General features: G+C 39.0%; 12 protein-coding genes and 3 long non-coding RNA genes across 23 annotated transcripts; 7 read left to right on the top strand and 8 right to left on the bottom strand.

Annotated features, from left to right (window-relative positions):
• Positions 1-32,440: 32,440 nt before the first annotated feature.
• On the bottom strand, positions 32,441-33,179 carry LOC126375765 (uncharacterized). The gene is made up of 3 exons (XR_007567651.1): positions 33,016-33,179; positions 32,789-32,911; positions 32,441-32,465 (listed from the first exon to the last, which is right to left on the bottom strand). It is a non-coding gene; the product is annotated as an uncharacterized LOC126375765 (long non-coding RNA).
• Positions 33,180-45,454: 12,275 nt separating this feature from the next.
• On the top strand, positions 45,455-47,932 carry LOC126375806 (uncharacterized). The gene has a single exon (XM_050022893.1). The coding sequence runs from the start codon at positions 45,455-45,457 to the stop codon at positions 47,930-47,932; it is 2,478 nt and encodes an 825-aa protein (XP_049878850.1).
• A 38,597-nt stretch (positions 47,933-86,529) lies between these two features.
• Positions 86,530-93,940, top strand: LOC126375760 (uncharacterized). The gene is made up of 2 exons (XR_007567646.1): positions 86,530-87,346; positions 92,054-93,940. It is a non-coding gene; the product is annotated as an uncharacterized LOC126375760 (long non-coding RNA).
• Positions 93,941-94,175: 235 nt separating this feature from the next.
• Positions 94,176-176,634, top strand: LOC126375744 (dynein axonemal heavy chain 1-like). Its single transcript, XM_050022848.1, has 85 exons — positions 94,176-94,484; positions 105,700-105,810; positions 106,320-106,442; positions 106,837-106,982; positions 107,061-107,202; positions 110,775-110,860; positions 111,406-111,510; positions 112,747-112,891; positions 113,979-114,105; positions 114,682-114,803; positions 115,567-115,656; positions 116,474-116,553; positions 116,849-116,936; positions 117,172-117,390; positions 118,127-118,244; positions 118,850-118,991; positions 124,552-124,693; positions 125,052-125,279; positions 125,750-125,848; positions 129,265-129,408; positions 129,763-129,943; positions 130,654-130,814; positions 131,696-131,795; positions 132,217-132,408; positions 132,784-132,961; positions 133,116-133,248; positions 133,556-133,783; positions 134,649-134,787; positions 134,971-135,149; positions 141,516-141,679; positions 142,509-142,685; positions 143,361-143,484; positions 144,207-144,304; positions 145,272-145,344; positions 145,953-146,070; positions 146,442-146,620; positions 146,983-147,145; positions 147,487-147,597; positions 147,781-147,872; positions 148,449-148,603; positions 148,906-149,023; positions 149,304-149,507; positions 149,661-149,874; positions 150,171-150,333; positions 150,785-150,903; positions 151,171-151,376; positions 151,830-151,992; positions 152,198-152,358; positions 152,688-152,906; positions 153,211-153,305; positions 153,585-153,723; positions 154,554-154,716; positions 155,233-155,402; positions 156,313-156,534; positions 157,324-157,485; positions 157,972-158,149; positions 158,591-158,721; positions 158,946-159,051; positions 160,223-160,377; positions 160,682-160,870; positions 161,280-161,409; positions 161,657-161,804; positions 162,116-162,296; positions 162,516-162,583; positions 163,600-163,729; positions 164,146-164,289; positions 164,772-164,938; positions 165,264-165,489; positions 165,992-166,187; positions 166,749-166,942; positions 167,307-167,464; positions 168,174-168,273; positions 168,635-168,767; positions 169,045-169,178; positions 169,346-169,487; positions 169,827-169,951; positions 170,391-170,555; positions 171,002-171,154; positions 171,708-171,843; positions 172,667-172,802; positions 173,325-173,420; positions 173,886-174,016; positions 174,728-174,909; positions 175,716-175,845; positions 176,353-176,634. Exons 1-85 carry the CDS (start codon positions 94,317-94,319, stop codon positions 176,565-176,567), a joined length of 12,567 nt encoding a protein of 4,188 aa, XP_049878805.1. The 5' UTR covers positions 94,176-94,316; the 3' UTR covers positions 176,568-176,634.
• Positions 176,635-177,741: 1,107 nt separating this feature from the next.
• On the bottom strand, positions 177,742-188,140 carry LOC126375805 (apoptosis-inducing factor 1, mitochondrial-like). The gene is made up of 14 exons (XM_050022892.1): positions 187,997-188,140; positions 187,585-187,645; positions 187,009-187,145; positions 186,050-186,177; positions 185,615-185,802; positions 185,006-185,191; positions 184,139-184,297; positions 183,725-183,807; positions 182,360-182,485; positions 181,230-181,406; positions 179,874-179,989; positions 179,255-179,378; positions 178,309-178,442; positions 177,742-177,841 (listed from the first exon to the last, which is right to left on the bottom strand). Exons 1-14 carry the CDS (start codon positions 188,135-188,137, stop codon positions 177,742-177,744), a joined length of 1,860 nt encoding a protein of 619 aa, XP_049878849.1. The 5' UTR covers positions 188,138-188,140.
• A 4,224-nt stretch (positions 188,141-192,364) lies between these two features.
• On the bottom strand, positions 192,365-202,517 carry LOC126375767 (RING finger protein 121). The gene is made up of 8 exons (XM_050022854.1): positions 202,332-202,517; positions 202,209-202,243; positions 200,694-200,835; positions 199,808-199,962; positions 198,915-199,143; positions 198,025-198,127; positions 197,084-197,216; positions 192,365-196,205 (listed from the first exon to the last, which is right to left on the bottom strand). The coding sequence occupies exons 1-8, from the start codon at positions 202,362-202,364 to the stop codon at positions 196,085-196,087; spliced, it is 951 nt and encodes a 316-aa protein (XP_049878811.1). The 5' UTR covers positions 202,365-202,517; the 3' UTR covers positions 192,365-196,084.
• A 272-nt stretch (positions 202,518-202,789) lies between these two features.
• Positions 202,790-252,313, top strand: LOC126375416 (protein cramped). Its single transcript, XM_050022327.1, has 20 exons — positions 202,790-202,949; positions 203,540-203,646; positions 236,370-236,556; positions 237,462-237,752; positions 240,037-240,240; positions 241,034-241,212; positions 242,891-243,050; positions 243,324-243,488; positions 243,957-244,402; positions 245,237-245,446; positions 246,116-246,377; positions 247,270-247,408; positions 247,510-247,621; positions 248,050-248,157; positions 248,394-248,535; positions 248,892-248,976; positions 249,608-249,732; positions 250,357-250,494; positions 251,477-251,619; positions 252,156-252,313. The coding sequence occupies exons 1-20, from the start codon at positions 202,937-202,939 to the stop codon at positions 252,273-252,275; spliced, it is 3,336 nt and encodes a 1,111-aa protein (XP_049878284.1). The 5' UTR covers positions 202,790-202,936; the 3' UTR covers positions 252,276-252,313.
• Positions 204,670-230,899, bottom strand: LOC126375424 (lipase 1-like). Its single transcript, XM_050022339.1, has 8 exons — positions 230,592-230,899; positions 210,447-210,663; positions 209,693-209,804; positions 208,302-208,542; positions 206,964-207,122; positions 206,079-206,160; positions 205,133-205,251; positions 204,670-204,867 (listed from the first exon to the last, which is right to left on the bottom strand). The coding sequence occupies exons 1-8, from the start codon at positions 230,697-230,699 to the stop codon at positions 204,685-204,687; spliced, it is 1,221 nt and encodes a 406-aa protein (XP_049878296.1). The 5' UTR covers positions 230,700-230,899; the 3' UTR covers positions 204,670-204,684.
• Positions 252,314-252,735: 422 nt separating the features above from the next.
• On the bottom strand, positions 252,736-263,834 carry LOC126375417 (RNA-binding protein 28-like). Its single transcript, XM_050022328.1, has 10 exons — positions 263,352-263,834; positions 260,842-260,973; positions 257,271-257,537; positions 256,301-256,471; positions 255,754-255,937; positions 255,459-255,636; positions 254,897-255,059; positions 254,130-254,400; positions 253,381-253,480; positions 252,736-253,249 (listed from the first exon to the last, which is right to left on the bottom strand). The coding sequence occupies exons 1-10, from the start codon at positions 263,614-263,616 to the stop codon at positions 252,761-252,763; spliced, it is 2,220 nt and encodes a 739-aa protein (XP_049878285.1). The 5' UTR covers positions 263,617-263,834; the 3' UTR covers positions 252,736-252,760.
• A 4-nt stretch (positions 263,835-263,838) lies between these two features.
• LOC126375432 (uncharacterized) lies at positions 263,839-269,473 on the bottom strand. 6 transcript variants are annotated; one of them, XR_007567585.1, is made up of 6 exons: positions 269,356-269,456; positions 266,811-266,935; positions 265,380-265,467; positions 264,958-265,168; positions 264,574-264,788; positions 263,839-264,028 (listed from the first exon to the last, which is right to left on the bottom strand). XR_007567585.1 is itself a non-coding variant. In XM_050022352.1 (4 exons), the coding sequence occupies exons 1-4, from the start codon at positions 266,890-266,892 to the stop codon at positions 263,934-263,936; spliced, it is 480 nt and encodes a 159-aa protein (XP_049878309.1). In that variant the 5' UTR covers positions 266,893-266,929; the 3' UTR covers positions 263,839-263,933. The 6 variants fall into 6 exon arrangements, 2 of the variants coding, with proteins under 2 accessions (XP_049878309.1, XP_049878310.1); XR_007567586.1 differs by having other exon boundaries at positions 264,574-264,743; XR_007567584.1 differs by having other exon boundaries at positions 264,574-265,168.
• Positions 269,474-269,830: 357 nt separating this feature from the next.
• LOC126375423 (protein arginine methyltransferase NDUFAF7 homolog, mitochondrial) lies at positions 269,831-272,307 on the top strand. Its single transcript, XM_050022338.1, has 6 exons — positions 269,831-270,329; positions 270,465-270,605; positions 270,751-270,870; positions 270,989-271,249; positions 271,385-271,576; positions 272,008-272,307. The coding sequence occupies exons 1-6, from the start codon at positions 269,910-269,912 to the stop codon at positions 272,197-272,199; spliced, it is 1,326 nt and encodes a 441-aa protein (XP_049878295.1). The 5' UTR covers positions 269,831-269,909; the 3' UTR covers positions 272,200-272,307.
• Positions 272,308-272,940: 633 nt separating this feature from the next.
• LOC126375414 (E3 ubiquitin-protein ligase UBR1) lies at positions 272,941-319,952 on the top strand. Of its 4 annotated transcripts, none has more exons than XM_050022324.1 (30): positions 272,941-273,348; positions 275,226-275,339; positions 287,904-288,052; positions 288,772-288,939; positions 289,388-289,542; positions 290,452-290,597; positions 291,337-291,433; positions 293,725-293,867; positions 295,095-295,187; positions 295,515-295,759; positions 296,328-296,506; positions 297,046-297,243; positions 297,956-298,142; positions 298,718-298,903; positions 299,475-299,623; positions 300,009-300,174; positions 300,578-300,692; positions 302,053-302,264; positions 302,663-302,829; positions 309,573-309,748; positions 310,163-310,254; positions 310,481-310,608; positions 310,779-310,889; positions 311,238-311,470; positions 311,763-312,189; positions 312,515-313,240; positions 313,824-314,090; positions 314,307-314,486; positions 314,793-314,947; positions 315,511-319,952. In XM_050022324.1, exons 2-29 carry the CDS (start codon positions 275,251-275,253, stop codon positions 314,937-314,939), a joined length of 5,331 nt encoding a protein of 1,776 aa, XP_049878281.1. In that variant the 5' UTR covers positions 272,941-273,348; positions 275,226-275,250; the 3' UTR covers positions 314,940-314,947; positions 315,511-319,952. The 4 variants fall into 4 exon arrangements, with proteins under 4 accessions (XP_049878281.1, XP_049878280.1, XP_049878282.1 ...); XM_050022323.1 differs by having other exon boundaries at positions 295,074-295,187; XM_050022325.1 differs by lacking the exons at positions 272,941-273,348; positions 275,226-275,339 and adding an exon at positions 286,404-287,238 and having other exon boundaries at positions 295,074-295,187.
• Positions 291,686-292,562, bottom strand: LOC126375435 (uncharacterized). Its single transcript, XR_007567589.1, has 2 exons — positions 292,357-292,562; positions 291,686-292,119 (listed from the first exon to the last, which is right to left on the bottom strand). It is a non-coding gene; the product is annotated as an uncharacterized LOC126375435 (long non-coding RNA).
• A 1,758-nt stretch (positions 319,953-321,710) lies between the features above and the next one.
• LOC126375430 (putative Ras-related protein Rab-33) lies at positions 321,711-326,183 on the bottom strand. Its single transcript, XM_050022348.1, has 5 exons — positions 325,882-326,183; positions 325,522-325,641; positions 324,081-324,230; positions 323,878-323,991; positions 321,711-323,186 (listed from the first exon to the last, which is right to left on the bottom strand). The coding sequence occupies exons 1-5, from the start codon at positions 326,080-326,082 to the stop codon at positions 323,106-323,108; spliced, it is 666 nt and encodes a 221-aa protein (XP_049878305.1). The 5' UTR covers positions 326,083-326,183; the 3' UTR covers positions 321,711-323,105.
• A 1,986-nt stretch (positions 326,184-328,169) lies between these two features.
• On the top strand, positions 328,170-444,483 carry LOC126375413 (myotubularin-related protein 13). Its single transcript, XM_050022321.1, has 40 exons — positions 328,170-328,648; positions 353,103-353,188; positions 353,563-353,718; positions 405,029-405,142; positions 405,639-405,858; positions 406,175-406,416; positions 406,689-406,939; positions 407,370-407,561; positions 408,175-408,283; positions 409,424-409,560; positions 413,576-413,687; positions 413,943-414,127; positions 417,837-417,972; positions 418,417-418,538; positions 418,765-418,862; positions 419,189-419,354; positions 419,959-420,064; positions 420,771-420,905; positions 422,148-422,316; positions 422,742-422,884; positions 423,821-423,978; positions 424,440-424,594; positions 431,680-431,845; positions 431,989-432,120; positions 432,270-432,375; positions 432,705-432,853; positions 433,050-433,198; positions 433,601-433,805; positions 434,265-434,400; positions 435,060-435,242; positions 435,950-436,120; positions 436,714-436,854; positions 437,727-437,878; positions 438,459-438,606; positions 439,500-439,703; positions 440,245-440,380; positions 440,897-441,023; positions 441,335-441,414; positions 442,250-442,332; positions 442,865-444,483. Exons 1-40 carry the CDS (start codon positions 328,594-328,596, stop codon positions 442,955-442,957), a joined length of 5,808 nt encoding a protein of 1,935 aa, XP_049878278.1. The 5' UTR covers positions 328,170-328,593; the 3' UTR covers positions 442,958-444,483.
• The last annotated feature ends 2,650 nt before the right edge of the window (positions 444,484-447,133 follow it).

Genomic DNA, 447,133 nt, shown 5'->3' with positions numbered 1-447,133 from the left:
GGTTGGTCGAGATGGAATTCGAGAGTTAATTCTTCTGTGCCATCCTTCCACTGCATTCGTAGTGCGGTTCTTTTCACCATAACAGCTAAAAATATCTTTGGTAACGTTTTGTATCCACTGGTTATTAAAATAGTCTAGAAATTTCTGTGAAACTTCCGTCTCTGGTGCGATTTCATGTATAGCAAGATATGCTTCTGGAATTAGATTAGGTGGTAACAGAGCCAAACTTGTGCACAACTGTGTGATTTTGCGACCTAAGTGAGTTTCATTGAATTTCATTTTTTTACTCATTCTAAACACAGCATTTAAAAAATGGTAATAACAGCCTTTTACTTTTATTTCTGGATATACCTCACGTATAGCATTAATTGCAACAATTTCGTAATCGCATTTGTATGAACTAATATTCATACGAAATTGATTTCTAAGTACAGAAAAGAACCTTTTGTATGTATTTGTGTTCTTATTTGGTAATAAGCCATAGACAATAGGTACAAAACTAATTGTGTTTTGGTCTCGTGCGATATCAATATGTAAGGTGTACAATTGGTAAAAAGGCGACGGTGTCACCTTGAATGTACCATCTCCGTATATTATATCAATTGTCTGGAATAATTCTCGTAGCTTTTGAGCAGGTAACATTGAAAATATTATAATTCTATCATCCGTCTCATCATCATAATCATCAAATAAAAAAAAGTCTTGTACAATGTGGTGTGGCAATCTCACATTACTTGTAGTCTTTGATATACCGACATTCAAAAAATTATTTCGCTTCCTGTACAGCGTATCCTTTTTGGAGATACTCTTTATTTCGAAAAACTTGTTTTCCCAAGAAGTGCTTTTCAAATATTTTTGGAATGGGTTCAAAATTTTCGCACACTTCTTTTTTGCACTCCTCCATTGCCAAATCAATTATATTTCTTTCAAAATCTACGCTGCAACTATGTTTGGGCTGTCTAACGACTTTCTTATCCGAACTTAGGCCGGGACTCCACCAAAGCAGAGATGTGTGCGGTGTGCTGTGTGCTGTGCGAGAAGAGATGTTTTTCAGCTCAGATATGTTTCAAAAAACTCATCGGTTACATTATTTTCCAATGAGTTTGTTTCCTGTTCATTTATATTGGTTTGTGAGGTATAATTTGTAGTCCTGTTTCTATTCGTCATATATGGTATCAAAAATTCCATTACCTTCTCATATTTCCATTCACGAATTTGTTTACCACTCTGTCCACTTCTAGTGGCATTCTTCCTTTTTAATGCGTCCCGGTGGCTGTCTCTCAACTTTTTCCACTTAGATTTAGCCGTTTTTACTGAAATAAAAATAATTGAAATCATTATAAATATTAAATGTTGACATTGCCATAGTCAAAATATACTTACCGCATTATCACTCATGCAGAATTTATAACCATTATAAATATTTTAAAAATACCAGAGTTTCAAGGGAAACCAATTTATAAAAAAAATATCTGAAATCAAACAAACAAAACGGATTGTATCTCTCGTACGTGGTCGCGGCAAACGGCGGCGTCGAAATTTGAAATGTTAATAAATAACTAGTGATAAATCCATTTTATTTGTTTGATTTCAATGTGTTGTGCTCGTGTGAATCTTAGACTTTTAATTGTTTATTTGCTATTATTTAAAAATGGCTATAACTTTTGAACGAGTGAAAATTCTGTAAATACATAATTTCAGTAATGCCTAATCTTTTATAGTTCCGGAAACAACACGACACTGATTAAGATATTATTTTGAAATGACCCTTCTATTCTAACTGAAACCACGACACATAAATATAAATTTATATTATAATTATTACAGGTATTTGGCGACTGGTTCCAAATTTTCACAAATAGCTGAAAAGGGCTATGAACCTTTCTGGCATATCTCAGTGGCGCCACCTAGCGGATTTTTTAAAACTGCGGCGCACGATGAAACCTGTGCAAATCGATAGGGGACACTTGTCTGAACAAAAAAGCTTTAATGGACCTATGCTCTAAAGTGTCACGTTTTCAAGATATCTAGCTTGAAAGTTACGAAAAGTGTCGTATGGATAAATCGATTTTACTATTTATCTATATACAATCGTAATATAGTGACAAAGTGATTGATTATACATGAAACATTATTTAATATACAACATATTTATCTTATTGAAAAAATGAAATTAATAAATACTTGCAACAACATTAATGGTTTTTGTCTTTGCTACATTATATAGGAAGTACATAGGTACTTAACTGTGCACACCTTATCTAAGGTTACTAATTGCAAACTGAGTTTATCAGTTTGTGTTATGTATGATATAGGCGTCATTTACTCCTTAACTTGATTTTACTTGACACAACGATAGGATCTAATGAAATATAAAATAAAGTTTACATTTTTATAAACGCAATGCGTTTAGTGCGGCATCATTAGTACTCGTTAAAAAGCAGAATTCTCGAAGTTTAAGAAATCTGTGTAAGAGAAACAAAATTGTGTACTTATTAACTGCCATTTTGCTTTCTCGTTTAATTCCAGGAACTACGAAAATGGAGGTCCTTTGTTTAAAGTTGCACGAATTTCTATTATTTCGGCGGAATCAACAAGGATAGCGAATAGCCATACAATAAGTGTGAGTGAGACAACATCATACAATAAATACAATAGGACGATTGGCAGCCGGGTGAACTTTCAGTCAGTTTGCCACTTTCATCTTCAACGTGCGCACGCGCTTTTCTCTGTTCTGAGACTCTATCCTGTTCATTCTGTTGTATTTGTTACCACTGTTGAGTTTGTTAATATTCCTCTTGAGTTTGTTAGTATTTTTGTTGACTTTGTTAGTGTTATTGTTGAATTTGTTGTTGTTGTCTTGGCAAGATGTCCAGTCATGTTGGTGCCAAGCAATGTTTTTTGTTGTGGTGTAAGCACTGTTCGTGGCCCGCGCCGAAGATCTCGGCGTCCTATATAGTCTTACTTGACAACTGAAGATTATATTGCTAGGCACCCCAACATCCTGAATTATGCTCGCCACTTATTTGACGATCGAGAGCTAAGTAATCTTATTTGAACATTGCAAAAATTAAAAATCTCAGTATGCAGTGTATCTGGTATCTATATTATAGTCCCTGGTCAGTATAATACATAAAATGACAATGTATAATTCGGCTCGTTTCTCAATCGTGCTTTTCATAATCGAAATGTCATATGAAAAAAAATTCGTGTATGAAAATAATATATATTCTACTTTATCGAAGCTCTCATTATGTAGCGTCTTAGACGGAGTGTAATCAACGCAAAACATTTTTAACAGAAAGTCGTCAACTTATCTCTATTATAATTAGCCAGAGATAGCTCTTACGCCAAGCGTATCACTTGTGTACCAGACTTACGCTTTCAATAGATTTTATAGCCAACTATTACCACTTAATTATGTATAATAAATGATATTTGCATTTTTTGTAACAGTAGAGAGTAATCAGTTCATATTAATGCAAGCACAACGGTAAGGCTGTTTTTTCATCTGACATGTGCTACGTTGCTAGGTTTAATATCCACCAATCAGATAATTGGGTCTGATTCTGATCGGCACAATGAACCCGATTGTAGGGTATGCAACGTAGCATCTAGCATGTTACTGGTGGAAACGCAGTCTAAATGTGACGTACTTACTTCATTATTGATGGAACAGTATTCTTATCGTTTCCAGCTAACTATGCAATACCGAATATGCCACATTTAAAAGAGGAAGTGAGGATTGCTTGCGCCCTAATAAATGCCTTCGGAAAACGGGTGACAGATCACCCACTCGTAAATGAAATAATCAACGATATATACCTTAAGCACGACGCCCCAAACTATCTGTGCGAGTTTGTAATACAAAACAATTTAAATCAACGCAGAGCCGCTTTCCAAGCTATGAACTCAAGTGAAGGCTTTCAACAGTTTCCCATCTTATCATATGAGGATCTGTTGATAATGTCTCTGGGGCCGTATCAAGTGACGCAGGCAAGAAGCTACTATGGCGAACACCTAAAAGAAAACGGAACGTTTTTCATTGAAGTGTATGAAGATTTTGAAGTTGACTATAATTTAAATCAATACAACATAGTAGTTTGTGATCCTTGGCTGACAAGAGCTAAAATACTCTCGAGGCACCAGAGCAACAGAATTTATTTTGTATATATCTTGCTAAATAATAGTTTGAAAAACAGAAATAAACTTGTCGGTCACTATTGCAGCTGTATAGTTGGAAAACGGACACTCGGGTGCTGTGCTCATGTCATGTGCATAGTTTGGTATATGGGATGGGCTCGGCACCAAGAAATTCAACCCCCTGCTGCCTTTTTAGATCAAGTTATTATTTCTGATGAAGAAGAAGATTGATTATTCAAGAAGACTGATATTCATTATCCTAATAGGTACGAATTTGTATAAAAAAAGCCTATTTGTTATAAGTATATACACTGTATGTATTCAATAACAATTAGTATTGATTTCATTTTAAGCAAAATATAAATAACTATATGACTACTTTTACGATGTTTTATTTCATACTTATAAAAACACAACTAAGAAAATCGATGAATAATTGAACAATGTGTTCATGTAATATGATTGTTATGAACTAAACAGCTTAAGGTCCCGTTGCATTGAAGGCACACACCCCGTTGGTGTGTCTATACGAACTAGGTATGTTCCATACACTGCTGTAAAGTAAAGTAGTCCTAAAAGCGAATTTTCACACCCCACCTGCTTTCACTGTGATTAGACATTTAAGCTGCCTTTCATTGAATAAACATAAAAACTCAAAAAGTGTGAAATTGTTAGACAATCATAGCAAATAACTTTGAGCGTGATTACCACGAGAATAAGTCATGAGCTGTACATCTCACGACGCGTTTCTGGATTTCTTTTAAGTTACACATAAAAGTAAGTTAATACTCGTAGATATTTATTTTACCTATTTTCTATTTATTTATTTTTCAATAAAGTAAATAATATGTGGTATATTAAACACTAATATTCCATGCATAATCACTTAGTCACTATATTCCAATTGCATATAAAAGTAAAATCGATTTGTTCATACAACACTTTTCGGAACTTTCAAGCTAAATATCTTGAAAACGTGACGCTTTAGAGCATAGGTTCATTAAAGCTTTTTTGTTTAGAAAAGTGCCCCCTATCGATATGCACAGGTTTCATCGTGCGCCGCAGTTTTAAAAAATCCGCTAGGTGGCGCCACCAGGCTATGCCAGCCTCCATAGTGAAATGTTCAATGCCCTTTAGGATTGGAAAATCGACTGTTCCAAGAGTTATAGAAGATGTCTGCGATGCCTTGTGGACAGTATTACAACCTTTGGTTATGCCAGAACTTAATGAATATGATTGGAAAAAAATTTCAAAGCAATTTGAAGAAATTTGGCAATTCAAAAACTGCGTCGGGGCCATTGATGGCAAGCATGTGTACATGTTTGCACCCCCAAAATCTGGGTCCTCATATTACTGTTATAAACACAGGTTTTCAAGCTGCATCTTTGACGTCAGTAAGTTTATAGGTATCTATTGATGTGTTCCATAGACATGGATATTTTTTTACTGATTCAATAAATTGTTCATCCATTACGTTTTATTTAAATTAACTAATTGTTTACGTTGGAAAAAACAAACTGCACAAATTATTCACGATAAAAGCATGTGCTCGCGTGCACGGTACTAGCAAGATGGCCGGCCGGCCGACGCGCGCGCGGGGTTCTGCGGGTTGCTAGCGGGCGAGAGGGGGGAGGGTGACATCGCTCACTCTTGGTCGTTAAGAGTATTGAAATTACTTGAATAGTTTATGCGCGCTGTTGTAGGTGTACAGTTCGGTTGGTATTTTTCTATAATTTCCATGATTTCCATTTTCGCTTTGGTCTTCATTGCAGCAGGGATTGTTTGAAATCTTTCGAGGAGGGATAAAAGAAACAGTCTGTCACAATTTGAATCATTCTGTGTAGTCGCTATGGTCTTATGCAGAACTGAAATTAGAGGGTCTGTATCGGATTCTTCGTTTGGTATTTTTTTCTTCCTTTTTGTTCTAAGCGACTTTGATGCAGACTGTTGAGTCTCAAGATCAGAAGATCTTGCACTTTTATTTTCTTGACTTGCCTCTTCGAGACTATTTTCTGTTGCGTTTGTGTCCAGCACTGATTTCAAAAACAGTAATTGGTTGAAATAGGTGTATTGTGATTTACGTTTTGCAGCAGAACCACTTTTGACATCTTTAAGACGGCGCAGCTCTCTTGTGAAACAGTCTCTAAGGTTTTTCCATCTTTTTTGGAGAGTAATGCCTGTAAATCAATAAATAAATGTATTACATATTACAAAACTAATATTATCTTTATTAATGTGAATTTTATTTTCAGGTATTTGGCTACTGGGTGTTCTTTATCTCATATAAGTCATGAAGCCCTATACGGTAGTATAGGGCTTCCTACAGTATCGGAAATAGTATTTGATGTTTGTGAAGCAATATGGGAGATATTAAAACCAATTGTGATGCCACAATTGACCAGAGATAAGTGGATTCAAACGGCTGAAGGTTTTCAAAAATACGCCCAATTTCCTAATTGCATCGGAGCCATCGACGGCAAGCACATTAGAGTTATCAAACCACAACATTCGGGATCTCTTTATTACAATTACAAGAATTATTTTTCAATCGTGTTACTTGCAATATGTGATGTAAATTATAAATTTCTTTACGTAGATATTGGAGCATACGGCAAATGCAGTGATTCGTCAATTTACAAAGACTCTGTATTTTATCATAGGCTTTTAAATAATGATCTCGATATTCCGAGCAATAACCCCATCAAAGAAAATGGCCAATCAATGCCGTTCGTTTTAGTGGGTGATGAGGCGTTTTCACTATCGGAACATAATATGATGCGACCGTATGCTGGGAGAAACTTGAATAATGTAAAGACTAATTTTAATTATCGACTATCCCGTGCCCGCCGCTATATTGAATGTACATTTGGAATATTAGCCAATAAATGGCAGATTTTTCACCGACCCCTAAACGTCAAGAAAGAATTTGCAGTTGTGATTATAAAAGCTCTATGTGTGCTTCATAATTTTGTGCGAGAAAGAGACGGATATGATTTCAAGGATACGTTAACTGTACCAGAGGCTTTATTAGAAATACCTGCATGTTTACCTAATAGAGCAAATAGAACATCAACCGAATATCGAGATATATTCGCAAACTACTTCAGTACCGATGGTCGCTTGCCCTGGCACAATTTGTAAATATATGGGTGCGTACCTACGACGGCTGCTCAGTTTGTGCGTTGAGGCACTTGCTCGCCGCGAGCCGCCATTGCGCGCCGTAAACAAAATGGCGTCGAACGCACATGCGGTATGAGTAATCTTTTTAAAAAGTTATTCCAATCATTACGAAAACCTGGGAAATTTTAGCAAATAATTGTCAAAACTCATGTGCAAAGCGAAAAATGGTAGAAATAAAATAGTTATACTTTTGACAATTACCTATTTGCTAAAATTTCTTAGATTTTGAATGAACGGAACAACTTTAAAAAAACACTCATGTCACATATACGTGTCGAATGCTACTACAGCACCTACTGCGTTTATTGTAGTTCATCGCATTATTAATTTACTTAGGCATAATAAAATAAAATACTAACCAAGTTCTGCCTTTTCTTTATCTTCCATGGATTCACCGCCAAATATATCGACCAGTTCAAGCCACAACTGCCGCTTAACATCTTTATTGGAGTAATCATTTGATTCTAAATCCCATAAACCTCTTCTATTTTCAACTTCAATTATGAACCTTTCCGTGTCGAAATTGGCCATTGTAAAATAATCACTCTGTAGCTAGCTACACGTCTGGTCGCCGCGGCCGATGCGGTAGCACTGATGAATTTTAATACAGAAGTGATGTTCTCGACGGCCACGATTGGTCGCTGGTCGCGTGGCATCAAATTGGACGCCGCGGCCAACGGTGGCCGCTGGTCGCTGGCCGCTAAGTGCGTAGGGGCTATATAGCGATTGCTATAAAAGTCCAGAATTCAGTGGCCGCCGCGGCCAGGTCGCGGCGACCATGGTCGCCAGTGCGTAGGAGGCCTTATTGCAACGTAATGAGATACAGTTCTATGACTTCACTTTTGCACGTGACTGTACTTACCTACTTACTGTAATTATTGCAAAGATATTAATTGTATGTTACATCAACTATTGTCTGACATATATTAAGCAATGCGCTATGATTTTACGTTTATCATTATTTACTTTAACAGTTGAAATTAAGTCATCAAAAGATTCCCATTTGCCATTTTTTCTTCGTAAGCAATGAGCTTTGTAGTGGCCTGTACCACCAGGACAATATTCAATCACAGATGTCAATTTATAGGACTCCTTTTGACTCAAAAACAACATGTTAGGAACTTCCGACAAATATATTTTATTGATACCATTAATATCAAGTGCTATGATATTATTTAATGTATATGATAGTCTACGAACACCAGTACATCCACTGTAGTTACAATTGTTGCCTTCAATATAAATGCACATAATATTATGTTAATGCATAATCTTCAGGATTATACGATGATGACAAATATTTATTATTTCTTCCCTCAAATTAAAAACATTTTTCGCTGTGATTGTTCTTTGTGTAATATTTTGATAATATAATAATTCGAGAATATAATATTTTGCGAATATAATATTTTGCGAATATAATATTTTACGAATGTAATAATATGCGAACAAAGGAGGTGGAATAGGGGGTCTCATCTGCACCATTGATGCCCTTTTTCGTTAAATGGCAGATTCTGGAAACGGCAGATTCTGTAAATGGCAGATTCTTTAAACGGCAAATTCTGGAAACGGCAGAAGTACAGTACCAAACAACGTCGTAATTCTATACATTATTTATTAATAAATATTTACAATTAAAATATAACTTAAAATCAAATTAAAGAATCCTTAAAATTAAATAACTTCTTCAATAACGAAAATCCAACCGGTGCACCGTTATTATTTTATTATTATTAAATTAACTTTTTTTCACACGACATAACCGTTCTAAGAAGTCTAAAGTAGATATATCATTATTCAATGTCAATTGGATAATTTTTTCTATCATTTGATCTTTTTCCAAGTCGAATTTACTACGTTTCTTCCCTTTTACATACAAATCATTTTTCTTAAATTTTACATCTTGATAATTTGCTTCCTTTTTTAATAACTGTAAAAAATAATAAAGGGATGGTTTTTTTGGAATCAATCCATTAATTCGACGGTGCCACCCTTCAATTGAATTTGTTGTACGAAATTTATGACCATAGCAACAGAAAATGGGGTATGTTACTAGCTCCATCCATTGTTTCACAAAATAATTTTTAAAATTATTAAATTCGGTAGTATCTGGCGCCATTTCACAAATCGCAAGAAATGCCTCTGGAATTATGATTCTAGGAAGAAGAGCCAAAGGAGATCATCGGCTCTCCATACTTTGGCCGGCCCAAATTTGAAAGTGCCGGCCAGAGAAAAAAAATGTGTCGAACCTTTCGAGTAGATTGCTCTGAACATTTTTTACTATGACACCAAACGTGTATAACCATTAGTTTGGCTTTAATTGGATTTTAAAAATCACGAATTTTCATACATTTTGTAAAAAAAAAATATTATGTCCGTTGGGAAAAAAAGGGATACAGGCGTATTACAAAGAACCGTTAGAACATTTATTAGTATGGCGCCAAACTTCTATGACTATTATTTTGACTTTTATTGGACTTTCCGTTTTGGTTAATATGTTAAAATGCCGGCAATCGAAAAAAATACGTCGAATCTGTCTAATAGTTGCTTCTCAATATTTTTTAATATGACACCAAACATCTATGACCATTATTTTGACTTTTATTGGAATTTACGTTTTAGTTCAAATGTGAAAAGTGCCGACCAGCAAAAATACCATGTAGAGAGTATCGAGTAGATGCCTATTAACATTTTTTTCTATAGCACCAAACGTGTACAATCATTAGTTTGGCTTTTAGTTTATTTTAAAAATCTAGATTTCTTATTTATTTTGTTTAAAAATAAAGTGCTTTGGGCAAAAAATGCGGTACGGCGGATTACAAAGGACCTTTAGAACATTTAATAATCTGGCGCGAAACATTTTTGACCATTATTATGACTTTTATTCGTCTCTCTTTCCGTTTTGGTTCAAATGGGAAAATGTCAGCCAGCGAAACAAAATAAGTCAAATCTTTTGGTAAATTACTTGAAACGTTTTTTTTTACTATATTACCAAATGTAGACTTTGGCGTTTATTGGACTTTTTAAAAAATCTTTTTTATATACATTTTAACAATGACAACAAGCAGAGCTTTCCCAATGACTAGTTAATAGTCAGATAAATACTTTGTGTTATTGTTTTGTGTGTTGATAGGTGAACTTCTATATTAATACTATCTGATTTTAGATACGACGTTGGCTGTAGTTTTTGCATTCGACTCAACGTTACGGCCTAAGTTTAGGTTGAATTATGGTATTGATTCATCTTAATCGTAGATGGTTACCACCCTCCAAAGATAAGCTTGCCATCTAGTGACGAATTTCGTATTTTGGCATGACGTCTAAAGAAGCTGTTAGGGAAGACAGGAGTCAGGCAGTTATACTTTGCATGTATGCCGATCACAATGTCCTTGTGCTACTCGGCCTATATCATCAGCCGTATGACGCCCACTGCTGGGCATAGGCCTCCCCCAAGGATCTCCACGACAATCGGCCTATATAGTACCTCACATTTCTTAAAAAAAATAAGCTTCTAAAGCGTGTATCACCATCAGGTGAGATAGTGGTCAAACGAAAACCTATTTGTGATTTATAAAAATGTGTCCAATGACGACTACGATATTACGCCTTTACCTACATTATCGCCAGATAAAACTTTTTTCGCCAAAGTGTAATTGAGTTCAAAATAGTGGTCATAGACGTTTAATGTCATAGTAATAAACATTCTGACGATCCTTTAAATAACGCGCCTGTCATATTTTATTTTATAACAAAATAAATCAAAAATCGAGGTTTTAAAAATCCAACAACAGCCAAACTAATGGTCGTACACGTTTATTGTCATAGTGAACAATGTTTACAGGTATCTTCTCGATAGTTTTGACATGTGTTTTTGCTGACCGGCACTTTTCACATAGAAACTAAAACGTAAAGTCCAATAAAAGCCAAAATAATGGTCATAGACGTTTGGTGCCATAATAAGAAATGGTCAAATGGATAAGTTTTAACGGGATATACCAATATTGTTTCTTGGCCAGCACTTCACATTTTCACCAAAATGTATGAAAAATACAAGTTTTTTTTTTATTCGAATAAAACCGAAAATATTGACGCTACAGCTTTGGTGCCATAGTAATAAATGATCAGACGGATAAGTTCTAAGGATATATACCATTTTTGTTAATTGGCCGGCACTTTACATTTTCACCAAAAATGTATGAAAAATACAGTTCTTTTAATTCGAATAAAACCGAAGATATTGACCCTACAGCTTTGGTGCCATAGTAATAAATACTCAGACGGATAAGATCTAACGGAATATAGCAAAATTATTTTTTGGCCGGCACTTTGACTTCTGGGCCGAAATCCGATGATCTCCTTTGCAAAAAGTTTCGTAAAGTGGACACCTTCTGGAGAATCATGAAGTCCAATTTTCTTACTATTTTTCCAAATAGCATTTGTGTAGTGGTAAAAGCAACCTCTGACTTGTATTTCAGGATACACTTGTTTTATAGCATTTATAGCCGCAATTTTATAATCGCAGTGATAAACTTTCATTTGTAAATATAGTTGATCTTTCATAATTTTGAATAGGCGTACGTATGTAGTTTCGCTTTTGTTTGGCAAAAGCACATACAAGATCGGCACAAAGTTAACAGTATCATGTTCATTCGACAAATCAATGTGCAAGGAATAAAGTTGATAAAATGGGTTTGGCACCACTCTAAATGTGCCATCACCGTAAAATGTGTCGACGGTTTTTAAATATTTTTTTGCTTCTGAAGTGCCAAATACTATAATCTTGTGATCGATACCATCATCGTATAAAAAGAAATCGTTGACAATATGATCAGGTAACTTTATATATTTGAAATTATTACATCTTGTTTTGTCTACTTTTAAAAATTTACAACGTACATTATATAATCCATCTTTTTTGTTTGTAAAAGTTAGTAGGTCATCTGCTGATATTTTTTCAGAAAATTTGTCCAACTAACTTTCAAATATTTTCTGAACAGGTCCGAGATTGGAGCAAACTTCTTTTTTACACTCCTCCATTACTTCGTCTATGCAGTTTCTTACTATATTTGGCGTACATGTGTGCTTAGCCTCTTTAACAATATTGTTTTTTATGTCCAAAGTAATTGACGAATTACATTCATTTTTTTGGTTACATCGGAAATTCCTTCCTGATCCGTAGTACACCTAGCAAGTTCACCTGGGTAGACTACGGGCACTTGTACTGACCCATGGTACACCTCTTAGGTGTACTAAGGGTACAACTATAAATTTTATTATTCGTAGTACACCCGAGAGGTGGTCTATTGCTACTTTGAAAGTTCTATGACCCTTGGTACACCTCCAAAGCGTGCCATGGACACTGATTAAATTTATCATCTAGCTAGGTTTTTAGTTTTTTTTAGATAGTATATTTATATCAGTTTTTTTAAAATTTTTATATATATTTTTATTACATAGAAAGAATATCCTTATATTATAAAAAAAATATATGTTCACCAATATTTCGTGTTTCAGTTTTTGAATTTCGCCATGTGAGGTGAAAATACTCGATTCATTCGTGTAGTTATCTTAGTTTATCCAAAGCGTTTTCTATTGTTATTTCATTATTTATTATTTGCATCTGTACTGCTAAAATGTAATCATCATTTTCAATGAATTGTTTTTTACGCTTAACAATCGTTTTTTCTTTATGTATGGTTGATATATTATCTTTTATATAATTCAGAAGTCTGAGTAGCGTTATTGTGTTTTTGTTTAACGCTTTATTTGATTTGCCATTAAAACCCTCTGCAACATTATTTGTGCGATGTCTCTGTCCAAATACGCTCAACTTTTTGTTACTGTTATTTATGTTAACTTTGAACCAAAACTTCTCCACATATTGTATAAATGTAATCATTGAAACTTGATACTCCTCGCACTCAGATTTGATATATTTCCAGCCATCTTGTATGTATTCTTCAGGTAGTAATGGCAAAACTGATGTCAGAGCCACAATTCGTTTTTTAGGCTTGGAATTAACCAGTTTTAATTTTTTAGCCTTTTTCCAAATTGCATTGGTCCAGTGGTAATAACAACCAACAATTTCTATATCTGGGAAATACTCGATCAAGGCATTAATAGCACCTAGCTCAAAGTCAACATGAAACTGTTTAGGTTTAAATTCACGTAATTTTGTTTTTAATATATCAAATAACGTAGCATAGGTTCTTTCTTTTTTATCTGGCAGTAAAGCAAATATTAACGGTAGCACATTTGTAAACACTGTAGAGCTACCACAGTCTCCGAAAATTATATAGAGTTGGTAAAAGGGATACGGACAACTTTTGAATGTGCCATCGCCAAAGAATTCTTTAATTGATGCAATTGAGTTTATAGCCTCTTCTGACATAAATATTAAAATACGAGATTTGCCATCATCGTAATCGGCAAATAAAAAAATTGCGAATTTATTTGGCACTTCAATCTCATTAAAATTTTTAAAAACCGTTTTTCTGACTGCTACTGCACTGTTTCTTGCATTATACATGCCATGCTTTACATTCTCTAGTGTAGGTATTTCTGAAATGAGATGTAAGCCTTTATTTTTCAATGTTGTAACTGTTTTGGCATAGAGATTTGGAATGGGCAAGTCAGAAGTTATAACTTCTTCTTTTAATTTCGCAAATTCTTTGTCTATATCATTTTTGTTCAGGAAATATTTTTGGCTGAAATTCAGGTACTTGTGATTTGATCAAATCGAACATAATTTCATATGTTGACTGTTTTTTGTCACTCAGAAGAGCAAATATTACGGGCATTACTTTTGTTTTTTCTGCGGTGCTACCGACGTCCCCAATTATAGTGTACAGTTCCGTAAAGGGTTTCGGACATGCCTTGAAAGTGGCATCTCCAAAATATTCCGATATTTCAGAATTTTTTTTATTAGCATCCGGGGAACAAAAGAGCATAATTCTAACACCTTCGCAATAATAATCCGCCAGGATAAGGTGACAATACTTTTCAGGCACTTGTACCTCTTCAATGTTCACAAACACTGTTTTATTCACGTGTGCCGATTTGTTTCGCATATCGTATAAAGAATGCTGTACGCTGGACAGTGGAGGCATGGCTACGGCCACTTCTCTACCGTGTTCTTTCTCTAGCTGTACAATAGCTTTGTCGTAGAGTTGTGGAACAGGTTTATCACTTTTTGTTACCTTCTTCTGTAAATCAGATAAACAAATTGCAATTTTGTTTTTCTTAAAGTCTGGTTGGCATACATGCGTCCGTTTTTTCAGCACAGCTCCCTCCTAAAGCATAAAGTAACGTATAATTAATAAACAATACCGCACGCAATATTAGATAGACTTACTAAAAGTTTTTTTATTGCAAACCTATGGTGTCCGTCACGGCGCCCTGGACAAACCATGATTTTTGGCTTGGCGTTCAACGTGTAAAAATAAAATAAAATTCATTTATTTCAGGCCTTGCCCATAAAATGTTAGTAACAAAGGTCTTATTTTATGTTAGTACGAAAATAAAATTCAACATTAAAAATTAAAAACTTAAGTGGTTGCCTGCCAAGTTACACATTGGTAAAGATTAGGTATGACCTTTAATTTACTTTTTATTTATTTATTTTATTTATTTATTTCTTAAGGAAAGCTAACAGCACGGAATCTTAAATAAATACGTACAAACATAAGCCAGAATGAGGCCAATTACTTAATTAATTAATTATTAATTATTTTTTTTAATTTTTGAGACTATTGTATTATTTTTATACTTACTTTCATTGTAATACTGCCTGAACATTTTAAAGTGGTAAATAAGGTGCACCTCCATATTTCACTTCCATTCTTGTAACTTTTTAATTTATAATATTGATGTCCATCGTTGCCGATAAGTATATTGCCACCTTTTCTTTGGATAACAATGAGTCCGGAATCCTTTGCTTCGTCCATGGCACATAAATCGTAATTAAATGCGGAAAATAATAACAAGGAAAACCTAGTTTGTTTGACTACAAACAGTTTGAGAAAACAATAAAAACCATTTTGTTTAAAATCAAAAACAAAAAACGTTAAGCGATTTGTCAAAATATTACCGTCATTTATTATTAAAATATTTCAGTAATAAAAATAAGGTTTTACAACAAAAAGGTTTTAATAGATTTAAATTCTAGGTCAATAAATTAAGTGCAATTTTTACATTATTAATATTTTTATTAGTGCTTATATTTATAATTTCGGTACATTGTGATTTCTTCCAAATCGTATGTATTTTATGCTGTTTTATTTTTGTTTTCGAGAGTAGTACTATAGTAAAAAAAAATTTGCCGGTAGTTCTACCGGTCGAGGTGGTAGTAATACGGTTAAATAAATTTCCCGTCTTACTACTGGTAGTTAAGGTGTGTCCAAACATTGAGCAACAAGAGCGCGGCAGCAACACGCGGCATTTGTAGGACACATTTCTGCCGCGCTCTAGTTTGGACAAAGCCAACTAATGTTTGCGCGGCACAACCAAGATATGCCGCGCGCTTCTGTTGGCATCAGAACTAAAATGAAAGCGGTCGCGTGTGTCGTTGCTCTGCTTATTATTAAAAAAATGCGTAAAAGAGCTAAGAAGAAACATATTTTAACGAGGAAATGCTGGGTGAAACCACTTTTTCAACGGAGGTTACAGAATATTGAGTCAATAAATTATGAAATTAATTACCGGACACCACAGTTTTTAAGACTAACCTTGGAAGAGTTTGAACATTTACATAACCTGGTTGAGTCCCATATTAAAAAAGAAGATACGTGCTGGCGTAAAGCAATCACAACTAAAGAGAGATTGGCTATAACTTTACGGTATTTAGCAACAGGAGACTCCTATTCTAGCCTACAATACGCCTTTTGTGTATCAAAACAAACCATATCATCAGTAATACCCGAAGTGTGTGACGCCATAACAGCAGCCCTTAAGGATTTTGTGAAGGTAAGAAAGAATAATAGCGTTTATCATAATCACTTACTTTTATTAGGCTTAATTTCAATAAAGGTAGGTAGTAGTTTGCGCCAAATATAATTAAAAGAAATATTAACTCTACGTATCTAGATCATGAATTAACTGTGTCAATGCAGATCCTGTATCAGTATGATTAGAAACTGTTGAGTCGGAGAGATCAGTCAATTGCGATGTGAAGTATCCAGGTCTTCTTTCTTCACTGTATCCTAGTGTCTGTTGCTGTAGATATCCCATATCAGCCTCATATATGATATTACTAATGGAATGTTTAACTCTTGTCAATGTAATTGTATCATACTTTCTTAATTCAGCCGCTATGTGCATACCAAAAGCAACGTATGGATCGTTGCTACATTGATCTTGTTTGCGCATTAATTCTATAGCATCTTCTAGCATTTTGTTTTCGGCATCCATAACAGAATCTTCAAGAGTACGTTTTGCTGGTTTCTTTTTACGTTTATTTTCAGATGCTCTTGAATTACTTTCAGAGGCATTGCTATTTGAATCCGTATTTACCGTTTCATTTGTGATTCCACTATTGCTGTTTGTGTCTAAAAGAGAGCTCTCTAGTGCCGAATCCTGAAACAAATAAGAAAGTTATTACCTGTCCCATAACTGGTCACGGACTTCTTAATAATACTTTTTTTTTCAGTTGCCACAGTCAGAACAAGAATGGCACGCAGTTTCTAAGGAATTCAACGAGAAATGGAATTTTCCCCACGCTATTAGTGCTTTAGATGGAAAACACATCAGTATTCAAGCTCCCTTTCGAAGTGGCACAGAATATTATAATTATAAAAAGTTCTTTAGTATTATTCTTCTGGCATTAGTAGATTCAAATTACAACTTTATGTATGTTAATGTAGGTTGCCAAGGCCGGATTTCAGATGGAGGCGTTTTTAAAAATTCCCAACTATATCACAAGCTGGAAAATCAACAACTTAATGTACCGGCACCGGAAATTTTAAATATACCCTACTCAAAAAAAATACCGTTTGTTATATTAAGCTTTTGCATTAAATGAATTCCGGCAAAAGGAGTCATCATATATGTATATGATGACTCCTTTTGCCGGAATTCATGAAAAAGGTTCCAAGGAAAGGATATTCAACTACAGGTTATCAAGAGCGCGGCGAGTAGTTGAAAACGCTTTCGGGATAATGTCATCGAAGTTTAGAGTGCTGAGAAAAGTAATGATCCTAAAACCGTCATCAGCTAAGAAAGTAGTTTTAGCCGTGTGCGTTACCCCAACAAGAAAGTATCTCCTAGAGTTATATGAGTAGAACGTATAGTTGGTGCCTTATCTGCTGTAAATGTGCCCCCACATAAAAAATGTGTGCCCCCTGTCGTTTCGAAAAAAAATCGAAAAAACGATTCTTGCTGGGGTAACGTTTTTCTAGCAGGAAAATTCTAAACGAATGATCGGAGAGAGAAAAACTGTGCATGGCCAGATAGCTTATATGTGTGCCAAAATGTGCCCCCAAAAATAAAATCTGTGCCCCTTCAGATTTTCGAGATATTGCATTTCCTGCTGGAGTAACGTTTTGATGAATAGTATATCTCTAAAACCATTGCATGTGCCCCAGTAGAATAAACATACGCGAGTAGCTCTTAATGTGTGCCCCTTTGTGCCCCAATTAGATTTTAGAAAATATTTATAGTTTTCAAGTTATCGCGGTTTTATGAAAACCCGAAAAAACATCGCAGCGCCTAAATGAGACAAGGCATAACTTCGCTGAAAACTGTATTCGGTCTTTCTTGACGCTAATAATAACCATACAAAGTTTCAAAAATGTTCATGCATGCGTTTTTGAATAATCTTGCTAAAAGTAAAAACGATGGTGTCATAACTTTGACGGCAAAATACAAGGAACTGGCACAATCCCAGATGTGTAGGTGTAAACCAAAATCTTGTGCCTTTAGTCAAAAATATATGGTGAAAATATTGAGCTTCAAATGTTACGCATTAAGTAAATATAAACAAAAAACCAAAATATGTAAACAACGGCTGGTTATCCGACCAAATCTGAATGACTACTAAAAAGCGACGGATTCATACATATCGATGACCTTCTTTACTTTACTCACTAACCGGTTCACACGTGTTGTGCCTGAGTACACTGAAGTAGAAAAGTAATAACTAATAAAATAAATTTGTTATCGGATTATATTTTAATAGCTGTTTCTATGACCTTACACATGATTAAGTACATTTATAAGAGCCATTTTCAAATAAAATGTACATGTGACTAACATGCTCAAAATCGTGACCAAACTGTTTTGTGACATACCTGTATTTTTATACTAATGTAAATAATAATTTCCACATCAACAAGCTGTTTCATTTATATAGTCACAAGGTGCATTTAATATATTTTTTAATTAGCCCTCAAAACTTTTGAACGCGACTGTAAGGACAACAGCTTAGGTATAATACGTCCAATAAAGAAGGTCCTCGTTAAGTATGAATCCGTCGCTTTTTAGTAGTCATTCAGATTTGGTCGGATAACCAGCCGTTGTTTACATATTTTGGTTTTTTGTTTATATTTACTTAATGCGTAACATTTGAAGCTCAATATTTTCACCATATATTTTTGACTAAAGGCACAAGATTTTGGTTTACACCTACACATCTGGGATTGTGCCAGTTCCTTGTATTTTGCCGTCAAAGTTATGACACCATCGTTTTTACTTTTAGCAAGATTATTCAAAAACGCATGCATGAACATTTTTGAAACTTTGTATGGTTATTATTAGCGTCAAGAAAGACCGAATACAGTTTTCAGCGAAGTTATGCCTTGTCTCATTTAGGCGCTGCGATGTTTTTTCGGGTTTTCATAAAACCGCGATAACTTGAAAACTATAAATATTTTCTAAAATCTAATTGGGGCACAAAGGGGCACACATTAAGAGCTACTCGCGTATGTTTATTCTACTGGGGCACATGCAATGGTTTTAGAGATATACTATTCATCAAAACGTTACTCCAGCAGGAAATGCAATATCTCGAAAATCTGAAGGGGCACAGATTTTATTTTTGGGGGCACATTTTGGCACACATATAAGCTATCTGGCCATGCACAGTTTTTCTCTCTCCGATCATTCGTTTAGAATTTTCCTGCTAGAAAAACGTTACCCCAGCAAGAATCGTTTTTTCGATTTTTTTTTCGAAACGACAGGGGGCACACATTTTTTATGTGGGGGCACATTTACAGCAGATAAGGCACCAACTATACGTTCTACTCATATAACTCTAGGAGATACTTTCTTGTTGGGGTAACGCACACGTTTTAGCCAGCGTTCATTTGCATAATTTTCTTCGTAGAGATTATTTAGAACGTAGTACCAATATATCCACGAATGAAACAGTTTCTGCAATACAGAACAACCAATTTACGGGTACCAGTGCGACTGATAATCGTAATTTCTTAGCCAATCATTTTATAACAAATGGATCCATTCCGTGGCAAGATAAGTACTAAATAAAACTACACTTAATTTATTATTATTAGAAGGTGGTACGTTAAGATATGCGCCTAGGTACGTACTACCGCGGTATCATATGTTCTGCAGCCAACTAGTAGTTTGCTAACTACACAATATTATCTGCCGGTTTGAAGGGTACTTACTGTAGCTAGTGAAATTCCTGGTCAATTGAGACTTAAGAACTAATGTCTCCGGGTTGGCAGCGGCCTGGCACTCTGACAGTGCCGCTGGCATTGTCGAGGTTCATAAGCGGCGGTAACCACTTACTGAAGTTTCGTTTGCCGCCATTGGGAATAAAAAAACGTTAGGTACCTACCATTGTATCAGATGTGTCTATAGGATTATTTTTATCGTGTAAAAAGTGAAATGCTTCGTAAGCAAACCATTTTGAAGTGTAAGACTGGTTTCTACCTGCAAAAAAATAATATGTACCCACTTAGTTTAAAAGAAAAACTAAAATAAATAATAATTGCGTTATGAATTCAAAAAGTATAGATTCGCCTTGTACCGCCAAATTTCGTGCCACAAACATTCAAATTGCTTTCTATATCTATTTGTCTCCTTCCCTTTTGTGATTGCCGAATACTTCTGTTCCACTCTAATCCACTGGTCAAATCCATTAATGGATTAGATTACGCTTTTAAGTACACTCTAATCCACTCCTATAGATTGACTTGGGACTGGATTAGAGTGGAATACCAAACGTCTTAAATCCATAAATTTTTATTAAAATGTAAAATAAAATGCGTTCTCATTTATTTGAAAAGAAAAAATCTGATAAGTAACTGATTCTTATTCGTGGCACTAGGTACCGGTAGAACTACTAGTATGACTATTGGATTTTACTACTATCTCGTATGGTAGTACTACGGGAATATGCTTATTAATTTTATGCATTTTATTTAATTATGCTTGTTATAATTATGTATGCAAAATTATTATTATGGTTTTTAATTTTTGTGACAAAAAAAGATTCAGCTTAATGAAATTATGTCAATTTATATTTATGCAAAGAATATTCAATTATTATTTATATACATATTATTATTTATATATTATTATAGAATGTTCTAGTTATTTCATTTTAACGTTTCCAGAAAATGCCCTACTGTTATGTTACCACTTATAAGCGCCAACTGCGTTTCTTGTATCCAATCGTCTATTAAAATTTGATATTTTTCTTTCGGTTTTAATAACGATAAGGATGCTTCTGAGGAAGATGTGGACGCTGTCAATTGCTGCGACTTAACTGTAAAATATGCGTCGTCTTTTTTAATCTCCTCGATAAGCTTAACTATGTTTGGATTTTTTCTAGCAACAGAAGTATTTAAACTGAAATTCCATCCCTCAATATTATTATTTGTGCGGTACTGTTCACCAAAAATACACCATTGATTCACGAATTTATCATCTTTTAGCCAGAATTTTGACATGTATTTCATGAAACAATTTATTTTCGGATGATTTGGAGGACATGTCTGTTGTACATAGGTCCAACCGTCCTTTATTTGATCTTTTGGGAGTAGTGGCAATGCAGCACATAGATTCACGATCCTTCTTGTGTATTTGGTTTTCAAAAGACCTAAGGCTTTTCCCTTTCGCCGTAAACTATTTTTGTAATGATACAAACACCCCCTCAAAATAATGTTAGGAAACTCCGCTTTGATAGCATTAATGGCAGCAAATTCAAAGTCTGTCATGAATTTCTTAGGGCACCAATTAGGCACTTGGGATCTTAACATTTGTATGAGAATTGTATAAGCTTTTTCAGTTCTTTCGCTCATAAGGGCATAAACTAATGGGCATATATTTGTGTATTTTTTAGAACTGCCCATGTCCGCGTGTATAGTATATAATTGACAGAACGGATTCGGGCACGATTTAAAGGTTCCATCCGCAAAGTAATGTTTTGCTTTACACAAGTGTTTTTAGTTACTTACCTACAAATTCCTGGATTAGAGTGTACTTAAAAGAGAAAACAAATCCATTGATGGATTAGAGTGTACTTAAAACCGGAAACAAATCCATTGATGGATTAGAGTGTACTTAAAAGCGTAATCTAATCCATTAATATATACACTCTAATCCACTCCTATAGACTGACTTGGGACTGGATTAGAGTGGAATACCAAACGGCGGCAGCTAGCCAGAAGCGTTCGCGCGCGGCTGTCGTCTAAACAGAGCGCGGCGGGCCGCGCGCGGCAGCCGCGCTCGATTGCCGCTCGATGTTTGGACACACCTTAAGACTTGGTAGTAACACGGGAAAAAAATGTTCATTGCAGCTTGATTGTAGCTGAAGTAAGGACGTCAGAAATAGCTTTTTTGTTTTGTTGAACAGAATAAATACAGATCTAAAAGTTAATACCCATTAATACTTCATCAGACTTAACTTTGGGAATTATCCCGCTGGCTGGAGGTCGGTTAGAAAACTTTGTATTTCCGTTTTTTTAACGGAACAAATTCTGTTTTCAGGATAATTCAGTAGAACAAATTCAGATCTAATTCTCTGCATCACTCTTATGTCTCCCAGACAGGGGATCCCGCTGAGTGTAGACACATCATAAGATGTGCTCCACCAAACCACCAAAGGAGCACTACGGATCATACAAAATCCCTTCTTCCCCACCGCACTACCAAGCCGCACTACCAGTTGTGCCGTGGGGAATATTTATTCCCTTCTGCACTACCAGCTAGTAGTGTCGTAGGGAATTTAGAATTTCAAAACACCCTTATTCCCTTCAACACTACTCTATTAATTTACTAATAATACCAATGCGTGGATGAGAAACGAATATAATATTACTTCTTTGAAATCATTTCAGTCTCCTTGTATTTTCGTTTTTGACAGAATCTTTTTAGATCAACCAGGTGCTGTAGAAAATAAAATATAAGAAGACTGACACTGATCGCACTGACATAATATTTGTTTATTAAACGGACAGGAAAATTATAATTATTGTTTGAATTGTAATAATATTATTTATCGTTTAGTTAGTTCTACTTACATCATTGCACTATTACTTATTGGCGAGTAAAATCATACTCCATTGTTCCTATTTTATATATATCAACCAGGTCAAATTACATTATTACTACTTTATTACTACTCAATATATTATGTTACCTACGTAATTTAGAACTATTGAAATTTAAATTCATAAAATAATAATTGTAGTTTTTATTTACAGACATTAACAGACGAACTTATAATATAGATCGAGTATCGTAGATCCCTGCTCCGTCCCAAGTAGTAGATGGATTATCGTAACTTATCTAGTGCATGACCTAATGTTATCTCCCCATTAACTAATTGCATTTGTACACGTGTGATAACATCGTCGTTTTGGATGCGGAATGTTGTTCGAATACGACTTGTTTATCCAAAACCGCTGTATGTAGTTAATAAATTTTGGCATTTGAATTTCATCTCCACACTCTGCTTTAATATAAGACCAGCCCTCGCGAAAATTTTCTTCTGGGATAAGTGAAAGCGCCGCAGTTAGAGCTACAATTCTCCTCTCTGCCTTACTTTTCGTGTGTCCTAAACGTTTTGCTTTACGCCATACAGTTCTACACCAATGGTAATAACAACCTATAATTTTCGCATTGGGAAACACATTATTGATGGCATTAATTGTAGCCAGTTCGAAATCGCAATGTATTTTTGTAACTTCAAATTCCGGCAATTGTGATTTTATGAGGTTAAGAAGTATAATGTAACTGTCGGCTTTTCGATCGGACATGCAATGCAAACAATAATGGAATGACACTGTTTGTTTCTGTAGAACTGTTTACTTCTCCATGCAGTGTAAATAGTTGTACAAAAGGAGAGGGGCAACTCTTAAACGTGCCGTCTACAAAAAATTCTCTTATTTCTGCAATTTTTTTTCGCAAGTCTGTGGTGCAAAATACAATTATTCTTCTATCATTATAATAATAATCCGCCAAGACGAAATCTTTATACTTCGCTGGAACGACTACTTCCTGTATATTCCGAAAAACGGTTTTTGGAACTCCTTCAAATTTATTCCGCGCATCGTATAACGAGTGTCTAATACTTTCAAATTTAGGTATCTTCATCACAAGATCAACACCACTATTCTTCAGCTCAAATAATTTTTCATCATATAACTTTGTGATGGGTTTATCGGTTTCCTGTACAATCTTCTTCAGCTTTGAGATTTCCATCAACGACATATTTTTATACACATCCGGGTTACAAATGTGTGGTTTTTTAGCTAAAATAAGTTCATCCTGAAATAGGTGAAACTTTTTTTTATAAACTTTAAAAACAAAAGAAAAAAATTAGCAGGTACTTACTTTTATAGTTAATGTTCCTAAACATTTTAGTTTTCTATAATTGGAACATCGCCATATTGCCGCGCCACTTTTATATCTTTTAAGATTATGATACTTGTAATTCTCGTGTAGCAAAGCTGTAGCTCCATTGATTTGAATGAAAGAAAAATCATGATCTTTCGACATATCTGTAAGGAATAAAGCATAATCCACCTTTCAAAAACAAACAAGCAATAAATTATTTCGATTTATGGCAAATAATTATTAAATTACTTACCCGTTATATAAAATAGGAACAATGGAGTATGATTTTACTCGCCAATAAGTAATAGTGCAATGATGTAAGTAGAACTAACTAAACGATAAATAATATTATTACAATTCAAACAATAATTATAATTTTCCTGTCCGTTTAATAAACAATAATTTGTGTCACTGGAATTAAATTTTATTTATAATCGCCCGTAATTTATTATTACCTTGACAGAGAACACATAACACTGTTACTACATACATACTATGAGATACTAAAATAATGTAAGACATAAACTTTTTTAAAAACTTCCCTTTTAAAAAGATCGTATAGCAAATGATATGCTACCTCTATCGCAGTTTTTCTAGAGCATGACCCACTGTAGTAACACCATTTATGAGCTCTAATTGAATATTTCGTATGTAATCATCATTAATGATTTCATGATTCTTACGCTTCTTATTTGTGTTTCCATTTTCAATTTTTTTTAGTGTATTCAATAGACGTAATACATTGTTACGGTGTTTCAGTATATTATTATTTAATTTTGAATTCCATGCCTCGACGACATTATTGGTGTGATGCCTCAATCCGAAAACACTAATTATCGATCGATATTTGCTCTTAAATAGTATTTTTTCCATATATTTTTCAAATTTAGGCAAAGGTTTAAAACATTCTTGTTTTATATATTGCCATCCCGCTGCTATGTAATCCTGTGGCAACAATACCAAGCTTGAACTTAGCGATAATATTCTTTTCTCCATTTTCGTCTTCGTGTGACCTAATGACTTTCCTTTACGCCAAACTTTTCGCAACCAATGAAAGTAGCAACCATGAATTTGTATTGTCGGAAAAACTTTATACATAGCATTTATGGTAGCAGCTTCATAATCACAGTGTAGCTTCAGAGGATTCCAAACATGAATTTCAGACTTTATCAATTTAAATAGAATTTCGTATGTAGATTCTCTTTTGTCACACAAAAGTGCATAAAAAAAAGGCTTAATTTTAATAGTATCCTCTGAACTGCCGACATCTCCATGTATTGTAATCAATTGATGAAATGGTTTTGGACATGCATCGAAAGTGCCATCAATGAAATATTCCTGAACGTTGGCTATTTCGCCTTTATTTTTTTGTAAACAGAAGACAAGTATACGGGTATCTTCAAAACAGTAATCTGCTAAAAGAAAATCTTTGTGGATACTTGGTATTTCCACTGCACATGGATCTTTGTGATAGAGCTTTTGAATATCTAATTCGACATTTCGTGCTTTGTATAAACTCTGCTTTACATTAACAAATGTTGGTAAAGCAACGCTACACGTATTTGTGATTTCTGTTACTTTATCATTGTAAAATTGTTGCATGGGTTGATCCGATCTTGCTGCCTCAGTTTTAATAATGCCGTGAACTACCCAATCAACTTCATTTTCTTCATGATTGGGCAAACATAAATGAGGTCTACTTTTTAATAATACGATATTATCCTGCAATATTAAGTATAAAAATTTGGCATACATAGATGATATACGACCCTTGGATACAATCGTAGAAATATCACTAAGTAGATAATTGTACAAGAAAATACCTTCAAGACTACACATAAAATACCAGAAATAGAGGTACGATCGAAATAAAGGTTCTGTACTTAGATTATTAATCTAAGGTTTTGTATTAGTTCTCATTTAAAACAATTAGCGAATGGAAATTTAAACTTACACATATAGTCAGCGAACCCGAGCATTTCAGAACACTATCATTATATTTTTTACAACGCCATAATTCATTATTACTTTTATATCGCTTCCGGAAATAGTATTGATGGCCCGCATTAAGTAAAATTGTGCCACCATTTCTTTTAATGTATTTTATATCCATGTTTCAATAAAAGAAGGAAATACTTATAGCAATTGATAATTAACAATTATATTAATATCACTGACATTGACTGATGATAACAAAGACTATGCAAATTAGTAGTTCTATCTAAGTAGATTTTATTGTAGAGATACTATAACTTATTTGAAGTACTCTTCAGAGTCAAGTGCAAATAAAATAGTCATCATGTGTTCCATCCTTTGTAGGGGTAAAGTGGAACCATAAATATAACGACATAAGATGTGCTCCACCAAACCACCAAAGGAGCACTACGGATCATACAAAATTTACTCGTTCTACCACCAGGAGCACACTTTAAGTGTTCAGCGAAGCAGTCGTCAATTATGCAGCCTTTACCCGTGGTCCCGGTGGGTCGACCCATTACCGGGTCCGTGGGTAATTTTCATTACCCGTGGTTCCATGGCATTAGTGATTGATCCCTGGACTTCTGACTATCGATAGAAAATGAAAACCATCAGCTACAAACAAAATTTACTCATTGAAATAAAATAATTCCATCCTTAAGAACAAAAATATACTCATACTAGACCCAATGATGTTAAATAAATAAAAAAAAATAATGACTATCTCAACATTTCCAAAGCGTATCCAACTGATATTTCACCAGTAATCAATTCCATAAGTGTATCGGTTATGAACTGATCATTTTCAATTGATAATTTTGTTCTGGTTCTAACCGGACTATACTTTTTAATTTTTGATAATTTTTTTAAAACGTTTAGGAGACGCATTATGTTCGTGATTTTTTTTTTTAATTTAATTTTGCTATGCCAAGACTCCGATACGTTATTAGTTCGGTGCCTTTCTCCGAAGACACTGAGAGTTTTGACAATATCATTCTTCAGCCAAGAACGTTGCAAGTAATCTAAAAATTTCTTGATTTTAATATTTTCGGAGTTGCACCGTAATTTAACATATTCCCACCCTTCCAAAAGTCGTTCACTTGGCAATAATGGCAATACTGAACATAGTGACACAACTCTAGCTTGAGGTTTACTTTTTTTAATGCCGAATATCTTTTTGCCCATCCTCCACATAGCTTGCTGCCAGTGATAATAGCACCCTTTAATCTCTATATCGGGAAAAACATTATATATGGAATTTATAGCTGCAAGTTCAAAATCACAGTGATACTTTAGTGGTTCCCAGTTTGGAAACTGTGATTTTAATATACAGAAAAGGGCTGTATACGTTTCTGTTTTCTTATCACTCAGTAAAGCGTAAATTATAGGTTTTGTATTAGTTGTACTAGCAGTACTGCCTAATTCAGCGTGTATAGTAAAAAATTCAAGGAATGGAGGGGGGCAACAATTGAATGTTGCGTCACCAAATATTTCCTTTGTTTGTTCAATTTTATCTCTATCTTCTTCCATACAGAACACCAAAATTGTTGTGTCTTCATAATAATATTCTGCCAAAACCATATTTCGGTGTTGTAATGGAACCTGTACTTCATGAAATGTTTTAAAATTCATTTTAGTAACTCCAGCATATTCATTCCGTGCGGTATAAAGACAATGCTTGACACTGTTGAACTCCGGAAAGGGAGTCAATATTTCGTTTCCTTTACTCAACCATCTCTCTTTCGCTTCTTCATATAAATGTGTAACAGGACGATCAGTCGTTCGTGCCTCTGATTTTAAATTGTCTAAACATTCGGTCAGTTCATTTAATATAATATCCGGACATGTATGAGATATGTTTTTTATTACAATCTGTTCCTGTTAGAAAAGGAATACAAACATTTTAGCAAATGATACATACATACAGCTCACGCCTCGGTCCTAGGAGAGGAGTAGGCAGAGACAATGGAGCAAATGATAAATATTAAATTATTCTAATTTTACGACAGAGAGCATTAAAATTTCAGAAAAAATACAATACTCACTTTATTAATAGTTACAGATCCTTTGCACTGATGTTTCCGTTTCAAAGAACAGTTCCAAAGAGTTGATTCATTTTTATAAACAGTGTGCTTGTAATACTGATAATTTTTGAACAGCAAAACACTGCCTTTCTTTCTTTGAATTATTCCTCTCGGCGTTGGGGTCCTAATTCCGAATTGGCCAAATTATATATTTGTCCAATTCTTTATTATACCCAATCTGTGTAGTCCTAGTTATAGATTTTACATATTCCGAATATTCCGAATTCTCTATTTTATCAATTATGAATTATACAAGTTCTTATTTTTCCGAAAAGTACAGTTAGAATAAATAATAATTACGACAGTAAACACAACAAAACATTTTTCTTTATTTTTAACTTAACAATATGCGCAACGGAAAGAATGCGTAAAATAAAATATAATCAATCACTTAAACCAGCATAACTTTTTTAAGCATTGTCCAGGTGTTATTTTTCCCTTTAACAAGTCTTCAATATATTTTTCAATTTTCGAATCTTTTATTATATATTTCGATCGTCTGTTTTTTTCAATTACATAAACTTGTCCCTTCTTCACTTTCTTTGCAAAAAAATCTGCTTCCTTTTTTAGAAAATGAATATATTCGAAAAGATTGCTCTTTCCTATCTTTTTGTTTAAACGAAAGTGCCAGCCCTCGAGAGCGTTGGTTGTTCTGTGGCGCTCATTTGTACAACACCACATGTTCATGCAGACTTTAGACATCCAATTTTTATTGAAATACTCTATAAACTTTTCTGTTGGAGTGTCATCGGATGCTTTGTTTAAAATACATAACCATCCTTCGGGTATGTATTCGGCTGGCATCAAGGCTAAGTTAGAAGTCAGTCTAATGATCTTTCTGTGTTGTTTATCTATCAGCATGTTACATTTTTCTGCATTTCTCCAAATCGCTTTGGAGAAATGATAAAAACATCCCTTTACACGTACACCCGGAAAAACTTTTTTAACGGCATTAATTATTGCCGTTTCCCAGTCACTTTTAAAATGAGATATTGAGACATTAAAATTTTCTTTCAGAATGCGAAATACTTCTTCATAGGTACACTCTTTTTTGTTCGGCAATAAGCAAAAAAATATTGGTATGATAGATGTCAGCTCCCGAGAACTTCCGGTATCAATGTGAACTGTAAATAATTGTTCAAAAGGCGCAGGCACACTCTTAAAGGTTCCATCCGCTAAAAATAAATTTGCCTTCTTTAATAATTTTAGACATTTCCGTTTTCCAAATATAAAAATTTTATGTTCTCCTTCACCTTCATATAAAAGAAAATTCTTCTTTAAGATATCAGGGATTTCTACTTCGTCAATCTTCTTAAATGTACATTTAGAAACATTATAAACATCTTTTCGTGTTGAATACAACGCATCTTTAACGGAAAACGGCGGTACCTCGGCATTATTGCTGGAGTCTGAGTCACTGTCAAGTCCCTCCATGCACTCCTCGAATATTTTAGGCACTGACTTCCAATCCGTGCGACAACGATTCTTGCAAGAATTTAGGGCTTGTGATATTTTGTTTTTAAAGTAGTCCGGTTTACAAGTATGACTACTTTCTCGTAATACTGAATTCAATTCAAAATTTAATGTCACACTAGCATTACAACGTCGAACTTTATTTGCACAACGCCAAATAGAACTCCCGTTTTTATTTTTTGTTTGTAAGTAATACTGGTAGCCGGCCCTCAGTAACTTCTTCTTACCTCGCTTGCCGATTTCCACAAAATCTAGCCCAACTTCCCCAGAACTCGTAGAAGCCATCATTTATCGTTTAATCAAACTATTAATATTGCAAAATTGTAATGCAATAAAACAATTTACAAATAGATAATGGATATGACATTGATTGATTTGACATTAAAATAATCATAATCACTTCCTTCCTCTGTTCTCCTTATTGCGCATGAAGTTTTTATTGACAACCTAAATATTGCTTATTTATTATTTTGCTTATTGTACTGGCCCATTTATAATACCTAATATGGAAAAATATGAATTTGTAAAAATGAACTATGTGGAAATCTTATAATTCGGAAAATTCAGAATATAAAAAAAACTAAGTAGGAAATTTTCTAACATGGAAACCATATGATACGGATAATTCAGAAATAGGAATTAAACGCCGGGTTCGAATTATTTTCACATTATTTTCCATGTTTAACAAATTGATTGAAGAATTAGCAAAATATCATTCAATTTCATTTTATCTGTCAATGTCAAAATGACAAAAGAGAACAAATGAATAAAGATCCTACTAGTCATAAACAATATGACTAATACAGGAAAAAAGGTTACTCTCTTTATAATATGTGATTTATTTGACGTACCTATTATGCTGTTAGATGGATTTGTATTTAATCTTAAATAAGTTCATGGTATGTTTTGTACGTATCGTATGTTCATGTTTAATTTTCTCTCGATACAGTCAGAAGTCCAGGGATCAATCACTAATGTCATGGAACCACGGGTAATGAAAATTACCCGTGGACCCGGCAATGGGTCAACCCACCGGGACCACGGGTAAAGGCTGCAATTATGCATCTATTTTCGTTTTGTTAAAATCGCTGTACATTTTCTTTTTAGCTAACGACTATACAAAATCCGTCGTTCAAAGAATCTGCCATTTATAGAATCTGCCATTTACAGAATCTGCCGTTTCCAGAATCTGCCATTTAACGAAAAAGGGCATTGATGGTGCAGGTCAATGGTGCATACGGTACAACGGGGCGGCGTGTCGCGTCATGCCGCGGCATCCTGTGGCACGTCGCGGCATCGTGGTATCAAAATAAAGTAACATAAATTCTAAACTTATTGAAATAAGATTCAAAATAATTTAATTAGTATTAAAATCCTTTGCCATGACATGCCGTGCCGTCCCGGCAGTGGGCGCCGGCCCTAAGTACTAGATATCGCTGAATGCTGACTTTTTATAAAATTTCATACAACTTATCGCACTATGCCAACTTTTTCTAATTTTAGTACTAGAGATCGCTGCGTGCCGACAATCTCATAAAGCCGATTATTTTATTTATATACAACTTTCCTCATTTTTAGAGTCTTACCCGTATATGTATGCCAATTACTAGTACAATGAAAGACAATTGTAGAATATTTTTATTTCATACTTGAATAAAACTAAAAGAATGACTGCTAAGTCTGTCCAAACATTGTCCTACATCAATTTAAAAAATCTGACTTTGCTATGTCTGTCTAAACATTGTCCTACATCAATTAGTCCCTTACCGACTCATAGTCACACCAAGTTATCACACCAGTGTTACAAACAGGATTTTTTTTCTTGTTAATCACACTACAATTTTTTCCACACCATTTATTGTATTTATTCCCTAACTAGTGCTGTCCTAGCTGTACTACGGTATCTACCAGTACCAGTGTTAGTATATAACTATTTTTTTTTTTTAATTAAAAGAAAACATTCAAATTATGTATATAGCTTTTATTTACAACTAATTCGAATTTAAAATTAAAACTAAAATGGTGAAAATCATTAAAACATTTTCTTGAAACAATGTTTAACGTAATGTTTCAAGAAAATGTCCTAATGATATTTCACCATTTAAAAGTTTTAATTGGCAGGAAATCACAAAATTATCTTTTTCTGTTTGGTCCACCCTTCTTCTTTTTACATTATTAATTTCCTTCTGATTGAATAATTCTGTTAATACTTCGAATAAAGTTACGTAGTTTTTATTAATTTTTTTATTTAATTGGGAGTGCCAACTTTCGCATACATTGTTTGTGCGGTGCCTTTGACTAACTACGTTCCATTCGGCTATATAGCGATCGTCGTTCATCCATTGTCGGGCCATGTATGCAATGAACTGTTTCATCTTTTCCCCGCTCAATTAATTTGATTCAGTTTTTATGTACTCCCATCCGTTTTTAACATATTCTAACGGAGTTAGCGGCAATGCAGTACAAAAACCCACAATTCTTCTATGTATTTTACTTTTTAAACCAATTTGTTTTGCTTTTCGCCATAAGCATTGACAATAATGATAGTAACACTTCTTTATCGTTATACATGGAAAAAATATCTTAAGGCATTTGCTACGGCAATCTCGAAATCTGCGTGAAATATATTGGGACACTTTTTGACAACATAAAACTCGTTTATTTTGTTTCTTATGACAGAAATATCAAAATCATCCAAATTGGACACTGTCGGTTGCCGTGGTCGTTTTTTACCTGGTGTATTCCATTCACCTTGGTTCATAGAACCTTCTTTTTGTGTTCGTCGTAATGTTCTAACACTTACTCCTGTAAAATAAAACGGATTAATGTGTTAATTAAAATTTTTCAAGGACCATCAAACTAGTACAAAGTATTTAAACTAGTACATAATATTTCAAGGACGATCTAACTAGTAGTAGTGTTATTTTTATATTAACTAATATATTTTAACTAATGCTAAGTAAATTAAAACAAATCTTTATTCATTGTGAAATTACACAGTTCAACAGATTACTTTAAGAACATACCTCAAACTAGGCGAAAGCCTGTATTTTGATTAGTCAGATTTTTTTACAGAGATAGTATCAAGAAATTGGATATTACCAAAGGTATATTTTTCAGCTTACTACCTGTCATGGTGCTGATTTGTGTTATATATCGTGACTTTGAATTCCACATCTCATTTTCTTGACTTTTTTGTAACTCCAGAACTAGACCTTGAATTGAATTTCTAACTTCATCATCCACACGAGCTGAAAGAATAAAAGAACAAATGCTGATTTCTAGCTAAGTTAAAGAAAAAATAGAAACATACAAATATATACCGTCAAGTATCAATAACGTTTGGTCATAGTACCTGACGCGGACAGGATTTCATCCAAAAGGCGTTGTTTTTCCATCGCAGCTTCATTGAATTCACTTTTTAAATGTTCGTAATTATTTATCATAGTATACAACATACTTCTCACGCCACTTTTTATCGGTTTCGACATAATTTCGGAATATTTTGATAAAAATACACAAGACGATAGGTTACAAAACAGATTTGTGAATTTTGTGACGTTTGACATGACAGTTCGAAAATGTTGCCACATAAAGAATGTGTAAAAATGCTTAGTGCCACGACTCGCTTGCCAAACTATAGTTGTATGTCCGTCTCGCTCTAATAATATCGCCGTCTTGTTCCAACGTTACTTCCTCATGTTGTCCCTTTTTAGCGTTTTAGCGGCGCCGTCTCGCTCTAGCGGCGGCGTCCGCTACATCTGTCTTTCAACTATTCCACTGCTTCTTGTCGTAAGGCATCTTCTACCTTTTTTCCATGCACTTTTTTATTGCATCCACTCTACTGCTGTCATACGTTTCGTTTTATACTTGTCTGAATCTGTATTTCGCGCTGTGCCGTGGTGCCGTGCGGTAAATAGTAGGCATTGGATTAACGTTTAACGGACTTCTACATATTAACGGAAGTTAACGTGTCCGTTAACATTTTTAAAAGTTAAAAGTTAATCCGTTAATCAAAATGTTAACTTCGTTAATTAACGGATTAACGAGTTAATGCGAGTTAATAGCTATGAAAATTACCTAAAAAGTGATCTCAATTTTAAAAGGTTAGTTTGGAATTGATTAAATAATTTAGATTATGTCAAAAAGTGTTCACATAGTGGTGTAGCTTCTGTGTATTTCATGTCCGTTTATTTTTTATCGTCTCAAAAATAGTTTGCTTCTCGTTCCTTTCTTCATGGAATTATTTTCCAATTTTTGAATCATGTTATAGGCTATGTCTTAATCTTGAATGTAATTTAAATATGTGTCGGCCACTACGCCAATTATTATGCTTTGAGCACGTGCTTCAGCTTTTATGTTTTCTGTATTAATTGCAAACTCGACTTTTTTTTATAGTAAATATAAACAAATAAATGATCTAAAAATAACAATATTAACAATACGAACTTATTATAAATAGAAGATCTCCTCCAGCGCGCCGCACTGAGGCAGAGCGCCCAAAACGCTGGCAGCATTCCCCCTCTGAACTGCCAGGCCTATCCTCTGCGCAAAATAACTGCCAGCTCTCGGATCGCCAGTAGCCTCAATGAGACGCGCCGAAATGTCACTCAAAAATAATTTCGCCTCAGGACCCCACGGACCCATCGTCTCCACTGCGAATGGCAAAAAGATATACGACCCACTTAAACCCACATATTTCCCTCTCTTCCCCTCCTCCGCTGCCTGGGCCGCAGCACCTGCCCTAACAGAGGTCGAAGGTACATGAGAAGGTGCCAGAGAGTCAACACAAGTCGCATCCCATACGAGACAACGACCCATGCTCCACGGAACCAACGTCAACCCATCCGGACGTTTGCCATCCGCGCGAATAATTCCACTGGGCTCCAGAATGGACGGGACTCCTATAGAAGAAAGAGCCCTGCGTATTATGTCATTTAAGGAGGCATGACGAGGTATCCGACCCGCACTCCTCAAACATGACAAACCATGGCGCCCCAAATCATTGACTAAGGCTCCGCATCGACACAGATGTGGCTGATTTATTTGCACCCCCAAGCGAAGCCCAATAGCAAGGGACAGCGTGACGTCGTCAAGAAGTGTCTCGTTTTTTATAGTATCCAAACATTTATTCTCTCGCAATATTGCGCTAATCCTAAACTACCATACCGCATCTTCGCCGGAAAATTGTTTTATATTACAACGATATTTCTGGAATGATTATATAGAAGTAAAGTGCCATAGAGTATACAGCTTAATTTATTTATAAATTTTGGATGGGCGGACATTGGTCTCAACAAGAAAAAACTCTAAAATTAGAAAGTGTAGCGGGCGTGAGAAGTAAAAGGCCGTTTTCCTTTGAAGTTTTACTTAATAAGGCACAGAAAAGAAAACTACACAGTGACACACAGTTCGACTTAAAGACTTAAAACGTACAATACAAATTAACACTTGTCAAAGATCCCGAGCCCACTGGCCGGACGTAGAAGGGCGCGCGCGGGGCGCGAGGGAGGCGTAACTTGTAATAATAATATGCGTACCTCGTGAGCCAACCCCCGCTCGCCCGACGTGCGCCATCTATCGTATTTATAAAATTATATTGAGAAACGCCTAGGCGGGTTGCCGCGGTTACTCCGTAGAGGGCGCTCATTAGGGAGGTCACACGCTACAAAAGTAATTTTCTTATCATATGTCATAATCTTATGTCATAAAATAAGCTCACTGGCTCCTGAGTTTAAAATAAATTCAGATTTATTTCTTAAGAGCGTCCATCCCGTAGCGCGACTGGTGATTTTCACCCACACAACTAATGGTGGCCATACATCATCCTTCCTATCGTCCAATCGGCATGATCCAATCGATTTGATCAAATCTGCAGTTCGTCTATATACACCACACACGATCAATTTGATTTGTCCAATCGGCAGTTGACGCCATGGCGTCACCGGTGACGGACGATGATGTGTTAGCCGTATTGGGTATTTTACTCGTGAAAATTAAACAAAAAAAAGAAAAGATCGAGTAGAGTGGTGCAAACAGTGGTTAATGAAAAGAAAACAGTTTACTCATACAAATTTATTAAAAGAATTGAGGATTACGCCAAAAGATTATTATAATTATTTACGAATGAATGAAGAAACTTACATGAAACTTCTAACGTTAGTTACTCCTCTAATTGAGAAGCAAGACACTGTAATGAGAAACGCTATCTCGGCACACGAGAGGTTAACAGTTACTTTACGATTTCTAGCATCAGGGAGATCATATGAGTGCCTAAAATTTTCAGCCATAATATCGCCTCAATCTTTAGGGCGAATCATACCAGAAACCTGTGCTGCTATTTACAAAGTGATGTGATATGCTGGCGAGTTTGTTGGTTGGTTGTGCTGCATGTTTGGAGATGTTTGGAGATCAACAGTCAGCAAGGCGTCGGCATATGACTTTCTGCTAATAGGAGGGTGTAATTTAACTGCTTCCACATATGAAATACAACTTTTGCTCATTGTTTCCTTTATCGCCTTTTGCCTTTCATATTCTAAGCATGTTTTGTTAGTTGCTTGGTGATAACCTTTGCATAGACAACACCAATAATTATCTTCATTCACATCACATGTGTCGCCAGAGTGGCCCTGTCCACATTTATAACAAATTGACAACAGTTATAACATTGCACAGTCGGGTAAATATATAGAACCACAGGTAAAGCAGTGTAGCATTGAATTGGAAGAATTGGAAGTCTGAATCCTCGTACGACAAACTGGACATGAATTAATATCACGATGTATGAGCTGGTCCAGGCAGAACTGGCATAATGTATGCCCACATGGAATTAAAACTTTAACTGATGTACGTAACATATGTTACATATAGGGTGTCGGCCGCCGTCGAAAAGGGAGGGAGATAGAGCTCTCGAATTTATGGGTGCCAGTGGAGGCCCCTGGACCTCCAAGACTACCTCTGGCTGTGCCAAAAAAGGCTCTGGAACCTCCGCGACCACTCTGGCTCCATCTGCTCTAATTCATCACCAAGAACGACTTCATCAGCAATTTCCGGCACCTCCTCGACGACAGCCTCAACCCCTACGTGAACAAGTCGAATCGTTTGCACGAGAAACTCTCGAATGGAAATTATTCCCCGTTCGAGGGCCTTCATATTACTTGTGAGGATTATGTTCTAATGTGGCGCTGCTCCCTGTTGCGGCGTGGCAGCTCTCCTCGCCGATGCGCCTCCAGTCGCGACGTACTCCCGCTGAATTTCTGCGCCAGCACGTCTGAAAAACAATTAGGTATGTAGTCAGTTTCAGTATACTTAAATAATATATCGCAGCACAGATGCCGCGCGGGCGCGTCGCGAAATATATCGAGGGCTTTGACCAGTAGCCGTAGGTAACCATCGATATGATTCGTGAAATAACAGAAGCGCGAAAAAAGTCTGAATATGTACGCATAGGCAAAAACACGCACAGGTAAAAATGGTCAACAATTATGAAATCTGGATCATCGCGGCGTTTGGCAAAAAACACTATGCCCACAGAAACATTCAGCTTTCTATCTATTCAATGAAGATATTTAAAAAAATATAATAGATGTTTTCAAAAATATAATAGGTTTTATACCTATTGCATAGACAACACCAATAATTATCTTCATTCACATCACATGTGTCGCCAGAGTGGCCCTGTCCACATTTATAACAAATCGACAACAGTTATAACATTGCACAGTCGGGTAAATATATAGAACCACAGGTAAAGCAGTGTAGCATTGAATTGGAAGAATTGGAAGTCTGAATCCTCGTACGACAAACTGGACATGAATTAATATCACGATGTATGAGCTGGTCCAGGCAGGACTGGCATAATGTATGCCCACATGGAATCAAAACTTTGTTTAACTGATGTACGTAACATATGTTACATATAGGGTGTCGGCCGCCGTCGAAAAGGGAGGGAGATAGAGCTCTCGAATTTATGGGTGCCAGTGGAGGCCCCTGGACCTCCAAGACTACCTCTGGCTGTGCCAAAAAAGGCTCTGGAACCTCCGCGACCACTCTGGCTCCATCTGCTCTAATTCATCACCAAGAACGACTTCATCAGCAATTTCCGGCACCTCCTTGACGACAGCCTCAACCCCTACGTGAACAAGTCGAATCGTTTGCACGAGAAACTCTCGAATGGAAATTATTCCCCGTTCGAGGGCCTTCATATTACTTGTGAGGATTATGTTCTAATGTGGCGCTGCTCCCTGTTGCGGCGTGGCAGCTCTCCTCGCCGATGCGCCTCCAGTCGCGACGTACTCCCGCTGAATTTCTGCGCCAGCACGTCTGAAAAACAATTAGGTATGTAGTCAGTTTCAGTATACTTAAATAATATATCGCAGCACAGATGCCGCGCGGGCGCGTCGCGAAATATATCGAGGGCTTTGACCAGTAGCCGTAGGTAACCATCGATATGATTCGTGAAATAACAGAAGCGCGAAAAAAGTCTGAATATGTACGCATAGGCAAAAACACGCACAGGTAAAAATGGTCAACAATTATGAAATCTGGATCATCGCGGCGTTTGGCAAAAAACACTATGCCCACAGAAACGTTCAGCTTTCTATCTATTCAATGAAGATATTTAAAAAAATATAATAGATGTTTTCAAAAATATAATAGGTTTTATACCTATTGCATAGACAACACCAATAATTATCTTCATTCACATCACATGTGTCGCCAGAGTGGCCCTGTCCACATTTATAACAAATCGACAACAGTTATAACATTGCACAGTCGGGTAAATACATATATAGAACCACAGGTAAAGCAGTGTAGCATTGAATTGGAAGAATTGGAAGTCTGAATCCTCGTACGACAAACTAGACATGAATTAATATCACGATGTATGAGCTGGTCCAGGCAGGACTGGCATAATGTATGCCCACATGGAATCAAAACTTTGTTTAACTGATGTACGTAACATATGTTACATATAGGGTGTCGGCCGCCGTCGAAAAGGGAGGGAGATAGAGCTCTCGAATTTATAGGTGCCAGTGGAGGCCCCTGGACCTCCAAGACTACCTCTGGCTGTGCCAAAAAAGGCTCTGGAACCTCCGCGACCACTCTGGCTCCATCTGCTCTAATTCATCACCAAGAACGACTTCATCAGCAATTTCCGGCACCTCCTCGACGACAGCCTCAACCCTTACGTGAACAAGTCGAATGGGTTTGGGTTGGGGGACTCCCTGTGGTGGAGCCTCAACCGCCGCAGGCTTCTCCTCCTGAGGAGCAGGCTGCTGAGCTGGACGAGGTGGGCCTCCCATATAGCGTCCTCCTCTTCCGCGACGCGGCGCTTCCAGTTCGGGTCGAGGGAAGGTATTGTAACCTCCTCTTCCCCACTGCGCTTCGCCACGACCGGCGTAGGGATTTGGCGTATAGTTGTAATAGCCATTGAACGCGTTGTTGTTATAATTTGCCATTTAAAAATTGCCTCTCCGAGGTCTTACGATAATTACGATACCGAAATTAGCTTACGCAAGTAATATAACATCAATCTACAGCTTTGGTCTATCACATGAATACACGTTTCTAAATACGCTTTTCACATAACTTAATTTTTTTTAATTGGTTTTTTTTAGATTTGCCGCAGGTGGCATTAACTACTTGGCCGGATGATACTCAATACTACTATTACTACTAATAATATATTAAAAGCATATAAGCTATTCCTAATGATAATGATAATTTATTTGATAACATTCGTTACAGGTCATATTAGTTCACAAACTATCATATGTAGGTATTTGTTACAATTATTCCATTCTATTACTTATTCCAACTAAAATAAATTGTATAATTACGTTAATACATTAGTTAAAAAATAAAAATAATAAATTGTATTAATAAATTAGTTTAAAATAATAAATTGTATAAGTAGTTACATTAATAAATCTGTCTAAAATTACAAATTGTGTAATTCGGTTTTAAATACTAGTTCATTAAAATTAACTCGATAGAGGCAAGTCTAGGAGTTCGGTAAAACAAAAAAAGTTATGGTTTAGCCAGGTTCTCATTTTGTATTTAAAACATTGCAATGATGGTGCATTTCGTATAGATTCGGGTAGGCGGTTGTATATTGATGGGCCTAGTACGAACACTGACTGCTCCGACCTAGCCAGCTTGTGGGCAGGAGTCACCAGCTGGTCGCGGTGGGCGTTGCTGCGAAGGTTGTGAGTGTCTATAGCACCCTTACAACTCGGTCACGTTAACTAGACGCATGGCGTTGATGGCGTCATTTTTGAGCTCGGGTACGGTGTGCAAAAAAAGGTTCAACAATGAAACTACCGATTTTATTTTGGAGCATGGACTTTATCGGCCAATTTTGCAATACAATAGTATTTTAAGTTATTTTAGTCGAATAAGTACAAATACCAGACAACAGACTGATAATTTTACAATCCAAAAAGAATCCAAACATTGCTTTAAGTTCTTTATCAATGTAATATAAAAGTTTACTTAAATATTTCAAGGTTTTATAGGAAGCGGTTTTTATTTACTGAGAATGTCTTTTTATATGTAAATAATGCACAAGCATTATCCCTCTCTGTCACACGAGGTTTTAGTTTCGTGGCGCGTGGTATATTTTTCAGTTATTATTACTCATCATCGCTATAATTTATTTATTTATTTATAAAAAAGGTACACCAACAGCTTATATAATATTATAAAACATTAAATAAAATAAAAGTTACATCAGGAATTAGACTGTTACATAAGCCAATTATAGGTGCACACAACATTTGCAGTGTAAGACAACGTAATCGTTTAGTAGATAACTAAGTTATACAGATATAATTTGTATTAAAATTTAAAATACAGATAAGTAATTAAAAAAATACATATAAAAGTAAAATATATATTATGCTGGAGGACATAAATACTTATAAATTGTATCCCTATAATTAATAGTCTCTTGTCAAAACTAATCGTCTTCTTCACTTTCAGTTTCGCTTTCGCTGTCCGATGTCTCTTCGCCTCCCAACTCGATTACGAGTTGTCGAAGAGACTGGTCAGTAAGGCCATCGGTTTCCCAGTATTTCTAAAAATAATAATATTGTTCATAAATTCCATAAATCTACATGTATACTAAGATGATAAAACTGAACAGCTAGTTATATTATAAGTAAAGAGTACTTCTGATTATTATTTTTATAACTGACCTGCTGCAGTCTTTCTACGTGATTGACCTCCTTTTTCCAATCCGACGGAGTGATTGATGCTATAGCATCTCTTGTTAGATTTTCGATATTTTTCTCGAGCTGGTCGACGTTTTTGTATGCCACCCTTTACATAAAAAAATAAAAATAATTATCATTTATTTCATACATTTCGTACATAATTCACTTAGATATAAATTAGTATGGCACATCAAAAATTTCATTTGAAAATAAATCGTTAGTAAGTAATTATTATTTTTATTATATTAGGCTCTCCTATGGTGTGTAAATTTAGAATTTCATTAATATTATTACCTAAATATTTTACCTTTGTTTTATTAAATTCCATACGTATTCGATCGGGTTCAGGTCACAATGGTAGGGTGGTAAACGGACGACTTCATGGCCATGTTGTTTGAATAATTCATCCACAACATATTTCTTCGGCGGCTTTGTTTGTTTTATTAAGTGATAAAGTTCCCTCTTTCTCATTCTTTCGTCGAAGGGAACGTTGTTGTTATGTAGCCATTGCTGCATGTCTGATTTCGTCGAAGTACTTGTAGGCGGTGTCTCTGACTGCGTCGAATGATACGGTGCATTATCAATGACGACAATACCATTTGACGGCAAGTTTGGGATTAATTTTTCATTAAGCCATTTCACAAAATTTTCTGTATTCATTTCATTATGATAGTCACCAGTTTTGCTTTTACACTTGTAGAGTAAGTCGGCTCCAGGAATAAATCCATTTTTTCCTCCTGCATGAACCAGTATCCACCGTTGTCCTGGGTTAAAGTTTTTTTTCACACTGCTGTCGACAGTGTTCTTGCAACATTTACTGACGGTATAGTGTGAATGAATCCACGTTTCGTCCAGGTAGGTGACCGGTTTTTTATCGGCACCAAGGTCACTATTCTCTTTCATTCGGCGCAGGTAGCGTTCCCTTCCGGCGGCGATGTCGGGCTTCTGAATAAGAACAGTGCGTGCATTTTTGCATTTCTTAAATTTATAACCCAACTGGTTAACTAAAATATTTCGAAGGAAGGTTCTTCCACCTTGGAAATTTAAATCTTTTTTAGCAGTTACCAGGATTTTCTTGAGCGTTGGCACTTCCTTTTGCACAGTGTACATGCTGTTTATAATATTGCGTATCGCACAGATATCAAAATCATCTACAATAATTTTCTTTTTAGATAGTTTTCGCTTCTTCCCTGGAGTAGACAATTTACTTCCCTCATCGGGTTGTTACTAGCACTTGGACTGGGGGTAATTATCAACGCTGCTAGTACTTGGAGCGGTGCTAGTACTTAGTGCGGTGTTAGTACTTGAATAAAAAAAATGCAGTGAGTGAGCAGGAGAGGACGACAGTAGGAAAGTTATAAATCCAGACGGTCCTTAAATCTGACATTACGACCTGAGCGCGTAGTGTACTGCGGTTTACCAGTAGGCGTAGGTAGAACAGTGGGGGCAGGCAAGACCGGAGGCGCAGTTGGAGCAGCAGGTATCACCGGAGCAGCAGGAATGGGATCGGACGTCGCAAGTGAGTGAGCGATGGGTACCCGGGTGGCTGGTGAAGTGGGGCTATCCAGTATATACGCCGGTTTGACGCGGTCTAGGCTTACTTGTACGTTTTTATCACCTACGGTGATGGTGATGGTCTTATCCCTCCTAGACACGACCTTGTACGGTCCTGTGTAAGGCGGTTTAAGAGAAGGTCTGACTGTGTCATCCCTTAAAAAGATGTGAGACGCGGTGCTAAGATCCTTAGATACAAAAATACATTGCTGGCCGTGTCGCTAGCCAGGTATGGGTCGCAGGCGAGCCATGTTATGACGCAGTTGAGTTGCGAAGCTCTGTAGGTCCTCGAAGCGGTCCTGATTGGGTTCAGCAGGAGAAATTAGCTTACCTGGTCACCGTAAGGGCTCTCCGTACACGAGCTCCGCTGCTGAACACTGCAGATCTTCCCTGAGGGCAGCACGCATACCTAGAAGGACGACAGGTAGCATTTTGTGCCTGTGAACATGCAGATTAACGGTTTATGGTCAGTATAAATAAATAAAAAAATAAAAATAAAATAAAGTTTATTTCGTTAACAATAACCTTAATTAACAATAATCAGGGTTGGAGCCTGCTAGTAAGTGCAAAAACACCTGTGACAACAGGATCCGCTCCTCCATAGCCATTCTTAATTATACAACATCAATACACACATAATGTGGCGGAAATACTGTATGCTCTCGTACACGGCGAGAAGTTCCCTGTAGTACGCTGGCCATTGTTTCTTTCGGGTTGGGCTATTTTTCTGCCTTGGGGGGTGGTGTGGCGTGTGACAAGGCTGAATGATGTTGTAGCCAGTGCCAAATAAATTCGACTCACGCTTGGCCATATGTCACACCGCTCGCCCCGCACCTCACCTCGCTCTCTTGGGTGAAAGGCATGCTAGGCGACAGGTGCACTTTTAATTGTCTCGGGGATTTTCATATAATTTAACCTTTTGTACCGTAATATTTCCGTGTGTTAATGAACAATTATAGAAGATACCCATCCAGTTCGGACTTTTATTTATAAAAAGAGGCCTATCCTCAAACATATTTATATTTGTACGTGTGTATACGTAAAAGTTGTTTAAAGGCAAAAAAATACATTTTCTTTTGAAAATAATTATTTATTTGGTAAAAATCAACTTATAAAAAAACAACGTTCATATCACAACGGAAACATAATCATTATAATATAATTGTTTCAACTGGGTACCAAGATCTAAAATGGCACTTGAAAATTATTTTTATTAAGAACCGTAACGGCCACTCTAAATTAACATGTTACTATAATCTTTAAAAATCACATAGTTACGTTTCACAATCAAATAGTTTTCTCATCTTAATCTCAGTCTGACTCTGATTGATCAGAATCATTAATAGTGTGATCTTCTTGCTCACCAGACTGAGAAACACTGGAGTCAGTAGTCAGGCCCAAATAAAAACTGTGATACCTTTCTGGTATTGCGTGCTATTTACAAAGGCTAATCAAGTCTTTATGCAGAGATTTTCGAATCTGAATTGGACCAGAATAAGCCAATTCCAACTGTCTTGTGTCAGTCGATACGTTGTTACACCTCCTTGGACGTGATGAGGTGACAAAAGCTCTGTTGGTTTTTATATATTTCTGGGATTCCTTTAGTCCGTATTTAAAAAATATAGTGTCTTCGCAGCCAGCTTTAACCACAACCTCAAGTATTTTTGACCAGACTCGTGTTTTGCTCATTAATTATTTTCATTAGTTCACATTTACGCATAGCGCAATCATACTGAACACTTCGCCGTTCTAACCACTGCTGCATTTTGCTTTTCAGGGTACTCATTGTAGGCTTTTTATCGATCTGAGTGCTATGGTAAGCGGCGTTGTCCATTACAATCACAAAATTCGGAGGAATGTTTGGTAACAGTTTTTCATCGATCCATTTTCGAAAATTTGTGGCATTCATGTCTCCATGATAACCACCGACCTTGGAATGCGATTTAAATATTAATAAAGCATTGGGTACAAAGCCATTGCGACTACCAGCGTGTACAATTACAAAGCGAGGTCCTTTACCGATGTTTTGCACAGCCCCGCGTTCTGTATTAGACTGCCAGCATTTTCGTGTCACGTGATTTTGATTCACGTAAGTTTCATCTAGGAAAATTATTGACTTACCCTCTCGGCGGTATTTTTTAATGTCTCTGATGTAATGAAGTTCAATTAATAGTTTCCTCTTTGACTGGCAGGTTAAATACATAATTGAACCCAAGCCTTACGTATTGTCTGTCTTAAGTATTCACGTGAGCAATGAAGTATATTGTCTTGTTTCAATCCTGCATAACGACGGAATACATTTTTTTGTCAGTATACCATTTGTGTAATTTTTCTTCGCATGACACCTTCCGTAAAATTGTCGATTTCAATCCTTTTTTTAGGAAAACTGTTTTCCCGTGGTGATTTGAAAGTCGCTGTGCTGCCTTGTGCTTCCATGATTCTAGCTTCTTTTATAATTTTTTGACGCTGGTTTCAGATAAACCTGTGGCTTCAGCAACAGTTTTTGCTAAATTAATGTCGTTTACGTATTCGACCGATGTACGGTAATAATTTTTTTTTTGCCTTTCAAAAATTGGTACACTTTATTTACAACCTCCTTAAGTTGTCTTGAGATAGATATTAATCTCGTGTGTGTCGCCCTCAAAGTAGAACAGATTATCAAGCACGTTGTTAACGACGCACGGACATTTTTATATAGGTTTTATACCTTTTGATAATTGTATACAATCTCCTTAGTTTTTAAGAACCTATGTTTTATTCTTCTTTTACGGTGAGATTGTCTTTTGTCTTTTTCCTTTGTTTTATCTTCCAATTTTCGCTGTCACCAAGATCGGTCGTTGAGTTTTTTAAGTTTATTTTATTTTTGCTTTTCTTTTATATATTTCCTTTTTCCTTGTATGTATTTGTAGTAAAGTGATATTTCTTAGTTTTTCTTTTATTTCCGCGCACCCGCTGCCGAACAGTTACAAGTTGGTCCTTCGAGCCGGATTTTTCTTCATGTTTCGCACTCCACCCGCTAAGATGGATACGCGGAGTACGACCAGAAGTAAGAAATGTGAGGAGGAAACGGCCACGGTAGCGGAGACGACGGTAAAAGAACATAATACCACTTTTACCCAAGGAAAAGCTGCGGCTTCACCGCCGCGCACAATATGCGGCAGCGTGAAGTCCAAGAAATCGTCTGTAAGTTCTTTTCACGCATGTAAGAAACGACTAGAACTGCAGGCACAAGCTGAAAAAGCGAAAATCCGTATGGAACTTATCGATTTAAAGTTACAAGCCGATCTAGTGGAGCTACAAGAAGGATACAGTCCACACGAGGAGGATGAGGTAAGCGTTACGTCTAACGTTGCCGAATGGCTAGAGAGCAGTCACGAGGAGCTGAAAAAGGCTCGGCCCACCCACGATTATGGTACAACTGAGGGTGTGTCGATGCTACCGTCAGCGCCGGCACCAGCATCAGCGGCTCTCGCCGCACAGTCTACAGTGCCCGCGCGCCCGCCACCGCAGCCCGCGGCCCCGCCGCCGCCCGCGGCCGCGCCGCCGCCCGCCGCACTATCAGCAGATGGTACGATACACATGCTTGCCAGCGCACTCAAGGACCTAGCAACTGCCTCTACCAACAATGGACATAACGCTACATTATTGAGCCGCATTAGTACGCCTAAGGACTTACCTGAGTTCACGGGCGACCCAATGGAGTGGCTACAATTTAAACAAGCGTACGACGAGTCGACGCTCCTATGTAATTTCTCTGAGAAGGAGAACCTATGGAGATTACGGAAATGTCTACGGGGAGCTGCTAAGGAGACTGTCGCTGCACTTCTTATTAGCGCGACGTCACCAGCCACGATAATGGCTACACTACAGCTACGATATGGTAATCCCGATGGCATCGTATCTAGACTTCTACAGGATATAAAGAAGTTACAACCTATGGCACAAGAATATCAACGTGATATTATACCTTTTTCTATAAAGGTACAGAACTTCATGGAAGCAGTACGAGCACTCGACCGACAAGAATATCTGCTAGGTATGAACACAGTCTCTCTCATACTGTCTAAATTGCCTGCAGTGCTCATCGCAAAATGGTCTGACTACAGCTTTCCATTGATACAAGAAGGCACGAAACCTCGCCTTATTATTTTATCGGAGTTTCTGAGTAATGAAGCTTTAAAGATCTCCACTACAGCCTCCATTCATTTCACGAGCGCCACGTCATCACATCGACCACACGACGCCCACGTGTTACACACGGAGCACGACACAAAGTGCCACTTTTGCCACACAGCTACACACAAACTAACCGCGTGTAAGAAGTTTGCAAGATCATTGCGTAAAGTGAGATGGCAATATGTGAAGCGCAACGGCATATGCTACAAGTGTCTCAATTCTCGTCATAGTCGGGAGACCTGCCCAGCTCCGGCATGTTACCAGGACAGCTGTGGACAAACACATCATCGTTTGCTGCACTACCCCGTGAACAATCGCCGGGACGAGTCTGCGAGTGTCATCGTGCAATCGCCGCCGGAACCAGAGCTACCTACACAGACTGTGACGAACATTGACGCGAGTGAGTGTAAAGTGCTATTAAAAGTTGTGCCTATACGTGTACACGGACCTAACGGTGTGATCGATACTACCGCGCTACTAGACGACGGGTCGACTGTGTCGCTGCTGAGCAGCGCGCTGGCGGAGCGCGCCGGGCTGCGCGGCCGCCGCGAGACAATGCGGGTCAGCGGCGCCTGGGCCGACACTCAGATGGTGTGTGAGACAACAGTGGTGGATGTAAATCTATCGGGTATGGACAATAAGGTGCATAGTATTAAAGCGCGTTCTATACATGAGTTGAATTTGCCTATACAAAACTTGTCTGTTGTGAATTGTAACAGTTATCAACATTTACTTGATGTCAAAGACTATTTATGTACTTCTGATACGAAGCCCGAAATGTTGATAGGGCAGGATAATTATCATTTACTGTTACCTTTAGAGATTAAGTTAGGTAAACCAAACGAGCCGTCCGCTACACTCACCCCCCTAGGTTGGTGCCTGCACGGCCGTGTGTCCGAACCGCGTCCCTGCGAGCAGTGCGAGCACTCGCTCGTCATCTACACCGACACGCCGCGCGACGAGCAAATGCCACAGAACGACCTCGGCGAGGTAAAATTACCGTTTACCTCCAACTCTATGGTCCAATTAGGTAAGCTTCGGCAGAACGTTGACGTCAAGCGTGCGGGTCGTAAGCGGAAAGGCACCTCGCAGCTGGTGAGTAAAGGTGTAGCACGTAAGTTCAAGCTAAGGGACTCGCAGCGTACACCTCATACATGGTTCTCACCTCATAGTCACGTTGGAAAAACTAACAAGGAGACACGACTGGTCGTCGATGCCCCAGCCCGAGTAAACGGTATGTGTTTTAACAATAACTTACTCGCTGGCCCCGAGTCATCACTATATGGTAACATGCTGCTCTACAGGGAAAACAAAATTGTTTAATGTTCAAGGACATGCCTAATGGATCAACGCGCCGTCAAGGGTCCTGACAGTAGCAATCGCTGAATCTGTTAAATGTAAGTTGGATTTTTATCATTATTCGGAGCTAATTACTCGCACTCTGTGAATCAACGCTGTCGCTCCGGCCGCCCGCAGTGGACGTTGTTCCACTTGCACTGTATGGAGACTACCTAGTCTGCTGGACGAAGCAACCGCGATCTGTATGGCAACAAATATCGCACTGATTCATTGGGAGAGTGAGTTCTAAATCCGAAACGCTGTAAGCATGAAAGTCACGCGACGTTTTGACCACGACATGGGACATAGCGTTTTGATCCGAGGTGCGCGTCGTACCTGTCCTAATGGTTATGAGTGCTGAGGCAGCACTGGGGTGGGAGTGTTAACGACGCACGGACATTTTTATATAGGTTTTATACCTTTTGATAATTGTATACAATCTCCTTAGTTTTTAAGAACCTATGTTTTATTCTTCTTTTACGGTGAGATTGTCTTTTGTCTTTTTCCTTTGTTTTATCTTCCAATTTTCGCTGTCACCAAGATCGGTCGTTGAGTTTTTTAAGTTTATTTTATTTTTGCTTTTCTTTTATATATTTCCTTTTTCCTTGTATGTATTTGTAGTAAAGTGATATTTCTTAGTTTTTCTTTTATTTCCGCGCACCCGCTGCCGAACAGTTACACACGTGTTGCCGCTTCGACTGCGCGGCCGAGACTGTCGTACTTGACGCGCAGACGCACACGTTTCCCTTCTCCGCTACACCGCCTGCTACCCGCTGATATCTTAGCTACCACGTCCCCGCCACCGTCTGTCACCCTGCAGGACGGTCGAGTACGAGATTGCCGGACTTTAATTTGTATAAGCCATCACGCTTTGATTTTAAACTTGGTGTATCCACGAAATCATCTTCCTTTTCTAGCTCACCCATGATTTCTTAAAAAATAGTACTTACAGATTTCCATTTCTTTTTAACTCTTTCTCTACATTTGTTCATCTTCACGTCAATCAAATTATTATCAAAATCCGCCTTACAACTATGTCCGCTTTCTCTCAAAACTAACAGTTCATCGCTGCTTTTTTGGATCCATTACACTCACTTCTTTTTACGCAACGCAAGATTGTGGTACCATTTTTGTTAGTAAAATTATAATGAAACTGGTATCCTGCACGTAAAATTTTCCTTTTCCTTTTTCAGTGTCTATAAATGTAAATAAAGAATTACAACCTTTACTAGTACAAGCCATTTCTTAATGAATAAATTATTTTCCACCAACCACCGCACTTTATTTAACTAAGAAAATGTTTTAATTTACAAAATAATAAAATGATGACATTATAGGTTGACGGAAAACAAATGAAAATAAAGTATTATTTTTTGCCTAGTCAGCATTTTCGGCCTAGATAAACCAGTCATAGATTCGAAGGAGGTACCTGTGTACTAAAGTGTTTTTAAGCTGGATACAATATGGTGTACCATACTGAAATTTGAAATAAGTGAAGCAATTTTTTCGCGTTTCACCATAGCTTTTTTATATTTATGGTGCGCATTGAGTATCAACTCAGAGAATTTTGGTAATTTTTTGTATCAACGCCATCAACAGATCTATAGCTATCGGTATATTTTGATTTTAAAAGACGGTTTGGTAAAAGATCTTCGTCGAACAGATTCATTTTCATTATAGACATTACCGCAAAAATATGTGGACATGTAAGTTGTCCTTAGGGTTTAAAAAAATGCACTTTCATCTGTATTGAAGACTCTTGTTGAGTCGCCAACCAAGCTCTCTGAGTAACTCTTTCGGATAATTCTGGGTGGCGGCGAAGGAAAGAACCGTACTATTTTTTACCTGGGCGGTTTTCACTAAATGGATTTTGACTTCTATCTAAATTTAAAATATGTTGTTCGCTATCAAGAAGCTGCTCTTTGGATACAGGGTTATGTCTTAACATGCGTACTTTGTATTTCTTATTTGGTAGATTTTAAAGTAACATGTTCATTACTGGAGACTTGTCCAAGACTGGTGCCATTACCTTAGAGGTTATGTTTATAATTAATATTGTTAGCATGTTGCTAACTTCACTTCAAAAAAATATATTGAAATATGTACTTTAAGTGCGTGTTCACACCAAACGTATAGTCAGCCGCCGATTGTGCGCAGGCTCACTATAAGCCTCAGTGTGAACGTAAAAATAAATGGTATTTTTTGTTCACATTAAGCTTACAATACGCTGTAGCTGACAATACGCCATTGGTGTGAACAAAACAGTCGGCTTGTATACGTTCACACCAAATGCGTACGCTGAGCGGCCGACTATTTTTCATATAAAAGAGCTGAGTGGCTTGAGTTTCGCGCAGTATATCTCAGTTCACATTTCAAAACTGGTGACTCGAGTGTTAACTAAATAATGTTCGTTAATATATTGGCTATTCACGAAGCTCTTGAGGAAGATGAAGAAAGTAGTAAGAGAAAAAATTGGGTACATCCTCTAAATTTAAAGAGATATCATCTTGGTCAGTTTCATCGTTTATATTTGGAATACAGATGTTACCCTGATAAATTCAAGAAATATTTTCGCATGTCTCTAAAATCTTTTGATGAATTATTGTCATTAATACGTACCAAAATATATAAAAAGGATACTAACTATAGACGTGCTATTGAGCCAGAAGAAAGATTAATGATTACTTTGAGGTAAGTAAATTAAAAATATAGTAAGTTTAAATCAACATTTACTAGGTAATTATATATAAATCACAATTTCTCACACAATAGGAACATGTTTTAAATAGACACATCTTGGCTTAGTAATATAAAGTCCTCCTCATCAATTTCGATGAAGGCGACCCTAGACTGAATATTAAGTAAGTAATAGTTATTTCTGGTGTTTGGCTCGCTAGACCGAATTTGCCACTGACTGTATTGAGTTCAAATAGTTTTATAAACCCCCTTGGATAATTCGCTCAATATCTTCAACAGAATCAGACTCTGATTGTTCATCTAATGTTGCTCTTTCTTCAAAAACGTTAGAATTTGATGGCGATGATGCCAAGGGCTCATTGGCGTTGCTTTGTAAAGGTGAGGCACTGTTTTGATATGGTTGGGATGAATTTGGTTGTGGTCGGTTACTGTATGTTGATGACATGTATCCATAACCCACCCTATTATATTCATAATGTGGTTGATCCTCATATGCACTACTCGAAAGACCCGATCCGTAACTGCCATAGTTATCACTGTATTTAATTTTTTGTAAGACCTTCATTATCTCAAATTTGAATTCAAATAATTGCCTTTCAGACATCGTTTGCATGTCTGGTAACAAAGATAAAAGAAAATTAAGATGTGGATTCATATTCTTTTCTTCTTGTTTTTTCATGGAATTCAACAAACTTTCCTGAAATAATGTCAATCCCTTTTCCTTTCTAGTTGTTTTTGAAGCAGACGACTGCTCCGATGAGCTTTCTAAAATATCAACACTGTCTTCATTGATATTGAAAGAACTGTCACTTTCTTGTGAATGTGATGATGTTGGTTGTAAATTTGAGATAGAAGTATTCGAAGTCCGTGACGTCATCAAAAACTGGAGCATGTCCAAATACGGTGTTTTACGTTTTTTTGAGGCACCACTTCCACTTCTCATATTATTTTCTTTATTTTTTTCTCGAACAAAATAATCTCTGAGATGTTTCCATTTTTTTTGAAGTTCTTGAACTGTAATAAATGACTGGATGATAAGGATAATAATAAATATACCTATACGGAAAAACGAAATGCTTGCCCCAATGTAAGGCCGGTCACATACATTCGGAATTTCGATTCGAATTACTGTTTCGGGATTCCGTTAATATATCACAAATATACGTTTATTTCCGTTCGGAATAACAAGGCTCAGTTGAACGATCATACGGAATTCCGAATCAGATTAAATTTCGAACGGAAAACAACTGAGTATGTGGTTGATTGATAGATGTGTACATGGATTTAATGCGTTCGATATTACGAATCGATATTTCGAATCGGAATTCCGAGACGTAATTCCGAATGTATGTGACCGGCCTAAGTTCGAAGCTTGTGTTATAGGATATTGATTCAACAATACTATATTTTATAACAAATATATGTAAAAACAAACATCCAAGACCCAGGTCAATCTGAAAAAGTACAAACATCCATTCATCCAAATACAAATACAAATACAAACATCCACACAAAATTTCGCATTTATAATATTAGTAAGATAATAATTTTGTTTACAGGTTTTTAGCTACAGGAGCAACCTATGGTACCTTAAGCGAAGACTTTTTAACGGGGAAATCTACAATATCTGCAATTGTTTGTGAAACCTGCTCGGTTTCGTGGGTAATATTAATGCCTTTGGAATTACCCCAGCCCACAGAAGAAATGTGGATAAACATATCTAACACGTTTTACAAAAAAACTGATTATCCGAATTGTCTAGGCGCTATAGACGGCAAACATGTTCGAATAAGGAAACCAGCTCACAGTGGTTCAAACTTTTACAACTATAAAAAATTCTTTTCAATCGTCCTTTTTGCTTTAGCTGATGCAAATTGTTTATTTACTGCTGTTGATATTGGATCATGTGGAAGAGAAGCAGACAGTAACATTTTTAAAAACAGTAACTTAGGCAAAATGATAGCTCTTGGACAACTAAATATACCAAAATCTGCCAAACTACCTAATTCCAGTGGACCTGAACAACCATATGTGTTTATAGGGGACGAAGCGTTTAGTTTAAAATCAAATTTAATGAGACCTTTCCCAAATCGCAACTTGACTTTAGAACAGCGCACATATAATTTTCGTCATTGTCGAGCAAGGAGATGTGTTGAATGTGCATTTGGTATTTTGTCTAATAAGTGGAGAGTATTACATTCAAGTATAAATACTGATGTCAAAAATGTTATTAAAATAATACAAGCCACTTGCGTGCTTCACAATTTTGTTCGTAGAAGAGAAGGCATCAATTTCAAAGATAAAGAGAGTCACCCTTGTCCGTGATCTTGGCGTGTACTTTGATAGTAAGATGGTGATGTCCAAACATATTGACAGTATCACCAGCAAAGCCTACCGGAATCTTGGATTTGTAATGCGCACTTGTAAACCCTTTACATGCTCTATGAGTCTGAAGGTAGTATTTTATGCATATGTCCGTAGCACCCTAGAATATGTCAGCCCTGTTTGGTCACCCATTTACGAAGTATATAAGTCGCAAATAGAAAGAATTCAAAAGAAATTCTTAAGGCATCTAAATTTCAAAGACCGCGTTACCCCTTCTTCCTACACTGATAGCTATCGACATCATCATATTCTAGGTCTAGTAGATCGTCGTACCATGCTGGATATGGGACTTCTCCATGACATTCTACATGGCCGTCTGGACTGCCCTGACATGGTGCAGCGTATTTGTTTTAATGTTCCTCGGCGTCGCACGAGGCATACGGCTCTTTTTTATGTCCCGAGCCACTCAACCAACTATGCTAAAAATGCAGTTTTTTCTAGATTAGTACACACTTATAACTCTCGTTTCAGGGACATTGACTTATTTTTTCTCAGCAAGTCAGCGTTTTTAATGAAAGTTAAGAATAAATTATTGTCATAGTTTAATATTTGCATGCGTTTTTCTGATCTGGCTGAAGATCTTTCCTTTTTAAGACTAAAGACCATGAAAATTAAATTAATTTAATTAACATAACATAACAAATACTTTATTGCACAAACAGCAACTACTACACCTACTTACTACTTACTTACTTTATTGTTTTTAATTAATTAATTCCTAGACGTTGATAGCATACACAATACTCAATTAAATAAATTATTACTTATAATCTAACTTATTTTTTTTTAGTAACCCAATCTTATCACACATTACTAACTCACACTAATATATAACACATATACTTACATCCTCGCGCACATACACACACCCTCACCCTCTTTCACACATTGGTACACAAAACACACCCCCCCACACAGTCATTTCACATACAATCCCTGTTGGTATAATGTTTATAAGCTTTTGTTTTTTTTTTCCTATTATATTGAGCCACAGTTCGAACCTGTTTCAATTTAACTACTTATGTATTATTTTTTTCTATGTAACACGTGGATAGCTATAATTGGCCTCTGAATGTGTATTACTAACAACCATATAATGTAAATAATTAGACTAAGGCTGTTGCTTTCCCAAATAAAATGAATAAAAAAAAAAAATCAATTAAGGACTTGTAGTCTTCGAGATGTACGAACATCGCGATTTGTTATGTCCACATCAGGTCAGAGGGTGAGGGACTTCTATAAAGAATATTTTGTAAATGAGGGTAAATTGGACTGGCAAAATAGATATATCTAAAAGTGAATATTTTTTATGTATGCATGGTCACCCTACTCAATTTTAATAATAATAATAAATAATAAATTTTTATTAGGAACTCCAACAGTTTGTTACAATTATTACATACAGGTTTTAGGATACTGTGTCAAACCAATTACAGGCGTTCACTCTTAACTACACTGGTCTGCGCAACCAAGCATCACGCCTTCAAGGTTACCAAGGTTATAATATTTTAAGTACATGAGATATAAAAACCACAAAAAAAAAAAAAGAATAAATTTTTGTATCACTAGTTTCAAAGAGTTCTGTAAAATATTAGTTATAAGAGGCTTTTTATTTTATATCTCTAATTTCTATTTCTTTAAAGTTAAAGTTTATAATTGTGAAATTCGTTTGAAGATATATTATTATTATTATTGTTTTTCCTTTTTTTTAAACTACAAAGAAAAAAAGAAGAACAAAAATACCTAGTTTCGCAGGCCAGTTTATGAAGTAAATAAAGTTGATCGAGAACAATAGACTATCGGACAATCTAGTCAAATGAAACACTTATTACTTATATTTATTTCTATATAATTTATCTTGACCTAGTCCGCCAGCCTATCCGCGTAGTACAATAATACTAATCTATGGTAGTACTCACAATACTCAAACCTACTACATTACGGAATAATAGGTAATGTGAAATAACAATACAATACTCCTTCACAAAAGCCGTTAATATGCATACAATAACAAAAGTAAGAATTAAGCAAGCCTCTGTAGAACTTGTTTTCTAAACTGATGCAGTGATAAATTAAAGACATCGATATCGGTATATTTCTTGTTGTATATATTAGTTACCCTACGCAAGAAACCATTACGTACATAATTAGTTTTACTAAATCTGCAATAAAATAAAGGTTTGTTTCTCAAGTTGAGTCTTTGAGGAATGACATATGAGATACTGTTAGTAAGATCTGGACAATCCAAATAGTTATTGATAATTTTATAAAGAAATATTTGATCCATAAGCTCACGTCTAGCCGCAAGAGGTAATATACCATGATGTTTACATGCTTCTGCATAATTATTAAATCTTACTCGATCCACAAAATTAAGAAATCGCAAAAATCTATTCTGTACTCTATTTAAAGCCGATACATATTCGTCATATTGCGGATTCCAGATTTGACTGGCGTATTCTATTTGACATCTCACATATGTAAAATAAAGTACTTTCATTGCATAAATATCAGTGAATTTTTTACAATGTCTTATAATAAATCCCAAGGTTTTCATAGCTTTTTTTGAAATCAAGTGAATATGTTGATCAAGGAGCAGTTTACTATCCAAGAATACCCCCAAATCTCTCACTAAATTCTTTCTTTCCAGGTTGCTATTGTGTAATTTATATGAGAAGTCAATATTATTCACACCTCTCGTAAACGTCACCACGAAGCACTTTTTGACATTTAGGTGTAATCTATTATATATGCAGTATTGGCCGAACCTATCCAATTCCCTTTGAAGACAGAGTGCATCGTCATAAGTTCTTATTTTCATGAAAATCTTTAGGTCATCTGCATATAATAATATACGCGCTTTTTGGAAGCACTCCGTGATGTCATCCACGAGAATATTGAACAATAAAGGCCCAAGAATAGATCCCTGAGGGACTCCAGATGTTGTTATAATCCAGTCAGAACAGTGTCCTCCTACGACTACTGCTTGACTCCTATTTTTTACATAAGAAATAATCCAGCGCAGGAGGCTGCCGTGCACGCCAATTGCTTCTAATTTTTGTTCTAAGACGAAAAAATCCACTTTATCAAAAGCTTTACTATAGTCGGTGTAAACGGCATCCACCTGCACTCGGTCATTCATACTAGAGAGTAAAAAGTCATTATAAATGGCTAGATTGGTTAGTGTGGATCGTCCAGCGATAAATCCGTGTTGGTACGTATTAAGAGAACCTTTCAATGTTGCATATAACTGATCAAAAACTAGTTTCTCGAAAAGCTTAGCTATTGTGTTTAATTTGGAAACTGGTCGATAATTAGTAATATTATTCTTCGAACCATCCTTAAAGATTGGAGAAATGAAAGCCTCCTTCCAAATATTTGGAAAGATTCCTTTCATTAACGATAAATTAAATAAGAATGCTAAAGGTTTACATAGGCTTGCAGCACATTGCTTTAAAAATATGGGTGGAATTTTATCCGACCCAGCACTCTTATTGACTTCCAAGTTTTTAATATATTTCTTAACGTTTTCATCTGTAATATTTATTGTTGAGATAGTATTTATAAAGTTAAGGGTAGGTGGTTTACTCGATTGCATGGGCTGAGATTCTTCATAGACTGATGAAAAGTATTTTAGGAATAAATTACATATACTCTGTCCTTCACTGGCCGTTTCCAAATCATATCGCATAACTTTCGGAAATCCCTTTTCTTTAGAATTATATTTAACAAATGAGAAGAAACATTTAGGATTCTTTACAATGTTTGATTGAATTTTTTGACAATAGTATGTATAACATTTAGCCTCAATCAATTTATGTTTAGTTCGTAACTCTTTATATCGATCCTGATCCTGTATGTTACCATATTTTTTAAACTTACGGAAAAATTTCATTTTTTCTTTTACAACCTTAATTAGCACTGATGTATACCAAGGAGGAAACTTGCGCACCGATAGCTGTTTAATAGGTATATACTTATCCATTATCTCATACAAAGCCTCATAAAAAATATCGACTGAATCCTCTAATGTATGTCCAAAAAACATAGATTCCCACTCCAATAAACATAAATCTCTGTTGATCGACTCATAGTCACACTTATAAAAACAATACGAAGTAGACGGTTTCTCAGACAATACATTAATATCAGTAAGGTTCATTTGTATGATAAAACTTTTATGTGCAATGTCCTCTGGTATCAGAGATCCATCAGCCCGTTCCAAACTTATTGTTGTGTTAGACAAAGCCAGGTCCAAAGTATTACCTGCGTAATTAGGTAAGTAATTGAATTGTTGCAAGTTACTAAAAGACATACATTCTAAAATATAGTTATGTAAATCTGTAGATGTGGGTACAGGTTGTAAATAATCGTTACTTGGTGCATTAGTCCAATATAATTTTTCCATATTAAAATCACCCACTATCAAAAACAGGTCGTTTTCCTTGTCACCAGTGATTGAACACACATTTTCAAAGTACGTCTTTAAGTTTGTAGCATAATAATCATCACCCGGAATATAAGCACAAGAAATGTGTAAGTGACACGTCGTAGGTTTGGTGTTTATTAAAATGGATACCCACAAGTCCTCTGCGCACGATCGCCAAGTAATCTGGTCAGTTAAGCAAAAATAAGACTTAATTGCAATTAAAATTAAAACTTTTCTCTCATAAAAATATAATATACTCAATAATTGCCAAAATACACAAATTTTAATTTTGTAGATTCTCCTTCGAAAAGCAATCAAATGATTCATACTGACCTTTGATTGATACAATGTAACAAATGATGATGGGCTCTAAAGGATGTATATCTAGGGCTTTTATTTTGTGTGCTAAACTAACTAACTAATTAAATTGAATTTAAACAGTGAATTTGGTTTTACTGTTTAGTTCTTAATAAAAAAAAAACACTCACTAGTCTCGTTTTTTTTCTTTGTACCATATGTTCCCCATTCCTCGTACATAATGGACCCTATTTCCTCCCAAGCCAATCGACGTAAGTTTCTGTCACTATATTGTTTTAAATTTGTATTCCAAATACATTCTCTTGTATGTATTTCGGCAATAAATTTTTCGCTGTCGAACATAGTACTTAACGTATGTTCCGTGCAAAATACTTGACTGAACTGAATTGAAAACAATCCGCCGGCCGATTTGAATCCAATACGCTGGCGTTCAGCCGCGTAGCCAATCAGCGTCCGCGGCGGTAGTGACGCACTTTATTAGTCGGCCGCCGACTATCAGCGTCTACGCATAGCGTCATGGCGTATTGTCGGTTTGGTGTGAACGAAAAAGCGAATATGTATGGAATTACAATACACTGCGTAACGCTCGCTCACTGTCGGCGGCTGACAGTCAGTTTGGTGTGAACACTGCCTAAGCGCTATGCAGTAAGAACACATTCCAACGACTATTAATTTCTGGCAGAATAGTGTTTTGTATTAGTCTGCTGCTACTTTAACTATACTCATTGCGCTACTATATGTGTTAAAAACATATTTTAATAGCTAATAACTTGCGGCAGGAGGGGGTTGTCATCATCGTTGTTACTCGCATTGTTCCCACCGCCACTTAAACTATCTCTGTTGTTGTGGACTGTATGATCAGGATCAGGGTCTTGAAATGAAAAGCTCGATTGAATTTCAAATCGTAAAAACGAACGTACAAACACGTTTATTTCATACAATCGACCACCTTAAGTACTATTTTCAGTATCCCAACTAGTGGGCTATTGCGTGCTAGTTGTATGTCCGTCTCGTTCCAACGCCACTTCCTCATGCTGTCCCTTTTTAGTGGCGCCGTCTCGCTCTAGCGGCGGCGTCCGCTACATCTGTCTTTCACCTATTCCACTGTTTCTTGTCGTAAGGCATCTTCTACCTTTTTTCCATGCACTTTTTTACTGCATCCACTCTACAGCTGTCATACGTTTCGTTTCATACTTGTCTGAACATGTATTTCGCGCCGTGCCTTGGTGCCATGCGGTAAATAGTAGGCATTGGATTAAAATTTAACGGACTTTTACATATTAACGGAAGTTAACGTGTCCGTTAACATTTTTAAAAGTTAATCCGTTTATCAAAATGTTAACTTCGTTAATTAACGGATTAACGAGTTAATGCGAGTTAATAGCTATGAAAATTACCTAAAAAGTGATCTCAATTTTAAAAGGTTGATTAAATAATTTAGATAATGTCAAAAAGTGTTCACATAGTGGTGTAGCTTCTGTGTATTTCATGTCCGTTTATTTTTTAATTATCGTCTCAAAAATAGTTTGCTTCTCGTTCCTTTCTTCATGGAATTATTTTCCAATTTTTGAATCATGTTATAGGCTATGTCTTAATCTTGAATGTAATTTAAATATGTGTCGGCCACTACGCCAATTATTATGCTTTGAGCACGTGCTTCAGCTTTTATGTTTTCTGTATTACTTGCAAACTCGACTTTTTTTATAGTATCCAAACATTAATTCTCTCGCAATGTTGCGCTAATTCTAAACTTCCATACCGCATCTTCGCCGGAAAATTGTTTTATATTACAACGATATTTCTGGAATGATTATATAGAAGTAAAGTGCCATAGAGTATACAGCTTAATTTATTTATAAATTTTGGATGGGCGGACATTGGTCTCAACAAGAAAAAACTCTAAAATTAGAAAGTGTAGCGGGCGTGAGAAGTAAAAGGCCGTTTTCCTTTGAAGTTTTACTTAATAAGGCACAGAAAAGAAAACTACACAGTGACACACAGTTCGACTTAAAGACTTAAAACGTACAATACAAATTAACACTTGTCAAAGATCCCGAGCCCACTGGCCGGACGTAGAAGGGCGCGCGCGGGGCGCGAGGGAGGCGTAACTTGTAATAAAAATATGCGTACCTCGTGAGCCAACCCCCGCTCGCCTGACGTGCGCCATCTATCGTATTTATAAAATTATATTGAGAAACGCCTAGGCGGGTTGCCGCGGTTACTCCGTAGAGGGCGCTCATTAGGGAGGTCACACGCTACAAAAGTAATTTTCTTATCATATATGTCATAAAATTATGTCATAATCTTATGTCATAAAATAAGCTCACTGGCTCCTGAGTTTAAAATAAATTCAGATTTATTTCTTAAGAGCGTCCATCCCGTAGCGCGACTGGTGATTTTCACCCACACAACTAAGGACTGACTCACACACACGCCAACATGAATAAAAGAGCGCGTGCTGTAGCGTAGTCGGCGGACTAAATAATTTTGATACTCACGCGAGCTATTTTTGCGTTTATTTTTGTTTTCTGTAGAAGTATGCATATTTGACTTGTAGTTGTAATTGTAATGTAATTAATATCAAATATCAGTACTGATTGATTACATATATTATTAAAGTACCTGGGTCAAATATAGCCACGTTAAGGTTTGACACAGTTTATTTAAACCCTTTTAAGGTATTTGTTCAGACGTACGAAATAAATGTTATTCAATGGATTATTTTACTTTCTACAGGGTGCTGGGAAAAGTATTAATTTAATTTTTATGTTATTAAAACCACTTGTACTTGTTTCATGTTTCACGTTAATACAGAAATGTCGCCTTGAGGTGGTCGTTAATGAAAAACAATGTCAGAGGCCGTACGGAACAAGTAGATAATAGTAGATTGTTAACCAAGGGCTGTATGACATCAATCGCATACGAGGATTTTGGCGCCTGAGCGCAGCGATTAGTCCAAGTATGCGATTGATGCTTACACCCGAGATAAACAGTCTGCTTTATACAGTGTTAGTGACATCGTAACGAATACTAAGGGGGTGATTCAGACCATGAATCTGAGTAAATATCAAGTGGAATTTTCCGTCGCAAAATTCACGATTTTTATTTAGTATTTTTTAATTATTTTCCGTTTCCCTACTTTTGTGACGGAAAATTCCACTTGATATTTTAGAGTTAATAAGTTGATTGATCAATAGTCCAAATATGCAACTCTTTATCTCTAATCGAAGGTCCAGTAAATAAAACAAGTAAATACGTCTGAACTGTATTTCAGTATAGCACGAACTAACTATTACATACATTTTATTGGGACATATAATTATCGCTAGGTGATGGGTTATTGCAAGCGCGGTTACGTCACCGCATGCCAGGGCTGCCAGATGTACGATTTAAATCGTACTCGTACGATTTTTTGGCATTTCTACTCATGTGCGATCGCAAGACTACGATCGTACGGAAAATGTACGATTTTTCGGTACCTGGCAACATTTCGTAATAAAACAAATGTGTTACTCCGGCAGCTTTGATTTTTTTCAACGTTGCAGGCATTTTTTAATCACAAGTGCAGAAGAAATTAAAAAAGATACGATTTAGATGGCGCCATTCTATCGGAACTGGACTGTCTTGAACCTACCAATGCTGTTTCCAGTAATTACAGTAAAAAGTACCGACGTTACTGCCACTTATGATACTGGTTCCAAGAATAATAAAACCCGAGGACATGCAAGTGATGCAGGCGATAGATGACGAATAGCGCAGTTTTCCGAATAAAAAAAAAGAAAATTAACCTCAGAAAATTAGTATAAGTCTAATAAACAGTTTTATTGCATTATTTTTCTGATTCTTAACGAATTATTCTCATTTTTCATAAAAACTTTGAACTTTTAAGTTGTACTATCTTTTCATTTTAAAATTTCCTTGGAATACGATTTTTTTGTAGTTGACGTACGATCATGCCTTTTTTTCATCTGGCAGCCCTGCCGCATGCATTTGCTGTATACATACACATGTGTACCTACAATATCAACTCAGAATCATGGCCTGAATCATCCCTCAAAAGTTTTCGTTACGATGTCACTAACACCCTGTATATCGATTGTGAGGTAAGTAAAAAAACAAGAAAGCAGGTTTGTATGAACTTTTTTTAAAGAGAAACATGTGTATTTAATAAACTCTTCTGAACGCGCTGGTTGGCGGTTCATGTGTGAATTTCAATGAAATATTTATTTACTTGAATAAAAATCGTTTAATTCTTCAATATGTTAGAATTACAAGGTCGTTGTTGTATTAAATTTAAGTGGTAGTTTGAGAGCGTCGTTACGGTCGGGCGTGGCGCGGGAACATCGGGTGGGGGGAAGCAGTGTTGCTAGCGTTCGGCGCTAACATCTTCTAAATTAAATTTTAAATAACCAAGGGAAGTAAGAGACACTTACAGAGCAAGAGATATGTAAAATTAAATACGGGTCGTCTCTAAGTTTCATTAATCGAGATTTTCGACGGTCGACTATTTCTGGAAGAAGACATTTGTTGTAAAAATTAATCAATTTGTTTTTCATGTCTGGTCGCTCACATTCTTCTCCATATGAACTTTTATCTGCATCGAATGTCATCTTCCTCTTTGGAATGCGACGACGTGTAAACTTTTTTCTTAAACGTGCCATCTCAGTTCGTTTCAATGACTTCCCTGAAAAATAAACTCGTAATTCACTTCTGTCTTCATAAAATTAAGAGAGAAGACGTAATAATGCAGATTGTACATACAGGCTGTGTGCGTGTGTGTATAATGTGTGTACTTTTGGTTTGAATTGTGAAATAAATTTAAAGACGCAAAGTATAAATTACCTGGACTTCTGCTAAATATTGACTTGTATAAGACGTATTGAGGCTGTGCAGAGTTGAACGAGACAACTGCAGAGTTACATCGTGCTGTGTAAGATTTATTTTTTGTATAATTAAAGCGTTTGCCACCGACGTGTTTTGCAACTATACTGTTAAACTGCTCAGCTCGATTATTATTGAGGTTGTGAAGCAAACTTTTAGAATGTAATGCAATCTGTGTAGTGGGTTCCATTATTTTTTTAAACAATGTTTTTGCTTTCAGTACCAAATTTTCATCTTTCTTCCTCTCTTCCGTGCAGTAATATGCTTCAGTGATCTCCAAAAACATGCTTTGGGCTGTTTAAAATATTTTTTTAAGCTGATGATCTTCTCGGATACCGTAGTATTTTGAGCATTTCTAAATCGGGCAGCTGTTCTTATTGCAGTTCGCAGTCGCTTCATGCGATCCTGTGTTGTGTAATTTTCTCTCTGCTAGTGGAACAGACGTATCTTTACCCAAATTTATAAGTTTTCCACTGAAATTGCGTAATAAATGGTTAGTGCATTCCATTTTTTCAACACTGACATTAGGGTAAGGTCGGCTTTCTAAAATCTTTCTGTAGGTACTCGCATCTCCATCGGCTATCAGTGTGCCGTATATTAGATTCCTTTTTGCAATTGAAGTTTTAAAGTCTTCAACAATGCCAGATTGTTCCATGCTAGTGGATGATCCAGTATGATTTTTTTGACAATCATGTGCGGCTGCTGGTGCATTTTTTTTTTGGCTGCAAATTCGCATGTGGAACAATGTTTATTTTTTATAGCCACGTGTAAAACTTTGCCTGTTTTTTGGCCTACGATGGCAGCGACACCGGATGATACTGAATAATTCGACCTGTAGGATCTCTTTGACCAACAACAATTGGCGATGGTCTTGACCAAGGATGGAATCCCCGTGGACGTTCTTAATATTGGCTCCTGAAATATAAATGCATTTTGAAATTGTTTATCTTTAGATATACTACAGTCTTTAGCCAAATGTCCAATCTTGCCGCACAAGTAACACTTATTCGGTAGGATCTGTGAAACGTGACCAACTCTACCACACCGAAAACACTTCGACCAACACTCACTTTTCATATGTCCGATTTTACCGCACGCGTAACACTTTACGCTTTTCTTATCACTTTTCTTAGCTACAAACGCCGACGACGACTGTACAGTATTGTCGCCTTTTTCCTTCACTCGCTCATCTTCGATCAACAACTTAGCGACGTGATTATCGCAGGATAGGTGATGTCAGCTCTGACTGCATTCATTATGGCAGTTACCCAGTCACTTTTGGAAAGGAAATTGAAACTTGAAACTTCTCTTTCAAAACACTTCTGTATAAGTCGATTCCTTCTTGTTAGGTAGTAAAAAAACACTGATTTAGTAATTTTAAAGTATCATGTCAGATAAAGTTACAATTGCTTAATATTTTTAGCACATCACTATCAAAATGGGCTCTTGATTTAACCTTGGAACAGCGCAGTACGTTTATGGCAAAATGAGTTATCTTAATTATTAAATAGTATTTTTATAGTATTTTTTAGTAAATGTGTATATTTATCGTAAATTTAAGTTATTATATCATTTTTTGTATTATTTAGTGCCGATGTAAGGTCAAAAGATTTTCATCGTAATGTGTTCGCCGCTTCAATTGATATCCCGAATATCGAATCACCAGCTGTCAAATGCGCATTCTCTCGACGGCAGGATTTTAGGAACTTGTCGCCGGCAGGTCATAGGTTTGTTTATCCTCGGGCGTTGACTCCCATGCGGAGACGAAATGTTTATAACACTCGGGCAGTGACATCAACACTTTTGTAATTACGAATTTCTCCGAAATATCTTCTTCCATTTGTTTCAATTGATTTTTCAATTCTTCTATCGCCTCGCGACCCGTGCTCACACTGCGTCAATAAATATCGATTCTTTTAAACGATATGTTAAAATGAAATATAATATGTAAATACGATAAGCCAATTATTAAAATAAAATTTAAATAATATTATTATTAGTTTCCAGCCCTCGAAATCATATTATTTGTTAAAAGAGGTAAGTTGCAACATAAACCCACGACGCGTCGTAAAGTTTTACATTTAATGCATAGGGTATTTGCTTTTTTCCAAAGACTATTTGTAAAATGGTAGTAGCAACCCCTTCTTCCACGATGTCAAAGTGGGTAGTCAAGGTAATTTGTCCAACAGGAATAATTTCTTACGTATCAAACTTTTTCGAATAATGAAATTATACAGTGCAGCACAAAATTAATTTATATTATAAAACAGACCTTAAAATATTGTAAAATGTTATAAGTACGTTGAATTTCGAAAATACGTGGCTGAAGGAGCCATCGTCCAAATCAAATGGCGAAAAATTATTTTTAACTAAAAAATCTGTAAGTATTTAAAGTTATATTCCAGGTGAAATAATTACAATGACGTCTCTTATGCTTTATTAATCAATATAACATCTATAAACCATGGTTTATAACTTAAAATCAGACACGGGGGAGACTTGAACAGATATAAGTGGTTGGTCGATCTGGTGTTGTAACGTTTCCGATAGGTCTTTCAGGTACAATTGAAGGAGCAGAATCATCTTCGGATATTATTACATCAGGGCATTCAAGGGTATTATTCAAAGGGGTATAAATCATTGGCTTTAAATCCATTCGTTATATTGGTTTGAGTCATACACTTTGGCCATGTTCGGTAGAAAATTTTGTTAAATGCAGCTTTGTTTAAAGTTCTCTCTTGAGAATTGCACTTTTTATATGAATAAAGAATAAAGAGTATTTCTACTTTTGCGAATGTCTACGGTAGCCCAGTCACTGAACTTGAATGATTGACTGTTGGTAACCACCTTTTGAGGAAAATTATTTTAAATAACAGTGAAAAAATCCCTGTAAAAATTGTCAGCATTGTCTGTATCAAAGTTAGTACAAGGCAAGTTGCTAATAAGACTATTTCTATATTTCTCTATCTGTCTATCAGTGATGAGTCGAGTACTAAATTTATTTTTTTCACGAAGCTATTTTGTTGAAAAAAGTGTACTTCTGTGACTCCTCTTTTCGAAAGTTCATTTTCAACTTCCAATCTGTAATCATCAACGGAATATTCTTCGTCGACGTTAAGTGCTCCGAAAGTGCCAAACAGTAATTCTTTTCCATTTCGCCTCTTTAATACATAATCGCGTCGCCTGATATAATCATCTGGAGATTCATCTGGTGGTTCAAAAATATCAGTATATGGATATTGATCAGATGGAACTGATTCTTCTGTGGCGAGAAAATTTAGTAGTGGAATATTTTCTTCGAATTTATCATCACGACTGGAACAGGGTATTTCTTTCTTTTCACAGGGTATTTCTTCCTTTTCATCAGTTAAACTACGGCGAAGATGGTTTCGTGGATCATGTGGATCAGTAGTCGCTAGTAAGGAATGTACATCAGCACTAGTAATTGAGGTAAACTTAGTTTCGCCATTGGAGGAATATATATCTCTTTTTGCGTCCAACTTTTTAACAGATTCACCGCCGCGATGTGTGGTTTTAGTTGGTATCTGCGTTTTACCTTTAATAATACATCTACCCGGATCAGCCTGGGTTAGACTTTGGTTACATAAGCCGTAACGTCCAGCCGGATTTGCCTGGCTTGAACTTTTACTTTTGAAATTAAGTTTATCCTCCCTGAATAAGTTTGTTACCATTTTCCTTTTGGAATTCTAGTATTTAAAAAGTCTGAAAAACGGCGTCTTTTTAAATTTTTGAACATTATTATGTACTGGAAAACTGACCACCTGACCACTGTGATCTGACCTAAAACAGTTTAAGATACTTTTATCTTGGAAATCACAAGTACAAAAATTAATTTCAGTTTTTCAATCCTGATATTTCATGTCTTTTATTAATAGATTATTTCTAATTCCTTTTAATAAATGGGGTACATCGTACAGCGGGATAATTTTACGCCCATTGATTTGGAATACGTCTTCACGCCATTCTATTCCTCTTTTTATATACATTCTTTTCGTGTCCTCAACCAAGCCGTTAATTGTGCTAACATTTGTTGTAGATTGGTCACACACAGTACACAGTATATTCAACCCCGTACTCTGCGTATTCCTTATCACATCTTGGATCACTTTCTTCAATTCCGCTTGCTTCAGGCTGTTAGTGAAAAAATAAGCCACTGGCTGCTTAAATGGCATTTTGATGCCCTTCGCCATAAAAATCAGGACGTGATTGGCAATTTGCAATTCACTATTATTTGTGACAAATCCTTTCAATTCATCTGATGGCGCAGAGTATTTTATTGCCCTCTTTTTTATATTGATTTGTATTGAATATTCGGCGTCAAAGACATCTCGTCGAAAATCAGGCTGCATAAACGGTCCTCTTGGTCAAGTTCATCAACTGTATCCTTAAATTTTTCAAAAATAATCTTATTGTTACCTGGATTTAAAAGATTTCTTAAAGTTTTTGAAGATGGCAACTTGAATTAGATGGAATAGGCAGGATTATGCGTAGAACAGAATGGGACTGAGGCTATATTAGTGCACCCGAAAATCAGATAGATGTCTCTACTTTCCATACATATTTCACGTGCGGTCAGTTCATTCTAACTTTCCGGCCCCTGCTCTTAGCTCAGCCAGCTGTCTGACACACGAACAAACAATGTTGCCAGCCAAAATAAAAATCTACCAAACCATAAATTCGCCGAATCAAAGACAACAAACGATCGACTTACTTAATCCCAAACTAAACCAAAATATAATATAATTTTAGAAAAAAAAAGAAAATTAATTATTAAAATATTCGGGCCCACCGATAACCCTGCAGCGCCATCTGTGATGTCTCGGGTGAAATATAAAAACAACAATATATCGTCAGAAACCCCAAGTTGTCGCAACAAGCCTCGTTGGTCCGAAATGCTTCGTTACAATTTGATGTTTTAATTCAGTCCAACTTACCACAATACCTGTATCCTGCGAGTGGCTACCTATGCCAAAAGCCATCTCTGTGCCAATAACACCTAAATTTTACTAGTTGTCTCGGAGAGGTTTGGCACAGGAATTAAATTGCCTGTGGCGGTCAAAGCCTTACTTAGGCTCGCTCCTTGCTTTTCTTTTTAAATCCCACTGCTGAAGAAACTGCTGGCTGCCCAAGGGGCCAGTGAACTCCCCGTTGGCGAAACTGGGATGTGTAGTCATGTATTCCACCAACATTTCTTGTTGCGTTAGATTACTCCTTATTCTGAAACAAGTTACGATGATAAAACAAGATTCTTCGTAAATCAAATAGAACAATTCGGATTTGATACTTACTTCTTTTTCCCTATCTGCGTGTGGTTCATTTTCAAAAAGAACACGAATACTTTCACTTCACAAAGATTAAGCACGTTTTTCAAAAAAAAATGAGGACTTTTCTTTGATTGTTTTTTTTTTTAATTCATTTCTTTTAATGATATGGAACAGGCTAAGATCATCAGACTATGCTGCTTAGTCTTGAGTGTATCCTGAGTAAATATAATAGTGTCTTCAGTGTTCCTTCCTCTTCTTTGTAAATCCAATAAATTAACGTCTTTAGTATCCTTTATAAGAGTAAATCCAATAGAATAATGTCTTCAGAGTTTCTTTCTCTTTTTGTGAATCCAATAAAATAATGTCTTCAGTGTTTCATTCTGTTCTTTGTAAATCCGATAAAATAGTGTCTTTAGTGTTTCTTCCTCTTCTTTGTAAACGTCTTTAGTATTAGGTATATTCATTTCTTTGCCACATTAAAAGGTTTTGTCTTTAGTATTACGGCTTTTTCTCCAATAATCCAATCCAATAATAACATCTTATTGTTAAATTCAAATCTCCTTTGAATTCAGTTATTTATTAATATCATTCCATATATTAATTTATCTCTTTCAAAGTAGGTATTCTTCTATTTAGTATTTCTGTATCATCATCATCAGCCGTATGACGCCCACTGCTGGGCATAGGCCTCCCCCAAGGATCTCCACGACGATCGGTCCTGCGCTGCCCGCAGGACTAGTATTTCTGTATAATATGCTGAAATAAATCTGATTAGTACACCTATCCGAATTCCATGCGAATTCCAAACCAAGCAAATTTCATACAATACAATACAACAAAGAATGTCAAATCAATTCCCAAATAACCTAACAAAAATATTTACAAAGAAAATATTCGCAAAGAACTTGTCGGTACGCGAGTTATTTACAAGTTATTTACATATACACAGGTCTTTTATTGTACTTGTGATAAATCTGTACAACCCTAAATTCGAAGATGGATTTCTTAATAAATCTTGAAGAAAACGCGGAACGGATTCATCCATTTTCAGAAGGCGCTGTATGCCAAAGGATGAGCAATTAAAGATGATACAAGACGAAGTTTGTTCTTCATGTGAGTCACAATAATTACAGTGGGCATGGTCTGCCATCCTCATACGATAAAGGTGTGAATTGAGTCTAAAATGGCCAAAACGAAGACGACTAATAATGGAATAAAATTTTCTGTTAACAAAATGACGAGTTCTGCTAAACCGTGGGATTGTATTAACTTCGACATTAAGCTCGGCAAACCATAAGCCTTTGTTTTCTATCTGGATGACCTGCTGAGAATGGATTTTGTGACTAAATTTCTAAACACGCAATTTAGATGCAAGTTTACTCGAAAGATTTCGACTCACGAAATCTCGACACATAGTTATTCACAACAATATTTAAAAACAGACAGCAATAATTACATGTCGCCATTATTCAATGGATTTGTCGGTCCCGTGTTCCCTCAGCAGCATCTGCAACGTTTCCCACTGCTGAAGATACTGCTGGCTGCCCAAGAGGCCAACTCCCCGTTGGCGAAACTGGGGTGTGTAGTCATGTAATCCACCAACATTTTTTGTTGCGTTAGATTACTCCACAGACTACTAAGGATTACTCCTTATTCTGAAACAAGTTGCGATGATAAAACAAGATTCTTCGTAAACCAAATAAAACAATTCGGATTTGATACTTAGTTTACTTCTTTTTCCCTAACTGCGTGTGGTTCGTTTTCAAAAATAACACGAATACTTTCACTTCACAAATTTTTAGCACGTTTTTCAAAAGAAGTTGAGGACATTTCTTAGTTTGTTTTTTTTTTAAAATTCGTCCCATGATATGGAACAGGCTAAGATCATCAGACCATGCTGCTTAGTCTTGAGTGTATCCTTTCTACAAGCCACGGGTTGAAAATATTTGCTACGTATTCATAGAATGTGCTGCTGCACATCCATCCACTTTCTGACTTCTCTATCGTCCAACTTTTAGGCACAATCGCTCCGATGTGTGACGGGATTCGTTCGTAGTTGTAAACTATCGTGGGTAGGGCGAGCTGGTAAATAAAACCGTTAGATTTTCTTTTTCAAGTTAATATAATGTACTACTTCCACAGCATAATGTCTTACGGTATTTTATTGTAGGGTCGAGCCGCTGATATAAAAACTATTGTCATAATTCAAAAAAGAGCAGTTCGCGCTATTTATAATCTGCGTTTTCGGGACTCTTTAAGGGAGTTTTTTAAAGAAATAAATAAACTGACGGTCGCAAGTCAATATATTTATGAAAACATTATGTATGTACGTAAAAATGTATCTCTCCTTCCGAGAAACTGTGAAAGGCATACTTACAATACAAGAAATAAAAATAAAATTGCCATTCAAAATTTTAGATTAACTAAATTAAATTCATCTTTTTTGGGGTTATATAATACGTTTTTACAATAAAATACCAGATAATATTTTAAATTTGTCAGAAAATAAATTTAAAGCTCATGTGAAGCTTACTTTATGTAAAAAAGCTTATTATAAGATTAATCTAAATGATAAAAATGTCTGGTATTGAATGTGTTCCTCTAGTTATTAAATAACTTGTAATGTATACCCTCATTGGTTTTTAAAAGATGTGTTGCTGTTGCAGTTTCTTGTCATTTCTTCTCCTGAGCCATAACACCTTGCGAAATGACGTAATTTCAAAAATATTACATTGACCTTCAACAAGTTTATCCATGATAATTACGTTGAATAAATGATTCTGATTTCTTTTAAGTGATTTTCTTCTAAATAGCCATCTATTTCTTGAAAATACATTCTTATGTCTCGTTCAGATACGTTGTCCCGAGCCTTGGAGAGATTTTCTGGCAATTTTTCAGTCAAAACCGGGTGCCTTTTTAGGAACGATTTGCACCACTTTTTACCTGATTTATTGTTTTTAAAGGCGAATTAGAGGTTAGTTTACTAAGATTAAGTGTTTCCACACCAAAATTTCAGTGTGGAAGGCGTGTTTCCTTTGAATAAAGTAAAAAAGTGTCCATTACTGAGGTCTTGTCGATTACTGGATTCTTCACCCTATTAGGAACATTTTGCATACTGGCTTGTATTATTTGTGCTGGACTTTGTAACGATTCAGCCTTTTCTTTTAACCTGTTCCTTAATTTTAAATCTTCTAACACTTCTGGGTCAAGTTCGTGCAAGTGTGCTTAATTTCACAATTAAATTACATTATGGTCATTGTTTACCATTTTTTCCACTGCTTCCTCTCCACTGACACTTCGGCCAGCGACCACCTCTAGTTTCTTTTTATTTTTTGCTTCAGTAATATTCATACTTCCGTATCTCATTTCTTTTAATAGATTTAGGAAAGATTGGAATTTAGGATATTCTAGCTAGGTTCTAGCTAGGATATACATGTTATTTACAATTACATATTTACAAATACATATTTTTATAACTTAATATCGATACAATAGGACAATTTAAATGAAGTAAACAAGAAATAGAAGTAGGGAGTGGAACTCGGATATGAACACCGCATGAACAAGATGGATCGGATATAATATTACATTTATATAAATGTGCTGGAGTGCAGACGTGCCCTAGACGAAGTCTGCATATGACAGAGATTGCTCTCTGATGGGTTCGAAGAACACATTCCAAGCGTCTCTCAGGTAAGTTCTGTAAATGGTGACAAAAACTATTATAAGGAAATATACCGGCGCTCAACTTAAACAGCGGTTTTCTTTTTAAATTGTGTGGTTTTGACAAGGTTTTGATACTTGGTGTTGCCAGTATAAAAAAGCAAATATTACAAAAATTTTTGGCCTGGTTACAAAGACCTTTAGGCCACGTCTATTTTGGAGCTGGTTCCAGTAGACACAGAAATGTGCATTTATATTTTTTTAAATGTTTTCTTAATGTAATGATAAATGGGTTCGAAACACTTCACATTTTTTAATAAATCTTTAAGGCGGCGGGGGGTATTTGGTAATATTTCACTTATTTTACTGGCAAGGATCAGCCTTTCCAACGGAAATTTATAACAGTTGAAAATCATATGTTCAATATCACCAACAGTACTTTCACAGACGGTGCACTTGTTATCTAGTATTATACCCAATCTATATATATGTGCAGGAGTGGTGTGGTGGCCAAAACGAAGCCGGTTCATGGTCGTAATAAAGTCTCGGCTAACAACCTTCAAATTATTATACCACGGTTTAGTTGGTAAAACTTCTTGTATGCTTCCGTACCATTTTCCTTTCTCTTGTTGGTCTTCTTTCCAAAAATCTATCCATATTTCTAACATATCCCTTTTAAAAAAAAAAATCATTCAGTCAAATATCCCAAGCCAGAAATGTATATAACTAAGACTTAAAAAATCAGCTTTCATGTCCCTACTCCCCCCACGATCCCTACTCACCCCATTTTACGGTATTGTTTAGGTAGACAAAATGTGTGTTCATTTTACAACCGTTACATTTATTCTTTATTTCGTATTGAAACATAGCCCCTTAGAATGTAAATACCTAAAAGTTAGGTACATGGAAAGTAAAAAAAATTGTTGTTGACATTGACCTGCCGGTGCTGCCATTCCCATTGTCTCTCTGTGAGGTTTGAAAAATTAATAGTTTCAATATTGTGGGAAATATATAAAGACATTGCTCTTTTTTGTTTAAGCAATCTCTCTGCCATATAGTAGGTGCTGTTCCATCTTGTGCTCACATCTTAGACTAATTGATGGCTCCGTATGTTGAGCTCTTCATGTATCAGCTTGAGTTTTTCTTGAGCAGGCTTGGAATGATTGAAATGAGTAACAATGCGTCTTCCAGCAGCTATCACCTCGGCGACGGTTTCTTGCGATTTCAAGCCATCATCAACAACTCTTTGCAAAGTGTCGATGAACTTCTTCCCTGTATACGGGCTCTCATTCACGGTTTTCACAATATTACGGCCATTGTTCGTCATCATCAGATGAATTCATTAAACGATTTTAGCGAAACTTATTAGCGACACTCCAGAGCAAGATTCAGACCAGATATCAGTTGTAAATGCTAATTTTTGAAATGATTTGATTAATTCCAGAATTTTATCTTTTACCTTGCCGTATAAATTCTCACAAATGAAGGAAGTAAAATATTGTCGACTTTTTACATTATATGAAGGGCATACTTGGTTAACAATCTCACAAATCCAAGACATTCCATAAAACTTAATGGTAAGTCTTCCAGGAGCATTCCATGGTCACGTAACCGACATTCGTACTCCTTTTTTAAAGTTTACCAGTCTGTAAAACTTTTAACAGTAACCTATAGAGAGTAATGAATGATATTTCCTTATAGCTAAATGGTTGGTTCATAAAGGTATACCACATACTTTTATTATATATCACTATGTGCTGAGTTACCAGTACAATAAAAAGCGTCACGTAAGCGACATCAAATCTACCGCGTTTTGAAAGCTGACTGTAAGTTTGAGAATTTCAGCGAAATTATTAATAATATGGAAAGGGTTTAATAACATAATACAAGAATAAGGTACACATTTTTATTTTCAACAAAAAATATACTTCTTACGATTATCATCTCCAAAAAAATCTAACAAAAATGCTGCGTCACGTAATCGACAAGTTTGTCACGTAAGCGACACGTACGAATTTAAAATGTAAATCTCGTAATTTTTGGCAGGGAAACTGTTTCTTGTGTGTCCAGTGCATGTTTTTGGCCTTTAATAACTTCTCCGTCACATTTCAAAACATGGAACTGCGATATCCCAGCAATGGGGTCTACCTTTTCCCATGGACGTTTTTCTGCTATTTCTAATTCAATCTCTGCTTGTGAAATGTATATAATTTTTGTGTTTGGGACTAAATTTGAAGCCAGAGTCGCAAATTCTTCAGCTGTTTGTAATGTAACAGTATTGTTCGCCGTTGTGACATTGTATTTTGTCGCACCAAACCCATCGATCACTCCTTTCCATGTGAAGTCGCAGAAAATTTCCAGGAAAACTGTTTGCCGTGCTTTTTTAGGTAGCAGAGGAAGCATGCCATAAATTTATTTTTGAATTCTGACGATGGCCCATCCCTCCAAATAACGTCATTTAATTTTATGTCTGTGCTGTTTCACTTATAATTATGTTATAAAGATGGTTCATGAAAACGAATATTGTGTCTTTGTTCTTATTTCGACAATCAGAGCAGATCACAAAGGTGTGGCGTTCAGAAAAAAATATTTCTGAAAAATACAGCCGCGGTAAATAGTCACGCTTGATCTGGCCCAAAGTGCGCTTTGTATTTCGTTTTGGTACACACAAGAATAAGACATTGCAAAATCTACTTGCAAAATTCTATTGTTTTCGCGTTTTTTAACGGAATTGAAATCCTCACTTTGTATTCTTTTGACATGTACATGTCGCACAAAGTCCGCGTAACATGATAAAATTTATTTGAGTAGGTATGTTATGTTCAATCCTCGTAACTTCATTATAAAATTTTCGTGCAGTTTACATTTGTTACACTGTTCTGCAGGTGTATTTTTGAGCAGTAACACATTAGCTGGCCGTGGGCTACAAAATCTTGAAAAACCAATTTTACATTCGGGGTAAATTGAAGAATTGTTTGAAGTTGATGCTTTCGAAAGATCAGACCTGTTCAAGTCTATTTGTTGGAGTTTTCTTCTTACTCTTTCCTGTCTCTTTTCATTTCGCTTTCGTTCCCGAAATTCTTCCAATTCCATTTTCATCATATGTTCCCCTTTTTTCTTTTGAAGCTCCTTAATCCTCTCATTTTCCTTCTTTTTATAATCAAGATCTTCTTTTTTTTCTCGCGAAATTTGCGCATTCTTGAAGCACTTTTGTTTGGCGAATCCATTTCAAGAATATATCAACACTTTTCTAAGCTGCTTTCCTACGCGTCACGTAACCGACAACACACAAAAACCCTGATAGTTTTAAACAGGAACGATTTTTTTCAAGTAAACCAATTTCACACTGAGGCTGACTAATAACTGTGTTTATAAATTAACATTTACAACACAACAACCCTCAAGTTTAATTGTTTACGATACTTTATGTGTTTTGCGTCACGTAACCGACACCATCGATACGCGATGTCTATTTTGCAAATACTTTTACGAAATAACTCCCAGGATATAAAATTTGTAAGTAAATGATTAAACGATAGTATAAACTATGTTTTTAAAATGTATGATGATCCGTATATTTCTCCAAAAAGTTTATAATTAACATAGAACTATGAGTAATTTTCATACTTTACGCAACTGCTATATTGTCCTCGGAATCGACCTTATTTTTATAACGATTTTAAAAGTTATTGTTTAATTATGTTTGGATACACAATGGTTATACCATAAGCTTCTAAATTAACATTTACAAAATAGTCATTAGAGCCAAAAGTATAGTTCAACATTGTTACCGATTTCCATGGAATGCTCCTCCAGTGCAATCATTTCGTCAATCAAATTATCCAGCTCCACAGACTTGGTGTTGTTTTCATCCCACATTTTTTTTTTTTCAACGCAATCACTCAAAGACATTCACACAGTCAGTTTTGGTACATTGCCGCGAAGAGGACGCCAAAGAATTAATTTTAGCAGCACCTTGCTTTTCATGTTCTCTTTTTTTCAATTCTCCATATTCATTTAAGTGTTTAGATTCCGGATGATTTCTCATAGCACTAGTGGTCCTGCCTTGGCGCGAGTACTTTTTATCACACAGCTTGCAATTAACATTTTCAGCATCACATGTTGTAAAATAAGTCTAAACTTAGCTGATGTGTGCTTTATTCATGTTTTATGCCACTTTGTCCCTTAAATATCAGTTAAAATAACATAAAACTAACCTCAAAACAAAAAAAAACTTGAACGTTCTTAAGAATAAACTTTCTGTGACTAAATTCATCAAGTTAACCAATATCGGCTCAGTTATGTTCAATTTAAACATGGCCGACACGAAACGTCAAACCTGTCAAACATTAAAAGCGCGCTTTTTTTTAAATTTTAAAATATTCGCATTCGCGAATCGCGAATTTGAAAAATCCAACATTCGTTACATTACTAATAGGTATCGTTTTCGTTGTGGTTCTGCCCACCCAGATATGGATACTAGGGCGTTATTTCTGTATTTAATCACTCAATTTGTAAAGTATATTTTTTTAGATCTTGGACTAACATGAAATATTTAGCCGATAATAATGTCGATAATGACATTGAACGCCTCTAGTGATCTTGACACAAAAATATTATGTATACAATAGGTGCGTTTCTATAACAAACCGGCTACGCGAGTACAAAAGACGTAACGACGATAGTATATTTATCTCTTTTCAACTTATGACGGCTCATATGAGTGCAAAAGACAAAACCTATGTTTTTCTTTCGTCTTAAATACGCTCCGTCTGATTCTAATACTTGGTCTTTGAGAACAGCACTATTGGGAGAACAGTGTTAACATATGAAAAAATATATTTCAGATAGCAACATTTTTTATGCGACGGGTTATTATTTTATCCACGGTACAGATCGTTCACAGTTATTTTACCCCTAGCCGTTACGTTGGCTATCCGTTGATCTGTGTTGCCATACTGTGTGTAAAATTCCCCTATACTTTAGTATACTTTCTATTGCTAGAAAAAAACTAGTGATTTTTTCTAGGTCACTATTTAGTGGCATAATCAATAGCACGAAATTCGAAGGCTATTCGTAGGCTAGTTTGATTATGCCACTAAATAGTGACCTAGAAAAAATCACTAGTTTTTTTCTAGTAATAGAAAGTAGTAGCAATAAAAAAAACACCATCTAGTTAATGAAATAGACTTCTTTGTAGTAGATATGCTGATACCGGTACGAGAAGTTTTATATGGGAAGTTTAAAACTAAATTAAATAGGTAACTATGTACATTCATATTCTCTTACTTATAATGAAAGAAATCTAAATTTGTCATGTCAGTAATAATAGCTTTACAATAATAAAAAACTATATAGATGACAAAATATTTTATTATTCTTTAGGACTTCCTATTCTTTAGAATATGAGTGATCCAGGAGCACAGCTAATGTATCCGACGAACTCGACTCATCCGAACTGCTGTCCGATTCTGTGTCAGACTCATTATTCTATTCCATAATAGACTTCACTCTTTTGTCAGTCTTCTGCAGTAATCGATTGAAAAGCTTCTTCGGTTAGTTTTACTATGTTGTCTGCTTCTTGTCCCACATTTTTACTAGCAACTCGCCTTTTTAAAAGGCTCCACATGAATTCTATCGCGTTCAACTCACAGTGATATGGCGGTAATCTAGCCACTTTGTGTCCATGAGCCTCAAGCAGTTGATCAGCTTCATAAACTGGATTTTCTTTATGTTCTTTTATAATTTCATACAGTTGAGCTTTCACCATAGTAGGCAGATAAGACAACCCTTTATTTTTAATCCAGTTTTGCATGTCAGTTTTGGAAGAACTCATTGTGGGTGCTTTATTTACCTTTACAGAATGATAGGGCGCATTATCCATGACGATTAAACTATTAGGCGGTAGATTGGGTGAAAGTTTATCTTGTAGCCACTTCATGAAATTTGTTCTGTTCATGTCGTCATGGTAGTCTCCTGATTTCGATTGAGATTTAAATATTAATTGTGCATTTGGTATGAACCCCATCTCTCCACCTGCATGAACTATAATCCATCGCGCACCAACGGAATCATTCGTTAGTACACCCTGTTCATTCTCAATTTGCCAACATTTTTTTACCGAATAAGAAGCGTGAACATAGGTCTCGTCAAGAAATACGACTGGTCGGCCTTCGTGGCGATTTTGTCTCAAAATGTTTATATATCTGTATCGCCAAAGCACAATATCATGTCGTTCCATTAATAATTTTCTTTTAGAGCCACATTTTTTAAATCGAAATCCTATCTGTCGGATAATTTTCCAAAGAGTAGTACGACCGCCCACAAAGTTGATGTCAATTTTTAATTCAGCTAACAGCTTCCCTAAAGTCGGAACCTCTTTTCTGACTGTATACATATCATGTATTTTATTTCTGATCGCGCAGAGATCGAAATCATCTAATTTTTTTTTCTTGGCTGCGTTTTTTTCTAGGTGTAGATATTTTTTGAGAAGTGGACGCAGCAACTTGTTTTATTTTTACAAGTCAGAATCCCATATTATCATTAATATCGAACGAGAGGTGTAAGTAGTTCCAGCAATCACAATCATCTTGCATCTTAGATGTTGGTTAGATGTACAAGAGCACCTGCTAGGTATCTTCACAGTTGTTTGTCCTGACTGCAACATCTTGGACTGTAGCGGCGTCTAGCTACAGTTTAAAAAGCAGTTGGAAATTGATCTGTTTCCAATTAGTCACTGATTTAACTAATCACAAATTCCCCGTTGTACACACGTCCAATACGGGGCATCCAGCAGTCCAATAAGGGGCGGGCACGCTGTGTGGCCGACAGCCGTGTTAATACGTCGCCAAGTCCACGTTGCGTCGGGAGTCGTGGACACTGGTGATGACCAGGAAGCGCAGCATCCATTCCGTGGTAACTGCGATGTGTAGGCCGCCGATGACGTAGTTGCGCGTTGTCATCCTTTCAAGATTTTAGCGCAGAACTAGGTACTCCGCGAACTTCCAAGCATTAGTTTATTCTATTGATTAGTTTTTGCCTCGAAATAGAAAATGCTGTATTTATTGTTATTTTTGTACTAACAAAAACATCTGAAATGTCACTGTCACAAATGACAGCTGACTGACGCTAGGGTCATTTTTTTTTGTTATGACTGTCATTACTTGTATTTTATAATTTTGTACTAAAAAACCAGGCAAAAATATGGCAAAATAACAATTAAAACACTTATAGATAATAATGACGTATTTAAATTATAAGTGTACACAGTCCAGGCCTGGGCGCCATACATTCTTGAAACGTCTCCTTTCAATGGCATCTTTTTTTATTGGTATTGCTGTTTTTTCAATTCCTCTTTAAATTGAAGAATTATTCGGCTTTTCGGCGGGAAACGGGAACGGGACAGTTGCTTTTTTCATTGAATAATCTAAATAATTAATACGAAGTGGTGTTTTGTGGTTAATGATCGCATTAAGTTAGTCGGAAGACATTCGCGAGTGTTATTATACTGGAGTATTCAATAAACAAAGTGTATCTGCCTATTTTCGCTTCGTGCCGGGAAGCCGCTTCATAACTCAAAAGTTTATGCGGACTTTTGAGTTAATTCGTTTGGGGTTCGGAGTAGGAGTCTACTCCGAGGGTGGGGGCTTAGGTTTCATCATCATCACCTTTCATCATTTCATTAATCATCAAGAAAAAAAATACGTCAGACATGGCTGTATGGGCAAAGTTCCCTTTGCCTTACCCTTCGGGGAAAACCAAAACAAAAAAAAAATGAAGAATTATTCATTCTTCGGGTTCATATTGTCAAGTACTAAAAAAATATTTAGTTAATTTCCCAAAAGGACAAAGGAATTAAATAATTTCCTTAACGCAGTCCAGTTCACTGCTGGTTACTATTGGCGGTGCTTCCGGTCGAGTCAAAAGAATTACTCCTACAATAGACACCAACTCTATGAATCGTTAAAACATATAAAAACAAGAGCTCCACCTTGTGCGAACATGGAGTATTATTTTTTTTATTTGACCTTGTTTTAATCCCAGTTCCATTTGTTTCTTTCGCAACTCGTCACTTGCATTGACGCTTTTTTTGATATACTTGAATATTCCACGAACTGTGCCTATTAATTCAGTGCAATTTTTCGCATCATCAATACATTTAGTTACTACCCAATTGATCGTGTGGGCAAAGCAGGAAATATTTAATAAAAGTTTTTTTTTCTCGCCAAACATTTCCCGATTGACCTTCGTAACTGTGCTATTATTGTGATAACACCTGAAACCTTATCAATAGAAATGTTCCATTCTGCAAAAACAGCAGCGAGTTTTTGATGAATGTAGACCGATGTATGACTTTCGGTCATTTCGAAAACACCTAAAGTTCCACTGAGGAGCTGAGACTTGTCTAAAAAATGAATAGTCACACCTATGAATGATTTATTTTGCATTGTTTCAGTTCAAATATCGTAAGTAATGAAGTAGCTTTCAGCGTTTTTTATGTATGTTTTAAATATCTGACTCATTGCCTCATACTTTTCATCAATCCTGGATTTTATTGTCTCTCGGCTTGGTACCTTGAACAATGGACAAACTTCTTCCATCAGTTGAACAAAACTTTTGCCTTCTACAGTGGAAAATGATTTATTATCCACAATTATAAAGTTTGTATTGGCCTCAGTATTTTTTTTTTGCTCCATCTTGTGCAGTAATGCTTTTAATATTGTTTATAAAATCATCAACGTTTGGCTGTGAAATTTTCTTAGATTGAATAACAATGTCTGATGATGATGTACTAGCAACTGAATTTTGCGATGAAGGTGAAACAAAATTTTTGACAATATCGTCTGACGTACTGTGTGACGTTTAATGAAGAATCAGCGTGATGATCGCTGGTACGAGATGAGGATGCGGTATCTTTGCCTATAAAACTAGTGATATTGCAAATTTTTGCCCATTTGATGCAAATATCGTTCTCTTCCAATGGCTGAGAATGTATATTTTTTAAATGACTACGCAAATTAGTAGTATTACCTGAAGTTTTTAAGTTCCTATTACTCGTACAAGTCTTGCATATAGCTTCTTTTTCACCGTTTGTATTAAAGTAGTTCCAAATTTTGCTTTTTGTGGCATCGTTCTCTGTGAATAAGAAAAACACGATTGATATAATACACTGTTCATTAAAACTAAACTTATTAGTATCTTAATTCTAAGTACATGGAATTATTGCTAACGGCGCAGACCAGGAATGCGGGATATTTATGTCTGCGCTCTATCATCGGATGGCGCGACGGATGCGCGTGGGCGCTAGGCTCGCATCAATACAAAGTCAGCGCTTTGTGTAGGTATAACTATGTAGCGAAATAGATAAATAAATAACAACAATGTGTAATCAACTCACCTCCAAGAAAAATCCGACAAGTACCTACAAGAGTCAAAAACAACTAATCAATATATTTATAGAAGTCTTTAAATAGGCTCCGGACATAGGTTGGCAGCTGCAAGGATAATCTCTGCAGGTAGGGATACCTGCTTGATGGTTGCGATGATTGCGAGTGTGGAGTATCACCACAAACTATGGCTCACCTTTTGTGCTGTCCTAAGTGCCCTAACACCTGCACTTTTAAAGACCTTTACGAAGCCACTGACAATGCCGTAAGCGTGGCCAATTATTGGTCAGCAAAAATTTAGTATCGATCGCCATCGACTCGCAAAGAAGAAGAAGAATATATTTACCACTCAATACTTTTGTTTATTGCGTAAGCGCGCGACGGCGACCAAACGAGTTGACAGTTGTTGATCTTCAAACAACCAAAGAGCGATGTCGATATTTTTTTCTAATTTCGTCGTAATATCGCTCATAAATATCGATATAAACTATACTATCGATATTTTAAAACTAGCGATGTATTGTTTGCATCCCTAATCTTAAACCATAACGCGCCGCGCCTCGGTGCGGCAGTAGATAGTTTGTGTTGGGTGGCCAGATTTACCGTGTTCAGTTATATGTTCAGGTCTTTAGTTCGGGAGTATAAATGAAAGCACTCTTCCTGATATCAGTTCACTACGAGTATATTATTGCGTTAAGTAGCGCACGTATTACATACAGTACGTATCACCGGAGCGGCGGCCGCGCTAAGACCTCGGAATACAGATACGCGATTAATATGCTATACTTATATAATATAATATATCTACTATGTCGCTACAGACACAATAATGCTGTATACCTACGTGAATACATAGGTAGGTAATATCATATCATATAGTTTCACATACCACCTGGGCTAGCTCCAAGAAAACCAAATTCTTCGTCAATATATAACCCAGCAGGCCGTGCGGCTTTGTTCATTTTTTCTATGAACAAGGTTCTGGACACTGATTCATGGTGTTGGCCGTAGGCCATGTCATTGTTTTTATATAAAACACTCTTCACTTGGTTATGGTATGGTGTTGTAGCTTTTCGCTTGCATATCTGCAACAAAGTTAAAATTACATAAATCATAGTTTTTTTAATTCTCATTCTGCACCACATGGGAAAGTATTTATACTAATAATTGAATTTACCATTCCGAACTGACTAGCGGTAAGCCTGTCGGATCTATAAGTATGTAGTATCATTATCGTGTTGTCCAATTGTTGCACTTTCAATATATTTTATTTGATCTATTGTCGTTTCGAAGTCTTTCAGTTTTAGAAGACACGCATCCTTTAGATCTTTCCCTAAAACTCACTCATCTACATCTTCGGCGTTTGGACCATAGTTGTGGTCAGTTTTGGGTTTAGGCGCGAAAAATCGCCTGCGAATGTATTTTTTGCGCCTTTCCTTGGACTTTTCCGATTGGGCAATATACTTTTTAAAAGTGTGTCCAGGGCTACTTCTTATATGTTTCTTCCAGGCATCTGTGTGCCATTTCTGTATTGTGTTATTTTATCTATCTTATCCTTTGATCTATCTATTTCCATTCCTAAAAATGTCTTTATTTCTCTCATATCTTTCGCATTGTATTTTATTTTTAAGTCTTCAATAATTTCTTCACACTGTCTTATTAGAAGTATGTCATCGACATATATTATCATCCAGCAGTCATTCTGAAAATAGAGACAATAGTCATAGTCCGATCTTTTAAATCCTTTTTCTTTTGCAAACTTATTTATAGTTTCATTCCAGCAAAGTGGTGATTCTTTCAGACCATATAATGCTCTGTGTAAACGTAGTACCTTGTTTTTATCTTGTAGAGTATATCCTTCAGGTGGTTTTATGTTAACTTCTGATTTCAATTTTCCATTTAAAAATGCTGTAGGTATATCTAGCTGTCTAATAGGGAGGTCTTCATTTAGTGCTTTTGATATAAACAGTCTGATGCTTGATGGTCTTGCAACAGGTGAGTATATTATTTCATTTTGATTCTCTTTCTTTTGTTGGAATCCTCTTGCGACGAGTCTTGCCTTCTTTGTACCATCTTCTTTTTCTTTAAATATCTACTTTATGTGCTTTCTTATTTTGTGGTAAATTTTCTTCTTTCCAGGTTTTTAGTTGTTCCAAAGCTTCAAGCTCTTTATCAATTGCTTCTTTCCATTCTTTATCTTTTATGGCTTCTTGGTAATTTTCTGGTGCTTCTTTTTGGTTTTCTTCATTTTTTGCAATTAATGTTTCATAGTTTACTAGATATTTTGGTTTCTTTACTACTCTTCCTGATCTTGTTGTTATTTCTTGAGTTTCGGTTTGATTTTCTTCTTCTTTACTTGAGTTTTCTATTTCTTCTTCATTCGTAATTTCATTTATTATTTGGTCTCTTTCTTCATTTATATATTCTCCAATGTTCTGATTTATCACTTTATTTATATATTCTTCTTCTATGTTTTGATTTCTTTCTTCATCTATGTTTACTTCTTCTTCTTCTTCTTCATTAGGTGTTTCATATTCTTCTTCTTCAGTAAGTTCAATTGCATTTTCTTCTCGTTCTTGTGTGTTGTTTCTTTCATTATTAATGGTTATTTTTACATTTTGTTTATAATTTTCAGTGTATTTTACGTTTTTAGGTTTTTTCAAGAATACAACATCTCTTCTTTCTATTATCTTTCTTCTCTTTTCATCCCAAAGTTTATAGCCAGTAGGGGTATATCCAACAAGTATGTATTTATTGCTTCTTCTATCTAGTTTTTGTAAATGTCCAAGAGTTTTACTGTATGCTTCGCTTCCAAATATTTGTAAATATTTCAGATTTGGTTTTCGTCCTGTCCAGTTTTCAGTTGGAGTCTTTTCTTTGCCTTCTACAGGTATTCTGTTAATAATGTAGGTTGCTGTCTTTGCTGCTTCGCCCCAGAGTTCTAAATTAATATTTGTTTCATGCATCATAGCTCTCACTTTTTCCATTATTGTTCGGTTAAGGCGTTCTGATTTTCCATTCAACTGAGGGCTGTATGATGTAGTGTAATCTAGTTCGATACCTTTTTCTTCAAACCAATCTTTCATATTTTTACTGGTATATTCACCTCCACAGTCACATCGGACACATTTTACTTTTAGGTTATGTTGTCGCTCAGCTTTACTTATATAATTCTTCAGGCAATCAAATGCTTCATTTTTGTTTGTTATTAGATATATTGTAGTGAAGTTGGTATAATCGTCAATGCATGTAAGCATGTACCTTTTATTATCCCATGTAGTTGGAGTTATTGGGCCACATATGTCTGTATGAATAATCTCTAAAGGTTGTTTTGCTTTATTTCTACACGTCGAAAAGGGATATCTGGTTTGTTTTGCTTGTAAGCATACTTCACAATTATTCAGGTCTAAGGAGTCAATTTCATCTTTTGTAATATTCATGCCTTCAACAACATTTATCATTTTCTTCATTTTGTCTTTTCCGGGATGTCCTAATTTTACATGCCATTCTTGTGCATTTTCTTTCTGACAAGTTATTTGAGATGCTTCTTCTTTTTCTATATTTAATTTCACTGTATATAAGCCATTTTCATTTTTCTTTCCTGTTATTACTATATCTTTTTGTCTTATTTTTACTTCTTTTCTTGTAAATAGTACTTCTCCTCCTTTTTCTGTTATTATATTTACTGACATCAAGTTTGCTTGCAATTGTGGTACATATAGCACATCACTTAAGTCACGTCTGTCTGTTTGTATTCTGCCTTTTCCTTTTGATTTTATTTTGTTATTTTTCTTTGCTATGCCAATATTGGTTGAATGTTCCTGAATATCACATAATATTGTTTTGTCAGCTGTCATATGTGCAGTACAACCAGAATCAACAATGAATTGAGTTTCAGTTTTATCCGGATATGTCAGGTAAGCTTCTTTATCTTTTTTAGTATTATTTTTATTAATGTTTTTATTAATGCTTCGACATGATTTGTCTTCTTACATATTTTACATTGCTTTTTAAAATAGCAGTCTTTTTCATCATGGTTTGTTTTTTTTACAGATTTTACAGTACTTTCCTTTCTTATAGTCTATTTTATTCCTCTTTCCATTACAATAGGCTGCCAAATGCTTATCACTTTTACATATGAAACATGTTTTACTTCCTTCGTTAGTCTCATGTAAGTTATTCATTCTTATTTCTTCTGTCAATAATCTTGATGTTAGGTTGTTTAATGTTTTTTCTGTAGATGGTGCCGACTCCCAAGCCGTTATAAAAGTGTTGTAAGTATCAGGTAATGTAGATAATAATTTCGACATTATGATATTGTCATTTATTTTTTCTCCGAGGCTTTTTAGCTGGTAAGCAAGATTTTCTATGTGACTTATATGTTCTGTCATGGATTTATTTTTATTATATGAATATTGAAAGAATTTTTGTAACATATTACATTTCTGTTGTTCACTTGATTTTTCAAAGATAAAACAAATTTTCTGATACATATCTTTTGCTGTTTCACATGTCATAAGCAAGGGTAAATGTTTCTTCGAGATCGTGCACATAATTATCTTGCGCATCTTTTTGCGCATCAATTTTTGGAGTTGCTGTGTCATTTTGCGAGATAACCTCAAATAAGTTTAGGCTTTTAAAAACGATATTTATTTGGAATTTCCACAAATGGAAACTTTCTTCGCTTTCTAATTTTTGTATTTCTGTATAACTCGTATCCATTTTTACTTTTTATGTAGGTTTTCTTGTAGTTTTTAGTTTTTACGTTCTTCACTATCTTACTTGTTTTAATTGTTATATTTTTCACTTTTACTTGGTGCTTATTTCGGCTCAACTAGGCTCTGCTACCATATTGTGTTATTTTACTGAATATTTATTAATAATAGATATTTGCCGAAAAAAAACACCTTTATTTTAATTTACAATTGTTTCACAAATGCACAGCAAGCAAAGGATTTTAAATTATTCTGCCTTGTCTATAGTTAACATTCTGACCACGAAAGTACGAGAGACCTGGTCTAAAATGCCACTTTAGATGAATCATAATAATGTTCCTATTATGAATTGAATTGTAAATCATAAAATGGCCACTTATGGATTTTCATATTTCAATTCATATTACGTATGATTTTTCTCTATTTTGTAAAATATCAAGTCTTTTCTGGTGAGACATAGCAAAGCTTCTGTGGGCATCTAGGTGTGGTCGATGCTCTGCTTGATGGTATAGAGAATAACACAGCTGGACAGTGTTGTTGACTGCACTTTTATTAATTTTTATATTATAAGGTTTTAACACACGATACACGTTAGTTAGATTCTAGATTTAGAAGGCAAGTATTGCCATACTTAAAAATATGAAATATAATTTTGTTGGGGATGCCAACAGCTTCCATAAAGGAAGGTACCATAATCCAACCGACTTCTCAATAGAGATTATATATTTTTACTTCATTATTAAAATTATAAATGCTACTTACAGAATATTATGTTGCTCCTCCTGCCACGGCGCAATTCTTGCAGTATTAGGATGTACAAATATGAAAAAATAAATTTAAAGAAATATATTTCATAAATTATTAATAGCAATTATTTACCTCCATACTTTTATTCAACCCCTTTTGGGCCTGGAAGAACCGGTCCGGCGGATGAGATTTACGGACCCTCCTACGCTTAGTTGAGGAGGATGCCGCTGCCATAGTCCCTATGCAGGATGGTCTTGTGGAGGTTGCCGCCATGGTCCCTGTGCAAGTTGCTACCATGGTCTCTAGCAGGTTGTCGTCATGGTCTATGTGCAGGTTGCCTCCAGTCCCTGTGCAGGTTGCCGCCATGGTCCCTGTGCAGGCTGCCTGAGCCACAAGCTAAAAACACAGTTACGTTTTATTAGCACAACAGAATAGGAAGGGAGTTTTCCAATTTCATGTGTAAATATTTTTTCACATAAATAGTTTATGTTCTTTTTTAAAGTCTATCTGTTCTATACTAAATATATAAATAAAAAGATTCTTCAAATTTGATTAATGGGTGTCACATAGTTACTTTCACTTTTATTATATTACTTAGTAGGAAGTATGGATTACAGTATACTCACTCCAATAGGGGATTCTAAAAAATTTTCGCTGCTGCCGATAACACTTTGGGCTCTGTTTCAGTAGAGATAATGATAACATAAACTGCCTATATACGTCCCACTGCTGGGCACAGGCCTCCCCTCAATCAACCGGAGGGGGTATGGAGCATACTCCACCACGCTGCTCCACTGCGGGTTGGTGGAGGTGTTTTTACGGCTAATAGCCGGGACCAACGGCTTAACGTGCCGTCCGAAGCACGGAATCATCTTACTTTTTCGGACAATCAGGTGATTCAAGCCTGGAAAGTCCTTACCAAACAAAGGACAGTCTCACAAAGTGATTTCGACAATCACTTTGTGAGACCTAGAGATAATGATATTAATATCATTATACCTGCGAGCTTGATTTTTCTTAGTACCTACAAAGAATTTGCATGAGCAAAATTCTCTTTGCATAAGGGTTCATAAATATTCTTTGTTAAGTCCTGAAAACAATTTTTCTTAGAAAATATCAGTGCTCTTTTCGCTCTTTTCAAAATAGCGACTTGATTTTTGGCTTTTTTGTATTCTTTGTAAATACTCCTACATTTAGGAGATAAACTAATGAGTTTCCCAATAAGTCGTTTCTTGGATGCCTTCGGCATTTTATGGACAGTGAATGTTGGACCTGCAAAAAAAGCTTCCCGTCATTACTAATATTCGAATTTTTTGCATAAAGGTTTAGATAAGCATACTTACTTAAATCAATGAGGGATTAGCCAGGCCACATTCCCCAAATCCAATAAAGGTTGTGTTGTATGTAGGTACATAACGTGATAATTACCTATTTTCTCATTACTTGGTTACGTTGTAACGGGGTATATATGTATTCTGTAATATAGTTGTTACTGTTAATGGTATATTGTAATGAGATATTAGTTTCCCAGGGCAGGGTATTAAGCACCGAACTCAGAGAATAGAGAGGGTATGTGGTTAACCCTTTCATGGACAGAGATTATGGGCCATTGATGGCCCAAATAATAATAAATAAAATAATAGGTAATATGACACCTTGGGATCGGAACGTCATAAGACGTTCTGTCCTTGAAAGTGTTAATAATGTTGGGCGCCGTGTAGAAGATCCCCTCCTATTACAAACAAAGACAAGGTGTTGAAAATAATAAGGATTTCACTTTTAACAATGGTATATTGATTTAACAATTTAATAATATAAGACAATAAGAAGTCAATCCGCTGTTATATAAACTGCCTATACACGTCTCACTGCTGGGCACAGGCCTCCCCTCAATCAACCTGGGGGGTATGGAGCATACTCCACCACGCTGCTCCACTGCGGGTTGGTGGTGTTTTTACGGCTAATAGCCGGGACCAACGGCTTAACGTGCCCTCCGAAGCACGGAATCATCTTACTTTTTCAGACAATCAGGTGATTCAAGCCTGAAAAGTCCTTACCAAACAAAGGACAGTCTCACAAAGTGATTTCGACAATCACTTTGTGAGACCTAGAGATAATGATATTAATATCATTATACCTGCGAGCTTGTTTTTTCTTAGTACAAAGAATTTGCATGAGCAAAATTCTCTTTGCATAAAGGGTTCATAAATATTCTTTGTTAAGTCCTGAAAACAATTTTTCTTAGAAAATATCAGTGCTCTTTTCGCTCTTTTCAAAATAGCGACTTGATTTTTGGCTTTTTTGTATTCTTTGTAAATACTCCTACATTTAGGAGATAAACTAATGAGTTTCCCAATAAGTCGTTTCTTGGATGCCTTCGGCATTTTATGGACAGTGAATGTTGGACCTGCAAAAAAAGCTTCCCGTCATTACTAATATTCGAATTTTTTGCATAAAGGTTTAGATAAGCATACTTAAATCAATGAGGGATTAGCCAGGCCACATTCCCCAAATCCAATAAAGGTAGTGTTGTATGTAGGTATATAACGTGATAATTACCTATTTTCTCATTACTTGGTTACGTTGTAACGGGGTATATATTCTGTAATATAGTTGTTACTGTTAATGGTATATTGTAATGAGATATTAGTTTCCCAGGGCAGGGTATTAAGCACCGAACTCAGAGAATAGAGAGGGTATGTGGTTAACCCTTTCATGGACAGAGATCATGGGCCATTGATGGCCCAAATAATAATAAATAAAATAATAGGTAATATGACACCTTGGGATCGGAACGTCATAAGACGTTCTGTCCTTGAAAGTGTTAATAATGTTGGGCGCCGTGTAGAAGATCCCCTCCTATTACAAACAAAGACAAGGTGTTGAAAATAATAAGGATTTCACTTTTAACAATGGTATATTGATTTAACAATTTAATAATATAAGACAATAAGAAGTCAATCCGCTGTTATATAAACTGCCTATATACGTCTCACTGCTGGGCACAGGCCTCCCCTCAATCAACCTGGGGGGTATGGAGCATACTCCACCACGCTGCTCCACTGCGGGTTGGTGGTGTTTTTACGGCTAATAGCCGGGACCAACGGCTTAACGTGCCCTCCGAAGCACGGAATCATCTTACTTTTTCAGACAATCAGGTGATTCAAGCCTGAAAAGTCCTTACCAAACAAAGGACAGTCTCACAAAGTGATTTCGACAATCACTTTGTGAGACCTAGAGATAATGATATTAATATCATTATACCTGCGAGCTTGTTTTTTCTTAGTACAAAGAATTTGCATGAGCAAAATTCTCTTTGCATAAAGGGTTCATAAATATTCTTTGTTAAGTCCTGAAAACAATTTTTCTTAGAAAATATCAGTGCTCTTTTCGCTCTTTTCAAAATAGCGACTTGATTTTTGGCTTTTTTGTATTCTTTGTAAATACTCCTACATTTAGGAGATAAACTAATGAGTTTCCCAATAAGTCGTTTCTTGGATGCCTTCGGCATTTTATGGACAGTGAATGTTGGACCTGCAAAAAAAGCTTCCCGTCATTACTAATATTCGAATTTTTTGCATAAAGGTTTAGATAAGCATACTTAAATCAATGAGGGATTAGCCAGGCCACATTCCCCAAATCCAATAAAGGTAGTGTTGTATGTAGGTATATAACGTGATAATTACCTATTTTCTCATTACTTGGTTACGTTGTAACGGGGTATATATTCTGTAATATAGTTGTTACTGTTAATGGTATATTGTAATGAGATATTAGTTTCCCAGGGCAGGGTATTAAGCACCGAACTCAGAGAATAGAGAGGGTATGTGGTTAACCCTTTCATGGACAGAGATCATGGGCCATTGATGGCCCAAATAATAATAAATAAAATAATAGGTAATATGACACCTTGGGATCGGAACGTCATAAGACGTTCTGTCCTTGAAAGTGTTAATAATGTTGGGCGCCGTGTAGAAGATCCCCTCCTATTACAAACAAAGACAAGGTGTTGAAAATAATAAGGATTTCACTTTTAACAATGGTATATTGATTTAACAATTTAATAATATAAGACAATAAGAAGTCAATCCGCTGTTATATAAACTGCCTATATACGTCTCACTGCTGGGCACAGGCCTCCCCTCAATCAACCTGGGGGGTATGGAGCATACTCCACCACGCTGCTCCACTGCGGGTTGGTGGTGTTTTTACGGCTAATAGCCGGGACCAACGGCTTAACGTGCCCTCCGAAGCACGGAATCATCTTACTTTTTCAGACAATCAGGTGATTCAAGCCTGAAAAGTCCTTACCAAACAAAGGACAGTCTCACAAAGTGATTTCGACAATCACTTTGTGAGACCTAGAGATAATGATATTAATATCATTATACCTGCGAGCTTGTTTTTTCTTAGTACAAAGAATTTGCATGAGCAAAATTCTCTTTGCATAAAGGGTTCATAAATATTCTTTGTTAAGTCCTGAAAACAATTTTTCTTAGAAAATATCAGTGCTCTTTTCGCTCTTTTCAAAATAGCGACTTGATTTTTGGCTTTTTTGTATTCTTTGTAAATACTCCTACATTTAGGAGATAAACTAATGAGTTTCCCAATAAGTCGTTTCTTGGATGCCTTCGGCATTTTATGGACAGTGAATGTTGGACCTGCAAAAAAAGCTTCCCGTCATTACTAATATTCGAATTTTTTGCATAAAGGTTTAGATAAGCATACTTACTTAAATCAATGAGGGATTAGCCAGGCCACATTCCCCAAAACCAATAAAGGTAGTGTTGTATGTAGGTATATAACGTGATAATTACCTATTTTCTCATTACTTGGTTACGTTGTAACGGGGTATATATTCTGTAATATAGTTGTTACTGTTAATGGTATATTGTAATGAGATATTGGTGCTAATTCCTGTAAATACCATCTAATTTTATTTTAAGTTATATCTGTCCTTTTCTTATCCGCCGAAAAGGAAAGGGACGGGTAATCGACAAGCATAAAATTTATGGAACACACGTCAATTTTAAGCACAAATCTAAACCAACCGTCTAAAAATTTTACGTCAGTCAATAACCCGACACATTAATTTACTCATTCTTCCTAAAATTAAGAGCTGTGAATCATCCGTCCCTTGTCTTCCCTCCCAAAATGACGGATATAACCTAAAATAAAATTAGGCGGTGTCTGCAGGAATCGGGGCCATTAGTTTCCCAGGGCAGGGTATTAAGCACCGAACTCAGAGAATAGAGAGGGTATGTGGTTAATAATGTTGGGCGCCGTGTAGAAGATCCCATCCTATTACAAACAAAGACAAGGTGTTGAAAATAATAAGGATTTCACTTTTAACAATGGTATATTGATTTAACAATTTAATAATATAAAACAATAAGAAGTCAATCCGCTGTTATATAAACTGCCTATATACGTCTCACTGCTGGGCACAGGCCTCCCCTCAATCAACCTGGGGGGTATGGAGCATACTCCACCACGCTGCTCCACTGCGGGTTGGTGGTGTTTTTACGGCTAATAGCCGGGACCAACGGCTTAACGTGCCCTCCGAAGCACGGAATCATCTTACTTTTTCAGACAATCAGGTGATTCAAGCCTGAAAAGTCCTTACCAAACAAAGGACTGTCTCACAAAGTGATTTCGACAATGTCCCCATCGGGAATCGAACCCGGACCTCCAGATCGTGAGCCTAACGCTCTAACCACTAGACCACGGAGGCTGTTTCGATGTTATTACATACTAATGTAGACTAAGAAGTAAGTCTTTTATTATAATATATAATCTTAGCTTAGTCATATGCCTAAACAACTAGGTTTTATCCTCAGAGGGATGTGTAAAGTGTCAGGACGGCAGGTCCTTGCCAAAAAGGCATAGAGTAATTGTTGAGGACAAATACTCCATGTATTAGTAGAATATCAATGTGAGAAAGCGTTACAATACATGATAAGTTAAATTCGTCATGGAAGAGGGACATCTAGATTGAATCCTGAGATTGTATCGCTAAGCTGGAACTACATAGTTGACCGCAGAAGAAGTATCCCTAACGATAAACACAGACGGTAGTCATGACTTGGGAACTAGACCCTGAATGTAGACCTTGAAGTTAGACTTTGCAGTTGAACATTCAAGTTGGATTTTGAAGTTGGACTTTGAACCCACATCTCGTGGGACGATATTATAACAGCATGTTTCCTAGTCGATGGACTAAGCCATTGGTTCTATACAGAAGATCTCACCACCCTTCCATCATCATATATGTGGCTTATACACCACTTTAAAAAATAATCGCGACGGGACTTTATATTGCCATCGTCATTTTTGTTTTGGTTTTCCACGAAGGGTAAGGCAAAGGGAACTATGCCCATACAGCCATGTCTTACGTATTTTTTTCTTGATGATTGATGAAATGATGAAAGATGATGATGATGAAACCTAAGCCCCCACCCTCGGAGTAGACTCCTACTCCGAACCCCAGACGAATTAACTCAAAAGTCCGCATAAACTTTTGAGTTATGAAGCGGCTTCCTGGCACGAAGCGAAAATAGGCAGATACACTTTGTTTATTGAATACTCCGATATAATAACACTCGCGAATGTCTTCCGACTAAGTTAATGCGATCATTAACCACAAAACACCACTTCGTATTAATTATTTAGATTATTCAATGAAGAAAGCAACTGTCCCGTTCCCGTTTCCCGCCAAAAAGCCTTGCCATCGTCATTGCGTAAATGAAATGTCAATCCGACATAACTTTTTCCCGGCGTGCAGGCACTCACTCGTATGCCATACAGCCAAGTGGGAAGTGTCCAAAAAAAAACGTGTTACAACGTAACTATTCAAAAACATCTCTCACCTTAAACGCATATACCTGCTCCGTTCCGTCGTGGGTAAAAAATATAATGTAATGGCAGAAGCATATATAATAATAATTGTTTCTTGGTATTTGGATTAGATATGGTATAGAATTATGTTGCTACCTACCTATTGTTACTCTTTATTCTGATCAGAATTATAATGGGTGGAAGAAGTGTTGTGCCTGGGTGTAATAATAAGGGTCATCATTTATACCCAAAAACAAAGATAAAAGATACACATGTCTGTTATCCATGAAATTAGAAGGACGAAGGCAACTCTGTACAGCGCCATCTATATTTATTTAAGGGAACGTAGCCTGGAAATTCCTCATTGCTATCAGATAAAGGAACCGGACTTTTCCCAAATAAATGTTGCAAATTGTTTCCTACCTTTTGAATAAGAGCTTGTTGATGGTTGAATAGACGCAGGTGGTTCTGTTTGCATGTTAACTGCATGTTGGGACAGAATATGAAATAACATGGAATGCTGTTGTTAAATGTCACTTCTTCATAATAAAATTAGTAATTGTTAGTAATTTTTAACATATATTTAATATTTAAGAACGCAGTTTGTGACTTCTTTATTTGGATTTTGACAATACAAAGAGAGAACATGACGTAAGTTGTTTTATTTTCAACGCACGTTCCCAAGATTTCACTGCGCATACTACACACACCGTCTCCTTGAACAGCTCTAACGAGGCTTTGACAGTCTAGTTGTCTTACATCAACAGAAATTGATTGAAAGTCAATTTATTATAAGGTTTTATCTCGCATCGCGCTTACATAGTGTGCTTGCTTGGCCAGCGATGCCGAAAAGTCTCTTTGGTTGGTTAGCTGGCCTAAAAAGATTTCGGATGACATCAATGACAATTGACAATGTATTTTATTATAAAATATTTTGACATTTTACTGACTTTCCATCAATTTCTGTTGATTAAAGTAATTTTAATGTTATTAGATAATCAGGATTAGATTTTATAAGAAAATACGATGTATAGTAAAAAGAAAACAGTTAAGCGCCATGATGTGATATATTCAAATAACTCAAGAGCAGCTATTCCTAAACGGGGATATTACTCAGAATTGGTGTCTGATTTAACAAAAGATGACCCTACCAGAGAAGTTTGCGCCAAAAAACGGATGAAATTAATTTTACAGGTAAGTAAAAACAAATAGAGCCTCAGACTTATTTTGTTATCATGTGCTGTTAGTGGGGTGACACCAGGCACAAACACATAACGTAAGGAACAACAAACTATACGCTGAATTTCTCTACTACTCTTGGTGTCTATCCAATTATCCATATCCATACGCTACCTAGGATGCGGTTAAAGCCGCGTTTCCACTTGGCAACATTTGGCGCGTGACATGTTACACCATGTTGAAAGTTAGCCGGGAACTTTTGTTTATCAACGTCTGTCTACGCTGTATTAGATATCTGTATTAGATACACGTCTGCCGTCGACAACATACCACCAGAGGAAATAGTGTTGTTGCGCGTCACATCTCCACTCTATAAAGCCGAGTTTCCACTTGCCAACATTTGGCGCGTGACATGTTGAACAACATTGTCTGTCTACGCATCTACTACACGTCGGTCGTGGACAACACCTACCAAACACTTCAGGACCCCGATACCGACCCAGCCGGGGCGTGGTCGACGATTTCCCTCATTTAGCGCTTATCGCTATCGACCCACTAGGGTCGATTAAATCTAAATATGTTTCCTCTCAGACGACGCCCCTCATTGGGTCGAAAGTGCTATTGCAGGGACTTACGATTCAACTTTCGTTTATCACATATTTGATTATTCCAATAGATAGAGCTAATCAAACACAATAAATGTTATGTTAGGTCATTTTTTCCTAAAGTGTATACTTTGGTCAGAAAAAAACATTTTCTGTTTATTTTTGTATGAAACGTATCAAAGACAGTTAAATTTCTGCTAAGTCCATACCGATCCAGCCGCGAGACCTTATTTTCTGTAATCTTTGTCTAGTTGACTACTCAAATGCAAAATCAGCATTTGCCTAAAGTTGCAATTCTTTGAAAGAAATGGGTCAGAAAATGACAAAAAATTCAACATTTCAAAATTCAGTTTTATGTTTTATTAATTTATTATAAGCTTAGTTCTATGTTAAATACTATACAGAAATACATTACAACACAAGTGACAAAGTTAAAATGAACAAAAAATTATTTTGAAGGTACCTACCCAGAACATTATAATTAATGAATAACCTTTACTTATGTTTTTTCGTTATAAAATTTCTCAAAATTAATTAACTTCTATATATCACTATTGCTCGCCATAAATTGTGACAATACATTCTTACAACTCTTATTAATTGGTTACCTATATAAGTTTTAACAAAATAATAATATAATCTTAAGAGATAAACAAAAATATACTACTTAACTTGTAAAAGACAAAAGATATTAAATACAAAAAAGTTAGCCATTATTTTAAAATGCTATTCACTTCACTATCACTAGAACTATCTTCTAAATTACTTATGTCTATAAATTCTATATCAGATTCAAGCGGATAATGCAGCAAAAGCTCTCTGGCTTCGGAAGAAAGAATCATTCCCTTTTGCTTTGTCATTCGAGGTCTAAGACTCGTTATCACTGGATCAGAAGACAATAGAAGATTATGCAAAATGTCTTCATTTGTCGCTGTCCTTCTTATTTTTCTGGAATGGTTCTCTCTGTATTTCCGGAAGTCTTCGTTACGAGCTTCTGCTGCTTCTTCAGATAGTTTTCCTATGGGCATAGCACCAAAAATGGATAAAATTCAAAATTTTCTCAGTACTGTAAAAACACTGCAAAGATGTATGAGGAATTTTATCCATGGTATTACATGCCATCGAGCTATTGATGTGTCTACACTCAGCGGGATCCCCTGTCTGTGAGACATAAGAGTGATGCAGAGAATTAGATCTGGATTTGTTCTACTGAATTATGCTGAAAACAGAATTTGTTCCGTTAAAAAAACGGAAATATAAAGTTTTCTAACCGACCTCCAGCCAGCGGGATATTTACCAAAGTTAAGTCTGATGAAGTATAAATTGGTATTAACTTTTAGATCTGTATTTATTCTATTCAACAAAACAAAAAAACTACTTCTGACATCCTTACTTCAGCTACAATCAAGCTGCAATGAAACCTCCAGTCAGCGGACTTTTTCTCTCCATGACATTCTTTTGTAACTTTTACACTAAAATAATAAAAAATAACCTATTTACGACTATAATTTCACTTAAATTACCTATTCGTACATCTAGTGCTTAAATTAAAAAGTATATAATTTGAAAGATATTATGTGGGTAGAATATAAAAAAAAACTATGTATCAGGTACAAATTGAAGCTGTGAGAGAAAAAGTATTTTTTTTTGTTTTGTTGAATAGAATAAATACAGATCTAAAAGTTAATACCAATTTATACTTCATCAGACTTAACTTTGGTAAATATCCCGCTGGCTGGAGGTCGGTTAGAAAACTTTGTATTTCCGTTTTTTTAACGGAACAAATTCTGTTTTCAGCATAATTCAATAGAACAAATCCAGATCTAATTCTCTGCATCACTCTTATATCTCTCAGACAGGGGATCCCGCTGAGTGTAGACACATGAGCTATTGATCCATGGAGCAGATATAATTAAACATTTTGGTTTTATTGATTAAATATTGGCAAGGGGTGTATAATAATTGTAGATATTGTTATCTATTAACGGTACCTCCATTAAAAAGGTCACCTGATTTCCTTTTACATAAGCCTTAACTTCTATTGTTCTTTCAATTTTAATTAATTTATTTTCATTAGCAGGATATACCAAGTTATCAGTTTTAGATATAGATTGCAACAATATTAACAGTTCGGTTGAGTTCACAATTGATTGGTGCAAAATAGTGACCTTGCTGAAGGCTAGAGCTGTCTCTACTTCGCTTATTGATAAGTACATGGAACGCAAATTACTTATAAATAAGTTGTACATGCCTAGTACATATGTAGCGTAGACTGAGTTGTTTTCCTTTGTAGCTATATTCTTAACTATTCTTTCTATTCTTTTTAAACGCTGTTCCAAAATAAGAGTGTTTTCTTGTAATGTTTCAGAGCTGTTGACCAGATTATGCAACATTTTAGATATGATCGTTAGTTTCTTATTGGCATCTACTTGTTTACCCTGTAATTCTGAAAGGAGTTTATCATATTTTAACGCATCGTTGTGGTCCAAATTAGCTGTAATAATTTTTATTAATGATCCTAAGGGATCTATCAACCCTCTTTTGAATCTGTGTGACGGTACCAATTGATTGAATTTATTACATACATTTTGTATTATGTGATCTAATTGAGTTTTCATGCCTTTGAATTCATTCACATACGGTTTGTATATATCAATTAATTTATCAAATTCTCTATATTTATGGATGTTAAAGTTAAGATCGTCCCTTATGCCACTTAAGTCCAATACCCACTTGTCATCTTGTTTAACGGCTGTACCTAATTTCACAGGTAATAACCCGGGATTGTTTTCAATCTTTTGAAGATGAAGTGCCTGCGATGGGATCATCAGGGCGGCTGTCAACGCGACTAGGCACCACCTGTGGAGGGCGTTTTATATTTTTAATGGGGGCTTTAGTAATGCGTTCACCTACTTTCATGGGGACAACGTTACGCTCTGGACTACCTGTTACTTCGGCTTTGCGATATCTTGGTTTTTTTTTGCTTTTATTTATGTCCTTGACATAAAGAATTTCACCATTGTCAAATTCTACATTCAATTCACCGCCCTTCTTTTCTCTAATTTTCTCCTTATTTGCCAAAATCCTTTCCGCTAAAACTTGATAGAGAACTCTAGTTCTTTTTGCGTGATCCTTTACTAACCTTTGTACGTAAGCTTGATCAAAATTTATGTTAAATACTGAGCTAGAATCGGTGTGACCAAAAACAACTTCAAATTGGGTGAGGCCTGTCGTAGAATGGTCCATTTCGTTTAATCTTAACCCTTCTCGTTTAGGGGGTGCGGTGCGCATTGACACGTCTGTGTTAATTTGACGGGGTTGTATATTTTGCTGTGGCGCTGGTGGTCTATAGGCGTGTTGCTGTCCAAACTGATGAGGTCGCATAGGGGGCAATTGTTGCAGACCTGTAGGCCTATAACCGAACTGGGGCCTATATCCGAACTGAGCGGGATTTTGGGGACGATAACCAAAATGTTGTTGCGGATGATTCGGTTTTGGGAAAGCAATTTGTCTACTCGGTGGTATACCGAATTTAAAGTTATTCTGAGGGTTATTTGGGAAATTGATCGGTTCGGATCGGTTTAAATCTAAAGTTTTGAGGATGATTTGGGCTTATATTGTTACCAAATTTAAAAGGAACTTGTGGAATTGTTGGTATTTGGGGCCTAGTAGTTGTCGAATTATTAATTTTGTTCCTATTTTGATACTGCTCATGGAAGTTTACTTCCTCAAGGACGACTGAAAGAGCATCTTCTAACGTATTCGGGATTTTTAATCGTATTATCCTCACCATATTCTCCGGTAAATTATATAGAAAGGTATTTAATGCCGTTTTGTTATATATAGTGATTTTATTTCTCTTCATTTCCTGGTCAGTCAATAAGTTTATTTTTGCAATTAAATTAGCACGAACAGATTGTATGCGGATACAAAAATCCAAATAACTTTCACCAGATTTAATTTTCAGAGTTTCGAGCTCAATAGCTATACAATCTTCGCTGCGGGGATCGCCGAAGTGTTGCACGAACAATTCTTTGAATTCCTCCCACGTCTCTATGTCGTCACGCTCGCTGATAAGCGCCGCTGCCTTATCAGTAAGGCGACTTGTAATAGTTTGCATTACATATAAATTCTGGCTATGATTGCCTCGAAACCTATCGATCACATATTCACATTTACGTAAGAATAAATTCAAATGTCTCCGATCACCGTTGAAAAGAGGAATGATTTTTATAAAATCGTTTGGAATTAAAGTTAAATGACAATGGGCACTTTTGTATGAAACTTGGTCCAAGAACCTCCACTGATGAGACTTATATGTAATGAAAGCTTATGCTTTCCCTATGATTCTGGCAAAGTCCTATCAGATTCTGTCCCGGGGTTCTTTTTTTACGGCCATGTTTGTCCTGGCTAAAAATGTGATAAAATACAGTGGGAGCTAAAATCGACTCAAGATTTGTTGCTGGATAACTAAGTCTACATAAATAATTATGTATCATATTGTATATCATTTTAAAGAGGATCTTTTCCAGAATCCGAAACATAAAAAAAAAAAAACAAAAAAAAACTTTTTGTAAGCGAATTATAGTCAATTTATATCTGCAGCACCATTGTTTCTCGGTAGCTAAGTTCAAGTTTCATGCCTTTTACCCCTTCCAAAAGTATCTTACCGATTTTTTTTATATTGCTTCCGGAATTTGATCTGAGTGATAATAACAAGAAAAATAAATAAACACCTCTCCGATAGAGACCGGCTAAGCTATTGCCTATTGCAAGAAATCGTCATCATTAGCAAGTCATTACGGTATTGCATATTATAAGCTTATCAGCAACTTGGAACTTGGTCCAAGAACCTCCACTGGTGAGACTTGCATGTAATGATAGCTTATACTTGTCCTATGATTCTGGCAAAGTTCTATCAAACTCTGTCCTAGGGTTTTTTTACGGCCATGTTTGTCCTGAGTGTACAGTAGTGGACTGCAAAATCACCTCAGGATTTGTTGTCGAAAAACTATTTAACTAAGTCTATATACATAATTATATATCATAATGTACTTATATCAATTTTAAAGGGGAAGGTTATCAGAATCTGAAACACAAATAAAAAAATGCATTAAGTATGTAAACGACTTTTAGCCAACTCACGTCCGTAGCATCATTTTTCTCAGCAGCTACGTACGAGTTTCGCGCCTTCCAACCTTTCCAAAGAAGCCCAATCATTTTTTCCTTCTTCTGATATTGCATTCTTAACCTGACAAGACTAAGTGACAACAACAAGAAATAAAATAGATACCATTCCGATAGAGGCCGCGTAAGCTATGGACCTATTGCAAGATAACGTACTCAAAGGCTAGTCATTATAATCCAACAGACGTAACATGATTAGAATGCGGGAGGACGCAAATGTAGTATGTTTTCTTTCACCACAATCTTGTTTTATTAATCCAGGCTTATATCTTGTCTTATAAACAATGCCGAATGGTACAACAAACGTATCGTAAACGTAAGGTTGCCTGGTAGTAATTGCTACCTTGGCAATAAAGCCGCCTTTTGCACCAGTTATTGCCTGAACTTGTTTAATAAATGTGTTTCTTTTGTATACAATAGAGTCATTGTATTGCATCTTGATTAGAATGACTTATTTCTTGTTTCTCTCGTACTAAGCTGCATAGTTGAATAGTTGTATTGCTGTTAGTGTTAAAGAGACACATATTTCGTCTCTTTCGCATAAGGCGATGTACTACATTTCCGTCCCGCCGCATTCTAATCATGTTACGTCTGTTGGATTATAATGACTAGCCTTTGAGTACGTTATCTTGCAATAGGTCCATAGCTTACGCGGCCTCTATCGGAATGGTATCTATTTTCTTTTTCTTTGTTGTCACTTGCCAGGTTAAGAATGCAATATCAGAAGAAGGAAAAAAATGATTGGGCTCCTTTGAAAAGGTTGGAAGGCGCGAAACTCGTACGTAGCTGCTGAGAAAAATGCTGCTACGGACGTGAGTTGGCTAAAAGTCGTTTACATAATGCATTTTTTTTATTTGTGTTTCAGATTCTGATAACCTTCCCCTTTAAAATTGATATACATTATGATATATAATTATGTATATAGACTTAGTTAAATAGTTTTTCGACAACAAATCCTGAGGTGATTTTGCAGTCCACTACTGTACACTCAGGACAAACATGGCCGTAAAAAAACCCTAGGACAGAGTTTGATAGAACTTTGCCAGAATCATAGGACAAGTATAAGCTATCATTACATGCAAGTCTCACCAGTGGAGGTTCTTGGACCAAGTTCCAAGTTGCTGATAAGCTTATAATATGCAATACCGTAATGACTTGCTAATGATGACGATTTCTTGCAATAGGCAATAGCTTAGCCGGTCTCTATCGGAGAGGTGTTTATTTATTTTTCTTGTTATTATCACTTAGATCAAATTCCGGAAGCAATATAAAAAAAATCGGTAAGATACTTTTGGAAGGGGTAAAAGGCATGAAACTTGAACTTAGCTACCGAGAAACAATGGCGCTGCAGATATAAATTGACTATAATTCGCTTACAAAAAGATTTTTTTTGTTTTTTTTTTATGTTTCGGATTCTGGAAAAGATCCTCTTTAAAATGATATACAATATGATACATAATTATTTATGTAGACTTAGTTATCCAGCAACAAATCTTGAGCCGATTTTAGCTCCCACTGTATTTTATCACATTTTTAGCCAGGACAAACATGGCCGTAAAAAAAGAACCCCGGGACAGAATCTGATAGAACTTTGCCAGATTCATAGAGAAAGCATAAGCTTTCATTACATATAAGTCTCATCAGTGGAGGTTCTTGGACCAGATTCGCCCATTCTCCTTTGCAATTAAAGGCTGCGTCATTTTTATTACGATAAACTGTTTCAGTAACCTTAAAAACTAACACAATGAACACGTAAGATATGCAAAAAAATATATTATTATTATTTTTATTTATCAAAATTATTATTCCTAAGGAAATCAGGGGAACGTTGAAATGAAAGAAGTCTAATTTCAAAATCAACAGAACAATAAGAACAGGACAGGAAGGCGAAAAGTCTCACTCACCAACTTGCGGTTCTCATGTTCACCTCCAGCAGCGTTCCGCATCACCAGACAAATTTCTTTGGTTCGAGGATTGTCCACTGCGTCTCACGAAAAGTTCAATGATGGTGATTTTAAACACGGTGAATCCTACCGGCTGCGCCAGTCAAGTTTTCGGGAGCGTTCGGAGAGTTTTTAAAAATAAAACTAAAGAGTACTTAAAACACGAGCAGAGGTGGATGCTTCTAGTTTAATAATGAATCAAAAATACAAATTGAATCCTTAGGTCTAGAACTTATCTAATGCAAGGTTTGCATCCGGCCGTACCAAGAATGTCAACGTAGTGCTTTTAAGCTCTTACTTGTATTATTCTTGGTACGTCACGTTGCATAACTAGGTACCTTCAAAATAATTTTTTGTTCATTTTAACTTTGTCACTTGTGTTGTAATGTATTTCTGTATAGTATTTAACATAGAACTAAGCTTATAATAAATTAATCTATAATATAAAAATGAATCGCAAAATGTGTTGGTAAGCGCATAACTCAACAACGCCTGGACCAATTTGGTCAAATCTTTTTTTAAAATGTTCGTTGAAGTTCAAGGATGGTTTTTACAGCGAGAAAAATTAGAATTATTGCTGGAAAAACCCTAAAAATAGCCCTTTTCTTTTTCCCATACAAATGAACGTAGTCAATTTGAGCTTTATTGCTATGGTATAAAGTTCATATTAAATTACAAGCACTCACTGTTGAGTAAGATATTGAAATAGATAATCGTTGGATTGTTCCATATTCACCCATTTTATCAAAGACATTCAAAGCACACATCAACGTTGAATCTTGCCATTCAGTGAAATCTATTAAATACATTTGCAAATATGTAACCAAAGGGAGTGATATGGCTGTGATTGGAATTGGTGCAGAGAATTCCAATGATGAAGTTACCCAATACCAAATGGGCCGTTATGTCAGTAGTAATGAAGCAGTTTGGCGAATATTTTCTTTTCCTATTCATGAGAGACACCCTTCTGTTGTTCACTTAGCTGTGCATTTAGAAAATGGACAAAGAGTGTATTTTACAGCACAGAACGCAGTACAAAGAGCTGCTCAGCCACGATCTACTACATTAACCAGTTTTTTTGAGACATGCCAAAACGATGATTTCGCACAAACATAGCTATATTCTGAAATGCTAAAATATTATACCTGGAATCAATCCTCAAGGAGATTTATACGACGGAAACAAGGAAAACCAGTTCCAGGATATACAGATGTATATTCCACCGATGCGATTGGCCGGATTTATTCAGTACATCCAAGCAATGATGAATGTTTTTATTTACGACTGCTATTAGTCAATGTACGTGGCCCAACATCATTCCAACAGTTAAGAACTCTTGATGGTGAATTGTGTGGATCCTACAGAGAAGCCTGTCAACGTTTGCAATTGCTTGAAAATGACAAATTAAACCGTAAGTCTCATTAAATGTCAAGTATGATAGTGCGACAGGGTTCTAAAGTGGGTACATAATATTGCTTATGACTGTACCCCACCTCATCGGTGGATGCGACCTATCTATGACGTTGCAAATTGAAAACTTATTATATAGGCCTAGAATAAGCGATATACCGATGAGTCATTGCAGCGGTAATATTAAGCAACTATACTCAAAGGAAAGTACGTATAAAGGAGAAGATGTTCTCATACCGCGCATTCCAATGATTCCGACTGATGTGCCATTTGAGTTTAAACGACTACAGTTTCCAGTGCGGCTTGCTTTTGCTATGACTATAAACAAGTCCCAGGGGCAATCATTAAGTGTTTGTGGTATTAATCTAGAAAACTCATGTTTCTCACATGGTCAATTGTATGTTGCCTGTTCCCGTGTTGGAAAACCATCAGATTTGTTTATCTATGCGCCAGGTAATCAAACAAAAAACATCGTATACCAAAAAGCACTACAATGATAATAATAATAATTATGATTCACGTGATTAACAATAAAGCGATTACTTACTTTTAAATCCTTATATATGTTTTATTTAATTATTTTTTATTCACAACGCCCTATCACCAGGGTGACGGTTCTGTTCAGGAGAATTTTTTAAAATACGTAGGCACAAAAACTGCCACATTACAAATCTTTTTGACAGGACGAAGTCTGTCGGGTCAGCTAGTAAAACATAAAACTGAATTTTAAAATGTTGAATTTTTTGTCCTTTTCTGACCCATTTCTTTCAAAGAATTGCAACTTTAGGCAGATGCTGATTTTGCATTTGAGTAGTCAACTAGACAAAGATTACAGAAAATAAGGTCTCGCGGCTGGATCGGTATGGACTTGGCAGAAATTTAACTGTCTTTGATACGTTTCATACAAAAAAAAAAACAGAAAATGTTTTTTTCTGACCAAAGTATACACTTTAGGAAAAAATGACCTAACATAACATTTATTGTGTTTGATTAGCTGTATCTATTGGCATAATCAAATATGTGGTAAACGAAAGTTGAATCGTAAGTCCCTGCAATAGCACTTTCGACCCAATGTGCGCCCTGAGCCAAGGTTCGCGCCCAACTGGGCACCCTCAGGCCTGTTGTCTTAAACGTTGCACCGGGTGAGAGCCTTCAGCGCTCCGTGTCCGGCCAAGTAGTTAATGCCATCTGCGGCAAATCTACAATAAGTCACGTCAAAAAAAAATGCCAGAGAGAGACATGTCGCCAGAGGAATTAGTGTCGTTGCACGTCGCGTTTCCACTCGACAACAATTGATGCTCTTTTTTTTGACGTGACTTATTGTAGATTTGCCGCAGATGGCATTAACTACTTGGCCGGGCAAATGGGAAGCGCTGATGGCTCTCACCCGATGAATTGAATTGGTGCTCAACTAACGATGCTCCCTAAACAAACAACAAGCCTCGCGACATTTTGCGCTTCAGCTGGCAACGTCGCGCACTGTTGTGCAACGTTACGTGTTGCACGTTACTTAACTAGTCCATAACTCACCATTATTCCAGCGCTCAGTTAACAACCACTTTTCCCTCCGCTCGTATCCAACCTGGAACCTATCTAATGTTTTCAAAACTGTATTTGTATCTCTGTCTGTTGTCATAATTTTTAATTCATACAATATTGCGTCACGAAATTTTCTACAGATAACGTTTCTTAAATGATTCCTATGTTGTCCTAAATTTTGCAGAGTTCATAAGTGTCTGTATCCCCGAAGGGGCAGGCAGCGGAGTATATTGTATAGGTACACCTACTCCTCACCAGCTGTGTTTAAGGATGGTATCAATAAACTCTCAGCTTTGAGACTGCCCTTAAGATCATAGCCATGTGACATTTTTATATAAAAACAGGGACTTGAGCGTGGTCTTTAGGGCAGTCTCAGGTGAGATTAGTTTATTAATACCACACTTGGTCCCGGATAATAGGGGCGAGCCTAGTGTCATTAACCGGGCACATATCCTCGAAACCACGTGATAATAATCTAGGAAGTATGACACCAAACAACACATCTTCATCACGTCACATGACATCTTGAAAATTGTATAATTTTAGGCAAAAACGGAGAAATTGGCTCCAACACTGATATCGCTACCAAAACCTCAAAAACCGAAGTTACTCCTGCCACCTGGTCGTTGGACTACATACAAGGAAGATGATAGTATTGTAAGTACCTACCTATAGTAAGATAATATAGCAGTTTGGTAGGTATTTTTTGAATATCTACAAGCTACTCTTACTCTTGGGACAGAAGGCAAGAGGGAAAGCAATACCCTATTTTTCCCTAAAAAGTAGCATGGATAGGAATGCTACACCAACAAGAGCGTTGCTTTTAAATTAGTGAATGAGCGACAAGCTACTCTATCGAGTAACTTTAATTTATAAGTATTTACATAAAATAACGTAAGCTCACTACTAAGTATATCCCAATGGGGTAGCCAGAGGTACATCCATCGTAAGACTTAAGTACCCACACCTCACGTATCGACCTTATCATTATTAAGTATTTTCAAATTACAGTTATAAATACATATTTATAATCATTTTTTTTGCAGCATTTCTAACATTTCTAGCATAAATGTCCAAGTGTCTATTTTTTGCAAGAGTTGCAATAAAGACACCTTACCTTTGTAGAAATACCAAAAAATAATGTGGAACTTATCTGTTTATTTTAGCAATTTCCGTTTGAGGCGTTTGTGCCAAAACTTCAGTTCCTGGCGGTGGTGCTGCCAAAGGAGCTGCCTCGTCTTGTTAAGATTGAACGGCTACGGAGGAAATTCTTAGCTGCCAATCTTAAGGTGAACATTTAACTAGCAACACTTACGTTGATGTGCCTTAGGATTGCCATAAATGAGCTTCTTTTTGTCCGTATGTATTTGTCCACTTGTGCATGTCAAATTCCAAAGGACATCATAATGTACAACAGGACCTTTGGTTCACACCAAAGTTCATGACTTTAAAGGTCAACAGCGCTTAGAGCTTGATGCCAAGCGCGATGAATTAAAAGCCAGTCCACCTGTGGCGATCAATTAAACATATTTAAATGGTGTGCTCACATATCCGCTACGTGCGAGGATCTTTTCCAACAAGATTGGCTATATAAGCCACATGCGAGCACATGAACGCCGGAATTGAAGCAGTCGCCGTAGCCGAAATCGGCTGGATCATATCACATCATGTTTATGGTTGCAGAAAATGCTACGAGAGGAAGGCATTCAACCCTACTGGTTGCTTCCTCCAGAGGAATATGAGCTAACAGACCAGCAGTACTATGGTCTGTACAGTCCGTTCCCCAAGTTGCCTTTAGAAGTCTTTGATAACACAGACTTTGACTGCCGGTAAGGAACAAAGTGTGATTACAATGGGATTTATGTCTTTGCTGGACTGCGAGTAAAGAACTGTCTTTCATCTTGCAGTATTCCTGAGGAATGGCTGAATTTGGGACTAATTGAGGGAGAACAATACCCATGCCCAGCTTTGGTGTTTGTTCCCAAGGAAACAAACAAAACATTTAAAGTGTCTGCGGACATCATACAAATGTTGAACAATCTTTATGAGGTACTTGCATACAAAAGTAAACAATACAACCCTTGTGAATAAACTAAACGTGTCACTTTGAAGCTGTTGCAGTTTAATGTGTGTGTTTTACAGTAGATAAGAAGCTCACAAAGACTATCCGCCTCGTTCATTTGAATGTGGATGGAGCAGGAAAGTGGTTGAATTCTGGGGAGGTGTCTAGTTAATTTGCATGAGCTATATACAGGGTGTTAGTGACATCCTAACGAAAACTTTGTGGGGTGAATCAGACCATGATACTGAGTTGATATCAAGTCGAATTTTCCATTGGAAAAATATAGCATTGAAAATAATTTAAATAAACAAAAAAAATATCATGAATTTATCGACGGAAAATTCCACTTGATATCAACTCATAATCATGGTCTAAATCATCCCTCAAAGTTTTCGTTACCCAGTTTGTTTTTAAGTAGGGGAGACTGGGGCAAGATGAGATAGCTAAGACAAAACTCGTTATACAAAGAAAATTAAACTCTTTAATATCATTCTTTAACAAAAGAGGTAACCATTATACATTTCTCTCTTATAATTAAACTTTGTAGCATGCAAAATCACAGAACTTTTTTTGGCAAATAATTTAATAGTAAACTCGGCAAATTTCCCGTTTTGCCCCATAACTGGGGCATGATGGGAAACGCTGTGGGGCAAAACGAGTATGCTTTTTAATCAGGTAGACAGCGTTCACAAATGTGTGCCTCTTCGTCTTCCTCATCTACTCCAGCACATGAATTATGCGCCCAACCGTGACACACGCCGCAAATGACCCAACCCTCAGTTGAATCTGAGTATAAGTACCCACAATAGATGCAAGCACAGTCATCCTCCTCTTCTTGGGATGAACTATCTTCCGATTCAGTTTCATTTTGCACCTTTTGGTTTGACGCTTTTTCTGCAAGTTTTCCTTGTCAGTTGTCTTTTTAATCTTCTTTGCAGTCTTTTTTCCAGGTTTCTTCATTTGTTTTTTACGTTTTTGAATCACTTGATTATCAGTCTTTTTTTTTATTTTTACCTTCTTTAATACTTATATCTTTCATGAGTTCATTTTTGTAAGGTGATTCAGTTAGTATTGCAGTCTTCCCTCGTTTCCTAGTCTTCCTCTCCTGAGTTCTAACTTCTTTAGGTATAGCCATAATATTTTCAGGACTTACCAGAAAATTTATTTTTATTTGCCTTTCGGGAGTTTTGTCTTTAGCTCGAAATGTCGACGTTGAAGGTTGCTCGGCCAATGTTTTTTCAGGGCTCCTTCTAGTATTAATAATCTCTGGAGAATATCTATTGAAATCAGCATCTGCAGCAACGTTTTGAGAAGACGTGGTAGTCACAGAAATGTCAATTTGAGAATTCAACAAAATCAGGGCATCATTGTTATTCAAAAAAGATGTGGCTGGTTCAGCAATATCTTCTTTTTCAGTGGATAAAACTGGATGTACAGCATTTTCTGAGGATATCAGAGGTTCTGAACCACCTCCTTCATCAATTTGTAAGTTTGGGTTAGTAATGATGTTTTCTTGATTTTCTGATGTGGTTCGACCACGACTATTTTCAGCCTGGGAACAAATAACTGAAGAAGGTACATTATTTTGCTGGGTTGCAGACGAGATTTGTCCAAGGTGAACTGAAGGGGATGGCCGCGAGAGATTTTCTTCAGTGATTGCTGGTTCGGATGTCGAAGTTGATGGAGCATTTTCCATATTTAGCTCTTCTCTTGCCAGATTTTCTGTGTTAGTCGTCTCCGCAGCTATGAAATCAGCATCCGTAAAAACATTTTTATCTAATGGCCATATACCACATTTCCGAAATCCATTTATGGCTGTGAGCATTGTAGCTGCTGTCAAGTAAGCTTGTCCAAAAAGTTTTGCCACTTGATATGGTGTAACCACGCGACCAGGGTGATCTCTCAGCCATTTTTTAACTTCTGCACTGTAGTACGTGCTTAAAGGTCTCATGAAAGACACGTCTAAAGGCTGCAATTTGTGAGTACAATGTGGTGGTGTACATAATAAAATCACATTATTTTCTCTTGCATAATCTATAAGGTCAATATTTTTGGTATGTGAAGAGTGACCGTCTAACAGAAGCAATATAGGCTTTTCTTTTGTCGGTTGTGCAAACTGCACGAATGATTTAAACCAATCAAAAAATATTTTTGTAGTAATCCAGCCATTGTCACTGCAAGTTCCCCAAAACCCTGACGGAGCATCATCCAAAAGTTCTTCTTTCATGCGCTTCCGAACGTATATTAGCATTGGTGGGACATAGGTGCCAACGGCATTAAAACAAATTTCAGCAGTGACCAACTGGCCTCTCTCTGCTGATGAGAGGCAGCCGACTTGCTTCTGACCCTTCATTGACAATATCTTAGACTGACTTTTGGGAACAGTACTGATCCCCGTTTCGTCTACATTGTAGATCCTTTCAGGTGTCAGTTTATGTTTATCTATAACATTTTCCAACAATTTAAAAAAAATGTTGACTGCCACTCTGTTAAAACCCATCGTTCTTGCAGCTGAAGTTGGTTCTGGACGTCTGTATGCTAGATCAGGGTGTCGTTTTAAAAACCCGCTGAGCCAATCTTCTCCTGCCATACCAGTTTCTGTATTAAATGGGTTATCTATGTGATTACGCTGAGCTAACTGATAAGGTATAATACGAAGCTCTTTTCCCGTTAAACCAAAAAGCCGTGCTTCCATAGATTTCACATACTCCGCCAGCTCATTTTCTTGCTCGGCTGTGAAAACAGTTTTGAATCTTCCCAAATGTTTTTTCCCGCAGTCGTTATCAGAATCAGTGTCGTCATTAACAGTTTCACGAGCTTTTCTTACTCGTCGTTCTAAGGTCGACTTCGGAACATCGTAAGTAGCCGAGGCTCGAAGAAATCCCATTCTATCAGTAAGAACAGCAGCTACTGCTCTTCTCATATCTTCTTCGTTCCATTTGCCACGATCTGTTTTTCGTTTATAGTTGCGCACCATTTTATCTGTAGACAAATAAATAAATAGGTAATATATTTAAATCTGATTTAATTAGAATTTACAAATATTATCAGTACATAGAAAATGTTATTAAAAAAAACCGGATAGTATCCCATTATGCCCCGATCATCTTGCCCCGATTCACACGCAGGTAAAAAAAAATACGCAATTCTAACCTCAAACTTTACCGGTGAAAAAATGTGGTTTAAATTTAATGTTTTGGACTACTGTAATAAGCTCGGGATTGAAATAAAACATTAACACAGGTACTTACATGTCTGTACATCAGTTTTCGGATCAAATATCGCGTAAAAACACTTGCAATATCACTTTTTTCTCTCTGCAACGCAAAAACGAGTTCTAACCTGTTCGCTCTGCTTGGACGCACTAGCGGAGAGTGAAGTTCGTGCAAATGGCGCTGTTGCCGCTCTGAACACTATTACCATTCACGCACACAAGCTTACTTCCCGTACTGCCCCGAACTTCATCTTGCCCCGGTCTCCTATTAAGTTGACATGAGTAAGTGTTTAAGTACTTTAACTGAGATATGATAGGTACATACATAGATGCGTTCTGTTTTAGTGGACAAATGCGGCTGTGTTCAGTTTTGACAAAAATACAGATTTGTGGGAGATTATGGTTCTAGACGGCACAAAGCGGCGATTCAAGTGAGCTTATGTTTACCTTAACATTCCTTATACTTTAGGATTTACGTCATTTTATACAGATTAGGTCAAACAACTACATGGTATAATTGACATGGCTAAACAATGTCAATAGTAGCTAGAACCAATGGCTCAATGTGCATTCTGGAACAGGGACAATCAGTCCTCGCGACACGATAACTGCGACGTTTACCTATTTGCGCAGATAGCGTTCACTGTGTCGAAGACCTTGATATTCCAGAGGAGATTCAGCCAGCAATGTTTTTTAACCAAATTAGTATTAATTAAAACACATAATAACGGGTTCTTACCGCGTTTAAAGCAGGGATATGAGACCCGTGATCATGGCACTTGCAACAGTGTCGTAATATCGGGAGTCTCATATCCCTGCTTTAAACGCGGTAAGAACCCGTTATTATGTGTTTTAATTATGATAATAATCGCGTAAACTTAATGTATAAATTAGTACTATGCAAATGCTGCCGAAATATTTCGCACGCGGTGTCACTGTTATATGTGTCTAAATGGCATGTTATGTATCATTGCAGGATTCCTAGAATACGATTGATGTTCAAAGCAGACGACCCGGAAAATTTTACACAACGTGTCAAGTTTGCGGTGGATTTGCGCAATGAAGTCGAGAACAATTTGAGGTAGATATTTTCATGGAGAACTAATGAAAATTTAAATAGAGGGTCTCTCCTCATACTAGAATAACCTCCTTCTTTCTTGAAGTTGGGTAAATATTTCCGCTACACGCGCGCAAATGGAGCGCCGACGCGACCGTGGGGGCAATTGGTGCTAACAGTCAAATTGTATTGTATTGTAGAGCGCCGGTAAAGCAAATATTATCAATACGGGCATTAGGAACTGACATCCTATTATCAATATGTTACTTTTTTATTTACCATAAATAGGCATTTGGCCAGGGGCTCGCATACAAAATCCAACAGGTAACAAGGATGTTGATATCAACTCAGAATCATGGTCTGAATCATCCCTCAAAGTTTCCGTTAACAACTAAAAAACATTTAGTTTCAAGTAGCGATTTCAAAGTTTGAAAGTTCGTATAGGGAGTCTATGGAGACATCTAAGCGCGCAATTATTAAGTACTATGTTACACTAAATATAGTCTTGCTAGTTGGTACTTATACAGAATATTGGTTGACGTTTTTTTTTTTGATTGTTGTGTTGTTGTTATTGTGATATTGATGTTAGGTACAGAGTTGGATTTCATGTGCGATACCTATAGATGTCCCACTTCCACTCCCTAACACCCGTAATCTAAGATGTTAACTCAAACGTCTCGAACCTTCTTCGAATACTACCTCAGGTTGAGGCGACCTTAAGGAAGACCTATAAAGCTCGACTTAAGGTTGAGGCGCCGGCGCCGTCTAAGAATACCTATTTTGAGTGGAGTTCGAGGAAGAACTCTATGTCGCCTCTACTGAGAGCGGAGTCGAAGAAGGTTGGAGTAAACATCTTGTATACGGGTGTAAGTGTCGCTAGGTACACGCAAAGGAAATGGGTACATTTGAATTGGTGGCCTTAGACGTTAAAGCGAATTCTTCCATTCAGCCATAAGCATTAGTCTGGGTTTCCATTGACGCGGAGCTGGGTGGAGAGGAGCGGAGGAATTGACCAATCACCGTGAGGGAGAGAGTAACAGAGCGTCTTCGTTTTTCGCTCTCTCGAACGCTATGATTGGTCAAATCCGCACATCTCCGCTCTTCTCCGCCCATCTCCACGTCAGTGGAAACCCGGCCTTAAGTCGCCCGGATCCATATGTAGCACTAAGTGTAGGTATTCAATTTTATACCAACCATTTACCGTATGAGGTGCAATAAATGCTTTGATTTAAAATGTTAAAATTTTGATTTTTCCGGTAGATTCTACCTTTATCTGGACTGTTTGCTCCTTGATGGGTTACGATTGATGCCTCTGCATTATATGCCGGAAATCTTGAGAATGGTTCGCATACATAAACAAGCTAAAGCGCTTGACGAAGAGCATCTTAATCAGCTGAAACTGGAGGTATTTTTCATAGTATACATATGTAAACTCTCCCTTGTTTCACAACGGGGTAAGCAGAGACTATGGAATTCTATTTTCTTCAATCCTGACATACTTCTCTTGCTCCTTTATGTTCATTAATCGTTTCATACACGCACCCGGTTCAGAGTAGGTCGTACTAAACCCGGACATCTCCAAGTTGGTCAAACTTTCTAGGTTTCCTTCTGCATTCCCTACCAACAATCTTCGCCTTATATACCGCTTCCGTAATCCCATTATCCTTCCACCACTCTACGTGTCAAAACCAACTTAACATTCCCTTTTCAATCTTCGTCACTATATCATCTTTTACACCACATCTCGCTCTTATTACAGTGTTTCTAACTCTATCACTCAAACTTAACACCGCAAATGCTTCGCAAGGACTTAATTTCTAAGGCGTTTAATTCTACTGTCATGATTTTTCTGCGATAGGTACTCAACACTCACTACCGTACTTCAGAACAGAACAGCTATCCTCGCGTCTTGTAGCATAATGTAGCTCTCTAGTGTTGGAAACTCCGATCCAATGACAAAACCTAACTGACTTCTGAAACCTGACGTGTATATTGCCATTCTAACTCTATATAACACTCGACGGCTCAGTTGATATCGTCCACGTCCATCAATTTCATGGCATTGTTACCAAAAATGGTAGGTAGGTACTACATAAGCAGCCTGTATACGTCTTACTGCTGGGCACAGGCCTTCCCTCAATCAACCGGAGGGGGTAGGGAGCATACTCCACCACGCTGCTCCAATGCGGGTTGGTAAAGGTGTTTTACGGTTAATAGCCGGAACCAACGGCTTAACGTGCTCGAAGCACGGAATCATCTTACTTTTTCGGACAATTAGGTAATTCAAGCCTGAAAAGTCCTTACCAAAAAAGGACAGTCTCACAAAGTAATTTCGACAATGTCCCCATCGGGAATCGAACCCGGACTTCCAGATTGTGAGGCTAATGCTCTAACCACTAGACCACAGAGGTTGTTAGGTAGGAAAGGAAAGGAGGAGGTAGGTACTAAAGAATGATTATTCATATAAAACTATTAAATGATGTGCCCTACAGTCAGAGTATTTATACCGGAAAATGGAGGGGAAGATGATGATTACATACACGATACAGCAGTCTCCGGATTTCTACAATTTTATTAGACCGCCTACTGCTGACTACGTGGCGCCTGTACCTGACTATGGTAAGCAGCAGTATATACACCAGGGGGGTTAAAATGGCTTCATCGCAATTCATCTAAGAAAGCAATATTGCTATTGGACATTTGTTTGCATTGCGCACTTACTTTTATATGCGCAAATGTCAAATTGCAACGTTGCTTTCTTAGATGATTTGCTTCGATGTAGACATTTTAACCCCCCAAAGGGTCTAGCCAAATGGCTAACGTTTCGTTGTGATCGGTCAGAATTAAAGAACAAGTACCTTAAGTTGAGGACGAGTTGTAACTGCCAAGCGGCGGTGGCGGCGTCTCGATTCGCGCAGGTTATAGGTACGTAATAACGTGAGTGTCGAAATCGGAACGTTTGCAAGTTAGCTAGGCCCCAGGACTGCCTCGTACAATTTAGTTTATATTCCTCCGCATTTCTTGCTGATGTTTCTGTAGACCCTTTCTAGATGACCCTTGCCCAACTTAGACATATTAATAAATCTTTTACTGTATTTTGTTTCTGTAAAATGTAAACGCACACTCATTCCGGGCAAATCCAATCAACCGGAAGACCAGAACCAATAAAATAACGTAAACAAAATTTTTTTGCAGGCCGATATCCTTGTGTTATGGAAGATTTCAATGAGCGAATGAGATACAATCAATGGTATTCCTTGTACGTGCTTTTTGAATCTGTTACGTGCATTCATATGGTGGTCGACGAATGCTTGAAAGTTAGTTGATAGTGGAATCTTACTATACCTATACAAATTCTATAATCGATACATGTTGAGCGAACCAAATTCTATTAGAAATCAGAATCATTTATTCAACGTAATTATCGCAAATAGACTTGTTGAAGGTCAATTTGACAGACTGCTGCTGAAGAGAAGAAATGTCAGAAACTGAAACAGCAACACATCTTTTAAATCAAATATACTTACATACATCACAAGTTATTTAATAACTAGAGGAACACATTTAATACCAGGCATTTTTATATAATTTACGTACTTAATCATTAATCTTGTAATAAGTATTTTTACATAGAGTAAGCTTCACATGAGCTTTAAATTTATTTTCTGATAAATTCAAAATACTGTCTGGTACATTAACTCTCTGCTCAGAAATGGGGGAAGTCGGGCGTTGATGGACCTAGAATAATATTTTGTACAGAGGTTAAGGAAAAGCTACGAAATCTTAGAAATTGGCGAATCTTTTTATCACAATGAGAAACAATTATAACCGACTTCAAAAGAGGAGGTTCCCAATTCGACGCGTACCTATGTATTTTAACAATACTCACACCTTTCACACACTTATTCTTCTATACACAATCCATCCACACTTTCTTGGGTTGTGCCCTACCCCTATATATATCCATTCTCGGTTATACTCATAGTTTTCCACGTAATATGCTTGTCAGCCCTCCTCGCTACATACCCACACTTACGATTATACCCAACTTAATAATTATACTTTATATACTTTTCATAGGTGGAAAGTATGTTATTCTTTACGTACAATTATGGAAGGAATGTCAGTTTGGCTGAGTTCGATGCAGCCCAGCAACATGCCACGTCTATGGTAAGCATTTAAATACATTTCTTTTGTTTACTTTGTAGGTGACATACATCTTTTATCGTGTGGGTGGTGAGATTAGAAACCTTGGGGTCAGGGTTATTTTATTGAGGTGCCAATGCTGCCTTAGGCCCCTGACATGGCTCATGTAACGACTAAGTACTTCGACAATAAGTAATAACCGGCATAACGTCGCTTCTGATGCACATATCATCCTACATTCGGACAACCGGGTGATCAGCCTGTAATGTCCTATTCTAACCAAACTAGGGATCAGAAAGTGATTTTTGTGATATGTCCCATTGGTATTCGAACTCCGGTTCATGCGCCCTATGCTCAACCACTGGACCATGGAAGTGGTTTGTAACATATTGTATTATAGGTAAATGTCCTACGAATCAACTAAACATCTCTCTTGCTGGTGAGTTGTGACTTTCTTTGAGGCGAGGATCGTAAATATTGTTTATTTGTTTCGTGCATAGACCACCGGAAAATCAGAATAGACGAACTAAAGATGTTTGAAATTGGAATAAGTAAAGAAAGTGGACTAAAGAACCTGTTAATATGATGAACTAACTTCGTAATCATTGTCCTAGGACGCTACTATAGAATCGATTGAAATTCTGTGGTTTTGGCTCTGACCGTCCCAATAGAGGTTACGGGTTTTATGTATGGGATTATGAGAACCCCAATTTTAAAAAGTACGCTATGCCGTTAGGTATAGCTGCTATTTACTGTCTCTGATGAAAAGCCGGTCACAATAGGTATTATTTAAACTGACGAGATATATTATGTAACATACCAAATGTTGTTTTTGTTACAGTTGTTGAAATACTTAAACATACAATGGTTGAACAACACGGCGCATGCGATCCGGATGTGCTTCAGAGACGTTGGCAAAGGGTACGGTTAAAAGTAATATATTCAATAATAAAACTGCCTATTTAAAATAACGTAGATTAAAAAATACCTTCCATCCTTGATAATTACGTTCATTAAATGATTTTGACTTCGAATGCCCACAGTTCCCACACTTCCCACTTCCCACAATTGGGCATAGACGTCTGACGCCATACGTAAGACCGAGGGGGTGAGGTAAACCTAGCTCAGCCGCTGGTGGGGAGTGCAGAGATGCCGTTCTATGCGTAGTATTACTCCTTATTCTATGGCAAAAGGTATAAGGCATTTTGGTTTTCAGCTGGTTCAACATATACGAGAAGATGTGGCCCTTTTATGAAGTTAGCAAAATGTGTCGGTTTATGCAGCTCGTCCGATTTAGAATGCAGGCAAGTCCGTACATTTGCCTTCGAGATCCTACAGGTGACCTCTTGGGTGGTAATCGAGCGACACATTTATCGGTGATAGGCTTCAGCCGTGATCAAGCGACGAAGGACGCTCCGGCATTATGTCTGGAGAAGCTGTTACGGGAGAGAGGTCCAGCAAGTTGTACCTCTATTTAACTTTTGTACTGTAATACTGACTTATCCCGAACGAAAAAAAAAACATTTTCTTTTCTTACAGTACGCTTTGCGATACTGCATTGAGCAATCAATGCTGATGTTCACGACGCTATGCGAGACTCCCTGTCTGTGCACGTACTGGTGTCAAGATGACTACAAATGGGACAGCTCGGATCTCATCAACACCCCCTTCCGATCCCCTACGACTACCCTCTTCTACTTCTACCTCCTCATGTCGCAGGATGGACCGTATTATTCTACTGATCCCGCGCAATTTGAAGTTAGTACCTTAGATACTTTCGAAGTCACTCCTTCAGCACCCTCAAAATAGAGAGCAACAACTCACAGCTACTCATTTTACCTTCCGATGTATAGGTACCTTAACGTGGTGGACAAAATATGAGGTGGTACGAGGACACCTCACCGTGGCTAAGTGCGTCGCATTTAGAATACGTAGTTTTATTATTATTATTTATTTTATGATTTTGGTTTGTTTTTCTTTTGTTTTTTGTTAATGATTTTTGATCTTGGTTTTCTTTTTGTTTGTTTTTCTGTGTATTGATATCCGTGTGGTTTCTGTCCTATGTCGAATGTAATGTACCTGTCTGTCTGTGTCTGTGTCTAATTAAATACCTCTATACCTAATTCTATTAAAAATGTCGTTCACGGCCTACCATTAAATATATGAGTTTTATGTGGCAGCTAAGAGGCAGGCAGGGCACACGCATGTATTCACAGGGCAGCTGTGCCCAATCCAGTTACTCCCCTGTAGGTCCAGGGCTGCCAGCCAGTGTGGTGCCGTCTTGGCTGAATTTGGCGCTCCCCTAAAAAGGCGCTCGGTGCGATCGCACAGTTCGCACCGCCCTAGGGCCGCCACTGGTGATGGAGTATGCTCCATACACCCTCCAGTTGATTAATGGGAGACCTGATGTTTGTTTGTGTGCAGTAGTGTGGGTGTGGTGGGTATATGAACTATTAATAAATAAGTAAATATGCAATATCCAATGCTTTTTCAGATTGTCATCCAGCGGTTGTTTCGCGAGATGCTCTATCGGTGCCATTTTATACCTCAAGTGCATCCCATGATTATGACTGGTTTGGTCTTCGACAAGGAGTTGTTTTTGACTTCCATAGGTATATAAATAATAAGGATTTATTTCGAATTAAACGATCTTTTGTTTTGTAAGGACATTGCAGGCTTGAATCACCTAATTGTCTGATATAATAGATGATTCCGTGCTTCCGTGCACGTTAAGCCATTGGTCCTAGCTAGTAGCTGTAGGTGTTTTACAGCTACTAACCTTTGTATACTTCGTACCCCCTTCGGATAATCATCCGCAAGTTTATTGTACCCAGCAGTGGGATATATATAGGCTATTTTATGTTATATAAAAGACCCTAAATACACTTATGCCGCTCAGAAAGCCTAGCCAATGCTTCACTCCGGTAATAAGAGAAAACTTGTAGAAATAGAAACGTTTGCCACTTGCATACCTCGGTTTCCAATCTTTTGGAACCTATTAAACGTCATGTGATACGGCTATAACGGGTGTAAGTGACATAGTAACGAAAACTTTTAAGGTTTTAAGATTTAGACCGTGATTCTGAGTTGATATCAAATGGAATTTTCCTTCGCAAAAGTGTGGAACTGAAAATAATAAATAAAAACACTAAAATTTTCATGAATTTTCCAACAAGTTACGATCTCTAAATTAATTATATTATATTATTATCCTCAGGTTTGATGGAACAGAACGTTTGCGAGTTTCGCGAAAGACTTTTAAAGGCGTATCGGAAAGCTATCATCCCGCTTATAGCCTACATGCATCAGTATGACTGTTACAGGGACATATATGTACTCGAGATTGAACCCTACGTAGAGTTAGTATAGATGTTTGTGCAAATACAATACATGGAATGCAGGTGTTATGCTGCTTACCAACGACAACTTTACTACTCTGTACCTAACTGAGTAAATGTCAGCGCGCCGCAACTCAATATTAATTCTTGTCACTCCAAATGTCCAGAGTAATCCTGACACTAGGGTTAATCAGTCGGTAACTAACTGTATTGTTGCGTGTTGGCCGGTCCTTTTAGTTATAAAATCATACGACGACTTCAATGTAATTAATATCTTTTATTAATATAAACACAAGATAAATACAATGAGACGACCAAAGAGAATAACATAGACAATAGCGACAGCTGTAGTGATGTGCGTAACTAATAGTGACGTATACAACATCCCCCTTATCAGAAAGAAGTAAAATGATTACAATTTTACAGCTTGACTTGACTTAACACTATAGTTTAACAGTAGCTTATTGACCAGCTAAGACAGACAATTTGTAATTACAATTAAGACACAATATGTTTAACTTAGTCTATACTACTACTAATACTAGACAGCTAAATTTACAGACAGTCCTTCACAGTCATAACAAATATATATTATGTATATTTTTTATAAATCTAACTGTCTTGGTGGTCTTATGACTCTTCCACTCCGAGTGCGCTGAATTGAACCGGGGTAGTATGCTCTTCAATAGACGGAGCTACTGTATGTGACACAGGAGACGTTCTGACATTTGGACTCTTTTGTGACCCTTCAGAAAATTCCATTTGTGGTATCTGTGGTGGCTTCAAAATATGCTGTCTATTTCTTCTTCCTGTAAATCCATCAGACCCTTCAATTGTATAGGACCTAGGCTGATCGCATTTAAACTTGACGGTGCCTGTAGTCCATAGCGAATCTGGCATTTTCTTAAAATAGACTTTATCTCCTTCTTTTAGTTCTGGCAATAGTTTAGTCTTTCTGTCGTAATAATCTTTCATTTCCTTCTTATTTTCTTCCTTTGTCTTGACATAATCTTGAAATTTGATTGTTTTAGGTTTTAAGTTATTTGTGACTGTAGGCAATTGTGTTCTCAGCGAACGTGACATTAACAGTTGTGCTGGAGATGGTAGATTTCCTCTAGGTGTATTCCTGAATTGAAGCAAAGCAAGATATGGGTCTGTTCCTGATTCGTCTGACTTAGTAAGAAAACGTTTACATATCTTGACTGCTGACTCTACCAATCCATTTGACCTGTATGTATGGACTTGACGTGTTATGGTGTATTCCCCATTCAAAAATAAAATTCTTAAATTCTGCAGAGTTAAATGGTGGACCATTGTCTGAGAATAACTCTACTGGTATCCCATGTCGACTGAAGATACTTTTAAGACAAACAATTACTGTTTTGGCGTTAGTACTTGCCACTGACATCAATTCAATATAATTCGAGTAATAATCTTGGACGACTATGAATTTTTTAGACTTATAATCCATGAAATCAACACCAACTTTTTCCCATGGAAGCAATGAGACATCATGAGGAAGAAGCGGTTCAGGAGCATTTGAGCTTCTATGTGACAAGCAAGTATGACATGACTCGACAAGATTTTTTATATCTGTTGACATGAATGGCCAAAATACATGACCTCTGACAAACGCTTTAGACCTTTCAATTCCTAGATGACCACTGTGTATTATTTTCAAGATATCTGGCCTTAATTTTTTAGGTAGGACTATACTGTTACTTCTGAAGATTAGATCATTTTCTGTATGTAGATCAAATCTATATTGCCAATATTCCTGTACATCTTTGTGAACTTGAGCTTTACTCGACGGCCATCCTTCTTTACAGTATTTTTTCAAAATTTGTAGACTTTCATCTTCAATAGTGCCTTTGATTAGCCATTGTAGACGTTCTGGAGAGACAGGTAATGACTTAATAAGTAAATTGACGTGCACGACCACATCATCATCTAATTCATCTGTGCTTGTTTCTGACAGTGGTGCTCTAGACAATGTATCAGCAATATACATGTGACTGCCTTTCTTGTAGACTACATTTAGACTATATGACTGTATTTTCAACATCATCCTCTGTAGACGTGTTGGGACTTCGACTAAAGGCTTTTTAAATAATGTTATTAACGGAGCATGATCTGTTTCCACCATTACAGTTTGTCCATATATAAATTGGTGGAACTTGACGCAGGCAAAGACTATTGCATATAGTTCCTTCTCTATTTGAGCCATTCTTTGCTGTGACTCCGTTAAGGTTTTTGACGCATAATAGACAGGATGTTGATTTTGTAACAACACTGCTCCGACAGCACAGCTACTAGCATCACTTTGTATGACAATAGGATCATTGACATTAAAATGTGACAAGACTGGGACCTGACATATTAATTGTTTTAGACGACAAAATGTTGCTCCATAATTAGCATTCCACTGCCAATCAGTAGACTTCTTTAGTAACTGACGTAGAATTTCTGTCTCACATGCCATATTTTTAATAAAAGGACTTAAGTAATTAAGCATGCCTAGAAATCTTTGTAAATCTTTTAGACAAGTAGGAGACGGCATCTCTTGGATTGCTCTGACTTTATCCGGATCGACTGTGATTCCGACTGCTGAAAATATATGACCCAGGTATTTAATACTCTCCTTGGCAAATGAACATTTTTCTTTATTAAATTTGACATTGTATTCCTTGGCTCTATTGAATACCATATTAAGGCGTTCATTATGCTCTTGTAGTGTTTGTCCACTGACTAAAATATCATCGCTGTATACTGCCACTCCTGGTATGTCACCAAATATTTCTGTCATTATTCTATGAAAGTACTCAGGGGCACAGTTAACTCCATATGGAAGACGTTTGAAGCGATAACGACCAAATGGCGTATTAAATGTTGTGAGGTAAGAACTCTTCTCACTCAATTTACACATCCAAAATCCACTACTGGCATCTAAAGTTGAGTAGAATTTTGCACCAGTGACCTTGGCGCGAACCATGTCCACTCAGTTGGCTCTGTGACCTTGACAATGACATCTATTTTTTCCATTTTCTCCAATTCTTCTTGAAGCCTTTGATGTAGAGCGAATGGTACCTTCCTTAGTGCATCGACTTTTGGCTTGACATCAGGATTTGTACTTATGACACACTCACCAGGAAGACATCCAAGACCGGTAAAAACAGAATTATTATATTCAATTCGTTTAGACAAATTTATATCTTGTGACTGACTTGACTGTGACTGACTTTTCATGGCTTTAGGACAAATTACATGACATGACTTTGACTCGTTTTGATTTGTTTCAAATGACAATTGACTATCATTATTTTCTGACATGTGACTATTTGTAGACTCGACACAAAAAACTCTTTTTATCAATCCAATTTCTGAGCAAGTAATTTTACCTAACACAGTTGGAAAATTCACATTTGCAATAACAAAATTAATTTGTTTTGTCATGTAGGTGCCATTCAATTGTAATTTACATTGTAAATTTTGTTGACCTAGTACTTCTAGGCTATTACCAGTGTATGACTTAATTTTAATATCAGTTTTAGACAATACCTATTTGATATTAAGTGAATCATAAACGTTTTTTGACATTATGTTGACATCACTGCCTGTATCAATAATACAATTCACTTGTGACTTATTTATGTTTATATTTATTGTCCACTCACTTGACGATGACGACTGTATATGACCAATGAATAAATCTTGTTTTTCTGACTGTACCTGATGGGTGTTGTTATCTGACTGGACATACTTGACTGACTTCGACTTGGACCGACAACATACTGCAAAGTGACCGACTTTATTGCAATTTCTGCAGACTTGAGACAATGCTGGACACTTGTGACGATGGACTTGATTACATTTTGTACAGACTTCCTTTTTTGACTGTTGTTGTTGACTTTTATTTCTTGTATTTGACTTAGACCTTGACTGAGTTTTATACATGATTGAACTTTGTTCTGCTGTCAATGCATCTGTCTGATGTCTTGAAGCTAGCATGGCATTTGCCACTTCTAAGGCCTTGTCAAGATCTAACTTGTCTTCAAGCAAAAGTCTTTCTCGGATATAGTTGTACTTTTGATGCATGTTGCATATGAACATTATTTTGACAAGACATTCCTGCAGCTTTCCTAGCTCGCAGTTTTGAGACCTTAGTTTTATTGCACATGCAAAATCATCCAGCGACTCGTTTTCACTTTGTTTATATGTGAAAAAATTGTGACATTCATAAGTTAGGTTAGCTTTTGGGCAAAATGATTTTGAAACAACTCGACGAGCTCGTCGTATTTAACTTTGTCTTCGTCTTTTCCGAACGTGTTAAATACATCCACACCTTTTTCCCCAATGACATGTAAAAATAAAGCTACCTTTCTGCCATCGCATTCTTCATCCATGCCGGAGGCGCGCATGTAAAATTTGAAGGATTGCACCCATTTCTTCCATTATTGTACTAAATTAACAGTCATCAACATGGGCTGCGGACATGACATTCCCGATAATTTCTTGGGTTTTTGATCTTCTGACATGTTTATTGGCGGCGAGGCGGCGACTTGTTGACATTACTTATTTCACGACGATGTGAATCCAGTTCACTTACACTTCTGACACCATGTATTGTTGCGTGTTGGCCGGTCCTTTTAGTTATAAAATCATACGACGACTTCAATGTAAATAATATCTTTTATTAATATAAACACAAGGTAAATACAATGAGACGACCAAAGAGAATGACATAGACAATAGCGACAGCTGTAGTGATGTGCGTAACTAATAGTGACGTATACAACACTAACCTCACAACCCATGTACGAGATTATTATTATTGTGTAATGGCAAAAAAAATACAGTCCCTGCTTACCCCGGTGGGAACTAGGCGTGAGTTTATGTATGTATGTACTCGTATGCGTATGGCAAAAAAAATATCCTGCGTGGATCGTAAATAGCTTAAGCTCCCTCAACCAAGTCTCTGCCGCATCCGTCACACAATGCAACTCGGCTAAAAAGACTCGACATTTAAAGACTAAATATTTTAAGATATTTTTGCAGTAAAACGGTTGATGTTGGCTTCCGGTGCCCTGAAATTAGCCCAACTATCTATCTAGGCGAAAATTGAGTCATAAACTGCTTTAGTACCAGGTTATCATAAGCTAATAACTCTATTAAGATATAATACATAATACTCGTAAGTTAGTCACTGTGGTCGTGGAGCGCCGCCGCCGGTTCGAAAGACCGGACTTGCAACAATGTTACTTATTAATTTATTTCACAGTTGGCTCGACTATTATAGACAGCGATACGGCTTACCACCTAACACGTTGCTCTAACAGAAAGCTTAGTGAGGCGTAGATACTTAGATCATCTTGCGATATATGTACCTCTGACTATCCTAGACGTAATCGTGACCTTATGTTATGTTTATCATAAATCAAATCAAATATACTTTATTGCACCCAAACGAACCATACAAACATTTACATGCAGTACATTTCAACCAGGAATAAGAAAATAAATTATGGTCTTATTATTAAGCTCCCCTAACAAAGAAAAAAAATGGTCTTAAATTGTGTTTCAGAAATTACCGAGAGGAGAAGCACAATGCATCGGAGGTCCGAGAAGAAGTACAGATGCACTATGACGCTAAATGGGATCTGATATGGCGGCTGCCACAGTACATTAATATTGGTCCTTTCGCACTCAACATAGATACCTTAAAGGTACTTATGAAGTATAATATCGAAATTCAAAATACATTTTACTTATGAATATAGGATATAAGGGGCTTAAAAAGGCCACATTGAAGCAATTCGCCTAAAAGCAATATTGCTATTTGACCTTTGCACATATAAAAATAAGTGCGCAATGTCAAGAAAAATGTCAATGTCGCGCAATTCACTTACTTCAGTAATGCCGTTTTAGACCCTCTGGGCTTTCTCAGGCGTATTATCTTAAATCTTTGTACCGGATGAGAGCTCTTAGCGCCCCCGTTTGTCCGAACAAGTAGTTAATGTCATAATAAAGTGTTTCTCTTCGCTAAATTGACAAATTGATACCTTATTGATTAAACCATTACAGCAACAACTGGTCCAAAAGCGTACGGACATAATGAAGGCTTTGCTCGCCATGTGGGCAGAGGAGATCCGCTTAGTGGTCGATGACGTCATCCAGGCCTACAAAACTATCATGAGGAAACTCGCGGAGAAACCCAACACGATAGAACACGTGTTTGAGATCAGGGAGTGGATGGAGTCTATACCATTTGCGCTGAAGACACAGGAAGAGATTATGAAGAAAGTTCTCTCTGTGAGTAAAAGTCTCTGGCAGTTTTTCCCATAGAGTGCAAATGTCAAATTTTATAAAATTTTCTTCAAATCGAAAACTATTCCTAAGTGATGCGCTTAAATTACTACCAGCATTTACGTATCTACGTACGTACATACAAACTCACGCCTATTTCCCGCCGGGATCTTCTCTTCTGTCTTGTGGGTTGTGAGGTGGATTACCAACTCCATGAACCCTGGTGTCAGGGTTACTATTGAGCCGCCAAAGGCCCCTGACACGGCTCATGTAACTTACATCAGCAAGTAGTAACCGGGACCAACGGCTTAACGTGTCTTCCGAAGCACGGATCATCCCGCCGTAAGCAGAGACTATGCATCAGTATTTCGTTTTTTTTTTCCACAACTAGACTTCGCATCCGCAATCCTAAGTAGGTATATTATTATATGTACTAGAAGATAGATTGTTTTGTTAGATTATCATGATTTTTACAGGATTACGAAGTGTTGGATGTTTTTTACACGCCTTTGGAAAACGACGATTTTAGAGCTCTGTGGGAAGCTATTGGTTGGCCGCTACAAATTACTAAGCAGGTAATTAAATCATCGTAGGTAATAGTTTGAAATTGCTCGTCCTTATTCCTTAGCGTCTTATGACCATTTTGGACTAATGTAAGGTAAGACCCAGAGGTTTGATGCGGGCCGGAGAGTTACCGTTATACGTAGTCATGTGGGTCAAGTGTACGCATTTAAAGTTTGATGCTTCAAAACCTCGAAAATTATTAGTAGAATGAAACAAAACTGTTTTAATTAGTAAGCCTGTTTATTTCTAATCAACTTAGACACAACAATAGTATTATCAATGGCTTATATTTTAAGAAACTATAGAAAATGAAAACCCTTTCATATGCGCACTTTTACCCCAGTAACGGGGTATGTGTACGCAGCACTGTGGGTAAGTGTACGCACTGTTGGGTAAGTGTACGCAACAACAAAAAGATATAGAACATAAACAATATTATATTATAATTATAAAATGTTTCATCACAGTCACTTAAAATAATCAACATAATAATCATCCTAAATTAAAATATGAGATAAACTGGAACTTATAAATCTTTAGTTACTTCGTCGTACATGTATCACAAATAAAAGTGCCGTGTTCGGAGCTGGAGCACTGTTCATGCCACCAGGCTCCACAAAGGCTACATTCAATCCAATCTTCAGTCGGCGGATCAGAATACTTTCGCAAAGTACTTTCCTTAAGTCCAACTTGAGATGCAGCTTTTCTTTTACTGGCACCCTTTGAAATTAATAATTTGGCGGCTTCCATCTGTGACGATGCATCTATCCGGAGCTTTCCTCAGATAATTTCGAGGCATTTTGATTTATATTTGTTCGCTAAAACAAAACAAAGTAACACATCATACACAAAAAAATGCAAGCGGGGTTGTAGTGCCGTTTCTTTCAGCCTCCGGATTAGTTACAGGGGACCCGTTTTATAGCTTTTTTGTGTAGTATTGAACACAGCGCCATCTCGCCTTGTTCGATGTAAGGTCCGGAAGCATCGACTTGCTATCGTTGGGCTCCGCAGTCGGCGACTTTCCACCAGTAACCGGAAGATGGCGTGTGCCGATATTATACGGAAGGCTATATCTTGGAGTCCCTTGTCAGGTGGCTGCTGAAGAATGTTGGTGTCAATATTTAATACACATCGGGAATTTTCGGTCAGTCTCCTGTCCTTGGATTTGTTAATAACTTGCATTTTGGGTGTGCGACGGTGGCGTCATCTAACGGACAATTGAGGTTGTACTGGCTTTGTCCGTGACGTAGGCGTTGAATTGGGCGACTTATATAGTCCTGCGCCTGCGAGCTGCCGCATTCCCCAGACAGCGCTCCGCCGAGCGGGTGTGTCCACACCTTCGATTTTTAGTGTGAATTTCGGGTGAGAATTTGTCTTTGTAATGCGTTATAGCATTTTAATCGTAATTATCAGTGTCGATATATGTTGTCATTGTTTTTCTTTTAGGCGGTTTATAAGCGTGTGACCGGTGGCCCGCAACTCCGTCGCACGCGCCGCCAAATCTTCGTAAATTTTTATTCTGGTAAGTAAGTTATACATTTCTGTCATCTGTCGTGACTCGTGAGTGTTAGTGTTTGCGGTCAGGATTCTAATGTGACCAGCCGATCCTCGAGCAAAAGACCGAAGACCGGGGGCGTACCCTGAACCTTTAGACCTCAGTAATCGGGCGCCATGTAATGTTTTAAAATTTAAAGAAGAATGATGATGATGATGAAGAAAGTGGATTGATGAAATAAGAAATAAGCAAATGGGTTTACTCGAATTTTTAATTACTTACTAAGAAAACCAAAGTTACACAAAAATATAAATAGGTATTTGGAACTTTTAAATCCTAAGGGTACATTCCAGGTATTCAAGTCCACTGGTCATTCGTTAAGCATTATTAAAAAAAAATAAGAAAGGTATTATAAAAACCTCCCTAGCTCGTTTGCCCTCGGCGGCGGGAAGGAAGCCGAGCCGACTAGAAGCAGCTACCAATAAGCTGTAGCTGTAGCAGTAGCAGAACAGCTGTACAAAACACCCGTCATAGAACAGAACAGCCTTCGTAAAACAGCCGTCACAAAACACCTTCGCAAAACACCTCCTGTGGACAAAACGCACAGGGGTAAATCAAACCTCTAGGGGCGGAGGCACAACCTAACCAACTCCCCAAAATCATATCAAAAGACTCACCTGTCGGAGGTCGAGAAGCCACGTATGCGGCCAACGTACGATGACGTCGATGCCACGACGCTGGGACAAAATGGCGGAGCAACGCGTCCACGCCACGGACACCAAACCACACCTATTCAGAACAAATCGCACATTAGAATCCTGACCGCAAACACTAACACTCACGAGTCACGACAGATGACAGAAATGTATAACTTACTTACCAGAATAAAAATTTACGAAGATTTGGCGGCGCGTGCGACGGAGTTGCGGGCCACCGGTCACACGCTTATAAACCGCCTAAAAGAAAAACAATGACAACATATATCGACACTGATAATTACGATTAAAATGCTATAACGCATTACAAAGACAAATTCTCACCCGAAATTCACACTAAAAATCGAAGGTGTGGACACACCCGCTCGGCGGAGCGCTGTCTGGGGAATGCGGCAGCTCGCAGGCGCAGGACTATATAAGTCGCCCAATTCAACGCCTACGTCACGGACAAAGCCAGTACAACCTCAATCGTCCGTTAGATGACGCCACCGTCGCACACCCAAAATGCAAGTTATTAACAAATCCAAGGACAGGAGACTGACCGAAAATTCCCGATGTGTATTAAATATTGACACCAACATTCTTCAGCAGCCACCTGACAAGGGACTCCAAGATATAGCCTTCCGTATAATATCGGCACACGCCATCTTCCGGTTACTGGTGGAAAGTCGCCGACTGCGGAGCCCAACGATAGCAAGTCGATGCTTCCGGACCTTACATCGAACAAGGCGAGATGGCGCTGTGTTCAATACTACACAAAAAAGCTATATAACGGGTCCCCTGTAACTAATCCGGAGGCTGAAAGAAACGGCACTACAGGGTAAGTGTGCGTAAGCGCACGACAGACTTCTGCGCACACTTAACCCAAACTATCGAAACAGGATTGTATCAATATCGTTGATTATTGCGTCATCATAACAATTTAAACACTGGCAAATAAAAAACTTTATATTACTTACATATATTGAACTCGATAGCAAAAAGCTTTTTTGGAAATCTGACCGCATCCCCTTTAAAGAGGGGGTGTATACTTATGAAACTTTTCTCATTTTTTAGGTAGGAAGCTAAAAATTTAAATTAGAAAACCGTTAACCCGAATTAAACGCGAGCGAAGCCGCGGGCAAAAGCTGAATAAATTTTTGCTCTTTTTTATTACCTATATTCTTCCCTCGTGTGGGTTGTGAAGTAATTCTCATCAATCATTAATTTTCTATAGACAGAGGCAACATATGACTTCCTAGAGGAGGAACAAGAGAAGTTCTGGAAGCTTCACTTGCAAGACGAGCAGACCATGTACGACAAGATTGATATGTTCACCGCGCAGTGCATGGCGCTCACTCTGCAGACAGACTTTTCTAAGGTAATAATATTCAAAGGTGGAAATATTCATTCCAAAAATAGCTCTATCTTTTTCCTTGCATTTAATGTAAGTGGTCTAGTCGTTAGAGCGTTGGGCTCACAAGCTGGAGGTACGGGTTGATTGATTTTTTTTTTGATTTATTGATCGCGCTGTATATAAGATTCCTCGATTACGTTGGCAGCTGTCAAATCAGTATCTTTCCGAATATGAGCTGTATTATATCTATCATGCTGTCATTCAAATCAAGCTTAGGGCCGCAACGCGACAGTCTTATATATGAACACGTGAGCTCGCGGAGGCTCAAAACTATCATTAAAGTAATATCGGTATTTCTAAAAAATATTTTCCCATCAGGTGCATGAAATAGCGAATGACATCAAAAAGGCGTGGAAAGGTATGAAGGACGCCCAAGATTGGGGCCGAGTCCTCAACCAGAGACAGAAGCTGTTCGGGGTGCCAGTTATACCCTTCGCTGACCTTAATAAACTGATTAAAGAGTTTGAGCCATACAGAAACCTGTGGGTTACTGCTTCTGGTAAGTTCTATAGCAGTATTAGCTAAACATAAACAAGCTGTATACCTTCTGCTGGACAAAGGCCTTCCCACATCTAATCAACCACAGGTATGGAGCATTCTTCATCACGCTGCTGCACTGCGGCTTGCTGGAGGTGTTTGGGCCAGTAGCCAACCATTCGCCTGGGTCTTTTCAAGCCGTCTGAAAGTCTACGACTCGACTTAAAAGTCATTAATCCGAATCAGGAGAGCACAAAATGAAAGCTACACGTCACCCATCATTGCTCAACTGTGTTATCTTGTCTCTAGTAGTTTCTAACTAGTCAAATCAGTTACTTTTTACTAAACGTCAAAACACGAAATTACTATGGAATTGTGTGAAAAAGCAACCTTTGACGTCATAGAAAAACGAGATAAAATGTCGCACTTATTATTAAAATTCATAAATAAGTTAATTTTTAATTAGAAAAAGAAAACATTTTTTGACACTTTTAGATTTGTCTTTATTTATTTAGTAATCAGAATTAAGTACATAATTTATATTTGACCTAGGCAACTACCCAATTCCACAGATCAACTAATTCGCATGACTGAAGACAGAACGACTTATGGACAAATGATCGCCGTTCTCTGGGATGGATATGGCACTTGTAGAAAAATATTTTATTTCTGTGTATTTTAATTTGTACTATGAACGAACTATTAGGGAGTAACATTTATGCAATTCCACAGACTTCCTGAAAGCCCAAGAGGTGTGGTACGACAACCCACTAATGTATGTGGACGCGGACTCCATAGAGCCGCTGGTGAACGATTACTATAGGACAATAACCAAGTGCGTCCGCACCTTCCACGACATGCCGAAGATCCAAGCAGTTGCCATCGCTATAAAGGTTAACTACCTCTCTCTCCTTGGCATTTGTATATAGAAATATTCATTCCAAAATATAAAAAAAACCTAGATACATAAACTTAAACAGTCTATATACGTCCGACTGCCCATGTGCCTATGCACAGGTCTCCCCTCAATCGACCGGAGGGGGTATGAAGTATACTTTACCACGCTGCTCCTCTGTGGGTCGAAGGACGTAATATACGATCCCGACGACCCAATTACTCTAGCCATAGAGGCAATCAGTTCGCGACAGCAAACACTTCAGGACCCCGATACTGACGCCGCCGGCGTGGTCGACGACTTCCCTCAATCAGCGCTTATCGCTATCTACCCAATAGGGTCTTCTAATTCTTTCAAATATTTTTCCTCTCAGACGACGCCCTGAACCGAGGTTCTCGGGCCTGTTGTCTTAAACGTTCTACTGGGTGAGAGCCTTCAGCGTTCCCCATTTGTCCGGCCAAGTAGTTAATGCCATCTGCGGAAAATCTACAGAAAGTCACGTAAAAAAAATTCGCTGTGGGAGTATATTATTCCCCGAGCTTTGTTTTACCAACATGATTGGTGAGGGAACCGATCCGTCTGTAATGGTCTACTATGAAGGTTATTTCTTTAACAGTTTATTATACACAGAACATAATAAATAAATAGATCACACACAACAGACGCACGGTTCAGCTTATTTCTAGTAGAAGTCTCTTCCAGCAGACTGGGAAAAAAGTTATGATGCCTACTTGCCAAAAGATTCTCATCGCTCTATGTATGTCTCTTCGCACTAGGCTGAACTCTATCTTTCTATCCTTTTATCATACGCACCATGTTAGAACGCAAATAGTTAGAAGACGCAGTGATATAGAAGATAATAAATATTTATATCTGCAGGATTTGATGGATGAATTCAGACCTCTGATACCGATCATCCAAGTGGTCAGAAATCCTGGTATGAAGGAAAGGCACTGGGAAGAATTCATGCAGAGAGCTGGTATGGGAAATTTTGTTATAAATTCCTTTATGCTTATTGGCTTCTGAAAAAAATAATCTATTATTATGGGCGATGAGCTGATCACGTTTGCCATACAGTTCATCACAAGCAGCCTAGAACTTCGAATCGAATGTGGGTGCAAGGTTTCTTGTGATTATGTACAGATGGGACTTGGGACATTACGTATGTTAGGATATCATTTTATTTTGTAACGAATTCTAAAATTTATATGTCAAGCTCGTACCTATTCTTGATTATCATAGTCTTACTTAATCTAACGAACGTAAAATGCTTATTGGAAGGTTGCTGATGCTTAAAGAATAGGCAATCCTTTATTTACTCTGATGTGTACATTCGAATGGTACCGACTTTAGCAAGAAATGAATCCATCCATTCATTCAAAGAACCAAATAATTTGCAGGTATATCTGTAACTATGAACGATAAGCAGACGTTCAACATGTGCCTGAAGCAAGGCGTGGGCGCTCACGGTGCACTCATGGCTGAGATAGGAGAGCTGGCGAGCAAAGAGTACGTCATAGAACAAGCGCTGGATAAGATGCTCGGAGACTGGGCCAACAAGACCCTTGAGCTGACGCCTTATAAGCAGACTGGTAGGTATAACTCTTGAAAATATACTAAAAACCACGCCAGTACACCACACCACACTACGGTACACATAATCGACGTCGACCTGCAGAAAGAGATATTCTACTAGATAAGAAACCTGACCATCAAGAAGTACGTCATAGAACTTAGAGGATGCTAGCAGACTGTTCCAACTAGGATCTCGAGGCTTTATAAGCAGACCAGTAAGCATAAGGCTGGGAACACTTTTAATGCGTTCGTATGAATTCAATTCGTACGTACCTACGGATGATCTCGCTGGCTAATCTTCAAAGTATTATGTTGACTTGAGACAATAAGGGGACAGGAGGGATGAGCTTGTTCCAAATGTATTTATCGACTATATTATTCCTCCCCTCCAGGCACGTACATTATGAAGATTGCCGACGAGACATTACAGTTACTGGACGAGCATTTCCTACAAACGCAGCAATTAGGCTTCAGCCCTTTCAAGGCGGCCTTCGAACTGCGCATCCAAGAGTGGGACGACAAGCTACGTCTCACGCAGAAAGTTGTCGACGAATGGATCGAGTGCCAGAAGTGAGTTCAAAATGGTGTCGATTGTTAAGATCCCCTTATTATAAGCAATGGAACGGTTTACCATATACGGAATGTGAAGTATAGATACGAAGGCCTTAAAACCAATGTTTTTTTTTCTGTAGTTAAGTTATATTTCGTGTTCAATTTATTTCAGAGAGTGGATGTATCTCGAGCCAATCTTTACGTCCGAAGACATATCTCGCCAGTTGCCCAATGAGGCTAAGAAATATAACAACATGGAGAGGATATGGCGTAGGATTATGGGGACCGCCGCATCTTGCAATAAGGTTAGTTTAGCACAACGGTACTTGATAGATATCTCTTCAGCCAACATCACATCACTGCGTATACTCATATTTGAACCATAACGGAGGATGTTATCCAAACTTAATAGTTGCGGATTGTTGCTACCTCTGTTGGGGACTATGCGTATAGAAACTGACAGCCGCTGAATCTCAGGGACCAGGGTACATATTGTAGCCTAATAAAGAAAATCTAATTCTCTTTTGAACAGAACTGCAAGCGACTCCACTTTATATCTTAATGTCTCCATTTCGCACAGTTGATATCCGAGTAATTCTCGTTTTTGTGCAGATAATGGTGATATGCCCGGACAGTCGACTGCTAGACAGTTTGATAGAGGCGCGTCACCTCCTAGCCGTGGTGTCCCGTGGTCTGAACGAATACATGGAGTTGAAGAGAATGCGCTTCCCGCGCTTCTTCTTCCTCAGCGACGATGAACTGCTGGAGATTCTCTCGCAGTCCAGAAACCCTAAGGCCGTCCAGCCACACTTGAGAAAGTGCTTCGAGAATATTGCCAAGGTATGATGTGTTTGAGGAATCGGTGTTTCGGACAAAGGTTCGAAACACGGGTACGATGTTCAGGAATAATACTACTAAGTGTAATATTGTATGAATTAAGCTGTAAGCTCCCCAAACAAAATAAAATAAAATAATTAAGTATCTATATGGAGTTGAAGAAGATGTACTTTTCGCGCTGCTTCTTCCTCAGTGACTGTAAATTGCTGGAAATTCTCTCGCTGTCCAGAAACCCCAAGGAAAGTCCTTAAAAAAGTGTTTCGAGAACAGCGCCATTGTATTTTGGGGATGGTAGCGGTGCGAGCCCGCTGAATCCCTCTTTGCTTTGCAAATATACCTAATCACGTTCAGTAGGGTACGTTCCAGTACACAACACAATTTTTGACGTCCAAAACGTTTATTACACCTCCCTCAGTTCACCATTAATTCTTAACTAAACTAACATTTTGGTGGACAGTAAATTGTATTAGATTAAGGTTGTTATTTTTATTTAATAAAAGAAAAAAAACAAACAAAACAACCAAATTTATTCACCATAAATAGCGCATATTTATTGTTTAAACGCAACCAGTCATGAAGCCAGTTCCTTTTTTGCTCCCCTATCTCGTAATGTAAAACCTTGTGTCTCTCCCGTGTGTGCGCGGGAGCGCAGGCGGGGAACGACCGCTGATTGGCCAACAGTTGGCGGCAGTTTTCAAGCCGCCACAGTATGATTCAAGCGATACCGTAGAAGCACTGGTGTTAATCTCTAAAAGTTATTTACTTTAATAGTCAATTTTAGATTGTAGGTATTTCCAAACAATACTAACCTAGGAACGATTTTTATGGATAAACCAGGATTCGGTGTTAAAAGGAAATGTTGGTACAGGTAACTTTCGAATACGACATGAAGATCACCCAGATGCATTCAAGCGAGGGCGAGATAGTCGACCTCCGTTACAAGTTCTACCCCAGCATGAACGTAGAGATGTGGCTGCTGCTGCTTGAAGACACCATGAGACATACAAGTCAGTACTAATACTATAATTTACATCCTCTCTCCTAAGGTTGTCTGGAAGATCATGCTTGAGCGATAAAGCCGCATTTGGCCACTAGTTTAATTAGTCATATCTCCCTGTTTATCCAGTTTTCAATTGTGTTAGTTAGGATAAAATAAAAAAAAAAAACTTTACTAATATATTATCAATCAGTACGTCTGACGCTGATCGACGGACTGACGGAGCTGTGGCAACTGCCGCGGAACCAGTGGGTGCTGCGGTGGCCCGGCCAAGTAGTGATCGCGGGCTCGCAGACCGCCTGGACCGCAGGCGTTGAGAACGCAATCAACGAGTACCGCATGGACGAGTATTTCCACGAGATGCTAGAGTGTGTGAGTCATTACGGTATCTTAAATACTCAGGACACAGATTAGCCCATTTATAGACAAATAAATCACATTCCGGTGTTGGAAAATAGTCCAAATCAGCCCCTGTAGGATTTCAAATTCAAAAATATTCAGTAGGTAACATAGTTACACTTTGAATCGTCATTTTTTACATAACGAACGTGTCATCCGCCTAAAAATACTGCAGCTTCTCACTGTTGGCAGAGTAGATTGTGCAGAGGAAGGGCGCAGCACTTAATAGGGTGATGACAATAAAACTCAGCGGAATCTCAAGCCCAGCATCGCCATTGTATTTTCATAAAACACATGATGAAGATGAAATTGAAACACGTCACACAAAATTGTATCCCGAATAACATCCACAAAGGCAAACAGTCACACTTACAATGTCACGAATTAAATTAAAGCTTGATTACAATAATACGTCCGGATTAAATTAAAAATAATATTACATCGGTTACGTTGTATCGATGTCGTCAAAAGGAGAACAAGAAGAGGCAAAGACAATACATAGAATCATATCACGGCTGCGTATGATACGGATTATACTATCCTCTAGTTGTCCATAACTACAGTTCTTGACCTTGCTTTTCAGGTTCGTTAAAAAGTCATCGATACTCTGACCATCATTTTGAACAATCTGATTGAACACGTACCTTTCGTAAGTCTCGTTAATTTTAGGTATGAAGTGATTCGTGAACTTTGTTTTGATTGTATTAGTGACTGCGACTCGGTTTCGTTTAATTTAAATGTATAAAATTGTGGGATGGGGCATGAAGAAAACGATTACTATTTCTAATAAACTTTGTTTATTTTGCAACGTTGTATGAGTTTTTACTTTTCCGTTATTCAAAAACACCCGTTCGCCATATCTCTGTCATTCTGCAATCCTTTTCTCTCTCGCTCACTCGTCGCTCTCTTTCACACACTTTGCGTTACGTTTCATTCAGCCTATCATTCCTACACTCGGCCATCCTGCTCTCAGTCTGTCCTCAGACTGACACGTTCTGATATTACATTTAATAACAACTTTTATACACAAATAACTACTACTTGACAAACATCTTGGTTGTAAATGAAATAATAAAATCAATATCTTTTTGAACAAACTTTAGAAATATTATCTGTTAAACTTAACATCACTACTTACACTATCTTTAAACACACTGTAGAAATAATATGATATCTTAAACTACTCCTTAACATCTTATTACAACATACCTACTAGAAAAAACAAAATAAGTAACTTAAACACCTGAACCTTGAAATAAAATTAACTCAATAAAGACACTATCAAATAACACCATTCTGGATCATAGTCACTTCATTTATAGTCTTTTTCAGAGTACCAACCAGGTCTCCTTCTTCAAACATCCGTATTTTCTTTCTCTTTCTGTCAAATGCCCTTTCATTTTCTTCGTGTACCTTTCGTAGTCCTCCTATGTACTTCTGTCTTTTCTTCCTGTTAAATATCTTATTGTCTTCCTCTTGTACTTTTAGTTTTAGCACCTTATCTTGTACACTTTTGTCCATGCATTCTTTCTTGTTATTTTTATCAAACAATTGACAACATTCCAGATTCTGTTTTATCTTCATAGGCCTGTAGTTGTCAGTCACTTCTGGTACTACTGGAACTTCGGTAACCTGTTGCTCATCACGGGCAGGTAGACACCGTAAAGTCAACTTATTATCATGTGGCATAATCTTAATATCACCAGCATCAATCACAACTGTAGTATTAGCCAGAAAAGGTTGTCCTAAAATGGCCTGATACGGTATAGCAGTGTCCGGTATTACGTGGAACACCACATCAAAAGCATACCCGTCCATTTCCATACTAGTTGTCAACTTGCCATGAGAATACACCTTTGTAGAACCAACTCCTGATATTGTCATATTTTCATCTTCACAACACTTTAGTCCGAGCTTAGAATACGTATCACTCGTTATGAGATTAATGTCACTGCCGGTATCGATCAAACATTGTACTTCTTCTTCACAAATGCGCGATAATTTAAGCGATTTATTCGAAAGTCCACTTTTGAAAACACTAAGTACCGTTGCCGCCTTTGACGTCTGATTTGACGTTGACATTTCTTCATTCGTGTCCGCGTGACTTCGTTCATTCCATTCATTCGCGATCGGAGCGCCCTCTTGCGACTGCACGTATAAAGCTTGCCTATGGAATTCACGCCCACCATCATGGCGACTTGTCGAAGCCGTAGAATTTGTCACGTGATTTATCTTGCAATCTCTGCTTATGTGGCCGAAACTATTGCACTTAAAGCACTTCACGCCTTTCGGACACGCAATAGCCCCATGATCTTGATCGCCGCACTTATAACAATGCTGCCCCTTCACAGATTTTCTACTTTCAAATCGATCCATGCTTGTAGACATCCTTTGGATTCCTTCACCTTCATAACGTTTCTTCATCTTCTCTTTCATAGTTTCATACAACATTAACTTCTCTTTCAATGCACCATACGTAACTACACCGTACAAAATAGCTTTGTTCATTTCATGATCGGTAATTCCGTCAATTATGTACTGAATGGCTACATAATCCGGGAATTTCGCCCTACGGCCCAATTCTTTCATAGTCAGCATGTACTGATAGTATGTCTCGTTCTTGCGCTTTTTCCGTGCACTCATAATCTCGTGCATTTCCTTACAATTTTCTATGGAGTCTGGAAATTCCTTTTGTAACGCATTCTTTAGTTCTTCATACGATTTAAACGGTTTTTCGGACCTCAACCATAGCTCCGCGGTACCAACCAATGATCGTCGCGCTATAATTAACTTCTGCTGCGCGGTCCATGAGAATATCTCGGCGTTATCTTCAATATCCTGCGCCCATTTAGCGGATGAATAGGTTTTATCTTCGGCGCTAAACTTCGGAATAACATCGGCCATTGTACACAAATTCCCCGTACTCATAAATGTAAATTCACCTCTTTCTTCTTTCGTCTTCAACATCTTTCGTCTTATTTCTTCTTTTATTTTCTTATTACTTCGCAAAACACCTTTAATGCTCAGTAAACACCTTTAATACGTCGTAAATCTTCTTTTCATCTTAAATTTTCATAACCTTTTTCCGTCTCGTGCCTGGTAATCTTCTTCAAACTTGGTAATCGTCAACTATATGCCCATCCCGGAGGGGCCCCCAAAAATTGTGGGATGGGGCATGAAGAAAACGATTACTATTTCTAATAAACTTTGTTTATTTTGCAACGTTGTATGAGTTTTTACTTTTCCGTTATTCAAAAACACCCGTTCGCCATATCTCTGTCATTCTGCAATCCTTTTCTCTCTCGCTCACTCGTCGCTCTCTTTCACACACTTTGCGTTACGTTTCATTCAGCCTATCATTCCTACATAAATATGACCGCGGCGTCCGGACCAATGGAGCTCATAAAAATGGCGACTTGAACCTCCGGGCTCTTCTTATCGAGGCCTGTGGCGATGGCATACCAGTCGAATTGTTGAAGCCATAATTTCCAACTATGGCTATGTTTTCCGACGTAGAAGTAACAAAATACTTTGGTGGTTTTACACTTTCCGCCATATTTTTGCAACTCGGTCCAATTTTTATCTCACTGAATTTCTTCGCTCCGGTTCACTTTCGGCACCATGTAATTATGTATGTTGTATATTTTAATGAAATGTCCCGAATCAAAGCACTATTATTTATTAATTATATCAATTATACTTTTGCATTAGAAGATCACTGTGATACGAGAAACATAGACTAGCTAACAATAATAGAGTAGACACTGACAGGTGAGCACAGACAATAAACGAGCTCTAGGCTGCGTTCACTACTGACATTACTATATCCTCCTTTAAATCTTTATAAAATCTATCTTCAATAAAATTTACATTCCGCGACAATATTACTCTCTTTGGATTAGATGGGTCAATAAGTCTATAGCCTTTTGTGGTTTCTGAATAACCAACAAATATGCACAACTTTGCCTTAGCGTTTAATTTACTTGTACGAGTCGGCTCAGGAATCAATGTATAGGCAATGCAACCAAAAACGCGTAGGTGTCCGAGACAAACAGAATGCCGGGACCAGACCTCCTCAGGTACTTGTCCTGTTAATGCAACAGTGGGGCTCCTATTCTTTAAATATATTGCCGTCATTACGGCCTCACCCCAGAAACGGTTACCAAGACCTGACTGAATTAACAACATGCATCTCGCCTTCTCCATAATAGTCCTATTCAGGCGTTCAGCCACGCCATTTTGTTGAGCACAATACGGTACAGTTAACTGGTGAGATATTCCTTCATTTTCAAGGAAATTTTTAAAACTGTCGTTACAGTATTCACCCCCATTATCAGAACGCAGGCATTTTATATGCAAAAAGATACAGTTCATTATATAAACACCCTTACATAGATCTGCAGACATAACAGGCTTTCCTTGTATATGACAACTCTCATAAATATGACACCCATCTTTATCAAAAATTACTATCATACCCCTCTCACATAATCTACTCACAGAAATTAAATTTTCAGACAAATATGGAACATACATAACATCATTCAAAGTTTTATGAATACCATCAGAACTTACATGCATGTCTCCTATACTACAGATCTCTAGTTTTGATCCTTTTTGAGCACAAGAAATAATTGTTTTATTTTTCTTAATATTATCCAGCAAATCTTGATTATTGCACATGTGAGAACTCGAACCGCTGTCTTTTCTTCATTCGCTTTTTCTTGTTTCTGCCGCTTCAACTTAAAACAACGAGACTTGATGTGTCCAGGTTTCTTGCAGTAGTTACATATAACCTTTTTCTTCACATATAATGCACTAGATGAATTATTCTGGCTCTTCTGATTATCAGTGTGCAGCTTGCGATATTCTTCTTGAATTAATCGAGCACGAACTACTTCTGAAGATAAATTGTTAGTAAGAGAAGCTGTCTCCAAGGCCGATACTAATGTGTCGAAGTCCTGAGGGAGCCCAGATAATAGAATCTCTGCTATTTCTTCATCTTCAATGATTTTTCCGATGTCCGCTAGCTGCTGCACCAGTGAGAATACTGTGTCAATATACTTGGTCATGCAATCATAGTCACTGTAGTCCACACGATGAAGTTGACGGAGTAAGTTAACTCGTCTAAACAAACCTTTGTCTTCATAAATATTTGCCAGCTTTTCCCAAGCTTCTTTAGCTGTCTGAATCCCATGTAGTAGCTGATAAAGAGAGGGTTTTATGCTTAATGATATCCGTGCAAGTGCTTTTGCCACCTTCGATGCGTCCGTTTCAGTACCAAGGACCGCATTCCATAAGTTTTCCAATATTAAAGCGTGTTTAATGGCAAACTTCCATGCGACATAGTTAGAAACACCGTCTAATTTTTCAAAGCTGAAGCCTCCGCTGATCACATTGCAATTCTCCATGCGGTTTTGCGATTCGGCCATTGTTCAATAAATTCACCGCTTACCAATGTGTCTTTTTTTATTGTCGTCTTTTCTTCTTCCTGGGCAACTTAACTTGTTGGCAGAGTAGATTGTGCAGAGGAAGGGCGCAGCACTTAATAGAGTGATGACAATAAAACTCAGCGGAATCTCAAGCCCAGCATCGCCATTGTATTTTCATAAAACACATGATGAAGATGAAATTGAAACATGTCACACAAAATTGTATCCCGAATAACATCCACAAAGGCAAACAGTCACACTTACAATGTCACGAATTAAATTAAAGCTTGATTACAATAATACGTCCGGATTAAATTAAAAATAATATTACATCGGTTACGTTGTATCGATGTCGTCAAAAGGAGAACAAGAAGAGGCAAAGACAATACATAGAATCATATGAAGCATAGACAATAACTTTATGATAGATAAGAATGCATTCAATTTAAGACGTATAGGTCGTGTTCAATTTTTATCACTCACAACCTGTATAGCCAGGGAAAAGAAGCTGCAAGAAAAACCTCGGCACAGGGCCGTAGACGTTCTTTAAAAAAATATATTGTTATACAATTGAGTAATTTAGCTGCCTAATATCAGTTCTCAGCTAGTTAATCTCATGCATTCATATCTTCTAAATAATCACTAACCTTATAATAACCTTTTTTGTAAAGTTTCTGTTTAACTACTGTCTTAAAACAGTTGAAAGGCAAATTCTTAATGTTAATGGGAATCTTATTTCTATGAATCCCACATAGATCAAAACCCAGAAAACCCAAATTATTTACTTCCCAAGGGCGGTCTATAAACACTTGTAAATACACTTGTAAGTGTGTTTGGCACTTATAAGTGCTCTCCACACGGTTAAAGTACTCACAACAGCAAATAAACATGTAATATGTCCATACAGCTGGACAGTCTTCGAGCGCTAGTAAAGGGCGACCTCACATTCTTCCAACGAGAGATCCTATGTGCGCTCATAGTGATCGAAGTACATGCGCGTGACGTCACGCGCACGCTAGTCGACGAGAACATCAAGAACATACACGACTTCCAGTGGACTTGCCAACTCAGGTCAGCCGATTTTTTGTTTTTAAAACACGATTAGGTAAAACTAAATGTGACTCGGTTGGGAGTCAAACTCGCAGCTCTTGCCAAGCCAGTATGAATGTAATAACCGTTACATCAGCCGGTCTTCATCATAACCATTATTTTTTTTCTGTGTGTCATGTAACGTCAGGGCAGCTGATTTAAATTCTGTACATAACCAAAATTTATAATACAAAATGGTAAAAATGTGGTAATAAATGGTAGGCATACCATAAGCTCACTATTATATCCGAATTGGGATAGCCAGACGTATATCCATCGTAGGATGAACTAAGTACTTACCCACACCTCACCTAGCTACCATGACGATACTATGGACGAATTGGGCAATAAGTAAATGACGTCAAATAACTTTCATATTTTACTTGCAAAATTTTACAAGTGTTGACTTTCTACGGCAAGTAATTTCTATAAAAGTAACCGTCATCTATAACAAACATTATAGAAGGAAAAATTGAAGGGAAGAGAGTGAGGGGTAGACCTAGGATAACATTTATGAAACAAATAAAAGAGAAGGTCCAGGTCGTGTCGTATCGGGAGGTGAAGGTTTTGGCGGGAAGAAGAGAGGAATGGCGGTTACTCCACCGACAAGAGCGCAGCTCTTAAATAGAGAGAGAACCGTCATCTAGGGACATTTCAACAAAAAATGCGGGGAAAAGCGGCTAAATGTAGAACGTCCTTATCCAGGAGGTGGGGTGCGACCGCTTCCCTTCCCGCCCTGAATACTCTCATAGTATTAGTTGCTGAGAGAATGAGCTGCATGTACCTAAACTTACGGTTATAATTGTCTCAGATACTACCAGATAGTAAAGGAGGCGTACCCTCTAGAGGAGGGTGAATCGGCGGAAATTTACCAAACTGAGGAACATTTGGACACCTCTGCCTACTACCGGCAGTTCAGTCTGAACATCTGCGAAGTTCGGGCGCTTAACTCCGTCTTTCCCTACGCGAATGAATATTTGGGCAACAGGTTTGTGAGATATTTTATACGTCGCTTAAATATTATGTTCATGTTACGTTATGCATGGTATTTATTCGCACTACGTAATCGAGAAAAGTTGCCTGAAGTTATCTCTTAATAGGTTTTCGAATGGCGACCACGTGTCGGACGACGCTCAGTGGGTAGACCCGCTACAAGGTGGACCGACGATCTGGTGACGGTCGCGGGAAACCGCTGGAGGCGGGCAGCGCAGGACCGATCGTCGTGGAGATCCTTGGGGGAGGCCTATGCCCAGCAATGGGCGTCGTACGGCTAATACTGATGATCTCTTAATAGAGATAAATCAACCTTTTTTTCCTTATTTGCTATTTAAAATCGTGCATCATGTACATATTTCGTGTCGGATCCTTCAATTTTCCACATGAACTTTAAAATCGGCTTAGGACTTGCTTCCAGTAGATTAACAATTACGATATCACTTACGCTTAAGCTCAATTTACACATAGGTGACAACAGGACACTTCTAGAGGATTTCATGTAATACTTTAGTTAGTGTGCATTCTGCCGAAAAAAGCCAAGTAGTTAATGCCATCTGCGGCAAATCTACAATAAGTCACGTCAAAAAAAAGCATTCTGCCGCAACAAACCACCCCAATCCCACTACCGCCTCTATCCATTGAAGTTAAAATGAATGTTACGCTGCAGTGGTCGGTTGGTGATAACTCCGTTGACTGATCGTTGCTACCTGACTCTCATGTGCGCCATGCACCTCAAGTTCGGTGGAGCGCCCGCGGGTCCTGCCGGCACTGGCAAGACAGAGACCACTAAGGTACGATAAGGTGCAAAAGTCCAATCAGTTTCTTGCAAAGTAATAAATAAACTGGTTGCACTTAGGACCTCCTGGTTACATGTCGTTTCTGTTATAGACCAAAAACACCTACAAAAATAGAAATTTTATAATTAAGACAACTAATGGTTCATAATTTCCCTGTTTCATAAATACATTTCGCTGGTCTCATTGACTGCACTTTTGCTCTTTGATTGTAGGTACATATGACTTCATAATATAACGATTTATTATTTTGAAACTCTTTAGTTTATTAAAGATACCGTATCTCTGTGGCGCTTGTTGATTGATAACAACAGAACATAGCATAGCTGATAGCTCTGGGATAGCTGCTTCTTGTAGAAACTCCACGGGTGAATAGCATTACGCCTGTTTCCTAGAAGGGGTAGGCAGATGTGTAGGTACAGTATATGCATCCACTCCTCGCCAGCTTTGTTTAAGACCCAAGCATATTGCCTTTAACCTTACATAAATCCTGGAAACCACATGTTGTCAATTATCTATGTTCCAAACATGAATTCAAACTCAACATTAAGTACAGTGGTCCCAGCCCAAGCCGAGATTCGAACCTGTGACAATACGATGTAAGTCACGCGTTATCCGAACAAGGCTGTCACGGATTCGGATTTATAAGTAAACGATTAGTAGTTTTCCATATTTTACTTGTAAATACCATATAGGTGCAATAGTTTCATCTGTTTCAGGATTTGGCCAAAGCCTTGGCTGTGCAATGCGTAGTGTTCAACTGTTCTGACCAGCTCGACTTCATGGCGATGGGCAAGTTCTTCAAAGGACTGGCCGCGTAAGTTCTTGAAATATTGCGGAAAATACACCTCTCAATACATCTTTTCGCATCTAGAACCGTGGTTCCGAAAAAAGCGGATCCGATTCCGGAGAGGGGGGGTGGTACTAGGTCGCAAACAGCCTAATTTTAAAAGCCACCCATGACCCCTCTACCTGTCGCCCTTGGAATCCGATCCTTCATAAATGAAAAGTGAATGGTCAGTGGACAGTGTCGGGTTTGACTGAAGTACATGTAGGAAGGCATGTGATTATATAAAATGCTTTATTTCGAATTGGAACCTGTAACTCTTAACGACAGACAACCAGTAACGGCCTCTGTTAAATCCAGGCCCAAGAATAATAAAACAACGTACTTAATACTTAAACACTTCTCAATAACTAGCTCACGACTATAATTATTTAATTGTTTTAAGTTTACGCGGTTATTATCATAATTAAAACACATATTAACGGGTTCAAATTATCATGCATGTGGAATCCAGTGTTAGGTGTTGTAAAAAGCTTAAAACGGCCTAATGTGGTGACAAAACGTGAGGACTCAGTGAGTGCGGTTTGTCGTAGTGAGTTTGGTGCGACTGCGAGTTCAGATGGTTCCGATTCCGAACATTCCGATATCAAATACATAAACAAGCGGCAAAGAAAGAGGGTAGACAGATATGTCTGCCCGGAGAAAATTATGGATCTACCTACTCCACTCCAATCTCATCAGTCATCCCGTGATCATGGCACTTGCAAGTGTCGAAATATCGGGAGTCTCATATCCCTACTTTAAACGCGGTAAGAACCCGTTATTATGTGTTTTAATTCTTATAATAAAATTATACAAATTGGATAGTCAGAGGTACATCCATCGCAAAATGAACAAATTAAGTACTCATAACTTACCAAACTTCCTGTTGGACCTCTGGTTTTTTCTTTCTTGTAAGTAACTGGTTTCATTAAAGAAAGTTCTTGATGTTTTCTAGGTCCGGTGCATGGGCGTGTTTTGACGAGTTCAATAGAATTGATATTGAAGTACTCTCAGTGGTAGCGCAACAGGTAGGGAAATACAGTATTGTCTTACGTTATTTTATCACGTATAATGCACGAATAAAATAAAGCAGAAGAGATGTATATTTTATCTTGATTTTGTACTGATACTTAGTTCCGAATGTTCTTTTCCAAACCCCATTACTTAACTAGACACAAGTCTGGAAATCTCAGCCGCAAGAGGTTAATATTGTTAAATCGTTTTGTTATAAATGTTTTAGAACTAGTCATTACTCTGTCTTCTTCTTCTATCGTGTGGGTTGTGAGGCGGAGTACCAATCTTATCAACCCTGGTGTCATGTTACTATTGAGCCGCCAAATGCCCCTGACATGGCTCATATATCGACTACTTACTTAAGTACGTCAGTAAGTAGTAACCGGGACCAACGGCTTAACGTCTCTTCCGAAGCACGGATCATCTTACTTTCGGACAATCAGGTGATCAGCCTGTCATGTCCTAACCAAACATGGGACCACAAAGTAATTTTTGTGATATTTCCTCACCGGGACTCGAACCCAGGACCTCCGGATCGTGAGCCCAACGCTCAACCACTGGACCACGGAGGTCATCACATCATTACTTACCTTTATTGAAATATTGATATATTCTATCGCAGGTGGTGACGATACAAAAAGCGCAGATTGCTCGCCTGGACAAATTTATGTTCGAAGGTTGCGAACTGGCACTCAAAGCTTCGTGCTCTGTGTTCATCACTATGAACCCTGGTTACGCAGGTCAGTCACTTCTATAGTGTAGGTTGTAAGGTCGATGACCGATCTCATCTAACCTGATAATTTATTGAAAATAGCTGCGGGTTCAAATCCTTAATGTCCTAATTAAACTAGGACTAACAAAGTGATTTTGAAAACGCAAAGTTGCCGCCGCAAAACGAAGCCAGGACTTCCAGATAAAATTTATATGAAATAATAAGTTATGGCTTCATCTAATAGTCAGACATCGAACACTTTGTTAGGTTTTGTCCAACACTTGCAGCGGTCTTTCCCTATTGGTAGGTCAAACAAAGCGATATAGTGCTATGAGGAAAGTTGTTAGACGTTGAAAGTCATTTTGTGTTTTGTACCTTTTAAATAAATATTACTGACAGGACGAACGGAACTGCCGGACAATCTGAAGGCGTTGTTCCGCCCCATCGCGATGATGGTGCCCAACTACGCGCTGATCGCTGAGATATCACTCTTCTCGTTCGGGTTCTCCGAAGGCAAGATCCTCGCCGGCAAAATCACCACTACTTTCCGACTCAGCTCCGAGCAACTGTCTTCTCAGGTGTTTATTTAAGTTTCTAGTTAGTGGTTACCATAAGTATCACTAGAGAGCAAGTTCTGGATGAAATTGACCGTTCAAGATAATCTTTTCGCCCGCGATTTTCTTCGTGGAAATCGCCCCTGGCTACAGGACGTGTGTGAGCAAAAATTCTTAAGATGTTATTTACAATTTGGGACTCACAGTAATGATACAGGGCAAGGCAAGCTGTGCCGCTGTGACCTAACCTGTAATTGGGCTGATGTTCCCGTCTCGGAAGGTCATAATGCCAGTAGCTTCTATATGAGACGGACCGGTCAAATCTGCAAGTTAAGTAAGCGAATTCAGTAAAATACGGGATAACGCCAGGGAGATATGTCTTTCAGGACCATTACGACTTCGGCATGCGCGCGGTGAAGACAGTGATAACGGTGGCTGGTAACCTGATCCGCCAGATGCCTGATGGCGACGAGCGGCAGATAGTGCTGCGTGCGCTCCGAGACGTGAACGTGCCAAAGTTCCTGGTTGACGACCTGGTGCTCTTCAATGGTATTAAAATAAATTAAGCTGTTCCTCACACATTAACGTCGACTGTACTTTGACGTGTGTTTATATGAATGAGCATCGTACGTAAATGTACGAATACTTGTCGGCAACGTACGTAAACTTACTAGAGGAAAACTATAGGAAACTTGCAAAGTAAATCTTAAAGTGGACAAAGACTGGTTTAATACAACTATTAATAACATATAAACAATCGATATTCATCTCACTGCTGGATATGGAGCATTCTCCACCACGCTGTTCCATTGTGTGGGTGTTTGGATTAGTAGCCCGGGACCAACGGTTTAACGTAACGGTTGTTTAATTATGAAATTTGTTTCGCACAGGTATAATATCGGATCTGTTCCCACGAGTTGAGATACCGATTGTGGACTACGGCATAATGGAGCAGTCTATAAGAAACATGCTAATTAAGCGAGGATACGATGATCAGTACTGTAAGTTGACCATTTCAATTCACTTAATACTAAAAGTGCGAAATTAAGGGCCTGAACACATTACCACGGCGCCACTGCCGTGTTGTGACTAGAAAAATGTCACAGCAGCGTCATAGTTTTCTTACACTGAAGGGATCTTTTAAAAATTAACCCACAAATTACCAAAATATTTTGAATTTTCAGCTTTTATATTCAAGGTAATCCAGTTGTATGAAACGACTGTGGTACGACATGGCTTGATGTTGGTAGGACCCGCCGGTTCCGGGAAAACCAAAGTTAGTTTATATCTTTCTCTTTTTCAATTTATAGCCAACCAATCCCTCGTGAAAGTCTTCTCGAACACACGCTAATTTCTACGCTCTATAGCGAGCCACAAAGCTAATTTCCTACGTTCTCAGCAACGGGAAACGATACCAGCGACACAATACCAGCGTCGTAGTTTACGCCGCGACTTGTGCTGAGTGAGGCCCTTTTATCTCAGGACGTCCACCACCACCTTATGATCATTTCGGCGAGCATCCGTTTTGCTTTTTTGTATAATTTTAAATGATGTTTTTGTCTTGTATTTGTGTGTGGCATCTTTTTATAATAAACTATTTCTGTTCTATAAACGGGGGTTTACATGAAAAAGCACCACGTCACCCATTTCTATGTGAACAGGGCATACATATTCGGACATTACAAAATTTGATGTGCGTGTGGAATGAGTCATTTAGTACTTTCCATCATTTAAAGACTTCCATTACAGCCTGTATATGCACTGAGCCTCACAGAAATCTGCCTTCGAAGATTTATGTTAAGTATTATTCTTATTAGTTGCCTGAGGAATTAAATGATTTTCTTTTCCCTAGTGTTACGAAGTCCTCCGCGATGCGCTTACAGCTATAAAAGGCAAGTTGGCTCCTGACGGGTTTCCATTCACGCCAGTGCATTCGTTCGTCGTCAACCCTAAGTCCATCACCATGGGCCAGCTGTATGGAGAGTTCGATCTGCAGACCCACGAATGGTTAGTGTACTTGAGTATCAGATGGGTTAACATATATGTCCCAATGCTGGGCACAGATGTCCCCTCAACTGAACCGATTTGGGATATGGAGCATACTCTACCGAAAAAGGATCGCGTCCACGCCAACGTGATGGCTCACAATATTCAATGGGCTGATGATCGCTTGGCACTACGAGGATTGGCTGCGAGTTGGTGACTTCAATTGGTGTGCTCCAGTACACCTGTAAGGAAGATAAATTTTATTAGATTTTAGACGCGACTGCTTGCTGCTTTCTTGATACAGTTCAAGGTTTTGTCGCCAGGACTGACGGGATACTATCAAGTCTGGTCCGTATCGGTATTGCGGTAGAAGATATGGACAAACGCTGGTATGTCTTCGACGGGCCTGTCGACGCTGTTTGGATTGAAAACATGAACACGGTAAATTTCGAACTGTTTTATAGATGTGATTACTCAAGAGACTGAGGGATATTCTCTCTTCTGCTGGTCATCTGTCACCAAATAGTTCGTTATATTCATATTTTATTGTGAAGTAAAATGTAAGGACGATTTTTTCCTGTAATAAAAGGTCTATTATATTTTTCTACTCTTAGAAAAGGTCTAAGAGTAGATAACCTTTTATAGAGGACAAAAGAGAGGATATCTAAAAGTCTAAGAGGAGTCTAAGAGTGTAGTTTCATCTAAACTACCGTTATTCCAGGTGCTAGATGACAACAAGAAGCTCTGCTTGTCTAGCGGTGAGATAATGAAGCTGACAGATCGACAGCGCATGATCTTCGAAGTGGCGGATCTGGCTGTCGCATCTCCCGCCACAGTGTCGCGGTGCGGTATGGTCTACCTCGACACATCTGTGGTTGGACTACCACCGCTTGTCAACGCTTGGATAAGGACTGGATTGCCGCCGGTCAGTGTTACTTTTGCCCAATAATAATAAATTTCACATTTTATTTGTAATCTTAAATTTTGTAAAAAGGTTAAGGGTTCAGCATACACCATGATGTGGCATCATCCAGCGCTGGTTTAGAGCCATTTCTTCTAAAATTTATTGTCTTTTTAGCTCGCAGAAAATATACGCAAAATCCTACCGGGTCTCGTGACGACATACTTGTACCCGGCTCTAGACCTACTGCGCAGTCAGCTTACGGAGATCGTAGTGTCAATCGACTCGTCCCTGGTGCTCAAGTTCATCGAGCTCATAGACTACCGCTTCCGCCCGCTCACTGGCAAGGACGATCGCCCGCCGCCCGCCGGACAGTTTCTGTCGCTTATGCGTTAGTATTCCTACCACATACACCATGCAGCTCATTATTGCTTGTTTCATAGTCTATTCGCAAGTGATTTCGTCTTTACAGCACTTGAAACACAATAGAGAAAACTTTTTATGAGTCGTGCAGGATTCGAATTCGCAGTCAAGCCGGGACGAGTATCACTACACAGTTCATGAATGACTATTACACCATCGAGACCTCAACCTATTCTGAGGTTCCTGTGAGTTCGAATCCCGTTAGAAAAAAAATGTTGCGATCTATTTTCTGCTTTTTCGTCTAATTCTTTTTTGAATTATTAGCTCGCCTGGCGCCTCTGTGGGTGGTGTGGGCGGTGATCTGGTCGGTGGGCGCGACGTGCGACCATAACGGACGTGCAGTGTTCTCGGACTTCATACGCCAAATCACCGAGGAGAACGGGCTCAAACCGCTCTTCCCGAAGGAAGGCCGCGTCTATGATTACACGTTAGTTGATCAGATTTTTATTAAAAATAGATTTGCGTACTTAAAATTTTCCCTTTTACAAACAATCCGGCAATGGAAATACAACGACAAGCTTCTTGAGAAATCTCTAAAATTCTAGTGTTTGAAGAAACGTATACAGCTGCCGGCTGTTGCAATCCGCTATTCGAATTAAAAAGAAAATGCGAAGCTTTGGTTTATTCTTTTACCTGTTACAGTTGTAACAGTAGGTTTACATCAATGAGGACACAAGGAAGAAAGTGGCATAGATGCATGTCCAAAACTTGATCAACCTCCGCGACGGAGAAAGCGACAGAGCGTTTTCTCTCTCGCTCCCAGGCGTGCTCTGGGTGATCGATTCCTTTGTCTCCTATTCTTTGCGCTTTGTTGGAATCTCACCAATACGCGTGATAAAAAATATTATAAAGTAAAATGTGTTTGTCGACTGTCTCAGGCTCCACGACGGCGGCTACTCGGACATGACAGAAGACGGCGAGCCAGCGGCCCCGTACTGGTACAACTGGATGGCTAACTTGCAGCCCTACGTCGTCGATCCTGAGTGGAACTTCTCTGGTAAACAACTACTGCCTATCAACAAAAAGAAACGATTCTACAGGTCGAATGACCCCACTGGACAAAGGTCTATCTATCCATATATCGCGGCCTTTTGCGAGCTCTATCCGGCTTTAAATGTACACATTACTTAAACATATGTCTGCTAACTTCTATTCAATAGACCAAATCACTCATTTTATAAGTATTCGAACGGGACCGAGGCAGAGCCACTTTTAACATATAGCCTAAGCTATTGACCGTTTTGACGACCTTCCTTCCCGCCAGACATCGAAGTCCCAACGCTTGATAACGTGCGCAGTGCGGCGATTCTCGGCTACAAGGTAGCCAATTACAACCACGTAATCTGTGTTGGAGGCACGGGCACTGGCAAGACGGTTACAATCACCTCTAAACTTACCAGAGGACTGCACAAGAAGTTCATTTGCGAGTTCATCGTGTTCTCCGCCAGGACTTCTGCTAATCAGACCCAGGTGCGAAGTATATACATATTACTTATATAAAGTCCCTAGTTTTATTATCGGGAAAGTCAATAATCAGAAGGCAAACAAACTATTAAAGGTTAGATGGTAGAATGATCTGATGGATGGTAGAATGGAGAAGTGTATTTGTGACGGTACCACAGCAGTGGTATTATTATGATACTACCAGGTAGGACTGTTGTATATGACTTAAACCTTCACTTTCAAACAGCCGATTTACGTCCCGCTCAGTAGCGGATCCAGCTTTTATGTCACCAGGTTGCAGACAACCTATCTTCGTAAAGAATTAGATAAAATTGCACTGGTCACCTATGACACAATCTGTCACCAGATCACGGTCCCGCTGTTTGGCACAATCCTCCCCTCAATCAACCGGATGAGCATAATCCAGCGGCTTGAATTTTACATCAAAAAGTGTTTTGTTGTCTTTTCACGAATTATCAGGACGTGATAGACAGTAAGCTGGATCGTCGCAAGCGCGGCGTGTTCGGGCCGCCCCCTACCAAGCGGCAAGTGTTCTTCATTGACGACCTCAATATGCCAGCGTTGGAAGTATACGGTGCTCAACCCCCTATAGAACTCCTCCGGCAGTTCATGGACTTTTCTGGTGAGTATAAAGAGTTCATTACACGGGTAGGTTCATAGGTTTTGGTGTCAGTTTTACCTCAGTCAAGCCTGTGATAACTTCTGGACACAATATAGCTGTCTAGCTCATGTTTAACAAAAATCGTTCAGTTTGTAAGTCAGGACGTTTATTTTTACTTTTAAGATATTTAGAATAACTTTATAAATTGGTAATTATAATTACACAGGGTGGTACGACCGCACGAACATCGGCGACTTCCGCACATTGGTGGACGTGGGCATCGTAGCGGCGATGGGGCCGCCCGGGGGAGGCCGCAACCCCGTCACCATGCGGCTCATGAGACACTTCCACTACATCTCCTTCACTGAAATGGAGTACGCTAGCAAGGTACTGAATTGCTAGAACTTACACTTACAGTGTCTCAAACCATGGATGACCTAAATCATTAATGAAAAAAAAGAGTTTATTATCAGAAATAATACAATAAAGAAGGCACATGAAATAGGATGGGTAAATTTCACCAAATCACACCCCAGATCAAAAAACACCTCGTTTTACACAGACACTACACATTGACGTTATCGTACATTCTCATCTGTGTGTGTGGCATCTGACGATACGATTGAAGACTAAGAGCACCCAAATCGCGTTTCTATTGAATCCGTGGTCTCCGGCTCTTATACGTTGTCAAGTTTACATTAAATTGTTCTTTCCAGTATCTAATCTTCGCAACGATTCTCAATTCATGGGCGAAGAACCTATCTGCAGGTGTAACGTTCCGTGAGAATCCAATAATCAAGGGTTCTATAGATATATTCACCAATCTCGTAGAAGAGCTACTGCCCACACCAGCGAAACCGCACTACACCTTTAACCTGCGAGACCTTAGTAAAGTGTTCCAAGGGATTCTGATGATGGACACCAAAAATGTTAAGGTAAATCATTGATGTCGTAATCAACCCTTGTGGCATGACGAGCTATGGACGTACGTAGACAGCATTCCGCAAGCGTCCCCATTTGGGTATTTTTAGAAATTTAGTGTTTACTGATCAGACCGTGGTTAAATCAGCATGAAATCACTACACTCCCTAGCGTTATCCAGTCTTCACAAAGTCCGCTTACGTAACCTGAAGATTTGCTAGGTTCGGTTTTTGCAAAAGCGACTACCAATCTGACCCATTGATGTTCAACCCATAGAGAAAACCAGCACTTACAACTTAAAGTATGCGTTTATTTCAGCACGAAGACGATATAATCAGACTGTGGTTCCATGAGCACCAGCGAGTGTACCAAGATCGTCTCGCCACCAACGAAGATAGACAATGGTTTATCAAGTAAGTAAATTATGCCATCAATTAATTTTTAAATCTATCTTTTTGATGTGACTGATGTATTTTTCTTGTATCTCTCGCCGCCTAGATTAGATTTTTGATTTTTGATTTTTGAGTATATTCAGAAAATATTTTTAAGGTATGTTCTTTCATTAAAATAAGCGGGATTTTAGGTAGGGGGAAGGTAAGTCTAAAACCTCACGACCCAAGGGTAATAAAGTAGCTAAAAACCCCTTTCAATAAGTGTTACTCATTAACATTTAATTTTGGTATCACTCGCAGCGTTCTAAACAAAAAGATTCGGTCAGAGTTCGGTCGCAAGCCCGCCGAAATCCTGAGCGGCCGTCTCATGCTATTTGGTGACTTCATGGACCTCTCCGCAGACGAACGGAAGTACGTCGAGATCACCGACCAGGAATTGGTGAGCCTACTATCTTAAAGCCGGTCGCACTTTGGACGCGTTTCGACTCATGCGTACAAGTACCACGTACACGCAGGAACAACCTCAACCTTCGAAGTGCTATGGAAGCGCACTCATCGGCTGCGATATATAGTAGTGTACATATCCTTTTACGAGACGAATTCGTACGAAAACACGTCCATAGTGGGTCCTGACCAGCCTTATGCCGAGTGAAAACCGCGATCGTTAGCTTAGCTGGCGGTGGCGCCATTGTGTACATTTTATATGATGCCGCCACCTCATGATCTGAGCATTCTACTATACGATTGTTAGTAATACATTCCTAGCTTTGAAAAATGCATGTATCGAACACGCAAACAAAGATGTAGATAATAATCAAAGAGTACATTCTGAAAATATTTCTGACATACATACATACATACATAAACTCACGCCCGTAATCCCTAATGGGGTGGGCAGAGCCACAAGTAATCAAAGACAACTTGCAGCCACTGTTGATACGAAGTCCAAAGATGGATATGATGCACCTTAGTGTACCATTCTGACATAATAATATGATGCACCATTCTGACATTTTCTACCAAAAAAATACACGTGATTTTGGGTAGGGGGAAGATTAGTCTAAAACCTCACGTCATGAGGGTAATAAAGTGATTAACAACATCATGTACAATCGCATTCAAAAGTGTTAGGTTTTCGATTGCCATGCTCGGTTATCAGAAATATCTACTAGTTTTAAGTCCGCTTTATCAAACGCGTGGACTTTTTGATTTGTTCACAATCATTGACACACTGATTCTCAAAGTTAATACGACTTGTTATTTATATAGTTGAGCGAGGTGTTAGAAAACTACCTAGAAGAGTATAACCTGGCGACGACAGTGCCGCTACAATTGGTGTTGTTTGAAGACGCCGTGGCTCACTTATGCCGAATATCAAGGATCATGCGACAACCTATGGCCAACGCCCTGCTGCTTGGAATGGGCGGATCTGGTAAATAAAACCTAGAGAAGAAATCGTATCATGTCATTGGCTAATATTCCAATAAATAGGAAGGACTGGTCATTTTCAACCAATCGAAATCCCTACAATTTTGTTGTTAAAAGCTCAAGTAACACGATTAGGCCTCTGACGCCCCTGACAGACACGTTTGCAATCTCTATCAGAATGGGGAGAGCCACAATCTACCACACACACTATCATGACGTATAAAAAGATAAATTGTTGATTGGAGATTGCATTTTAATTAATTTTGTTTGACTGTCGCTGTCGGATTATTTGACGCGAACTGTCCAAAAAACTGTCTTCAGATAGATAGATAGATAGATAAAATACTTTATTGAGCACAATGGACACAAAATACAGAGATAAGGACAACATATACAGAAAAGCACAACAGGCGGCCTTATTGCTCATGCAGCAATTTCTTCCAGGCAACCTCAGCTTATGTGCCTGTACAATATTATATAAAATTGAATGTTATTATACTTAACTATAACATTTCACCAGGCCGGCAATCCCTGACTCGGCTAGCAGCCAGCATGGCTGAGCTGACATGCATGCAGATTGAGATCACAAAGGCATACGGGCTGTCGGAGTGGCGCGACGACCTCAAGAAGACGATGATGCGCGCCGGCGCCGAAAACAGAGGCACTGTCTTCTTGTTCTCTGATGCACAGGTACGCACTCTTAAACGTATGCTGATACGTGTCTCATCCTCTCCCTAGCGTTATCCCGTTTTCGCCTATCTAACCTGAAGATTTGACAAGACAGGTTTTGTTTGCTGATAAATGCCTAATATCATAAAACTTATTATGTATAGAAGGGACAGTTTCCGCCCCGCACCGATACCAGCTTGATTAAATTACCCCACCTCCGATTTACGTACCCTGTTTAGTCTGTAAGGCATAAGGAGTAAAGATCATGCGCGGACTGTCTGTCTCGCTTGGTCGCACGGGATAAGGCGGGACACACAAGTTAACGTGTACAAAAACTGCATTTGTGTAGTACTTGTGTCCGTGTCGACGAGATTTTTGTATGAAGTGTCTTTTAGCAATTTAGCTTACTCCGGGCACTCCATCCTACTTAATACTTTATCCAGAACTTCGGTATATTTAGGTCTTAACTTGTTTTTTTAAGTTTTCTATTGTTTTTATGTAATAAATAAATACTAGTCTAGTCTTAATTACAAAGATACTTAGTTAAGTGGCGAAGTTAAGATGGGAAGCACGCGGTGCGGAAGTCACGGTGAAAATTACTATTACTTAAAACAATTAAAACACATGTCTGGGCGATGGGTTACGGTACGGTTCTTCGTAACTATATTAGGTATTGGAGACCAAATGCAGCAATTTACCCTGGTCATCACTAATTTAAGAGCAACGCTCTTTTGTCGGTATAACATTCCTCTCCGTGCTACTTTTTACCCTGGTAACCAACCAAAATCCCCCAAAATATTGTTTGCAATAAAAATTTGATTGGTATTCTTAAGAACTGTGTAAAGTATTTATTAAATCCGAATAGTTGCCTGAAAAAAAAAACATATTATTACACTTACTTAAATGCTACAAAACCAACTTTGTTATCCAGATAAAAATGGAGTCATTCTTGGAGGATCTGAACAACATATTGAGTTCGGGCGACGTGCCGAACATCTACGAGGTAGAAGACCTGGACCAGATCTACCAATCTGTGCGTCATGCAGTGATGGAGATGAGTCTGCCGGCCACCAAGACGAATCTATTCGGGTGCTACCAGAAACGAGTGCGGAGTAACCTGCATATTGTTATCGTCATGAGTCCCATTGGCGAGGTAAGAGAAATTAATGTAACCCCATACTAAAATCCGTGAGTTGCTCCATTCATTTGACAGCAGAATAGAAAGATAGTACATATACCTAACACGTTACTCTTAGTGCGAAAGAATCATATCATTGACATATTTCACCCACCCTTAGCCTGGTATTAATAAACGAATCTCAGCTGAGACTGCCCTCAAGATCATGCTCAAGTCTCTGTTTTTATATGAGAACCGTCAGATTGACATGATCTTGAGGGCAGTCTCGAAGCTGTGATTATGTGATATTAAGTGCTACTAAAGCGGAGTGGAGATGTGCATGAATGGACCAATCACCGCGAGAGAAACAGGGACAGAGCGTCTTATCTCTCGCTCTCTCACACACCTGGTCACTTACGAACGTCTCCGCTTGTGTCTACTCTCAGTTTTGTAAATCCACCTCAACCCTGGTTTCCTAGTTAATATCGAGCTACCAAACTTCCCTGGCACAGCTCATGTAACGAATCAGTAAGAACTTATGTAAATAGTTGGTCCTCAATAGGCTACTTTACAACCTAGTCAAATGAGATACTTTTTACAAAACGAAAGTTTTCTTTGGAGTTTTTATGGAAATACTGTCCTGTGACGTCATCGCTAAAAGCGGTCAAACGACGTAAAAAATGTTATTTAATTCATAAATAATATTCGAAATAAGTCTTAAAGTGAAATGAGATTAATTTTTGATCATCTTAGACTCGCTACTATTTCTAGATCAGCATTTTATAATTTATCTTTGACACAGTCAAATACCATATTGTTGTGCAGCTGTTCCGCGCGCGCCTGCGTCAGTTCCCGTCTCTAGTGAACTGCTGCACCATAGATTGGTTCAGCGAGTGGCCCAAATCGGCTCTGGAGTCGGTCGCCAAACACTTCTTCGAGAACATGTACGAATTGGACACTACTCAGGAAATATACGACGGAATGGTTGTAAGTACACGTTCTGGCCTTGACTGGATTCGAACCCTTACCAGTAACACTACCTGATCCTTATTCTGTTCACGATAATTAATAGATCTGCATATACGTCACACACTTAAAACTTTTACCCTATCTTATAGAAATGTACGATATTTTACCTCGTAAGAACCGGATTTCCAGACACAATACTTATTTAAACAATGGGATTGGATTTTAAAAGGCATCTGGTTCTTAGGAGGTTAAACTGAAATAAAAAAAACGCTTGCAAAATTCTTTAACCCCTTAAACGCCGGAACGCGGATCTCGACCAGACACAATGTAAAATCTATTGTGTCTGGTATCTCGGCATATGAGAGGTTAAGTGGTCCTCGAAGCTTGCCCAGAAATACATAGGATAGATTTGCCTTTATAGTTATGTTTTGGTGATTGAGTTTTAAGTTTTAAGACTTCGTTTCCGGCTTTATGGACTTGCTACAGATATTCCCAACATTTCAGGCGATATGTTGCAACGCCCACCAAAGCGTAGTGGACGCGAGTGTTCGTTTCCTACACGAGCTGAACCGTTTGAACTATGTCACGCCTATGTCCTACATGGAAATGCTTGGCGCGTACGCAGAAATGTTCCGCAAGAGGCAAAATGCTATATTAACTGAATCTGGAGCGCTGAAAACTGGTAATTTATTAATTTCTTACATTTGAAGTTCCATATATGCTGAGAAAGAAGAAACACCTGAGTTTTTTTTTTAATATCCCCGTAGAAAATCAAACCTAAGACCTCTACATGAAGTAAATCTACATCTAAGTCAATCGGCGCTGTAATATCGAGAAGTATACCTAAATAAATAAGGCTGATTGTACTCTGGATGCGTTTTCGTACGAATTCAACTCGTGCGAACACGCAAGAACAATCTTTTTTTTTCACGTGACTTATTGTAGATTTGCCTCAGATGGCATTAACTACTTGGTCGGGCAAATGGGGAGCGCTGAAGGCTCTCACCCGGTACAACGTTTAAGACAACAGGCCTGAGGGTGCCCAGTTGGGCTATAAGAACAATCCCAACCTTCCAAGTTCTATGGGAACGCGAACTTTATAGATCCTAACAAATCCAAACAGGTCTAGACAAGTTGGACCAGACGGAGGTTGAAGTGAAGCAGCTTCAGATTGAGTTGGCAGAGCTGAAGCCGTTAATGGAGCGCGCCGCTGCCGAGACTGCCAAGGTCATCGAGCAGATCGCCATCGATACGGTAACTCTCACTTATTATTTGATTAGCATACAATTGTGCCAATTCTATAGAACACTTAATTCCATTTGTCTGACAGATCTCGTAAAAGTGCCGTCCTTCACCTATGATAAGTGGAAGAAAGAGATATTGTAGATTGCCTAACCAGACCAATGCATATTGCATAACGAACAGGGACCGACTGAACCGATCTTGTTTTTGTCTACAATGCATGTATGTGTTATCAGGCAATAGCAGAAGAAGCACGCGTGAAGGTGGAAAAGGAACAAGCTATTGCGAGCAAAATGGCGGCTGAGACTACATTGATGGCTGAAGACGCCCAGAAAGACCTTGGTAAGTGGCTAGCGACCATAGTACTGTCTACATCTCTTTGCTTTAGTTTGAAAAAGGATTCACACAATTTTAAGAAAGAAGACATAACTCACGCCCGCAATCCTGGACGTGAAATACGGACACAGATAAGAGAAACCTTGATCACCGAAGTTATAACAAGTAAATCATCATCATCATCACCAGCCCATTAACGTCCCCACTGCTGGGGCACGGGCCTTCCCTATGGATGGATAGGGAGATCGGGCCTTAAACCACCACGCGGGCCCAGTGCGGATTGGTGGTTATTAACGACTGCTAATGCAGCCGGGACCAACGGCTTAACGTGCCTTCCGAAGCACGGAGGAGCTCGAGATGAAATTTTTTTTGTGGTCACCCATCCTAAGACCGGCCTTTGCGCAAGTTGCTTAAATTCAACAATCGCAGACCGAGCGCGTTTACCGCTGTGCCACCGAGCTCCTCAACAAGTAAATGTGCCAGCCTAATGACAACAAGCTCGCCCCCTATCACATTGAACTTAAATAAAGCTGGCGAGGAAGGTGTATATACTATACACCTCTGCCTATCTTTCGAGGAAACAAACGTGAAGCTACGTTATGTTATACATTTAACATAACGTAGCTTCACGTTTGTTCACGTAAATACGATAAGCCTGCACTCCAGAGAAAAACTTTTTTCAAAAGTGATCAACTATCTATTTGGGTGATAGGATAACTTGACATTGGCCCCGATTCCTGCAGACACCTCCTAATTTTACTTTAAGTTATACCTGTAATTTTCTTATCCGCCGAAAAGGAAAGGGACGGCTGATTGACAGCTCTTAATTTTTGGAAGAATGAGTAAATGAATGAATAATCCTGGCGAATCAAAAGGTATCTCGCTGGTATGCAAACCGTTTGGCGTGCGCTGTCAACAAAATTCAAAACTTTTAGACGGTTGTTTTAGATTTGTGTTTAAAATTGACGTGTGTCCCATAAATTTTATGCTTGTCGATTACCCGTCCCTTTCCTTTTATACGGATAAGAAAATGACAGATATAACTTAAAATTATATGGTGTTTACAGGAATTAGCGCCATTATACGGTTAAATCTATCCATCGTCTTAGGTGTAGGTATATCAGTATATGGGCTCTTTTCATCAGGGTACAGACCTAACTTTATGTATGTCGTCCAGACGAGGCGATGCCCGCACTGCTCGCCGCGGAGAAAGCACTACAAGAGCTGAATCGTAACGATGTGGTGGAGGTGAAGGCGATGAAGAAACCGCCCGCTGGAGTGTTGCTCGTCATCGAGTCGCTCTGTGTCGTATTCGATATTAAGCCAGTCAAGGTTTGTACTGACATTTCTATAACATTATGTTACATGCCATGTGATGGCCTTTGGCGAGAATAATCACTAGTTTACTCGCCTTGACACCTGAAAAAATCATGAGATTAACTGGAGTGTTAGTTCTAGTATTTGTTACCTGCCAGAGGGCCTAGCGAAGTGGCAACCTTTTCTATTGCCACGTTTGTTTTTCGATAAGCGAATGTATTTCTGAACGACATCGGCCGGATTGTTCATAACAGGAGATGTATTTAAGTATATGTAAACTTCACTTTTTTTTCTTCACCTGCGTCTGCGTCCAACATAGGAAGCGGGCGCGAGTTTCGGCGAGAAGGTCCTGAACTACTGGAAGCCAGGGTCACTTATGCTGACTGACCCCACCGCCTTCTTAGAGTCGCTGATGAAGTTTGACAAAGAATCCATCACAGAAGATATGATCAAGAAACTGAAGCGATTCGTAACCGATCCCAACTATGATCCGAAGAAAATTTTAAAGGTACGTAATATTTGGTTAGTCTACAATATAGTAAAAAATAAAGATCTCCACAAAAAGAGATGGGAGCGGCAAGAGGTAGGTAAATCCAATATGTGGCATTTAAAGTGTGATGCATTCGGTTTTAAACACCTTCCCACTTCCCGCCCTTGATTTCATCCGTTACCAATCTATGAAGTGTTTATTCCTACTGCGAGATAATATTGAACTGTAAATATGTCTGAATGTCTTTGAGGAGTTCTTGGAGAAAAATATTTTTATTTGTTATTTTTATATTAGAAGGGAATTACAAAAAATCCCCTTTGACATTTATTTACCTGCCGTACACTAATTAAAAAAAATAACCGTTTATAATCCTAAATACTGTGGCTTTTTACTTCGTATATTTTATCCCAAGTTACTGTAACAACAGGTATCAAAAGCGTGCATGTCTCTATGTATGTGGGTGCACGCGATGTACAAGTTCTATCATGTGAACAAGGGGGTGGCGCCGAAGAAGGCAGCGCTACAGGCCGCTTCGGATGAACTAGCCGCCGTAGAAGGTATGACAGACATATATGGGTAGACCTTCGAACACACCAACCTCAACCTCAAACCTCAACCGGTAACCTCATTACCGTTCACGCAAAAATATCATAGAATCTTCTTCCGTAAGTTGGCATTGTCTTTGTGGCCGATTTATTGCAGATTTGCCTCAGATGATAAATAATATTAAAATGATAAGCGGACCCTGTAAAAACGGCTATGCAGATGATGATGAATATTAAAATAATGTTAAATGTTGAACAGCAATGCTGGAGGCGGCGGAAGCGAAGATGCGAGCTTTGTTAGAAGGCATCGCCAAACTGAACGCGTATTTGCAAGAGAAGGAAGAAGAGAAATGGCGCATGGAAACTGACATCAACCTGTGTCTTGAAAGAATGGACCGTGCTAACAGGTGCTCTAGTTATGACATGCATAGATAGAGTCTCACGCCCTTGATCCCTACTGGCTATAGCTCTTAGCCATCATGAAGATGCGATTGGGCTGCGTCAACGGCTTCTGGCAGCTCAATAACTAGCGTTGGTCATCCATCTCACAACCCACACGAAAAAATCAGTAAGCTAAAATAAACATAATCTTTAAGCTGAATGGAAGCCGAAGCGGTTTAAAAACTGGCGAATGGATTGGCTACTATACGCCTCCATTAATCCATAGTGGAGCAGCCTCCAGCATTTGCTCAGCAGTAGGACGTTTATGTTTTATCAGATTAATAAACGGCATGAAGAGTGAGCGCGTCCGCTGGATCCAGACCATAGCGCAGCTGGATATAGACATAGTGAACCTGATCGGAGACATCCTGGTGAGCGCCATCGCAGTCGGATACATCACGCCCTTCACCGAGGAGTACCGGCGTGAGCTGCTCGGGCTATGGATAGACTCCATCAAGGTAAGAAAGACCAGATTTGAACACAATTTCATAAATAGATACATAAACTCATGTCAAATCAGAAGACCTGCAGCCACTTTTCATAAGAAGTCCTAAGATGTATATGATGAAACGTCAGGTGATCAGCCCGTCATAGCCCATGGGATAGTGCATCATCAAAGAAAATCTATCGAAGATCCCTCAGACTCCTTTGATTTTAACTTTACTGTAATATTGCAGGAAATGGGGGTACCTCACACGGAAAATGCTACGCCACTATCGGTTCTTGGAGATCCAGTTCAGATACGGTAGGTTACTAGATAATTTGCTCTACACTAATGTTATTCGGGAAGAAATTCCTTTTTTTCACCTTTGATGGGTTCGTTCTCTGCCCCAGACTTGCCCGAAGGCATTCACGAGGCCTAAGATGGAGCAAGCTCGCCCAGAAGGTGCCTGTTCATTCTGGCCTTGAAAGCACCCGGGTTATTTGCATTCGGAAATACAGAACACGGCAGAGAATTCCACTCCCTAGCACCACTACTACTACTACTACTTTCTACTAGAAATAAACTGAACCGTTGGTGTCTCTTGTGTGTATTTGAATTTGTTTTGTCCTGTGTACCCTACGAATAATTATTATTTATTCGTAGTGTGTACCTAAATAGGCCTCCCCCAAGGATCTCCACGACGATCGGTCCTGCGCTGCCCGCATCCAGCGGCTTCCCGCGACCTTCACCAGATTGTCGGTCCACCTTGTAGCGGGCCTACCCACTGAGCGTCGTCCGACACGTGGTCGCCATTCTAGAACCTTTCCGCCCCATCGACCATCGGTTCTCCTCGCTATGTGTCCTGCCCATTGCCACTTCAGCTTTGCAATTCTCCGAGCTATGTCGGTGACTTTAGTTCTCCTGCGGATCTCCTCATTTCATTTCTGTTTCGATCGAGCAGATCCTTGGGGGAGGCCTATGCCCAGCAGTGGGCGTCATACGGCTGATGATGATGATGTGCACCTAAATAACTACTAATAATATTACTACGCGAATGTTTATGAGGATATGGATGTTTTTGGGACATACAGATTTTTAAACAGATTTCATATTAAAATTAGGCAAGACGTTTGTAAACTTAAAACAGTTTATAAAGATATAATACTTACGCTCACGAAGTAGCGGGCAGCCCTCAGAACAGAATATAAAGAGTGGGCATGTGTGTTTGTGTGCGTTAGCTCGGTGAGGTGTGTGTGGGTATTAAGCTCATCTTGCGATGGATGTTTTTCTGACTACCCCAATTGGAATATAGTCGTGAGCTTATTTTATTTCCGTAGTACCTGGCAGATGTATGGTCTGCCGCGCGACCCGCTATCGGTGGAGTCTGCGGTGCTCATGTCCAACTCCCGTCGGTGGCCGCTCATCATAGACCCTCAAACACAAGCCAACAAGTGGATCCGCGCTATGGTTAGCCAATTTACCTACTACCTTGAACGGTACTATTACTGTTCGTAGACAAATACATACATAATTGGTAAATTTTCACTTCGGAAATAATTACTGGCATAATTTCATTTCCTAACTTGCCAAAATCATAAATATACGTAATTTTGTCGGGCATATTTTCATGATCAAATTATTCACTGACCAAACTATCACATTGCATTTTTTTCATACAATGGGCATTATGTTAATTATGTAAACTTGTTGCAAACTATTGGTTTATTGATGATAGCGAAAATCACCACGCTAAAATTCGGGTATGGCTTTTGAACATTGCTTGGCTGTTAATCAATATACGTTCATCGCTTGTTTATTTTTTATTACTTTGGCGAAAATTCTGTAATACACCACATTACTAAAACATCCTCATATACCTACAGGGCAAAATCGAGGGATTGATAGTATGCAAGCCGAACGACAGGGATTTGCTGAGAAGCTTCGAGTCGGCGCTGCGGTTCGGTAAACCAATTCTATTGGAGAATGTCGGCCAGGAGGTGGATCCTGCGCTAGATCCGGTGCTAAAGGTATGGATATATTCAACTACAGATTGACATAAGATAGTGCTCCATCACCACTGCCGTCGAATAAGGAATAATATACTGGAATAATACTACGTATAGAACGGCAACTCTTCGCTCCCCACCAGCGGCTGAGGTAAATTTACCTCACCTGCCGCGACGTCAGACGTCACGCGCGTGTACATGTGTAGTATCTGTGTAAAACGAGGTGTTCTGTACGAAGTGTCCGAGATGTGGCACTACTCTACTGCGGATCGGAAAAGGTGTTTGGACTAGTTGTCAAACCATTTAGTTTTTGAAGCCAACTTGGCTTAACTACTTAACTCTACTTACCTATTTGTACTAATATAGCTTTATAAATAGATCCCACTACCTCTGAGCAAAAGCCTTCTTTCCATTTTCCATAGTCGTGTCCGTACCTACTCAAGCCGGTCCATCCGGTCTCGGTCACTATGACCAAAATATATTTGTTTCAATCTTGTCATCAGCGACAATACTTCCGTCAAGCCGGGCAACTGGTGCTAAAGCTGGGCGAGTCCCTCATCCCGTATATGCCGGGGTTCCGGCTCTACATCACCACCAAGCTGCCCAACCCGCGCTACACGCCCGAGACTTCTGTCAAGGTGCAGGTTGTCAACTTCGCGCTTGTGCCTAGGTGAGTCACGTAATACATACAATCACGCCCATGTGGGTGTAGACACAAGTTATCCAACTCTTGATGTTCGTTCCAAGATAGATATTAGTTGGGGATTTTGTGTTTAACTCAAGTGACTCAGATAGGGTTACCTCCACCATGTATCAAACTTTTATGTGAGGATTTGTCTAGAGCAGACGATCACAATAGTAAAAAAATATCGTTACACTTACTCGAGCGTGTCAGAAGTAATCAAACCACCAAAGTTTCGTTACAAAATATCAATCAATATATCAAATATCATTCTAGCATTTATAAAAGTTATTTCTTTTGTGCACATCCCTAGCGGTCTATCTGAACAGCTACTATCAATAGTAGTAGCACAAGAGCGTCCGGATCTAGAAGAACTACGTGGTCAGCTGATCGTGTCGCGCGCCCAGATGGCCACGCAACTAGCTGAGATGCAGTCAGACATCCTGTACGGACTGTCCAACAGCGAGGGATCGCCTGTCGATGATCTACCCCTCATCCTCACCTTAGAAGCTATCAAGATCAAAAGCGCTGAGATTACTGTAAGTATAGTCGTTGTTTTTGGATGTCGATACCTTTGTAAAATTAAATATTTTAGAAACTACAATTACCTGTGCAACTTCCGCTATGGTTGATTAAGGCTCTAGACTCTACAGCTTTGCTTTTAAATGAAGGTTGTCAGACGGAATGATGACCGAAGAAACCATTCTGTTATATAAGTAAGTTTACTGTGTATCACCTTGGTATCATAACCTCTCTCATATTTGAGAGTCACCTACTTATATCGTTATTTTGTTAGGATATGAACTGGCAGCTGGTGCATTCTGAGCGAATAAGTCGCTGAAACAAATCTTCTCATCACAATTATTGGTATTTGCGGACCATTATCCGCTTCCGCTAGACACTTCCTTGGAGAACTCTGCTGGCTGGAGGCAGCATTTTTTTTTTTGACGTGATTTAATGTACATCTCCAGTCTCCAATTTGCTACATAATAAATTCAATTGACTTTCATGCAATTCTTGACCACAATCTGTACCTTATAGGTGAAAGTAGAAGATATAGAGCGCACAACAGCGGCGATAGACGAGACACGCGGCGGGTACGTGCCGGTGGCCAACCGTGGTCAGATCCTGTTCTTCTGTCTGTCGGCTATGGCCAACGTCGATCCCATGTACCAGTACTCGCTCGAGTGGTTTGTCAAGCTCTTCATACGCAGCATGGCTGAGACTGAACCAAACGGTATGCTCATTGTTTCAATGTTGTTCTGTGAACCGACCGACCGATGTCGACCAGTACTCGCTCGATTGATTCGGTAGGCTCTTCATACGTAACAAACATGGCTGAAACTGAACCCAATTGTATGTTGTTTTGTTGGAAAGTAGGTCCTACTTGTATAATGGTTTCACCATTTATTGATAGCCTATCCAGAACTTGTCTTGGAGTGGTATAATAACAATTAAACGTATAGACTATCATCATCATTAATTTAAGATCCACGCTCTTGTCGGTGTAGTGTTTTCCATGCTACTTTTTAGAGAAAAATAGGGCAGTGGTTTCCCTCTTGTCTTCCGCCGCCTTTATACAGACTATAAACCGTCAAAATAATATAGAAAGTAACTCTTAAAGCTATAAAACCGAGCCATCGGGGCCCTCAGACGGCTTAAAAACTATGGGAATCAGGTTGGCTTTTAATGCAGATATTTCCAACTACCTACACTTTCTATTTACACTGCCCATCATGGCAAACTTTACGGGTGCGAGTTATGTCGTGTATATTATGACGTGTTACAAAATTTACAGAGGACATAGTGGAGCGTGTGGAGACAATCATCCACCACTTCACGTTCCTGCTGTACCAAAACGTATGCCGCAGCCTTTTCGAGCGACACAAGCTGTTGTTCGCGTTCCTAGTGTGCGTGCGTATACTCATCGACAAGGGCGTCATACGATACAGCGAGTATAGCTTCTTGCTTATTGGCGGCAAGATTCTGGAGGTTAGTTTTGTTATCTTTCTTTATGTTTAGAAGCTTGTAATTGGTCTCAATTTAGCTTATGTTTGTACTTATACTGGGTGTTAGTGACATTGTAACGAATACTGAGGGGCATGATTCAGACCATGATTCTGAGTTGATATCAAGTGGATTTTTTGTCGGAAAATTCATAAAAACTTGTGTTTTTTTATAATTATTTTCCGTTCCATACTTTTGCGACAGAAAATTCCACTAGATACCAACTCAGAATCATGGTCTAAATCATCCCTCAAAGTTTTCGTTACGATGTCACTAACACCCTTTATTTAAGGTTCCGTGCTGTTAGGTTTAGTCAATAAATACATTATTTGTGTTATTATTATATTAGGAAACGGAGAACCCAGACCCGAAATGGATTTCGGAGCGCATGTGGCTCAATATCCAGCAGATGGCCAGTCTGCCGACCATGAACAAGTTTGTCACCCACGATTTCCCCGCACAGCTCAAGTTCTTCAAAAATTATTACGACGCTATGAATCCGCATAGGTAAAAAAAACTAATGATGATATAGATCCAAAATTTCGCATGGACAGGAGGGGAACCCGGTGATGTAACAATTAACTCGCCCGTCCCATATTGACAAGAGCTGCAGGTACAAGTCTCGCCTGAGTCATATATTTTCAGCTTGATTTGCTCTTTGTGTGTTTTGTTGTTTTTTTGTACTGTATCTTCTCTGTATCTTTACAAATGTTTAGAACGCCTTTTCATCCCGCTTGTCATAAAAACGGCCTCCGTAATCGAGTGGTTTGAGCGTTGGGCTCACGATCCGGAGGTCCCGGGTTCAAATACCGGTGGGGACATATCACAAAAATCACTTTGTGATCCCTAGTTTGGTTAGGACATTATTGTCCGAAAGTAAGATGATCCATGCTTCGGAAGGCACGATACGCCGTTGGTGCTACTTACTGATGTGAGTTAGTAGTCGTTACATGAGCGATTTCAGGGGCCTTTAGCGACTTAATAGTAACCCTGACACCAGGGTTGATGGGGTTGCTAATCCACCACATTAGAAAAAGACCCCGCTTCTCATTCTAGGAAGCTGGCTGATTCAGACTTTAATAGGTATTTATGTAACTATAAATCATCTCGGGCTCACTCATCACGACTTGCCATTGCAAGAATGTGGAGAAAAATACACCTATTTCAAAAATAAAAAAGAGCCTTTTTAAAGCAATGTAATACAACTGTTTTTCAGGTTACCTTTACCAAAGCCACTGGATTCGCAGCTGGATACCTTCCAAAAACTTTTGATATTAAAGTGCTTACGCCCTGATAAGTTGATTCCGGGACTGCAGGTAAAGCGAGAAAAGAATACTAACTTTATCTAACAAAAATACCATAATCTCGGTTTTTAAAAGGCTACTGTCATTCTGACCTTTCAACCCAAAGCATAGAGAATAAAACTACGTATAGAACGGTAACTCTACTCTGACGTTCCGATTCCAAGGTGTCATACTATCTATTATGAACCATCAATGACCCGTGGTCTCTGCCCGGGTTAAGTAAAGTACACATGCTGAAATCAACCTTGTCTGTATTACTTTAAGGTGACGTTTGGCTAATGAAGTGCTCGAGGGGTAAAGATGTTTCAATCGGATCTTTATAATTTATGTAGTTCGCAGTTTTTTTTTTTTAACTTTTTATGCTGGCTATCAGGACTACGTGGTGCACGGTCTGGGGGCGCGGTTCGTGGAGCCGCAGCCGGCGGACCTGGCCGCGTTGTATGCTGAGTCGGACCCGCTGGCGCCCATCATCTTTGTGCTCTCCACTGGCACAGATCCTGCCGCAGGTACCTACATACAAATGCCCCAAAAAATTGTATCAAGTCCAGAAACAGACCATTTTTGTTCCCCATTTCACCCCAAATTTACAAAATAAAAAAAAAGAACCATTTTATATTTCGACTTCTTTTCTCCATATGGCATAAACCAGATTACTTTACTGGACAAATGGAGAGCGCTGAGGGATCCCACCTTTATTTTTAAATAAACTTCATAAAAAGTTGTTTTGACAAGTAGGTATCTCACCTAGTTCAATGTTTATCTAGCCTAATTTTACGTATCCAGATTTGCTGAAATTCGCTGATAAGATGAAAATGGGGAAGCGCTTCGAGAGCATCTCCCTGGGACAGGGGCAGGGACCGCTAGCGGAAGCCATGCTGCGGGCTGGTGGAGACTTCGGAAACTGGGTGTTCTTCCAGGTACGTGCTACACTCTACGTTCATACTTACATATCAACACTTTAGTAACAAAAATACTTACGTACCAACTACCATTTTGGCTCATAAAATATACCTACGCCGCTACGCCGATTTGGATGAAAATTGGCACATAATAAACCATTTATTTCATAAATCGCTTATTCTAGAATTGCCACTTGTCGCCATCTTGGATGCCGGTGCTGGAGTTGGCAGTGGAGCAGATCCAACCGGAAGTGGTGCACAAGGACTTCCGGCTGTGGCTCACCTCCACACCGTCGCCTTTTTTCCCTGTTGCGCTGCTTCAGAATGGTATCTAATCTTTCCTACCACTTGAGCACACCCCGAACACTCCATACAAAACACCTCGTTTTACACAGACACTACACATTGACGTGGTCGTACACGCGCATCTGTGTGTGTAACGTCTGACGTCTATGATTGAAGAGTAAAGAAAGACCGAGCGGGTGCGGTAAACCTAGCTCAGCCGCTGTGGGGAGCGGAGAAATTCCTTATTGAATGACTTGAGTCTATAAAAAGATTACGAGAAAAGCCTTAGCGTTGCTCTTTTGTCTCTGACATAATCATCATATCAATCAACCATAAAACCGTAGATGAATTCCAAAGCTATACACAATTATTTATCCACAGGGTACAAAATGACAATAGAGCCACCTCGTGGAATCAAGGCGAATCTGTTGAAGGCCTACATCAACCAAATACCGGACTTTTTAGATTTCTTCATGTCTAGTGATCCTAAAGTTCCTAATTTCAAGGTAAATTCTGATTTGTTTTAGGGAGTATTTTAGTTTTTACAAGAAGAACCGGCCCAATTATAACCTATACTATAAAGAATGTGGGTAAGCTAGATACAATTAGATATCCTCGTAGTTTCAGCTTTGACTGCTCTACACGCACCATAGGTTCGAAATTAAAAGCGACAACTGGTATTTTGTGGCTAAGGTAGTCAAGGTTTTGGTACTTTTGTGGCGCTCTTTCAATCCGGCTGGTAACTACACTTGGGCTCAAGCCCAGTTCCAGTTCAGAACCAGTTCAGCTCTCTCCAATAAGGGCTTAAAGCCAACCCTCAGAGACAAATCTACAAATAATCACGTCCAGAAAAGGAAGTTTCTAATTTAGCCTCTCCTCAAGTCAAAAGCTGGGTACGCTGGGTACGTGATAAGGACTCTATAGATAAGTGTATGTTTATTCCAGTTCTTGTTATTCTCCCTGTGCTTGTTCCACGGTGTGGTCCTGGAGCGCCGTAAGTTCGGCCCGCTAGGGTTCAACATCCCGTACGAGTTCACCGACGGAGACTTGAGGATATGCATCTCTCAGCTGCACATGTTCCTTACCGAGTACACCGAAGTGCCGCTCCGGGTATGTACTATCTGTTTTATATCTATCTACACATTTTTACAGAACGTTGTGAGTTGCTCAGTACTTTTACAGTATTTTTAGGACGGCAGCTCCTAGAACTTGTAGTTCTGCTTCTGACTATTGCAAGGAGTATCGATAGTATATTGATAGTTAGTCACTATCGATAGTTCAAAATAGATTCTATCGATAGTATCGATTGTTTTTGCGATAGTCAGAAAGTGTAGTTACATTTGCATTGCAGTTGCAGTCATGAGATGGCTGCATTCGGTACATTGCTTTTATTGATCCACCATTGGGTTGATTTTGGAGGGGAACCTCGGGAAAGTAGGCCAAGCGGATTTAGTAAGAAACCGCAAATAAAATTCGCCATTATTGACACGAAACTTATTAAACTCGTCTTCTCAAACAGATTTTTTTGTGTTACTACAGCTTGATACTTATTTCAGATGTTGACATACACAGCAGGGCATATCAACTACGGCGGGCGAGTGACCGACGACTGGGACCGGCGATGTCTACTGTACTTACTGAGTGATTACTACACTCTAACTGTGCTCAGCGAACGATACGTCTTTGACGAGAACGGATTTTATAAGCAAGTGGGTCTTTTCAACCTCATCATCATAAACAGCCCGCATCATCCCATCCTTCTAGGTATACGCCTTTCGGTCCTGTACTAACCTCATCCACAATTTTCACGCAGTTACAACGATGTCATAGTCATCTGACCACCGGGCCTTTTTCTACCCACTGATCTTTTCAATCTCGTAGCCACCATTCTGTGACGACCATTGTCCACTGACCTTCCTCGCGTCTAGCCAAATGTCCGGCCCATTCCATTTACTAATCTAATCTAGCTTACAAGATTCCACCGCTGAGCAAAGGCCTCCCGTTCCTCTTTCCATTTTTCGCGGTTTTGTGCGTATTCCGGCCAGTCCCTCTGGCAAGCGTCCAGCATTTTCATTTGACCTAACAAAACATAATCGTTGAAAATAAATATACTCCAAATTTTAAGCCAATAAGCACCATTGGTATTTCCTGACATAATCGGAACACCCTGAATATCCTCTTATGCTTTTTGTAATTATGATGTGATGTTATTGTCTTGTTTTTGTATGTTTTCTATTCTATTCTAAACTGTTCCCTCACCAGCAACCGACGTCGTCCACCGTCGAGGACTACCAGCGCTACATCCGCACGTTGCCGCTCAACGATGACCCCGCTCTCTTCGGACTACACTCCAACGCTAACATCTCGTACGCCATGTCCGAAACCAACAGCAATATCAGTAAGCTTTTGTTCTCCTATTATACATATGTAACTACATACATACTCAAACGCAAAAATATCTTTATTCAGTTGGTAACATAGTTAAACTTTGAATAAGTACTTAGTCAATTTTTATAGAAATATTATTTTTTGTCGAACGTCTCATCCGCTTAGAACTACTGTATCTTCTCACAACCTGTACAGCCGAGAAAAAGTAGTTGCAAGACGTTAAAAAAAGAAGACCTGCCTAAGGCCTGCTTTTTGTTACTCGTAGTTGTACAAAAAATGCATTTGATTATATTTGTTTTTGATTTCAAGAAAGTATTGAATACAATTTAAGTAATTTGACTACTTACCTAATTTTGGTGAAGAGAAACTCCATGGGTAGAGTCACAAGAAAAGAGAAAACAACATTGTACCCATTCTTGATACGAAGTCTTAAGATGAATATGATGAACCGTATTATGATGTTCTTCTATACATACATTCATAAAGGCATACAAATGCCCGTAGAACCACAAATCACCATAAGACAACTTGTTTTTTTATGATATCATTGACCATATGACCTATCTACCTAGATAATCCATTCGCGACAATAAAGGAATTCTTTAGGAATGTTATTCACGATCGATTCTGAGTCTTGATAGTGAGTGTAAATTTGCTTGCCTATTTTATATACCTCCCATATATATTATACTTGATTCCACTGCTGATTCCCCCCATGGCTTACCACGTATCTCGGTGCTCTCTAAATCTCTCTCCAGCATCAGTCAAGATCATCACGCCACTTCTTCCGGGAATATTGAAATTTAACCCTGTATATTGCTCATTTACACCAGCGACCCTGTGCAACCTGCAACCAAAGGAGAAGGCCGGAGAAGGCGGATTGACTGCCGAAGAGATGACAGAACGTGCCGCCAAGGAAATTCTCTCGGAGTTGCCTGAACAGCTCGATATCAAACAGATTTCTGCTACGTGAGTCTCTTTAATAAGTATCAACTATACAAAGCCAGTAACAAATAGACAAACAGACCAAGAACAAGTCTTGCGCACCTAGGGCTGCGAACCACCATTCATCATCCCGTTTTCACTTTTGGGTCCGCTTACCTAACCTAAACATTTGACAGGTCCGGTTTTTTACAGAAGCGACTGCTCATCTGACCTTCCAACCAGAAGGGAAAACCAGTTCGGTCTGCAAAGCTGAACAGATTTGGGTGAAAATTAGCACAAATATCGAAACCTAGGGGCAGACATACACGGTCATAATCTATACCTACTTATTTGTTTTATAAGTATAATTTCTTTAATTCGGAATGTATGTACAACACCCCCCCCCCCCTCACTCTCCCCCGCGCCTCACCCGGCGCAAAGGTACCCATGACACTCACCGTCTTGCCACGTTGAATGGCAGTGGACAACCTTTGCATCAGGTATGACCCGCAGCGAGCATTACATACCCGAAAATGAAGTAATTATTCAATTGTAATTGCTCTATAGGTATCCAGTGTCCTATAAGGAATCGCTGAACACTGTGTTGGTGCAAGAGGCAATACGATACAACAAGTTACTGGGTGTCATCAAAACGTCGCTGAGGTTAGTTTATATTTGAGAGCATTTGCAAGTTACTGGGGCCGAATGGAAAACGACGAAAATAAACAATAATATTATAATTCTACCTAGTCGGTTCGGTAGCGACGTCGGTTCGGTTTTAACAGAAGCGACTACCAAGTTGACCTTCCAACCCAGGCTAATAAAGACTACGCACTTAAGTAAATAGTAGCTTCCGAAGCACGGAATCGTCCTATATCCAATACTATTTGCGCTCCATCAAGTTTGAGTAGCTACACCCTATTAAACGTAACATGATCAGAATGAGAGCAGGACAGAAATATAGCACACCGCCTAGTGCGAAAGAGATGAATGCCATTCTAATTATGTTAGGCTTAAATGGGTATAGTGCGGAAGAGACATATATATATACCAAGAAAATTTTCTAATAGTATAAAGTGGCAGACAGGATAATATAATGTATATTATACTCGTAAACATCGTTGACAGGGATCTCCTCAAGGCCCTGAAAGGCTTGGTGGTGATGTCTGAGGCTTTGGAGAGCATGTCGCGATCGCTGTCCATCAATACGGTGCCTGTCATGTGGAGCTCCAAGGCCTATCCCTCGCTCAAGCCGCTGGGTAACATTATATACCTCTTTTATGAATCGGGTAGTTTCCTAGGTCAAAGATAAATTATGAAATTCTGATTACAAAATAAAGACAGATCTAAAGGTAAGTACAGAAGGAAAGGAACATACAAAGAAAACAGACAGTACCGGTAAGCTTATCTCTATATAAAGAGATTTCTTCCAGCCTTCCAGCTGACCTACATGACGTCGTTATTTGGTTTATAAATGTTTGTATGTCTGTTTAGAATAGACAGTGTTTGTGTGTATATTTGATGTGATCGGCGTTGTATCACTTTTGGGAATGTATGTTTATTATGGTTAATTGTGGTTACATACATACATACATAAACTCACGCCCGTAATCCCTAATGGGGTGGGCAGAGCCACAAGCAATCAAAGACAACTTGCAGCCACTGTTAATTGTGGTTGTCTGGAAAAAATCGAGTGAGGAAGTTGAAGACCAAGAAGAGCTTACATGGAACAGATTAATAAAAAGGTTAACGTCGTGTCTTACAGGGAAGTCAAGGAATTGGCCTTTGATAGACTAGAATGGAAAATGCTACACCGACAAGAGCGTGGCTCTTAAATTGATGATGATAATGGAAGAAATCGCTTTAAGCGATAAGGCTGCCATTTGCCATGTACCTAGTTAAGTCTTTTGTAATTATTTCATTTAATTTTGGTGCAATAAACTATATTTGTATTTATGTACTGGTTTCAGCGGCGTGGGTGAAGGACCTGATAGCGCGCGTGAACTTCATGCAGGCGTGGGTGACGGGCGGCATCCCCAAGGTGTTCTGGATCTCGGGGTTCTTCTTCCCGCAGGCCTTCCTCACTGGCGCGCTGCAGAACTACGCGAGGAAACACGTCATCGCCATCGACACTATTGGCTATGCTTTTGAGGTACTTAACAACATAGCAACACACACACACGCACGCACGCACGCACGCACACACACGCACGCAATACTGGCAATGCACATGACACCTACATATCGATCTCACTCATTAGAAAAGCTTAGCTTAGTAGTCTATCCCTGGTATTTCCTAGTAATATGTACTGATCGCAAGATTTCTACATCGTAGGGATGGGTGTGCTGATATCTTCTACTTACTTGTCTTCATTTTACAATCTGTTAAGTATACCTGTTTCTTTTTACTGTTTTTTTTGTCAATTTTTTTATATTCTTCTATCGTGTGGATTGATGAGGTTGATAATCAACCTCACTGGTGTCAGGGTTATTATTGAGCCGCTAAAGGCCCCTGACATGACTCATGTAACGATTACTCACTTACATCAGTGTAGTTAATGAATTGTAATTATTAACTACATAACGTGCCTTTCGAAGTACGGGTCATATTACTTTGTTATAATGGAAAAGCGGGGCCTCAAAAAATAGGCTATGTCGCTTGAATCCGAGACCCCAATCCACCCGTAGTTAACTTTATTATAAAAGAAAATAAACAATTTTCATTTTATTTTTTCATATCAACGCTGCTGAAACCATCGGTCCCGCTTATTATTATTACCAACCCCAGGGGGAAGTTGTGCACCTATGTTTGTTGTCGCGAGATAATCGGCCGCCTCTATGGGTAGAGTATTCAGGTCGTCAGGATCGTAGGTATATTAAGTCGTCGAGTTGTCTAGTTATGTTTTACACGGGTTGTATTTAGGTACATCTGTAACCCGTGGTTTTTACCATCTGCAGGCGTTGTCGAAAGTGCCCGACAAGAAATACGAAGACGGGTGCTGCGTGCGTGGGCTGTTCTTGGAGGGCGCTCGCTGGAACATGGGCGACATGTCGCTGGAAGAGAGCAAGCCCAAGGAACTGCATACAGGTATCTCCTTCTTTCTATCTCCTTGTCATATATTCATCTCCCTACACTATATACGATGCCGACGACCCGATTACTCTAGCCATAGAGGCGGCCAATCAGCTCGCGACACCAAACACTTCAGAACCCCGATACCGACCCCTCCGGCGTGGTCGACGATTTCCCTCGTTCAGCGCTTATCACTATCGACCCACTAGGGTCGATTAATCCTTTCAAATATTCTTACTCTCAGACGACGCCCTGAGCCGAGGTTCGCGCCCAACTGGGCACCTCCAGGCCTGTTGTCTTAAACGTTGTACCGGGTGAGAGCCTTCAGCGCTCCCCATTTGTCCGGCCATGTAGTTAATGCCATCTGCGGCAAATCTACTTACAATAAGTCACGTCAAAAAAGAAAATAAAAAAAAAAACATCTCCCTACGCGCGCCTTATCTACGGTACTTATATCAATGCTTTTGACTGCACTACTTATTTACTTACGTTAATATTTTACAATAAAAAACATCCGAACAGAAATGACGATAATCTACATGAAGCCGGAGCAGAACCACAAGTTGAGGGAGGGTCTGTACGAGTGTCCGACATACAAGACGCTGCTGCGCGCCGGGACACTGTCCACCACGGGTCACTCCACCAACTACGTCATGACCATAGAGCTACCCACCCACAAACCCCAGTCCCACTGGATTAAGCGCGGCGTAGCTCTATTCTGCGCTTTAGATTATTAATCTTCTATTATTGTTATATTATTCTAGTCTGTTATTATGATATCAATAAATTGTTAAATTTTTTAAATTGTTTCCTTTGCCAAATTACTCTTCCTTTACGGACACCACTTAAACCGTGAAGCGGTACATGCACATTCTGGGATTTGAGCTTTTTGGTCATTGAGAGACCCTCTGGATATTATGAACTTAGCCAGCGATAAAAATCCCCAGACGTAAGCAATCTCTCTTCTGGACTAAGAAGACTTACGACTTATCAGAAGGATGTCTGTCCGTCGAATCCAAGAATCTGCCCAATCCATTAATCTGTCGAATTCAGAATCTGTCCAATCCTAAATCTGTCCAGTCCCGCAAAAAGGTTCTGTCGCTGAACAATCCTCCTTACTAATGAAATGGACACTAACGTATTGGTTGAGGCTATATTTATTCGTAGGTTGAGGCGTTGACAGCCTCTACGGTGAGGCGCCACGCCACGTGTCAATTGCTTTTCATTTAAAAAAGCCAGCCTATTTTCATTTTCGTAGATCAAAAATATCTATGAAAAAGCTAGAAGTTTCCTACAAGATACGAGTCGTATAATTAGTTGTAAACAATTAACATTTTCGTTAAAACTTTTTTGTTCATATTTTTTTATTTGTTGTTTTAAAAATCTAAAAAAAATATTTGTTTAGGTAGGTACTGAATAGGTACTAAATTTGTGTATAGGCGAAATTACATTTCGGAGCCTTTTTGTGGAGATTCTAAATGTGGGTGGTCATTCAGACATCAGAACATAAGTACATACGGTAGCCATACAAGTAGGTATGGGTGTTAGTGGCGCCGTAACGAATACTGAGGGGGAAGGTTCAGACCATGGTTCTGAGTTGATATCAAGTGGAATTTTCAGTCTGAATATTCCTGAAAATTTTTGTGTTTTTTTTTAATTATTTTCAATTCCATACTTTTGCGACGGAAAATTCCACTTGATATCATCTCAGAATCATGGCCTCAATCACCCCTCAAAGTTTTCGTTACGATGTCACTAACACCCTGTATATTGTAAATAAAACAACAAATATTGGTCTAAGTTTCAAATAGTACTAAAGTATGTTTTCTATTTTGACACAATACGTTCACATATTATAATGAATTAAAACTCTCAAAAGTTGAACCAAACGATAAGTTGGTACCGAAAACGCTAGATTTCGCGCTTAGGATACACAGGAACAATTTCTGGCAGCTCCACTTTAGAGAGTTGTCGCACCTTGTCGTAGTCTTCATATGTATTCCATTTCGATCTGAAACAACCATTTAAATAAGCATTTCACGATCACTACCTAATCCAGGAGTGGCTATGGGTTGTCGGACACGATGACTTAGGGCTCTGAGCACCGCTACACGGGTGTAATTACGTGTAGTAATATAAGAATTGCACACCTTGTTGGTTTTGATTCCCAATATCGTGTTCAGACGGAAAAGGCCACATTCAAGCAATTCATCTAAAAAGCAATATAATAGCTTTTTTACATTCCTTATATGCGCAAATGTCAAATAGCAATATAGCTTTTCATATGAATTGCATCGATATGGCCTCTAACTTCCTAGGTCTACATTTTGATTTCAAGTATTTGAAGCACAAAGACAGATGAGCTCAGCATGCATGGGACAAACGTTTTATATTTTTATTTATCTATGGTTGAAACCAGGTCCGCGCCGTTCGTCTACGGACATTTTAAAAAGGTATACAATTAAAAAAAAAACTCGCCTGGACATATCTATGCACGGGCCCTTGTCGACAAAATTTTCTTCAGGTATGTACGTGATGCATTCCTGGTCGGGGAATCCTAGCAGCTCGGCTAGTAAACTTATGTCTTCATACGTAGGTCGCGCGCGGAGTATCTGTAAATGACAACAAGTATTACATAGATCCTAATCAGGTTCTCTGGTCATTACGAACTTGTGGCTAGTGAGGTACTGTGCTTTGGCGGCAGCGCGCTCTCGCTGCCAAATGTATGAGATAAGATATTTATTGCATTCCTGATGTTTTCACAGAGGTCTTAAAAGTAGAGGAAAGTACAAACAGGAACCCTGTAAGGGCAATACAACAATAACTTAAAATTATAAACAATGAAAACAGAAAACCAAAAATAAAAATAATAAAGATAATAAGTTAAAAAAATACATACATTTACAATAACAAGTACCTAAAAGATTCGTTAAAAAACTTCTTCAGCGTATATAATGGTTTATCAATCAAGTATTTTTAACGACATTTTGAAGAGATGTATTTTGTCTATTTCAGTTATGAATTTAAGTAATTTATTGTATATTCTAACGGACATAGAATGAGGGCCGGAGTCTACAAATTTTAAATGACATGGCAGATTTTAGATGGGAGAAATGGGAAGGCGAGTTTAGTTTGTGTTAAGTGAGTTTTAATTGCAGTGTTCACCAACACAGCTGGCTCTACCATCATAGACGGCGATACGGCTCACCATCTATCACGTTGGTCTAACAAAAATCTCGGGAGGTGTGGGTACTTAGTTCATATGTGAGGTGGGCCGTACGTATCGCCATCTATATAATGGTCGAGCCAATTGTGTTAGTGAAAACCGCACTTAAGATAAATTAATAACTTATTGGTACAAGTACGCTAGAGGCGCTTCCCGTATGACAAGAAAACCGGAAAGTATTTGTCTTGTAATAGTTACCTCTGTAGCGACCTCCATGCGGTCTTCAATCGGCTTCAAGTTCCAGAATACAATGCCCACCACATACTCATCTCGCAAGTAGAACAATATGCCGCAACTGTATCTCGACTTGTACTCCGGGAGGCTGGCAAAATATACATCACATGATATATTGAATACAACAGAGGGATTAAAAAAGCCAAATCGAAGCAATTCATCTAAAAAGCAATTTTGCTTTTTGATATTTGCTGACATTGCACAGCTTATATGCTCAAATGTCAAATTGCAATATTACTTTTCAGGTGAAATATACAATTGCATCGACGTGGCATCTAATTTCAAGTATTTCAAGCACAAAGACTTGTGGTGTGTGATATTGCTGTGATATAGCAATATTGCTTTTTGAGATGAATGGTTTCTCTAGTTCCTCAGACGACGCCCTAAGCCGAGGTTCGCGCCCAACTGGCCTGTTATCTTAAACGTTGTACCGGATGACAGCCTTCAGCGCTTCCCATTTGTCCGGCCAAGTAGTTAGCATTAACTACATAATCTGCGGCAAATCTACAATAAGTCATGTCAAAAAAAGCTTCTCTAGTTCCCAACTAGTCAAATCAATTACCACTATACCCAAGATACTCACTCCTTATAGCAGGGTTTCTCCAACTCCTCTGGTTTGGGCTCGTATTTCTTCGGCTCCTTGTCCACTAAACGGAACAGCCCCACTATCGGCATGCATGCTCCGACCTCACCAACCACCTGAACAATATCACAAACATTATCTGTGTGAAACTATGAGATTATAACTTGACAGTACTTGGGTACCTACTTGAATAGTTGTTCGAACACCGGAAGTCCATATTTATTAACGTAACCGCGAAAATGTAAAAAAAAACTTACGAAAGTTGGTGACATACATAAGTTCTAACTGGACGTTTGCACTCTAACTTATGTGATTAAAAAAAAAACATCGCGCGCTAGTTAGCGACTCCTTTTGCCGGTGATAAATAATAATGTAATAAATGAGGGTAGTTACACCCACCACAGCTTCGAAATAATGTTATCATTCGCCTGGCCAGTCATCCCGTGACCACAGTCGCTGCAGCAACGCGACCGAAACTTCGGGAAAGTAACTAGTAAGGTAATTTACTTTTTAATAATATTTAATGTGACCCACATAACCTAGGAATAATCATCAAATACTGTTTTAACATCACATCGATAACAGTTTCAGCATAATTATGCCGAGACGATTCTGGTTTTCAGCCTGCACCTTTGTTGAGTTTACACAACATAGGCTCACGACTATATCCCAATTGGGGTAGTCAGTGGTACATCCATTGCAAGGTGAAGTACTCACACCTCATCGAGCTTTGTTGACCATTATAAATGAATTAATACGTCAAGTCCGGTACCGGGCTTCGAACTGGCGCTCCCCGATTATGAAGCCAGCCGATGAACCACAGAATATTCTGTCCCAGTACTGAACAAATACCTCCCAGTACTTATTCCACTGAGGTGCTCGGTGGCGCAGCGGTTAATGTGCTCGGTCTGCGATTGTTGCAGTTAAGCAACTTTCGCAAAGGCCGGTCATAGGATGGGTGACCACAAAAAAAAAGTTTTCATCTCGAGCTCCTCCGTGCTTCGGAAGGCACGTTAAGCCGTTGGTCCCGGCTGCATTAGCAGTCGTTAATAACCACCAATCCGCACTGGGCCCGCGTGATGGTTTAAGGCCCGATCTTCCTATCCATCCATAGGGAAGGCCCGTGCCCCAGCAGTGGGGACGTTAATGGGCTGATGATGACTTATTCCACTGTTCCCTATGGTAGTTTTTTTTTTGTCAATACATCAAGATCGCCTTTTAAACTTCATTTTGGGCCTGCCTCTCTCAGTTCATTGATTTATTAAAATCTTCTAAAAATAAGATAATGAATCATGAATCCATGATACATTAAAATAAGGACCACAATGACTAAAAATCTACTAGCCAATAACTAACCTCCATGTGTATTTCGTCGTCGATCCGGAACCACCAGTGTGGCTCCATGTTGCAGGGCGTCCAGTAGCCGGCCATGTTGGCGCCGGCGATGTACCCCTGCTGCACGGCTGTGCTGAAGTGCTCCATGCGCAAGCGCGTGTTCTTCCACTGCGAGTACACACTAGCCGCGTCGCCCGCCTGCGGTGTGAATGGTGCAACAAAAATGAGGATAAAACTGCCTATTTCTTCCAACAGGTGTCGCTACTGTTGAGTATTTTTAATTTTTGACAGCTCTCCATACTATTTGAGTAAACAATAGTCATTAACAACAACAGTATTATTATTAGTAACAGTACTATTTGTTTTGGTTATATTATTACATTACAGTAAGTACTTATAACCCTTTGCGCAGCGTTTAACTGCATAAAATCATAGTGTGATAGATAATAATCTCTAAAAATCGGAAAAGAGAAATCTTAGAAAAACTGATTTTCAATCAAAACTGCCGTTTACCAACTGATTGCTTTTCTTTTTCGTAACATCCTTCAAACGGCGTACTCCACGTTGCTCCACATTTTATAGCAATTTATCACGAATTTTAACTGGAGGGTATGGAGTCCTGTCAAATTTTAGGAACACTCGGCTCATAATCAGCTTCTAAGTAGTTTTTATCCTCATTATTGTATAACATCCACATCATGGAATGCAGGTAAGTATTTTCTTATAAGTATAATCAGATTCAGGATGTTTTAAGGAATGTCCAGGTCAAGAGTATAAGCGAAAGTGGTGTGTCAGGATGGTAGTAAGTGGAATTCCGTGGTCTCTGCCTACCCTAAAGAGAAATAGGCGTGATCGTAATAGAGTAGCTTCTTATAAGACAAACTAGTTTTGAAATTGCTTTATACCCAAATATGTGTACGCATGAGCTAAATGAGAATTTTATAGAAATTGCTTGCATTTATGTGTTTAATACGATGAACTGCTGTAGGTTTGCCGATAGCAGTACCTACTTATATTCTTATTCTGTCGCATATATTGTGTGTCGGTGACACTATGGTGGTGACAGTCTATTGAACCGCCAGAGTACATCCCTAGGACGTAACGACTACTTATTTACTTAAGTAAATAGTAACCCGAATGAAGCTACTCACAACATAAAGATGCGTGCGCGCCTGTAGTTCCGTATTGACATGGAATCCTCCGTTGATGGCATCAAGCTCAAGGAAGGAAGGCTCAGCCAATTCCTCGCGCGGCGTCGAACCAGTAGCTATCAGAACCTGCAATTGTAAAAGTGTCTGAGTTTAAGCTTGATAAACTCAAGGCCAGGATTTTCCTGAACGGGATAATTTGTAATGTACGTTTAAATGTACGCGTCCACACATACTCCCGTTCCCCGGCCCGAACCTTCGCGGTACCGTATTTACAAGGGAAGAGCCTTACTACCATAGACAATTGATATCACGTAGTTTCGAGGATTTATACCAATAGGCTCGCCTGTTATTACATGGAACTTAAACATCGCCGGCAAGGAGTGAGAGTATACAGGGTGTTAGTGACATCGTAACGAATACTCAGAGGGATGATTCAGACCATGATTCTGAGTTAATGTCAAGTGGAATTTTCTGTCGCAAAATTCATGTTATTTTTTTAGTTTTTTTTTATTATTTTCAATTCTATACTTTTGCGATGGAAAATTCCCCTTGATATTAACTCAGAATAATCAGCTGAATCATCCCTCTCAGTATTCGTTACGATGTCATTTACACCCCATACAAGTACATACAGTAGCCATACAAGTAGGTATGGGTGTTAGTGACACTGTAACGAATACTGAAGGGGATGATTCAGACCATGATTCTGAGTCGATATCAAGTGATATTTCCTGTCGGAGAAGTCATGAAAATTTTAGAGCTTGTTTAAATTATTTTCCGTTCCATACTTTTGCGACGGAACATTCCACTTGATATCGATTCAGAATTATGGCCTGAATCATCCCTCAAAGTTTTCGTTACGATGTCACTAACACCCTGTATACTAAGTATGCACCTCTGTCTGATCCTTCGGGGATACAGACGTGATGTGCACATGGAGTAGGAGTAAAAATTTAGCGTCTATGAATTCCGTTCACACGCGTTTCAATTTTCCATATAATTTTCTATATACCTACCATCAAGCAACTATAGCAAAATCTTGCTCGCGGTTACGGCAGTCGTTTGTTTAAAAATGTACTCAAATTCACATTCAAATATATCTTTACTGAGTAGGTAACACAGTTACACTTTGAATCGTCATTCTTACGTAACGAACGTCTCATCCGCCTACTACTGCAGCTTCTCACAACCTGTATAGCCGGGGAAAAGAAGCTGCAAGAAAAACCTCGGCACAAGGCCCTAAACGTTATTTTAGTACGTATGGCAGGAACGCGATTCTATATTCCCAGCCTTCCTGGCCAGACAAACTGATCAAAAAAACATATGTGCCGAGCTTCAGTTCACAATAAACAAAAAAAATCTCACGTAATCAGTAATCAGGGACTGTCCATTCGATAAAGTGAGTTCTAGCCTTCCGTCTGGTGATTCGAAAGCATCGTAAACTTGTGCTGTAATAAAAATAACAAAAAAAATGCGTTCTTGTTTAAATATTCTATGGTTAAAGCCAGCGTCAAAGTCAAAAAGAACCTAATTACTTTCCTTACATAGATAGGTAGCTTATTATACAGATATACAAGGTTACCGGATAGTCCAGATATGCACAAATTCCCTCTTGGAAGGGCCTTTCGAATAAGTTCAGAAATAATGTTTGCTTTTTTAACCCGATTTGCGAAGGATGACCTTTGTATTTGTCAACTATAAGATTATTCCTTTCAGAGAGATTTTACCTACCCTGATTTTCGGTAATTATCCGCACAAATCAAAGTCTGAGCAACTTACTCTTGGGCATGATAGATACGTTTTCGCACTTGATCTTCTCAGCGGCCCACTCGCTCAAATACTCCGGGAGTATTCCCGACAGTATGCCCTTGTCCTTGAAGACGTGCAGAAACTGCGGCGGGACGTAGTCTTCGGGCGCCGGCGGGAACCATTGTTTGTCTGCAAGCATGATAGAGTCCCATACATACTTTGTGCAAAAAAGGAATACAGGACAAGAAGATGGCAGTGGGTGGTGGTGGGTAGTAGATTGTTGTCCCATCATGTTTGTGCTTCAGAAAATGTTGCTGCCACTGTTACTGCCATGGTAGACTGGAGAAAAACATAGAACGCGTTCGGTTACTTAAGAACCATCTTAGTCATTTCGTAAAAACCGGATTATGTTCTTTTGAACTTGATGAACCGATCTGCTGTTGACCGTTGTACGGTTCAGCGAACCCATCTTAGAACTTCTGTTGCTAATTGTCTTCTTATTGCTCGTAGTCCCTTGGGGTTTGCAGTGCCCTAAACTGTCAGAACACAATAACCATCTAAATGGTAGTGAGCATCATTTGTACACTAAATTTTGTTCCAACTAATAGACACATTCCCACATGGGCTCAATAGATTACAAGCACATCAGTATCAAGGTAAATTGCAAAATGAAACAATGTTACAATATTACAGTCATGACTTACTTTTGACATTTTGCGACGCTTTGCCATTTCGAGCTTTTGACATTATATGACTAAAGGCTGTGTGAGGTATATATAAAGTGGAAAACAGTGGATTACACTAGCTTAGAACTGAAAAATGCCGAAAAAGAGAGTTGGCAGCAGCACTCAACAGAATGTGGATACAGGATGAGTATAGTTATAGATTGATACTCACGCATTTTCCCCAAGTGCCAAGCCAGCTCGGCGCCCAGATGCCCGCCGCCGATGATGGTAACGTGCTTCGCATCCCGCACCTTGCGGTACGCTATCTCTAGATCACGGATCTCTCGTATCGTCGTCACGCGCTCGCGCACAAACTTCGGCGCTGTCTTGAAGATCGATGACTTTTTTGGTTTTGATCCTGTGAAGGAAGTTTGTTGAAGAAGGATATTTAAATTGGTTATTGGAGGTTTAATCCATGTTTGGCAAATTGGGTAAGGGACAACAGAATCAGGTCTTTTGCTTTAGACTACTTTAGACCTACAAGGGGAAAACTGAAAAAAATTGACTCTGATGGCATTCTAGTCCACAGCTCTTGTGAAACCAGGAGAGCATGTTTGGTCTCTTTGTGAGTTTACGCTTTCAACACCACTGAATTCGACTTCTGACTTTGAATTCATGTTTGGACCATAAATAATTGATATCACGTGGTTTCCAGGATTTGTGCCCGACTTTTGCCAATATGCTCGCCCCTATTACATGGGACTTAAACATAGATGGAAGTGCTGTAAAAGCGAAATGATTTATCTTTACAGCAGATCATAATAGAATACTAGTTCCGTACCCACAGCCAGCAGACATCGCTCGTAGTACATGGGTCGTTCCCCGCACTGGGTCTTGATCCAGGCAATGTGTTCATCCGCGTCTATCCGGAGGACACACCAGCCTATCCCGATGGACACCGCCGGACCGGTTTCCTTGCGGTAGAACTTCACCGGGTCCATGAAGTGCTTGCACTCTGCATAGTACATGCTGGAAAATACAGGGGATACACGATCTAAGGATTAGGATTAAGATTAGGGATTGATACGATCCAAAGATCGTAAGACTTATAAACCATTTACGGTAAATGGACTTTTTACTACGATTTTTGTTGGATAATATACTTAATTTTCAAAGAGATTTAAGGTCTCTTTCCAGAGGTGTCCGCATTTCTTTAAATCATCACAAGCCATACAATAGAAGAAGTTTCGCGTTTTCTGTTCCAACCCACACTTACCTCTTACGTTTTCCATCCGAGACGTAGTTGAGGTGGCGAATATCTGGTGGCTCCCCGTTCCACCACATATGCTTCGACAACGGCGGCCGGACGTACGGGTACGAATCCTCTTTCGTTACGAAAAATACCTGCAGAGTACAAGGAAATACATGAAAATACTTTTTCCATGCGCTTTTTCCTACTTAGGATCTTGGTAGCTCTGGGGGTTAAAAGGCCACATCGTAGCAATTTAAGAAAGCAATACTTAATGCTATTTGACATTTGTTAACATTGCGCACTTACATTTGTCTGCGCAAATGTCAAATCACAATATTGCTTTTTAGGCGCTTCGATGTGGCCATTTTTAACCCTGCTGTAGTGCTTACTTGATCGTTTAATTACTTAGTACATTACTGGCTAATCATCCGATTGTCCGAAAGTAAGATGATTATAGGTAAGTACAGTCACGAGCATTAATATGTATACACCATGTCACATTAACTTTTTTGACAAATTGAACTGTAAGTCTCACTAAATGTCAAATATGTGAGTGCGACATAGTCCTAAAGTGGGTACATTATATTGCTCATGACTGTACGTGCTTCGGAAGGCACATTAAGCTGTTGATCGGGAACGCGTATTTAGAAATGCTAGTTCAATACGTCCCCGCCGGCCGAGGTGACAGTTCATCTCAAGTAGGATTTCCAAGCGATAAACGCGCGTAAACCCTACTCCGATACGTCCCAGCGGTGACGAACTGGAGTACCTACTTAGGATTTCTCGGTTAATATGCATTAAAATGTGTTAGAAGCCCTATTCTATTGGACAACCTCGCGTGACATATTAGTACGGGTCTATGTAGTGATACATATCAGGGGTCTTTGGCAGCTCAATAATAACCCTGAGACCAAGGTTGATGAGGTCGTTCATTGACTTCACAACCCACAGGAGAGAAGTTTTCTAATCTCTAATGTCCATACCTTGGCATTTTTATCGTGCTCCATGATAGAGCTGTATGCGGCCCAGCCGGCGGCTCCGGTACCGACGATCAGGTACTGCACACAAGGGGGCAAGTCCTGCTCGTGGAAGGGACGGCGCGTTCTCGGTCGCGGGCGCCCTACGTTTCAACAACTCGGTTCATATAGAAAACAGCTTTTATGGCTGCATTAAAAGGATTATTTCTTTGTAACATCATCCATCATCGTATCTTACGCGTAGGTACATTGGCCTTCCATAATATTTAAAAAAACTAAGTAAAAAGTCAGAGATATTACGGACATTACGGGATTGGAGGTCAGGGATATTACGGTTATTTTTTTTATTATTGTTTTTATCTTTTATCTACGGTATTTTTTAGTTATGTTGGTATCATTATAATGTTTATTGCTCCAATACATAAACTTCTTTCATCCCAAGGTTTCCTGGCAGAAATTGCTGTATAGCAATAAGGCCGCCTATTGTGCTTATTTTTATTCGTATTTTTATGTCCTTTGTATATGTCGTTGTGTAATAAAGTATTATTGATTGATTGATTATTATCAAGGAAAGATACTTACAAACTGGTTTTGAATCATCTGCTTTTTCTCGCTCTTCCAAGTATAGGTAGTATTTATAAAACTGAAAGAAGTCATAAGGGCCTCTTCAAAATAATGTTTTAATTTATAATTATTATAATGTAGTAATTTAAAATACAACTTCGGGAAGGCGCTCTGTAACTTGCATTAAGGAGCCTTTTTTGTATTTGTAGCGCAAGACCTGTAAAGCTAGAAATGCGAAAAAGCTGCTTTATTACTCGTTATCTACACGCGCTTGCGAAGCGAAAAGCCCCAAACGGATAACGTATTATAATCCCCCTTAATGGAACCCTCTAAATATACATCACAATAATTGTGAACTATCGCATTGGAGAATTTCCTTCTTACGGCATTTGTCGTAATAAGATGACACTATCGTGGAAGCTTTACGCACCAGGCCAAGAAAAGAAAGGATGGCACCGATCAGGAGTGGCCAGAACAGGGACCTGGGCGGCGGCGGCGGAGGCGGCGGGCACGGCGGAGGCTCCACAGGCTTCCCAGAACACGGGCCCCGCTGCTTCGCGCAGTCGAGCATCGGCTGCAAACGACCATATTAATCCTAGAACGACCACGTTATTCATAGAGCGTACCACGTTACTCCTAAAGCGTACCACGTTTCTCCGAGCGTACCACGTTACTAATAGAGCGTACCACGTTACTCCTAAAGCGTACCACGTTACTCCTAAAGCGTACCACGTTACTTACAGAGCGTACCACGTTACTAATAGAGCGTACCACGTTTCTAACAGACCGTAATACGTTTCTAATAGAGCGTACCACATTTCTAACAGACCGTACCACGTTACTAATAGAGCGTACCATGTTACTAATAGATCGTACCACGTTTCTAACAGACCGTAATACGTTTCTAATAGAGCGTACCACGTTTCTAACAGACCGTAATAGTTTCTAATAGAGCGTACCACGTTTCTAACAGACCGTACCACGTTACTAATAGAGCGTACCACGTTTCTAACAGATCGTATCACGTTACTTATTAGTACGCTCTATTGAGCGTACCACGTTACTCCTAGAGCGTATTTCCAATTGACACCTATTATGCTGCAATAACGGATCTCCCGCCAACTCTAAGATTCGAGATATACTTAAGATAAAATTATCCGAGATTATGAAAGAGAATTTGACAAAGTGTGGAATTTTACTATTGCTTGTTGGATGTTTTCTGGCAATCTGTCATTTACGAACTAAGAGTTTTTAGATTGATTGCGTAAACAAACTGCATCATGCACATTCAACTGGCTATTTATTTTCATTTTAAACCTATAATTTACAAAGCGCAATTAAATATCAACACATAAATATCAGCATATAATTAATTATATGCGTGACAAACCCTTCCGTATTGAGAAAAAACTGTCATAGAACACGCAAGATTTGGTTTTTGATAAATTTTGTGGTTTTAAATAGAGTATCAAGACATGATATTTCATGTGAAATCAGAGCCCATGTGGAGTTTTGCTGGCTTTGTCGATGGCACTGCGTTCCTCTGTTTGCTCAGACTCTTCCTTCTCAGCCTGCTCGAGCAGGGTCAACCGGTCGAGAGGCTTCCAGGGCTCGTGGAAGGCGAACTTGTATTTAGTGCGGCCGTGATAACCCAGCCGCGGCAGCACGCCCGCCACCATCGGCGGCACGCGCCGTGACACCGTCTTCTCCTTCCAATAATCCGGGTGCACTATCGACGAGTTATGAAACAGGTCCCCGACCGCTCCGTCTCGCACCCTCGACCTGATCTCAGGGTTCGTGAACAGCTCCTTCCCGTCCTCGTTAGGCAATTCCTGTCAAAAAATTCAAGTCACTGTAGCTATCAGACGGCGCGGTGTCAAGTGCGTTCGACGAAACTCGTGCCCCGAAATGAATGAAACGACATTTCTTTGTTTTAATCATCTATTTCATTTTTTATGGTACATTAAAAATAATGTCTTCTTTCTTCGGTTGAGTGGAGTTTCCTTACCGGTTACTCGCGTCTAACCAGGTTCCATTGCAAGTCGATGGGAGCGAATTGGTCTTGACCTTCCTTGTCTTTTTTGTCTCGGCCGAAGAATCTTTTTAGGATACCCATCCAGCTCTCATCTTTTTCTTCTTCCTGGATGGGGTTGCCGTGCTCGTCGTATGCCTGCTGGCGTGGGTAGCCGCCGGGGTACGGGCTGCCCTGCTGCCGGTCATCGAACGCGACGACTCCATTCCACTGATGAACAAAGCACAAGCTGGATTTCATTAGATACTTTCCACGCGCGGGGCTCTGATTTCGTCAAACGCACTTGAACACACGCAAGGAAACCTAAACGGAACTTCAAACCATTGCAATGAACATAAATAATAAAATAAATAACTAAGTACTCAGGTACAGATCGCCAGAAAGACGACAAAATAAAAAAATACTATTCTACGTATAGCCTGAACGTGGCATGCTACATTTTTCTAATTCATTGCGCTTATCGAACAAGGAAACTAACGTGTGGTGTAACCTAACCCGGAATTGTAAAAAAAAAATACCCCAAAATAATTCACTGGCCTTTGCTTTTTTCTCGGAATAAACGAATAATACTTGAATCTGCAGTGTTGGAGAAATCTTAATTTCTAGCACGAATTTACTATTGGATCGCAGTCGTTTAGAGTTCAAGTAGAACTCTACATTTTTGGGAATCAGAACACATTCAGAACATAGCTGAAGGGGAGTGGGTGGACTATGCACCTCTCTTTAGGTAGAAATTATTAAACAATTTCAATGGGATAGTAAGATCGTACTACGCTTACAGTTCGGGGTTTTTGAATATAACTCAGCATACCTTAGCACTGCTGGACGGCAGCGGCGGGACTACTATATCCGGAACTCTTATCCGGTAGGGGTCGCTGGTGGGCGGCTTGGCGTCCGGGTTGCAATCCGGGCTCGACCACGACACCACGTCGCGACCTTTAGTTTGCTTTATGTCTGTGCAACATGACTTGTCCTTGGAATATCCTCGCGTCTGGATACCTGTGCAAAAAATATACAACCTGCAAGTGAGAGAATCACAAAGGGGCAGGCGAAGCTACAAACTGTCAAACAACGTTACTTTCGTTATTATTATGCCATCGCGATCGCCAGCAAAAATACATCATTTTAGACAAGCCCTACCATGTCACGTGAGATTACATACGAGTCACTAGTCTTTGGAGGTTTCCCTTATCCTGGCACCTGGATCGGGAGTTTCAGAAAAAATGACGAAGTCTAAATTTATCGCCAAATATCAAAATTTGTCGGTCTACCGTTAAAAAGTTACAAGCATTTTTTTGTTATGGTGGCAGTGCCAGAGTAGAGGACACTATGGAGAGCAATCTCCAAAAGGTATTTACTTTCTCGGCCCGTATTTATAAGTACATAAACTTGGGGGAGGCCTATGCCCAGCAGTGGGCGTCGTACGGCTGATAATGATGAAGTACATAAACTTAAGACTATTTCCCGCCGAGGTAAGTAGAGACTATGGGTTTCCATTTGCTTGACAAACTTCTCTTGCTCCCTTCACATTGCTCACCGGTTCAGAGCAGACTGTAACTACTAACCTTTTTAAGGACATCTCCAATTTGGTTAATAAGTACCCGTCTTCGTCTGCTAGCCCTTCCAACACCTTATACGTTTTCATAATCCTACTTCCTTCATACAATCCGCACAGGACCATGGTGGAAAGCTCCATACCCTCTCCGGTTGATTAAAGGAATGCTTGCGCCCACCCGTGTGACGCATATAGGCTCTTTATGTACATACATACATAAACTCACGCCTGTTTCCCACCGGGGTAAGCAGAGACTATAGAATTCCATTTGCTTCGATCCTGACACACTTCTCTTGCTTCCTCCACATTCATCAATCGCTTCATACACGCACGTCGGTTCAGAGTAGATCGTATTAAACCATTTCTAAGGACATCTCCAATTTGGTCAATGTAAGTCCTTCTCGGTCTTCCTCTGCCAGCCCTACCATCAACTTTCACTCTATATACCGCTTTTGCAATTCTATTATCCTTCATCCGCTCTTTATTTACTAGATAGATAATTTATTTACTAGATTGACTCACCCAAATCGTTTATAATGGTTCCAATATTAGCATTGTTGATGGCGATCGCACTCCCCCTGTGCCACACACGGATACATCGTACTGAGTGTCCCAACATTTTCGTACTCTAGGATTTTGACCAAATAAGAACTTTATCGGTGATTTACTAACATTTAAATTATTTATTCACAATCCACATTGTTTTTTGACCGAACCGGAATTTTCCATTTTGCATAGAAAAAAAATGAAATAATTGGAATGTATAGATTTGACGCTGTTTAGAAATTCGAATGTGTTGTGAAAGCAAGGAAGTGAAAGATTTTTTCCAAACATAAAATGGCCTTTTAAATGGCTAAAAGAGTTCAGAAAAAAGAGTTTGCTTACCCTATAATACTCTGAATAGGGTAAGAATATTTTTTTTCTCGGACCTCCGGTGGACGCTAGGATACGTGTACTAATTATTATTTTTATTGAAAATAGAATTCAATAATACGTTTAGGGCAAGAAACATGGTACTCTCTAATTAAAAGTACAGGCTGTTCTGATCATTCTGTTTTTTTTAACAGAAGATGGCGGTCCCTTGATGGCTCGTTCCTAGGGTCCTCTGGAGACCCGTGTTGCATCGTAATTTAAATATACCTATAATATGCTAATATTGTTTTAACTAGTCGCGATGGCCGCGACCCATGTGTAAATAAAACTATAGAAAGTAGTGAAACCATTTATGTATTTATACAAAATACTTTTTACAAATTGCATCATTCCATACAAATAAGACGTGACGTACTTATAATGTACCTAGCTGAGAAATTTGATCATCATTGCTTATAGGATATTATTGCTTTATTATATATATAAAAAAGTATTTAAGTTGCCCGTCAAACAAAATCTACTGAGTACAAAGTCTAGTACCGACAAGTGCAGTCGGTTATATATAGTATGATTTGGAAAACACGAAAAATGTAATGTCTATAGTTTTGATCATAATATCGAAGTTGGACTTATATGCCTGGCTCAGTATTACATCATTGATGATGAGTTCCCGCCACCAGCCTAGTGTGAAAGAGATGGGAACATGTTTATTTCTTTATCTCTTTAAAATGTATTGTTCTGACAGCTGTTGGATTAATCGAGCTATATTTAAATCGGGGAAAATAATGTTCGACGGGTGTTTAAGGGCAAAATAAGGAGAAATGTCAGGTTCGACATCTCTGCATACATACAGAAAAAGAGTTTGCCTAGAAGCAAGACGTTTGACTCACCACGATAACTACATTCTCATTATGCTGTTACTTTTTCAGTGGCGGAACTATCCAGTGATTTTTTTTACCGTTTTACTTATTATTATTTTAGGTAACTTTGTCTAGAATGAATTTGAATTTTATTAAGAAAAAATGTTGCCAGACCATCCAAGCAAAACGTTGCTTTAGGCTATGCGCGCAGGAGCAACATAATCGCAAAGCGATTTGTTTCTTTCGACAAATGAAACTCCTCCTTGACGTAATGCGTGCACGAGAGCGACAGCAACACGACTTTTTTCTACGCAATCATGGAAGTTGAAAAGACTGCTGTGGTATAAAAACAAGAAAACCGCGAAAAAAAACACAATATTGTGCTGGACTTTACGGGTAAAAGGACTTTCGGAGTAATTTCATTTAACGAAAATTCATTTTTATATGTTCACACAAAAGGATGATCCAAACGAAAATCTCTTTCTCACCGTGTGCTGCCTAATGCATAAGTGCGAGCGAGACCTAGTCCGTGCGCGCTCCCCCTTACTCCTCAGCAACTCACGGCCATTTAATATTATAAGTAAGACGAATTGGCTACTTAACAGTTTTCGGATAAGTATTTTAAAAATTACAAACGCTTATTTTACATATTTTAAAATATTTTACTTTTTCGAAAAAAGAACACATTTCTCTTTATTCAAATTTCGCGCGAAAATAGTCACGTGACTTTTGCCCAGTGACGTCACATTACAATAAACAAAGAAACTGTCAAACAGTATAACTTGAAACCTGACAGGTAGTTTTTGTTTATTTTGTGATATGTGACGTCACACGAAGCTTAATAATGGCCGACGGTGTTTCGGGTCTTGTAATACACAGATAAAAAATCGCATTCTTATTTTGTAAAAATTAATTATTCAAAAATGATCTTTATAAAAAGACTATTGGATTATTAAATGATAATTAACATATCCGATATATTTGATATTTTATTGTTACAACTATCAAGGAGCCAATTGGGTCGGGGCATAGAATTGCCATTCCATACTAGTATATATATAGTTACTATTCTTTATTCTTTGAACCAACATTTTCCCAGTTTCACGGTATAGTTGCGCCACTGATTACAAATTAACAAAAGACATTACGTCTAAACCTATCCAAACACTAAACCTTCAGGCAAATAGTCATATTCACATCACAACATAAATACAGGACTTTACAAGTCTCACAAAGTTGGAATGTTCCAACCAACACACTTACAGAAATAAGGAATTATTCTTAACCAAATAATAAATAAAGTACCTACATTTTATTCAAGTCTGAAAAATAGGATAAGCCTAATATAATTCGTAATACAAATGTTTGGACTGTAAAGGCCTATTTCACAACTAGCCAGAACCTATCTGGCAGATAGGAGAGTTGCTATCAGATACTTATCTAGCAGATAGGCTATCAATAGTAGCAGGCGTTAAGTCTTCAGCAATTTCTTAAATACATAAATGCAGGAAACTAGAACTATCCTGATTAAAACTGATTTAAGTTTAAAAACCCATTTCTTAAAACTAAATGTGGTCTTCTTCAACAATTACATTTTTCCATCATTATTTATACAAAGCGCACCACTTTCACAGAGGCAAGAAATCAAAGTAGGTAATTAAAATCTTGAATACTTTCGAGTAACAAATTAGTAAATATATATACGCCGAAATAAGCATAAAACTCACATATATTTATGCACAATGGCGCTGATTCCTTTAGACATCTAATTTTATTTTAAGTTATACCTTTCATTTTCTTATCCGCCGAAAAGGAAAGAGACGGATAATCATAATAAATAAAAAAATAAATAAAATATATAATACAATTTATGAAGCACACGTCAATCTACCCAAAAATGCTAAACAACCCTGTCAACATTTTACATTGGCCGATAACCCGACAGAATTAAGTTGACAGCACACATCAAACGGGTTGCACAGTAGCGAGATGCCTATTTGATTCGCCCGGGTTATTCATTCATTTCAAAACTAACAGCTGACAATCATCCGTCCCTTTCCTTTTGGGCGGATAAGAAAATGATAGGTATAACTTAAAATAAAATTAGATTATGTGTACTAGATAATGCAATCAAAAACTATATTATATGTAATTTATTAGGAGCTTGATACACAAGTGAAACGAGAATCCAGAAGCTTCCTTAAGATTAGTCAAAATTTTACTTAAGAAAGGTGGCACCCAAACCAATGATTTCCTTTTAAAAAAGATAATAAAGTTTGCTATTTATATCTGGCGGACCTCTTTTATACGGGTCTTTTTACAATTTACAAAGTGAGTTTCATGTTTATTTAATTTTTAACTAAATAAAATCATGTGGGTGTGAATACTTTGCCTTTTTAGATAATGGGTGTTAATGATAGTAAACGTGCTATGTGTGTTTAATTAAAAATGGTAAAGTAATAACAGTATATTCGATCAGCCTTTATGTACGGTACAAATTGTAGAAAATCATAAATAAATAATCAATAACTGAAATACATACGTACATATATTATGCGGACAACAGATGGCGCTAATGAAAAACAAGTTTAAAAAACTTGTCAAATGGAGATTTCAAGACAAAAAACTAACGACGAAAAAAATACTTTCATTTCATTTGTTCCTATAACTAAGCTAGCTCGCCCACAATTCGAATTCTAATTAAATTCATAGCTAAAGTACAAAAAAATAATTTGGTGTTCAATTCACAAAGTTACACTTAAATCCATTTAAAATTGCCAACGAAACTGGAATACTTAACGGTAATGCCCGTCACAGATGGTGTTATATTTTATCTTAAACATGGGTGCGGGAGAGATAGCATTATAATTCTATCTCAGTCGCTCTAGTGCGCAATGCGCATTACTTTATTTCTTTATTTAGAGTGCGGATTCCAGCAGACATAGACTTGATTTGAAAGTTTGATAGTTCTAAAACCAGTCCTATCTCTTTTTCGCATTTAGAATAAGTGAAGGACGGCAATAGTTTTAGAGCTGTCAAAATAAAATTAAGTTTTGTCTGCCGGCATCGGTACTATTGCATTATAAAATATATCTTCATCGTCTGTTACGGGCTGAAAACTTATTATCCATTAACATCAACAACGCACTGTACACTGTTCAGTTACATTAAGGTTTATTATCTGGTATTATTGTGGTCTCACTCGAGACCGAAGAGCCAGTTGATGCCCTGTGCGAGGAAGAGGATGAGCGGCTGCCACGCCACCAGCCAGCGGATCCAGTCCAGCAGCTGCCCGTACAGTATGTGAGGCCGGTCCCATCTGGAGGGGGGGCTAAGGAATATTTTAGGCTTTTTATTTTGTCATTGAGGAGCTCGGTGGCGCAGCGGTAAACGCGCTCGGTCTGCGATTGTTGAAGTTAAGCAACTTTCGCAAAGGCCGGTCATAGGATGGGTGACCACAAAAAAAGTTTTCAGCTCGAGCTCTTCCGTGCTTCGGAAGGCACGTTAAGCCGTTAATCCCGGCTGCTTTAGCAGTCGTTAATAACCATCAATCCGCACTGGGCTCGCGTAATGGCTTAAAGGCTGTTCTCCCTAGTCGTATACATCCATAGGGAAGGCTCGTGCCCCTGCAGTGGGGACGTAAACGGGTTAATGATGATGATGATTTTGTCATTATAGACTGCGACTATACTCACCAACCGCAGCTGGTGAGCCATTTAGTAAGTATAGGTGTCCTGTTAAGTTGGTTTATGAGAAAGCTTGATGAGATGTAGTTACTTAGTTCATCTTGCGATGGATGTACAGTCACGAGCATTAATATGTATACACTTTGGTACCATATCACATTAACTTTTTTGACAAATTGAACTGTAAGTCTCACAAAATGTCAAATATGTTAGTGCGACAGACTACTAAAGTGGGTACATTATATAGCTCATGACTGTACAATCAAAGAGCAAAGGTGCAGTCACTGAGCCCTGGCGAATTATTCGTGCAGTGGTAAAATTATGAACCATTAGTTATCATAGTTATAAAATTTATGTTTTTGTAGGTGTTTTGACATGTAACCAGGAGGTCTTAAGTGCAACTTATATACTTTGCAAGAAACTGATTGGACTTTTGCACCTAATCGTACCTCTGACTACCCCAATTGGGATATAGTCGTGAGCTTATGTTATGATTTTTGTAAAAGGATACGGGTTGGTGAACATGCGTTTGAGGTCCACCTTCTCTTTGCAGTAGGGGCACGTCTGCTTCTTGCCCACGATGCACCACCCTCGGATGCAGAACTCGTGGAACACGTGGCCGCATGTCAACTTGTACGTGTTCTCTGCGGACAACAAAACAGATATACAGTCACGAGTAATATGTATACACTTTGAAACCATGTCACATTAACTTTTCCGTTTCCCGATTCTGGTAACCTACCCCGACAGCCGAGTTGTAATCTATATCTGAGTATATTGTATCCAATCAAAAACATAAATGTGAAATGAGAGCCAAGTTCAATATTATGATAAATGCCTTGGTTGTTGACTTCAACGACAAAAGAAGTGAGATCTAAATGGGTGCCAAGTTCAATGGTCAGTCCTGAAATGTATTCATAAGTAACAGTATAACATATCATATCTTCTTATAACTTAAGATTATGTATTGTAGGTAGCCTAAGGTCTGTCTTGGCTAGTTTTCATATATGAATTATAGCCTTCGCAAGTTCTAAACCTACAAGTATTTGTCGGTTCTTATTTTATAATTCCGAAAATTTGGACTGTTGGTAGAAACTAGCGACCAAACATAATAATTCGTTGGTAGGTTTATAAAAACTAGCCAAGACAGACCTTATACTACACACGGTGCGGCTCGCCAGTTCTGTTCCTTGAACTTGGCTTGACACGCTACCGCGTGTATAGATAACATCATAAAACTCAAACATCATAGAAGGGAAGCTACAAGGAGAGGAAGGGGAAGACCAAGACGAGCTTACATGGAGATTAAAGAGAAGGTGAACGTCGTGTCTTGTAAGTGAAAGAATTGGCCTTTGATAGACAAGAATGGAGAATGCTACACCGACAAGAGCGTGGCTCTTAAATGAATGATGATAATAAAACTTGTAAAGAAATACCCATCATTGGTCTTACCTAAGACTCCTTCCTGGTCTACGTTAACCAGTAGCTGGTTCCCGCAGACGGCGCACACGTTGCTTTCCAGCTGCCGCGTCGGGATGCCCTCCTGCGTATAGTACTGTAAACACAACTATATGAGTCACTAATAGACATTACCATCAGGAACACAAAGGCAAGAGAGGCAAGAGTTGGCGAAGAAAGTTCAATTCTCTAAGGAAAATTGCGCCGACGCGCGTGGCGGAAGGCGCACCTATTTTTCATCCAAATCAGTCCAACGGTATTGGCCTGAAATGGTAACACAGCTTTTACAATACTAGATGACCTGGTGAACTTCGTATCACCCTTTTCCATATTTTATCACTGTTTAAACCTTTCCACAAATATTTCAAGACTAAAATTAGTCAAATCGGTTCAGCCGTTTTCGGATTTTAGCGAGACTAACAGAAATTTATTTTTATATATATGCATGGATAAGAATCAGTGATCGGGATAAGTAGTACCATTTATAAGGTTTGTCTTAAGACATATTCATGGATATGCCTCCCAAATCTTGAATCTCGATTAACACAATGTTCGATTTTTTTATTAAACTATTATTTTTATTTTGTGAATTATTTTAGTAGTTTTTATGTTACGTATTTGTATTTTTTTTTATTTGTTTAGTATTTTTGTCTTAAGAGTTTCTTTAGATCAACAAACTTACACATTTATAATGTTAGTAGCATTGTACTTATGATATCTCACACAGTTTACTTTTATTTAACACAAGAAGACAATATTATAATGCAACGCAATCACGCAATTTCAAAAATCTCGTGGTGGTATCCACGTTAACACAACATTCAGGGTTATTGACCTCAAATGGCACAATCTATCCCGATCACTGATAATAATAAACGACTTACACCGATCGTGGCGGCCATTTTGTCGGTGCAGTACTCTGCGACATCTCGGCCGAGCACTCCGAAGTACAAGCCGTAGAAGAGAAACAGCAACGCCACATCCATCCACTGCTGCGGCTTGTGGCCGAACAGCAGGTTGAGGCCAAGGAACGTCAACATCATTAGGATGTACCCGAACACGCCCAGGAAACAGCTGAGCTTGTATATGAGGTAGAACCATTTGTAGACTAGCCTGAAAGAGAGGTTGGAATCTAATAACCGTTTTAACAAATTGATTGAAACTATGTCCAAAAAAGTTAGTACAAGCTATATGACTGGTTAGAAGATAGAAACCCATAGCAATAACTGTCTTATATTAGGCAGCCAAATTACTAAAATTTTATTACAATATTTTTTAAGAATGTCTAGGGCTCTGTGATTAAAGATCTTCTGGCCTAAAATTGTCACAAGCACAGAATTGTGGAGATTGACTGGGAAAAATACTGTGGAGGCTGATATTCGCACATGGAAATGGCGGTGGATTGGTCATGTCCTTAGAAGATCGGTGGAACACCCGTCCCGACGAGCTATGACCTAGTGTGCGCGTGGAAAACGCAAAAGGGGCGGCCCAAAGAGACCTGGCGACGCTCGGTTGGCCGAGAGTTAAAAACCATCGGCATGTCATGGGAGCAAGCTACAGAGACTGCAAAAGATCGCGAGGAGTGGAAATCTACATCCCAACATGGGATAAAGGATTAGAAGAAGGCTCTGGTTTTCCTTGCAGACACTTTTCCTCGGCTATACACCTCGTAAGAAGTTGCAGTGGTTATAGGCAGATAAGACATTCAACAAAAAATATATTTATATTAAATTATTATGTAAAATTTGTAACAAAACTTTTTTAACAGATCTTTTACCTAGGTGTAGTAACAGACATGGGTTTGACTGTGGACTTCCTGATGACCAGGGTGGTGAGCAGGGTGAACACCGTCCAGATGCATATGAACCGCCACCAATGGTTCTTAGCACTCATCAGTACGGGGATTGACCACATTGCACACATTGTGAAGAACTGAAACCAAAAAATCAAGTTAACCAAACACTTAAAATTCTATAAAGGCCACATTGAAGCATTTCATTTAAAATTCTGAATTTTATATGATGTAACGCAGTTTGTAGAACCCTTGCCCAGAGATATGGCTGAAGACCTCAACAATCACAGAGGCGAAGACAAGAGCCATCGGCACGGCGATACAGGATGGAAGCGGCAAGTCACATGGACTGTAACCTGAAACCTGTCAAAGGACAGCAATAACTGGAAATATGGAGAATGCTACACCGAGAAGAGCGTGGCTGTTAAATTAATGATGAGCGCAATTCCGCTTATGGCTACGACTTTCACAGAAAACTGTCACTACTGTCTTTGTTGACCCTTGTCAGGGGCCCTTGGTGGCTCAATAATAGCCCTGACACCAGGGTTGATGAGGGCGGTAATCCACCTCACAACCCATATGACAGGGGAAGACAGAAAAAAAATATTCTGGAAAAAATGCACAATTTCTTTCAACTGAGTTGCTATGTTAAATATACATTTATACATTAAAGTCATGTTTCGACATTTATACTCGTATACAGACATAAACAGAGGAGAAATGGTAAGTTTAGCATGGGGTTTGCTGGTTAGAGTCCAAAAGCCCTGACCTGAGGGCCCAAGTGCACAGCACTGTTTAGTCCTTCCATAGCTTTACCACTTCCTCACTGAATGACCATAACACAGTACAGCAAAATGAATAAATAACTTACAGCGTAACTTCTATAATGCCGCTTCTTCCATTCGACAACAATGACCTGTGCCACAATGAGTGTAACTATGAGGATCATCACCATCGTCGTGTGCATCTGCTCGTGGCCTTTGTGTAGCTCGTGCAACTTCTGGTGGTCATACCTGTAGAATATCATATAACAAATATTTTGTTTATTTAAATAGGTTAAGTATACCAACAGTAGTCATGAGGAATATTATGTACCCACTTTAGAACCCTGTCGCACTATCATATTTGATATTTAGTGAGACTTGCGGTTTAATTTGTCAAAAAACTTAATGTAAAATGGTTGAAAAGTGTATACATATTAGTACTCATGACAGTACACATATTGTATTTTTTTACTTGCGATCAGTGTCATTGACTATATATAAAGTCTTAAGTTATTTTATTGTATATGTGTCCCAATTACAGGTACACACAGCATAAATAGACAACCAATCTCTGTAAAAGGGTCCACTGTGCAACTTCTTACAACCAAAGCTTTTTTTTAAATACCGTAGCATATGTGAGTCTATTTGTTTATAAGATGTCAGTGCATTTGTATTATAAATGAGTTATTAGTTTATCTTAAGTTTAGTTTTCACTAACACAGTTGGCCGAACCATAATATTTATTTTTTTATTTTCTCATAAAAATAATGTTACAATGACATAGATGATATGGCTAAACAACTATCATGAGGGATATACCTCTGACTACCCCATTAGGATATAGTAATGAGCTTTTATGTTGTATTAGAAATGCAGAATAATGTTTGTTCATGTATTTCTTTGTTCCACTTTCATGACTGGTCTGGAAGCAATTTGGTTAGCAGACAAGCAGACCAAAAACTAATGATAGGCCACTAACAAAAGTATTAAATTACAAGAGTCCAAATTAAATATTGATTATCTTATAGAAAAATTAAGTAATTATATTTGTCACCTGTACAAACATAATATGGTCATGACTATAAAATTTGTTTTTAATCCAGGTAACTACAATGTTACATGATTTAGATGGTTGATTTGGTTGGTGGTTTAGATGGTTTGGATGGTTCATGGTGGTTGTGGATGGTGGTGGGTGGTTGGTTTGGTGGTTTTTGATGGTTTAGTTAATCATGTGTAAAATATTTAGCAAGCTAGTTGCTAGCAGGAGGTGACAGCACAGCCTGCCCAGACAGTCCATACAAAAATCTCATTCTTATTATGTACCACCATACCACATGAGTGCGACGGAGATAGATAGTCTTCGCGCACTCCCTTACTCCTTAACGACATAAACAGAATATACATTGAATCATTATTATTTATTCTATGTATAATGTCTGATAAGTATTACTGTGCAGATAACTTTAGTACTAAATCACGAAGTCGTTTTTGAATAGAATATTCTGTTTAATAATATTTAAAAGTCAAAACGGGAGCTCGTTTTTAAATATAATGTTGATAAAAACTTTAAATTTATTTTATTTGTCAGTAAAAGGTTATGTTGAAAGATGAACAAAACTCACCTTAGCTTCTCCTCGGAAGTCATTTCTTCGTAAGTCTAGAAATAATAAAAGATTTTTTTATATGAAAATCATCTACATAGATACTCATGAAACCTTATCAATTTGATGACATCAAAGTTTTACCTTGTTAGGGTCAACAGGCCTATGGAGATCCATGGTGTTACTTCTAGGATATCTGAGTATTCACAAAAAATATTAGGCACTTTATTCTTCTTACAACACTAAATTGTACAACGACTTTTTGCAATAAATCAAGCAAAAAGGAAAATTAAATCGTAGCCGCAAGTTGCAGTCATTTTTATCATAATGACATTTTGCTTTTTAATTCTCGCTACTTAATATTCCTATTCCCGACGAAAAAAAAACTATAAACAGAGACAACGCTATACAAAAATTATGTATATCTTTTTCCAACATACAAACTGACACTAAAATTAGATCACAAGTTCACGCTTGACAGTTACGTTTTACTGGTACGAATTATTCGCTGTACGAGGAAAAAACAGAGATAACATGAAGAAGTACTATAGAAAATATTTATCTTAGCTTTATGTCTTGATTTGTAACTAAAGGTTTTTTCCCGAGAAAAAATATTGTTTCAAAAAATGTCGTCCTTTCTTTTGTGGACAGTGAATTCTTGAATGAAAAAACATGTTTATTTGTCAATATATTATGTTAATTCTGTTTAGAAATATAAGTTAATAAGTTGACGAATTAATGCTATAACGATGCCGAATAAAGGTAACGTAGAACACTGTGTAATTCCCTTTTGTAAAATTTGTTTACTAATGGCGTAATGTCATTTACCACTTATCGTTAATTTATAACAGTATTTTAAGACTTTTTGTTTGACCACATTATTCAAAACCAAGCACAAGTATCTAGTTAACTTTATTTGAGTTTTATATCTCCGGAGAAAGTGTCATTCTCGTTAATTTATTACTGAAAATACTGGTTGTTTAAATGCCCTGTATCTAAAGAAATATCAATATTTTAACAATAATTATTGTTTATTGAATTTCCACAAAATTTCCATTCCGATCTTCTAGGAGACAATGATTATATCCTCTGAAATAAATGTGTAAGGCCAATAATGAATGATGGTCACCACCATCTTCCTTCTCAATTTTTTCTTAGGTTTTGGCTTCGCGCGGCTTTATCACACTAAGCCGTCCATAGGTACTGCATTTGGTTATTTTAAGTACCTAACTAGTAATTAAAGTGTAGCAGTTTTAAATTCTTAAACTGAATATTCATGCCAGAGAACCTTTTGCTAAATTACAAAAGGAAATGTATGAGTCTTTGTGATGTAGTACAATATTTTATTTCAGAAGCCATTCGCAGTCAGACATCTGAGGCCAAGTTGGTGGCAAGCCCGGTTCATCAGGTAGCTAATCCAAAGGCTGCTGGGGTGACTCCGAAAGTGACTGTGGCCAAGGTATGTCTTACATTACAATCTGTCTTTATTGTTCACTCACACACTCCATGTATACAAGAATAATGGATAATTATATGGGTATAGATTTGAAATAAATATCTAGGAGAGTATTTGTAATATCAAAAAAAGTAAAAAAAAAATCTTTGAGCTGTTGCCCATACTCTTTAGAGATGTTAGAAATGATAGAATGTTCCGTTGAACTGCTAAATTTATTGATTAATTGATTTATGCTAATGCACACTGAATCAGGATAGTGTAAATTGTATACAATGAGGTTAAAATGCTGACTGAGCGGATGTATGGATCATACAGAATTTTATTACTAAATTGTGTAGTCTTGTCTTTGTTTGCACACACATCAACATAGTTGGTTAGCAGTGGATGTAGTAGAATACAGCTGTTCTTTCGATGATACAAATGTGATGTATGTTATGTTGTTTATTTTTTATTGGTTTCTGTATTTACTTCAATGCATTGAATGTCTAATATGCTGTAAATCAAGTATCATACTAACATAACAGAATACTTATGAAAAATACAAAACAAAAGAGAAATAGAAAGAATACCACAGGTGGCCTTATTGCTATAAAGGAATCTCTTCCAGACAACCTTTGAGTATAGGAGATGAAAATAGAATACACTTACAAGTACATAAACCACTTATACTTAACTACTATGTATTATGATAAATAGACTAGACCTAAGTGTGGTAAATTTTGTTATAATTATGTATATATTTTTTTAAATTCTAATAATTTAATTTCAATTCTTTCTTATTTTTTGATTTATTTTGATTAATGTTAACTACTTATTATTATTTCGTTTTTGTATTTCTGGCTTAATTTAGTTTATGTTGATTTTTTCTTGTTTTTTTTTTGCTACACCTTCCCGGGTCCATATGTGGCACTATAATATTTTTTATAACAACTGTTTACCATTTGGTGTGCAACAAATACTTTGATTTTGACATATATATATACAACAATGGAAGAAAGGAGTAGATAGATTATGAAGAGGAAACAGTAATAAAACAAAATGTCATGCGTCCCCATATTTATTATATAGTTTGTTTATATGTTTAATCAGTGGTTTGTTGAGGAGGTTCCCGAGGTCCTTTGCAAATACAAAGTCGAGGTGGTTGAACTTAGGCCACGAGCACCCAGCCCGAACTCCCTCCAGTACTCCTGTGCTGTTCAGCTGCTCTGCTAGCCTCATTATTTGCTGTAAAAAATATATATAGTCTTAGTCAATGTATTTATTTGTAGACAATAAAGGAGACAAAAGTAACGTACAAACAATTGACAGAAAGGAACAGACAAATAAAAATTGTTCATTTTGCCCGGCGTGAGTGTATGAAACGATTGATGTGGAGGAAGCAAGAGAAGTGTCTTAGGATTGAAGCATATGGAATTCCATAGTCTCTGCTTATCTCGGTGGGAAATAGGCGAGAGTTTATGTATGTTTAAGTAATAATTTAAATACTTACAGACTTCTCTGTTAACTGGTCATTCTCTCCATATAGTAGAGTCACTGGAACTTTAACGTTTTGTAGGTTGTAAGGTTTGATTGCACCATCAACGCCATCCTCCCATGATGTGAATACACCTGAAACAAAAAGGCGGCATTGCGTCTTGAACACCATTTTTAAAACCACATAATTTGTTAAGGACCTTAATAGGTCTATATCGAAATTCCGCCCTGTTGGGTGTTTACGTTTCCTCAATCAGCGCTTATCGCTATCGACCCACTAGGGTCAATTAATTAATTCAAATATTTTTCCTCTCAGACGACGCCCTGAGCCGAGGGTCGCGCCCAACTGGGCACCCTCAGGCCTGTTGTCTTAAACGTTGTACCGGGTGAGAGCCTCAGCGCTCCCCATTCGTCTGGCCAAGTAGTTAATGCTATCTGCAGCAAATCTAAAATAAGTTACGCCGAAAAAAAGGTGTGTACGTGTTAGACTAATTAATTAAAATTATACGAAAGTAAACATCACGAGGATACCTCCCTAAAACTGACCGTCCTAGCTTTAATAGGGTAGTTACTAGTCAAATCAGTTACTTTTTACTGAACAAAAAATTACTATGGAATTTGTATGAAATAGCAACTTGTGACGTTATAGAAAAACGTGACAAAATGTCGCACTCATTTTTCTTTATTAAAATTCATAAATAAGTTAAATAGAAAAAATAAAAAGTTTTTGGTCACAAAGATACCTTTAGATAAATCAGAATTTCATAATTTATCTTTGACCTAGGAATGTACCCAATTGACCAGGTTTGAACTTCAAGATGAGGTCACTCGATACTCACTTTTATTTAAACACTAGATAAATAGCGATAATTATGTTTTCCTAAAGACTATAGAACAATATGGACCTCTTGCGGACCACAGACGTTACTATTATATGATCTGTGCCATAGATAAAGCCTTACCAGTCATAGCGATTTTTCCAAAATGCTCAAGTTGTCGCCAGGAAGCAGGCTGGAATCTGGCAAAAATCACTGGAGACATGTCCTGAAAAAGAGGCGAACCAATTTAATACCAAGTGGCCTAAAGGAATCCGTGATAGTATCACGGGTACGACACACGGCTCGGGCTTTAAACCACTGATTTTGAATTTATGACTTTGAATTCATGTTTCCAAGATATGTGCTCGATTAAAGGCAATACCCTATTACACGGGACTTAAAAGCTGGCGAGGAGTTAATGTCTATACTATACACGTCTGCCTACCCCTTGGGGGATACAGTATATATAAGCCATATAATATACGGTATGGTATATTATATGGCTTATATACAGGGTGTTAGTGACATCGTAACGAATACTCAGGGGGATGATTCAGACCATGATTCTGAGTTAATATCAAGTGGAATTTTTCGTCGCAAAATTCATGATTTTTTTAGTTTTTTTTAATTATTTTCAATTCTATACATTTGCGATGGAAAATTCCAATTGATATTAACTCAGAATAATCAGTTGAATCATCCCTTTCAGTATTCGTTACGATGTCACTTACACCCCGCACAAGTACATACGGTAGCCATATAAGTAGGTATGGGTGTTGTGACACCGTAACGAATACTGAGGGGGATATGGTTCAGATCATAATTCTGAGCTGATATTAAGTGCAATTTTCAGTCAGAATAATCATGATTTTTTTTTGTGTTTTTTAAAATTATTTTCAGTTCCATACTTTTGCGACGGAAAATTCCACTTGATATCAATTCAGAATCATGGCCTCAATCACCCCTCAAAGTTTTCGTTACGATGTCACTAACAGCCTTTATAAAAAAGAGTATATATCTTGTCTATACCCAATCATTTTGATCGTAGTCCTCGCCTACGATGGCGTAAGCGACCCTCATACAGAGGTCCTCCTGCGGCTTCCGCACGTTACACACGCTTCCCACCATGAACTCTAACAGCTGCGGCGCCACTGTCGCTGACAACATCCCACGTGAGCGGAGAATGTTCTGGAAATAACGGCATAGAATAAGGAATCTTCTTCTTCTATCGTGTGGGTTGTGAGGTGGAGTACCAACCTCATCAACCCTGGTGTCAGGGTCACTATTGAGCCGCCAAAGGCCCCTGACATGGCTCACGTAACGACTACTTACTTACATCAGTAAGTAGTAACCGGGACCAACGGCTTAACGTGCCTTCCGAAGCACGAATCATCTTACTTTCGGACAATCTGGTGATCAGTCAGTAATGTCCTAACCAAACTAGGGACCACAAAGTAATTTTTGTGATATGTCCCCACCGGGAATCGAACCCGGGACCTCCGGATCGTGAGCCCCACGCTCAACCACTGGACCATAGAGGTCGTTCGAATAAGGAATAATACTACGGCATTGGATACCTCAAGATGGATTAAGCGTTAGAAGCATCGAAAGAGATGGCGTAACGTGGCGACTTTGACGACTACCGGTAGTTAGTAGGCATAAGACCGCGAAAAATAAAAAAAGAAGAGGCAAAAAGTAATATGCTCCATTATGACACAGTCCTTCTCGCATCAACGGAAAATATAGAACTTCACTCACTACACTGCTCTACTATGACTTAGTAGAGTACCTATGAAATATCTCGCCGCGCAGGCTTGTAATTAATAACTAAAGCAAGATCTTCAATTGCGAAAATAATAAATCGCGGCGGTATTTTTTAAACTTCTTTACTGTAGAGTGGAACACCGCGATAATAAGCCCCAGACATAAATTTTCAGAATTAAGAGCTAATTTTACCTTCAGGCCGGTTAAAAAGGCCACATTCGTATAAAACAGTATATTGCTATTTGACAACTGTTTGCATTGCGCACTTACTTTTACATGGGCAAATGTCTAATTGCATTATTGTTTTTGTAGAATTGCTTCGATGTAGTCTTTTCATTGTTATATCCTTATTCGCAGCTACGTAGCTTAATTGCTCGGGATCTAAACCACTTAATTCGACTTGATGATTTTGGATCATAGATAAATAATTGATATAAAGTAGCACGCAATAAAAAAATTGATTTGATTTGAAAAAAAATGTGGTTTTCAGGATTCGTGCTCGGGAAATAAATCGCCTGTATTCCTTGGGATTTTTAATCACACTATTTACCTCTGCGTACCTCCTCAAGCGTAATGCCCTGTTATTATAAAAAAGATACTTACAGGAAAATTTACTTCTTTAAGCGCGAAGGTCGCTAGTTGTTTGATGTTGTCCAGATAGACGGCGGGAGCCAGCGCAACGAACGCTATCACTTTATCATTATACTCCGGTCTCTCAGACATCATAGTGAAGAAGCTAGTCGTCCCCATGGAGTAGCCGATGTACAGTAACTTGGGAAGGCCGGTGATGTTGAGCACTCTATCAATCATCGCTGGCACGTCGTACTTGCCGTGTTCGTGGAAACTGGAACCAGAAAACCAGCAGTTTGTTAGTTTCGTTCTCACAATATACAGTCATGAGCAATATAATGTACCCACTTTAGGACTCTGTCGCACTAACATATTTGACCTTTAGTGAGACTTACAGTTCAATTTGTCAAAAAAGTTAATGTGACATGGTACCAAAGTGTATACATATTAATGCTCGTGACCGTTCATTAGTACATCATATATATACATCATATATATACATATATTAGTACATCATCCCCCTAGCATTATCCAACTTTTCACAGGGTCCGCTTACCTAACCTGACGATTTGATAGATCCGGTTTTTTACAAAACTGACTGCCTGTCTCACCTTCCAGCCCGCGAAGGGAAAACCAGCCCAATACAGGTTAGGTGACATACCTCCGAAAATGCATTTCTCGGGAATATGGGTTTCCTCACGATGTTTTCCTCCGCCGCTGAGCACGTGATAATCATTTATCATCCAAACATGAATTCGAAAACAAATTCGACAATCATTGGATTAAGCCTGTGCTGGATTCGAACCTACGACCTCAAAGCAAGCGTTCTACTAACTGGGCTACCACGGCTCAGGACATACATATTGGCCAAATTACCGATCGATAGTTTGACTATCTGGGAGTAAATAAAGAAGGAAAAATGCGTCCAGCTGATTATCGGGAAGTTGGTACCACTAAAGCAGAAGTTTTCAACCAAGTCGCGTATACGTACAACATGTGACGTCATGAGTTCTTCTTGCCATTTCTTTATAATCTCCGTGATTTTGGATACTATATTATGGCTATAGGCGGAAGGCAAGATGGAAACCACTGCCCTATTTATCTCTAAAAAGTAGCAAAAGACAAGAGCGTGGCTCTTAAATTAGTGATGTGTGTGCGTGCGTGCGTGCGTGTGCGTGCGTGTGTGTGCGTGTGCGCGTGTGCATGTGTGCGTGCGTGCGTGCGTGCGTGCGTGCGTGCGTGCGTGCGTGCGTGCGTGTGTGTGTGTGTGTGTGTGTACGGCTATGAATGTTACATTTTTCACCAATTTGGAGTCTTTTTTCACAATTGATTATCAATTTTATGTCTATTTTAGAATGATAGTGAAAAACGTGTTGTAATCTATACTTTTCAAGTACCCTGTTGTCTATAAGAAGAAGACAAACCTGTACTCCCAGAACTTAGGGTCGTTTCTGGTGAGGGTCTGATGCGCGGTGTGCAGATTCCCTCGCAGGTTGCCTAGCCAGACGTCATAGCCAGCGTCGGCCAGGAAAAATGCTGAAAAAGCAAATAGGATATTTTGTAAAACATATTAGAAAATTCGGTATCTATTTGTACTTTATTCGCCCAAAAAGCTGAAATAAATAATCGCTTATAAATCAAGGGCATTTGAATATGCTTACTGTGTCATCCCTACTTACATTATGGGCATCGTAAAATTTTGCCTATGTCGTAAAAAGAAGCGAGAGAACTTTGTGTGTCTGAAAATTGTCGTCTGATAATTTGTGGGTCTACCCACCCCATTACGGATTATGGGCATGCGTTTATGTATTTACGTTCACTTTAAGTTTCGTCCGTACTGCAACAACCAATCATTTCGGTTTTATTTCTAACCTAAAGTATCCTACTGCTAAGCAAAAGCATCCCACTAGTCCTCCATCCTTCTCCGCCCGAAGCGATCTCTACTCTTTATCAAATGCATCCAGCGGGCTTAGTACCGTAAGCGCGCGACTTTACGTCTCGCCTCGACATACGTCACCTGTCACTCTCTCACAGTACTCCACAGAAAGGGACAGATGATCTCTGTCGCGGCGAGAAAGAGTCACGTGCTTACGGCTAAGCGTGCTGTTCATATCTCCAGTGTTTTTATCAAAACGCAGATATAGTTTTAAGAAAATAATAAAAGCAACTAAGACTTACAAAGGCTCCTCTCGGGCCCCATGATGACGAAGTCCCCGCTGCTTCCAAGTAGCCCGTGCACCAATAGCACAGCTTTTTTGCCCTTCACGCTGGGCGCGCCCGAGCGCCTGGCCGCGCGGCGCCCAGCCGGGATCCTGTGCAGCTGGAGTATGTAGCCGTCAGGGGTACGCGCGCGGTGACGCTCCGATGGGTACCCCGCTGCTGTTATTAGTTGAGGCTGGAAGTTCAAATTACTTACAATGTAATTCTTGGTCACTGTTGTCCTGTGGTTTACTGGCTTGCTAACCCCGGTACTAGACTTGCACCATGAGTTCATTTATCTTAAGTACAGTTTTCACTAACACAGTTGGCTCGACAGTTAAAGACGGCGATACGGCTCACCATTGACGTGTCAGTACTTAGATCATCTTGCAATGGATGTACCTATGACTGCCCCAATCGGGATATAGTCGTCAGCTTGTGTAATGTTACTTCTTGGTATTCAACTCTGTGGTACCCACCACAGAGTCCCACAGGGTCTACTGTATCGGCTTTTACAAAATACCAGCGGGCCTAGCACCGTAAGCACGCGACTCTTTCTCGCCGCGATTGAGATCGTCTGTCTCTTTCTGTGCAGTACTGTGAGAGAGTGACGGGTGACGCATGTCGAGGCGAGAAAGAGTCGCGCGCTTACGGTGCTAAGCCCGATTTGATAACCAATTTGAGATTTTTCTTTACTCGTTATTCAGTATTTCCATAAACTGTCATTGAATCTTTTAAACAGGGGGGTTAAAAAGGCTACATTGAAACGATTCATCTAAAAAATCAATATTTAAATTTGACATTTGCGCATATAAAAGTAAATGCGCAATGCAAACAAATGTCTAATAACAATATTGCTTTTCTAGATGAATTACTTTAATGTTGCCGGTCTGAAGGTAATAGGAGGTTAATTCCGAAAATATTTATGTCTGGGGCTTATTATCGCGGTGTTCGACTATACACAGTAAAGAAATTAAAAAAATATTGCCTGTTGTCGCAATTTATTATTTTTGCAATTGGAGATCTTGCTTTAGGTATTAATTACAAGCTGCTCTCTAGAGCCAGTAGTTAATCTTTAAGACTTTTATTTTGCTGTTTTAAAGTTTAATTTTTTAGTTTATTTCTGGAGCCAGTTCATCGTCTTGAGGTTCTCAGGGTCGACGGGTGCCCTTCACGATGAAGGAATTGTTCTGATCACGTTATTGTCGTAAAAAAGAACGTCTCTTAACCTATTTAACTTCCGCAGTATACAATTAAAATAATAGCTTTTTAAATTAAATATATTTTGCAATTGTACACGTTCTATTTTTTTTTAAGTATTTATATATTTTTAATTGTAGGTATAAGTGTTGCAAATATATGCGGTGTTATAATTCCGCACTGCGATCCGTTCGGCCCGCTATTCCGACTTAGCGTATCATCAATCTTTATGATTATGATGACTGCGATACGGCTCACCACCTATCGCGTTGGTCTAACAGGAAGTTCGGTGATGTGTGGGTACTTAGTTCATTTTGTATGTACCTTTAACTACCCCAATTGGGTTGTAGCCGTGAGGTTGTGAGCTTATGTTACGTTATTATGATGGTTTAACAATTTGACATGCCGTTTGATCAAACTGAATTAATCGAGATAGAAGGCCCATAGTATTTTTTATTTATTATTGGATAATTATGATTAAAACTATAATCGATCTTTTGAGTTATGTGATAATTTAATTACAGATGATAAAATACTTTTTTCTTTACCTTTGATGGGTTTGATCTAGGCCCCAGACATGCCCGAAAGCATTGACGAGGCCTAAGATGGAGCGAGCTCGCCCAGAAGGTGCCTGTTCACTCTGGCCTTGAAAGCACCCGGGTTATATGCATTCGGAAATACAGAATACGGCAAATAAAAAATAATGTTTTAAGTATAACAATTGTAAAGTAAGTAGTTTACAATTGTATGAAGCTGATAAGTTGTAAAGTCGCATTAGCGTCGCAGTCACGCGAGATTAAGATTGCGCATCCGGAGTAATAATAACCATTTTGCTTTATTCAAATTCAAAAATATCTTTATTCAATAGGTAACATAGTTACACATTGAATCGTTATTTTTTACATAACGAACGTCTTTATGCGCCTAAAACTAGTGCAGCTTCTCACAACACTTACCTATAGGTACCCAGGGAAAAGAAGCTGCAAGGAAAACCTCGTCCCAGGGCCCTAGACTTTCTGTAAAAACTAATTCGTTCACTGAATAAGAGCATGAAACCGTGATACGAACCCGCGACACTCCGGTGTAAGTTTTATATTATTTTATTCTATTTTTTATTTTATTTTTTTATTTTAAGTTACTCGTTCTCCTACTCCTAACAATAATAATTTCATTCATCACTAAGTAGCATTTTTCATAACCCTGACACCAGGGTTGATGAGGCTGGTATTGCACCTCACAACCCACACGATAAGTAGCATTCTACATGCTACTTTTTTAGGGAAAAATAGAGCAGTGGTTTCCCTCTTGCCTTCCGCCCCGCAGTCCTTTGTTTGACGCGAGTGGGATGGCGCCCAGAGAAATCTATTTCAAAGCCGTACTAGGACTCTTGTCCTCTGCCCCTGAATAATACTGATTAATTTCATTACAGATTAAAAATTGCACAAGCATTAAGAACCAGTGTCATGACATGAGTTATATAATATGCTATTCGCTTACATAAACTGAATATTCTAGGTAATTATTGTTTTGTTATATCCGAGCTGAACTGAAAATTGTCTTATATTAAACGATTGTTAACAATGGCACTTTATTATTTACTTCAACCTATAACTTAGCCTGACTCGATTCATATCATCTATTAAATTACCCATTCTTTACTGTATTCTTTCTTTGTATCAGTACGATCTACTCTGAACCGGTGTGCGTGTATGAAACGATTGATGAATGTGAAGGAAGCAAGAGAAGTGTGTCAGGACCGAAGCAAATAGAATTCCATAGTCTGCTTACCCCGGTGGGAGATAGGCGTGAGTTTATGTATGTATTCTTTACTGTCGTAATATTAGACGTAGATAGACGATGAAGCGGTTACTTGTCACTGTACATGATAAATCATAATACCAATCGGTCTTCGGATACGTTTTAGCTTTTTTTATCGTGACTCATTGTAACTAACTTCTTGGCCGGACAAGTGGTGAGCAGTGAGGGGTCTCATTCGGGCTTCGGTCACCAACACCTTTCGTTGTCTTCTGAAGGCTTAAAAGGCCTTGATGTATGTGTAGAGCTATATTTCTACCCATACTCATGTACAAAAATAAATTACATAGTTATCTGCTTTTTTGTACACACAGCAACAAAAAAACTGACCAAAAGCGGAATTTGTCGAAAAAAATAAAAAGTCGGGAATATCTCGAAAACAGTGACACTTTTACTGAGGTAATTTTTTTTTATCGAGTAGGGCACACCTCAATCTTCCTTACATTTCAGTCTGTCGTGCTCTTTACGGGACACCCTGTATATCGGGTGTTCATTAATTCTAAATAATTTATTCAATATAAACCATTATTAAGGATAAACTTCTTCTATCGTGTGAGTTATGAGGTAGATTAAAAACCTCATCAACTCTGGTGTCAGGGTTATTACTGAGCCACCATTGAAAGACCTCGAGTCTCTCCCTGTCTTTCTGTGTCAGTGTCCAATTTTCACATCCATAGAGGGCTATACTCCATACGAAAGTGTTGATGCATCGTTTTCTGATTGCTATACTATACCTGAGTTATACTTGAGGTGTACTATACCTATTCTATAATAGTATGTATAGTGCTTATCTAACTATTCACGAGTCCTCATTATGCGTAGACGTATCTGATCCAATATGGCCACGACTTGTCTAATTCCACTTTTCAAGGCAATATTATACGTCTACCCTGACCTACGAATTTATAGTTCATATTACCATAGTTGTTGCAACTGTTACAAGTCTATGTAAAGCTTAATCTTGTAAACTTGACCCCAGTACAACTGTGGTCCTGTGCGTTACCGGCTTCCTTCTCAAACGGGGACCGCCGGGTCATTCCACAACCACACCCCGGACACTTCATGCAAAACACCTCGTTTTACACAGACACTACAAATTGACGTTATCGTACACGCGCATCTGTGTGTGACGTCTGACTCCCATACAATTGAAGACTAAAGTAACACCGAGGGGTGAGGTAAACCTAGCTCAACCCCTGGTGGGGAGCGGAGAACTGCCATTATATTCCTTATTCTATGCCCCGACACCGGACTTGCACTGATAAGTTAATTTATCTTACGTGTAATTTTGACTAATGGGTCGTTCTTCTTTTTTATCGACAATAAAAAGACATTTTCTCAATTTATCGGATTTAACATCTTTAAAATTATAACGGCATTAAATATTTTAAAACATCATATAAAGATGTGTCTGTAGAGGACCATTTAGAGGTTCTCTTTATCTTGGTAACATACTTTTCTTTGTAGACACATTCCAAAAAATATTGTGACAGAGTGGTCCTTTTCATCGGAGACAGCATTTTAATTTACCACTCTGTCACAGAATTTTGTGAAAAACAATCAAGCTTCTTTAAGGACTAATTGAGGAACCGATTAGTATTTTGCTTGTATTTTGAGTATAATAAGATAACTATATTTTTGGACAATGGAAACATGAAACAAAATTCTAAAACATAACTTATCAGAAGCAGAACGAAGGACAGATCATTGTCGATAAAAAAGAAGAACGACCCTAATATAGATGGCTCGACAATTATAGACTGCGATACGGTTCACTTACAAGTATCACGTTGGGCTAACAAAAAGCGGTGAGGTGTGAGTGCTTGGTTGTCATGCGATGAGTGTACCTCCGACAACTCCAAATGGGAATATAGTCTTCAGCTTATGTTATACATCATCATCAGCCCATTAACGTCCCCACTGCTGAGACAAGGGCTTTCCCTATGGATGGATAGGGATTATGTTATACATTAAGTTGCAGTACCTACGTATACACCTACCTACCTACGTACCTACGTGACAGCCTCCGTGGTCTAGTGGTTAGAGCGTTAGGCTCACGATCTGGAGGTCCGGGTTCGATTCCCGATGGGGACATTGTCGAAATCAATTTGTGAGACTGTCCTTTGTTTGGTAAGGACTTTTCAGGCTTGAATCACCTGATTGTCCGAAAAAGTAAGATGATTCCGTGCTTCGGAGGGCACGTTAAGCCGTTGGTCCCGGCTATTAGCCGTAAAAACACCTCCACCAACCCGCAGTGGAGCAGCGTGGTGGAGTATGCTCCATACCCCCTCCGGTTGATTGAGGGGAGGCCTGTGCCCAGCAGTGGGACGTATATAGGCAGTTTATGTTATGTACCTACGTATATGTGACTGTAGGTTTGGTTTCTAACGAATTGTACCTCTGCCTACACCGTGGGGATAACAGGTACGTGTTTATCGCATAATCAGATTATCAGACCTACCTACCTATCCCAACATGGTTTCACATTAAGAATTGATTACCATTGATTACCACCTAGGTTTCTTATAAATACTTTGTTAAAAATGTACCTATTTAATAGGAATATCATTAACGAATTCAGGTCACGCCTTAGCGGTCTAGGTCCTAAACCGGTTTAGGTAGCCTAACTAAGCTGCCTTGATAACCGTGAACTTAAATTGGAGTGTTCACCTAGGACTAAATCTATTTACGCCATATTAAGCCATAAGTATTATCTAAATATAATTTTGTTTATTACTTTATAAGAATTATATGAACCTCGCATGGTGTCAGAGGACAAAAAAGTGGGAAAGCACAAAGTGTACAAATAAAAGAAAAAAAAACCTTTGTAGATGTCAAATCTTTTTCAAATTTGATATCTATTTTAGTATTTGTCACACCCGAAGCATATCAATAGTAATTTTTTTCACCATCATACTATTTATAACATCATACAGTTTCGTAATATGTTTTTAAAATTCATATTTTCATTGTTATTGCTACGTACGTAATGATACCGGGGCGATTCAATTTAAATGTTGTCTAGTTATTGAATGTAAAGTAGATAGAACTCAAAGGAATTCGCTTTGTCTCTGCGAAAATCATAATAAGGTATATTGTTCACGCATACTTCCACGCGTTGCATCCGTAATTGTGTTAAGCCTCGTTCAAACAGAGAGCGAACGAGCATTTGGCAAGCGAAACTATTGTTAGCTTCCAAAATATCGAGTAAAAAAGAACTGAAGGTTCCTTTACAAATCTTCTTCTTTTCTTTAGCATTCTTTAACCAATGTTTTCAAGAACAGTGATGAAATATGAAAGTTATTTTCGTTATCTTCTCTTCTACTATCAAGTGGGTTGTAAGGTAGATTACCAACCTCAGCAACCTTGGTGTCAGGGTTATAATTTGTTTTTACTTTGATATGTTTTATGCCCACTACATTCAGTACGCTACAGGCAGCTTTAGGCATTACCTTGCCTCTTTTCTACACCTCTTTCACAGTTGTCACTCTTCCATGCTCTTCCTGTATAACTTCAAAGCGATAGTGATGGCTACCTTATTATTTCTTTATGGTAATATAGAAATAATGCATGCAGGCAAGAAGGGACAAGTCACAGGGACTGTAACCTGGAACCTGTCAGGGCAGAAGTAACTGTTAGTACTATTCAGAGGCGGAGGGCAGGAGTCCTAGTACGGCTTTGAAATAAACTACTCTGGGCGCTATCCCATTGGCGTCAGACAGAGTACTGCGGGGCGGAAGGCAAGATGGAAACCACTGCTCTATTTACCTCTAAAAAAGTAGCATGGAGAATGCTACACCGACAAGAGCGTGGGTCTTAAATTAGTGATGTGATGAGAAATAATCCATAACGAGTATCCATCAGCACAGAAGTCGTAAAAATATTTATTTATTTATTTATTTGTACACAATGAAACAGACACAAGAAACATACAAAGAAAACAGATAGTACAGGCAAGCTTATCTCTAAACAAAGAGATTTCTAAATATGTTTTCGTATTAGTGATTAGTATGTAATTTAGCTATTTACGTTTAACAAGGATTGGACTTCCGCAATGTAACGCCTGATTGTTTATATAATATAAAATTAAATAAACGTTTCCGGTAGCTACACCACTACTAAATAACTGCTAAATTGGAAGTAAAAAAATAACATATTATGTATTCACTATTTAGTCTACATAAAAAATATGTCCTCTCTAACGTGATTTTACGTATAATCTATGTTTATAGGCCATATATCCGGTTATTTCTCAGCATAAGGTTCACCAGATCTTACCTACCAAACGGAGCGAACAGTTGGTGAATTGGGTCGTGTACTAAGGTCAAGATAAATTATGAAATTCTGATTACTAAATAAAGACACATCTAAAACTAACGAAAAACATTTTATTTTTTCTAATTAACTTTTTTATTAATTTTAAACAAGAAAAGCGTAATAATAAGTCCGACATTTTATGACGTATTTCAGTGACGTCACAGTGTGCTTTCTCAAACAAATTCCATAGTAATGTCGTGTTTTAACGTTTAGTAAAAAGTAACTGTTTTGACTAGTTGGAAACTAGCCTATTGTTTCTTTTCCCGTCGCAGTCAGGTAATAAGGGAAATAAAAAAGCATGCAAGTGGAGTACTTAATTCCGAATGCTCTTAGTGAGGATGTGCCTTAAAAATTTATATGCAAATAGTAACACTCAGATGGCAGATTAGCTTTGTTTCTTTAATTGTTTCATTCATGAAGTATTTCTAGTATTTCATAGCTTTGTATCATCTTTATTTTGCCTTTAATGCCGTCTATAACAAAGATACTGCGATGTAACCTCTTTGAGGCACGTCATCCTGGCTGGCGCGTTATAAAAAAAAGTTAGTTTTTAAATAATTGTCGAATGACACCGAGAGTCGATGGCGCCGTGTGCCTAACACAGTGTTGTTTTCCAATTAATTTTCGCCTCTTTGTCTTCCGTATATTGTACTAGTAAGAAAAGGAACAATAAACGTGATGAATCGTCTCCACAGTACGGTAACGAGCATTAATATGTACGTATATACTCTTTGGTACCATGTCACATTAACTTTTTTGACAAATTGAACTGTAAATCTCACTAAATGTCGAATATGTTAGTGCGACAGAGTCCTAAAGTGGGTACATTATATTGCTTATGACTGTACACACCCCAGAACAGATAAGGTCGATTTTTGATATACACACCTAGGATACTGACGTGGACTTCCGACCAAGTAGTTAATGCCATAGCTTCAAATATATAATTAGTCACTTTAAAAAAAAAGACAGGTATAGTGGAATGACCCGTTTGCATTTGCCGGATTATCTCAGCATGCTTTACTGAAATTTACCGATTTGAATATACTATCTAATAACGAAATATTTGAACAATAAACTTTTTAAACACCGGAACCTATACATTATATAAATAAGGGTAATTTTAAATTGCACGTATATTTTTTTGTTAGATAATGTAGATTGCATGTAATCGGTAGTATGTAGATTAATCGTTTGATTTTGTTGCATTGACTACATTGTCCGTTGTAATACGCGTCTTACATAACAGGGTAAAGGTTACAATTATTTAATATCATAATTTATTTTAATAGAGCATAATACTTACTAATCATAATTATTATATTATGGTAATAATAATTAACTCACGCCTATTTCCCACCGGGGTAAGCAGAGACTACAAAGCGAGGCGAGGCGGCGTGAGTTTATGTATGTATGTGTAATAATAATTATTGTTATATATTATTACGGCGATGGTTTTTGTTTCACACCATGTGATGTGTACTAACAAAGGAAAAATAAATGTAGAGTTGCCTGAAGTTCAGAAATACAATGATCAGTTTCTCTGTTTGTTCCGACAGAATGTGAAACTATTCTTAAGTATTTAATAAGTTATTATTCAAATATGACGTTTGACAGCTCCTGTTTTATACAGAAGCAACTGCCTATCTGACCTTCCAACCCGCCAAGAGAAAACCAGCCCAATACATGTTAAGTTACATAGCTCCGAAAAGCATTTCTCGAAAATGTGGGTTTCCTCAAAATATTTTTTCTTCTGTTTTTGTTTGTTCAAAAGTTAGATAATTTATTTAGACAAACAAACTATCCAACGAACTCACTCTATCGGGACATAACAGGCTGATCACCTGATTGTCCGCAAGTAAGATGATCCGCAGGGGCCTTTGGCGGCTCAATGACAACCCTGACACCAGGGTTGATGAGGTTATGAGATGAAGACGTGGGCGAGTCCACGTGTCCTTCGTTCTTTTTAAAACAGACGTTAAAAGCTCAAGGACACCGGATGATCCTTTGAACGCCTCGATATCATAATAATGACCATATTATTACGCGATAAAAACGTAAACAATAGAATTGTCACATTCTAGACACGTTTCATCCTGATTATGTCACGAAGCGCGTGCACTCGCGCCGTGCGAATTGCGATTAGTGTTGGAGCAAGTGAGTCGAGTCAAAAATGTAATAGGGAGTGAGTCGACTCATCGTTTTCAATTTATTATTTGGCAAAAAATGCACCTTTAAGAAGTCAATAAGATTTGGAGATTGAGGATGAGATTATTGCCTTATTCCCTTAAGTTATATAGCTGAATAAGTATATTTAGATATCATACATCGAGAAATTGACTTATTATTATTAATATTACCTATTCACATATCTTTTGCCCGAGGTTGGCAATCACAACTCGTCAGAAGACAAACCAGTTATTGTGTATGTTTGTTACATGACTTTTCCACTCCTGTTTATGTCAATTACAATAATACATTACAATTTATATTAATATTTCATTAGATTATCATTTGCGACCAAGGTGAAATAACCTTAGAATTAGCATAGTGTATTGTACAGCATCATACATAACATAACGTTTGTTGCATGGTCAGGGACGAATCACTTAGAATGTTCCATGCTATATTATATATCATTCCAAGCAAGTATGTCATTCAATCAGCTAAACGTATTTAACAAAATTGAAATGTTACTTGAGAGTTTTATTTCTTGATAGTTCGAGTTCTGAGTCGAACAATGTTATCCCGTTTCTTTTAATAAATTATATAAATATTGGCTTACAATGTTAGCGCTTTTTGAACGTCAAAAATTAAATTACATATTATGTAACTAGCTGTAAAACTACTACCACATCGGAATCTGTAACGCTGAGGGAAAGACGTGGCCAGAAAACCTCCCAGCATAGGGCCCTAGTCCTACTGTTTCATGATTTCCTTTCTTTTTTTAAAAATCTTGTTATATATACTGTTTATAATCTTCCTTATACACTTATACTGAATCTTTCTTATAAACCGGGTAGAATTGAAAGATTATTTTGTGCCAACAATTTTTTCTGTTGCAGCGTTGTATCAACTCGTCGGAATATCCAATTTGATAATCAAAAGTAATCTACAGATTTTTTATAGTAATAAATATAGCCTATAGACTCAGCCGATCTATGCTAGCATGAATATAAAAACAGAATGCATTCAGCTGCCTAGCATCCCAGGCACATCGAAACTTGAACGAAGAAAAGTGGTCGGAGTTAGGTTGTCTATATTACTTGTATCTACTGGCTATCTATAGACGTCAGGAGTAATGTAGCATACTATTGGTGAAAGAATTTTTGAAATCGGTCCTGTAGTTTTTGACACTGAAAGTGCCAAATCTTTCCTCTTTATAATATCAGTATGATTTAAAGTATATATACACATATATGTATATACTCACTTACGTCTATTTTTCATAAAGGTAGTGGGGATTATAGACTCTATTGATATATTCACCTTCATTTGCTCTACTTTATTTTAATGTTACAATGAAAAATGATAAGTAATTATATATAAGTACTTAAGTATTTAAGTATATTGTTACTGGCAATAAATGTATTTATTCTTAAGTAAATGAAATTAAAAATGAAGTCAAGAGCAAACCCATCTTCAAAAAAGAAAAAAAATAAAATTTATTCGCTCTAGAAGATCTTAAATATATATTGTAACAAAAAAGTCCATCACTCAACCATAATATACATATTATATTATATCGTGCGAATATAAATATTAAATAATTTATAATTAAAGGAATTTGTAATTATACTACTTAATATCATTTATTCAACGTAATTATCATGGATAATATTGTTTCATGTTTTGAATCATAACTTCGTAACATAATTTCATCCCATCCCTAATTTTAAATTCAAATTGGGATCACGCGCACAGGTTCAAGTTTGCATTCTGAGTGTTTCCTCGAACAAAGTACATAGAGTTGAAGTTCTTATTTCCATACAACTAAATATTCTTTATTTAAATGGTCTACTGCCATATATTTATAAAAGGAAAATTTTGGAACCGTTCATCCCACGCACTTCTAAGTACCTCTACCTTTAACAACAGTCAAAGAGCAACAACATTCCTTGACATTGAGGTATCACAGGTTTATCGCACGGTAAATTCAAAAACAAAAAGATTACATATATTTTAGTTTCAGACACTGTTCGGTCTTTGTATCGCGTGGGTCGTGAGATGGATTATCAACGTCATCAACCCTGGTGTCAGGGTTATTATTGAGCCGCCAAAGGCCCCTGACATGGCTCATGTAACGACTACTTACATCAGTAAGTAGTAACCGGGACCAACGCCTTAACGTGCCTTCCGAAGTACGGATCATTTTACTTTCTGACAATCGGGTGATCAGCCAGTAATGTCCTAACCAAAATAGGGATCACAAAGTAATTTTTGTTGTATGTCTCCACTGGGATTAATTTTTCGGTGTTTTAATATTACCCAAATTGTATTAAAAGGCCTCGATTTGCCCAATGACTAACTGGGGGCCCGGAGACTCTTTGACAAATCAAGTACTCAAGAAGAATCGAAACAAGGGGTTAAATAGGTCACATTGAAGCAATTCATCTATAAAACCAGTACGTATTGCTATTTGACATTTTGCACTGAAGCTTAATTTATAACACATTACAGAAAACAATATGTTATAAATTATTATACTTAAAAAGATGTTATGTAGGTTTATGTGAAGAATATATACATAATTATAGATATACATAAATGTACAAGTCGTCGCGATAACAAATTTCGCACTTACTTTTATATGCGCAAATATTATTATGAAATTGCAATTTTACTTTTTAGACTAATTGCTTCGATTTTGCCTTCTTTGACTGCCCGTACATTTGTAAAGTTTATAATACTGGCCTATAACAAAACACGTTTCTCGAAAGCCAGCAACAGTATTGTTAGCAACACAACTGATGACAAGCAACGTACAGCAATTAGTTGTAGATAATGATGATGACTTTGATAGATTTATGAACCCGGGACGTGTTGATGAGCGTCGTGAACCGGACAGTTAGGTATATTGATTGTCTTTAATGCAAAGCCTGAAGATATGCGTGCTCTGACAGATTAGCACCCGCTATGCGCGAGATTGCAATGACTCTTAGTATTGTGCCTATCAATATATCGATACTGGATCGATCGATAGTCACCTCAGGGCCCATGAGCGCCGATCTTGTTTTTTTTCTGTATAATGCACAGTCGCTGAAGCCGAAATCGGCTAGGAATAACAATAATATACTGGATCGATACTGTAAACACACCCCGGAAATTTCATACAAAAAAACTCATTCCTTGCGCGTAACTGCGAGTGAGACAGTCCGCGAACTATCCCCTTTACTCTTTAGCGGCTTACGGCCATTTTAGATATATTTTTTTTACCTCTGATGGGTTTGCTTTTGGCCCCAGACTTGGCCGAAGGCATTGACGAGGCCTAAGATGGAGCTCGCTCGCCCAGAAGGTGCCTGTTCACTCTGGCCTTGAAAGCACCCGGGTTATATGCATTCGGAAATACAGAAGACGGCAGAGAATTCCACTCCCTAGCAGTGCGCATAATGAAGGACGATGCGAAGCGCTTTGTGCGAATAGTTACATGTAACGACTGACTACATACGTAAATAGTAGTCGGAACCGATCTGACGACGAAACCTGAAGCTCACATGCATCCGAAACTCCAAAAAAATCAAAGTACAATTTCTAGGTATATTACGTACCATCACGACGCGCTCAAAAGCTAGTATATCTACTGATATTATCATATAGACAACCTAACTCCGACCACTTCTCTTCTTCATTCAAGTTTCGATATGCCTGGGATCGGGCTGTTTTTTTCTTTATGCTAGCAGAGATAGGTTGATTAGGTTTCTTCCTAATCGTTTATATGATTATCGATGTTCTATGGGCGTCACTAATTCAATTAGTGATCATCATTATATGAGACGCTGCACGTGGATTTATTATTATTTACACGAGGAAACGCTTGACCTACTTGTACTTTGACGCCTTGAAGTCTGCCTACCCCGATAGGGATTATTCTAAAGTATTCTCTAAAAGCTGTTGAGGTGGAATGTGCTCCTTGCATTCCTAATATTGCAGGTTCGAGTATACAATACAATACAAATACACTTTATTGCACCAAAATAAAAAGAGTATACTTCTCATCAAAAAAATCGAAACACTTGTTTGTTTCGTAAGAATTATCAGAATTATGCGTAGTTTTATAAGGTTTTAAATTATTAATATTAATGTTCCAAATTCAAATTTGAATCAATCTCGTGTTTTTGTTGAACGAAAATATGGAAGTAGTTAGATTTTTTTTGTTAAGAAGTACATTGTGGACGGTAGAATGTGAATATACTTATATACCTGTTTTAAGCAATATATCATCCATACATAAGGATCAATGCTCATTTAATTTGTTTTTTAGTCAGTAATAATAACAAAATATTCAAAATATCGAGAACGTGTTTGTCAGCATGTTCGCAATAAAATTTCGCAATAAAAGCAACGAAATCTCATCGGTTGTGATGTGAATGATAGAGTCTGATCGATGAGTCTGACCTGTGCTTAGGAGTGGGATATAATAGGCCGTATGGCTGTTATGTTTTATTAAATACTAGCTTTTGCCCGCGACTTCGTACGCGTGGCGTGTTATAAAAGAGAGATCTTTGTGTGTGGGGGAGTGCATGTCAAATTTCAAGCATCTAACTTATGCAGTTTAGATTTTTTCTTACAAAAGGATATTCCCGCTAATTCCCGTTCCTATGGGAATTCCGGGAATTCCTTTCTTAGTGCACCTCTACAGTACCTACGCTACGTCCCTTCCAAATTTCAAGTGCCTACGTTTAGCCGTTTAGGCTGTGCGTTGATATGTCAGTCAGTCAGTTTCTCCTTTTATATATTTAGATTGTATCAGATAAAGGCAATACAAACATAACATAAACAGCCTATAACACGTCCTACTACTGGGCTCAGGCTTCCCTTCACCATCATCATCATCTGCCTTCTTCGTATTTCTCTTCGCACTATAGGACGTGTCGTTTATGGAGACATTGTATTAGCGTCCGCGGACGCCCGTGTTACTCCATGGTACAAGCACAGGTCCTTTTTCACCACATTCATGGACAACTAGACGTCGGCAGGCATTTCTTCCTTATTAGTGATGTGCCGGATCGTTAAAAATGTATATCCGCGGATACGGATCTGAATACGGATATTTAGTGTAAAGATCCGCGGATACGGATACGGATCTTTATTTTCTTAAAAAAAAAGATTAAAGTTTTAGTTATTTCATTGTTATAAAAGTGATATTTTATCTTGCTTTCATTATCTAAATCTAAATGTTTGCAATATAAAGGTGTCAAATATTTGATTTTAAGAAATAAAAACAATCTGAATGGAATTTTATAGTTTTTTTATTTAATAATTCTACTTAATCACCTGAAAAAGATCCGTAAAAGATCCGCGTGAAAAGTAACGGACACGGATACGGATACGGATTTTTCTTTTATCTCGGATATCCGCGGATACGGATACGGATATTCGGAACATCACTATTCCTTATGTTGTGGATATACCACCAATCCGCACTAAACGTTTTGCCTCTTCCTTTTTGATGCGAACAGCGAAGGACTGGAACTGTCTGCCGTCGTCTGTTTTTCCAACTCGTTATAATCTGAGAGCTTTCAAGGTTAAAATGAATAGGCATTTGGTAGGTAAGCGTGATCAACCCAGACCACATCATCATTTACCATCAGGTGAAATTGTGGTCAAACGTGAGCCTATATTATTTAAAAAAATCCGCCCATCAACAAAAAAGTCAATACTTTTCACAATTTGACTTAGTAACAACGATATTCTATTATAGCGACGCGTAGCACTTAACTCATAAGGATGATCAGTTGATCACAGTAGCATGATTAGGTATAATCTACATTATAATGTACTACTGTAACTGTGATTATGTTAATAAATTACTATAAGTATGCACTTCTGGGCATAATGAAGATGAAAAAAGCCGGTCAAGTGTGAGTCCGACTTTAGCATCGATTGGTTCCGAGGCTTTAACTTTGCCGTTGAAAAACTTGTCTCCATACATCGAAATAGATCGCGTAACGATTTATTTTTATTTCTTTCTAGACCTTTTTTGGTATACATACATAATTTTGGATGGATATATTATATAGGTATATAACATAAGTTCACGTCTGGAACACGTCTGGAACGTTGTGGGAACGTTTCAACATTGAATCAAAAGTAACGTTCATAATAACTCCTATACTGTAATATTGTTAATAGTATATCATAATCTGATTATACCGCGGCCGGTACATTTTATTTCATTATGCTGTCATTCATAACACTGTATTATGAAAATAAGTTTGACCATGAAACCACGTCCGTTATATAAAGATAAGAACTTAAGATGCACGTAGCTTCGCTGGGTTGAAGGATATACAGTGCATTTTGAACCAAGTACTAAAGACTATTGAACCCTTTAGACAAAAAAGGTCTTGATCTCAAGATCATTTTTTCTAAAAGCTGTTGAGGTGGAATATGCTCCTTGCATTCCTAATATTGCAGGTTCGAGTATACTTCTCATCAAAAAATCGAAACACTAGTTTCTTTCGTAAGGATTATCAGAATTTTACGTAGTTTTATAAGGTTTTAAATTATTAATATTAATGTTCCAAATTCAAATTTGAATTAATCTCGTGTTTTTGTTGAACGAAAATATGGAAGTAGTTCGATTTTTCTTCTTCGCTGGGTTGAAGGATACTTATCATTTGTATAGTGCATTTTGAACCAACTAAAGACTATTGAACCCTTTAGACAAAAAAACCTTGATATCGCTCGAATAGGACGATGGAAAAACAGTCCCAAAAATCTAGTCACTTTCTTACCTCTACTGTGCTCCGTCAGGACAAAATAACGGATCCTATTAATTGTTTATGAGCATGCTTTTCGTGGAAAATAGTCTAATCTACTTTCACTCTCCGCTCCCCACCAGCGGCTAAGCTAGGTTTACCTCACTACCCCTCGAATATAGTTAAGTCTTCAATGGTAGGTGGGTCGTTCTTCTTTTTTATCGACAATAAAAAGACATTTTCTCGATTTATCGGATTTAACATCTTTAAAATTATAACGGCAATAAATATTTTAAAACATCATATAAAGATGTGTCTGTAGAGGACTATTTAGTGGTTCTCTTTATCTTGGTAACATACTTTTCTTTGCAGGCGCATTCCAAAAAATATTGTGACAGAGTGGCCCTTTTCATCGGAGACAGCATTTCAATTTACCACTCTGTCACATAATTTTGTGAAAAACGATCAAGCTACGTTAATAACTAATTGAGGAACCGATTAGTATTTTGCTTGTATTTTGAGTATAATAAGATAACTATATTTTTGGACAATCAAAACATGAAATAAAATTCTAAAACATAACTTATCAGAAGCAGAACGAAGGACAGATCATTGTCGATAAAAAAGAAGAACAACCCAGGTAGACGTCCCAAACACATATGCGCGTGGACGATATCGTCAATGTATAGTGTCTGAGTAAAACGAGGTGTTTTGTATGAAAAGTCCGGGGTGTGCTTTTAACTTATTATAACCTAGGGATTAGCCAAGTTGCAAACGATTATGTCAATCGACAGTGACAGTGATATAAATGTATATTTATACATATATAAGGTGATATATAAATCCCATATATATTTTTATCACTGTGACTGTCGTTTGTCATTTTTAAACAGTTTTAACATTCTTCTTCCATCGTGTGGGATGTGAGGTGGAGTACCAACCTCAGCAACCCTGGTGTCAGGGTATTGAGCTGCCAAACGCCCCGCTGACGTGGCTCATTATAACCACTAAGACTAAGTAGCAACCGGGACCAACGGTTTTACGTGCCTTACGAAGTACGGAGCACATTTAACGTTAAAACAATAATAAACGGTTTAGTAGACAAAGGACTTATTCGCAAAACGCCTTACCCCTAAAAAAGGACCTATTCGTACAATGACTTATTCTTAAAACGACCTATTCTCAAAATGGCTTATTCTTGTAAAGACCTATTCGCAAAATGATTTATTCTTAAAAGGACCCATTCTATGTTACTTGAACACTGATGTATACAAGTTGATGGAAAGAAATATGTTGTCAGTGAAAAAAAAAGATTGTTCACAAGTGTGGTTTTTCTATGTCATTTCATCCTCGTGGGAATTTCTATTTAAAGCTTACTGTTTGTGTAAATGAATAGAATATACTCTGTTGCACCACCACCTGAAGGAAATACATGAGATAAAAAAAGATCTACATGGTAATAGCGGCCTTAATGCGTAGATGTAGAACAATTTCTTCGTAACGTAATTTTATCTCGGGATTTATCCTCCTCGAAGCAAGCAACTAACTACATAAAGTTACATAGCACGTAATTAATGTTTTTATGTGATTTGCCTATCTCAATTCCAAATATGAAAAAAATTTGGTAAGTACCAAGAACTAACGTAAAAAAAGTTGCGAATTCTTTTCACTATTACAACGGTACGTAACAAATCGGTTTTAAGTATAAAAGAGTGCTATTGTACCTAGATTCTGAATGTTCCTAGAAGTTGAATAGGAATTTTCGATCATATTTCTTGTGTATTGAACGTCAGTGACTTAAGATGCTGCACGCTTACCTAGTAAACACCTAGTAGGATAGATTCCAACTAGTCAAATCAGTTACTATTTACTAAACGTCAAAATACGAAATTACTATAGAATTACTGTGAAAAAGAGGTCCGCGGAGGCCCGTGTTGCTCTATGGCAACCTGTGACGTCATAGAAAAACGTTAGAACATTTATTTATTATTTTATGTACACACAACAGGTAACAACCATGGCATGCGAAAATAAAAGGTTACAGATGTGGGTAATAACTAGATTGAAACTCAAAACGTGTATACACGGCATAGTTAGGAAATTTTGTAACGTGAGGTTATTTCGCACTTATTATTACATTTTTCTTTATTAATATTCATAAATAAATTAAATAGAAAAAAATAAAACGTTTTTTGTCACCTTTAGAATTGTCTTTATTTAAAAATTAGAATTTCATAATTTATCTTTGACCTAGGAAACTACCCAATTCCATCGTCGTAGAGTATATTGGAAATCTTCTAACAGAGAAAATGAACACTCAGTCATGGGAATGTCTGAAGTCGTAAAGAGAAAATTTAGAGAAAAAGACGGGACTTGAACCCGCAGCTCTTCTCAAGCCGGGACGAGCGTGTTAACCGTTACAGCACCGGATCTTTAAATCAAATCAAATCATTTATTCGCATAGGATTCATGGTTTTGTAAACAGTTGGTAGTTTTTATGTTCTAAGTATCACATGATCCGCTAGATATAAGCATGCGAAAATTTAGGAGGTAAGTAGGTACTTAGTTAACTAATATAAATTACTTATTTATAACTAACCAATTACAAATATTACCAACAACAATAATTACCATGGTAATATTACCAATATTACCATGTTATTTATATTATTTATTGTTTTTGTACCTAAATAAACTTATTATTATTATTTACTTACTAACTTAACTAACCTAATATAAATCCAATAAAAAAAACAACACTTAATTCTTCATACTATCCGTTTGAATTTTCTATCGATAACGACAGCGCCCTCTGATAGAAACATCTTTGGACTGCTCTATTATAGAACACGGAAAATATAGGTATACCTAACTAATGGTAATCACACAAAAAATAGGTACTTACTTGAATAATGATTGTTATGCAAATCCAATTTAATCACTGAAGATAAATTGCATCATTGTAGCAATTGAGATGTTCAATGGTAATTAATTATTAATAATAGGTGATTCCCTTTTATGTTAGAAGGGTGTAATCGCTAAAGGGATATGCAAAGATGCAAGTTGAAATATTTTTTTAGTATTTTACCCATTAGTCGTATCTTTTTGTTTTGACGTTGACTTATTGTAGATTTGCCGCAAATGGTATTAAGTACTTGGCCGAACAAATGGAGAGCGCTGAGGGCTCTCATCCGGCACAAAATTTAAGACAATAGGCCTGAGGATGCCCAGTTGGGCGCGAACCTCGGGTCAGGTCGTCGTCTGAGAGGAGAATATGTATTTGAATATTTCATAGCGATAAGTTTCAAATCTAAAGTCACACACGATACCTTAGTTAATTAATATAACGAGGGCTGCTATTTCTTTATCAAAACCCAGACCCTAGTTTTAGAAGAAAACCCCGATTTCAAATTGTACAATTCCTTTTTCATATTATTAAAAAATATTATTAGAGATTAGTTAGAGAAAAGAACGTGTTATTAACATCATTCGATTATCTTAACTATTATTTACACGATGTAAGGTTGTTAAAGTTCACGGGCAAGGCTATAGTGTTACATAAAATTGTACCTAATAGTTTTTTACATTATGTACTTAAACCTTATCATACAATTTTCATATCGTTTTGTGCTGAATATTCGGTAAAAACAAGTTCTTTCAGTTCTGTTGAAGTTATAAAAGTTTTAGGAAGTGATATTTATGTAAGTAAAAGTATTTTTATCGTGAATTAAGGGAAGGGTGTTAAAAGGTCCTGCTCAAAGCGGTTTTTATCGTTAAAAACGAACATTTTAAATGATGGCGCGAAAAAATTATAGATATTTTGTTGTGGTTTTCTATGGTAAATGATATTCTACGTACTGTAGGTACTTACCACTGTAGCATAAGCATCCTTTTTCAGTGATTGTCCGTCACAATTTTGTACCAAAATTGCACATAATAATATTGTCAAAACTAAAACTGATTTTACTAAGTCACACATTTCCACTAATTTATTTCTTTCTAAATCGAAACACTATTTATATAAATATTCGAGTATTATCAGCAGCATTCAATAGAGATAATTGGAATAATCATTTAGTTGAATAAAATAAATATTGTTGTGAAGAAACACGAACAAGCGATTCGAAATTCGAACGTTGTCCGCTGTCAGGGCAGTGCGTTCTGAATGCGCGCGATGTCCTGCGGGCATTTTTATTTTATCGCGCTCTCGTCTTCTTCACGCAGCAGTGACGTAGCAGTAAGCGAATCGTCACCATACGCACGCGATGTTATCGATATGCACATACTGAGTTTGCGAACGCACCGAGAATTGCCGCCAATTCTTATTGTTTTTATTCATCGCATACTACTGTTTGTGAGTGGACTATGATTGATTATAGAACAAAGGAAAAGTATCTGTAGCGCTGAGTGCGCTGAGGTGGCGTCTGCTGTTATAGTTACCTATTTTTTTATTTTTGTGTACTTGTTAACGTTTTTGTTATATTTGTTTTATTGGCACAAGATCCTTGAGACCTAGTTGTACTATTCGACAATGGATGGGCATCTTGACGAGGGTGCTATTAACAAATAATTACTAAACATAATATTTATTTCGATGTCACTGTTGCGTTTGTAACCATGAATCGGAAATTTAAGGGTTTATTTACCTAAATTATATACTCCATCCCGAACTCGGACCTCCAGATCGTGAGCCTAACGCTCTAACCACTGGACCACCGAGGCTGTCACTTTGTGAGACTGTGCTTTTTTGGTAAGGACTTTTCAGGCTGGAATCACCTGATTGTCCGAAAAAGTAAGATGATTCCGTGCTTCGTTGGTCCCGGCTATTAGCCGTAAAAGCGTGGTGGAATATGCTCCATACCCCCTCCGGTTGTATTAGTTGGTTTCTACATTGATAAAGCGTGGAACGTTCTGGGTTTTCCATTACATCTCTGATATACGTACTCCCCTACGATGTTTTGTTACATCAAAATTATTAATTAAATATCTATTAAGAGATATACTCGTTATATATCAATGAATTGATCGATGTGTCACAAATCGTAGAAATATGTGGAAATATTAGAATAATACTTTGGAATATTTTAAGTTTGATTGTTAGGTGTCTACGTGACAGATACATTTTGTTATCAATATACAGAAGTTAGTGACATAACGAAAATTTTGAGGGATGATTCAGGCCATCATTCTGAGTTGATATCACGTGGAATTTTCCGTCGCAAAAGTATGGAACTGAAAATAATTTAAGAAAAAACACAAAAATATTCATGAATTTTCCGACAGGAAAATCCACTAAAGTGTAGAATTTAAAATAATTTTAAAACTCAAAAATATACATTAATTTTGCGACGGAAAATTCCACTTGATATTAACTCAGAATCATGGTCTGAATCATCCCCCTCAGTATTCGTTACGGTGTCACTAACATCCTGTATGTACTTATTTAGGTAAAATTATAGAATTTAATTCGTGACGTTTTCAAAGGTTCCATAAGCAACCGATATCACGTGCCTTAATAATAAACGGGGTTACTGAAATTGGTTATCCATCACACAACCCACACGATTAGTGATTGCAATCCGGCATCATTTTCAGTCCGGCCGGATACGACCGGATTCCCATCAATCCGGCCGGATCCGACCGGATTCGGCCGGACTGATTAAATCAAGATAGTTTTCGCTTTTTAGTACAAAATAAGTGAGTTAATCAAGTGTCACTGCACTTATATGTAGGTAGTTTATAAAAATAAATCACAAATATATAAAATCGACTTTATTTGCTAACCAATGCTAAGACAAATAGACAACAAGAAAACAATTAAAATTTAGTAATGTAGGTAACTAGTAATAATTTTATGACGTAACGAGTAGTTCAGTCTTTCTAGATCTCACTTTTACAGATAGATCAATTTATAAGTAACAATATTAATTATCAAGTAACTATAATATCTCATTTAAAGTACCTAGTCATGCAACAGCTATATTATTTTCCCATAAACTGCTAGCACCGGATCCGGTATATTGGTACCGGATCCGGTAACCATTAAATGATGCCGGATCCGCCGGATTACCGGATCCGTTTTTCCGGATTGCAATCCCTACCACACGTTAGATGAAGATAAATAATCAAAGTGGAATAAAACATTCGAATTGCTCGTGCTGCTTATCTTATCAGCATTGTTTAAGAAAGAGAGGCTAAAAATACTAATACTAATATATATTGAGGCTATTGTACTTTATTGGTAATAAGTTCTACTTATAGTTTGTACCCGCAATCTTTCAATTATTATTTTTACATTTTTCCTCACCTTATGGTTGCCTGGAAGAAATCGCTTTAAGCGATAAGGCCGCCATTTGCCATGTACTTAATTAAGAGACTTTTTGTAATTATTTATTTTTAGTTTGGTGCAATAAAGTGTATTTGTATTGTATTGTATTGTAAAAATTGTCATTTACATTAGGCATTTTAAAAAAGTTAGTTTTCCAGATTGTTCCGAACGGGAATCGAATCTGGGACATCTGAGATCGAGGTGATTAGTCACGACACCACATTACATCGTATATTATACTTGTATGATAAGTACTTTTAAATATTGTGTTTACACAATAATTGTTTAATACTAATTAGTTTAATAATTATTGTCTAATATTGCGGTTTGTACTATTTTAACCGATAAGTCTTTGGAAAGCGACTCTCGTTAAACAACAAGGATTTATGATGACGTTCCGTTGCGGTTTATCTTGACGACTATATACTAATTGCGTCTATAGTTATTTGTCATTAATATATTATGTATACGATATTTTTTAATTTTAATTTATTCGGAATAACAACAGCTAGTTTTACATAAATATTTTAAGTTATAATTTTACAATATACGCCAAAATAGTTATCCACTTTTGAAATTTTCTTTTTGTTGAAAGTAGAAACTGCAGAACCAAACTGTCTTAGTAATCCATCCAGCGATCCCATCTCATTCTCTTTATACACTAAATAGGTAACTGTGATAACAGGAATTTGGGATCTTAGGGGCATTTAGTCAGAGCTAGAAAAGAAAAGGAATGAGATATATGTATAAAACTCGTAAATAAACAGTGGTGTCTTATTAAATTATGTTTTTGTTTTTTTTAAATAGTTTCCCGTTTGACAACGATAATCTGACCTTGATATTAGGTGATGACACAATTAGTACATTGGTTGATTGATTTGGCCAAAGTACATCATGATGTGGCCAACGTGTTATATGACTATTTCATTAAATGGTCAAACGTCATCATGAAATGATCAATTGTACGATCTGGCCACGACACTTTGAAACCATGTGACGTTAACTTTTTTGACAAATTAAGTAAGTCTCATTAATTGTTAAATATTAGTGTGTCAGTGTTCTAAAGTGGGTACATGGTATTGTTCATGACTGTACCATTGTAATTCTAATTACTGTTACCTACTTCAATTGGCAATATTATATAGGTATTTATAATTAGGGGAATCGAAAGTGTTGTCTCAGGATCGTAGTGCCTAAGTGGAGTTTCCATTTTCAGTTCAGCCCAATTACCCCTTTTTTCTCAGTAGGTATAAATTAAATACTATAAAATATATCAAAATCATTCGTAATGACCTTATCGTGTTCAAATATTGTAATAATATTAATATTTGAGGAAAATTGTTTTGAAAGATATCGTAAGGTTTGCAAAACCAGTAATATTGACCGCTGATTTATTTATACATAATGATTATATAATATAATGTATATATAACGAGGAGCTCGGTAGCGCAGCGGTAAACGCGCTCGGTCTGCGATTGTTGAATTTAAGCAACTTTCACAAAGGCCGGTCATAGGATGGATGACCACAAAAAAAAGTTTTCATCTCGAGCTCCTCCGTGCTTCGGAAGGCTCGTTAAGCTCCTCCTTATTATGAAAAACCTTAGTATGTTTGACTATTTATCAAAGAGTTACATTTGTGTGCAGTATCTTACGAAAAGTAATGATAGAATTGCAATCTATCACATAAAAATATACATTGACGGTAAAATGGCTATGGACTTTGAGAATCAGTGGAGCTACCGTAGTTATCTGTTTGCAGGAGTGGTAGTAAAATGACCCGTTCTTCGGAAGGCACGTAAAGCGTTTGGTCCCGATTACTACTTCCTGGTGTAGGTAAGTCTGACATGAGCCATATCAGATGCCTTTGGCGGCTCAATAATAACCCTGACACCGGGGTTGATGGGGTTGGTAATTCACCTCACAACCCACACGATAGAAGAAGAAGGAGTAATAGTAAAAGAGTGGGGTTGACCCGACGACAGCGGTTCTTTAGGACCTTTCCAACCTCACCAGAATTCACCACAAAAAAAATTGAATTGTGAATTTAAATCTTTCTTCTATTCCGTGGGAAAGGCTTATCATGGCAGAAATGTAAACTAAAGCGAACAGAAGGGTTCGGCGGCTCACCCTGACCCCAGCGTTGATGAGGTTGGTATTCCACCTCACAAACCACACGATGAGAAAAAGAACAGAAGGGAGACTAAATCACAGTGTACAAAAGCATACAGTATTTGGCCTCTATGCGCCTTAAACATAGAACTTTGTGTTTTCTGAAATAGTATTTGTAACAAGATATTTTTAATATCTTACATTGTAATTTTTTTTCGCGGGAGAGCGACCAATTTATACGTAGAAGAGCTAACAAGATTGGTACTATAACGCCTAGGGAGGCGAAGAGTTGTTTTTGAGGCTTGTTAGGCATAATCGCTCGCGTATAACATTGTTTATATAGGAACCCATTATAATAATTTTTATTAATTACACACAGTACGGTAGCGTACTTTTTATTTATTTTCTGCTCGTGTAAACCGGTAAATTCAATTTTACAAAACTAACATTATTGTACGCTGGTTTGATTAGGTACTTATACTTAAATAACACCATAATATTAAACGATATTTTGATAATATTTACAAAACATGATCATAATTATGATAACAACAGTTTAAACTACTCACGATGAAATGATAAACCTTTGAATTGTAATTGCTGTTGCACTGGTTGCCATAAAAAAAAAACAAATAAGTACCTACGTGTACTTTGTACGTACAAAAATATAGTACAAGTATAGTTGTGATACGTTTTCTTTTTGACTAGAGACTTAAGAGCTAGCTATATGGTCACTATTGGGTAGTTTCCTAGGAAAAAGATAAATTATAAAATTCTGATTACTAAACAAAGACAAATCTAAAGTTGACAAAAAACGTTTTCTTTTTTCCATTTAACTTATTTATTAATTTTAGTAAAGAAATTCACGTTTTTCTATGACGTCACAGTTTGCTTTTTCACACAAACTCCATAATAATTTTGTATTTTGACGTTTAGTAAAAAGTAACTGATTTGACTGGTTGGAAACACGGATAATTAAAGAACGAATAAAATCCAATAAGCGCTCTTTTATATGAATGAAAAAAAAAATCTTTTGTACACAGGAATATTATTATTAAAAAAAAAACACACCGTAAAATATCTTCTTTTAAAAAAAGTCTTCTTTTTATCAAGTCAACATGTCGGACGCTGGCACATGTTGTAGTAGAAACGCGGGCTGTCCCAATTCTGTTTGGCGGATTCTTAACCAAAACCCCATGATATTGTCCACAGGTAGTGGTCAAAGAAGCTATGTCACCAACAACCCCAACACAGAACTCCGAACCAGAACGCACGGAACTACTGGGGTCGCTGACGACGCAACAGCAGCAACGCACCAGCGCCAGGGTCATAAAAAAACTGCGATTGGAGCCCCTAGTCGACAAGGACAAGAGAGGAAAAAGGCCTGATGGGACTGATGGTAAGATGCTCATATTAATACCTCGAGGAGCTCGGTGGCGCAGCGGTAAACGCGCTCGGTCTGCGATTGTTGAAGTTAAGCAACTTTCGCAAAGGCCGTCATAGGATGAGTGACCACAAAAAAAAGTTTTCATCTCGAGCTCCTCCGTGCTTCGGAAGGCACGTTAAGCCATTGGTCCCGGCTGCATTAGCAGTCGTTAATAACCATCAATCCGCACTCATGGCTTAAGGCCCGATCTCCCTATCCATCCATAGGGAAGGCCCGTGCCCCAGCAGTGGGGTATTCATAATAATCCTAATTATAGTTTGACAGCTCTTAAACTAGCACCGTCCTTCACTTACAATAACTGCAAGAAAGAGATAGAGCTGGTTTTAGTCATGTCGAATTACGTTAAATTTAAGTAGGTGGTTGCTCGAATCGGCGCCATTGTTCCTCGACATATCATGTCTTTTGGTTGTTAACGCTAGCGTGGTCAAATAATTGGGTAATCTGACGAAACGAAACATTCATAATCTACGTATAAAGACAATCGGTTTTTTTAGCCGAAGATCCACTTGATGGGCCTTGACCGGTCCACTGGATGGAAGGCGGCATTCGTCGCCCATGGACATTTGCAACATTAGAGATACTACTCATACATTGCTGATCTTACCTGTCTTTAAGAGCCCTGTTTACACGCTTTATGTAAGACCCTCATGTTCGTTAAGCCGTTGGTCCCGGTTACTACTTATTGATGTAAGTGAGTAATCGTTACATGAGCCATGTCAGGGGCCTTTGGCGACTCAATAATAACCCTGACACCAGGGTTGCTGAGGTTGGTAATCCACCTCACAACCCACACGATAGAAGTAGAAGATGTTATAGCGATTTAACAGCATCAGCAATCTATAACTTATTTTTTACAGATATACCAGAATGTGAGACGCCAATTAAAATAGACGAAAAGGAACCGTTAAAATTCCCCACTGTGAAGCAACGTATGCCCAAAGCTTTATGGTCAACAGATGAAAAGAGCCTGTTCTTTGAAGCCCTCAACGAGTATGGGAAAGACTTTGACGCGATCACAGCCTATATTTGTGCTAAAATGAAGAAGAAAGGAATGACTGATGCTAACAACTTGAAGACTAAGACGCAAGTCAGCCATTTTTACTACAGAACGTGGCATAAGCTATCGAAACACGTGCAGTTTGATGAGAGTGAGTAGCTTTTTATTTTATCCATAGATCTGTAGCGTTTCTATTCAAAGGATATCCAAACTAACTTACTATAAAGTTTGGGAATTCGGTTTTGAGCAGGTTCGGTTTCTTACAAAAGTGACTGGCAATCGATCTTGTAGTTCCAAGGAAAATACAGCCCAATGAGAGACTTTCCAGGCTACGTTTACCAAAAACAATATAGATGGCGTTGTTCGGTTTAAACGTGATAATCACCTATTTTCTCATTCATTATTCCAAAATACAATATAGGTAATGGCAGAAGCATATGTAATAGTATTTTTTCTACTCCTCTACTTTAATCTGGCATTTAAATAACCAAAAAGTCTAATATAATAAGTACATACATAATTAAACTCTTTGAAAAAGTGTACGCTCTATGGCCTATAAAAGCATTGTTTACAAAGTGTAACTGTACTATAATGTCGCCAAAAAAGCATTGTTATTGTTTTTTTTTTTTGACCTGGAAACTGGCACCTTTACTTTGTTTGGTGCCATAGATATACTATAAAAAAAAAGTATACATTTGCCGCCATTTTCCCGCGCGTTGGAAAATTATTTTATGCAACAGTTGTATAAGAAGGGTCAAAAAATGCGAGTGGCGTGAGTTGCGATGTGAGCCTTGGCGAACATCGCAATAAGAGACGCCACGAGCATTTTTTGACCTAGTTATACAACGTTGCATACAATACTTTTTCTACGACGACGTAATTTTAAATGAAACAAAAATTATACAAAGAAAAAATTTATTTATAAAAATGAAGATGTAAATTTTGAATGGTATTGTGTGATATGGTAATATTGGGTACATTGGTAGGTTTTACTGCAGTGTTGATATGTAGATCGGTATTTTGTCCAATTTATTTTCCAACGGGCGGGAAAATGGCGGCAAATGTATACTTTTTTTTATAGTATATCTATGGCACCAAACAAAGTAAAGGTGCCAGTTTCCAGGTCAAAAAAAAAAAACAACAACAATGGTTTTTTGGCGACATTATAGTACAGTTACACTTTGTAAACAATGCTTTTATAGGCCATAGAGCGTACACTTTTTCAAAGAGTTTAATTATGTATGTACTTATATTAGACTTTTTGGTTATTTAAATGCCAGATTAAAGTAGAGGAGTAGAAAAAAAATATTGTTGCTTGATATTTTTATCATAATATGTATAGAATTACATTGCTACCTTTATTGTTTGTCTTTATTTTAATCAGAATAATAATGGGTGGAAGATGTAATTGTGCCTGTGTAATAAAAAGGATCATCATTTATGCCCAAAAACAAAGATGAAAGATGCATTATGTCTGTTATCCATAAAATTCGAAGGTTGAACGAAGAAAAAACTGTACAGCGCCATCTATATTGTTTTTGAGGAAAGTACCCTGGAAAGTCCCTCATTACAAAAGTCACTTGTCTCTAAAAATGTGTTTTTTTTTTCTGGAATCTTTACAATATTTTCCTTCGCTGTGATAAAGCATGATATATGTATATAAACTCTATTACTCGGATACAGTGGCATAATTTCTACATCACGCAGGATTTGAAGAGAGGCGCGTTCTGACCTCTAGCGAGATCATCTCGGATTCAATTTTAATTTTAGTATTTGAATTTTCTCTTTTGTTTTATTTGTCCAGTATCCTATACAAAACATGTATCATGTCAGGACATCGACCTTACATTTTCTGCCGATAGCAAGGTGACCGAAGTTTATTTTTCATTTTGAATTTATTTTATTAATTTTATTTCACCTTCATATCAGCACACACATTAGTCGTCTTGACATATATTTGTTTATGGATTTGTGTGTGTAAGTAAATAGTCGTTACATGAGTCGTGTCAGGGGCCTTTGGCGGCTCAATAGTAACCCTGACACCAGGGTTGATGAGGTTGGTAATCCACCTCACAACCCACACGAGAGAAGATAGATTTGTTGCTAATTAGCATTTGTTATTATAACTTACTGTGTTACTGTTTGATTGACCAAATGATGGGTACCTACAGAACATCTTCCAACACGCTGCGCCATCGCCCCGCCGGCGTGGTCAACGATTTCCCTCATTCAGCGCTTGTCGTTACCGGCCCACTAGAGTCGATACATTCTTTCACATATAATCCCCTCAGTCGTCTGAACCACTGCTCAAGGCCGACGCGTCCAAATGTTATCTTTTAAATTTTGTTCCGAGTGAGAGAGAGAGAGAGAGAAATCTACAATAAGTAACGTCAAAAAAAAATGTTGCGCCATATTTACATGATGCCATTTTGCAGACGTAAAGAAAGTAGCGCAAGAGTTGTACGCGTTGATAAACTACGGTGAACTCCGGAAGAAGTTGGTGTCGGTGAATGAGAAGACTTGCGCGCGACTCGGCGAGATGGTGCTCGGGGGGAGCATGGTGGTGCGCGCGCGCGGCAGGAACCTGAGGGTGCGCACGCCCATGTGTCGAGCGCTCAGGAAGCTCAACCAGATAACAGGTATGATTGGAGTTGGTAGCTACGGGCTTACTACCTCTATATCTGCGGGCTTAGCACCGTAAGCGCGCGACTCTTTCTCGCCTCGACATGCGTCACCCGTCACTCTCTCACAGTACTGCACAGAAAGAGACAGGTGATCTTTGTCGCGGCGAGAAAGATTTGCGTGCTTACGGTGCTAAGCCCGCTGGTGTGTTTATCCCAGGAAACTAGGTGCGCGGATGAAACTAAACAAAACGGCCCGGCCCTAGAGCCTTGGGACTTCAAATCTAGGTCCTGTATTAAGGAGATCGAGCGTCAGTTGCGGATGAGGGGAGACGATCCTCGCTAGGGATGTTTCTTTTGCTCAGGGACATTACCGGTCCAACGCGGGAATGCTGTTAGCATAATAGTAAGCTTTGAACAGGGCTCTGCAGCGGTCTTTTTTAGTTATGGTTGGGCATAATTCGGGATGTATTAAGTTATTTTTCTAATAGATAAGTACCTAATATTACATTATATCTCCGCTGATGCTATTTGTAGGGATCTGTAATTAACTTTAACTATGCTTATTGATGAATGTAAGGATCGAAGCAAATTGAATTCCATTGTCTGCTTACCTCAATGGGAAATAGGCGTAAGTATATGTATGTATGTAATTGACTTTGGGTTGTTACTTTTCGTGTTAGTAAGTTATTACTGTCGGTACCTAATTGGGAAACTTCTAACATCCGTCGCAAAATGAACTAAGTACCCACACCTCGCTGAGCTTCTAGTACGTGTACCAAGTAGTAACCAAGCAGCGTGTCCCGTGCAGAGCGGTCGTGCGGGCTGCGCGTGTGGTCGCGCGCGCAGGTGGTGCTGCGCGCGCGGCACGCGGCGGCGTGGGCGCGCGTGCAGGCGGCCGCGCACAACCCGCGCGCCGCGCTGTCGGCGCCGCTGCGCACGCCGCTGCGGGCGCTCGTGCGCGCGCTGCAGCTGCGCTGGGCCGGCACCGTATCCTTGACACCTTTATAGCCACGGCACACCCCGGACACTTCACGTACCTACTCACATAAACATCATCCTACTAACATCTATTATAAATATCGTGGCCATATCATAGAATTGATCATTTCATGAAATGATCGATCATTTCATGAAATGGTCATATTTCATGAAATAGAACAACATTCGTTGGCCACATCATGATGTGGTTTGGCCAGATCAATGAACACAAAACGTTTAACGATATGACCAACTAAATGCATGATTACTTCATGATATGGCCAAACGTTAGCGATCATATCGTAAAATAGTAACATTATCCACCGGTAGTGGCGCTGGTGTCGCTTTGTTTTTGTTTTGCATAATGGCGGCGGACAATAATTATTCTTTTGTGAACGCGAATAATACGAATAATAATGAGCAAATACAAGATAAAAGTGCAGTGAAGCAATGTTTTGACGCTAAGGTGAAAAGAAAAACACGTATTAACAGTAGACAGCAACTTTATTTTTATTTTTAGGTTATATGGCAAATAATGAAGGTCGAGTGACAACGCTACGTAAATCAATGGACTATTATGGGATTTCAAAATATGATATAATTAAAACTGCGAATGAAGAGATATTAATTTTAAAAAAGAAAAATATAGACGATGTCCGTAAAGTTTCTTTTTTTTGACGTGACTTATTGTAGATTTGCCGCAGATGGCATTAACTACTTGAAACGGGATTCTATTAAAACGCATAAATGTTTTTGTCATAATTTAAATTATCATAATCCTTTTTGCATAACGTTTTTTATCATAATAGTACTTTCCCATAATAACATCTAGGAATACTGGTTTGTTAGGTATTAACTTATTTTTGGACTAATATTTGTTAGTATAAATTTGATTCGCATATAAATAGGCATCCATAATTCTTTTTTAGAATAATAGTGTTTTGTTATCATTTTTACAAGCCATAACAGTAGGTTAGGGTGCGGCGGGGGTGGCCCTTGGGCCACCCCTACGCCGCCAGCATGTTTATCTTACACACGAAAAGTATACTGAATGATGGCCAATGGCATGAAATAGTGTCTAAAAATATGACGACGACTTCAAAGCGAGATGCAGTAACGACTACATCAACACTCCGTTAATCGAAAATGACTTTTGAATTTTTATTTGACTTTTAAACATTTTTGTACTTTGTACTAGAGTAATACATTATTTCCTACCTTATTTCGCGTTTTTATTATACCACTTATCATGGACACCCTACATTAATGATATGGCCAAACGTGGATGGAAATATCATTAAACGCTGACGTTTAAACGATATGGTCAGTTGAAGTTGGCCATTTCATGAAATACGACCATTTCATGAAATGGTCGATCATTTCATCAAATGGTCAATTCTATGATCTGGCCACGACATCAACACGAATATTTACGCATAAACTACTACACATATTTTGACGAAACTTAACAGTATTATAGCTTAATATACCACACCATGGACCCTTTATACTAAAACCTCGTTTTACCCAGACACTACATTGACATTTCGTACACGCGTAACTGTGTATGTGACCACTCTGCGTCTCTATTACAAAAAATCGCTTTTCAGACCCACAAATTGTCCATGACTAACAATGTTATAACTTTTATACCATCAAAATTTGCACCCTTAACTCCCTATTAAAGCGCAAATACAGAGTGGAAAAAATACTAGAACCGACAACAGATGAAGTTAAGGAAAATGAGGACATCGTCCCAGAGTTGTCAACCAGGCCTGCTTGTCTCGCAGAAGATGATGAACTGGATAATCATTTAGGATTGGAAACCGATAGGCTGATCGTGCAAGGTTAGTAATATATCCTTAATTTTACGTTTTTTTTTAGCTAAGCTTTTATGGTGCAAAAGCGCACGCATGCACAGTATAGTACACACGCACGCAAATAATACGCACGCAAACGCTAATGCCACGAACATACACTATATAGCTCTGCATAGATCCATTTTCACGTGTGACCATATTTTGCAGTCTTTCTAAATTTTATTTGTAGTTTTGATTTTAAACAAATTTAAATTACAAAATTTAAAAACTACTATCTCACACGACATATTTATCTAACAGAACTAAAGCTGCCAAAGAAACCAGTGTTGCACGTGGGACCTCGGTTGAACGCAGATATACACATACCTGCGATAAGTCCAAGTGAGCAACTGTCCAGTCAGAAGATATGCTTCTCATCTTATCTGGAGAGAATGTGCTCGCAACGCCGGGATAAGAATAGTGGAGGTAAGTGATACATTTCGGCTTAGAGATTGACAAGGATCTTTTGCCGCGGCTTTTGTCTCCACATTAATGGCACAGGCATTCACTAGGTAAGCGTGTACCACCTTAAACCACATCTTCACTTACCATCAGGTGAGATTGTGATCAAACGCAAGCCTGGTTGTGTCGTTTTCATAAGATGCTATGTTACTTCCGATTTTTGCCGCGTGTGAAAACATCCTTGTCGGTCTATACATAAGACGGTTCGGAATCCTATGCCCGTTTTATTAATAGAGAATGAAATTGACGCGAAAGCAGTAACAGAGCGAGAATAATAGTTTTTGTGCATCAGTCCATTCCAACCGAATGGTTTTACCTTTTGATTCGACCGGCTTACCCTAATCATAAGTGCAGGCGTCCGTTTATGTATTTGTGCGCTGGACAGAATGTCGACAAATGGATCTAGGGTTATAAAGTTTCTTCAACTTACAGCAAAAATCAGGACGCCGAAACGGCAACGAAAAGACAGCACATCAGAAACTAAAGAAACGGAACCCAAAAAGTTTAAGCTTGAAGATGACCCGGTGAAACTTATAAATATAGATGAAACTGCAATAGATGGCATTGAACTGATGGCCCATTACAAACATAACCAAGACGATGAAGAGAAACCCAGCACAGAAGATGAGAAAGACCTGAAATCAGAAGAAACAGCAGAAGAAGAAGTAGAAACAGAAAGAGACAAAGATATTGAAACTGATAAAGAGATGTCAGAGAGAGATAAAGATATGTTAGAAAGAGAGAAGGATTTATCAGAAAAAGAGAAGGACAGCTTGTCGGAAATGGAAGATGATGAGAAATATAACAAAAGTGAAAGTGACAATGAGAGTGACCACGGGAAAGAGAAGGCAAAGGAGAGGAAGTTCAAAAATCTCAAGGTATGTATTCATGGGTAGATCCAGAGGGAGGTTATGGGGGCCATGAGTCACTTTTACTTTTTAAAATATATGCACTTTATACATAGTACTCTATTAGAACTCTTTGCTGGAGTAGGGAGTAAAGAAAAAACAGAAAATGTGTTCAATAACTTATCATCATTTAAGCATAAACTACACAATTATAGTCTTGGGGCCTCCACCACAAAGAGACTCTTCCTACAGATGGGCACAATAGGTTAGAAAATTAGGTAGATAGATAAGTGGAAACTGAATATTCTACCAATGTGGCTGAAATGTTAGTACTAGCACAATTTGCAAAAACAATTTATTCAAGTACATGTGGTTCAGCGTATAACAGACGATGATTCACGTTTACTTGTCAGCCTGAATCGTCCTCAGAACTTACAGAAATAGGCTTCCAGTAGGGGCCCACAGCAACAGACCCTAAATGCGGCGCTAACGGGCATGTTATAAAAGTCTAATTAAAGCTTATGTCCTACCCAACATGATGGTCGACAGGCTCAACATACGGTTCATCATGCCCATCTTCAGACTTCTACTATTAAAGACCTTCACGAAGCCACTGACAATGCGGTAAGCGTGGCCAATTATTGGTCAGCAAAAATTTCATATCGATCGCCATCGACTCGCAAAGAAGATCTTCAGACTTCAATATCAAGTGAGGCTGCATTGTCTTCTGACTACCGGATGAGAGCCCTCAGCGCTCCCCATTTGTCCGGCCAAGTAGTTAATGCCATTTGCGGCAAACCCACAATAAGTCACATCAAAAAAAAGTCTTCGGAAAAAGTTATTTATTCCATTGCATCATTGAAGGTAAAATTCCGCATACGACCCAAGAAACGTGGAGGTATGTACGCCGTAGTGATAGAGAAGGAGCAAGAGGAAGGGCTGAGCAAAGAGGAACCTTCGAAGGAAGAGGAAGCCAAGCCTGAGATAGACGTCGACTTGGCGATCAGACAAGTGAGGAAGGGCTGGAGTATGTATGATGCTGGGGATCTGACGATAGGAGACCTGTATCTTATGGTGAGTTATAACAGTTTTGTTATTTATTAAGGGTTAACAGTATATTGCAACAATAGAATATAATACTACAAATAGAGCGGTAACAGTCCGCCTTGCGACTTATTCGTATCGGGCGCCGACCTCACCCACTCTTGAGTCTTAATTAGCATAGAATAAGGAATAAAACCTCCACCAACCCGCATTGGAGCAGCGTGGTGGAGTATGCTCCATACCCCCTCCGGTTGATTGAGGGGAGGCCTGTGTCCAGCAGTGGGGCGTTTATAGGATGTTTATGTAAGGAATAAATACTACGTATAGAACGGCTACTCTCCGCTCCCCACTAGCGGCTGAGAGAGTTTAAACCCCCATATGGTGTAAGACGTCACATAGAGATGCGCGTGTCCGATGATGTCAATGTGTAGTATCTGTGTAAAACGAGGTTGTTTATATGAAGTTTCCGGGGTGTGAATTTAGTTTAATGGTACATAGTGAGGATCTCTGTGACCTTTACCACCAATCTAGGGGTACCTGATTCAATCCATTAATTTATGATGGATATATTTCGAAAACAATTTCGGATTCAGTGCTCCTAGCCTTGTGCTTGGCCAGGGATTTGACCTCGCATCCTTTCGGACTTCTATGCAAGTTCTGTACATTACATACGGTTTCTATGATGTTTTGTCTTCACAGTTCGGATCCCGTTCAAAGCTCGAGCTAGACTACTGGTGGGCAGAGCCAACCCCGCCACTGCCGCGCAATAATAACACTATACCTGACTCACTCGCACCCACGTGTGACAAGGAAAAGAAAGAGAAAGCTGAAAAGATGCCAGACAAAGACAGCGCTATAGAGGACAGCGAGCGAGCGAGAGAGAGCGATACAGATATATTCTCGCCCAAGAACACATACAGTCAGGATAGCAATGATGCATTGTCCGGCGATGAAAGGAAAAGTAAGTACTCGGTGGTTAAAAAGGCCACATCAAAGCAATTCATCTAAAAAAGCAATATTGCTATTTGACATTTGTGAACATTGCGCACTTACTTTTATACGCGCAAATGTCAAATTGCAATATTGCTTTTGTAGATAATGATTCCTCCCTGAGATCCCTGATTTGTCTTTACTTTAAGTGCCAATTTTCAACCAAACGGGGTTGTGCCTTTTTACTTAAGTTATTTGGAAAATATTAGCTACAAACTAGCATGCAACGTGATGACATCATCACAACCACCACCACCTTATGATAATTTTAATTGTTTTATGAAAATTTAAATAATGTTATTGCTTTGTTTTTGTGTGAGGCGTCCTTTTATAATGAACAATTCTATAAACTCACGCCTATTTCCCACCGTGTGGTAAGCAGAGACTAAAGAATTCCATTTGCTTCGATCCTGACACACATAGACAGGATGTGTTCCCATAAATCACACTCAAAAACCATTGCAATGACACACTCGAGAAGGCACAAGAAGGTCGCTTCACCATCTGTGCCATCTAATGACTCTCAGCTAAAATACCGTGTCGCGCGGCCGCTACTGGCGCTCTCGCATCCGACTTTACAACCATTTTAAATGCTGCCACAGTAACTCTGTTTGGCATCTGGTAAAGAGAGACGTACCTGTAATGATGAGTGATGTGCCGTTCCCGGGAATGTTCCCACTTTGAGAATGTTTCCGGCAATTAAAAGGCGGAAAACTTACGTTAAAATAACTTTATTACCAAATCTTTAGGCAGATAAAACCTGGCTACAAGAAAGAATCATTTGAAAACGAGAAGCAGCCAGTGTCCTTACTATTAAAGTGTTTTGAAACATCATTGGATGTAACCATTGTATTTTACACTAGGCGAACAAACAGCGTCTCCGGATCACAAGTCATCATCAGCTAACGCCACTTTCAAGCTGGTCAGCAAACTCATCAACCGACCTGCGCCGCCGGCCCAGACCAACAACACAAACAACGGTTTCTCGCAGCTTAGTGATCGGTAAGATATCGGATGACGTCAGCTGGGCTAACCTTGAAATGTTAGCTGTCACTTGTGCATACCTGGTCTTCCTATACCATACTATTGTCTATGTTCTTCAGGTTGAAACGTCTACTGGCGTTGGTGGGTAACACTCACGTCGCAGCCGGCTCGGGGCCGATAGCGCGATGTACGTGCGGACACGTGTGCCCACAACAGAGAAGACAGGTTCAGGTAACATACGCATCTTTAATGGAGTTTCGCAAAGCAAAAACACACCCTGGACACTCCATACAAAAATCTTATTGTTACCGTGTGCTGCCTTGTCGAGTGCGACAGAGACAATCCGCGAGTGCTGCCCAATACTTCTTAACGCTTACGGCTATATAGACTAAAGTAAGACCCAGAGGGGGTGAGGTAAATCTAACTCGGCGCCCGATACGAATTGGTGCGGGGCGGAGTTATCGTTCGATACGCATTATCTTCTCCTATGGTGTGGGTTGTGAGGTGGATTACCAACCCCATCAACGCTGATATCATGATGATGATGATGAATTTTCCAAAAGTGGGAACACATTCCCGAGAACGGCACGTCACTGGTCCGGGGTAGACATACGAGCGTAGTACTCTATACATTTTACCAATTTATAATTATCTTCCAGAAGCAAATATGCGCACCGCAATGTACGTCCCAAATGCCGCCGAAAGCTGAAGATAATTCAACAGTGTTCCGACATCCAACGCCTATTGCTCCGAGACCTGACAACGAAGTAAGTATCTCATCATATCCCTATAATGGCATTATCCCGATTTTCACAGGATCAGCTTACCTAACCTGAAGATTTGACAGGTCCGGTTTTTTACAGAAGCGACTGCCTTTCTGCAACTCAGAATCACGGTCTGAGTCTATCCCCTCAGTATTCATTACGATGTCACTAACACTGTATACCTACGCAAGTAAATGAAATGCAGATGTAAGTAAATAATATTATGTATGTTATTTCAGGCCCAAAAGTCGTTAAACTTATTAGAAGGGTTGCCGCGCTGGCGCCGCGGCCGCCCGCGCGGTCGTCCACGGGACACGACCGACCGACGAGTGGTCGTCCAGCGACTGCTGCCCTTACTGCCCAAACTGCCGCCCCCCAGCAGTAAGTCAATACTACTAATATGATAAACGTGAAGAGAACATACGGGCAAGGTATTATTTTAAGGTTATTATAGTTATTCAGAAGACATGAATGCATGGGATTAACTGATTGGGAACTAATAGTAGGAAGCTTTTTTTTGACGTTACTTTTTGTAGATTTGCCGCAGACGGCATTAACTACTTGGCTGGACAAATAGGGGGGCGCTAAAGGCTCTCACCCGGTATAGTAGGCAGCCAAATTACTAAACTGTACAACAATATTTTATGTTTTTTTAAAGAACGTCTAGGCCCCTGTGCCGAGGATTTTCTTGTGACTGTGTACGAATGAGTTAATTAATTAATGTTTTTCTTTATTAGATTTGATACCAGTCAAAATTGTGCCAAATTCGCCGCCACCATTGCCGAGAATTTTGCCGAAACCACCAGTTACGTCGACTTCAGAGTAAGTTCGTCTTTCATAATGCTCACGGCCAAGTACTAGAATGCAATTCCGGTATTGGTGTTCCCTTCAACTTACCTACATTGAAGTTCCTTCATCACAAATCTAATTACTCCTTAACCTATTTAAGAGGCAGAATGATGTCAAGAGTAAACCCCTTTTAAATTAAAAAAAAAGTTGAAACAATTACAAAGCTTTTAAAAACCAACCATTATTTATTGTATTACTATCTATTATAAATATAATTAGGGCACATCAGCGTTGTGCCAACTAGGAGTCGAAGTGGTGGCCATGGCCGAAATCGGTCGGTGATCATCAAATATAATTATGTATGTTTTATTCATCACGAAATGCCACAACCCACAAACATAAAATAAGTACTTATATATAAGAAAATCTAATTTATTGCAACTATTTAAAAACAAAACAAACACATAACTTATAAATAAAACTCTTTCTCGAATATGTCACATCGAGGTAAGATGGCCAACAAGCTGGCAGCATTTTGGATGGGTACTTATATTAAAAATATAACCAAGGGAAGCTCTGTTCCCTCTGAATTTCCAGACTTTCATCCCCCGAAGCCACGATGTGACGCATTGAAAGATCCTCCTATGATTATGTCTTATTTCAGCTTATCCTTCTTCTACGTGCTGAGCGAGTCGAACGGACAATTTTTCTTCCACGACGGCGATAGACGGATACCGATAACACCGTTGCCTACCAACAAGGCTGGCGACAAACATACAGAAGATACAGGTACATATGTGCTATTGAGATTGTGAGGGTAGTTGGATATTATTATACCCATACACTAGACAGACAAACTGGGACGCTAGTACGCGTGTTTTATAAATTGTCTTTTGTTTGATAAGGACATTGCATGATTGAACCACCTGATTGGCCGAAAAACGTAAGATGATTCCGTGCTTCGAAGGGCACGTTAAGCCCTTGATTATTAGCCGTAAAAAAACACCTCCCCTAACCCGCAATGGAGCAGACTAGTGGATTATGCTCCATACCTTTGTCATAAAATAAGGAATAAGCAACTCTCCGCTCCTCATCAGCTTCTGAGCTAGGTTTACATCAGTCAATAACCTGACACAGTTAAGTAGACAGCACGTCAAACGGATTGCATACCAGCGACGTACCTTTTTGATTCGCCCGGGTTATTCATTTATTTACTCATTCTTCGTAAAATTAAGAGCTGTGAATCATCCGTCCCTTTCCTTTTCGACGGATATGAAAATGACGGATATAACTTAAAATAAAATCAGGCGGTGTCTGCAGGAATCGGGGCCAGTATCGGCCCAAAACTTGCTAAACCTGCTACACTTGCATGTTGCTTTTTTTATACTATTAACAGTAACGTTATATTTTCAGACAATGAAACTATCAAGGAGGAGATGAAAGAAGACGCAAAGCCGGAGACGTCAAGCGAGGCGTCTTTCACGCTGAAAGACGCCGAAGACTCTACTTCGGCCGTACACAAGACTGAAAACGATAACCCAGATATAGCCAGTAAGATTACACTCTCCTTGGCATTTATGATTCCCATCTGATGGGATCTGTCTATTTATTTCTATGTATTTATCTAGGGATCTAACGGCCTCTGTAGTCCAGTGGTTGAGCGTTGTACTCACGATCCGGAGGCCCCGAGTTCGAATCCCGGTGGGGGCATATCACAAAAATCACTTTGTGATCCCTAGTTTGGTTAGGACATTACAGGTTGATCGCCTGATTGTCCGAAAGTAAGATGATCCGTGCTTCGGAAGGCACGTTAAGTCGTTGGTCCCGGTTACTATTTACTGATGTAAGTGAGTAATCGTTACATGAGCCATGGCAGGGGCCTTTGGCGGCTCAATCATAACCCTGACACCAGGGTTGATGAGGTTGGTATTTCACCTCACAACCCACACGATAAGAAGAAGATCTAGGCATCTTATCTATATAGGGACCTATGTATTTCTCTTCCACTCTATGGCCGCTATCAGAGACACACGGCGCGGTGCGCTGGGCGTCAAGCGTTTTCTCCATTCATGGAGAGGCGGTGCGTCAAACCGCGCGTCATCAAGCGGCAAACATGTCCGGCCCAATTCCATTTAAGTTTGGCGGTTTTACGTCCCACATCAGCGATTCCAGTGTTGTATTTCGGACTGTATCTACGAGTTTTAAGTTTACGCGGTTATTATCATAATTAAAGCACATAATAACGGGTTCTTACCGCGTTTAAATGGGGATATGAGACTCCCGATATTTTGACACTGTTGCAAGTGCCATGATCACGGGATGACTGATGAGATTGGAGTGGAGTAGGTAGATCCATAATTTTCTACGGGCAAACATATCTGTCTACCCTCTTTCTTCGCCGCTTGTTTATGTTTTTGATATCGGAATGTTCGGAACCATCTGAACTCGCATTATGTGCTTTAATTATGTATCTGCGAGTACGATAGATTATTTTCGATCAGAGACGATAAAGTACCCATGTTTTATGTTTTAGACTTCCTCCCCTCGGAGTCGATGTCTTTGTCCCCCTCGCGGCTGCTACGCGACTCAGACGGCTGGCTGGAGGGCTCCGTGCAGGACTTCTCGCTCAGCAGCTTCCTCGGACACCTGGAGGGGCGCCCGCAGCCCGACTTAGCGGTAAATATCTTGTTTAGTAAACCACGTATAGCAACATAAGTTCACAACTATATCCCAATTGGGGTAGTCAGAAGTACATCCATCGCAAAATGAACAAAGTAACCTCACCGATACGAGCTTTCCTTGGAAACGATTTGGGCAACCAACTTAATATTAACTTAATTTGACAGGACTAAACCTCCACCTCTTACTTGCGCGTATTATTAATCAAGGATGGCACTAATTTAAGAAATGACAGACTAATATTAGGTTAAGTTTGTGCTCGCCTGAATAGGCACCATTGTGGGTCATTTTAGTCCCTCCCTAGCAACTGGACAAAATCTCAGGTGGACGGATTAGCAATTGGACAGGATATGTACAGTCCATGACATAACGATTCTAAGGGAAGGAGTAAGGATCGCGCACGAACTCTGTCTCGCTTGCACGCATAGGGTAAGGCGGCACACACAGATGCGTGTGCACATTGTTTGCAAATCTGTGTGTAAGAACGAGATTTTAGTATGGAGTGCCCTATAAGCTTATTTGTAATTTGCCAGGTGGAATCCCAGCTTCAATCTTTGATGGCAGAATCAAGTGTGGACTATGTGGCAAAGTTTGCCGACCTGGCCGCCGAGGTCACCGACGACCACCCACTGCCTGCAGATGAATTACTTTAAGCTATTTCTAAGAGAAAATAAATCTATAATCGCAATTACTATGGATTTTCTTTCTCTAGACATCTGTTTACCCTCTTGATCAGCTAAAGCATAGAATAAGGAACGGCGACTCTCCGCTCCAGCGGCTGAGCCAGGTTTACTGAGGTGAGGAAGGGGGTGAGCCCCCTTCTGTCTCACTCCAGTATACCATAGTATGGGCGTCAAACGTCACTCTTCAGTGGGAACACACCCTAAGCTAATACTCAAAACATACCATGTAAGGGTTGAACCACACCTGGCAGCACCTCATCGCACTTTCCTATGCTTCTATCCTTTTCTGTTACCCAGAACCGTCATTTGCTAGAGCGAGAAAGAGCGACTTTATTTATTTATAGATATATTCTTTATCACTAGCAAAACTATCACGAGTATACAGTCATAGGTGGTCTTAGGTTACGAAATTCAAATAATAAGCCAAAAATAATTATGTATTATTTAATTCCAATTTAAAATACACTTTTATCCTTAAATCTCCTCTTATTATTTGATTTCGTTTTTGTTTTATTAATCTTTTGTTTCGGCAATTTTATCCTTTCTTTAGCGGCCATTTTGAATCTCATACTTCTCTGACTCTTCTTTTTCTCTAGCTTAACGTTTTGTCTATGGACAGCCGCTTGAGTTCGTAGTTTGTGGTTACTTCTCATTTTGTGCTGTGACCCTTGTTTTGCCGTCAATCCTGTGTATTCTCCTGCCTCCTCATCAACATTTGGTCTCACAAATTTCCCAGCGTTTGCTTTATTATTTTCAAATCTTCCTTTCTTAACATAACTCTCGTCTGGAGGCATGTTCATTTTCCGTTTTCTATTTTTCTTGTTGTTTGTTTCGCTGTTTTCTGTCTTATTAGCTAGAGGGTTGTTTGCTATAGACTTTTCTAAGCGCTTCTTTCTGGCATTTAGTGCTGTTCGGTCTTCAATTGAGAAGGACACTATAGGCCTCTGTAAATATAAACGGAAAGGGTTAGTCTCAGGTAGTCTTGATTTTATTGCAATTGTTAACACAAAAAGGCCAGGACACAAAGCAGTAAGCTTTCTTTTTAACAAAACAAACATCTGTAGGGAATACTTACATTATTTTTGTCAAATATATCCGGATTATTGTTCAGTTTTCTGAGACATGCCAGCGCGTCCTCATGTCTCATGAACATTACAAAGCCGTAACCTTTCGACCTGAAAATTATTTAAAAATATTACGCTTAAAACATGACATTTCATCACAAAATAGTTTACACATGTTGTCTGTGGTTTCCACCGTAAGCCCGTGTTGCTCTATGGTAAGTAAGATACTTTCGATCAGGAAACAGCATTATACATTTCCGTCAAACGGAAATGGACCAAGATGCCTATTTCAGTCAATCGGATTATTCATTCATTCACTCATTCATTATACAATTTAACAGCTGTCAATCTTCCATCCCCTTCCTTTTCGGTAGATATGAAAAGGACAGGTATAATTGAAAATAAAATTAGGAGGCGTATGCAGGAATCAAGGCCACTATCTTACGAACACGATTCTGTCCCGATTGGGGTAGTCAGGAGTACAAACAAAGAGCAAAAGTGCAGTCACTGAGCCCAGCGAATTATTTGTAAACAGTGGTGAAATTATGAAACATTAGTTGTCATAATTATAAAATTTATGTTTTTGTAGGTGTTTTTGGTCTATTACAGAAACGACATGTACCCAGGTCTTAAGTGCAACCAGTTAATTTATTACTTGCAAGAAACTTATTGGACTTTCGCACCTTATCGTACATCCGTCGCCGAACTTTCTGTCACTATCTTCAGTCTTCGTTATGGTATAAAGTCGTGAGGTACTTACGTATGCCTACCATCTTTCCCCGTGGGAGCCCGTAGATCTCTCATGACCCGCGCTTCGGTAATCACTGCTTTGCGACCGACAGTATCCACACATAGTTTCCTTAACTTCGCGTCGTCGTAATGCGCAGGCAAATTGGACACCACTATGCGATACCTCGACACAAATCTGTTCAGGTTCTTGAGCATTTGTGTCTTGCTGCGTTCCAGAGCTAGACGTTTGGACATGTCCGATGCGGATACCCCCACCGCTGCTTTAGTGCCGGCGACGATTACTGGAATTTACGAATACAAATCTCTTAATTAGCTGCAGATGAAGATGGTCAGAGAGTAAATCCTTTTAAGCATTAACATTTTTGGTCATAAAATCAAACAAAAACATTTCTGGGGGGTTAAAAAGGCCACATTGAAAAAATTCATCTAAACATTTGCGCATATAAAAGTAAGTGTGCAATGTCAACATATATCAAATTTTAATAACAATATTGCTTTCTGATGAATCCTTTCAATGTGGCTATTTTAACCTCAAATACGTTGAGGTGCCTAAACTTTTGAAATTATTTTGTGGTATTGCTGTGACTCATGATCCCGATGCCGACCCCGCTGGTGTGGTCGCATTCCCTCTTTTAGCAGTTATTGCTATCCCACTAGAGTCGATTGATTCAGCCATGTTGTCTTTAAGTTATGAAGACTTGCTGATAAACTGTCTGATAACTGGATTTCTACTTGCCAGATAAGTTCTGGATAGTCGAATTAAAAAAAGCAACATACCTCCTTCTTTGACTAGATACAAGTTCCTATTATCTTTTGCCTCTTTCTTTTTGTCTTGCTGGAGATTTTCTCTCTTCAATGCCGGCTTCACAAGCATAATCTGACCTTCGAGTCTCAGCTGATCAGCTGGCAATTGCAAAAACTTATCGGCGTCTTCTTTGCTCTGTGAAATATATTTTATTTATTAACAGAAGAATTACTGTGTTAGGGTCAATGGGTCAGCTAAGCAAAGCTGGGCCTTCATGCGGCTTGAAAACTCGCTAAGATGTTGGCTACCAGATCAAACGCCGCCAATCCGAAGTAAAGCATAAGGTTGAGTACTTCCAATATCTTCTCCAGTTGAGGGGAGGCCTGTGCCCAGCAGTGAGACACTCATAGGCTGTTTGTGTTAGCATTCTACAATCTTTTTACAAAGGAAGACCAGAGGCCTAATCATGTCACTATATTAACATAGAAATCCTGTCCTGTGATTGGTTGAAATTGACGACTCCTGTAAATTATTTGATATTTCAACCAATCATAGGATAGGATTCTTGAGTTACACAAACACTGGTTTACTTACAACAAACTTAACAAATCCAGATCCTTTTGAATGTTCGGTCATCTTATCCATACAGACTAGAGCATATTTCACAGGTCCGGTCTTCTCAGCAAACAGCTTGAGCTGGTCATTGTCTACTATAAACGGTATGTTCGTTATGAAAACTGTGCAACCATCCTCGGCGTCGTTTAATTTTATTCTGTGAAAATACAAATTAATGTCAAAGAAATGCACTAATGATTCTTTATTACACAAAAACAACTCATGTAAAAAAATACAAGTGTCCAGCAATCTTACTTGATCTATGACAACTTACCGCTGCCTCTCAGGCTGGGTACTAGTTTCGCTCTGCCTATCTGATTCTTCTTCATCCACATCCTGTTCATCTTCTTCATCATCATTGTCATCATCATCATCTGAATCTTTTTCGTCATCACTGTCCGAATCACTATCTTTTTCTGACTTTACATCCGCTTCGCTGTCGGAGTCTTCTGATTCACCTGTAAACAACACAATGTTGTTGAAAACAACATTCAAATGCTATATTCACAATTTAAACATATGTGCAATATTTACGTACAGATTTATTATACTTTTTGAAAAAAAAAAGACTGAAACACTCGAATTTATGTTCAACAAAACAAGTTAAAAAGGTAAGAATTAAAAACCTTATAATACTAAAATTAAATAAAATACTTTATTATGTAAGGCAGACATTCAATTATATACGCCATATTTCGAATTGTGCAATATAACTGACTGATTACGCTAAGATAATTAAAAAAATATACACAATAAAAGGCATAAGATGTTTTAGATTTTTTTAAATTAAATGATTAGATTATTTTGCAGTTGTCACTCACTTTTAACCTCTGCTTTAAGCTCTTCATTGGAAGTGTTAAATGCAGGTCCATCATCATCATCACTGTCCGATTCTTCTTTTTTAATGTTCTCTTGTAACTCCAGCTGCTGATTTATAGTGTGCTGCATGTATTTGTCTTTAGGCACGGCCCAATCCACTGATATTGGTCGACCTGGAGTATAAATATTACAATTTTTAAATTAGTACTAGGACTCCGTCTTAACCGACGATTGACCTGGAAACAACATATTAAAACAAAAAGAGAACACCTGAATATAAGATTTAAATCTCTACACTGGCTTTTAAAACGTAACAGCAAACTGTCGACTTATAACAAACTTCTCATGGATGTACAATATTCAACTATGGTGAAGTGCCTGCAACTCACACATCTCAATTATACAGAGAATATAAAACACTAGCTTTTGCCCGCGACTTCGTCCGCGTGGCGTGTTATAAAAGAGAGATCTTTGTGTGTATGGGAGTGCATATCAAATTTCAAGCATCTAAGTTATGCAGTTTAGATTTTTTCATACAAATGTTTCTTCCCGCTAACTCCCGTTTCCCTGGGAATTTTGCAATATCCTGTTGCAACTAAGCTTTAAGTTAACTATAAGGTACCTGCATGTCAAATTTCAAGCGTCTAACTTAAGCGGTTTAGATTTTTCATACAAAAGGATTTTCCCGCTAATTCCCGTTTCCGTGGGAATCCCGAGAATTCCTTTCTTAGTGCACCTCTACAGTACCTAAGCTACATCCCTTCCAAATTTCAAGTGCCTACGTTTAGGCTGTGCGTTGATATGTCAGTCAGTCAGTTTCTCCTTTTATATATTTAGATGATCCTGAGAACCATTTGTAACACTCCTTAGTTCATAACAAATGCTGAAGTTCATGACAACCTGAATACAGTGAAGGAAGAAATCAAAAGTTCAGTCCTAAACTACCATATTTTTTGTTTACATAAAACTTACCTATGAACGGCTTCATATTTGTGTTCATCAATGCATTTTTTGCCATAGGAACATTTTTAAACTGTACAAATGCCCCACCCACTAATTTCCCATCAGGTTTCTTCAGCAAATTCACTTCTAATACTTCACCATAAGGTTGAAAATGCTCTTTCAATGTTTCTTCTGTTGCTTTAAAAGACATGTTTCGGATGATCAAGCGAGCTTTACGATTCACTTTTGGTTTGTTTTTGTCTTTTTTTCCTGAATGTGAGTTTTCTGTTTCTCCTTCTGTAAAAAAGAGGATTATTACTAATTATATCATCTATGGTGTTCGGGATATTAACCTCGTAAGCCCTGGGGTCCTCTGAGAAGGACCAAATAATTGTAGTCATAAAGGCCGAAGGTTTTGAAATAGTTTGTTCTAATAATCAACGAAGGTACTTTTAAAAGTACCAAAACTTTGCCTGTCAATTTAATTCAAACCTTTGCGCCGATTGACAAAAAAAGTATTTTGTCTATGAACTAGTTCATTCAATTTCGTGAATAGGTGGCTTTAATAAAAAAGAAATATGTATCACTTGTCGTAATTTGTCATTTTATTGGTAAAGACGGTGCGCACATGGCGACGAGGTAAAAAAAAATCTAGTTAATAATCGAATTTCGTAGTTTTTCATACACATTATTTTCAGAAATCGCAGGTAAGATAATAATCAACAACATGACATAGTTATTTTATCAATTTCGTATCGATATCGTTAGCAATATGAAAGCAAACTTTTTTAGTCCTTTGCAAAGGACTTTAGGTGTCATGTTCGGATATTTTTCAAATAAGTACTTTTTTAAATTGTTATAGGTATGTGATTAAATCATACCGATATAGACTGACTTGCTTACGTGATCTTATGATTATGAAAAAAAAAACTACCGTCTTCATTTTATTTCCTTTTTCCTTCTAATGATGATCTAAACTGACACCATGAATTAATTTCTTTCCTAATAATAAAAGCCTAATGTACTTCCAGAGGGACTAATCACGACTGAAGATATCCCGGTCGTCAGCCTGTACGAGATTAGGATGGCCCTCAAACAACTCAAAAACAACAAAGCGGCAGGAGATGACGGAATCACAGCAGAACTTCTGAGAGCGGGCGGAACGCCAATACTTAAAATCCTCCAAAGGCTCTTCAATTCCGTCATATTTCAGGGCAAAACGCCGAGGGCATGGAGCGGAGGCGAGGTGATCTTGTTCTTCAAGAAAGGTGATAAAGCCCTACTGAAGAACTACAGACCTATCTCGCTTCTGAGCCATGTCTACAAGTTGTTTTCGAGGGTCATTACGAATCGTCTCGCTTGCAGGTTTGACGACTTCCAGCCTCCCGAACAAGCCGGTTTCCGAAAAGGCTTTAGCACCATAGACCACATCCATATGCTGCGGCAGGTTATACAGAAGACCGAAGAGTATAATCTGCCACTTTGCTTGGCGTTTGTGGACTATGAGAAAGCCTTTGATTCGATCGAGACCTGGGCGGTGTTGCAGTCTCTTCAGAGGTGCCAAGTGGACCATAGGTACATCGAAGTGCTAAGGAACCTCTACCAAAATGCCACTATGTCAGTTCGAGTACAGAACCAGAGCTCTAATCCGATCGAACTGCAGCGAGGAGTGAGACAGGGAGATGTCATCTCTCCGAAACTGTTCACTGCTGCATTGGAGGATATTTTTAAGCTTCTGGACTGGAAAGGATTTGGCATCAACATCAACGGCGAGTACCTGACGCACCTTCGATTTGCCGATGATATAGTCCTAATGGCTGAGACCCTGGAAGACCTGAACACCATGCTCGAGCATCTCAGTAACGCATCCCAACGAGTGGGTCTTAGCATGAACATGGCAAAGACAAAAATTATGTCCAACGACCATGTCGCACCCACTCCAGTTCAGGTTGGGAACGTTACACTCGAAGTTGTAGACCAGTACATTTACCTAGGACAAATAATCCAGTTAGGTAAGTCCAACTTCGAGAAAGAGATCTCTCGTCGGATCCAACTCGGATGGGCAGCGTTCGGGAGGCTGCGGAATATCTTCTCGTCCAAAATACCTCAGTGTCTCAAGACGAAAGTCTTTGACCAGTGCGTGTTGCCAGTGATGACCTACGGCAGTGAGACGTGGCCGCTTACTATGGGTCTCGTGAGGAGGCTCGGTGTCGCTCAGCGGGCAATGGAGAGAGCTATGCTCGGTATTTCCCTGCTCGATCGAATCAGAAATGAGGAGATCCGCAGGAGAACTAAAGTCACCGACATAGCTCGAAGAATTGCAAAGCTGAAGTGGCAGTGGGCAGGACACATAGCGAGGAGAACCGATGGCCGATGGGGCGGAAAGGTTCTGGAGTGGCGACCACGTGTCGGACGACGCTCAGTGGGTAGGCCCGCTACAAGGTGGACCGACGATCTGGTGCAGGTCGCGGGAAGCCGCTGGATGCGGGCAGCGCAGGACCGATCGTCGTGGAGATCCTTGGGGGAGGCCTATGCCCAGCAGTGGGCGTCATACGGCTGATGATGATGATGATGTACTTCCAGAGGGACTAATCACAAACTACATCATAAAAACTAAAACTCGTTACTTATTTTATATTTAAATATGTAAGTATATACACATATTTATGATGTACAAATAGGTATGTATGTTAATGAAAAAATACATAACCCTTTATAATAATAATATTTTTCAGATTTTACTAAAAGTAGTGACTTAAACCGGGAGTCCTTCTGGAAGAACTAAAAAAAACGTATTTTTTTCAAAAATGTCATCTATTCATCCTTACATAGGTCTCCACTTAATTTGAACCCGATCGGATAACTCTAACACTTTAAAATTTGTACTTGAAGTGCTCGGCCTTTACGACTACAAAAATTTGGTCCTTTTCAAGGTACCACCGTCGTTTATTACTTCGAAATTGTAATTATGCTTCGGTGTTACGAGGTTAAATATGTTTTCTTGATTTTACAATGATTGGATATTTTTAAAAAGTATTGTTGTGATTTAAATAATATACTGTACAAATAGTCCATAATTTAGAATTCAAATACATCACCAATATCCCATTGGTGATGTCCCATTGGTGTTATTATGGCTTTTTAGCGGGAAACGGGAACGGGACAGTTGCTTTCTTCATTGAATAATCTAAATAATTAATACGAAGTGGTGTTTTGTGGTTAATGATCGCATTAAGTTAGTCGGAAGACATTCGCGAGTGTTATTACATTGGAGTATTCAATAAACAAAGTGTATCTGCCTATTTTCGCTTCGTGCTAGGAAGCCGCTTCATAGCTCAAAAGTTTATGCGGACTTTTGAGTTAATTCGTTTGGGGTTCGGAGTAGGAGTCTACTCCGAGGGTGGGGGCTTAGGTTTCATCATCATCATTCATCACCTTTCACCATTTCATTAATCATCAAGAAAAAAAAATACGTCAGACATGGCTGTATGGGCATAGTTCCCTTGCCTTACCCTTCGGGGAAAACCAAACCAAAAAAAAAAAATGGTGTTATTATTTGAATATAATATTTTAATAATTAAGTACTAACTTATCACCTTACCTTTAACTGTAACTGGCTTAGAATCATCCGATGATATGCTGGTGACTCGTTTTCTCTCATTAATTCCATCATTTTGAGTTCCCTCACTGTATTTGTGTTGAGGAACTGCCCATCCCACTTGCAAAGGGCGACCTGGAATAAAAAAATGTATGCCTTTTAAAAAAAAACCTTTTTTTTATTTAATCTAAGGATAATAATATCACTATCCCATGGGTCAAAATAAGCGAAGATCCCGCTTCCAACTTCCGACCAAAACCTTACTGGAACAGCAACTTGTCAAAAGTTATAGCTGAGAGGCGCCTCGCTTTAGCTAAAGTACGACGTAATCCCATCCCCAATAATTATATATTATACAAGAGAAAACTTGATCAAGCTGACGCATACACCAAAAAGGCACGATTTGAGGGGTGGGCAGAATTTTGTTCAAGCATTGACCACGAAACATCTTCATCAGACATGTGGCGTAAAATGAGGTGGATGAAGGGACAGGGGTCTGGAAATGGTGTAGTCGACCCCTCAAGGGCAGAAGAACTTTTATATTCGCTCACGCCTGATAGCGTCGAGGAACCAATTCCTTCCTTGTCCAGTTCGCATCAATCAGGATCAGTTCTGGATAAAAGCATTACTTTAGCGGAATTAGAAAATAGCTTGAAACATAAAGATACATCTCCAGGGGCAGACAATATCTCCTACTCCATGCTATACCATTTACCATTTATTTTTAGTTTCGATTAGAGCACTCGAAAAGGTAAAATATTTGGGACTATGGCTGGATTCCTCGCTTAGATGGAGCGCTCACATAAAAGAGACCTGTGAAAAATGTTACAAACATCTCAATGTTCTGAAAGTTTTAGCTGGGAGCTGTTGGGGTGTCCATCCCAAGCACTTACGTCGACTGTATATTTCACTGGTAAGAAGTCGCCTTGACTATGGAAGCTTTTTGTATGGAAACTCGGCAGAAACACATCTGAATAAACTAACTTTAGTTCAAAACAGAGCATTGCGAGTTTGTGGCAGTTTTATCCGTAGCACACCCATCCATGTAATGGAGAGCGAGCTATCTATTCCACCCCTGTTTGTCTGACGGTTTTGGCTTGGATGTCGCTATTGGTTGAGAAATGCTTCTTACCCCAATGGTAACATTATTGATCAAGTTGAAAAGCTATCAGATGTTAGACGGCATTGGAATGAAAAAAATATGCCTTTACTTATAAAGGTTAATGATAAACTTAAGGACAAGGAATTGTGTAAGAGCGAGCGGCTGGAGATGTATCTTATGGATGTATGGGTGTCGTATATTGACATAAAATCATGCATAAACCTAGAAATCCGGGGTTTATCTTCAGCCAAACGCAACTACAATAATATGCAATTAAAGTCTATCACTTTGCAAGAGTTAGGTGCTAAATATCACGACCACTACAAACTCTATACAGATGGTTCTAAGGGCAGTAGGGGAGTTGGAGCTGCATTTTACGATCCTCAAATGGATATGTCAGTTTCTCTTAAACTTAATGGCAGTAACATCTCAATCATGCGAGCTGAATTGGTTGCTATCCATGAGGCCCTCGCTTATGCGCAAGAGAGGTCCATAACAAGAGTGGTTGTTTTGACTGACTCCAAAAGTGCCCTACAACATATTGCTCAGTGCGCCTCGGGCTGCCGAGGTGCACAGGTAGCATATGACATCCTTAGGATTGTCCATGACGACCAGAAAGTTGGCTCATCCATTGCATTACAATGGGTACCATCTCATATAGGGTTGAGAGGCAGAATGAAATGGCAGATCGACTTGCCAATGATGGAGTTTGTAGTGGTCGGGATGTGCTATGTAAACCATACGCCTCTGAACTGTTTCGAGATATCAGAACTATTTGTTACCAAAGATGGCAAGACTACTTTATAGAGCGCTCGGCAGACAAAGGCATATGGTATAGATCTATACAAAACCTGCCAAATATCAAGCCTTGGTTTGATGGTGCTGGTTTGTCGAGGGGCACTTTAATTTCGGCATTTAGAGTTCGTTCTGGTCACATGCCACTTAATAAATTTTACTTTTTAATGAGGAAGAGGGACTCGCCCAATTGTACACGCTGTGGGACTGTCGAGGATCTTATGCATTTCTTGGTGGAGTGTGACCGGAACAAACAGATTAGAAGGAAATTATTCCACCAAAATCTACATGGAGGAGAGATTGTGTGCCTCTTGGCAGATCCAGTGTCCGTAGCGGCAAGGCTTGTATATAAATACTGTACTGTGTCTCTTAGGAATAACAATCCCTGAACAGCATGGTGTAGTGCTGTAATGGTATTCTTTTGTATATTGATGATTTGATCATCATTAAATGCTCTAAACTATGAGGCTGGCATAACCACCAAGAGTGGCTCAAGCCTCGACAAAAATTAGATTTAAAAAAAAAAAAAAAATCAGAAACCAATCTAGTGAAGACGGACAACAAATTGCATTCAATGCAGATAAAATTGTTGCATGTCAAAAAAAAATGCACTTACCTAAAAATGGTTTCTTGTTGGTAGCTGCTAGAGCCTTGTTCGCCATCGGTACATGCGTGAAGTGAACAAATCCACATCCCACCAACCTTCCGTCAGGTTTCTTCAGCAATTTTATCTCTTCGACAGTCCCATATTGTGAAAAATATGTTTTTAAATCGCTTTCTGTTGCTTTAAAAGGAACATTTCTTACAACTAACCTGGCGTTTTTATTAACACCCTCTTTGAATTTCGTATTATCTTTCGCTTCATCCTTTTCGCGAACCATGTTTACGTTGTTTTCAAAATCTCACGTGGGTTATGTCGTGGTGTGGTGTAAACTAACCTATATTTTTCTGAATGTAACTATGTTTTATTACTTTATGAAAAGTTGGCAACAATAAATATATTATTTCAGAATCGTTGCAATAACACTGAATAAACGAAAATATTAAATTACTTTGTATTCTAATCAAATTCTAATCGCAAACTGCGATCGAGAATTTCACTTCACTTCACTTCACTTTTTAAAAGTTTATGGCTGCATCGTTTAGAAACGATGATTCTGCCAACGTCAAGGTACCGAAGAAAAAAAATAAAAAAAAGTTAAAAAACAATAAAAAAAAAATAGTCGGTAGGTACATTTAAATTATATTGAAGACTGTTCGGTGGGAAGTCCAATGATGTAGTCCAGAAGTTCCCTAAAAATAAAGACAACACGATTGTTAATTAACTTCACAGACATATAGGTTAGAAACACACGTAGTATAGGCCCGCCACCATTTTTCGTTCGCAAGTTTTTTTTTTTTTTTCGTTTTGGACCAATTATATATACATACTTATACTTATATTACACATGGACTAGCACATACATTAGCATACAATATTTACAATTTAAGATTATTCCGTTTAATAAACGTACAAAGGACATTAATGAAGGGGGTAGAAACTAAAGTTAAGAGAAAGTTGACATTTACAGGTCGGGGAATACAAGGTGGGAGAACATCATACATAGGGACAACTAAATTAGGGCAGGAGAAAAATAGATGATTAACAGTGCCATCCTCATCACCACATTCGCAAACGGAGTGATCTCGGATCCGTAGCTTAGCCAGAAAAACAGGGGAGCACACGTGACCCAGACGGAGACGGATAATCACAGAGGTAACCCACTTATCAAAGTTTCTAAATTTAAAAAACCAAGGTCTAATAGGTATAGAAGGCTGGATAAGTCCGTAAAGTTTACCTTTTGCTTGCTTAGATGTTTGCCAAAGCTCATCCCAAGATTTGAATAGATGTGATTTAGCGAGAGCCCGGATATCTCTGGAGAAAGTCTTGTTGTAGATCTCAGTACCCAAGCGGGCAGCTTCTTTAGCACATAGGTCGGCGTTCTCGTTGCCACGAATACCGCTGTGACTGGGAATCCAAGCCAGGACAATTTCTAGACCACTCTTTTGGCATCTATAAAGAACTTCCTTAGTTTTAAGGGTGAGATAAAAATTTTCTCTAGAGTGAAAAGGCAATTTTACAAGGTCTTGCAAACAGCTAAGGGAATCCGAGAAAATGATTGATCTATTCAATTTGTGAGATTCTACATAGGAGACAGCTTCTAGAAGGGCAATGGACTCACCTGTGAAAATGGAGCAGCTAGCCGGGCATTTATAATTTAGGATGATATTAAATTTAGGGACCCAAACAGCAGCTCCTACGTGACTTGTATCAGATAATTTAGAGGCATCGGTATAGAGTTGAAGCCAATCCTTCCAGTTTTTTTCCACTAAGCTATTAAGCTCCTTATCAGCACCCTGCGAGTTCTTGACTATCCCTAGATTAAGTATTACCTTAGGACAAAAGATTAAACTTTCATAAGGAAATTCAAAAATAGTGGCCTTAGGGGTCTGATGTATTGTAGAAGGGTTGATTTTATTAAAAGACTTGACGAGAGGCGGCAAGTCTTTATGTCTCCAATAATTAGAACTAGCTACCAAACAAAGAGAATTTAGTTTCTTATGAAGGGGATGAGATGATGTTTGTAAGGTGTTGAAATAATACCTATCCGAGAGATACTGTCTACGTAATTGGAGTGGAGGTTCCACACATTCCACTTGGAGCGCATTTGTAGGGGACGACTTCATCGCACCTGCAATAATACGTAAACATTTAGCCTGAATCCTGTCAAGTTTATAAAGAGCAGTTTTGTTGCAGGGCTCGAGGATGAAACTGGCGTAATCAAAATGACTGCGTATAATGGCGTTGTACAAAAGCTTTTGGCTATACGGATGGGAGCCCCAACGGACCCCTGATAAAGACCTAAGCACGTTGATATTTTTTTCGCACTTATTAGCTATGTGTTCAAGATGAGGTAATCCACACATTTTGCTGTCAAGGATTACTCCTAAAAATTTCACTTTATTATAGACGGACACTGGCTGTTCATCAATAACTAGCTCTATAGCTGGGATCACACGCTTGCGGGAGAATACCACAGCGCTGCACTTAGGGACAGAGAGTGAGAGGCCGTGATCGCTTAGCCAGGTGCTTAAATAGTACAGTGCCGAATTAAGGCGAGAACATGCATCCGCAAACGAGGAGGAGCGGGCGTAAAGGGCAATGTCATCTGCGTATTGCAGGATACTACTAAAGCATAGGACAGTTCTATCAAGGTCATAGGTGTAAACATTGAACAGTAGCGGACTAAGAACGGAACCCTGAGGGAGACCTTTCCACAAGGTTCTGAGAGGAGAAAGAGAGCCTTGCACTCTCACCGTGATACTACGAGCCATGTAAAGGTTGCATATGATGTGTACCATCCTCTCCGGGATATTCAGCTGTTGCATTTTTTGCCTGAGTATTGGGAGGAGGACATTGTCATAAGCAGAGGAGATGTCAAGAAAGACACCAATGACATGTTCGTCACAGCTGAAAGCGCTCCTAATGTCAGTAGTCAAGATGCTAAGACTATCCAAAGTGCCCATACCTCTACGAAACCCAAACTGAAACTTAGATAATAATCCCTTGTTCTCCAAAAACCACTCCAAGCGGTTCTTTAAGAGATGCTCCAGAATCTTAGCCAGAGCGGATGAGAGGGCAATAGGTCTGTACGAAGAAGACTTACTAGGATCTTTGCCAGGTTTTAAAATTGGGACAATGATTTGAGTCTTCCAGGAGTCGGGAACAGTCCCTGTTATAAAAACTTCATTAATAATACAAAGAAAGTACATTTTCGCCGACATTGGAGATTTAGAAATAAGAGAATAAGGGATCCCATCCATGCCAGGAGATGTATCTCTAAGGTTATCTAGGGCACAGGAAAGTTCAGGATATGAGAAAGGCTCGTTAAAACTATTATAAGAAGACAAGGAGGAGGAAGAGGAAGGGAAGCAATCCTGGAAAGGAACAGATGGGGGAGCTAGCTTGTCAAAGAAGTCCGGCAGCCAAGTGGACGTGTCATTGGTTGTAGAGTTACTGTCGTCTAACAGATACCTTCTGAATGATTTAATACGTTTCCACACCAAAGAAGCAGGAGACCGGGGAGCAAGAGACTCGCAAAAGTCACGCCATCCATTAACCTTTTTCTTGGAGAGGAATCTCTTGGAGCGAGCAGACGCCTTCTGGAAAGACAGATATTTTTGCATGGAAGATAGATCACCAGCAAAGCTATTCTCAGCCTCATCCCGTTGACGCACGCTTTCCGTACATTCCGCGTCCCACCAAGGAGGCGATGATATTTTGCCTCGTGCTGAGTTTTTCAAAGGGATAGAGCTATCGGCGGATGAAGTGATACACGACGTAAATTCCTCGTAGCAAGTAAGATAGTTAGATGAAGAGATCGGGGAAAGAAACGGGATCTTACCATTAACCAGCTCCGCATACTTTTGCCAATCGGCCCTGTTCAGACGGTATTTCAAGAGAGGAGGAGGGTTCTTAGCCGGAGGGCAAGGGGTAAGAAAGGAAATAATAATCGGGAAATGATCGCTACCGTAGCAATTAGGTAACACCTTCCAGGAAAGGGACAGAACCATGCTAGGCGATACCAAAGACAAATCCACCACGCTAGAGCCACCTAGAGGTGAAACCCTACGCGTCGGGGAGCCATCATTCAGCACGCACAGGTTGATATTGTCCAGGAGATCAAATAAATGAGGAGCCAGGGAGTCACACTTATAAGAGCCCCAAAAAGTGTGGTGGACATTGAAATCGCCAAGAATTATAAATGGTCCAGGGAGAGAAAAGAGGATATTATTCAGTTCCGAAATAAGAGAGGAGTTGGGGTGTGGGAAGTAAACTGAAACAATAGTACAGTTTAAAGCCTTAATTGCTACTACCTGTAGGTCACGATCATGCGGTGGGATGGGGATTTGAGAGAAGGTAATATTTTTATTAACAAGAAGGGCCGAACCAGCATAACCATCATCTCTGTCATCCCGGATACAGGAGTAGCCAGGCATCCTAAAAATGGAGCCCGGCGTCAACCATGTCTCAGAGATGGCACAGACAACCGGCTTGAATTTGTTAATTAATAATATTAATTCAGGTTTTTTGGATCGAATACTTTTACAATTCCATTGAAGGAGACAGTGACCCGCCATTTTTATTTATTAACATTGACATGAATTGCTTCAATAGAGATACGACATTGTTCGGTAAAGAGTCCGAGAACTTAGAAATAATATTAATTAAGGAACAAACCAACAGCTCTATGAGGTTGTCATTGGGAGTAAGGAGAGGAGTAGACTCGGGAGGAGGAGGGAAGGCACAACCATTAGGTTGTGAGGATATGGGAGAACGGGTTATGTCAGAGTGAGCCTGAACATCATAAGACCTACCTAATTCTGGTGGAGGTCGGCGTTCCCGGTATACGGTTTTACGATACGAGGTGGTGGGATTTTGACTCGAGGACGGAGAAGACGGAGAGGGAGGGAAGAAAGCTGGTTGTGAAAGTTTAGGAGGTTGCTGAGAGGCAACTTCGGCAAATGGTCTCCTCACAGTGGAAAACCGGGCGGAGGCTTCTAAGTATGAAATGTTTTCCTCAGACATGACCATCTTGATCGCCTTTTGCCTGGAGTGTTCAGGGCACCTTGGGTCTGTGGCTTTGTGATTACCAGAGCAGAGTAAACAGGTCACATGTTCATCTGGGATATTACAGCTCTCACCAAGATGGGGCTGTGAGCATTTGAAGCAGCGGGCTTTTGATCGGCATTGAGCTTTGATATGGCCAAATCGGCAGCAACCTCTGCATTGGATTGTGGGCAGATGGTAAACATCAACGGGAAGGGAAGTATGGTAGCAATAAACTTTTTGGGGCAATGACTGTCCTAAAAACGTCAGGACGACCGTGTTAGAAGGAATCCAGGTAGCGGATCCATCAATAATTTTCTTGGAGTTTAGACGCCTAGCTTTAATAACTTGGCCACAATTGGAGGGGTACTGAAGACCTGAAACAAGCTCCTCCAGAGTCCAGTCTATTGGTATGTTCCTGACAACTCCCATTCTGGAAACTTGGAATTGTGGGATGGTGGCACATAACTTGTTCTCAGCAAGCAAAGGGTTGGTTACAAAGTTGTTGGCAGCTGAGGAAGAAGCAAATTCAACTGAGACGCGGTTGCGTCCCACAGAGTTTACTCCTCCATTGACTATACCTGGTATGTTATTTCTATGTATAAGTTGGGCAAATTTAAGAACCCTAATAGTAAGTCCCGCTGAAGGATCACTTTCCATCCTGGTGACATGCACAGAGAAGGGCCCCTGGTCAGCATCAGTGTATTTAAGTTTCTCGCCAGCAAATTCCGGAACAGTATAAACGTCCTGAACAGAGGCAGACGGAGATATATTTTTCTTGGGCGTAGGATTACCGATTTCCGATTCCGCATGGCGTTTCATGGATCTCTGAGAACCAGAAAGCTCCCCTTGACTTTGTAAAAAAGTCTGAGGAGTCATCTCTAAGTCAGGTGGAATACCACCTCCTCCCGGAGGAGGATCGTCCCCCATTTTAAGGACAAATACGAAATTACATACACACAACACTTACCACGTAAACACAAATATATACCACCACCTATATAAATACTATAACTGAATAATTTTGTAACAATCAGAGGAATAAACCAAAGATTCAAAACAACTCGGCTGCAACGTGATTTCTAGAGCACGATGACAAGCAGAATCTCGATCGAGAATTTCAATTCATATTTTGACAAAAACGTCACATTGACATTGACAGAAAGTGACTAGAGATGAGTAACGAGTACTTGATTGATGATTGATAATATGATACAGATTTATTAGATGGTCACATAAAGTAACATTAAGTAACATTATTATAGTTTGACGAAAACCCTTATTACACCGTATAAACTAACTTATTACATCCATGATTCTTGCTTGTAAATTGTAAATACTTTCAAACCTTTACCACTACACGATCAATTTTGATTACTGTAACCATAAACATTTTTTTGTTTTTTAACTTTCTGAACGACACAATTAACGTCAGTCCACTCAGCTGTTTGTTGGGTTTGGGCAAGGTTTGGGTGTCACATTTTCAAGTTTAAAAATTACCTCTTTTTCTGAACTATTATAAAAATGAATACTCGAAGTATATTTAATATGCGTAGACTGATACGCCCTGCAATAATATCTAGAAACAAGGGGACATATAAAGTAATTAAGCGCCCGGATCCAAAAACCCTGAAAATGCCGACACCGGGATCGGCTCCTAGTATAATGGACATTATAAAAGAGAAAATTAGATTGAATGGGCCTTTAACTGTTGCTGAATATATGCATATCATTGTTACGAATCCTACAGAGGGATACTACATGAAGAAGGATACAATAGGAGAGGCTGGGGACTTCATAACGTCGCCAGAGATCACACAGCTTTTTGGTGAAATGGTAGCGATTTGGTTCTGTGCAGAGACACAGAAAATGGGACCTGGAAAGCCTCTGCAGATAGTCGAACTCGGCCCAGGGAAGGGAACATTGATGTTGGATATGTTGAGGGTATTATTGTATTTGACAGTTTAATCTGTATCATTGAAATTTTTTCCCGCTTCCATTAATTACTTAGAAGAAGTCACTACTAGGTTTACCTACTTTGCTCCTTGGTTTAATTTTATTTTAAATGTTTAATTTCAGGTCTTACATCGTCTAGGCTACAAACCCAGTGACATCACTATCCATTTTGTGGAGATCTCGGACACCATGAGATTAGTTCAGGCCAACAATCTTTGTATTGCACATAGAGAAACTGATATTGCTATGCCTCATAATTATGAGGTATGATACTAAGTTTATTTTTATATTATTTATTTATAAAGTACAACCACATCACATATGTATATTTAAACATTTTACATTAAGTTGTCACACTCACACTCTCTATCTTTATCTTTCTATTTAATACCTAATTTCTTCGTTATAGGGCGAAACAGCAAGTGGAATCAAAGTATACTGGTATAATGATCTGAAGAAAGTACCAAAAAATTTCTCATGGTATGTTGCACATGAGTTCTTTGATGTCCTGCCAATACATAAGTTTGAGGTACGTAAATATGCAATATTATTATAATGATTTTGTATTTTAGACCAATTTCATAATATAATTTTATATTGATTTTCCAGTAATTTCCAAAGATAATATTATATTTTCATTGTCTTAGAAACGAGAAGAAGGTTGGCGGGAAATCCTTATAGAGTTGGATGAAACCGGAAAACTGAACTACAGAATATCAGCCAATGAGACTGCATCAGTAAAAATGTTAGTCAGACCTCCTCTAGATGCTGGTGACCGAACTGAACTAGAAATCAGTGCAAGGAGTTTAGGTATAGGCAGACAACTGGCAGAGAGGGTCGATCAGGACGGAGGGTTGGCTCTGGTAGCTGATTACGGACATGAAGGTGAAAAAGGAGACACATTTAGGGTGAGTCAATGTGAAATGTTTATTACCTCTATGGAGCAGGTGTATATGCTATACATCTCTGCCTACCCCATCGGGGATATAGGCGTGATGCTATGTTGTAGTCAATATAACATAATATTGTTATACACTTTTCAGGCATTCTACAAGCACCAGGTGGTGGATCCCTTAGAAATGCCAGGGCAATGTGATCTGACGGCCGATGTAGACTTTTCTCAGCTCAGAATAGCCGCTTCAAAAGCTCTAGACCGGGAAAACTACGCTATTGTCGTAGGTCCCGTCAAGCAAAAAGACTTCCTTGAACGAATGCAGGCAGAAGCACGCTTAAAGGTTAGATTAACATTTACTATTTAACAGAGAATATTCAAAAATGTGTACTTCTGATTTAATATATATATTTATATATATTTATTTATTTACTTCGGAAAACAAAGAGTTCCATTGGTGTTAGTAGCACTTAAAGTAGGTTAGTAAAATTAAACTAAAACACAAAACAAATAGGATTCATAATGCGCCTATTGCCACGCGCACGAGATGCCACACAAGCGGACAGTCTGGACTGTGGGCGACCACCTGCAGGATGCTGCTGCCACTGGCGCGCACGCGCTTCAACAAGGACGCACATCGCTTGCGCAGGATTTAAGCCTATAAATATATATATAAATAAAAAAAACTGCAATTTGTCTCATACAAAAATTATTTAAGACAAATCAAAAGTCATTAAATGCATTTTTATCACCAATAATAACATTTATTTCTAGGTTCTCCTAGAGAGTGCAAAAGCAGAGGAGGAGAAAGACAAAATACGAAGTGCTTATGACATGCTCGTGAATCCAAAAAAGATGGGCGATAGATTCAAGTTCATGGCGTTCTATCCTGCTTCAATGGGAGAAATATTAGAAGCCCATCCTCCCCTTGGATTTTCAACTTTTGCCCCTTCCAAACCAGAATGAACGAAGGGATAATGGCGCCTTTAGTATAAAATAGTTGTTGTTTAGGTATTATAATTTGTTTTTATTATATTTGTTTATTGTTATTTCAATAAATTATATAACTACTTATATTATATTATTACTTTGGTTACTTATTCAAAACTTGGCAGTTGTAGACCATTTGTAGTAAGTACGCTGTGACCTAGTCTTCAAAGCGTCGTGTTTTGTTGGCCTACTATTACACCAATCGTTATCGACCTATTTGCACGATCAAAACGAATCAAATTCTAAAAACATTATATTTTACTATATTATTATATTCTGTTTATTGGATTAGTATTTTATACTTTTCATTAGGACGAATACAAAACTAGCCTTAGCTGAGTAGTATTAAAAAAAATGTGTAGTGAGGTGATAGATGGTTATTTGTCAATCACAGGGAATATTGATATAACTCGATATGTACCTACACCGTTTTATCTAATCGTATGGCGTTAATTGGAGTCGTCATTCTCGGAATCGGAGATGTGCGAAAACGCTATAAGTGCTATAAGGTACCGCATATTCTAACGTACACGTAGAAAGAGTATACTGTAACGTAGAGAGAGGAAAACAGTGTCAATCAAAGTATTTGGTGCATGCTGAAAGTCTATCAACATCGGTTTCCATGGCGGACTATCTACCGTCTAATGTCTAATGGTCTCGCGCGTACTAAAAAGACCGATACTGTATTCAAAATGTGTTAAGAATTACCGGTTTTATTACGTCAATCACTACGCAGTCGATCATCTTCCGATGGACACACCGTGTATTTTTGTATTTTCTTACGATAAAAACGACTATATCGCTTTATATTCCTTCTAAACGGAACAAACTCTTTAAAAATTTAGAATTTTGTTTTTCTCAAATCAAAATCTTTGTTTTACTTTTGGTTTCGTGACCTAATCGTGTGGATTCATCACGTTGTGATGAAATGTCAAATATTCTGTGGACTCCTGCCAAAGTTCGGGAAATTTTAGTGTCTGTGAAAATTTGTGATGATATATTGTTAAAAACCGATGGTATTCTACGAAGTTTCACACAATACTAGGTGTTTGCTGCGATTCTGTGGCGTAAAACTGTTATTGACTTTCCGGATGGTTGGATGATTATACACATTTGAAAGTGAAGGTAAGGACGCGAATTTTCTTTTGTTGTTACTTATTTCGCATGCTGGCCGATGTTGTTTTGTGTCTGAATAGTCTGAAACTTGAAGATGATTTCACTTTTCATTGTGCTATAGAAGAAAGTGTCGTACTCATAAAATGGTTTGCGAAATGTGTTAGCTAACTGGCAATATCTGGATTTTATGCAATATTTTATTTTAGTCATAGTTCTGAAACACATCGCCTTTTTAACATTTCAGTGGTTGTTACTTAACACAGTACCATTGCTATATTTATTTCTTTGGCACAAAACAATCTACAAATGTTTGTTTGGCATAAGAATTGCATTGCAAGTGTAATATAAGCCATAAGTAGGAAAAAGTAGAAGTTAGTATTGAAAGACATTTCTTACGATTACAATAATAGGTATTCTATTGCATACAAAGGACAGACAAAAGAATTTATCAATAATAAATACAAAATAACAAGAGGTTTATTTCCATTTCCAAGGTAACTTTGTGCTAATATGTAACATGACTGAGCAATATGAAAATTAAACTAGTCCAACTACACTTCATGATCTAGTGGTTGCAACATCATGCCGACAATCTGGAAGTCCTGGTTTGTTTCCCGTTGTGGACATTTTTGAATTTACTTTGTGAGACGGTCCTTTGTTTGGCTAAGACATTGCAGGCTGAATCACCTGATTGTCAGTAAAAGTATGATGATTCTGTCACATTTAGCCGTTGACCCATGGTTACTAGCCCATACATCCTTCTCAACCTCCACCAACCACCACTGAAGCAATGTGATGATGTGGTATATGTCATGGTATACATCCTATCAGTTGATTGAGAAAAGGCCTATGCCAAGCAGTGGGGTGTATAATATATATAGACTATTTATGTTACGTATCTATACAATACACAATATGACCTTTTTATTGCTTACTATTACTGTATGTTGTAAAATTGTATTGTATCTCATAGACTGCTAGCTGCTGCAATGGACGAAAAATAATTTAGGGCAGAAAGTGTTATGAAAATGCACTTTGGCTTACTCTCATATATCCTCCTAAGGCTGAGGTTTCCAAACACAATAAATAAATTTGCACTTACAACTTTAAATCCTAAGGTGTAGAGATAATTTTGCATGATTCCTGAATAAAGTGCAGGACTTTCAGGACTGGAGTGGCGAGTTCTAATTAGGAGATTTAGTTTGTTTGACAATGTTCCTATTATTTCTAATGACAATTAATGACATAAATGATAATTGTTGTACTTTGGCTGTCTTGTAAACAGATTCTAATAAGAACAGATTCTAGTAAGTGCATTTATTTATTTATTACATGGAAAACAAACTGCATACAAGACAAAATAGACTTAAAAATAGCAACACAGAGCAAATTACAGGTTTTCATCAATATAATCACTATGGACTAAATCACCCACAATTTTCTGACACAAAAATAATTACAATATTACATTCGCTCAAATCATCATGCATCCAGATTTCAAAGAAAAATTACAGAAAAAAGCCCCTATGTATTAATGTGAAAAAAATAAGTGTATTGTCGGTAGACTAAAAGGTAAAAAATCTGCCACTCAGCTGAAGTCCCAGTGACATTGGAGCGGTATAGAATAAATAGTTCCTTACACAACTTATTGAAGCTGCAACCCATAAAAATGAATTTTGACAATAGTTAGTGGAAGTGGATGAAAGAGAGATGAGTGTTGGAAACTGTAATAACCTGGAAGGTACTCTATATTAATAGCTGAGAGAAGTTCCAAATAGTTTATCAAAGAGTAGGCAATGTTTAGGAGAAAAACTAAATCTGCAATTTCCCGTCACATGCTTAATGGTTTGTGTATGTATCATACTGATAAAATATGTGTATTTCAGTGGGAGTAACACAAGATTGGTGACAATGAGCACCCCACCGCCGGTGCAGTTAGAGGTGGAGGTGGGAGATGAGCCCATGGAGGAGGATGCCCAAGATATGCTCCCAGTTGACAGGTACAAATTATTTTCTCATAAAACATGGTACTATAAAGATATTAACATTTAATTGTACACAAAAACGTGTGTGTGTGTCTCAGGGGCCATTGGTGGCTCAATAATAATCCTGACACTAGGGTTGGTGAGGTTGTTACTCCACCTCGCAACCCAAATAATAGAAGATGTACAAAAATAATATTAAAGTTTTCGCCACACTGCTGGCGTGACGGGCGCCAGCACTACGACAAGGCCTTGCAGTGGCTTCTCTCCTGCATTTCAATACAACCACTAGTACCTTCAAATCAACAACAACATGCATAATGGACCATCTTAGAGTCTAAATACGGATATCTGAGCCCACTATCATAACATCACTAACTTCGCATTCACTAGCGCCCCGTGACAGCGGCAATGTAGCGAGTGTTGGAACTCTAAAATATTATATTTTCTCTCTACTATGTGTCTCTTGGAGAGAAAAAGCAGAGCCCTTGGCCCAGCAGTGGGATAAACAACTAAGAAAACTATTCGTTTCATTCGTTTTTTATTCGTTTGAACATGTCCTTACTTATGTCTTTGTACAATATAGAATTATTGATTGATTAATTGAAAACTTCACACAGCACATAATAAATCAAATCAAATATACTAACTTTATTGATAATAACGGGTTCTTACCGCGTTTAAATGGGGATATGAGACTCCCGCGTAAACTTAAAACAATGTATAACTTCACACAGTAATTACATTTAAATGTTATATTAAAAAAAAATCAAAAGTGTTTTATTGCAATTGTACAGTCCAAAAAAAGATGTCATAGTTACATTATAAAAAGAAAAAATACAGTTCTTCTTGCTCAATTACCAGAAACTAATACAATACTTACAAACTTAAACTCAACAAACAAAACTACCAAACACCTTGGCCTAAGGTTGGTGGCAACACCAAATCAAGCATTCAAGTAGACCCAACAGTCAGCTGGGTTGAGTTAATTAGTCTCAACTCCACATTATCTATAAATGAACACAAATTAGGCGTCAAATGTCGATTCGACCCGTGAATACTGCACATAAAGTACAGACATACACACATACATAGACTCAGGCCTGTAATCCCTAATGTAGTAGGCAGAGTCAAAAGTAATCAAACAAAATTAATTATTAATGGGGAGTTTCCAGGCTACGTTTACCAAAAATAATACAAATGGTGTTGTTGTACAGCTTTAACGTGATAATTAAATTACCTATTTTATCATTACTCTGGAGATCCTTGGGGGAGGCCTATGCCCAACAGTGGGCGTCGTACGGCTGATGATGATGATCATTACTTTGGTACATAATTATTCCAAAATACAATATACCTACTATATCTTATACCTACCACCAATGTGTAGGTATAAGATATAGACACAAAACTGTGACTTGCAATAAATTACGATTATGATTAATGCCAGAAGTATATCTAAAAATAATTGTTGTACTACCATTACATATAGAATTATGTTGCTACCTATATTGCTTCTCTTTATTTAGATCAGAATAATAATGGGTGGAAGTTGTAATTGCCTGGGTGTAATAAAAAGGGTCATCTTTTATACCCAAAAACAAAGGTCTCTCTCTCTCTCTCTATTTAAGAGCAGCGCTCTTGTCCCTGGTGTAGTATGGAGTATGAAAAACAAAGGTATAACTCCCGGCAAACTTCTTGAGCATCGAGTGTCGTAGTGGGGGGAAAGTTCGCGCACGTACACTTCCGTGCAAAAAAAATGAACTTTTGATTAATTTCTTAAGTTCATTAAAAAAAACAATTATTATATTATTTAATGATGTAAATAAAACTAAACCTATATTATTATATAGTTTATTAAAACTTATATTATATTATTATACGTATATTTAATAAAAAACTAATCGTCAGGTAAGTATAATATTCCTTCCATGAGGTTGAAACCAGCAATACCAGAGCTAGTGCTAGGTTTTGGATCTGTAGACATAGACCTCGTGCTAAAAACTAATTCTTAAACTTAAACAAATGAGCAATAACAAAAAAAAAACTAACAAAAGAGCAATAACAAAAACGTGACAGTTTCACTGCACGCAAGTGTATTCGGGAGTCAAAGGGACGAAGACAAGAGTGCGCGGGGGAAGTATCGCCTGATCTACCAATACCCGGTCGATGCGGGACTCACCCGCCCCCGCGCCCCGTACCGCACCACCAAAGAGATCTAAAATTCGGTTGTGCGCAGTCAAGGTCGATGCTCAAGAAGTTTGCCGGGACCTATAAAAGATGCATATGTCTGATATCCATGAAATTAAAAGGTTAAACGAAGGAAAATTTGTATGGCGCCATCTATATTGTCTTTGAGGAACGTGGCCTGGAAAGTCCCTGATTGACTACAAACAAACAAATAAATAATAATTAATGTACGTACTTCTTAAGGTATGTTGTATTTTGAGCTTAAGTAGTAATAATAGATAATTTACGTAGGTGGTAGGTAACCTGTATACAAATGTATCGGTCAATAAGTGATAGATAACTCTTATCTTTACTGAAATGTGGCAAAACAATAATAGTTTTATATAAACTTTATGTGTGAGAACAAGTGCAAAATTAAATTGAGGCACCAAAATATACAATTGTGTATATAACACAAGCATATTATTGTATTTATTCAACCAATAATTATATTTTTCTCGCGATATCTGAATAGATGAGTTAAATCATTAAAAAAGTATCAAAAAGTGTCCAAAAGTGCAGTTAAAAATATGTTATGTAAAGAATTGTTGAAAGTGATATTTTGTAGACAAGAAAATGAGGTTGTGCACGAGAGCCCGTCTATAACAACCGAAATTTATACACGGTATGTTGTATTGTTCACCATCTCCCTAGCATTATCTCGTTTTTCACAGAGTCCGTTTACCTAACCTGAACATTTGACAGGTCCGGTTTTTTACAGAAGCGACTGCCTGTCCTACCTTCCAACCCGCGAAGGGAAAACCAGCCCAATACAGGTTAGGTCACATACCTCCGAATGCACATCTCGGGAATGTGGGTTTCCTCATGATGGTTTCCTTCAAAAATTTTAAATTCGACAATGATTGGATTAGGCCTGAGCTGGATTCGAACCTGCAACCTCAAAGTGACAGGCAACCAACTGGGCGTTATGGTATTGTTATTAATGATATTTATTTCATAGTTAGGAATGAAAAAAACATCTTATACATAATATACATACATCCCCTGATTGGCATCTTCTCGAGCCATGCGGTGATAGATTACCAGCTCTTCTTCAATATAGATAGTTCACGTTGAAAACTACACAATAAAGAACTAAGATTTATTTCGAAAAATGAAAAGAAAGTAGGAAATTATTTACTAGCTATTAAAGAACATCGCAGAAATAACGTTAATTTATGCAACTTGTATCATATTGCATTGCTCTTAAATAAATCTAGGTACTTCACATAAAAAATATTATTATAATACTAATGTATTTTTAATGTGATTCAAGTGTAATAAAGAGTCTTTGTATTGTATTGTATTGTAAATATTCGAGCATTCCGAATTTTTGTACAACAAAACAAAAGTTTTATAATAAATTAATTAATTTAATAAAGTTAAAAACCTTAAAACACGATATATTTACTGTGTTTATTAACTTATAAATAATACCCACTGTAAAGTGATATTTATTATTTATTCATAATTAAAAATGAAAATGACTGAAAACCAGCTCTGGATGGCGCCATAGCATGGCTCCATCACAGCACAAGCTGAGCTATTTAATTTTGCCCGTATTCATAATTACCTAGTTCTTATAGAAAAATGTAAATTGTTACTGGCAATAAACTTATTTTATTCTTATTCTTAAATGCTGTTGTTGATAGCTGATAAGGAGGAACTTCTATGTACATCTATTAATGTACCCTTTTCAAAGGCAAATAATGAGTATTTCTATGTTCTGTTCTGCCCCTATAGCGAGATATATCGAGGGCCTTAACCACTACGACGTTTATCTACGTAGATAGGATTCGCTGCGTCTATTGGTCATAGCGCTCGATATAAAATGCGCCGCGGTTGCTGTGCCGAGGGGGCTGATAATACGAAACATAAACATGCGAAGAGTATAAAATATTTTTTGATGAGAAGTGTCAATAACAAAACCACACCGTATTATAAAAAAAACTATTACGATGTACGATAACAACTATCTGTCAAGTTAATCAGTTATTTGATTTGTCTTCATTAATTGTATTACGTAAGCAATTGCTATCAATGTAAAGTATTTATCAATGTATGTTATCTGTCTAAGGTTTTCTGGATGGTTTTGATCGATAAGGCCGCCTTTGCCCACTTTAGGGTTCTTTTCCTTGTAAACATGTGTGCAATAAAGTGCTCTTAAAAAGATAATTATTGTTGTTATCGATCGGAGAAGCGTGACGCGTGCGCCATACTTCCTTTAGGTGTCATATTACCTATTATGAACCATCAATGACCATATTGATGACATCATCACTGATTTCAGGGGCCTATGGCGACTCAATAATAACCCTGACACCAGGGTTGATGGGGTTGGTAATCCACCTCACAACCCACACGATAGAAGACGGATGTAACATTAAGTTTAATGGAAAACTATTCAACTTGAACTGACAAAACATAAATTCACGATTATATTTCAATTGGGGTAGTTAGAGGTTCATTGCCAGATAAACTAAGTACCTATATCTCACCGAGCTTACTGCTAGACGAATGTGATAGATGGTGAGCCGTATCGCCGTCTATAATAGTCGAGCTAACTGTGTTAGTGAAAATTACACTTAAGACAAAATAATAAGTCATTGGCAAATTCGACACCGGGGATCGAACCAAACTGTCCCCGTATCATTCGAGAAGCAAGCCGGACTTGTACTTGTTTTATGAAAAACCTTGTTTCAAACTGAATACGAAATCGTTCGCCCAATACTTCTTTCCACTTTTTTTTGTATTGGCGTTCGTTTCGCTGGGTTGATTTCACTTTTCTTCGATTTCAATTACAGATTTTTTTTTTTACCAATTCTGTATGTAAAAAAGTGTCTGCTTGTTATCTTCTGTTTTCTTGTATGTACGTCTCATGCAAACATACGAATGGTTGAGCGTCGCGTCGGGCTCACGATCCGGAGGGCCCGGGTTAGAATCCCGGTGGGGTCACATCACAAAAATAACTTTGTGCCTAGGACATCGCAGGCGTCAGCCGATTGTTCGAAAGTAAGATGATCCATACTTCGGAGGGCACGTAAGCGGTCCGTCCCAGCTACTATTTACTTAATTATGTAGTCGTTACATAACCTTACCGGACCTGTCCAATCTTCAGGTGGACCAAGCGGACCCTGTGAAAAAAACGGGATAATGCTAGGTGGATGATGATGATGATGTAGTCGTTGCATGAGCCATGGTCATTTCGCGGCTCAATAGTAATCCTTAGCTAGTTAGTTTAGTTTTATAATTCAGTTGTTCTATAGTGTACAAAAATATAAATAAAATAAAAAAAAGTTGTAGACTGAAATCTCACAAAAGAAAGTCTTAAAAACGGTCAACGACAACAATAATACTTAGACATCTCCAACGAAAAGTGCTTATTCATTATGATATTTTTATCAGACTACGCCAAAGCACACCCCAGACCCATCATACAAAGAACCTCGTTTTACACAGACACCACACATTGACGTTATTGTACACGCGCATCTGTGTGTGTGACGTCTGACACCATACGATTGGAGACTAAACTATGTTCGAGGGCGGGTGAGGTAAACCTATCTCAGACGCTGGTGGGGAGCGGAGAGTTGTCGTTCTATACGTAGTATTATTCCTTATTCTATGCCCAATATCTAAAGGACGGGTTATCAGTACAGTCGCCTGTTGGACCTGTTATAACATTTATTTACCCACAAGGATTCGAGAGAAGGGACACAGTCCTATTTAAGTTACATTTTATCTAAAGTCGTATGGAACGTCGGTTGTAACCCCGGTACCGGAATTGTACCAATGAGTTACCTATTAATTTATCTTAAGTGCAGTTCTCACTAACACAGTTGGCTCTATCATTATAGACGCCGATACGGCTCACCACCTGTCACGTTCGTCTAACAGAAAGCTCGGTGAGGTCTGGGTACTTGCTTCATCTTACTATGGATGCACCTCACCTCACCTGACTACCCCAATTAAAAGCCAAAGCTGTTTATGTTCTGTTATTGGCCCCGATTCCTGCAGACACCTCCTTATTTTACTTTAAGTTATACCTGTCATTTTCTTACCCGCCGAAAAGGAAAGGGACGGATGATTGACAGCTCTTAATTTTAGGAAGAATGAGTAAATGAATGAATATCCCGGGCGAAACAAAAAGGTATCTCGCTGGTATGCAAACCGTTTGACGTGTGATGTCAACATAATTCTGTCGGGTTATTGGCCAATGTAAAATTTTTAGACGGTTGTTTTAGATTTGTGCTTAAAATTGACGTGTTCCATAAATTTTATGCTTGTCGATTGCCCGTCCCTTTCCTTTTCGGCGGATAAGAAAATGACAGATATAACTCAAAAATAAAATTAGGTGGTGTTTACAGGAATTAGCACCATTATATTTCTTAAAAACAAAGAAAAGTTGTTACCTACAAAAACTTTTTTAAGAACAATCGTAATTGGTTCAGTGACTCGCTGGAGCCGAGCCAGACGAACCGAACTGGAGTAACTACCTGGTCTTGAGGCCATTGACGACATTGAACTCATTATATAAGGCCAGACTTGGTTGCTTCATTCTTCCAAGACGCCTCTTAACGAGATAGTTTTCAAGGCTAGAGTGAATAGAGATGCCTATTCACTCTAGCCTTGAAAACTATCTCGTAAGCTAGGTAAGCGTGTTGAGATTGTGGTCAAACGCCTCATGTCATTATCTCGTTTTCACGTTTCCAGCTTACCTAACCTGAAGATTTGACAGGCCCGGTGTTTTACAGAAGCGACTGCCTGACTGACCTTCTGAACCGCAAAGCGCAACGGTCTAATGCAAGTCTGTATTGTTTTTTTTTTACAACTGTAGTTGTAACTACAGTTGTGACACGCCATTTTCGTTTCTTTCACTCTCGTCAAATTCTTCATACGTGCTCGCCAGTGGTGTAGACGTTCATTCAATAAAAATCAAATACAAACAATACAGAGTGTTAGTGACATCGTAACGATTACTGAGGGGGATGATTCAGACCATGATTCTGAATTAATTTCGAAGTGGAATTTTTCGTCGTAAAATTCATGTTTTTTTATTATGTTCTTTTGTGATGGAAAAATCCACTTGATAGTAACTCAGAATCATGGTCTAAATCATCCCCCTCAGTATTCGTTACGGTGTCACTAACACCCATATGTACTTGTATGGCTACTTGTACTTATGTACTTAAGTAGAATTTGATGTCAAAATTCATGAAAAAAATGTGTTTATTTTAATTATTTTCAGTTCCATACTTTTGCGACGGAAAATTCCACTTGATATCAACTCAGAGTCATGGTCTGAACCATCCTTCAAAGTTTTCGTTACGATGTCACTAACAACCTGTATGTATTAGGATCTGAAGTCAAGTTGTCTTGTGATTACTTGTGGCAGTGGCGTGTGTATATGTCAGTATGTGTCAGTAAGCTAAATTGAAACTCCAGAAATTGCGTGCGAAGCGTGTTGTAAACAGGTCATCTTTATTTATCCGCGAACTATTCATATTTTGACTTGGATCTAGTTTCACGCATAACTTTACTTAACCACGTCGTAAAATTCGACTAAAACAACTACGATCAAATCTTACTACCAAAGACCTTACAACTCCTGTTAGTTAATTTATATTTTAGCCAATCATACGATATGACATTTATCAAGATAGAAACCGAATGGATGAATAAACATTATTTTGCACACACAAACACAAAACGGGTACAAGGAAGAACTAAAAGTGGGCAAATGTGGCCTTATCGCTAAAAGGTATCTTTTACGGTTAACCTTCGACAGAGGATAAAATATACACAGGTATACATACTGCAGTATAGTGTATAATAAAATACCGTATCACATGAAGCTCCCAGATTCTATATTGAAAAAAAGAACCTGATTCCGTGCCTATATATTAAGTGCTTATATAGTGCAGTCACTTTTTACATAGATTCTGTCTAATAATGTTTATTGCATATTGAACTCTATTAACGCCGTTATACCAGATTCCCAGACTGAAAATTCAGCTCGTGCCAAATGTTTAGACTGCCATATTTACTTGCGTTATATCTAAGCGTCCGTGGGTTTAATAAAATTTATCTATTCTATTTATATGTTGAACTCGTTTAACGCCGTTATAACGGATTCCGAGACTGAAAACACACTGCGTGCCAACTTTTTAGAGTACTTAGACATATTATTTGCGTTATGTCTATATGTATAATTTAAGAATACATTGGCCCCGATTCCTGCAGACACCTCCTAATTTTATTTTAAGTTATACACGTCATTTTTTTTATCAGGCGAAAATGAAAGGGACGGATGATTGTCAACAAGTTAATTTTAAAATGAACGAATAACCCATGCGAATAAAATAGGCATCTCGCTGGTATGCATTCCGTTTGACGTGCCGTGTACTTAATTCTGTCGGGTTATTGGCTGACGTAAAATTTTTAGACGATTGTTTTACATTTCTGCTTAAAATTGACGTGTATTCCATAAATTTTATGCCTGTCGATTACCCGTCCCTTTCTTTTTTAACGGATAATAAAATGACAGGTATAACTTAAAATTGGATGGCGTCTGCAGGAATTAGCACCATTGGAAGATAAATTAAGATGGCCCGTTTTAACGGCTAATATTGCACTTTGAAATTATAAGATAATAATGTAGATGATAGGGTCAAAGCTATAATACAAAACGCTAATATAGAAATAGAAGCTCATAAGATGTTCGAAAATCAAACACGAATTTTAAAGTATGAATTACGCAACAATGACTTCTTATGACGTTTGTCTACGTATATTGATGACGTCACCGTTTTGTATTCTCATACAAACGCCATGGAAATGAACGATTTGACGTTTCGAATAAAGTATCTCATTTGACTAGGTTGTCATTTGTTCTTTCATAATTGAGTAGGTACCTAGTTTCCTAGGTCAAAGATAAATTATGAAATTCTGTTTACTAAAGACAAGTCTAAAGGTGACAATAAACTTTTTTTTTTCTATTTAACTTGTTTAAGAATTTCAATAAAGAAAAATGTAATAATAAATGCGACGTTTTGTCACGTTTTTCTATGACGTCACAGGCTGCTTTTTCATACAAATTCCATAGTAATTTCGGGTTTTGACGTTTAGTAAAAAGTAACCGATAGTTGGAAACTACCCTATTCTTAAAATGCATGCCTGAAAACGTTATGTAAACTTCAAATTAATTTGTACGTTTTCTTTTACGCATTTCGTTTGTTATATAAGCAACGATAACCTACAAGTAATACTGATTTCATCAACTATTGTGCCATAACATTCTTTTTACATACGGATATGAATCGCAACTCTACATAAAGGTGTGTACTGACCGGTGTTACGAGGCATATTGTACCATTCGCAGCGAGCTTGATATCTTACGTCATGTGCTTAAAATCAGTGTTGATGCTCGCTACGAGCACCTTATTTCCCTGTACTGACAGCACGACCGCTCGCTGTGTAAAGGTGGCGGTTCGCGCCGCGACAGAGACAAGAGACCGAGACAGGAGACTGAGAACAGAGACCGCGACAAGTGTCTCGGTCTCTTCGGCATGTACTGTAGGTCGAGACTGCGACACGAGACGCTACTTGTCCGGAGCAGCGACCGTCTCGCTGTCTCCTGTCTCGCGTCTCGGTCTCCTGTCTGTCTCGCTCGCGAACTGTCGCGTATACATTGCCTCACCCCCTGGATCTTACTTTAGTCATAGAATAAGGAATAATACTACGTGAAGAACGGCAACTCTTCGCCCCCCACCAGCGTCTGAGCTAGGTTTACCTCCTCCCCCTTGAACACAGTTTAAGACTTGAATCGTATGGCGTCAGACGTCACGCACACAGATGCGTGTGTACGATAACGTCAATGTGTGGTGTCTGTGTGAAACAAGGTTCTTTGTATGAAGTGTCCGGAGTGTGCTTTAGTCTAAATGGGTGTAAGCCGCTAAGGAGTAAGGGGCAGCGCCTGAGTGTCTGTCTCGCTCACACTTACGCGGTAAGGCGGCACACGGTAAGAATAAGATTTTTGTATAATGTCCGCGGTGTGTTTTAGTGACAGGCTACCTTCGCCTTTATAGATTACATAAACTGCCTATATACGTCCCACTGCTGGGCAGATGCCTCCCCTCAATCGTCCGGAGGGGGTATGGAGCATACTCCACCACGCTGCTCAACTGCGGGTTGGTGGAGGTGTTTTTACGGCTAATAGCCGGGACCAACGGCTTAACGTGTTCTCCGAAGCACGGGCTTTATAGATTAGAGAGGATATTATATTTTTTTTTATAAAAATATATTTACATTTGACCACAATCTCACTTGATGGTACGTGAAGATGTGACCTAAGATCAATATGGTATAATATAGGTGGTATTCGGGTGATAGTCGTGTGTTGGGATTGTAGTAAGTGGAATTCCGTGATCTCTGCCTACCCCGATCGGAAATAAGCGTGATCTTATGTATATATCTATGTATTCGGGTGATACTGGTGGTGGTTTCTACTCCATTTTTAAGAATTTTCGATTTTTATGTAAACATTTTCATTTGCACTGAGTCTTTCATCTGTGGCATTATCAGTCCCTAATAAAACCCTCTGAAAATTGAATATATTTTTTTCAATAAGATACGACTAACTCAATGCATTTTTCATTGCCAGCGTTTGTTTAACACGGAAATGACCCACACTTGTCCAATACAAAGTTTATTTTCCAAAAGGGTCATGAAACTTAAATATGCACTTGATGTTTACTCGTGTATAGGTTTTTTTTATAAATAGACATTAGTCGAGATGAAGTGGCGCCGGTCCAACCGATCAGTGTTATGTTGGCCGGCGCACGGACGCGACGCACGCCAATTAAAAAAAAAACGAACTTCGCCTAACACCGTAGTTTATTAAAACTTCTGGAACAATCCATAAATATTTTTAAAATTAATCTCGTCTTTATAGTGCGGAGAATAGTGCAAAAACAGGATAATTCGTCAAAAAATATATTTCAAATAAAAAGAAATTGCCAGTGTCTCGTACATAAGAATAAAAAAACAAAGGAGGATCCAAGTTATCGACCTCGAAAATATTTCGAGTCATTAAAAATTAATTCGACGTTTCAATGTGCATTATTTGTTTATCATTCAATTGATGCCAAATTATTGAGGATGTGAAAAAATAGTCGGCGAGCCAGATTTGAATTGAGAACAAATTAATGGTGCAAGGCAATAGGAGCATAATTAATTACGATAATAGTTAAGATTAAAGCCATCTTGTGCTAGTAACATACATACTATTATCAAAAATCGAAATAATATTATTTAAAAATGATTATCTAAACTAGCCTTTAAGGTCTCACTGCTGGACGAAGGTTATAAAAATAATCGTCTTTTTCGGTTCGCCGCAGTCGGATAGTTAAGAAATACAATTATCTAATGAGTAACTACCCTCATTTAGTTAATTTATCAAAATAAATATTAAACCAAAGTACAAGTGTAATGAAGAGTAACATTGCGAAGTTATTGCCAAAAATCCAATTTAGTTCACAAAAAAGTGATGTGTAGATAAGTTCTTCTTTAGAAGAGAAAAATATGACGTTCACGAACTAAACCCTTTGCCTTCAAATGGGACAAAATCCTACATAATAATGAGTAAAAGTGAGAGCGACAGCAACGAGAAACGAACAATCGCCGCCAGGTTTATATAGTTTATTTTTTAATTTGCAACTTTTATTATAAACCCTAGCATGATGGTAGTGACATATCTCACGGTCTTTTCCGTACTAAGCTTAATACCGTTAGTGCGAGATAGACATATCTCTCGTCTCTTTCGCGCTAGGCCATGTATTATCAGTAGCTTTTTAGTAAACGTCAGAAATTAAATTAAACTATGGAATTTGTATGAAAAAGCACACTGTGATGTCATAGAAAAACGTGATAAAATGTCGGACTTATTATTGCGTTTTTCTTGGTTAAAATTGATAAATAAGTTGAATAGGAAAAAGAAAATAGGTTTTTTTTTATTAACTGTTTTTTTTTCCATGTTCATTAAAATTGTAAACGGATTTGCTTTTAACATTTGTTATTTTGTGTGTGTTACTGCAATGATAATTTGCACAGTTTGATGCTAATTCAACGTACCCATATAACGTTGCGTGGTTTGCGCACACAAACATCGTCTCGCCCTAAACGCATATACCGTCTCCGTACTGTCGCGGGTGAAAATGAGGTCCGATACTTAATGTGGTTTCATTCTTTGTTTTTTTTTTTTAATTTTACATGTAATAAATTTACATTTAGGTATTTGGCTATGGTACTAAATACATTCTTGTTATTGTTACTAAAAAAAATCATTTTTTTAAGGTTTCAGCTGCCAGCTCGAGCGGTGGCTGTCTTGGAGCTATGGCGGACGAAGTCGAAGGAGAGGGTTCTGTCTCCCGCACACTTCCAGGACCACTGGCGAATCGCCGTGCCCAGGATATATTCGCCGCAGCCGAACAGGACATGCCTCGGTCAGTCTAGTCTTTTGTGCACATTTTTTAAAGAAAAACAGTTCACAAAATAAATGTCTAAATATAAACGAGATTTAAAATAGTAACAACAACAGCAACAGCAGTAGTAGCAACGGCATCCGTGGTTCAGCGTTAGGCTCACGATACGCAGGTCCCGGGTTCGAATTCCGGTCGGGACATTTCACAAAAATCACTGTGAGCACTGGTTTGGTTGGGACATTGCAGGCTGATCATCCGATTGTTCGAAAATAAGATGATCCGTGCTTCGAACTGCACTTTAAGCCGCTGGTCCCGGTTACTACTTACTCGTGTAAGTACGTAGTCGTTTCATGAGCCTAATGACAAAATGGGCAGCTTACTGATTACCCTGAAACCAGGGTTGCTGAGATCGGTAATCCACCTCATAACCCACACGATAGAAGAAGATCAGCAAGTTCTGAAACATGGGGGGTTAAATAGGCCACTTCGAAGTAATTTATCTAGAAAGCTATTCATCATCTTCCTAACGTTATCCCGTCCTAACCTGAAGGTTTAACAGGTCCGAAATTTTACAGAAGCGACTGCCCGTCTGGCTTTCCATCCCGAACGGAAAATCAGAATGCTATCTAGAAAGCTATTGCGGATATAAAAATAAGTGCACAACAAATGTCAAATAGCAATATTGCTTTATTATGTGAATTCGCCTCCTAGGACTCTAAAAGCCGTTTATGCCGTTCCAGACTGGGCGTTCGACGAGGAGTTGGCGGGTAGGGTCCTGCTGCAGCCGTTGGAGCAGTTCATATGGGGCACGACAGAAGATAGCGAGCCTGTGGCGCCCCCACGGCGGTCCACGTTGTGCGGCCGCGTGTTCAAACAGGGTGAACCAGCTTACAGCTGCCGGGAGTGCGGTGAGTATTCTTTTTTCAAATATTTTTTTTTCTCATAAGAAAACAGAGTATCTCGTCGACTTATGGTGAAAACAATAAGCACCTTTTTGAAAAATCAACTTAACAAAACGTCGCAATAGACAAGCTAGCTTAAATCCAGGTAAAAAATTGTGGTCCCAATTTTTACTCTGCATGAAAGTAATTGGGTAGTTTCCAAGGTCAAAGATAAATTTTGAAATTCTGATTACTAAATAAAGACAGAGGTAAAGGTGTCAAAAATCTTTTTCTTTTGTCTATTTAACTTATTTAAGAATTTTAATAAAGCAAAATGTAATAATGAGTGCGACATTTTGTCACGTTTCCTATGACGTCACATGTTGCTTTTTCATATAAATTCTATAGTAATTTTGTAAGTACAGCCTTGTCTTTAGATTTGTATAAAATAACATTTTCCTTCTCACATTTCCAGGTATGGACAACACGTGTGTGCTCTGTGTGGAGTGCTTCAAGGTGTCTGCGCACAGGCACCACAAGTACAAAATGGGCCAATCGGGCGGGGGCGGCTGCTGTGACTGCGGCGACACGGAGGCCTGGAAGCGGGACCCCTTCTGTGAACTACATGCGGTAAGAACCTTGACTGTATGTTGTGACGTCATTGACTGACCTTAGCCGCTAGAGGCGCCTAATATTTTGCGTCGTACGAAAATTCTTGTCCGTAATGTCTATAACTTGACCACCATGCCATGTGCCGTGCCATCACCCATACTTTTGCCATGTACCTAGTTGTTACCTCTTTTGTCATTATTTCTTTTTATTTTGGTGCAATAAAGTACATTTGTATTTTTGACCACGTTTTTTTACCTTTGATGGGTTTTCTTTGGGCCCCAGACTAAATCCAATAAACAATGGCCTCTATTCCAGCAGACACCCCCTAATTTTATTTTAAGTTATACCCGTCATTTTCTTATCCGCCGAAAAGGAAAGGGACGGATGATTAACAACTGTTAATTTTAAAATGAATGAGTGGATGAATGAATAATCCGAACGAATCAAAGAGGTATCTTATTAGTATGCAAACCCTTTGACTTGTGCTGTCAACTTAATTCTGTCGGGTAATTGGCCAATGTAAAATTTTTAGACGGTTGTTTTAGATTTGTGCTTAAAATTGACGTCTTCCATAAATTTTATGCTTGTCGATTATCCGACCCTTACCTTTTCGGCGGATAAAAAAATGACAGATATAACTTTCAATAAAATTAGATGGTATTTACAGGAATTAGCACCATTAACTAATTAATCTTGGCCACTCCTGATATAAAACCAAATTATTTTAATGTACTTTGCCAGTTCAAAATCTAACTCTATTTCTCTCTTGCATTTATTGCAAGTAAAGGGCGGCAATATTTTCAAAACAGTTTTGATCGCCAGAAACAGCACTATTGGCTTTTTTAGAGTCCCTACAGAAGAATCATCCATGAATTATCCTAAATTCGAAGTACTCATTTGTCGATTTCTACTGTATATCATACACAGGCACCAAAGGACGAAGAGCAGGCTCAAGCGACCGTGAGTGACGACGTGGTGGAACGCATGAAGACAGTCGCGTCTGTCTGTCTGAACTACTGCTTCCGGCTGCTTACCCACGTCGACCATTCCCCCGGGTTACCCAACGATCTCAGGTAAACGAAAAAGGCAACGTTTACACTTCTGACTAGAAAAAAATGATACGGGTGTATTTGGCGTACGGTCACGAGTAATAATATGTATACACTTTGATACCATGTCACATTAACTTTTTTGACAAACTATACCGTAAGTCTCATTAAATATCAAATATGATAGATAGTGCGACAAGGTTCTAAAGTGGGTACATGATATTACTCATGACTGTACATACCGCGATCAGATCCAGGATGTTTTAAAGAAAGGTACGGTCACGAGCATTAATATGTATACACTTTGGTACCATGTCACATTAACTTTTTTGACAAATTGAACTGTAAGTCTCTCTAAATGTCAAATATGTTAGTGCGACAGAGTTCTAAAGTGGGTACATTATATTGCTCATGACTGTACTCTAAACCGGCGAGCATGCGTGAAGTCTTGGTGAGAGTGGAAGAAGCCTAAGTGGTGTGTCAGGATCGTAGTAAGTGGAATTCCATGGTTTCTGCCTACCCTGACAGGAAATAGGCGTGATCTTATGTACGCAGATCTTGACCAAAGTCACTCGATGGTGAGTGAAGATGTGACCTAAGGTACACACTTATCTAGTAAATGCCTATTCACTCTAGTTTTGAGGAAGAATTACTAGGCAAGGAGAAAGCAGTAGGGCGTGGTACTACTATGTAAAAGATAACTATTTTATTTTGGAATCCTGAAAAGATTGCTCTGTATAATTAATAATATATTAATTTCCAGGTTAAAGGATAGTGAGAGGGATCTCCTACAGATATTGGATCAACCAGACTGCTACTGCACAGTTCTGTATAATGATGAAACGCATACGTTTGAACAGGTACGTGTTTGTATAACTATTTAAAGTGAATCAGTAGTTCTCCTGTGTCTCATAGATCCCGGCTGCGATACACGATCGCTTTACTGCGTATAAGTGCGCGCATAATCGAAATCGTGCAATATACGTGCGTATATGTTCGTGTTCGTGCATATAAGTGCGTGTTCATTCGTATAGGGGAAGGCCGGGCATAGTGGATACCTTAAGGTATTTAAGGTTATAGCAGAAAAGGTTTACAATACAAAAACAAAATAATTATCACAAATTAGTCTTTATTTATTGCTCTTACAAATACCAACATCAGTAACCAAGAATATTTAAACAATAATCAACTGCAGTTAAAATAAAAAAAAGTACGATTGTATTCGCTTTGCCCGGTACCCCGGGTAAAGCGGATACAGCACTTGGGCAAAGTGAATACCCATAATCAGTCTCTGAAAATATAGAAATAACTTTAATAAACTGAAACAATAACTTTTATTATTGACCATAAAATTATAAAATTAAGATTGGCAATTGTCACAGGTATACCCTTAAGTGCCATCAAAAGCAGAACAATCTTCGTGATACCATTGTTGACAAATGTCACAACGAATCCAATTTTCAATTAGTTTACCGTCTTCTTTTATATATATTTTCCTAATCTTCGGTGAAAACGGTGAATAAATTTTTTTAAATTTATTCATCATCTGAAACAAGTAAAAGACCTTTTTAGATAATAAGTCATCAGTGGATATGGTATCCGCTTTGCCCTACTCACTTTGCCCCACTAGGTAAATTTTGAGGTTAACACATTTCATGCAAAAACTAATAATTCTGACTTTCTGTTAAATATACCATAAAAACCTATTTTGGTATGCTACTGAATTAAGACATTCCTAAGAATCAAAAACTAGAAATATAGGAGAATTAATCAATGTACTTACCGCGTAAAATCAATCTTTTATTTACGAAAACACAAATCTCCACTCCGCGGACGGGACACGACGCAGCCCCTCGCTTCGATGTTTGCCGCGTATTAAACCAAGATGGCCCGACGTAACAGTAGTGGTGTGTTGAATTAATATCTAATATTTTAGGAGTAGTGGGGAGTATTCGCTTTGCCCGGGGTATTCACTTTGCCCAGCCTTCCCCTACGTGCGTCAGGGCTGCCAGATGAAAAAAAGGCATGATCGTACGTCAACTACAAAAAAATCGTATTCCAAGGAAATTTTGAAATGAAAAGATAGTACAACTTAAAAGTTCAAAGTTTTTATGAAAAATGAGAATAATTCGTTAAGAATCAGAAAAATAATGCAATAAAACTGTTTATTAGACTTATACTAATTTTCTGAGGTTAATTTTCTTTTTTTTTTTATTCGGAAAACTGCGCTATTTGTCATCTATCGCCTGCATCACTTGCATGTCCTCGGGTTTTATTATTCTTGGAACCAGTATCATGAGTGGCAGTAACGTCGGTACTTTTTACTGTAATTACTGGAAACAGCATTGGTAGGTTCAAGACAGTCCAGTTCCGATAGAATGGCGCCATCTAAATCGTATCTTTTTTAATTTCTTCTGCACTTGTGATTAAAAAATGCCTGCAACGTTGAAAATAATCAAAGCTGCCGGAGTAACACATTTGTTTTATTACGAAATGTTGCCAGGTACTGAAAAATCGTACATTTTCCGTACGATCGTAGTCTTGCGATCGTACATGAGTAGAAATGCCAAAAAATCGTACGAGTACGATTTAAATCGTACATCTGGCAGCCCTGACGTGCGTGTTCGTGCGTATATGTTCGTGTTCGTGAATATAAGCGTGTTCATGCGTATATGTACGTGTCCGTGCGTATATGTTTGGTTTCGTGCGTAGACGTGCATATTCGTGTGTATACGCTAAGCTAGAATCACATTCATAGGAGACCGCTTCAAAAATGATTCGTCTTCAAGTCATTTCTAATCTCTCCGCGTAGGTTAATGCATTTCCACTCAATAGTAACCCTGACACCAGGGTTGATAAGGTTGTTACTCCACCTCATAACCCAGACGATAGAAGAAGTTTCCACTGGTTGGGTACTTAAATACATTGCCAACCATTTCTTATTACTCCTAAGTACAATTTGCGATAGTTTAAACACTGCACTGTCACGGGCGATAGACTGATCCCTTTTCACTATAAGTTTCATCATGTTTGTCTTAGGACCTATCAACAGTGGCTGCAAGTTGTCTTTGATTACTTGTGGCTGCCCATCCCATTTACGGGCGTTTAAGTGTTATATAAGTGTGTAAACATTGTTATTTATGTTATGCAGGTGATAACAACGCTCACCCGCGTGATGAAGTGCAATCACCGCGACAGCGTGGAGCTGGTGAGCCTTATCGACCGCGAGGGTCGAGCGCTCGTCAAATGCAACTCCTTCCAAGTCTGCGACAAACTCAAGACCGATATTGAGTCGTAAGTTGAATCTTATAAGAATACGTTTATATTCAAGCCATGGAAAGCGGTCAGGCGAGTATGTAAATTGGCACTCGTCCTACTGTTGCTGCTGTTCTTCACTTCTGTAAACTGTACCCAACTTATGTCTTTTGTGTAGTTATAATTACAGAAGAGCTCGAGTAAAAAAAATAATAATTACGGGTACGAGATGAGGATTTGGGGCTAGAGGCTTTTCATTCCACTATAGAGATCTAAAATTGTAGAAAAACGAAATTGGCAACACTGCATTGATATTAAGCTGAGCGTCTCGTTTAGCGGAATTGAAGCGGACGGAGCGTCAGCATTTCGTGCTTCAATTGATTCCTAAGGAACTTCATTCGATAATTCGCTTCAGCCAGTGAACGGAAATAAACATGGCAGCAATCTTATAGCTCAAAAATGACTCGACGAAAATCGTACTGGGGCAGGGCTTCAAAATCATACCATCAATATAATAAGCATTAATATGCCACTATGACTTTTATTGCTCCGGTCTAAATGTATAAATCAGCGCCAAATGTATAAAGCGGTATGTCAACTTATTTGCGTAAGTTGCTAAGCACAGACAAATAGCGACATAAAATCAATAACATTAACGTGTTTTTTGAATTTTAGTGTAGTAACAAAATAATTCAGTTTTCTTTTGAAATAAGCGTTATGGAAACAGAAAGTATAACTTAAGGAGATTCGCCCAATCCCGTCAATTTCGAATGGGATCTCGTCATATTATGAGTCGGCATGATTCTAGTGTACGATTATTTTGTTTTGTGTGAGTTTTGACGTCAATAATCAACTGCAGCGTGTATGAGGAGACTGCTTCCATGTTTATTTCCATTCTCCGGCTCCAGCCAATGAACTAGATGACTCGAGCAAAGATAACCCGAGGCATTTTATTGGTGGACTGCGGCACTCATGTACATTTTCTGAGTTTTTTTACTCTAGGTTAAGTAATTAATGTTGATGAATTGTGTTAGTAAATGTATATGTGTGTCGTGGTTTTTTTATTACAAAAAAAAGCTATATAAAGCATTACGAATAAAAAGTATCTCACTTAACTGGTTTGCCAAGTGCCCTATTCCTATTAGAAAATAAAATGCCGATGCTCCTTACGCTTCGTCCGCTCAGATTCGTTAGACGCACAGCTGGCGTCTTAACGATTTTGAGTTTGAGTATGTGATCACTCAGCTGCACGGCGATGTTCGAAAGGTTCACGTCGCGGCAGGGGCCGAGCCTCAAGGTGCTGGTCATGCACGCGCACCTCATCGCGCACCAGGTCTTCGCCATGAAGCTGCTTAACTGGTGAGTGTATTTATACTTTATTTTCTTCTACCACTTGTCATGGATCGTAGTTAATTCGGTTGGTTTCCTAGATTTGTGCCTGATTAATGGCAATAGCACCCCTATTTCATGAGACTTAAACGTAGCTGGCGAGGAGAGGGTGTATATACTATAAAACTTTGCCTACCCCTCGGCGATACAAAGCACCACTTCTTTACTGAACTATGTAAACTAAGAGTAATGATAAACAAGAGTAATGATAAGCAAGTATTATGTCGTAACCAACACCATAGACAGGCCTTGTAAACGTCCATTTTACCGAACGTAAAACCAAGCTCAAAATTACAGGCTCCAAAACTTCGTGAGTCAAGAGCCGAGCCTCCGCTTGGCCGTCAGCCAAGTGGCTCTCGGCGAGGACTCGTTCGGCGGCACCGGCGGCAGCAGCAGCGGCGGCGTGGCGGGAGGCGTCATGCAAAACGACTTCCGCATGTGGAAGGCGGCTCGCACCGCCTGGCACAGACTGCTCATTGCCACTACCCTCATGGATTATACCACCAAGAAAGCTATGGCTATACTTTTCACTAAGAATTATGGTGAGTATCATGGAAATGTTGTACAAGCTGTCGCAAAATTTTCACCAACTGGCTATTGAAGTGTCGCTAGAGAAGAGAGAGGTTTGGTCACACGAAGACTTATAAAGCCTCCGTCACAGTGGGTTTGTTTAATTGTAAATTTTTAACAGGTCATTCAAAACTTCGCCGTATTACGTAGGCTGCTTTGTCCGATGCATCTGGCACGGGTGGTTACATAAAGGGTGCCTCAACATTAATACAGAAGTCGTAAATGTTGTGTGACGATCTCAATGCTTATCTCCTGATAATTGGCCGGAGATTGAGCAAAGACAAGAGGAGCGGAAAAATCAAGAGGAGGCCTCAGCAGTGGGAATAAAACCCGTCTAATTTGGAGGTCAAGTTGTCTTTGAGTGCCCGCCTGACCTTCCCATGAAGGGAAAACCAGCCCAATACAGGTTAGGTCACATAGCTCCGAAACACATTTCTCGGGAATGTTGGTTTCTTCACGACGTTTTCCTTCATCGATAAACGTGATAATCATTAAGGTTCTGTGTATGGACGAAAATAATAAATAAGTATTCCTTTCCAGGGTCGATCCTAAAGGACTTCATTCGCGACGACCACGACCACTCGTTCTCGATATCGTCGCTGTCGGTACAGCTGTACACGACGCCGACACTTGCGCACCATCTCATTGCGAAGCACGACGCCCTCTTCATCGTCATAAATACATTCGTCAGCGAATGTAACCGACGGTGCAATAATAAGGTAGGTGCCGCGATTGAATCACGTAAACTGTCAAGTATTCTCACCTTGCCTAAAGACATCTGCTGACTGGCAGTAAAGAAATTACGTAGGATACGTCCACAACTCTGAAGTCTAAAGAAGGTTCGATTTTGTTTGGTTCGGTTTGAAAAAAAAGTACTTTGTGCGACTGTCAGGACATTGCAGGATGAGATCACCTGATTGTCCGAAATATAAGATTCAGTACTTAAGAGGACACGTCAAGCAGTCGGTCCCGGCTAATATTTACATAAGTAAATATGTAATCGTTACTTGAGCCATGTCAGCCGTTAATGAACTCTGTCATCGCTCAGCTCACACAAGTGAAGTCACTGTATCCAGCAAGTTTATGTAAAAATGCTGTCTAATAAAGGTGATAGTGGAACATTTCTTCAAACCAACATGACTGGCTCCCAGGTCATCAATAAATTGAATTTAAGGTTGTAAGGCCCAATATCTATTCAGGTTTAACTATTCTGTCTGGAAAACCGGGTCTTAAAGAGGTTATAAATCTTATCTTGCAGGGTCGATTAGAATTCGACCGCAACCACGTGTCGATGGCGTTCAAGCGCGCCCAGTTCATATTGTACGACGTGAAGTACCTGCTGGGCTCGGTGCCGACCAGCTTCGATGACGATCTCCGCAAGGGCTTCCTGCATGGACAGTCCTTGCTGCTCAACCTGCTAGTCATGATGCAGGGCATGGACTCCGTCGTCAGGCAGGTGGGTTCAAAGACAGTACTAGTTTCAAACTAGTTAAATCAGTTACTTTTTACTAACCGTCAAAACGAAAATTTTATGGAATTTCTATGAAAAAGCACACTGTTTTTTATTTCTACAGAGCTTCGTTCCTCTGACTACTCCAATTGGGATATAGTTGTGAGCTTATGTTATGTGTTCACTCAATAAATCTGCACCGAAAGTTGCTATGACAACCGATGACTGTCCGCTCCAACTTCGCTCAAGAATTAGTGCATATCAATAACAGTTCTGAGTGAACAGTGAACGCTCTTATACATCGCCATATATGTTTATATTCCCCATTACTTAATTCCCTTTTCAGACTTCATCTCTATAATATTATCCCGTTTTTCACAGGGTCCGCTTATTTAACCTGAAGATTTGACAGGATCGGTTTTTACAGAAGCGACTGCCTTTCTGACCTTCCATCCAACCCGCGAAGGGAAAACCAGCCCACATACCTCCGAAAATGCATTTTTCGGGAATGTAGGTTTCCTCACGATATTTTCCTTCACCGCCGAGCACGTGATAATCATTTATGATCCAAACATGAATTCGAAAACAAATTCGACAATTATTGGTAGGCTCGTTGTAACTGTGCAGGTTCTCAGAGAGGCAAGCGTTCTACCAAATGGGCTACCATGCCACCTTCCCTTTTCTTTATCTTTTATAAAACAATGGTTCTCTCTTGTAGGTGGGGCAACACATGGAATACGAGCCGGAATGGGAATCGGCCTTCAATCTCCATGTGAAACTGGCTCATAGCATCACGTTGTCCCTGGAGTGGTGCTCGGCGGAGCGCGGGCTCATCGCGTCTGCGTACCGCATGGCATTGCGCAGGCACGGCGAGACGTATACCGCGCCGCCGCTCGTTGTAAGAGGTCGGTTGCTCACTCAGAATTATCTATGCGATTTTAAAATGTTTCATGGATAAGAAATGATCAGATACTATCTAGCAACTATTTGTTATCACAATTTTCCAACAGCTAAAAGACTTCTTTCCAGGAAAAGCATAGCCAAAGAGTATAAGGTAAACTTATAATCAAAGATTATCATTCCGGACCTGTCATAAAAGACAACTGATGGTTCACATCCTGTCTAAGGCCTTCTTATTTATTTAGCAAGTTGTCTTCTATCGACTTGTGGCTATGCCTATTCCATACGGCTTCTTCAGATACGGCTTTACTTTTTAAAAGCCTAGAATTGAGGGTATTTTCCAACCAGTCAAATCAGTTACTTTTTACTAAACGTTTCAACACACCTGTGACGTCATAGAAAAACGTGACAAAATGTCGCAGTTATTACTAGATTTTTCTTTATTAAAATTCATAAATAAATAGAAAAAAACTAAATCTTTGACGTCACCTTTAGGTCTGTGTTTATTTAGTGATCGGAATCCCATAATTTGTCTTTGACCTAGGAAACTGCCCAATTGACGATCCCTTTCTCCCCACAGAGCTAGGCAACCAGAGCGCATCGGTGATACCGTACGACGTATCTTCGGAGCCGGTGTCGATTCACCGGCCGCTGTCGCGGTTCATAGCCGGGCTGCACCTGCAGCTGCAACGACACGGGCTCAACTACCACAGCCGCGAGTTCGAACGCCCCGAGAGGCCCAAACCTACACCCGAAGAGCTCATAGGTGAGTACACCTGTTAGAGGAAAAAGTGTCAGTTACCCTGGGCAGCTATCGTCTGCCCAGGGTACCTTGTCTGAGGCTTTAGACCAGACCCGTGGTATTTTTGTGTTTAATTATTGCGTCGGGTAAAACTTAAAAAATAATTGTACCGTTGGGGTAGGCAGATACCACTTAATGCAGTGGAATTGCTTCGATCCTGACACACCACTTTCCCTTCTTCCACTCTCATCAAAGACAAGGGAAAAGGTATTGTGTTTCGACAGAATTCTCGTAATATATAAATGCAGGCCACTGACATCCTATAAACAAATAGACTCACATTCGATAATGAGTTCTAAAAAAGCGTCCGACCTGTGTTGTAAATACGTATACATTAAGTTATGTAGATAGTATAAGTTCCCTCAAATTAAGATGTTATGGCTGTTCAAATAAAGTGCAAATATCGGTAGTACATTGTCGATGCACGCCGTCTGTTGTGACAAGATGCGCTATGGACACTTTTTTCAGAGAATTATTGTCTATTTGTTATACGAGGTCTATGATGCAGGCTAATTATTGTCTTTTTTCCTTACAGAGCCAGTACTGCAGACTATGGCGATGATCGCGCAAGTGCACGCGGGCATGTGGCGGCGCAACGGGTTCGCGCTGCTGAACCAACTCTACTTCTACCACAACGTCAAGTGCCGCGCTGAGATGTTGGACCGTGACATCGTTATGTTGCAGGTTTGTTTTCATTACTAGCTAAAAGGTAACATACTTAAAGACGTTAGTAGAGTTAAATCTACGCTTTCTCTCTCTTGCGTCAATAATAAAGAATAGTACTATATGGGACGGACACTACCTCGCACCAATTCTTGTGTGAGATTACTTGAAAAGCAATAAAGAGGGGGGATAAGTAAGGTAACGGTTAGGTTAATTTACCTCACTACCAGCTGGGACTCACTTTAAACGGCCGTAAAGCGTTAAGGAATAGGAGATTGCGCACGGACTTTCTGTCTCACTCGCACTTACGTGTTACGCGGCACGCCTTTTGTATGGAGTGTCTGGATTGCGCATGTACTGAGAAGAAGATATTTCCAAGTTGAAGAACTCAGTCTTATCTCTACAGATCGGAGCATCATTGATAGAGTCAAACGAGTTCATAATCCACGTGTTGAATAAATTCAATCTTCTTGACTGGGCCAGCGCGGACTTCGAACAGAAGCACATTGAGGACGACACGCTGCGCCACACCATCAGCATGGTGGAGGAGTTCCTAGGATTACTCGTTACAAGTAAGATGATTATTAGGAATACATTTTTAACGTGTCTAACCGTAGATTTTAATGTTCCTTGTAGATACATGTTTACTTATAATGCAACAAGAGTCATGGCACGTGAAACGTAAAACACAATTGTCAGTTAAAAAAAATACAATATATGGAGGAAGATGGTCTACACCAGAAGCGCATATTTTCAATTTGATAATTATCTCTCGACATTTGTGGTGTAATGGAAACTTGTCCACAAAATAAAAAAAGCCAGGGTTCGATTTCCGGTCGGATCAATCTAGGAAACGATCATTACTGACTACTGTGAGTGACTCCACTAACCCTTACAGGAGCTGCTTGGTGGAATGGTTTGATGAGGGGAGGGATCAGTAACATCCGTAAAACTAAAACTGTTATGTTTGTCCAGTTGTGGGATCGCGGTACGTCCCAGGCGTGGGCGAGGTGACAAACGAAGATCGTACCAAGAAGGAGATCATACAGATGCTCTGCGTCAAACCGATGCCGCATTCTGAACTGAACAGGTGAGTCATTTAATTATTCATTGATATCATCGACTATGTAAGTAACTTTACATACCGATTATAGGTGTTTATGGGTAGTACAAGTTCATCTTTGGGTGATCTGTCTACGTGCCAATTTTCATCCAAAGTTTCGGCACAGTGGTTTTGTCGTGAAAAGGTATAAGGCAAATAGACAATTAGTTACTTTTGTAGTTTGAATGAACTCTACAAAAAATTCAACTCTTCAATTTGTCTTGTGTCAAGAGATTCGAATCGGCAATGTTAGTGTAGATCACGGAGCAATAAGAAAGAGGAGTTTGTGTATGAATGTAGCTTGTTGCGAATAATCCGGTCAATAGGGCGCGGTTTACGTCATTTCTTATTGCGCCGTGTGCTTCCCATTTTGTCCCGCGCTTGCCAGCATATAATTTTCCTATATTTTTCATATAAGTTTGATGAACTGAATGATGACTCTTACTCAATGCTCCGTGATGTAGATATTGACATATTGTCTTCATACTGTATCCCTAGCGGGATACGAAGAATGGAGTCGAGACACGCGAACTCTGGGTAAAGAATATACCTCTTTAAAGTACCTATTCGTTGCGAAATACTGATTCTATTTCATGTTTTGTGTTCTATTCCCCAAGTCAAACAAGTATTTAGTATCCTCAGTTACAAAAGGTGTAGATATACAGCATCAGTGTTTGTAGTTCCTGAGGTAATTAATCTAATTTTAAGTAACAGTAAAGTAGTGGTTATGGCATCTTCTAGATGTGTTCTTTTCAGGCTGTTGTTGTAGTATAGTAGAATATGTCACTACGTATACTGTAGAATAAAAGTGTAGTAGACCAAACTGACTCATTCCCCCGCTGTTGAGGTATGCAGGGGGAATGAGAGAAAATTAAGACAATTAGGGAAGGAGGGATCCTTCCCCCGCATACTTCAAACGGTAACAAGGGGGCTTAAAAGGTCACATCGAAGCAATTCATTTAAAAAAAAACATCAATGCTATTTGACATTTGTTTGCATTGCACACTTACTTTTATATGCAAGTATACTTTTATATACAATAATGTTTCTTGTTTCTTGTTGTTTCTTGTTTCTTGTATGCGCAAATGTCAAATTGCAATATTGCTTTTTAATAATTGCTTCGATGTGGTCTGTTTAACTCCCAAGGACTTACGCGCAGACTATAGTTAAGTGTAATCTAGCCACTACTATCTGTTAATTTTCTCAGCGTGGACCTAGATTAACGAGTTGCCTTCTGATATATCTTTTGTCCCTGCCTTAGTGTAATGACAAGACTTTAACAACTAAAGCGAACATACCGGGTTTGATTCCCACAACTTTCTTTAATACATTTGAAATTTATGTCCAGGTCGTTACCAGAAGACCAATCCCACGAGACAGGTTTGGAAGCAGTAATCCACGAGGTGGCAGACTTCACCAAGCCGACAGGCAGCGGCAACCGCGGCGTCTATAAACTGAAGCCGCATCTATATGATGAATACGACACCTTCTTCTACCACTACACGCGGGAGGAACTCTCGAGGAGTGAGGAGGAACAGAGGAATCGGAGGAAGGCTGCTGGTTTGTATAATCTTCAATTATTTTCTGGCTTTTGGTGCCCATCACGCTGGTTCATCTAGAGTTTAAAAGCGTGTGTTTTGATAACTTGTTGTTCAGCCCATCTCGTGCCTTGTGTTTGTCTATTGTAATGGCTAGACGCGTTGACGACCAAAGCTTCCCGAGTTCGATTCAATTCGATTTAGTCGGGTCTATTTTGAAAGCCTACTTTTTTGAAATTGACTCGAATGTAAGTGATCTAAACCCATAGTGGAGCAGCGTAATGCAATGCATATTCCACCATCAATCGGGAGAGGTTGAAAAGAGATTTATGCCCGGCAGTGGGATGTATAAAAGCTGTTATTAATTATGTTATGCTGATTTTAAAACAGATTGAATACCGTTTGTTGTCATTCCCATAGGTCTTCCGGAGTGCTGTCCACCACCGCCACTGCCGCAGCTGACGCCGCCATTCCGCCTACTTGCCTCCCTGTTACAGTCGGATGCCGCGTTACACGTCATTCGCATTGTCTTGGAGCGGGCGCTGGACCTGCGCGCCAGGTCCTTCTCTGAGACTCAAGTGCATAAGGTGAGATTGTAATTGTTATTGTAATTGTTATTTGTTTTATATTTGTTACTGTGGTGTCCCTTTATAATAAACGTTTCTTTCTTTCTTTCTGTCTTTCTTTCTAATCATCTTGTACGTCAACCTTTTTTTTTTTTTTTTTAACGTTGGGAAATGCATTTACGCATACCCGCCGCCATGGGGATGACGGCGGGTTATGTGGGACTCCAGGATCTCAAGTATCCCGCCTACCCACTAAAACCCAACGGTGTTCATCTTGCCGCCTGAGTGGGAGCCACGGGAACGCGCCCGCATACTTCCGCAACTCCCAGGCGGTGTCCATACGGACCCGGCTCGGTGAGCCCTTCAGTGCTCGTAATCGTCAGTGGCGCGCGGAACACACGCACGCCTACCAACACGGGGACTTTGTGCCAGGTGACGGACGCCCCCCGCATCCGTCACCAGCATCCCCACTTACGGGACGCGCCGATCGTGCGCCAACCTCCTCCGTCCCACCCGAGTCCGACGGATCGGGTCAGACGCAGGATCGGCCTCCCGCGACCTCTCGGCGGCCTCCTTCTGCGCCACCACGTCCTCGCAGAAGGAGTATACCGCTCTCCAGGCTCTCTCGCTGCCGACCATGGCCGAGACCACGGCAGGCAACGACAGATCCTGGCCCACCACGCACCTGAGTCGTGCCCGCGACTCAGCCCATTCTGGGCATGCGGCGAGAGTGTGGTCCGCCGTATCCTCGGCGGCGCCGCAATGGTGACAAACTGAGGTCGGCTCTCTTCCGGCGACCCTGCACAGGTATCTGCCAAAGCAGCCATGCCCGGACAGAACCTGCGTCAGGCGGAAAGAAAGCGCCCCGAACCGTCTATTGACCCATTCGTCTAGAACGGGTCGTATCGCCCCCACTGTCCTGTGGCCAGCACTCGGCGACTCCAACGTTTGCAACCATCTCAGGAGGGTATCTCGACGAGCGTTATGTCTCAGTCTCGAGATCTCCTCCGGAGACGGCGCACTTCCGTCAGCACGCGCTCGAGCCGTGTGATGGTAAACACTGGCCAGAACTGCGGCATCCAACTCCCATGGGGGGGTACCGGCCAAGGCGCAAGCAGCCTCGAACGAGATGGTACGGTACCCCCTCACCACCCTTGTGGCCATGGCTCTTTGAGGCCTCCTCAAGAGGGCCCTGTTGTGGGCGCTAAGAGCGTCTACCCATATGGGAGCGCCATACAGGGCCATTGAGCGGACCACCCCGCAGTATAAGCGACGGCAGCCCACCTTCGGTCCACCAATATTTGGCAGCAGCCGGCTGAGCGCGCCAGCAGCAGCAACCAGTCTCGGCGCTAAGCCGGTGAAGTGCGCACGGAAGTTCCATCGGCTGTCTAGGACGAGGCCTAGGTAACGCATCGTCGATTTGACGCCGATGGAAACTCCCCCCACCACAATGTGCGCACCGGTTGGCGGCGCTGCTCGAGGTCCGTGGAAACACAGGGCTTCCGACTTGGACAAAGCCACCTCAAGCCCCAGACGGCGAATTCTTCCCACCACGTGCGCCACACCCGCCGTGGCAAGAATGGCAGCCTCTCGGTAGGTGCTGCTTCGAGCCGTCACGAGGGTATCGTCGGCGTAACAAGTTACGTCGACCCCTCGGAGATTCGCTCCACGCAGCACCCAGTCGTAGCCAATGTTCCACAGGAGCGGGCCAAGGACCGAACCCTGTGGAACACCGCACGACACTGACCACTCTCGCCATCCCTCAGACGCCGGGAAGCTCACGGCCCTCACGGAGAGGTATGCCGCTAGCAACCGGCGGAGGTACGGGGGCACCTCGTGGTACTTGAGCGCTTCCCGGATGCAGCTCCAGGGCAGGGTGTTGAAGGCGTTGGCGATGTCCAGAGACACCGCCAAGACGACCTCCCCCTGAGCTACAGCGGCGTCCGCTAGGGCCCTCACCCGCGCGATTGCGTCGATGGTGGATCTGCCCCTGCGGAAACCGAACTGGCATGCGCTCAAGTCCGGACCGACATCTTCAAGATGCTCGATGACCCGAGCAGCGATAATTCGCTCAAGAAGCTTACTGGCCTCGTCAAGGAGCACTATTGGCCTGTAAGCTGACGGTGCGTCGGCTGGCCTTCCCTCCTTCTTGATTAGGACCAGCTTCCCCGTTTTCCAACGGTGCGGAAACTGGCCCCTCACCAGACAGGCTGTGAAGAGAGCTCTCAACCATGGCTCCAGCGCGTCCTCTGCCCTTAAGGCAGCAACCCACACGCGGCCGGGAATGCCATCGGGGCCTGGGGCGGTGTTTTTGGCCTGAAGCCTACGCACCGCCACCCGCAGCTCAGCCTCGCTTATAGGGGGCACCTCTGCCTCATCGCCCGGCTCGTTGCGCGGCGCCATCGGTGGAGGCGTGTGTTCTGGCCTGTTCGGAAACAGGGCCGACACGACTTGGCTCACAAGCTCCGGCTGGAGACTCTGAGTCAGTGGGGGAGCCCAGGGGCGAAGCTTACGCCTCACCATCCTGTACGGCCTGCCCCACGGATCGACGTCAAGAGACTCCAGCATCTCTCGTTCCGCCAAGTCTTTGGCCTCCCCGATAGCCACCTGCAGGGCCCTCTTGGCCTCTCTATACGCATCGGCGGCCTGTGCTGTGAGCACCTCGTCTCGGATGCGACGTCTTCGGCTTCTGGTGTACCGGCGCCTCGCCTCTACGCAGGACGCGCGCAGCTGCGAGAGTTCGGCGGACCACCAGTACACCGCTCGCCGACCAGGAAGCGCCCTAACTCGCGGCATACAGGCATCGCACACCCTGGCGATAGCCGCCTGAATAGCCTCAGCCTCCGCCTCCACGTCCTGAGAGACTCCAGGATGAAGCCACGCCTCTACGATGACCGCCTCCTCCAGCGCGTCATAATCGAGGCGCTTTATTGCCCACTTGGGACCGTTGCCTTCCAGGGGTCGGATCGGGCTCGTCGGGGTACCAGGAAGCGTGGACACACTGAATCGGATGTACAAGTGGTCCGACAGTGTCTCCACGTCCTCCTGCACTTCCCAGCTATGAACACAGCGCGCCAGGGCAGCGTCCGCGAACGTAACGTCCACGATAGAGCCACCCTGTTGCCGCACGCACGTGTTCACCGATCCACGGTTGACAACGGTCAATCCGGCAGTCAACGCCCACTCCTCCACTGCCTCGCCTCGACCGTCGGTCGCCGGGCAGCCCCAAGCCGTTGACTTGGCGTTCAGGTCGCCAGCAACTATCACACGGACAGTGCGTCTCTGCCCCACAAGCACACCGACCTCGAGCAGGAACTGCTCGAAGTCGGACAGGCTGCGGTTTGGCGAGAAGTATACACTGACCAGTGTAACGTCGCCTAGGACCGCGGCAGCATAGCCCCCACCTCGCACAATGTGCTCGAATGGAGGCAACCCTGCCCCAGTCCGTGAGACCAGCGCCGCCATGCCAGTCCGGTCTCCGACCCAGTTCTCCCGAGGAGGGACCGAGTATGGCTCCGAGACCATCGCGACATCAATCAACCACTCCGCCACGCTCTGGAGCAGAAGATCCTGGGCTCTGGCAGAGTGATTGACGTTGGCTTGCAGTATGCTGAGGGCCATTAGTTGGTGCACATTGCTTCACCGGCACGTCCCGCAGCTTGCGGGTGGGAAGGTCGCAAGGGGGCCTGAGGGCCATTGCGAGCCTTCTTTTTGCTCTTGGATTGGGCAGTACATGTTGAACTGCCCAATCTGTGCTCCGCCGGTCTTCGCGCCGCATCACACACAGTGCAATGCGGGGTAGCGGTGCACTGAGCGGACTGGTGACCAGTTTGGCCGCACCGAAAGCACTGGGTGCTCCGGTCCGCCTCGGACTTGCACAGGGCATGCGCATGCCCAACCTCGAGGCACCGGAAACACCGCAGCGGACGGGGCTCCAACACCCTGACCTGGGCAGAAGTCCAGCCCACCAAGAGGCGCCCTTGAGCCACTTTTTTAGCGGCTGCTATGGGGCAGCTCAGCATCAGCGAGCCCATGCCGCCCGCACCTTCGCGGATGACCCCCGCTTTAATGCTGTCGACCGAACAGCCCCCGGCCTTGGCCACCGCCTCCATCACCTCTTGAACGGAGACGGAGTCATCCAGCCCCACGATGCGCATCGAGATGCACTTTGTGGGTCTGGAGACTTTAACAACGTCTCCGTTCATAGACTCTCTGAGCTTCGCAGCCAGGGAGTCTGCCTTCTCGGCGCTTGAGGCGCCTGCAACCTCCAGCACACGTGCTCCGGTTGCCGCTTTGCGGATCCTGAGGCCAGAGATGCCGAGGCTCTGTAAGTCCACTTTGGACTTGGCCTCCCTCAGGATGTCCGCATAGTTCGCCCCGCTCTCCGCAGCCGCCGGCTGCAGCTGCACTACCACCGCAGCAGTACGCGGTGGGCGCAGCCTGGGCGCCTTTGGGCGTTGTGGCGGTAGAGCAGGAGCCATCTCCTTCCTTCGACCTCGGCCGACGACGGTCCAGCCATCACCATCGGGCCCCGGGGGCATTGGACGGCCATCATTATGGCCGGCAGTCCTTGTCCTCTTCCTCTTGTTCCTCCCTCCGCGTGTCTTCCTCCTTTTTGGAGGCGCAGAGGTCGAGCTGCTGGCCACCGCTGTCGGGCCTTGCAAGGCCACAGACGGGGCAGCACGTGAGGTGCTAGCGGTCGTGGCCGCAGTGGCAGTCGCCTTTTTAGCCACAGCTGTGGCGGGAGTCTTCGTTGCTGCAGCAGACGCCTTCGCTGCAGCAGCGTATGTGAGTGCGTTTTTCCGATCCGCCGCCAGCGGTGGACGCATCACTTTCGGAGGCAGGAGCCGGTCCTCCAGACCTGCCAGCTTCGCATCGATCATGAAGCCAACTTGACTTATGATCTGCGCGGCTAGGTCTTCCTCTTTGTCAGACACGGCTCTACTGCTCGTGACTGGCGGCGGATTTGCACGTCTGGGTACGTTAGCGCGCACAACTTTAGACGCCGGCTCCGGGCGCAGGCTCTCTGCGAGCGGTTCGGGAGTGGGCGATGGCAGTCTCTGGGTTGAGTCCAGCGAAGCCTTTAGTTGGCGCATCTCATCTCGGAGCACGTCAATCTCCTTCTGTTGCGCATCGAGTTTCGCCTGTTGGCGAGCATTCTGCTCCCGCAGCTTGCGCGTCTCGTCGTTGGTCGACGTGGCATGCAGAGCAGACAGAGACTCTTGGAGTAGCTGTGCGGCATCCTTCAGGGCACGTACGAACGTGCCCTTCAGTTGTCCCGATTTCACAGCCACGTTGCGAACGATGCCAATTGCCTCTGTCGCCTTCTCGTGGAGCTCTGCGGCCGTAAGCGATACGGCTTCTGAGCCCGAGTCCACCAGCTGGATTTCCGTCTCCGACGACGGGTTAGACCGTCGGAGGTAAAAGGTCCTCTTGGCCGCTTTGGCCACTTCCTCCTCAGCCTGCAGTCTGAGGGCTTCGCGTACCGCGCGGTTATGTTCAGCCTTGGCTTTCGCAAGGCCGACGTACTCGCCGGTAGTGGGAGGGCGTCCCCTTCCCCTTTTGGCCCGAGCCCTGAGGACGGGTGAGCCGTGTGCCGTTTCCGACACTCGGTCCCCGTCATCAGAGGACGGGTCCGAAAGCGAAGCCGTCTTCCGTTTCCGCCATAGCTTGCCCTCCGGAAGGGAGGTCACGCTCTCCATCGAGCACACTGTCCTTAGACTACTCGTTTCGTCCGAGGACGAAGCGAGGCAAGGACGTGTTCTTGGCTGCTCTGACTGGGCACTAGGCCCAGGAGCAGCTCCTTCAGCACTAGATGCTGATGTCAAAGTCGGTGTTGGGGTGCGTTCCAGCACCACCCGCACTTCGGGAAGTGCGGACGGTGCTGGCGCGCGCGAGTCTCGTCCGGTAGTGGCGTTGAACGCCGGGTAGAAGTCTACCTTGTCGGTCATTGATTTACGAAGGCTATCAGAGCCTACGGAGCGTTCGCAGCCCCCCCCACATACGATTGGGGGCCTTTCACTGGATTCACCGGTTTCCCGGCTGCCAGCGTGGGTAGTTTTATTCTTGAGCGCTTCCATGGTCCAGTACTTCTGGGACGGTTTTATTTACTGGGGTTGTCTCCCCAGGGTAGTCCTAGCGGCCTGACCGTCAGACCATCCAGCCCATCGCCGGACACCACCAACTTAAGCTTGCGGTGATTTTTTATAGAGGTTGTCTTCCTCGCGGCCCCCTCCGCTCCGTGCGAAGGCGGCCCCCGCTTCAGACAGCGTTGCGTCTGAGCTACGGGTCGGGCCGACGGTGGCCGAAGCCATTGCCCGGCATTGCTGCCGGACCCGCCGCCCCTGCCAACGGTGGAGCCGAAGCCCCTGTCGTCTGGCCGAAGCCAGAGACGCCGTCGGATGGTCACCCTCCTGTGTCCACTCTGCGCACCACCTCGTCCCTGCAGAGGGCCACGAGCAAGGGTGACTCCACCACGCTGTTTTGGTCCGCGCCGGCCGAAGCCGGTACCCCCCCATATCTGGGGGGGCATTCCCCTATCCGCCACCTGGGGACGCGCCCGATGGGAGATCAGCAACTCCACACGGGTTGTACGTCAACCTAACTCAACTTAATCTTAAACATCCCTCTAAAAGATTGGCCAATACTTTGACCACGATGACAAGACAAACTTTAATCATCAAAGGAAATAAAAGCCATTGGTCTTGTAACGTGGTAAAAACCCGGTATTGTGTTTTTGATTGAAAATCGTTTTTCTCCACTAGGCACTTCACCTCATTGGCTACGCGCTCCGCGATGAAGAGTCCGGCCACTACGAGTTCCTGGCGTTCTCGTCCCGCGCCGCGCGCTGCGGTCTGCTGGCGCAGCTGCAGAAGATAGCGGCCAGCGTCCGCGTCGACGCGCACCGTCCGCTCGCTCGTTGGCTCATAGCCAAGTGCAGGTTCGTTTACCGACATTTCCAACATCCATGTATTAACTCCGCAGAGCCACAAGCGGTCGGAACGATAACTTGCAGCCGTATACAATGGTCCAACATGTTAGAAAACACATGATCCATCTGTCGGTTTTACTACATGTTCGCGAAGACAAGCATCGGATTGCGTTCTATATTTTTGTTTGCTCCCAGTCCAACACAACATACTAAAGACATCCAAAGGTTGCCTGAAAGAAATTACTACTTGAGCGAAAAGGCATATCTTTTCAGGCGAGGGGGATGATAACTCACCACTACTTATATCATTACATCTTAAGACTTAGCAGAAATTAGTATAGTTTACTGAGTTTTTTTTTTTCTATTTAAATATGAGCAGTACAGAAGGTCCGTGTCCTAACGAAATTTTGTGTTTTGAAACAGAGAGCTGATCGGACAGTCAGATGAGCATATGGGCGATGGAGAGAACATGGAAACGGACCAGGAGGAGAAACCCACTTCTGACGATACCGCGGGTGAGTTTAGTACAAGTAACGAGTACTTGCCCAGCCAAGTCGTCAACGGCAAAAGGGGTGAGCTCAAACCTCACCACCAACTCGTATTGAAACAGCATGGGGGAATATTCTTCTCAAAATGACCTTTAGTCCCAAAAGGTCCCTTTCGTAGGACCCTTTTTCGCAAATGGTCGCTCGGGGAAGCCTTTCCCGCACACGTATATTGATCTGAGAAATATATCCGTAGACGCCGAGAAAACTCGCCGCGCAAAGTTGGCAGCGGAACGCAGAGAAAAGCTGATGGCGCAAATCAAGACGCAAATGAACAACTTCATATCGAACAACGCGACACTGTTCGAGGAAACTACTACAGAGGTGAGTTTTACAACTAACTCAGTTATATAGAACCTTTACCGATGTATTTCGCAGTTGGATCTTCGATGTCACCCTAACCAGGGTGGGTGAGGTCGATCATTGACTTTACAACTCAAACGAAGGATAATGTAACTGATGTTTGTAAGAAAGTAAGTGATGTTTGTTTGCAGGTGACAGAAGAGGAGCAGGACCTGCGTACACTTTACTCGGGCGCTGCGCTCGGCGTGTGGGGCGGAGGCGTGCCCGAGCCGCCACGGACATGCATCATGTGCCAGGAGGAGGTGAGTTTATGTACGCCCCTTGATAGTAGCGAGTAGCTATAGTGTCATCTAAAACGGCAATAATACTTTTTGACATTTGTTGGCGTTGCGCACTTACTTTCATATGCGCTAATGTCTAATTGCAATATTGCTATTTAGATGAATTTGCATCAATGTGGCCTTTTGAACATGTCTTGTTTGACCCGTAAGAGTTATCTCTAGAATAAAGTGATCTGTTTCGTGAAAGAAAGTTTTTCAAATAACTGATTTAAAAATGACGAAGTGTAAAAAAGATTCGTATAGTTCAACGTCCGTTATTTCAGTCCACTTCAATTGACTCCAAAATAAGTAGTTTGAGATTTCCCACAGGCGCGCGTTGAAATAAAATCGGAGCCGCTAGTTCTGGTGGCGTTCGCCCAGCACTCCACGGTGCTGAACCGCGCGCGGCAGGGCGGGCTGGGCCGCGTGCCGGCCGACTGGCTGGAGGCCTGGCTGCCGGCCGGCGTGGGCGCGCAGCCGCACGTGTCCTCGTGCGGGCACGCGCTGCACGCGCGCTGCTGGCGCAAGTACGTCGACAGCGTGCTGGACAAGGAGAACCGCAGGTTGGTATACTAAGCTAAGCTAAGCTCCACACTGCACTGCTCCACTGAAGTCTCACAACTGTTTGGGCAGTCAAAGGCTGCCACACGCCAATGCAGCGTAACGACAGGACACTATTGCAACGTTGCTTAGCTAACTAATGCGTCGCTGTCCTATAGCCAGTTTCACTACTGTATTTAATAAACTGTCTGATAGCCAAAAATCTGCCGAAAAAGTACCTGATAGCTACATACTACCTGCCAGTTATGTTCTATGAGCCGTGAGACTATTATCAGCGAGTGTATTTATCCCCAGGCCGTACCGACTTCGTCAGCCGGCAGCTTTCGACGTGGAAAAGAAGGAATATCTCTGCCCTCTCTGCGAACGTCTTTGCAACACTGCTCTCCCTCTATTACCGAGCCCGGCACTACCGACAGGAACCCCACCACCAATCACTGAGGAAACCTACGCCGAAGCTGTAAACTTAATCCTTAAGATGAAGCACCAAGTATCATCAGAACATATCTGCACAGAATATTGCGAAGAGATGCATTGCCAAGCGCGCGCGAGGAGCGTCGGAGCGATGTCTTCTGATATGGAAGACGAGTCAGCTGATGAATCTGAGGTCTACGTATTGACGCACTCGGAGACCCTTCTGCCACATGAGTTCCTGATACATTTCGAAGGAGAGATACCCACTTATAATGACGTGACCAAATCGCTGATTGAGGAGTTTGCTACCGTAAGTACAAAATTATCTAAATACAACATTAATCAGTCTTCCGAACATTGATTATTATTACCTCAAGCAGGCAGTTTTTCACTGATAAATGCCTGAATTCCCTTCCCTTCTTGGATTACCTTCTAAAACTTATTTGAAACGCATTGGAAGAATTTGAACGTGAATTAGGTGTATTTATTTTTATAATGTCCTCGGCGACAGTGATTTAAATACAAAAGAAAGTTATCTAATTATACTTAGGTAATAAACCTAACCTACTTTCTAACGCGTGTCTGAAAATGTCTTTAAAAAGCCCAAGAATCATGTCTACAAAATTTATTTTCAGATTCTCCCCGGAATTTGTAGCTTATCAGAATCCGGCAGTATGGTATCCGTTGCAGCGCTCTATAGAGCAACAGCATACACTGTGATTAGCACCAACGCCGTACTACAAGCGGAGGAACGACCTGTACTGGGCGACCTTCCCGCAAGACACCGCGACGCGCTACAAGCACTTATACGCCTAGTAGCCATAGTTCCCGCAATATGGCCGACACCCAAACACCTCTCGCACCACTGTTTGAGTGCCCTACACACTTTAGAAAACACAGATCCGACCACCCACGATTCTTTCGGAACGTTGGTAGCTCTAGTCTTAACAGCACCCTCATTATTTGGCAAAAACTCCGGCACGGCTCGACCTAATCACCTGGCAAGACAGTTCACGCTTCAAGCGTTCAGGGCGGATGTTACTAGAGCCATGCTGGCTATAGACTTGTCGGCTTATAAGGCAGAACCTATGGATGAAGACGCGTGTGGCTCACCAAAGACAGACTTGGAAAACTTACTGCCGTTTATCAAGAAGCTACGTAAAGGAAAAGTGGATATAGAAGGTCTGAACGCGGAAGCTATATGGGAGAAGGTTAAGAGACAATGCCACAGGTTCCTGCGTTGCTGCTGCTTGTTCTTCCACTTCCTAAGTGATATCATACCGCCAACTGAACTGACAGTCGTTAATGGAGACACTTGGGAAACAATGTGTGGTTATTTAGACCTTCCTTGTACTTTTAAGGTTTGTATACTTTATTTAGTTTTGTCTTTTTCTTTCGTGTCATTTGTAAAGCACTATGACCCATCCCCCCCTAGCATTATCCCGTTTTTCACAGGGTCCGCTTACCTAACCTGAAGATTTGACAGGTCCGGTTTTTTACAGAAGCGACTGCCTGTCTGACCTTCCAACCCGCGAAGGGGAAACAAGCCCAATACAGGTTAGGTCATATACCTCCGAAAATACGTTTCTCGGGAATGTGGGTTTCCTCACGATGTTTTCCTTCACCGCACTATGACTCATCGATTACAGCTATTATTGAGCCACAAAAGCTTCTAGTACAGCTTATATAACGACTATGCAGGAGTTAGTTTATTTTATGGATTAAAGCTTTACATTTGACCGCAATCTCATCAAGCTTACCTAGTTTTCACCTGAATTTTTTGAAGAGTTTCTTCGCTTCTCCTCGGCGTTCTGGAGTAAATGATATGATAGTTTTTCACTGTAGCATACTAGATAGAAGAAGAATTGAACTGAAATATAATCATTAATTATAAGTGTTTTCTAACGAACGATCTTGCATTCAAAGTAATCATTTGTTTTTCAGGACTTGATAGAAGTACCTATAGCGAGGAAGAAATGTTTAGAATGGGCGGCGTTGTGTGGGGATACTATCTCACCTGTGGCACTCGATGCGGAGGAGCCTCCGAAACTGATGCCTCTACCGGACGACTTCTCAGAGTTAATGAACGTGGTCTCCGAGTTCTCGTGTCCGAACTCTGAGAGGGAGGACAGTAAATACCCGACCATGTGTCTAGTCTGCGGGCAGATACTCTGTTCCCAAAGCTACTGTTGTCAGACGGAGATACGTAAGGTGAGTGAGGCTTATTTACAAAATGGTTTACTCGAGATGAGTAGTCATTTTTCCGAGATTGTTCGCGCATCACGCAAAATCTACAAGTCGAATGTAAATGAAATTCTGCAGTTGTATACATTAGAAGCTTGTTTAACATCTGGAATTGAAATCATTACGCTATAGCAATCTTTTTAGGGTTACAAATTCTAACAGTATCGGTGAACCTGTCCGCAGAGCGGGCGCAGCGGCGGCACGGAGCACGTGGGCGCGGTGGTGGCGCACGCGCTGCAGTGCGGCGCGGGCGCGGGCGCCTTCCTGCGCGTGCGCGAGTGCGAGCTGCTGCTGCTGGCCGCGCCCGCCCGCGGGGCCATGCTGGCCGCGCCCTACCTCGACCACTACGGCGAGACCGACCAGGTATACACCCTCCTTACACCAAATAAAATTGATGGTACGCCATATAATCTCCCTGTTAGGATTTTACAACTTGCGTGGGAAGATAAGCAGCTGAACGTGAAAATATGGTGTTCCATATTTTCAAAGTACAACATATACGTAGCACCTTAAGCGCGCGTAAACATACGTCACCCGTCACTCTCTCACAGTACTGCACAGAGAGAGACAGATGATCTCTGTCACGGCGAGAAAGAGTCGCGTGCTTACGGTGCTAGGCCCGTTGGTCTTCTTATACCATGTGTGTAACCAGAGATATAATTTCCCCAGGGCCTGAGGCGCGGCAACCCACTGCACCTATGTCCCGAACGCTACGAGAAGCTGCGTCGTGTGTGGCTCGCGCACGGACTGCATGAACGTATCGCACGGGCGCTTGACACCAACATGCTCGTCACCACGCAGTGGCAGAACATGTGATGACACGGGTGAGACACTGGCATGTATTACTAAAAGAAAGAAAGAAAGAAACATTTGTTACTCCCGGACACCACAGACAGACAGGTACATTACATTGAATACAAACTAGCACTAGCGACGTGTGGGGCTTCTGACGGCTCAAGGAAATTAAGGAGCGACTGACAAACAGCGTCTGTTTCTCCGGAAATGGACACGATGCTGAGTTTTCACTGCTTGTGATTCGTGATGAAGTCGTTGAATACACATATTTTCTCTTAAAGCCGCGCCCCCTTCACCCCCAAAATCTCCCCCACCTCTCGCCTGAATGTCACTAGAGTAAGTGAGAACGATCATCGACCTTACAATCCATGGGAAAGAAAAATACCTAGCAACTAGACCAAGCTTAACTAGGGTGTACAAAAGCGATATCGAGGCAGAAAACAGAAGTTTGTATAACATCACGTCTCGTTCTCGAATCACTGTGTGGTGAAGTGTAGAAAACTGGAATATTACAAAGAAATCCTCCCCGAAACGCTCTCTCTAGCGTCTTTGTATGTAACGAGCTTTATAAAACTATTTGTTTTCCATACAGGTACCAACTGCTTTTACTGTAATTTTGGCGACCAGTCGACATCGCACCAGAGCTATATTTATATATAGACACGGCTATACAATTTATTCTATGAAAATACTTTTGTTTTATTTTGTTTTTGAAAGAATATGGCAGCATTTTTTGATATCCCGAAATGGATTTGAATCAAGTATACAGCGTTACTTACGTACGCAATAGGCAAGAGGACAACCTAGTCAAATGAGATACTAATAACGTCCTTTTTTGACGTGACTTATTGTAGTTTTGCCGCAAATGGCACTAACTACTTGGCCGGACAGATGTTTCGAAAAACAAAAAAAAAAGTTTAGAAATACCCACGTATGATGTCAAAATTTAATAAATCAGTCAAAAAAATGAGATTACTTTTTAATCATCTTAGACTGGTTTCTATTTCTAGATTAGCGTTTTATTTATTTTTGACCCAGTCATCTAGCCTATTGTCTAATCAAGCGCTTGGGTACTTTTTTTTTGGAAGAGTAATTTCTAAATGATTTTGACACCTTATAATAGCTAAAAAAATTTGCTATTATAAGAAGATTGCACAAAAATGGTACAAAACTGGTTTTATGCAACCATCACCACTGATCTCCTCCCTAGATTTGGAGACTAAAAAGAATATTGGTTTTGCTAGTTGATTTTTTCAGGTTATAATAGGTGTTGCCTCTTAAGTAACAAGTTTTCTACTATTTTTGGTCAAACTCCGAATATGGGTTAAAAATTGCTCAGAAATATCGTCCTAACAGAAGATCGAATTTGTTTATTTGCTTCTTCTGATAATCTCCAAATAAACATTGCATTATTGAAACTTAGCTATTTAGCTAAACTCTTAAAGCTAAAGTGAGATTTTAAAATTTTTATATTCGCATTGGCACAACGGAAACGTACAAGACCGCCTTTAATTAAAACTTGGATGTACCTAAAATTACATTTTATTCGGTAAATATCGCCCTGCTAACTCTGCCAAAGGTACTATGTTACGTGACGTAGTAAAAAAAAAAACAAAAAAATAAAACATAAAAAACATGTCTTTGGTAATATCAATGTTTCACATATATTTGTCCGTATGTATTCCTGTATCTTTGAAGATGCACAAGTAATTTAATTCTAGACTTAATGCTACTTTCATACTAGATAGTCGCTCTATGTCAAAGGCTTCCCGCCGTATCTGAGTGGAGTAATGAAAAATTACTACAGTTTTTAGAACTGTATTTTTAAAGGATTCAGAAGTTAACCACCTTATTCTTATCGAAAGGCAAAAAGTACGTCATCCCCCCTTCAGGCATTTATTATGTAAAAATAAAGTATAATCTGGCAACACCAACATCTGTCATAATTATTGTCAGTGTTGCCAGTTTATACCATTTAAAATCAGCTCTATGGAACTTTGTACAATTACGAAAAAAGAACATGAGAAATTTTAGAATGACCTCGTACTTACTCTCTCGCGTTACTAAAATTAAATTAGCAGTATTTGTAACGTACGAATTATCAAGTTTCAAAGTTTGTTCAAATTTTAGTATAAAATATGTTGCTGTATAGATATTAATCTATTTTTGATGTAAACTGAATGGTTTGAACCAGTAATCTGCCGTTCCCGAGAATGTTCCTAAAATGGGGATATTCCCGTTGTGAAACTTTAATACAGTGGCTCCATTTCTTTTTCAAATTGTATCTTGTACTTTATTTATTCTTTTTTTTTACTATTGCGCTTTTTTACTGCTGGGAACGTTCCCAAAGTGGGAATCTTCTCGGGAACGTACATCACTGGTTTAAACGCTGATAATTTGAATATTAGATGCGTAAGTTTGTACCTCCACTACATTTTGATAAGTGACTTTTAAAATTATACATCCTTTCGGCTATTCTTCAGGCCAAGGGCCTCATTCACCATTTTTGATAAACTTCCCGATATGATAGACTATGCAGAACTTATCTGACAGATAGTTCGCTACGCTTATCGAGCACATGGGCTATGAGACAGTTTACCAGTAGGTGGTGAACTAGGTTCTGAAAGTAAGGAATAATACTATGTATAGAAGGGTAACTCTCCACCAGCGTCTAAGATACACCCCCCTCCTCCCGCACACACACAGAGGAAGATGCGTGTGTACGATAACGTCAATGTCTGTGTAAAACGAGGTTGTTTGTATGAAGTGTCTAGGGTGTGGCGATGATAAATGTTTTTTGTCGCTTTTTCTAAATATTTCAACATTGTAATATGACGTGAATGATGTCTGTTTAAAACGTAGCATCACTCACAATGTTTGAACTAGACACAAGCGTTTGTAACTGTGGTTATGTATGACGGATCTGTCGCAGGCGATTCAGCATATTGTGAAAATAGTAGTATATTTTTTACACAGTATCGAAATAGATGTACCTAAGGAGGTTAAGAAGGCCACATCAAAGCAATTCATCTTTGCATTGCGAACTTACTTTCATATGCACAGATGTCAAATCGCAATACTGCTTTTGTGGCCTTTTTAACACCCAAGATGCCCATAATTTAATCAGTTTCGGTTATAATTCGCGTTGTACTCTTGTACGTCAAATCGATGGAAGTTAAAAGTATTATTAGAATTATCTATTTTTGACGGTAGATAGAACATTATAATACTACCCGTTCGGGTCACAGGACACTTTTCGGAAGCGACGTGTTTATAAAGCACGGCGCGTGCCTATCGGTACATAGCTCACAACATAGGCGAAACAGGGGCCGCTCGTTTGCAGGGAACGCTGTCGCTTACCTGCAGGGTGCCAAGTAGGCTCGAAAGGGTTATATGTAAAATGCTTTAGTTCAAATCGTCTTTTGTTATTGATATACACCACGTCCGATAAAAACGGAAAATTAAATCAATTTTCAAATGGTGTAATATCATTAGACTTTGGAAGTAAATATTATTAAATTAGTCACGCAAAGAAAATATCAGTGATTGCGAGAAATGGCTGTGGTAGAATCATGTATGGATTATTTCTCGTGTAATGTATAGATAGATAACCTGCCCGGTAACATTAGTACTAACGCGACATCCTTAGTCTTTACGTGAATAAAAAAGTAACTAATACAAGCAATTTCTTACACCTAAATCACCTGTAAAGATGTAGAATGTCGCGACGTTACCGGGACCTGACGAGCTTATTCTTACGTTTATAATTGTTTGTGCAATCCTTAATATAGTTCACTAATTTTCTCTCAACTGTGTGTGTTGTTTTGCTAATATTATATTAGTTAGAAAATAGTTTTAATGGACTTAGAAATTAGAAGAATCACTCGACTTTTAGTAATAGGTTTACGCACATGTAATAGCATATTAAAGAATTAATTAAATAATCTTGCCAATATATTATGTACTTTCAAATGATATTATAATTATTACATATTCGATATAGTTCCTTACCCAAAGATGTCTATATTTTATCTATGTATATCAGAATGCGCCAAGTCTAATCGATCAACTAAGAATTGGTACAATAGTAGAAATATGAATCCGAAAACTATACAAAAATGACGTCATTAGCCAAATGCTCAGTCCATCCGGCTAACTTCGTGCCTTCTAATTTCGTAAGTCCAAATACTCATATACCAATGGTTGTTGAATTCAAAACACCAATTTAGACTTCAAGTATTTGAATGTGAAACTCTAACAAAAAATATTTTATTAAATAAAAAGATAACGAGAACATTTTTGGGAATGAGAGTTTGAAAAAATCTAAAGTTTCCTTCATTTGCGGTGTTGCCAATTTTACTTTTTGTGCGTAGTTTTCTCTCTTATTCCCAACTGCGTTTAAGACCTGCAGGTTTGATAGTCTTCCTAACTATTCACAATCTTAAGATGTCATTTTTGATTCTATTTATTACCATATAAAAAGAAATTTAAATTCACTGTGAATTACACGCGCAAGCTGCTTCTTAAACTATGCACTTATTTTGTTCTAACTTACAAGGATGAAGACTTAAAGATTTTGGTATTCGAGGGTTGTGAATATGTTTTTGGAACTGAGGAACCATCGTAATTAGTGTGTATTCGTGTGACTCAGCACAATTTCTATCAGAATATTGTTTCAAAAACGTGTAAAAGGACATGTTTCATATAAATGTAGCTCAAAATTATCATTTTTACTAGTCTTAATGCTTTAGATTTAGATGAATAAAACGCATTGCCAGACTAGAAATTTAAAAATGTGATTTGTAGATTATATGAAATGTGTCCCTAAATATACGAATACTGGCTAATTAAATGAATGTATGTACCTGTAATGAATGTTTTGGAATAAATGTAATATAGTTATTTAAAGTTGTTCGCGTAGATTTGTCTTTGGTGATATTCCCGGACGGTTGTACCTCGTAACGCCACGCCCGTTGCGTTACGCCCTATATTGATAAATTAATTAATATAATTAAATATATATATTAAAAATTATTTGTGCGTTTTTTATTTTAATTTAACCACATCCAGAGGATATACACTTTGTCACTCTGAGAGACTTGCTTGTAATCACTCATACACGACATAGAATACTGAGGGGCATGATTCTGAGTTAATATCACGTAGAATTTTCCCATTTTCATTACTACAAAAACTAAGCAGCTAACTAGTTTTGGCGGGAAGAAGAGAGGAATGGCGATTACTTCACCGACAAGAGCGCAGTCTTTAATAGAGAGAGAGAGAATTTTCCATCGCAAAATTCATAGTTTTTGTTTTATTCCAGCGTCCGTCCCATTGCTAGGCACAGCCTTCCCCTCAATCATACAGAGGGGGTATAAAGCATATTACACACACATTACACAGTTGTATTCAAAAAACATTTGGAAGACACAATGAAACTAATTGTTAACAGTGTAAATGTAATTTATTTTCAATGATACAAATTAATACTTAAGAAATAATAAAATAGCATCTTTTTTTCAGTTAAAATAAAGATACAAATGAACTGTAACAAAATAGCCAGTTTGGCAAAAAAGAGTAGAAATTAACTGGTAACACAGTGGAATCTGCTATATAACAAGTAAAAAAAAAACAAAACAAATACAATCGTATGGCTTGTTAGAAAAGGAACGTAAATTAAATTAACCATGTAAATAATGATTACCAGGTAAATATAGACTATATTAACTCTTTTTTGTCATACTGAATTTCACGAGTCTAACAAAAACATAAATCGTATATCGGATATAAAAATATTTTACGTAATAAGTAATAACAAAAACGAAAAAGTCTTAAGTTAAATTGTCATGAAATTAAGTAGCTTTTTATAATCTGACGTAGGTATATAGCTCGTACATGGCTAATCGAATAAATATTTTTTAACTTTGGCATCTCAATATATTTTTTATTAATATAATAATACACTTGTTCTGTTTTCCATATACATTTCCTTTCTTTCTATTTCTAGCACAGACTAATAAAGTAAGTTGAAAATATAAATGCGATACATACTCCACGTTGACAACATACTGTGGGACATTCCAGGCTTTGTTCTCCAAACACAAAATAGATGTCGTTGTACAGATTTAAGGACGGGTTTCCACTGACGCGGAGATGGGCGGAGAAGAGCGGAGATGTGCTGATTTGACCAATCACAGCGTTCGAGAGAGCGAAAAACGAAGACGCTCTGTCACTCGCTCCCTCGCGGTGATTGGTTGATTCCTGCTAGTGATGTGCCGGATCGTTAAAAATGTATATCCGCGGATACGGACCTGAATACGGATATTTAGTGTAAAGATCCGCGGATACGGATCTTTATTTTCTTAAAAAAAAAGATTAAAGTTTTAGTTATTTCATTGTTATAAAAGTGGTATTTTATCTTGCTTTCATTATAAAGATCTATCTATCTAAATGTTTGCAATATAAAGGTGCCAAATATTGGATTTTAGGAAATAAAAACAATCTGAATGGAATTTTATAGTTTTTTATTTAATAATTCTACTTAATCACCTGAAAAAGATCCGTAAAAGATCCGCGTGAAAAGTAACGGACACGGATACGGATACGGATTTTTCTTTTATCTCGGATATCCGCGGATACGGATACGGATATTCGGAACATCACTAATTCCTGCACATCTCCGCCCAGTTGCGCGTCAATGGAAACGCAGCCTAAAGTGATAATTACATATTTTCTCATTGCTCGGGTACATAAATTACACAAAATACAATGTAATGGCAGAAGCATATAAAAATAATTCTTGCTTGATATTTGGATCAGATATTATGGTATAATGTAAGTTGCTACCTACATTAGCAATATAATGTACCCACTTTAGGACTCTGTCGCACTAACATATTTGACATTTAGTGAGACTTACAGTGCAATTTGTCATAAAAATTCATGTGACATGGTACCAAAGTGTATGCATACTAATGCTCGTGACGTATATGTCTGTTCATGAAGGTTGAACGAAGGCAAATTTGTACAGCGCCATCTGTATTAATTTTGGGTAATGTAGCCTGGAATATCGCTCATTCAAACGATCAACGCGCCGTGTCTCCGTAAATGATGAATTAGAATCACATAATGAGTAGTATTTCTGTCACTCTTGCCATCGTATTGAGTGGAATGAAAAATGAGGGTAGTTACACCCACAACACCCTCAAGTAGCAAACAATCGCCTCGCCAGTCATCACATGACCACGTCTCTGCAACGCGGCCGAAGTGTCGTGAAAGTAATTAATAAGGTAAGCATTTTTTTTTACCTTAATAGATTACATATTTACTTTTTGTAAATTAGCCCGTGGTGTGGTAGTGGTGGTGTACGTGTGGAAAACACAAAAGGGGTGGCCCAAAGAGACCTGGCGACGCTCGGTTGACCGGGATATTAAAAACTCTCGGCATGTCATGGGAGGAAGCTACAGAGAGCAAAAGATCGCGAGAAGTGGAAATCTGTTATTCAAGCCCTACATCCCAACAGGAGATAGTAGGATTAGAAGAAGAATAGATTTCATACATAAATTCACGCCTATTTGCCACCGGGGTAAGCAGAGATCCTAATCGCAGATTCGGTTTATGAGATCAATACCATACATAATCTAGTAAATGCATGAAAATTTAAACAGCGGCGTAAAGTAAGAAAGCTCGGTGTGGCGTGGGTATTTAGTTCATCATGTGATAGATGAACCTCTGACTACCACAATGGGGAATGAATGAACATTAAAAGTAATTTTTCAATGAGCAGGAATAACTTTCTTCATGGGGGCTAGCCTATTGCCATTAACTGGGTAAAAATCATATAAATATCTATAGGAGCTGATCCAGCTTTTAAGTCTGAGCATAACCAGGTCGCAGACAACCTATCTCAGCAGGGAATTAGATAATATTGCAATGGCCACCCATGACTTCCCCCCCACCCCATCCCCATCTATGATCCAAATATGAATTCAAACTTATAAATCCAGTTGAACCCGTGACACTACATCGTAATGTAAGTCCCCGAACAGGGCTATCACGGGGTATTTCTGACATAATTAGCTCGTAGGTAGAAACGAAATTCACGACGGGATGTGGCTATATGAGTATTCTAGGCACGGCTAGACGTTTAGGATGGATTCGCAGGTTGTACCTTGGTTCCGAGGGTGTCTAACTGCAGAGACAGCTGTCATTGTTAGTCGCAGGCAGGCGGCTTTTAGTCCGGGGTAACGTCACTCTACCTTGTTCACCCTGGGAAGTACAAAAATAATTACTTAAAAAAAAATTCACCGCTCATACTTTTGTCATAATTATAAAATTTCTATTTTTGTAGGTTTTTTGGTCTATTACAGAAACGACATGTAACCAAGAGGTCTTAAGTGCAACCAGTTAATTTATTACTCTGCAAGAAACTGATTGGCCTTTTCCACCTACATACATCCATCGCAAGATGTACTAAATTCACTCATTCATGCATTCATTCGATCATTATTATTATTATTATTTTGAGTGATAGAGTGAGAAACAGTGTGATAAGAGAGAGATTTGGTGTAAGAGACAATATAGAGACTAAGATTGAGAAGGGAATGCTAAGTTGGTTTGGACACGTAGAGCGGATGAAGGATAAAATAGGATTACGAAAGCAGTATACGAAGGTTGGTAGAAGGGCTGGCAGAAGAAAACCTAGAAGGACGTACATTGACCAAATTGGAGATGTCCTTAGAAAAGGTTCAGTACGATCTACTGTGAACCGGCGTGTGTATGAAACGATTGATGAATGTGGAGGAACTAAGAGAAGGGTGTCAGGATCGAAGCAAATGGAATTCCATAGTATGTAAATAGGCGTGAGTTTATTTATGTATGATTTATTTTCTATAAAATAGTCTAGTAGTAGTAAAATAGTAGGGCCCGAGTTAATCTATGGTAATACATATTATATTACCTCAACACTAATTACACGCAGCGGCTGCTTGGAGTATAGCTTATGCGCAAGCGTCATGAATATTGAGTACACGGCGTTACACTCCGAGTCCAGTAATGCTGACGTTTCAAATAACTGAAATAAAAAAGATAATTGTACATCAATATAGGATTTTGTATCAAAAGTGACATCAGAATGTGTGGTGAGGGGAATTTTATACTCACAGGCATTCCATATTTATCTGCGAGTCGTTGTGCATATGTTGTGGCAAGACGGGACTCCGGTGTGCCACAATCACACTTGTTGCCCACGAGCACCCGTGGGGCACCCATCAACCCGTGAGACTCCACCTCCTGCATCCAGCTTGCTATTGACTGGAATAACCGGGCAGAATGTGTCATACATGGCTATTCAGGCCAATATAAACTTAATTATAGTCACACTAAGCCACTAGACTAACTAACACTAACATTAGACTAACATAACACTAACATTAAACTTACTTATACATACATTACATTACATTTTACACATTACATTACATTTACATAATATACATATTTACATATTTCATATTTTCATATATTTTTTTTCATTTACATATTTTTTTTTACATTACATTTTTTTTTTTACTAACATTAGACTTAGTTATAGTGGTAGCTTTTCATTGGCACTTGTTTGTATTTATAAGTATTCATATTGTAAAAAAGGCTGTAAGCTACCCAAATAAAATAAATAATAAATAATAGAATACGGCCGATTCAGGCCTCCTACATTTATTTTAAGTATCTTATCTAGCCTAAAGTGTCCCACTGCTGCTCCATTTCTTACAGGACTCTCTCTCCAGTGCTTCCTCTAGCCAGCCTTTCAGAGGAAAGCATCTGACAGATGTGACCTGATATTTTAAGTATACCTGTCACTTTTACTCCTTAACACTTTCAAGGACATAATGTTTATCATTAAATGCTCTAAACTATGAGGCTGGCATAACCACAGGAGTAGCTCAAGCCTCGATAAAAATCAGATAAAAAAAGGACAATATCTAGCTATGTCCCAATCCCAAATATCATACTACTATGAATGTCAATACCATAATACTGGTCAATACTGGTGTAATACTGGTCAGTGTCTATGAAAGTGTCAATAATCCATTACTAATATTTTATCTATGTGTGAGGCACAAGAGAGTGATCTTTTATACGCAGTAACAGCCTTAGGGCAGTATGAATGGTGCGGTCGCACCGGGCGCCGTTTTAGGGGGGCGCCGAAATCAGCCAAAATGAATCAACAGGGGATTAACTGGATTAGGCACACCTGCCCTGTGAATTAACCTCTTAGCGGCCACATAAAACTCATACATTTTTAATAGATTTAATTAGGTATATTTCGGTGGCCGTAAACTAATTGAAAAAAAAAACTATTGTGAGGTCTTGCACCACCTAAATATTTTGCTAGGGCCACCACAGTTTATACATATGTGATAAAATAATTTTTTTTTAACCCCTTTTTTTGCGCGCAATCTATCACCCTTGGATAATAAGCACTTCTTGTGGTGTATAGGTATCATTTTAGGTAAGCGACCAGTGTCGCTTCCTATTTTGGGCCTTAGTTGGCTACATAAAATATAAAATTAAATCAGGTAAGTGATCCAAATTAGAATCTTACATGAAAGGTCTCTGGCTTTGTGATGTCATACACAATGACTACAGCATGAACATTCCTGTAGTAATGTTGTACCATCGACTTCCTGAACCGCTCCTGGCCTGCTGTGTCCCATAGTTGCAGCTATGAACAGACCACATAACAAATTAAAAACATCAACTAAGAACATTTTTTAAAAGAAAATGTATATATTCACTTTGGTCCTGACTCCACCGGTTGCCTTCTCAAACGGGAAGCGCCGGTTCAATCCCCTGTATCGGACTTGCACCAATGAGTTATTAACTTAAGATAGCTAAGTGCAATTTTTCACAGGAATATAGTCGTGGGCTTATGTTATTTTATGTATTTATTATCTTCCATTACCTTTATTTCTTCATTATTTATTCGCACCGTCCTCTCTCTAAAATCAACTCCGATGGTAGCCTCAGATTTATCCAAAAATTGCCCTTCACAAAACCGATAAGTAAGACAAGTTTTGCCAACACCAGAGTCACCCAAAACTATAATTTTAAACACTTTCTTTTGCTTCAGACCCGGCACATGTTGACTAGAGTTATTCGTCATTATTCAAAATCTAATCTGAAACAAAATAAATAGCAAAAATATTCAAAAGACATCAATATTTTGATTAAGTTTGTGTTATCAATTTATATAAGTGTACCAAATTCAAATTGGGTGTATTAGGGCGGTATTTCGTAGCAATGTGGCACTTATGGTGACATTTTAAATTTGTCGGGTAATACTTAGTTTGACAGTACCATTTACGTTTAGAAATAATTTCAGAAAATGACATTTTAATTTAATTATTATTTTTTCATTCGCCAGTTTTTTTTTATTCTTCTTAATAACTTATTCATTTCTCTAGGATACACATATGGAAGCTCAGAACAATAACTAAAGCATAGAAGGAAGGCTAAAATAAGAATTCAGAAACTATAAACCGGCTCTCTTCTATCTTACGATACAAACTATGAGTGAGAAAAGGACAAATGATTCGCTCTTTGCTTCATTTTTTCCGAGGTTGTCACAACATGAAATGTCATTTGGACCTATTGGACTCATTTTAACTCGGCCAAATACATAGTAACATACAAAAGAAGATTTTACTTATATTTACCGAACTATTTGACACGGTCGCGTCAACTTTGTTTACGAGTGTCTTGTGTTCAGATTGTTTTAAGTGATAATTTAACAATATTTTTCCAAATAAATGGAAAGAAACTTTTATTTATATCAAATAATTGAGTGTCTCGACTCTGTGACATTATGTCTTGTGTGGTATGGGGCTGCAGCTCACATTTAGGAAGAAAAGAAAATAGCCAACAACTTCTGTCGTTTCATCGGTAAGTTTTTTGTAATTTTCTCGTGAAATGTGAACTGCTGAACAATTTTAGGAAAGTAATATGTTTTGCTGAATAGATTTGCAGCATAAAATATTTGAGATATCCATTATATTATAAGTTTCATCGATGAATACGGAATTGATTTGAGGTTATGTTGATTGTCCATAGTGATGTACTAAAATTATCGATACTTTTAATTTTTAGATTTCCTGTAGACGATAACAAAGAGAAAGAATGGATAATTCGCATTAATAGACGAAATTGGATTCCAAATAAGTACAGCCGTATTTGCTCGAAACATTTTACTGCGGATTCATTTATGTGTGTTCCTAATTCGAAGTAGAGACGTCTTCGAGACGATGCTATTCCTACATTGAACATTATAGATCAGACAGATGAAATGGTAATTACGGCCGAGCACCACACACCCGAAGTCTCGACGGCAAAAGGGACAAAATTGTGGGTCCGCGTTAAATTCCCATATTTCGCCAGTTTTTGGCTAGCGGCCCACTCGGCAGCCGGCCCTGCGGTTTGAGTAGTACGGGGCAGGTGCGTTGCTGCAAACCTGCAAGCGTGAGCCCATCGGGCCTCTTACCGTCTGTGCGGCTTAGACGCGGCGGTTCCAATTTGCACGGCACGTCGATCAACACCAGTGCACGGCGGATGACATCATAAATAAATTCGAATATTACAAAATACTTACCGATGAAACGATAACAGTTGGCTATTTTCTTTCCTTCCTGAATGTGAGCTGCAGCTCCAAACTAATATAAACCAGACAATATAATCCAAAAATGGTTAGATACTTACCTATCAGAGACAGAGTCTCCTTTCATCAAGAAGAAGATAATTGCGTCCTACAAAAAGAATCTTGTAAAAAAAATTATCGACATTCATTGTAAGTAAATTTAATTTTATCGACATATTACTAAAGTGAAACCCAACACTAGGCAATGAAAAACTTGTGACAACCTACGAAATTACGAAACAATTTTTGTATATGCGTCTTTGTCTAACATTACGCCGGTTCCGTAAGATAAAGTAGAGCAGAATTATAGAGTTCTGTTGCTATTTTAGCCTTCCTTCTATGCTTTAGTTATTGTTCTGAGTATGGAAGTAACAGAAATGTTACCTACTTCAATTATAAAAATAAAATTATAGTTGTTAAATATTTTCCGAGTCGGGATGTGTAACATTTCTGGACGTAAATGGTAGGTTTATATTTTTCATGTGGCAACAGGTCTGGTGGATTTGGATTGGAATCAAATTGGAATAATGGTAATGGTAGATTTAGTAGTTTTTGGCAAATGTCGGACGGGTGATGGTCTCTGACGATTGTGTTGATTAAAATTCCAAATTATTCTAAAATAGAACAAATTAGTTGTTATTTGTAATACGAACGCGAACTATTGTTGTGTAAGTTATTATTGGAATGCTGATATCGTCCAATATTCGACTTTTTTGAGTGTACGGCTCATAACCTCTTGATGGACATTAATCTCTTGTAATTGTAATTAGAATTCTTTGGCTCGCGATAAATGAAAGTGTTGTTTACATTCCGTGAAGTGTGTGGTTTGTGCGTTGCGGGTCCGTGTCGGTTTACTAACGGAGTATCTGTGCGTTTACTATGATGAGTCTGGTTCAAGCTTTGTGTTTAAAATGTGTGTGAAGTGTAATTTGATTACGGAGTGTTTCTGGTGTGCGAGCGGTCGGATGTGCCCGTAGGATTGCCATGTCCAGGCTTGTCGACTACTTCGTCATTGTGGGATTCGACCACGAAAAAGAGAGTAAGTTCAAAAGTTCAGAAATCTTTATTTAACCTTGTTCAAGTTAGGTTCTCAATATCATGGGGAAAAATAGAAGATTTGCATTAAAAACTTTTATTTTTTCTGTATCTGGTGGATACTTTCTTACAGTAATCACATAGGTATCCTGTATTTCAATAAAAGTAAAATTTTGGGGATGATATTTTTAATGTTGCTGAATATAAAATAGCTACCTATTTGTTGTTCGAAATAGTTTTTCAAATAGATCAACATTTTTCTGTAATATAAATGAAGTACCTAGCCATTCTTATAAGATCCCTATTGAGGTAGAACAGTACTGGATAATTTGTGGTCTATTTTTACAAATACTCCTGCCTATAAGATACTGACTTTCAAAAAAATATTCAAATAAGAAAAATAGGCATTTTAAGTTCTGAATCATTACTATTTCTCTCTATGTATGTTTCTACTTACTATATTACCACCTAAAATGTGTTTTGACTCATTAAATGAATATTTACATGTATACATATGTATATATAGTAAATAATTGTCACAATATGATAAGTCACTACTATAGGTATTTAAACTTGAGTATAAGTAGCTATTTATATATTTAAAACAATTAACTACATCATCAGAAAACATTTATTGTAAGTATGAAAATATTGTTACATCATTGTGTCATCATGTTAGATCTATTTTGTATATAGCTGGTAACATTTATCATTCAAGGGCATCCAAGTTCATTGACACAGGGTCATGATATCTTATTTACCCTGGATAATCACTCTTAAGTTTATAATCAGTCAGGCTGCATTCTTTAGTCTGATATGCCTCTGAGCTGTAGTATAGATTTTGTTAAGACTGCTAAGATTTTTTTATACCTAGTTTGATTGTGAAAGTATAAGTAGTTTGATAACATCACCAATTTAAGATAGTCTAAATAATTTTATTAATAAATAAATACTTATGTCACCTTTAAACACATTTTTATGTGATTATCTTCAACAAAACCTCAAAGTGGTCACACTATTTTCATTCTTTATTTTAATTAGATTTATGATAATTATAATGTTTCTTTTTTGTTAAGTTTTGGGGTTAGGCCTAGAAAAAGGCAATGCTTAGAAGTGAGACAATGTAGGCAGATTCATTATTTTGTAACTAGGTACCTACTACATCACATTATTTTTTTCTTACACCATTTTTTTTATTTGGTGTCAGTCTTACATCCAGCAAAGCAGTGGACTATTATGAAATTATAGTTAAAAGGCTTTAGGATTTGAAGTTCAGAATTTTTCTTATTATTTATGAAATTTCAAATTATATTTTTCTTTACAAATTGATTTCTAATTTAGAATTACCGCTGCAATCCCTTTAGCACCAGTATTTAGCAAATAAGTTGTTAGAGTCAAGCAGTTAGTTTCATTAGCATCAAGTTATGTAAGCAATGTAAATAGCCCCATTACTTAGTAAACTTAGTTAAGTTTAGTTGGGTTGGCAGTTGGTTGGTTTGAGTCAGATTCTGTTTATCAGGTGTTGGCTCATAATAGCTGTATATTTTTCATGTTTATATATAATTCTTATTTTGATTTATAAGCTAACATATTATAATCTTGTACCACAGAGGTTGTCTTGACTTGTTAACCACATAAATATAGCACACAAAAATAAGGAAAACAATACAATGGAATGCTTTCTTAAATAGTGAAAACTATTTAAAATTCAGACCAGCATTTTGCACTGACTGTCTGGCATGGACTGAATTTTATTATAGTCTGTGTGTTTAAAGTTTTTAAACGCTTTAATTTTAGTTTATGGTTTGGATTTCCTTTTAAAACATTAGGTACTATTTTTTTTCTAATCCTTTTATCCCTTGTTGGGATATAGGGCTCGAATAACTGATTTTCACTCCTCGCGATCTTTTGTAGCCTCTATAGCGTCCTCCCATGACATGCCGAGAATTTTTAATTCCCGATCAACCGAGCGTCGCCAGGTCTCTTTTGGGCCGCGCCTTTTGAGTTTTCCACGCGCACACCGCCACTACCACACCACAGGCTAATTAGCAAAAAGTAAATAAGCCTAAATTACCAACTCCTAAAAAGCCTAAAATTATCCAATGATGTGAATCCGTCTCAAATTATCGTTTGAACAGATCATTTTTTAACACTGTAATAATTATTTCGGCCTTGTACCCACAATACATACTAATAGCCATCTATAAGTCTGAGCTCACTCATTATACTTAGGTATTATATCACTTCCTAACACAACCCAATCTGAGTGGGAAGCAGTTATAACCAGATTGGCATATGATCACTATACCCATTTGAGTAAACTCAGATACAAATAATCCAATACAAATAAGTATGGAAGTTATGTCGGTGACTGTCAGAGAGTGCTTAAAGTGGGTGTTATGATGAAGGGTCTGTATTTCGTATGTTTACGTTATGTCAAGCCCTTTACGAGTCTCTAGACATTGTCGCTAATGACTATACCTACTGAAGAAACGTAGTAGAAAAGTAGGTATTTAATTAATATTATTGTATATGGCAAAAAAAATTGTCTAGAGTGGCTCATATGTCCAGTTTAAGCTCCCTCAACCACGTATTTAATCTAGCCTATAAGATCCCACTGCTGGGCAAACGCCTCCCTTTCCTTTCGGAATGTTTTTAGTAGACAGTCTTCTATAAAGGACCCCGATACCGACCCCGCTCCCCGCTCCTCCCTGATTTCCTCAGACGACGCCCTGAGCCGAGATTTGCGCCCAACTGGGAACCCTCAGGCCTGTTGTCTTAAATTTTGTACCGGGTGAGAACCTTCAGCGCTCCTTTGTCCTGTCAAGCAGTTAATGCCATCTGCAGTCTATATACAATATCACGCCAAAAAAATCTTCTATAAAATTATACAACGTATTTGTACTTATCATTTAGAGGTGAAAGACCTTTTGCTTATCTAATTTTGTTAGGTATTACAAATGTATTATCTAATCAGTCGACTAATTAATCAAAAAAACTTCTTGACAACCTTTTGTACTTATTATTCATCTGGCGTTCGTAGAAATGGACTAACGGGTCACGTCCTGTGTAACGTGACGGAATACTTTAAACTATGGTCTGGTAACCTGTAGGTCGTACACACTCACTCACACTCACACTCACTCACTCACTCACTCACACGCACTCACTCACTCGTGTCTTAAGATGGCAATACCAAGAGACACTTTCACCTAATTTCCGATTCGATCCAAGATTGGCTTTAGGTCGTCTTCCGAGTACGTCCATCAATCCGGAAGTTCAGAGTTAGAGGTCTGCTCGTCCCGGAATTCGAACGAACGCGTAAGCCCTATCATCATCACCTTCAAAGTCACAAACATCATGTCCATATCACACCCCGGACACTTCATACAAACAACCTCGTTTTACACAGACACTACACATTGACATTATCATACACGCGCATATGTGTGTGTGACGTTTGACACCATACGATTCAAGTGTAAACTATGTTCGAGGGGTTGAGGTAAACCTAGCTCAGACCCTGGTGGGGAGCGGAGAGTTGCCGTTCTATACGTAGTCCTTATTCTATGATTATGTTCAAACATAAATGAGTAAACATGTATGTGTAAACATATTGCGATGGATGTACAAATACAAATCTACCTCTGTACCTCTGACTACCCCATTGAGATATAGTCGTGAGCTTATATTATGTGTTATGTTATCATGTATACGAGATTGTCACTCTTCGGCGGCGGTCGTTATAATGCGGTCCAGTCGCCATCAGCCTATGCAACGAAATTATTGGACATCAATTAAGGCCCCTCCATGTTATTATGGGTACTCAGAAACGCCCGCAGGCCACCCTCGATGGCCGGGGCGCCTGATTGGGGCGCTAGTCCCTGACGCGCGAAATAGGTCGATCACGTCCGTTGAACCTCATTACTGGACTATTTAAGGGGACGGTGAATATATTTCGGTGGCTTAAAGGATCTGAAATCTTTTTTGAATTGCTGGCCTTCAGCTCACGTTCGAAAATATATACCCATTTCACATAGCATATCAGAATTTGTCATTTGCAAGATGAGACAGGTAATAAGCTGCAAAAGTCCAATCAATTTCTTGCAAAGTAATAAATTAAATGCTTGCACTTAAAACCTATTGGTTACATGTCGTTTCTGTAATAGACCAAAAAAACATATATACAAAAAACATAAATTTTATAATTATGACAACTAATGGTTCATAATTTGACCACTGTTTACAAATAATTCGCTGGGCTCAGTTACTGAACTTTTGCTCTTTGATTGTACATATTTTGTGTGTCGAATTTTATAACGAAAGTAAATTAGTTGAAATATAATTTTATTAATATTTGCACAGCTGCTTGTAGGTTGAATACATGCACTGTTTTACTTAGAATGAGATCTTTGACTTTGTGTAATTACAAATAAATGATTGATTATGATTAAATAAGACACTAATTATTACGGGTATGTGTTTATGTAGGTATGTATCGCCAATCGTTTCACATCCTCTTTCATCGTACCTAATGTTTATTTTTATGCCATCTGACATTCTTTTCTTATCAACGTCACGCTTGTCCGTCTATTTCGCTACGCTGTGAAACTATTGTATAGTTGGAATTTCTTTAAACTAAATAATAACATAAAGTTCTAGTAGTAGTAACGATCCGGATGGGGACACATCACGAAAGTCACTTTGTGAACCCTAGTCGGTTATAGGACATTACAGGCTGTTCGAAAGTAAGATGATCCGTGCTTCGGAAGACGTGCCTTCCGAAGCTGTTGGTCCCGGTTACTATTTACTGATGTAAGTTAGTACTCGTTACATGAGTCATATCAGGAGCCTTTGGCTCAATAGTAACCCTGACACCACGGTTGATGGGGTTGGTAATCCACGTCACAGCCCACGCGATAGAAGAAGAAGATAACTTAAAGTAAGCAATAACTTCTCTAAAGGGCTGTAAGTAAAAAAAAACATCAAATGTGTTCAGCTGTTTACCATCCCTGGGCAACATTGGCATATCATAAATATCTAGTGGCCCCGATTCTTGCAGATACCTCCTAATTTTATTTTAAGTTATTTCAGTCATTTTCTTATACGCCGAAAACGTATGGGACGGATGATTGACTACTATTAATTTTCAAATTAAAGAATAACCCGAATAAAAGAGGCAACTCGCCCATATGGAATCCGTTTGACGTGTGCTCTCTACTTAATTCTGTCGGGTTATTGGCCAATATAAAATTTTGGAAGGGTTTTCTAAATTTCTGCCCAAAACTGACGTGGGTTCCATACATTTTATGCCTGTCGATTACCAGTCCCTTTCCTTTTCGGTGGATAAGAAAATGACAGGTATAACTTAAAATAAACTTAGATTGTGTGTGCCGGAATCAGTACCATTATGGGATTATTTTATTGTACGACGCCACACAACATAAAGCGCTATTTAAAGACTAAAAACTAGGTACATAAACATTATACCTAATACACAACTAAGAGTAATAGTCCAAAGACATTACCTTACAGAGACGAATACGAGCGTATTCAATTAGTCAGCTTAAACTAAATCTTTTACAACATGAACTATTGGGATAATCATGGTATAAGAAGACCAGGATATAGGAAGAGAAGTATGTCAGGATCGAAGCAAATGGAATTCCATTGTCTCTGCTTACCCCAGTGGGGAATAGACGCGAGATGTATGTATGTTGTAGACGAACAAGGTGATGGATCAATTAATCCGAGTTGTATTATCTACGTAGGGCTGGCAGAGGAAGACCGAGAAGGGCTTACGATGACCAAATTGGAGATGTTCTTAGAAAAGGTTTAATACGATCTGTATGTTTCAAATTTTTTTTTTTTACCTTTTTCCTCACCTTATGGTTGTCTGGAAGAAATCGCTTTAAGCGATAAGGCCGCCATTTGCCATGTACTTAGTTAAGAGACTTTTTGTAATTATTTCTTTTTATTTTGGTGCAATAAAGTGTATTTGTATTGTATTGTATTGTATGTTATGTTTGTATCCTCTGAATTGGCGTGCGTGTATGAAGCGATTGATGAATGTGGAGGAAGCAAGAGAAGTGTGTCAGGATCGAAGCAAATGGAATTCTATTGTCTCTGCTTACCCCGGTGGGAAATAGGCGTGAGTTTATGTATGTATGTAAGCTGGATATATGATCCACGCAGGATATTTTATTTTTGTCTGCCAGACGCAATAATAATAATACCAATTGATAGTTTCGATCAGTGGTTCCCAAACTTTTTGACATGTGCCTCGGACTTTTTTAACGGTGCTAGGACTCCAAAATTAAAAAAAATATATAAGTAACTTATTTTTTTTTAATTAAATACTAGCTGTCACCGGGACTTCGTTTAATTTTGTCCTGGGAAGTAAATTTTGTTTCACGTCAATTAGAACCTTAGTAACTTATGCCTTTTTTATATTAACTAGTCCTGATAACTTACCCCGGTGGGAAATAGGCGTGAGTTGATGTACTATGTATTATCTACGTTCCTTAAGTTAGGTACCTATTCAATGTTAATGTCAATTTGCATGATTTTCTATTTCTCTAGTCTACTTTTTCTCGTCACTCCACAAACCTCCAATAATAATGGAGATAATAATCTGTCTTCAACGCCTAGTATGACTGCCTACAATATAATACTATGGCTGTGAGACATTTCTGTTTGTTTATTACTTTCACTGGTTCCGACTGGGGTGAATCATGTGACACAATTAAATTATCCTGAATGTCAGTCAATAAACCTTTTAAGTTTGATTTCAATTCTGACGTCATGCATTGTATTGACTTTTAATGGGCGTGTTTGAATTAATACGCCCGGACGTTATGTTATTGTCAGCGATTTGATAATATTAATATAAATGAGTCATTTTTCGCATCGCAACTAATTTGAACTCGTTTAGTATTGATATAACATGTTATAATTTCCATATGTCACGTGTTATTACGGCATGTAGTGCAATTCAACATTTTCAGTCAACCGAAACCAAAAACCGGAACGGAAAATTTATAATTTCGAAAGGCATGTGAGACTGTGGTGTGGTAGTTAGCGGCGCGGCGTGGTGCTATGTGCGCGTATCCTGTTTGGTTTATTGAAGACAGGCCTGTGCCCAACAGTGGGACAATATGCAGGGTGTTTAAATACGTTACGTTAAGTGAGACCATTCCTGTAATTTAAATTCAAATTCAAAAATATCTTTATTCAATAGGTAACATAGTTACACTTTGAATCGTCAATTTTACATAACGAACGTCTCATCCGCCTAAAACTACTGCAGCTTCTCACAACCTGTATAGCCGGGGAAAAGAAGCTGCAAGAAAAACCTCGGCACAGGGCCCTAGACGTTCTTTAAAAAAAAATAAACATAAAATATTGGTATACAATTGAGTAATTTAGCTGCCTAATATCAGTTCTCAGACAGTTAATCCCATGCATTCATATCTTCTAAATAATCACTTACTTTAAAGCATTAGCTAACTCATTTAACTTCTGTTAAAACCTGTATCCGACGATTCCATCAGGCTTGGTAAAATACAGAGTAAGGGCCCCGAAAAATCCAAGAAACTATTGTGATAAAATCTCCTTTTACTTATTACGCGACTGCGCCACAAGGAGGGTTATTCCCACGAGACGGCCCTTTATCTTGAAGAAATCTGAGCAGTTTTGAGATCAAGTTTACTATGTAACATAAAGTGAGTGCATGGATGCAAACAGGTTTCACGGCCTTAGCTCTTACTGGCTCACCTTCCACAGGTTGACGAAAATAGACTCAGAGCTAGTTTGGTAACTTAGCCTTCTAGGTTTTAGTCTAATTTGATACACACGTTCCGTAGTAGACTGTGTCGTGCTCTTTATCATCTAGGACATTTTGTGGGAGTAAGCCGGCATGTTCCCTGTTAGTACAGATTTTGTACTAACCATCGTGTGTACCTGTAATTGGAGCACATATACAAAAATAAAATTTTTAACAAAAAAAAAAACCGACTTCAAACGCAAAACTAAAAAGCAATAAATAAATTTACTTCGCACAAAGTAATTAGTACGTATTTTCAATTAGTTAATTATTATATTATATAAAGCTACAAACCCATGTATTGACTGACTGACTGACTGACTGACTGACTGACATAGTTGTTCTCCCAGAAGGAGTGTCGGGGGGTGAAAATGGTGTATGGGGGGTGTGATCGGGGCCTCCCGGTGAGTATGGGAAAACTTCCAGATCTTGGAAAACTGCTCCGCATCAGGGAGACACCCTACGGCCTGGCAAAACTATCGCACCTGGAACGATTCTTTTTTCACAAAACCTATTTAATTCTTGGTCAAATTGTATTGTCGTTGAAAAAAAATCAAAATGGCGGGAAAACAAGATGGCCGCCATACAAAATTTTATTTTTCCGGAAAATGTCTCGTGGGTAAAAACTGTGTATGGGGGTGTAATCGGAACGTATTGTTGAGTATGGAGATACTTCTCGATCTTGAAAACCTGCTCCGCATCAGGGAGACACCCTACGGCCTGGCAAAACTATAAAACCTGGAGCAATTTTTCTTTCGCGAAACCTATTTAAATCTTGGTCAAATCCAAACACCGGTGAAAAAAAACCAAAATGGCGGAAAAACAAGATGGCCGCCATACAAAATTTTCTTTTTTCCTGAAAATGCCTCGGGGGTAAAAAGGATGTATAGGAATGTGATCGGATCGTCATGTTGAGTATGGAAATACTTTTCGATCTTCGAAAGCTGCTCCGCATCAGGGGTCACCCTACGGCCTGGCAAAACTATAGCACCTAGAACTTTTTTGATTTCACGAGACCTATTCAAGTCTTGGTCAAATTCTATCGCGGTAAAAAAATGGCGGGAAAACAAGACACGCGAGCAGCTTGCTGCGAGCGAACCACGCGACATCTAGTTATATTATATATAGCTACAAACCCACTGACTGACTCACTGACTGACTGACTCACTGACAGGGTTGTTCTCCCAGAAGGAGCGTCGGGGGGTAAAAATAATGTATGAGAAAAGTAATCGGGACCTCCCGGTGAGTATGGGAAAACTTCCAGATCTTGGAAAACTGCTCCGCATCAGGGAGACACCCTACAGTCTGGCGCAACTATTATACCTGGAACATTTTTTTTTTCGCAAAACCTATTAAAATCTTGGTCAAATTCTATCGTGGGTGAAAAAAAATCAAAATGGCGGATAAACAAGATGGCCGCCATACAAATTTTTGTTTTTCAAGAAAATGTCTTGGGGGTAAAAACTGTGTACGGAGGTGTAATCGGAACGTCTTGTTGAGTATGGAAATACTGCTAGATCTTCGAAAACTGCTCCGCATCAGGGAGACACCCTACGGCCTGGCAAAACTATAGCACCTAGAACTTTTTGGTTTTCACAAGACATATTTAAACCTTGGTCAAATTTTATCGCCGGTGAAAAAAATTCAAAATGGCGGAAAAACAAGATGGCCACCATACAAACTTTTGTTTTTCCAGAAAACAGCCTCAGAGGTGAAAATTATCTATGAGGGATTTGATCGGATCGTCATGTAGAGTACGGGTATACTTCCAGGTTTTCGAAAACTGCTCCGCATCAGGGAGACACCCTACGGCCTGGCGAAACTATCGCACCTGGAACTTTTTTGTTTCCACGAAAACTATTTAAATCTTGGTCAAATTTTATCACCTGTGAAAAAAAAAACAAAATGGCCGAAAAACAAGATGGCCGCCATATAAATTTTTCGTTTTTCCAGAAAATGTCTCGGGTGTAAAAATGATGATTAGGGGTGTGATCAGAACGTCATCTTGGAAAACTGCTCCGCATCAGGGAGACACCCTACGGCCTGGCAAAACTATAGCACCTAGAACTTTTTGATTTCACGAGACCTATTGAAGTCTTGGTCAAATTCTATCGCGGTAAAAAAGTGGCGGGAAAACAAGACACGCGAGCAGCTTGCTGCGAGCGAACCACGCGACATCTAGTTATTATACTATATATAGCTGCAAACCCACTGACTGACTGACTGACTGACTGACTCACTCACTGACATAATTGTTCTCCCAGAAGGAGCGTCGGGGGGTCAAAATGATGTATGGGGGATGTGATCGAGACCACCCGGTGAGTATGGGAAAACTTCCAGATCATGGAAAACTGCTCCGCATCAGGGAGACACCCTACGGCCTGGCGCAACTATCGCACCTAGAACGATTCTTTTTTCACAAAACCTACTTAATTCTTAGTCAAATCCTATGGCCGGTGAAAAAAAATCAAAATGGCGGAAAAACAAGATGGCCGCCATACAAAATTTTGTTTTTTCAGAAAATGCATCGGGAGTAAAAACTGTGTATGGGGATGTAATCGGAACGTCTTGTGGAGTATGAAAACACTTCTCTATCTTCAAAATCTGCTCCGCATCAGGGAGACACCCTACGGCCTGGCAAAACTATAAAACCTGGAGCAATTTTTCTTTCGCGAAACATATTTAAATCTTGGTCAAATCCAATGCCTTGTGAAAAAAAACCAAAATGGCGAAAAAACAAGATGGCCGCCATACAAAATTTTCGTTTTTCCTGAAAATGCCTCGAGGGTAAAAATGATGTATAGGGATGTGATCGGATCGTCATGTTGAGTATTTCAATACTGCTCGATCTTGAAAAACTGCTCCGCATCAGGGAGACACCCTACGGCCTGGCAAAACTATAAAACCTAGAGCAATATTTTTTTCACGAAACCTATTTAAATCTTGGTCAAATTCAATCCCCGATGAAAAAAAACCAAAATGGCGGAAATTCAAGATGGCCGCCATACAAATTTTTCGTTTTTCCTGAAAATGCCTCGGGGGTAAAAATGATGTATGGGAATGTAATCGGAGTGTCTTGTCAAGTACGGAAAATGTTCTCAATCTTCGAAAACTGCTCCGCATCAGGGAGACACCCTACGGCCTGGCATATCTATCGCACCTGGAACGATTCTTTTTTCACGAAACCTACTTAATTGTTGGTCAAATTCAATCACCGGTGAAAAAAAAAACAAAATGGCGGAAAACAAGATGGCCGCCATACAAATTTAATTTTTCCAGAAAATGTCTCGTTGGTAGAAACTGTATATGGGGTTGTAATGGGAACGTCTTGTTGAGTATGAAAATACTTTCCGATCTTGAAAAACTGCTCCGCATCAGGGAGACACCCTACGGCCTGGCAAAACTATAAACACTGGAGCAATTTTTCTTTCGCGAAACATATTTAAATCTTGGTCAAATCCAATCCCCACTGAAAAAAAAACAAAATGGCGGAAAAACAAGATGGCCGCCATACAAAATTTTCGTTTTTCCCGAAAATGCCTCGGGGGTAAAAATGATGTATGAGGAATGTGATCGAAACATCATGTTGAGTATGGAAATACTTTTCGATCTTCGAAAGCTGCTCCGCATCAGGGAGACACGCTACAGCCTGGCGAAACTATCGCACCTGGAACTTTTTTGTTTTCACGAAGCCTATTAAAGTCTAGGTCAAATTTTATCGCCAGTGAAAAAAAAAACAAAATGGCCGAAAAACAAGATGGCCGCCATACAAATTTTTGTTTTTCCCGAAAATGTCTCGGGTGTAAAAAATATGTATAGGGGTGTGATCGGAACGTCATCTTGGAAAACTGCTCCGCATCAGGGAGACACCCTTCGGCCTGGCAAAACTATAGCACCTAGAACTTTTTTGATTTCACGAGACCTATTTAAATCTTGGTCAAATCCAATCCCCGGTGAAAAAAAACCAAAATGGCGGAAAAACAAGATGGCCGCCATACAAAATTTTCGTTTTTCGTGAAAATGCCTCGAGGGTAAAAATGATGTATAGGGATGTGATCGGATCGTCATGTTGAGTATTTCAATACTGCTCGATCTTGAAAAACTGCTCCGCATCAGGGAGACACCCTATGGCCTGGTAAAACTATCGCACGTGGAACTTTTTAGTTTTCACGATACCTATTTAAATCTTGGTCAAATCCAATCCCCGGTGAAAAAAAACCAAAATGGCGGAAAAACAAGATGGCCGCCATACAAAATTTTCGTTTTTCCCGAAAATGCCTCGGGGGTAAAAATGATGTATGAGGAATGTGATCGAAACATCATGTTGAGTATGGAAATACTTTTCGATCTTCGAAAGCTACTCCGCATCAGGGAGACACCCTATAGCCTGGCGAAACTATCGCACCTGGAAATGTTTTGTTTTCACGAAGCCTATTAAAGTCTTGGTCAAATTTTATCGCCAGTGAAAAATAAACAAAATGGCCGAAAACAAGATGGCCGCCACACAAATTTTTGTTTTTCCAGAAAATGTCTCGGAGGTAAAAATGATGTATTGGAGTGTGATCGGAACGCCATCTTGGAAAACTGCTCCGCATCAGGGGTCACCCTACGGCCTGGCAAAACTATAGCACCTAGAACTTTATTGATTTCACGAGACCTATTCAAGTCTTGGTCAAATTCTATCGCGGTAAAAAAATGGCGGGAAAACAAGACACGCGAGCAGCTTGCTGCGAGCGAACCACGCGACATCTAGTTATATTATATATAGCTACAAACCCACTGACTGACTCACTGACATAATTGTTCTCCCAGAAGGAGCGTCGGGGGGTCAAAATGATGTATGGGGGGTGTGATCGGGACCTCCCGGTGAGTATGGGAAAAATCCGAAATCTTGGAAAACTGCTCCGCATCAGGGAGACGCCCTACAGTCTGGCGCAACTATTATACCTGGATCAATTTTTTTTTCGCAAAACCTATTTAAATCTTGGTCAAATTCTATTGTGGGTGAAAAAAAATCAAAATGGCGGAAAAACAAGATGGCCGCCATACAAAATTTTGTTTTTCCGGAAAATGTCTCAGGGGTAAAAATTGTGTATGGGAGTGTAATCGGAGTGTCTTGTTGAGTATGGAGACACTTCTCTTTCTTCAAATCTGCTCCGCATCAGGGAGACACCCTACGGCCTGGCAAAACTATAAAACCTGGTACAATTTTTCTTTCGCGAAACATATTTAAATCTTGGTCAAATCCAATCCCCGCTGAAAAAAAACCAAAATGGCGGAAAAACAAGATGGCCGCCATACAAAATTTTCGTTTTTCCCGAAAATGCCTCGGAGGTAAAAATGATGTATGAGGAATGTGATCGAAACATCATGTTGAGTATGGAAATACTTTTCGATCTTCGAAAGCTGCTCCGCATCAGGGAGACACCCTACTGTCTGGCAAAACTATTGCACCTGGAACGATTCTTTTTTCACGAAACCTATTTAATTCTTGGTCAAATTCAATCACCGGTGAAAAAAAATCAAAATGGCGGAAAAACAAGATGGCCGCCATACAAAATTTTCGTTTTTCTCGAAAACGCCTCGGGGTGAATATGATGTAAGAGGGATGAGATCAAAGTGTCATATTGAGTATGGAAATACTTCCCGACCTTCAAAAACTGCTCCGCATCAGGGCGGCACCCTACGGCCTGGGAAAACTATCGCTCCTGGAACGATTCTTTTTTCACCAAACTTAATAAAATCTTGGTCAAATTTTATCGCCGGTGAAAAAAAAAACAAAATGGTCGAAAAACAAGATGGCCGCCATACAAATTTTTGTTTGTCCAGAAAATGTCTCGGGTGTAAAAACGATGTATAGGGGTGTGATCGGAACGTCATCTTGGAAAACTGCTCCGCATCAGGGGTCACCCTACGGCCTGGCGAAACTATCGCATCTGGACCTTTTTTGTTTTCGCGAAACCTATTTAATTCTTGGTCAAATTTTATTCTCGGTGAAAAAAAAAACAAAATGGCCGAAAAACAATATGGCCGCCATACAAATTTGTGTTTTTCCAGAAAATGTCTCAAAGGTAAAAATGATGTATTGGGGTGTGATCGGAACGTCATCTTGGAAAACTGCTCCGCATCAGGGGTCACCCTACGGCCTGGCAAAACTATAGCACCTAGAACTCTTTTGATTTCACGAGACCTATTCAAGTCTTGGTCAAATTCTATCGCGGTAAAAAAATGGCGGGAAAACAAGATGGCCGCCATACATAGCTTCGAACTAATACAGGACACGCGAGCAGCTTGCTGCGAGCGAACCACGCGAAATCTAGTTATTATTATATTATATATAGCTACAAACCCATGTACTGACTGACTCACTCACTGACTCACTGACAGGGTTGTTCTCCCAGAAGGAGCGTCGGGGGGTAAAAATGATGTATGGGGGGTGTGATCGGGACCTCCCGGTGAGTATGGGAAAACTTCCAGATCTTGGAAAACTGCTCCGCATCAGGGAGACACCCTACAGTCTGGCGAAACTATTGCACCTGGAACGATTCTTTTTTCACGAAACCTATTTAAATCTTGGTCAAATCCAATCGCCGGTGAAAAAAAAACAAAATGGCGGAAAAACAAGATGGCCGCCATACAAAATTTTGTTTTCCTAGAAAATGTCTCGGGGGCAAAAACAATGTATGGTGGCGTAATCGGAAGGTCATGTTGAGTATGTAAATACTTCTTGGTCTTCAGAAACTGCTCCGCATCAGGGAGACACCCTACGGCCTGGCTAAACTATCGCACCTAGAACTATTATTTTTCCGCAAGACCTATTTAAATCTTGGTCAAATTTTATCGCCGGTCAAAAAAAATCAAAATGGCGGAAAAACAAGATGGCCGCCATACAAATTTTTAAATTTTCCTGAAAATGCCTCGGGGGTAAAAATGATGTATGAGGAATGTGATCGAAACATCATGTTGAGTATGGAAATGCTTTTCGATCTTCGAAAGCTGCTCCGCATCAGGGAGACACCCTACAGCCTGGCGAAACTATCGCACCTGGAACTTTTTTGTTTTCACGAAGCCTATTAAAGTCTTGGTCAAATTTTATCGCCAGTGAAAAAAAAACCAAAATGGCTGAAAAACAAGATGGCCGCCATACAAAATTTTGTTTTTCCAGAAAATGTCTCAGAGGTAAAATTGATGTATAGGGGTGTGATCGGAACGTCATCTTGAAAAACTGCTCCGCATCAGGGAGACACCCTACGGCCTGGCAAAACTATAGCACCTAGAACTTTTTTGATTTCACGGGACCGCGGTAAAAAAATGGCGGGAAAACAAGACACGCGAGCAGCTTGCTGCGAGCGAACCACGCGACATCTAGTTATATTATATATAGCTACAAACCCATGTACTGACTGACTCACTCACTGACTCACTGACAGGGTTGTTCTCCCAGAAGGAGCGTCGGGGGGTAAAAATGATGTATGGGGGGTGTGATCGGGACCTCCCGGTGAGTATGGGAAAACTTCCAGATCTTGGAAAACTGCTCCGCATCAGGGAGACACCCTACAGTCTGGCGAAACTATTGCACCTGGAACGATTCTTTTTTCACGAAACCTATTTAAATCTTGGTCAAATCCAATCGCCGGTGAAAAAAAAACAAAATGGCGGAAAAACAAGATGGCCGCCATACAAAATTTTGTTTTTCTAGAAAATGTCTCGGGGGTAAAAACTGTGTATGGGGATGTAATCGGAGTGTCTTGTCGAGAACGGAAAATGTTCTCAATCTTCAAAAACTGCTCCGCATCAGGGAGACACCCTACGGCCTGGCAAAACTATCGCACCTGGAACTTTTCTGTTTTCACGAAACCTATTTAAATCTTGGTCAAATCCAATCCCCGGTGAAAAAAAGCCAAAATGGCGGAAAAACAAGATGGCCGCCATACAAAATTTTCGTTTTTCCAGAAAATTCCTCGGGGGTAAAAATGATGTATGGGAGTGTGATCGGAACGTCATCTTAAGTATGAAAATACATCTGGGTTTTCGGTAGCTGCTCCGCATCAGGGAGACACCCTACGGCCTGGCGAAACTATCGCACCTAGAACATTTTTGTTTTCACGAAACGTATTTAAATCTTGGTCAAATTTTATCGCCGGTGAAAAAAAAAACAAAATGGCCGAAAACAAGATGGCCGTTATATAAATTTTTGTTTTTCCAGAAAATATCTCGGGTGTAAAAATGATGTATAGGGGTGTGATCGGAACGTCATCTTTGAAAACTGCTCCGCGTCAGGGAGTCACCCTACGGCCTGGCAAAACTATAGCACCTAGAACTTTTTAGATTTCACGAGACATATTCGAGTCTTGATCAAATTCAATCGCCGGCAAAAAACAAGATGGCCGCCATACAAAGCTTCGAACTAATACAGGACACGCGAGCAGCTTGCTGCGAGCGAACCACGCGACATCTAGTTATAATATATATAGCTACAAACCCACTGACTGACTCACTCACTGACATAATTGTTCTCCCAGAAGGAGCGTCGGGGGGTCAAAATGATGTATGGGGGGTGTGATCGGGACCTCCCGGTGAGTATGGGAAAAATCCCAAATCTTGGAAAACTGCTCCGCATCAGGGAGACACCCTACAGTCTGGCAAAACTATCGCACCTGGAACGATTCTTTTTTCACAAAACCTACTTAAATCTTGGTCAAATTTTATCGCCGGTGAAAAAAAATCAAAATGGCGGAAAAACAAGATGGTTGCCATACAAAATTTCGTTTTTCCAGAAAATGTCTCGGGGGTAAAATCTGTGTATGGGGTTGTAATCGGAACGACTGGTTGAGTACGGAAAATGTTCTCAATCTTCGAAAACTGCTCCGCATCAGGGCGGCACCCTACAGCCTGGCAAAACTATAAAACCTGGAGCAATTTTTTTTTCGCATAACATATTTAATTCTTGGTCAAATTCAATCACCGTTGAAAAAAAATCAAAATGGCGGAAATTCAAGATGGCCGCCATACAAATTTTTCGTTTTTCCTGGAAATGCCTCGGGGGTAAAAATGATGTATAGGAATGTGATCGGAACGTGATTTTGAGTTTGAAAATACTTCTTGGTTTTCGATAACTGCTCCGCATCAGGGAGACACCCTACGGCCTGGCAAAACTATCGCACCTAGAACAATACTTTTTTCACAAAACCTATTTAAATCTTGGTCAAATTTTATCGCCGTTGCAAAAAAATCAAAATGACGGAAAAACAAGATGGCCGCCATACAAAATTTTCGTTTTTCCAGAAAATGCCTCGGGGGTAAAAATGATGTATAGCACGTGTGATCGGAACGTCATGTCGAGTATGAAAATACTGCTCGATCTTCGAAAACTGCTCCGCATCAGGGAGACACCCTACAGTCTGACAAAACTATCGCACCTGGAACGATTGTTTTTTCACAAAACCTATTTAAATCTTGGTCAAATCTATTCTCTGGTAGTAAAAAATCAATATGGCGGAAAAACAAGATGGCCGCCATACAAAATTTTCGTTTTTCCCGAAAATGCCTCGAAGGCAAAAATTATGTACAGGTATGTGATCGGAACGTCATGCAGAGTACGGGTATTTTTCCAGGTTTTCGAGAACTGCTCCGCATCAGGGAGACACCCTAAGGCCTGGCAAACCTATCGCACCTGGAACTTTTTTGTTTTCACGAAATCTATTTAAATCTTGGTCAAATTTTATCACCGGTGAAAAAAAAACAAAATGGTGGAAAATCAAGATGGCCGCTATACAAAATTTTCGTTTTTCTCGAAAATGCCTCGGGGGTGAATGTGATGTAAGAGGAATGAGATCAAAATGTCATACTGAGTATGGAAATACTTCCCGACCTTCAAAAACTGCTCCGCATCAGGGCGGCACCCTACAGCCTGGGAAAACTATCGCTCATGGAACGATTCTTTTTTCACCAAACCTAATAAAATCTTGGTCAAATTTTATCGCCGGTAAAGAAAAACAAAATGGCCGAAAAACAAGATGGCCGCCATACAAATTTTGTTTTTCCAGAAAATGTCTCGGGTGTAAAAACGATGTATAGGGGTGTGATCGGAACGTCATCTTGGAAAACTGCTCCGCATTAAGGAGACACCCTTGACCCTACGGCCTGGCAAAACTATAGCACCTAGAACTTTTTTGATTTCACGAAAACAAGATGGCCGCCATACAAAGCTTCGAACTAATACAGTACACGCGAGCAGCTTGCTGCGAGCGAACCACGCGACATCTAGTTATTTTATAAATCTGAAGCCGGTGCCAAGGAAATGCTACAACGAAGTACCGATTCATATATTTTTCAATACTGATTGTTTTGTAATTTTTTGTTTGACATTGTTTTGTAATTGCTTTGATATAGGTATTAAACAATATTGTGTGTACATAGTAATTTGATATTGTAGTAGGGTTGTTGTAGCATTTACTTGGCACCGACTTCAGAATTATAAAATAATTAACTAATTGAAAATACGTACTAATTACTTTGTGCGAAGTAAATTTATTTATTGCTTTTTAGTTTTGCGTTTGAAGTCGGTTTTTTTTTTTGTTAAAAATTTTATTTTATTTTACGATTTTAAGTGATGGTTAGACCGAGCAAGGATGCAGACAGACAGATTTTCTGATTTATATTCATATATAATAATATAATATATTATTAGTAGTGATCACAATTATTATTGATGAACATGTTTACACACACACACTCACACACGCGCTAACGCACACGAGCACACGCGCACGTACACACTCACACACACAGACACACGCACACACACACACACACACACACACACACACACACACACACACACACGCGCGCGCGCGCACACACACGCACACACACACACTTGTGTATGTGTACATACACACATGTGGTTGTCAGTGGAAGCTGCTATCATACACACTCACGCATACATATAGATACAGTAGATTTCGCGTGGTTCGCTCGCTGCTAAAGCAGCTCGCGTGTCCTGTTTATTCGAAACTGTCCCTCTTCGTATGGCGGCCATCTTGTTTTTCCGCCACTTTGTTCTTTTTCACCGGCGACAGAATTTGACCAAGATTAAAATGGGTGTCGTGGAAACAAACAAAATCCAGGTGCAATAGGTTTGCCAGGCCGTAGGATGTCTCTCTGATTGGGAGCAGTTTTTAAAGATGACGTTCCGATCACACGCCTATACATCATTTTTACCCCCAAGACATTTTCTGGAAAAACAAAATTTTGTATGGCGGCCATCTTGTTTTTTCGCCATTTTGTATTTTTTTCACCGGCCATTAAATTCGACCAAGATTTAAATAGGTTTCGTGAAAGAAAAATTGGTTCAGGTGTGATAGTTTCGCCAGGCCGTAGGGTGTCACCCTGATGCGGAGCAGTTTTCGAAAATCGGGAAGTATTTCCATACTTAACATGACGATCCGACCACAACCCCGATATATATTTTATATCCCGAGACATTTTCTGAAAAAACAAAATTGTGTATGGCGGCCATCTTGTATTTCCGCCATTTTGTTTTTTTTTACGCGCTATGGAATTTGACCAAGATTTAAATAAGTGCTCTCAAAGAAATATTGGTTCACGTGCGATAGTTTTGCCAGGCCGTAGAGTATCTCTCTGATGCGGAGCAGTTTTTGGTGATCAGAAAGTATTTCCGTACTCTACATGACGTTTTGAGTAAGCGCCCCATACATTATTTTTACCCAAACGGGCTTCTTCCAAAATCGACAAAATTTTGTATGGCGGCCATCTTTTTTTTCCGCCATTTTGTTTTTTTGCACCGGCGATTGGATCTGATCAAGATTTAAATACGTTTCGTGAAAGAAAAATTGCTCCAGGTTGTATAGTTTTGCCAGGCCATAGGGTATCTCCCTGATGCTGACCAGTTTTCGAAGGCCGGGAAGTTTTCCCGAAGCCTAAAGATCGATCCGATCAATATGACTTTACAAACGCACTAGTCGCTCCTACGATTTTTGAAAATTCCCCTCGATTTCTCTGGTCTTCCATCATCAGATCCTGACTTCCTTGACATGGGACCCCCTTGGGTATATCTCCTTTCAAACAAAAAAAGAATTATCAAAATCGGTTCATATACGACGAAAATATGCCCGAACAAACATAAAAAAAAAAAAAAAAAAAAAAATATACGGTCGAATTGAGAACCTCCTCCTTTTTTTTGAAGTCGGTAAAAACTAATTTAAGACTTGCATTTTATAACTTTACAATATGTGTACTGTTGGTTTAACTATATAAATAAATAAAATATTGTGGTCAGATGGGCTACGTAACACCATAGAATAAGGAATATTATTACTACGTAACACACAAGTTGTGGTTAATCATAGCAACGTTCAGCTTTTAATTGCTGATTTAAAAAAATAACAAAATTCGTTATAGAAATTAGAATAGCACACGGATGTGTAATAATGTTACTATAGTATAACATATGTCCGAAGGGGTAAGCAGAGGTTATATTTGTATATGCATATATTTGTATATGCATATTATTATACACCGACTTCTCCCCAGCTATGTTTAAGTGCCTTATAATAGGGGGCGCGAATATTACCTTTAACCGGGCACAAATCCTGAAAATGTGATATCATTTATCTATGCCCCAAATATGAATTCAAACACATGAAGTCGAATTTTGCGGTTTAGTCCGAGCCAGGAAATAATGGAAAATAGGAATGTAGGGAATCCATATACCAATCTTAGTAACCCTAATTTCAGGGTTATCTTTCGTTGAACCGCTAAATGCCCCTGATACGGCTCATGCAACGATTACGTACTTACATCAGTAAGTAGATTTTTTATGGTGATATATCGTCATGTAGGTCATGTTCTTATTGTAAACAAATCTATAAAACCTTAAAATACTAAGATCCAAAGAGTACATAATCCAGTATTCCATTTCTTTCATTCCGGAATGATACCACGTGAAAAACAAACATCTGTACGAACGTAATATATATAGTATAATGCAATAGTAATTAAGCATCCGGGATCCTAATTACCCTCAGAAAAAGTCCTTGACCTAATTACCCAAGACGCTAATGACCATTGAAATAGATCTGTCACTTGTACACGCTAGTCTACGAGATCCAATTTTAGATGCAAAAACAAACATCATAAAGATCTAGTTAGAAATAGCTTCATGTGGCATTTGAAGACGTAATTTCACGTACGCAGAGGTGTAAGTTGTTTAGCTGGTTTGTTGCAGGAGACATAATGTTTTCAATTTTGAAGGAATCCTCTAGATGATAAGTGTCATGATTTCGTTTATTTTTAATTTATTTGATTGGACACTCTATTTTACCCATAACAAAAAATAGTAGTTTTTATTAGTTTTGAACTGGCAACAATTTTGAGAGTGGTGGAAAAGGTAGAGAAGGGTGAAGACCGGGCAGTTGGGCAGTCAGTTAGTTCCGAACACTTGAGCTGGAAGGTTGTAAAACTAAGTCTGTAACGTTGTGTCTCAGGTTTAATAAAAGTGAATTTAACAGTCTGAGAATCTTTCATTTTATAAGTAATAAGTAAGTATATACTTACTTGCAGCTAAAGGCATTTTTCATCATCGCCTCACACGTCTGTTTCAGACGATTCATGACTATAAGTGTCGCAAAGTCATGCACTTTATTCATGGCTGTGCAAGACAATTGGCGGCAAATTTTTCAAACCACACACTGCAGGAGAGACCTTCGACAGTTGGAGTGTTGTCGGCTTCTTGTCGTTTCATTCTCCTAATCGTCAGAGAATGGAACCGGGTGTTTTCGTGAGCCGCCGATCGAGCACACGCCCCTTTAAGGCCTATACTTCTAGTATAAATAGGTCCCAGTTTTCTTTGACAAATTACATATTTTCCCACACCACATAATGCGATGTCTAAAAACGCCGATTGCTTTGACTGCCCAATGTTACGTTGCGTCACTAAAGACAGATATGACTCATTGTAATTAATTCTGTCTGGTCGTGATTGAAACTTGTTTACATTTAATTAAACTGTAAAGTTTAAAAGGTTAAGAAGATAAGTGAGATAGTGAGAGGAATAGGTAATATGATACATAAATGATGAAAAAACGAAGTTTGATGGCGTGAAAGAAGTAAGTTTGTCGGAATAATGGTAGTTAAATATCTTCTTTTCAAAGTACCATTGTTTTTATATATTTTTTTATATTTGTACGCCTGCATGCAGGCTGATCACATCACAACACTGTTACGCAAATTATTTTACCACTTTTTTATTTTATGTGTTCTCGCAAATAAATTGATTTGATTTAAAATAGTCATAGTCATAGCCTAAGGTCTGTCTTGGCTAGTTTTCATATATGAATTATAATAGCTTTCGCAGGTTCTAATCCTACAAGTATTTGTCGGTTCTTATTTTATAATTCCGAAAATGTGGATTGTTGGTAGAAACTAGCGATCGAACATAATGATTCGTTGGTAGGTTTATAAAAACTAGCCAAGACTACAATACATTATCTTATGTTATAAGAAGATATGATATGTTATACTGTTACTTATAAATAAAATTCAGGACTGACCATTAAACTTGGCACTCATTTAGATCTCACTTCTTTTGTCGCTGAAGTCAAGAACGAAGGCATTTATCATAATATTGAACTTGGCTCTCATTTCACATTTATGTTTTTGATTGTATAATATGTCACCATCTTACGTAAATTCTAACTGGATATTTGCAAAAAGACCAAAGATTCTATGATATTTTTGCGTTTACGACAATGAGGTTGACCACCGGTGTTCGAAGACCTACCCATTATTGCACTAAAAAAAAATCATTTCTTACCTCATCCGACCAATGGGAAATTACCCTAATTAACTGGGGTTGCTAAAATTTTATACCCTAATTCATAATATGGGGTATGTTGTCACGTGTTATGTTTTTAGGTGAAGGTCGCACTTCGTCGCTCAAATTGTTCATTAACTCGCGAACCATCCCAGTGCGTGTGAATGCGTCCGCTCACATTATTTAAATACAAACATGATATAGTTAGGTGTAGCTGTATTTACATATGTACCTACATATTTCAGACAGTTAATATACATAACACTATATAGTGACTAAGATTCAGAAGGGAATGTCAAGTTGATTTGGACACAGAGCGGATGAATGATAATAGGATTACGAAAGCAGTATATAAAGCGAAGGTTGCTGTTGGTAGAAGGACGTACATTGACCAATTTGGAGATGTCCATAAAAAAGGTTCAGTAAGATCAACTCTGAACCGGCGTCCGTCTATGAAACGATTGATGACTGTAGAGAAATCAAGAAAAGAAGTATGTCATGATCGAAGTAAATAGAATTCCATAGTCTCTGCTTACCCCGGTGGGAAATAGGCGTGAGTTTATGTATGTATGTGTGTATTTAATATACATAAAAAATATGGCTGCCATAATTGTTGTTTATTCAGGTACAAATTATGGTTGAATATTTCATAAGTTTACTTAAACCTAAGTTTTGACATAAAGTACAGCAATTCGCTCCGTCAATATAGTTATAAATTAATACGAAACTTGGTGGACACATTAAAGTACAGCTATTTGCTCCCTTGACGTAGTTATTAATTAATGCGAAACTTGATAAACGGAACACACGTCAAAACGGCCATTAGGTTAGTTTGTCTATTCTTCGTGGTCTTTAAACATTCAAAGATTATAACATTGCTCGGGATACAGATTTCCGTAGCTTATTTCCAGTTCTTTTGTTCGTATAAAGAATGAAAAACGAAGCGCTTCATTCAGATTACATGATTGAAATATCCACAACAACAGGGTGGTAGGCACCCCCGTTTGCATAGTCGCAGATTAAATGGAGTAGATTGGATCTATTCTTCAAAATATCTATGTTATCGTGGTGAAATTCTGGAATATGACCGTTTTGTATCCTCTGAACGTATTTGTATTTGGTCATAATGAACCTAAAGGCTGAACATGAAGGTTGATGTTTTGTATCATGTGCGATGTATGTCAACTTACTAACCGCCTCTATTGGCCAACTAGATTTTGCCTACAGGACACCGGTCCATTTAGTGATGAAAGTAGGTAACATAGGTACACTTTATTATTGTCTCATGTTAAACAATTCACTCGTTGAACGACTCGAGTCATTTACTGAAAAACTCACCTCAGACCCGAGTCATTTAAGAAAAAAACTAGAGTTGTTTAAATTCAGAAGTCGAATTCTAAAGACTCTTATCACATTCCTAAAAAGAATCGAGTAGTAATGATTGAGCCTTGAGGTGAGTCTTTTAAAGCGTGGGTAGTCTGAAATTAAAAAGCTTAAAAGGCTCGATTCCTTTCATCTCTAGGTCCATCGTTTATGAAAATAGTTCATTAAAGGTGCACGCGCCAAAGTCGTCCCATTTTGCGGAAAATGCTGGTCGTGTGGCGCGCATAGGTGCGCGACGTTGAAAACGATTTCATACAAATATTTATAAAATGCGATGACACGCCTCCTGCGGGGAGTCTAGGTACTTAAGCTGCGCACCTTAAGTTTAATATAGTACAATTATTTATTACCAAAAAATAAGTTAAGATGTGTTGTTGGAAGTGAAATTAAGCAATTGATTATTTATTGTTGCAGGGGGCGGAATAAGTAGCGGCGCAATCCTCCAGAGATTCCCTGAGAATAATTGGGACGACACTCCCTTTCACGACGGTATAGAATGGGTAAGATTCAGACACAAAATTCACGCCCGTGATTCCCTAATAGGATGGGCAGAACCGCAAGTAATCGGAAGATAACTTGCTGCTAGTTTTAATACGAAATCCTAAGATGGAGTGGATACAATCTCTTTGTAGACCGACTTTTGCAACATGCCCGGGATGAGTAGATGAGCGACAGACTGTCTACTCTACACTGTCCCCCTTACTCCTTAGCAGCTTATGGCCATTTAAGGGGGTGAGGTTGGCGCCCGATATAAATTGATGCGGGGCGGGGAATTATCGTTCCATACGTAGTAGTTTTCTTTATTCCACGCCTGTAGGGAAATTGCTTATGCTGTTTTATGTATGGTCTTTACTAAAATTCGGTCTATCTCCAGTTCTGCCAACCGCAAGGATGGGCGCTGTCGACGGAGCGTTCAGAGCCGCGGTTCTACGTGTCGGTGCTGACCGACGTGGACGCCAACAGACACTACTGCGCATGCCTGTGCTTCAACGAGACCGTCGCCATCACGCCCACCAAGCCCGCAGACGAGGTCAGTCAAACACGAGTTTCTTGACATTACAGCAGGATAACCTTAAAAGTGATCATCGGATTTCGGCCCGGAAAAAATAATTTTGCTATATTCCGTTAGATCTTATCCGTCTGAGCATTAAGTACTATCTTCGATTTAATCCGGTAAATTCGGTCAGTCGATTTAAAACAGTATTTTTTCCATTCATTTTTGGTGAAAATGTAAAGTGCCGGCCAAGAAACAATATTAGAACTTATCCGTTTGACCATTTATTACTATGGCACCAAAGCTGTAGGGTCAATATCTACGATTTTATTCAAATTAAAAAAAAAACTACTGCTATAGCAATATTGTTTTTTAGATGAATTGCTTCGATGTGGCCTTTTTAAACCTTCAGATCGTCAAATCTATTAAAAATACTGCAATGTAGAAACAACACCTTACTGACATTTACGTCGAATGAAAATGAATGATTTTTGATTAACAACTGCATACAACTAATAAGTCGTTAAGCGAGCATTGATCAGGCCAGATCGTTAGAAAATCATTGGCCTTATTTATAAATTGTACCTACATACTTACTACATTCTTTATTTTATCTACGTGTATAAATCTGTTTTTATTTCCAAGTTGTCATAATTCTCTACAACTGTCTCTAACACATTTTTCATATCGTCTCAATCAGTGATGTGCCTTTTCCGGGAATATTCCCAAAGTTGGAATGTTCCCGTTGTAAAAAAACTCTTTAAATAGTTTATTGATACATTATTTTTTATTTTATTTTTTATGTTTGAACGGTGCCGTTAAACCACAGAGGTTTGTCTCGGCACCCATTCGTCGCATTAAAACAGATTTTTTTAAATAAAAATACAGAAAACATTCAAAGGAATCATATCGATAGCGTTATACAAAATGTAGCTTAATAGTTATAGCGATCCACAAATAAACTCAAAAACACACAGCGCACTGTCGTACCGAGTAGCCATAAATGCCAATCAATGCGGCGTACTTCGTATAGTAAGCTGCTTCCAAATTGTTCTTTCTTGTACTCTGATCCTATCTGCCTAAAGTCAAGGTAATAAAGCTATTGCGCCTTTTTACTGCCGGGGATGTCCCCACGGCACACCACTGGTGGTGGTTACGGCCTCCGTGGTTCAGTGGTTGCGCGTTGGGCTCACGATCCGGAGGTCCCTAATTCGAATCCCGGTGGGCACATATCACAAAAATCACTTTGTGATCCCTAGTTTGGTTAAGACATTACAGGCTGATCACCTGATTGTCCAAAAGTAACATGATCCATGCTTCGGCAGGTTAAGCCGTTGGTCCCTGTTACTACTGACTGATGTAAGTAAGTAGTCGTTACATGAGCCATGTCAGGAGTCTTTGGCGGCTCAATAATAACCCTGACACCAGGGTTGTTGAGGTTGGTAATTCACCTCACAACCCACACGATAGAAGAAGATCGCTGGACGCAATCTACCTCACAAACTAAGATATTTTCACTGTCATGTAAAGGTGCTGACTTTTTCCGACGTTCGCAATTCGTTCCGCTTTCGTGGACCTTTCTCAACTGCCAAACTGTCGCTATTTTCAAGCTATTTTCGAACAATGTCGCCGCTTCCATTCTTTCAGACGATTCTCAGTCGTAAATGTTGATAGTTATATTTAATCGTAACGTAGAGTAAAGCATCTTTGAGCTATCTATTAACTGGTAAGTAATTGTAAGGGACATCTGAACTTACTTCACTCCCGTATTTTAAAAGGCTTTTTATTTAATGTGTACGACATGTAGAAGAATCACAAATAACAGTCGTTTATATAGTTTAGTAAGCAACTGTTACCGACGGCATAGAATGAGGAATAGTACTACGTATACAACTACAACTCTCCGCTCCCCGCCAGCGTCTGAGCTAGGTTTACCTCACCCCCCGTCGGTCTTACTTTAGTCTTCAATCGTATGGGCATTAGACGTCACACACTCAGATGCGTGTGTATGATTGCGTCAATGTGTAGTGTCTGTGTAAAACGAGGTGTTTTGTACGAAGTGTCCGGGGTGCGCCAACGACTTAACGTGCGTTCGGTAGCACAGATCATCTTACTTCGGACGATCAGGTGATGAGCCTATAATGTCCTGACCAAACTAGGCATCTCAAAGTGATTTTTGTAATATTCCCCACTTGTCCACGGTTGTAACAATTTGAATAATAATAAACGAACGTCTAACGTCCATTTATCTCAGTTGTTTAATGGACAAGTGCATATTGAAACAAGCATAGAACATTCAATCTAGGTCTGTTACAAATTCATCTAGTTTCCAGCTAAGAGATTTGTCATTGACCCATTATTGCAAATGGCATAAATAGCGTGGCACAAATTGTGTGCTTTTATCAGTATGCCAGTGATAAAATATTTCCAAGGTTCATTATTTTTAATGCTTTGAGGCTATGAACTTTCAAAGATGACGAAAAACTACCAGCAAAAAGTCAGTTATTATTTTTTTAAGCAAACTACGAGCCGCTCTTTTTTGATCGCTTAGATATTTTTTCTATCCCTCCTTGTATAGACCACTACATAGTATAAAACAAAGTCGCTTTTTCTGTCCCTATATCCCTATGTACGCTTAAATCTTTAAAACTACGCAGCGGATTTTGATGCGGTTTTTTTTATAGATAGAGTGATTCAAGAGGAAGGTTTGTATGTATAATAATATCTATTAAATGGTGGAGAAATACTGTTATTTTTGAGGTTTTTCATGTGATGTCGTAAATAATTTATTTTTTTCCTCAGCATTGCACCCGAGCGAAGCCGGGGCGGATCGCTAGTTCACTTCACAAAAAATCTTAAACCTTACGTTCGCATCACAAAAATTCTTAAACCTTACTGAAGTATTTTCGCAAACATGTGCGCTATGTCTTGAATAATACCAGCATAAGTAGCACAAATGAAATGACACAATGGCGGGCGTGATTCTCAGTGCTCGAGTGACACAGTGCTTCCGATGATAGATAACGGCGACGTCACTCTTCCAGTTCTTTGTTGAATACGTTGATATCTGAAGGACAAACAAACACTTCGTATGGAAGCGATGAAAGTTATGTTATGTAGTTATCAGTACTGGCATGGTGTTGGGTGACGTTTAACATTTTGACATATCTATTCTTGTACGGCAGATTATGTATAGCAAAGTTAATTGGGGGAAGTCCGTCCGCGGGGGAAGTCCGTACGTACCCTTCATTTTGACTTTCGTAATGCCCTTACGTGCCATTTAAGTGCATTCTGAATTTCTGAAGCATAAGCATAGGCGCTGAAACGTGTTGCATACAAGCCAGTGGCCTATGTTAGCCGTCCGGGTTGTTCATTTATTAAAAAAAATAATAGCTGTCAATCATCCGTTCCATTCTTTTCTGCGGATAAGAAAATTACAAGTATAAAATTAAATATTTATTTCTATCATATTATTCAGCCGTTCATATTTATTTTTATAGTGGCGTGTTTAATTTGGTACAGAACACATGGTTTCATCGTACAGTCGTGCGGTGCGGTTTCCGGCATTTGTTTACGGGACTGACGGCCAGAAATGTGGATCCAGACAGGTGGAATAATGGATTCCTTGTTACTGACAACCTTTATCTACCTTATAGGGTAATCTTCTTCTATCGTGTGAGTTATGAGGATTACCAACGTCGTCAACCCTAGTACCAGGGTTATTATTGAGCCACCATAGGACCCTAACATGACTCATGTAACGGCTACGTACTTACATCAGTAAGAATACAGTAACTGGTAGCAAAGGCTTAGCGAATAATAATGCTCACCTTGATATTTTGTCAATGCGTGTGTCTACACGCATTGACAAAATATCAAGGTATATAATTGAGCCTGAAGGCGGAGGTTAACTTGAAGATTTTCTCACGATTGTGTTGAATCTCCACCAACCCGCAGTGGAGCAGCGTGGTGGAGTATGCTCCATACCCCCTCCGGTTGATTGAGGGGAGGCCTGTGCCCAGCAGTGGGACGTATATAGGCAGTTTATGTTATGTTATGTGTTGAATATCAGCTTATAGATTCCTATGCAACCCGACAAAATAACGGAAGGTGTAATGAGAATAATATTCTACAGTTTTTGTTTACTATTTTTATACACATGATGAATCTCACACGTGTAATTTACTATTAGAACGTGATGACATGCTCTTTGGTCTAAGTTTGAAACAGACAGATTTACAGAAGTTGTATCTATTGGTGTCTAAAGATAAATGTGATGAATTTTTATAACAACGCTATAAAGGCTTCGGCACACCAAAAGCAGTAGTAAGGGTAAGCGCGGTGCAGCACTTTTTTATTACCGACTTCAAAAAAGGAGGTTCTCAATTCGACCGTATATTTTTTTTATGTTTGTTCGGGCATAATTGTTTTTAGAAGTATGACGCTTGTTTTTGTACAAGAAACTGTATGAAATTCTATGCGGCCCCGCGTGGAAACTTTCGCGTACTGTTTATGACTTGCTCCTGCTTTTGGTGTGCCGAAGCCCTAAACGTTAGCGTGAGTGGATAATATCTATAAATCAAGCAACAAATATTCCATTTAATCGATAAAACATCATTTCTGTCTGACAATAAAATAGTAATTTTGTTAATGTATTTCCAAGGGCATTTTCGTTTGATGGTATTTTTACATTTACAGATTCGAAACTATAATTAAAAAAACTGTTTTTATGTGGTTAAAAATATAGTGCACATTGAAAACATAACAACAAAACAGACTATAGTATATAGCATGTTTGTTTTATATTGAAACTAGGAGACTAATAGCCAGTGTTGGAGCTTTTCGTTGATGTCTGTCTATAATAATTTATGAATATTGATCCACATGGTCACCAAATCAGTGTCCCAGATTCAATTCACTATTCGATCAATACGGATGTAAAGACTAGGTCATAGATAAAATATTAAAAATGGCAATGGACTCGTGGAATTAGCTTGGAGGCAGTGATCAATGCGCCATCGGTGAACTCATTTAATTTAAGAATAGACTTGATGAACATTATAAAAAATCAAAAACACTAGTGCAGTGATGTACACGCATCGGGTTATGCTATTAGTGTATTTAAATAAACAATAATAATAGAGTATCTGCCATAATTTACACTAGGTACTTATTTATTACAGTTTCTTTCACACATTTTTTTTTATTTGGCAGTAAAACCGATTATTTCTTTTTCTTTTTACCTTTGATTTGCTTGCTCTTGGCCCCAGACCACCCGAAGGCATTGACGAAGCCTAAGATGGAGCTCGCCCAGAAGGTGCCTGTTCACTCTGGCCTTGAAAGCACCCGGGTTATATGCATTCGGAAGTACAGAAGACGGCAGAGAATTCCACTCCCTTTCTTCTTTTGTCCTATTTGTATTTATTTTTATTTCATGTGTCTTTGTGCAATAACGAATCAAGTACCTATTGTATATCTGCAGTTTGACGTGAGGAAAGAAAACCCACATTCCCGAGAAATGAATTTCGGAGTTATGTGACCTGATTGTATTGGGCTGGGTTTGAAGGCTAGATAGGCAGTTGCGTCTGTAAAAAACCCGACCTGTCAAATCTTCAGTTTAGGTATGCAGACCCTGTGGAAAACGGGATTCTAGGGAGAGGATGACGATTATCTTGATTTTACCTTCAGGTCCGCAGTAGATTTTCGTGGCTATACGTATCCTTTAAAGGACAAAGGGTGAAAGTTTTTTTTAATCTTTTAATATTACAGAGGGTTTTATCAGGGACTGATAATGCCACCCCCGATAAAAAACTCAGTACAAATGAGTGTGTGTACATAAACAAATCCTGAACTTAAGCTGTCTTCTTCTTAAAGAACAGTTAACTATTTTATACAAAGCTTTTGCTTTTTCAGAAATGGGATAAGCAAAACGCAGGGTGAAAGTTCATCGGCACATGTTTCCGGATCTTTCATACGAGGTCTTTGCTCTCGTAACTGTAGGATACACTGTGATCTGAATGAAGTCATTCTTCTACGCACAGGGAGTGCTGCTACAGCTATATTTAATGAGTTTTACAGGCAGTCTTTGTCTATAGATGTGTTATAAACGCGGGTTTTCTATTTCTAAACACATTTCCGTAAACATTTAAATTCACACAATTTTTAGGTATGACGTAAGAGCTTCTTCTTATCGTGTGGGTTGTGAGGTGGAATACCAACCTCATCAACCCTAGTGTCAGGGTTGTTATTGAGCCGCGAAAGGCCCCTGACATGACTCGTGTAACGACTGCATACTTACATCAGTAAGTAGTAACCGGCACCAACGGCTTAACGTGCCTTCCGAAGCACAGATCATCTTACTTTCGGACAATCAGGTGATCAGCCTGAAATGTCCTAACCAAACTAGGGATCACGAAGTGATTTTTATGACATGCCCCCACCGGGATTCGAACCCGAGGCCTCATGATCGTGAGCCCAACGCTCAACCACTGGACCACGGAGGATGTAAGCGGTTAATGGTGCTGATTCCTTTCCTGTACACAAACCATCTAGAGATAGAGATGTGATGTAAAAGACGATATAGTGACTAAGATTGAGAAGAGAATGTTAAGTTGGTTTGGACACGTAGAGTGGATGAAAGATAAAAGAATTACGAAAGCAGTATAATATACAGGGTGTTAGTGACATCGTAACGAAAACTTTGAGGGATGATTCAGGCCATGATTCTGAGTTGAAATCAAGTGGAATTTTCCGTCGCAAAAGTATGGAACGGAAAATAATTTAAATAAGCTCTAAAATTTTCATGACTTCTCCGACAGGAAATTCCACTTGATATCGACTCAGAATCATGGTCTGAATCATCCCCTTCAGTATTCGTTACAGTGTCACTAACACCCATATCTACTTGTATGGCTACTGTATGTACTTGTATGGGGTGTAAGTGACATCGTAACGAATACTGAGAGGGATGATTCAGCTGATTATTCTGAGTTAATATCAAGTGGAATTTTCCATCGCAAAAGTGTAGAATTGAAAATAATTTTAAAAAACTGAAAAAATAACATGAATTTTGCGACGGAAAATTCCACTTAATATTAACTCTGAATCATGGTCTGAATCATCCCTCTGAGTATTCGTTACGATGTCACTAACACCCTGTATAAAGCGAATGTTGGTGGTAGATCTGGCAGAGGAAAACCTAGAAGGACGTTCATTGGCCAAATTGGAGATGTCCTTAGAAAATATTCAGTACGATCTGCTCTGAAACGGCGTGCGTGTATGAAACGATTGATGTATATGCAAGAAGCAAGAGAAGTGTGTCAGGATCGAAGCAAATGGAATTCCATAGTCTCCACTAACCCCAGTGGAAAATAGGAGTGGGATTATGTATGTATGTAGTTGTGGTTTGTCCGCTTTCGTAGAGATTGTAAATGTGACTCTACTTAATATAATTAATAGACATGTTAAGAAATACAATTTTATGAAATAGTATTTATTGTGCATAACACAGGTGGTTTAACGTTACTTTTGCGGTTAACCGACACTAAGATTGCAAATGCTACATGCTTATGAAATGAATGTAGGTAAAATAAAATATTGCTTCATTGGTGCTAATTCCTGTAAACACCATCTTTATTTTAAGTTATATCTGTCATTTTCTTATCCGCCGAAAAGGAAAGGGCCGTCCCTTTCCTTGCTACACGTTAAATAAGCTGCACGTTTTATCAAAAACGTTCTATCAAAACACGTTGCATAACACAATACTGAGATACATAGATGGGTCATTCTTCTTTTTTATCGACAATAAAAATACATTTTCTCGATATATCGGATTTAACACCTTTAAAATTATAACGACAATAAGTACTTTAAAACATCATATAAGAATGTGTGTGTCTATAGAGGACTATTTAGAGTTTCTCTTTATCTTGTTAACATACTTTTCGTTGCAGGGGCATTCAAAAAAAAATTGTGACAGAGTGGCCCTTTTCATCGGAGACAGCATTTTGATTTACCACTCTGTCACAGAATTTTGTGAAAAACAATCAAGCTAAGTTAATCACTAATCAAGGTACCGATTAGTATTTTGCTAGTATTTTGAGTATAATAAGATTACCTAGATTTTTGGACAATGGAAAGATTAAATAAAATTCTAAAATATATAAGCTATCAGAACTAAGTACAGATCATTGTCGATAAAAAAGAAGAACGACCCAGATACAAACGCTAATAGTCTCATTTTGTCTCCAGATATATTATCTTAACTAGATGTCGCGTGGTTCGCTCGCAGCAAGCTGCTCGCGTGTCTTGTTTTCCCGCCATTTTTTTACCGCGATAGAATTTGACCAAGACTTAAATAGGTCTCGTGAAATCAAAAAAGTTCTAGGTGCTATAGTTTTGCCAGGCCGTAGGGTGTCTCCTTGATGCGGAGCAGTTTTCCAAGATGACGTTCCGATCATCAATTTTACCTCTGAGACATTTTCAGGAAAAACGAAAAATTTGTATGGCGGCCATCTTGTTTTTCCGCCATTTTTTTCATCGGCTATAGAATTTGACCGAGACTTAAATAGGTCTCGTGAAAACAAAAAAGTTCTAGGTGCCATAGTTTTGCCAGGCCGTAGGGTGTCTCCCTGATGCGGAGCAACTATCGAAAACCCAGACGTATTTTCATACTCGACATGACGTTCCGATCACATTCCTATACATAAATTTTACCTCTGAAGCTTTTTTCTGGAAAAACTAAATTTTGTATGGTGGCCATCTTGTTTTTCCGCCATTTTGATTTTCGCATTTTCGAGAAAAACGAAAATTTTGTATGGCGGCCATCTTGTTTTTCCGCCATTTTGTTTTTTTTTTCACCGGCGATAAAATTTGACCAAGATTCAAATAGGTTTTGTGAAAACAAAAAAGGTCCAGATGCGATAGTTTCGCCAGGCCGTAGGGTGCCGCCCTGATGCGGAGCAGCTTTCCAAGATGACGTTCCGATCACACCCCTATACATCAATTTTAGCTCTGAGACATTTTCTGGAAAAACAATAATTTGTATGGCGGCCATCTTGTTTTTCGGCCATTTTGTTTTTTTTCACCCGCGATAAAATTTGACCAAGATTTAAATAGGTTTCGTGAAAATAAAAAAGTTCCAGGTGCGATAGTTTTGCAAGGCCGTAGGGTGTCTTCCTGATGCGGAGCAGCTATCGAAAACCCAGATGTATTTTCACACTTGACATGACGTTCCGATCACAGTCCTATACATTATTTTTACCCCCTAGGCATTTTCAGGAAAAACGAAAAATTTGTATGGCGGCCATCTTGTTTTTGCGCCATTTTGATTTTTTTTCACTCACGATAAAATTTGACCAAGTTTTAAATAGGTTTTGTGAAAAAAGAATCGATCCAGGTGCGATAGTTTTGACAGGCCATAGGGTGCCGCCCTGATGCGGAGCAGCTTTCCAAGATCGAGAAGTATATCCATACTCAACAAGACGTTCTGATTACATCCCCATACATATTTTTTACCCCCAAGGCATTTTCAGGAAAAACAAAAATTTTGTATGGCGGCCATCTTGTTTTTCGGCCATTTTGTTTTTTGTCCCCGGGGATTGAATTTGACCAAGATTTAAATAGGTTTTGTGAAAAAAAGGACCGTTCTAGGTGCGATAGTTTCGCCAGGCCGTAGGATGCCTCCCTGATGCGGAGCAGATTTTAAAGATCGAGCAGTAATTCCATACTCAACTTGAGGTTTTGATCATACCTCCCGTACATCATTTTAACCCCCAAGGCATTTTCTGGAAAAACGAAAATTTTGTATGGCGGCCATCTTGTTTTTCCGCCATTTTGGTTTTTTTTCACCGGCGATTAGATTTGACTAAGATTTAAATACGTTGTGCGAAAAAAACATTGTTCCAGGTGCGATAGGTTAGCCAGGCCGTAGGGTGTCTCCCTGATGCGGAGCAGTTTTTCAAGATTGAGAAGTATTTTTATACTCAACAAGACGTTCCGATTACAACCCCATACACAGTTTTTACCTCCGAGACATTTTCTGGAAAAACAATTTTTTGTATGGCGGCCATCTTGTTTTCGTGAAATCAAAAAAGTTCTAGGTGCTATGGTTTTGCCAGGCCGTAGGGTGTCTCCCTGATGCGGAGCAGTTTTCCAAGATGACGTTCCGATCACACCCCTATACATCATTTTTACACCCGAGACATTTTCTGGAAAAACAAAAATTTATATGGCGGCCATCTTGTTTTTCGGCCATTTTGTTTTTTTTTCACCGGCGATAAAATTTGACCAAGATTTAAATAGGTTTCGTGAAATCAAAAATGTTCCAGGTGCAATTGTTTTGCCAGGCCGTAGGGTGTCTCCCTGATGCGGAGCAGATTGCAAAGATCGAGAAGTATTTCCATACTCAACATAACATTCCGATTACACCCCCATACATTGTTTTTACCTCTAAGACATTTTTCTGAAAAAACAAAATTTTGTATGGCGGCCATCTTGTTTTTCCGCCATTTTGGTTTTTTTTCACCGGCGATTGGATTTGACCAAGATTTAAATATGTTTCGCGAAAGAAAAATTGCTCCAGGTTTTATAGTTTTGCCAGGCCGTAGGGTGTCTCCCTGATGCGGAGCAGATTTTGAAGATAGAGAAGTGTTTTCATACTCCACAAGACGTTCCGATTACATCCCCATACACAGTTTTTACTCCCGATGCATTTTCTGAAAAAACAAAATTTTGTATGGCGGCCATCTTGTTTATCCGCCATTTTGATTTTTTTTCACCCGCGATAGAATTTGACCAAGATTTTAATAGGTTTCGTGAAAAAAGAATCGTTCCAGGTGCGATAGTTTTGCCAGACGGTAGGGTGTCTCCCTGATGCGGAGCAGTTTTCCAAGATCTGGAAGTTTTCCCATACTCATCGGAACATCTTGATCACATCTCCCATACATCATATTTACCCCCCGGCGCTCCTTCTGGGAGAACAACCCTGTCAGTGAGTCAGTCAGTCAGTCAGTCAGTCAGTCAGTCAGTACATGGGTTTGTAGCTTTATATAATATAACTAGATGTCGCGTGGTTCGCTCGCAGCAAGCTGCTCGCGTGTCTTGTATTAGTTCGCAGCTTTGTATGGCGGCCATCTTGTTTTTTTTTAGGCGATAGAATTTGTCCAGGATTTAAATAGGTCTCGTGAAAGCAAAAAAGTTCTAGGTGCTATAGTTTTGCCAGGCCGTAGGGTTTCTCCCTGATGCGGAGTAGATTTCCAAGATGACGTTCTGGTCACACCCCTATACATCATTTTTACATTTTTACACTCGAGACATTTTCTGGAAAAACAAAAATTTGTATGGCGGCCATCTTGTTTTTCACCCATTTTTTTTTTACAGGTGATAGATTTTGACCAAGATAAAAATAGGTTTTGTGAAAGAAAAATTGGTTCAAGTGCGATAGTTTTCCCGGGCCGTAGGGTGTCTCCCTGATGCGGAGCAGTAATCGAAAACCGAGAAGTATTTCTATACTCGACATGACGTTCCGATAAAAACCTTCATACACCGTTTTTACCCCCAAGGCATTTTCAGGAAAAACTAAAAATTTGTATGGCGGCCATCTTGTTTTCCCGCCATTTTTTTACCGCGATAGTATTTGACCAAGACTTAAATAGGTCTCGTGAAATCAAAAATGTTCCAGGCGCGATAGTTTTGCCAGGCCGTAGGGTGTCTCCCTGATGCGGAGCAGATTTCAAAGATCGAGAAGTACTTGCATACTCAACATAACATTCCGATTACACCCTCATACATTGTTTTTACCTCTAAGACATTTTTCTGAAAAAACAAAATTTTGTATGGCGGCCATCTTGTTTTTCCGCCATTTTGGTGTTTTTTCACCGGCGATTGGATTTGACCAAGATTTAAATACGTTGTGCGAAAAAATCATTGTTCCAGGTGCGATAGGTTAGCCAGGCCGTAGTGTGTCTCCCTGATGCGGAGCAGTTTTTCAAGATCGAGCAGTACTGAAATACTCAACATGACGATCCGATCACATCCCTATACATCATTTTTACCCTCGAGGCATTTTCAGGAAAAACGAAAATTTTGTATGGCGGCCATCTTGTTTTTTCCGCCATTTTGGTTTTTTTTCACCAGGGATTGGATTTGACCAAGATTTAAATATGTTTCGCGAAAGAAAAATTGCTCCAGGTTTTATAGTTTTGCCAGGCCGTAGGGTGTCTCCCTGATGCGGAGCAGATTTTGAAGATAGAGAAGTGTTTTCATACTCCACAAGACGTTCCGATTACATCTCCATACACAGTTTTTACTCCCGATGCATTTTCTGAAAAAACAAAATTTTGTATGGCGGCCATCTTGTTTTTCCGCCATTTTGATTTTTTTTCACCGGCCATAGGATTTGACTAAGAATTAAATAGGTTTTGTGAAAAAAGAATCGATCCAGGTGCGATAGTTTTGCCAGGCCGTAGGGTGTCTCCCTGATGCGGAGCAGTTTTCCAAGATCTGGAAGTTTTCCCATACTCACCGGAAAATTTTGATCACATCCCCCATACACCATTTTTACCCCCCGACACTCCTTCTGGGAGAACAACCCTGTCAGTGAGTCAGTCAGTCAGTCAATAGGTACATGGGTTTGTAGCTATATATATTATAATAACTAGATGTCGCGTGGTTCGCTCGCAGCAAGCTGCTCGCGTGTCTTGTTTACCCGCCATTTTTTTGCCGCGATAGAATTTGACCAAGACTAAAATAGGTCTCGTGAAATCAAAAAAGTTCTAGGTGCTATAGTTTTGCCAGGCCGTAGGGTGTCTCCCTGATGCGGAGCAGTTTTCCAAGATGACGTTCCGATCATCAATTTTACCTCTGAGACATTTTCTGGAAAAACAAAAATTTATATGGCAGCCATCTTGTTTTTCGGCCATTTTGTTTTTTTTTCACCGGCGATTAAATTTGACCAAGATTAAAATAGGTTACGTGAAAACAAAAAAGTTCCAGGGGCGATAGTTTCGCCAGGCCGTATGATGTCTCCCTGATGCGGAGCAGCTATCGAAAACCCAGACGTATTTTCATACTCGACATGACGTTTCAATCACATTTCTATACATAATTTTTTCCTCCGAGGCATTTTCAGGAAAAACTAAAAATTTGTATGGCAGCCATTTTGATTTTTTTTCACCGGCAGTAAAATTTGACCAAGATTTAAATATGTCATGTGAAAACAAAATTGCTCCAGGTTTTGTAGTTTTGCCAGGCCGTAGGGTGTCTCCCTGATGCGGAGCAGTTTTTCAAGATCGAACAGTTTTTCCATACTCGGCTTGACGTTTCGATCACACCTCCCATACATCATTTTTACCTCCGAGACATTTTCTGGAAAAACGAAATTTTGTATGGCGGCCATCTTGTTTTTCCGCCATTTTGATTTTTTTTCACCCACGATAGAATTTGACCAAGATTTTAATAGGTTTCGCGAAAAAAAAATTGATCCAGGTATAATAGTTGCGCCAGACTGTAGGGTGTCTCCCTGATGCGGAGCAGTTTTCCAAGATCTGGAAGTTTTCCCATACTCACCGGGAGGTCCCGATCACATCTCCCATACATCATTTTCACCCCCCGACGCTCCTTCTGGGAGAACAACTATGTCAGTCAGTCAGTCAGTCAGTCAGTCAGTCAATACATGGGTTTGTAGCTTTATATAATATAACTAGATGTCGCGTGGTTCGCTCGCAGCAAGCTGCTCGCGTGTCCTGTATTAGTTCGAAGCTTTGTATGGCGGCCATCTTGTTTTCGTGAAATCAAAAAAGTTCTAGGTGCTATAGTTTTGCCAGGCCGTAGGGTGTCTCCCTAATGCGGAGCAGTTTTCCAAGATGACGTTCCGATCACACCCCTATACATCATTTTTACACCCGAGACATTTTCTGGAAAAACAATAATTTATATGGCGGCCATCTTGTTTTTCCGCCATTTTGTTTTTTTTCACCGGCGATAAAATTTGACCAAGATTTAAATAGGTTTTGTGAAAACAAAAAAGGTCCAGATGCGATAGTTTTGCCACGCCGTAAGGTGCCGCCCTGATGCGGAGCTGCTTTCAAAGATCGAGAAGTATTTCCATACTCCACAAGACGTTCCGATCACACCCCTATACATTATTTTTACACCCGAGACATTTTCTGGAAAAACAATAATTTATATGGCGGCCATCTTGTTTTTCCGCCATTTTGTTTTTTTTCACCGGCGATAAAATTTGACCAAGATTTAAATAGGTTTTGTGAAAACAAAAAAGGTCCAGATGCGATAGTTTTGCCACGCCGTAAGGTGCCGCCCTGATGCGGAGCTGCTTTCAAAGATCGAGAAGTATTTCCATACTCCACAAGACGTTCCGATCACACCCCTATACATTATTTTTACCCCAGAGGCATTTTGAGGAAAAACGAAAAATTTGTATGGCGGCCATCTTGTTTTTCCGCCATTTTGGTTTTTTTTCACCAGGGATTGGATTTGACCAAGATTTAAATATGTTTCGCGAAAGAAAAATTGCTCCAGGTTTTATAGTTTTGCCAAGCCGTAGGGTGTCTCCCTGATGCGGAGCAGTTTTCGAAGATTAAGAACATTTTCCGTACTCGACAAGACACTCCGATTACATTCCCATACATAATTTTTACCTTAGAGACATTTCCTGGAAAAATATTTTTTTGTATGGCGGCCATCTTGTTTTTCCGCCATTTTGTTTTTTTTTCACCGACAATAGAATTTGACCAAGATTTAAATAGGTTTTGCGAAAAAAAAAATGATTCAGGTATAATAGTTGCGCCAGGCCGTAGAGTCTCTCCCTGATGCGGAGCAGTTTTTCAAGATCTGGAAGTTTTCCCATACTCACCGGAAAATTTTGATCACATCCCTCATACATCATTTTTACCCCCCGAGGCTCCTTCTGGGAGAACAACTCTGTCAGTGAGTGAGTCAGTCAGTCAGTCAGTCAGTCAGTCAGTCAGTACATGGGTTTGTAGCTTTATATAATATAATAATAATAATAATATAATACTTCTAAATAGGTATCCAATTTGAGATAAGAGTGTAAACAAATACACTCGTGAACCCATCCTCACTCACGTGCTAGGTTAGTTCGAAGCTTTGTATGTTTACCGCGATAGAATTTGACCAAAATTTAAATAGGAGTCTTGAACTCAAAAAAGTTCTAGGTACAATAGTTTTGCTAGGCCGTAGAGTGTCTCCCTGATGCGGAGCAGTTTTCCAAGATGACGTTCCGATCACACCCCTATACATAATTTTTACACCCGAGACATTATCTGGAAAAACAAAAATTTATATGGCGGCCATCTTGTTTTTCCGCCATTTTTTTACCGCGATAGAATTTGACCAAGACTTGAATAGGTCTCGTGAAATCAAAAAAGTTCTAGGTGCTATAGTTTTGCCAGGCCGTAGGGGGACTGCCTGATGCGGAGCAGTTTTCCAAGATGACGTTCCGATCAAAACCCTCAGACATCATTTTACTCCTGAAGCATTTTCGGATAAAACAAATATTTGTATGGCGGCCATCTTGTTTTTCCGCCATTTTGTTTTTTTTTACCGGCGATTGGATTTGACCAAGATTTAAATAGGTTTCGTAAAAAAATTATTGCTCCAGGTTTTATAGTTTTGCCAGGCCGTAGGGTGTCTCCCTGATGCGGAGCAGTTTTTGAAGGTCGGGAAGTATTTCCATACTCAACATGACATTTTGACCACATCCCTCATACATCATATTTACCCCCGAGGCATTTTCGAGAAATCCGAAAATTTTGTATGGCGGCCATCTTGTTTTTCAGCCATTTTGTTTTTTTATCACTGGCGATAAAATTTGATCAAGACTTTAATAGGCTTCGTGAAAACAAAAAAGTTCCAGGTGCGATAGTTTCGCCAGGCTTTAGGGTGTCTCCCTGATGCGGAGCAGCTTTCGAAGATCGAAAAGTAATTCCATACTTAACATGATGTTTCGATCACATTCCTCATACATCATTTTTACCCCCGAGGCATTTTCGGGAAAAACGAAAATTTTGTATGGCGGCCATCTTGTTTTTCCGCCATTTTGGTTTTTTTTCAGCGGGGATTGGATTTGACCAAGATTTAAATATGTTTCGCGAAAGAAAAATTGCTCCAGGTTTTATAGTTTTGCCAGGCCGTAGGGTGTCTCCCTGATGCGGAGCAGATTTTGAAGATAGAGAAGTGTTTTCATACTCCACAAGACGTTCCGATTACACCTCCCATACATCATTTTTACCCTCGAGGCATTTTCAGGAAAAACGAAAATTTTGTATGGCGGCCATCTTGTTTTTCCGCCATTTTGTTTTTTTTTCACCGAAGGTTGAATTTGACCAAGAATTAATTAGGTTTTGTGAAAAAGGATTCGTTCCAGGTGCGATAGTTTTGCCAGACTGTAGGGTGTCTTCCTGATGCGGAGCAGTTTTCCAAGATCTGGAAGTTTTCCCATACTCACCGGGAGGTCCAGATCACACGCCCCATACATCATTTTCACCCCCCGACGCTCCTTCTGGGAGAACAACTCTGTCAGTGAGTGAGTCAGTCACTACATGGGTTTGCAGCTATATATAATATAACTAGATGTCGCGTGGTTCGCTCGCAGCAAGCTGCTCGCGTGTCTTGTTTTCCCGCCATTTTTTTACCGCGATAGAATTTGACCAAGACTAAAATATGTCTCGTGAAATCAAAAAAGTTCTAGGTGCTATAGTTTTGCCAGGCCGTAGGGTGTCTCCCTGATGCGGAGCAGTTTTTCAAGATGACGTTCCGATCACACACCAATACATAATTTTTAGCTCTGAGACATTTTCTGGAAAAACAAAAATTTGTATGGCGGCCATCTTGTTTTTCGGCCATTTTGTTTTTTTTTCACTGGCGATAAAATTTGACCAAGACTTTAATAGGCTCCGTGAAAACAAAAAAGTTCCATGTGCGATAGTTTCGCCAGGCTGTAGGGTGTCTCCCTGATGCGGAGCAGCTTTCGAAGATCGAAAAGTATTTCCATACTCAACATGATGTTTCGATCACATTCCTCATACATCATTGTTACCCCCGAGGCATTTTCGGGAAAAACGAAAATTTTGTATGGCGGCCATCTTGTTTTTCCGCCATTTTGTTTTTATTCAGCAGGGATTGGATTTGACCAAGATTTAAATATGTTTCGCGAAAGAAAAATTGCTCCAGGTTTTATAGTTTTGCCAGGCCGTAGGGTGTCTGCCTGATGCGGAGCAGTTTTTCAAGATCGAGAAGTATTTCCATACTCACCAAGACGTTCCGATTACAACCCCATACACAGTTTTTACCAACGAAACATTTTCTGGAAAAACGAAATTTTGTATGGCGGCCATCTTGTTTTTCCGCCATTTTGATTTTTTTTCACCGGCATTAAAATTTGACCAAGATTTAAATAGGTTTTGCGAAAAAAAAATTGATCCAGGTATAATAGTTGCGCCAGGCTGTAGGGTGTCTCCCTGATGCGGAGCAGCTTTCGAAGATCGAAAAGTATTTCCATACTCAACATGATGTTTTGATCACATTCCTCATACATAATTTTTCCCACCGAGACATTTTCTGAAAAAACAAAATTTTGTATGGCGGCCATCTTGTTTTTCCGCCATTTTGATTTTTTTTCACTCACGATTGAATTTGACCAAGATTTAAATAGGTTCTATGAAAAAATAATCGTTCCAGGTGCGATAGTTTCGCCAGGCCGTAGGGTGTCTCCCTGATGCGGAGCAGTTTCTGAAGATCAAGAAATATTTCCATACTCAACAAAACCTTCCGATTACGTCCCCATGCATTTTTTTTACCCCCGAGACATTTTCTGGAAAAATATTTTTTTGTATGGCGGCCATCTTGTTTTTCCGCCATTTTGATTTTTTTTCACCCACGATAGAATTTGACCAAGATTTAAATAGGTTTTGCGAAAAAATAATTGATCTAGGTATAATAGTTGAGCCAGACTGTAGGGTGTCTCCCTGATGCGGAGCAGTTTTCCAAGATCTGGAAGTTTTCCCATACTCACCGGGAGGTCCCGATCACACCCCCCATACATCATTTTCACCCCCCGACGCTCCTTCTGGGAGAACAACCCTGTCAGTCAGTGAGTCAGTCAGTCAGTCAGTCAATGGGTTTGTAGCTTTATATAATATAACTAGATGTCGCGTGGTTCGCTCGCAGCAAGCTGCTCGCGTGTCTTGTTTTCCCGCCATTTTTTTACCGCGATAGTATTTGACCAAGACTTAAATAGGTCTCGTGAAATCAAAAAAGTTCTAGGTGCTATAGTTTTGGCAGGCCGTAGGGTGTCTCCCTGATGCGGAGCAGATTTCAAAGATCGAGAAGTACTTCCATACTCAACATGACATTCCGATTACACCCCCAAAAATTGTTTTTACCTCTAAGACATTTTTCTGAAAAACAAAATTTTGTATGGCGGCCATCTTGTTTTTCCGCCATTTTGGTTTTTTTTCACCGGCGATTGGATTTGACCAAGATTTAAATACGTTTTGCGAAAAAATCATTGTTCCAGGTGCGATAGGTTAGCCAGGCCGTAGGGTGTCTCCCTGATGCGGAGCAGTTTTTCAAGATTGAGAAGTATTTTTATACTCAACAAGACGTTCCGATTACAACCCCATACACAGTTTTTACCCCCAAGACATTTTTCTGAAAAACAAAATTTTGTATGGCGGCCATCTTGTTTTTCCGCCATTTTGTTTTTTTTTCACCGACAATAGAATTTGACCAAGATTTAAATAGGTTTTGTGAAAAAAGAATCGTTCCAGGTGCGATAGTTGCGCCAGGCCGTAGGGTCTCTCCCTGATGCGGAGCAGTTTTCCAAGATCTGGAAGTTTTCCCATACTCATCGGAAGATCTTGATCACACCCCCCATACATCATTTTTACCCCCCGGCGCTCCTTCTGGGAGAACAACCCTGTCAGTGAGTCAGTGAGTCAGTCAGTCAGTCAGTCAGTCAGTCAGTGGGTTTGTAGCTTTATATAATATAATACAATGGTTAAACAGATGTATATCGCGAATGTCTACGGTACACTTAACTTTGCAGAACATATTGTAGGAAAGCGTCAGGGACACGGGAGCAGGCAAGCGTAACGTTGTACTGGTGGTGCCTTAGATAGAGAACGTATTGAATGTAGAACAGCGTACTCATTATATTATCGTGGATAGAAAATCGACTCAAGCCCTGTTGCCAGGTTTTTAATAACTAACTACAAAAAATATTGATTATATGCCGTAGGTATCATTTGAAAGAGGAAGGTATCCAGAGTCAGAAAAATAAAGATAACAATATGAAAAAAATATTTCCGTAGAGCCGAGCGTTTTACCAAAATAGAACAACTCATAAGTCGATTTTTTTGGAAGTAAAAAGTTGCAAGTGTGTATTGTGCGGACTCTTTGTTTCATTGTGGATTGTATTTTCAATTCTTTATTACATACATATCACAATAATAACTACAATAGGTATAATACAGCACTGGTTGTTTCATTCAACCCATACGAACAGTGATGTACTTTTCCCGGGAATGATTCCACTTTGAGAATATTCCCTGCAGAATAATTAAAAGGGCGTAAAGGTTGTGTTAAAAAAGGGCTTTATTGCCTAACCTTCAGATAGGATCAGAGTACAAGAAATACCATTTTTTTTCACCTTTGATGGGTTTGCTCTTGGCCCCAGACTTGCCCGAAGGCGTTGACGAAGCCTAAGCTAGCGAGCGAACCCAGAAAGTGCCTGTTCACTCTGGCCTTGAAACCACCCGGGTTATATGCATTGCATTGTTTTGAAAAAAATAAGCAGCCAATGTTACAGCAGAACTTCCCACTTTGGAAATACCACTGCATATAAAGTGTTTGGAAGAGAAGATTACTTTGTTTTTTTGTTTGTTTTTGTTTTCCCCATTTAAACGCGGTAAGAACCCGTTATTATGTGCTTTAATTAGAGAAGATTACTTTTGAATTGATTTCTTATTTGTTTTTTTTTTAATTAAGATGGGTTTGCTCTTGAGTTCGTTCTTCCACAAGAAGAAGAGATCGACGTTGGAACGAGCTTACCCAGAAAATGCCTATTCACCCGTGATTTAAAGGACCCCAGGTTATAAGAGTCAGGAAATTCCTTGTCTGTGCGCATTATGAAGGATGAAGCGAAGCGCTTGGTTATTTCTCTGGCTATCGCCGTACAAGGGCTCACCAATCTGCATGTGATAATCTATCTGACGTCAGATGCTCTGTTTAGACTGGACTTAAGCAGAATCAGCGCCCCGCTCCGCCTACGAGCACGGCTGCTCACCAGTTTCGAATTACCGGTCACGCATCGTGCATAATGCAGCGTTACGGTGTGCGCAGGAAAGGGCGGAAGGCGGTAATCTCGACAGGTGCATATCAAAGTGCAGGGGTGCAAGGGTCCATTTTTTTTGTTAACTTAGAATATTAAGTTCTCTTAACGGAAATTAACGTTACTTAAGGACAATATTGAGGGCCTTCTTTTCGACAACCAACACATAATACAGCATCACGCCTGTATCCGCGAAGGTGTAGGCAGTGGTGTATATTAGACCCACTCTTTGCCAGTTATGTGCTTCTTTTTCTATCGTGTGGGTTGTGAGGTGGATTACCAACCCCATCAACCCTGGTGTCAGGGTTATTATTGAGCCGCCCCTGACATGACTCATGTAACGACTACGTACTTACATCAGTAAGTAGTAACCAGGACCAACGGCTTAACGTGCCTTCCTAAGCACGGATCATCTTACTTTCGGACAATCAGGTGATCAGCCTGTAATGTCCTAACCAAACTAGGGATCACAAAGTGATTTTTGTGATTGACCCGGAACCTTCGAATCGTGAGCACAACGCTCAACCACTGGACCACGGAAGCCGTTGGTATATTGCTAAATTGCTCATCATGGTGGAAGTGGATACGACATTATCGGGCACACGTTTTATAGTAGTATATTAGTACTGTCAGTAAATACTTATCAAAATGTTTTACTGATATACCAAAACACAATTGCGTGCTTATTCCTAATTTCGATATACTCACGACCAGTCTTTGCTTTTCTAGACTTTATTGCAATGGAATAAGTCACAACATTTTACATTTACAGAGCGTGTTCTATTCATCGTCCTATCAGATTAAATTTCACTTGACGTTTACGGAATTTAAATTACAAATGTGATGGAATACCATTAATTCCTCGAACACGAAGTCCCTTGTTGCGCCGGCAACATTTATACATTCTCTGCGTATTCCACGGGTCTTTATGTAATTGTATCTAATTCACCATTGGCGAAGTCCCGTGTTGTCTGAACTAAGTTCATAGATTGTGGGTGTGATGCGCGGGTCTTCGTGTGGTGGTATTTAATGTAAACGGCTATGATTCACCCGAGGGATCGAAGCGTACATCCTGTGTGTTATTGTCTCTTGTTTTACAACCACTTCGCACGGTTGCTATAAAGCTTTGAACATATCATACTTAACTACGAAAAATGCTAGCAATAAGAAGTATATTTGGGTTGGTTAAATGTTAGAAAACCATAAAAATAACCCAATTATCAGATGTTAGAGTGAGATTGGAGTATAGTGCTTTGGAATACTTACAGCATTGATTTTTGAATCTACTAATTTTTAGTTTTAAGAGGACATTTTTTATAAATATCTACCTTGGTACTGTCTAACGTAATTATCTATAGGGATAATTGAACGGAGGCCGTTATAGATCGGCCTCTGTGGTTCAGTGGTTTGAGCGTTCGGCTCACGATCCGGAAGTCCCGGGTTCGAATCCCGGTGGGGACAAATCACGAAAATCACTTTGTGATCCCTAGTTTGGTTAGGACATTACAGACCGATCACCTGATTGTCCGAAAGTAAGATGATCCGTGCTTCGGAAGGCACGTTAAGCCGTTGGTCCCGGTTATTACTTACTGATGTAAGTACGTAGTCGTTACATGAGTCATGTCAGGGGCCTATGGCGGCTCGGTAATAACCCTGACACCAGGGTTGATGGGGTTGGTAATCCACCTCACAATCCACACGATAGAAGAAGATGATCTTATTATTAATTTCCAGTATTTATTTTGGTGTGGTCAATGCGAGCGGTGTGCGTGCATGTATGAAACGATTGATGAATGTGAAGGAAGCAAGAGAAGTGTGTCAGGATCGAAGCAAATGGAATTCCATAGTCTCTGCTTACCCCAGCGGGAAGTAGGCGTCAGTTTATTTATTTATTTATGTATGTATGAGGTCTATGCATTACAACCTGCTTATATCGTGTACGTTTTATCAACATCACAAAAGAGTGTTCCACTGCGTAATGACGTCATTTTTATTCTGCGATTTGTTTTTTTTTCTAACCTGACTCACACGTGGTTTTTGTTCGTTCTTTGTAGCGAAATTAAAGTCGTAGCTCAAGGCGTACGCTTTGTGTAAGAAAAAATGTGAAGGATTGCTTTTGAGATTTGTTGTGATTTGTAAAGGACCGAGTTTTATATTCTCTTTTGCTGTCTTTGTGTTTCAAGAAATGATCAGAGGAATAAGAGAATATGTTATATGGCTGTCTCATGCCGAGAATCATGCACAGGAATCAGAGTCATTTATTCAAAGTAATTATCATGGATAGACATGTTCAAGGTCAATTTAACGTTTTTGAATCTACATCATTTCGCAAGGTTTTATGACTGAACAGCCTCCGTGGTCTAGTGGATAGAGCGTTGGGCTCACGGACTGGAGCTCCGGATTCGATTCCCGATGGGGACATTGTCGAAATCACTTTGTGAGACTGTCCATTGTTTGGTAAAGACATGGCTGGCTTGAGTCGCCTGATTGCCCCAAAAAGTAAGATGATTCCGTGCTTCGGAGCGCACGTTAAACCGTTGGTCCCGGCTAACAGCCGTGAAACACCACCATCAATCCGCAGTGGAGCAGCGTGGTGGAGTTTGCTCGATACCCTTTCGGTTCATCGAGGGAAAGGCCTATGCCCAGAAGTGGAAAGTATATAAGCTGTTTAATGTTTATGTTTATGTTATGGCTGAAGTTTTGTCCGCCCAAGTAGTTAATGCCATCTGCGGATAATCTACAATACGTCACAAAAAAAATGTTATGGCTGAGGAGAAGAAATGACAATAATTTTGAAAACAGTACAACTTGTCTATCACATGAATACAGTACAGTCATGAGCAATATAATGTTCCCACTTTAGGACTCTGTCGCACTAACATATTTGACATTTGGTGAGACTTACAGTTCAATTTGTCAAAAAAGTTAATGTGACATAGCACCAAAGTGTATACATATTAATGCTCGTGGCTGTACATCTTCAGGTATGAAAATAATACTATAAATCGTTACGGTGATGGTCGCGTTTCCCCATATCGTAAATAAACCACAGACCAGGGTATTCCCGTACGTTGTAACTGGCATGCTTTTTATAACTTCCTGGCGACTGGCTGGTTTGGCTTGAACAGGATTTCCACGGGAATAAGCGTGGCTTGAAATAATGCTTCCGAGAAACCGGGAACTTGGAACGCTTTGTTTGATATGTTTATTCTGGGGTGGAAAGATGAACAGTAAGTGTTTTGGATAATTTATATTATTTGTGTTACTATATTCTTCTTCTATCGTGTGGGATGTGAGGTGGATTACTAACCCCATCAACCCTGTTGTCAGGGTTGAGCCACCAAAGGCCCCTGACATGGCTCATGTAACGACTACGTACTTACATCAGTAAGTAGTAACCGGGACCAACGGCTTTACGTGCCTTCCGAAGCACGGATCATCTTTCTTTCGTGTTACTATACCTTTTAAAAAATGTGGATTCTTCTTTAATATAATATAAAATTATTTGCGTAGATAAGTCGTACATGTAATCTTATCTACCCTGCAAGCAAGCGTGCAAATATTAATTACAATTATCAAAAACCATTATGGAAATTTAAATTATTATGAAGTATTACGATTATGTCAAATGTAATTGCAAATATTAATTTAAGTTATAGTAACACTTGTTCAATAATATACTAACATATAGACCTCAAAATTGACAGCTAGTCAATGTGGTCTTGTAATGCACCGGCTGCTTCTCAAATGGGGAGCGCCAGTTCGAGCCCCGGTATTGGACTTGCATCAATGATTTAATAATTTATCTGAAGTGCAGTTTTCACTAACACATTTGGTTCGACCATTATAGATGGCGATACGGCTCACCACATAGCATGTTGGTCTAACAGAAAGCTCGGCGAGTTGTGGGTACTTAGTTCATCTTGCGATGAATGTACCTCTGACTACCCCATTTATCTCATTGGGGTACACTCACTGCTATATAACTGATGATGATGATGATGATGCCTATTGTACTCATTCTATTTCTCTTTTGTTTTGTATTTTGTTTTTCCCTGTTTGTGCAATAAAGTATTTGTTATGTTATGCTTCACAGTCGATGTTGACTACAGCGTCAGCAGCTGGTGGATTCATTGGCGGTTGTTATTAACACTTTCAAGGACAGAACGTCTAATGACGTTCCGATCCCAAGGTGTCATATTACCTATTATGAACCATCAATGACCCATGATTTCTGTCCGTGAAAGGGTTAAGGAGCTTGGAATGTCTGCTCTCTGGTGTGCTCTGTGATGGCTCGTATAGCCAGCTTATGATACGTATTACTCAAACCATTTAAGGAGTACAGTGTTACTTTCAACGTTTATGGGAATTTAACGATAGTTGTCTGTTGTTATAGCGTATTAAAATAGATTTATAGCAGTTTTATTACCACCCTGTAAAGTTTGAATGTATTATCATATTATCACTATAACTTGGAAATGAACCACGTCCGGCGAAGTAAAGAAATTACATTTAACAGGTCCTTGAGACAAAGTACTTTAGAAAAGGATAAGGTAGCCTAATCAAATTGTTAAGTTGGCAATTTACGGAAACGCTGATCGACTTACAACAGTTTAGTTGCGTCGGAAATTGTGAACGAGAAATACGTCAGAAAATAGTACAATGAACCTACTTGCCATCCATCCGATCTATCCGGGTTGTATATGATTGATTATAAGGTTACTGATTATTCAGAAGAATATTATGATTGCATGGGATTAATTGTCAGGGAACTGATATTAGCCAACCAAATTACTAAATCATATAACAATTATATTATGTTTTTTTAAAGAACGTCTAGGGCCGTGCCCAGGCTTTTCTTGCAGCTTCTTCTCCCCGGCTTTACAGGTTGTAAGAAGGTGCAGTAGTTTTAGGCAGATGAGATTCGTTATGTAAAAAATGACCTATGTTACGTACTAAATAAAGATATTTTTTTAATTTGAATATGACAACCCTGGGGTGATAGCATCATTGAGCATATTAATACTGGCTGAACGAAGCCGAGAAAGCAGGGCAAAGATTTATACAAAATCCCCCGTTCCAGTGCCGCTTTCCCAGCTCTGTGTGCAGCTTTTTTTTTTAAATATAATAGGCTCGCGTTTGACAACAATCTCACCTGATGTTAAGTGACGATGTGGTCTAGGGTGGATCACGCTTACCTAGCAAATGCCTATTCACTCTAGCCTTGAAAACTCCTAGATTAGCTTACAGGTTACCTGTCGTATATTTAAATTCACTTAGAGTAATATTATTGGAGAATCCGTGACTTACATCGTTGTATCATTGAATATCGGTTCGAGCTCTAAACCACTGAAATCGACCTTACGAGTTTGAATTCATGTTTAGATCGCAGATAATTGATGTTACATAATTTCCAGTATTTGTACCCGGGTAATAAAATAAAAAATAAATAAAATAATGTTTATTATATATATATATATATATATATATATATATACAGGGTGTTAGTGACATCGTAACGAAAACTTTGAGGGATGATTGAGACCATGATTCTGAGATGATATCAAGTGGAATTTTCCGTCGCAAAAGTATGGAACAGAAAATAACTTAAAAAAAAACGAAAATTTTCATGAATTTTCCGACTGAAAATTCCACTTGATATCAACTCAGAATCATGGTCTGAATCATCCCCCTCAGTATTCGTTACGGTGTCACTAACACCCATACCTACTTGTATGGCTACAGTATGTACTTGTGCGGGGTGTATGTGACATCGTAACGAATACTGAGGGGGATGATTCAGCTGATTATTCTGAGTTAATATCAAGTGGATTTTTTTCATCGCAAAAGTATAGAATCGAAAATAATTTAAAAAAACTAAAAAAAAAATCATGAATTTTGCGACGGAAAATTCCACTTGATATGAACTCAGAATCATGGTCTGAATCATCCCTCTCAGTATTCGTTACGATGTCTCTAACACCCTGTATATATATATATATATATATATATATATATTATATATATATCATTTATTATTACTAAATACAATGTTAATAAAATATATAACATAGTCAAATTAAAAACCTACACTACAATACGTCAAAATACACACACACATATTGTTCAGAATTGTACTATATTTCGCCTGGCAACATCACAAACATAACTTTAAAAAAAAAAATAACTTTTTGAAAATTTAGTTTTGGAACGTCTCTCTAACCTCTTGCTTTCGTGTCGTTATAGAGGTCAGACGTGTGACCCTCGAATAATTTTGAATCTTTCGAACCATTGTCGTAATTGCCAAAAATATTCCTAGTGCAACAGTGCCTTTAGATTGGGAAGACAATCCATCGCTCGAGTGTTTTGCCACAGTTATAGGTAACTCGGTAATCTGAGGTAAGTCGGCGAGCTGAAGGTACTGCAGGAGCCTCCCTGGCTGTTGGTTCTCGAGCCTGCGTATGTCACAGCAGGTCATCTAGGTGAGTCTTTCTCTTTTAAAGGCATTTTCTCGTCGATTGTCGTATTTTTATAAGTTGCATTTTTCGTATCAATTTTTTACCCAAATTTAGTATATCGCAATTTCCCAATACAGTCCACTTTTAATATTCATTTTTTGGTCCTTTGAGCACGATATTTCATTTGTAAGGCGATCTAAGGATTCCATAATCAAATTTTTGTAGTTGAAAATTAATTATAAAAAACTTGAAGGTAACTTTAAAACGACACATATTTTATTTTTTGTTAACCTTCAAAAGATTGAAGACCGTTTTGTTTCAAATATTATTATTTTTAATTTTTGAACTTGCTTCTGAACGCACCTTGTCAGTCTGCTGTCACTGTCATTCGTACGTCAAGTTGACTACTTGTCAATCGAGTCTAAAAATAACCTCATACATATCGCATTGTTATTCATTGTTTTTGTTGGTTTCGATTGTTTTTCGTGTTGTTTTTGTTAAAATAACTTAAATTAACGATGAGTAGCGATGATAGTATGTCGGTTACTGGAGACAGGAACCGCATTGCTCGGGATTATGCATTTGCCCGTATCGAAAGTATGGAAAACACGGACTTGGTAGGATATACTTTACAGGACGTGAAAGAAATTACGGATGAGTTTCACAGAGCACAGATAGAAGTATTGGCGTCAGTTTCGAAAGAACATAGACCAGGCGAGTTAAATTTTTCGGCTCAGTTTGAAACAAAAGTGAGGTCAATAAAGTATCGTATGTTGAAGAAGTCGCAAGCTGATATAAAACCTTCAGTTTCAGTTTCGGATAATCAGTGCTTAAGTGTAAAGCTGCCTAAAATAAACATAACGCCTTTTGATGGAAGGATTGAAAATTGGATTTCTTTTAAACAGCTTTATGACTCACTTATTCATAATAGGGAAATTCCAGCAGTGGAAAAGCTACATTATTTATTGACCTATGTTCGAGGATGTGCATTGGATTTAATAAAGAATTATCCAATTTCAGATGAGAATTATTTAAATGCATACAATGTTTTGAAAAATCATTATGAACGTAAAAGAGTGTTAGCGTCAATATTCTATGAAAAATTATTACACTGTGAATCTGTGAAGTCTAAAAGTAGTACAGAATTAAATAGAGTTTTTCGTACTTTTAAAGAAAATATTGAAATTTTAGACAAATACCAGTTACCAGATAGGAATTTTATGCTGTTCCATTTGTTATGGTCCAAGCTTGATGTAGCTACTAGAGAGGCTTTCGAGTTACAATTAGAGTCTGATGTTGATATTCCGGAATATGCTGACTTGTGTAAATTTATAGAAAAGCGAAGTCAAGCCTTGGAAAATTCCAGTAAATTGAATAGTGTTACTACAAAGCCAGTGTCTAAAACAAAGTCATCGCTTATTGTACCACCTGTGATCAGCTGTACGTTGTGTTTAATGGTTGGCCATAATATAGACAAATGTCCCAAATTTTTAAAATTGACACCTCGTGAGAGATTTGCTTGTGTGAAGGATAAACGACTTTGTATTGTATGTCTTCATCCCTCTCATACAGTCAAACATTGTAAGTCATCAGTTTACTGTGACAAATGTAAGTATAGGCATCACGCGCTACTTCATTTCCACACGTCTGCTGATGATGACATTTCTCAACAATGTATCGAAGGGACTTCGTCGAATATTCCCACAGCGTTGACTGTTCCTGGAGGTCATTCCCAAATTTTATTTTCGACTGCTATGGTCTTAATTAAAAATAAATTTAATAAATTGACCCCTATTCGCATACTTTTGGACAGTGCTAGTGCCTGCAATTTTATTACTTTGACTTGTGCTCAGAAGCTTGGACTTGACATAAGGGACAATGCCCATTCTGTGAATGGTATTGGTACGGTATCGGCCGATACTCTTGGCACTGTCGAATGTGAGATAGTACCATCTAATGGTGGCTCCTCATGTAACTTTTCGTTTAATGCTCTCGTTTTGTCGCAAATTTGTACTGACATGCCGTCGGGACAAATTGATATTTCCTCTTGGAAACATATTAGGGGATTAGATCTTGCTGATCCATTCTTCCACCAGCCTGGGCCTATTGACATGTTGGTCAACGCCAATATTCTCGCTTCGGCACTTCAACCTGGTCTTGTCAAGGGCGAGTCAGGTCAGCCTATTGCTATCCGCACTGTTTTCGGCTGGATAGTAATGGGTGAATGTGCAATTGATGTTGACACTTGTCGTTCTCGTTTTCGTAAAGGTTCCTGTGTTGTGACTAAGGACTGTCTTTTAGTGTCGAGTTTGTCTTTGGACAACAGTTTAAAGAAGTTCTGGGAGTTGGAGAATTTAGATCCTCCTAAGCCTGTCGTTTTTTCGAAAGCTGAATTGTCGTGTGAAACCTATATGGAGGCTTCTTATTGTCGTAACCCTGAAGGTAGGATGATTGTCCCGTTGACCTTTGTCGACCCTCAGGAGAAGCCAAGGTTTTTAAATTCTCGTGAGGTCGCACTTAAGCGACTTCTGAATTTAGAGAGGAAGTTTAAAATAAACCCTCTCTTTCGTACTGCTTATATTAACTTCATGGACGATTACCTCAAGTGTGGTCATATGGAAGAAGTTGAGCCGCCTCTGTCGTCTGAAGGCCACTTCTATTATATCCCTCATCACGGAGTTCTACGCCCTGACTCGGTTACCACACCCTTGCGTACGGTCTTTGACGCAAGTGCTAAGGATGCCGCTGGCGTGTCCTTGAACGATTCGTTGCTCCCTGGCCCTAAGTTACAGAAGAACATTTTCGATCTTCTGGTTAGGTTTCGTTGGCGTGCTGTAGTCTTCACCGGGGACATCAAGCAGATGTATCGCCAATTCTTGGTCGAGTTGCGAGACTGCGACTATCAGCGCATTCTTTGGCGAGCGTCTCCAGAGGACCCTGTGAAGGATTTTCGCCTCCTTACCGTAACTTATGGGGTATCCTGCGCTCCGTACCAGGCGCTTTGGTGCATCGCTAAGGTAGCTGAGGAATTCTCATCTCGTGCTCCTCAAGGTGCTGCTGTCTTGGCGAGAGATACTTACGTAGATGACATTGTGTCAGGTGCAGACTCTATTGAGAGTGCTCTACTAATGCGCAAGGAGTTGCTGGACATCTTGTCGTCGTCTTGTCTCCATTTGCGGAAATGGGCCTCCAATAGCCCTGAATTTTTGAATTCTTGTCCGGACTCTGACTTATATTCCGACCGCCTCCGGAGTTTCGAAGATATAAGTGATTTGTCGCTTAAAATTCTGGGTCTCTCTTGGCTCCCACATGAGGACAAATTTACTTTTCGTACTTCAATGGATGATTCACGCTGTACTAAGCGATCTATCCTCTCGGATATCGCAAAGATTTTCGACCCTTTGGGTTTATTATCGCCGGTCGTATTTTTTGCGAAATATCTAATACAACTGTTGTGGTTGTCTGGAACCGATTGGGATAGCGAAGTTCCTGTTACTATCGCGCAGGAGTGGCGTAGGTTTAAGTCGCAGCTATCATCCTTGAGCTCGCTTTCCATTCCTCGTCGAATGGTCGAATCTTTTACGTCGTTGCAGCTTCACGGTTTCTGTGACGCCTCAGAAAAGGGTTATTGTGCCGTCATTTATTGTCGTGTCGTTAAAAATGACAGCACTATCGTTGTGCGACTTTGCTGTGCGAAGTCGAAAGTGGCCCCTCTTCGTAGGTGTTCCGTTCCTCGTTTGGAGCTGCTAGCTGCTGTTTTATTATCGAACTTAATCGCTTCGTTCAAAAAAGCTTTAGATGGTTTTTATAATTTTGACGACATCTACTGTTGGTCAGATTCAAGTGTCGCTCTGACATGGATCCGCTCTTGTCCATCGAAGTGGAAAACCTTCGTGGCCAATAGAGTCTCGGATATTCAGGAGAAAGTGTCCCCTCACACCTGGTACCACGTGCCTGGTTCTGAAAATCCAGCGGATTGCGGTTCTCGCGGTTTACATCCTGCTGACCTCATCCAGAACGTAACATGGTGGGCGGGGCCTAATTGGCTTTCTCAACCTCAAGAGTTTTGGCCACGGTCTGAGATACAGTTTGACCACCTTGCATCTGATGAACAGAAGATTTATAGCCTCTTTACAGCTTCTAACATATCGTTCGTAGATGAAATTCTCAATCGATATTCATCTTTTAAGCGGATTTTAAACATCCTAGCTTATTGTTTTCGGTTCAAAAATAATTTGAAAAACTCTTCTTCGAAGGATTTAAAATCACAATTGTCGCCTGAGGAAATAAATAATTCATTTCGCTTCCTCGTGAAGCATGTCCAAGAGTGTGCCTTTGCTACAGAAATTCGTCTGTTGTCGAAAGATAGTTCTTCTCGTCCCTTACCTAAACCCATGAGAAAGTTATCTCCGTTTTTGGATGAACATGGGCTTTTGAGGGTGGGCGGTCGCCTATCTAAAGGAAGGCTGACTTATGACGTTAAACATCAGCTATTATTGCCTCGTGATCATAGGCTCACGAAATTAATAGTTGATGATTATCATCAGCGCTTTATGCACCCTGGACTGCAAACTCTCCAAAACTTGTTGGCCCAAGAATTTTGGATCTTGTCTTCGAAAAGAGCAATACACTCTGTTGTGTCGCGTTGTATAAAATGTTTTCGCGCCCATCCGAAAGTGGCACCACCTCCTCTTATGGGTAATTTGCCAGCCTTTCGTATCAACCAGATAAAACCATTCTCGTCTGCTGCTGTAGATTATGCGGGGCCTTTTGATGTGTGTTTGGGTCGGGGTCGAGGTGTGCGCACGTTTAAGGCATATATTTGTGTCTTCGTATGTACAGCCACCAAGGCTCTTCATTTTGAGCTCGTGTCGGAGTTGACCTCCGAGGCCTACCTAGCAGCCTTGAGGCGTTTCATCGCACGGCGTGGTCGCTGCTCGAAACTCATTTCCGACCAAGGTAGAAATTTCATCGGAGCCTACAATATACTTAGTGACCTTATGAAAGGGGCTTCCGGAGCCGAACGAATCGAGTTCGTGTTCAACCCTCCTGGTAGTCCACACTTTTCAGGCTTGGCCGAAGCTGGGGTCAAGTCTGTAAAAACGCATTTGTCGCGTGTCGTTGGCTCGCAACGCCTAACTTACGAGGAATTTTACACAGTCCTCACGCAGATTGAATCCATGTTAAACTCTCGTCCTCTTTCGCCCGTTAGCTCAGACCCTAACGACTTCTCGGTATTGACCCCCGGTCATTTTCTAACTATGGAACCCCTTACTATTTTACCCGAAAACAACTTCCTTGATGTAAAGTTAGGTTCATTGCAGAGATGGAAATTGTTGCAACAAATCCATCAAGATTTTTGGCGCAAATGGCACCTTGAATATTTACACACTTTGCAACAGCGTCACAAGTGGTATAATAGTCGAAGGGAAATTTCGATCGGTACTCTTGTACTCATTGTTAACGAGCAATGCAGTCCAATGAAATGGAAAATCGGTCGCGTCTCGAAACTTCATCCCGGGACTGATGGTGTCTGTAGAGTTGTCACGGTGCGTACAGAAGGTGGCGAATTCAAACGACCTATCGTTAAACTTTGCCCTCTGCCAATGGAGGATTTGAAGTAAAACAGTACTCTTTGTTAACTTGTAATGTCGTAAACAAATATTTTTTCGTTCGTGTCGTTTTATAGTTTTAATTTTTGCTTATATATCGTGTTATAATTTAACTTCGGTTAAAATACAATGTATTTTGGTGGGCGGAATGTTCAGAATTGTACTATATTTCGCCTGGCAACATCACAAACATAACTTTAAAAAAAAATAACTTTTTGAAAATTTAGTTTTGGAACGTCTCTCTAACCTCTTGCTTTCGTGTCGTTATAGAGGTCAGACGTGTGACCCTCGAATAATTTTGAATCTTTCGAACCATTGTCGTAATTGCCAAAAATATTCCTAGTGCAACAGTGCCTTTAGATTGGGAAGACAATCCATCGCTCGAGTGTTTTGCCACAGTTATAGGTAACTCGGTAATCTGAGGTAAGTCGGCGAGCTGAAGGTACTGCAGGAGCCTCCCTGGCTGTTGGTTCTCGAGCCTGCGTATGTCACAGCAGGTCATCTAGGTGAGTCTTTCTCTTTTAAAGGCATTTTCTCGTCGATTGTCGTATTTTTATAAGTTGCATTTTTCGTATCAATTTTTTACCCAAATTTAGTATATCGCAATTTCCCAATACAGTCCACTTTTAATATTCACATATATTTAACCATATCAGGCGTCAAAAAGCCCTCCGGAAAGCGAACCTCGCCCGAACGTACCCATTATGCATTGTGAAGTTTATTTCGTTTACAATAACCTTAATTAACAATAATCAGGGTTGGAGCCTGCTAGTTAGTACAAAAACACCTGTGACAACAGGATCAGCTCCTCCATAGCCGTTCTTAATTATACAACATATTTTACCGCTTATCAATCAATCAATCAATAATACTTTATTGCACAACAACATATAACTTCGCTTATGTTGGTAGTTACTTTATTTTTACAAGGCAATTAAGTTCAGAGTTCTTAAGGAACAAGGTAATGGCAATAGGCTGGCCCCCTATCAAATGGGAATGGGAACATAGCTCGCGAGAAGTGGTTGTTTATACTTTACAACTCTTTCTACTCTTTTGGGAATACAAGTGTGATGCTACGGCATATTATGGTTTTGAAAAGCGAACAGTGACTTAAGCTCTATCGCTTGAGTTACAAGTTACAACATACATTATTCCATTTCCGCTGAGCTAAGCCATAAAAAATGCAATATTCATTAACTAGGTACTCGATATCTGCGGTTTCATTACCACTACACACTGCTGCGTACTCGTAAGCACACACACATTAAAATTGTCAGTAGACAGTGAAATTGTGGCATCGTCTGTACAATAATTTCGCAGTATGAATGTAAGCAGTAAAGTAGCTACCTCCGCATTTTGAATCGTAAATATTAATAACTTAATTTGGTTATTTACACTAGAGGAATATGTCACCGAATAGGTATGAAATTATATCCTCGGAATGAAATGTGTGAATCGCGTGTGAAATGTGTGAAAATTTTACTCGTTGGGATTATCGCACATATCATTTGACGCTGTATCTTTTTTTTTGTACACGTTTTCATAGATGATAAACTATCACGACAGCTAAACAGTTTATACGTTCATCATGTTCGCCACCAGATGCTCTTGACGGTTACGTCAATATTAATAACTACGGTTGGAGCTGTAAGAGCCTCCACCTTCTACCCATCCGTGATCTACAGCTGTTGACTCCTATTTTTGTTGTTGTCCTGTTTGATATTATAAACAATATAAAAACTATCATCATTATCAAGTTCATTAACAGAACATGTGTCACTGTTTGTATACTGCATATTACGACAATGGTATTCAAACCAATGGGATCGGAATGCGACGCGACGCACATGTAAAAATAATTAGGACGCCGCTGGTAGCAGCTACACCGACCCTATTGTTCTAGCTGCTAGAACAATCTAAATGCTAGACCCTAGCATGTTTAATACATAATAATAATAATAAACGTTTATTGTATGAATTTAGGTTAGGTACATTGCAAATTACAGTGCATAAAAATAGTAGGTATCACCAAATTCTACTTTTTCAAGCATACACAATGAAAATTTTACACAAAAACGGACGGTACAAGTTATATAATAAATAACAATTAATAAAATACCTTAAGCTACCCATATTCATAAAATATTAAAACTAAAATAACAGCATTAAAACATCAAAATTTACAGTCTAATTATTCTTTGACGCTGTAAAAGTATTTCTCCTCATTTGTTAACTAGAGCCATAATGATAAGTTTTAATTTTAATACACACTTCCTCTCTTCCCTTCAACGTTGCTGTGCCTTACAGGGTCCATGTTTTAGTTCCTATACCTATGTAACACCCCATTGTACTACATAGAATGCAATAAATAATTGAGTATTGAGCCTGCCAACTATGCTCGCGTGAATTCTGGGCGACGCATAGTTTTAATTAAATCAATGTCGGTCAGCGACCTTACAAGTTACAACCCAATAAATATTTTATAAATTACTCACTTTTATAATTCTTGGGCTCTATTTGTTTTTATACTACTACGACAGAGCAAAAGTAGTACATTTAATGTAGTCTATTTAATTATCTTTTTGTTTTTAACAATGTTTTAGTAAAATTCTTGCTTATTTTGTTTGTTTGCACGCCAGACGCTGGCGTGTTCACGCTTGCACAATTTTTTGTTAAAGTAGGTACCAAATAATTTCGTATTGAATTTACTTTTATACTTTAGATTTTACAATTATACACAAATACAGCCTAGATATCTGGTCGTTCGTCTCTATCGATTTTATCATATAGTATAAAGTTATTCATCACACAAATACAGATCACACAGCTGTCATTAGTTTCTAACAATATTATTCCGTCTAACAATGCTACCAATTAAGCACACCTATCTCACAATTCATCTACCCCGCTTCCCGCGTACACAAATAGAATTAATTAATGTCCTAAACTATAGGTATATATACAAAAATCACGTGCTTTCCTACATTTCTAATATGATGGATTACATATAGCCATCTTCTTCTATCGTGTGGGTTGTGAGGCACCGACCCCATCAACCCTGGAGTCAGGGTTATTATTGACCCGCCAAAGGACCCTGACATGGCTCATGTAACGACTACATACTACCAAACTAGGGATCACATAGTAATTTTTGTGGTATGTCCCCACCGGGATTCGAACTCGGGACCTCCCGAATATGAACAACATAATTTACCCCCTTAATCACCTTGTCGCATTAATATATTTGACACTTTTAGAGTTCAGTTCAATTTGTAAAAGTAATATGACAGTACTTTAGTATACTTAGACACATTTACATAAAACTTACACTTACACTTCATTGTACAGTCATGAGCAATATAATGTACCCACTTTAGGACTCTGTCGCACTAACATATTTGACATTTAGTGAGACTTACAGTTCAATTTGTCAAAAAAGTTAATGTGACATGGTACGAAAGTGTATAATATATTAATGCTCGTGACCGTACTACGTACCTATACATATTAAATGCTCATGACCATACAGTTGTTAATATTGATCTTAGATAGAGCGAGAAAGTTGAGTAATTCGGGACTCGGAGGATTTGTGAGTTTACCTAAGAACGGGTTAGTGCTATTAACCCTAAGTAGGTACATACATATGTATATATTTATCTTCTGACGTCAATGCGTGACCTGGCCTGTAATTTGCGTGCTTTTCTCTTAGTCATGGTGGACAGTCTCTTCTGTAAAAAAGTAGTATATTTACTCTTTGGTGGATTCTACCCGGTAGAGTATGCTCTATTCCTTTTTCCGATTGAAAGAAGAGAAAGACCGCATAGGTATGTAATGTTACACAGAACGTCTAGTTCAGCACAATTTGTGTTTATGTCGCAGGGATATGATAAAAACGGGGAAACCTTTGAAATACCAAAGCAAAATTATTTTTGTCATTTCACTGAACCAATTTAGGGATTTGTTCAATTCACTAGATTTGTTTAAGGAAAAGATAAAATCGTGTTGTTATTTTAACATCTTCCGTGATTTGATCAAATCCCTTAGGGAATTGATCAAATCCCCGTTTTTATCATATCCCTGCGACATTTATATTTCAATAAAGATAACATTTTACAATAGCTTCAATGCGCAGTACGAATTAGATCTCTCATAGTACAGAAGCCAGTTGTGACGTTCATTGGCATAGTAATGTGTCAGTCGAGATTAGGGCGATCGAATCTTTTCTATCTAATAGTAAGGACCCTGAAAATAAGGACTATAATCTTCTTATTTTGTGGGTTGTGAGGTAGAATACCAACCTCATCAACCCTGGTGTCAGGGTTATTACTGAGCCGGCAAAGGCCCCTGACATAGCTCATGTAACGACTACATACTTACATCAGTAAGACTATAATTATCCTATTTAGGTAAGGATGGTGATGGATGATCATAGTTTTATTTCTACATAGAAATCTATACGTAAATACCGATAATAGTCCTATTTCCAGGACCATTACCAACTGCAGGGCCCGCAGAATACCAGCGTCGTGGCTCCTGCCGCGACTTATGCTGAGCGAGGCCCTTTTATTCCGGACGCCACCGCAGATGATCGGGCCGTCAGTTGCATTTTTAAATACTTGTTAATATTATTTTGTTTATGATTTTGGTTTGTTTTGTTTTTTACTCTAATATTTTTTAATTTTGGTGTTCTTTTTTATATTATTTTCCGTGTGGTTTCTGTCATGTGTCAAATGTAAAGTATCTGTCTGTCTGTGTCTGTGGTGTCCGAAACTAATAAATGTTTCTTTCTTTTTTTCTAAATGCCAAGTTTGCAACTTGTCTTCTGTTGACTTGTGTGTATGGTTACCCTAATAACGACCACGGACGGGAGTTATGTATGTAGTATGTATTGTTTGGGCAATAGGAAAATGATCTGTTCAGAGAGCCGTACTCATATCTGACACCCGTATAATAGCGGCCCCACTCAATGGCGTGTTCAATTAACTCGACCGAATCCCAGTAATTATGGCAGTTACGTTCTTACGTAACTGGCTTCGAGAGAGGCTACTGCCCGAATTAAGGCGAGCAATATACATCATAAATCGAAGTGTTTTTTTTATTACCCAACTGCGTCGAAGCAAATAGGAGGGTTATGTGTTTGACGGCTATATACACTATACGCCTGTTCTGTATTTTTATTATAATAAATGTTTTTCAAAACTATTCAGGTTTTTATAGGGTTACTTGACGTTGTCGGAATATTGATAGAAAAAATAGTTGAAATATTTTTGAGCCCTTTTTTCTAGACCTGTTCCACTATTGAACAAATGCCTTCTTCGCTTTTTCCACTGTTACCTATGGTAGACATTTTGACAAAACATAAAGACCGCGTTTAAAACTTCGTTTTGAGCCTGCTTCTCTTAGTTCATTGATTTATAAAAAAAAATAAGATATATGTATCATGAGTTCCCATAATTATTTATAACGATTTGCATATTATTCCAAATTTAAAATCCAACGTTTCAATTAATGTAATAGTTAGTTGTTGTGTAGTAGCTACCACGGTCTTACGTCATAAATTGCGGTCGAAGCATTTCATGAACGGGCGGGTCGTTGACCTCGTAATACTGAAGTTCAGTGGTTTTACTATTATAAATGACTAGCGGCCGCCCGCGACTTCGTCCGCGAGGATTTCAGTTTAAAGAACTTTATTCTCATAAAAAAACTATACATAGTCACTTAACATGAGAACTAAATGTTTTTACAAAAGATAGATAAAGTGCCGTTGAGCAGGCAGAGAGGGTATGCATATAAAATTTACCAAAAACAAGAAATACATCGCTTTGCTTTACAAGTGTGAGTGAAGTATGACTACCTATCGTTCATCGAAAAACTAGTTAAAGGAAGGGATTGGCGTTCACAGATACAGGTTGTTCATTTAGTTACTTACTTAAAGTTTTACAAGATTATTCTATGGTACACATGATATGTTTACGCAGCTGGGATTTGAAGATATTTAGCGATGTAGTATTTTTTATGTAGGATGGCAACTTATTATAAAGATGAGCTCCCTCAAAACGTACAGTTTTCCTGCCGTAGTTGGTTCTTATTTTAGGTAATATAAGATGACTTTTTCGTCGATGACCATATTTAAATATTTGTTCCTGTTTTGTAAATGTTATCTCTGTATGTATTGATTTGCTCATAATTTTCCGTACTAGTACGCAGGTTGTATAAGTATATAATTGTGTAATGTTCATAATATTTGTTTTTTCGTATACTTTTTTTGTTGATGCTCGGTACGGAAAGTGAAATAACATCTTAATTATTTTATTTTGTGCTATTTGTAAATATCTTAAATTCGTTTTTGGTGCATTACCCCATACCTCGATAAGATAAAGTAAATGTGATTTTACCAATGAATTGTAAATGTTAAGGCGAACTTGTCGAGGTAAGCAGCGAACAATATTTCGGAGAATGCCCAGAAGGGATGAAAGTTTTGATGTTACGTGTTGTGTATGTATATTCCAATTTAAGTATTTATCTAGTTTAAGACCGAGGTATTTTTCATGGGTTTTTTCGCTTAGTACTTCGCCGTTGATAGTTAGATGATCATGAGGCGGAATGACTTTGTTTTTAGCGTGAAATATTACATATGAAGTTTTTGAAATGTTAATTGTCAAAAGATTATATTGGAACCATTCATTTAGGACATTCAGGTCTATTTGTGCTTGGGAAATAAGGTCAGTAATTGAAGATCCGTAATAAAATAAGCAAGTATCGTCCGCGTACAGAGTAATCTCACCTTGTAGCCCAATATCTTTGATAGCGTTCACGTAAATGAGAAAAAGTAACGGTCCAAGTATTGAACCTTGTGGTATTCCACAATCAATTCCTTGGGGTCCGCTATGATACTCATTAAGCTTAACAATTTGAATTCTATTTGATAGATAGGAGCGAAAAATTTTGAATACGCTTCCGGAGATACCTATGTTTTCTAGCTTTTTTAATAAAATTTCGTGGCTAACCGTATCGAAAGCTTTTTTCAAATCGATAAATATACCCAATACAATCTGCCTTTTGTCGATAGTTAGTTTAATTTTTGTAATTAGGTCTACAGTAGCTGAAAGTGTGTTAGACTTGGCTCTAAACCCGTACTGTTTCTCAAACAGAAAATTATTAGAATCGAGGTACTCCAATAGCCGATTGTATAAAATTTTCTCGAAAATCTTGGATACTACAGGCAGAACAGAAATGGGCCGATAATTATTGGGATCTGTTTTGGAACCTGATTTAAATATAGGTGTAACTTTTGCCATTTTCAAAGTATCAGGAAAGACACCTTGGTTCATGAGGTCATTAAAGCACATTGCCAATCTGGGAGCAACTAGTTTCCCAATGCATTTCATACTTTTGCTGCTTATTCCGTCTAGCCCTGTACTTGTATTCGGGTCTAAATTATTTATAATTTTAATTATTTCGTCTACAGTGCATGGTCTAAATGTGGAAATATTGTCATTTATAGGATTGACGGCCGTTGTGTCTAAAGAGTTACTATGAAATATGAGTGGTATTTTATTCGCCAGTGTTTTTCCGATAGCACAAAAATATTTATTGAAATATTCACAGACATCATTGGGGTTGGTTATAATATTTTGGTCAACTATTAGCTTTGGAGGAGCGCAACCTTTTACATTATTATTATTATTGGAAAAAGTGTTTAGTAAGTTCCATGTTTTCTTCGGATTTTTAGAATGCTTTTTAAATTCTTTGTAGTAGTATGTGTCCTTTGTTTCCTTGATTAATTTTTCCGTTTTGTATTTAATAGCCTCGTAATTTTCTTGGTTCATCTTATTAGCTTGTTAAGGAGTTTATATAAACTCCTTAACAAGTTTTACTTATTATGTGTACGGTCACGAGCACTAATAATGTATGTATACACTTTAGATCCATGTCACATGAACTTTTTTGACGAATTGGACTGTAGGTAAGCACACCCCGGGCACTTCAACCAAAAACCCTCGTTTTACACAGATACTACACATTGACGTTATCGTACGTGCGCATATGTGTGTGTAAAGAAGACTAAAGTAAGACCGAGGGGGCTGAGGAAAACCTAGCTCAGCCGCTGGTGGGGAGCGGAGAGTTTCCGTTCTATGCGTAGTATTATTTCTTATCATATACTGTAAGTCTCACTAAATATCAAATATGTTAGTGCGACAGGGATCTAAAGTGGGTCCATGATGAATAAAGTACAATAATGAATCTAATGGGATCGAAAAGTAGCGTGTCTGCAAGTTGTTTGTTCTCGTATCGGTGATCTGTGGCTCCGCTCACACTGATAGGGATAATGGGTGTAAATTGTGTATGAATAAACAACCACAAGCCGTCAATCCCGTTGGCACAGCAACCGCGCCGCGCGCGTCGTGACCTATATCGAGGGCTTTAACCAATAGCCGCACGACGTTTATCTGCGTAAATAGCATTCCCTGCTTCATTGGTTGAAGCTCTCGACATAAAATCGCGCCGCGGTTGCTATGCCGCAGGTGCAGAAACTTATATTTACATCTTTATGTGACTTTGTAAACTTATGGCTATTTATTTTTTAAAGCTTACAACTTAAAATGTTTAACTAAATATGGGTATTTTCGATCGATACGTTTATCATTTGACACCGTAGAGCAACACGGACCAGATAAGTTAAAAAGGCCACATCGACACAATTCATCTAAAAAAGCAATTATTGCAATTTGTCATTTGCGCATATAAAAGTAAGTGCGCAATGCAAACAAAATTAAATGTCAAATATCAAAATTGTTGTTTTTTTTTTTTTAGATGAATTGCTTTGGTGTGGCCTTTTTAACCCCTCTGCTCTTTGTTTGACTCACAACGTGAATAAGTCATTAAATGAAAAAAACTATTTTTCTTTCTACATTACAACAATGTCATTCTAAAAATATCTTCTTTCTTTTGATTTATAGAAAGTTAAATAACAAGGTGTAACCTGTGTGACAGTGACAGAGAAAGTTGATCGGATGTTTAAAGTTATTTAATCATTATAAGGTTGTATAATCTACGTCTAATATATACATTATCTAAAACGATACGGTGGACTTTGACAGGCATCAAAAGTCTAGATATTTATATTACTACGTGTTTTATATACTTGTAGTTTTATTCTCTGTTAGAAAAAACATTCTGCATCCGGGCATATCGTATGTTCTTAACCCCTTCACGGACACAACGCCTACAGGCGATTTCTCGATCCCAAGTGTCACACACACTATTACGAATTAAAGTTCAATGACCGCTGGTCAGTGTACTAAATAATGTTAAAACGCGATTTAATTATTGTGTCAACTCATGACGAACTAATAAAATTAAATGATGGACAGATAAATAAAATCTTGAAAAATGTTTAACATATTTTATTTAGGTTGGCTAATGTCGTGTCGTATTGGGCAGAAGGCAAGAGGGAAACCACTGCTCTATTTTTCGGTAAAAAGTAGCATGAAGGATGCTACACCGACAAGAGCGTGGCTCTTAAATTAGTGATGATTACCCACTCGGATACGACGCCAATTTTCAGTCAGACCCTTAAAAATATTAAAAAACTTAAACTAATGACAAAACAATAATAACTTACGTCACATCATCTACATAGCATTTGCCGTTCTTCAATTAAGCTAAGGATTGATAGGACTAAATGTATGGGCTTTATATACGAATGTTAACATTAAATTGGTCGAAAATTCAATATTATCAGGACTGGCCAAGAGTGAACCGAAGTTATTTGCGTCAGTGCGGCGAGTTATGGCGACTAAAGAACGTGTATTGAATTTTGTTAGCATTCCTGCTAAATTCATGCAGTTTTTGTGCACAATGGGCAGAATATGGTCTCCTTAATGGACAGCGACGAACTTTTCAAGGCTACAGTCAATAGACATTACCTAGGTAAGCGGGTCCCATCCTAGGCCGCATCGTTACTTACCATCAAACGGGATTTATTTATTTATTTATTAAGTACTACATATATTACATACATTACATATATTATATATAAAACATTAACAACTAAGACAATTACTAAAATTAAGATTTATATATATGACAATTACAGTGTACACAGCATCTACAAATCAAACCGGACTGGGATTGCTGTCTAACGCAAAGTTATCATAAAAGAAAAAAAAATAAAAGTGGTGTGATCTGAGATTGTATTCGTATACCATAATTAAAAAAAAAACAAATATTTTATAGGCATAGAAATCAATACAATACAATCAATATATCAATACTTCATGTACCATTTCTTTATTTTTTTATTATTTTATGTATATTTGTACGCCTGCATGCAGGCCGAACACATCACAGCATTGTTATTTGAATTATTTTGCCACCTTTTTTGTATTCTATGTGTTCTCGCAAATAAATTGATATGATTTGATATGATTTGATAGTCTTTTTTACTTTGATCCGCTAGCCGTACGGTCACGAGTACTAATATGTATACACTTTGAAACCATGTCACATTATATTTTTTGACAAATTAAACCGTAAATCTCATTAAATGTCAAATATGATAGTGCGACAGGGTTCTATAGTGGGTATATGATATTGCTCATGACTGATGTACTGTCAGCATTCTAAACTCAACAACGCCATCTGTGTGATTTACAAAGAACTTCACCTGCAATGTCCCTCATTGTCACCGTACATCTGAATAGGTCGCGATTAGTTTACCAACAATAAACAAGTTTGCAATACTACTACTATGAGGTTGGTAATTCATCTCACAACCCACACGATAGTACTAGTAGTTCGTAATATAACGGACGAACAACAAAGTGACCCTATCATTGTTCCGTGCTTTCCTTTTGAGGTTCGAAACCCAAAAAAAGAAATAGACGATCAAATAGTATGGAATTAGTGTAAGACTTAAATATTACCAAATAAACACATCTAGCATTTGAACACCGTCCGGTTATAAATGGTTTCCTAAACACCACCAAATTAACATCCATTACTGATACAAAGTGATCTAGAAATAGCCGAGTGAAGCTGTGATGTGCAGGCGCAAGATGCATTGGAATTGTGTTTACATTTCAAACCAAAGGATTTATGCCTTTGATCGTTAAGATTCCATACCTATTTGGAAATATTCTTAATGATGGACCAATTTACTTTCCTCAAACATATTAATAAATATAGGTAGCTACATAATTCTATACATAATGTGATCCAAATATGCTTCTATGCTGTTCTGGGAGCAAATAAAAAACATAGAACACGTTCAGCTGCTTGTCTTCCCGGGCATGTCGTAAAAACCGACAGAGGGATTGCGTCCTCTAACATGATGGACTAATGTTATGGGCGATAGGCTGATCCCTTATCACCATAAGGTTCATCATATCCATCTTAGGACTTCGTATCAACAGTGGCTGCAAGTTGTCTTTGATTACTTGTGGCTCTGCCCACCCCATTTGGGATTACGGGCGTGAGTTTATGTATGTATGTGATCCAAATATCAAGCAACATTTATTTTTATATATGCTTCTGCCATTACATTGTATGTTGGAATAATTATATACCGTAATGAGAAAATAGATAATTATCACGTTAAAACTGAATAACGCCATCTATATTGTTTTTGGTGAACGTAGCCTGGAAAGTCCCTCATTGTATCTTTATTGCACGAGGTTTTATAAGCAAATAACTAATTTTGAAATTGAAGATGCGTCAGTCTCTTTACACTAAAATATATTGTCTGTACTCAATAAGTAGAAAAATACCTTAAACTTAATAACAATACAATTCCTTCTACCCCAAATTCCTTCTAATTCCTTGTACTGGCCCTGGCCCAATGTTGCCACAGATTATACATTTTACATTTTTTTTTCTTCCTTTAATAAATGACGACTAAAGGCTTCGGCACAAAAAAGCAGGAGTAGGTCAGAAGGAGCGCGGGGGCAGTTTCGCGGATACGCGGTACATCCGTGTTTACCTAATCTGAAGATTTGACAGGTCCGGTTTTTTACAGAAATGACTGCCTGTCTCACCTTGGAAGGTGAAGGGAAAACCAGTCCAATACAGGTTAAGTAACATATCTCCGAAAATGCATTTCTCGGGAATGTGGAAATGTGGTTGTGAGAATGTGGGTTTCCCCACGATGTTTTCCTTCACAGAACACTTAGTTTGTCTTTGAAACCATATTAATTTGTTCGTGTAAATCACGTCGAATCTGCCTTTAAACTGCCAATAACTTCATTCAAAGGTAAAACATATTAAAGTACGTACAGAAGTTATAATAAATTACCATTATTACAAGATCTTTGATATCGTTTGACTACTAACGATGTGTGGCGAGTGGGGAGCATAATAATCATTCTAGTCATGAAGTGTACCCGTTAGGTATGTAGATAGGCTAACCAAATACAATCGCAAAGTCTTATGATTGCATCATTCACTCAGCAAACGATCAAACTGTAGATAATGTAAAATATGTCTGAAGTTGAGTTACCAAATTTACCTCTACTTCACACATTTTTAATTTCTATCTTTATGGTATTTTTTTTGCTTTTCTAGTTGGTGTCAGGTCTCATGTGTAACAGATTAGGTAATAGTTACGAAGTATGTGTCTGTGTCGTCTCTATGAATGATTCCGTTTGGTTGGCTTGTAACTGAATCTAGTGTTTTGACAGGACAACTTAAGATTTCAATTCAGTTGATTGCGAATGTGCTATTTTTGGATGTTAACAACTACGTCTTGTTGTTTGATTGCCTAACGAAATGGTGGTAGGATTTCGTCATCGAAATGATATCAGTCAATTCGCGAATGAGTTTGAATTAATTTTTGGATCAGAGATAATTGATACCACGTGGTTTCTGAGATTTGTGCCCGGTTAATGCTAATAGACTTGCATGGCACTTAAACATAGCTGACGAGGGGTGGGTGTATACCTTTCCGGAATACAAGCGTCACGATGGTATATGCTCAATAATAACCCTGACACCGGTTGCTTAGGTTGGTTGGTGAAGAATACCAAGTCTAGCTGCAGGTTGTCTTCTGTTTACTTGTGGTTCCGCCACCCCTGGGTAATCCAAGCGTATGTTATGTATTTTCTATCTTTTATTGGCTGCAACGTATGTTATTTGATGGAGCATAAAATGGAGCGGAACGGGCTAGGAGATTGCCTTGAAATCAAATATGTTTGAGGCACTTTAGCTTTCGATTTATTCGAACATTCAATATGCAAACTAGCGAAATTCCTATTGAAGTGAGCAGTTATTATGATAAGAAAATACATTGTAGCTACTTTTGGATTCTGCGTGTTGCAATGAGGTAGACAAGTAGGTAACCCCATTACAATTTAGATATCTGGCTGAGCCGGCAGATGTTGTTCTACTCCAATTTGTGTTTTACAATCCCTAAGTTTATACAGTCACATGGGAAAAACACATTCATTTTTCTTCGATTTACGGGCAACTTTTTCTTCCTGTAAATAATGTCTTGGTGGTAAATACGCCTTAAATTATCCATGAAATAATATATCTTTTTTTTAACCGACCATTTAGAGTTATTTATCAAGCAATTTCGTGAAGTAACACGATCTCAGATTGCTCTAAATGAAATGTTTAAGCTTGGGATTGGATTGGATCTAATTCCGCCCTCGGGCTATGTCTGCTTGCTGAGTGTTTGGTGTATTGGGTTTCCGTATAGCTAAACATTTTTAGGGATCCGAACCTCAAAAGAATAAACGGAATCCTTATATTTTTGTTTTGGGTACATACTTGAAGCTAAATATTTTCTATTGCGTTATTATGGTCGAGATCTAACTTTGCCTGATATATAGCAAACGATTGTACACTTAAGGGGAGGCGTAAATCCAATCGTGAACAATTTGGCAAATGGCATTGTGTTAAATTCAAGAATCTATCGATAACTCTATCTTGTCAGCCTGTATAGGTCTCCTCTCTTTCACGCCATCCTTTCCGGTCCTGTGCAAGTCTCATCCACTGCTTTCCGGCGTACCTCACAATGTCATCAGACTACCGGGCTGGTGGTCTGCCTCGGATACCATCCCTTGGCCACCATTCAGCCTTAGTCCATCTGTTGTCCTGAAAACTCTACGAGAACTCAATACATTGAGGCTGTTAAAATCGCTTAAAAATATGATACTACCTTAGTGGTCTATTTCGATACAAATATTCACATTTACGATTGCTCAACAACAAATCCAGCACGTGTCTTATAGATCCACAATGTTGATTGAAAGTGCATCAGCCATGTTGCCTAATATTGAATAATGCATCGACTGCAGACTGAGGTAACCCACACCGCGCAACTACGCCGGATACCCTACTGTTGCAATTATTGCATGTTAATCGGTGGTTTGAAATTGGCTGTTTACTTGTGACGACCTGAGCCCCTTGTCCTTGTTTTAAAAGAAAACTCCTTTGAACAACGATAATTATAACAGCAGTCGCGTAGTAAAAATTCCGGGTGTTGGTTAAATAAGCCGCATTGAATCAATTCATCTAAAAAACAATATTGCAATTTAACATTTGCTCCTATAAATGTAAGAGCGCAATGCCAATGAGATGGAAGGACGACATCGCACGGCACGCAGGTATTGGGCTATCGACATCATATGGCTGGATGTCGATAGCCCAAGATCGTCGGAAGTGAAAAAATATAGAAGAGGCCTACGTCCTTCTTTTTTTTATTTATTCAAACATTTTACAACCAAAACGGTGTCTCATAAACCTATCGACAGGTTAAAATTGGATATCAATTTAGGCTGATATAGATAGAGATAGAATGTCAACAAGCGTCAAACAGCAACATTGCTTTTCTAGATGAATTGCTTCCTTATGGCCTTTTTAGACCCTCTGATCTGGGGGGGGATAAAAAGGCCACATCAAAGCAATTCACCTCAAAAAACAATATTGCTATTTGACATTTGTTTGCATTGCGCACTTATTTTATATGCGCAAATGTCAAATCGCAATATTGATGTTTTTTTTTTCGTAATCTTAAGTTATTGATACCACAATTGTATAATGGCACAAGTTCTAGAACTCATTTAAAAGTAAATAAATAAATTATTTGTATTATTGGTTTGTAGTGGTAGTGGTTCAGTGATGAAAAATGGCCAGCAAAATAAACCTATTTCAATATCGATAGGAGGAAGTCGGCACCATAAAAATTCGATTAGGTGCAATAATAGAGCGAACTGGCGACTGGATGCGAACTGAATGTAGGAGCTGTTATCAAAGCCACTGCGCCGGAACTAATAACTACGATACACTGATCCATTATTATTACTATAGCGATTGATATCTTGATATTATTATTTTTGCCTCTCACTTTGAGCTAGCAGGTTTGAATCCAGCACAGGCCTAAACCAATGATTGTCGAATTTGTTTTCGAATTCATGTTTGGATCAAAAATTATCACGTGCCCAGCGGTGAAGGAAAACATCGTGAGGAAAGTGACCTAACATGTATTGGGTTCGTCTTTCCTTCGCGGGTTGGAAGGTCAGACGTGGTGTAACAAATCGGTCCTGGCAAAGCATCAGGTTAGGAAAGCGGACCCTGTGAAAAACGGGATAATGCTAGGGGGATGAATTAGTTGTAGTTTGCGGTGAATATGAGTATATTTCTTATTATTTTTTGTTGTTGTATTATATATTTTTGTTTATCTTTTGATGTTTGTTTTATAATTTATCTCATATAGCGCATCAGGATGTTTTGTAATACTGTACGAGTACCTACATACTATTTACATAAATAAAAATGTAATCAACCCATCTCCCGTGACATCTAGTATCTATCTAAGAAACGACATTTATTTATTTATTTATTTATTTATTAAATTCTTACATGCTCATACAATGTGTTCATTACAGGTAGGGTCCCAATTCGACAACATCTTAAATATATAGCAATCATAAAAAATACGTTATAAAATTAAAAATATGTTCAACATTCATAATTATTCTTATTCTCAAAAAAATTATTAAAAATTAATGAAAAATTGGAAACAATAACATAACATGAGACATTACGTACTAAATAAACAAGAAAGAACTTATAGTCTATAGACATAAAGTCAGGCATGACAAGCAAGTGTCATGAGACATGCTAATGTACTTATGCTGACCATAGATGAACCACCAACAAAATACCTTTTTTCCAAAAAAACCTTGTATATCATGCACCCAATTTAGAACTCTGTCACATTAACATATTTTACATTTAGTGAGACCTACAGTTCAATTCGTCAAAAAGGTAATGTGATATAGTACTAAAGCGTAGACATATTAATGTTCGTGACCGTATCAACTGGGCTAATCGGTACTCAGGGGGGTTTAAATGGCCACATCGAAGAAATTCATCTAAGAAAGCAATATTGCTATTTGACATTTGTTTGCATTGCGCACTTACTTATATATGCGCCAATGTCAAATTGCAATATTGCTTTCTTAGATGAATTGCTTCAATGTGGCCATTTTAACCCCCCTAATCATGTTCATTACCAATCTTCTTGCTCTTTCTTATTTTATGCGGGACTTTATAAATAAGTAATTTAAGAGTCAAATTGTTTCGAGAAGAGATGCGGGCACTCATTGTGTCTGGAAGTTGTTTGACCCAATTTATGTCGACTTATGCGCTTTTGTTCCCAAATGTTAGAGAGACTGAAACAATAATGAAAATTTCGTAGCTTTCTGTTTGCGCTCGAGTAATATTTGGAATTATCTTGCACTTGTCATTTGCGGTCTTTTAAGTAGACATTTAAAAAAAATATATGCTATTTACCCACTAATAAATATTGTATACCTCTCGGCGTAGCGCAAATGAAACTCGAAGACAAGAACGGCATTTTAATTAAAAAAAATGTTATTCTGAGTTTGGTTAGGACATTACAGGCTGATCACCAGATTGTCCGAAAGTAAGATGATCGGTGCTTCGGAAGGCACGTTAAGCCGTTGGTCCCGGTTACCGGGCCATTTGGCGGCTCAATAGTAGCCCTGACACAAGGGTTGACGAGGTTAGTACTCCACCTCACAACCCACACGATAGAAGAAGATTAAAAAAACATCTAATTTTATTATCCTAGAAAAATTTTGACGCGGTCACGCTTACGTATAAATGCATTTGTGCGTGATTCAATCTTTTGTTTTTCTTTCTTAGTTTGATTAATGTACCTGAAAACTCACGTTTAGTCTCATTTGACAGATTACTTGTAAGCGATGGCTAACCCAACTATGCAACTCTGTTATCAATATTGAATATTCAATATTCTTTATTTGCATATTGATAACGGAGTTGCATAGTCGGGACCTTGTCAATGTCTGTGGCATGGAACAAATAATAGTACTTGGTGTAGGTAATAGATTGCGATAACGCGATTGCAACTCGCCCCCGATGGTTTCTCAGTAATACAATCACAAACTAATGCTTATTTAATCATTCTTATGTTAGATATGTTTATATTAGATCTTTACCTATCAAATTGCCGTTTTGCAGTACTGACCAAGTTGGGGCGGAAGGCAAGAGGAAACCATTTCTCTATTTTTTCCTAAAAAGTAGCATGGAGAATGCTACACCGACATAAGCGTGACTCTTAAATTAGTGATGATGAGTACTGGCCATTTCAAATCAAAATAATTTTTGTTTGGCTAAGAATTCTAATTTCAAATTAATTTTATTTTAAAATCATGGAATTCTTTTTCCAAAAGTAGTCATTTGTTTATTGATTAGTGATACATTTTCATCGCATTTCAATCTTTTTCTTCGTCATGGATACGTAAGAAGTTCTAGTAATATGAGTACCGTTGTGGCAGCAACGCAGCACAAGCGGCACGTACTATAAAGTAATACAAATCGACGGTATTTTTTTCGACGTATCTTATTGTTTTGCCGCAAATGGCATTAACTACTTGGCCATAGGTTCGAGTCAACCCATCCATTAAATGAGTAGAATGTAGTGTGTCTATTGACACCGATAAAGCATTGATAATAGGAAAATCATTGAAGTGTAATATTCATGGTTCAGGTTGTAAAATGGAAACCGTAGTGAGTATCCGGAGCCTCGGAGTGTTTTTGCGGAGCCCTGCGTAATGAAATTCCGGCGGCGACCGGCGTCGCTTTGTATTTGACTCGAGGAGGTTCTGGCGTGGTCCTTCTGAAGGCGATAGGCGTTTAAATATTACCTTAAAACGCAGACACAAGAACCAACCTCATCACCTAATAGCCGGCTTTAACGTTATGGCCGGGATGATATGGAGTTGAAATAAAAAGTTGTGTTCTGGGTGGTGGGTTATTCCCAAGCAAAATAAAACTTTAGTATGTCTACTAAATAAAAAAGATTCTAGTTAAGTTACGTTTACGTACCTATATGGATATGGCAGCTGTTAGATGGCAATATGAGATACTTTGATTCTTAGATTAGCTGAACAAGTTCATCATATTAGTCAGGGCGTGATCCCTTAGATATATGTAAACGAGCTTTTATAATGCGTATGTTTGTAAACGATTCCGCTATTCGCTGACAGTCGTGTAAGTATCGCGGTGGGTTAGGGGGTCGTGACTCCCCCTTTAGGTCCCGCAGACAAGCCCTTTAATTCTGGAAAGTCTGCCTCTGAGTTTAGCTAACTATCCAGCTCCTTAATTTTCGACGTTAAATACAACTTGTTCTAGATCTGAATCAACAGAATGTTGAGTCTCCTAGGTAGAAGATTACATAATATTTTTTGATGAACGGCTGAGTATTTTCAGTTACCAAAGTCCTGTTTTTTGACATAATGATGATAACTCCATCAACTCACAATGACCTTCTCCGGTGGATCGAGGGGAGGCCTGTGCCCTGCAGGTCGTTTAAATGTTATATTTTGCTGATGTTATGTTTTCTTTGTTTCCAGGACGAAGAGTCTTTGGATTCGCGTCCGGTGGCGAACATTACGCACCACAGCATTATGTACGCGCCCAAATGCCTCGTCATTGTGTCGCGACAGGACTATATCGACACCTTCCGAGTAAGTTCACTTCTTCTTTCGTATCAGTCACAGAGGTATCGGTAGTAAGGTTGATGACGAATCTCACCAACTGTGGTATCAAGATTGTTTTAAGCCGCCGAAAGACCCCCGATATGGCTCATGTTATCACTGCGTACCTTACTGTAGTAGACTAGTATCTTCACTCAGACATTTCTAATCGAAGGGACGATAAAGTAATGTCAATATTGGGTTAGCAGCTGGAGTCGGTAGTATGATCTGTTTGCCTGTTCACCATGTACCGTCCTTCTCCGTCATATCACATATCGTTCCCTTTAGAAATTAAAAAAAGGTGAGAAAGTTCGAGAATATGTGTGGTATGTATTGACAGTACTCCAGATGCTTATAGTACGTCACTCTGTGAACCTTCTTTCTTGCATCCGAATGTTGTTGTTGTTGTTGTTGCGGTAGGCAGAAGAAACACTTTCATGGGAAATCTTCACCGACTACGAACTAATTAAAATATGTTTATTTCCAGAACTGTCTAGGTATAATCTACACAGTATGGGTGGAGAACTTGGGCGTTCCACTGGAGACGTTGGTGGGTAACCTGGTGGGGTGCGTGCTAGTGCCGCCGGCGGGGGGCCCGCAGGTGCGGTTCAGCATCGGCGCGGGAGACAGGCAGGCGCTGCAGCCGCCGGCATCGCCACCGCTGCCAGCTACGCAGACTTCTGTCCACATGCTGCTTAGGCTACTTGGTAAATCCTGACACTATATTAAAAAATAACCCCTACATATATACTGCTGACTTGTAACTTTTTACTAACATCTGTAACTAGACATTTTAATTGGCGTAAAGGAAACCACTTTTTTTCTGTGAAATAAATGATTAGATACATTATTTTACGGTCATATTCTCTGTTGAATACTTTAAGCATTGCCAATGGCACCCCAGTTTATATTGATAGTCGAATTTTATAAGCTTCTTTTCTTTCTATCCTCATCTGACAATACCACTCTTCAAGCACGGATAATGCTAAACAGTATTCTAACCAGACCGTCGCAATTTTCCAGGTATCCACAACTCGGTGACTCTATGGTGCGCTGTTATGAGCGAGCATAAAGTTCTAGTGGTGTCTCTAGCGGGGGCTCGACTGGCTGCAGCCTGTAGGGCACTAGCAGCCCTCATGTTCCCCTTCAGATACGCCCATGTCTACATACCCTTGCTTCCAGCGGGGCTGGCAGAGGTGCTAGCTACACCCACGCCCTTCCTCATCGGGGTACATTCTAGCTTGAAGGAGGAGGTTTCTGAGTTGGTAAGAAGTGCTTTAAATGTTTTTCTTACATGAAGGAAAATCTAAACCCTTTTTAAGATAGTTCTCGTGTTGAGTCTGATGTTGTGCAGAGGTGTTGCCGAAAACAATTTGTTAAAATAAATTAATTTGCTCATGACTTTGATTACGTTTGAAGTAAAACTATCAAGTAGTACATACAAATGTGTAAAGAACGCGAAAGAAAGAAAGTCAAACACCAGGTCAGGTCATAACTTTTTTTCTTTTTGTTAACAACAAATCCTTCCATTTTCCAGCTGGACGTAATAGTAGCAGATCTAGACGTTGGGTCGTTACACATACCTGCTGGAGTGAACATCCCCAGGCCGGAAGGGAAGTTACTATCTTCCCTGCAAGAGGCGTTGGCGCTGGTGCTGCAGCCTGAGCTGCGGGCGGCGGACTCGGCCTTCGCCCCGCCGCCGCCGCTGGCGTCCCCGCCGCATATGCTGGACAAGGAGATACGGGCTGTGTTCATGAGGACCCTAGCCAGGCTGCTGCAAGGTTACAGGTGTGTGTGGATTCACCACAGATGGCCATCAGAACTGCTTGTCTATCCAGAACTCATCCGGCCGAAGCATCAGGCATTGGTATTTAACTGTTAAGCAAAGGCCTAGACAGCGATATTGTTTTTTTTTGTCTCATTGTGATTTCAAAACGCAAAATGCTACTAGAATATTCTATTTTTGGATCAAGTTTCGATTTAGCGACGATGACCTCAAATAAAGGTAAACGCGCGCCCCAGGAGCCTCACGCGCCAAAGTTATAAGCATTTTATAAATGGTAGTTGTATGAAATCGTATGCCACGTCGCGCACCTATCCGCGCCGCACGACATGCATTTTACCGCAAAATTCGATAACTCCGGCGCGTGCGGTTCCTGCGGCGCGTTCACCTGAAGAACCATGTTATCTCAATGCAAATATTTTTATGCAATTTCAGACACTGCCTAACAATAATCCGCATCCACCCCACTCCAGTGCTCACGTTCCACAAGGCAGGGTTCCTGGGCAGCCGAGGGCTATCGCAGTGCCAGTTCACGCAGCGGCTGCTCGACTCCATGTTCTTCAATGGCGTGGTGGCGGAGCGAGGGCCGCCGTGGAGGGCTACTGATATCTGGGACGAGCTTGTGCAGTGAGTACTTTCAATTCAACCAATCAGCCTCTTTATACAACATATGCTCACGACAATACTTGATTGGGGTAATCATAGGTACATCCATTCCAAAATGGACTAAGTACCCACATCTCACGGAGCTTTCTGTTAGTTCAACCTGATAAGTGGTCAGCCGTGACGCCGCTTATAATGATCGAGCCAGCTATGTTAGTGAAAACTGCACTTAAGATAAATAATAAGTCATTGGTGCAAGTCCGGTACCGGTGTTCGAACCGGTGCTTCTTGTTTATAGAATAGACTATTCGTTGAGAAGAAAGCCACAGTACTAAAAGATACCTTGATTGGAATGACATATGTCTCGTTCGTGGGCTATCGTATTGTTCCGCTGTGACTCAAGCTACATTTAATGGTGTATACTGACCACCGCTGGGCCCCTGATCTGCCTATTGAACTTATCCCTAACATTGGTAATTATCACCTTAGCGTTATCCCGTTTTTCACAAGGTCCGTTTAGCTAACCTGAATTGACAAGTTTGGTTTTTACAGAAGCATCAAGCGAGAGTCAAGCGTGCTTCCAACTGCGTAACCACGGCTCGTTAATAGTATTCAAAAGTTAAGTGTTAATTTTCAGGAATCTCCCGGAGCAGCAAAGGTTAGAAACACTAAATCCAGACCTACAACTGCAACACATACAAGACCTAGCCATGCAGTTACATCTTAATGAAAGCCCTAACCCTCAGGTAATATAACATGTAAAACCAAGGTATTAAGCATAAACTATGCCATGGAAAGATCTTCACTTATTTTTGTTTTTTCCGCATATCTAATGTAGACGACAGGTCGACATGGCAATTCTCTAGTGACGTGACGGTTTCAATATCGATATATTTTTTATTGTGTATGTAACAAAATGTGAATAAAATAATACCACGTTTTCATTTAAGTTAATGGATTGTGAATCACTGTACGATCAAAATCATCAACACAAAATTTTAGACCTGTCTTCTTCCGTTTTTTGGGTGATTTCAACTTTTCCTCTGCTCCCACTGATTTTAATTCTGATTTTATCCTAGACATAGTTCTTTTCGATAGACCGGTATAAAACACAGCCCTGTCTAATGTCCGATTGACAGAAAATTTGTAACAATTATTTTTCCGTTCAATGTCACAATTTTCTAACACTTTTCTAGCTAGTTCTCGAGCTTGAGAGTGAATTATTGGTTTTTTTGCTTGAACACGTCAACAGTATATTGTGCTTATTTTTGTTTTTATGTTATTTATGTGGAATCAAACGTCCTGCTTAACGATTTGTTCGTTTTATTTATTTACATTTCACGACTTGACAGTGCAGAAGCGCTAATGCGCCGTGAAACTTTCATGATAATATAATTAGCCATATTGTGTCCTAAGGTTGCCCTGGCGTGGTTGAAGAAGTTGTTTATTAGTAAATGCCGTTTTTTATTATATTTTTTGTGGTTTAGGTTTTAAGGTAGACTCTAGACTAACTCCAACTCGAAGCGACAAGCCATCACTTGCCATTTAACTAGATAGACTCCTCTTACCTCTGTGAATAATAATACAATAAATTTATTGCCAGTAACAATTTACATTTGCTATAACAACTAGGTAATTATGAATATTACGAATACGGGCAAAAGGAAATGGCTCAGCTGCTGATGCTGAGCTGATGTGCTGTGATGGAAGCCATGCTATGGCGCCATCCAGCGCGGGTTTTCAGTCATTTCCTCTTCTTGGGATATTGTGCGGAAGTAATTGTCAACGTACAATGAAGTATATTTATGTTGTACCTTTTTATGACTGCGTGACAGAACCACCCAAAAGGTATTTTTAATGTGAACTGTATTTGTGTTGTCCCCCAGGCGTATCAGCAGCGTATCCTGCGGCCGCCAGAGGGCGCGTCGTCGCGGATACACCAGCCTCCCTTCCCTCTACTAGACACGGCTAAAGTCAGAGAAGTTATTGATGAAGTCACCGCTAGGAATGCTAACAATCCCAAGTAAGTATTCCTTAGACGAGAGATCATAGTCTAAATTGTGATTGAAACTCTAGTGTCGTATTTTTAGAAACTTTTTTATTCGTCATGATATTTTTTTATAAATCAAATGGGTTTTGGCTTTGGCTGGCTTTAAACTTTTTTTTTAAAGTCTCCATGGTGTGTATAAAGCTTACCCAGAAAATGCCTATTTTCTTGCCTTAAGGTGATTCGTTTTCCATACAAAAGTTGATGCAGTGATACAGGAAAACGGATAGAGGAATATTGTTATAAAACCGATAAATAGTAATATTTTGGTGTAATATTTTCGCAAACTAACAAAAATTTAGGGTCCGAATACGAGAAGTACCATATTTCAGACCCTCAATTTTGATCAATTCTACATTTGTAGTGGTGCAGATTACAGTGTATTTGCTGAGCGTGTAGAGGTGTCAATGTTAGTTTGTGTGCGTGATAGTTTTTTTTTTCTAAAGGCTTTGACTACTTGACAAGTGTAATAGAATGTCAGTGACAATTTATAAAGAGATTTTGTATGAAGAGAATAAATAAAAAACTAAAAATACTACAATCTGAGAAAAGGAATATTGGAAAAATATTTTTGTAATAACGTATATTATTTAAACATTTTTAAATAATGGGTAAATACCGTGTTTTAAAAGAGGACATATATTATAATAAAAAATCAATACATAAAATGAAATGGCTGTATGGGCATAGTTCCCTTTGCCTTACCCTTCGGGGAAAACCAAATCAAAAAAGAAGTTGTTGCATTTGCCGGCCTAAATAGTAGTCATTTATAATTAATTGTTTTTCCATCCAACATACAGATTTATTTATATTCTCTTTACCGCGGACTTTTTGGTGGGACCGGGAACGGGAAGGTTGCTTTCTTCATTGAATAATCTAAATAATCAATACGAAGTGGTGTTTTGTGGTTAATGATCACATTAGTCGGAAAACATTCCCGATAGTATTATTAAATCGGAATATTCAATAAACAAAGTGTACCTATCTATTTTCGCTTTGCGCCAACAAGCCGCTTACTTCGTTTGGGGTTCGGAGTAGGAGTCTGCTCCGAGGGTGGGGGCTTAGGTTTCATCATTTCATTAATCATCATCAAGAAAAAAAAAACACAAGACATGGCTGTATGGGCATAGTTTGCCTTTGCCTTGCCCTTTGGGAAAAAAAATAAGATAAATTTTGAAATTCTTATGTATAATAAACAAACATATTTTTTCGGCGGGAAACGGGAACGGGACAGTTGCTTTCTTCATTGGGTAATCTAAATAATTAATACGAAGTGGTGTTTTGTGGTTAATGATCGCATTAAGTTAGTCAGAAGACATTCGCGAGTGTTATTATATTGGAGTATTCAATGAACAAAGTGTATCTGCCTATTTTCGCTTCGTGCTGGGAAGCCGCTTCATAGCTCAAAAGTTTATGCGGACTTTTGAGTTAATTCGTTTGGGGTTCGGAGTAGGAGTCTACTCCGAGGGTGGGGGCTTAGGTTTCATCATCATCATTCATCACCTTTCATCATTTCATTAATCATCAAGAAAAAAAAATACGTAAGACATGGCTGTATGGGCATAGTTCCCTTTGCCTTACCCTTCGGGGAAAACCAAAACAAAAAAAAATAAAAAATAAACAAACATCACAGACATCATGACAGATCTAAAACTAAATAAAATCTTTTTTCTTTTTTCTATTTGACTTATTTATGAATTTTAATCAAGAAAACGTGATAATAAGTTCGACAGCAACCAGTTCAGGTCCCCGAAACAGCCCATTTCAGGCCGCGTATATAATGGAAATACTACTTCAATACGTCCCAGCCTCGTCTTTTTTTAACGTCCTCGTTATAAAAAGACGTCCTAACCTGAACTAACTAACCTAACAATAAACACCACGCGTAAATATATGTCCAGAAATGCGCTGTGAGTCGTCTGGACTGGGCGCGAAAACAACATAGAATTCGATTAGGTGCTAAGTGTCCCGCATGCTATCACCAGCTGTCACTGACATACGTATGAAGTCCCGCGGATTTTATTGGAACTAAATGACAAGTCATAATAATTATATGCGGATACTGCGACATCAGCGCCGTGCTTGCGGGACGTCCTGAAGCGCTATTACATCTTTCAAACGCGATGCGACAAAGTTTGAACCTACGCAATTTAGGAAAAATCTACCTTATTATTACTGTACTGTGATCGTTATTTGTAAAATCATACAATACATATACACAATTCTTTATACACAATATAATTATTATGACATATTGTGGACTTTTCGGTATACCTACAAAAAAGGAACAATTCAACCATACGTTGTTTTGTTATATATCAATGGGCTCAGGCAGCGTTTTCGCCGAAAGCTCCAAGTCGGCTATATTTGTAACGATAATTATGTTTGACATTCATCATCATTTTTGAACCATTTTATACAAAAAAAATACTTGTATAAATTATAAACCCTAAAGCACGCCCATGAATCACTTTACTCATTGGTGAAAACCGTATGAAAATCCGTTCAGTAGTTTTTTAGTTAGCCGCATGTTCACTGATGCGATTAATGCCTGTTAGAATTTTACAAAATAAAAAATACGGAAATTACGGAAGGTACTTTAGTGCAAAGTAAATTATTGGCCCCGATTCCTGCAGACACCGCCTAATTTTATTTTAAGTTATATCCGTCATTTTCATATCCGTCGAAAAGGAAAGGGACGGATGATTCACAGTTCTTAATTTTAGGAAGAATGAGTAAATGAATGTGTCGGGTTATTGACTGATGTAAAATTTTTAGACGGTTGGTTTAGATTTGTACTTAAAATTGACGTGTGTTCCATAAATTTTATGCTTGTCAATTACCCGTCCCTTTCCTTTTCGGCGGATAAGAAAATGACAGATATAACTTAAAATAAAATTAGATGCTATTTACAGGAATTAGCACCATTGTATACTTAATTATAATATTATTGGTAAAAGTGATACTTTTTGAAAATTCCGTAACAAATAGACGGGTTCGCCAAATTCAATTGTAAAAAAAAAATACAAAAAGTAAAAACAATTAAAACACGCAGTTGGGTTTGAACCGTGAACCTTAAGAATGGCGGCTACTGCTTTACCAAATGCGCCATTTAGAAGTTAGAAGTAGACTTCAAATTATGCATCTCTTTTAATAGCTAACCTAGTTCGCATGTGTGTGTGACAGCTTCGTGTTTGTACACAAATTGAAATGACACCAACTTTTGATGCAATGTTTCAATATGATATCTTCAGTAAATACTTCAAAATTGTAGCTTAACTTAAAGATAATGTATGTAAGATTTCGCCACCTAACATTTCACTGGGTCAGAACTCAACACTAAACGAATAAATGGAAAAAAATACGAAAACTGCAGAAGTAACGCCATCTACTGACGCAGCGTTACCTAGCTGACTGAAACACATCACCTTAAAGGAACTGATTCCGACTCACCTGATTGTCTGAAAGTAGGATGATCCGTGCTGCGTAAGGCACGTTAAGCTGTTGGTCCCGGATACTACTTACTGATAGTACGTAAGTACTTACTTACTGATAGTAAGTAAGTAGTCGTTACATGAGCCATGTTAGGGGCCTTTGGCGGCTCAATCGTACCCTGACACCAGGGTTGATGGGGTTGGTAATCCACCTCACAACCCACACGATAGAAGAAGAAAGGAACTCATTAAGTCGAAGGGTAATCAGTGATATCCGATATGACGACTTCAGGGGAAGTGGGATGTCTTAACTGCTTCTTCTTCATAGGTTGATGACAATCAAACATCAATCGTTTACAATGTACGATCATCCAAAAGCACTTACTGAATTTCAAAGAACACTTATTAAGTATCATAATGAAGTTATTTATTTCTCCACCTCTGATACGATATATTTTCTATTAGGGAAGAAGCTCCTTTTAGTAACGATTTAAAACAGGTTTAGTCCCGTGCTCTATGTCTTGCAATGATAGACTTTAATGCTTTTGTATTTGCAGATTGACAGCATTGCGGCCGCCGCAGCCGCGGATAGTGCCGCCGGCGGCGCCACCTACCGGCGCCGCGGAGCTTGGACAACTGCTCGTCACCAACTCCGCTAGACGACTGGAGGTGAGATTTGAGTATTACTTACACACACACACACACACACACACACACACACACACACACAAACAAACACTAAAGTATGTAAAGTATGCTCGGCATGAAAAAGTCTGTCGATTTCTGCATATATCTTCTTTCCGTTTTGAAACCCGTCTTAAGTTGCGCAACTTGTCCTAAAATTAAGGTAATTGTGGAGGTTGGGGTTGTATATTAGCAAGGTTCGAATTGTCAGATGATAATGTGATGTTTGTTGCGGCGCAGGTGATGCGCGCCTGCATCGCGGCCATCTTCGAGTGCCGCTACGCCGACGCGCGCAAGTCGTTCCCGGCCGTGCTGCGCGCGCTGCGGGCGCCGGCCGCGCGCGCCGCGCTCGTGCGCGACCTGGCGGCCAGGCTGCCCAGCAACAAGCATCTGCTGCAGCACCACCAGTTCGAGCTGGTCACCAGGTCAGTATATATACTTAGCTGGTCACCATGTCTACTCAGCCGTGCAAAGCGCCAAATAACGTAGGCTTGAACCAATAGACGTAACATATGTTCAGTAAATAAAAAAACTGAGGAGACGTCCAGCGAGAAGAGGTTTTCCGGAATCATTCATCACTATTAAAAATGTATATTTAAACACATTCTGTTACGCTAGTATGTTTATTTTGTGCGTATAACTTTATACAAATAGTGGACAATAACGACTTCTATTGAAATATTAGCACACAAAAAGAAATTAAATGTTGCAATTAAAAAATACCCTGTAGTGTTAGGCTAGTTGCTCTTTGCACGCGTTTTCGTATGAATTTGACTGCCTAATGCGCGCTCTCATAGTACTTGGAAGTTTGTTGTTCGTACGAAAACGCGCATTACTGTCCTCTGAACCAACCTAACCTTACAATGTTACTACCATGACCATCTTTCTCGCTCCCACACACTGTGTAGGGCGGCAGACGCTAAGAACGAAATTTATGTATGTAGTGTTCGGTCTGTGTAAACTCTAGTCTATGTACTTTGGTATATGCTATTAATCTTCACAATTTGGACATTGCTCGCCGTCGCCGTGCTCGCGGAACTCTAGCTCTACAATAAGACAGCCCACCTCCACGTTGTCTGTGTTAATCATAATTACTGTCGCCCTGAATTCACCGTACACAGCTTTACACGGCACTTCGCAGTAGTCGAACACGTACTTCTCTACTTTGTATTCGCCCTGAAAAGAAAGACAAGTGATTTAACTAAATAGACACATCGCAGTATGCTATCACCTTAACCTCGTAAAGCCGAGGTTTCCAGACACAATAGTAAAACAACGGAGTTTGGATTTTAAAGGGACTGTCGGCGTTACGACCTTAAAGCAACAATCGAATAGTATTTCTCTCCGTAATATGCCCACTGTTGCATCTATGTCGGACTGAATGCGAATAAAAAACATAAACACATTCAGCTGCTTATCTTCCCGGGTATTTCTTAAGAACCTTTTGCGTCCTTTTATCGTATGATGGGTTGTTGTGGACTTGACGTGTGGATGGGCTATTATCACCTGCCAGAATACTGTTCATCATTTCCATCTTAAGACTTCATATCAAAAGTGTCTGCAAGTTGTCTTGTGTTTACTTGTGGCCATTAGGGGTTACCGGCGTGAGTTTTTGTATGTATGTAAGGATAACTTTACCGGTTGAATAGGGAAGTCGGCGGGTTCGACGCCCGCAAGAACAAGCAGGGCTATCAAATTCTCTTCGGCGAATTTCTTGATAAAGTTGACTATACTGTCGTCGGACAACTTCTGGTAGTCTTTGCAACCGCCGTCGCAAAACTTACATACGTCGATACGGATCTGAGAAATATAATTTTTTATGAGTGTGTGTACCAAATAGGTCAGTAAGTAAAGAACCCATTTATTTTTTTTCCTTTGATGGGTTTGCTCTTGGCCGCAGACTTACCCGAAGGCATTGACGAGGCGTAAAATGGAGCGTGCTCGCCCAGAAGGTGCCTGTTCACTCTGGCCTTGAAATCACCCGGGTTATATGCATTCGGAAGTACAGAAAACGGCAAAGAATTCTACTCCCTAGCAGCCATTTGCGTGCTAATACTGGTTCTTCTCCTTTTTTCTCCTCATTTACCTGAGTGCTGTATGGAGCATATTGAAACAGTCCAGTGCAAGGTGGAGGTGTAAATGGGGTAAGTCTAATTATTTCGCGAGTTGACCAGTATTAGTAGGGATAATTGTAATTGTAATCACCCCTGGCACTCCATACTAAAATCTTGTTTTTACACAAACATTACACCCCAGGACATAATACACAGATGAAATGTGTGCTGACTTACCCGGTGCGTGTGAGCGAGACAGAAAGTGGATTATCAATCTCAACATCGCTGGTGTCAGGTTTATTATGGAGCTGCCGAAGGCCCCTGACATGATTTATGTAACGACTACGTACTTACATGAGTAGTAACCGGAACTAACGACTTAATGTGCCTTCAGAAGTACAGATCATTTTACTTTCGGACGATTGGGTGATCAGCCTGCAATGTTCTAACCAAACCAGGGTTCACAAAGTGATTTGACGGAACCACTGAGTCTCGTATCGGAGCGGAGTGGAGTGCCCCGTTTATGGTATTATTGTTCGTTCTGTGGTGTAATACTAACAGCAAAGTTATCGTCGATGACTTCGTCGAGTGACAACCAGGCGTTGAACCCGTCGTGCGTGCGGTTCACCTTACGCTTCTCTACCTTGAACCGGTACGGGTATTTCTCGTCGTCTTCGCATTTCTGTATGCTCTTTAGTTCCCACTCGCCTTTTCCCTGGTGACAATCAATCAATCAATGTATTAGTAACTCTTTGATGCGCGTAGCATAGGGTTGCCAATTCAAAAATTGGTCAACGAAGTATGGATATTATATTATTTCGTGTGGCAAAAAAAATATATATATAGTTTAAGCTCCCTCAGGTACTCAAGTAAGAGTTTGAGGTTGAGTCCTGAAAACGACTGTTTTGGGGATCAATGATGTAATTGCTGGATAAAGAACTGGGAGATTCGCAAGGAACAGCTCGGTGACCCATTGCAGTCGAGAACGTTTAGCAGGCTAAGCCGTTGCCCAGGATGACCCGCAAGGAGGTAGTTCTTGACCCACCCCAACGACAGTACAACAACGACGCAACAACTGTGTACAACGACAGACAACGAAGTATGAATACCTCCCATTTTAGAGCTTAAAACGCATTTGTATTTGTTAAACAAAGGAAATATATTTTCTAACATCTTACAATCATACTTTCGCCGACTCCCGTCACGACAACGACGACACATGCCAACAGAACACAGAACACAATTCTAAACATCATCGACTTGTTCTGCAGACTCACAGTAGTGGAATAAAATGTTGCAACTGTGCCCTACAGATAAATAACACACTAATTACACAATATAACGTGTCTACCGGCTATCAAGATTATATCAACTGTTTTAGTGATGTCGGTGATATGTGCATTTTGATGGACTGGAGTTGCAGAATTTTGTTTAAGGTATTTTAAGGCCCAAAAGTGCTTATAAAATCCCGTTTTTTAACTATTGTGTCTGGAAATCTGGGCCTCGGGAGATTTTTAGTCAGGTAAATCGTATATTGACCGAGAGGTTTAAAACTCGAAGAAAATCTAAAGTAACGCGCATAGACGCTAGGATATGCTCTTTCACATGTTGGATTGTGGACCCAAAAAGAAATTATATGTTTAGCATCCTAGCAGTGGAGCGTATTATATATTTAAAAAAAGAACCCATGTCCGCTTTCCACTGAATTTTATATCTTTCACATCTACGCATATATATCGTGATAAAGTCCCATAAAATTGCAACATTACATGTCAAAATTTTCATGGTCGTGTATCCTATTGTGTTCATGTCTAACCTGTAATAATGCGATAATGATGTATTGTTGTTCCTGGTTCCTGCAATTTACCATAAACTTATGAAATAAATGTATTTTTAAGTTTTTTTTTAATACTTAGCTAAAGCTTTTTTATAGCAATTGTCATCGGTTCATCAAATCCATCTTTGTGTTTACTCATCAAAAGTGATTACAAGATGTCTACTGATTACTTGTGGGTCTGGCCATCCAATTTGGTTTACAGGGGGTTGAGTTTGTGTATAATATATGTAATGTTTGTTGCAGACTAATGAACTGCGCGTTGCAGTCAGCCACGGCGCTGGACGAGCACACGATAGCAGCTGCCATGTTACCCCTCGCCACCGCCTACTGCCGCAAGCTGTGCACCGGCGTCATACAATACGCTTACATGTGCATACAAGTAAGGTTACACACTAGAGCCTCCTTACAGTTTATCAAAGTAGTTTGGGTTTAGGCTGCTTTTCCACCAAAGATATGCGAGGCTGCGTAGCGAAGGATGTGTTTGCTAACCAATCAATACAACCACCAATACCAACCAATAGAATCGCTTGTTTATTCTAATCTCCCTCAGCGCACCTCGCTACGCACCCTCCCTCATTTTTGGTGGAAACGCTGCCTTAGACCAGTCGCACTTTAGATGCGTTATCGTACAAATTCTATTCATGCGTACACATACAAACACTTCTATGACCAACTCGCATTCAGTGTACGCGCTTTTATAATACTTGACAGCTGTTAGTTCGATTTCGCAGAAGTTGGATTCTTAAGAAAACGCATCTAAACCGCGATCATTCTTAGCCAAGAAACTATTACAGTCACTTTCGTAAAAATCTTGATTTGCCAGGAGCACCAAGTGTGGACGAGCCAGCAGTTCTGGGAGGCGGCGTTCTACCAAGATGTGCAGCGAGACATCAAAGCCTTGTACCTACCCAGCCCTACGCACCACCAACGGGTGCCCAGTCCCAGGTAATACAGACTACGTGCTACCATTGCATAGGAGATAATACTACGTATTGAAACTACACTCTTCGCCACGCACCGATCCATGTTATGTGACCCTAATCGGTGAATAAACCAATTTAGATATTGGCTAATTTATTGTCACGCAATGTGCAAGCAAATGATGCCCTAACGCCCAATGGAAGCGTAGATTTAAGTATTACAGTGAAAGTAATTGTTTGTCACGTTTTAGGGACGATGAAGAATACATATCTCTGTTGAAAGCACAAGAGCCGAGCGCTCTGGAGATCGCGGCCGAACAAATGAGGCTATGGCCCACTTTATCTCCAGGTAAGTTCAATAATTTTTGAAACATAATCACATTCAAACTCTTTTCTGTTGCATTTTATGTAGATTAGCCAGGAATCTAATTACTTAACACATACTTTCAGTTGGCATTCTTCTTCACCATTTTTTAAACTTATTTGAGGTCAGGTCTCCTCACATGTTCGTGTTGAGCCAAAATGTCCATCCTGAGTGGTCATCTCTTTCAACTCAGGAAGACCTAAAGATCTCTGGCCATGTTTAACCACCAACTACCTGAAGGCTTTGCTTTGTGTTCTAATAGATCTATTCATAATTTATTTGTTGACATCGATAAATATTCCATTCCCTAGAAAAACAACGCGAACTGATAGCGAGCGAAGAGTCCACCTTGTACAGCCAAGCGATACACTACGCCAACCGCATGGTGTACCTGTTACTGCCGCTAGAAAGCGCGGGCCGGCGGGCCGACACTCGGGGCGGCGACGACGATAGGGCCAGCAATAGTATTACTAATAGGTAACTTTATTGTAACTGTTGACTCTACATTGTTTGAGGTTAACGCGGTTAATATCATAATTAAAACACGTAATACCGGGTTCTTACCTACCTACTCCACTCCAATTGCATCAGTCATCCCGTGATCATGGCTCTTGGAACAGTGTTGAAAAATCGGGAGTCTCATATCTCTGATAATATAGTCCTCCCTGTCGTATCCGACATCGGCGACGTCAATCTCTTCTCCCGTGCGCGCGAATGTGACTGGCACGCGGCAAGAACACGGTATTATGTGTTTTAATTACGTTGACTATGCTTAAATCTTTATAGCCAAATGGTAGAACAAGGTCCTATCTTCAAGGTGATTCCACACCGGTGTTTAGTAGTGTTTCTCAACCAGAAACTTCGTGTACAAACATTTTATCCCAAGTCATTTAAGAAAGGCAATTTCTACAAAAGTGAGATTTCTGACACTTTATCGCTGCCACTTACGGTATACGTACGGGATAAGATATCGAGAGCGAACGAGAAAGACTTATGATGCTCTCTTTCGCGCTAATGCATATCCTATCAGAAAATTGTCACTGTGTCTTCACTTCCTCTAATCGAATTATTTTTTTCATAGCGTGGCAGAATCTGACAGTGCAGACGCGGAGTCTGGTTTCGAAGAAGCGGACCCGGGGGAAGCCGGGAACAACGTCATCAAAATGGTTTCCAGATTCGTTGATAAGGTACGATAACATGACTGTCAAGATCCAGGCAATGATGCAACTACCTTGCTAAAACTTCTTGTCAATTTCTCCTTTTATAAGATAGCTGTACTGTGCTGCCCGCATATTGCGTGGGATGCGATATGCGAACGAACGCTATGGGCTACATAACGCTATCGGATAAATAAACCAATTCAATTGGTTTAATGTTTCGGCTACTGCTTTATGTTTCGAGTATTCTATTAAGGGTCAGTTACGTCATATGTTCAGATATACTCTGTCAAATAACCTCTTAACATAAACAGCTTGTATACGTCCCACTGCTGGTCGCAGGCCTCCCCTCAATCAACCGGAGAGGGTATGGAGTATACTCCACCACGCTGCTCTGCTGCGGGTTGGTGAAGGTGTTTTACGGCTGATATCCAGGACGAACGGTTTCACGTGCCCTCTGAAGCACAGCCTCCGTGGTCTCGGAACGGGCTCACGAGCTGGAGGTCCGGGTTCGATTCTCGATGAGGACATTGTCGAAAATCACTTTGTGAGACTGTCCTTTGTTTATTTATTCAGATGTTCAACAGCATTTGCAATTGTTGTTTACTTATATAGTACAAACAGGATATCGTGACAAGCACTTGCTTGCATTGTTTGGACATTGTAGGCTTGAATCACCTGATTATCTGAAAAAGTAAAATGGCCTCTACGTATGTGTAATTGTGTATTCCTCTAGGTGTGCACGGAGGGCGGGGTGACCGCGGATCACGTGCGCTGCCTGCACCAGATGATCCCGGGCGTGGTGCACATGCACCTGGAGACGCTGGACGCCGTCGGCCGGGAGTCCCGCCGCCTGCCGCCCGTGCAGAAGGTATATACCGCTTATCAATCAGACCTAGCTCTCAAGAACTATTCTCTGTCTATTCCCCAAAGAAAGCAGCATTCAATGGCGTGCGCGCTCGCGCCCAATATCTGCACGCAGGATTATTCCTGATCTCCCGATCTAAGGAATGGTGAATGCGACACGTAACGGAATTTTTCATGGGTTATCTATGTGTGCTGTCGACACGAAGAAGATACATCTATCACTATCTACCACGAAGTAACGTACTATAGTTTCTCATAAGATTCGTGGTTTGACAATGATATTGCAAACGACATCACCGTCTATTCTAGTCACTACCGTACCGTACTACACTACCGTACCGTAGTACTAACGTATGCATCGCCTGATTTGACTATTAACATAAGATTTATTATGTTTGTGGACTTCGGTTATCTCGGTAAGAACAGAACTTAATGTCCCTGGAAGAGACTGTAAATATGTCTGGAAAGTACCCTATGTCCGTGCCAATAGAGCACATAATCGAAATTATTATTTTTTTTCATTCTAGGTGGGATTCAATACCGAATCTATGAAGATAGAAATCGAGTTTGAAATGTCTCATTTCGACTGTTATTAAAGAAAGCATTTTTCGCAACGACTTACGCAAGCTGTCGGGAAGCTATAAGTTGCTTTTATTATTTTGTAGACAAGTATTGTAGTCTGAAAGATTTAATGTTAGGGTTTTATTAATATTAGATTAGATTGACAAGTTATGTGAGAAGGTTTTTCTAATTGCTCCTAGTTATAGTTCTATAATAAACTTTTAAATGCAATCGTTTCATTTTTTTCTGGGACCTTATGGGGACAAAAATTGTAAAATAACCAACAAAATATACTATTGAAATTGAGTACTAGTATTACACCTATAGTGTTATTTCGTTGCGTATGATATTTAGTCTCACTAACATTAAATTCACAAATAGATAAAGAAAGAAACATTTAGCTTTGGTTCCACTGAACGACCCTCACAGACAGACGTATTGCAGAAACTTGTACTAAATTTGCATTATAGCATGGTTCATGGTGCGGCGTGACCACAGATATTTATTACTATCACAACAGTTATAAACAAATATTCTTGCTATGTCTCTTGCGCTCTAGGCTATCTAACTGTTCTTTGGTTAAATCCAGTACACAGAGTTAACGAATAAGGTGATTTCGATAGGAATATATTTTCTGCTAACACAGGGAAGATATAAAATAATAAGAGAATATTTCCGATGACAGCCGCGCATAGTTGCCCCCGCGCTGGTACCGGGCGAGGCGGTGTCGGCGCCGGCGCTGCGAGCCTACCTCGTGGCTGACGGCCGCCACACACCGCTGCTGCCGGCCGAGGGCGCGCTGTTCCTCACCAACTACAGGGTGGTCTTCAAGGGCGCGCCCACAGACCCCTTCGGTAACATCTTCTCTTCTCAACCTACAAACACTGCGGACGCTTGCCGTCGTTGAGCGAGGCGCCGCGTCGATAACAGGCGTCTCTCCTATATTTCAGTCTCCTTTTATCGTGTAGGTTGTGTGGTGGATGAGGTTGATCAACCTCACCGTGGTGTCAGGTTTATTTTGTCTATTTATCTTATTTATGAATTTTAATCAAGAAAAGCGTAATAATAAATTCGACATTTTATGACGTTTTTCTATCATGTCACAGTGTGTTTTTTCATAAAGATTCCATAGTAATTTTGTTTCTTGACGTTTAGTAAAAAGTAACTGAATTGATTAGTTGGAAACTAGTCCATTAGGCTTAAATTAGGACTCGTAGCTTTAAGCGTCGTGTTTTGTTTTGGCTACATCATAATGCGTGTGCGATATTGTCGTATGCAGCGTGTGAGCAGACAGTGGTCCGCTCGTTCCCGCTGAGCTCGCTGACGCGGGAGAAGCAGGTGCGCGCGCACTTCCTGCCGCACCTGGAGCACGCGCCCACCGACGCGCTGCAGCTGCGCTCCGCCAGCTTCCAGCTCATCAAGGTCAATATACAGCAGTGTTCAAAGCGGTCATTACACTAACCAATCCATGTTGCCCGATGCGTCAAGGTTACGTGGTGGGCGTAACTATGGTAACCACCCGTGACCTTGATGCATCGGGCAAGATAGATTGGTTAGTCTAAAAACCGCTTCTGGAGAAGTAGATGGTAATATATTGGTATGTGGGAGGAAGCGGGAAAATAAACACTGAACTGTCTTCATAATACGTCCCACTGATGCTGGGCACAGGCCTCCCCTCTAATCAACCGGAGCGGGTATGGAGCATACTCCACCACGCCGCTCCAATGCGGGTTGGTGGTATTTTTACGGCTAATAGCCGGGACCATTTTATCTTAAATGTTTCAATAGCACAGAATATATATTGAAGAACATGAAAAAAAACCCCTCAGCGACGCGCACCACGTCATCCTCCACTCCTCTTTTGTCTCTTTCTTTCTCATACCTCTGGCTCTTCCACTATGTCCAACCGAATACGTCTTCACTCATATCTTTTCTCTTTCACACACGTATCTTGCATCGTCTCTTTTACTCGTTCATCTTATATAACCTTCTCTTTTACATGCTAGAGAGAGCATACACCTCGTACCATTTTTCAGTATATCATTGCTGGTCTAGAAAATCTTCGACACGTTATAAAACGTGATTGTGTGTTTTATTGCTGTAGAACTACGTTCACAAGATTGGCAAACCCGCATTGGCAGTTGCAACTCATAGCAATTTGTAAATGCCGACGATCCAAACGGGCTACCTTTTTTCCATTATTTCATTAATCCAACCAAATTTTCCTTCTTATTTCTACTATTTTCGACTAACTTACTATAACCAACCTTTGAATAAGAATCTTTGATCGTTGATGATTCAACATGGCAAAAAAAAAACAGACTCATGATGTGAATTTGTTTGGAACATTTCCCCCAGGTGGCGCTAGACGAGGAGGTGTCGTCGGAGCAGGCGGAGTCGTTCCGCAAGCAGCTGGCGCGGCTGCGGCACCCCGACCACCCCGCACTCCACTTCGCGCTGGCGCCGCGGCCCGTGCCGCCGCCGCTGCAGGGGCAAGCCAAGCACAACACGCTCAGGTAACTGCACTTCATAAACTATCTAGCCTCGAACACGTACTGCTTGGAAAGTGTTCCTCCAGTAACTCGATTGTTAAAAAAAAACACGTATTACTTGTTAGTAAACTCATGTGAATTAAGTAAATAACTTATGAACGTCAGGAATGCTTTGACGAGAATGCTTACTAAGTAATTGGCTAATAGACAAACTAGCTGTATGTTACAAATTGTACTTTTCAAAAAGTTCTGAGCTGAAATTTCAGTAAGTACTACCTCGAGAACTTTTTACAATAAAATCCCCTAAAGTTCTTTATAGACATGATTTATATCGTATAGATAGTTTGTCCATTAGCCAATTACTTAGTAAGCATCCTCGTCGAAGCATTCTTGTCGTTCATGAGTTATTTACTTAATGCATACGAGTTTACCAGCTAATATGTTTTTTTCATATCAATCCCCGTTATACTTTATCTTTCCTACAGAGGATTCGCCAAGAAGACGCTATTGAAAACGGCGAGAAGAGCGGGCCTGAAACCGAAGCCGTCGAAGCGACAGAAGTACGTGCTACCGTCTGCAGACGCGCGGTCACTGACCTCACCACCCTTGATGTCTTCCCTCTCCGCCGATACTTTGTCCCGTGAGTATAAACTGTCTTTTCTTTAACTTTGTCATGCGAAAACAAATCATTATTCATGATGAAAAGATTCCTTCTGGAACTCTGTAAATAAAACAAATTAACTGGGTCACGTTAATATAACGTTTCCTTGGGCGCAATCGGACGGAGCCTCGGAATTTCTTACTTTATATTGACTACTGTAGTACTAGGACTAAGACAACTTATAAATAAATTTGTAGTCCGTCCACTCAAGTCGATTTTGATACCCCCACTATCAAAATACCACATTTACAATACCCAACATTCTAATAAATTTATGATGTTTAACTGAATTCAGGCTTTTTGTAAATATGTCTGCTGGCATATTCTCTGTAGGCAAATATTTTACTTTTACAATATTATTAGAAATCACTTCTCTACAATAATGATAACGTACATCAATATGTTTTGTTCTATTATGAAACACAGGATTTACTGATAACTTTTGAGCACTTTGGTTATCATTATACACATTAATAATATACATATTTTCAGTTATCTCTTTCTGTAAGTTTATAAGATACACAGCTTCCCTGCAGCCCTCTGTAATCGCCATGTATTCGGCCTCGGTACTTGAGAGTGCTACAGTCCTTTGTTTCCTACAACCCCAGGATATAACTGAACCTGACAGCATAAAACAAAAACCAGAGTATGATTTTCTATCTGTGGAATCATTTGCCCAGTCGGCATCAACATAACCCTCAATGTTAACATTTCCATCTTTACAATATCTTAAACCTAAAGATCTGGTTTTTCTTAAGTATTTTAATACTCTTTTAGCATACAACCAATGTTCAGTACTATGACAGTTATTAAATTGGCTAAGGTAACTTACAGCATAGGCCACATCGGGTCTAGTAAGTACAGCTAAATACATTAAACTGCCTATCAGCTGTTGATATGGTTTTTCACATTTTACATTTTGACTTTTATTTGTATTTAATTTTACTTCCATGGGTGTATCAACAGGTTTACACTCAGTCATATTAAATTTACATAGCAAACGATCAATGTAATTTTCTTGACTTAAGGTGATTCGTTTTCCATACAAAAGTTGATGCAGTGCTACAGGAAAACGGATAGAGGAATATTGTTATAAAACCGATAAATAGTAATATTTTGGTGTATTATTTTCGCAAACTAACAAAAATTTAGGGTCCGAATACGAGAAGTACCATATTTCAGACCCTCAATTTTGATCAATTCTACATTTGTAGTGGTGCAGATTACAGTGTATTTGCTGAGCGTGTAGTGGTGTCAATGTTAGTGTGTGTGCGTGATAGTTTTTTTTTCTCTAAAGGCTTTGACTACTTGACAAGTGTAATAGAATGTCAGTGACAATTTATAAAGAGATTTTGTATGAATAAATAAAAAACTAAAAATATTACAATCTGAGAAAAGGAATATTGGAAAAATATTTTTGTTTTAACGCATATTTTTTAAACATTTTTAAATAATGGGTAAGTACCGTGTTTTAAAAGAGGACATATTATTATAATAAAAAATCAATACATAAAATGACATGGCTGTATGGGCATAGTTCCCTTTGCCTTACCCTTCGGGGAAAACCAAATCAAAAAAAAAGTTGTTGCATTTGCCGGCCTAAATAGTAGTCATTTATAATTGTTTTTCCATCCAACATACAGATTTATTTATATTCTCTTTGCCGCGGACTTTTTGGTGGGACCGGGAACGAGAAGGTTGCTTTCTTCATTGAATAATCTAAATAATCAATACGAAGTGGTGTTTTGTGGTTAATGATCACATTAAGTTAGTCGGAAAACATTCCCGATAGTATTATTAAATCGGAATATTCAATAAACAAAGTGTACCTATCTATTTTCGCTTTGCGCCAACAAGCCGCTTACTTCGTTTGGGGTTTGGAGTAAGAGTCTGTGTGGGGGCTTAGGTTTCATCATTTCATTAATCATCATCAAGAAAAAAAAACACAAGACATGGCTGTATGGGCATAGTTCCCTTTGCCTTGCCCTTTGGGAAAAAAAAATAAGATAAATTTTGAAATTCTTATGTATAATAAACAAACATCACAGACATCATGACAGATCTAAAACTAACGAAAATCTTTTTTCTTTTTTCTATTTGACTTATTTATGAATTTTAATCAAGAAAACGTGATAATAAGTTCGACAGCAACCAGTTCAGGTCCCCGAAACAGCCCATTTCAGGCCGCGTATATATGGAAATACTACTTAAATACGTCCCAGTCTCGTCTTTTTTTAACGTCCTCGTTAAAAAAAACGTCCTAACCTGAACTAATTAACCTAACAATAAACACCACGCGTAAATATAAGTCCAGAAATGCGCTGCAAGTCGTCTGGACTGGGCGCGAAAACAACATAAAATTCGATTAGCTGCTAAGTGTCCCGCATGCTATCACCAGCTGTCACTGACATACGTATGAAGTCCTGCGGATTTTATTGGAACTAAATGACAAGTCATAATAATTATATGCGGATACTGCGACATCAGCGCCGTGCTTGCGGGACGTCCTGAAGCGCTATTACATCTTTCAAACGCGATGCGTCAAAGTTTGAACCGACGCAATTTAGGAAAAATCTACCTTATTATTACTGTACTGTGATCGTTATTTGTAAAATCATACAATACATATACACAATTCTTTATACACAATATAATTATTATGACATATTGTGGACTTTCCGGTAGACCTACAAAAATGGAACAATTCAACCATACGTTGTTTTGTTATATCTCAATGGGCTCAGGCAGCGTTTTCGCCGAAAGCTCCAAGTCGGCTATATTTGTAACGATAATTATGTTTGATATTCATCATCATTTTTGAACCATTTTATACAAACAAAAAATACTTGTATAAATTATATACCCTAAAGCACGCCCATGAATCACTCTACTCATTGGTGAAAACCGTATGAAAATCCGTTCAGTAGTTTTTTAGTTAGCCGCATGTTCACTGATGCGATTAATGCCTGTTAGAATTTTACAAAATAAAAAATACGGAAATTACGGAAGGTACTTTAGTGCAAAGTACATTATTGTATAATTATAATATTACTGGTAAAAGTGATACTTTTTGAAAATTCCGTAACAAATAGACGGGTTCGCCAAATTCAATTGTAAAAAAAATACAAAAAGTAAAAACAATTAAAACATGCACTTGGGTTTGAACCGTGAAACTTAAGAATGGCGGCGACTGCTTTACCAAATGCGCCATTTAGAAGTTAGAAGTAGACTTCAAATTATGCATCTCTTTTAATAGCTAACCTAGTTCGCATGTGTGTGTGACAGCTTCGTGTTTGTACACAAATTGAAATGACACCAACTTTTGATGCAATGTTTTAATATGATATCTGCAGTAAATACTTCAAAATTGTAGCTTAACTTAAAGATAATGTATGTAAGATTTCGCCACCTAACGTTTCACTGGGTCAGAACTCAACACTAAACGAATAAATGGAAAAAAATACGAAAAATGCAGAAGTAACGCCATCTGCTGACGCAGCGTTACCTAGCTGACTGACACGCATCACCTTAAAGTAATCACACTATTACCATTATCATATTTTACATTTATACCAAGACATTGTTTAATTTGCCCCAAGTCTTTGATTTTAAACTGACTACTCAAAGTTTCCTTCAACAACCTCATTTCTTGTTTATCATTTGAAAAAATGAAAAAGTCGTCAACATACAAAGTAACAATAGTCCTGTGACCATTTACATTTTTTGTATACAAACAGGGCTCCAGTTTAGATTTTTTATAGTCACTATCCAATAATACATTATCAACTTTCTTATGCCATGCCCTTGAGGACTGTTTGAGACCATATATTGCTTTATTTAGTTTTAGAACTTTACATTTATCATTATTAGCACAATCAAAACCATCTGGCTTTTGCATATATATGACTTCATCCAGTTCTCCATTAAGGAAAGCAGTCTTAACATCTAAATGGGCAGTATCTAGATCCAGTTGCACAGCCAAGGCAAATAATAACCTTAAAGTAGTATGCCGAACCACAGGGGAAAATGTCTCATTATAGTCAATACCACTTTTCTGATTATAACCTTTCGCAACAAGTCTGGCACGATAACATATGTTATTATCACTATCACACTTTTTCTTCAAAACCCACTTACATTTCACAACTGTTCCACTTTTTGGAATATCAGCAAGCTCCCATGCATTATTCTCTTCGAAGCACTGTAACTCTTCTTGCACAGCCCTCAGCCAATGCTCCTTCTCGGGGCCTTGTAGAGCTTCCTCTAATGATAACTCACCGACATCTGCTTCTGTACTCTCTATACACATATTTGTATATCCATACCGGTCTGGTTTACGCCGTACTCTAGCAGGTAATGTCTTCACCACACTGCCAGTACTTTCAGCCGAGCTGTCTGAGTCTTCACTTGGCACATATGTTACATCACTGGTATGATCTGCAGAGACATATGAATCATCAGATACACTACTGTCCCCCACTGCAACCGAACTCTCCTCTTCATTGTCTATAGGATGTTCTGAATCCTTATTTTCTTCAATAACATGCACACTACTGACATTTACATCCTTTTCAATAATAATAACATCGCGACTTGTTGTGATTGCCCTGGTTTTAGGATTATACACTCTATATCCCTTCACATCTTGAGGATAACCCACTAGTATACATTGTTCAGATTTCTTGTCCCATTTTAGCCTTTTCTCTTTTGGAACATGTACCATTACAGTACTTCCAAACACTCTGAGATGACTAATATCAGGCTTCTTATGAGTCCACAACTCATATGGTGTTTTATTGTTTAAGCAACTTGATACTGTCCGGTTCTGTAAATAAACAGCTGTATTAGTCGCTTCAGCCCAGAACTCCTTTTTCAGATCAGCATCAAATAATAAACATCTAGCTTTTTCTATTATGGTACGATTCATCCTTTCACTTAATCCATTCTGCTCAGGTGTATAAGGGTTTGATTTTTGATGAACAATTCCCTTGAGCTTTAGAAAATTATCAAATTCCTTGTTGCAAAATTCAAGACCATTATCACTGCGTAACATCTTGATTTTAAGATTAAGCGAGTTCTCTACCATAGCTGCGTAACTTTTAAAACATTGAAAGGCTTCACTCTTGTTTTTCATGTAGTATATATGAGTCATACGGCTATAATCATCAACAAAGATTATAAAGTACCTTGATCCTCCAATAGAGACACTCTCCATGGGTCCGCACACATCAGTATGCACCATATCCAGTAATTGAGTGCTTCTGTTGCCGCTGCTTGGAAAAGGAGAACGACTTTGCTTCCCTTCACAACACGTAACACAGGAATTTTTACTTATCTCTGCCTTCTCATCAATGGAAAGTCCTTCAACAGCATTCTGCATTTTATTCAGGTAGTTACTGTTAACATGCCCCAGTCTGCGATGCCAAATCTCAGTAGATACCACTGCTGCTGCTGATAGGTGCACTGGTGTATTTAACTTATACACTCCATTGACTAAAGTAGCTGTAGCCACCAAAATTCCTTTTTTATTGTAGATATCACAGCCACTGTCTTTAAAGATCACTCTGTTACCTTTATTTATCAGTTGACTTACAGACAAAAGATTCGTCGTGAGACTTGGTACACACATAACCTCTTCAACTGTCACATCAAAATTGCATTTATCCGTACAAGTTGTAATCTGCACGTTACCAGAGCACTTCACGGGCACTTTGTTTTCGTTTGCAACAATTATCTCCTTCGTGCACTGCTCGTACGATGCATCTTTGATCCAATGTTCATTTGTTGTTAAATGCACGCTCGCTCCTGAGTCAACATACCAATCAGATTTACTATAAGAGCCACTTAGAAACACTGCACTGAATGCGTTTGTTTGTTTGCGATCCATTTCTGTAGAATTTCTTGTATTTGTGCACTGATTCCTATAATGTCCCAATTGTTTGCACTTGAAACATTTAATCATTTTCTTTGCCGGCTGACCGCCATCTTTGTTTTGGCTTTTATTTTTGTCTATTGGTTTGACATTTTTCTTATGTTGGCTCCATTGGTTTTTTGATTGAAACATACCAAAGGCAGCATTGTCATTTTGACTGACTTCCGATTCCATATCTAATAATTTAGATTTTATGGCGTCTGTTGTAATTGACATACCAGAGTGTTCTATCGCCATAATCATTGGCGAAAATTTCTCTGTCAGCCCTGCTAACAATAATGAACCGATCCATTCATCACTTATGCTAAATCCAGTTCCCGCCAATTTCTGACCGGTTTCTACCAATTGCGTAACATAAGAATTCATAGAATCGCAATTTTCTAGTCGAATTGATATGAGATTTCTCAATAAACTTATTCTTCTTGTGAATCCAGAATCATCATACAATGATTTTAATTTATCCCATAGTTCTTTAGTAGATTTCACTTCTTTGATGTGTACGTAAATTGAGGGATCTATAGTCAATATCAATTTGGCTCTGGTTTTAGCATCTTCTGTAGCTCCAACTGTCGGTTGATCTGGCTCTGGTTTAATGCATCCTAGCGTTCCTTCTAACACTAAGAAGTTTTCAGCTGCAAAACACCACTCGCTATAGTTCTCGCGCCCTTTGAGTTTAGGTACGCTCACCACATAGTTCGAGTTCGCCATTTTTACCGTCACTGCACTACCGTTTTTCTACTGTCCAAAAACACAACACAACTAACTGTCCTCCTACTGCAACGATTTATCAAAAGTTCAGATAAAACACTGTCGCGAGAAACTACTTAGTCAAGAAACCAGGAATGGGCTGGGCCCATAACCTGTTATAAATAATTAATTTTAATTATTATGAAATAAAACAACGTGTTTTGGCTGTTAGAACGGAAGAGAGTATTTTTTATTTTTCCTTTTTACACATAGACAATCATAGACGATGAATACCTTTCTATTATGCCAGTTGACAAGTATTTTGAGAACAATAATAGATTTGCTGCTTTAATATGCATTTCATTTTATTTGAAATAAGTAAGCTCGTCGTGGGTACTTGGTTAATTTTGGATGTAGTGTCGTGATGCTATGCTATGGCCCCCAGTGGAGGAGCTGGAGCTGGCGGGCTCGGAGGCGGCGGAGGCGCCGGCGGCGCGCACGCTGGAGCGCGTCCGCGAGCGCGTGTACGCCCGCGACTGGGCGCGCCTGGGGCTCGCCGCGCCGCCCTTCCGCCTGGCGCACGCCAACGCCGTCTACACGCTGTGCCGCAGGTGACGCTGCCTTACATTACCTGATGATGTACATTACGAGATCGCCGCCCAGTCACCCCCCCCCCCTTCCCACCCCCTTTCCCGTGAGTGGCAATCGGTAATGTAAAATAAGTCACGTCTAGAAAATGAGTGTTTGTTTTCAGCTACCCGGCGGTGATCCCGGTGCCGGAGAGTATCGGCGACGAGTCCCTGCGGCGCGTGTCCCGCTGCTACCGCCACGCGCGGCTGCCCGTGCTCACGTGGAGGCATCCGCGCACACACGCACTGCTCGCACGGTCAGATATTAACATACCTTATATCACACAACAGGGCCGTAAGCCGCATGATTATTTTATTAAATAAGTAAAACATGCGCAGCTAATTGAGCGAAATCGGAACGGATGAACCGTATGGAGCGTCGCCATTTAAAAATGTGTCCATGCAGGTCGAGCGCGTCTCACCACAAGGGCGTGATGGGCATGCTGAAGGCCAGCAGCCACCAGCAGCCGACCACCGCGCCCGGAGCTGAGACCACCTCCAGTCTTGAACAGGTAACATACCAACCTTTACAATTACCCTTACAGTATATATTGAGCTGCCAAAAGCATTTAACGAGCCTCATAGGGCGTATTCAAAGCTCGAAATTCTCTCAAATGACTTATTTGACAGGTGATCTAACCTGCAATGTTCTAACGATACTGTGACAGAGACTTGAATCCAGGACCTACAGTTTGTAAGAGAAATGCTCTGATCGCCTAACATCAGTTGGGAAGTTATTAAGTTCACTTTATCAATTTTTTGAGGTTGAGTCTCTGTATATGTTGAATACCTGTTTTATTCTATGTATTCATGTCTTCCCAAAATCCCATAATTCCCCCAGGAGCGTTACCTGGCCACGCTAGTGGCGTGTACACCAGCTGCTCGCGGGGACCTAGAAGACTCGAGCCTCAGCCTGGACTCTCTCCTCCTGTGCTGCGACGACCAGCCGGCGCACACGCCGCTGCTCACAAAGGCCGCTGGCACGCTCGGGTATGTCACCTGTACATACACAAGGATCATTAGGCCAGAGGAAATAGCAAAAATTCCTTTACATCGTCACATAAACAGTCTATATACTCTTACATTGTCATTTAAACAGTTTATACACTTTTACATCGTTATTTCAACAAAACACTTAGAAAGCTCACTGAGGTGTGGGTTGATGACTATGGGTATAACATTATAGTGTGTTGGGTCGCAACAGCGGCGGCAAGGGTTCAGCAGCGGCGGGCGTGCGGCACTTCGGTCGCTGGGGCTCGCTCAAGGGCCGCCAGCCCTCGCACCTCGACCTCTACGCGCCGCGGCAGAGACTCTCCACGGCCGATGTTGATTCTGGTGAGATACACACCTATTTATTACCTCTTTATTAGCTACTAGGTAAAGGATGTTTGATCGTTTTCATTAATTTATTGGCTCAGGTATACCTTACAGCCTTAGTTAGGTATATAGCAATCTATTGGAAAAATCGCAGCTCATTGGACGTCGTTACCTACAGCCCGAGAATCAGCTTGAAACGTGAAGAAAAACCCAATTTAAACGATTTCAAAGACACTTATTTTAATAGTAGGAAGCAACGATTTACTGTGTCCATTTGCCAGAAATGATAACCGCAAACATTTCACTTTTTCCCCATCATAATTTTGGGGTAACAAATCGGATTACTTATGATAAACACACTAATATGTACAGGGCGTTTACTCGATCCGTTTTTTTTTGTAATGTTCCCCCTAATTAAAGTGTCGGGCGAGTGTGGCGGCACGATACGTCGAGCAGCCCTGTACGTGGTAACGGACAAGGGCGCCACATTCCCGGTCCCCGCGGGGGCGGAGGCCGTGCCCGCCGAGTACCCCGAGCTGCGCACCACCAAGCACGCCTTCAAGAAGCTCATGCGGGCCGCCGTGCCCTCCGCGCCCGCCGCGCCCGAGGAGCCTGGCTTCCTCAGGTACACACTGCTATATACCGAGTTCACAGAACACACTATTACACACTCAGAACACATACACTTCTATACAGGGTGTTAGTGACATAATATTGAGGGGGTTGATTCAGACCATGATTCTGAGTTGATAATCAAGCGGAATTTCCTGTCAGAAAATTCATGATTAGTGCTTTTTATTTTTTTTTCAGTTGTATACTTTTGCGACGGAAAATTCCACGTGATATCAATTCAGAATCATGGTCTGAATTATCCCTCAAAGTTTTCGTTACGATGTCACTAACATTCTGTATACTCAGTACACTCACACCGCTTTCGAGAAAGCGTTACCTTACGTACTTACATAAGTTCTACATAAACCCAGGAGTCATATGGCCAACCGCTTGTTTCAGACATTTTACCCCACAAGTTTGATGTCAATGACAATTATGCCCGGAAATACTGTCTAATCTTTTATATTTGTAGGCTGATAGAAGAGTCGGGCTGGCTGTGGCAGCTGCGGCAGCTGTTCCAGTTGTCGGGCGCCGTGGTGGACCTGCTGGACCTGCAGGGCTCATCCGTGCTGCTCTCGCTCGAGGACGGCTGGGACGTGACCGCGCAGGTCAGTATACATACCGCTCACTACGCGAGCACACCCCGCAGTCTCCATACAAAACATCTCATTTGACACAGACACTACACAATGACGTTATCGTAAACGCGCATCTGTGTGTGACGGCTGACGCCCATACGATTGAGGACTAAAGCAAACTGGGCCTTTCTCAGCCGCTGGTGCGGAGTAGAGAGTTGCCATTCTATACGTAGTATTATGCCTTACTCTATGACACGAGTCAAGCTGCTGTGGCAGTTGTGTGACCTGTCAGGTCTGAAAAAAATCGGAAAGTATAATTGCCGATTACCGCATCGTTCATTATACCCTACATTCCACCTTGTGCAATGGACCACATTTTCTTCGCTATGATCCAGACTCCCATCACCATCATCGGTCTTAGGGTGGTATTAATAAACTAATCTCAGCTTTGAGACTGCTCTCAAGATAATGTCAATGTGAAAGTTCTTACATAAAAACAGGGACTTGAGCATGATCTTGAGGGCAGTCTCAGCTGAGATTAGTTCATTAATACCACCCTTAATGTGCAAAGTATATGTGTGTAAAGGTCCTAAAGTGCTTTCTTCATTTCCTTTCTGGCTAGGCCTTCTGTACTTTCTTTTACGCCAAAATGCACCTGAATCTACTCTAATAACCATTATAATTTGCAGATATCATCGCTAGCCCAGATCTGCCTAGAACCTTACTACCGCACGCTGGATGGGTTCCGGATTGTGGTGGAGAAAGAATGGTTGGCGCTGGGTCACAAGTTCGCGACCCGCTCTAACATCGCCGCCACGCCGCAGCAAGGGTTCACGCCCACATTCCTACAATTCCTCGACGCCGTACATCAGGTAACTAGTACAGGATATACATAAATCTATACAGGGTACTAGTGACATCGTAACGAAAACTTTGAGGGATGATTCAGGCCATGATTCTGACTTAATATCAAGTGAAATTTATTGTTGGAAACTTCATAAAAAATTTAGTGTTTAATTATTTTCAGTTGCATACTATTGCGACGGAAAATTCCACTTGATATCAACTTAGAATCATGGTCTCCCTCAAAGTTTTCTTAAAAAAACATCACTCTTTATAAGAGCGAAAGGTCGCTGACTGTTTCATCACAGTCTCAGAAGAAATGACAAGTGCTCAAATTTTGCATGGGGTTCCTTTAAGACGTAGGTGCTTACTAAGACTTTCGGGATTTTGTTAAGATTTTGAGGGTTGAAAACAACCACCAGGAGGGTAAAAAGAGGTGGCAACGTTTGCAGGGAACTTCGGTAGTTTTATTGGTAGGGTTTCACGCGAACAAATTCGTCTGATAACCGCGGCCACTGCTCTTTGTTAATAGCCTTTAGACATCTTGGAATCCCTGGCAAATGGGGGTAAATAGAAAAGTATATCACCTAAATATAAGACTTCTTTTTTGGTAGTAGAGGCGTCAAAATGAAAACATAAAAGTAAAGTAAGTTAGTATTTCTCTTTTGTTTTGTATTTTGTATTGCCTGTTTGTGCATTTACGCAATGTAACCTTCGACAATGTCTTCCCCCGCAGTTGCAGAAGCAGTTCCCATTAGCGTTCGAGTTCAACGACTTCTACTTGCGGTTCATCGCGTACCACACGTCGTCGTGCCGCTTCCGAACCTTCCTGCTGGACAGCGAGGCGCAGCGTGCTGAGATGGGGCTCGCCGCCGCCGACGACAGGCGCGCTGATACTAATAGATTGGTGAGTAGTTATCATGAGCTGTGATGGCCGCAAAAGTTACGAAAAAAGCTTTTAGGCAGATAAGATCAGTCAAAAAAGGAAATGTTTTTTAAAAAAGCAGCCAAATACTGTTAAAGAGTTTTTACAACATGAACATTTATGAGTGACCAACTATTGTCTGACAAAAGACTACAACGCTTACCACGTTTTCTTTTCTTCTTTCTTTTCTTTGTTCTTTTATTTCTTAGTAATCAACCACTTTTTAGTATTTAAATCTATCCGCGAGTTATTGGCTTCTGTATTTGCCGTTGAACTCACCGAACATTTAATAAATGAATAAATAACTACAACTAACCAAACGTGAAAAAATTTACTAACCGCGCCGTGTATAAACGTTTTGGGTTTAAATCTAGTTATTACTCACATTTGTACCCTTTTTTACTTGTCATGGTTGTTACCTGTTGTGTGGCTGCTTATTACATGGGACTTAAACGTAGCTGGCGAAGAGTGCGTGCATATAGCACCTCTGCCCATATTTTCGGGTATACGGGCGTGATGCGGGCGTTGTGTATCTTATAATCTGCGTGATATTATGTTAAACCTTACGTACGCAGGGCGTGGAGACAGGCGCTGGGTGCGAGGAGGAGGTGGCGGGCGCCCGCTGCGGCGTGTCCGTGTTTGACTATATCGACAAGCAGCACCAGAAGGCGCCCGTCTTCTACAACTTCCTGTACACGCCCGACCTCGACAATCCCGTGAGTCATACACTATATTATACCACTCTGTTTCGTCTATCGTGTGGGTTGTGAGGTGGACCAACCTTAGCAACCTTGGTGTCAGGGTTATTATTAAATACTACTTAAAATCGTGTTTAAGTACAGATGTAGCTAGAGAAATTAAGAGATTAGTGTTCCTCTAGTTATTAAACAACTTGTAATGTATACTTAATTGATTTAAAAGATGTGTTGATATTGCAGTTTCCTTTCATGAAGTTTATCCATGATAATTAAGTTGAATAAATGATTCTAATATATCACGTTTTCTCACTCTTAAAAAAATCAATCAAAATTAATTTTCAATCTAAGGGAGACAGCATTATAGAATAACTCCAAGAGGAAAAGAGAAATCCGATGTATTTTTTGTTCCTTACACCCCACGATTTTGACATTTGGGTGTTAAACAACGTTGCGCAGTCTCCTGATATTTTATCGGTTGTGAAAATTACGAGATTATTTTTTGTAACTTAAAATAAATTATGCAGTTTCGCTTTTAAGGATACCAAAACTATGGGAAACTATAACTATCTCTTTCCCAGTTGAAGTATGGCCTGTTCTGTATAGTTTGAACGACTTGAAAACCCCAGAAACTGAAGTATATCAATTATCGCAGTAATAAATCAGATGTAGTCCCGAACGCTTGTTTTTTTCGATCTCCCGATAGCCGATCCTTACATGGCGACCCCGTCATGTCGCGTGTTCTTTGTGTCGAGTAACCTATAATTCTGTATTAGGGAAGTGAACTTTATAATATAATGGAACGCAGATACTTTTGCCTGTTCGGAGGTGAAATTGTTATGTGGAACCTGCAAAGTAAACACTAAACAACATGTTATTATATGAATATGCAGGTGCTTCGCCCCGTGTCGTCGGTGTGCGCGTTAGAGGTGTGGGAGTACTACGTAAGCGAGGAGCTGTCGCACGGCGCCGCGTATGACCTGGAGGTACTGGCGGCTGCGGAGCCCGACCCCAGGGCAGAGAAGAGACGGGTCGTCACTGCGGGGTACACAACCTTTATATTACTTGACTAGCTGCCCGCCCGAAAATTCGTGTGGAATTCTTTTGCCCTCACTTATGCCACATCCTTTGTCAAACAAGATTTTAATTTTATGAGTTTCATACATATTTTGCCACTCCTTTGTCTTAGTGAGCACCTACCTCCTAAAAGGGACCCCCATGCGATATTTGAGTCTCCACCCATCTCTACTCTTCGACTAATACCCATTAAAGGAAAGTTACTCTACTCTATCCGCCCGTTACCTTTTCAAGCGTAAACTGCTGTACCAATTTAGATGACAAAATAAGGTCCCAGGCACCCGATAGCCCAAAAAAGCTCACGGGAAACCGTTGGACGCGTGAAGATCGCCCATTGTGGTGAGTCTTGGGGGAGGTCCAGCAGTAGACGATTTCCGGTTGATGATGATGACGGACCCAGGACTGGATATGAGTACTTTCCAGAGACTGACTTGGAGAGTAAATGCTGATAATAACGGTCCTTCTACTGCTATTCCGCTTAAGTGTACAAGCAGTTTCAGAAGTAAAGAGGAAACAAACAGTAACCAATATAAACATTGTTGTAACAGGTACGATAGCATCCCGCGATGCATGCCAGATGCGTTCACCGGCTTAATGGACCGGTTGCGGCAGTTAGAATTGGAGTTGGGACACTTGCCGCAGAAGTGGCGCGTGCGCTGGGAACAGCTGGAGCTACCCAACACGCTGGAACTACAGGTATGTTATACCACAGGTGTAGAAGTAGGAGGAGGTATATCTTCATTAGCTCTGATATAGCTGGAACTAATTCAAGTGGCGCAGAAGTAGGTGTATACTTACGATACAAGGCACAAAAATAAAATAGCTATCCAAAATTCTACACTAAGTAAATTAAATTCATCTTTTTTTGGGGTTATGTATACGTTTTTACAATAAAATTACGCTAATTTGAAGCTTAATTTATGTAAAATAGCTTATTATAAGGTTAATGATTACCTAAATGATAAAAAATTAGAGATTTCCTTAGAAAAGGTTCAATGCCATATACTTTCAACCGGCGTGCGTGTATGAAACGATTGATGAATGTGGGTGAAGCAAGAGAAGTGCGTCAGGATCTAAGCAAATGGAATTTCGTAATCTCTGGGTAAGCAGAGAAATAGGAAATAGGCGTGAGTTTATGTATGTATGTAAATGATAAAATGTCTGGTAATAAATGTGTTTCTCCAGTTATTAAATAACTTGTAATGTATACCTACATTTATTTAAAAGCAGCGCTTTTTGAACTTTTCTCGTCTTTATAACTTCTTTAGGTGACTATCCTTCATCTTTATGAAGTAGGTACTGTATTGCCATATTTTCCTCTTTTCCATAGTATTGTTTGACATTCTAAGTCGAAAGGACAATCGGACAATGTTATTATAGATACAGGGTGTTAGTGACGTCGTGACGAATACTGAGGGGGATGATTCAGACCATGATTCAAGTGGAATTTCCTGTCGAAAAATTCATGAATAGGGTCTTTTTGAACTAGTTTCAGTTGCATACTTTTGCGACGGAATTCCACTTGATATCAACTCCGAATGATGGTCTGAGTGACCCCTCAAAGTGTTACTGCAAGTCCCCGCCCGCAGCGCGCGTGGTCGCTGTCCATGGCGGCGGTGCGGCGCGCCACGCTGCGGCTGCACACGCGCGGCACGCGGCACGTGCTGGCGCGCGCGCGCCTGGCCGCCGCGCCCGCGCCCGCCCCCACCCCCCCGCACCGCTGGGCCGCCGCCGCCGGCGCCGCGCCCGCGCGCTGCGACCATTGCGCCGACCTGCTGTGGGGGCCGCTCAAGGTCAGCTGCGCACCTCTTTGTACCACCTGCGCTTCTCATTTGTAATGTCACACACAAGAAATACAAAAACAAAAGAAAATATAATATGCTTTTTTGTCCAACAACTTTTAGTGGCGGAGTAAACGACATACCTTCATTTCAGACCATTACATTTTTATCAGAGGATTTAAACAAAGCTCTTGTGACAGCTTTTAAAATGATTATAAAGTCTGAAACCCGGAATTAACGCAATATTTTGTATTCAAGAACTACCGTCAATAAACTTTTCCTGTCCGCGGATATGTTCACGTAACTCAGTTTCTATGTTGACAGATAAAAATTCTATCCTGTCAGGTCATGATCTCCCTCAAGATATCCCGTTTTCGACAGGATTCGCTTACCTAACCTAAAAATTTTACAGTTCCAGTATCTTATAAATGCGACTGTCTATCTGAAGTTACAAAATTTGGCCTCGTGTTCTCTGTCTGTTGACAGACACACACGACACGAGGTCTGTTGTCATTGTTTGTCTGTACGTATTGAAATATTAATAATCGATTAGACGGGCGTGCGTTGCGTGGACTGCGGCGCGGCGTGTCACGAGCGCTGCGCGGAGTCGTTCGCGCTGCCCTGCACCAAGTACAAGGCGCCGCCGCCGCAGGACCGCGAGCGGGAACATCGCGCCACCATCAGCAACAGTACGTACCGCACTATTTATTTATTAGAACGTAAAAACAACAAAGCTCTGTTTAAAAAACACACGAATCGATTCGTGCGTACACGTACAGTCATGACTAATATCATGTACCCATTTTAGAACCCTGTCGCACTATCATATTATTATTTGACATTTAAACAGACTTACAGTTTAATTTGTCAAAAAAGTTAATGTGACTCGGTTTCAAAGTGTATACATGTTAGTACTCTCGCGTACTTTACTGCTCGCGTCCAGTGAACGTACTTTTATAATGTAAGAATTGTTTATGCGTATCCGTGCGTAAATATATGCATGAATTCGTACAAAAACGTATCCAAAATTCAAAAACATCATCAGGTGTAAGGCTTTATCACAGTGTAGATATTAATTGTGTGGCGAAATCGTGACCCTGTCTACCCTATATGCTACATTTCCCGATCCAGACGCCTGGATTGGGCAGTGTAATAAGGCCTTCAAACGTTGCCCGAGATTAAAATGTTGTATGTAACGTTGACAGGTGTAGGCACACTGCAGTCGGCGTCTCAACAGTACTACGAACAGTTCTCGTCCAACGTGGCTGAGAACCGTACACACGAGGGGCACCTCTACAAACGAGGCGCGCTGCTGAAAGGATGGAAGCAACGGTCAGTATCATCACTTATCAAGCTAATTAATTAATAACGTTTTGTACGTATTATTAGAGGGGTTCAGCAGGCCTAGCACGCTATGTAAGCGCGACGCAAGGTAAAATAAAGTTCTTGGTACACGCAACTACCGGGACATCGAAAATTTTCAAGATGTCGCATTCCAAAAGAAATATTATTGTATATTGCTTATAGGAGAGGCAAAAAAAGAAAACAGATACGCTTACGCATTAGGCGGCTCGGGTAAGATTGAGAGTTCTGAAGGAACACTCCGGGTTGTTCTAATGTAAAATGTACCTACCTATTCGCAGATGGTTCGTGTTGGACTCCATCAAACATCAGTTGCGGTATTACGACGCGATGGAAGATTCGCACTGCAAAGGATTTATAGGTAAGTCTCAGATTTTTCTTTAATATTTTTTTTAATAACTTCCAGTCTTATTGGCCAGTTTCATTGGCTTGTTTTTTTTAATTTGCAAATAAGATTTGTATTTGTGATTTCTTTTTTAGAATCTAGTGTTCCATTTATAAAATACGTAAATTCCAAGCAATGTACTTGTTGTAAATCTTTCTTTGTTTTGGTACAATAGTGGTACAGATAACGTTGAAATAACGAGTTATTTCTTTATTATCTGTGGATTTAATTACGTCGTGTCACTCCCACAGACAAACCGAGGAATTGGTTTTGTGGGGTTTTAGTGTAACAAAATTTTCTGTATTTTTTATGAAAAATAAATATTTTACTTACTTACTTAAAACCATCAACCAAGTATAGTTTTAGGGTACACTCGAATAGCTAACAAGATTAACGTAAAAATAAGTTAAATTTTAGTTAGTCCTTCGCCCGAATCGACACCAATGTATGTACAGGTGTTAGTGACATCGTAATCGAAATCTTTGAGGAAAGATTCACACCATAATTCTGAGTTGATATCAAATGGAATTTTCCACCGTATAAGTATAGATTCTAAAATAAATTAAAAAAAAAACCATTTTGCAACAGAAAATTTTACTTGATATTACTACTATAAGTCTGAATCATGAGCTGAATATATTTTCCACCGGGGTAAGCAGAGACTATGGAATTCCATTTGTTTCGATCCTGACACACTTTTCTTGCCCTACCTACCTTACCTTGTCTACCTACCACATTAAACAACCTTTTGTTACCTTGTATGTCTAATTAAATTAATTTTAAACTTATCATAAAACATTTGGTCGTACAGACTTAGCGGAAGTGATAACAGTGACGCAGGCGCCGCCCGCGCCCGGACCGCCCAAGAAATGTGATGACAGATCATTCTTCGATGTACGTACAAACTCACTTCTTACTAATGAAATGTACTTGATGTGGTCAATCCAGCTATTTACTTTGCTTGTTTACTCTTTATTACTCTAAACTACAAAGGAAATTACACCCAAAATAAGAAATATATGTATGTATATGTCATTTTTCTATCAAGTAAATTTGCTCCGAGGTCAATATAAGATGTAGGTGACATGATATCTAGTCGCTTTGCTGTCATCTCCATCATGCTAAAGGGCAAATAGTATAAAGATTAATCATTCATCATCTCGTGGTCTTCTTCTTCTTTCGTGTGGCTTGTGAACCAACCCCATCAACCCTGGTGTCAGGGCTACTATTGAACCGCCAAAGGCCCTTGTCATGGCTCATGTAACGACTACTAACTTTCATCAGTAAGTAGTAACATGGACCAATGGCTTATCGTGCCTGCCGAAGCACGTCACGTGTCATTTTTATTTAATCCTAATAAATCAAAAAAGATTTGGTTTGAACTGCCAAACCAAATCTTTTTCTTACTTGAACGCCATTTTTACAGTTGCGCACAAGTCGACGCACGTACAACTTCTGCGCGAGCGACGCGAACGCGGCGCAGGAGTGGATCGAGAAGCTACAGGCTTGTCTACAGTGAACACAAGCAGTGCGTGCGTCTGTTTAATACGACTACATATTAAGTATATTGATACGAACTTCGAATTACCGCACGCCTATGACATGACAGATAATTTTTCGGTTTTTTTTCTACCAAGACTGCGATATATTTCAAATGCGTTCGGTTTACTGAGACGAAGTTCCGCCTCTTAACTAAACCTTAGGCGTTGTTGCACGCATTTTCGAAGGAAACATGCATATTTCGCATTTTTTAATGTATCCTATTTTGAAGCTAGATGATAGTCCTGTCATAGGTGAAGGTTCTAACGTATTTTTATTTGTGGAACTTTCATATTAGGCCCACAATCGCTAAGAGTAGATGTGAAAAGGAAAATTGTTAGAATCATCGGAAATTTTTAATTTACGTCTTTATGAAGGCCAACAAATTGAGATTTTGTACGTGTATGTGTAATGTATGCCATATGTATGACTGGGGTAATTAATGATTTTGGAGTTAGTATATATTTGAAGCAGCAGATGTTAGCCGCGATCTCGGACCCCGACACTCAAATGACATGTGACGCGATTATTTATACTCTAGGATAATTGTCTACAAATAGTGTAATATTGTTACGTTGGTATTTGTAAATATTTTATCTTAATTATTGTTGTGTAAAGACTTTTGTTCCATTATGAGTATTTCCGTTTTAATACTTTATAAACGACAAACGCGTTCATTGTAATAATTTTATACGTTTCAGTTACAACTGTAGGTTATCAACTGAATTCCATAGCATCACATACATTATATAACGAGGTATATATATTAGTATGTAGATTACTATGTTTAATTCCAACACAAGTATTTTTCACACAACAAAGATATTATTCCTGTACGGGGGATCTCTGGAGGGGCTGCCCTAGTTTATTGTTACATACTCAGTGTACGTTTGTAAATAGATGGTTGTTTTGTGTTGGACATATCAGTGTGGGGCATCGGCCCGACACGTAACGAATTGTTTGTAAATAAAATTATTTTTATTGTTCGCGGATTGCATTTAGGCGCGCGCCGCGGGCGGGGAGGACTGTTCCGCTCGACCCGGCGCGCTGTTCAATACCACGTCCGACACTTGGCCGATATCATTAAGAATAATTATTTAAGTCCGGCGGAGGCTACGTGGACGCTCCTCAAGTCGACAGACGCGTTGCGATAGAGATTATTTCGTGCCAAAAATGCACAGTGTGCACTACTCATTGCTCAGGTCGTTAGACAGCGCGTTGTCTAGATACTGCAGAATGTGATACTAAATTGAGCAATATTTGCCTTATTGTTTGCTGAAAGAAGTGTTGCTTCGTACGCTTCGACAATACAATGTGTAGGTGTTAGCTTCGCTTAGTGAACGTACCTTGAGAATGTAGTCTACTGCTGTACTTCGAAACTTAACCTTATCCTGTTAGATTCTCCTTATACTTTGTATTGTCCGATCCATATTTTGATGCAGCAGTAGGCTGAATATCTTGTAACAGTGCACTGCGTACCATCAAATAAAGAAATTTATAAATTTATTTATGGTTTAATTTTTATACTACTACTAGCCGTTTAACACCTTCACCACCCCCAGTGTAACAGCATGGTGGAGTATGTTCCATAACTCCAACTCCGGTAATTTTTTGCGTAATACTCTTTTTTTTTAGTTTTTTTTTAAAAAGAACGTCTAGGGCCGTGTGCCGAGGTTTTTCTTGCAGCTTCTTTTCCCCGGCTATACAGGTTGTGAGAAGCTGTAATAGTTTTAGGCGGATGAGACGTTCGTAATGTAAAAATTGACGATTCAAAGTGATAACTATGTTACCTACTGAGTAAAGATATTTTTGAATTTGACTGATCGGGTGAGAGCCTTCAGCGCTCCCCATTTGTCCGGCCAAGTAGTTAATGCCATCTACGGCAAATCAACAATCACGTCAAAAAAAAAAATAGAATTTGACTGAATGTGGAATATTGTAATCCCATTAATTTTATCAGCAAAGATTTCACACTACTCGCATACATCGTCGACCGCGTGCAGTATATTTGTTGAACCTTTTTACATCTCTAACAGACAAGGATAGAGCATGTTTTTTTTTTTGTTGTAATATTTGCATATCGAGGACTTTAAGAGGAAAGAAGTAAAACACGTAATCATATGTAACAATTTTATTTTACCAATATTAATAATATATTAACATATGTGGTCCAAAACCACCCTCTCTCTGATAATAATATAATACAAAGGATTTCACAAGAGGTCTGAACCCATAACAAGAAAACAAATAGCGCTACGACTACAGAACTACCGACGAACACGCTCCACGAGTCAAGTGTTAAAACTGCGCGACTAATGACTTCCACGATGTACAACAATAAAACGAGGTAAAAAAAGGAAAGAAAAGGTAAACGTTTCATAATATATTAATTATTATTTAACCTACGCGACGGGGGCGGCGGGCGGCGGGGCGAGTGAGGCAGACAGTCTAATAGCACCTCCTTAGGACGCTTGCAAGGTCACGGGCAAATTATAAAAGAGGCCACGACACGCAGCCCCCGCTCCTACACTCCACAATCAATCATTATACATTATATACAATGGGAAATAAATATGCTATATGCACGACAATAATACATAATCGTGTATGTACAATCCACGCCTACTGCAGTGCAACCACCCTATATATCACAAAATATAAATCCCATTGCCACCTAACAGTTTGGTATGCCTATTATATTTATATTGGCGTACAGTTTTTGGCTTAGCTACGTCTGAATCCTCAAGACTATCGGGGTGCTGTGACCGGCGCGATTATATCTAATGTTCATAAAACCATGTAAATGTCACTAAAAGTTAAATTAATATTTTTGGTTTCGACGTTGTACAAATATTATAAATCCAAAAATATCAGCAAGCTTCACTGTTGCACAATCTCTGAACATATGTGGATACTATTGTGTGTGGTAAGGAATACTTTAACAACACAAGCATGACCCAAATACATGATATTGCCACTACATCCACACACAATAATATCCACAAATATTCATCTACTCAAATAACCCTTCAAACTTAGCGATATTATTTAGAAACGTACAAAAATTTGGGTCCAAATTCGTATGAAATAATGTATCGAGAGGTTAAATACATCAAAAATACGATATTCCGAGTTCGATGCGATGAGTGATCATAAGACAGTTTAAAGCTTCGGCCGGCAGAGTTAGTGAGGCCCGAGAGTCGATGAATATCAGCTAATCATTTCATTACTGACGATACCTAAGTTAAATTTAATGTACTTAACACATCACCTGCCGTTACTATTATAATGACTACCACGCGACTCATACAAGATGTTATAGAGCACAAGCCACGCAAATTATGTTCTAATAAATAACACGTCGTGATTACGAGACATACGCGTATTGAAAAGCTGTTTCGCATGCTTGAAACTTTAAAACTAGATCGTCTTATATTTTTAAAAACAGAATCTCAAAATAATAAGACATTTTATTGTTGTGTAATATATTTTTAATAAAAAAATAATCCACTTTGTAATCCACTTGAATCGGTTGAAAACTAGTTGTTCTTCAATACGCGTATGCGATTATAACAAGATGAAGTCCCGTATATATTGCCCCGCGACGGTAATGAAGCCGCACGAGAACGGACGAACTAACTAATTACAGATATATGATGGAATCCTTTACAACGCGAGTTACCATGACGCGCAAACAGCGGCCCGGACTCACCGGCACGGTTGAACTTAGGAGGTAAACGATTTAAATCGAAAACTAATTAATTTTAAAATTAAACAAGTTCAAACAATCATTTCGGCTGTATTGACTAAAATTTGATCATACTAAGCAAAACGATACAATTATAGAATTCCATTGAAATTTTATTCAACACACCATTTATCATTACGTGGACGAAAACGGGAGACAATGCGATATCGTAAAGTCAATTTAATGACTATGTATGGAGGTGCCAATGGAAAAGAGACAAAAAAGGGGAATAGATATGGAATAGATTTTTATATTTCAATGACTTAAATGACGTAATGTAAGGCAGTGTTCACACCAAACTGACTGTCAGCCGCCGACAGTGAGCGAGCGTTACGCAGTGTATTGTAATTCCATACATATTCGCTTTTTCGTTCACACCAAACCGACAATACGCCATGACGCTATGCG

The sequence above is a fragment of the Pectinophora gossypiella genome, chromosome 19, assembly GCF_024362695.1.
Source record: "Pectinophora gossypiella chromosome 19, ilPecGoss1.1, whole genome shotgun sequence".
NCBI classification, from domain to species: Eukaryota; Metazoa; Arthropoda; class Insecta; order Lepidoptera; family Gelechiidae; genus Pectinophora; species Pectinophora gossypiella.
This window is presented reverse-complemented; position numbering and strand designations above follow the sequence as displayed.

What these genes read in the sequence shown, in the direction of transcription:
- LOC126375806 (XM_050022893.1), top strand. Translation starts at nt 45,455, where the DNA reads ATGGATACGCGGAGTACGACCAGAAGTAAGAAATGTGAGGAGGAAACG.
- LOC126375767 (XM_050022854.1), bottom strand. Translation starts at nt 202,364, where the DNA reads ATGGATCTCCATAGGCCTGTTGACCCTAACAAG. An exon ending in GGCCTGTTGACCCTAACAAG is followed by an intron (nt 202,244 to 202,331) that starts GTAAAACTTTGA and finishes TATTATTTCTAG; the next exon opens with ACTTACGAAGAAATGACTTC. An exon ending in ACTTCCGAGGAGAAGCTAAG is followed by an intron (nt 200,836 to 202,208) that starts GTGAGTTTTGTT and finishes GATATTCTACAG; the next exon opens with GTATGACCACCAGAAGTTGC.
- LOC126375805 (XM_050022892.1), bottom strand. Translation starts at nt 188,137, where the DNA reads ATGCTCGACTGCGCGAAGCAGCGGGGCCCGTGTTCTGGGAAGCCTGTG. An exon ending in AGATGATTCAAAACCAGTTT is followed by an intron (nt 187,146 to 187,584) that starts GTAAGTATCTTT and finishes GTTGAAACGTAG; the next exon opens with GGCGCCCGCGACCGAGAACG. An exon ending in CCGTGCATAGATATGTCCAG is followed by an intron (nt 177,842 to 178,308) that starts GCGAGTTTTTTT and finishes TGGTTGTTTCAG; the next exon opens with ATCGAAATGGAATACATATG.
- LOC126375423 (XM_050022338.1), top strand. Translation starts at nt 269,910, where the DNA reads ATGAATACTCGAAGTATATTTAATATGCGTAGACTGATACGCCCTGCA. An exon ending in TGCCAATACATAAGTTTGAG is followed by an intron (nt 270,871 to 270,988) that starts GTACGTAAATAT and finishes TCATTGTCTTAG; the next exon opens with AAACGAGAAGAAGGTTGGCG. An exon ending in AAAAAGGAGACACATTTAGG is followed by an intron (nt 271,250 to 271,384) that starts GTGAGTCAATGT and finishes TACACTTTTCAG; the next exon opens with GCATTCTACAAGCACCAGGT.
- LOC126375417 (XM_050022328.1), bottom strand. Translation starts at nt 263,616, where the DNA reads ATGGTTCGCGAAAAGGATGAAGCGAAAGATAATACGAAATTCAAAGAG. An exon ending in TAAGCCAGTTACAGTTAAAG is followed by an intron (nt 257,538 to 260,841) that starts GTAAGGTGATAA and finishes TCTTTTTTACAG; the next exon opens with AAGGAGAAACAGAAAACTCA. An exon ending in CTGGATTTGTTAAGTTTGTT is followed by an intron (nt 255,060 to 255,458) that starts GTAAGTAAACCA and finishes TATATTTCACAG; the next exon opens with AGCAAAGAAGACGCCGATAA.
- LOC126375424 (XM_050022339.1), bottom strand. Translation starts at nt 230,699, where the DNA reads ATGTGTGACTTAGTAAAATCAGTTTTAGTTTTGACAATATTATTATGT. An exon ending in TGGAAAAATCGCTATGACTG is followed by an intron (nt 205,252 to 206,078) that starts GTAAGGCTTTAT and finishes TTTTTGTTTCAG; the next exon opens with GTGTATTCACATCATGGGAG. An exon ending in ACCAGTTAACAGAGAAGTCT is followed by an intron (nt 204,868 to 205,132) that starts GTAAGTATTTAA and finishes TATTTTTTACAG; the next exon opens with CAAATAATGAGGCTAGCAGA.
- LOC126375430 (XM_050022348.1), bottom strand. Translation starts at nt 326,082, where the DNA reads ATGACGAATAACTCTAGTCAACATGTGCCGGGTCTGAAGCAAAAGAAA. An exon ending in TAAATAATGAAGAAATAAAG is followed by an intron (nt 325,642 to 325,881) that starts GTAATGGAAGAT and finishes GTCTGTTCATAG; the next exon opens with CTGCAACTATGGGACACAGC. An exon ending in CAAAGCCAGAGACCTTTCAT is followed by an intron (nt 324,231 to 325,521) that starts GTAAGATTCTAA and finishes CGGTTATTCCAG; the next exon opens with TCAATAGCAAGCTGGATGCA.
- LOC126375416 (XM_050022327.1), top strand. An exon ending in CGAAAGTGACTGTGGCCAAG is followed by an intron (nt 203,647 to 236,369) that starts GTATGTCTTACA and finishes TATTGTCCACAG; the next exon opens with GTAGTGGTCAAAGAAGCTAT. An exon ending in CCAGTTACGTCGACTTCAGA is followed by an intron (nt 248,977 to 249,607) that starts GTAAGTTCGTCT and finishes GTCTTATTTCAG; the next exon opens with CTTATCCTTCTTCTACGTGC.
- LOC126375432 (XM_050022352.1), bottom strand. Translation starts at nt 266,892, where the DNA reads ATGGATGGCGTGACTTTTGCGAGTCTCTTGCTCCCCGGTCTCCTGCTT. An exon ending in AGACAGTATCTCTCGGATAG is followed by an intron (nt 264,789 to 265,379) that starts GTATTATTTCAA and finishes AGTTCTTTATAG; the next exon opens with ATGCCAAAAGAGTGGTCTAG. An exon ending in AACATCTAAGCAAGCAAAAG is followed by an intron (nt 264,029 to 264,573) that starts GTAAACTTTACG and finishes CTTTATTTTTAG; the next exon opens with GGAACTTCTGGACTACATCA.
- LOC126375413 (XM_050022321.1), top strand. Translation starts at nt 328,594, where the DNA reads ATGTCCAGGCTTGTCGACTACTTCGTCATTGTGGGATTCGACCACGAA. An exon ending in CAGTTCGAGCTGGTCACCAG is followed by an intron (nt 414,128 to 417,836) that starts GTCAGTATATAT and finishes TGTTTGTTGCAG; the next exon opens with ACTAATGAACTGCGCGTTGC. An exon ending in CCAACACGCTGGAACTACAG is followed by an intron (nt 438,607 to 439,499) that starts GTATGTTATACC and finishes CCCCGCCCGCAG; the next exon opens with CGCGCGTGGTCGCTGTCCAT.
- LOC126375414 (XM_050022323.1), top strand. Translation starts at nt 275,251, where the DNA reads ATGAGCACCCCACCGCCGGTGCAGTTAGAGGTGGAGGTGGGAGATGAG. An exon ending in GATATGCTCCCAGTTGACAG is followed by an intron (nt 275,340 to 287,903) that starts GTACAAATTATT and finishes CATTTTTTTAAG; the next exon opens with GTTTCAGCTGCCAGCTCGAG. An exon ending in TCGAGGAAACTACTACAGAG is followed by an intron (nt 310,609 to 310,778) that starts GTGAGTTTTACA and finishes GTTTGTTTGCAG; the next exon opens with GTGACAGAAGAGGAGCAGGA.
- LOC126375744 (XM_050022848.1), top strand. Translation starts at nt 94,317, where the DNA reads ATGTATAGTAAAAAGAAAACAGTTAAGCGCCATGATGTGATATATTCA. An exon ending in CGCTAGATCCGGTGCTAAAG is followed by an intron (nt 164,290 to 164,771) that starts GTATGGATATAT and finishes TCTTGTCATCAG; the next exon opens with CGACAATACTTCCGTCAAGC. An exon ending in AGTTGATTCCGGGACTGCAG is followed by an intron (nt 168,274 to 168,634) that starts GTAAAGCGAGAA and finishes GCTGGCTATCAG; the next exon opens with GACTACGTGGTGCACGGTCT.